General features: G+C 45.8%; 2 protein-coding genes, 1 long non-coding RNA gene and 1 pseudogene across 3 annotated transcripts; 2 read left to right on the top strand and 2 right to left on the bottom strand.

Annotated features, from left to right (window-relative positions):
- Positions 1-110,627: 110,627 nt before the first annotated feature.
- On the bottom strand, positions 110,628-178,318 carry LOC146799987 (uncharacterized). Its single transcript, XR_014967610.1, has 3 exons — positions 178,134-178,318; positions 155,630-155,690; positions 110,628-110,795 (listed from the first exon to the last, which is right to left on the bottom strand). It is a non-coding gene; the product is annotated as an uncharacterized LOC146799987 (long non-coding RNA).
- On the top strand, positions 149,991-151,496 carry LOC146799988 (uncharacterized; annotated as a pseudogene).
- Positions 178,319-199,263: 20,945 nt separating the features above from the next.
- LOC146799985 (uncharacterized) lies at positions 199,264-518,154 on the bottom strand. The gene is given in 15 exon segments (XM_085623698.1): positions 199,264-208,460; positions 231,482-231,592; positions 234,622-234,732; positions 241,940-242,044; positions 245,542-245,616; positions 245,619-245,704; positions 433,525-434,239; positions 459,504-459,614; positions 464,468-464,575; positions 493,903-493,995; positions 500,007-500,096; positions 501,886-502,068; positions 503,238-503,348; positions 505,113-505,239; positions 517,951-518,154. Coding segments are annotated over 15 exon segments (3,162 nt in total). The 5' UTR covers positions 517,975-518,154; the 3' UTR covers positions 199,264-207,348.
- Positions 296,411-389,304, top strand: LOC146799986 (uncharacterized). The gene is made up of 2 exons (XM_085620921.1): positions 296,411-296,529; positions 386,004-389,304. The coding sequence occupies exon 2, from the start codon at positions 386,456-386,458 to the stop codon at positions 388,055-388,057; it is 1,602 nt and encodes a 533-aa protein (XP_085477047.1). The 5' UTR covers positions 296,411-296,529; positions 386,004-386,455; the 3' UTR covers positions 388,058-389,304.
- Positions 518,155-576,716: the final 58,562 nt, after the last annotated feature.

Below are 576,716 nucleotides of genomic sequence, written 5' to 3'. Positions count from 1 at the left end.
GGCGGAAGATGGCCCCCCTGCTCGATCGCAGAATGATCTCCTCCTCTCTCCTCCCCCCCTTCCCCTTGCCCCTACCTGAGTTTACGACCCTAACCTTGACACCCCTTTATTGCTGCACATACATGGGGAGTAGTTTACATATGGGTCAAGTTCCCAGATCGAATCCTCATTTCACCACGGATACCTAACGATGGCTGCGGCGCGCGGCGCCCCCGGGGGGCTGCCCTCCCTAGCGAGCCCCCGCTTACAAAAGACAAGGTGTTGTAGACACGAGCTCCCCGCCTGGGGCGGATGCGCCCGGAGAACACGGCAAACGCTTGACCTAGGCACACTCTGTGCCATGCCGGATTTGCGCCGACACTTGGCGGCTGGGGAGGCGCGGTGCTGGTGGGACGGGTGCGCACCGCGTAGCACACTCATAACCATGAGCTACGAAACTGCACACTAGACTCGCCGGGCCTACACACTGTCAGATATGCCGACGTGAGCTATACCGCAGCATCTTTGTCGCGCTTCAGCCTGCACTATGAGCATGACGCTGACGCTAAGCTGCCCGGAGGCCTTTCCACTTGGGATACTAGGGATGTCCTGTGAGAATCCAGATCAAGGCCTAGGTAGCCACCGGCGCAGCCGCGGAGTGGGCTGAACCACAGCGCCATCCTCTACTGTTGACAACACACATCAGGGACACCACAAAACTACACCCGAAAAAGGAAAGAACCCCATGTACCAGATGTTTTGACAATGTACGCGTCTCGTTCCTGTATACACGTTAACCTGCACAACGCCGCCGGACCCCCGGGTTGCCGGCTGAATGGCTGTGTTTCACCATCAGGAAACGTGCGCTTTGTTTTACTGAATCGCCACCTGGACGGTGACCGTACTTTGTAAGATGAAGCAACTGCACATAATAAAGGTTTAAAAAAAAAAAAAAAAAAAAATGGGGCCTAATAAGGGTAGGTTAGGCTCCTCAGCTAGTTTAGTGACAATTTCCTTTATGGAACACTCTGTACTGATATATGCTGTAATTAATTAACCTTTATATTGATATTTCTTTAAAACGACTAATCGGAATAAAGATGACAAAATCAATACTAATCCTTTAAGATAAATAAAGGTGTTGAATACTTAAAAAAAAAAAAAAGATAAGGAAACCAAACTCGATATCGTAGAGCTCGTTTTGTGGCAACAATTCCGCAATGTCCTTCATGGGCCACTTCAATTATTTGTTGTTGTAGACTCTCCAGTATGACAATTCTTGAATCTCGTAAGATAATACCTTATTGAGTAACAAACAGTTCATCTTCCACATTTTTGAACTTTTGATATTTGTTGTCACGTGTGATAAGTCAAAGGTGCTGTTTACAAGATTGATGTGCAAAATGTCACTATCTTTGCTCACTGCAGCAATGATTTCTTTTAATAAAATAGCGGCAGGTGCATTGGACCTTACAATTAAGTTAATGTAGGCTTCGGCCGCTTTGGAAGGGTTACCAGAGCATTGTACTGGCACTTGTGAAAAAGTAAGCTTTCTTTCACTGGTTGCGAAGAGCCCTTTCAGTTTGTGACAAACTTCTGCTTGCATATGCCACAATATGCCTTTGAGCATTTGGGTATCCACTGTGTTGGGTTTGCGCCCAACCCGACTGGACTGGTGTCAACAACAACCTCTGTATGAAGTTTCAGATCAAGTAGGCCATTTCAGTGGTGTTCTCAACTGCATGCTTGATTTTCTTAAAACTTTGTTCACATTCGTGTGACCAGTAAAATGAAGCATTTCTTTTTCTTAAGTCTCTTAAGGGAGCACTTACTGTGTCAAAGTCACGTATGTATCGATAACAGTAACTGGCCTTTCCAAGGAATGTGGGGGATTGGTGATTGACAAAGCTTGTACTTTAGCTGGATCCAGCGTCATACCCCCATAAGGAAAGATATGGCCAAAGAACTTGGGTTTTGTTTTATGGAACTCACATTTCTCAGCATTCAAAGTTAAACATGCATCAGCAAGTAAACAACACACTTGTGTAAGAGGTTTATCATGTTCTTTTTGTGTAGCTCTGAAAACTAATATGTCTTCACTGTAATTGAAAGCATTCATGACAGGTTGTACGATACATCAAATGACATCTTGGAAACATTTGCCAGCAGATGACACACCAAAACGTATTCCTTTATATCTGAACAAACCAATATGGGTAGTTAAGGTGGCAATGCACTTTTAATTTTCTTCAATTTGTAATTTATGATACCCTTTGTTCAGATCAAGGTGAGATAAGATTTTTGCACCATTGTGACCATGTCGGAAATGTGCGTACCAGGATGTCGTTCTCTTTCACTAACCTTGCTGGCTTAACGCATATCAACACAAATTCATACAGATCCTTCACTGTCCTTTTTGGGCACTACCACTATGAGCGAAAACCACTGAGTTGGACCGGTAGATTGTTCAATGATATCATGCTCTATTAATGTCTCAAAAAAAAAATCTCAACTGGTATCATTCAGAGACAGTTATACATGCATGTATGTAACATTGCAAGTAAGAAAAGGAAGACTCTCAAACTATAAAGTTGTTTAGCAAAAAAGATGTATTAAATACAATTCATACAAAAAAGGGGGGGGGAAGGAGGGGGGAAGGGTTGAGGAATTTTAACCAATCAATGGGAGAATGTTACAGTTGTATCAGCACTGCAAGCGAGGTCAATTGGCATAAAACGCCGTCGACTTGTCAGCTTAATTATTGGCACTACCTTATCTTGTGGTTCAACGAATAATGAGAAATATTTATTTCTACTGTTAAAATTGAGACCAGAACCTCTGATTGTTTTGTATATATTCACTTTCACTTCACTTTGCGCCGTCCCTTGCTGACTTCACTTTGTCACTTGCGTCGCTGTCTCCTTGTGTCACGTACACCTCTGAGCACCAAGTACAATTTTGAGTTGTTTTATGCCAATTGACCTCGCTTGCAGTGCTGATACAACTGTAACATTCTCCCATTGATTGTTTAAAATTCCTCAACCCTTCCCCCTCCTCCCCCCCCCCTTTTTTGTATGAATTGTATTTAATACATCTTTTTTGCTAAACAACTTTATAGTTTGAGAGTCTTCCTTTTCTTGCTTGCAATGTTACATACATGCATGTATAACTGTCTCTGAATGATACCAGTTGAGATTGTTTGTTGCTCTTTACATACTTACCCTAATCTCAACAAGGTCTAAGGGTTTTCACTCCTGTTGTTCTTTACTAGTAATGTCTCAAGCTTTTTCTCATCAGCTTCTTGCAGATGAAATGCAATATGTCAATGTCTTTGAGCAACAAGACAAACGTTCTCATTGATATGCAATTGCAGTTTCATGGTCTTAAGTTTTCCCAATCCATGAAACAACGTCAGGAACCAATTGACTATTTTAGTGATGAGCATTCATGTTGTAGTTCATAGATACCAGTCCCATATCAGCAGCAGTATTGAAACTGAGTAAACAAGCACTTGACGCAGTAGCTTGAAGTACATGAATGGGTGCGTGTACTTTTGTATTTTATGGTTGCTACGAATGAATGTGGACTCTTTCAATGGAGTCGATGTGACTCAGGTATACACTTTGGGCTTTGACAGTGTGAGATGGGGCAATGGGTGCAGCTCATTGTTCTTCTCCTCAGGCATAATGTTTATCGATTCACCACTCACTGTCAATAATAAAACTTATGGAGCAACCATTTATTTTTTTGTGTAATTTTCAGACAATGTTTGAATGTCTTTTATTATTTTACTTGTCGACTTTTTTTTGACTCGTATTTTTCCCACCATGCAGCCATTCCGACATGCGAACATTTTTCTGAGGTAAACATCGACACGCACATCCGTCTTCCTCACTATCGCTTGACAGTGAAACTGAAGAACTCTTGGACAAGGATATAGACGCTGATCGACTTTGTTTAGTGTTGATTCGCATCAGCAGATGTTGCTGCTTGGCCTTGTGAGAGTGCATAGAACGTCGCTTCTGGAACGTTCTGGTGTCCATTTTGTTTTCTCGTTTTGACGCACTTAGCTTTTCCGTCACCTTGCAAACTGTTACAAAATGGTTCTCCTTCCCACAGCCTTTGCAAATTTGTCCAATGATAGGATATTTACCTTTGTGTGGAAATTAAAATCCACATTTAAAGCACAGTTTCTTTTTCTTTGGAGACATCTGTGTGTCCTTCAGCTTTGTGATTCTGCTTACTTTTCACATTCATGACTGACTCAATCAGCTCTAGCAGCCATGAGAACTCGCTACAGACTAAGGGTTTCTCTCAGCCTTCATTGTCTAAATGAATCTGACAGACATCCATCGATAACTGAGAGATGTATAGTTTCTTCATTACTAAATTCATTGAACTTACAGTGTTTGATGAGCATATCAAGTCTCTCAACAAATTTGTAGATTGTTTCACTAGCTTTCTGTCATTCTTGACTGAAAATATATCTTTCGTAATCGACATTGGATTGAATTTGAGATTTAATGCTTCTTTGATTTAAAGGTATATGACTTGGTCAGTTCATTGCAGTTTCTTTATTACCTCTTCTACTCCTTCACCTGAAAGATTTTTAAGGTATTGACAATCTCTTTGTTGTCTGTTTCTTCCAGTGCATTGATGAAATCATCAAATGTTTCTATCCAGGCAGTCTGTCTGTTACCAATATTCTGCTTTTTAGCAGTGTTGAATGGAGGTGGTGGTTTCAGGAAGGCTAGCTGTATAACTAGTACTGACATTGAGAGTATATGCTGCTCACCCGGACTTGCACCATTCATACCATTGGCAAGTCTTTACAAATTGTCTGTTTTAGAGGCATTATGGCCAATCGAAATGGGTAGTTTCTTTTTGCGTGGTCATCTGAGCTTTTCAACTCTTGCAGGACTTTCAAGTTGTTTAGAACGCACTCGGCACCTTTGGTGGTGTCCACTTCAGGTATCAACAACTCCATATTCAACTTGTATCATAAAAGCATTATTTGACAGTTGTACAGTGAAACAAACTCGATGATAAAACGCCTTAAAATACTAAAGGTTCACTAAAAGTATGCTAGTACGACATTTTTCGCATGGTTTGAGATACAGCACCACTAAAAACATTAATCTAAAAGGTGTGCGTACAGTTGATGCGAACTCTTACCCTGGGGTGTACACAAAGTCAATGAGTTTAAGCAAAAAAGATAGCGATAATGATTATCACAGTTCATCACAACGATATTTACATAAAGTACTTGTGCTGTGTCCGTCGAGAAGGATGTCCTTAATTGGGGGTGACATTACAATCTAGTCTGCAATTTTATTAAATGCGACATCACATAATATTTATTCTAACTGCCACCAAGGTGGCATAAAGTCTAGGGTAGGGTCACTCCGCGCTGAGCTTTGTTCCTGGCTAACCAAGCTTAGATTAATAACTTGGCCACACCACAAGAGAATAGGACGTTTGGGTCGGATTTTAAGATGCGCAAGGCAACCCGATGGTCGTGGGTGCCCATGTCACTGCAAATAGGTTTTATCCATTTGGACCTTGCTATGTTGTTAGCTGGGCAAGCGAACATGACATGGGCAACACACTCTGTCGGAGCTCTACAACAAGGGCAGCTTTCTGTTGTATTCTCAGCTGAGTGCCACTTTGATGTTAGAGCATTGACAGGGAGCGCGCTAAACCTGAACTGAATGTACAGAGCCCTATCCCGTGGGACCTAGATCACATCTAAGTAAGGCTCTAGGCCTCTGGTTTGCTTGAACATAAGAAATTCATCTGATAATCTCCCCCTATTTGGCTTGCTAAGCTCCTGACGGTCAATCCAATCCCAATGATGGCGCTTAAATTCCTCCTTGCTCGGGGGGATTTGGGTGTCCCATGAGTCTTTGAGGCCAAGTGATAGCATAGTTTTCTTTACATATGATAACCACTTGACCCTGTGGCCCACATCTAAGTTCACCACCTCCGTTAGAGCTGTGGCGTAGTTGGCGAGCTCAGCGGTGCGCCTCAGACGAGCCCAGAAGAGTAATGGGCGGAGTTTAGCAATGTCTCTAAACGGCCGCCTGCCCATGTCATACATTAGAGTTGTTAATGGGGTGTTACGGGGAAGCATCACCAAATCCCTCAAAAACTTGTTCACTGACCTGCTGATTTCTTCTACGTTTTCAAACCCCCAAAGCTCGGCTCCATAGAGGGCTGAGCTGACTGCCTTTGCGTCGTAAACCACAAGGGCCGGGGTAACTGGCCTACTGTACGAGAGGCGATGTTCTTTGATTAGTGCCCCGGTGCCCCGGTCACGCGTTTGTGATTCAAAAGCATTTTAGCTAAATGGGGCCTCCATTGCATTTTGTCAGAGAGTCGAATACCAAGGTATTCGAAGGTCCCGACTCTCTCCAGGGGGATACCATTCAGTGTAAACTTGTTCTTAAAAGATTTATGGGGGTTGAAAGCCATGAGTTTTGTCTTTGTGGTGTTAACGACTAGGCCCTGTGAGTCACAGAAAGATTGGTATCTGTTCATTAGTTTTGTAGCCCAGCTGGGGTCTTCGACACCAGCAAGGTCTTGTCAGCGAACAGGAGCGTCGACACATTGTCACCCGCCAGGATTGGAGCATCGGCTGGATCTTCTTGGAGAAACCTCACCACCCCATTCACGTATAAAGAGAACAAGCCCTGGCGAACTCTTTTGCCTACGGGAATCTGCTCTGTCAGCTGGCCTTGGGCTCCCCATCTCACCTGGGCATGGAGACGAATCAATAGGTTAAGAATTGGGGATGGGATGCCCATGTCTTTGAGGATCTGCCACAATCTGGTCCTAGGTACCAGATCGAATGCGGTCTTGAGATTGATAAAGGCTAGATAAAGGCTGCCCTTTCCAATGAGCACGACTTTCCAGAAAATAAGCAGTAGTCTAAATATTTGGTCGATCATCCTGGTACTGGCCCTAAAGCCCACCTGGTATTGGGAAAGGACATCCTCCTCTTCGGACCATGATTGAATTCTCTGCAAGAGGACCCCGCCAAAAACCTTTTACATGACGTCAATCAGACTTATAGGCCTGTAATTTGAGGGTTCCTCCTTATCGCCTTTCTTGTAAATGGGGACCACCTCAGCGCCTTTCCAGGATTTTGGGACTGGGCAACCAACAGCTATGGCATTGAACAATAGCTGGAATTAACGTGACCATCCTCTAGGGTCAGACAGATATGTCTCCTGGAAGTCCATCAGGTCCTGTGGCTTTAGCAGGGACCAGTTTCTTAATTGCTGCCTCCATTTCGGCCTGTGAGAAGAGATCACTAACATTTCCTACTGGAGGGTCGTCTGTGGGGCCGCTTAACTCATCCAGATGTGCGTCCTCTGTATTGGAATGTAGTTTGCAAAGTGGTCGTGCCATTCATGGCAGGTGATATGGTTCGGCAGAGTGCCTAAATCCCTGTTATTACCCCGACTCACTAATGACCAAAATTGGTTCCGATTCTTCCCCAGGCTCGCGTCCTTCAATTCCTGCCAATACCGTTCGTCCCACTCAATATTAGCTTTATACAAAGCAGTCTTATATTCCTTTCTGTATGTAAATATCAATGGGGAGGGAATGAGAAGCAGTGATCCATCCGGCTTCCAATGGTAATACAAAAAATCAAGTTTGGGAGAATGGATCACTTGTCCTGTGCTATCAGGGTCTGAGATCTTTGGAGTCTGTGTAAGAAAACCCTCATATGAGTACACAGGTCGGTGGCGGTGTATCTTGATTCTCCGCCTTCGTGTACTGTCACAGCATCATTCATTGGGTTTCTTTTTGTTAGGATGCTGTCCTCCACCTGGAGGTAGACCAGCTGATATTACAGTAGCGTCCAGATATCAAAATGGAGAGGGATGTGCAAAGTGCTCATGAGTGGTGAGGTTAAAATTCACTACTTCACTCTAAAAAATGCAGAAAAATTTTAATGAAAATACGAGTGAAGTGAGAAATTAAAATAAGAGTGATGTTATGATAGACAGAGTTAATAGTCTATTACATCAGTGAATAAGAACTGTGAATGAGGTCAACATGTTTCAGCCTTCTCGTGTATTCTTGAGGCTTTCGTCAGGACCAGAAAGTGAAAAGGGGGCCGTTGCGCCGCCTTTTTTTGTGATTAGGTGATCACAATTATATTAATTCCTTTAATGAGTTATTGGCTCTTGCCCAATGTCTTGTATGAGCTTCCTCGGGACCTCAGAGATCAAGAAACCTGTTCCGGTTCTTCTTCACGCACTGCTTGTGCTGACTCTGATCGCCGTGTCCCGAGCCAATAACTCATTAAAGGAATTAATATAATTGTGATCACCTAATCACAAAAAAAGGCGGCGCAACGGCCCCCTTTTCACTTTCTGGTCCTGACGAAAGCCTCAAGAATACACGAGAAGGCTGAAACATGTTGACCTCATTCACAGTTCTTATTCACTGATGTAATAGACTATTAACTCTGTCTATCATAACATCACTCTTATTTTAATTTCTCACTTCACTCGTATTTTCATTAAAATTTTTCTGCATTTTTTAGAGTGAAGTAGTGAATTTTAACCTCACCACTCATGAGCACTTTGCACATTCCTCTCCATTTTGATATCTGGACGCTACTGTAATATCAGCTGGTCTACCTCCAGGTGGAGGACAGCATCCTAACAAAAAGAAACCCAATGAATGATGCTGTGACAGTACACGAAGGCGGAGAATCAAGATACACCGCCACCGACCTGTGTACTCATATGAGGGTTTTCTTACACAGACTCCAAAGATCTCAGACCCTGATAGCACAGGACAAGTGATCCATTCTCCCAAACTTGATTTTTTATATTCCTTTCTGCCAAATTTGACCCCGGGGCAGTTTTTTGTTCTGATGGCTAAAGTCAGAGCCTGTCTTTTAAGCTTGCAGTTCTCAGTGTACCACTGGTGCTGTCATTTTTGGTGACCACTGGAAGTGTTTTACCTGCAAGGAGCTTGAAAGCAAGAGCTTAGAGAGTTTACAGTGCTAGAATGGATAACAGAGACTGCTTCCCACTCAGCTGTGCCCTCAGCTGCGGTCCGGAGTTCTGCCGTTTTCTAGGACAGGATCTCGCGGATGGCCACTAAGTTAGAGTTGCGAAAGGAAACCTTGCGCCACTTTAGGTACCTTTTGCAATTAGAGGGGACAATATCTGTGATAAAGTCAGCTGCCTGACTAATCTGATGATGAAATAATGGAGCCCACGGGTTCTTTATTGTCATGCATAGAGAGTTATGGTCGCTATCAGTCGTGGTGCCCACAAACATATCGGTTGCCTCGTCCCACAATTTCGCATTGACTAGAATATAGTCCATGAGCGAGGGACAGCCGACTCTGTTAAAAGTGTTGGCCCCCTGAGTGTCTGACGGGGTTCTACAGTTCACTGCCCTTAGATCAAACTCTGTTGTTAATGCTTGATTTGAGTCCCTAAGTTAGTCCATCTTTTGATTGGAGGGATATTAAGTGGAGGGACTGCCCATTTGCTATCAACGCCTTTCTGCTCCAGCATGTCATCTGTGCTCAGAGGCTCGAAGGTGCAGTTAAAATCGCCTGCTATCACAATTCCTGAGCAAGGCAAGCAGCTGGATTAAGCCTATTCCAGGAGCATCACGGTAGGGGATTGGTTGCCCTTCTTGGTTCCTCTAATATAGACATTGAACAAATCTAAGCTATCTCCCTCACTGGGGCCCTTGATGGTGAGTCTTAGAATATCATGGCTTATGCTTGGGTGCGTTTGAATAGAAGGCCTAAAGCAATGTTCACCCAAACAGTCATGCCCCCTGAGGGACGCCCTCTCCCCGCGCTGGTAGCTGGTGTGCAAAAACAAGCATAGCCTGGTTTGTGTAATGGCACCAGACTCTATGTCTCCTGGAAGATACATAAATCAAATCCCTCTATAAGTTCATTCCAGTGCGGGAGTTGGACTTTGTTTTGTAGACCCGCTAGATTCCATGATATGAGTTTGAGCTTACAAGGTTTAGGGTCCGCTGCCAGGGTAGCGTTTATAGATGATGGCGGACTTAGCTGCGTGGGAGGGTCTACGATCTCTGGGTCATCTAATGGAGTGTATGACCCTTTATCGTCGTCCCTCTGGACAAATACAGGGTGGTGGTTTGGACCCTTGCTCCTGGCGATATCCGTTGCTAGCTCTTGTTCATCGGGGAGAGGTGGGCAGGTTTGAAGGTTGCGCATAGGGCACAGAATGGTAGTGCTTGGATCAGTGTTTGGGTAGTAAGCTGTCTTTAGTCAGTCGACTGCTTCTAAAGATGTCCCTTGATCCAGAGTGTCATCTGTCCCACCCTTATATGGGTTAATGAGCATCTAAACTGTATAGATGAGGTGGTGGGGGGCAAGTGCGATATTCTAAGGTGAGAAGATTCTCTGCCAAATCGGTGGTAGCGAGTGTGTGTTCAATGTAATCACATGTCTGCAGGGGAAGTGAACATCTTCGGATGCAGATAATGGCCTCGCATATCACCGAGCGACAGCCTCTGCTGTGGCAAATCCAGTGTATCACTTTGTTTTTTAGGGAGTCATAGCTTTCCCAAGCATACTTAGGACTGAGCTTAGGGACATTAGTCATGTACATTTTTGGGCCATGTGACAAGGGAGCTGCATGGGGGTAGTGTGACTGCTGGGATGATTTGGCCAAAGTGTTCTTTCCCATTGGTGTACAGCTGGAGCTTGTTTGCTCTGACGAAGCTCTGGGGGCAACATGATTAAGGCGATCTCCTGTTACATGGGCCTTTGGAAACCAGGAGACTTGAACTGACCATTGCCCTATTTTGTTGGTCAGCTTTCAAGATTTGATTCGCAGATTTTGTGGAAAGTGATAAGCCAGAACTAGCGGTGCCGCTTGATTTTGCCCTTTCATATTGTGTCAGGACTCACGGGAGGTTTCCTCCTTTTAGCGCAACGCTGGCTACCATCTCCCCCCTACTAAATTATCAAAGGTCAGTTCATCCCTCAAGCTGGAGTGCTTTTTGGCACCGATGGAATTCCAAGATGGCTGCCAACATGCACATACTGCAACAGCACACCGCTGTTAGCAGTCTAGTCTTTTAGGCTTCAGAACACCTGGTGAAGTGTGCTTCAACATTCCACTGCGCACTTCACTGAAGAAATAATTAGAAGAGCACCTGTTTTCCCCAGCGTCATGGAAGTCAGTTAGGGTAGTTGCAATAAAATCGGGGTTAGCTTCGTTGGAACTACATTCCCTCACTAATCAGATTAGTGTTAAACTATGTAGCTAAAATAAAACATTCTGTTAGAAAAGGTTATCGTGTCAGAGGTAAATAGAATATATTTTCCTTCCTTGGAAAAACTGGAACTACCTTTCAGTAATTGCTTTCCTTAGCCTAGAAGATTAAATAAAAAGCTTTTTGAATCAGCTGTCTTATTCAGCTGTTCCAGAATCTGTCAGACCCAGGCGTGACCTTTCAACACATGGTGTCTTCTTTGACTGAAACTTGTTCACTCTTCAGAGACTTAATGAAAAGGTGAAAGTCAGGGTCAAAAGCCCGGCTGTTCACTCTTCAGAGAATTAATTAAAAGGTGAAAGTCAGGGTCAAAAGCCTGGCATATTTCTTTCTCATGCCAGAGTTAGGTTTGAAGATAAATAAGTGCAGGCCCAGTTAAAGGACTCCAGTAATGTTCTATGGCCGGAATAAATTAACTCTTCAGCAAACATTAAAACCTGGGGCAGAATAAATTGTTCTTCCAGCAAACTTTAAAACTGGAGGTCTGAATAAAAGGAACGCTTCCTTTTAACATTTAACCTAAGTTCTGAAGCATTGTTTAAAAACTAATTAAAGACAGAAAACCAGTCATCATACTTCAGAAACCCCAGTTCAAGGCCCACTCCAGTCTCTTAACAGTGAGTTAATAGAAAGAAAGAGCAACCCAAATAATACGTAAATTAGGAATACAGAAATAAATACTTACCTTATCTTTCTTACATTAAGGAATAGCAGGATCAAGTGCAGATTGTATCTGAGAACGAAAAGAAAAGAGATTTGAGTGAAGACTTCTCAAACAACCAAGCAAACAATACATGAGAAGTAGAAGAGCATCATCTAGAATTATATTATTTGGCTGCACAGTTGCAGTGGGTCGCGAAGTGGCTCAGTGGTAAGAACCTAGTGGATACTGCTACGGAGGCACACTCATGGACACAGACACAAATCTGTGGCCTATTTCACCCACTGGCGAGCTCTCCCCGCCCGACACAGATACACCTTGAGGTGGCTTATAGATGCTACCGTAGGAGTCTCCAGCTCACAAAAGGCACTGTCCCTTACGATCCGATATTGCCGTTGGTGGGCACACCCCGAGGCAGAGAAGCCGTGATCGACATAGAGCTGGCGGCCTGGACGGAGGCGGGAGTGGAGACCTTGGGGGATATATATGCGGATGGTGTCTTATTGCCCTTTGCAACCCTTTCAGAAGACACCGGCTTGCCGGCAGGACAGTTTCTCCTGTACGCAGCCATCACACGGACATTAACACGAACATGGGGGGATCTGTCGACCGAACTGCAAACGCATCAGCTGCTACAGTATCTACATGTGATGGGGAGGGAACACATGTGATTCATTGGCTAGTGCAGGCCCTCCTAACACATGTATCGAACCCGCTGCAGAAACTCAGGGCGAACTGGGCAGAGGACAGAAGTCAACCCTGGACAGACAAAGATTGGGAATGTGTCTTAGCTAGCGCCACGCACATACCGCGTAATTCACGCTTTAAGCGTATACAAACATCTATCTTACACAGAGCATACCTTTCGCCAGACAAGATCAACAGATACTTTAACATCACAACCTCGGCCTGTCCGAGATGCCAATTATTAGGCGCTGATTTGCTACATATGTTGTGGTCCTGCTCCCTGCTTCATACCTACTGGCGTGCAATAACGGAAATTCTAACCCGCAGCACCAATGCTGAATTATCACGCACGTGGGAGGTTTGCATCCTGGGGTTCTATAAACGTACCAAAACTAACAAAGTGAGCTCCAGATTCTGAGATTTAGGTCTCGTCACCGCAAAACGATTAATAACTAAACGATGGAGGCACAGGGACCCACCAGAGGTATCCTACTGGCTAAAATCTCTAGCAAACAGGGCGCAAGCGGAGAGCACCAATCTTCACAGAAAGGAGGCAGTGGAGCTCCGTAAGTTCCCTATCGCACAAGCCTGGGATGACATGTTGAAAGCTCTCACGCGGGCGAATGGGGAAACAAGGGCTCCCCAGGCGCGGCCAGTGGGCGAAGAGGTTTGAAGAGAATGCCCGGGGGGCCGGGAGGACGGCATAGACAGGACACCCTTGGGCAGGGCTGCAGGGGCGGGAAACGGCTCCACTTTCCTTTATATTACAACATAGACGCGACCCCCTGACAAGGGACACACTGGACACCACACAACTATACATACACTAGGGATAACAACCTATACATGGCGAGTTAAGCATGGCCCCCAATGTGACTTCAACTGCATGGCACACAATACTTTACATGAAGGTAGCTTTGTGCATTTGACTTCTCACAGTTTGTTATATTTTTCTTTATAATTATTGGTTATGAGTTATTTCAGGACGGAAGATTTAGACATCCGGCAAACCAACGATGTTAATTACCCTGCTAAATTATATGCTTTCCTGAGTATTGTTCTACAGAAATTGTACCATACATGCAGCATATATAGAAATATTGATAGACAAATTTGCACAAATATTAATAACGACAAACAGCAGACATATACGATAAGAGTGTCCTACCCCTTAATTAGATGTGACGGTATGTGCGGGTACTGCATACTCATACCAAATCATTAATGCATGTCCACAGACGGGGAATAGCTGATACCATTATGCGATGCACTTTATTAAAAAAATGAGTCATAACTATGCTAGTATTGTCACAGTGACAATAACATTGTACATCAGTGCAGAATTGGACTATGATTGCTTGGTATGTATTTTGAAATTGTTGAAAATTTAAATAAAGATATTTTTTTAAAAATGAGAAGTAGAAGAGAAGTAAGCTTCAGTAAACATTCTGGTAAGATAAGTTATATATACACCATAGAAAGTTAAAAGGCACAGTAAATAAAGGATTTTACATGTTAATGTTGCATTCCTGTAAGAAGAAGAAGAAGACGTAGCTGAACAGGCAGAATATTGGAGCAGTCTCTTCTCTGACCCAACCCCTTTTCCCCCCTTAGAACTTACCTGCAATGGAATACTAAAAGACCGAGCAGGGTTGGTTCTGAGAAGGGTATTGGGATCTAGCGTCATTCTGCTCCTGTGTGGTTCAGACAGCAATAAGTATTTAGACCCTGACATATTGAGGCAGCTTATTTGTTGGTACCTTTTTTTGATTGTGGTTAAGTGGCTGGGTTACGTGCTGGTGACAGGGTGGTATCGTTGGTAATAGTGTTTTAACTATACGGTGAGTTCTTCAATTATGTGCCTCATATTTGCTATCTCGCACCTAAGGGCGTTGATAGACTGAGCGGTGTCATGCAGAACAAGTGTCTGTTTGGCTTCACTACCTTTTGGTTGTGTTGCGTTTGTCAGCCGGGGAGCTTCGCATATATCAATATTAGTATCGTGGGTAGCCAGTGGTGCAAAACTATTTGAACAGGGAACTATGGGGTGGGGTGCAGGCTCTTCAGCGCTAGTGGGGCAATCAGAGTAGTTGGTAACCTCGCCCTGTCCTTCCGCCTGCCCTTTGACTTGGGCTTCTGTTGTAGTTGTGCTATGGTCAAGGTTTCCTTGCTGAGGTACTTCTGAAACATTGCGGGGATAGTTGACGTACGTAGCGGGATGGCGTGTGTGGATGAGGCTTTGTCATTGGTGTGTGGTGATGATGGATCTGATGCTAAGATATCTTCGCACTCACTAATGAGGGTGTCAATTCTATCAATGATGCAGTTTCCAGCTGCATGTTTCTGCGCTTTCCTAGCCTTTTTTCCCTTGCCTGCCCCACTGCTGGTATTGGATCCCATCACAATGCCCTCCATGGTTTTACGTTTGCCCATATTTCGGTGAAGGTTAAAATAATATAAGCAGTTCTCTTTAATAATCCAGCCCCAGATGATTACCAAAGTCAACAACCAAAAACACCAGTAAGATATAGGTCCGGGGAGCAGAGTTCAGGTGCAAAAATGCTTAAAGGGAGGCTCACACTGAGTTCAAAGTCTCCACAAGTAAGAAAGCAAGTAACACAGTACCTTTTCTGGATGTCATAGGGCTGTTGCGACTGGGACAAGGACCCTCAGTTAGATGAAAGGGGGTGGCCCTGCCCTGCCTCTTCCTGGCAATGATGGGCAAGGACAGGCCCCCCCTTGGCCCGGGCTTTGTCCGGGCACATCCCGCGCTGCGGGACAGAGTCGGCGCTTTTGAAGAGCGATGTAAAGCAGGCTCCTCCCGCCTGCAGTGAGGCTCCCTGGGGCTTGTAGTCCCCGTGAAGACAGCAGCAGGCGGCGATGAAGCAGCGCGTCCCACGCTGCGGGCAGTCAGCGCTTTTGAAGCGCAATGTAAAGCAGGCTCCTCCCGCCTGCAGTGAGGCTCCCTGGGGCTTGTAGTCCCCATGAAGACAGCAGCAGGCGGCGATAAAGCAGCGAATCCCGTGCTGCGAGGCAGAGTCGGTGCTTTTGAAGCGTGATGTAAATCAGGCTCCTCCCACCTGCAGCGAGGCACCCTGGGGCTTGGAGTCCCCGTGAAGACAGCAGCAGGCAGCGATGAAAGCAGCGCATCCCGTGCTGCAAGGCAGAGTCGGCACTATTGAAGCGCGATGTAAAGCAGGCTCCTCCCGCCTGCAGTGAGGCACCCTGGGGCTAAGAGTCCCCGTGAAGACAGCAGCAGGCGGCGATGAAGCAGCGCGTTGCCTCCGTATTCACAACACCGGGTCTTCTACTTGGGTCACGGTGCCCACAGCAGTGGTATGATGACTGTCTTTACTCAGCTCTTGGTAAGTACCACAATAGTTTGGCAGCCTGGTTTTCACTGCCTTTAGCGATTTTCTGTATTTGGCTATTTTTACTGCGTGCGTTTTTTAGTCTAATCTGTCGCTGCTTCTCTGCACGGAGAGTCTGGTATCCCAAGGTTCTTCTAATGAGAATCACTCCTACAATCAGGCTGACACTTCAGGAGGATCTTCTATTCCAGCAGCAAGTGTGGGTCCACCACCCGAACCGGTCAACGCTCTGCCTACTTGCTTGGAGATTGAGCGGCAACAGCTGATGGCTTTCAACCTTCCTTCTGAAGTCTGTAAGGGTATCTTGGCGGCCGAGCGGCCCTCCACCAAGACGGTATACGCCTGCCTTTGGCAAAAATGTGTAAGCTATTGTACAGAAAAATCTGTCGTCCCTCTTTCTGCCTTTCTTTCTGATATTCTTTTCTTTATTCTCACCCTTGCCCAGCAACGCTCTGCTCTGGCACTCTCAAGGATTATCTTTCTGCTCTGTCCTCTTTTCTGCTGCTTCCTGACCAACCCTTGTTATTCAAGTCCGCTATTGTAAATCGGTTCCTGAAAGGGTCCCCAAAGTCTTCCGATAAAAATGGTACCTCACTTGTGTGGGTAGGCCTAGTACACGCGACAGGCAAGGGCCCAAAACATATTGTGGAGACTTCAAAATTACCTATCATAAAACTACCTGGTTTTACAAGTGGGTGGGCACCTGGGTTTTTGGCCCCGGACTCAGGGGCCATCTAGGGAAACGTACCAAGCCCAAACATTTCTGAAAACTAGACACCCTGGGGAGGCCAGTGAGGTATGGCTTGTGTGGATCCACCAACGTTTTCTTACCCAGAATCCCCTGCAAACCTGACATTTAGCTGAAAAAAAATCACTTTTTCCACACATTTTTGTGTGGGATCACTGTGTCGGCACAAATGTCCTCCCACCAAGCGTTCCCCTTGGTCACACAAGTAAAATTATAAAGTGATTTTTTTTCAACTAAATAGACTACTTTTTTAACTCTTGTAAATTCCTCAAAGTCCTACCACTGCATTAAAAGAAAGATAGAGAATTAGGCAACTATTTATTTTTATGCCGCCCATAATGTTGCCCTACCTCTTTGTCATTCATTTTTTTTAATATTGTCATTTGTCAAATATGTTTTACTAAAAAATGCCTCCAAGAAATCGTATTTAAAGTTGCACAATGGTTAAGCAAAACCTTTTTTCAAGTTTGAAAGCCAACAGGCACCCTTTTTGCTTACACCTCGATCTGTATAGAATCAGGGATCCTTCTGTGTGCATTAAAGCTGCCCTCAAATTATTACTGTTTACAATATTACAATGTTGTTTACAGATTTATATACTGGAGCAGTAATGCAGTCTGACCTCAGAGGTCAGCGCATCTACTAAAAGTAAAGGATCACCGCTCAGTGCATTTCCTATTAGTAAAGGCATTGCTTTAATGAATCATATATACACGTTGCAGAATCATCTTCAACAGATCCATACTGTAAACTATCAGCCAAAGGGCGTGTGCTGTACGAGGGTGGGCCTACTTGTCCAGTGAAAAAAATAAAGGTGAGAACTTGTTGTTCGAGACCAGAATTAATATGTACTGGGCTTCGAGCGAAAGGAACTTCCCATCCTTGCTACTGTGTTGACCTCAATTGCCAATACTTTATTTTCCATACTCTGTAAATAAGCAGAAAATCTGACTTTCTTATTGCAGTTTGTTTTTTTCATTCTTTTTCTGTGCTCTTTTCTGCCTCCCTGATCACTTTCTGGCTTCCTATAATACTCCCAGTTGCGTCATATTCATTTCTGATTGATCTGTCATCATTTTTGTGTGATTAGCACCGTTTCTACCTGTGGGCTGTCCAACTCTTGCCTATGGTAGAACTTTGTGCATGCAACACTACAAGGCTCTACACATTATTTTGAGATAAATAATTTGTTTTACTTTCATTCTACAGGAGACCGATCAAAGAAAGTGGGCTCAAGTGGGAAACAATCATATGGGTACGCTGGATGTGAGAGGGACTCTACTCGGACAGCCACGCTTGAGCTGTATGAAAGATGCAAAAGAGGAGAGAAGTTCTTCAAGTGCATTGAATGTGGGAAGGGCTTTCCTATAAAGTCTGGTCTTCAGCGTCACCTCAGAATCCACACTGGAGAGAAGCCCTTTCCCTGCACCGAGTGTGAGAGGAGATTTAATCAAAAGGAGCGTCTTGAGGGCCACTTGAGACTCCACAGTGGATATAGGCCATATCCTTGTTCCGAGTGTGAGAAGAGCTTTACACGTAACAATGCCCTGGTGCAGCACCTCAGAATCCACACAGGAGTGAAGCCTTTTTGCTGTTCTGTGTGTGAGAAAAGCTTTACTCGCAACAGTGACCTTAACAAGCACCTGCGAGTCCACACAAGGGTGAATCTGTTCAATTGAACTGTATGTGGGAAGATATTTACTCTCACTTTAATCCAGGCAGATTGAAGCCCTTTCGCTGCACCAAGACCAAGAAGACACATACTCCAAAGGCACAGTGTCCACAGCACCTTAGAATTCATACAGGGACAAAGGATTGAAGAGTGTAGATCACCGTACTACCATGGCTAACTAGTGCTATCTTGAGGGTAGTAAAGTGAAACATATTCAATGCCCACATCGCAAAGGGTAAAGGAGTGACCAATCTTAACCTAACTACAACACCTGGTGCAGGTGATGCAAATGGTGTTTGAGTTTCCTGGAAACAAATGTAACAACGCACTGCTAAGTCTTAAACAAAGCACTTACAAAGCCCAGAGTACTGTGTGCTGCGAATGGGACCATTAGATACAGTTATTTATTGGTGTTGCGCAACTTTTTTGTAATGACCCACAAAACGACGTCAAGGTCAAATACAAAGAAGGCAGCAAACATAGCCGCACAATGAGGGATAATGCCAGAGTTACACATTAGACTTTCATCAATGATGCTCCCTATATGCAACAACAATTCACCGCCGCGTGACAAGCTCTCGGGCCAAACCAACACGCATTTTGTTTTCATTTGCTGGTTCAGTGGTGGACCTAGAAATAAGTATGGGGTTACCTGTGCCATCTTGAAATTAGGTCATGTAAGTCTACCTACATATACTTACTGCTGCTTCAATCCCATATATTTTGGTACAGCTGAGGTAATTCCTGGTCAGAGCATCTAAACAGAGATTTATCATACGGTAGACAGGTTTACTAAGTGTTGGAAATTCTGACCTATTATTAGATCTAGGGTTTAGAAAGAATTTTACCTTTACAATACCAATGACTAGAGTTGCCTAAGGGATGATCATAGTTAAGCTTAATGTCAACGGGTTCAATTGTAATGGGAAATTATAAATATGACAAACTGACATTTCATTAAGGTTGAATATGCTTATTTTATAATGAATGTTTTATGATGTTAATGTTTTATTATTTTTTATAAACCAAATTAAATGTATTATTGATTCACTGATTAATATCTGTGTTACCTATCAGGAAAGATTTCCATATTTTGACACCATGTGTAAATATTCTGCTGGCTTCATGAGATGTACGGTGATAAGGGGCCTGTCAGCTGATGGTTTTCATAGCGTGGGGAAGTCTAATCTTTATCTTTATGTGGTATGGTAGAGCGTAAACGCATCAGTGGATTATACTAGGGCTTTTGAAGTGTACATGATCACCATCGCTCAGCCGTTGCAGCTTCAGCCTGGCTCTGGTTGTGTCACTTGAGGCCCACCACAACGTGCACCTCATTTGGTCATCTTGAAGTTTTTCCACCAGTGTCTTACTTTGACCTAGGTAGAGTGAATTGGTGTAGTTAAGCCTTAAATTAACCAAGTTTAACCATACTCGGCTTCCAACAAGATGCATGCAGCAGACGTGACCCACGCACGTAGCCGCTAAGCGCCGTCCGATTCACCCTATGCCCCGCCCACTTTCTGTTGGCGGCTCCGATTTTTCTATGGCGGTTAATGAAGGCAGAATGGCTGCCTCTCCACCCAGTTTGTGGGATTAAGACACGGAAGCACGGAGCTAGAAAACCGGCCTATGTTTTCTCGGCAAAAGGCCGGAACGACGTTCTTCCGTGCCGGTGGTCCTCGAGATTACGACGTGGGGTGCCTTGGTGATAAACAGCGCCCCTCACGCAGAGCCCCGCCAAAGCTGAGGCGCGCTGAGACACGCTGTGCCTGAAGGCTGCGGCTGAAGAGCACCCATTGCGGCCGTGGAGTAAGATGTAGCGCTTAAATCAATGCTTGAGGCTGCTACTGCTACCGGCACCGGCAAGACGCAGGTGGTCCTGCTATACTTCAGTTTACTTCATTTTACTTTTCTGCTCTGGACTGGGCTGGGCTGGGCTAGGCTGGGCTGAGTGAGGGAAAGGAAAGAAATTTGGAAGCGAATTGGATGCGAATTTGGAAGCGGATAAAGGTTGCAACAGCAGCAGGAGCGCGCCGGTGTGTGCCGAAAAACGCTTTCTATATTCAGTATATTCACACTGCTCCACCGTGGATGGGACCTGGGGTTGAGGCAGAGAGTTGAGTGCTGTCTGAAGGACTGTCTGAAGGTCACCAAGACTTTATGAAAGCCCATCCCAAGCTCAGCCCAAGTGTTAAATGACAAGCATCTGGCATTAACTAAGCTGGAGTATTAGATTTGGCCATTCAGTAGAGTGGAGTTCAGTCTTAACCAGCCTCGACCACCCTTACTTAGGGGGAGCTTCTCCTTAACCGTTGCTCAGTTAATCAGACTGTGTCAATTCCATTGTGCACATTACCCCTGATATACTTCTCTACGGCCATGTCCCTCTGCTCCATCCATCTCCATCTAAAAAAACAAATCGGAGATGCGCACAAAACAGAGTAAGATAGGTTAGAGGAAAGAAATTTCAGAAATGTCTGGGCAACCAACAACAAGACCTTCTTCGGCCCCAAGAGGGGTGTGTAGGGGCCAGAGGAATGCCCAGCAGAGGATGGCATTGAAGGCTAAGGCATTGGCCGAGAAGGAAAAGCAGACTGAGCTGGATACACTGAATTGTACTTCAGACGATGATGAGCATATGCCTAATCAGGTTTTAGAGCGGAGCTGCTCAGATCAAGCTGCAGGCGGGGAGATTGAGGGTTTTAACAGAGATATTTTGCTTAGCTCTAAGCAATACCCTCTTTCATAAGTATTCGTTACTTCAGAGCAAATCAAAAGATGCTACGCAGTCCAGCTATGAGGGTACGATAGCCCCAGCCCAACCAGCTCAGCCAGCCCAGCTAGCTCAACCTACTCAGCCACAGTCTCTCATGCCTAAAGAGACAAACTCTCTTCGATCAGATTATGTTGTTCCCCCTCCTATTCAAAGTGAGCAAGCAGATATACAGACCCTGCAAGGTGCAGTAAGTGGCAGTCAAGACATCACTTAAGAGATGGAGTCTGAGTCTGATCCAGAACCATTGTCCTCAGACGGTCATATAAATGGAGATGACTCAATAAAAAAAATACTAGCAACTATTTTAAAAGAGATCGAGAATGCACAGATGCATGAAAGACTGTCCAAATTGGAGGAGAGTATATTTAATACTGCAAAAAGACTAACGGAAGCCGAAAGTCATATTTCAGACCTAGAAGACAATATTTCAGTCATGCAGAAAGACATGCAAGTTCTTAACAAAAATAAGATTCAGATGGAGTTAAAACTCCAGGATTTAGAAAATTACAACAGACGATACAATCTGCGCCTGGTCGGAATACCTGAAGGCTCCGAATGTGTTGAAATGGTAGAGTGGACTGGGTCTCTCCTGAGGAAAGTAATTCTAGAGCTGCAAGGAGACTTTACAATTACTAGAGCCCACAGAGTCTCAGCACAGAAACATCCAAATGCCAAGTACCCGCGTACAATCTTAATAAACTTTGCGGACTATAGAATCAAGGAGAGAATATTAGGCACAGCAATAGCAAAAAGATCATTCTCCACTACAGATATTCAACATTAAAAAAAAAAAATCAGATATGTCCACATCTTCAGCACGTAGGCGGACAGATGTCATCAAGTTGATCGATTCCTTCACGGGCAAAGAAGCCCAAGCAACAATTGTTCAACAATCTAAATTAAAAGTTTTGGCCAAAGGATCTTTTTTTATTTTTACGGACATTCACGAAGCTCAATCTCTTCTGGAAGAACTGTGTGTTACCTGAGAAGAAGTTATGTCTGAGTTATAAAATAGGCTGAGGGGTAATAGATAAAACGTCAAATCAATGTATATTCTGTTAGATTAAGGGTGGGCATGGGGGAACCTGAAGGCGCGAAGGGATGCAGCAAGATGGCATCCAGTAATGAGGGGTGGAAGGTGGGAACTGTGGGTAATTCTGTCCTCCAAGGGTGGGGAGCTGGGGGGGAGGTGGAGGGGGTGAAGCATTTAGAAGATTAACCATACTCAGCTTTGTCTCAAGCGGGTACCTATTTTTTTCATTTTTACCACGGATTAAAACAAATTGTGAGGCGAGGTGGAATTTGTACGGCTATTCTTGACCCTTCAAGTGCCTGGAGATAGCCAGGAACCAAGGTGTTGTTTTTCTTGCTATTTAATTGCAGCCAATTTAGCATCATCTAATCACCAACTCCACGCTGTAGTCCTGAAGCTCCAAGAACTAATATGATGGCTCACCCAAGTCACACAAAACCTGTGGTCACTGCTCACATCCATGGAACCATTGTATTTTGATGAATCTTTGGGTGTTGTGTGGTCTTTATTAAATTCAACGTGCATGTGAGCGTTGAATGTTTTGCTTAACTTCTTATGGACGGCTGATATGTACACTGCTGTAAGGATATCGATATGTATAGATGCGTTGTTCAGGAGGCACATGCTTAGAAAATCCTGTGGATCTGAAGTCTTTTGTGTATAATGTAAACTTTTTCCATTAGTATAAGATTTTATCACAACTTGATATGGATGTGTTGTGGGGGTGGCAAGCACTTAGACAACTAAATATTTTAGAGCTTTTTGTGTGCATGATGGTTTAGAGTGTTGTGTCTAATGTTAACTGTTGGAGTCAAGTCAAATGTAGGGTAAAATAACTTTTGTTGACCGGAGTCGAGGTGGGTCGGGCTCGCCGGCTTGAGTTATCCTCGGGAGTAGAGCATAGGAAAGCACAGAGACAGTCAAAGTTTCAATTGTTGATGCATCAACCCCATAGCAGTCATTTGGTTAGGAGCAGGACATTAACAAGGATACATGTATGTGAAATAATGGAAAATGTTTTCCTCGTACTACTTTGTCATCGTAGCAAACAATGGAAACGTTTTTATCAAATTTTGGTTTTAGCATTGGTTTGTATGTTTTATCAAAATCTTTTGGAGGAATGTCTTTTTTTTGTCCAAAAAGACTATTTTTATTCTGTTTCAAACTATTTTCTGCTCGTGCTTGTGAGGCAGCAGTTTAGAATGTTGATATTTCGCAAGATCAACTGTCATTCAAAATGGAAGGCAGCCGAGGGAGCAGCCCACAAAAGGTAAAGTTGACCATTTTCTGACACAAATCTGCTGTAAATCTAGTGTTCCTTTTTGTTGCATGAAACAGAACAGACCGTATACATCTTTTGTGTTCTATTCCAGTTCCCAAAACGCTGAAAAGAAATGGAAGTCAAATATATTAACTCCCAGCGTGGTAGACTGTTGTTAACCACAGTCGGGTACATCTACAGCAGAGAGAAAGCTTCGAAAGAGATTGTTTTTTGGAAATGCACTCAATGTCTAAGGGCAACCTGTTGGGGACGCGCCTGCACTCACTGTCTCCTAAATGGGCAGGCGCTGCATGTGAACTTTAACCTTTGTGCCAGTTTAACAGTAAATTGTTCTGGAGTTCTATTTCTAGCGCCATTATTTTAAAATAAACATTTTTACAACTGTTGCTTCCTTGTTTAAAATGTAATAAATCACTAATGACACTAAATACTGTTTGTACTGTAGTTTTGATTAAACTGTGTTTTCTTTTAAATGCTCTTTTACATTTTCGATTTAAAAGCATTTCCATTTAAATGATTCCACTAATTTTCGATTTTTTGGGATGTTTCGTTATAAATGACTTTGCTTAAATTATGATTTCCATGACTTCGTTTCCTCCAATATGCTTTCCATGTTTTCGTTTTTCTGTGAATTCACATATATCAGAGGGGTATGTTGCGTGCCCACTGAAATGAGTGTGAGAAGTTGGCCTGGTATATGCTGTCCACTAGTTATAGTGGGCACCTTGCACCAGTCCAAACATCCCCTTGTTGATGATAGGTTAAAGACAACCTTTATTGAAAGCTATCCTAGTGGTAGCTATGGAGAGCAGCCTTCAGGCTAAGTCTTGAAGGAAAGTAAAGCAGTTTGTTTTACCAGTCTATAATTTCTTGAGTCACTAAATGAAAGGAGACCACACCAGGTATATATATAAAAAATATATGTATTTATTACTAAACACACCCTACTAGTCTATTTATGAGGCTAAGTTACACTTCAAATATTACAGTAAAGTAGCACAAATACACGTTAGGCCCTAGGGGCGAGCCAAACCATATACTAAAATAGTGGTATAAGAACCACGACTTAACTAGACACAAGGCCTAGAGCCTGTAGAATCATTGGGACCCCAAGGAACCACCCAAGGTAGTGACACAGGGCCGTGTGCAGTGTGAGAACACAGCCGCAAGCTCCCGTTAGCTTCTATGGGGAAAGTCGCGGTTAGATTTTTAAAGATTAGGGACACTTAGAGATGGACTAGGACCAAACCCTCATGGACTTAGACAGTTCTAGGGTCAACCCCCTCGGGAGCACCAAAGTACTCGAGATACCTCACCCAGGGAAGCCGGGTGCATAGGTGTCAAATGGAGTCGGGTAGCGTCGTCGTTTTCAGTGGAAGCTGGCGAAGAAGTGCTGCTGCCGGGAAGATGCAAAGTGTCCGAAGAGATCCAACCCTGGATCGAAGATGTGAAAAACCTGAAAGCAGAGGGGACAGAGTCTGGGTCACTTGCCAGTGACAGGGGCACGATAACCGAATGCCCACCAAGGTTGGGTGTTTCAGGTGAAGAAGGTGAAGCGTTGACTCTTCAGCCACAAGGACCGGGAGGCGTCGAGAACGACCAGGAGCTGGATTCAAGCTGTCCCACGAAGGATGTCAAGTGCTGCAGTGTTGATGTCCGGATTGGACACAACAAGCCTTGGCAACAGCAACCCACGCAGAAAGGAGAAAGATGCTTTGGTGCGGACCAGCAAGGTCTGAGGGACTCCCCAAGCGAGGAGGAGTGAGGGCACGTCTGGAGCACCCAGGAAAGCCCAAAGAAAGTCAGTTACCTTCACAGGGACCCACCAGTCGATGGACCAGGGATCGCGAAGGGACCTCGAGAGGAATCACAAAATGGCGGCCCACTGGTCACTCGGGGTGACTAGGCCGACAATCTTCAGTGGATTTTTTGCTCTGGGTCTGGGCTACAAGTAACCCAATGCATAGCCTCAGGGGGTGTCGAGAAGCTGATGCACTTGCAAATGTGCACGGTGTCCAGGGGTTCCGGTTCCACGGTACCCACGAGGGCTACGGGTCTTGGCTTTGCTGGGGACCTGGTTCGGCCTCTGGGAAGTCAGGAAATCCACCTCTGGTGTTGCAGAGTCTTTGGCGTCCGGCGGGAGCTTAGGAGATGCAGACCGGACAGATGCGTCTTTGGTGCCTGCCAAGCAGGGGAGTAACTCCTTTACTCCAAGGGAGATTCTTCAATCATCTGCCGTTGAACAGATCATTGAAGTTCCAGGATTCAGTTTCAGAGTTTCGTCCAGGGGTATCTAAAGTCCTGTTGCCAGGGGTTCCTACTTTATTCCCAAGAAAGGGGTTGGACTCTCAGAGTGCACCCACCCAGCCCCAATACACTAAAGCCTGCCTGGGAGGTGGTGACACCTCCATGTGACAGGAAACCTATTGTCCAGGCCTCCCCTGCCGGAGTTTCGGTCAGCAGCAGGAGGCCAGACTCGTGTCTGTGGCTGTAGCATCCATTTTGTGATGCCAGGGCTCTTTTAAGTTGGTACTGGGTATACCGGTGCTGTCATGTCTCTCCCTCTAGAAGGGCGGGATCATACTCCCACACCGGTTACTGGTGTGGGGGTATGATTCCAAGGTGTTTGACACCAAACACAACATGTTTCCGTGCAGCCAGTCCAAAGTTAGCATTTACCGTTGGGTTATAATGCACTTAAGAGTATATGGTCAGGCTGCATCACAGACAACCCCGGAGAAGAGATTCCGAAGGCTGCAGAGGGGCTCTGCTCATGCATGGGCACCCTCTCACACAAAACCAAGCCCCCTGCCTTTAGGATTGATAAGGCCTGCCATAGGGGTGCCATAGGGGTGACTGATAGGTTTCTATGTGCAGTGATAGGTGAGATAAAGTGAACCTATATCTCTGTAAGGGGTGCATGCACCACCTTACCCAGGCTGCAGTAGGAGACATGTGGTGTCATTTTGGAGGGCTTCCCAGGGGTGGCATAATACATGCTTCAGCCCCTGTTAGGCCTCTGGGGTACCTATGCCCTGGGTACATAGTATACCATATACTAGGGACTTATAAGGGCATCCCAGAATCCAATCTGCGGTGTAACTAAAGTACATGGAATCAATTTAGAGAGGAAGCAGCTAGGCTGGGGTCCTGAATAGCAGGACCCCAGCCAGACTTAAGTCGAAAAACAGTGTTACAGCAGCAAAAAGTGGGGGTAACCATAAGAAGCAGATCTTACTCTCCTACACAACCCCCTCCAAACGCAGGGACATTAAACTAACCTTATCCAGTTGAGTCTTCATGTTCTAATTGGAAATATCTGGAGAGTCCATCTGCATTGGCATGGTTACTCCCAGGTCTATGTTCCACTGTATAGTCCATCCCCTGTAGGGAAATGGACCACCGTAAAAGTTTGGGGTTTTCACCCTTCATCTGTTTTAGCCATAAGAGGGGCTTATGGTCTGTCTGAACAATGAAGTGAGTACCAAACAAGTATAGCCTCAACTTCTTCAGAGCCCAAACCACAGCAAAGGTCTCCCTCTCAATGGCTGACCAACGTTTCTCTCTGGGGTTCAGCCTTCTGCTTATGAAAGCCACTGGCTGATCCTGACCTTCATCATTCAACTGTGAAGGTACAGCCCCTACCCCCAACTCAGATGCATCTGTTTTGTACAATGAACTTCTTGGAGTGATCAGGACTTTGAAGAATGGGAGCAGTGCACATGGCCTGCTTCAGGTTACCAAATGCCTTTTGACAGCTAACTGTCCACTGAACCTTTTGGGGCATTTTCTTGGAAGTAAGGTCATTCAATGGAGTCACAATGGGTCCATAACCTTTTACAAATCTTCTGTAATAACCAGTCAAGAAGGCTCTCACCTGAGTCTGGGTGGTGGGAGCAACCCAGTCCATTATGGTCTGGATTTTGCTCTGCAATGGTTGAACCTGGCCTCCACCTACAAGGTGGCCCAGGTACACAACCTGACTCTGCCCTATCTGGCACTTAGTAGCCTTGATAGTTAGGCCTGCTTTTTGCAGGGCCTCCAAAACATTCCTCAGGTGACCCTCCCAGGTGGAGCTAAAGACAGCAATATCATCTAGATATGTTGCACTAAAGGCTTCCAGGCCTGTAAGGACTTGATTCACCAACCTTTGGAAAGTGGCAGGTGCATTCTTCAAACCAAAGGGCATCACCACAAATTGGTAATTCCCACTTGGGGTAGAAAATGCTGTCTTTGGCTTTGCATCATCAGCTAGGCTGATCTGCCAGTAGCCAGCTGTCAAGTCAAATGTGCTTAGAAACTTGGCTGAGGCCAAAGTATCTATTAGCTCATCTGCCCTTGGGATGGGATGGGTACAAGTCCTAGTGACTGCCTTGAGACCCCTGTAGTCAGGGCCGGCTTTAGGGCGGTGCGACCGGTGCCACCGCACCGGGTGCTGGCTTCCTGGGGGCGCCGTGTTTGCAAGTTTATTATGCTTTTGAAGGGCCTGCTGCAGTGTTTCTTTCCCCCCGGCAATTACCAGGCCTCACATAAATGTCAAGATAACTCGTGTGATTAATTATCTTCCTGGAGAGAGATCAGCATTTTGTATAGTTGAGGTTTTGACTTTTAGGTGAACTTAGTGCAGAGGGTTAATATGCCTGCTGCAAACAACGTGTACCAAGTAGATTACAGAGTGCGTATGATTTAAACAGATCAGCAGGTTACTGCTTTCAAAAGAGACATCCTTTTTTTACTTGCAATTTATAACTTAAAAGTCCTAATATAGGATAGTGAGCTATTAACTTTCATCCTAGTACTGCATACACACTGCAAAGTATACATTATTAGAGCATTGATTAATGTTGCAAAAAGGGTTAATTTGGCTAGAAATCAATTCTTATTTTTAAAGAAAACTCCCAACTATGCTGTTTCTTTTTCGACTCTGAGTTTGTGCTTCTCCACATCAAGCACTCTTAAACTATACTGCCTACCAGTATGGATGACATGTGAGTCCTACACTTTTAGTCCTATGACTTATGTAACATTTCCTATACACTGATTTACACACGTATGATTGATTGTCTCTGTGTAATGTGTGTGTGATGTAAAGTGCTCGGACACCCTACACTGGTATGAGTGGTGCTGTATAACTAATTCAATGCATTTGAGAGGGTGTGGTTATGGAGACTTGGTCACTGTTAAAGGGTGCTAGTGAGAGAATCCGTGGTGGAGGTAGTCATTGGGGGGGCGCCAACAAACATTGTCGCACAGGGCGCAACCAGCACTAAAGCCGGCCCTGCCTGTAGTCCACACAAAACCTCATCTCTCTCTTTCCATCTTTGGTGTGAGGTTTAGGCACCAGGACTACTGGACTAGCCCAAGGGCTATCTGAGGGTTTAATGACTCCCAAATCCAACATCTTTTGGACTTCTGTCCTTATACAGTCCCTGACATGATCGGGTTTCCTGTAGATCTTATTCTTCACAGGCAGACAGTCCCCAGTGTCTACTTCATGAGTGCACCAGGTGGTCTGACTTGGAGTCAGAGAAAACATGTGTCTAAACTGGCTGAGAAGTTTTCTGCAGTCAGTTTGCTGCTGGACAGTGAGGCTGCCTACCAAGGCTACACCATCTACTGATCCATCATCAGGGGTCTGAGAGAGCAGGTCAGGGAGGGGGTCACTTTCTTCCTCCTGTCCTTCATCAGTAGCCATGAGCAAGCCAATGTCTGCCCTGTCAACATATGGTTTTAGTCTGTTGACATGAAGTACCCTATGGGGACTCCTAGGGGTTCCAAGGTCTACCAAGTAGGTGACGTCCCCTTTCTGTTCAACAATTGTATGGGGGCCACTCAATTTGTCCTGGAGGGCTACAGGCTCCAACACCCACACTTTCTGCCCTGGCTGGTAAATAGTCAGCACAGCCTTTTGGTCATGCCAGGCCTTTTGCAATTCATGGCTAGCCTCAAGGTTTTTAGTTGCCTTTTTCATATACTCAGCCATCCTGGAGCGGAGACGAAGTACATAGTCCACTATGTCCTGTTTAGTGGGTTTGAGGTAATTTCTATCCCTCCTTCACCAGACACAAAGACCCCTAACAGGATGGCCAAACAAAAGTTCAAAAGGCCTGTAACCAACTCCCTTTTGTGGCACCTCCCTGTAGGCAAACAAAAGGCAGGGCAAAAGGATGTCCCATCTGCGCTTAAGCTTTTCTGGGAGACCTTTGATCATGCCCTTTAAGGTTTTGTTGAATCTTTCAACTAAACCATTGCATTGTGGGTGATAGGGTGTGGTGAATTTATAATTGACTCCACACTCCTTCCACATTGCAGTCAAGTAAGTTGACATGAAGTTTGCATCCCTGTCAGATACTACCTCCTTAGGAAAACCCATTTTTGAGAATACACCCAAGAGGGCCCTTGCCACCACAGGTGCTGTAGTGGTCCTAAATGGAATGGCTTCTGGGTACCTAGTGGCATGGTCCATCACCACCAGGATAAATCTGTGCCCAGATGCTGTTTGAGGATCCATGGGACCAACAATGTCAATCCCAACCCTCTCAAAAGGAACCCCCACCACAGGTAGTGGTATCAGGGGGGCCTTTGTGGTTCCACCTGCCTTCCCACTGGCTTGACAGGTTACACAGGAGCGACAAACATCCTTAGTGTCTTCAGACATGTGGGGCCAATGAAAGTGAGGAACAATTCTGTCCCAAGTCTTGTTTTGGCCCAAGTGTCCTGCTAGGGGAATATCATGGGCTAGTGTCAGTAGGAAGCCCCTAAACTTCAAAGGAATTACCAACCTCCTGGAAGCACCAGGCTTGGGGTCTCTACACTCTGAATAAATGAGTCCATCATCCCAATAGATTTTATGGGTGCCACTAGCATTCCCAGCAGCCTCATCAGCAGCTTGCTTTCTGAGGGGTTCAAGAGAGGGGCAGGTTTGCTGCTCCTGGCTCAGGTCTGCCCTGGAAGGGCCCCCTGTCCCCAAGAACTCAACCTGGTCAGATTCAAGCTCCTCTGGGACAGTTCCTTCTTCAGGTCCAAGATCATCTCCCTCAGGAGGCCGATCTGTATTCTGAGTCAGGGGGGAAGGCACTGCCTTTACCCTACTGCTCCTCCTCTTGGGAGGCACCTGGTCCATTCTTCCAGAATCCAGGGCCTGTCCAGTGTTCGACATTTTGGCCTGTGACCTAGTCACATATTAGGAAGAACAAAGGTCCCATACAAGTAGGATAGGTGCAATATCACAATTTTCACAATCAAGAATTGGAATTATGCGTATATACAGGAAAATGAAAACAATTTATTTCCCATAAAATTGAAGCCAAATAATACGAAAAGGGTGAGTGAGCAAACCGTGACGGGGTAACAGGAAATCAGCCGATTTCCATACCGCAGGCAAGCGACTTACAAAGTGACTTTTAGACTGTGTAGAAATGTAGATAAGCAAAGTCACAATCAATTAGCATCTCATACTCAATAATATGATACAAATATAAGTGTTAGAGTTTAGAGACGTGTGTCGACGACGTTTCGATCCCCAAGAGATAGTGGGATCTCATCAGGACAAGGCGATGGAATGGGTGCCTGGGAAGTTAGCCTGGGTAGTTGTAAGCAAGGAGAATGGGAGAGGAGGGGGAGGGGGGAGAAAAAGGAATAAGGGTTAATGGAAAGTAAAGAAAAGGAAAGTACGTATATATTTGTTACAACATACTGATATTTAAGAAAAGAATTACACTTAATTAAGAAGGGGATAAAAGAAAAGGGCGAAGATTACAACTGTCTGGTATATGCTGTATTTGGAGACAACAAGAACGGCGAACAACAATTGTGGGATCAAGAGGTATAAACTTGCAGTGAATAGTTAGTGTAAGGTTAAGGAAAAGGTAGTAATCAGAAAGAAGGAGAAAGTGAAACCAAGGTCCAATCGTGGTTGGTACGTAAGGAAAAAGTTCAAGGGTGGAGGAGTTTTAATAAGCTTCATGCGATGAGAAAAGAACTGTCATGTTTTTGGTTGTTCCCTTGCTGTTCTTCCCTGCAGTATCTTGGGGATTTCTGATTCAGGTCTGTGACATTTCAGGTCATGTCATGCAGCCATGAGTTTCACTGGGGAGGGTGATGGGGTCTGATGACTTTCTCTCCCAGTAGAGAGGCTCACTGGGTGTCCTAGAGAGCTCAGATGAAACCGTATTTATTTTAAGAGGGTTGAGGCCTGATGGAGGGAGCCGAATGCAAAAAGAAAAGGTAGGACAGAGGAGGAGAGGTTAACAAGGGGGCCACTAGGCTACTAAGGGGCAGGGCGACCATTGTGTTTCAAACCGGATAGGCACATCAAGAGGCACCACGATTTTGGGGCGACCCTCTGGGGTAAGACCTCCCGGAAGGAGGTGTTCAGTGTAATCAGGGACAGCAGGAGGGTGGGAGTAGAACACTGTAGCCATCAGGCTCAACAGGGCCTTGAGAATATTGAGGAAAGAGAAGCAAACCATTGGTGATAACACCAGAAGGGTGAGGGTGGAGTGCATTGAAGCAATAGGCGAAGAGAGAGCAATGGGATACCAGCTTGACAGCAAGACTGCCTATCATGGCTAAGCCTAAGTGGGGGGACAAGGACCAAAGTTGTTAAGCCCCAAGGCTGGAAGAGAACTCGGGGGTGAGGAAGCACAATGTGGGACAATGGACAGGTGGGATGAGGAGGCCATAGGTCTTGTGCACAGGAGGAATGAGGCATAATGACAGAAGGTGTAGGGAGTTGGCCCAAGAGGCTCAGGACACAACAAGAAAAACGAAGAGGCGCTGGGAGGCGATGATACGTGACCTTCCAAATGCAGCACCGTGAGCTGGGCCTCCCTATTAAATCTAATACTGAACCCTTGCAACATCGCCAGCCATGTCCTACTTGCATTGATCAAAGGGCCTCAGGACAAGTTGTAATGGGAAATTGCTGGTAGAGAGTATTAAGAGGAAGGGATAATTTGACGAGCACCCCATTGAAGCAAGAGTTTCCACACTCTTTCGATTACCCCGTACCTGAGCACATTGTACTAAGACGTTCTCGAACAACCATGGAAGGGGGAAACCAGAGGGGCTGACCTCTGACCCACCATCCTGCTAAGCCCCCATATTCCCCACTCTCTGGCACCCCCAACCCAAGCCCAGCTGATTGGATATGGCATTGTGTCCATTCCACAACCTGCTTCTCATGTTAACCTTAATTTGAACTTGCTATGTTTTCTTGGTGGGAGACTAGTGACGGGGTTCTCCTCTACAAGTGCTCTACATGAATTATCTTACTGACAGGGTGCTGACTGCGGTGGGTTTAAGTGTCTATCCCAAGTGGTGCTTCTTTACAGGTGGTCTGCTACTGTCCCATGAAACTCGGTTAGTGCTGCATGAGTACGTGCTTGGATGGAGGTATAGATGGAGCTCCCAAAGCCTAGGAGAGTGAGAGAGAGAGTTTCAGAGAGAGAATCTCATGAGCAGAAGACTAGCTACTTGCAGAAGAGAAGCAAGTTATGGTACAAGAAATAAAGAAGCCCAGATATCCCTAAAGACACCACGGAGTTGGTGTGATTGCTTTGAGTAATAGGTTTGAATTGGCTTCAGCTAGGCATTAAATGAGTGATGTGGAAAAAGCTGCGGCTCTTTTGCGTAGATTAATGTTGACAGATAAGGAAGCTGTGCTGGAACGGATTGGCAAGTATGAAAGTATGAAGGATTCTGTGATTTGGAAATGTGAGCTGGCCCAACTTAATACACAAAAAACTTTAGGTGTTTCTGGAAACATTTTTTGTAGCATTCACAAGAATTTGAGAGGTTGAGTTCAAATAAAGAAGGTTTTAACTTTTGAGAGGTGTCTTAATCTTCTGTTAGCTGAACTGCTTTTGAGCTTTTGCCTAGCAGAGATATACTTGAATTTGGCTTAATTACAGATGCCTCATTCAAATTAACTTGCCACAAATGTTGAAAAGTGGACAGAAAACCAAAAACAATCAGAAGGGGCAGGATACTCTGGTGGTAAAAGGCTACATTAATGGGAATATTTCACAGCAGGTCCCACCACAGTGGTTCTCGCATGACTCCGCAAGAGGGAAAAGTGAAAACGGAATGGATCCTTTTCAAACTGTCGCAAGGCTGTGAGTGGTAAAGGTAGTCAGGAGGCGACCCAGACCAAATGTAGGGATGGGTGTTGTAAATGAGTGGTTCAGGTCTACATAACACGTAACCCCCACAGGTAACTCAGACACCCCAGCTGCCTAATCTACTTCTTCACTCTGGCTGCCAGGAGTATCCTCTTAGAAGTGGTGTAAATCTCAAATCCCTCCTCATACCCAAGACCATCTGGAACCTTTCCGAGCTGGGGACTTCAAGTAGACTGGCATGGAAGAAATCGGTGCTGGTCAAGCTATGGTACACGATCTTGCAGAAAGTCCATCCAAGTTTTTTCCTAGAGTCTACCAAATTGAGTTTACTGCAACCAACAAGGGTATTAAGTGCCTGGTCAACACTACAGAGCTGCAGATAGGAGAGTCAAGAGTATCCAGGTTAGCTTAATTTAAACTGAACATGGATCACTTGTTGGGGACATCCATAGAAATTGGGGCAGCTCGACACTGTGATCAAAAGAGCCTCCTGGGAAGAAGGGCATTCACTGGCATAGAGGTGCCCGGGGCTGATCTAGATACATTACAAGTACTATCACAGTCTTAGATGCCTACTTCTATCGAGGAGGTGGCTAAGTTGCTTGAGACTGATGGTCCCAAAAAAGCTGAATTTGTGAAAGCGCATCTAGGGTATCCTGATCTGGAAGGGTGGCATCAGAATGCTTTGTCTGACTACCACAGATGGAAAGTCTGTCACTTATCATTGAGAGATAAAGATAGGTTGCTGTACAGCAAACTCTCTGAGCCAGAATTGGGATCCTTAAAAGGTGTGTGGTCCTTTTATGCACTACAACTTTCTAATACAAAATGCCTAAAAGGTTCCCTTCTCTAGGACTCAGAAGAAAATGTTCCCTTATTTCTACTGACGGAACAGAGCACCCTTCCCTGGAAAGCCTGGTTATTCAGGCTTCGTCATCATCTAAACTGTCTACTAGGACTAGCTCTACAAGGTTTGACTTTCTCGCCCACAGGTGCCTGGACTTAGACCAGCACTCAAGTGTGTTAGTCTAGGTTACTGTAGCCCAACACAACCTCACTTGACATACCTGCTGCTGCACTGTCTGTGCTTTCTGGGTTACTAACAGTCTCGGAATCGGGTCAGGGACGCAGTCGTAACTCAAAAACAATTTCTACTTTAGAATAGCACATGCAAGTACTGTACTAAGAAAACTCTTTAAGTTTAAAAGTGTTTATTTCAACAGTCTCGTCCTGTTACTTACTACATGAGTAATAACCACACAGAATATAATTAGAACAGCACTAAAACATGTTGGTAGCAGCAAGAACAATATGAACATTTTTAACATGAATGGAATGTTCCCTGCAATCTAGCACCTTGAAGACTACTTTCCTTTTTTCTTACACTGAGGACATGGAATAGCTAACTTGCCTGCGGAGTTTCTTGGGATTCAGTACACTGCATACCTCTTCACATCAGAGAAGCTGTGATTCTCAGACTTCTTCAGTGAAAGTGTTTCTCATTAGGAAAACACATCAGCTGAGCTCAGCTCCTCTCGGTATCAGCTTTCAACATAGAAACAGATGCTGCGGCAGTCTGGCAGGACCTCTTGCGATAACTGGGGCAAAGACCTCTCCAATTCAATGCTCAACTCATGAGGTATATATACAGTTAACCAGTGACCTTTACCCTATATTCCTATATTAGGAGACTGTCCATTAATCCAAGACATAACCTGTATTAACCAGTATGATGAAAATATGTCAACTTGGACTACATGTTTATTGTGCACATTCATGTCAGACCTTGAAATGAAGATACAATGTAGCTTGGAACCGACTTGTGTTGCCATATGTGTTAGCAAATTGTTTGGATGAATTGAGACTTTCACAAAACCTGCAAAAGATAATGACATGTTGCAAGTGGGCCAAAGGCAGGCTGTCTAATTTAACATCCTCAAAATGGAGTCTGGCTTTGGAAGTATACGAAACAGCTTAGCACTCAGGTCTTTAAGTGCCACTCTTCTGCTGCATAGCTGTGTGCATGCACTGAGGGATATGGCGGGCATTCTCAGTCCTAACATTACCCAGGAACCTCAGGTCACTCAAGATCTCACTATAGTTGGCCAGACAACATCTGGACAAGAGATTGCATCTGGTTTTGATACTACTGATTCAGTCTTTTGGTCTATGGGGAAATCCATCATGGTCCAAAGACACCCAAAACTGAGAACGTCTGGATTGTCTTCACTGAAGAACCTCTCCTTTGAATACCCGAAATTATTCAGAGGAAAGTGTGACTCAGCCATGGAATGTTTTAAGGCAAGTTCTGCCATGACCCAATGCCTTGGTTTTCAGACCCAAAGGAAAGACTTTCAGGGGTTCTGGAAGTTTTGTGGCTTCGGTAGAGGCCTCAACTTCTGCCATCAATACAGGGGTCATGTGAACGCTAGAGTTTGTCCAGCTACTCAAACAGTGACCCCCCTCCACATCTTCCTAACCAGCTACCATGTGGAAGCAGCTGTAGTTCTCCCTTGTCACTCCATTTGAGGCCAGCAGGAAGCCGCGTGTCTCTTTTTCCACAGGCTGGAAGGGCAACTTCAGATCAGTGGGTCTTACAAACTGGAAAAGAGGTATATCCTACCCTTCCAGCATTCTTCTCCGTCTATCCCTTCCACTCAGGTCAGACCTTTTGCAGGAACATTTCCTCCTTCTACAGCAATGAATGGCAGCCTTGCTCAGAAAGGAGCTGTGGAGTTGGTACCAGAGCAGGGTATTGTTCAAGGGTGCTATTCCCATACTTTCTTGCTCCAAAGAAGGATAGCAGTCTTCGTCCGATCCAGGATCTTAAGGTCTTGAAGCTCTTTCTTCGCAAGGAGAAGTTCAAGATGCTGTCCTATGCACAAGTTCTGTTGGCGCTCAGTCTCGGATGCTGTACGGTGTCACTTGACTTACAGGATGTATATTTCCATATACTGATCCTGAAGTCCCACAGGAGGTACTTGCAATTTATAGTGGGCTCGACACACTACCAATTTAGGATTTGTCCTTTCATTCATCGGCACCACAAGTCTTCACAAAGATGATGGTGGTTGTAGCTGCCAACCTTAGAAGATCTGGGGATTCCAGTTTTCCCTGCATGGACAATTGGCTTCTGAAGGCAAGGACCCTGGAGATGGTGCAGTCACATCTGCAACAGATGTTATACCTGCAGCATGACTTGGGTATTTCTATCAATGTGCCCAAATCTCACCTAGAGCCCTCTCAGCACCTCCTGTGCATAGGGGCAGAACTGGATACCACCTTTGGCCAAGGCTAGCTTTCATTGACAAGTCCTAGAAGTCATCTCAACCAATGCTGATCATCAAGCTACCCAGATCTTCTTTGGGAGCTTCAACCTTCACTGGAATGACCTGAATGAACGTGCTGTGAACACCTTTAAATCCTTTCTATCAGACCTCCAATTGACCCAAATTTGCGACAGCCCTACTGAAGAACCGGGCTCATTAAGCCTGGCGGCGCAGGGTACGCCTGAAATCTTCTGAGTTCGCCTTCCAAATTACAGAGACACGGAACACTCTGTTTGGCATAGGAACTTCAATTTATTAGCTGCAGCTAGGTACAGTTGTCCTAGAAGTACATCAGTGGTAGGTTCTCAGGAGACTGCCACTTCAATCCGTGGCTCACAGTCTTTTGTAGCGCTTAAATCCCCTAAAGCAACAACCCCCTCAATGTGCAATAAAAATACAAATCATCGACAAGAAAACATTCTTTGTACAAGATACAGGATAATGGGTAATAGAAATTCCTTCCCTAAGGTCGTGTTCTCTACCCGACCCTATAGGTCAGGTGGCATAGCCATTCCTTGGTTAAATTAATTTACGACAGGACGTGTTTGCGTGTTGAAGATGGTGATTCGTAAAACAACTGGAGAGGCCGAGAACGGTCACCAAGGGTCAATAGATGGTTATCTCGGGGATTAGTTGCTTCAAGCCGGGTCTCAGAATGGACTTAGCTCAGGGAAACAGGAAAGGTCGTGTAATATGTGCAACAGTATAGAATGTGAAAGAAACGCTATGAAGGTTGAAGGTGCCTGAGTGAGGGCAACAGCGTAATGGTGTTACTAGGAAAGATGGGGTCGTATTTGAATTTCCTCAGACCCTCCTTTTGCCATTACTCAGGCAAAGAAACCAGAGGTTGTTGTTAATCTGAATCGACTTCAATAGCCATGAAATATACAAGCTGTTGTTGCAGCATTATCTTAGTGTTCGCTGCTTTCTGTGATACCGGATTTGGAACACCCAGGGTGGCGCAGAGCCCGCATATAGCTGGACCACATTGTAGGCAAAGGCAACATGAGAAGAGAATAGCCAAAGTCGCTCCGACAAAGGTAAGAATCTTCCATCCCCATGTAGACAGTAGTCAGCCAAATCATCCCATCAGAGACCAATTCTCTTCATCCTGGTGAACGGACTCAGCGATCTTACGTAGCTTAGAGATGGCTTGGCGTTGTCTGGAATAAAAATGCAACAGCTAGATCCGTTCAATCTGCATACGCCCCCACGGTCAGCAAGGATGATATCTAATACCATCCTGTTCTGAAGCGTGACAAGGCGGTCAGCAGCGAGTTCTGCAGTGATGTTACTCAAAGCTCCAGCTGTTTCATTGACAGTGGCTTCTACAACTCGAATTAGTTGTCTTATGTCTCTACTGTTGGCTATTGGGCCCCAGAATGGAAGGAGTCCTTTCAAGACATCCCCGACTCCTTGTCCTGACGTATCCTGGTCAGACATCACCCCTCTTTTCTGTAAATGATGCTTGGCATCTGCTATATATGTAGGGGGCAACAACCAAGCGATATAACAAGTGCCTCTCCAATTACCTGGTAGAGAAGTGAGGAAATATGAATTTTTATGGTCAATTGTGTCCCCTATCTAGACCCCAACGGCTCCATGTACATGCTACAAGTACATGTATGTTCCCTCCACTTCAAGCTATGAAGACGCAAATACAATTGTGTCCAACGTTAATATGTCCTCTTTCAGATCTGCCATGAATGGGTCAGATATTCCGTTCCTAAGTATGCCTGGCCACCGTCTTTATATGGTATACTTTTCACGTTTTCCAGCTCTGGCAAGGTAGGCCCTGAATTCTGCCATCGAGCTTTTTCTGCTTCTGCCTCTGAATGCTCCAGCCTAGACCTGCATCTGTATCCATGAACTTTGTCTTACTTCCTGCGCGGCTAACGGTGCTTAGCCCGGCCTGTTGCCTGCCAAAACTGTATTCAGCCTTCAAGTTATCTGCTCCGCTCTTCAAGAAATGCATTCCTGTCTAGTAGCTTAGGTAAACATTCCCCCAGCTGCAGAGCAAAGGGCCCGGCCTTACTGTCCCCATGCAAGTAATTCATGACTTTCGTTACCATGGTAGGCCCATGCCCCCTCGCATCTCATGTAGACACTTAGACGCTTGTACACGCACTAGCAGTCAGTATAGAATAGGATCTGTCCGAGAAGACCTTTCCTTCCAGATAATATAGTTCCTTAAACACAAGATATTAGATATGATTTAGGACTAGGTTGTCCTGACACCCCAGACTTCTGTCTCCTCACGTAGGGCTAAATGTCAAGTTCCCTTCACCCTCTAGTTACACGTCAATCACACGTCATGCGGCTGCGCGCGCATCTCTGCCATGTATTTCTGCTGACTTTGCAGGATTCTCTTATGGATCCACCTACTTGTGTCATCATCATAATGACGTTTTTAGTATACGCCTCTATGCACGCCTATTGTAACGCCTTTTCATTACGTATGTATATTCTTATCAGCTGTTACGCCTTCTGCATATGTCTTTACTGTAATGCACTTTAATATAAATATGATGACATGTCAATAATGTATTGCTGATCCCTTCCTGAACCTTCGTGGTGACGGAACTCGATTGCCTGGTTCGAACCATCATTCCTTTGTAAGGAATAAATTCCCTATTATACCCTCGAATACCACGGATTCTGCCTCTTATTTTTACTGAGTTATTCGTATTGTATTTTACCGCATAAATTAAGTCTAGGTAATTAAAATTTACCACATAATTGGCGCCCGAACAGGGACACCTCTCACACCCCACGCGCCGGAGGTGCGTTGCAGACCCGGTCTCCTGCCACAGCCGGACGGACAATTACGCGTATCCGCAGGATTTCCTGTATCTCCCTCAGGCCAACGGGAGCGACTGAGGCTGCGATCAACACCCAGACGAGGCGGTGAGGAGTGCAGAGAATCCCAACCAGAGCCTAGCTGAGAGAGCAAGATCCGAGGTATACGGAGGCCCACCAGATTCCGAAGTTCCGAAGTATCTAAGTCACGAGTCGAGTCCAGTCCAGTTTGGTCTAGTCCAGTCCAGACTTCCGAGGCCTTCCGTTCTGTGCTTCCCGGTGAGTACCGTTGCTGGGGACGCATCTAGACGTGCACATTAGTTTGTGCCGGTCAAGACGGGTCTGGGTACACAGACCTGGTCTGCACTGTTTTAGCAGTGTATCTGTACTGTTTAGCAGTACATACAGTATATTTAGTATTATGCGGTTAACTAGTTTTATTCTAATTATTATTGTTCGTTCTGAAATGTTTTGATATGTTTTAAATGTCGTGGTATGAGTGATTGTTCGACCTTCATTATTGTGTTTATTGTAATTATTGTGTTCAAGACCGAGTAAGAATTAAGTAGCAAGGTTCAAGATGCCGTTATTTTCAAAATTAAGACAGATAAAAACTAGAAAAGGGATACTCGAGGAAGCTGTTCCCATCCCACCTAGGGACACTCCAGGGTACTTTATGTACCATAAACATGGCCTAGATGCCGTATTGTATCTTGATTTATGGGTGGACTACACCAAGGATTTAGCAGAGAGTCAGAGATGGCCCGCTGCCGGAACATGGGATGCAGATTGCATCATGAGAGTAGAAGAAGTATTATGGAAAAAGAAAGCCAGACAGTCACAGAAAGATGCCATTGAACTATGGCGTAAAGAATCGCATAGGCGCACAGAGAAAGCGCTCAGAAAGGAAGAGAAAAGCAGGGAAGATTCAGAAAGAGCCCGAGAAAACATATTAATTGACGAAGGTATCCGAGCAAAAACAGAACAAGTAGACAGACAACGAAACACTCTTATGAATGGTATGTATCCTCTTCTGGCCGAGGGTTTGCCTAAAGCCACCATGGAGGTACCAAAGGATCTGCCACCTCCATTACTCCCGATTAAAGTACATCCCAAGACCGCAAAGGACATTTTCCTTTCTTCCTATTTAGATGATGCAGCCCCCGAATATGCTAATGGTGCGCAGCCACGCACACCACCCGTTAACGACGCTCAACCCCAAGAACAGCTGCACCCACCTCCGCAGCAACAAACTCCTACTCAAGTCCTAACCATTCCATCTGTTTCTACAGTCCTTCCTGCACCCACACTCTCTACCATACACCCAACAAATCCTTTTGGACTTGGCACCTCGGGAGGTGCGACAGGAGGTTTTTCCACGCCACCGCCAACAACTAGATTGACTTATAGGGATTTAGCATACCAACGCACACCCCAAAAAGCTAATGACAATATATTAAATGAGCCTCTTTCCGATTGTAGATATGATCCAGTGCCAGGAAAACACGACAGAATGTTGCTATCTTCAGTACGTTTGCGACGAGCTGCAAACTATTTAATGACGTTACCAGGAATGGTTGAACATCTAGACAAAATATATCGCTTTATCCAAACAGGGCAAGGTCCTGAAAGTATTGCCGAAGCCATGGAATACCAGAAAGTAGACATGCAAAAATTATTGTTACGCTTTTTTATAAACTGCTTGATCAGAAACAGAGATAGGCCTGAAGTAGATCCGGAGGAAATGCAAGTACTTACCAGATGGGGTCAGAATATAACTGACGGGAAACATGATAAACAGAAGTATATAGAAGTCATGTGCCGAAAAATCAGAAAAGAAGTAGAACGAATACATGAAAGAAGAGTAGAGGCAGATAAAACTGAATCAGAGGAAGAGGAGGAGGAACAGTTGAAATGAGCACAGGACAATTAGAATTACCAGCTAGACAAACGATAGCTTATGTAGGAAAAGGAAGATCCTTTAATAAAACAATACGTCCGATACGTCCAGAATGTAACCGAATTTTTCAAACAGTTATCTCAAATCCAAGGACCCCTGAACACTTATTCCAGGCTACCGATAAATTACTTCGAGAACGAAGGGGGTACCATGTGCTCGATTCTATGGATGAACAAGAATTAGCTAGGTCAGCAGTACAATGGGCTGACAGCTCTGAAAAATACAGTGATGATGCGCTAGCACACACGTTTCTGAATCTCGCCCCAGACGAACAGCGTTTAGCTAGTATATACATGATACAATATCTCCTTACATTATATAAAGGCCAACACTCCGATCCTGGTCCCCTACCTGATATATTGATAGAACTACTCACGAATAAATGGAGAGGTCTAGGTACCGATCTAATTAAAGTAATTCTAGAATACCGACATAGATATAGTGCCTTTTTGTGTCCAGAACATGATCCAGCTCCTTCCATGGAGAGAAAAACGTATTACATAGACAGACAGAATCCTTTACGCGAAGTACACCCAGTTAGAAATGATGATAATACGTTTAGACGCGTATTCGTGTACACGCCCATAACTAAAATAGAACTATTGGAAATGAAAAAATTAGTGCCCAGCCATGACAAAGACCCAGCAGGTTTCCACCGTGAACTAAAGGACATGTTACTCATGGGTGATTATACCTATCCAGACATTATGAAAATATTGAAAGTATTATTGCCTGCCGGTATTTATGAGAAACTCAAAGAAAAAGAATGGGAAGTGGGAGACCAAAAGATTGATTGGACCGCATTAGAAACCGAAGAAAATAACAGAACTGCAGGCGTAGGGCTTGGGGACAAAACTAAAGCATTACCAGGATTATTAGTACAAGTATTGCCACGTTTATTAACTACGAAAAAGGAAGATTGGGGAGCAATATCAGCTTGTAAACAGAAACCCGAGGAAGACACTAGTGATTTTTATTCCCGATTTGAAAAATGTTTTGGTATTAATAGCGGCCTGAAAGCAAGTAGTGATTCATATCCACATCTTTTTGTAACAAAACTAGTCGAGAATTCCTTGCCACAGGTTAAAAACAGAATATTGAAAGTTGAGAGCACTTGGCAAGCTAACACTCCTCCACAAATGTTACAAATGTTACAGTATCACCAGAATAGAATTAGAGAAGAACAAGAACACGAACAAAGACGTATGAAAGACACGAAAATGAAAATGCTCGTCGCTCAGTCAGTTCCAGCTGACAGTCATAAGAAGGGTGCGACACAGTCCAGTAATTCAGCGGTTCCCGTTAAAGGGACATGCAACTATTGTAAACAGCCAGGTCATTATATAAACGATTGTGCAGTTCTGAAACATAATATCTCTACGGGTAAAACCAAGGAGAGACCACGTCCGCCTAGACAGGATCAGATCCAACAACAAGTACCTCAGAATGTACAGCCTATGCAAGCTGCACAACAGACCATAACGGTACCTCAGCCACAGCCTATTGCCGCAACACAAAACGCGACACAACAGATGTACCAGTACGCACAAAATGACTATCCAGAGTATCAGCGATACACATGAAATAGCCTAGAGAGGGAAGTTGGCTTACCCCTTATTGAGGTTCCTGTAGATCAAGAGGGTCCTTATGTACAGAGTCAAGTATTAGGGAAAGACAGAAAGTTTCTACTTGATACAGGGGCAAGCAGAACAACTATAAGTCACGACGAAGTCCCAGGGGCACCCCTCTCAGGCTCACAAAATATTTCCCTTGGTTTTTCAGGAAAACCTACTATTAACGAAGTATCGCAACCACTTGCATTTACAGTTGGTCCTTTGACACGGACTACAGATCTATTGCTTACAAAATCATGCCCAGAAAACTTGTTAGGTATAAAAACATTGAAAGCTCTAGGAGCTATAATATGTTGTTCTCCGGACGGAGTACGACTATTTTTACGTGACTTTAAAGGTCACTACGTGACAAGAGACATGGATCACCGTTTACGGAATCTACCTGCACATTTATGGGCACAAGGCCCCACTGACGTAGGTTGTATGCACATTACACCATATCGAGTTACACTCAAAACAGGAGTGGTATTACCACGAATGCGACAATACAAGTTACCGCCAGATGCTGTAGTGGCTTTACTGCAAATCATTGACGAGCTCATTGCACAAGGAGTGGTTGTAGAAACCGACTCCAATGTATGTAATTCTCCGATCATTCCGATTCTTAAACGAACTGATCCAAAAGCACCCCCAGTATATCGATTAGTTATTGATCTACGCGAATTAAATAAATGCATTGTACCACAATATCCCGTGGTCCCAGATATCTCTTCATTACTGACAGCTATTGATTCAGAGGCAACGTTCTTTACTGTAATTGACCTCAAGAACGCCTTCTTCAGCGTCCCAATCGATCCGGAAAGCCAATATTTGTTCGGATTCAGTTTAAATGGACGAAGTTTTAAATTCGCACGCGCACCTCAAGGATTTACAGAAAGTCCTAGCATCTACAGCCAAGCACTGAAAAGACAACTTGACAGTATCCACATGCCAGTCAACACTGCTCTGCTTCAGTATGTCGATGATCTGCTGATCACCGCCCGAAGCGAACCCGAATGTGAAAAAGCATCACTGACGGTTTTACATTTTTTGGCCGACAAGGGGCACAAGGTGTCCCCTTCGAAGCTGAAATTTTGTGCCCAGCAAGTTGTGTACCTGGGGCACTTGCTGTCCAAATGGGGGAGACAGCTCACACCTGACCGCATCCAGTTAATTGTAAACATGCCACCACCCAAGACCCAAAAGGAGGTACGGGCCTTCATAGGCCTCACTTCATACTGTAGGCAGTGGATCCCCCAATATGCATTTTTAGCAAAACCACTCATTCAGTTGACAACACAGGAGGCAGCGACATCGACAGACCTCCCTTGGACTCCAGAACATACACAAGCATTTGAAGACTTAAAGAAAGCTTTATGCCAAGCACCTGTTTTAGCGACACCATGTTACAGTAAGCCTTTTACACTCTTTGTTACAGAACGTGAAGGTACTGCCCTGTCAGTACTTACTCAGGAACAAGCAGGATCACACAAGCCATGTGCTTACTTTTCTAGCACATTAGATCCCGTAGCTCAAGCTCTTCCTGCGTGTCTGAAATCAGTTGCAGCAACAGCTCTAGCGATCAGACAAAGCGATTCCATAGTATTAGGACATCAATTGACAGTACAAGTACCACACGCAGTAGAGGTTCTCTTGAATCGGACACAAACACAACACTTGACTATAGCACGACTGACAGGTTACGAACTCACATTGTTTCAGCCACACATAGAAATCAGACGTTGTAGTACATTAAATCCTGCCACACTTTTGCCATTAAGTGGAACAGACCCACTGGCGCATGATTGTATTGAAGTCATCACTATTACGACGAAACCCAGACAAGACTTGACAGACGTTCCATTACCAGACCCAGACCTGACACTTTATGTAGATGGTTCATGTATGAGAACAAGTACAGGAAAGTTAGTGGCCGCTTATGCAGTCACGACAGACACCGAAGTCATTGAAACAAATTGTATTGACACATTATCAGCTCAAGCAGCAGAACTTATTGCTCTGACACAAGCCTGTATTCAAGCCAAGAATAGAAAAGTTAACATATACACAGATTCACGTTATGCATTCGGAGTTGTACACGACTTCGGAGTTCTTTGGCGAGAGAGAGGTTATTTGACTTCTCACGGTGCCAACATTCAACACGGTCCCCTCATTCAAGCTCTGTTAGATGCAATACATCTACCTATTTCAATATCTATCATGAAGTGTAAAGCTCATACAAAAGTCACCGATATTATTTCCCAGGGTAACGACCTAGCAGACCGAACAGCTAAGCAAACAGCACAGAATCGGACTCATGCAACTGACTTGACAAAGACAATAGTTCCGACGCCGACACACTGCATGACAGTTAAGGATCCCGCCCTTGATGTAATTGATATACAGACACATGCTACATCGGAGGAAATAAAGAAATGGATTGAATTAGGAGGGATCCAAACAGATCAGGGATGGATGACGAAGGGAAAATCTATATGGTTTCTCCCCGACTCAATGGTTCAAGTTATCATTAACACAATACATAGTCCAGCACATCTAGGAGAAAAAGCTATGATAGACAGTATTCAACACATTTGGTTCAACAAACACTTACGAGCTGCAGCCAAACAGAAAGTCCGAACTTGTATGATATGTTGTCAGTTCAATCCAGGTAAAGGCGTACCTGTAGAGCAGGGTGGATTTCAACCCCCCGATCACCCTTTTGAAGTCCTCCAGATGGATTATATCCAGATGGAACGATGTCGAGGATTCAAATACGTCCTCGTAGTTGTATGCACTCTTTCCCGTTGGACAGAGGCATATCCCGTCTCAGATTACACTGCCCCGACTACTGCCAAACAATTAGTTCGTGAATTCTTCCCACGGTATGGTTTGCCCCGTATCGTGTACTCAGATAATGGCCAGCAGTTCTCATCCGAGCTAATGAAACACATTTCACTCTTGTTAGGCTATCAATGGAAATTCCACTGTGTCCGACATCCCGAGGCAGCAGGTCTCGTGGAACGTCATAATCAGACCCTGAAAATACGACTTTCTAAAATATGTAGAGAGAAAGGCGTCGACTGGATAGTAGCCTTACCAGTTGCACTATTTTACATGAGAATGGTAGCACATTCTCGCACAGGGCTATCCCCGTACGAGGTGGTCTTCGGTAGGCCACCAAATATGTGGGGGACGCCTATACCTCGTAAAATCACTGATGTTGATTGTAATATGCTGACAGATTACCTTGCTTCCTTGATGTCTGCACTACAATCTTGCCGTTCACAGGTAGCTGCAGCCTTTCCCGACAACACCGAGGTAAAGCCCCATGAAGTGGTTCCTGGAGATCTAGTTTTCGTCAGAAACTTCGACAGGAGGAGCCCGCTGGAGCCTCGTTGGCAACAACCAAAGCTGGTTCTTCTAACGACGAGGACAGCAGTGAAGGTCGAGGGTCGCAAGGGTTGGTTACACTCGAGTCATATCAAGAAATTTCTTGGACTACCGTCTGATCTGAACTCTCAACCCTGCCCCCTTCCAGAGACTGATTCAAAACTCCCCCTGGTTGAAAAGACCGAAACACAGGAATACAAACTGAAACTAAGGTCTAGCAAGTCAGACAATTCGATTGTTTAAGTCCTCTCCAAGGTGAATCGGTTGAATTAAGTCTTTGACATGTATCCTCTAGACCGAATTAGAGAGAGAAATAGACAGAAACAGCTCAAGAAACATGCGTATTGTAAATCACTTCATAGTCACTGTATAGTGACATTGTTGATTATGTTTTTTCTATGTCTTTTTATTATTGCTGCAAGTATACTGTTACACATGTACTATCCTATTTTCAAGCGTGCTTACAATGTTACTGCCGAACATTCTTTTAGTGAACTACCTCCACATGAGTTGTCCTATAGATTTGCGCTGCGCAACAACACATTTATTAGTATGTTACATCATTCCCATCAGACCAGCAATGCTACCAATTGTTGGATATGTGGCCGACTCCCTCCCTATCAGAAATACAAAGGAGTTCTACCTCTCTTTCCGTACCCATTTACACACAATGGTTCCTGTGGAGCATGGTTTAGTTTGATTAACTCTTTAGATTCAAACACTGTAGTTTACCAGAGCAACTGGGTATGGGGAAACCTGAACTTAGTTTTGCTTAAAGCCTGTTATCCTAACAAGGAGGGACTTCCCAAAAGAACAGGAACTGATCTAGAAAATGAAGTATATGGATTAGGTAATTTTACACTTAACTTCATGATTCTGAATGTTGAATCTGAAGCTACACTAGTCTTGCCTGCTATGTCCGTATTACCAGTCAAAGGTGAATTCTGTGTAAGAAAGAATGGTTCAGTACACCTGGGTCATAGTAAATGTACTACTGTGATCGAATTCAGTGATAAAGGCAAGTCTACATTTAGAGCTTCCCGTCATTCCTACTTCATATGTGGTCATACCGCATATATACGCCTACCTCCAGACTGGGATGGTACCTGTTACATTGCATTCCTTTTGCGACCTGTTTTCCTAGCTCCTCCCGATTATCATAGAAATACCAATCTAGTACACCATAGACCCCAGAGAGATATCCCGATTGTTGACTACACCGAAACAGCATGGGAACAATATACAGACTTCAATAAAGGTCTCTTTCCTTACATAGGTGTTGTCTCAAATAGTAAACTGATACGTAGATTAACCAGAACCCTTGAAGCAGTAGTGAATGAAACTACCTCTGCCCTAGGCAACTTAACAGAGGAGCAGTCTGCGATGCGGATTGTTGTTCTCCAAAATCGTCTTGTCCTTGACCTCATCCTAGCCGATAGGGGCGGAGCCTGTAGGGTCATCGGATCAAGTTGCTGTGTTTTCATCCCAGAAAACGCGCCATCCGTATATAAAGCCATAACTCGTCTTCATAAGATTGCAAGCCAGATACATCAGAATCCAGGCACCTGGACATGGTCCGGTTGGTTCTGGAGCATATTGTCAGCCTGGGGATGGAAAGTCCTATCCTTCCTAGGTATTGGCCTTCTCATAGTATTCAGTTGTTGCTTGTGTCTACAATGTGGACCAGCGATTTGCGGTCTGTGTGCCACATCTTGTATTCCTCGTTCAAGTTTTCATTCAAGATCCCGGAAGAAGAAAGAAGAGCAAATGATGTTACATGAACAGATTGATGGATTCCTGAAGATCGATATTTCATGAGGGTCCGTAGGGGACAAGGAGGGAATGAGGAAATATGAATTTTTATGGTCAATTGTGTCCCCTATCTAGACCCCAACGGCTCCATGTACATGCTACAAGTACATGTATGTTCCCTCCACTTCAAGCTATGAAGACGCAAATACAATTGTGTCCAACGTTAATATGTCCTCTTTCAGATCTGCCATGAATGGGTCAGATATTCCGTTCCTAAGTATGCCTGGCCACCGTCTTTATATGGTATACTTTTCACGTTTTCCAGCTCTGGCAAGGTAGGCCCTGAATTCTGCCATCGAGCTTTTTCTGCTTCTGCCTCTGAATGCTCCAGCCTGGACCTGCATCTGTATCCATGAACTTTGTCTTACTTCCTGCGCGGCTAACGGTGCTTAGCCCGGCCTGTTGCCTGCCAAAACTGTATTCAGCCTTCAAGTTATCTGCTCCGCTCTTCAAGAAATGCATTCCTGTCTAGTAGCTTAGGTAAACATTCCCCCAGCTGCAGAGCAAAGGGCCCGGCCTTACTGTCCCCATGCAAGTAATTCATGACTTTCGTTACCATGGTAGGCCCATGCCCCCTCGCATCTCATGTAGACACTTAGACGCTTGTACACGCACTAGCAGTCAGTATAGAATAGGATCTGTCCGAGAAGACCTTTCCTTCCAGATAATATAGTTCCTTAAACACAAGATATTAGATATGATTTAGGACTAGGTTGTCCTGACACCCCAGACTTCTGTCTCCTCACGTAGGGCTAAATGTCAAGTTCCCTTCACCCTCTAGTTACAGGTCAATCACACGTCATGCGGCTGCGCGCGCATCTCTGCCATGTATTTCTGCTGACTTTGCAGGATTCTCTTATGGATCCACCTACTTGTGTCATCATCATAATGACGTTTTTAGTATACGCCTCTATGCACGCCTATTGTAACGCCTTTTCATTACGTATGTATATTCTTATCAGCTGTTACGCCTTCTGCATATGTCTTTACTGTAATGCACTTTAATATAAATATGATGACATGTCAATAATGTATTGCTGATCCCTTCCTGAACCTTCGTGGTGACGGAACTCGATTGCCTGGTTCGAACCATCATTCCTTTGTAAGGAATAAATTCCCTATTATACCCTCGAATACCACGGATTCTGCCTCTTATTTTTACTGAGTTATTCGTATTGTATTTTACCGCATAAATTAAGTCTAGGTAATTAAAATTTACCACAGAAGTGTAACCCTTATTTCCACACACAAAGTATGTATTACGTGAGGGAACCATGCGAGGCCAATCTGTCCCATTCAATGTCACAATATGTTGGCAATTGCTTGTACCTTTATATTCTAACCCTCCTTTCCTAATACAGAATGGTGCTTGTCCAGGTACCACTAGAAAAGTTTGTCCTTTTCGAGAGGTTCTATTAGAGGGCAGAAAATACAAATCCGTAGATTTGGTTTGGCGATCAGCATATTCTGACTTTTCACTATCCGTCCCATATATCCTTTTTCTGTCCCGCCAACATAAATGGTATAGATGTACTCCCAAGCTCCTTACTTCTCGAGTATCCCCATCTCCAGAAAATACCCAACTGGCGCTCAATTCCCACCATGCACTACAAGAGCCATTAAATGAAAAAGGAAGAGTAATGTATGGCATTCCAGTATTCACCGAACTTGGCAGAAGACCACAAACCCAACAGTTCATCGCATTAGTGGCCAATTGATTTTGGTGTAGCATGGAAACAAATGTGTTGTTGCGTAATTCACTCCTTCTTGACTCAACATGAGGTGGTAGAGTGACGTGTATGCATTTCAACTGTAACTTTGGGAGAAGACTGTGTAAAAATTACGTGTAGTCCCCATCCTATACAAGACAATATAATACACCTCAAAATCAATATTATTAAAGCCACTATAAAACGATTATGCAATAATTTACAATGCTTTGTGCTCATTGTTTGTATTTTGTCCATTCCATTGTTAACAGTCATTTCCAGCTCTAAATATTGCCCGTGACGGGAGGTTGCTTCACTCTGCTGTGATTGTCTGAAGTTCTTTATACTTTCCTACAAGTCCCACAGGCCTAGAGCCACATCTTGGGTCACAATTCTGAGACTTACAATCACGGCCCTGCAATCATGTGGAAATCGGGATAAAGACAAAGTCAATGAAGCACTATTGAGGTATTTTTGTTCAGTCTGTGCCTCAAATCGTACCTCCGGGAACCAGGTACAGTTTGCTCTTGGAAAAGGAGATGTGGTTTAGTAGTGTCCAATTTCACTGCCGGTGGTATAGCTGTCTGGAGGACCTCGTTGTCGTCTTGTACTGCTCCGGCAAAGTCTAGGTGCGCATCGCTGAATAGTCCAAATCTTGGTATTCTTCCGGATCTCAGAGTCGCTAATTCGTTTATGAACCCATTGATCATAAGGCAATGGTAGGGGCACTTTCTTGCAATGTACCCCATGTACCCAGTTCTTTATGTCGACCACCTTTACTGCAGTACGCGTCGTCAGTAGTACCTGACGAGGTTCTCTCCAGCGAGGTTCCAAGTTCTTTGACCTCTGGAAGTTTTTGACGCAGACCCAGTCTCCCGGCCGTATGGTGTGACCAGGATCCGTTGAAGCCTGGGGCAAAGTATCTTGTACCTGTTGGTGAAGGACACGTAACTTAGTGGTTAGATCATGTAAATAGTCAATCAACAATGGAGGCTCTATCTCTGAGTATTTCTTTGGCCTTGGGACTCCCCAAACATTTGCAGGGCGTCCAAAGACAACCTCATAAGGACTAAGCCCCATACGGGAATGGGTGGTTGTTCTGGTGGATAAGAGAGCCAAGGGCAAGGCATCAGGCCAGGCAAGACCCGTGCTGGCTTGTATTTTCGCCAGTTTAAGCTTAAGGGTGCCATTATAGCATTCCACCAAACCTGCTGACTGAGGATGGTTTGCTGCGTGGAACTTTTGCTTAATGCCAAGGCCTGTACATACTTTCTGCATGATCTGACCCACAAATTCACTTCCGTTGTCACTCCAAATAATTCTCGGTAACCCAAATCTTGGCAAAAACTCCTTCAAAAGGACTTTTGCCGTGGATAGAGCAGTATTATCTTTCAGGGGATAGGCCTCTACCCATCGGGAGAAGGCACATACCACAACAAGAACGTACTTCAGATTGTTACATCGTTCCATGTGGATGTAATCTATTTGTAAAACCTCAAAAGGGTAAGTTGGGGAAGCAAAGTGTCCTGCTGGTGTTGGTGTTCCATTCCCCAGGTTATGCATCAAGCATACAATACAATGCTTAACCAGATTGTCTGCACATTTAGGAATCCCCAGATTCTTCCATACCGGAGCCAGAAGCTTGCATATACCTTTAGCGCTAATATGGGCTGGACCATGTGCCATGGTAACTACTGGGAGTACATAAGCATCTGGTAACAACCAGCGTTGATGTTCTGACAAGTCTGTCAAGCACCCTGTCACATCCAATCTTCCTATACTTTATTTCCACGTACTCACTTCTTTCTCTGTGGCCTCTGCCTGGATCATTTTCACACTGTCCACAGTATTCTCACACATCCTTCCTTGTGCAACCCATCTAGCAGAGCCCGCAACATACATGCGGCTTGTAGTGTCTCTAGCTGTCTCTTTCGCTATGTGGTCTGCGAAAGCATTTCCTTGACCAACATCATCAGTGATCTTCTTATGTGCACTACACTTCACAATCGCTATCTGAGTGGGCAAGGTGAGTGATTCAAGGAGGTCATTTACCAATTGACCATGCTGTATCTTAGTGCCGTGGGATGTGAGAAACCCTCTTTCCTTCCACAGGCGGCCAAAACTATGGGCCACTCCAAACGCATACTGACTATCAGTATACACATTCTCCCTTTTTCCTTCAGCCAACACACAAGCTCTAGTCAGTGCTATCAATTCAGCTGCCTGGGATGAGTTATGTATAATACGCGCTGTTTCTAGAACAGTGCATAAGGTAGTGACTGCATAGGCTGAGGTCGTTTCACCATTGGGAAGCTTAAAACAAGAACCGTCCACCCATAAGGTCCCATCTGGGTCCGGGAGTGGAGTATCCTTTAAATCAACTCTGCCTTTTGTCTCTTCCTCCGTGCGGAGGAAGCAGTCGGTTTGCTCCTGAGTGTCATTTTCTACTGGAATTGGCAGCAATGTTGCAGGGTTCAAGGTATTACATCGCTTAATGTGTATGTGGCTAGCCAAGAGCGTCAATTCGTACCCCGAAAGGCGTGCACTCGTGAGGTGTTGGGTCTTTGTTCTATTTAGGAGGGTGTCTACTGCATGCGGTACCATACAATAAGGGTATTATCTAATACCAATCCAGCAGACTGGTGAATGGAAACTGCCGCTGCTGCTGTAGCCCTCAAACAGCTAGGTAATGCCTTGGCCACTGGATCTAACGTGGCGGAAAAATAGGCACAGGGGCGTTGCTTGTCCCCAAATCGTTGCGTTAAAACTGATAACGCGCAACCTTCTTTCTCATGAACATAGAGTGTGAAAGGCTTACTGTAATCAGGAGTACCTAACACAGGGGCAGAGCACAAGGCAGTGCGTAAATCAGTGAAACCTTTCCGACATTCCGCAGTCCATTGAAGCGGGTGCGGAGTATCTTTAAGAGTGAGTGCCAACAAGGGTTTTGCCAGAAGGGAAAAATTGGGGATCCATTGTCTACAATAAGAGGTAATACCTAAAAAGGCACGCACCTCTTTTTGCGTACATGGAATAGGCATTTGTGCAATTGCTTGGATACGTTCTGGGGTCAATCGCCGTCCCTCCTTTGACAAGAGATGACCTAGGTAGGTAACCTCTTGGCAGCAATATTGCAATTTTGATGGTGAAACCTTGTGGTTGTGGTCAGATAAGTGGCGTAACAGTGAAATGGTAGCCTTTTCACAAGTGTCTTCAGAATCTGCTGCAGCCAACAGGTCATCCACATATTGAATGAGAGTGGCCCCTGGTGGTAAACACAAAGTATCGAGCTGCGATTTCAATGCTTGACAATAAATGGAGGGGCTCTCGCACTAGCCTTGAGGAGCTCGCTTGAACCGGAAGCTTCGGCCTGCTAAGGAGAAGCCAAAAATATCCCTACTTTCCTCAGCAATGGGAATGCTGAAGAAAGCATTTTTTAGGTCAATGACGGAAAACCAGGAAGCTGAGGCTGGTATCATTGTCAGCAGGGCATTAATATCCGGGACAACAGGGAATTGAGGTACCACAATCTTGTTGACCTCTCTGAGATCAATCACAAAACGATAGACAGGTGGCTGAGAAGGGTTGGTTCGTTTAAAAACAGGCAGAACAGGGCTATTGCATACATTTTCCCTAGTCTCTTCGACCACATCGTTTTGTACCAAATCATGAACTATAGTCAAAAGAGCTTTTTCGCCGTCACTGGAAATTTTATATTGTGTAATACGAGGAAATTTAGTATTAGGCTTGAGTGTTACAATGTAGGGAGGAATCCGCAGGAGGCCCACATCATTGGGGCCGGTGGCCCAGAGGGTGGCTGGAAGAGATTGTAATTCAGGGGGAAGCTGATCTTTAGACAAGTGTTAGAAGGTGACCTCAGAGGAGCCCGGAGGGGGCCCTGACTATCCTGAGACCAGCCCTCGAGGTATCGTAGCCGGGCACTGGCGGGAGACTCCTCAGGGGAGGAATCTCGTATCTAGGATCGTACACTCGGCACCACACGACAAAGAGACGCCACACCGTGAGTTCTTAAGAACAAATCTTTATCAAATCGGAGTCGTAGGATCTTTATGATCAGCAAGGCAAATATATACAAGTAGAGCACGGGCTCACAGAGTCTCGGGGGGGGGTAGGAGGTAGCGGGACAGTCTTTGGGGATATAGATCAAATGCAGGGGCGTACCCGGCGCACAGCTCACAATCCTCGAGCTGGGGGATACGCTTGTCGTCGTCGGGAACAAAGGTACCCAAGCACACGCAGAAATAATGTTTACAAAAATTAGTTGACTTCACCTTATCCTATACTAGGCTTTTGCCTTTATACTACCTTTTCGGATTTTGGACTCTGCATACCGCATGGCTCACTTAGTTTGACAGCACACAAAAAAGGATGTATATCACATATGTGAAACTTCACAATATATCGCCCTCACGCTAGAGCTACATGTATCTGGTTGGTCACAAACTGATGTAAGAAGGATAGTACTCACCTGACCTCACGGTGCATGCTATATACCATAGCCTTGTGATAGCACCTCCCACGTAGAGAAATAATAAGTCTAACACCAACCCTGGGAGCACATTTGTTTAAAGTATCAACAAATGTATGCAAACTTCTTGAGTTAACAGCTGGACTAATGTAAATTTACCATATCAATTTGTACCTAGCCGTGAACAAGTCGCATGTACAATAATACTAGAGGCGACGAAACACGTGTTGGCTTGGAAACCACTGTGAAGACTGCAAACTTACTATGAGAACATGAATATTAAATTGAAGAAAGAAACGGAGATTCACTTATTGTGTTACATGTTCTAATTAACGCATTAATTTTTGTAAACTTTATTTCTGCGTGTGCTTGGGTACCTTTGTTGTTGACCTTTGTGGCTCTGACCACAATCCTTTTGGGAGGCTAGTGGTTCTCCCTACCCTTGAGCACCGCCACTGATTTAGGACGTCACTAATATCAGGTGTACTCGCTACAAGCGCCTAGTCTCTATTAAGAATACCACTGCCTAGTTTAAAACTGTATAACAGAATAGAAGGCTGCTGTAGTGCACCATGAATTCCTTTGAGAATATGTTAAGCAGTAGAGCTAAAGAAGCAGATGACCTTTTCAACAATAGGGACGACAATCCCTCAACCTCTTCAGCCAACCCAGGGGCTGCATCTCGACCAAATGAGGGCCTCAAAAGTAAATTCCAACGCCTGGAAAGGCTACGGAAGAATGAGGCTTCTAAATGGTGGGACGGAACCACCCTACGGCAATATATTAAAATAAAACAAATACCTAGGGGGCTCCGTTCTCAAATCCTACCCACATATGATGACCTAGATCCAGATCTATTAGCAGCGTGGGAACAAGAATTAACGGAAAATTCCAATAAATTAATGGGGATTTTAATCGAGAATTGTGATAGGAAAACTGCAAAACTGCAGAAAGAGATAGAGACCCTAGAGGCAGAGATCAAATCACTCAACCTCACAGAAGCAACCGAAAAAAACTATAACATTTTGAATGCCATCTTGAAATATCATATCTCTGAGATTAAAGCACGCAAAACTAAAAAACTCAAGAGAGATGAGGCAGATTACCGTAATGGTAGGATTTTCACCTTTGCCACCAAATATGATCACCTTGTATCCAAGGATGACCTTACTAAACCCAAACCGGCAACCTCTGTTAGCTCTAGTAACACCTCACTTGACACGCCAGTAACGAGTGAATCAGAACAGGGTGACACTCGGACCGAACCCTCAGATTCAGAGAATCGTTTTTTACGAGAGGTGTTACGTATCAAGAAAGGGAACAGGGAACAGACCAAACGCCCCTTAGCAAACCCAAAACCAGGAGAGGGAAGAGAGGAGGTAGAAAAAGAAGAGAAGGCAGGAATGAAAACAAGGTCCTGGAACAGGAAGAAATAGATACTGTAAGCATAATTAATCTATCAAACAAAACACTGACAAATGATGATGTAGCACTCCTCAAAAAAGGCCTTAACTTTTGTCCTAGGAGTCACGGGAATGTGGTGGATGTGAAAATAGATTTGTATAAATTTATTAGAAAAATGAAGATCAAAAAGCATTTCATGTTTGAAAATGAAGTCAATAAAAGAAACACTGTCGATCGACAATCATATCCGTTGAGTGAGATAACAATTCAGGAGATTATTGATACTAGACTACTTCTCTCACTAACAGACTGTGAGGATGAAATTACAACTGCAGATATTGTCATGCGAGATCTGAATGTGTTAAGTGATGCACGAGTGGAAAGTGGTCTAAAAGAGAAATCAAAATGGACACCTACTTTACAGAGTGGTAACAGTATAGATATTTTTTACAAACTTGTTACCAATGATCTGGACAAATTTGACCTTAAGAAACATACACCACGCCTAAAGAATGATAACTTGACACATGGAGAGAGACAAGCACTTAAAAAGTTAAGGACTGATGACAGCATTATCATAAAGGAGGCGGACAAAGGGGGCAACATCGTCATTATGTCTAATTTAGACTATGAGAACCAAATTCTCTCACAATTGGGAGATTTGGAATGTTATGAACACATTACTACTAATCCTATTTGGAAGCTTACAGACCACATTAACAGACACCTAAAACAGTGGTATGGCATGGGTATCCTGGATAATGACGAGTATAGCTATTTACAGGTGAACAAGCCTAGATTCCCCTGCATATACACACTCCCAAAAATCCACAAGAATCTACCCTTCCCCCCTGGTAGGCCTATCATTTCTGGGATAGAAGGTCCCACAGAAAGACTGTCTGAATATGTTGACATCTTCTTGAAACCATTGGTTTATAACCTTCCGTCATTCATACGAGATACCAAACACATCTTAGGTCTTTTGACGGACACCACATGGGGGCCTGACATGACACTTGTTACAGCACTATACACGAGCATCAAAAGAGAATGTGGATTGAAAGCCATTAGGAAAATCCTCAGCACTAGATCTGCTAGCACATGGGAACATACAGAGATGCTCATTACCATGATAGAACTCATCCTTGACAACAATGTTTTTCTCTTTAAAGATAAATGGTACCGTCAGAAACAGGGAGTTGCCATGGGCTCCAGATTCTCTCCTTCGTACGCCAATCTTTTCATGGGTTGGTTTGAGGAGGAGTGGATCTGGGGCCATCATGGATCGGAATGGACAGAGTTCATTCTTTTCTGGGGCAGATATATTGACGACTGCCTGATGATTTGGACAGGAGACGATATAAAACTTATGAGATTTGTGGAACACCTTAATGATAATACATGGAACATCAGGTTTACGCATGAGCATAGCAAGGTGCAGGTGACATTTCTGGATACAGAACTGTATATAGAAAATAATCAGATCAATAGCAGATTATATCGCAAAGAGACAGCGTGCAATGCGATACTGCATGCGTCCAGCGCGCACCCCAAGCACCAGATTAATGCTATTCCCTATGGGGAATTTGTCAGAGCTAGACGCAATTGCAGTGTAGATTCGGACTTCACAAAATGTACTGAAGAAATGACCAAACGCTTCAAGTCTAGAGGTTACAATACGAAAACCCTTAAGAAAGCTGAGTCTAGGATCAAGAGGATCAAAAGAGAAACGACCTTAAGGGATAACACTAGTAGGAAGAAAGAGGAGAACAAAGTCAGGTTCATTACGAATTTTGACAACCTCTCTGACACCCTAGTAAAGAGTCTGAACAGACACTGGCACATCCTTAAGAAAGATGAGACAATGACGGGGGTGATTGACGACAAACCTGAGATTACCTATAGAAAAGGGACCTGTCTTAGAAGTCTCCTGAGCCCGAGCTATCCCGCACCTCCCATCAGTAAAAACTGTCTGTCTACGTATATGGTGGGCTTCCACAGGTGCGGCCATTGCTCAGCCTGCAAATGGGCATACAGCAAGAAATTAGAACATGTGGGTCCTAATGACAGATGCTACAAGATTCTTACAAATATCAACTGTAACACAAGTTTTGTAGTATACATCATCGAGTGTAGATGTAACAGAAAATATGTGGGGAGCACGATACGTCCCTTACGTGTCAGGATAGGCGAACACATGAGGGCTGTTAAGCAGGGGGACCGCAGATATCCCATCACAACACACATCCTTGATTGCCAATCTCAAGGTGCACATAAGGACTTTCTATTCTACGGTATTGAACAGACAATGAGAAACCCCAGAGGGGGTAATAGAGAACTCACACTTCGCAGGAATGAAGCATCCTGGATTCTGAAATTGCGTACGACTGATATAGGGATGAATGTCGATGATGAAATGCATTATTTCCTTGGAAAATAAAAATAAAAATAAGAATAGGACCACATATGTAAACATAGCGATACATCATTTCCAGTCATGTATACATAGTTGTCCATCATCTATGATAATTATGTAAGTCATGTACATATGCAGTTCAATGTTTGTAAATATACTTTTATCATGTTTTAAGATGTCACTCACCTTTGCACTATAACCATTGACGACTATAATCTATAAGTCACCACCTTTTTACACAAGCGGTATGTACAGTCTCTAATATACATAATAACTCTCAGTCTTTCCTGGACACACAGATAACTTATATACAGGCTTTTGCCCTCTTTTCCCCGTTATTCTTGATACCAGTTCTGCAACCTCTTGGGCATTATACCTATATCTCTCAGGGCCCATTCATTTCCTATGTAGATAGAAATTTAGGATTTTGTCTTGAATAAATAGACCAAATCTGCACGATTATAACAGACATATTGCCTGTCAGCTTCTATTCAGGGATTCTGCTGACTACATATGCCGTAAATTTCCTCATTTAGATACTTAACAAAGTTGTCCTCGCCGCTTTTCGCCAATTGCTCTCCGTGTTAACTAGAATTTACCTGTTCCAAGATGGCCGCCATTTCTTGGTATTACAAGATCCTAACGCGTCGCTATAATTTTAAATGACTTACTGGTTTTTGGCATCATAATTTTGATTTTGCCTACACATTACAGTTAATATTTATTTTTATTCTAGGGCACTAGCCCCAACCTGATACATTCACACACATCTGACCAAACGCCGTGTTTATTTTACCGGCATCTATAAGCATACATACACGTTACTCCTATATATTGAGAACTAGCAACGGGATTGATGTTAATCATATTTTACCTAACAAAATACCGTGGATAATACGAAAAGTAACAGCCTTAAACATGGCGCCTGCGTTTACGATAATTTTTTTTTATCTATACACATGACAGATGGTCACGTGTCCTCCGATTACGAGTTATAAACATGCCGAGCGAGTTTTACCGGCAACTCGAATTGGAGCCAGACGCGGATGGGGGCAGTTGCTGACAACAGATACACTCTCCACTACTCGGAGGTAAGAGATTCACCATTAGTACCGAGGACACACATATTTGTATCCTACCCACCGTCCCCCTTATGGGGCTGCTGTACACTGCTGTTCGTAATAAGAGTTCCTCATACGGAATCTGTTACTTGTCTTGTTGATCCTTAGATGGGAACTTTACATAAATATTGAGCACAGCTACAGAAGAAATACGTCTACCTTACAAGGATTGGGCCCCCCCCGTCGATTGACTGTATGACCTGGAATTATCGTCATACATAAAGTATGTATTTCTTCCCGGTACATGCCCGCAATGAGCATAATCACTTCATACTTTTTGTTATGTTCCACTTACGTGGTTACTAACAGTTATGTGTACAAAAATATTTTTTTCTTTGTACCTTATTTATTACAGTGATTGATAACTAAACAGTGTTCAGGTCAGTTTATTCTCTTCTTCACATTGAACAAATAACACTTTTACTTAGTTGACTTCACCTTATCCTATACTAGGCTTTTGCCTTTATACTACCTTTTCGGATTTTGGACTCTGCATACCGCATGGCTCACTTAGTTTGACAGCACACAAAAAAGGATGTATATCACATATGTGAAACTTCACAATATATCGCCATCACGCTAGAGCTACATGTATCTGGTTGGTCACAAACTGATGTAAGAAGGATAGTACTCACCTGACCTCACGGTGCATGCTATATACCATAGCCTTGTGATAGCACCTCCCACGTAGAGAAATCATAAGTCTAACACCAACCCTGGGAGCACATTTGTTTAAAGTATCAACAAATGTATGCAAACTTCTTGAGTTAACAGCTGGACTAATGTAAATTTACCATATCAATTTGTACCTAGCCGTGAACAAGTCGCATGTACAATAATACTAGAGGCGACGAAACACGTGTTGGCTTGGAAACCACTGTGAAGACTGCAAACTTACTATGAGAACATGAATATTAAATTGAAGAAAGAAACGGAGATTCACTTATTGTGTTACATGTTCTAATTAACGCATTAATTTTTGTAAACTTTATTTCTGCGTGTGCTTGGGTACCTTTGTTGTTGACCTTTGTGGCTCTGACCACAATCCTTTTGGGAGGCTAGTGGTTCTCCCTACCCTTGAGCACCGCCACTGATTTAGGACGTCACTAATATCAGGTGTACTCGCTACAAGCGCCTAGTCTCTATTAAGAATACCATTGCCTAGTTTAAAACTTGTCGTCGTCGGGGTCCGGCGGGACCAGGAGAGTCTGTGGGAGCCGCGCGTCACTCAGCAGGGCTCAAGCACAAGTTCGGAGGTCTTACGATCTTTTGGGGAGCCGCGAGTCACTCAGCAGGGCTCAAGCACAAGTTCGGAGGTCTTACGATCTTCAGGGAGCCGCGAGTCACTCAGCAGGGCGCAAGCACAAGTTCGGAGGTCTTACGATCTTCAGGGAGCCTCGAGTCACTCAGCAGGGCTCAGGTGTTTCCAAAGGCGAATCTGCCGGATAGTCCCAGAGCACCCCTTGTTATAGGTCGACTCCTCTTTGATGTCCGGAGTCTGTGCAGGCAGGGGTCTTGTCACCTGGGGGTCGCTTGTCGGGGTTTCCTGCCATTGTCTTTTGATCCTTTCAGGGCCGGGTCGGGAGGAGTCCCAGACACCCAGCAGGCGTGGAGCCAGCCCTCGGGGAGGCCGGAGGGCCGATCGAAACCCACCTTCCCAGGGGAGCTCAGAGGTGCGATGGAAACTGCTCCTCCCTCTCTCATCCCAATGGGAGCGCGATGTCCTCCAGCCGGAGTGGCGCCTCTAGGCCAGGGTCGCGCTGGGGCCGGGCAGCCATCATGGTGCATGAAGTGGGCACGCGGGCCCGGTGTGGCCGAAAGGAGGAAGGCCACGGACGGGGAAGTCCGGGTCGGGTGTGTGTGTGTTCTGGTGGGAAGGATCGGCTAGGCCGTGTGCTCGGGAGCTGCATGAGGTGCAGGGGTCAGGTTATGTGGTGCGGGGACAGGGATGGCCATGCCACGAGGCCGGGTCTAACACGCGTCCCCCCCAGCTGAAAGCCGGAGAGAACTACCCATCTTCTTGGGGGTTCTCTTCGCTGAGGTGGAATAACCGGGAGAGGCCATCGGCGTTGGCGTGGTCAGTACCAGGGCGATGTTCCACGGTGAAATCCATCCCCTGGAGGGAGATTGACCACCGCAGTAGTTTGGGGTTTTCTCCTCGCATCTGCATGAGCCATCGCAAGGGGCGATGATCGGTTTGGACTTTGAAATGGGTGCCGAACAGATAGGGGCGTAACTTCTTGAGGGCCCAGACTACGGCAAACGCCTCGCGCTCGATGGTGCTCCATCTCTGTTCTCTGGGCAACAGCCTTCGGCTGAGGAAGGCTACGGGCTGGTCTAGGCCTTGGTCATTCACCTGGGACAGGACGGCCCCAATTCCATGCTCGGAGGCGTCCGTTTGTACCACAAACTCCTTGGAGTAGTCGGGGGCAGTGCACATGGCCGCTTTCAGGGCATCGAACGCCTCTTGGCAGGCAGAGGTCCACTGCACTTTCTTGGGTTGTTTCTTGGACGTGAGTTCCGTGAGGGGACCGACCAGGCTGCCGTACCCCCGGATGAATCTCCGGTAGTAGCCCCTGAGGCCCAGAAAGGCTCGGACCTCCGTTTGGGTAGTGGGTGGTTCCCAGGCTAGGATGGCGTTGATCTTGGGCTGTAGAGGGGCGACCTGGCTGCTTCCGACCTGGTGCCCCAGGTAGACTACCGAACCTTGCCCAATCTGGCACTTGCTGGCTTTCACGGTGAGGCCTGCCTGGCGCAGGGCGGTTAGCACCCTCCGGAGGTGCTGGAGGTGCTCACTCCATTCGGAACTGAAGACTGCGATATCGTCTAGATAGGCAGCACTGAACTTTTCCAGCCCGGCCAGGACTCTATTTACCAGTCGCTGGAAGGTGGCCGGGGCATTTTTCATCCCGAAGTGCATCAAGCGAAAGCGATAGTGCCCATCCGGGGTGGAGAAGGCGGACCGCTCCTTGGCTCTTTCTGTGAGCGCAATTTGTCAATAGCCGCAGGTGAGATCGAATGTGCTGAGGAACCGAGCAGCCCCGAGTCGGTCAATGAGCTCGTCGGCTCGGGGAATGGGGTTGGCATCGGCTCGGGTGACTTCATTGAGTCCCCGGTAGTCCACGCAGAAGCGGAGTTCTGGGGCGACACCGGGGGCAGCTGCTTTCGGGACCAGGACCACGGGGCTGGCCCAGGGACTGTCTGAGGGTTCGATCACTCCCAAGGTCAATATCTTCGAGACCTCGGCTTGAATGCAGGACCGGACCCGATCAGGGACTCGGTAGGCTCGGTGTTTCACCGGTGGGCTGTCTCCGGTGTCCACGTCATGGACACACCAGTCGGTGACTTGGGGGACCAGAGAGAATAGGTCGGAAAACTGCCCTAGGAGCTGGCGGCAATCCTCACGTTGCTGGGAAGTGAGAGATGGGGAGAGGTTCACTCCCTCTACGGAGCCATCCTTCTCTTTGGTACACAGGAGATCAGGGAGGGGATCCGACTCCTCTTCGGCCCAGTCATCGGTGGCCAGCAGGAGGCTCAGTTCCGTCTGCACAAAGTGAGGTTTGAGGCGGTTCACGTGAAGGACCCGGAGGGGGTCCCGTGGTGACTGGACGTCCACCAAGTACGTGACCTGGCTCTTCCGCTCAATCACTTTGAAGGGCCCGGTCCATTTATCCTGGAGGGCGCAAGGTTTCACGGGGGCCATGACCCATACCTGCTGGCCCGGCCGGAACTAGACCAGTGTGTGTGACGGTCATCGGCCGTAGCAGACATGGGCCTGGCCGCACACACCCCCGCAAGCCCTCAGGCAGCTGTGGGAAACGAGGTAGGCAGTCCGAGACCCGAAGGGACTACAACTCCCAGGAGGCAACGGGGCAGGACTTACGTAACCTCAGCTCACGAGGGGGAACGGCCTACCCTATATAAGCACCGCCTCAGTGAGGAGACGGTGCTTGACAATCATTCATGGAAGCCGACGGCGAGGGAACACTTCCAGTTCCCCTCGCGTATCCTGAATCCTGTAATCCCGTCAAGCTGGAAACTCGCGGACGCTTGCCTTCCCGCTTGGAGTTTCCGTCCCGTTAAACCTGCCGGGCGCCCTCGCGCGCCATCCCTGACCCAGAGGAACCCGAGACCACAGATTTGGAGCTCCGAGGGCGGACGCTTTCCTTCCCGCCTCGGAGTGAGTCTTCTGCCTTAAGCGCGGACGCTTTCCTACCCGCCGGACGCCGTGGTGCGCCGTTCCTGACTCCGCGGTTCCTGTGACTATACTGAGGAGCTCCGAGCGCGGACGCTTTCCTTCCCGCCTTGGAGTGAGTATGGTACCTTGAGGGCGGATGCTTTCCTACCCGCCTCAAGGTCGAAGATACGAGACCACGCCGTGACAGGTAACAAGTATCTCGTCACCCTGAAATATTATACATTATTCTCGCAGGGAATCATTTCCGAACCGCTGTCTGTGAGATTAACAGGCAGGCGGATTAACGTACAGATACTATTGTTTATGACTTGTATCCTAAGCAAGGGGGTGAACACAGTACCAAGGAAGGTACATCTACTCCTACCTAAACCTGTGAGTACCGGAAGGGTTAAGCGTGGGGGGAGCGGGGGTTGTATAGTGCAATACCGCTAACACTGATAGATGAACTAACCTCTGTCATTTGTCAATTGTGCAGGACGTTGTTAGGAGGTGCCTATACTGCTGCATTCCCCTGCTCGAGAGCAAGACCCTCAGCGCTACCACCTTAGTGCTTTCACTTCCCTGTTCTCGTGTGTGCTCTTTCCCAGAGTGTGTCCATTACGCTGTGGGGAAGTGTGCCCTGGAGAATAGGGGGGCCTTTCTGCTTGAAGTCGTCCCCGCTGGCTGCTGAGTAAGGTTAGTGGCTTGTTCTTCTCTATCTTGTGCCACTGACATCCCCGACAGATTGTCAAGCCCAAGTTAGACGACTAGCCTGGACGATGGACACCAATGTGATTTTATCTTCCCTGCTGGATAGCCTCACAGCTCTCCAGCAGGAGGTTCAGACCTCCCGATTTGAAAATCAGGACTTAAGAAGGGAAATGGGTACCCTACGCAGAGAGGTGGCGGGATTGTCCCGAAAGGGTACAGGTGCGGGATCATATATCAGAGAAGCTACTTTACCACCTCCGGGACACACGGCATCTGCCCCTGATACTGCCAACCCCCTAGTAGGTGGGTTCTTTCCCGTCCCTCCAGTCCCTGCCATGGCTACTGATTCCGCCCCTACGGTTCATGTCATTCAAAACACAGGTATCCCTCTGGCACCACCCGAGCGTTTCTACGGAGACCCGAAGAAATTCGAGACATTTCTAAATCAATGCAGACTCCATTTCTTATGCAAGCCCGTAGTCTTCCAGACCGATGCAGCAAAAACCGCGTTCATGATGTCTTATATGGGGGGGAACGCTGCCAGTTGGACCATACCTCTGATGGAGAGAAATGACCCCATGCTGCATGCCTTTCCTGACTTTTGTACCGCCATGAGGAAATTGTTTGACCGAAAGTCGCACATGCTTACTCTGGACCGAGAACTACTAACCATTCGGCAAGGATCTCAAGATCTGCTGACCTACATAACCACCTTTAACCGGTTAGTGGTAGAAACCGACTGGCCCCAGGAGAAAAGAACATCATTGTTTTACCAAGGGTTGAGAGGGGAGTTGAAAGACGTTCTCGCTCAAGTGGTGCAGTTGCCGCAAACCTGTGAGGAACTGATAGATCTTACAGTGCAACTAGACCATCGCCTGTTGGACAGAAAGGGAGACAAGGGCAGAGGAGAAGCTAGAGGATGGTTCCCCAAACCTAAACAAACCATAGACGAACACCCCAAGACAATGGAGGGAACAGAGCCCATGCAACTCGGGGGTATCCGAGGTCCCCTCACCAGTGAAGAAAAAGAAAAACGTCGTAAAATGAAGCTGTGCCTATATTGCGGGAAAGGAGGGCATTTCATTAGGGAATGCAGAGCCAGAGCCCAACTCCCAGAACGTGGGGTCACCACACGGACACAAGCTGTGGTGGGAACCCAAGAAGCGACGGAAAACTGAGTAGCCCGAACCAGAAAGAGATCGATGGGTCGGGCGGTCAACATACACAGGTCTCTAATGTCATTGCCAACACGCTACAACCGGCGGTGGCTCATTTATGTATAGGAGTGGAGTTGTGGGTGACTCAAAACAAACCCCTGGACACAGCAGCACTGTTGGATTTGGGTGCTATCGGGAATTATATGGACCTGGGTTATGCCTCCACCATCGGTGTTCAGAGGGAAAAGAAGACAAAACCTGAGTATGTGCACGCGGTGGATGGATCCGCCTTAACCTCAGGACCCGTCACCTCACATACACTTCCGTTATTAATGAGAGTCAACACCGAGCACTATGAGTATATACAATTCGATCTCATCGATGCACCACAATTTAGACTCATCCTTGGCATGCCGTGGCTTACGCTCCACGATCCGGTTATCAGCTGGGCAACACGTACAGTGACTTTGACCTCCCAGTATTGCCAACAGACGTGCTATCAACAGACAACACCTTCCATAAAGCCCATGGGCACGCAAGCCAGTCTCTTGGCGGTTGCATGTGCACAAGAAAACCGCAGCAGTAACAGCATCTTACCTGAAGAGTACGACGAGTACAGATCTCTATTCGATAAACAAAAAGCCACGCGGCTTCCTCCGCATCGTGAGTACGATTGCCGTATCGAATTAACACCTGGAGCTAACATCCCCTGCAGTAGGGTTTACGCCTTGACGGAAACCGAGACCTTGTACCTAAAGAATTATATTGAAGAAAACCTGGCTTCCGGATTTATCGCTCCCTCCTCGTCACCGGCGTCGTCCCCTCTTTTCTTCATACCGAAGAAAGATTGTGACGAGCTCCGACCCTGCATTGACTATCGAGCGATAAACAGTATCACCGTAAAAAATAGGTATCCCCTACCATTGATACCCGTTCTTCTGGACCAACTTAAAGGAGCCCGTTACTTCACGAAATTAGACCTCAGAGGAGCATATCATCTGGTACGGGTCAAAAGCGGGGATGAGTGGAAGACCGCATTCCGGACTAAATTCGGACTTTTTGAGTACCGAGTGATGCCCTTTGGGCTATGCAACGCCCCTGCGGCATTCCAATACTTCATGGATGAGGTACTAAGGGGGTTGCTTGACACTACCTGCGTAGTGTATATAGACGATATCCTCATCTATTCTTCCTGTCCCCAAGAACATGTCAAGCACGTCAAAGAGGTCCTAAGTAGACTCCAACAACATAATCTATATGCAAAACTGGAGAACTGTCTCTTCAATGTCCAGGAGGTAGCATTTTTGGGATACATAATCACCGCTCAGGGATTTCAGATGGAAACCGGAAAGATCGAGGCAATCACTCATTGGAAAACCCCGCAACATGTGAAATCCATCCAGAGTTTCTTAGGTTTCGCAAACTATTATAGGAGGTTTATCAAGGACTTTTCAAAGATAATACATCCCATCTCCTCTCTATTAAGAAAAGGCGTTCCGTTTGTGTGGGGAGAAGAAGCCGAAAGTGCCTTCCAGTTGTTAAAATCCAAATTTACACGAGCTCCCATCCTTCGACACCCGGACACCCACCTCCCTTTTATAGTGGAAACAGATGCCTCACAGTACGCCTTGGGAGGAGTACTGTCACAAAGACATCCAACAACAGGACAAATACACCCCGTGGCATACTTCTCCAAGAAACTTACACCCAGTGAAATAAATTACTCAGTAACTGATAAAGAACTGCTGGCCATAAAAAGGGCATGCGAAGAATGGAGACACTATCTTATGGGAGCCCAACATACTGTTGAGATTTATACGGATCATCGCAATCTCCTGTTTCTAAAAACGGCTAAGGCCCTTACACCGCGCCAATTACGATGGACCCTTTTCTTCGCAGAATACGACTTCGTAATCAAGTACCGCCCGGGACCCCAGAATGGGAAAGCTGATGCACTCTCCCGAAGTCTGACCGCAGAAGAGGAACCACCGACAGACAGTCCGTTTATTCTTGAAGAAACGGTGTTTCATGACAAATCCATAGCTCTCATAACCTCACGAGACTTCGTGGCAGAAGTCAAGACCGCCACAGAAGGGATGGATGTGCAAACCTGCCTAGATGAGGACCCTGACCATAGAACCTTGGAGAATGGGTTGGCATACCATTTCCAAGCATTGTACGTGCCCCTCCCTGACCTGCAAGCCCAAGTCCTGAGATGGGCCCACGATTCTTTCTTAGGAGGGCACTTGGGGATTCACAAAACGACGGCCTGCGTCGAACGTTCGTTCTGGTGGCCATCAGTGAAAGAAGACGTCCGTAACTACGTAACAAGTTGTAGTGTATGTGCACAAGGGAAAGCTAAACACTCCAAACCCACAGGACTACTCAGGCCAATACCTATCCCTCCTAGACCTTGGCATACAGTGTCCATGGATTTTATAGTAGAGATGCCCCCCTATCAGGAATACACAACAATCCTGGTAATAGTGGATCACTTAACGAAAATGGGTCACTTTATACCAGTGAAAGGGCTTCCCTCATCCACAGAACTAGCCCAGCTAGTCTTACAACACGTAGTGAGAGCTCATGGAATACCCAGTGTTTTTATTACGGACCGGGGAACACAGTTCACCTCCCACTTCTGGAAGGCCTTATGCAAGGCAATGGGGATCGACGCTCGCCTATCATCCAGCTACCACCCACAAACGGATGGAAAAACCGAAAGACTGAACCAGACGTTGGAGCAGTACCTACGATGCTTTGCTATCCAGAACACCATGGATTGGGTCACGTTGTTGTGGATGGCAGAGTTCGTCTATAATAACGCGGACCATGCTACCTTGGGATGCTCCCCCTTCTTTTGTCTAAACGGACACCATCCTAACATGCTTCCTTTTGAGTGGCCTGTAGAAACTAAACTTCCAAGCATACAGGAGCATCATGCTCATCTTAGGGCGTTCCTATTGGATGCAAAACAACACCTGATGACAGCCCAGGCAGCACAAAAAAGGTACGCTGATGAGAAAAGAACCAAAGAACCCGATTATCAGGTTGGAGACAAAGTATGGCTAGCCACAAAACATTTACACCTCAAGGGGGTGGGAAAATTGAAACCCAGGTACATCGGTCCCTACAGTATCGAGAGGATTATCAACCCCGTCACCATGAAGCTGACCTTACCCCCAGCATGGCGCATACACCCCGTATTCCACGTATCCCTGCTCCAACCATGCCCAGCGTACATGAGATTACCTGATCGGCCCCTTCCCATAGATGTAGAAGGTCAGGAGGAATATGAGGTCCAGCAACTGTTAGATTCTAGACTGGTCAGGGGAAGGGTTCAGTACTTAGTTGAATGGAAAGGGTATGGAGTGGAAGATAGAACCTGGGAACCATTGCAAAATCTCCACTGCCCCGAACTCTTGGACCTCTTTCATAGGAACAATCCGGGGAAGCCCGGCCAACCGCCGAGACGACGGTCCTTACGGGGGGGCTCTGTGACGGTCATCGGCCGTAGCAGACATGGGCCTGGCCGCACACACCCCCGCAAGCCCTCAGGCAGCTGTGGGAAACGAGGTAGGCAGTCCGAGACCCGAAGGGACTACAACTCCCAGGAGGCAACGGGGCAGGACTTACGTAACCTCAGCTCACGAGGGGGAACGGCCTACCCTATATAAGCACCGCCTCAGTGAGGAGACGGTGCTTGACAATCATTCATGGAAGCCGACGGCGAGGGAACACTTCCAGTTCCCCTCGCGTATCCTGAATCCTGTAATCCCGTCAAGCTGGAAACTCGCGGACGCTTGCCTTCCCGCTTGGAGTTTCCGTCCCGTTAAACCTGCCGGGCGCCCTCGCGCGCCATCCCTGACCCAGAGGAACCCGAGACCACAGATTTGGAGCTCCGAGGGCGGACGCTTTCCATCCCGCCTCGGAGTGAGTCTTCTGCCTTAAGCGCGGACGCTTTCCTACCCGCCGGACGCCGTGGTGCGCCGTTCCTGACTCCGCGGTTCCTGTGACTATACTGAGGAGCTCCGTGCGCGGACGCTTTCCTTCCCGCCTTGGAGTGAGTATGGTACCTTGAGGGCGGACGCTTTCCTACCCGCCTCAAGGTCGAAGATACGAGACCACGCCGTGACAGGTAACAAGTATCTCGTCACCCTGAAATATTATACATTATTCTCGCAGGGAATCATTTCCGAACCGCTGTCTGTGAGATTAACAGGCAGGCGGATTAACGTACAGATACTATTGTTTATGACTTGTATCCTAAGCAAGGGGGTGAACACAGTACCAAGGAAGGTACATCTACTCCTACCTAAACCTGTGAGTACCGGAAGGGTTAAGCGTGGGGGGAACGGGGGTTGTATAGTGCAATACCGCTAACACTGATAGATGAACTAACCTCTGTCATTTGTCAATTGTGCAGGACGTTGTTAGAAGGTGCCTATACTGCTGCATTCCCCTGCTCGAGAGCAAGACCCTCAGCGCTACCACCTTAGTGCTTTCACTTCCCTGTTCTCGTGTGTGCTCTTTCCCAGAGTGTGTCCATTACGCTGTGGGGAAGTGTGCCCTGGAGAATAGGGGGGCCTTTCTGCTTGAAGTCGTCCCCGCTGGCTGCTGAGTAAGGTTAGTGGCTTGTTCTTCTCTATCTTGTGCCACTGACATCCCCGACAGTGTGGCATTCTGGTCGTACCAGCGCTTCATCTCTTCCTGGCTCGCCTCCAGGTTGGCCTCGGCCAGCTCTCGGAACTTCCTAGTCTGGTTTCGGAGGGTCAGGACGTATCGGAACACATCTCGGGGGGGGGGCCTCGGGGCGCCGCCTCCCACCCTTCCTTGACCAGGCTGAGGGGCCCCCGGACGGGGTGCCCGTAGAGTAACTCAAAGGGGCTGAACCCCAAGGATTTCTGGGGGACTTCCCGGTAGGCGAACAGGAGGCAGGGGAGCAGGACGTCCCACTTACGCCGGAGGGGCTCTTCCAGGCCTGCGATCATCCCCTTCAGAGTCCGGTTAAACCGCTCTACCAGGCCATTTCCTTGGGGGTGGTACGGGGTGGTGAACTTATAGGACACTCCACATTGTTGCCACAGGGACGTCATGTATTTGGAGATGAAGTTCGTACCGCGATCGCTCACGACCTCGCGTGGAATACCCATACGGGAGAAGATTCCCATCAACGCCCGGCCCACCACGGGGGCTGTGACGGTGCGCAGGGGTATGGCCTCAGGGTATCGGGTGGCATGATCCACCAGGACGAGGATAAAGCGGTGACCTTGGGAGGTTGGGGGGTCCAGGGGCCCCACGATGTCTATCCCGACCCGTTCAGAAGGGGTACTGACGACAGGGAAGGGTTGGAGGGGAGCCTTGCGCTTTCCTCCGCTCTTCCCACTAGCCTGGCATGTGGGACAGGACTTGCAGTGGGCTTCTACATCCGCTTTCATTCTGGGCCAGTAGAAGTGAGTCACTAGGCGACTGTAGGTTTTGTCCTGGCCCAGGTGGCCTGCGAGGGGGACGTCGTGGGCCAAGCCCAGGAGGAGGTCTCGGAAGCGTAGGGGTACCACCAGCACCCGGGCGGATCCTAGCTCCACCGACTTCTGCTCGCTGTACAAAAGGTCATTCTCCCAATACACCCGGTGCGTTCCAGTTTGGTCGCCCGCGGCCTGGGCCTCTGCTTGTTGCCGGGGCCCGACCAGGGAAGGACAGGTAGCTTGCTCTCGGCAGAACTCCTCTCGGGAGGGGCCCCCCTCGTGGCGCCACTGGGCCAACTCGGGCAGATCGCCTAACTCGGTGACCTGTGCGGAGTCGGAAGGTGGGGGTTCGTCGCTGGCGACCGACCCTCCTTGTGGGGGGATGTGGGGACCCTCGGCGGGGACCATCCTGTCTTCTGTGGTCGGGGCGTCTTCGACTTCCCCAAGGGGGGTCAGTCGGGCTGCCATAGATCGGGTGGTGGCGCACACCCACTCAGGGAGACCCATCATCCCTAGGTGGGTCTTGCGCTCGACCTGTTTCCAGGGGGAACTTTCCAGGTCGTTCCCCAGGAGACAGTCGACTGGCTGGGAGGTTCTCACTGCGACTTTCAGTTTTCCGACCACCCCTCCCCATTCAAAAGGCACCAGGGCTACCTTACACAGACTTTCCGTATTGTCAGCGGAAATTACCGGGCAAAAGACGTTGGGGAGGACCTGGTCTTCGTTGACTAAATGACTGATGACACCGGTGATGCTGGCCCCGGTGTCACGAAGGGCCTCTACTTGGTGGCCATTGATCGTTATGAGCTGCCCATATTTCTTCGTGTTGGAGGGCAGGAGGCTTCCAGGGACCATTTCTCTATCTCCTAATGATACTAGGGCCATGGCGGCGGGTTCCCACTCTACGGTCTCCTCAACCTCCTCCCCCAGTGCTACATTGGCTATCTGTCTAGCGGGGGGTACTGTCGGGGTGATGTGTGGGGCCATGGGGCATTCAGGGTCGTTGGCGTAATGCCCGGGCTTCTGACAACGGAAACAAGTGATGGTCACCCGATGCCTCTGTCTCACGGGTGGGCCGGATACAGCTGGTGGGGGCGCCGGGAAAGGCGGAGGTTGGGTTTTTGGGGGACTGGACTGGGACTCTCTCTGCCCTCCCTGGTCCCCCCCCCCCTCTCTGGCGGGGTGGTCCCTGACTGGCTCGTGGGGTACTCTCCTACGGGGCCCCGGGAGACCCGGGTGTTGGTCCAGCGATCCGCCTCGACAGCCAGCTTTCTCGGATCCGTGAGCTTGCTGTCGAGCAGATGCTGGCGTAGTTCCACAAAGCAGTTCGCAGCCAGGTGTTCCCACAACATGAGGTCGGTTAGTTCTTCTAGGGTGGTAAACCTTGCTGCCCTTGATCCACCCATCGAATGCATGGCTGAAGAAGTTTACATACTCCACCCAGGTGGTGCCCAGGATCTTCCTGCAGTCCCGGAACCGCTGGCAGTACATCTCCGGGGTGAGGCCGTACCTTGTGAGGAGGGCCTCTTTCATGTGGTTGTAGGAGGTCTGCATGGAGGTTGGTAGGTCGAGTAGGGTGTCTCTCCCTTCGCTCAGAAATCGTCCCCACAACCCGGCGCCCCAATCCTTCTACGGGACCCGGTGGGAGGTCATGGCGACCTCGTATGCCCTGAACCACTGTTGGATGTCATCGTTTTTGTAATATTCTTTGACCACATCCTTGGGAATGTGGACCTTCTGCTCCGCCGGGGAGGCCGCCTCTCGGTTTCCCGGGGGCCGCGCTTCTTCGCTTTTAGCTCGATTTCCTTCAAGCTGCGTTCGTGCTCCATTTGAAGTCTCCTTCCTTCGTGTTCCCGTTGGAGTTTCTTCTCTTCTAGTTCTCCTTGTACTCGCATCTGTTCCACTGCTAGCTTTTTCTCGGCTAATTTCAACTGGAAATGGAAATGGAAATGGATTTGTAAAGCGCGGTTGCTGCCCACGGGCGTCCAAGCGCTGAGTAGAAGCAGAGATGAGACGGAACAGGGAGATTAGGATTGAGAAGATTTGGCGAACAGTAATGTTTTCAGCTTTTTCCGGAATGCGAGCAAGTCGGGGTTAGAGCGAAGAAAGAGGGGGAGAGCATTCCAGAGCTTGGCGGTGTTCAGCGAGAACAGCCTACCCCCGGTCCTGGCTCTTTTCACTCTAGGAACAACTGCCAGGAAAGCATCCGTGGATCGAAGGATCCTATTTGGATGGTAGGGGATGATAAGATTGTTATTTATTGCTGATCCCGTCTTCCAAAAAGCCCGGTGCGCGATACACAGCGCCTTAAATGTCACTCTTAGTCTCACTGGCAACCAGTGTAGGCTTTTCAGTCCAGGTCTAGCTGACTGGGTTCGCGGAATCTGGAGTAAGGTACGTGCGGCGCAGTTTTGTACCACTTGCAACTTCCTAAGGGTCATCTCAGGAGCCCCTACGTAAAGAGCATTGTTTGAGTCCAGGCGGCACTGGATAAGGCCTTGTACAGCCACCTTTTTGGCCTCCAGAGGCAGAAGTGGAAAAACCTTCCTCAGAACTCTAAGTAGGCCAAAACAGGTGGCAGATAGCTTGGTGGCCTGGGTGGAGAAAGAGAGCCTTTTGTCCAACCAAACTCCCAGGCTCTTGACACTTTCCTTGGGGGTGGGGGGAGCACCCAAACCACAGGGCCACAAGGAGGTGAAATGTACTGGCGATGCTGGGCCCAGGAGCATGAGCTCTGTTTTTTCTCCGTTCAACTTGAGGGAGGAGTTGGTCATCCACTCCTTCACGTCCTCTAAGCATTTCAACAGACCTACCGGGGATTGCCTGCTGCTCTCTTGCGCCAATGAAGCCACTAGCTGAGTGTCGTCGGCGTACGACACGATTTTAATGCCGTACGGTTCGACTACCCCAGCCAGTGGCCTCATGTATACATTAAATAGCACAGGGCTCAATGAAGAGCCCTGCGGTACTCCGCAGCTGAGAGGCTTACTGGATGACATTATGTCGCCGTCGAAGATCTGAAAAGATCTGTCAAACAGGAAGGAATCGAACCACCTTAGTGCATCACCCGAGACTCCGATGTTATAGAGGCGGTTCAGCAAGGTGGCATAGCTGACCGTATCGAAGGCGGCACTTAGATCAAGGAGGATCACTGCCACTGGTCCTCCCTGATCCAGTATCCTTTGAGATTCTTCGGTGACTGCTAATAAGGCGGTTTCAGTCCCATGCTTTGGTCTGAAACCTGTCTGGGACGTATGTAGTAGGGAGTGGTTCTCTAGAAACTGGACCAACTGGGCATTTATATATTTCTCCAGCACCTTGCTAGCCCAAGGAAGAAGTGAGATGGGGCGGTAGCTGGAGTAATCATCAGGGTCGAGGTTAGGTTTTTTCAACAGCGCCCGCACCATTGCTTGCTTCCAGGCTGTGGGAACTGAGCATGCGGATATGGATGAATTTAGTAGTTCCAAGATCACAGGCAAGGTAACTTCACCTGCCTGCATCAGGACTTCTGGGGGCGCTGGATCACGTGGAGAGCCCGACTTAATTTGACGTGCCACTTTATCTAGAGTGTCAAGGTCCAAAAGGGGGAAATGCTCAAAAACAGGCTGATCTGAGGGAAGGGGGGTTCTCGGGGGGAGTAGGTCAGTCACATCCGGAGTCGAGGCTATTGTTGGGAAGGTGGAGTAGATTTTCAGCACTTTATTATGGAAAAATTCCGCCAACTCATTGCATTGATCTTGAGTCTTGATCGGATGGGGGGCAGTGGAAGATTTCCTTGGGCTTTGATTTAGCTTCCAGGATTTTATCAGAATAATAAGTAGCCTGGGCCGTCCTTACCCCTTCTCTGTAGGCTTTAATCGCCTCTTTGTAGGATGCCTTTTTTTCCGGGAGAAAGTCTAATCGCCAGGCTCTCTCGCGTTGCCTACAGAGGCGTTTTTGCTCTCTTAACGAATCGGAGAACCAAGGGGCTGATTTCTGCGTTCTTTTTGAAGACGATCTGCGAAGAGGGAGGATCATATCTAATGAGTTCGTAATCCAACCTACATAGTTCCCGTAAGCCACGTTGGGGTCTGGGCAGGGTGGCGGACGGGTGGAGTCCAGATCATGCGTCCAGGATTCCACAGGAAGTTTTGACCAATTTCTCCTAGTTGTTGATTGAGGGGGTAATTGAGGGGCTTTATAGGTGACCCAGGTAAACGGGACCAAAAAGTGGTCCGACCAAGGGAGGGGAATGGGTTGGTCAACAGTTAGGTCAAGGCAATTACTGAAAATAGGGTCTAGTAGATTGCCCTTTTCATGAGTCGGGGCTATGACCAGTTGGGCCAATTGCAGAGCTCCAAGGTCATCTATTAGCTCCTTAGCAGTGTGGTCTGAAGGGGAGTTAAAATGGAGATTAAGATCCCCTAAAACCGTATAATTGGCAGAGGATAAAATTCTTCTCGCTATAATCTCTGGGAGAGATGTATGGAATAGTTTCCTCGATTTTAAGTTTGGCCAATTCGAGTTCGTGATGGCGACTCCTCTCTCTGTCTGCGAGTTCCTCCGAGGATAGGCCCCCGTCTTGTACGAAGCTTCGCACCTGGTTGCTGCTGCGTTCTCCTTGGGAGGGTCCAGCTTCGTTGTGGGGCTCCACCGCTCCTTCTGGGCGGGGGGCTCCAGAATCCACCCAAGCTTTCAGTGCCTTCTGCATATCTTCTTTGGTGTTGAGACCAGTGGTAGCGATTTTTAGTTCTTTGCAGAATTGCTTCAGTTCTCTGTGCGTGTACTCTTCCAGTTGTTCCGCCTGGAACACGGTACTGGTGTCGTTTTCTGTGAGAATCATGGCGTTTCCTCCTGCCATCTTTGTCGGTAGTGCGTCAGCCGTTCACGGTACGATCTCTAGATTATGGGCCCGAATCCCACCGCTGCCACCAATGTTAGAAGGCGACCTCAGAGGAGCCCGGAGGGGGCCCTGACTATCCTGAGACCAGCCCTCGAGGTATCGTAGCCGGGCACTGGCGGGAGACTCCTCAGGGGAGGAATCTCGTATCTAGGATCGTACACTCGGCACCACACGACAGAGACGCCACACCGTGAGTTCTTAAGAACAAATCTTTATCAAATCGGAGTCGTAGGATCTTTATGATCAGCAAGGCAAATATATACAAGTAGAGCACGGGCTCACAGAGTCTCGGGGGGGTAGGAGGTAGCGGGACAGTTTTTGAAGATATGGATCAAATGCAGGGGCGTACCCGGCGCACAGCTCACAATCCTCGAGCTGGGGGATACGCTTGTCGTCGTCGGGGTCCGGCGGGACCAGGAGAGTCTGTGGGAGCCGCGCGTCACTCAGCAGGGCTCAAGCACAAGTTCGGAGGTCTTACGATCTTTCGGGGAGCCGCGAATCACTCAGCAGGGCTCAAGCACAAGTTCGGAGGTCTTACGATCTTCAGGGAGCCTCGAGTCACTCAGCAGGGCTCAGGTGTTTCCAAAGGCGAATCTGCCGGATAGTCCCAGAGCACCCCTTGTTATAGGTCGACTCCTCTTTGATATCCGGAGTCTGTGCAGGCAGGGGTCTTGTCACCTGGGGGTCGCTTGTCGGGGTTTCCTGCCATTGTCTTTTGATCCTTTCAGGGCCGGGTCGGGAGGAGTCCCAGACACCCAACAGGCGTGGAGCCAGCCCTCGGGGAGGCCGGAGGGCCGATCGAAACCCACCTTCCCAGGGGAGCTCAGAGGTGCGATGGAAACTGCTCCTCCCTCTCTCATCCCAATGGGAGCGCGATGTCCTCCAGCCGGAGTGGCGCCTCTAGGCCAGGGTCGCGCTGGGGCAGGGCGGCCATCATGGTGCATGAAGTGGGCACGCGGGCCCGGTGTGGCCGAAAGGAGGAAGGCCACGGACGGGGAAGTCTGGGTCGGGTGTGTGTGTGTGTTCTGGTGGGAAGGATCGGCTAGGCCGTGTGCTCGGGAGCTGCATGAGGTGCAGGGGTCAGGTTATGTGGTGCGGGGACAGGGATGGCCATGCCACGAGGCCGGGTCTAACAACAAGTACATCGGTGAGGTCAATTTATTACCTAAGGTAAGACGTACACCAGAAGGGGAACAGTGTAATGTCGCATACAATCTCTTCAATAAATCCAAGCCCAACAAATTTTCACCACAACCAGTTGCTAAAAGGAGCGGGGCCTCAAATTTGTAAGGACCTATTGAAATGGGCAAAGGGCATGAAACTGGGTTTTGAACTGGGGCGCCAGAAAAACCTACAGAAACATTTGTACAGCCAGACAAAGGTGCCCCAGGGAGTTTAGAGTGAATCATAGAGCTCTTTGTTGCACCAGTGTCTAATAGGAATGGCTCTGTAACACCTAGTGCTTCCACATCAACATAAGGCCCGCTTTGGTCCACTGGAACTGATACTACTCCTGTACTTTGTCCATGGCTGTCCTAGCTAGATTGGGAATTCTGGCTCTCATCCTCGGTATAATAATCACTGTTGTAATAGTTGGTAGACTGAACATTTTACTGACCAAAATAATTCGTGGAGTTTCCAGGGGGCATGGAACGTTGGTTATTAGGCGGTGTACCTCGTCCTCTACCCCTGGGTGCTGACTTAAAACCACCCTAGCCTCGTGACGTGGGAATACCGCTCGTGCGCTGTAACAAAACCGGGCAATTATACTTTAAATGGCCTTCTTCTTTACAGGAAGCGCATTGATTTTGGCCCAGTGGGGGTCGGGGAACAAAAGGCCCAGACCTCTGCAACTGTCTCTGGAGTTGTGGAGACGGCTGATATTCACGTTGGGCAGGGCGAGGAGGATAAGCTTGTTGCAAAAGAACTTTTGTTTTCAACTCTTTGGTCTTTTTATCAAGTGTCTCTCTTTCCTCTTTATCCCTATTTTCATAATACTGGGCAGTAGCCAATATCTGGGCCGAAGAGGAGACCGCCCACGCAGTTTCGGAATTCTTCAACTTATTAGATATTTCCGGAACCAAATTTGACACAAATTTGTCTACAAACAACCGTTGGCCACCTTCCGTGCTCATATCCTGACCTCTATGATCGATGAACGTCTCCTCGAAACGAGTGAAGAAATCAGAGAAGTTTTCATCCGCTTTCTGCTTACAAGCTGCTAACTTATCCCAATTAACTCGCAGAGGGGGCATCATAGTTTTCATTAAGGCAATGATCCTAGCTGGGAGTTCTGTAATTAGAGCCTCAGGTTTGGCACCACCTACTTGGAGTCTGTCCGCGGCGAGTATGGCAGCCCAATCACCCCCAGTTCCCCCACATGGTCCTCCTTCTGAATCCTAGCCCATAACGGTTGTGGGACCACATTACCCATTAGCATGTCTATATCGGCCAAATTCATAATATATGCATCGACAGTTTGGGACAACTCTTTGTAGTACCCAGCAGGATTTTTACGGGGGTCCCGTAACGACTGCTTAAGGGCCAATACCTCATATCGTTTCCAAGGAACGTGTACCCACACACGTTGAAAGTGAGCAGGTAGAGGAGGAGCCTAGCGCGCTCCCCGGACCCTCGCCGCTCCTCGCAACTTATCCTGATGATAACCTGATTTCTTGGACAGACTGTTGAAGGCGAACCTAGACTGAGTCCATAACTCTTTCCAGAATTTGAATCGGACTTGGGCGACCGAAATTACGGCACTTTGAACTTTTGAGGCCCACCTCGAGGCCGTGCCGGGGACTTGGTGATCTGTGGAGCCGGGGCGTAGTTGAACAACAACAGCATTGGGACCTTCTCAGTGGCCGTGTCCCCACTTTCGGTTTCACTTTCGGTTTCTGGGGTGGTCTGATCGAGGGCCTGTTTCGCTCGGCCAGGGACCAATCCAGCCTCCTTCTGTAGTCATCGCTGCCTTCTCACCGCAGCGAACTGGGTCAAGTCGTGCCTCTCTCCGGACCCTACGACCCAGCTTCTTGGCCGGCAGTGCCCGACCCGCCGGCGGCCATTTTCACTCGGTCTTGTGGGCCCCTCCGGGGTGCATCTACCACCATGGCGGGCAGGGGTGATCCCGAAAGGCGGAAGACCAAGACGTCTCTTCGTGGGGGACAGTTCCAGACAAATGTTATGGACCGCTATACTCAAGCCAAAGGATCCCCCGGGCCTTCCAGCAGTACCCCGGAGGACGCCAGAGAAGACCTATCTGCCCCTGTTGACTTGTCCCTGCAGGACATTATGGGCGCCATCACCGGCATGAAGGAGACCGTCGGCCAGCAGTATGAGGCCCTGGCTCGTAAAATTGATACGGTCGCCATTGATGTCACTCTAATCAGGGCTGACCTGTCCAAAACCAATGAGAAGGTGAAGTCATTGGATTTGAAGACCTCCAGCCTCACGGCCGATGTGTCGGGACTCTTAACGGACCTTGGCGCTCTGAAATCGGCCAACGACTTGATGTCCCATCGGCTGGACGATTTTGAGAACAGGGCGAGACGCAACATAGGTGTTTTGGAGAATCCCGAGACTCGTTCTGTTGACCTCCTGGTTGAAGATTTAATCCTTACTCATCTTGCCCCTTCTGGACTCAGCAAGTTCTTCGCTGTGGAGCGTGCACATCGTGTTCCGGGCGGCAAGCCCAAGCCTGGCGCTCCCCCGAGGCCTATCATTGCTAAACTTTTTCATTTCAGGGACCGTGATGCGATTTTGCAGGCCTCGAGGGTGCACGGCCCGGTGAAATTTGAAAACTCCTCTATCAATTTTTTCCCGGACTTCACTCAACTTGTGCAGAGACAGAGGATGGGCTTTCAGGGGGTTAAGCGACTTCTTCGGGACCTGGGTTTGAAGTATGCCATGCTTTTCCCCACTAGGCTTCGAGTGGAACATGAGGAACGGACCTTCTTTGTTGAACGACCGGACAATGTGAGTGACTGGTTGGATTCCCTGCCTGGCCGGGGCGATTGAGCGGGGCATCCTGGCGGTGCCGAAGGTGGTGAGCCTCCACAGAAGTGATCTTTCGGTCCCTATTCTTGATAATCAGACATTGCTCAGTTGGGTTCTACCTTTTTTGTATATTTTGCCTTATAATAGTTCGTGTCTGGGTGGCGGGTGGAGACGGGCCTCTCTCCTCCTCCGGGGTCTTTTTGTAGAATGGGATTGTTAGGGCGACAGGCACACTGCATTTTGGGGTGGTTTTGTTGTTTGCAGGGGTGCAGGGAGGGGTGAGTTGTAATGGGTTTTGGTTGGGGGGTTTGTGTTTGTGTTTTCTTTTCTCAAGGCGGCATATTTGTTCTTTCTTTGCTTCTGGTGTCCTGCTCGCTGTGGGGAGACTCCTGCTACTTTTGTGGGGATGGGGGGTAGTGGGTTGAGGTTGATATCTTGGAATGTCAATGGATTGGGGGGGGGATCGTATCAAACGGGGTGTTGTATTGCAATATTTGCGTAGTTTGACTCCTGATGTCGTACTCCTGCAGGAGACGCATTTGGTTGGCAATGTGTGTCATGCTATGAACAGGTGGGGATACCGATTGGTTGCACACTCTGGGTTCACCACTGGTTCCAGAGGGGTTGGTATTCTTGTCCGGTCTTCCCTCCCACTAGAGATTGATAAGGTCATCCTTGACGACAGAGGGCGTCATGCTGCCCTAACTGGGAGGTGGGAGGGCAAGACCCTTTCCTTGGTCACGATATATGTCCCCCCAGGCCTCCAGACCTGTACTTTCTCGGATGTCGGCCGGCTGTTGTTGGAACTCCCCGATAGTCTTCTCCTCATGGGTGGGGACTTTAACTCGGTGCCATCCGGCGATCTGGATCGTCACCCCCCCAGGGCCCTTCCTGTTTCCCAATCATGGCTCGGTGGGTTTTTGGACACCTTTGGTCTGGTGGATTGCTGAAGGTTAATGCACCGACGCAATGTCATTACACCTTCCACTCCGGGGCGCATGGGAGTCTCTCTAGGCTTGATTACTTCCTCATGCCCGCGGCCCAGTCCACCCACGTTGGGGAGGTTCGACACTTGGCCCGGGGCATTTCAGACCACTCCCCTGTGTGGCTGCTTTTTGACACGGGGACGCAAGCCACGGGGCGGATCGCCCCTATTAACCCTTGGCATCTGCGCAACCCCAGGACTCGCGACAGCCTCATTAAGTCGCTCGACCACTACTTCCTGGAGAACGAGGGGGTCTGTCCTGTCCTCCGTGTCCCTGTGGGAAGCTTTCAAAACTGTTATTCGTGGACAGGCCCTCTCTTTAATAGCTGAGACCAAGAAAGCTAGGAACGGGGAGGTTGTGAGGCGGGAGGCTGAAATACTGGAGTTGGAGTCTGAGCTAGACTCGGGTGTCACCCAGGACAGGCTCCACGCCCTTGGCTTGAAACAGTTCGAATACAAATCCCTCGTTACTGACGCTGCCAAGACACTGTACAGGGAACAGCAAGGTAGACTGTATGATGTTGGGGATAAGGCGGGTAAACTGATTGCGTGGCTCGATAAGAAGGAGAGAGTGAACCGTGTGGTCCCTGTGCTTCAGGATTCCGGTGGTGTGCGTGTGACTGACCCTGGTGAGATTGTGGAGTGTTTTGCTGACTATTTTCGTGTGGTTTACTCCCCGGTGTCCGACAAAGATGAGGTTGACTCTCGTTCCTTGTTGAGGGACATTGCGCTGCCTTGCTTGTCTGAAGAGGATCAAGAGTGCATAGACGCATCGTTGTCAGCCGACGAGATTGCTATCGGGATTCGTTCCCTTCGTACTGGTAAGGCTATGGGCCCCAACGGATTACCCATTGAATTGTACAAATTGTGTCCGAATAAAGTCGCGCCTTTTCTCCGTGATATGTTTTTGGAGTCGCGTGAGCTTGGTTCCCTCCCTGGTGACCAGCGGCTAGCCACCATAGTTGTGATTCACAAAGAGGGCAAGCCTCGTGATCGTTGTGCCTCATACAGGCCCATTTCCCTACTGAATGCTGAACCAAAGATCCTCGCCAACGTCCTCGCTAATCGCCTACTCGCGGTTATCTGTGACCTGATTCATCCGGATCAATCTGGTTTCATCCCGCACCGGAACACCGCTCTCAACCTGCGGCGTTTGCATGGCGTTCTCACCAGGGCAGAGTTTCTTCCCGAGCCGGCCATCTTGGCTTCCTTGGACGCCACGATGGCCTTTGATACGATAGAATGGTCATACCTTTGGGCCACTCTGGCGAAGTTCGGTTTCGGGCCGGGATTTATTAGTTGGGTCAGACTTTTATATACGGATCCGCTGGCTCAGGTTGTGGTCAATGGGAGGGTGTCCCAGCCCTTCGCTCTCGGGAGGGGTACTAGGCAGGGGTGTCCGCTGTCCCCCCTGCTTTTTGCTCTTGCTTTAGAACCGCTCGCAGCCTGGCTCCGATGGGAACCGTCGATAAAGGGCATTCAGTGGGCCCCTGGCTTTGAGGACCGAGTCTCGTCGTACGCCGACGATATTCTTTTGTATCTCACCACCCCGCGTGAATCCCTTAATGTCCTTTTTGACGTCCTCACTTCTTTCGGGAAAAACTCCGGGCTGATCATCAACTGGTCCAAATCCTGTGTGTATGTTATTTCCGGTGACCTTCCCCCCTTGCCGAATAGGTTTCCCGTTCGACTTTCGCAATCCGGTTTCAAGTACTTGGGGATCTACGTATCGTTGGACTCGGCGGTCCGCCATGAGCATAATCTCCTTCCTCCTCTCCGACGATTGAAGTTGGACGTGGCTCGCTGGCGTAGGTTGCCGTTGTCGCCACTCGGTCGAGCGGCACTTTTTAAAATGATGTCCCTGCCCCGATTTCTCTACGCACTCCAGAACTCCTTTGATATTATTCCGGCGGCCTACTTCCGGGAGGTGGAGGGTCTACAGAGGAGACTTATTTGGGATGGTCGCGCTCGTATCGCTCTTGCAAAACTGACTCTCCCCTGGTATGACGGGGGCATTGCGCTCCCGGACATCAGGAGGTACTATTGGGCCTCCCAGCTGTCCGCTGTCAACCATGCTACGTATGCACCCGGCCCAAATCCGGCTTTCGAGATGAATAAATATCAGTTGCCTGGTGGCAACTTCAATAAAGCGCTCTACTCTCGGACGGCGGGGAGGAACCTAACGGGACCCACCAAGATTGCAGTGCGTGCGTGGAAGGATGCCAATGTGGCCATGCGTTGGAATGATCGCCTAACACGAGCGACCCCCCTGTTTGCGTCGGACGGATTGGGATGCCTCTGGACGACTAAAGGTTTTGAGAACTGGGATATGATTGGCATTAGCAGAGTGGGTGACCTCTGGGTGAAAGGTTCTGTCAAGTTCTTTGCGGCTCTTCAGAGTGAGTATGAGCTGAGTGAGAGGGAGTTCTTCAGGTACGCACAGGTTCGCCACGCTTTGCTGTCGGTTTTCAAGGTCGGTACCACGATCCCCGCAGCTTCACCACTTGAGGACCGTATACTTGATGGTCATCTGCCCGATAGTACGATTTCTTTGATTTATGAGAAGTTAATCAACAGTCGGGCGGACCTCCTTGTGCATCTTCGGGAGGCCTGGACCGGAGACGGGTTGGAGTTGGATGATGAAGACTGGCAGTCTGCATTGTCTTCCCCGAAAGAGGTCGCCATTCCGGCCCGTCTCCGTCTTGACAGCTTAAAATTCTTCACCGTGTGTATGTGACGGGTCCTCGTTTGGTTGCGATGGTTTTTTCTTCTGATGGGCTGTGTAAGCGCGGCTGTGGTATGAGTGCCACCTTCCTTCATATCCTTTGGGAGTGTCGCGAGGTCGCGGCTTATTGACGCCGTGTGCATGCGGTAATGGAGTGTGTCACTGGGGTTGCTCTGTTGCCTGATGCTCGTCGATGTTTGCTGAATGTATGGGAGCCGAATGATTATAACGTTGCCCAGGCCCGGTGGGCGGCACTTGGGAACATGATTGCAAAGAGGGATATCGCGCAGCTTTGGGGTTCCCGACGGCCTCCCACCGTGTCAGTGTGGAAGGAGAACATGGAAAGGTGTATGTTCAGGGAGAAGACGGTATATCTGGTGCGGGGCAAGCCTGGGGCGTGGGGCAGAATTTGGGGTCAGTGGAACGCCTACCGAGGTAACATCTGTACGCCCCCTTTTGAAGATACGTCTGATATTTCCCTGTCCCCCTGATCCTGGGGTTCCCTGAATACTGTACTCTTTACGATGATTGTTCTGGCCTCCCCGCTGCCTCCCCCCCCCCCCCGGTCATCTTTATTGACCTCCTGATTCTTTACCTGGTGGGGTGGGGTCCCCCCGTCGGCGCTTGACACTGTCTAGACTGTTTCTCGCCTTGAGTTCTGTTTTTCTTTTTTGTTCGTTTTTTTTTTCTTTAAAATTTAAAATATCAGTATTCTGCCTAACTTCTGCGTTGCCGAACATAACTTTGTGAATCCTGCTGCGCCTCTGGGGATCAGTCGCTGCTTTGTGACGTCACGTAATTGGCATGCATATGCTAGCGGCCGGCCCTGGTGGTTGTAGGCCCACATTTGTACTGTTGCTTTCTGCACAATAAAGTTTTTCACAAAAAAAAAAAAGAAAGTGAGCAGGTTTAAGAGGATTAGCACCCTGAGCTGCAACCTCCTCTCTCCACACTGGGGGAACCTCTCTCATGGGATAGTGTTTTAATTTTCGCCTGACGGAGGAATCGCGTTTTGGCAAGGACCGGCAGGCAAGCATCATTCTAAAAGTGACAAGCGTTCCTACCGCGTCCTCAACCTCTGCGCCCACAATCAGCCCTTTATCAAACTCGGCCTGTACATCGAGCAGGCCCTGAGGGGCTCGTCCCAATCACATATCCTCCCACTCTTGACTTAAAATGTTACACATAGTATCAAAAACATATCTCTGCGTTGGTGCCTCCCACTGCTGAAAGGTGACCATAATATCTTGCACACTATACTGGTGGCCATTCGTGATCCACCTTCGGGCTTGAAGATCTAGCACTTCCCGTTCCTCCGGACCTGGGAGCTGACTACGAGTTTGTCTACGAGGAGGAACTGGGGTAATTTGAAATGTCCCAAAGAGAGGGGACAAAAGGCCAGAAACGGTATCGATCATTTGCCTCCGAGCGGAGGGAGAATTCGTCATTAGGACAGGAGACAGAATATAAGGCGGGGCAGAAGAGGGAGTAACATTTACGAAGGGAGCCGAAGGTAAGAGAGAGCTCGGTAATACCGGAGAAAGCTGTGGTGGGGGTGCAGGAACCGATTGAGGAGCGACAGGTGGGACAACAGGCGGAACAGGCGGGGCAGGTGCTAATAATAAAGGTGCATTCGCTCCGGGGGCAGGCGGTAATCCAAAAGGTACATTAGCTCCTTGCGCGTAGGGCGGGGGTAATCTCAACAGATGGGACATTAAAGAATCCTTCTCAGGGTCCACATTTTTCTCCGTAGGGGAAGTTGGCAACACTGGATAACATTTATCTACCGCCATACGATGTTGCCTATCTGAGACCTCAATCGCATGATCGGTTTCATTATTTTTAAACTGTTGGGCAGCTTGTAAAATAGACATATCCCTCCTATCTCTTTTAGGTTGTTTTATTTATTTCTGTTTGGCCTCCTTACGCCATAAGCGAAAAGAGTCAAACATAGCCGGCCGGGCTTTTCGCTTAAACAAAGTGTTCTCCAAATCATCTAAAATATTGAGCTCAAAACTGCCGTTCTGTGGCCATCGTAAAACACCATCTTTCCTAGTATAGCAAACCCATGCCTCATTAAAAGCTATGGGGCCAATACCATGTTTAGAATATACTTCATAAGTGGGAGTTCCGGCCGGAGGAATTGGACAAGAGTCCTCCAGTTGGGAAGTCCTATCGCGATTACAACAAAACCATCTTCCAAACTTACTGAAACCAGGCATCGCTACCACAATAGTTTCTTTACAAACTTCAAGGGGTTAATTAGTCACTTTATAGTACAAAAACTGCACTCACCCCTCGGTTTCGGCTTTTGCAAAAGTCGAACAAAGACAAAACAAAGACAAAGGAGTGGCCACTATACTTAACTTAACCAGATGTTTTCGTACGCCAACAGAGGTCGTAAAAAACCTTCGGTCCACTTACGACATGCAGGGGTCGATCACGTGGTGCGCGTCCTCCGGAATTTCCTTGCGGGCTCCTCACGATCCTCGGGCTGGACCCACGACCTCTGAAGCGGCCTCACAGAGGGCACCAACTGAAGAACCAGGCTCATTAAGCCTGGCGGCGCAGGGTACGCCTGAAATCTTCTGAGTTCGCCTTCCAAATTACAGAGAAATGGAACACTCTGTTTGGCATAGGAACTTCAATGTATTAGCTGCAGCTAGGTACAGTTGTCCTAGAAGTACATCAGTGGTAGGTTCTCAGGAGACTGCCACTTCAATCCGTGGCTCACAGTCTTTTGTAGCACTTGAATCCCCTAAAGCAACAACCTCCTCAATGTGCAATAAAAATACAAATCATCCACAAGAAAACATTCTTTGTACAAGATACAGGATAATGGGTAATAGAAATTCCTTCCCTATGGTCGTGTTCTCTACCCGACCCTATAGGTCAGGTGGCATAGCCATTCCTTGGTTAAATTAATTTACGACAGGACGTGTTTGCGTGTTGAAGATGGTGATTCGTAAAACAACTGGAGAGGCCGAGAACGGTCACCAAGGGTCAATAGATGGTTATCTCGGGGATTAGTTGCTTCGAGCCGGGTCTCAGAATGGACTTAGCTCAGGGAAACAGGAAAGGTTGTGTATTATGTGCAACAGTATAGAATGTGAAAGAAACGCTACGAAGGTTGAAGGTGCCTGAGTGAGAGCAACAGCGTAATGGTGTTACTAGGAAAGATGGGGTCGTATTTGAATTTCCTCACTACAAGGGAGAGACTTTAGACTTAATCATTGCAAAAACAGACAACACTGGGGTCTATTGCGCCTTGTTACTAGACAGACCACTACCATAATCATATCATCTTCCTCATCAATGCAGTTGTAATCCCTAAAAAAGCTCAACTAAAGAAACCAAAACAATGCAAAAGAGGTTTGCAGAACATAAACCGTAATGACTTATCTGCCCTCAGTAACAATTCCCTGCCTCCTCAGGTGGATATGGTAGATGTTCACTCAATTGTACCTGAAAATCTCCTCCCTAGAAGATATCATGTTCCTCAACACTACTCAACAAAAAACACAGAAATGGCTAACTCGCAACCATCTCAAACTAAACGCTTTCAAAACAGAATATCCTGCTCATTTCCGCACCCAACCACATTCCCAAGATCGACCTAAGGATGAAGCATCTAACTGCCCTCAACTGCACACCTCACATTATAGACTCTGCAAGATCTCTGGGAGTTACACTACACAAACGATTGCGTATGCAGGATCACATCAGTCCAGCCACCGAAGGAGCGAATTATCAAATGAGCCTTCTAAAGAAATTGAATCGCTCCTCCCCCAGGACGAACTTAAATCTGCGTTTCAAGCCCTAGTCGTTCCTAGGCTGGATTACGGTAGTGCTACACTCTGGCCTGCCTAAATACAGGCTGGCCCGTCTAAGGGCCTCTTAACGCTGCTGCTAGACTCCTCACCAGAGCAAAAAGAAACAAGCAAATCTCCCTGGATCTAACATCCCTGAACTGGCTCCCTTATGAGGCAAGAATACAACAAAATATTGTGTGCATGACTCATAAAGCCTTACTTTTCAATACCCGTAGGTACTTGGCACAAGAGCTTGAATTATCAGGCGGATGCAGATCATGGCAGAGTACCAGCTCCCTGCTCCTGAACCCACAGGTTTTCCACAAAAAGAAAACATGCAAGAGCCTTCTCTGGTATCGCTCCGAAAATCTGGAATTCTTTGCCTACGGAAAGCTGTCTGATTCCGTCTCCTGCCTCTTTCAAAAAAGAAGTGAAAACACTTCTGATTAACAAATGGTTGCCCTAATACCACACCTTTAGTAGCTTGATCTTACCCTTGTGTATTTTTCATTTGCCTATCATGGCTACTATCTTGCTGATTTCCTTTGGAGGTCATGTTTCTATCTCATATTTGCAAACTGGCACATCGGAGAGAGGGTGGAGCGCACTGGCACAGGAGCACGACTTGGCATAGGCACGTATGGAACAGCCTGGCGCAGGAGGGAGCAGAACGGTTGCCACGGAGGTTATATCATTGGCAATGTTGTTGCTCATCCTTTGAAAAGCATCACTTGGAATATTGCCTTCCTGTGCACAAGCAACATTCATGAAGGTGATTATATAATTACATCTTGGATATGAACATAGTAAGAGATTAACCGGACGGACGTGACGTCATGCGGTGAGAGGCGGAAAGAGAAGGAGAGGCAACGAGACACTGCAGCATCCACCGAGGCAGCTGCATGGGGGGGGGGGGGCCGGCATTTGCCAGGAAAATTGGAGCTGCTGCGCACCGCTCAAAATGGCTGGGGACAGGAAAGTGAGGAAGCGGGGACGGGATTAGTCCCGATCAGACCAGTTGTGTTTCCTGGCGCTTGCTTAGAGGCGGCCGGTGTCAGCACCGGCTAGGGAACGCCCCCTCCTGAGCCCTCCACTGCACTTAATAACACCTCACTGCCATTCTCAGCACAAAACTACACACCACCAATTAAATAAAAGGGACTTTAATCGAAGTAAAGGGGAGCCAAAAAAAAGTGTGCTGGATCTTCTTCCCTTCAGCCCCACCCGGCCTTCGTTAGCCCAGCCCAAAACCCCAGGGAAGCCGCAGCTCAAATGTGTACTTCCTGATCTTGGGAGTGTGGCAGTCGCTACTCGGCGGCCACAGAGAGCGGCACCAGGTGGACCGCGGAGGCGGCCTTGAACTAGTTCCGGTGCAGCGTGCGGCACGCTTGGTGGCCCCACTTACAATTGCTTCCATCCAGCCCGGCTGCACATTATGTCTGGACTTATACAGCCATTAATAAAGTGGCACAGCAGGTCCTAAAAGTCTCCGTTCACAAGCCTTAGGGCTCCCCAAGCCGTTACAGCTTGGGACTTCAGCAGGTGCTGAGGGCTGGAGCCCGCAGCACAAACCTGCAGGATTTTTAGTATTCCATCGAACTAACCGTACTATGCGTTCTGGGAAACAGAGGGGTCCGGCAGCCTCACCCAAGAAAAAGAAGCAGAGGGCTGACCGCGTGAAATTCAAAGTAGTACCTGACCAGATAGTTGATCTGTTATCGAATTCACCATCGAGCAGCACAGCAACTATTCCCAACCCTCGTACCGTGGAAGTTAGACCCGCGGGTCCCAAGCCTACCCACTTGCAACCAAAATCACGTCTACATTTGCCTTCCTGAAAAATGCAGGCAGTCTACCTATCCCCCTGAGCCCAACAGTGATCGTAAGTAAGGATGGCTCCAACGCCAAACCTCCAGCCCACAATCTGGAAAACCACTCAGGCATAAGCGACCTCTCAGAGCCTGCAGTGCAACACAGGGGCCTACTTTACACTCCGCTGGGCAGCTTAGAGGCCCCACCCTTGGATGCTTATCCCAAAAATTGGAACACAGCAGAACTATCACATGAACCGAATACACTTTAAATGAACTTTCAGCCAGTCCAGATACCAAGACTACTCCCACCAACTCGCCAACAGGGAACTGCACACAGCCCTTACTCAATTCATCGTTGGACGGAGAGGATACCCGCCTCTGCTCCTCCAGTTTGGATAATGAGGCAGCAGCGGTGGCAGAGGGAATGAAGGGGCTCCCTGTCGCGACAAGGAAAGTTCTGAAACATCAATTAAGCCATCTTAGGATCTAACAGTGCATTCACCACTCTCCAGGGACGCTGCGAGCGAGTTTGACAAAAAAAACACAGGGGAAGGGACGACTCCTGCTATTTCCCTATGATGCAGACTCTTCCGATCCCGAAAAGGACCTCTCCTACATTCAATCTAAAGTGTGGGAAATCATGCTTTCATCAAATGGGAAAGAGGCTCCCCGCAACCCCGCTCCTCCTCCTGCTTCAAACGAGGGGAACGAGGAACATAAACAAGAGTCGGGCTGGGTCACAACCTTGGACATCTTACAGAGGTCGGTGGACGCTATGACATTTCAAGCCAACAAAATGAACATACAAATAAGCCTACTAAACACCTTGGCCGTATACGTTGCCAACATAGATGACAAAATCACAAATCTAAATAACCTGATCAAACGGGCCCAGGCGAATGCTGATCACCTGCGCCAAAGCTGCAATTGTTCGCCGATTATATGCAAACTAAGTGCACTTCCGGAGGTGATGTCAAAGCTTTTGGTGGACCTAAAGGAACTTATCAATGTAAAGTCCACCATATCAAGCGAAAGAGCCTGGGTCTTGGGTGAAAACCAAACATACAACTTGCGAGAGGCGCCACAACCAGGGGCAACGGAGAGCCTGAACACAGACCCACCGCAGCTTCCGGGCATACTAGACAGCTGTGGTGGCAACAACAATTCCACCCTTACTAGGAAGATGCCAAACTCTCCTCCTTAACTGAACATAACCCACAGTTTGTCAGGGTCTGTGCATCAAGCAATATACCTTTTTATTGCATTATGACTCTTTTTTCCTAATTCTTAACTGTTTAAACTAGACCTCAGTGTCTTTTTGGATTAGGCTTCCACAACGCTTTTAAATTTTATATCAAAGCTAAGTACCTAGCAATGAATCTCTGTTATTGTATATTGTTGCAAGGGTTTTTAACAAATCAAAAATAATGCAATTTTCAAATAGTATTTGTGATTGTTCTCATGTCTTTTACACGTTTCTTACTTCGCCCACCTGTAAAGTGCTCTGATACCCTCACGGGTCATGTTTGCACTAGATAAAACTTTATAAATAAAATAACAAATAGATAAGGCTTTCCACCAGGCCAGAGAGTGTGAGACATTCATGCACTGCTTCCCTTAGTTCCAGAAAGGGCCCGGATTTCAGTCCTGTGCGTTCTTCGGCTGCAAGGTCTACTGGCTTCTTTCATTCTCCTGGTCATGAATGGCTGCTGGCACATGAGGGCTTTCCAGTGGTGCCTGAGAAGGCAGTGGAATCTGCCAGAGAAAACATCTCTTGCAGACATTCCAATCCGATCAATATATCACAGGTAAATTGTTTACCCTGCAGGCTTGTGATATGTTAATCAACTGTATCAATATTTCACAGTTAAATTGTTGAGTCTGCAGGCTCAATAATTTACCTGTGAGATTTTGTGATATATTATTCAACAGTATAAATATATCACAGGTAAATTGTAACTCCTTAAGCCTGTAGGGTCAACAATTTACCTGTGATATATTAATTTAGATATTTTATTTCTAAAGTTTTATATAGTGCAAACATGACCTGTGAGGGTATCAGAGCGCTTTACAGGTGGGGGAAGTAAGAAACCCGGAAAATACACGAGAACAATTGTAAATCAACAGTATCAATATATCGACCAATATATCACAGGGAAATTGTAACTGTTTAAGCCTGCAGGGTCTACAATTTACCAGTTGTATATTTTTGATATATTGATTGACAATATATAGAGCATAAGAAAAATTAATTTGGAATATTGTATGGAGATAAAATGTAGCCAAGTTGTATTATGGAGTGACATAAATAACATATTTGAGGTTGCTTTAAACAACTGCAATTAATATTGAAGAATTGCATTTGAATGGAATAATAATTGTTATATTGTCCAACTGTGTAGATTTAGTTTTATATCTTTATATTTGTGCATTTTGATATCTTTGTAATCTTCCGAATTTAACTAATAGTGTGATAGGAGTGAGGAGATAAATTGATTACTGAAAGAATAATGTGGAATCAGAATTTGATTTGAGTAACTTAAAAAGTGTTTTTTCTATCTGATGCTTGAAAGAATTATATTTAATTGTAATTTGATTAGAACGCCAGGATTCTTTTCACCAAAAGAATGGAAGCGCACAATAGATCTACACCACGGATATTTTCACACTCAAGTAGCAAAGCCCCACAGGACATTCCTCTGTTTTGTAGTAGGAAGCAGTCACTATCAATAAACAGACTTACCCTTTGGCCCCAAATCTGCTCCACTCACTTTTTCGAAATATATGGCTGTGGTAGCAGCCCACTGAAGTAGGAAGGGAATTTCCTAGTTATCCCCACCTGGACTACTGGCTGCTAAAAGCCCAGTCAGGAGAAAGTAAAACGGGATTTCCTGACAATAGGAAACCTACTGAACAGTCAAGGTTTTCAGATCAACAATCAAAAATCTGTTCAACACTGATTCATAAACTATCTTATCTATGGGCAACATTAGCCACCAAAAATGCAAGAGAGCTTCCTTGGGAGGTAAGAGTTTCATCTATTCGGGACAAAAGACGCATCCTGAGAACAATCGCCAATCCGAAGGTAAGAGAAATAGTTTTGCTGCTTGACTCTGTGGCATCACGTACATACATTGTCCCAGATACAAGGTTATACATGAGACTGCTACAACAATGTCTAGAGGACCAATGATATCAGAGAAAGAATAACATGGCACAGTAGTAAAACAATTGTTGGCAGGGTGGTGCAGAAGGCACACTTTGCTCATTGGAGTGCCTTTTCAGAAAGGACATCTCAGAGAAGTAACGGATACCTCTCTAGCAGGATGAAGCGCTAATCTCCAATACCTAACAGTTCTGGCGCGATGGAGAAGCAAGGTAGCCTTCTACCACATCAACTATCTCAAACTCAGGGCTGTCTACTTAGATCTTAAAGTCTTTCTCCCATCTTTGAAAGCAATGTTGACTATACGGATACAAACAGACAACACCACCAACATGCATTCTCTAAACAGACAAGGAGGCACCAGGTGGAGACCTCTTTCAATGTAAGCTCAGGTGATCTGGCATTGGGCTTTAGCCAAAAGACTGAATCTAACCGCAGAACACATTCCAGGGAGGATGAATACCCTGGTGGATCTCCTCAGTCAATATTATGAAGAGCCTCGCAAATGGTTCCTTGATATTTTCGAAGAGAGGGGAACACCTTTGTTAGACCTCTTTGCAACAGCAGAAAACAATAAAAGCAGGAACTTTGCAGGCAGACTACCACAACAGGGATCTCTAAGTAAATGTCCTTTCGACCAATTTGTCGAGGCAATTTCTTTACGTTTTTTCACCAATTACACTAATTCCATCAGTGAGACTAATGCTTCAAAGGTATCCAGTAAACATTATACTAATACAAACCAGATTGGCTGAGGCAATAGTAGTGTCCGGACTTATTACTTAGCTCCATAGAACCAAACATGAGGCTTCTGTACAGGCCAGACCTGCTGACCAGGCATCAGGGACAAGTCCAACGCCTAACCCTTGCATCATTAAATTTGGCGACATGCCTCATGAAGTTAAACAATGTGGCCATCTAACTTTCCCAAATGCCTGTAAGGAGATATGGAAAGAAGTAAAGCATCCCTCCATAAGGTTATTTTAGTCCTTAGAGTGGAAAGGATTCTATATTAGGTGTCCAGATAAAGGACTGCTCTTCAAGTCCTCATACCCTCGCATTTGGATGGTGGTAATGTCCTGCTCCATGGTCTCGGGGACCACACTGGCACCCTGTAGGGGCATCCTACATGCTGCAGCACATCTCATCCAGGGCATGAAGAAATATGATCACATCACCCGCATCCTGATGGAACTCCATTGGTTCTGCTTTGCCGGCCTGCACCATCTTCAAAACAAGCTGCATCATTTACAAAGCTATTATGACCAGCACCTCTACTTATCTTAAGGACAAGCTTATGAACTCTGGTGGATCTCGGCACCCCCGTAGTCAGGGCACCATCAGGCTGCAGACTAAGAAGTGCAAAAAAGAACAAGCATTGGCATAGCCAATAGGTCTCACCTTTGGGAACTTATAAGTATTTAGTTATGCAGCAGGTCCCAGAGGCAAGACCTATTGGCTAATCCAATGCTTGTTTTAAATAGATTTGTTGTTTTTTTTATATTCAACCATACACAAGTAACATCCGCATTTGACAGAATTTTATACAGCATGCCCAAGTGGGTTTCCTCTCTCACAGTCTTGCACATCGAATGTAATCATGCACAGGTCTCCTTAATCAGGTATGTCTACAATAGCCCTGATGGCATGGGTTGTCACATATTACAGCATCTCTGGTTGAACTTGGTATAACTTATGTCGCTTTGTATCACACAGAACGCATCTTAAACAGTAATTAAACCGCTGAAAACAAGAAGAACATTGGGTCTAAATAATTTCTCTTTCCTTATGTTAAGGCTTTCCTTTTACCTCTCCATGCATTTTTCTGTAGTTTTTATATAACACAAACTCGACCCGAAGGAATTGCAGCGTTTTACATGAGCACCAGTTACATTTCACAAGGACACATTAATTGTTTACAGGCACAGAGAGATTAAGTGATTTGCCCAGAATCACAGGCTGTTGAGCAGACGCAGAGACCCCGTTTCCCGGTTACAAAATAGTCAACTCTGGCCGTATTGCCACATCCTGGGTAAATCTCACCTCGTTATGGGCTGGAGGTTCAAACAGGAACTCGAGCTGAGCCAGGCTAGGAACTCAAGCTGAGCCAGGCTAGAGCTTTCAGCGGCTTGCCCACCTCTAATGGGGAGGGGCCCGACACATAAGAGGTGAAGTCTCAAGTGTGACACAATACCTCTCCCAATAAACAGCATATTATACCGTGCGTATCTGCATATAGCGTATATGTCATTCCATTTTTTTTTATAGTATATATGCTTTAATATAATATATTTAACTACAACCAGAATGCACAGGACCACGAGAACGGATAAAAAAGGCAACGCTCACACTATTAGAAGGGATGTAACTGGGATCAATGACAGAGAGCATCAAAAAAGGGTGACATTCGGTTGGGGGGGTGAATAACTAAGAGTGCATGGGCATCAAAGATGTATACATACAATCAGAAGGACATGTAAAAACATTACAAATGCCATTCATGTTGTTGCCCATTAGAAGAAGAATGTCTCTTGTACTAGTTTTTTTTATTTATTTCTGTTTATTGTTTTTCAACCAACCAAAAACATCCTGAGCATTATTACAAGCAATAATCAGTCCATCAGCAGCACATATGTTTCTCCAGCATGGATGGCCTGAGACCAATTCTCAGAATATAGCAGAACATCACATTACATCAGCAGTACATTAGGAACTAGATGGCTTCCCCCCCGACACCATGTGCTCGACTCCCGTCACCTGTCAGCCTTACTTACCCACTTATCCATGTAGGCCGGCATGCGGGCAGTCCCGCATTCTGTGGGCAATTGATGCTATTGGTGTCACCTGTGGCCACGCTGTTGTTATTCTTGGTAGCAAACCCTTTGGAACTAGGGTGTGTCCCCGGGGCACTGGTATATAGGTATTTGTGCCTTAATTCTTAATTTCAATAAAGTTGCATAGACTTTCAATTGGTAACGTTCGTTTATTTATTCACGACGTTTGTTTTCATTTTTTGAAAAAAGATGCATGGATTTAAACAAGTACCACGATCTTACAAATCCCGATGCATTTCGGCATATTTTAGCCTTCGTCAGGGGTTTATCTGGAAAGAAACAATATATATACAGTCTTGATATCACCGAGTTGTATGAACTGCCAACTCTAATGGTTAATGCAACTATAGCGATTGGTGTTTATGCTATATATGTGATTGTTAAAAGAGAGATAGTGAGCGTGAATATGTGACAGAACGGTTCGCTTTTCAGTTAAAGGCGTGCTCATTAGCGTTTACGTGCTCGATGGATTCATGCATGTGAGTGTAATGGGGATTCTACCAAATCGCGTTATATCTGTGGTAAAGGAAAAAGCTGAACAGGAGAGACGAAAACAATGATCAACGTGAATGTATAACAAAATAGTTTGCTTTTCGGTTAAAAACGTGTGTTATAGCGTTTACGTGCTCGATGGATTCGTGCATATGGGAGTGATGGGGATTCTATCAAACCGCGTTGTGCCTGAGGTAAAGGTAGAAGCTGAACAGAAAAGGCGAAAAACGATCTCTTAGGATATAATTGCTTACTTGAAGATGTGGACGGTGTTTGGAAACTTCCTAGCGCGTTCGGTATGTTGACGTGCTCGGTGCTCCGTGGAGTGTAAAGACGTCGGGGTGGGTGTGTCTTATTAAGTATACGGGTGTGTGTGAAAATCGAAGTGGGACTGGTTACAGGCGATAGATAGTGAAAGAGGACTACGTTAAGGTGGAGCTGACTGTGTAAAACGATAATATGGCTACAATAAATGAGAATCATTTGGCAATGTTAAAAAAAATCAATAGACAATTTAACAGAGGGCAATCAATTAGAGATAACACGTAAATTCCATCCGATCATTCATCCCATGTGGTTTCATTGAGTTCAATGTGCGTATCCAGTAGTTTTCACGTTGTAGTAATGCTCTGTGGTTGTCTTTGCCTTCAACTTTGGTGACTATTTCTAAGATGTTGAATTTGAGTTGGCTGATGTTGTGTCCGGCTTCATGAAAGTGGTTTGCCACAGTGGATTTTGAGTTACGGGTTCTGATATTACTTTTATGTTCGTTTATGCGTGTTTTAATTTTTCTTTCTGTCTGTCCCACGTAAATCTTGCCACAGGGGCATTTTAAAGCATATATGGTGTTAGTGGTGTCAACGCCTTAAAAAACCACTTGCCCTTCACACAATTTCTAAGAGTAAAAAGAATCGTATCTGACCCTGACACCAGGACATTACGTACAAAAGAAATGCTAAATCGCTTCAAAACAAGGGGATACCCAGAACACATTTTACATCAAGCAGAAATGAGAAGCAACACCATCAGCAGAACCACAGCACTATCACCAAAAGCAAGAAACACACAAGATCGAATGACCGTGGTGTCTAAATACTCCACAATGAGCAAAAGCTTCAAAAATACCATCAGAAGACATTGGCCAATATTGCGTTTAGAACCAGATTTTCAACAACATTTTTGAAAATGAACCTATCTTCGCATATACCAGAGCCAAGAACTTGGGAGAGATCATAAAAAATCCCACCAACCAAGATCAATACACCCGATATAAAGGAACTATAGCATGCTGGAACTGCAACAATATCATACCCGGTTCATACATCACACATCCCATGAAAGGACACACCATCAAGTTAAAAGTAACAGCTACATGCGACACCACCGACACCATATATGCTTTAAAATGCCCCTGTGGCAAGATTTACGTGGGACAGACAGAAAGAAAAATTAAAACACGCATAAACGAACATAAAAGTAATATCAGAACCCGTAACTCAAAATCCACTGTGGCAAACCACTTTCATGAAGCCGAACACAACATCAGCCAACTCAAATTCAACATCTTAGAAATAGTCACCAAAGTTGAAGGCAAAGACAACCACAGAGCATTACTACAACGTGAAAACTACTGGATACGCACATTGAACTCAATGAAACCACATGGGATGAATGATCGGATGGAATTTACGTGTTATCTCTAATTGATTGCCCTCTGTTAAATTGTCTATTGATTTTTTTAACATTGCCAAATGATTCTCATTTATTGTAGCCATATTATCGTTTTACACAGTCAGCTCCACCTTAACGTAGTCCTCTTTCACTATCTATCGCCTGTAACCAGTCCCACTTCGATTTTCACACACACCCGAATACTTAATAAGACACACCCACCCGACGTCTTTACACTCCACGGAGCACCGAGCACGTCAACATACCGAACGCGCTAGGAAGTTTCCAAACACCGTCCACATCTTCAAGTAAGCAATTATATCCTAAGAGATCGTTTTTCGCCTTTTCTGTTCAGCTTCTACCTTTACCTCAGGCACAACGCGGTTTGATAGAATCCCCATCACTCCCATATGCACGAATCCATCGAGCACGTAAACGCTATAACACACGTTTTTAACCGAAACGCGAACTATTTTGTTATACATTCACGTTGATCATTGTTTTCGTCTCTCCTGTTCAGCTTTTTCCTTTACCACAGATATAACGCGATTTGATAGAATCCCCATTACACTCACATGCATGAATCCATCGAGCACGTAAACGCTAATGAGCACGCCTTTAACTGAAACGCGAACCGTTCTGTCACATATTCACGCTCACTATCTCTCTTTTAACAATCACATATATAGCATAAACACCAATCGCTATAGTTGCATTAACCATTAGAGTTGGCAGTTCATACAACTCGGTGATATCAAGACTGTATATATATTGTTTCTTTCCAGGTAAACCCCTGACGAAGGCTAAGATATGCCGAAATGCATCGGGATTTGTAAGATCGTGGTACTTGTTTAAATCCATGCATCTTTTTTCAAAAAATGAAAACAAACGTCGTGAATAAATAAATGAACGTTACCAATTGAAAGTCTATGCAACTTTATTGAAATTAAGAATTAAGGCACAAATACCTATATACCAGTGCCCCGGGGACACACCCTAGTTCCAAAGGGTTTGCTACCAAGAATAACTAATACATGCACTCCTTGTTCAGAGAAGTGACACCCAGGCGCACGGAACAACTTTTAAGCAAAAAATACTTAAAATTCAAAATAATCATAGCAGTGCATGCACTACAACCATTGGCCACGCTGTTGTTGACATCAGGAGACACATCATTCAAACTTTTATATTCTGGTCCTTCTCCCCTTCTCTTACTTACATCCGGTAACTCAGCATAAGGCTCGTAATAGCAATACGGATCACTAGCAAGGAGCCCGTACCACTGACCCCAACCACGCTCTGGAAGACTGTCTATCTGAGTGTGAAGTAAGTGTCGTGCAGGGGAACCACCGCATCGCTCCCATTCCAATGAAAAGGTTTACTCTGCGTCAGGGGAATCTGGCCCATGCGGGCGCGATAATAAGTAGCATGTCAAGGGGGCCCAGATATCCCTAGGTCTGGAGGCACTAGGTAACATTTCAGCATATGTGGAGAGTCTTTCTTGGCAAACCACCAAGTCACCCATCCAGTCCTTAAATTTGGGCGCCCGTCCCCTACCCCAGCGACAAGCCACCCACCTCTTAGCCATAAGTAGTGTGAGAGCGACGTATTTACGATGGATCGCCAGTACTGGTTTGACATATCCTAGCAGCGCCATCAGTGGCGTGGGTTCAATGCGCGCATTCGTCATTAAAGCAAAAGCGTCAAAGACTTGCCCCCAAAATTTGTGCACCCCGGGCAGTCCCAGGCCAGATGAAGAAAATCTGCCCTAGGAGCTTGACACCTCTCGCAGCTGTCCGTATCCCGCAAATTATATCTGTGCAACTTGACTGGAGTATAATATAATCTATGAAGAAACTTATAATGAAGTATACGAAGCCTGCTGCTAGCCGAAACCCTCTGTTTGCAGGCAACAATATTCCCACTGTTCATCCGTCAATGCGAATCCCAACTCCACACTCCATCGCGCACGAGAGAGCGTGGCCGGCAATTCACTCTGCGTGTGCACCGTCCTATATATTAGGGAGACAAGACGTTTATTCATCGTATTTTTTTTGTATTAATTGAAGCGGGGCTAGAGCCTGCGGCTCCGCCGGGAAGTCCGGGATTATAGACCGAACTCCGAGTCGAAGGCGAATATATAGAAAGACATCCAACGGGGTCTGTTGCAGGCCCTGGAAGACATGTTCAGCAGTGCGAAAGTGACCATTATGGAAGAGGTCCCCCCAAGTGTTAATGCGAGTGCGCTCTCTGAAATGATTAAATATTGTTTCTTGTAGCAGGAGTATACTCGGATGATAACGGAGAGGCATCAATGGGGAATAAAGTATGGCGGCGTTCAACATGCGGCCGATGCGTTGCCAAGCCATCACTGTGCACGTGAGTGTGGTCGGCGCCTGGTTTCTGGACGTGATCGGGTCATATATCACTCCCTGCAATGGGGTGGGGTGTGCAAGCCAATGCTCGGTCGCGACTTGGGGCATATACCTTGGCTGCTTCACCCAAAACCATGCGTAGTGAGCTTGCGCGCTAAGGTAATAGAGCTCAAAATTCTGTATTCCGAACCCACCCTGTGCATACGGCCTAATAAGCACCTTGCATTGCAGTCTTGGCTGCTTCCCTCCCCACACTAGACGCTTTAGCTCTGACCTGAGTGTCTTAAAAAAGAAGGCCCCTGGATAGTACGGGATATTTAAAAATAGATATAGCAGTTGAAGAAGTATTACCATTTTAATTAGGGAAGCCCGCCCCGCCATGGAGAGGGGAAGTGCTATCCAGCGATTAATATTTTCGGTAATGCGAGTCATAGTAGTTCCATCATTCAAGCGCATGAGTTACTCCCTATCTTTTGTGATCCTAATGCCCAGATACCTCAGCTCTTCATCACACCACTCTAAGGGGTAATCCAGCGGGAAGCGTACCGTCGCCATTGTCAACGGGAAAATACAAGACTTCCCCCAATTAATTTGAATTCCCGACAGGGCCCCAAATATTATAAATTCTCTTAATATCGGATTCATATTCTGTTGCGGGTATCGTATATATAGTGTGATATCGTCGGCATAAAGTGATATAAGAATCTGCCGCATATTACACCGCAGAGCCTTGTCGTTGTGGTGTTGACGCAGCTTCGCCGCCAACGGCTCTGTCGCAAGGGCGAAGAGCAATGGAGATAAAGGACACCCCTGTCTGGTGCCTCTAGTAATTTGTAAGGTCTGAGATGTGTGACCGTTAATGAGCACCTTGGCAACCGGCAAGTGATACAATAGTCGAATCCAGGACAGGAAAAGGGGTGGAAAACCCATCCGTAGCAGAACCCCAAAAATGTAATCCCATTCGATGGAATCAAACGCCTTCCTGGCATCCAAAAACACAGCAGCCAACAGCAAATCCGGGGAAACGTTATTTATAATGGCAAAAAGTGTTCGTAGATTATGCGAGGTGGCCCTGCCGGGCACAAAGCCCGATTGATCTGGGAGAATCAAGTTCTCCATAAGCAAACTCAGGCGCGTGGCAATGATTTTGGCCAGGATTATAGCGTGTCTCTTGTACTAGTTTGTACGTGGATTTACGCACGTCATGAGTGGGCCGAACACCAGCTCCGCCAAATTCTACACCTTAAACTTGTAGTTGGTGCATTTTACGCATTTGGCTACAATCTGTGTGTGTGACGTTAATGCAAACATTGTAAGAATGCTGCATTAAACCAAATCTTCTCACTTTCTTGCCTGGCCGACTTCTATGCAGAAGGCAGCTCCATGCTGCAGGGCTCTGCAGAGCCGCTGTCGGCTGCCATTCCATAGCCATGTCTGAACTGCAGCTTTAAGGGCCACCATTCCTCACCTGGCAGCACGTAAAAGACACCCGCAGCGGGTTCCTGGAAGAGGGAAGCCTAGTTTCCAGGAATCACACATCTGGGTAATGAATTTAATGATGCACAGAACCACCATGTCACATGTGTCAGATTTTGATTGTGTCTCGGCACAGAAAGAACGTGTGTGGATGTGAACAGTAAGTAAATCAACATAAGATGGCGGGGGGGGGGGTGTACGTACGTGCGTGCTCACGGGATGGCATCATCTGGTTGGTGGGCAGCTTGTCGCTTATACAGAGGGCCTTTTCGACCGGAAGAGGACAGAAACAGCGCAGCAGCGGACTCACTTTAGGCTGAAGACCTGAACACAAAACAGCGAAATCACCCTGCGAAACCTCCTCAAAACATTCATTCACGCAGCAACACAACCACCTTCCCAAATCCATTGCACACGACCACTCAGACAATGGGTCAGTCAATAGGACAGTGAAGCTGCACCTACTCAGTCCATGGGGACATTCACTAATGCCTCTAAGAAACAAGCTGATCGCAGCAAAAAGACAGAAGTGGATGCCTGCTTGTGCCCCGGGGGAACTTCAGGACAGCTGATCGCAGCAAAAAGACAGAAGTGGATGCCTGCTTGTGCCCCGAGGGAACTGCAGGACAGCTGATCGCAGCAAAAAGACAGAAGTGGATGCCTACTTGTGCCCCGGGGGAACTGCAGGACAGCAAGAATAAAAGCACACGCGAAATGGCATTTTCGTTGCTATGGCAACAAAATGGCGTGGGTCTGTCCACAGTCCCTACGGACACGCGTATGCTGTTTGCTATGGACAAATGGCGAGAGTAGCCATGTCTGTCCATGCAGACGCGTGCATGAAAGCCCTCGGCAGAATTGATTCCAAAAGGAGCTCGCAATAGCGAGAGCCGTGCATGCGCTCCTTTCGCCAGGTGAGACCTAAAAAAACAAGACTGCAGGCCTTTTTCATCTATGCATCCAGGATTTTGAACAACATACCCATATCCAGTAAGACTGCCCCAAACATACTCTAATTTAAGAAAAAACTGAACTCACCTCTTTAAAAAATGCAACTTCATAATACATTAACCATTCCCAGCCCAGTTTCCTCTCCTTTAACCTGTTGATGTTACACTTGTCTTTGCTTTGACCAGGTACTGTGCATAGCTGCCTTTTGGCTCGGTTTGCTCTATAGAAATACCATGTACATTTATACATACAAAGCACACAATCCATTCAATTGTCGGGAAGAAGTGATTTCACCTTATTTTCTTAATTTAGCCCTAGAAGAGCTTCAGTTTTCAGCAATAAAGGTTCATCTGGCTGAAATTACAACATAAAGAAATTCTCCAAACCAAATAATCACTTTTAAAACTGCCAATAATCAAAAACTTCTAAGAAGGACTGAAAAAAGTGTTTAGTCAAATTAGACACCCTTCTCTGTGATGGAAGTCGAACACTTTTCTATCAAAATTGATGTGCTTACCTTTTGAGCCAAAACACATGGCTATGTTGCAGTAACTATCATTGAAGACAGCTTTCTTAATAGCCATTACCTCCGCTCAGAGAGTAGCACATTTTACGCCTTATCTGCAGTAAAAAATTACACCATTTTCCTTTCTAAAAGAGTGGTAATGAGAACCCGTCCTTCATTCCTCCCGAAGGCAGTATCACAGTTTCATATCAACCTGCCTACTTTCTTTCCTAACCCTTCAACACCTGCAGAACGTGCCATACATTCCCTAGATATTAGAATGGTTCTTTGTTTCTATATAGGTTCAAATGGTTTATTCTGATTGGATGATTAATTAAAATCATAGCAAACATTACAATAAAAAGAGCACACAGATATTAGAAGACTTTATCATGCCGATTATAAAAGATACCTCGAACAAGGAAAAGTACACATTATCACATGATTAATAATGTAAAAAATAGCAGCAAAAATCTCATTCATAATAGCACCAACAGAAGATCACAGGGAGACTAAAACAAATGCAAATAAAAATGCAAGTGCAAAACAGAACCTACAGAAGAGAGACCCTCAATCTACGTGTACTAAAGTTAAAGTGCTAGAAAAGCCAGTTGCCCAACATTGTATTATGGGCTTTACTTTCAAGGTGTAACCTTTCTAAGCATGGCCGAGGTAATTGTCATAAATGTAATAAAGATTGCAGCCAGTTGGCACGTTTTACCTTTCAGACATTCAATTACAGCTGTTTTACTGTGCTCAACTGCCTGAAAATTGCGTGAAATAAAAAAAAATGCACAAACATAAAGCATGTAATAGCGACTCCTACTTAAAACCACAGCGCTTACATAAAAGACCTGGGGTGCCAGTCAGGGTGCTATACTGGTATGCTTTGAGTGGTATTACATTAAGCCAAATCACAGGTGCATTAGTTGTGAATTTACCGTAACAAGTACACACGAAGAGTAGTGGTTGATATAAAACAATTTTTAGGTCAGCATGCTTCTTGGTGTTAATTGAACGTAGGCCCTCCTGGCTGATAAGAGGCTGATAAGAGTCTCGCTTCCTTCATCAGTAATTTTGACAGACTTTCCTGGGGCAAAGTAGTCTTCAAGATTTCTCTACCAACCAACTGGTCTGTGGATACCTGGATACGCTTGTAGGTGTCAGATTTCAGATCCTGTGTAATATCCCACAAGAGGTTTTTAGTGATCCCTGTTCAGCTATTGCAAGCTTGGAGTACATAAATAAAAAGCTGGCATACACTGCATGGTTTTGTCAAACCAGGTTAAACTCCAAACGGATCTTTGTTTGTGCAGAACATGCTGGTAACTTAAATAAGTGCCTATTGCATTGCCAATGAGCCCGGTCAAGCCAGCCTGTAATACTAATTAAATAAATAAATGCTCCATATGCCAGTGTGGGCATTTATTTCCTTTGTGTATTGCTGTCAGGTCTGTGCCAGAGACATTTCGAAGTAGGCTCAGCAAAGCAAAAGTAAGGGCCTTTGCTGATGTTGTTAGAGCCTCGACATGCGGGGATAGAAGGCAGCATTCCTTATTCCAAACTCCTAGGTACTTGATGCTAGGTGCTCTTTCAATCTTCTGGGCATTTATATACCACGCTAATTTATTTTTTCTTGGTACCAACAATTAAGATCTTAGTTTTTGATGTGTTGGTACTAGTTTATTTATCTTGCTGTACTCCGCCAGAGATGTTAAAGCCCTTTGAAGACCAATTTCGGTTTGATCCATAAGTATCGTAAGATCGGCATATTGTAGCATATGCACCCTTTTCCCTTGGAATTTCGGTGAGAAGCAGTTCGCTCTCTCAAGGTGGTCATTCAGATCTGCAAGGTACAAATTAAAGAGAAAAGGCCCAAATACAGCCTTGCTTACGGCCCCGGTTAGTATACATCTTGGATGAGTAGGCCCATTTGCTGGTCATTCGTACTTTGGCCCATGTATTGGTATAGAGACTCCGGATTGCATCCAGTAGACGTAGTGGAATCCCCCCATGCATCCAGTTTGGCCCACAACTGGAGTCTACTTTGTCGAAGACTGTTGCAGAATCAATAAATGCACTTTAGAGCTGCCGAGCCCCCCTTTTTGTTGCATTATTGATTAGGATCAACATACACAGTAGATTAATTTCTGTACCCTGCCCTTTTGAAATCCAGTCTGTGTGGCAGGAATGACTTTATGCCCAAGCCTCCAATTCCTTGTGGAGGAATTTAGCGTAGCATTTCCCCTCCACATCCAAGAGGGTAAGGAGTCTAATGTTGTATCCCGTGCACCCTTTTTATGTACCTGGACTAGGAGGATTCCTCGCCAACTCTCAGGCACCAGCGTTTCTATTTAAGTAAAAAATAAAAAAGGACAAGAAGAATCAACTTTTCATTACCTACAGTCAGATTAGACAAGGCATGGCCACACCCAAGCACGCCATAGATGGATGCATAATATCCTGTATGACATTATGCTCTCAGTTAGCAAACAAGCCTTTACCTGGTAAGCCAAAGGCTCATTCTATCAGAGGGAAAGCAGCTACAGCAGCTTGGATCAGGCGTATCCTAATACTTGACATATGTAAAGCAGCTACAAGGACATCAGTACACACATTTACAAGACATGGTTGCTTGGATTTCGACACTCGGGCAGATGCTCGATTGGGTCAGGTAGCTCTAGAAATCTATTTAAAGTCAATATCTTTCGCTGGATCATTCCATGCACACTTACAATTGGTGGTTTTCTATATCCACCTACCACCCAATGGACCCTTTCTGATGGGAGATTCTAGGTTGCTATTTTAATCTAGTCTTACTTAGTTGTAATGCAAGATCTGCATCATTGGAATCTTCATTGAAGTCATACCCACCCCACCGCCTCCATGGCTGGGTAAAGTTGTGCATTGGAAAGTGAATTAGAAATATAAAACTGTTGTATAAAAAAACTTTTCTCTCTGAGTTACCTGTCAGTACAGCGTGTTCTGGTTAAAGGAACCTCCTGGAGTCCTTATTGCACCTTCCACACATCCACAATAAATGCCTTTAAACAGTGCTTTTCCAGTGGGATGGGAAAGGTGGCGGGCTTAAAAGGGGCATGGCCTATATAACAAGGGTGTGGTCTAGTAGAGGGGAATACAACCCTGCACTCGTTCATAAACAGTTTTTTCACAACACCATAACTGAAAACCCTAAGCAACAACACATTTAAGTTTATACAGAAACATGTTTCTGTGCCATTAGAAAGAGAAGTGAAATGGAAATTTTCTGGAAAAATATTTGGATTTTTATACAGCTGACTCGTGTTTTGAACTAGTTACTACAGACTTTGCAATTTCATACTACATACAAACACCTAACAGAGATTGTTTGAGTTACTTTTATTTATCAGCGAATGGAGCAGAAATTTTCACTTTCCATGAAAATATTATGCAGAAATATGGGATTCCATGGCAGGACCGGAGGTTCCGATTATGCTTTCTCTATCTTTACTACTCAAAACAACAGCCAGTTAAAAACATTAAAGCACAACTACATGTCCCATGAGGCTTTGAACCACGCCTCCTCAACAGCCAACCGATAGTGTACAGGCATATCCTACAAAACAGTGAGGCACCATCTTGACTGCCTCTTTCTTTGCTGCTCCACACTCAAGATAAGTGCTGCTCTATTTTTTACTTCCACATATATGTACCATTGTGCTTGGTTATTGATGTTTGGGCCATCGCACTTCTTGATCTGTATTATCGCTATCTGATACTTGTTTTGATTACAGATTACCAGAGCACCACGTGCTCTCTCAGCTTTACATGACCACGGCTCTGTCTGTTTTCTTTTCAGATTCTTTTGGGTGTGTGTTGCACCTCCCCTCCCTCCCAGATTTCTTGTTTCACTTTGCTCTTTTTTCCCCTTTCTTTTCCCCGCGCTCTACATGCAGCAGCAATTGGGCGGCATCCCCTTCTGGGAGTGAGGACGCATGTGTAGCCCAGTTGGGCTACATGCACATACCTCTGGGAAGTTTTCTGACACGTCCCCCTCTTGTGCTCGGCAACTTCACGAACAACATCACCCTGGTGCCATCTCTCTGGGACTGCAATAATTGGGTGAAGGCTGCAGACATAAGAGACTTTGGGGTGATTTAATACAATGTTACGCATTAAAAACTACATTTTGCTGAGTTGATGGTCTATTCCCTCATGTGAACTCAAGTTTTGGAACTCTCCTTGGCATATTGCTTTGTGGCCTACCAGCTTGCTCCCATTGACACCCTGCACAGCAGAGTCTCTCAGGGCTGTAAGAATATTAATTTATATCAGGGCCCATCCCTCCCTTTTTTTTAAAACTTTTGTGACACCAGCTTCCCTCTAGGGACGTCAGATTGTGAGGCTAACCCCTCGTTATGTCCACATCTAATTATGAGACATATGAACCAGGCCTTGAGGCTTATGGAACTGTTACTCGTGGAGGAGTAGCGAAAAGTGATCCAAAGGCGGCACGTGCTCAGTGAAAAAATCCTGACCTCACTCACACCATTGTGACATGCTTCATCATAGGGCTTGCTTCAATACACCCCATGCGCAGACCAACGCCTGGGGTGGGGCAGAGGGAGGGCAAGATAATAGAAACATGAACGAAATAATACATACAAATATATGTTGGGATCACCGAAAGAAAAGTGCAGTGAAGGTTAAAACTAGCTCCGTGCTGTCTCTGCTCAATAATTTATTTCTGGACCCACCGGCTAGGTCTAAAAACGATGGTGGTGATAGGAAAGAATTAAGAGTTCCTTCACCCCTCCTTACTGCCAAAGTGTCAACATGTTTATGCCATATTTGAAGTGCCCACAGTGTTGGGTCACACCGGCATTCCTCAGGACCTATCTGATCCCAAAAACGTTTATCCCTCAATACCTGGATTAGGTATCCCTGGAATCTGTTATTACCACAGGGAGGGAACCCCTAAGTAACTCACACTTGATCATCTGTGGGGGAAAACACAAAGAGAATGAAATAATTACTCATGCTGGGGTAACTATCGGGAGTACATACTCAGACACTCGAAGTACCCTCTCATAACTCTCATCTCTAAAGTCACGCATGTTCCACCTTTTTCTATACGTCAACCTAATTGGTCTGGAAACATATGTAAATGTCCACAATGGAACATACCATCTAATCATGCTCTAAATGCTCGCAGGGAAATGTATGCTGCTGGACCGAAGTCCAATGCACTCTTGTTGCGATCACTCATGCTGCGCAACGAAAAGCCCAACTCACCGAGTTTCATCAGAATCATGCTAAAACTGGCGAGTAAATGGGAGAGAACCCATGTAGTCAAACTCTGGAGGAAAAATAAAAACATAGAAGATTAGGATTAAACAGTAGCATATAACATCGTAATGGCCTGCAGGACCCATGTGGTGGGTATTGATAAAGTCATGCACCGCGACGCAAGAGAACCAAAGACTCTGTAGGGATCTCAATGTCGTGAGGCAGCTAATGAATTATGCCACAGAGCTGATAAATTCGTTGTTTGTTAAGGTTGCCCGTTTCCCACTCTTTATGATGTGGGAATACACCATGAAATATCTGTTACCCACGATATGTGAAAAAGGTTGCCCCACCTTATGGTGCGGTTTCTCGTGGCGTGGCCATCCATGCTCAATGAACAAGTGACCTCATGTTGTGGTTCCATGCCGTAGAAAAGAAACCTTACAACTCCTTACTTTGTCAAGGTAGGTTCTCTGCCCGGAAATTGTCCAGTACCCGCCATGGAGGTAGTGGGAGTCAGATCCGATGTGCCTCTCATAGCGGGAGGACTTCCCATTATGTTACCTGTTCGGCGTAACGTGGCCGCGGCACATGCATATGTCACCGCATTGCAAGGGGAACTGAAGCCCGGCACTTTTTTCATCCCATATTCTGGGAAACAACTTTATCTATTCTGTTTCTGTCTTAACACGCGGAATTACCCGTGAATAGAAAATGGATGCTAAACGTGAATCGTGCCCTGTATAGGTGCCATAGACTCTGATAAAATGTGTAGCTTTACTTATATAATGGATGTGGCTTGTGGAGATCACTAGTTGTACAACGTTCACAGCAGCATACGGGGCAATGGCCTATGATAAAGGCACATGAATGGATGAAGGAATGAGGAATACCAATTAAATATTAGTTATTATGCACAAGTTCACGCTCAGGTAGCCCAGGTAATGGGTGTGATTAAAGCCCAATGCGGGTGCATCGGTAAGATGCAGGTCTGCTAGTCGTGCAGACGGATCTAAGAAAGGACAATAGCAGTATTACCCACATGTCGTTGTACAATGCACAGGTAGAAGGGGTGTGGGGGGGAAGAAGGAGGGGGAAAAAACACAAGGGGACTTACTGGAGGAGCCACGTGTGTCATCAGGAAGGAGGAGGAACCCGTAGTTATTCGGGCAGCACTAGTTGTAACTTGGAAATGGCAGTGCGGTTGTCATGCACCGGCTGTCTAGAGAAGGGGGAAGTGCCATATTACTGGTGTGAGTGAAAAGGCGGGCATCAAAAGCTGCGTTAACGCACGCGTTGCATTTATTCTCGCCTTCCTCGAGGAAGAGAATTGTGGATTAATTCCCCTGCTGACACCGGGTCCCTCCAGTGCACCCCGCTGATTACTTCTCAGAGAACTCAAGTAAGTTCCCGCTAGGATCCTGCTTAACACACCGAGCCGTGGTGCTTGTTGGCAGCCACTCAATATTCGTTTCCCCCAGATTTCACGGCCGTGCACGCCAGTCAATAGCGTTCTTCTGCCGATCCACTACGGGCTACCCATACGTATTCATCGGCCCCTACCGCTCCCACAGTAAGCCTAGCATGACATATTCCCGCAGCTTTTGATGCCCGCCTTTTCACTCACACCAGTAATATGGCACTTTCCCCTTTTCTAGACAGCCGGTGCAAGACAACCGCACTGCCTTTTCCAAGTTACAACTAGTGCTGCCTGAATACATACGGGTTCCTCCTCCTTCCTGATGGCACACGTGACTCCTCCAGTAAGTCCCCTTGTGTTTTTTCCCCCTCCTTCTTCCCCCCCACCCCCCTTCTACCTGTGCATTGTACAACGACATGTGAGTAATACTGCTATCGTCCTTTCTTAGATCTGTCTGCACGACTAGCAGACCTGCATCTTACCGACGCACCCGCATTGGGCTTTAATCACACCCATTACCTGCGCTACCTGAGCGTGCTGTTGCTCTACCTATCAAGGAAGCGGGTATACCCTTGCTTCTCTGTCCCCCTTAATTAAATACCCAGCCTCCACCACCCGCATCTGGCGCGTTCCTTCCTTATGAAGCTGAGGCTATGCTGGAGTGGGGTTTTCTTTAAAATTTTGTATATCCCCTCCATTCTATGGGTTTTGAATTAAAATGAATAATGACTAATCTTAATAGTATTAATGATTTGCTGTGTTTGACATTAATCAACATTACTAATAGAAAATACACGTGGGAATTGCATTTGCATGGCCTAATTAATACGTAAACTGATTTGCGTACGCATACTAATAAGAGATATTTAGAATTTGCATGTTATATGTTGCTTTCGTGATGTTATTATGTATTGTGCTCTAAATTGTGAGTATAAACCGCAATGAGTGTTGCTTACTGCTAGATAAATACACACACATAAAGGGTTTAGCAAGGGGAAAACATTTTAATAGTCATTTCCATGTATTAATTACGTTTTTGTGTTTCTTTGCTTAAGTTGACCTTTCTGGAGTGGCCACAAAATGGCTGCCATCCCTATTTGAGTGACAAAGACGCTAATGACGTTTCTTGGTGAAGTGCGCATGCGTTGCCACTAGCAACATTGACCTCCATACGACCTGAACTTGACGAAGACACACAGAAATATTTCTGGGCTGCTCGCCAGATGCTCTGAAAGAAACAAGAAAGTTACATACAATTTGTGAAAGTCGAATTACTTCTAAAAAGAAACATTTTGCGTTCATGAACTATGTCTAGTCAACCTTCAAAACAATGGACAGTCGTGAACATGAATGGTGAGAATTGATGACTATGGACACCAACTCGTATGGGAACCAAAACGACCCGAAAGGACGTGCAACTGTTGCAACTGTTAATAAAGTTTAAAATTTACATCTAGGTGTAACATTTAGCGCCTGAGAATTGAGCGGAATGATCCTAGTTGTCCAATCAGAACTGTTTAAGACATATAATGTTTCATTTATTTCCGTTAAATTTCCTATAAAAGATGTAGACTACAGAGGGGAAAAAAACCTCTTCTTCTTTTCTTCTTGACTTCCTGACGGTATGCTGACGGAGAGGACGGTGACTCTGCTGGACAGTGGTCTGCCTGAGACTCTGATGGACTGATCAGATGCCCATTTCCTTTGCGAACTGAACTATTGATTTATGGGCATAGAGACCAAAGATCTGACTTGACTTAGAGGACGACATTTAGCCAGAATAGGTAAATATGCTAATTGAATTGCCGAATGCTTATTGATTTTCATGCCTTATTTTAGATAAATTCTTCATTCTAATGACAAGAACTGTGTTGGGTTATTATTTGAGTAATGCATTGATTTATATTGATTAGAGAATTGAATGTCATTACCACCCAGCAACTAAGCTGATCCATGGCCTATCCCTGAGATGAATTACTAGGTTGATGTTTAGATTCCGGTGAGGTAGGATGAATAGGTGAACTTATTGCTCATTAGGGATTACGTGTATTTCCTCTCATTACAGCGTACGGAGTGATCATCACCTCTTGTGACTATAGATCTATGGAGAATTAATGTTGGTGTTATGGGCCCCACCAGTGAATGAGTGAAAGAATGTGGTTGTAGAGATCTATAGTCTGTGACGTAAAGAGGGATTTAGCATTCCGCGCTGCAACAGTTTTTCTGGTAGCAGAGTTATGGTTAGCTATGGTTTGGGTTTAGTGACGATTGCTTGTAGATAGCTTATTGATTGATATTGGTTTATGTACTAACACTCTATGTTGAGTCGCGTCGAGTTTTATGTTGTCTGCACGACTTCTGGGATATAGGAAGTCGGGAATTGGTAACAGTTCCGTAGCAGAGCAGAGGTAAGCGCTGCTCTCGAGAAAGACGGAATTGTGGTCACCCGTATGCACACGGGAAAAACGTGTGACAATTGAAGTTGCACGGCGCATTGTCTGGGTTCGATTCGGTAGCATCGCCGTGTGTTGCCATTAGTGATATTCTCTGTGTGAGAGAAGTGTGAATGATAGCAAAGGGTTACTTGTGAAATTTTGGTCTTAAGTACCAGGAAACCAAATGGCATACCGATAACGCTTACTACTGAAAAGGTAGCAGGTATATTCTGAGCTTGCTAGAAGGACAAAGTAGAGGGAAGCGCTGCTTTGTTAACGTGTGTTATAATTCTGTAGCAGAACAGACTGTTCGCTGTTCTCGGGAAAGACAGAATTCTGTGTGATTGTACCACATTTTCCTGTATGAAAGTGCGTGAATGAAAAAGGCATTTTAATTAATGGTGAAACTCTAGTATTATTTAAAATCTAGAGAAGCGGTTAGTTGATGCTTGTTAGAAGGGTAAGGTAGAGGGATGTGCTACTTTATTAACAAATGTATTGATTCCGTAGTAGAATAGAGGTAAGCGCTGTTCTCGGGAAAGACGGAATTCTTGTGGGAAAGGTCTTTTACTGTTCTTTGGTTAGCGAAACAGACAATGGAGATGTTTTTGTGTTCTTACTAACAGAATTGTAGAAATTGATGCAAAAAGAAAATTTACTGCGCTCCCTATTGGTGCGTTAGTGTAGAGCCGTGCTAGGAGTGGAGAAATACAAGGTGACGTAAACGCTCCCTATTGGTGCGTTAGTGTGAGTCGCGCTGAGATTGGAGGATTGAGACAGTGACGTAGACGCTCCTGATTGGTGCGTTGGTGTAAGACGCACTGTGAGTGGACAGAATAGCGGTACCATTGTAAGAGAACTAAACGGTACACAGAAAGCAAGAAAAATGTATTACCAACCACCAGAAAAGAAAAAGATGTGGTTTGGAAAAGTTAAGAAATGGTTCAAAAAGGACAAACCAGTTAAGACTAGGGAAGGACAGTTACTTCCTCCACCGAAAACACCCGCATCTAAAATGATTGCGAAATAAGGGTATCATACTTGTATTTGGTTAGACAATTGGGTAAAATATACCAAGGACGATGGAGTCTTGGCATTTCCAGAACATGGTTCCTTTAATTTTGCAGTTTTAAGAAATTTACGAGAGCGAATGACTGACTTAGAACCAAGACCTAGACCGACGCAATTTGAGGCTTTGACGGAATGGGAAGACGAAATGCATGAACGAGAAAGGCAAAGAAATGGTAGGGGCTACCGATATATGTTTGGTAGACCATACGGACATGAGACGCATGATGAGCGAATGAAGAGGTGGCGAAATGCAAGCATGGCTGAGGGTGTGTTTCCTGTAAGAATGTCAGGAGAGAATGAAGGAAGAAAATGCACAGAGAAAAGGCGTAATGTGGAATCGAGTGGGTATGAAGCGAATGAATCCGAAGATGATGTTCTTGAGGATGTGTTTTATAAAAATCCACCTCCGTACCGACCAGAACCAGAAACATTAACACCAAGTGCCCCAATGAGAGAAACATTGAGAACAATTAAAACAGAGACTATGTCGCCAGAGTTAGGGAAAAATAATTCTGCAAGAGAGGTAGAAAAACAGGCAGAAAATAGAGTAAATAGTGAAAAATCAGCAGAATTGGCTAAAACTACTCTAGAATTAACAGAGAAAATAAGAGAATTGACTAAAAATCTAGAAGCGTTAACAGTCCCAGTAACGATAGGTCCAGTAATGCCCATATTTGAGAAACAAAAGGATAGCGAACATTGCTTGACAGTGCCGTACAGAAACCCAAATTTAATTGAGAACCCAGAACGGACTCAAATTGAGAATCCGTGGGGACCGGCAATAAATATGTTTGAACCGAATGTTTCAAATAATCCATTTGTGAATCAAATTTATACTGAAAAGAGTAGAATGACAATGGAAACTTTATTAGAACCCCAAAAAGCTCCAGAACAAAATAATGTAGAAAGTCCAGTCGGACCCTCTGTGGAAGAATTAAGCGAATGGCTCAGAGGGTTACAGAAAAAGGATCAGGAATCTCAGTCAATAGATGTGGCAAAATTACGAATGGTATTAGAAGAATTGATAGTAGGAACTATCCCTACTGAAAAACTGAAAAATTATCAGGATGAGGAATTGTTATTCTTGTGTAAGAGTGCGACATGGAGAGCGAAATACTTGCATGACAAATTAGGAGAAATTGCATATAAAATGGGAATAGAGTTTGACATGGTAAAGGCCCTACAAAAAACCTTATCGGGTTGATTTCACTGAGAAAGACATAGAAAACCTGAATACTACAGGATGGATAGGTCAGATTAAGGACATAATCGGATTTTTGAGAAAATGGGGAGACGTGGATAAATGGAGAAGTAAGTGGTATAAAAGACGTGATGATGCTTCAGAAAAGTCAGCTTCAGCATTTCCTGTAAGAGAAAAAGAAAAGGTAGCGACAGAATACCCCATGAGAGAGATTCCAGGAGGAGGATATGTACATGTCCCATGGACAAGACAGGACATTTTGTCTTTTACGAATGATTTCCCTCGACTACGCGAAAAGCCCGTCGAGTGGTATCAGCAGGTAGACAGATTTGTAAAATTATCAAAGGTATTGTGGGTAGATTTGAATAGTCTATTTGACATAATTGTGCCTGCTGATTTGTGGTCAGAGTGTAAGCTTATGATAGACTGGCCTACTAAAGAGTATTCTAGGGATCCAAAGACAGGAGCTCCCGACCCAGAAGTAATGAAGAAATATGAGCAGGTTATGGTATTTTTGAAAAATAAGGTACCCCCTAAAGAGACCGATTGGGTCAAAATTGACAGAACCCATCAGGAAAGCAAAGAGTCAGTACATGCATACTATGAGAGGTTAATTCAGGCTTTTAAGCAGTTTAGCGGAGATGAAAACCTGAGTGAAAAATATTTGAGTCATTTCGTGTACAGATTTGTATATGGTTTACGCCCAGAAATTGGTGATATGATAAAACAACATACGGTTGATTGGCAAAATAAGAAAAAAGATGAGGTTTTGAGACATGCTAAATATTTCAGTGATGAAATAGAGGCAAATCAGCGAAAACTAAAAGAAAAGGCTATGTGGGCACAGGTAAAAGTAGCTGAACGACAGGAAGCTCAGTTGGTAGAACAATCAAACAAATCGGGAACTAAGCCAAGATTTGGAAAGGGGAAAGGTAATATAGAAGAAGCTAAAAAGAAGTTCCCATACCATAATTGCGGCGAGTTAGGACATTGGAAATCCGAGTGTAAAAACCCTCCAATTGCTAATAATGAAAATCCATCATTGAATCCACAGGTGCAGAAAGAGGTGGGTGGTCAACTGCAGCAACAGCAGCAGGTAGTAACTTCACGGAATCAGGTGCCAAAACCACCTTTTCGGCAAAGCAGAAACACACAGAAGTATAGTAATGAATCAGGATTCTACAATGAAGAACAGGTAAATAAACCATCACGCGCTCGCGCTGTTTCATAGTGTTGGCTGCAGCAAGATGAAAGCGATTCAGAAACAGGATATTGACAGTGCCGAAGGGAGGAAGAAGAGTGCGTACTTGGCGCAACTCTAGAAGTAGACCAGACAGGACCTTTTGTAGATGGGAAGGTTAATGATGAAAACATTACTTTCTTAGTAGATACTGGTGCTACTCGATCAACTGTTAGATCAGATGATGTAAAGAATCTTCCTCTCTCGGATGAAACAATCCAAGTAGTTGGTGTATCCAACCAACAGTTATAGACATATCTTACAGAACCAGTAAAAGTTAGTATAGGGAAATTTTCAGAGATACACCGCTTTGTGGTGTGTGACACAAGTCCCGTTAATTTGCTAGGAAGGGATTTGTTGTGCAAAATGAATTGCACCATATTTTGTACACCTGATGGAATAGCATTTGAAACACCAGATGAAGATGTATTGTATAAAATGACCATAGCCAACAGAGAATGTGAAGTCATTGGAACATATGCAGTATTCAATCCAGATGAACTGCCTAAAGAATTGAAACAATCAGTAAAAGCAGAAGTTTGGGATTTCACTGGAGAAGATGTAGGACTAATGAGAAATGTAGATCCAATAAAAATAACAGTAAAAGAGGGAATACGTTATCCCAATGTCCCTCAATATAAATTGACACCAGAAATTACTGAAGGAGTAACTCCAATAATAGAAAAGATGATTAAGCAAGGAATTCTGAGAGAAATAATGAGCAGTCCATGTAACTCACCCATAATGGGCCTGAAAAAGCCGAATGGGAAGTTCAGAATAGTGCAAGACCTGAGAAAAGTGAACAAAATTGTTGTACCATGTTGTCCCATTGTACCAAATCCATCAGTGATTTTGTATCAGATTCCCCATGATGCAGAATGGTATACACTGATTGATCTGTGCCATGCGTTCTTTTCCATCCCATTGCATCACGACAGTCCGCAAATTTTTGCATTTCGGTTTGGAGATCGTGTTTTGGCATGGTGCCGAATCCCACAGGGGTATACAGAGAGCCCCTCAATATTTAACCAGTTGTTGAAAAGGTCATTAGAGAGTTTGCAAATGCCCGAGAGTTCAGTACTAGTGCAATACATCGATGCCCTCCTTGTGGCATTGAAAACACGTGAAGCTTGTGAGGTAGACACTATAGCCTTACTAAATCACTTGGCAGATGGAGGACTAAAAGTGTCCCCAGCAAAATTGCAGTTTTGTAAGAAAGAAGTACAGTATTTGGGACATAACATTGAAAAAGGACTGAGGAAAATAACAATGGACAGAATCAGAATTATAAAGGGAATGAGAGCCCCCATGACCCAAAGAGAAGTGAGAATGTTTCTGGGAATGGTAGGGTACTGCCGCCAGTGGATCAAAAATTGTTCGCTGATAGCAAAACCTCTGGTACGGCTAACAAGGAGTGATGAAAAAGATCCCCTTGAATTAAACAAAGATGAATTGGCAGCATTCAAACGATTGAAAGAAGGATTGTGTGAAGCCCCAGCACTAGGAATGCCTGATTATGAAAAAGAGTTTGAGCTATATTGCAGTGAGAGAAATGGATGTGCACTTTCTGTGCTAATCCAGAAACATGGAAGATTGAGAAGACCAATTGCATATTACTCATCAATGTTGGACTCAGTGGCTGCAGGTTTACCTGGTTGTCTGAAAGCAGTGGCTGCAACATGTCGAAGTTTGGAGCAGAGTGAAGGAATTGTGATAGGATATCCTGTGAAAGTGTATGTACCTCATGATGTGGCGATTCTCTTAACAAGGAGTCGTACTCAGTACATGACACATAGTCGGCTGACTAAGTATGAAAAAGTTATCCTAGGTGCAACAAATGTGAGTCTCGCAAGATGTGTGAATGTGAATCCTGCAACACTATTGCCTGATGGTGTGGAAGTGGAAGTCAAAAATGATCCAGATCATGATTGTTTGGATGTGCTCGAGTATTGCACGAAACCACGACCAGACATAAAGGATATACCTTTAACAGAAAGTGACTATGTGATGTTCGTTGATGGGTCATGTTTGAGAACAGAAGAAGGGGTGCTAAGTGCAGCATATGCAGTATGCACGGTTCAACAGTCTTGGAAGCATCCTACCTGAAAGGAGTAAGGTCTGCTCAAGTAGCAGAATTAATGGCCTTAACTCGAGCATGCAAAATTGGAAAGAGTGTGAGAGTGACTGTGATAACTGACAGCCAATACGGGTTCGGAGTTGTCCACGATTTTGGCCAACTTTGGCTACAAAGAGGTTTCCTGACCTCAAGTGGAACTCCTATTAAGAATGCAGAAGTGGTTGGAAAATTGATTGAGGCGATACAGCTGCCTAAATGAAATGAAATGAAAAATTATATTTATATAGCGCGTAACTACCCGGAGGCCTCGCAGTGCTTCAACTGATTACTCTGGCGAGCTGCAGGGTGAGTTAACACGCTTTTGCGAACAGATGAGTTTTCAAGGCTTTCCTGAATGCCAGCCGATTCTTATTCTCTCTGAGGGCTAAGGGAAGAGAATTCCACAGTCTGGCGGCGGTGTGGGAAAAGGAACGGCCGCCCCATCGGGCTTTGGTGATTTTTGTTGTGGTTACTAGATGCAGTGAACCGGAGCGAAGGGCTCTAGACGGGACGTAAGGCACGACTAAGGGGAACAGTATGGCAATTGGCTGTGGTGAAATGTGCAGCTCATGGTCAGGGAGAAGACTATGTTACTGTGGGCAATCGATATGCCAATGACATGGCACAGTATTGTGCTAGAAATCAGTATTCAGTCAATCGGGGAAAGGAACGTGAGATGACTTCTTATTCCTTAATGTTTACTAACATTGTAGGAACATGGGAAGAGATGAGGCAATTGCAGGAAGAAGCAGGAGAGGAGGAAACAAAGCAGTGGGTAAAAGCAGGATGTGCACCAAGAGAGAAGGATCAGGTGTGGCTTTATCGAGATGGAAGACCAGTCATGCCTGATAGCATGTTGTCTACCATGGCACGGATGTATCATGGCCAGGGACACATAGGGAGAGATGCCATGATCAGGTCATTTAAACAGACCTGGTACAACCCAAAATTTAGACTTATATCAGAGAGTCTATGTCAGAGATGTCTAATTTGTCAGCAATACTATCCTGGAAGAAAGACAGTGGTTAGTCTAGGAACCATAGGCCGAGAAGGAGGGCCCTTTACCAGAATGCAAGTAGATTTCATTGAGATGTCCAGATGTAATGGATTGAGATATGTATTGGTCATAGTCTGCCTATTCTCGAGGTGGGTAGAAGCATATCCAACAAGAAGAAATGATGGATTGACAGTAGCAAAACTGCTTTTGAGAGAATTCATCCCCAGGTTCGGGTTCCCAGTGACCCTTGAATCAGACAGAGGAGGGAATTTCTATAATGAGATTGTAAAATTGATCAGTGAAGCATTGAATGTACAACAGAAACTGCATTGTCCCTACCAACCAGAGGCTTCTGGTGTGGTTGAGCAAATGAATGGTACAATTAAAAACAGAATTGGAAAAATGTGCTTAGCCACAGGCATGAAATGGCCTGATGTCTTGCCTCTAGTCTTGATGACCATACGTGCAACCCCAGATAGAACTACAGGGTTAAGTCCTCATGAAATAATCATGGAACGAGCGATGAGGCATGCATTCATACCAGTCAACAAACTGATGCCAATTTCTGATGACATGGTGTTGGAGTACTGTAAAGGCCTGGCTGACGCAGTTCATTCTGTGTTTCATCAGGTTGGAGCGGATGCCACCACCCTTGAAAGGAAGCCAGCCCATGATCTGAGCCCAGGAGATTGGGTGCGGATAAAAGTCCAGCGAAGAAGAAACTGTTTGGTTCCCAGGTGGGGAAAACCAAGACAAGTCATTCTGACCACGACAACAGCTGTGAAGTGTGCTGGACTGAAAAACTGGATCCATGCCAGTCATACTTTGAGGATACCAAATCCAGTGGATTACAAGGAGAAAGAGTACTATGACGAATCAGAGTCAAGTACTGAATCAGACAACGAAGAACCAAAAACACGAGAAAATCCTGAAACAGGGGAAAAAGAACCAAGTCAGATATTGGTCCCCAGAAGTATCTCTCTGAGAAGAAGATTGCAAATTTCTGACAGCTCAGATTCTGAAGACGAGCAAAGAAAGAAAGTTCCTGGAAAGGAACCTAAAAAGAAAGAAGGAAAAGACAAAGAAGCAGTAAAAGAAATTCAAGAAAAGGAAGTCCCAGATGCAAAGTTGAGAGAAATTCCACCTGAACTGGTAGAAATAAGAGAAGAAGGGACAGGTACAGATAGAGAGGGACAGATTGAGGAAGACCCCCGAGGAGGTGTAGGGAACTGCAATATCCAGCTCGGTGAAGGGACAAGTAGCCAGCAGGAAGATTGCGTGTCGGAGACCCGAGGAGGGACAGAAGTAGGGAATTCAGAACAAGTGGTGGACAGAGTCAGAAGAGAGTGAAAACGAGATACCTGAAGGCCGAGTTCTGAGAAAGAGAGCTTGGAGAGAGGAAAAGAATGAAATGTAAATGTAAATGTCAAGGTACTTATAGAGCGCACTGTCACCAGACGGCCACCTTGCGGTGTCGCCTTTGCGGTTTCCTGGCGCTGATACTCATACCGCTGTGGAACCCCTCCTGGCTTTCCCTGTGAAGTGTCCACTCCTGGGCACCCCCAGGGTGAAGCCAGGCATCCTTAGCGCTGTTGGGGCCGGTGTGGAGGCTAAGCAAGCTATTGCCCAGAGTTGCAGCGTGGGGCCCATGATTAGAATAGGCACCAAGGCGAGAATAGACAGGTCCGAGGAAATTGAGCCCGAGCCCCGCCGAGGCGGGAATCGAACCCTGGTCCCTGGCCAGAACTCTGCTTCAGGGTCTGCCGCTCTAACCATTGAGCCACACTCCTCCATGAAAAGAATGTCAAAGAAAGTAAATTGAAAAGAACTGTTAAACCAGAAGTTTGGCCAAACAAAATAAAAAGACTGAGATATCGATTTACTCGAGTAAGATCACCAAGAGCTGAACAGGTGAATGAAGTCACGAGTCAGGACAAATCAAAGGAGGAAGAAACAGTTGTAACCAAAGAGTCCGGAAGAATAAGAAAGCCTAACCAGAAGTTAAAGTAACCAGAATGGACGTACGTGGCACTGCCTGAAGAAGAGCAAGAGGCAGATAGTCAAGGAAATCCAGAGGAGACTGTACTAAAAGTGGTTGAAGAAGAAGAAGAAGCAGGAATCCTGAGAGTTATCTTGTCCGACATTGGAGAAGAAGCGGAGATTCAGGAGTTTCTGTATCCGGATTGGGAGAAGGAGGAGAAAGATGATGAAATGCCAAACTGAATAAAACAAAGAAGCTGTTGATGTGGAAAACAATAATTGAGTAAAAGTAGAAAACTAATACACCCTTGTAGGTATTTAGAAGCCTATGGTTAGAAACTGGTCACAAAGTAGAAGAGGCTAAGTCAAAAGACACGGTCCATTTTAGTAAAGATGGCTAACGTAGATGGAAGTAAAAATAGATGTACCTTCATGAAAAGATGGTGTAAAACATGTTGCTGTTGTACAGGATTACTAATGCTTCTATTGAGCATCCTTGCTCTTGTTATTTCTTTTAAGGTTACTATAGATACAATAGGACATAGTGGAAACAAAACTAATATAGTTAAGACATCAAAGGTAGTACCGACAGTAGAAATAAAAATTCATTTGTATAAAGACAGGTCTATTAATGATTTTGCTAACAATGTATTTTCAAAATTGTTGTATGAATATGTAAAAACTATGGATGTAAGGGACTGCTACGTCTGCATGCAGTTACCTGCTTCAGTTGCGGAGGGAGTGACTTACCATCACCTTCCAGTTACTGGAACATGTAGTGTAATAGTTAGTTTGTTTTATAAATTAGGGAGATTAGAATATAAATATTCTGATGTAGATAACATTCTTGGACAATTGCCTATGAATAATGAACTAAACCCAGCTAAAACTGCTAAAGTATTAGGTGAAATTTTTATAGAAACTAATGAATTAACATTAGAATATATTTTTAGAAACAATTTAACATGCAGTTTGAAGAAAGAAGAGAAGACATTTTTAGACATGGTTGAAGAGAGATTAAAGATGCAGAAAAAGGCAGAAGGAAGTAAAGTGGATAAAACGGTTTGGGATATGGATAAAGAAAAGGGGTTGAAAAATGAAGCCAGTCCAACTATGGCTATAGATGCATCACAGAAAGGCAAATTATGTATTACGAGGGAAAGATCCCAATATGATGTTTATTTCATAGGGACTAATGAGTGCCATGATACATATTTTATTGCAAGTGGATGGGGATTTAGAGGTGGAAATGATCCAGTTGTTCCTGGATTATATTACATTTGTGGGAATAAGGCATATTATCGTTTGCCAGACCATTGGTATGGCACATGTTATATTGGCCAGGTCTTTCCAAAGATTTTTCACATGGACAGAGAAGAAGGTGTAAATAGCTTAAATAATCATTTAGTGCGTAGAAAGAGAGAATCTTGGACAGAAATTGTAGGTGACATTTTTAGTGCATTGATGCCAGCAGTGGGAATATCTCTGAATGCAGGAAACATTAAAAAATTATCTACAGTAGTGGATCGCTTGTCAACAAGCACCGCTAATGGATTCTTATTGGTTAATACTGAAATGGTTGCCATGCGTGCTATGGTATTGCAAAATCGACTTGCCCTTGATATTCTATAGGCAAAAGAGGGTGGAGTCTGTGGAATGCTGAAAGTTCAACATTGTTGCACTTACATTCCAGACGAAAGCAAAGATCTAAAAGTTTATATCAAAAATATTACTAAACTGCATGATGAACTTGTACCACTGGAGGTTGAAAATGTATGGACGAGAGTGGGAAAGAAAATAGCTGTTATTAAAAATGTCTTAGCTAAAATAGGTAGTACAATTGTAGGTAAAATTTTGTTTCCATTAACATGTGTGATAGTTGCTTTATTAGTTCTAAAATTAGGGTGTATGTGTTGTAAAAATAAGAAATCAAAGAATAAAACAAAAAGAGAAAATTTAAAAAGAAAAGAAAGGAGTCAAGATATAGAAATGGAAGAGATAACATTAGATGAGTGGAATGAGAATATGTACAAGAAAGTAAAAAGAGAAGAATATGGAGAAACTGAATTATGAGCCCTGAATAAGAAGTCATTTCAAAATTTTGTAAAAGGGTTCTAAATTTGGGTGTTTTGGTGGTGATAAAATCACCAAAGGGGGATTGCTGGAGTGGGGTTTTCTTTAAAATTTTGTATATCCCCTCCATTCGAAGGGTTTTGAATTAAAATGAATAATGACTAATCTTAATAGTATTAATGATTTGCTGTGTTTGACATTAATCAACATTACTAATAGAAAAAACACGTGGGAATTGCATTTGCATGGCCTAATTAATACGTAAACTGATTTGCGTACGCATACTAAGAGATATTTAGAATTTGCATGTTATATGTTGCTTTCGTGATGTTATTATGTATTGTGCTCTAAATTGTGAGTATAAACCGCAATGAGTGTTGCTTACTGCTATATAAATACACACACATAAAGGGTTTAGCAAGGGGAAAACATTTTAATAGTCATTTCCATGTATTAATTACGTTTTTGTGTTTCTTTGCTTAAGTTGACCTTTCTGGAGTGGCCACAAAATGGCTGCCATCCCTATTTAAATGACAAAGACGCTAATGACGTTTCTTGGTGAAGTGCGCATGCGTTGCCGCTAGCAACATTGACCTCCATACGACCTGAACTTGACGAAGACACACAGAAATATTTCTGGGCTGCTCGCCAGATGCTCCGAAAGAAACAAGAAAGTTACATACAATTTGTGAAAGTCGAATTACTTCTAAAAAGAAACATTTTGCGTTCATGAACTATGTCTAGCCACCCTTCAAAACAATGGACAGTTGTGAACATGAATGGTTAGAATTGATGACTATGGACACCAACTCGTATGGGAACCAAAATGACCCGAAAGGACGTGCAACTGTTGCAACTGTTAATAAAGTTTAAAATTTACATCTAGGTGTAATATTTAGCGCCTGAGAATTGAGCGGAATGATCCTAGTTGTCCAATCAGAACTGTTTAAGACATATAATGTTTCATTTATTTCCGTTAAATTTCCTATGAAAGATGTAGACTAGAGAGGGGGAAAAAAACTCTTCTTCTTTTCTTCTTGACTTCCTGACGGTATGCTGACGGAGAGGACGGTGACTCTGCTGGACAGTGGTCTGCCTGAGACTCTGATGGACTGATCAGATGCCCATTTCCTTTGCGAACTGAACTATTGATTTATGGGCATAGAGACCAAAGATCTGACTTGACTTAGAGGACGACATTTAGCCAGAATAGGTAAATATGCTAATTGAATTGCCAAATGCCTATTGATTTTCATGCCTTATTTTAGATAAATTCTTCATTCTAATGACAAGAACTGTGTTGGGTTATTATTTGAGTAATGCATTGATCTATATTGATTAGAGAATTGAATGTCATTACCACCCAGCAACTAAGCTGATCCATGGCCTATCCATGAGAGTAATTACTAGGTTGATGTTTAGATCCCGGTGAGGTAGGATGAATAGGTGAACTTATTGCTCATTAGGGATTACGTGTATTTCCTCTCATTACAGCGTACGGAGTGATCATCACCTCTTGTGACTATAGATCTATGGAGAATGAATGTTGGTGTTATTGGCCCCACCAGTGAATGAGTGAATGAATGTGGTTGTAGAGATCTATAGTCTGTGATGTAAAGAGGGATTTAGCATTCCGCGCTGCAACAGCTACACCCCTCCATAATTACTTAGCTCTACCATGACTCTTTGTATGGCTACGCTAGCCCTCACATAGTCCCAGCAGCGTTTTACCCACATGACAACCCTTGTCCTTGCATGTCTTCCCTTTCCCTTGCATGCCTCCCCTTTCCCTCAACGATGCCTGCACTTATTGCAGCCCCCGCGGTTCTTCCATGCACGTTCCTTCTTTTCAAATTAGTCTGTAATTGATTTACGCTTGGCCCCATTCTAGATACCGGCCTCATTTTCGCTTTGTGCACAAATTCTGTATGTTCATAGCTCCTAGGACCAAGGTTTTGAATCTTCCTTTTCCCTCCTATAGATTCTATCTGCTCACACTTTCGCGTCCTGATGAAGATCTCAATCTTATGAGATCGAAACGCCATCGACCTCTCCAACCGAAACTCCATTATTGCATTCAATTTATTTAGGAGTTTTGATGACTACTGTTGTTGTTGTTGTTTTTCAATGCAATGTAATTTTTAAATGTCAGCAGCACTTCCTAACTTCACGCACTTTCACTATTGTGTGAGCACTAGAACTATTAAGTCAATATATGATATTCCATATATGCAGATAATAAATGTGTTGTCATTTCAAAAAACCTTGTGTCCAAACATATATTGAGAATCTAAGTCCCACCTGGACTTCCTTGTATTTATTACTGCCCTTAAATCATTAGTAGCCTAGGCTACCTGAGGACCCTGTGGCCTCCACTAGACCTTTGTTCTACACATCGCCTTAATATTAGCCATGGTCTCACTACTGGGGTCCCCTTGTTCTTTAAACATATATCACTGTTTTGTAGGATATGCCTGTACACTATTGGTGGGCTGTTGAGGAGGCGTGGTTTAAAGCCTCATGGGAGGACATGTCGTTGTGTTTTACTGTTTTTAACTGGCTGCTGTTTTGAGTAGTAAAGATAGAGAATGGATAATCCTCGCCTCCGTGTCCTTAACTGAAGCTAAAAAGCTTGTTGCTTATGTTTGGAAATTTTCCATTCTGAGGAAATTCAAAATATGGCCGTCTTTGCTTGTAACACCACCACGCTGTTGCCCTCACTCAGGCCCCCTTCAACATTCATAGCGTTTCTTCCACGTTCTATACTGTTGCACATATTACACGACCTTTCCTGTTTCCCCGAGCTAAGTCCACTCTGAGACCCGGCTCGAAGCAACTAATCCCCCAGATAACCATCTATTGACCCTTGGTGACCGTTCTCGGCCTCTCCAGTTGTTTTACTAATCACCATCTTCAACACGCAAACACGTCCTGTCGTAAATTAATTTAACCAAGGAATGGCTATGCCACCTGACCTATAGGGTCGGGTAGAGAACACGACCTTAGGGAAGGAATTTCTATTACCCATTATCCTGTATCTTGTACAAAGAATGTTTTCTTGTGGATGATTTGTATTTTTATTGCACCTTGTGGGGGTTATTGCTTTAGGGGATTCAAGCGCTACAAAAGACTGTGAGCCACAGATTGAAGTGGCAGTCTCCTGAGAACCTACCACCGATGTACTTCTAGGACAACTGTACTTAGCTGCAGTCTCCTGAGAACCTACCACCGATGTACTTCTAGGGCAACTGTACTTAGCTGCAGCTAATAAATTTAAGTTCCTATACCAGACAGAGTGTTCCGTGTCTCTGTAATTTGGAAGGCGAACTCAGAAGATTTCAGGCGTACCCTGCGACGCTGGGCTTAAAAGCCTGGTTCTTCAATTTGGTGCCCTCTCTGAGGACGCTTCAGAGGACGTGGGTCCAGCCCGAGGATCGTGAGGAGCCCCGCAAGGAAATTCCGGAGGACGCGCACCACGTGATCGACCCCTGCATGTCGTAAGTGGACCGAAGGTTTTTTACCGTGTGGCTTCTCCCTCCCAACGGCTGAAAAGACCTGCTGCCCTGACTGCGGCCACGCTTTGGCTCCCTTTGGTTATTTGTATCGCGAGACATCAGACGGACCTCTGTTGGCGTACGGACACATCTGGATAAGTTAAGTATAGTGGCCACTCCTTTGTCTTTGTTTTATTCGACTTTTGCAAAAGCCGAAACCGAGGGGTGAGTGCAGGTTGTGTACGATAAAGTGACTATTTAAACCCCTTGAAGTTTGTACAGAAACTAGTGTTGCAGCGATGCCTGGTTTCAGTAAATTTGGAAATTGGTTTGGTTGTAATCGCGATAGGGCTTCCCGACTGGAGGATTCTTGTCCAATTCCTCCGGCCGGAACTCCCACTTATGAAGTATATTCTAAACATGGTATTGGCCCCATAGCTTTTAATGAGGCGTGGGTTCGCTATACTAGAAAAGATGGTGATTTAAGATGGCCGCAGAACGGCAGTTATGAGCTCAACATTTTAGATAATTTGGAGAACACTTTGTTTAAGCGAAAAGCCCGGCCGGCTATGTTTGACTCTTTTCGCCTATGGCGGAAGGAGGCCAAACAGAAAGAAATAAAACAAGCAAAGAGGGATAGGAGGGATATGTCTATTTTGCAAGCTGCGCAACAGTTTAAAAATAACGAAACCGATCATGCGATTGAGGTCTCAGACAGGCAACATCGTATGGCGGTAGATAAATGTTATCCAGTGTTGCCAACTTCCCCTACGGAGAAAAATGTGGACCCTGAGAAGGATCCTTTAATGTCCCATCTGCTGAGATTACCCCCGCCCTATGCGCAGGGAGCTAATGTACCTTTTGGATTACCGCCTGCCCCCGGAGCGAATGCACCTTTATTGTTAGCACCTGCCCCACCTGTTCCGCCTTTTGTCCCACCTGTCGCTCCCCAACCGGTTCCTGCACCCCCACCACAGTCTTCTCCGGCATTGCCGAGCTCTCCCTTACCTTCGGCTCCCTCTGTAAATATTACTTCCTCTTCTGCTCCGCCTAATATTCTGTCTCCTGTTCTAATGACGAATTCTCCCTCCGCTCGGAGGCGAATGATCGATGCCGTTTCTGGCCTTTTGTCCCCTCTCTTCGGGACATTTCAAATGACCCCGGTTCCTCCTCATAGACAAACTCGTAGTCAGTTACCAGGTCCATTAGGAACTTTAAATTAAACCCTCCGAAAATGTTTACTTTTTATTTATGTTGGGATTGAAAAATAACCAGAAGCTGTAATACTTGGCAGCGGAAGCACACACCTGCGATCTGCCCACTATGCCCACCCATCTTGCCATTTTGGATGTTGTGGCGTGCGCTTTCAGATCACTATCAGGCGATTATACCTTCCAATTAACTGTCGATCCTGGCAACAATTTCTTTGAATTTACATAAGACGCCGGGAATGTGAGGCCAAATTTTATTCATGCCGAGGGCAAAAATAGAGGGCCCGCCACAGACCTGTCTCAGCACCTGGTTTTAAAAACTGCCAGGGTTGATAACCGGCAGGATCCGGCTCACTTAAAGCCCTGCCTTTAAAGTATTTCATACAAACATCTGTCGAATTTGATCTTGAGCCACGCATTAGAGTACTGAGTTCCCATTTAGCAAGTTGCCATGGTCAAGGCAAAAAAAACAACTAGCAGTCTTACTTGCACACTAGTGGAAACAGACATTGGAACCTGATCCTCTGCAGAACTGAACAGGGCTCGAGAGCTTCAGGCCTGGAGAAGAGAACCTCCAATAATGATCTTTATTGCTAAAACATCCACCTTTGAGCAGCAGAGTGCTGCAGAGAACAGAAGCCAGTAGACGATGGATCAAAAACACTCCTCAAAGTGTCACCACTCTTTTAATTGCCACAGTCCTCTCATCGGTCTGATCCCAGTGGCAGACCGATAACATTCAGGGGAAGGCTCCCTAAATACACTTGGTAAAGAACTTAATCGCCCCGTGTCTAAAATCAAATGACTGTGCCTGGCCTTGTGCAATGAAACTGGTGCTCATGGTAAGCGCCCCGATACAGTCGGATCGAATTCGCGCTGTATAAAAACTGCAAATATATATATATCATACATGCCAACCCTCCCGATTCAGGCGGGAGACTACCGATTTCAAGGCTAGTCTCCCACCTCCCGATTCAAGCATCCAGAAACCCGATTCCTCGGGGTTTCAGCTGACAGGGCTTGGTATTGTGTAACGTGATAATTCTTCCAGCAGTAGTCAGAGTGGCGATGCGGGGGCTCTAGAAGGGGTGAAAAACCAACAAAGCCCCATTAACAACCGAATGGTCTTTTAAAGACCTGTGAAGTACTCAGGGGCGGCTGTGTGTGTGCCAGGGAAGCTGTTTGAGCCCGGGCTGCTACACACGATGGAGGGGGTGGGGGGTGGAGGTAGGTATGCACTACCAGCAACCTGCCAGGCCAGTGCACAACACTTACTTGCATCACCCTCTCTCTGCCTGCGCGCTCCATGCTTCTGAAAGGCAAGAAAAAAACGTGCATTTGCTTTTCAAATGTTCGATCCCGAAAGCAGCACACTTCCAAAGCCCATACATGACAGTAACTCGATTCAAGGCCCCATTCTCCCGATTTTTTTCTAAAAAATCTCCCACTTTGCTCTTCTGAAATGTTGGCATGTATGATATATATAAACCCAGAGCGCACACAAGGACTCACTTTTTCTGATTTCATTTATTTCCTGCCCCTCATGTAATTTCACAGGCGAAACGTAAGGACTCCGTTACAACGAAGGAGAAGAAACAACAACAGAGAGCCTCGACCAGGGTTACGAACAGGAAGGAGTCTCAACTGATGAGTACGGCTCAACGTGCCTTTGTACCTGCGCATGCGCAGATAAAATATACTTTATCGTGCCAGAGCGTTATAACTGAGCGTGCGCAGGTGATCCTGTAAATTTATCTGAGCGTGCGCACACAATAGATACTGTACTTCCACGCCCCCCGTGCCTATGTGTTGTAACTGAGCGTGCGCAGTGGAAATTCACTATAAGTCTGCTCCCTCCGCCCCGCGCATGCTCGGAATGTAATCTCGCTTTGCCACGCGCAATAGGAAGATGATAGTGTGGTTTGTCTTCGGGTTCCATGGGTCCTAGATCCAGGGCTCGAGTCGGGGTACCACGCGGGTGGACGGCGTCCCCCCACTTATTTTACCGGGAGCTCGATAATTGGAGCAAATGGAGCCACACATTCACTTTTTGGCCTCTCTGGGGCGAGATCGGAGCTCATTCAGAACGCTGCTCATGTGCTGGCTTCTCTGATGCAATCGCATCTAAGGGGCGAGTGAGGGGAGACAATGAGTCTGATGCAAGCCACCTTTCGTGACGTCACTTTCGTGACGTCAGCATCCCCCCACTTCTTTTTCTAGGACTTGTGCCCTGCCTAGATCCTCCTTTATAAGTCCGCATGCTTCCAAAAGGTTAGTGGCCAGTGCAGAGATACACTTCCATGGTGGACCTAGGGGCAGACAACTTCAGCGGGGGCATTTCCAGAGATATAAAGGAAGGATAACTGTGTGTTGGAAACAAATAAAGTCATGACAGCCTGCTAGCACCGAAACAGGGCTACATTACCTGCTTGACCGTCTTCTTCGCCACAGTAATCACACATGAGCATTAAGCCCCCACAGAAACACCTAGTAAAATGCAGTTAACTTACTAGTCTCCCAATCCCTCCAACATGGCCCCCATCGTCCTCCACTAATCACATAAAAGGACACAACCCCACATCTACAACCTGTTTTTTGTTTCTGCACTACTCCTAGTTCTGTTTACTATTTCAGGTGAGTGGGTTTGTGGTCCTGCTGTAGTGGACTCTGCTCCCCGGGAGGTCGAGGTATGCGATGCACGCTGGGGCGACGTCGTCATGTGCACGCCCCATGTCGTGCTCTAGCGGATTTCGGGGGTGGGCTCGTCTTTTTACCGTCTGTTGCTTGTCTGATACACAATGTGCCTGCTGAGTCCTGCTCTAGCGGACTACCTGCTCTAGGTCCCTCAGAAGCTCGAACACCCTACTACTCATCCCGCTGAAAACAGACAAACAAAAAACCACGGCCCGGTCCTTTGCGGGTAACGCGCCCAAAATCTGGAACTCTATTTCCCCCTACATCAGAACTATCCCCTCCTGTGCAAAATTCAAAAGACAGCTCAAATACCTTTTCCTAGATCGTTCCCTAGCGAATCGACAGGAGCCGCCGAAGCGCTGATGACACTACTCCCTGGAAGAGGAGCTCTGCCCAACACAATTGCTCTCTTCTAAGGCATTCCAAGACTTCAGTGCCCCAATGTTACACCACATGCTTGAATTCCCCATCCATGATCTATACTATTACTATATTATGTGATTTTATTGCAGTACGACTGTTGTAAAGCGCTCCGATACCCTCAGGTCTGGCCAGCGCTATATAAAACTTCATAATAAATAAATACTCGGCGGTGCGGTGAGTTGGCTCGAGCGTTTGGCACGGTTTGCTAACCTCCACCACTCCCCTACCCCCCGATGGTATGGTTTACATTCATGCAGGGACATGTGTAGGGGGGTACTCACTGGCATGTTTATGTCGGGATGTTGTACAGGTAATCTTTGGCTTGGACGGCGGCTTGGGGGCGTGGCTGTATGCTGTCATGGTTTTTTCCATTCGCGTTATTCTGTCAGCAGGTTTATGCGGCTGAGTGACATGCACGCGTTGGATGTGCTGGTGGTGCATTCTGGGGGTTGCCCCTGGAGAGTAGCTATCCTTGCTCAAAGCGGCTTCATGAAGGGTAACCCAAGCTTTGTCTTTTAGCTCTTTCTTTCGTGACCTTCTAGCTTGATGATATAACTTCCTACATTCTCTGACTTCCTCCTTATCTCTTTGTCTTATGAAGGGCCTCTTTTAGCTTTGTTTATGTTTTAGTGCAATTTGAGTCAAACCACCCCTTCCTACAAGTATGCAGACCCTTGCTTTCCACTCTCAGCAAGTGTTTAACAGTTGCTGTGATTTAGGAAAATGCTATCAATATATTTTCATTCCTCCAAACACATTAAAATGGAGTCATAGGCTTTAGTTATAACTTGGTTGTTAAACTCGGAAGGATCTTGGCTAGACCAACGCAGAGTGTAACCATTTAGTCTACCCATTTGTACATTCTGGGTCCAAACTACTTGATTGCTGTATTGTCGCTCTAAAACAGTTGGAAAGGTAATGTTGACGCTTAAGGGCAAGTGATCACTCATTACATTATTGTGGGTATTGTAACTCGTAATATAATTTGCATAACGGTTAGGGGCAATTATGAAATCTATTGTGTATTCTAATCCCCTGCCTATTAAGGTATGCCCAAAATCCACTCTAGGGGAGCACAGGCAATTGGAAAAACCAAGGTCATATGTGAATAGAATCTCATTAAACATCTCCCCCCAATCAAAGTGCACATAATGGATCGAGGGATCATCCTCCTCTATTGTTAGGCCGCATTTGCCAAGCCCGGCTAGCGGACATAAACCAATATTAAAATCACCCCTCAAATAGAAATCATTTCAGTGTCACTGGTTGCCTTTAATTTACTAAGATCGTTACTAAGCATCTTCAATATAACCCCCAGCTGTTCTTTTTCGGCATTATTGTAAAAATTGATCACAATCAAAAGGCATTTATGGGGTATACAAATCAATACTATTTGATAATAAGTTTCAGATTTTTTCATTTCAATCTTTAATGCCCCAACCAAATTCGAAACATAAACACAAATTCTCCCCTTGGCTCTCTCGTGTGTTGAGTGAATTGCTGGCGTATGAAATGTCTTAAAACCATTTATATGCACTTCATCTATCGCCCAGGTCTCTTGCACACACAAAATGTCAAATTTGTCAATAAAATCCATCCAGTCTGTATTATTCACTTTATTTCTGAGACCCGCTATGTTCCAAAAGAGAACTCTAACAGTTTTTTAGGGGATATTAAACCAGGAACAGAATCAATGTGACACATTGGTTCGAACCCGGAATGCACCACTCGGCTGGAAACCCTGATATAGCCCATTTCTAGTACATTTCTAATTATTGGGACTGACCCAAAAGCTTCTTCACTATTTAAATGGTTTTCTCTCCGATCAATTTTCGCGGCACTATTTTGTTTAGTCAAACGGGCTTCACAGGCAGTCTGGATGTCAGAACCCTTGGTAATCACACTCTGATCTTGTCTGGTGGATAGTCAATCATTCTCATCCAGTGACTGAAGCGGCCCAAATCTATTAGACACCTCAAGATTATGGAATGAATAATCAATGGGCTGTATGGATGGATGATTTTCATTTTGCCATGAAGGACACGGGCTGGTAAAAAAATTCCAGAGGGAGAACATTAATGCTAGTATGGGTAATTATTGTATCCTGGGTTCTTAGTAAGATTTCCCTTACTAGGGATGGTGTTCATAGTGAGAGGACGACACAGTCGCCTTGAAAATGTTTCCTACTGTTTCCCACCCAGCCGATCCTCCTCACCATTTTAAAATCTCTAAACATAGCACTTGTCAATCCTGTTCTAGTCTCTAGGCAATGTATAGCTTTATTCCTTAGTGAAATCCATGTTTCATTTTCCACTGGAGGGAGAGCTGGAACATTGGCTAGGATTACAGTAAATGGGGTGGCAACCGGGGGTAAATTTAAGATCAGTGGGCTACTTATACTTTCTAAACGACGACAATGTGTCGGGAGTGTCCTTCATGTTAAATCACACTCCTGTCTCTCACCCAGATAATTTCCTGAACCTTGCTGTCGCTTTTTTACTAGTCACTTCTCCCCTGGTCGATAGACTATTATATGTGTTTACTATTGATTTTAAGTGTGTCCCAGTCCCCTTGCCCTTATCCCTATCACCAGTCAACCTATTTGGTACTAGTGGAGTATCGTTCAAGTTCACACTCTGTCTGTTGGGGGGGTTCTGTATCACCCTGTATTATGCATACTCCCTTTTTGTGTATCCGCGCTCTGATTTTCAAGAACTTTCTCCATGCCTGCTTCAATTTTATCCAATCCAGCTGTAAGGGTACTAATAGACTGTTTAACAAACTCAGTTAATTCTTTTACTAAGCTAGACAGATTCTCAATCTCAATGGTGGGTACATTACATTTATTTTTTAAGCGAGAAGCATTATCTGTACCTGTTTTAGTCTGGGTTCTACCTTTTAACCCCTGCTGTTGTTTTATGTTAATCCTGGACGTTCTAGGTTTAGGTGGGATCGTGTGTACTCCATTCAGGGAAATATCGTGTCTCTCTAATCTCAGTGGGTTACAAGTTTTTTTTAGATGGTGGTAGTGTCGATATCCAGGTCACTAGTGGGGATGTCATCTGGAATAATCTGGAGGCAGCCATTTTTTGTTTGCTCAGCATTTGTATTACCCAAAATGCAGTTTTCATCCACCCCCCTATCAGCTTCTGAAGTGGCTTTATCATTGAATAATGACCCAAAGAGTCCATGTTTAATGTTTCTTTTACTGAAGAAATCTGTTTTTCGATAACACCTACAGCCCGGTAAGATAATTAAGCAAAGTCATATTCGCGTTGTTAGGCTTACTAGGTGGTTTCAATGTATGACTTGCTGTTGTCTTTATTTTCCCCATCTTGTTCACCCGGCCTCAGTTCATATAGAATGAATAGGCCTTACTTGTAACTTGGATTAAGTATCATTGTGATCCAGAAGTACCCTTATATTTCACGTTTGCCTTGAAAAATAAGTCCAAGAGAGGGGGCCCAGCCCGGCCTTCTTCGGTCTCTGACGGGCCTGCCCTTGGCCCGGGCGCGTCCCACACAGCGGGGGCCTAAGCTCACTTTATGCGCCGCCTGGCGCGAGTTTTGTGACGTGTGCGGCTCCTGCCGCAACGCGCTCTGGGGCTTGGAGTCCTCAGGAAGGTGCGGTGTGCTTTTCCCTTGCTTCCCAGCTCGGGAAGTAAAGTGCCGGGTGCTGATGTTTGCAGTAGCGGGAGCGGTAGCCAAATGCAAAAAAATAAAGTGCGGCGTGCAGAAGAACAGGTCAGTTGTTATTAAAAGTTTTCCTGTCATTGACAGCGTTGTTGGACTAGGGCGAGGACATTTCCCCCACTCTCGCTCTGATGAAACAACGGGTGCAGCACTTTCTGAGATTTCGTTTGATGCCTTTGGGGCGGCTGCCTCTACAGCTGGGTCTTCTATTGCGGGTCGCCGCCAGATGTAGTTGCGTTCCTGGAAGGCAGATGCGTCTCAGAAGGGCTTGCTCATGAAAATTCCTTTTTCTGGGATAAAGCTCATTGGTGCTCCTTTGGAGGATAGGGTCAAGAAGTCTGTCGATGATTGCAAACGTTTGGCCCCTGAAAGATCGACACGTTCCTGGTTCTTTGGGACACGGAGAGCCTTTGGTCTGGTTCGTCAGGGGAGGGTTACCCAGCCCTTTTTTGGAAGGAGGCATGGCTGGGGTGCTCCTTCCTCTGACAAGTCCTGGTTCCTTGCCACTTCTCCCGGATCTTCTGCCTCCTCGAAGTCCCGACTATCTGGCTCTGGGTGTGTGGCCAGTGGGAGGTCGCCTGTCTCTCTTTGTGGACAGTTGGATGGGGTCTGTTTCGGATCAATGGGTCCTTTAGGTGGTGTCAGAAGGTTTTCGCATTGGGTTTGTCATGACGCCCCCTGCCAATTTTCAATTCACACCCTGTCCCAGAGAGGAGCTGAGAAAAGAGGTGCTCCTGGGAGAGGTCTGTTGTCTCATGGACAAGGGCGCTGTGGTTCCGGTGCTCCCAGAGCAGAGGAGGGTCGTGGTTTACTCTGTTCTTTTTCTGGTGGAAAAACATACTGGCGACCTCAGTCCTATGTTGGATCTGAAGTGGTTAAATTGGTTAATTCCTCCGGTCAAGTTCAAGATGGTGTCCCTGCAGGTGATCTTCCTTTGACAAATCAAGGGGATTTTCTGGCTTCCCTCGACCTGCAGGATGCGTATCTCCATGTCCCTGTCCATCGGGAGTCAAAGAGGTTTCTGCACTTCTGTGTATTCGGCCTTCATTATCAGTTAAAGGTATTGCCTTTTGGGCTGTGTTCCTCTACTTGTGTCTTTACAAAAGTTCTGGCCCCCGTAATTAGGCTTTTGCATGGGCAGAGAATTAAGGTTTTTCTTCACCTGGATTATTTGATGATTTCTGCTTCTTTTTCCTCTAAGGCGCAGTGTCATGTCCAGGAGGTTTGCCTGGTACTGCAATGACATGAATTTCTTGTGAATCGGAAGAAGTCTTGCCTGGTTCCTACTCAGGATCTGACTTACTTTGGGGCTCGTTTCATGACTCTGTTGGGTATGGTGTTTCTGCCTCTAGCCCGTAAAATGACGTTGATGTTGGAGATTCAGTCCCTGTTGTCCAGGACTTGTTCTCCTGTGAGACTGTGGTGAGTGTGCAAGGTCTGATGTCCCCCTCCTTGTTGATGGTTCCCTGGGCTCAACTCCTTATGTTTCCTATGAGGAAATAAAAATTATGAGACCTATGTGTCCCCTTGGGCCCCCCCAACGCTCTATGTACACATGCATGTATCCTATGCATTTCCCCTCCATGGCCTGTCTAGCATGATGCTTATGCTATAACGTGGCCTGCCATCATCCAGTCTCCCATGAGAGAAACGACAAACCTGCACTGAGGCCTACACGTTTTGCATCATGTATTCCTGCATTTTCATGAAAACCCATGTTTGTGGCTCAGCCAGAGCCGAAAAGAGGTTTCAGGCCTCAGACGCTCTGAGAGCTGCAGCTGCGTATCCTTGGCCTTGCACACTTGGGCCTCAGCCAAAGGGGCCCTGTCCGAGGTGCCGAGACAGTATTGAGCACGGTTATCTGCTTACTCCTACTGAAACCACATTCCTGCCTGGAGAAGGAGGGATCAACATAACCCATCTGCAAAGGAGAGAGCCTAGCCTTTCTGTCTCTTTTTGTGTGATTGCAAAGCTCACGTCAGTGAAAAGCCCATAGCCCCCATGTAAGGCCCACGCAGTAAATGAAGAAATAGATGCCACATTGGCTCTTGGTGATGGGCAACCTATGTCACAAATCAGTCCTTGCTCCAGACTTTAGATATCAGATAATACAAGATGTGCTGGTCGTCCTGACACTGAAGGCCTCACTTCCAGACTCCCCGGTTGCACAGCAACCCTTCCCCACGTCAGTTACACGTCATGCTCGAGTTGAGCACAAGTAAGGCAAAGTTCCAGTATTCAAATTCAATTCAAAAGACCTTTATTCGGATTTCATAAAATCCATAAAAGTACAACAAAAAACAACACATTTGCACAATAATACAATCCATAAAAAACACCACAATCACAACAATTCATTTTCAAATATACAGCTGTCATAAATAATTTTCAGGGATTTTCCATCGTTTTGCGTGCGTGTACTATTAATCTCAGAAAAGTGCTGGTGCGGAAGATTAGTTCATCTGTATCCAGGGAAAATAATAATGAACAGGATTCCCCCAGAGAAAGGGGTCTTAATTTTCTAAAATAGGGAGTTAAAAACCAATTAATATATTTTAAGTAAAATTTACAGAAGAATAGGAAGTGAATATCATTCTGTTTACTAGTGCCATCACATGGGCAGGGATTGTATTCTACTGTATGATGATACCCCAAAGGGAAAGCCAACAGGAATTTTACAGATCCTGCCCTTAAACGAAAAAGCAACGATCGTTCCCAATTAGACATGGGGAGAGTTAGATAAGATGGTAGTGGATACCTACACAAATCATACCCCATATATGTGGCAACAGAAGATTTAAGTGACTCCCTCCCCATTCTTTCTGAATTAAAAAGTGCATAAAGTGCTTGTTTAACTACGACCTTATCGTTGTTCTCAATTCCAGTGGGTTCTGAGAAAAGATCGCCTTTATCCACGGCACATAATGTTTTGGAAACCTCGGCTAACCAAGGTATTGACATATAGTGATCACATTTTAGGCAATCCATTATAATGTTTTTTGTTAGGGTCGCTGAGTTATTTGTCCAAATCCTAATCCAAAATAGGGCTGGTCTGGCTCTAATAAAATCACAAACGTAGGGGAGATTTAGTTCTTTATGACAGATGAATTCAGAAGCGGAAAAAGGAGCACCCAATATTTTCCTGCAAAAACGGTTTTCCTCACGCTGAATCCCTGAGTTTCTCCCTGAGCCCCAGACCTCAGCCCCATACGTAGCCACAGGAATGCACTGTAGTTTGAAGATTTTTAAAATGGCCCTAGTGGCACCTATTTTCTTCGGGCGTGGGAGGCTCAATATAGAATTGGTGGCTTTCGAGAACTTGCCCATGGCGTGGGCAGAATGCCCAATCCATGAGCCGTTCGCAGCGAAAACCAACCCTAAGTACGGAAAAGAGGTTACAGATTCTAGTTTATCCGAACCTACATTTATAGTATTGAGCTTCCTTTTTCCGGGTCCACAAGACATGATAAAAGATTTTTTTAAATTTACGCGCAGATCTAGTGCCTCCATATGCTGGACGAATGCTCTAACGAGCAAACGAAGAGCATTAGGAGTGCGGCCCATAATGACCGCATCATCTGCGTATAATAAAACTGGTAGTGGATTCCCCTGGATGATTGGAACGTCTCTCGTCACTTGTTTCAAGGCTTTGGCAAGACCGTTAATATAAATAATAAATAGCAGAGGTGCTAAAACGCACCCCTGCCTCACCCCCCTACCTATTTTTATGGGTCCAGACACATCACCACCAGACCCGATCCTAACTTGCGCTTTAAGGTCAGTGTGAAGATAGGCCAGAAAGTTTACAAGAGTTGCATCCAGACCATAGTTAGAAAGCATAAGCCATAATTTGGATCTATTAACTAGGTCAAATGCAGACGAAAGATCCATAAATGCGAGATAGATTGGGCTGGATCGAGCAACGTTATACTTAACAATCAATTTCAAGTTTAAACATTGCTCCACCGTGCCCACACCGCTCCTGAATCCCATCTGGCACGGATCCAATAGATCTGTATCTTCAGTCCACTCTATCATCCTATTATAAATAACTCGTCCAAGGATTTTTAAAGTATTGTCCAAGAGCGAGATTGGACGGTAGTTGGCTGGGTCTGACCTATCGCCCTTCTTAAAAATGGGAACTATAGTACTAGTCGCCCAGGTGTCAGGCATAGGCACCATGGGTAAACTATTAAAAACATTAAAGAGAATTGGTGCCCATAAATCCGTATTATGCTTAATAATATCTATAGGAAGCCCATCGGGACCAGGGGCCTTGTTACCAAGGCTCTCTTTGATGGCTGTGACTATCTCAGAGAGGTCGATCTTGAGGTTGCATGACACCTTCAAAGAAGGAATGGTTACTTCCTTAGAAGGGGTAGCATATATTTTAGCAAAATGGGCCTCCCAGCTACTACTAGTAATGTTACAGCTAATTGGGGATAAATGTTTCCCCATATCTCGCGTCTTCCTGACAGCTGACCAGAAGGGGCCACTACTCTTCAAATTTGCGCTCGCAACCAGTGTTACCCACTGTTCTGTCAGCAGGGCAGCCTTCCTTTCAGTTGTTTTTAACTTATAGTTTTTCCTGGCCAGCTGTACCTCTAATGTACACCTTGGTTTAGAGGACAATGCTTCGCGTAGTTCCCTATTTGCCATAGAACAAGTTGAATCAAACCATCTTGGTTCTTTCGCTATCTTTGGCAGTGGGACTGACAACAATTTTTTTAATTACTAAACACAGTTTGCCAAAGTCAGTGATTATTCTATTATTATTTCCATTTAAAAGTAGACAAGAGTTAATTAAATCAGAATGATCATTCTGCACATTTTCTAAAATAGCTCCGCTATCAATCCCCTCTCCATTTTAGCCGCAGGCCATCACCTGATGGTGTAATGTCTCTTGCGCCACAGGGCGGGAGCCTAAATGCAAAGTAACTGTGAGGGGGTTATGATCGCCAAATGATATCTTTATCACCTTGGATTCCAATACACGGTCCAATAAATCAGAGGACATAAAAATAAAGTCAATGGTTGAAGAACAATCGCGCCCCCTAAACGGACAGGGATAGGGACATAGTCCATGTCAGGTGTTTGGGACGCTTCCATGGCATTACTAAGGGTATGTTCGCTCAGTATCTTTGCTAATTCAAACCCCCTTTTTTCAGCTTGGTCTGTGATGTTGTTAGTGTCCTTGGTCCAATACTTCTTTATTAATTTGGCATTAAAATCTCCGCCGATTAGAATCCCTGTCCCCTCCTCTGATTCCAAGTTTGTTTCCAATTTCCTAAGAATCTTAGAGAGGGCTATATAGTTTGTATTAGGTGTGGAATAAAAATCATTATTATAAAAATTAATTATATAAATCCTGGGTTTTAATTTCAACTCGAGAACCTGAATATTCGGGTTTCCTTCTGATAGATCTTTGATAGTACCTCCCACCAATGTGCTGACACCTATAAATAATCCTCCCACTGCACAGCCAAAAATAGGCTTGCTTGAAGTTACACTAAAGCAATGGTAACCCTCAATAAATAAATTGCTGACAGCCCATGTCTCCTGGAACATAACAATATCTTTGTTGTCCAGTAGCTTGATCCATTGAGGGTCAAGCAATCTTGGTTCCAACCCAGCAACGTTCCAACTAAGGATAGACAATTTGGAACGTTTTGGGACACAAGAGGCATTATGGCCACTAGGCTGCTTAGGTTGAATTGATAGGGTAATTGTGTTCTCATGTGTAACTAGGGACATAGCCGGAACAGCGTATGGTGCCATTATCTCAATTTCATTACATTGTACATAATGAGGGTTTTCCCTGGTGGTAATAGGTACATCCTCACTCCCTCTATTTCTTTTCCCCAGTCAATCCTGACATTCCAAGTTGGAGAGAGCATGTTCAAAACGATTATGCGTTGGTATGTTATATATATATACCTTGGCTCGTTCTGGGGCATGTTAAAATTTTGTTTGGGCCTTGCGTAAGGTCTCTCCCTTGGGTTGAGATAAGAGGGAGTGAGGAGAGGTAGATATGGCATTTGATGTAGTGGGGGTATAATCCGTTGGCCTAATAAACGACCATTCCTAAAATTAGTGTTGAGATCTTGATGAGGATATTCATAGCCGTTAATAATATTGTGGTTCATACCTGGTTGATCTGCTAAAAAATTATTCCCAGGGTTAGAATAAAAGTCAATTAAATGTCTATAAAAATACCCAAGAGGAAGCAGAGTAGTATTAAATTCCCAAGGTGAGGGCAATGGGGCTTTTGAGAGTGTAGATTGCACCCATTGTGGGGATCTAAAGTTTATAATAATGCAATCTCCTTCAAACTTTTTTCTCAGTGGGCCCACCCACCCTACTCTCTGGGTATGAATAATTTCCCCTGCTCCTTCCATTGGAAAATTGCAATTTACAGAAAGCCAATGGAGAGTTCTATTTCTTAGACTTGTATGTTTTTCCTCTTGGGTTTCCCTCAGTTTTGGGACGTTGGCTAAAACCAAGACATACGGTCCGCAATCTGGGGGTAAACTGATGCGGGCCGGAAACTGCCTCGCATTAGTCACTTCAATTATGTCGGGCTTATCTGTTAAGTGGTGTTGGTTAACATCGTGCACTTGTCTCGTTGGTGGCCTATTGCTTATGTCAGTAGATTTCTCCCTTCCTCCAGAACTAACTGTCTTAGTGGTTTTAGTGTCTAATACCTGTCTGGATAAAAGTTCTGAGTTTAGTTGATCTTTACTTCTACTCGGTTTAGATGTGGAGGGAGAGGCATTGGTCTCCACTATACTTTTCTTGTTGGCCATAGTGTGTTGTGGTTTATGTGTGTTAATGTTAGTTGTACCAGGGTGTGATGTAGTTATGGGATTACACCCTGTACCTAATTTTAACACATGATCATCTAATGCCCTCAACCTCATATCAATATTAAGGACTTGTTGATTAATGGGTCCTAAGAGGGTGGTTATTAAGGTCTCCATTCTCCCCCAAAATCCTTTCGTTCCCCAGCAGTGCATTAGTTAATGAAGTTTGTTCATCATTTTTACTAAAATACACTTCACTATGACCATTGTTTTGTTCTACAGGAGTGAGAGGCCTCCTCAGTTGAGGGCGCCCACCATTCTCTCTACGTTTGTCTACTGGTGGCTCTGTTTGTTTCCCTTTTCGCTTTGCTTTTTGTTTTCTTGCTTTCTGTCCCCTTGTTCGTGCTGGTGTACTATCACTTTTTTCCCTATCTATAATCGATACATCCGTATCTGAGCATAATTCTATCCCTTCCAAGTGAGCCTGCTCATTAACTGAGGATGGGATAGTGTCAGTGCTCTTATTAGCACTTGATCGTAGCATAGACGGGGTTAGTGATAGTCTATTATCCATTGTACGGTGGTTAGGGGATATGCTGTCCAGGATTATGCAATTCACATTAAAGTCAGTGCCTGGTAGCCCCGCGTAAGATGTTATATCCGATGTGGCAACCAGGGAATCCAGTGTATTGTCCTGCAGCAGAGGTGGTTGCGAGCTTAATGGGAGCGAGAGGCGCCTTTCTGTGTTTTGGATGGCAGAAGCCACAACGCCGATTGTCCTCTGGAGCATTTTATCGATAGCAGTCAAACTGGGCAATGGGGTGGGGGCGGTGGCAGTTGAGGAAGATGTTGGCTGCTTACGGGTAGATTTAAGCACAGATGGAACTTTTTTCCCCATTTTCCAATATGTGTTTGAGTATACTACGCAACAATAATTGGTTGATTCCCGGTCACAATATGTACTATACTCACACACTTGACGATCTCTTACGACTGAGCCCTGACTTTAAATAGGCCAAGGGGGGTTGCCCGGCCCGACCTCCAGCGACCCCGGACGGCCACAGACAGTCCCGCCCTTTTCCCGGGCTTCTCCCGGCGCCGCCCGCGAGGCGGAGGGAGCTGCCTTCCTTTATACGCCTCCAGGCGCGGGAACCGGGTGGTGGGCGGTGATGCAGGGCCTGCTGGGGGATGTAGTCCGGCCCTCTTCGCGGCTGCGCAGCGGCAGCGGCACAGCGGCGGGGGCAGCCCAGGCGCAGCACTCTGCACTCCCCGGTGAAGCAGCAAGACAGCAAGATGACGGCAGGCACAAGGGAATCCTCCCCAACAGAGGTTCGCAGCAGGCAAGTGTTTCCCGCTCCCCGAAGGGAGCTGCCTTCCTTTATACGCCTCCAGGCGCGGGAACCGGGTGGTGGGAGGTGATGCAGGGCCTGCTGGGGGATGTAGTCCGGCCCTCTTCGCGGCTGCGCAGCGGCAGCGGCGGGGGCAGCCCAGGCGCAGCACTCTGCACTCCCCGGTGAAGCAGCAAGACAGCAAGATGACGGCAGGCACAAGGGAATCCTCCCCAACAGAGGTTCGCAGCAGGCAAGTGTTTCCCGCTCCCCGAAGGGAGCTGCCTTCCTTTATACGCCTCCAGGCGCGGGAACCGGGTGGTGGGCGGTGATGCAGGGCCTGCTGGGGGATGTAGTCCGGCCCTCTTCGCGGCTGCGCAGCGGCAGCGCAGCGGCACAGCGGCGGGGGCAGCCCAGGCGCAGCACTCTGCACTCCCCGGTGAAGCAGCAAGACAGCAAGATGACGGCAGGCACAAGGGAATCCTCCCCAACAGAGGTTCGCAGCAGGCAAAGTTCCAGTAAAGTTCCAGCTGATCACGCAACCCCCTCCAGGCATCCACCCACCTATGACACTCACCTATTATCATCAAGTGGACGCCCACCTTCACGCCTACCTACACACCCACATGCTCTTATCTCATTCTCTCTTGCTCCGCCTGAAGCACTCCTGCTTACATATATTATTACAATGTATATATATTGTACTCTGAGAATATTCTGAGAATAGTTTGAGAATCCTGATCCCTTCCTGATCCCTTGTGGTGATGGAACTATTCTCCCTATAACTCGAGTTATTGGAATAAAGCCCTTTTGAACCTGATACCACAGACTCAGCCTCTTGCTTTATGCATGATCATATTGATATATAGAAATTCTGAGTGCGTAATATTTTATTTACGACACCTATTGTGAACCCTATTTTGTCTAACTGGCGCCTGTGTGGTCAGGATTTCAATCAAGGGGTCTTTGTGTCCGCCCAGATCCGGGAGGATCTCTCCTGAGGTTCTGGTGGTCGCTTCTCAGGTGGTTACTACGGATGCCAATCTGATGGGCTGGGGTGCTATCCGGAATGATTCATCGGTGCAGGGCAAGTGGTCCAGGCCGCTGATGTCTTCCAATTACAGGGAGCTGATAGAGGTTCATTTGGGTCTCGTGGCTTTTTCAATCTTTGCTGGAGGGTCACTATGTTCAGGTCAGGACGGACAACCAGGTTGTCACATTCTACATCAATCAGCAGGGTTCGTCGCCTCAGTCCTCTCATTTGTTCGTGGGCGAAGGAGAAGTTGGTGTCCCTGTCTGCCATTTACCTGCCTGGCAGGGAGAAGGTGGTAGCAGACTGTCTGAGCAGAGTTTTTCTCTCCATGGGCTCGTTGTCTCTGACCCAGGTGATGTTCCGGAGGTTGCGGAGGATATTTGGGTGTCCGATGGTGGACTTGTTTGCATCTCCGGAAAATGCCAAAGTCCATTCATTGTTTCTGCACGTTATGCCTTGCTGGGGGCTTGGAGAGTGGTTGCAATGTTCTTCCTGTCGCCTCTGGGTCTTTTGTATGCCTTTCCCCCCGATTCCTGCAGAAGATCAGGAGGGAACGGGCAGTGGTGCTCCTGGTGGTGCCAGGTTGGCGTTGTCGCCTGTGGTTCCTCTGTTGTTGGAGTTGGTGGTACCTCTGGATTGGACGTTGCCATTTCATCTTTATCCTTTGAAGGGTCCTCCAGTTCCCCTTCCTGTGTTCCGGCCCATGGGTCTTCAGGCTTGGCTCTTGGAGGTCTCTGATCCAAAGTGGTAGTTCGCAGGTGGTTGCAGGTCTCATTCAGCAGTCCCGGCGCCCTTCTACTTTAAAGTCTTATGCTAAACATTGGGACAATTTTTCTGGTTGGTGTCTGCGCCACAGTTGGTCTGTTGATGTGTTGGATCCTACTTGTGTTCTGGATTTTTTGAAAGAGGGTTTTGATTTGGGGTTGGCCCTTTCTACCCTTCAGGCCCAGTGGGTGGCTATTCGAGGTTTCCATGGTTCCCCTTTTGTGTCTATTGAACCCCTGGTGGCTCGACTTTTGAAATCTCTAGCTCTGCCACGCCCTCGTCCTGTGTTGTCTCCACCTCCATGGGATCTTCCGCTAGTGTTGCAGGCTTTGCAGGGTGTTCCCTTTGAGCCCCTGGAATCTGTTGACTTTAAGTTTTTGACCTTGAAAGTGTTTTTTTGGTGGCGATTGCCTCTGCCAGACGTGTTGGTGAGTTGGGGGCTTTCTTGAGGTCGGACCCGTGTTTGAGGGTTTTGGAGGATGGGGTGGTCTTATAGGCTCATCCTACTTTTGTGCCTAAGGTGGATTCTTTCTTTCATAGGACGGCGTAGGTGGTCCTCCCTGTTTTCATTCCGGATCCTACTTCTGAGGAGGAGTCTCTGTTGCATCTTTTGGACGTGAGGTGTGCCGTGTTGATTTACTTATCTCGTGTGGCTTCTTTTTGTAAGGTGAGCAATCTGTGTGTCACTTTCAGTGTTGCACGGCAGGGCCTGAAGTCCTCCCTTTCTACTTTAAGCAGGTGGATTAAAGAAGCTATCCTGTCTACTTATGGTGTCCAGTCTGTGATTCTCTCGCAACCGATTCTAGGGTGTGCTACTCGTTTGGTGGCTGTTTCTTGGGCCGCTTTTATAGGTGTTTCCATGTAGGATATTTGCAGGGCGGCCACTTGGTTTTCTCCTGATACCTTAATGATGCATTACCGGCTTGAGGTTGGGGGTGGTGCTTCCATTGCTTTTGCCTCTTCGGTTCTGGAATCTGTGAAATTGTTTGTTTTATTTTTTTTATTAATTGAGTTTTATCAGTACATCCATGAATCGTACATGCATATTCAATGTATTGCCTCAACTCAACAAAATGCAACATAGTTAACAACTTACAGTGCATACTTATATCATTCAGTACATTCAATACAATGTGCATCCCGCAACCATCCCCCTAGCGGACCAGCATCCCCCCCAGCAGTTCTGTCAGCACCCTTGGAATCTGTGAATTCTTGAATTGTGTTTTCAATAAACATTTTGTTGCTGCCTTCCGTGTGTGGGCTGTGTATTTACTTATCCATGAAGCTGATGTTGCTTTGGTATCTGCTCATGTGTGATTACTGTGGCGAGGAAGGCGGACGAGGAGGTAATGCCCCGGTTGCTTACCGGTAATCTTCATTACTCCGAGTCCTAGTTTTCCTTGCCACAGTATAGTTTCCCTTTCCTCCCGGCCCTTGTTGGTTGATTCATTTCTATGGCTTTGTTTACAGGTCGTGGATGTGGGGTTGTGTCCTTTTATGGGATTGGTGGAAGACGATGGGGGCCATGCTGGAGTAATCAGGAGATTAGTAGCTAGCTGAATTTTACTTGGAGTTTCTGTGGGAGCATAATGCTCATGTGTGATTACTGTGGCGAGGAAGAGTAGTACTCGGAGTAAAGAAGATTACCGGTAAGTAACTGGGGCATTATGTTGCAGCGACCATGTGGAAAATAATTACTAAAATGGGCCATCAGTGTGGAGAAAAGGTAATCTCTTTGCCCAGTCCTGCATTACTTAGAATTGCTACTAATCATAGACATTCTAGCATGCTTCCTTGTTTATTTTAAATGACTATGCACATGAGCATGGAAAACTGGTGGCAATGAGGGCTTGAGCGCTTTATTTCTGGTTAGGCAGACAGTACTCCATCCGTCAAGGTGGCGGAGGACATTACCTCCGCCACCCTGACGGACTACATTTGGCCAGGTTTAGAGGTGACTGCTGACTCTGCCGGTCATCTCTGTACATTGAAAGGAACCACTGCCATGGCGGTTCCTTTTCATGTACAAAAAGCATTGGTCGAGGATTGCCAACAACTTATACCGCCTTCCACCAGACTTTTAAGTTTTTTTTTCAGAAGCAAGCTTAAAGTAGGGGGTTGTTGCTGAAAAAACAAACAAAATGAATCAAGGCATGGGTGGTCATTATTTTTTTGTTTTTTGGTCCCTCATCACAATGTTTTGACTGGCGGTGACAGACTTAAAAAAACACAGATATAATATCATCCACCCTAAACAGTGCGAGCAGTGTAATGTCCTTCTTTCAACTGCCCTTATTCCATTTGGCCACAGGGCAAAGTTTTCATTCAACATAGCCAGTGGGAACTCCGTCAATGGAAAACGTTAGATCTAACCATCCCTAAATGAGAAAGGCAGACTGACAGTTTCGCAGAGAGGGAATTCCATCCACTTTATAAAAGAGTACCCTGTCATCCCGTCTCTAAATCATGCCCTAATTATTAGTGTTTCACATTTGGTATTTTATGGTAATAATATAATATCCTGCAATAGTCTTTTAAGATTCTTCCTGTAAGTGTTGCTGACTTATTCTGCTCAGGTAAACAGGCTGCCTTGCCCATCTGTACTAAGCTCCACCTCTTTAAATGCCGGGATGTGATGGATTTGCACACATTTTGATGAGATTGTTACTAAAAAATGGAGACTCTCCCAGTAAATTGGGGCCATCTGGTCACCCTAACCAAAGGACACATTAAAAGCTGCTCTGCCACTGACGTTCTTGCTGGTAGCCTGTGAACCTCTTGTTATAAACGAACTCAGCACAGTAGGTCTTGAGCTTGTTTCTGTCTATAGGAGTGCATCCTATAGCATATAGTTTATACTCAGTGCTCTGCACAAGGTGTGTTAGCCAATTGAACTCATCTAACTTTAGTTCATTCTCTCTAAAAAGCAGCCCCTGCTCACTCTTCCCTCGGAGAGAATAACATTTGTTTTCTGCATACTGGACAGCCTGTTCAGAGAATTAAAGAAGTTTTAGGTATTTCAAGCAAATCATATCTATAACTTAATCAGGACACACACAAAGCTTCCCCCTTCTCCGCTCACAAGCTCTGTTGCTACACCGGGTCATCTGGGCCCATGGGAGCCCCATACAAGAGTACTGTACGGTGCTGGTCAGAAAAAAAGTATGCATGCTCAGGTTTCCGAGGTACTAGCTCCACGCTGGTCCTCTCCATGCGGATCTCCCTTCTATTCACTTTTTCCCTTCCCTGCAACCTGACCCCTGAACCTGGGAATGAGTTCAAGCCAAATTATTATTCTTGAAACCAGTAATCTGGCCTGGGCCATTGTCTTCTTCATGTTCCCGCTCCATTTAATGAAATTGTTTACTCCAAGATGAATCAGTGATATGCCTGGCTTTACTCCTTGAGAGAGAAAATTCATTATCTTTAGAACAGCTTTCCCTATCTCACCATAGGCTTATCAACATCATTGCACTGTTGTATGCAAGAGCGAGGTAGGACCACCCTCTGACATTTCCTAGCCATGTTGGAGTGCTAATGATAGAAACCAAAGCCATCTGGCCTTTCCCAAGCATTGCTTAATTAAAGAGACAATTGTTTGTTGTCCAAATCCTCACTGAATTTACATGAAATCCCAAGAAGCCATTTGCCTTTTACCTGCTAATCCTTATTATATCCCCTTCATATATCCCTGCACTGGCAACAATTGGTGCTGCTGGAGCCTACATCAAACGTGTTAAAACATGGAGCCCAGGATTGACTAGTACCTTGCACAGGACTAACTGGAAGGTGATCTCGCTGCACCTGTCCAAGTCACTTAACCCCCCTGACTGACCTCATCTCAACATAAGCTCTTAATAAGTAACACGCTCAATGGCGTTCAGTGCCCGTTTACAGCTAGCTTTCCTGTATGCAAATACCCCATACATACACATATTTTGAGTTTGAGGAATGAACCAATGTCACCTAATTTGCATTTTTCCTTGCATTGCCATAATGATCAATATTTCAACACACAATAAATGTACTGCATTTAATGCAAATTATTGTACAATAATGAAAAATATGAATCAGCTAATGCAACTGAATAACAACTTTTATGGCCTAAAGCAAAACAAGAAAACCATGATATGATGCCTGTAACAGATAAGTAATGCAAAATATATGATAACCTGTAATGATAGTAAGCTTCTCTGCGGAATATATGAATTGTATTGCATTTCACTATGTGCATTGATAAATGATCAAGCTAGGCAGTAGCCTTAGCTCCAATCGGACAGTAAAGTGAATAAGGCTATGTCCCTTTCTAGCTCGCCGTAGATGGCACTGTGCTAATCCTATGCTTAAAAACTCTACAAGAAAAACAGATATTTGAGGTGAGCAGATTCAAAGTGTCACTGGAATTGTAAGGTGCTCTCTGCCTAAACTTGGGAACTATCCGGAGTTCCTTGCTTCCTGTTTTGCATACATGTGTGTGTGTGTGTTCTGTGCAGCCTTCTACTCTGTCTTTGTCTACACATCATAGTCCAGTTATCATTACTAATGACTTTGCTCATTAACTCCATCCCATCTGATTTATATTTATTGGCTGTGCCTTGGGCAGTTACTATATCCCAACATTTTATCTTATTATTCAGGATTCCCTTAGCTCAGTTTTATAATGGGAAAATAAATAGATTAAAAAAAGTTATATTGTTTTAGCCTTTAAAATGCTTCTGCTTATTTTTCAGCCTCATAGGTGAGAAGGAATCCAGAATGAAAACAACATTTCCAGGAACATTTTGTTGGAATCAGACAATTCAATACCAATTTAGAAGCATTGACCCCTGAAGGTATGGGGCAGTTTTTGGAGACTTTAGCTCATGAAAGAAGGTCTGTGATTGTTATTGACTTGAGCTTCAAATGTAAACAGCATTATTCTATTCAGAGTTAGTTCCACACACCAAAGGATTGATGTGTGTATTAAGAATATGACATCCCTTAACACTCCAAGGACCTCTACACAGTTAAGAGATTTACAGTAGACAGAGAACCCACAAATATATAGAATGCAACAAAACCTTTCTGCCTTAGGTAACAATAAAAAGTCACTGCTGAGGAAACTATCCATGGAAGAATTCTGAGGATATACATATGATTGTCTTCTACGTGAACTCTAAGACATACTATCCATTGGAGGGAGGCTAGCCTTGTGGATGTCATGCAAATGCATTGAGCCTGAGAATGTGCCTAGAATAAATGACCATCTAATGGCACATCACGGATACCACGCACACCAAAGACTTCATCAGTGGATTAAATGTGCTACAGAAAGAGATGGCAAATACTATTACATTGTCTTCATATTAGCAAGAGTGAAAAGAAGAGAATCAGAATGGAGATGGGAAGATGCTTCTAACTAGGAGGCTCATCTTAGTAGCTTGTGGTTAAGGGACACATTCATAAAGATCTTTTGACTAATTCAGCAAGGCAATGACAGAAGCGCACATCATCTAATATATTACCCCCTTACCAACTTTCACCTTATGTTGGTTGCTGTGGTTGCACTAGTGCTGAAATTATTAGAATCAAGAGCAGTTAATTTCCGTTGATATATCTATTCAAAATGGACCTAGCTTGTAAGTAGTAACTCAGACAGACAATGGACAAGTTATAAATATATATACTGTGTTACAAGGATTTAATTACAAGGAGATAAATACTTAACCATACTGTGCACATTATGGAGGGACTAGACAAAAGCTTTAAATGTGACAAAGATATTTATACCCGGACCCATCTTGAAAAACATCTTGGAGACATCAACATATTAACAGCAAGTAAATATACAGAGTATACCACAACTTTTATTAGAAAGACACATTTAATTGTAGATGAACAAAACCATAATGAAGAGAAACTATTTAAACATGTTAAGATTTCATCACAAACGTCACTGCCAAAGGACAAACCTCAGAGTGGACCAAGATCGCATACATGTACTCAGTGTGACAAAACCTTCATTACAAAGACAAAGCTGATGATACATCTGCGAACTCATACTGGCGAGAAACCATATGCATGTTCTGAATGTGATAAGGCTTTCAGTCAAAAGGGTGAACTAGTATCACATCAGAGAAATCACACTGGAGAGAAGCCATATACATGTCCTCAATGTCAAAAGGCTTTTAAGAGAACGTACACCCTATTTCTACATCAGAGAAATCACACTGGTGAGAAACCTTTCAAATGTTCTGATTGTACCAAGGCTTTCAGGCAAAAGAGTGAGCTTTCATTACATCAGAGAACTCACACAGGAGAGAAACCTTACATGTGTTCCGAATGTGAGAAGGCTTTTATTACAAAAACACAGTTGATAATACATCATCGAACTCATACTGGTGAGCGACCATACAAATGTTCTGAATGTGAAAAGGCTTTCATGCAAAAGAGTGAATTATCGTTACATGAGAGAATTCACACTGGGGAAAAACCATATAAATGTTCTGAATGCAATTATGCTTTCATTCAAAAGGGAAAGTTGAAGCGACACCAGAGAACTCACACTGGGGAAAAACCATACAAGTGTGGTGAGTGTGAGAAGTGTTTCATTACAAAGCAACTGCTAATTATACATCAAAGAAATCACACTGGCGAGAAGCCATATAAATGTTCTGAATGTAAAAAGGCTTTTAAGAGAAGTAGTGAGCTTTCGCTACATCAAAGAAATCACACTGGTGAAACCCCATATAAATGTTCTGAATGTTACAAGGCTTTTAAGAGTAAGGGCGAGCTATCCCTACATCAGAAAAATCACACTGGTGAGAAGCCATATAAATGTTCTGACTGTAACAAGGCTTTCAAGCAAAAGAGTGGGCTTTCAGTACATCAGAGACATCACACTGGGGAGACTCCTTATAAATGTTCTGAATGCGACAAGTCTTTCATTACAAAAAGACATTTGCTTATACATCACCTGTTTCACACTGGCGAGACACCATACAAATGTTCTGAGTGCGACAAGATGTTCAAGGAAAAGAGTAATCTCTTGCTACATCAGAGGAATCACAGCGGGGACAAACCATGTAAATGTGCAGGATGTGACAGGGCTTTCAATAGTAAGTCCGAACTGTTAGTTCATCACAGAAGCCACACTGGGGAGAAACCGTACAAGTGTACTGAATGTGTCAAAACCTTTAAGCGAAAGGGTGATCTATCAGTACACCAGAGAACCCACACTGGGGAGAAGCCGCATAAATGTTCAGAATGTGACAAGGCTTTCATTACAAAGACAGAGCTGACTGTCCATCAAAGAATTCATGCTGGTGAGAAGCCATACAAGTGTGCTGAATGTGACAAGCCTTTCAAGCAAAAGAGCCACCTGTTTTATTTGAGATGCAAAATAGGGGAAAAAACATATATATGTGGTACATGTATCAAGTCTTTACTCAGAGTGAGAGATCTGATGACATATAGGGTATATCACTGTAGAGAAAAAAAATGATATGGCTTTTAAGCAAAATAGTCATGTCTCAGAATTACCTCACATGGGACATCAAAGGATTATGTAAATCTTCTGAATTTGAGTAGAAGTCAGTTTAAAAATGACAGGTGATACAGAGCAGACTAGGGCTCAGACATTAAGAAAACTAGAATACCTATAGGAAACCATTGTATTTCTTCAAAATACTAAAAACGGCAATCACCTAAATGTTCAGATAAATCTACTGGTTGGAGGCGATAATGGTAAGTGATACGTCCACAATTACATTTAACCATTCAATGTGCTGTTCATGGTTTTGACAAAAGATACCCCAAGATACAAAGAAAAAGCAGTAGCATGCACAAAGTCGCAAAAACAACAATTTAAGAAACCGATCAGGCTGAAGTAAAATAGAACTTCTGCAGACTTCACAAGGAAATAGGGCAACATCAACATCATACTGATACAAGACACATAAACATAAGTGGTTTTAAAAAAACAAATTGAAATTTAAAAAATAGGGATCACTCATAAGATAGTTTGTCAGTGGACATGGTACCAGATAATTTACTAAATGTATAAAGAGAAAGTGGATAATCGGAATGATGCAGATTTTGCAACATAGGACCAATGCAACGGATGGTGATTAAACATTGCAAGATTGCATTTTTGTCCGTAAATAAAAGATTCCAGTATTATAGAAGTACTGTGCATACGGGCTACAGAAAATGATGAAATTAATTTTACTTCTATACACCTTCTTCACTGCAATCTCTGCATCCAATTGAAAATCTTATTTATACTCTAAAATGAGTCTCTGTACCTAAACAATGCTTAAATCTGAACTTTTTGTTTCAAGACACTGCAGTAATATTCATGAACATGAACAATTTTGAAGACATTATTGGATTTACAAAAACATTTCATTTGATCTGGACAAATCTACACACAGATAAGAGTGTCTTCTGCAGCTAATGTTTCAAATGTCCCTTTTTCTTTGTTGCAGTCCCTCATTTTCATAGTTATTTGGGGACCTAAGACACACCTTGTCGAGGCCATCTGTGATTTCTTAACATTGGCCCTAGAATCGGGTCTCAGCCACAGACCCTCCTGTTCTTGAAGAAGCTAGTTAACTGAATATAAATTTGGGGTTGGGAGCGCAACTGGATGCCTGCAGAAGATAGAACAAGGAGTCGATTTGGGAGGGAGAAAGTGTATTGAAACTCAGTAGTTAACGACAAGCAATTTGAAAAACAAAGATTAGATTAGAATACTTGTAGAGCGCATGGCTTCCTCGGCAATGAGGCGTCTCAGCGCTGAAGCAAGACGAAGTGGGGAGAAGGCGAGGAGTTAGCATTGAGAGAAGAGCCAAGTCTTCACAAGCCTTCTGAAGGCCTGGTGGTCAGAATTGCTACGGATGTGCAGAGGGAGAGAATTCCATAAGGCGGGGCCAAGTCGCCTAAAGGAGCCACCGACTGATCTGGACCTTCGTATACGTGGAATTCTTGCAAGAAGCAAGTTCGCCGAGCGCAGCGCTCGTAGGGGAAAGTAATGGGCGCACAGATCGCTCAGGATTTCTGGGCCGATACCTGTCAGAATCTTGTGCGTAGTACAGAGCGCCTTGAAACGAACTTGATGTTCAAGGGGCAGACAATGAAGGCGGTGGAGGAGGTTGGAGGCATAACTGTACTTGGGGAGGGCAAAGATGGCACTTGCTGCAGCATTCTGGACCCGCTGCAATCGGTTAATCACCGACTTATTGGAGCGCAGAAGAAGCACATTGCAATAGTCTAATCAGGCCAGTATGGAGGCTTGAATGATCAGCTGACACGTTTGGGCGTCAAACAGAACAAGAATCGGCTTAAGGCCACGAAGTAGTCGAAACATTTCCCGGCCACTGATTTGGCATGTGTCTCAAAGTTAAGATCTTTGTCGAACATAATTCCCAGATTTTTCACCGCGGATTTAGGAGCAGGAGGAGCTCCAAGGGCAGGAGGCCACCATTCATTGTCCCAGAGATGGGAGTCTTTACTAGAAAAATCTCCGATTTAGCGGAGTTCAGCTGCAGGAAGTTAGCTGTCATCCACTCTGCAATGGCCTGATATGTCTTCTTTAAATTTCGCTCTATCCTGGCTAGGATTGTTTGACAGGGTGATCACATCACCAATTGGGTGTTATCTGCATATGACACCAAGGAGATTCCCCGCGCTTTGGCCATTCGCGCCAGTGGGCTCATATAGACATTAAAAAGCGTGGGGCTCAATGCTGATCCCTGTGGAACCCCGCAACAGAGTGGATGAACATGGGAGGCAAAAGGGCGAGCTATTACTTGGAAAGTCTGATCGGCCAAAAAGGAGGAGAAACACGATGAGGCTTTGTTGCTGACCCTATCTCCTCCAAACGGAGAAGCAGGATTTCATGGGAGACCGTGTCAAAAGCTGCACTCAGATCCAACAGAACCAGAGCTGAGGTTCTGCCGGCATCCAAGGCGGACCGCAGTTGTTCCACAACCGTCAGCAGTGCAGACTCGGTACTATATCGTGGTTGGAAACCATTCTGGGAGCTATCCAGTATGGAATTAGCTTCCAGGAAGTGAGTTAAAGAATCATAAGCGTTTCTTTTACTTCATTAATGCACTGTATACTGCAAGTGGTGATAGTACAGCGAACTGCATTAACCTCATCAACATCTTTGTGGATGCCTCGTTAAAAATGGATATCCATAGCTTAACATTGCCTCTGGATGTAGTAAATACATTAGACTCACTGCTTTAGGGGCGAGAGAAAAAAATGTTCTCTTGTTGATCACTTGTCAGGTTGATGGGGAAAGGGAAAGAAAGATAATACATTCTTGTAAAGCATATTATACACTACTGCTACTGTCATTAAATTGGACCCTCAGTATTAGGCAGCCTGTCATGTCCCCCGGTACTCTACAGCTCTTCAAAGTACACTAATACCAGGTATGCTGAAGAAATCGATACAATTTCCGAAAGACAAATCCCAAGAATTAATCAGCTAATTGCTCTTTGTACTATAGATGCCAAGATGTGTCCATGATTTATTTTGGAAGATCTTGAAGCATGGGTGATTGAGAAGAATTTACTTCCATTTTATCTGACTGGGTTCAGTACAAATTATGGTACAATTGATAATATTATGATAAATTCACTCACTGCTGCTCTATCACTTTATCCATGTTGTCAGGTCAAAGCTTTTTATCTGATAAGTTATAGATGTTCCTTTGAAGGAGAGTGTACGGTCTGATCTACAGAGAAGGGTCTATAAAGGTACAAAATCATTGCATGTTTAAACAGTGAGTAAAATAGTAATAGAATAGAAATCCTAAGCAAATGTAAACTGTAATTATTTGATCTCAGCACGTCATGTCAGTGGCTCCTGTTGTTCACAAATGTTTAACTTCACTTCTACTGGCTCTGCTGTTTTGCAGGATGTAAAGGAATGCTCTGTTCTCCTGTTTTATAAACATATTCATAGTGTTTGCCATTGTAGTAAATTATATGACTCAGATATAACAAGTGGTCTAATGTAGGAGAAATGTTAATATACAAGACAATTAGGTGACAATTGAAATGAGAGTACATTGCAATGCTTCTCAAAGAATACATTTACAAATATTAAAACATACCTACATTTGGGCATTCTTCTTTTTTAACCTATATTAACCATATTTTCAGCTGGGCTAATTTGGACATGCCATTATTGAACAGAATTTGAGATACCCATCAATTTATAAATAATTGTAAATGAATTTATAGAGGAAGCTGCCATATTACAGATATGGAGCGTGCAGTAGGGACATTCTCCACCACTTCCTCAGCAGTGTGGTAAATTGAATCAAAGATAACTCTCTTCTCTTCTGGTTAGCACATTGATGTCTTAGCTACAGCTGCTCCAATAATGGCTTCGTCTGATGTGTATCCTTCTGCCTTTAGCCCGCACTGGAACCTGGTGTCCTCACTCTCAGCACACAGTGCTTCATATGATAACCTTCGTATGCCACCAGCTGTGGACAACAGCTCACCTCCACCATGTATTGTAGGGTCAGTGGTTCTCAAGAAGGGTCTCCGCAGAGCACGTCACACCTAGGAAGGAGAGTAACCAATATCATGAAATCTTGTGAACAGAATTACACGAGATTTGGCAGAAAGTTAGTACTTTACTCAGAAAGCATGCTTTTTGTGATTAGTGTAAATCTGCTCAGTTCTTGAAGAATTAGTGTTTAAATAGGTGCTTGGGTTAGGCTTGAAGAAGTTAGAAAGTTAGGTATATCTGGATGGTACATCCCGTTAGAATGCAGTATTTCCACGGGAGTACTGTAGTCCTGAATTTTGTTTCAAAATAGGGTCTTATGATTGGCAGATGGGGATTTGCCTCCTGTTAACCATTTCGATACCGCAAGACTGATCCCATCCCACGACACCAAGCACTCTGGTTGCCTGTGGAGAAAATGTCGTGGGCGCCATTACAGAACTCTAGGAGACAGGGTCCCTGTGTCCTGAAAAAGGACCCAGCATGGCACTCCCGTGAGTTACCGTGGCATTCCCGGGGGAGCCGCCACTCAAGCTTCATCCCTAAGCTACCGCAGTAATGTGCAAGCTTCATCTAGAAAGCTTCCATTGTTCCGCAGCAGCATGGAGTTAAAGGTTGTGGCGTGGGTACCATGATAGTGCTGTGATAATCCCAAAAACAAAATGTGGGTTGGGTGTCCATTTGGGTTTGGGAATCTCTGGGTGCAGGGCTCCGGCTAAGCTTCGTGCCCCCCCCCCCCCCCCGCATGGCTGCAGGCCATGCGCAGTGGTGGGTTGGGCACCCAGGGGGATAGGGGACAGGGTCTGTGTGGAAGGCAGGCCACGTGATCAACCCCTTTCTGTTGAATGGTCCTGTGCAGCAGTGGTTTGGGCACCTGCAGCAGTGTTGGGTGCAGGCTATGCCAAAAATATATTATTTAAAGGGATTTAGTAAATGCCCTGGAGTCTGCAAATCACCCTGACAAAGTTGTTCCTACTTTTTTATGTTGCTATTCTACTGTCATTGCTTATATATTTGTGACACTTAATATAGCCATCTATCCTTTGGTTGGTGAAGTACTGCCAGGAACTTTGGGGACAACAATAATTGACCGTGTTTTTTCATTACCCTTACCCTCAGTCTGTGTACCTCTAAATAACAATTTTGGTCTTTCTTTCAAAAACAGTAGTCTCAAATTGGCATGAAAAATGATTTGATATATCACTTTTTGTTGAACTTGGTAAGATGCCACTTGTCTCTTTTTTTGATTTGCCTCTCTTTTGAGGCTGCTATCATAGAGGTTATCAACTCCTCAGTTGGAATGAATAACACTTTAAGGGGATTGTGAGAAGGTGGGTTGGTATATGCTGCCCACTAATTAAAGTGGTCAACTTGTACCAGGCCACATGACCCTTATGATGTATGAGGTCAAAGATAACCTTTATTGAAAGCTATCCTAGTGGTAGCAATGGAGAGCAGCCTTCAGGCTTAATTTTGAAGGAATGTAAACAGCTTGTTTTACCAGAATATCACCTAAATGATTAAATGAAAGGAGAACCACACAGTGTTTATATAAAATATGTATTTATTAATAGAACACTCTCTACTAGTCCATCTGCGAGACTAGGGCACAGAGCACACTATACTGAATCAATAGAACAGTCGTAAATAGCACAATACACAGCAGGCTCCAGGGGGAGACCGAACCATATACTAAAAAAATGGTATAACAACAACAACTTCACTAGACGCTGGGACCCCAAGGAACCACCCAGAGGAGTGACACCGGGAGCCCACGGAGGACGGGTGCAGTGAGGAAACACAGACGCGGTTAGAAAATTACAAGTTAAGGACACTTCTAAGAGAACTTCGAGCAAACCCTTTGGAATTTAGGAGGTTCTAAGGCCAACGCACCAGTGAGTACCGAAGAACTAGTGCTACCTATGTCAGAGGAGCCGTGTGCATAGGGGTCAAGTGGTGTTGGAAACCTTCATTGTTTTCAATGGAGAGCTGCAAAGAAGTGCTGCTGCCAGGAGGGCGAAGAATGTCTGGTGGAACCCAAGACTGGATTCGAGGTGAGAGGAACCTGAAAGCAGAGGGGACAGAGTCTGGGTCACTTCAGGTGACCAGGGGCTCGGTAGTCGAATGCCCACCGATGTCGGGTGCTTCAGGAGCAAAGAAGGGTTGTTTGTCTCTGCAGCCACGGGGACCAGGAGGCGTCGAGGACTACACAGAGTCCAAAGCAGAGGCTCTGGAATCGTCACTAAGCATATGCAACTGCAAATGTACGCGGTGCACAGGCTTTCGGGTTGCACGGTCCCCACGAGGGATACTGGTCTCAGAATCGCTGAGAGGGCAGATCGACCTCAGGGACCTTCGGGAACCCATCTCCTGTGTTGCTGAAATCTTCGGAGTCCTCAGGAGCTCGGGAGAAGCAAACCGGCCAGATGTGTTTAGGTGCCTTCTTTTCCAGGGGAGTAACTCCTTTACTCCAAGGGAGATTCTTCAGTCGTCCAGCGTCGTGCAGGCAGTTGAAGTACTTGGTTTCTTCTTAGCAGAATCTTGTCCAGGTATAATCTAAAGTTCTGTAGTCAGGTAACCCACTATATACCCATGGGAAGGGGTGGAAAGATTCTGCGGACCCTCCTAGGGGAGGGGCAGAATGGAGGGGTGGCTACACCCATGTCCTTGGTCCAGTTTCGCGCCAGAGCAGAAGCAAATGGCTCCCAGAACTGGTTTGAGCTGGACTATGCACAGGGACACCAAATGTGCCCCCAGTGCAGACTTTCTGGCACTCTAAGAGTGCATCCACCCAGCCCCAATACACTAAATCCTGTCTCTGAGGTGTAACCACCTCCTTGTGACAGGATGCCTATTGTCATGCCTTCCCCTGCGCGAGCTTGGCTCAGCAGCAGGAGAGCAGAATCGTGTCTGTGGCTGGCAGCATCCATTTTGTGCTGCCCAGGTCAAGAAAGGTAGTACCGGGTATACCGGTGACCCACATATGTCCCTTTAGAAGGGTGGAGTCATACCTCCCCCACCAGTTGCTGGCGGGGAGGTATGATTCCAAGGTGTTTGACACTAAACACAACATGTTTCTAAGCAGCTGTTTTAAAGTTCGCATTTACCGCAAGGTTAAAATGCACTTAAACATATATATCTGGCTGCATCACAGACAACCCCGGAGAATGGTCTCCGAAGGCTTCAGAGGTGCTCTGCTCATGCAGGAGCACCCTCTCACGTAAAACCCAGCACCCTGCCTTCAGGATTGTTAAGGCCTGCCATAGGGGTGACTGATAGGTATTTTAGTGTAGTGATTTAGATAGATATAGTGAACCTATATCTTAAGTAAGTGATGCAAGCACCAGCTTACACAGTCTGCAGTAGCAGGCTGGTTGTGTTAATTTGAATGGCCTCTTAGGGTGGCATAATACATACTTCAGCCCATGGGAGGCCCATGGGGTACCTATTCCCTGGGCACATGGTGTACCATATACTAGGGGCTGATAAGGGTAACCCAGTATCCAATCTGGAGTGTACCTAAAGTACATGCATATCAATTTAAGGTAGAAAGCAGATAACCTGGGGTCCTGAATAGCAGGATCCCAATCAGACTAGGCCAAAAACAGTGTGACATCAGCAAAAAGTAGGGGTAACCATAAGAAGCAGATACTACTACTACTACCCCCCCCCCCAAACGTAAGGACATTAAACTAACCTTGACCAGTTGGGTCTTCATCTTCTAAGTGGAAATATCCAGAGAGTCCATCTGCATTGGCATGGTTACTCCCAGGTCTATCTTCCACTGTATAGTCCATCCCCTGTAGGGAAATGGACCACCTCAAAAGTTTGGGGTTTTCACCCTTCATCTGTTTTAGCCATAAGAGGGGCTTATGGTCTGTCTGAACAATGAAGTGAGTGCCAAACAAGTATGGCCTCAACTTCTTCAGAGCCCAAACCACAACAAAGGCTTCCCTCTCAATAGCTGACCAACGTTTCTCTCTGGGGGTCAGCCTTCTGCTAATAAAAGCTACTGACTGATCCTGACCCTCTTCATTCAATTGTAATAACACAGCCCCTACCCCCAACTCAGATGCATCAGTTTGAACAATGAATTGTTTGGAATAGTCCGGACTTTGCAGAATGGGAGCAGTGTATATGGCCTGCTTCAGGTCATCAAATGCCTTTTGACAGCTAACTGTCCACTGAACTTTCTTAGGCATTGTTTTGGAAGTTAGATCATTCAATGGGGTCACTAGGGAGCCATAACCTTTGACAAACCTCCTGTAGTACCCAGTCAGGCCCAAGAAAGCTCTGACCTGAGTCTGGGTGGTTGAAGCAACCCAATCCAGGATTTTGCTCTGCAATGGTTGAACCTGTCCTCCACCTACAAGGTGGCCTAGGTATGCAACCTTACTCTGCCCTACCTGGCACTTGGTGGCCTTGATAGTGAGGCCTGCGTTCTGCAGGGCCTCCAAAACATTTCTCAGGTAGACCAGGTGATCCTCTCAGGTGGAGCTAAAGACAGCAATATCATCTAGATAAGCTGCACTATAGGCTTCCAGACTTGTGAGAACTTTATTCACCAGCCTTTGAAACGTGTCAGGTGCATTCTTCAAGCCAAAAGGCATCACCACAAATTGGTAGTGCTCACTAGGTGTTGAAAATGCTGTTTTTGGTTTTGCATCCTCAGCTAATCTGATTTGCCAGTAACCAGTTGTCAGGTCAAATGTACTTAAGAACTTGGCTGTGGCCAAAGTATCAATTAGTTCATCTGCCCTTGGAATTGGATGAGCATCAGTCCTAGTGACTGCATTGAGTCCCCTGTAGTCAACACAGAACCTCATCTCTCTCTTACCACCCTGGGTGTGAGGTTTTGGTACTAAGACTACTGGACTAGCCCGAGGGCTAGCTGAGGGCTCAATCCCTCCCAGTTCCAACATCTTCTGGACTTCAGTCCTGATACAGTCCCTGACATGATCAGGTTGCCTGTAAATCTCATTTTTAACAGGCAGACTGTCACCTGTTTCCACTTAATGTGTACACCAGGTAGTCTGACTTGGAGTCAGTGAAAACATATGTCTGTACTGATTGAGGACTTTCCTACTATCAGTCTGTTGCTGTTCAGTGAGGCTGCCTGCCAAGGCTACTCCATCAACTGAACCATCATCAGGGTTCTGTGAGAGGTGATCAGGGAGTGGATCACTCTCTTCCTCATGTCCCTCATCAGTAGCCATGAGCAAGCCCATTTCTGCCCTGTCCACATATGGTTTGAGCCTGTTCACATGGAGCACCCTGTGGGGGCTCCTGGGAGTTCCAAAGTCCACCAGGTAGGTAACCTCTCCCTTTTGCTCAAGAAGGGTATGGGGCCCACTCCACTTGTCTTGGAGAACTGCTGGGGCCACATTCTCCAACACCCATACCTTCTGTCCTGGCTGATATACAGTCAAAACAGTCTTTTGGTCATGCCAGGCCTTTTGTAATTCCTGGCTAGCCTCAAGGTTTTTTGATGCCTTCTTCAAGTACTCAGCCATCCGCGAGCGGAGACCAAGTACATAGTCCACTATGTCCTGTTTAGGTGGTTTGAGAGGTAACTCCCTTCCCTCCTTAACAAAATATAAGGGACCCCTAACTGGATGTCCAAACAGAAGTTCAAAAGAGCTGTAACCAACCCCCTTCTGAGGAACCTCTCTGTAGGCAAAGAGAAGGCAGGGCAAAAGGATGTCCCATCTGCGCCTAAGCTTTTCAGGGAGGCCTTTTATCATGCCCTTGAGGGTTTTGTTGAATCTCTCAACTAACCCATTGCATTGTGGGTGATAGGGTGTGGTAAACTTGTAGTTCACTCCATACTCCTTCCACATAGCAGTCAGGTAACCAGACATGAAGTTTGCATCTCTGTCTGATACTACCTCCTTAGGGAAACCCACTCTGGAAAATACTCCCAGGGGAGCTCTAGCCACAGCAGGAGCCTTTGGTAGTCCTAAGGGGAATTGCCTCTGGATACCTAGTGACATGGTCCACCACCACTAGTATGAATCTGTGCCCAGATGCAGGGGACCAACAAGGTCAATCCCAACCCTTTTAAAGGGAACCCCCACCTTGAGTGGTATCAGGGGGGCCTTTGTAGTACCACCTGCCTTACCACTGGCTTGGCAAGTGATACAGGAACGACAAAACTCCTTTGTGTCTTCTGACATGTGAGGCCAGAGAAAGTGAGGGACAAGCCTGTCCCAGGTCTTACTTTGGCCTATGTGTCCTGCTAATGGGATGTCATGTGCCAGTGTTAATAGGGAGCTTCTAAACTTCAGAGGTATAACCAACCTCCTGGTAGCACCAGGCTTGGGGTCTCTACCCTCTAAATGCAGAAGTCCATCATCCCAGTAGATCCTGTGGGACCCACTGGCACTCCCAGCAGCCTCGGCAGCAGCTTGCTGTCTGAGAGGTTCAAGAGAGGGGCAGCTTAGCTGTTCCTGGATCAGACCTGCCCAGGAAGGGCCCCCTCTCCCCAAGAACTCAACCTGGTCAGGTTCAAGTTCCTCTGAGACAGTTCCTTCACAGGGACTGAGATCATCTCCCTCAAGAGACTGATCCTCACACTGAGGCAGGGAGAAGACATTGCCTTACCCCTTCTGTTCCTTCTCTTGGACGGCACCTGGTCCACTTTTCCAGGATCCAGGGCCTGTTCAGTGGAAGACATTTTTTGCCTGTGACCTAGTCATGGCAAACACATGTGCATGGATGCCCAGCATTTCTGCATGTGTCCTGAGTTCCACCTCAGCCCAAGCTGAAGTTTCCAAATCATTACCCAATAAGCTTTCTACAGGGAGGTCTGAGCTAACCACAACTTTTAGGGCCAGTTACCCCCCTCCCCAGGTGAAATTCACAACTACCAAGGAATGGTCTGTCCTGACATTGCTTGCATTGGTCTCTTGGTGCATCTCACCAAGTATGATCTGTTCAGGGACCACAAGATCTTTTGACACCACTGTGACACTTGCACCTGTGTCCCTGTATGCCATGGCCTCCTTACCATTGATCAAAGGCTGCTGTCTGTACTTGCCCAGGTTACTGGGACTGACAAATAAGGAGGCAATATCCATGTCCCCGTCACAGACTAACACAGCCTGAGTTGTGATTCTGACTTGGCCAGAACCCATCTCAGATCCCATGGTTAACCCTACTATACACTTGTTCTGTACACCACCACTTGGAACTGAGTTAGGGGGAACAGTTGCCTTAGGGGCAGTGGTGGCTGGAGTAGATTACTTGTCCCTTGGACAATTGGCATCTTTTGTCCAGTGTGTCTTTTCTCTACAGATATGACACCAAGGTTTCTTTTTGCCTTTTCCTTTTGTAGACTGTGACCCACCCCCTCCCCCCCAGATGCAGGTCCCTTGTGAAGACTTCTGGTCTTTACCCTTCTCCCCACCCTTATCTGAGGTTTTAGCATCTTGCATCTTTTGGTCACCATCTTCATTCTGAGTTTTCTGCTTCACCCTGGTTCTGATCCATTTGTCGAAAGTATACAAACAAAGGGGCAAAATAAATCAGATCGATATGTTAATCACAGAATACTATCTAATAGCAGCGAGAGATCAAATTACGAACCAAAAAAGGTTAGAATACTGGTAAACGATGGCCCCATCCAAGGAACACTAACAGCTAACGAGGGGAGGATAAAGATCACGTTTTGGAACATAGCAGGCCTATCATCTAAACTCTCCAATGATCCCTTTTTAGACTTTATTAGGAAAACAGAAATTCTTTGACGTCAGGAGACTTGGGCTTCTAGAGAAATGCACATAGATGGGTTTAAAACCTACTATACGACTGCAACCCCGTCAATTTTTGGAAGGCCAAAAGGTGGCCTAAGTATATACATCTCAAATATGTTGCCAATAAAAAGAACTTCCTTTATAGCATCCGAACCAAATTATCAAATTGTGACACTGAATATGGACAGTAACAAATTTATAATCATTGTAAATTTTTATAACAACATTGCAAAGGAAAAAGCGGAAGATACGCTGAAACAACTAAGACATGCTCTGCAAAAGATCCAGAATTCAAATTTGGGGACTGCCCAGCAATTTATTTCATTTTCCACATAACGTCCTTGGCAACCCTCTAAACGAGAGTATATATGTGCTAGATTTGGGTTTTGCTAATTCATTAACTTCACCCCCCATCCCATTCTCACAGACTTTTAATAGGAGAGGCTTGAGCTCCATTATAGATTTTATTCTGTTTTCGAATCATTTCTCACATAATGTAATAGGATTTAAAGTTCCCAAAATAGCCATCAGTGATCACTTCCCACTAACAGTGACGATATCGTGTAAAAAGTTAAAACAACATCCTCACAAAGAACTGGACCAAATATATATTCATTTGGAGATCGACAAAGTAAATGGCTACTCATTGAAGTGGGAAAAGGTTGATCCAGACAAAATAACAAGATTACTGGTAGGGAAGGCAATGGATTTAATAATGAATTGCTTAAACGAAAATACCCCGCAGGAGACGGTTCTTAAAAGCTTTTTGAATATAACAGAAATAATAAAAAACAGTGTGAACGTGGAGATAAAAAGGGGGACTGCCAACAAAAAGGGGTGGTTTAATACAGCTTTTACGAAGGCTCATTCTGCACTCAAAAAAGCAATACATAATAAAAACAAAGATAAGATAGAAATTAAACGGTGCAGGAAGGCGTATAATCAGGCGATAAAATTGCGGAAAAAGCAAATAAAAGAATCCATCTGGGAAGATATGCATAGGGCTAGCGCTGAAAAGGATAGCAGGGCTTTCTGGCGTGTGGTTAGATCTCCTTTTTTTAGTTCCGAAGGAAAGCCCTCAATTGAAATAGCAATCAATGAAAATCAGTGGGTGGACCATTTTTCACAAATTTTCGGGAAGGCAGAGGTGCCCCTAGATAGCCAAGATGTTATACCCTCATTAGTCAATAAAGTAGTAACCTATCCAATAGATATACTCTTTACCTTAAAAGAAGTTCAAGCAGCATTAAATACGAGTAAAGGAAGCAAGGCTCCCGGACCCGATGGGGTCCCCGTGGACATATATAAGCATAACCCAGATCTCTGGGCTCCACTGTTAACCTGCGTCCTAAATGCTGCCACCTCGAGGGGATTAATCGAAACTTGGTCTAATTCTATTATGGTCCCCATTTATAAAAAAGGAGATGGGCAGGATCCAGCCTGCTACAGACCCATCTCCTTACTGGATTCACTGGGGAAGGTAGCGGGCAGGATTCTGCTTAATTGTCTACAACAATGGGCTGAGGAAAAGAATATACTTTCGGATCTTCAGTTCGGATTCAGGGAAGGGTTGAGCAGAATCGATCAAGGGCTTAACCTGTCTATTCTTATGGGTAAATATACGAAGGCAAAGAGGGGAAAAATACATCTGGCGTTTGTCGATCTTTCCGCCGCCTTCGATTGTGTTTCCCATGAGAAACTGTGGAGTATTCTAGTGACAATGGGGGTAGAGGCCCACCTAATTGACTTTCTGAAAGCCCTATATATTAATGCAAAAGCCTGCATCCGTTATGGGTTTAACAATGCTAAATGTAAATCTGTAGCAACATACGGGGCAGGGCTATGGGGCCACCGAAACGTATCTGAAATACAGAAAGTGGAAAATGCGTTTTTTAGATATTTATTGGCAGTGCCTAGAACTACATCTACTTTTATATGTCACACCGAACTAGGCCTGCCATACATTACAGATATCATAAAGGTGCAACCGGTTGTCCTATGGCACCAGATTTGGAAATCAGAGTATAATAAATGTAATCAGCTGGCATTGCAAGATAGTCTAAAGCTAGAACATACCCTTTAGATAGGATGGATGAGATATACAAGGGATTTTTTTTGACCGATCTTGGAAAAACTGAATATTATTATAATCCCAAGACAATTTGTGCCATCCCTGGAAAAGAATTTAAAAAACAGTGCATGCAGCATATGGAGAGCATTAGATTTGTGAATGAGGCATCAAAACCAACAGTCCAACCAAATCTAATGATAACTGTCCTTTTTAACATCCAACCATACCTTCAATACACCTTAAAAGGGTATGACAGATTCGTTCTTACCCGCTTTAGACTAAATGTTTTCCATAGGTTGGTAAGCTTTCCAATGGTCAATGACTGGTCAAAAAATGTAAAGAACTGCCCGTGTGGCAATATGTCTACTCAATCGACGATACATCTTGTGTTGTTTTGCAAATTTTATCAGGATCTAAGAAAAAAGTGTATAAAACCCATTTTAAAAATATGGGGCCTGCGACAATGCCGCCCAGCTTTTATTGCCCTCCAACTCTTAGATAATGAGTGTCGAACAAGTAACGTCGCCTCATTTTTTAAGAAAACAATTCAGTCTAGGAAACAATTTGATTTAGACACCCCTGAATGTAATAACAGGATGGTATTGTAACGTCTTTTATTGAAGAACTGCTAAGAAATTAGAATGTAAATATGAGGGTTCAATCTTTCATTATCTTCCTTTATCTTTTGCACGAATAATTGTAAACTAATGGGAAATTTTTATGAAATGTGAAAGATATTTTATAAGTGCATGAATATTTTAACAGAATTTTTGAATATGTTTTAAAAATTGGATTTGAATAAGTTGGCAACTTTTATAAATGTACATGTATGCTTTTATGATTTTTTATGTGACAAAAAAATCGAATAAAGTACTTTGATTGATTGACCCATTTGTCTGCCTTCTTTCCCAATTCTTGGGTAGAGGTCTGATCAGAATCAACCAAGTACTGATGCAACATCTGATTTTGGCAATTATTAAGGGATCTGCTCCCTCATAATAAAATTGTACATTCCTTTAAAATCACACACCTTACTGTCAAGTAACCAGCCTTCCAGAGCCTTAGTAGCACAATCTACAAAGTCAAACCAGTCCTGAGTCTGTGTCTTCTGGGTGAACTTAATCCTGTACTGTTCAGTGGTTAAGCCAAACCCATCATTGAGAGCACTCTTCAGGACTGAATAAATGTCTGCATCCTCTACTCTAACAGTGAGGAGCTTGTCTCTACCTTTGTCAGCAAAAGAAAGCCACAAGATAGCTGCCCACTGCTCCCGAGAGACCCTCTGTACCTTACAGGCCCTCTCTAGTGCAATTATCCATTTGTGGATGTCATCCCCAGGTGATAGGGAGGGACTATCTTGTTCAGGTTCCTATGATCATGAGAATATTCTCTAACTCTAGGGACACTGTTGCTACCACCATGGGACTCTAGTCCCAATCTTCTTGTTGCTTTTTGGAGCTCTAGGGATTCCCTGTCTAGGGCCAATTGCTCTTTCTTGAGCCGGAGCTTGACTCTCTCAAGCTCCAGAAATTGGCCCTGCTTATCATAAGAGGATTCCCTCTTGTTTGATATGGAAGTCCCTACAGAGGTCCCTGAGTGATTAGCCTCCACAGAGGGAGTTCTGGATCTTCTAGGTAAACTCTGTACTCTTCCTGGTGGAGTAAAGAGAGGGCCACTGGGGCCTTCTCCCCCACCTGAAGGAAGATCTTGGTTGTCCAGGTTAGAATCATCTTGATTCTCCTGGTCAGGGTTTGATTCCAGGTCAAAGAAGGTTTCATCCGTTATGGGTTTAACGGGGAATGCACCACAACATTTCAGGTGAAGAGAGGTGTAAGACAGGGGTGCGTCCTGGCACCCTTCCTCTTCACATTATACACAAATGGCCTAGAAAAGGCAATGTTAGTGGAGTGCCAGGACCTACCCCAATTGGAAAGACGACCAATACCCGTTTTATTATATGCAGACGACGCCGTTATTATGGCTAGGACTCCATTGGCGTTGCAACGAGCACTAGAATCTTATAATGTTTTTAAACAAGCTTCCTAGGACCGGTTTCTAGCATTTCAGCCGTCTTCAGCCAGGCTTGCTTGAATCCAGTGGCAAAGTGAGCAAGGGACTCACGTCTGAGCATACCCTGCCAACTTATGGCGAACAAAGCAAAAACCAAAGGAAATGATGGACGGAGTGTTGACATGGCTTGGTAGTTCGGGCTGGACTGTTCCCATGAGGCACAGGGTCAGACTGATTTGCATATGGCCATGTCTGAACTGGGGTGGCAGAGTGGGCTAAAGAACGGTGATGGATTAAACCCAGATCAGTAGACTGGGGGTGAGTGCTTGCAATGTTCAACACTCCGTCCATCATTTCCTTTGGTTTTGCCTTGGAATCATACCTCCCCCGCCAGTTACTGGCGGGGAGGTATGATTCCAAGGCGTTTGACACCAAACACGACATGTTTCTAAGCCGCCGTTTTAAAGTTAGCATTTACCGCGAGGTTATAATACACTTAAACATATATGTCTGGCTGCATCACAGACAACCCCGGAGAATGGTCTCCGAAGGCTTCAGATGTGCTCTGCTGATGCAGGGGCACCCTCTCACATAAAACCCAGCACCGTGCCTTCACGATGGTTAAGGCCTGCCATAGGGGTGACTGATAGGTATTTAAGTGTAGTGATTTAGATAGATATAGTGAACCGATATCTTAAGTAAGTGGTGCAAGCACCAGCTAACACAGTCTGCAGTAGCAGGCTGGTGGTGTTAATTTGAATGGCCTCTTAGGGTGGCATAATACATGCTTCAGCTCATGGGAGGCCCCTGGTGTACCTATGCCCTGGTTACATGGTGTACCATATACTAGGGACTGATAAGGGTACCCCAGTATCCAATCTGGAGTGTACCTAAAGTACATGCATACCAATTTAAGGGAGAAAGTAGATAGCCTGGGGTCCTGGATAGCAGGATCCCAATCAGACTAGGCCACAAACAGTGTGACATCAGCAAAAAGTGAGGGTAACCATAGGAAGCAGATACTACTTTCCTACAATTATTATTAAAGCCTTCCTTATGCCATGATAATAAGGAGATAATGCGTGTTCCATTATTAATCAGGACCTTTGTAGAGCTTTGTCAAAGAAGCCAAGGAACAGGAGGAGGTTCCCACTCTTAGAATACACTGTAAAGCCACCTTGAAAAGTAGAAAATCTGAATTGTAACTGAATAAATGGGAGTCCCTAAGGATCGCATGCCAGACCAAAAACCTCAAATCCTTTTGGCAAATGGTTAACAACTGTTGCCTCCATTCGAAGTCTTCTTTGAATGCTGGTCCTCCTTTGTTGTGTACCAGTCCGAGAGCAGATCCTATTGCTTTGATTAATGTTTTGTGACCAGAATACGATCGCAAAACATTAATTCATCCCATTCTGATTCCGCATTTGGAAGGACGCCCAAAACGTGCCAACCGCAAGAATGCTTTGTACATATGGCCCTTGGCGAGCTTCATCTAGAGCAAATTTTCAATAGCTTCTGTTCTGTTAATAAGTGTAACCTTTTGCACAATGCCTGGCCTAATAAGGGTGCTTGCGTGTATAGAGGATGTGGGCCCTGTCTAAAGAGTTGCCTACAGTACAAAGGATGTTTGTAGTAAAGCCATTCTGCACCTAACGGAGTATGAGTGTCTGTAGTTGGTGGGTTCTCAGTTAAAATTGGCCCGCGGGGCGCATGTTCTTACTTGCCCTGGTTACTCCTTTTTTGAAGGTGTGAGGTGTCAGAACGTGTTCCACTGATGCACCAAACATAGACGTGAGTTTGGCAGATGTGAGCTGCGGTATTCCAAGCATTTTGCCCTGAACTGTGGCCCTGGGGCAGTACTTTCTGCAATTCAAAATTACTACTTTTCAATCTTTAGGGAATTTATAACTTTCCCCAACATATTCCAGGACTGGCTAAGAATAGCACATATGCCACCTGGACTATTTGGGGGAACGTTACTCTTTCCCCAAGTATTCCATCAAGTATTCTAGGACTGGAGTTATAATAGTAAATTTGACATCCCAGTGTCCGTCAAGCCCACTGCTGCCCTGAGGATGCAGTTAGGCAAGAAACAAACAAACCCTAAGCAGATAGTCGACAGGCTGATGCACAGTATCATTATCCACTGGAAGTCCCCTACCTTCTCCGTCTTCACTCTCATATCAATCTCTCTAGAACTGTCCTTCCTCCTGAATAGAGTCACAACAGTGGGTGGTGGCGCAGAGTTAATAAGCTCATGAGCTCATAATGCACAAATACGGTCTCCTCCTCACTGACTCGGTGCAGAGTGTTGTTCTCGATGTCTCCCGTGACCGCCTGAGCCATTAAGATTGCATTGACGCTGCGGCCCTTAGCCGGTGGGCGGGAGATGGAGTGGGACACTAATTCGGCTGGATTTGGTTCTTCAGGGGTTGGTGCTGTGCCGCAGCGTGCGCAGCTTTTATTCGCAGAATTGCCACGCCCTGGCACACCAGCGCACGTCACGAGTCCTAAGCAAGCATTAAGGCAGGCAGCCCTACGACGTTGAGAGCAGGCAGCACCAGGCCCAGTTAATACTAGGGCTAAGGCAGTGTGCCCCGGCCCAGCCCACCATGTAACGGTCAGTCTGTAAGTACTAAATAATTACTAGCAGTATGTATATTAGTAAATTATAGCAGTAGCCATAAACGCGGACTCGTTATTGTCCACCCCCAGCCTGTGGCGTAGCTTGGGCCGCAGCTGCCAAACGAGCCGATTGGTGTGGCACTGCACGCACCAGCGTCCGTCTGTGTTTAACTTTAAATTAGGATTTTCTTGCTCCACAAACATTTGCTGCCGCTATTGAGGCTCCGTTTGAAACTGCACATTTCAAACGAGTGTTGTAAGATAATGCCTCGTGCAGAAGAAGTTGCATGTAGAAGTTCACACCTGAGTGCCCTAGCCATAGCACCAAATTGTTGCTTGTTTGTCGTGTCATTCCTAGTGTTTATAGACGTGGGGATATTGGCACCAGCCAGCTTTAATGACGTCTTGTCAAAGGCGCTGAGGGACATCTCTTTGAAGTATTTATTGATGTGTTTAAGAATCCTTTTAGCCGTTGAGCAATTTTAGATTTAAACCCTTCCTTTAGAGTCTTGGATGTCTGTCTGTGTCAGTATTTTTACGCCTAACAAGTGCCACATCTGAACGCATGTGTGTGAGGAAGCGCGTGACAGGGAAGGAAAACAAAAGTGAGGTGCGAAAGAAATTACATTTCTAGAGCGGGACATGTAGAGTCATAACTAAACCAAGGCACCAAAAGTGTCCGCTCAGAGCAAAAATGTGGTTGGAACGAGAAAATAAATGTTAAAAACACAGAAAAAACTTAATTGCACCATATTGTTTTCACACATTTACTGAATGCGGGTCCTGTGTTGTTTTTGCGGAGTGCAGTCAACCCTTGACACTTAGAACTAATGTGCTTCTTTCCAAAACCTCCATAGGGCAAGATTTGCAGCAGCTTTGTGTTTGTGCTGAACCAGTTAGTGTAGCGCCAAGTAACTGTTTGTAGGTCGAGTGAAGCTTATTTTCCTTTGTACCAATAACATTTTGTGATTCACAAAGCCTGCTTAGAAACGGAGAGGCCAAGTGTGCTTTGTACACCACAGTAACTGGAGGGGAGATACTAAGGCCAACGTTAATGATCCCAGGCGGTATCTCCACTCCAGTATTCACAAGTTACCGGGCTCGGGATCAGGGAAAACATGTAGGTCTCGGGCTTACTAGGCCCAGTGCTGCATGAGGTTATCTGATCCCAGGCCATGGAGTGGACGTTTTCCATCTGCTTCCAGCTGGTGGAAAGTGTGCTCAGTAAAGCATTGGGGATTCTTATTTTTTTGTTTGGAGTTTTAAATTGTGCGAGCTTGACCCGAAGGTATCCAGGCGCTTAACATGAGCACCAGTTGCATTACAAACGTACACATTCATTTTATTTTATTTGGCACTGGGAGATTAAGTGATCTGCCCAGAATCACAGGATTTGAGCCGTGACTCAAACCTGGTTTCCCAGCTTCGAGATCAACCACTATAGCCCTTAAGCCACATCCTCTACATGCTCCTGTACCCAGAGTTTGACTGGATCAGAAAATACACAATTAGGGGTGTGGCCTAAATCATACAAACTAGAATCATGTGCTTCAGAAATTCATAAAGTTGCATTTAACAAAGGAAAATAATATAGCAAAATGTCACATGAGACCTGTGCACAGCATAGCTAGGCAAGACACACAAACTAGCATGCTTAAACAATAGTAATGTAGGGAGTGTGTCATGGGACCTAGTGCAAGAAAGGAAATGGGTCAGCACTGAGAGTGACCTATAAGGTAAATATTTTTTTGTTCTCGGAAACTGAAGCTGCAACCAAGTACTTATAGAGCATAAAAACTTTCCAAAGAAGCAATGGTGGTGATAATACTTAAGTGCCTGGGGTGTGTTGGTGACTGTACGTATGAAACATAATGTGCTTACAAGTACAGCTTTTTGGTATTCTAAACCCAGTCTGGTATTTGGCAAGCCATATGTTTTGGTCACTTTCCCTTGTTAAAGGTGCTCTCTCAGGTGCGAATAAAAACAAAGTCTACAAAATACTTATTAAAATCTTTAAATTTCTTTAAACTTAAATGGAGTTTTTTGGTAAGAGTTGTTTTCTTAAATTCTGTTGTGGAAAGAAGACTGCTTATTCTCTTTGCATCTGTTATATAACACAATTGCAATTAAAACTTATTCTAAGCTATTGTGTAATATCAAACACCTAGAAACAGTTTTTATAATTGGAAGACCTCATTTATGAGAGTTATTAACTGCCTTAACTTTAACTGGCTTGGCAGTTCGGGCTGGACTGTTCCCATGAGGCAGAGGGTCAGACTGATTTGCATATGGCCATGTCTGAACTGGGGTGGCAGAGTGGGCTAAAGAACGGTGATGGATCAAACCCAGATCTGTTGACTGGGTGTGAGTGTTTGATTGGTTCTGATGCTCCGTCCATCACCACCGCCTTTTGTACCGCATTGTTCGCCATAAGTTGGCAGGGTATGCTCAGACGTGAGTCCCTTGCTCACTTTGCCACTGGATTCAAGCAAGCCTGGCTGAAGACGGGTGAAATGCCAGAAACCGGTCCTAGGAAGCTTGTTTCCGGTCCAGGGAAGACATGGCACAGGGTCAGACTGATTTGCATATGGCCATGTATGAACTGGGCTGGCAGAGTGAGCTAAAGAATGATGATGAATTAAACCCAGATCAGTTGACTGGGGGTGAGTGCTTGCAATGTTCAACACTCCGTCCATCATCCCCTTTGGTTTTGCTTTGGGACATATTGAGGCGGGTGGATTGGTTAGTCCGCCTCGACCTCAAAGACGCATATCTGACGGTCCCCATTTTTCCCCCTCATCGCAGGTTCCTGCAATTTCAATGGCACGGCAGACGCCTGGAATACTTGGTCCTGCCTTTTGGTCTTTCCTTGGCTCTGTGGTGTTTCACCAAACTACTGAAGCCGGTGGTATCACATCTCCGGGAACAGGGGATATGTCTAATAGTGTATCTCGACGACATCCTAATCATGGCCCCTTCAGCGCATCTAGCAGCTCTTCACCTACAGATAACGATGACACTGTTAGAGAGTCTGGGGTTTGTCGTGATCAAAACAAAGTCGGTCCTTCTTCTAACGCAGTCGTTAGAATTCTTGGTGTTTGTGATCGATACCCAGTCAGCCCAGCTCAGGTTAGCCAAACAGAAGCTGAGGGATTTGAAGAGAGAATTGAGAAAGACTTTAGACACGCAGTTGATGTCCTTATGGGCAATCGCTCGCTTGGTGGGTCTGTTAGCCTCCTCCATTCAGGCGATTTTACCGGGGCCCCTACACTATCGGCCCCTTCAGCGCTTCAAGATCAAACATCCTCAGAAGGGCCTGTCCTATTCGGATCAAGTCCCTCTTACGGACGAAGCCCGGGCAGAAATTCAATAGTGGTTGACTCAAGTGGATGCTTGGAATGGTCGGGCGATCTTCGGATCTCGACCGGAGCTGATCAGAGAGTCTGATGCCAGCAGATCAGGTTGGGGAGCCCACTGCGGGGAGGTGACCACTGGGGGCAGATGGTCCCTTCAGGAGTTGAAATTGCACATCAGTTGTCTCGAACTCCTGGTGGGGTCATTTGCGATTCGCACCCTCTCTCCTAGGAAAGCGTCATGCTGTATTTTATTGAGAATGGACAATATATCAGCTGTGCGCTATATAAACAAGTTGGGGAGAACCAGATCCCCGATGTTGGCGGAGATCGCCAAGGATTTCTGGCATTACTGCCTAGCGCATCAGATAACAGTGATTGCGAAATACCTTCCGGGACGAGACAATGCAGTGGCAGACTGACAATCACGCCACCTCAAATATTACAGCGATTGGAAGCTTCACCCGTCCTTGTTTCATCAGATTCAATCATTGTGGGGTCCGTTCCAAGTAGACCTCTTTGCCTCCAGACTGAACCATCAACTGGAGTCCTTCTTCAGCTGGAGGCCAGACCCCCTAGCGAGAGCGACAGATGCATTCACACAAGATTGGTCGCTAAGTCTCCACTACGCCTTTCCTCCATTTATCTTGATCCCCAGAGTAGCGAATCAAGTATCTCATCAGGAAGCGGAAATTGTATTGGTCACACCGATCTGGAAGTTGCAACCATGGTTCCCAGTCCTGCTGGAGATGGCATGCGACTGTCCTCTTCGTCTCCCGTCCTTTCCCTCGAAGCTCCAGGCCCCCCAGGGAGAGCTCCACCCGCTAGTCCTGGTGGGGCAGCTGCCCCTGATGGCCTGGAGGCTTTCCGGCAACAATGTTCGTTGCCAGGAATTTCGGAGCAGGCTTCCGGTTTTATCCAACAAGCCTGGGCTCCTTCAACCAGGAAACAATACTGTTCTGCCTGGAAGGCTTGGTTGGGTTGGTGCTTGGAGAAGCACTTGGATCCCGTGGAAGCAGACCTCTCTCAAGTGGTGAACTTTCTCTCCCAGAAAGCCGCCGATGGGTTATCCTATAGATCAGTGAATAATTTTCGCTCCGCCTTATCAGCAGGACACACCCATCTGGATGGCAGACCTGTGGGCATGCATCCGGTGGTGTGCCAACTTCTAAAAGGAATACGCATTGCCAATCCTCCTAAGGCTAAATATACCTCTTTATGGGATGTTTCTAAAGTCTTGAATTTGTTTGATAATTGGCCTAATAATTAGTTACGTTCTTGAAAGCAATTGTCAGCTAAATTAGCCATGTTGTTGTGTTTAGCGGCTTGTCGCAGAGTCTCTGATATTCGAGCTCTAGATTTGGACGGTAGAATATTTTCGCCTGAAGGCGTGTCTTTTGTTATTACTGCTCGTACCAAACCTTTTTCCAAATCTATTGACTATAATGCTTTTCCTTTGAATAAAAAAACTTTGTGTGGTGAAATGTCTCAAAGTGTATGAAGAATGTACACGTTCTCTTCTACCAGCTGGGTGTTCCCGGTTACTAATTGCTTTACAGAAACCTTTCAAACCTGTTACTTCCGCTATTATTGCCAGGTGGCTTAGATATGTAATGTCTGAAGCAGGTATTAATACTGAATTGTTTGGAGTGCATTCAGTCAGAGGTGCTATGGCCTCCAAATCATTCATGCTTGGTACCAGTATACAGGATATCATGAAAGCGGCTGATTGGTCTTCCAGTTCCACTTTCAAACAATTTTATTACAAACTGTGGGCGATGTAGCTTCTATTGTATTAGATAAGCTTTAAACTAGCATAATCTGAAGCCTCCGGTCCTGTAATAGAATAAAATATTTGCTATTCACGCCAAGAATTTTCAATTCTATTAAAGACACGGAGGCAAAGATTATCCCGCCCAGTAACGTGTATTATGATTCATAATGCCATGTTTACCCTCCCTGGATTACAGGTCTATGTCAGTTATTACAAGTAAAAATTTGTCTGTTTTAGGCGCTGACTAGAAGGGAGAATAGACCATCGGGTGGTCCTCAGGGAAGTCGTGCTCTACGACCTTCATATTCAAGTTTCTCAGTTCCTGTTGTTTCAGCATTCTAGAGTGTTTTGGAGACATTATGGATTTTAGTTGGACTTGTTCAACTTGGACTCTGCTCGTTGGGTAAAGAAAGAGGAAGTGTGAAGGTGTAAAGACTGTTAGATAGGGCTAGTCTCTATGGTTGTTGCGTACCTATGCTAAGTATTCTGGGAATGGTTTTGTTTTATTATGTTATAAATGATCTTATTGGCTTTGTTGCAGTAAAAGAAAGAGAAGCATAATCTTCGCCTCCGTGTTCTTAATAGAATTGAAAATTCTAGGCGCGAATGCTAGCAAATTTTTTATTCTTAAGAGTACTTTGTCGTCACCTAATGGTATAATGATGGACCCCAAAAAAGTTGAAGCCATAACTAATTGGCCACCCCCAACTTCAGTCAAAGTGGTTCAAAAGGTTTTAGGATTTGCTAACTGATGATGAAGCCGACAAGGCATTCCTTGAGTTAAAGAGAGCCTTCACTACAGCCCCTGTGCTCTCTCATCCTGATCCAAACCAACCTTTTATTGTCGAAGCAGACGCTTCACAAACTGCTTTGGGGGAGTTTCAATGCAAAAGGATCCTAAGACAGGGCATCTTCATCCTTTAACTTACTATTCGCATAAATTATTACCAGCTGAGCAGAATTACACATTTTCAGAACGAGACATCATTCATTGGGGGCCAAACACACAATAACTATTTACGCAGATCACAAGAATTTGCAATTTTTCACCTCCATTAAGGCCCTATCACCAAGGTAGATGAGATGGCTGCATTTCTTTAGTGAATTTGACTTTATCAATCCGACACCTTCTTAACAAGTGTTAAAACAGAATCCCAAAAAATTAATAAAGACACGTGGTTACAGACTACACACAATTCAATGAGTGATGGATTCCTATTTCTTAAAAATAAATTATTTATCCCTCTAGAAGCTCAGAGACAGCAAATTATAGCTTGGCATCATGATTTCAGTTTAGCAGGGCATCCAGGTACACAAAAAACACGTAGAATTATGTTTGCGAAATGTTTGGTGGAATAGTATTAGGAAAGATATTCAAGATTATGTCAAAAAATGGCCCATTTGTGCTCGTAATAAATCTCAACATATAGCTCCTGCCAGTTTGCTACAACCATTACCAGTTCCTTCATCCCCCTGGCACACTTTCAGTGTAGACGTTATTACCAATATGCCCATCTCTAACAATTTTACAACCATTTTAGTAGTTGTTGATTTATGATCAAAAATGGGTCATTTTATTCCCTTAAAAAGAATTCTAACTGCAATTGAATTCAGTAATATTTTTATTGAGCACAAACGTTATGTGACCAATTGGGAATTGAAGTTGCCTTGTCGTCTGCCTTCCATCCACAGACGGACGGACAAACAGAGAAAGTCAATCAATATTTAGAACAATCCCTGCAATGTTTCACGGCTACCTTAACTTCTCAATGGGATAAGGCACTCACCTTAGCAGAATTTACTTACAACAATAGTACACATTCATCTTTAGGATGTTCCCCCATTTTATTTCATGACTGGTTTTCATCCTCTTAACATTCCTACACAAACACTGATTAACCAAAAGGTCTGCCGTATCAGAAAGACTAAAGGAACTACAACAGATTCAAGAAAAGGCTAGGACTTGTTTGGCCAAAAATAAGATTCTAATGAAAAGACAAGCAGACAAACATCGGACCCCTGAACCTTCATATAAAGAAGGAGACCTAGTCTGGTGATCCACCCGAAATATCCAATTGGATGGGCCTAGAAAATTGCAACCACGCTTTATTGGTCCTTTCCCCATCCAGAAAATCGTGAACCAAGTTTCTGTTCAATTACAATTACCAGACGACTATAACCTTTATTCAGTTTTCCATCTATCCTTACTAAAGCCCCATCATCCAGAAACCAGGAAAGATAATCCTCCCCCTCCAATTATTATAAATAACCACCTTGAGTATGAAGTAAAGTGCATCATAGACGCAAACGAATAAATCGAAAGCTGCACTACTTAATAGATTGGAAAGGCTATGACGCAGCTGAACGATCTTGGGAACCAGTATCTCATGTTAATGCCCCTAGGTTAGTTAGAATCTTTCATTCCCTTCACCCCAACAAACTATGAACTATTTTATGACTTGGGGGGGGGGGGGGGGGGGGTTGAGAACTGTCATGGGCACAAGAAACTTTACCCATTACTCTTGAAAACTGTTGCATTAAGGATAGTTGGTGTGTGGCAAACTTATTGTTAAAAATGTTTGTTGACTGCCTAGTTCGGGAATGCTTGTATAACAGGAATCATTTATATTTAAGCTTGTAATTGTTAAACAGAATACTTCCTGACATTGTGGGCACAAGTATTTTCTTGTTCTGAATGCATGGGTCATTGTAGACACGAGGAAAGAGCACATGGCCAACGGTACAATCGGAAAGAAGCACCGCAATTAAGAAGTTATTTGCATTTCACGTGCAAATGGTAGACACGTGAAACACGAGCTGAGAGCTTGCTGCACGAGCGGTGAAAAGGTATTTAAACCGCTCGCGCACAATAGACAAATGCTTGGTCTCGTCAGACTGCTCGCGCTTACCTGCTTCTTCGGAGTCATGTGGGGAACGCGTTTCCCTGTTCCCGGTCGCTGCGTTCCTGGCTCCCCTACTCTCTTCTTGCCACATCCTTCTTTCGGTGGCTGTCCAGGATCTTCTCCAGAATCTGCTTTTCCGCTTCCGGTGCACCAGCTGAACCTGCAAAAGAAAGACAAAAAACACGAGATAAGTGAAAATAGCTTTCCAGCCCTTGTTAAGCAATACCAAAAGCAATCGGTGAGTCAACTAAGATATTTTATAATTATTATACGAACTTTCGGATTTGTTAAAAGGAAACCTTTATTATTTTTAGTACAGAACCTGATAAGACCTGAAGCTACTCTGCAATGGAAAAGTGAACTTTAAAAGAAAAGGGCGCTTTATTACCAAATAAGCGCAAAGGTTTATGAATGTTTTATTTATTATTTATGGACCAATTATGGTTTTGGACATTCTGAATTAAGCGGCATAAGAGAAAACCACGAACTTCAGGTGAAGGCACTTGTGTCTAGTGTGAGAACTTGTAAGAACTGCTGATTGGCAATTGATATCGAGACGGTTGCTGTTTTCTTTGTTTTTATAGAATCAAGACAATTGTTTCAGGCATCCAAAAGATTGCTTTTGCGAGGCAGCAGATATAATTTTAGGTATTGCCAACACAAATAAGACATCTTGTCATTATTGATCCCAAAAAACAAATCCTTTTGATAATCCCATTGTTTATGTTATTGTAGATACCTCCTGGAAAACCCCTACATTCAGAGCCAAATCTCCTGATCCGAAAGAAAAGGTCTGAGGACATTGTCCGTGAGCTGTCGAGGTACCCACTCACGTGCATCTGAAGAAACTCTCGTATCTTGTTTCTCATTCCCATCCCCCTTTCCCCTTGGGGTCTTTTTGCAAATACCGGAGTGTTAATTATCTCTGTTATTTGTAAGCTCTCGAGGAGACTGGGGTTCAGTCGTCGCCAACAAGAGCAAGGAGAACAGGTGAGTGGCTTGCATAACACCCTGCTCCTAGTTTGATCTTGACCCAAGTGTTAGTATGTAGCAGTATTAGACGGTTTTAAAGGGGGTTCGGTATCCCCCATTTTTCCAATTTCTGCCATAGTTGCACGCGATCTATGTGATCGAACGCTGCGCTTTAATCAATGAAGCATAGGAATAGGGGGCACTTTACCACTTTAACCGCATCCTTCAACTGAGCTAGTGCCATGATTTTGGTAATGGTTCCCTGTACTTGACAAAACCCAGTTTGGTTTCTGGGGATGATGGAATTTGCAGAGGCCCACGATGTTAGTTCTTCCAGGATTATTCCAGTGTAATACTTAGCTTCTATGCCAATTAGGGCAACAAGTCGGTAGTTGTTTGGAACATTCCTATCGCCCTGTTTGAAAATTGGGCTAATCGTCAATCCTTTCCATAACTCCGGGATTATTTGTGTCCTCTGTATGTCCTTAAATACTGGGGCCAGTGCTTTGCTCCAGTATTCTATGTCGTTCTTGTACAGTATTGGAGGAATCCCGTTCGGGCATGGGGCTCCTTCTACCCTCCCCTTGGCTATTGGTGTCATGATCTGTGTTGTGGTTATTTCGTAGCAGTCCTCGTTATTATTCGATGAAGATTCGGGGCCTGCTACCACTTCTGCTCCAAGGTATTTTTGTCTACGCAAGGGGGAATCCTTGTGTGTGGCCTCTCTGGCCTTGTGTGTTTTTTTTCCTCTGGGAGAGACGCCTCTTGTCTTTTTGGATGGTCCAAGGTTCCTTATCCGCCACATTCTCCTCTTGCGTGTTGTTGTTAAAGTGATCAAATAGGTGTTTTGCCCATTGAGCCTCTGTTATATTGGAGTTTATTCCTGGGTGGGCTGGTCGTTAATGACTGTTGATCGTCCGCAAGAATCTGGCGCTGTTTCTACGTTTAGGGCCGTGGAGTATTCTTGTCCATAATTTTTCATTTGTTTGCTTTTCTTATCCCATTTCTTCTTTTTTAGTAATGCCTTCAGTTTCCGCAGGTCACCTTGCAGGTTTAGGTTTTGGGGAAATTTACAAAGCTGCCTTAGTGTTTGAATTATTGTGCGTTTGAGGTTCTTTGTCTCTGGTGTGGTTACCTGCCCAGGCAAAGCGACCGCTGTTTTTCCCGGTTTCGTTTCTGTCCTGGTGGCGAATTTCTACCCAAGAGCTATTGTAAAGTTCTCCCAAGTTGAATTGATGTGTAAATTTCTTGGTAGAAAAGTATCTTTGCAGTTTCAGATAGTTCTTCGATTGTGTTGGATTGACACCTTATTTGTTTGTAATACGAGGTGGATTCTGTGGCGATTGTTTTGCATGCCTCCATTGGGTGACCTGTATTCACTTTTAATATCACTTCCTGGGGCAAGTGGTTGCTTTGTTCGTTGTCCCATATTCTAGAGGAGTCGATGTTGTTGAACATTGGGAGTGTTACGAAGGTGAAGTCTAGGCAAAAAAAGGCAGTTGTGGAATAAAAAGTTGGAGCCAGCGGATTGTAATCCTTAAATCGGCCGTTCAGAGCTCTCATGTTCAGTTGTTCAAGTTCTTGGAGTAGATATGTTGAACATTTAGTTGGTTTGCTTAAGTATGCTGGGCTCTGATTCGGTATCCCCCACACAGTGGTTAGTTCCTGCACTAGTTCATCTTCTGACCCGGTTCCAATGAGGTGAAGATTAAAATCACCTACCAAGATGATTCGATCTACGTCATGCTCTTCTGTAACCCTTGTCGGCTCCTTCGGTAGCTCTTTTGCAGCTTTTAGCCTTTGCTCAGGCTGCACACAAGTGTTGAATATTATAATTGGCTGGTTTTCCTCATTAAATTTGAGTCTTGTCTTTGCCGCTTGTATGGCACTTGGGGCTGTAATTTGTGCCTCTACTGATACAATTACTCCTATTGTAGTTATTGAGGCGAATATCATTAGCCCCCCAGAACGGTGGCTGGAACAAATTGTGACGTGAATCCCTGAAACTCAATCACATGATCCTCCCAGGGTTCTTGAAGTAGTATCAAGTCAAATGATTTTAAGTAATTGAGTAGCTCGTGGTCCTCCATCTTGTTCGCCAGGCCGTTGATGTTCCAGATGCACATACGGATTTTCCTTGGCTCCATCCTGGCTGTTGTTGGGCAGGGCATCCCTTGTCATTGGGTGCATTCCGTTGGTATTGTTCGCCGTATGTGCATCCAGCTGTGGTCTATTGACAGTGGCGTTGGGCCTTTAGGCTCAAGGCCAGTGTTCAAGTTGAGTGGGTGGGGTGGGCTGGGCTCCTGGGGAACTGCTACGAGCACCGTTTAAGATTGATGTGACAGTTTGAAGTGATGTGTGATGTGGACATTTAGAAAAGGGGTTGGATAGGCTGGTTTTATTTCAGGTTTTAATCTTATCCCCCACTGTTAGCTGCCTCATTGTTATTCCATGTTGTCTTAGTTGCTTCTAGGCACTGCTGATTGTTAGTTGGTTGGAATTCAATTGAGAGCAGATCAGCTAAGTCTAAGTTTTCCTAGGCTCGTAATGGAAGTAGCCGTAATATGTTCTCCCTGTTTAGTATGTCCATTCTTCCCCTTGTTTTGTATTCGGGAAAGAATATGATCGTTTCCGTGTCTTTTGAGTCTTTGGCCGCGATTTCCTGATGAGGAGTTGCTTCAGGAGGAAGAAGCCTTGGTGGAGTGGAAATAGTATTTCTGGCTCCTTGATTCACATTGCTGGCTCGTTGGGGCTTGGCTGGTGCCTGGTCTTTTCCAGCATGTTTCTGCCTTGTGCTTTCTCCCTTGGTGACTTTTGTGCTAAGTCCCTAGGGTTGTTTGAGGGCTCAACACCTAGTTCAGTTTTGGGGCTTTGTTCCATGCTGGTAGCTGTGCTGTATTCTTGTATTATTGAGGCTGACTGTTTACTTGTCTGGTTGTTTCTCCGTTTGCTGTTGCCTTTACTGGTAGTTTGGATTAGTGACTTTGTTGTTTGCTGCATGCTTGAGTCCAGGGTGGCGTTAGGTCTCGTGATTAAACGGTCTGTCCTATCATCCAGAGTAGAGGTTAAAGCATGTCTAATGGCCTCAATTTCCACAGGGGTTGTCAAGGGCTGGTCCTCTCCACAGGGACTCAGAATGTCTACCTTCCTGTTCCTGCCTTCATTTTCTGTTTGAGACGTTCTTTTGTGATCATTAAATTTCCTTTGCCAGCACTCACTTTGGTTGATGTTAATAGTGCAAGACCTTCTGGTAGTTGATGTAGGCTAGTGGGAATGTTCCCCGTGTTTGGATGTCCGGTCATCGTTGTGTCCGTTCTGGATGCTCCGGATATCGGGCCTTTCCTTGGCTCAATAGTTTCAATGGAGTTATGCGATGTAGTGTTTGCTTTTAATTCTGATAAGAGGCTTCCTAACATTGATGGTAACGAGGATAGTTTGTCAATAATTGGGGCACAGATGCTGTCCGTGTGTATGATTTGAGTTGCTTGTGCGGCTTCTTGACCCCGCTTAATGAGCCCGTTGAGGTCTGCTAGTTTCCTATCTATCCAGGAGGTGAAGTCTTTTAGAGTTTGAAGAACCATAAGCTGCATGTCCAGCTTGTGTGATTGATATTGAAGTGACGTTGCTGAGTGTTGCATCGTGGTTAATAAGGTTGTCCAGATTGATTCTGTACAGACTGATCCTGAGGTATTGTTGCTCTCTACTCTGGGCGCGCTGGTTGGTTCCGCGCTGGTCTGATTTGTGGTGGGCTTGAGGTTATACGAGGCAACGTGTTGCTCCCATTCCTGTGATGCAAGGAAGGTCATGTCACTGTCCGTTAAATGCGAGTCTGTGTGGTAAGTGTAAGGAGCGCTCAGCTGGGGTATTGTTCGGTGGTGGACTGAGGACTGGCACGGTATCGGTTTGTGTTATCGTGCTCTTCAATGGCAAGCTATTTTTGGGCTGTGGTGATGTGATTCGAGCGCTTTGTCCTGTCTGAGGTATCTGCTCGGGGAGGTATGCTTGGAGGTCCCTGGAGTCTTTGATTCCCCCTTGTTTTGGCGTGTTCATAAGTTCTGTGCCCGGCTGGCTCTTGTTTCCACAGGTAAATGTTTTGTAATCCTGGGAGCGTCTTGTTCGACTACTTATTGGACTGCTGGTTATCTCCACAACAAGTCCAACTAGGTCTCTGTCCCCTGGTGGGTTGTTGGCCTTTGATTTTGTTCCAGGGACTATATCTGTCTTGCCCGTATCCCTGTCCATGTCCTTGACCTTGTCTTCATCCTTAGCTTTATCCACTGTTGCTGCCGATAGTCCAGTCGAGTTGGATGAATTCATTGAGGGGTATTCTAGTCCCCCTGGTTGTAGAGGGGATTGTAAGCCCTTGATATCCTCATTATTTGAGTAGATGGCTGTGCCAGGATCTTTTAGAAATGTAAATTTTGTAAAGATTTTTGGCTGAAATGTACATAGGTTGTTCCTGTGAGACACCCCCTCAATATTGATACGGTTTTTTGATTCGTCACTTTTTAATTCCATCTTCAAATGATTTGTAGATTTGATTTTTTTTGTGGACGCTGGACCGCAGGTACCACTAAGCATTGATGATGAAGCAAATACTGGGTTCATTGCAGTCCTTATGTAAGGTATCCTCTTTTATGTCACTTTTTATATCGCTTTTAGAGGTATCCTCCCCTTTGTTTTGTTTTTTACTTTGGCTTAGTTAGGGATATCCTTACTCTGCCCAACCTCATGTCTGCCGGGTTTGCTTTATTCTTGGCAGCTCCTTTAGTTATCCCTTTGATCCCTTTGGTTGTTGCTTATTGTTGTTGCTCATGGTGTGCTTATTGTGTTGTGCTTGTGCTTGTGATGCTTATTCCCTCCTAAGTGATAGTATTAATATGTGGTTGGCTCCGAATTGGCTTTTTCCCCCACGCTTCTCCCAACAACACTAAATACACGTGTTCAAAAACAGTGCCAAGCCCCTTTTACCGTAATACCGGAAGTGTTGTGAACTGACGCAGAAATAACGTCATTTACTTTCCTTAACATACACTCCTTTCTTCCATTCCACAATGGGGCATATTGAGCATGCAGGCTGGAACTGTGGAACAAGCTGGCAAGAGAGGGTTGTTTGATGGTAGGGTCTGATACGAGCTTCACTTACCAACCATGCCAGGGTCATATGACAAGACAACAGTGGCTCCTTCAGTTCCACCATAGACTGCTACTTTGTCTGTGCTGTGTGACAGTGACTCACCTTGCGGTCACTGCTTCTGTTTGAAGACAGAACTCCTTAGTGACTTATGGTATCCCCTTCACATGTATATAAGTATAGAGTATGCCGGATTTAATAACAACAATTGTTACCTGCAAGTTGTCGAATCCATTGCGCCACACAACTTGTGATAATATCCATGAAGCGTTAACAGAATCCTACAAAAGCAAAATATCATTCTAAGCAGAACATGTATTTACTGCCGCAAGTTTCTGGATGAATATTTTTTTTATGTATTGGTAACTTCAAAAAAGGAAAAACATCACTCACTAGCTTTGCGTTCTACGGGCCTCCGCATTCGCTGGCTTTGCACATTAAAATAAGATTGCAAGTTTTGCCGCCGCTTTCGTTAAACTTGATGGAAGAGGAAGTCATAACATTCTATGGCTAAAACGTGAGAATTTGTGCGTGTTTTGAAACCCTTAATGACTTCTACTGCAGCTAAATCTGTAGGTCAGTGGCCAGTAAAGACTAGCGAGCGTCTCCGAGCCTTAGCGAAGGCACCCCCCACCTGGTCGCCCCACCCGGATCCCACAAACTTAGACCACACCAATTTCACTTTATGGCAGAATTGAGGCCGCAGTTTATTAGGCAGTTTAGACTTACAAGCGATCCTTCCACCTGCGTTACTTCCATTTATTTGAAAGCCTGTGACCTCTGTGCCATAGCCAGAAGCACTGTGCCCTACATTCAGTGCCGGCCATCATTCACTTCCCCACCGGGTGACCTTTCACTTCCGGTGCAACCACACGTTTCGTTCCGGGTAAGCTTCTGCTTCCAACCCGACCGGGTGACCTTTCACTTCCGGTGCCCCACACATTCCATTCTGGGTAGGCTTCTGCTTCCAACCCGACCGGGTGACCTTTTCACTTCCGGTGCAACCACCTTTGCTTCCGGGTAAGCATCTGCTTCCAACCCGACCGGGTGACCTTTCACTTCCGGTAGGTACCACCATGCATTTCCTTCCGGGTAAGCGCCTGCTTCCAACCTGACCATGTGAGCTTACCCATCCGGTGCCATTACGCCTCCTAACTTCTTCTGGGCCACAGGCTTCGCCCTTTACTATTTACTTCCGGTTCAACCTCCAAGGCCATTGCGGTAGCTTGCCAGTGCCCCCTGGGTCCTGACTGTTACCTGTTTGTGGCCTGTTCTAGTTCGGCAGATGCTAAGTTTAAGTAGGATCGCTTTGTAAGTACCGCCATGCCTTTCTGGGAGCTTTCGTTGCCAGGAAGGCCCCCCCCCCTGCCATAACTGCGCCTCAATTCTTCTAATACCCTACAACTGTTTGTATTAAATATTGCCCATATGTTCCGCAGAACATTTGGCCTGACCTCCAGGGAATAATCTCAGAGTGACCCACTTTGTGTATTTCATGCTGCACTGTGCCTTACCTTCAGTGCAGCCCTCCTTGCCCTGGTGACCTATCGCCTGGGGACGCAACCCTTCGCTTTCACTCCGGGCAAGCTTCTGCTTCCAGCCCGACCGGGTAACCTTATACTTCCGGTTGCCAAACACTCCTTGGGTAAGCGTCTGCTTCCAACCCAACCGGATGACCCTTTGCCTTCCGGTGCCCACACACTCCTGGGTAACCAGCCGGTTCCCACCCAGCCGGGTGACCTTTCACTTCCGGTGTCCACACATTTCCTTCCAGGTATGCGTTTGTTCCCAGCCCTGTTATTCTTCCGTTCCGGCACCCACTCTCTTTATTACCTGTGCAAGCCAATGTGCTTCCCGCCTGCCAAACTTTGTTAACTGTTCCTCCACCCCTCCCTGCGAAGGTTAACCGGCAACCGTTATCCCACTTATTCCGTGCCACAGGGAAGTTGTCTCCTACCGAAGTCAATTATCACAACATTAGCATTTGTTGACCAGGTGCGGCACGTTTTTAATCTTTAACCCCTTCCCTGCTCATGACGGAACCGTTCCGTCATGAGCCACGGTTGTCGTGTGCTCATGACGGAACGGTTCCGTCATGACAATCCTGCCGGCGGCCGCTCCGCCTGCGCGGCGCTGTTTCCCCGCCTGTGCGGGGCGACAACGCAAATGGGCGGAGTCATGACGGAACCGTTCCGTCATGAGCACAGCTCAACTGTGGCTCATGACGGAGCGGCTCCGTCATGAGCACAGGCCCGCCGCGCTGCCCCCCTGCCCCCCCCAGCGCTGCAGCGGAATGTCCGCAGCAGCGAAGGGGTTAAAGCACTGCACCCTTGACCGTTAACAGCACAATGCTGAATTCCCCTTAATTGCCACCAGCTCTGTCTGTAGCCCTTGAAAGGTCACAGTATTTGATCGCCCAACACCGCTCTGCACTCTGTGAAGAAGAAGAAAAACACAGCAATGGTTACTAATTATCTCCAGGAATTACTTTAATATACCACTTAAGTATTACATTTTTTAATAACTTTTTGCACCAATGTCCACCAAACAGTATGCAAGCTTTACATTGCATACTCCTGCCCGTGGATCCTTTGAGATGCAGGACCTATATTTACTTGCAACCTTGGCCCACACCACGTCTTTCCTTTGCGTATTTATTTGTTTATACTCGTGTCTGTATTGCAGTTGGCCTGAAACTTTAACGTTGCATAGGCCACTCGACCAGACATCTCATGTTGGTGCCTTGAGTTTGGGAAGCACAAGTATTTAAACCATAAAATAGACAACTGCTGTTGCTTAGATTTCCAGTTATTCATTGATTATCATTTTTTTTTTTTATTATTATTAATTTATCTATTTATTTATTTATTTTTTATCCTAACATCTGTCACCAAAACTCACTGCAACCACCTCAGCTCCCTCCACCTGCAGTGTCCCGTCAATGTGCGCTGGGGCTAGCACGGCACCTATGCCTTTGCAACTGGGCACTCCCCATGCACCTGAAAAAGGGGGGCTCCATGGCAAAGCACGGTATACTGGTTGCCCCTCGCACCTAACCCACTGCAGTGAGCTACCAAGCGATGTCCAAGGAAATAAAATATCGAGCCTGTGCTACTGTGGTCTCTTCCATAAGTGGTAGGTCCCTAAGTCCACTTAATGATAACCCCATTTTTAAGGACATGCGCGCCTGTGTGCCACCAACGACTCATTCCAACTACCTCAGTTTCCTCCAACTGCGGTGTGTCCTTCTTGCACGTTCCCATCTGTTACGGTGCACTGGCGTTCGAACAAATACCTATATCTAGTCCTGCCTATCGCGGAGCACGTCTGTGAGACGTGAGAGCGCCATGCCCACCGACACCAAACCTGCCGTGGCTGCTGCAGCACCCGATACATCCGATCCCTCCTCAAATGCTGGACATCTTCCCACCTGGGCCCTTTGGCCCACCCTACGCCAGCCAGCAAGAGCCCCTGTGGTAGGCAGGAGGCTGGCAGTGTACTCTCCCTGCCATGATCCACTCCACCCCATTCACCCCGACCCTTGTGCGCGCCTTTCATGTCACCCCAACACTAGTCTATACCATCACCACTTATAGTATCCTCCTGTGTATACTCTTGCCGTGTTTGTGCTCACTCCACGTACTGTACTTCTGTATGTGTAACTCAGAAGCTGCTTCCTTACCAATGACGTGTATTATTCCCCACCCCTCCCCCTGGCCCATCCGGCATTGGTGTAGGCGCGCTGGGGAAGGGGGAAGGAGGCGCCAGGAGCTTCCCTTCGCCCACACCCCTCCCACCCCAAACCCCCGGCGATGTGCCTTGCTCGCCTACTCCGAGGCCAGAGGGGCTAGTAATCATTGGTATTCCTTCTAAGTTCAGTGTCTTACTATAATCTGTGAAATGGAACTTGAAGCCGTACTCTAGTAACTATAACTATCCATCTATATGGCTCTGCTGCCATCCCTAATAACCACCCTATTCATAGCCTTGGGGAAATGCTTCTAGGTCACTGCATTGCAACTTATATATTAGTCGATATCCTGTCCTCCAAAAGGGATGATGCGTAGGCGACCATGAAACATGGCATCCCCCATTCCTGCAGGTATCATTGGCTCCCATGGTGCAACTATCCTGCTTTTTTTTTTTTTTTAAACTTACTTTTCGTTCTAGCCTCTGACCCCTTATGCTTGTCCCTGCTCCGTAGCCCAGTCAGCTCCGTAGCTCAGCCACTACTGACCCCACTTTTGATCAGTTTACACAGCCCCTTCTCCGTCCGAATGCACTGCTCCTTTACTTATGATCTCACTTAGAACTAACATATTAGCCTTCTTGTTCGCACCACCTGTACCCAGACCTCGTCGCACAAGCCCATGTCAACCGTACAAGCAGAGTTCCGCCGTTGTCCCCTACCGGCACCCCCCTAGTGTTGTGCCCCAGGCGTGTCTATTGTTGGTAGCATTAATCTCACTGTAATACACCACCTATCCCAATCTGCTGCACAACCCTTGTGTGCTGTACATTCCTTAAGTTGTTACCCCACACACATGTGGCACTACTTCTCAACGGGCGACCTAAAAAATTGCTCCTTCCTCTTCACTGACCCCTAACCAAATCCCTGCCACACTTGTACTCCCTCCCCCAATCCGATGGAGGCGTGCTGGGGAAGGGGGCGGAGGGGGTTAGGAGCTCACCATTCGCCCAACCCCCCCACCCCAAACCCCCGGCATGAGCCTTGCCCCTCTCCCCAAGGCCGGGGGTGGGGTCATAATGGCCCCCTTCCCATCTTGCCACTGTTAGTAATTCCGCACCACCCTTGTCATGAAACTTTTCTTTTCTTCTTGACCTTAGGTTCAGCACACACATTCCTCATCACTACTGCCACCACCTAGCTCCTGGCTTGCTTTACCCTCAATATATCTTTGTAACTGCAATATAATATTTGTAACTGTAATTTATATTTTTTTGAGAACCAAGAATTGTAGGCTCGTGGTAGTGCTTTATAAACCCTTGTAATCACTGTAGCGGTAGTGTGTACTTATGCCCCACAGCACTAGCAACCGTGGCACGAGCTAAGTGATGTTTTTGTGCTTTCGGCATCATTTGGCCATAGACACCACAATCAATGCACCTAATTTGAAAATAACTTACCCTTTGATGCTATGAAAACAAACCACAAAACATAGTTTGGCAGTGGTGGTAAATCCCTACTGAATTCCTGTTTCTTAAATCAGGGGGTGTTGCGAACCGCGCTCCTGCTTAAATACCCCACCACCTCCAGCCAAATTCCTTTCTTAAATTTATGGCTGGGCTGAACCCAGTGTCTTAATCTGCTACCCAGCCAGCCAGTACCCTGCCTACGCTCCCCTTAACCCCGCCCTTTCCAGCCCGGGTTCTGCTCCCGGGGGGTGGCCTCCACTAAGGCCCCCGGTCCAGCCACAACCCCCCCCTTTGGGGTGGGGGGCCGAACCAAGGGGCATTTCTTCCTCACATAAAGTTCGCGTGGACACCAGGGTCGCCTGCTCTGCCCCTCCTCTTGTTAAGTTCACGTTTATAGCTGGCACTGTCTGAAAGCGTGCTGCAGAGCTGGCTCCACCGACGGCAGCTGCGTTTCTCCGGCGCTCTCCCTGTTACGTCACTAGGTGACGTCATCTCCAAGTCGACGCTTGGCACCAAGTAGGAACGGGAAACACACAGCGTAGGCTTTGCGGAGTTCAGCAGCGGAGGTGAACGCAACTACAGGTCTTGACATGCGGCCCTTGAGCCAAAGGTGTGATGTTTAAATACAGCTGTAAATATGAACATTAAGTCTGGACTCTGAGGCTAAGCCTTGGTTTATCCGCACCCCCCACACAGGCTTAGAGTGCACTTGCCTTGCCTTGCATTGTTTGTAGTGGGACCGCCCCTAGGCGTGGGCAACTACCCGTGGGGTCGCTTCTGCTCCCTAAGGGCCCCGCCCCTGCTCCCTAAGGGCCCCGCACCTACTCCCTAAGGGCCCCGCACCTGCTCACTTAGTGAACCCGCACCCGAGCACCACCCTTCAAAAGGCTCAAGTGTTGCAAGGCCTGGGGAGACGCGGTGGTGCAACGCTGCTAGGCCTAAGGGGCCTCGCAGCCATCGGCTCATGTGCTTTAGAAATCTAATCGTGGTATGTGGATGAAAGCAGCTGTTAGATGGGTACTTGAAGTGTGCCGTCATGTGTTAAGTGATTGATACCTGCGTTAATGAAAAGCAGGGTGTGCTGCAGGCATTGCAACAAAAGAAAAATCATGTCCCATTGCCATTGGACATTACTTTCAAGGATGGAAGACCGTGTCATCAAAGCGTTTTACCTTAATACATCAGAGGTGCGGCGCAATGGCCAGAGCGGCTGACTTTGGAGCACGGGGGCTTACGCTTCGATCACCGGTGGCAGCTCAGCCCAGCACCATGCGACTCTGGGCAATAGCTCACTTAATCTCCCCAACGTTCCCCAGCGCCTTTGTACTGAGGGTGCATCGCTGCATCACTGCTGAAACCACCCCCCTAAGTTACAAAAGGCCTATAGGTTTTGACCAGGAAGGGCTATAAGCCAGCGCTCATTCTGCATCAAATCAGTCTAAACAAATTCCTTTTGTGGCTTTTAATCAGACTTGAAAAATAGTGAAAACTTTACCATCGTCACAGAGCATCACAGTGCTCTGGCTGAGTGTGTATCACAGCACCATAAACAAGCATTGGCATAGCCAATAGGCCTCGCCTTTGGGACCTTATAAGTGTTTAGTTATCCAGCACAATATCCTTGGTGCAACAACATTAACTGTTGCATGGCTAAACACTTATAAAGTCCCAAAGGCGAGACCTATTGGCTATGCCAATGCTTGTATTATTACTTTCCCATGTAGTGTGGGCACACTGATCTTAGTGGGGCAGTTTCAGAGCAATGCCACTTTAAAGATGGACGCCTTGCGTCTTCTCGCTAGTTAAGTGGCAGGAATAAGTAGCTTTGCTAGACAACGAAGCTGGTTTAAGTATCAGGCAATTGAGCTTCCTACCGGCACTATGGATCGAGACTGCAGTGGGGTGAATGCAGGTGATAGTATGGAGGAACGGGCTGGGCCCTCTTCTGCCCTGCCTTCTATGGAGATACTTCAAAATATGATGACTGCAGCTGTGGAAGCGGCCATGAGAGCACGAGAGGCTTATCCGGTGCCTCATATAGTTCCTCGCTTTGTCCCTCATCCCTTGCCAGATAATGCTGTAAACATCTCTGGCGAGGTTGGAGTAATGCTCACTAGTCCCCATGATTTTAATGACTGAGGTTCAGTGGGCCCCTGGGTATTTTTCCAGCTCTGCAAGGTAAACAAATGGTTCTGATGGCCTAGGGAAATCTAACCAGGCATCTCTCTAGGTAAGTCACACGTGTGAGTGCTGAAGAACATTGTCATTTGTTTCGTTTTGCTCTAGTGTGCATTTATCCATTGCCCAGTTTTTGACAGATGTTATGTTTTGAGACCTCTTTGCCCAATATGGCTTAAATACAATTTTATGTGCATATGGGTTTGGTATGATTAAGTTAACCCCTTGTGGAGTGTTGCTGTTTAAATTAGTAAAAAGATCTAGATGGATAGCTGAGGATACAAATGTGTCAGCTAACCATATGGTAAGGAGTCATGTTGTATGTACCGTGGCTTTAGGGGTTGTGTCTAATAGTCTCTAGGTGCGAGGCAAAGTGTAAGGATGAATTGACAAAGAAGTGATGTTGAGGTGGTCAACAGTTAGCAGATGGATTGGTATTGTATTGTGCGCGACAGTGCCAGCAATTGTGTCTGATATGTTCGTTTGGAGTAAGGTCAAGCAAACTCTGGCAACACTCGTAGACCTTGGTCACAGTGGGCAAGTGTCCATGTAAAATATCTGTTGGGCGTTGAGATGTGTTATTGCGCAAAAGCATGCAGCAAAGCACAGAGAAGTGTTAGGGCAGTCAGGTTTTACAACTATTCATACACCTAGCCTACAATTTTAGGTAAGATCAGAACATTCACGCATATTGAAATAATGTGTAGGTATATTACATCCATTTCAGATGAAGAAAACATGTATGTTGGAGATCATCAGGTGTTGAAAGGGAGTCATGTCCTCCGCACCAATGTCGCAAAGAGTTTTCCTTCTGATTTGTCTCTGCAGTGATTGAGATCATGCCATGCAGTCATGGGGTGGAATGGAACAAGCGAGGAGCCCTGCTGCCCTTATGTTTCTGATGAGAGCGTTACCAGGAATCCTCGAGGACCAGGGTGAGGAGTGGGCAAAAGAGGATTATTGGGAGTTTTGAGGCCAAGTGAGGAAAGCCCGATTAGGAAACAACAGGTAGCTAGGAGGATAGACTCAGGAGAGGCCTCGGAAGCGGCAGTGGGAGTACAGTGGAAAACAAGAGAGTTTTCTTGGCGAGCAGAGGACCAAGTTTCATGTTAGTGTTCATGCTCAGGAAGGGATTAAGAAGATAGGGGTTACCATCGGAGTCTGGTTTAAAGGTGCTGGGCAGGAGCCTTCAAGGACAAGGACCACATGCAAAGAATTCCTCAGTTACTTCACAGAGAAAAATGTATTTGGCTGGGGAAACTATAACCTAGCAATAATGCCTGTGGTGCCTACTCCTGAATTGTCCCACACTTGGAACTCCAACCTCCTTACACCCCTAGAACTAGGTAAAACCATGAAAACCTTCAAAACTATTTACTATATCCAGATAAAATAATCAAGGATACTTTTCTCATCTTTATAGACACTTGATGTGCTCTTACAACTGCATCTCTTACTCAAGGCATAGTCCTGTCATCTTTGAAGACAGACCAGCTTAACTCATCATGAAAAAGAACCTTAATCTCACCTTAACATCTAACTTCCTTCCAGTGTCTACCCTGGCCACAGAAATACTTACCATATCCGAAAAAAAGGTCATCTACCAATCCAGTCCCAGATTAGGCTTCAGCATCGAAACAGAAACATTTATGGTAGTCGATGTGGTACACCATATCCTAGAAGAGGGTGACTCTTGCTTACGCATACTATTAAACCTCCGTAATATTTGATTCAATTGACTGAGGAGACTTTTGCTGATTCTAACGCAAAATTTGGGGGCCCCCTCTAAGAAGGATAATTTAAGGCCAGGGACAAGAGGGGAAAACAACAACACTGAATGCAAACAGTTTCATTGATGTCACCGTTTAGTGTTAAAATTAGCATCCACTGGGTGTTCGAGTGTTTCCTTGTATTCTGGCTATGGTCCTGATGAAGGTGGAGTCACCATTCTTTCAGCCACCGAAACGCGCGTCGGCCAATGCGGTATAGATCTTGCTGTTCGCAGCTAACTCTATTGGTCACAGAGACTGTGCTATCTATTGTCTCCCACTTTCCAGATACATGCAACTTTTTGGATGGTGTATGAGTTGGTATGAAATTGTATGTGTGTAGTGTATGAATGAAAGACCTCTTTCTCTTTTTTTGTTTATGAATTTGCATACAGGGGTTATACATTTATAAATGTTTTGTATTTACACTCTATGTAATCATTATGTTCAATTGTATGTAAATGTTAAAAATAATATTTCTATATCTAAAAAAAGAAAAGGAATTTTTGATACTGAAATAAAACAAAAAAACTCAAATACATTTTTTATAGAAATGTAATGTTTTCTCTTCATATTTTGATTGTTGATTTGACATATTTTGGTAGCCCATGCTGTAATTGACTTTCAGACTGTATATAGCAAGATAGGTCACGAGGGAGCCTTCTAGATTGTGTTGACTTTTGCTGATTCACCTTCATCGCATGAGCTCGGAGGCAAGGCAAGGTTCTAAGCTGGCTCCATCATTCCTAACTGAAATATTTTAATTGGTGAAAATTTGAGATAATACCTATATCACTGCCAACAACCCCTAGAAGACTAATGAACTAATTTGGAGTTTGACAGATGGACCTTCTTTCCTCTGTCTTGGAAGAACTTATCGACATGTCAAGCTGACCGATTTACACCCACTGTATTTAGGGCTTGGCCTGATGGGCCGCTGTCCATCATGATGCATTATGGTCTGTTGGCTGATCCTCTGTCCCCCCATCGTCGGTCTCCTCTTTCACCACGGATGGATACAACACCGTCACTGTTGCTGTGGTGGACATCTGTATGCCATATTTAAACTTGTCCACTATCAGAGTGGGATTGAGGGACCCTAATGATGGAGGACAGCAGTGGTGGATGTGACACATACCTGCTCAAAATCAACTCAACAACACCTGTAGCTCCCACTACCAAACACATTCCTCAAGTACACAAATCATTTCCCACTCACAACACAAAGCACCAGCAGCACAGCTCCTGACTACAAGTTTATAAAGATAAACAACCGCAATGGACCGCACTCCGCTAGCCCCTCCTCCGGGTCGCCCCAAGGGAAGCTGGTACATGAAGTTCTTGAGTGGTTCACCCCAGTGGGTGCAAGTAAGTACTTGTTGAACTGATGATCTCTAGACCCGGGACATGTATCGGGTCTAGAGATCAAACAAGTACTTACTTGCACCCACTGGGGTGAACCACTCGGGAACTTCATGTACCAGCTTCCCTTGGGGCGACCCGGAGGAGGGGCTAGCGGTGTGCGCTCCATTGCGATTGTTTATAAAAGTTTATAAAGATGGCTGGAAGAAGAGACTCCTGATTCTCTGAAATTACTTTTACAGTGGATGAGATAACTAGAGTTGACCTACAGTTGTTTAGAGCCATAGTTCCCTCAGATGATCCAGCCCAAAATGTTTGAGTTATTGTATTACTTAAACAAATATATACTAGCATTGTCTATTCATTTTTTTTTCTGGTTTCCATGGACAAACAACAAGATCTGAGTCATCAGCGTCAACTGCATTGTCCATTCTGCCTGAGAAGATCACAACTTTTCAGTGGTTGTAGCGCTCCTGCCAATGAGGGACATCTTGAAGAACAGCCTGTCCCATCAGGTTTGTGTGGCAAGCGCCTTAAGTGTCTCCTTCTCTCTCTCTTCCTCAGGACACTACACCAACTACATCAAGCAGAGTCATGTCTCCGTTACATACATCACTGCTGCCACAAGCCCACCACACCCCCAGCAACTGAGGCCACCCTGTCCTGGCTTCTGTCACAACCACAGCAATTACATCTGCTGTGCAGCCCGGACAGACTACACCTGTGGCCACCCAGTCAAGGTCACAGCGGTTTTGAAAGGGCTTAGGTAGAACCCACTGTGAGGGTGGAAGCTTAGGGTGCAGGCACCAGTGTAACCAGCATACCCAGAAACCTGGTGGGTGCAGCTACGCGGCAGGAGGAACAGCTGTGCCAGATTATTGAACTTCTACGTCCCCAGAATGATCTCATCTAGGCCAAGATTCAGATCCAGAGAACGCAAAATGATCTCCTGGAGCGTCACCTGAGTGCTCACAGTTTACATCCTGGATGATGCAGGAAGGCGTCAGAGCATAGCCTGCAGCGGTGTCTAATTTAGCTGCTTCTTTCGGTGGCCAAACATCATCTGCTGCCAGCTGTGTCCCAGACAAATCTCCAGTTGGCAGCTCCACGGGAAGCGGGACACTGTGGATCCGCTAGTCACCACTCCCCCTGTTGACACTCAGGCTGCTTCAGAGCTGCTTATCGGGGGTCGTTCATCTGGCCTGGTTGAGGACAACACCTCAAAGGGCACCACCAAGAGATGCAAAAAGTTCAGTCCTTATGTTAGCGTCTAGACTATTTAACTTGTCCATCTTCTGTCCACACAGGTTAAATACACACATGGACGATTGCCTGGAAAATGACAAAACAATTGTTGCCTCATCTTTAAATTCTCAAACAACATACAAGTTAATTTGTTTCAGAGAATCTGTAATTTGAGTAAGTGTTATTATTTAGAAATTAATGAAGAAAAATGAAAAGAATATTGAGCGTTGTGACCTTATTAACATAGAATGAAATGATGCATTTATATGCTTTAAAAACAAATATAAGAGCTGTAACAAAGACACGTGCATAGCATGCTCATCATTACATCAGGTTTAGACTATATACTATTCCTCAAATACATACACTTTAAATAGAATGCCTAAAAAGAACCCAGAAAGTAATTGGTGGATTAGTAGCATACATTGTAAAAGAGGTTATATTCCTAGTGGATTTATTCAAATTACATTTTTCCTTTAAGCCACCTTATATCAGGCAAAGATGTTTCAATGAGTTCACGACTGACGTGACAACAACATTGTTAAGCATTGAATTATCTGTAAGAAATTGGATGTAGTCGTTCATTCGTCTGAACATAACACCCAGGACCTAGCTGAGGACAACTGGCTGCAACATCCCATTGGAGTTACTGTGTATGGAAGGAGCCAGTAGCACAGCGATGTAACACTGGCAATCTTCACAGTAGGTGGGATGGCAGTCTGACTTTTTTGTGTCTAGCAACAGCTCAGATTGAAATTGTAGTAATTAGGACTCAATTTTGTGATGGTTCTGTCTGTACTTCTTAATGATGTGCCTCTCCTGCATGGTTCCCAGATCAGGGTGTGGTTTGTACACTTTATCGCTCCATTATGATGCCCTTCGCTGTCTTCCCTGGGCTGGTGGGTGGATGTGTGCAAAATATGAGTGCAATGTATCAATAACTGTACACTCACGCATGGGTTGTGCACATATTTACACATTTTCTGAACTTTAGCCAATATAACCAGATCTACAGATAAAACATTTTCACATTTTACATAAAAATACAGTTTTTTAAATAATTGTATTTAAATATGTCTTTATCCGTTTTTCCTAGTTTTATAACCTCAATCATGTTCACATGAGAGTCATAATACATGAATAATACTGTTCGAGCAATTAGGGACTTACAGAGTGTATGTCGCCTGCCTTTTAGTTAGTCTGTATAGGAAATTATCTTGATGCTCATGTAAACAAGAATAAGAAAACATAAAAGGATTGACCCAATGTAAAGTGCTTCTGAACAGCAGAACTCTACAGAGTAATCATAACACATTATTTAGTGGTGTACACGCTGTGTGCTTTGCTCGTACATCAAGTGCGGTAGACATGGGTCTGTGTCCCTGCGGTCAGCCCCATCCAGGGTGCTCCTGTTCATATCCCCAAGTGGCAGCTATGGGGGGCACCAGGAACAGAGAGGGTTCCACTGTCTTCCTTGGTATTGTGCATGTGTGAGGGCGATGGGTTTGCAGACAGCATCACAAATTCACAATCCAAAGATGTCAAGCTCAGTTAGTGCAGCTCGTCATCTAATAGAGCTTTGGTGGGACTTGTCCATCATATGCTCTTGCGACCCATCAGACGCTGAAATAGAGAAGGAGGGTCCGCCTCCGCCCTATCCCAGCTTCTGATTGGGCAGAGGTTCTTCCTCTTGCTGTGGCAGGCTGTTCCAGAGCTTGGAGTGTGTGCATGCTTGCCAGAACCAGGCATCCCTCCTCAAGGTAAGTTTCAAGGAGAGTGAGGGAGAAAGTCTGTGTGTATCTACTATCTGTGTCCTAAAACTAGCTGAAGTTTCAAAGCCACACATATTAAATCTAACCACATACTTTCTTTGCGAAACATGTCTCTTGGCTGGGCCCAGTGCGCCTGAGATCATAGTTGGTTTGAGGTCTCTGCCTGAGCTACCCATGTGATTTATGGTTTATTAGAAATGTTCAGCTGGTATTATGTGCAGAGTGTGCATACTGGTAAATGCCTGGTTGTTTAGCTGTCATTAAACAAGGAGCATGTGTGCTATATGCACTAGTGTGAGATGTGTCATTTAGAGTTGTCAGTTGAATATACACTTGCCTCTCAAGGCATGCAATGGATGTGTATCTGTCCACTCAACACTGAAGTGATTTTTTTTTTATTTATACGTTTAAATGAGTTTGTTCTTCATTAACTGTAAAGGTGTGCGTGCTAAAAACGGTGTGGTAAATGCGTGTGTTGTAAAGGCACGAGTGTTAAAGTCATACAACCGGATAAAGCAGCCGTTGTTCCGGTCCAATGTGCAGAGAGGTAACACAGCTGTTATTCAATAATTGTTTTGTGGCAGACGGTGTCAGGAAGCTATAGCCCGTCCCTGGATTTAAAATTAACAAACCATTTTGTACAAAAGATAACCTCCAAGATGTTCACATCGCTGACAATTTTATCCTTTTGGGTCCAGGGATTTGCTGACTTCTTTGGACCTTCTTGAAGCCTACCATTATCATCCTTATTCATAGAAGTTTTTCTGTTCTTGACTGCCATTTCCAGTTTCAGGTATTTCCCTTCAGGTTGGCCTCTCCTCCGAGGATCTGCACAAAGGTCTTTGTACCATTTGTGGCAATGTTAGATTTGTAACAAACATTTCTTCTAAGGATTGTTTAGCTATCCGAAGTCCCTGAGGAATTATCCTTCACAGTTTCCTGGTCAATTACTAGAAGTTGAATCTCCCCCCAGAATTCAGGCCAGGGATGTATGTGTTCTACAGAGAAGAAAGTAGCTCAGACCTCAGATATGGATATTGTCTCGAGGGTCACCCATACTGAGACCGAGGATAGAAGGCCTTTAAACTTTATAAATGCCCTTGTCCTGACGGATCTTTCGAGGTGGTCACACCTGTGGAAGCGGCAGTACTCTTATATCCTGAGGACATGCGCTCCTGCTCTCGACTGGACTATTTCCTAGTGCCACTGACACAGAAGGCTCGGTATATAGACAAGCACTTCCTGCAGAAAGGTATCTCTGATCACTCCCAATTAATTACAAGACTAACTGCTATGGCGTTTGAACATAGGGCCGATTGGAAGCTCGACTCCTAGGTGTTAGAAATGGGGCTTCTGGTTGGCTATGGCATGCACCTATGCCAAGCAGAACCCATCACTCTAGTCAGGGCATGTGAGAAACACACTAAAGATAACCTGTGCTCACCCTCTTATAGCTTGACGTACAGCAGACAGGCTTTTCATAGGAGGCAATGTGTAAAGTATTTGTGCAACACACCCACACAGCAACACAATGAAAACACAACAAAAAGACTCCACACAGGTTTATAAAAATATATGGACAATGTGACCAAAACGTGAAAAAATTCAATAAGTAGATCATAAGTTGTTCACTTTTAGATACATCCCAACAGTGCTTTTTAAGAATTTACAAACATATGCAGAATACGTTACGGTTCTAGAAGTCGATGAGTTCCTAACGCAGTCTTTACAGTCATATGATGCAGGCAAGTACTGGGAAAATCACCCGGTCAACTACGACCGCCAAACAGTCTCACTCCAAGCTGAAGAGGGTGCGGGTAATGCAGGATACACCAGTGCTGATGTGTGAAAATTGCACCAATAATGCTGGTTGAGGAATGCGCGGCTTAGAATAAAGTTATCGTGCGGGTCTTGTGCAAACCCAGCACATGTTTCCCAACTGCAGGGAGGGCAGCAAACACAGTAGATTGACTGGGAGACTTGGGGAGTGCTGGGTTGGTGGATGTTTGTGGCTCCACAAAGATTTCAGAACTTTCCATCACAGAAATGTGAGGAAAATGTGTTTTATTTGAACGTTTGAGGTTTGCAAGGGATTCTGGGTAACAGAAACTGGTGAGAGCCACACAAGTCACCCCATCCTGGATTCCCCTGAGTGTCTAGTTGATTCCCCTGAGGGTCTTGTTTAAAAAAAAATTATAGGTTAGCTAGATTTCCCTATATGCTGTCTAAACGAAGGTCCCAAATCCACAGATAGGCACATTGCAAAAAAAGGGTCAGTTTTCTGTGGAAAAATGTGATGTGTCCACGTTGCTTTTTCGGACGTTTCCTGTCATGGAGACTAGGCCTACCCACACAAGTGAGGTACCATTTTTATCGGGAGACGTTGGGCAATGCTGGATGGGTGGAACTTTGTGGATCCACGCAGATCCCAGAACTTTCCATCACAGAAATGTGAGGAAAATGTGTATTTTTTTGTTTTTACAAAGTGTGAGATTTGCAAGGGATTCTGAGTAACATAACTAGGTTTCCCTAAGTGGCGGCTGAGCTAGGGTCCAAAATCCACAGCTAGGCACATTGTAAAAAAAAGGGTCAGTTTTCACTGGTAAAATGTGATGTGTCCACGTTGCGAGTTGGGCCGTTTCCTGTTGCAGGCACTAGCCCTACCCAAACAAATGGGGTACCATTTTTATTGGGAGACCTAGGGGAACACAGAATAATAGAACAAGTGTTATTAGCAATTAACATTCTTTGCATTTCTGCCTTCCAAATGTAGGACAATGTTTTTAAAAAAAAGAAGTCATTTTTGAAAATTGTCCTCTAATTCACATGCTTGTATGGGTACCCACAATTCTGGAGATGTGGAAATAACCACTGCTTCTAAACTCTATATTTTGTTCCCATTTCAGAAATAAATAGGTTTCCTTGGTACCCTTTTTTCACTCTTTATATTTTACCAAATGAATTGCTATATACCCAGTCCACAATGAAAAACCATTGCAAGACGCAGCTCAGTTATTGTCTCTGGGTTCCTCAGGTTCTTGGTGAACCCACAAATCCTATATATCCCCGCAACTGGAAGGGTCCAGCAGACGTAACGGTATATTGCTTTAATAAATCTGCCATACTTAGAAGAAGTGACAGGTGACAACGTTGGCACAAATGGCTGTTTTTTCCAACTCAATATTTTTTTTATTTCAATTGTTAGCTTCTATAGAAAAATCTTCGAGGATCTACACAAATGACCCCCTAGCTGAATTCAGAATTTTGTTTACTTTTCAGAAACGTATAGTGATCCAGGCTCCATTATTGCTTTCACACCCATTCCTACCACTAACTGAAAGGAGGTTGAAAGCACAAAAAATAGGGTATGTCCCAGTTAAATGCCAAAACTGTGTAGAAAATGTAGGTTTTCTATCCATAGTCTGCCTGTTCCTGAAAGCTGAGAAGAAGGTGATTTTAGCACCACAAACCCTTTGTTGATACCTTTTGCAGGGAATAAAACAGACGCTTTCTTCTGCAGCACTTTTTTCCAATTTTTCCTAATTAAACAAAAATTTGCTGTATTTTGGCTAATTCCTTGGTCTCCTCTAGCTGAAACCACAAAACCTGGGTACCTTTAGAATCCTCAAGATGTTGGAAGAAAAGGACGCAAATTTGGCGTGGATACCTTATGTGGACAAAAGGTTGCATGGGCCTAAGCGCCAACTACCCCAAATAGACACAAAAGGCTTAGCACAGGGAATGGGGGAGGCCTAGCAGCGAAGGGGTTAAAAGCAGGTCAGCTAGAGCACATGCAGCCTTCTTGAAGACAATGTAACTAAAGTATTTGAAAGATGAACCTTAGTTTAAAGGACACTCAAGTATTAACTCAACATTACCTGCCAACTAGTCTAGCTAATGTAACATAGGCAGTTTTATAGAGTGCAAACTTATCACCCGTGAGAGTATCCAGTCTATGCATCAGTTAATAAAGCGCGAGTGGTGGAGATGTGAGGCTAGTATCTTTATAATAAAAAAAAAAAGTTAATCTCCAAACCAACCAAACAGGTTAAGGGTGGAAAAAGCAACCAAGTTAAACCTCAGAAGATTCCACACCTGGCTGGACGAGATGAAAGATACAAAAGATCCATGTGCCATTATATCTCTCAACTTCTAAAAGGCATTTGATTCAATAGACTGGTCTTTTCTATTCCAGACTTTTAACAGATTTGGTTGGCATTACTGTATGAAGCACCACCAGTTGCAGTATGGGGGAATGGTGTACTATACCATACGTTCAAACTAGAATGGGGCCACCAGACAAAGATGCCCACTTTCACCCGAAATAGCACAAAATAAGGCGCATTTCCTACATAGAGATAGCAGAATTTTTTTAATTATTCAATCAATCAATCATTAGGGTTTATATAGCGTGGCTTGTCACCCCGGGGGGTCTCAAGGCGCTGTGTGGTTTGAGTGATCCTCAGATGGAGAGAGGTGGCAGTTGAAAAGCCAGGTCTTCATCAGCTTCGTGGGCTCCCTCAGAGAGGGAGACGTGCGCAGGTGGTGGGGTAAGTCTTTCCAAAATTTGGTGGTGAGGTAGGAGAAGGCGCGGCAACCGCATCGGCTGTGACAGATGCGTAGGAAGCTCCCAAAACTGCTATCCGTTTTCCAAAATACACCTTTGAATAGCTGCATATTTAGCTTCCCACATGAAACTGTCAGTTAAGAAAGAACTATTGAGATGTGGTCTAATTATTTTAAAAGCCTATAAATTCAGAAGACAGGCCTCTGGCATTCTTTTTTTTTCTTCTCCTTTTCTTCTGAATAATTATAATGTATTACTATTTTATTGTTTCTTTTTATATTGTGATGGTTTTTACTAACTTGAAACAATAATATATATCTATCTATCTATCTTTGAATATCCCAGATTCACATTTCAGGAGGATTGATAGGACATTGCAGATAATTTTACGGGATGGGGTACAACCAGGATAGACCTGGCAAAGGGACACGGGGCCAATGGACGACATGGACTAGGAGGTGGCCTTGAATCCCCCTTAGAAGCAGTGATAAAATCTAGACTCAGATTTTTCCAGTTAAAAGTCCAACATAGAACATGTTAAAATAGATAAGACTCCACAAAATTGGCAGGGACCAGAATCCTTCATGTATTAAAGGCAGCTCGGCTGAAGGTACATTCCTATATACAAACTAGGAATGCCCACAGATTAGCCTATCTGGTATCACTTTGGGAACTGGAAATCACATGGGAAATGGATATGCTGGGAATACCATGTGAAGTAAACATACCACAAGTCAAATTGCTGTTTTGAGGAGTCGGCTTCATATTAGTCAAAAGAGATATCACCGGAATGAAGAGACAAGGGCAGCATGCCCCCTCCAAACACCTGTGGTTCACAAGCATGAATATGCACATGGAAGCTGAACGAGTAGTCTATGAAAGGAGTTGATACCCGACGAAATTCGAGAAAGTGTGGGAACACTGGGGAAGGCCTCACGGCTAGACTTGGGATCAGAGGCTATCAGGAACAGCAGCCCCGTTGTACAGGGGGTATATGGAGGGACCTAAAAATAATGAAATGTGTTTCATATAGAAGGGAGAGGCACCCCGGGCTTTTGGTGTTTTTTTTAAAATCCCAGCAGATGAATATGTGGTGCAGATGGTGTGCAGAAATTTGCTGACTAAATGTAATACTGAGGATGTATACTGTATTAAGTTTGAATATATTAATAAAGTATTTTTAAAAAACTGGTTGATTATTGCACCCAGAAGAGAGTGTTTACAATTGCATTATAAAGTTGATTCTCTTCAAGGCCTAAGGGATAATAATAAAATCCAGTAATTGTAAAGCGCAAACAATTACCAGAGGGTGTCAAGGCGCTAGGGGCCGTTAGGAAGATTAAGCAAGCTATTACACAGTCACATGGTGCTGGGCTAACCTGCCACTGGCACTGGGGATCGAACCGTGAGCCCCTGTGTTCCGGAGTCAGGCGCCCTGGCCGTTGTGCCACACCTCTTCCACAACAATGTCAATGTTCTAATCACAGAATATTTCAATATCTGTGGTCACTTGAGAGCTCGGAGCTCAAGGCAATGAATCAGTTGTTCTACAATAGACATGGAATTTACTGTGGACTGTGTGTTAGTATTGAGTAATCTATGTATTAAGGAAATTAGACTGATGTGGTTAGCAAATATAATGAGACTCACTGACCCTTAGGGCACCATGCCAAAATGCAAGCCTTAGTGCAGAAGAGTTCATAAATGTGACACCAGAAAATTCAAATGCCATGTGTTACGCCATTCTTAGATGTTTAGACCGCACTTAACCTCAGAACTTGTCACAGGGCTTGGCTAAGTTGTAGCTCCACTCCCTGGCTATGAACCTGCTCCATTCTTGAGCATGCTTCTAGTTAAGTAGAAAGCTAAACAATTGGAGGGATGGTATTAATATGAGCTCTGAAGCCTTAAAGTTAAGCTAAAGTGGGACCATAGAAAAGTGGCAAATCTTAAAGTGGTTACGAGGCACAGTAAGAATGTAGGCACGTTACTGAATTATTAAAAAACAAATGCTCCATTTGTATAGTGGACATGGGGAACTGCACTAAAGAGCTTTTTATAATTCTGACAGAGCTCAACTGGGGTCTTCTTAGCAAAGAATATCTCCTAGCTGTAGTGAAATTGATTTATGGATGTGGAGAGAGAGTTTCCATGTGGTCTCCCTCATGGTTCTCGTGATGTAACACGATGCAATACTTCATTGTTTCAGTTACTTAAAATTGGTAAAATTGATAAACACAGAACTAAAACATTTCAAAAGTTATCTACATGTAATTAAATAATCTAAGCAGAAGTATGGGCTCAAATTGTAAAACAGTTCGATGTCATTAGCAGCAGCCATTATTCGTTATTTGAGAACCAAGGTCCTATTATGCATCAAATGTCTCTGTGATTTAATGGAATTAGAAATTATATTTACATTTTTGACAAATAGAGCTAAGTCCATTGGAGTAGTAGTTCATAAACAATAGTTCAAGGCTTCTTTGCATATTGAGATTCCTTGTTTTAAAAACCTTAGTTTTAAAGTGCGATGTGCTAATAAGATTTCTGGACAGCAACACAACAGATGTAACATGGATTCTCTCCTATATTCACAGTACCTGCCCTTCGCTGTGCCAGACAGGATTTTCCAGTTGGCTCTAAACTTGTTGGTAGGAAAAACCATTAGTCTTGACCGGAGGATTAGATCTCTGCACTTCCTGCTTACGGCCGCCTTTAGATAAGGCTGCATCTTCATTACTTCATATGAGATAGCAATCAAGTTTTCATAAGGGGCAGTTTGTACATTATGTAAGTCCGCCTTCATCAAGAAGACCCGCACCAGTTTTTTCAAGATGGATTTCATAGCCAAACGCGCAACAGGAGTAGACGTTAAACTTCCAAAGTTGAAATCCTTGGCTGCGGTTGTTAAATATGAAGACCAAGAACTGACCGTCTTACTAAAGATCTCCAGTATGCCTTCTTTAAAGAGCCTGTATTAGGTTGATTGAGTGATAATCTGTAATAAATGAGGCATTACATTCTAGTTCTTGCCAAGTCAGACTAAACTCAAGGCACAAAGAGAGCTCGCCGAGTTTGTTGTGGTAGGTTGAAAATTCTCCTGCATGCCATGCACTGCTGCTTGTCCAAGACAGCAGAAAGCTTTTCTGGATAAGCTTGTTTGCTATAGGTAATAGTCAGTAAAAGGTTTGCTCGAGTAGTTTTTATAATTGCTTGCTGCTGATGCTCTATGTAGGAGATTGTTCAATTTGCACAATGCAAATATTACTGCTGTGGCTTGTCTTGTAATGTGTTTTAAATGCACATTGGGTTTACTGCTTCCGTGAACCATACACATAAATACTTATATTTGAGTGTGTGCAATTTTTGGATGGCATAGTCTCCGGGACTACTTGGATTTGTTCTTATGCTTCTCAACATTTGCCACAGACTTGTGACTTAAATAGTAGATGTTTAATTCTTCCAGTGCATGCAGCATACCAATTTTGTTGTGATCTAAAATGACCAAACCATCTCCATATTGTTTAATCGGCAACCTGTGTGGTACGATCCTTGGTGGAACTGTATTTGCCCTTATAAGGGCATAACCTAGGGCTAAACCACAGCCTTGTTTTATGCCTCGACTGGTTTGTATTTGGTTTGTAACCGTATTTCTTTATACTAGTCATGTGTCAAGATAGAGAGAGATGATTGCCTTAAGTAAGGTGCTTAAAATGCCCCAGTTTGCAACCTTAGCCCAGACTTTGTTTCAATCCACTCCATCAAAGGCTGCAGAATAGTCTATGAAGCATGCAAAAAGAGGTGGGCAGGAGTGCATGTAAGTGCAGTGTACCAAGTAAGACAGGGCAACTCATGGTTCTCTGTCACCTGTTTTCTAGGAGTACATGGAACGCTTCCACAAGTTTCTGCAAGAGGAGGAGTGTATTTTCATATAAACATCGAGGACATTCAAACACTGCTCCCAGTCAGTGGTGATATTGAACAGGACAAAGAGACCGAATGACCGTAATGAGAACATTCAGCACTGGATGTGACGTAACTGGCTGGCTCTAAATGTGGAAATATTAACAGAATGATGACGGGTTCAAGACACGCTGGCACCAAACTGGATCTAGCTTACAAGTGTATAGATATTGTTACAAGCGTATAGATATTGTTTTAGTGTTGAATGAACTAGTCAAAGCATTTAGATTTTGGTTTAACTCTCAACTTACCATGGATTGCCAAATAAATCAATGGATTAAAAACTATTGGGAAAACACACACGTCCCTGCCACAGTATAGCTTTTTAGGAGGACAAGGAGAGGGCCAATTAGACTATTAGTTTTTGAATGCAGGCTGACAATACAGAACCACATGGTTAGGATGGTGTCTGGAGTTGCCACAAGGGCACATCCCTGCTATGTAGACTAACTCGTGCCAGCTGCTGATTGCTGCTAGAATTTCAGAGTAGGGTATTTGTAATGCTGTCAATCAGGATTTTGACATCTATAAAAAATTGGTCTTCTACGATTTTGCAGGAGCAAGCTGCTTCAAGTCTGAGCCGTGGCTATGAAATCAACTTTCCTTACACATTAAGCCAGCAAAAGATCTGAGATGCTCTAAAATACAGCTAAAACCTTCTCTCTTCAAGACTGCCTTGGGTGCTACTTGCCCCTGATGCTTGTTTAGGAATAATATAGATATGTTGGACTTTTATTCTTTAATGGTTATTAACGTTCATAGCAAATGCTTCTCTTCCTTTCCGTGCACTGAAAATGACTTACTTCATGACAGTTCTTTGTTATGAACTTGAAGATTTTATTTTTTTATTAAATCTCTTTACACCAAGAGCATTTATATGGCCTCAATTTAATTTTTTCTTTAGTGTTCTAGTTTTATCTTTTGACAGATTTATCCCTCACTCTCGGTACAGTGAAAGGGCTCATCCCTCTGTGGATTAATTGATGCATTAGAAGACTTTAAGCAAAGCTTTTCCCTGTTCTCGCAGTACTAACAGGGCCTTTGTTCTGTACATAACAACATTTAGTGACTTTCAATTCTTAAGGAATGCACATCTCACATTTCATGAAATTATAGTTTCAATTTTATAGTGGATTTTCTGGTGCTTCATAAGACTTCTCTTTTGCGTAAAGATGTTATCACACTCACTGCATCGAAAGAGTGTCTCTCCCTTGTGTGATCTACTGTGATGTATAAAATCCCTCTTTTGAATAAAGCTCATATCACACTCTGTGCAGTAAATGGGCCTCACTCCTACGTGAGTTGTTTGGTGCTTCACAAGATGTTGCTTTCGAGTAAAGCTCTTATCACATTCAGGGCACGCAAAGGGCCTCACCCCTGTGTGGATTCGTTGGTGAGTCAGAAGATTTATCTTTCGAGTAAATCTTTTTTCACATACTGTACAATGAAAGGGCCTCACTCCTGTGTGTGTTCTTTGGTGATATAGAAGATCACTCTTTTGAATAAAGGTCTTCTCGCACTCAGTGCAGTGGAATGGTTTCATCCCTGTGTGAATTCTTTGATGCTTTAGAAGATTTTGCCTTCGATTAAAGCTCTTCTCACACTCAGTGCAGTGAAAAGGCTTTGCCCCTGAGTGGATTCTCAGATGAGTCAGTAGATTTTGCCGGTGACTGAAGCTCTTCTCACACTCAGTGCAGTGATAGGGTCTCTCCCCAGTGTGTGTTCTTTGGTGATTTACAAGATGTTGCTTCTGATTAAAGGTCTTCTCACACTCTGTACAGTGAAAGGGCCTCGCCCCTGTGTGTTTTCTTTCATGATTGACAAGATCTCCCTTTTGAATAAAACTCTTCTCACACTCAGTGCAGTGGAAGGGTCTCTCTCCTGTATGTGTTCTTTGGTGCTTTAGAAGATCACCTTTTCGAATAAAGCTCTTTTCACACTCCATACACTGAAAAGACCTTGTCACAGTGTGTGTTCTTTGGTGCAGTAAAAGATGCGTCTTTCCAGGGAAGCTCTTCTTACAGATAGTGCAGTGAAAGGGACTCCCTCCTGCATGCAACTGTTGGTGATTTAGAAGACACAACATCGTAGTAAATGTCTTCCCACACTCAGTGCAGGTGAGGTTGGTCTTATTTTTGTGGATTCTTTGCTTTTTCTTCGGTGAGCAGGTGCGGATATCATTCTCATTCACACTTGCGGTCTCTGATTGATGTGCTGCAGATTGAACAGACATTTGAAAGTCATATGGAGTATCAGGTAGAAAAAATAAATAATTGTAATACTATAATAATATTAAGGATGGACAGTGCTATTAAAGAAAGTTATTGGGGGTTATAATAAAAGTTATGTGACAAGCAGTCTCTTGGCAGGCAAATGTACAGTTCTTTAATACAAGGTGCCTCTGCACAGGCCTGCAATAGGAAAATCCATTAACATACAGTAACAGACCAGAAATATTCAGTGCATTGATTAATATCACAGAGACTGGTGATATGCAAGGGCAGTATATTCAATGCACTCAGCAATTCAAGAGAGGTACACCACACTATCCTTATTAGACATTCTCTGCACCGTTGATTTTCCACTGACTTGGTCACTTGCAAAAGCAACTGTAAAATCGTGGAACAACCTGACTGGGGGCATTTAACCCAGTTGATAAATAACTTACACAGCTCTGAAGCAATACAAACAAACAGGATAAACTTTGTGGGTTTTTTTTCCCGCTGAATGTATTCTTATCTGTTAAGACCTCCTCAACTGAAATTTTTTATATTGTCTGAAAATTAATACACACAACCACAATGTTCCATCTTAACAGCTGAAGTAATTCCTGGAAAATCACAACTCAGCTTGCCTATTGAAAGACCAACCTCTTCAATCTCTCATGCTGATGAACTACAACAATGTTCTTTTTACAAAATGTACTCCTTTAGATAGAACTCAACACTTCCTTTCTGAAAGGAAATCTGGCTCACCTTTAAATTATTGCCCACCTCAGGTTTTTCATCCAGTATGCAATCGAGTTGCAACTGAGCTGGTTGTCATCGGCAATCTAATCTCTTAGTTTTGTATCTGTTCCCTCCTATTGCAAACATGCCCGATAGCTCATCTCTTTGAAAAAGAAGTCAGTGAATTCAACTGTGCGTACTTACTTTCACTCTCTATTAAATTCAATAGACAATTTTCATATACATTTTTTTAAGATGCAATTTATTGCATTTTGTAAGGTAAACCTCAGCGTAACAAAAGAAATAGAAAATGAACATAAAATAGAATCACGAAAACAAGGAGCATAGTCGACAATCCTTCCTTCCTCCAGCCACTCTCCTCCCCATATCAGGGCAAAATATATGATGACTCTCCGGTCGAGGACCATCCGCCCCACCCCTTTCCTGCCCCACCATCTCTTACCCCGCGTACTTGTGAATTTCTGACTCCCGGAGAGCTGCCCTAGCAGTTCCCAGGAGTAACTCAATTCCTCGGAATCGTGGCCGGCCTACCCATATCTTTGTATACTTCTGGGGGACCCTCTGGCCGCATATACTGGTCTTTCCATGTTCATACAATAAACAAGCCCACTCTTCGATCATCGGGGGCCTCACTTCTCTACACTTACACATGATATCTCATAGGGCCACTGTTGGCCCCAGCCAAAGTAGTATCAGCTTGTGCTTGGTTGTGTCGAAATAACGGTTTACATGTGATAAAACCAACTTGTGGTCTTGTGGTATCGTCCATCCAGAACCTTGCCAAGACCAGAGATCACTTGTGTCCAGTACCTTGATACGTGTGGGCAACCCCAAGTTGTATGTAGGAAGTCACCATCGGGTTCTCCACACCTGAGGCAGGCTGGAGAGGCAATCGCCCCCATTTTCCTCAGTCTGTGTCTGGTAAACTATGGAGGAGTGTAATCAGTGATTGATCCCAGGTCATGCTTGCAGGCAGCGTGCAGTGAGCCAAACGAATCTCCAGTATCATTGATTATTTAGCAAATTGATCCGTGCCAATCAATCAGGGGGTTTATATAACGCGCTACTCATCCGTGAGGGTCTCAAGGCACTGGGGGGGGGGGGGGGGGGGGGGGGGGGAGGGGGGGGGGGGGGGGGACGGCTCCGGAATCAGTCAAAGAGCCAGGTCTTGAGGTCCCTCCTGAATGTGTGCAGGGTCAGGGAGCTCGTTCCAGGTGTTGGCTGCGATGTAGGAGAAAGCTCTCCAGCCGATTCTGTGTCTGCGGATTCGGGGGACCTCTGCCAGTGCGAGGTCGGCGGAGCGGAGGTTCCTCTTGGATACGTTTAAGGCCTTGTAGGTGTTGGGTCATGTGCTCATGGCGCGGTGTTCCGAGGAAGAGTCTGGCTGCGGCGTTTTGGATGGTCTGGAGTCTACGCAGGAGAGTTTTGTTGATGCCGGCATAGAGGGCGTTGCTGTAGTCTAGTCTGCTGGTGAAGAGTGCACGGGTGACGGTGCTTCTGCAGTCGGAGGGAATCCACTTTGCCTTAAGTCGTTTAAACTCTGGGAAAGACTCCTACCTGAAATGGAAGGGGACAAGGGGTGCCTGTGCTGCAGCTATTGAAAGAATTGGCTGTGATGCTGCCAAATTCCTCCTGCAATGTCTGGTAGGGCTTGAGGATACCCCTCGATCACATCCACTAGTGTTGAGATACCTAGGTTGTCCCATTTCCTAAACCATTGCAAGTTAGCCACCTGCCCAAGGACTGTGCCCTCCCACAAAGGTATCTGCTCAATCAGCCTGTGGTGCAACCCCAAACGTCTCAGGGTTGTTCTCCACAGATTAAGCACCACTTTGCTTGCCGGCGGGAGGGTAGAGAGCCCTACCCACCCACCCGTATAGCAAGTGGCAGATCTGCACTCCATCGAGAGCCCATTTCTCAGAAGCATATGATGAATACACATAGAAATCGTAGGACGATTCATTTATTAATATTAGGTGATAGGGCCTGTAACATGACTCTAGGTCTGCGGCAGCCACCCCGCGATCCAAAGTAGAATTTAAGCTCTTGGACAGAGCTCTATGCAGGCCTTCCTTCCAGAGGACGCTACGAAGGAGAGAATTAATTTTAAAGAAGGAAGAAGGTGGGATGTCGTATGGGTAATACCGCAGATGATACAGAAATTGTGGCAGCAACACCATCTTGGAGATGGCTGATCTTCTGAGAGCGATATGGGGAGTACCACCCATTGCAATAGATCAGACATGAGCCCCTCCATTAACAGTGCAAAGTTCCTCTCCCACGTGAGGTGAGGACGTCTCCCAAAAGACCAGCAGGATATGGAGCGCTCGTGGACCACAGTACTCTGGGTTTGTTAAGAAGAGGACATAGTCTGTATAGAGGGCGATCTGGTCAGAAATGCCCTCTGCCCACTCAAATCCTCAAATTTAGGAGTCAATACAGACCCATTTCACAAGGGGCTCTATAGCAACAGCAAAAAATAATAGGGAAAGTGGGCATCCCTGTCTGGTTCCCCTGTAAATCCTGAAGGGCTTTGACATCTCTCATCCCACTTCAACCCGGGTGCAGAGGCCTGAATATGAAAGTCAATTCACAAACATAAGGAAGGTGCACTCAATACAAGAGTCATTCAGATCCACAAATATTATCCGTTGATATTTCAAGTTTATTCCAAATTTAATCGGCAAACAGCCAACGCGTTTTGTCCCTTTTGCCAGGGGACTTCTTCAGGGCTAAAGATCAAACGAGATACGGCTAATTTCGCAACAGCAACTTAATAATAGCCAAAACGTCCATTAACCGCGCAAAGTTCATCACATCTGTATCCCAATGTATTCATCAAAAGTACATGGCGGCATAGTGAGTATCATCATAGGTGAGTTCTAGATTGTAAGAGGCTTCATAATAATTGCACTCTCAATTTGTAGTCGCATGAAGAGCAGCATGATAACTGACCATCAAACCTTTCCCGCCCAAAATGCATTAATTTCGGTCTGAAATGGAGGCATTTGAACAGGTGAAACACATATTCCCACCCCAAGGAGGCAAAGGCCTTTTCAATATTTGCCAGAAGCACCGCCGCTGGCCTGCAATGTATCTGCCAATGCTAGTGCGTTGTGGAGGCGACGTATATTCAGTCTAGTTGCTATGTGCAGCATAAACATGGCCTTGTACAGATGGACCAGGGAGGGCACCACTCCCACCATGGCCTTCGCAATGATTTTAACCTCCATTCAAGAGGGAGATAGGGTGATAAAAAGAACAGTGTTACGGTGTGAGCCCCGGCTTTAGTATCACCACAGTCTCTGCCTCACGCAGATCAGGAGGCAAGCTCTTCATCTCCAGCAGCATTCTCTCCAGGGATTCCCTTAGCAGGTTCATGTAGGATTTGTAGAATTCTGGGGAAAAACCATTGAGGCCCAGGGCCTACCCTGAGGTTAGTCTGCTAAGGGCAGCAGAAAGCTCTCCTGCTGTGAGTTCATTTTCAAGAGATAGCTTCTCCGAGCTTAAGAGGCATTGTAGGGGAAAGTCGTCATCAGTCTGTGCGAGACGCTGTCTTGCTTGGCATTCAGATTTGAGAAGTATCGTGCAAACTGGGAGGCTCTCTTTATTGCCAGTAACAGTTTTCCCCTCTAAGGCTACTAAGGACAAAATTGGCTGGTTGTGATGCATATTTTGGCAAAGTCTATGAGGCATACTTCCCGACTTATCACCCCACTGGTATATGCGAAACCGGGATCCCAGCCATATTGACCATGCCTCACATTGTCAATGTTTGCTGGAGGGGAGCTCGAGCCTAAGCTAGGGCGGTACTTAGCTCTGGCTCCCGACCTCTCTGACACAGTGTCTTCAAGTCCTGAGCTTGTTCTTCTAAATCAGTGATAAACTGCAGGCGTCTGTGCTTTTACCCCGTGGAGTAGCTTAAGATATGGCTTCAAATAGTGGCCTTGAGTGCTTCCCAAGGTAGACTTGGGGATGACACTGACTCCGATTATCGTAGATGTATTATTCATTTTCTTCCCCAATACTTTTATATACAATATATGTATTGCACTTCTGATCCTTGAGCCGGGGATTGGTCTTACAGCTCTCTAGCATGTATGTGTGCTAATCTAACGCGCTGTGCCTCTGCCATAGGTACAAGGAAATAGCCTAGTCTCGAAAACGTGCTGTGCACCCTTAAATAAAATGTATAGCATCTCCAAGGTGGCTGATCAACAGCGCTAACCCAACATGGAGATTATATCTCCAACTATTTGTAGTGGACCAACTGTCATACACCACAGTAAAAATGAGAACAGTATAAATAGTGGAACTGTAAAAACTATGTAAGGTAGGAGGAAGCTTTGACTCTGTTCTGTGACCACTGCTTCTGCAGCCTTCTTGATTCAGGCCGATCACTGTGTAAACCCATCTCCATCTGAGTAAGTTATCACAACCCACGACTGGCATTGAGAGACTCCAGCCCACAAGCTTTCCAGAGGTCCCCAACCGTGAGAGGTTAACCACTGTACCATAACTCCGCAGGGTTGTGCCTCCTTCCAAACTCATCTCCAGGTGTTCGATCCAGGTGCCCACAATCCGCAGCAGGTTTAGTCACTGTTCTTTATTGCAGCAGGGGAGCATGAGCAGTTTTTGCGGCAGCGCAGGTGTGATGCCTGAGCAGGAGGAAGGGCTGATGCCTATCCCTAACCAGGGGCCATAGCCGCTACCAGTGGGGGGATGTGAGGGCTAACAGCAACTCTTTTCTCACCCAGTCCAGTATTCCAGGGATTCAAAAATGGGGATTCAAAAATGATCGCACAATCCTTGTAAATCACCTTTACCTTTGCCAGGGTGGAGCAGCATGTAACGGATATTGAGGTTTTGCAGTTTTCATTTGGCCTCCACAAACAATTTCCACTGTAGCTAGAAAAGTTTAGAATAGTCCGGGAAAATCATTATTTTGCTCAATTGGTAGAGAAGGGTCTCCTGGGATTGAGCATATTGCAGAATAGCATCCTCGTTTTAGTAGTTCAGGATACGGCGATCATGGGCCTAGCGGGCGCCCCCGGCGGTGGACTCTGTACTCTCAAAGATGAAGCAGGAGGACAAGGATTCTGCTGGTACAGGGATCTCAGTGATCCAGGAAGCCCTTCAGAGAGGTCCCCTCGCATCCCTCCGGGAACCTCACGAATCTGATTATTTCTACACGCCCTGTCTTGTGTGTCCTCCACTTTCGTTGCGAGTTCTCTGGAGATCGTCGTGAGACACAGAATAATCTTTTACATATCTGCCAATGTGACCTCCACTCCCAACACCCTCACCTAAACCTCAGAGATCCTGTGTACCGCTTGGCGAATGTCCTGGCGGAGCAGCTTCTGGTCTGTTCCCACCACTCTAATTTTGGCCTCTGGGGCGTCTCTTAAATTACCTATTGCTGGCAGGATTCTGGGGGGGTTTGTCTCTGTGATCTTGGGGCTACTGCTCTGAGCAGACTAAGCCTGCCCCCACCTGTGGAGACTCAGTCGCCATACTCTCACACTGGGCGAACTTGTCGAGCATGGTCTGTTTAGCTGAGGGGAGAGGTGGGGGGAGGTGCTTGTCCCTGGCCACCTGGCCATCCTGGCTCGTGGATTCCCGTTGGGGCAGTCTAAAGAGCCCCCCTCACTCCAACCCACCTGCCCTCTGCCTGTGTGACGGGTCTTAGAGGCAGAACAAGCAGTCAAGTACTCCTGGGGTTCCAAGAGCCAGATCCTGTAAAGTGATCCAGCGGCCAATGGGTGCACAACACCTCCACTCATGTCACTGATGTACCATCTGGCTGCCAACATGGGACCCCCTTTTGCCACCAGATTCACCCAGGCGCCGCTTGTATAGGTCGATCGGGCGCCCACAAAACAGGCAGGCACACACCCAATGCGATCGCAACATCAGGCTGGTATCTCAGGGAGAGGCCGAGCAGTTTAGTTCACCTCTGGTGCCCCCCCATCCACTCATCAGCCCCTCCCATTGCATTCCGTTAAGCCCCCAGGGGCAAGTCCAGCTGCCTGTCTGTCTCCCTCCTCCAACCTCTGTCCGCTTCCTCACTTACCGGCCAGGCACAATAGCGGGCTCTTCCGGGGCCAACGCAACAAGGCTGCACAGCTTCCTTCAGTGGGGCACCATTGCAGCCACACCTCGTCTCCTGCTTCTTCCACTTCCATCGCAGCAAAAGCGATGCTGGGCTCTGCGCAGGAATTACGACCTACGACAAGTGAGGGATCTCCCGTTGCGGCCAACAATTCCTTCAGGCTGTGCTGTGCATCATCACCCGCAGGTCCCTCCTGCAGGCTCGCCAAGACACCTTCAACACACTTCCTGGTGTTCTGCGGGGACGCGAGCCACTATCCTGGCTCCCTGGGTCAGCCTCCAGCGACGTCCACCCTAAGGTCGATGAGCTCACTGAAGGAAGGATAAAATAGAATGAATGGCAAGCGGCACGGAAGGTGTTTCAACTAGTGTCCACCATCTTATCGGTCCAGCCACGCTCCCGACAAATTTAATATTTAAGTGATTCTGAACAATTATTAGACTCCACTAGGTTTGGTTTTAGATCTTCACACTGTACTGAAATTGTGATGTTATTTATTTTCGAATCTCTAAGCGAGACTCTTGAGTCAAGGTGGAAAAGCTGCGTTCATTCTTTTGAAACTAAGCATTGCTTTTGAGACTGTTTCCCATTTAACTGTAGTACAGCCTTGGAGTCATATTGAAATCTAAGGCTTATCATGATTATTGTCATATTTGTCTGATCAATCTTATCTGAATCCTGATTTGTCTGATTGATCTTAACTTCAGCCTTTTCATGCCGCACCATAAATACTGGAGAGTGGGGTTCCCCAGGCCTCTTTGTTGAGCCTTAACGTCTTTTGCTGCTCAAATTCGTCCCCATGACTTCCAACTGGTATCTTTGTGTGGGACGAATTGCAGATCACAGCTGACAATTTTAGGTCATGTATCTCAGATGTTATGAGCTGGATGGGAGACAACTCTTGAAAGCTGAAAGGCATCCTAGTAGTGTAAGAAGGCACAAACACTAAACATTCACGGTCAACTTTTGTAAGAGATGGAAAATGGAGATTTATATTGGATTACTGAGGCAACAAATGGTTATAAATGATGGAACACATACCGTATTAGGGCATCAAACAAGTATATCAGTTAGGGAAAAAGAAGTTACTGTGTATTATGTCATTACATATAATTGCACAGTGTGTTGAAAGGGGGTTCTGGTGCATTACGACATCTCACATTTAAACAATGTAAATGAAAGAGCAAAGGCAATGCCGTTCATTATTCTAAAACATGGACAGGGAGAAGCCAATCACTACCATGTCACACAGTCAGATATTAAAACAAACGGAGGAGAGACGCTGCAGTGCTTTATGACATTCCAAAGACTAACATTCCGCCAGGTCTCAACAGATGCAGGAGATTATATCACACGTTCAAACATTCGGACAGAAGAGAGCATGGGCGCTGCGGGCCATTATGATATGATACAATCCACCTTCCTTAATTTAACAGCTGATGATTTGGAAAGAAGACACACCAGAATTGTGGAATCCCACAATGAAAGGGATGGGATATGACAGCCGCATGGATGTCACAGAAGCGCTAAGCTAAAAAAACATTCTGACAGAAGAGCCATTGGTGCATTTTGATATAACACTGTAAATCAAGCCTTAACTGTACAGATATCCAGAGAATGGTGATCACCGACTGCTTGATGATAACAAAGACTGATTTATGTGGCTTGCACAATGCTAAAATGAAACCACCTTCTCTTCATTCAAATTTAATTTCTGAAACTTCATCAACCTGGCTGGTCGACCATAAAGAGAAGCTGATTGTCATAGTCCTGGGCAAGGGACGAGTTGGAAGATGGTGATGTTCCGCAACGGGGTGACATTTGCTTACTACAATCGACAATATATCCTCTATGGATTCCCACAGGCTTGGACGATCATACGTACACTGAAAGAACCCACTTGGACATTGTACACACCTAAAAGTAGATTGTTTTAGTTTTGTAAAATCAACAGGATCTTGCACGTGGAAGGGACTGAAACAGTCTGCTTTGGTGGAAACACAAGAATGTAACTATCACCAAAATGTTACTGTCGCATTAGCAATTAAATACCTGAAGGGTGCTCACCCAAACAAGTCAATGACTGAAGGGTGCCAAACTAAAACTCTCAAACATTTTCCCAGGGGCCCTAAAGTATGGTCTGTGGTGTGGCCGAGGACCGCATTGATGCCAGCAGGATGGTTGTGGGGCTTTTTTTGGGGGGGGGGGGGGGGAGGTATAAAGCGGGTGTAGGGGAAGTGAAGCATGTAAATGGTGTGTTCAGTGAATCAAAGTTATTTGAGGGTGAGGGTTTCTTTCCACACTGTCCTCTAAATTAAGTCACTAGAAGTCGTAGAATGGACAATACTGTGTTGTTCAGTATCTGATTCGCTATCTCTCGACCGCAACTTTTGGTAAGTCTTCTCTACTTGCTATTACTACATTGGGAGAGTCAAGTGTAAAAAAAGAAGTAACTTCATTATTGAATTGGAATGAAATAGAATTGCACAAGGTAAAACCGGAACACTTAGGCTCAATCCCGGCTTTCACAATTGACCAAATTGTATGATCCTAGGCAATTGTTTACTTCAATTTGCCTCCCTTTTCTTCATTATCACATTTAAAGCATCGTGAAATATTGTGTGTTGATGATATGCACTGTACAAAACCATCTCTTGTATGATTTAATAAACTAGAATGTTGCCAATTGGCATTGTTGTCCGGGTGGTAGGCGGCATGAATGTTTCTATGTAAATTTTTGAAAACTGTCACTTTTAAAAAATACTTTTCAATGCACGAATATAATCTGTTATACTAAAGTGAAATGTTTCTCCATGTTAATGAAACACACTGTTTTGAATTTGGAGAGACTTTGCCATTTTATACACTTTTTTTGCAGGATGTCTTAAAAAATGTTACGTGTTACTAAAGTTAAGTGATACAGGATGTCTTATTTGCTTCTTTTCTTTTACTTCAGTTAGCTTGTAAATAAACGCTTGGCCGTTTAATTAAAATCTTTTTGGAAGTTAGTGATCTCTTAAGTAAACAGCAGCCCAGTGCGGTTTACCAGAAAACCGCATGAGATGATCACGAGGGCCTCTCTCAGCCCCAGAGCCGTACTTTGAGTATCGCTACTCAATACCATTCTTCTAGTGCTGATGGTTGTACTGAAATCAGCTCAGGCACAAAACTAAAGCTGTCTATAGGCAGACCTAAACAAAAAAATAAAATCAGCATAGCATAATTGTAGCCTTCTGCAGTGTTGCAACTCCACTAATGAGTTCTTGAAGACAAAGCATTTTAGACCCAATATTTAACAAGCATTTACAATGCAATGGTCTCGGCAATATTATAGGTAGAGCTATTGGTATTGCTCATTATTTTTTTATTGTTTTTGTATCCCTAAATGAATGGCATTGTCATTTCTATTGGCATTAGCTTTTTTTTTGCATATGTGATACCTATTGCATTAGCAGAGAGAGAGTGAGGTAGTGAGATAGAGAGAGAGAGAGAGGTATTGAAATAGAGCGTGAGGTAGTGAGAGAGAGTGAGGTAGATAGAGAGTGAGGTAGTGAGATAGAGAGTGAGGTAGATAGAGAGTGAGGTAGTGAGATAGAGAGAGTGAGGTAGTGAAAGAGTGAGGTAGTGAGGGAGAGGGATGTTGTGAGGTAGTGATATATAAGCATAGAGGGATGTTGTGATGTAGTGAGATAGAGAGAGAGGTAGTGAAAGAGAGAGTGAAAGTGAGTTAGTGAGATAGAAAGAGTGAGGTAGTGAGATAGAGAGTGATTGAGGTAGTGAGTGAGAGAGTGAAGTTGTGAGGTTGTGAGCTAGAGAGTGAGGTAGTGATGTTTTGAGAGAGAGAAGTTGTGAGATAGTGAGGTAGTGAGATAGAGTGGAGTAGTGAGGTAGAGAGAGTTATGTAGTGAGAAAGAGTGAGGTAGTGAAACAGTGATGTAGTGAGGGAGAGGGATGTTGTGAGGTAGTGAGATGTAAGCAGAGTGGTGTTGTGATGTAGTGAGATAGAGAGAGGTAGTGAAAGAGACAGTGAAAGTGAGTTAGTGAGATAGAAAGAGTGAGGTAGAGAGATAGAGAGTGAGTGATGTAGTGAGTTAGAGAGAGAGTGAAGTTGTGATATAGAGAGTGAGGTAGTGAGAGAGTGAGGTAGTGATCTTTTTAGAGAGAGAAGTAGTGAGATAGTGAGGTAGTGATATAGATAGAGGGGAGAAGTGATGTATAGAGAGTTATGTAGTGAGAGAGAGTGAGGTAGATAGAGTGTGAGGTAGTGAAAGAGTGAGTTAGTGAGTGAGAGGTATTTTCTGACACAGTGAGATAGAAACAGTGAGTGATGTTGTGAGGTAGTGAGATAGAGAAAGATTGAGGTAGTGAAAGAGAGAGTGAGGTAGTGAGGGATGTTGTGAGGTATTAAGATAGAAACAGAGCGTGATGTAGTGAAGTAGTGAGATAGAGTGAGGTAGTGAAAGAGTGAGTGTAAGTGACTTAGGGCCATATGTAGGTAGCAACACATTTACCGATTCATAAATACCGAATTTTACCGATTCGGTATTTATGAATCGGTAAATGTGATGTAGGTAATGATTCGGTAAATTTTACCGAATCGGAAAAATTCGGTAAATATGAATGGGTATTTACTGATTCGGTAATGGGGCATACCTTCCCATTGATTCCTATGGGCCTGGAGGCCCATAGGAATCAATGGGAAGCCAGTCACCATTACCGATTCGGTAAATACCGATTCGGTAATGGGGGGAGCATATACAAGGGTGGCAGGGTGTCACATTGACACCCTGTTGCACCCCTGATTCTTGCATGTGTGCACATGTGGCGCACATACATGCCCTAAGGGCATGTATGTCTGCCACATGGCACTCTTATATCTGCAAAATATTGCGTTTTGCAAGGTATTCGTTATTTATCACCAACCTGTATTTGGTGGTAAATAACGAATTCTTAATTCTAATTTGCACTCTTTAGAGTGCACCCTACATTCAGGATTCGGTATTTACCGATTCGGTATTTTACCGATTCGGTAATTTACCGAATCCTGAATTATGCCTCCTACATCCCAAATAGCTAAATACCGGTCGGTAACGGGATATTTACCGATTTTCGGCCGTTACCGACCGGTATTTAGCTACCTACATGAGGCCCTTAGTGTATTTGAGAGAGAGAGTGAGGTAGTGAGATAGAGAGAGTGAATTAGTGATTTAGAAAGAGAGAGTGAAGTTGTGAGGTAGTGAGAGAGTGATGTAGTGAAGTTTTGAGAGAGTGTGTTGTGATATAGTGAGGTAGTGAGAGTGAGATAGAAATAGATAGTGATGTAGTGATAGAGAGTGAGGTAGTGAGATAGAGAGAGAGTGTGTGGCTCATCGATTCCAATATAATATACTTTAATGAACTCGAGTGCAACGCGCCCCACCCCCGACGCCATAACCACACTCTTAAACCATCTACCTTACCGAAGCACATGTATCACATTGAAATGCCTTTTACAAATGCCTCAGCCTTTCTGCTCCAAGCTCGGCAGACGATCCCCCGCCCCCGCGTGTGCACCAATCACTCATTTAGCCCCCAACTAGCCTGCAGCTTCCATCCGTCGGACCCGGTCCCGTGCTCATCCTCTCGGCATAGAAGCGCAGCTCGTCGGCGCGAGCCAAGGTTGTCTGTATGCGCTCGTGCCGCTCCAGCGCCGTCAGAAAGTTCCGCAGCAGGTCCAGGCGCGAGCGGGGCCCCTGCCCCATGCGGCGAGCTACGCGGCCATGAGAAATCCACAGAGTAGGAAACACCGCATGGCGCCCGGAATAGGTGCGTTGGGTGAGAGTAAAAGCAGCCGATCGCCAATATTTCCGGTGCTGCAGAATAGAGGTGAACGATGCCACCGGAAGTGAACAGTACAGATTGGAAGTCGTTGGGACTTATTGCTGGAAGTCAAGTGTGCCGAGCGGAAGAGGTGGTTGATGTTGTTGTTGCCGGAAGTTAAACTGTGCGGGGGCGGAAGCTCTTTATTAGTGCTGCTGCCTGAAGTGGTAGAGGTAGGCGGTAGTGGATACCTGCAATGAACTACAGATCGGCTATTGTTCGTTACAGACCCTAACAAGCACACCACTGTCTTTCTCCGAGGCGAAGCAGAAATGCCTCGGAGAAACGCAGCGGCGGTTTCGGATTCGGGGGCGTGTTTTCTTTTTCTCTCCTCTTGCCATTGGCTGGAGGAGAGAAAAACACGCCCAGCTTAAAGTATAAAAAAAACACCCCCCCCGAATCCGAAAAGGACAGATGGAAGCTTCAAAACTTTTTCGGCTTCGAGGGCGTGTTCCTGCTGTTCTAAAAAGGGCGTGGCTAAAAAGTGGAAAGAACAGCACGGAATACGCCCCCGAATCTGAAAAAGACAGAGCCTATTTGGAGGGACGGCTCTCTCCTCCAATGGCTGGCCTCCGTTTAGGAAGCCAGCCAATGGAAGAGAGCCAAAAAGAGAGGCGGGCTAAAGAGCCACTCTAAGAAACATAAGATCTCCGGAATTCCGGTTCTGCCTTCGGCAGACCGGACGGTCCCTCGACCTAAAAAGGAGCAATAAGTGGGAAAACATTAGCAGCTGTTAAATGAGTCGCTAACCCAGGTGCACAATATACGACACAAAAACTTAGAAATCGCCCCCACGAGAAAACCTCAATTAAAACATTGTTCGCTCGTATATACAATTAGCACACAAAACTTCTCCCACTGCCATAAATCCAATACTCACCATTTGCCACCACTCTAAGCATGGCTGAGTTGTCACTACCAACCCACAACTAACATAGAAAAGGTCCTGCGCAACATCCCTTTCACGCCGTTAAATGCTGCGGCCACGTTGGAATGATAAAAGTAATGTCACAGCAATAGAGGCCACGTAACATTCGTACTGTTTGTTTTAGATGGAGATTGCTTCTCGCTAAAGTCGTTTCTCATTTTTCGTACATCAGAGGGAACTGGTAATCATTTGTCAATTGATAAATAAACTATACCTCCGACCCAGATTCTATTAGCGAAAACTCCCTCAAATGAGTGCATGCAAGGTTGCCATCTTTAAATGCAGCTCCGTTAGTGAAACTGTCTGAAAGAATACATTAACGTACATAAACTGCACGTTTTAACTTGCGATTTAATTTTTTATGACCACTAGTGGTTTTGATGGGGAAGAAGATGTGGTGTAAAGGCCGGAGCTGCCGACTTTGAAAGTGAGGAACCAGGTTCGAATCTCGCCGTCGGCTCAACATCCTGCGATTCTGCGCAACTAACTTACTTTTACCCGTGCATACATAAAAACATGAATGCGTCCTTGTGTGTTGTAACTGGTGTTCAATAAAGTGCTCTAATACTTTCGGGTCTAGTTAGCACTATATAAACTGCAAAAAGAATGTTTAACAAAATGTTGAATGACAAAAAAACACCGGGAAACTCTGTGCTGCACTATCAGGTCCTCTTTTCAGAAAAGTAGCACATTTTGACGTTTGGAAACTTATTTTATTTTGAAATTAAGAGCATATAAAACGCGCTCCAATGACAAATTCATACATTTGTTTGGAATGCCTTCCCTTGCATTCTGCATCTATCATTCTGCCGCCGCAAGGTGACCTGTCAAACTCAAAGTCCATCACGAGTGTGACAGGCCGGCTTTAGTAGAGCGCAGAGCACACTACAATTCCCATGGTACAGCATGCACCCCAACTTCCTTGACACGCAGCGTACTAGCTTATTTCTGTTCCTCCCGCTCACTTCAGTTTACTTGCTGTCGGGTTTCAAGCAAAAATGGCGGCTGTGCTGCAGCAGGTTCTGGAGCGCGCTGAGCTCGCCAAGTTACCCAAAGGGGTGCAAGGCAAGCTCGAGAGGTTTCTATCAGACCAGCAGACCGAGATCGAGGCATTGCGCGCACGCCATGAGAAGAGTCGCGTGGACAGCGGTGTGCATGCGAGCGAAGGCGACCCTGTCGTGTCAATTTCACGTGATGTACTCTAGTTTCATCTATGATTCTTTATATGTATGACTGAGGAAAAGTTCATCCGGCAAGAGTTCTCTGCTAACTTTTGCCGAAGCGTTATGTTTTTCCTCCTGTCGGGGGCAAACAGTTTCTTGATTTTATGCACTGTCATTACTAGATGCTGCTTATGGCCCCCGAATCCGAAAAGGACGGATGGAAGCTTCAAAACTTTTTCGGCTTCGAGGGCGTGTTCCTGCTGTTCTAAAAAGGGCGTGGCTAAAAAGTGGAAAGAACAGCACGGAACACGCCCCCGAATCTGAAAAAGACGGAGCCTATTTGGAGGGACGGCTCTCTCCTCCAATGGCTGGCCTCCGTTTAGGAAGCCAGCCAATGAAGGAGAGCCAAAAAGAGAGGCGGGCTAAAGAGCCACTCTCAGAAACATTAAATCTCCGGACTTCTGGTTCTGCCTTCGGCAGACCGGATGGTCCCTCGACCTAAAAAGGGAATTGAAGCCGTCCAGTATCCAATTGTTCAATTGCTTCTATTGATCCACATCAAAGACGTTAGCTAAAAAACTACAGATTCATGTGTAGAATTAGGTCGATGAGAATGAACTATTGCCACTCCAATAAAGAGAGTTGAGGAAATCCTTTCAAGTTATCGACATTGATAAAAGATAAAAAGAATGGAGTCTTATATTAATATTGCTATTTAATTGATTTTAGTACAAAGTACATCTGATTAAATAAATGTTCATGGGAGATATATGCACAGTAAGATGTCCTTTAAAACACTTCTTAAGGAAGCCACACTTTCTCCAATTTAAGAAAACATGTTAAGAGAACAGTCTGTTTTAAATCTTAATTTTTTTCTTTTCGATCAATTATTTCTTTTCTTTTTTTAATTTATTGAGGTTTTTAGTCAATACAGAAGGAACAGATATAACAAAAAAGTCAGTGATATTATATCTTTGGACATTAAAGATGATGCAGCCAAACTGTACTAAAAATCCACTCCATAGGTAAACTAGAAACAAGCATTTTCAATGGAATAGGTCTCGCATTTTAGAAACTTTGACCTATTGGTATTGTAAAGGACAATGCCTTTTATTATTGCAGTTTTTTTTTATCACAAATAAAAAGCATTGTCAATTAAATTGACAAGTGCTCAAAATCTCGCAATTGCGAGACCTATTGCATTGCAAATGCTTGTCTGACAAGGTTTCATGACGCAGCACTCTACACATGGCCTTTCGTCGACGAAAGATCAGAAGCGTTACTGACATACATATAAAGCATTTTCTTGCATGTAACTGCATGTTTCTAGGTTAGTAGTTCTTTTCCTACATTCTTTCGAACTTCGGTTGCTAATTTATTTATTTACTTAAGTAAATGTATAGCGCTAAATGAGATGAAAAATGCCTCTAAACACAGTTGGAATCACAAAATTAACCTCTGAGGAACTGCCGCCGGCCTGGAGATGTTTGGGGGTAAGAGGGATGGAGTTAATGGAAACAAAGTACCAAAAAAATCGGTCGCAACGTTCCCTTCAAAAGTACTAGAATTCCTTAAACTGGTTACTGTTTATTGAGCTAAACGTTAATATTCATACCGCTTTGTTATCCTTGTAGCCTGGGTAACTAGGTCAGCTTGTTGGCACTATGCGGATTTGCGAGTGAGCTAGAACTTACCTACAGTTCTTTGTTGAAGAGAAACACAAAATAAATCACATTATTTTCACCAACAAAGCCCAAGAAACGAAGTCCAGACACATCTCGGGTAAAGGAGAATCCAGTCTGTTTTGGTAATAGTAATTTACTTAATCATGAAGATCTCAGACAGGCAGTCACCCATTGATCCGCCAGACACACACGAAAGTACACACAGATGCCAATCAAGGGAGACAGGGAGACTGGAAGCTGAACAAATAGCAATGGAATAATGAATTCTCTGCGAAGACTCCACTGTTGTAAGTCTACAGAATATGCAGGATAACTTACCTGGGCGGTGGGGTCTTTTAAGTGCTACAGATGCACATGTGGACATGACCAGTGTCGACCTGTGATTAGAGCGACGAGAGACAAACACTACCATCAACAAAAGATACAGGAGACAAACAAATATTACCATACAAGAGAGACTGCTGTAAAACACATACGCTCTCATGGAGTGCTTCATGAGAAAGAAAACAAGTGTGGGAACAATGACACCTAGTGGACGATGGAAGTAAAGCTGTAAGTAAGGAAAGCTTAACAAGGGATTACTTATCAGCTTTGTACTGCAGAATATAGCTAATAAAAAAAAAAAGCAGCTGCAAAAGTGAGCAAACGCGGGCACGATAATTGGAAACAGATGGCGCAGCTGCTCGCTCCCGCAAGGTAAACACCATACATGCACGAGGGCTCACTGGAAACAGTGCAGTACATGCACGAGTTTCCCAAAAAGTCCTGAGTGATTCCAAGAGGTCACTCCTAAGCAGCGCTTGCGCGCTGCCAAGGCAAGACTTAAAAAACAGATGGATGCCTAGTAAAAAACTTGTTAACTACCAATCTGCCCACACTGGTGGAAACTGGTAATGTCACCATGGTCTGAGAACCAGGACCACCTGGTGACAAGGGTGGATTTGCATCTGCGTCCCAAAAAACTATAAAGTTACCCATCCTTTTTTGTAAGCACACCACCGCTATTTAATCACTGTATAGCCAATCCGCTGGCAGTTTTGATGAAAGGCTGGATAAATTTGGCGAGAGGTGGCGGTTATACATTTCTGAACTCCAATATGCATACGCTACAAAATATGGCTTACAAAGAGCCCTGGATATGCAGTTCTCTTTGAGAACAGCTTTCAGTCATTTTCATGGACTCAAATTTTCTCTGTTAAGAAGCAGAAAGTGCATTACAACATGGTGGGTTGATAATAAAAAAAGTAGAATTAGTGGATCATTATAGTGACCTTGGTATTATATTCGATAAATGTAGTGTTATGTTATGTTAATATGGTATTTATAAAGCGCACTGCTACTCCCAGGAGTGTCCCCGCGCGGAGGAAAAAAACAAAACACATAACAAACGCAGAAAAGAGCACCTAAGGCGGAACCAGCAAAACAGATTAAAGTTGGAAAAGCCATGTCTTGAGCTTTTTCCTAAAGCTGGGCAGGTCCTGAACCTGTCTGAGGGCCAAGGGAAGGCTGTTCCATAGGCGGGAGTTGACCACTTGAAAGGATCGACCTCCGACCCGAGCAAGTGAAACTTTAGGAACAGGAATCCGGAGTTGAGTAGAGGACCTCAGAGTACGTTGGGGAATGTAATGGGGAAATCTTTTTCTATGATAAGGGGCTCCAATCTGATTAAAAGCCTTAAAAACCAATATCAAAGCTTTAAAAGGGATTCTTTTCTGAACAGGAAGTCAATGCAGGGATGACAGAAGAGGGGACATATGAGTCCTAGGGACTGCCAGGAAGATGGCCCTAGCAGCCGTATTTTGAATCACCTACAAACGAGCAATTAAGTAACTGGAAAGTCCCAAGTACAAAGAGTTGGCATAGTCCAGTCTCGAGGTTACCAACGCTTGGACAATGGTTTTTTCTGTGTGGGACAGAAAGCAGGGGCAGAAAGTTCCTCACCATTCTTAAGATCCCGAAACAAGTCCCGGCTACAGATTTTATCTGGGACTTCATAGAGAGGGTGGCATCCAGTCTGACTCCGAGGTTCTTAACCATGGTCACGGACGAACTGAGAAGGGGGGGTTGGGGGGGATAAATCCTGCGGCCACCAGTTGTGCCATGCCTCACATGGGCGAGGGCCGAAAAAGATAATCTCAGACTTATCAGGGTTGCATTTCATTTGATTATCTTTCAGCCACGAGAAAACTTCTGAGAGACATGCGTTTATTGCATGACCATCAAACTCAGCACCCTTCTCACAAGTGAACAACAGCTGAGTATCGTCTACATACGATACGATCTTAGCCCCATGTTGTTCAGCAAGAAGGGCGATAGAGGCCATATATAGATTGAACACGGTTGGGCTCAAAATAGAGCCCTGCTGGACCCCAACATTCGTGGGAGAAATAAGAGCAGAAAAAGAGGGGGACCATATAGTTTGGAGACGGTTACTGAGAACCGACCTGATCCAGCTCAATGCTGTGCCACCGACACCGCCCTCCATCAATCTTTGCACCAGTCTATTGTGGGGCACGGTGCCAAAATCCGCGGAGAGATCCAGCAGAACCAAGACAGCGTTGCCGCCCCTATCTAGCATGGCTTTTATAGTTTCAGTCTCTTCTAAAAGGGCCGATTCAGTACTAAAGTTTGCCCTGAAACCTGACTGAGTTGGGTGCAAAAGATGATTGGTCTCAATGTAGTCAGTAATAAATAATGGAATTAATCTATTTCTCCAAGACCTTGGAGAAGAAAGGAAGCAGGGATATAGGTCGATAGTTACCAGCTACCTCAGGGTCAGCCGTAGGTTTTTTTTAACAATGGAAGAATTCTGGCGTGTTTCCAGCAAGGCGTTGTTTAGGATCTGATTCACAGTAGGATTAATCACCTCTGTAATTACTGACAGCACCTTGGCGGGACAGGGGTCGGCAGAAGAGCCTGACTTCAAGGATTTCATGAGAATTAAAAATTGGTCCATAGAGATGACGGAGAACTGCATAAGGGGGAATTCTGGGTTTACAACAACACTAGAGGAATCTAGATCTGCTGTTGGAAATGGCTGCATTTCAAAAGAGTCCTGTATTTTCCTAATTTTATCGTGGAAAAAAGAGGCCATCATATTAGTCCATTCACTAGTTGGTCGATTTTCGTGGAGAAGAAGAGTATGAGCCTGGCAGTGATCTTCACTCCTGTACGTAAACCCCCTGGCAGTTTTCCATGGCTGGCAAGAAAGATCAGTATCCACACATACATGGACAATATTCCTGCTCCCACTCAAGAGCACATGCAGTCAAGATTTACACAACTGAGGCCCTGCACACAAAACTGGACAACAAGGTTCCATCGTAAACCAATCCGGACAGTGTTTTTTGCAATGAAGACAAACCCAAGGTCCAGGAAAGGCACAACAAAGTAAATTTAGACACCAAAACATGTCTACAGTAGCAGGTCCATAGGGTTCCACATCAACACCCCCTTTCACTTTAACACACATCGTACACAAGAGAAATACTACCTGGCATCAGTCGTCCTTGCTCCAAAGACTTTACTCACTGAGGACATTCGCAGACTTGCTATCCAGTCACTGGTCCTGCCTCAAATTGACAGACCACAGAACATTAGATATACAAAGCTGTATCCCGTTCAGCTGGAAGTTCAGCATCAGGACTGTACAAAAATATTCTTAAACCCAAAAGGGGCTCAGCGGTTTGCAAAGGCGGTTTCTACAAACACTGGTGGTACTGACCAACCACATGTGGGGTCGCCACGTGGTATAGAGGATGGGAATACTTCTCTCCCCCCTAGTGACTGAGAATCAGAGAGGTTCAATGGTGACACCTAACGGGGTCTACAATGCCTTCTCCATTATTTCTTCTGATTGCAGAGAGATGGCTCCGTGTCTATTAAGGGGTGACTGTCTTCATGAGCTCCTATGATACTGTTCATAATTAGGGTACAGAGATTTTGATAGCAACACATATACATTGATCTTAAGTACTATTGTCGGGGACATGTGGACGGTCGTTGATGGCCTCCCCTTTTGTTAAAAGCTCTAGGTTGTTTAGATGGGGAACGGAGGTGTTCAAAATTGATTTTTTACTGACAGTTGGGGTGCTTAGTGTGGGAGGTGGGTGGGTGATTTTGTCCTGCTTGGAATACACTAACACTACATGCTCTGGGCTTTGGGTTTAGCAACTTTACTACTGGAAATCCGGATTAGCTCAAATAGGCACAATCTATTGATCCAAGTTCCTGATACTACTGCCTGCTATGGTGAGGGCTATTAAGGTCTTATCATGGAACATCAGGGGGCTGGGTAATTACAAAAAGCAGAGATTGATGAGAATGTCGTTGAATAGACACGGCAAAGAGGTTGCAATTTTACAAGAGACACACCTCGATGCTGGACTGAATTGCACTTTTGCTGAGGACTGGGGCAATGCCCAATATTTTGCCATCTACAGTACTTATGAGAGAGGCATAGCGGGGCTTATAAAAAAAGACATTAAACTTTAAGCTTCTTCAAATGCATAGTGATCCACAGGGCAGATACTTTATTATAATTTGTACCACACAGGACTCCCTGATAACTCTTATAAATGTTTATGCCCCCAATACTGATTCCCCAGAGTTCTATGAGATTATAATAGCAGCTTGGGCTAGCAGGTCATGCAGACTCTGCGATATATAGTCCAGAAGAAGGTCCATAGCAACTCTGTAGCCTGAGTGCAGTTGTTCGGAAATGCAGATGACAATCAAGTTGCCATCGGTTTGTGTGCTGAATGATTTGAAGCATATTCCACTGCTATTTATGCAGTGAGTTTGATGCTGTTGCCAATACGCAGTAGTACATTTTAGTGCTATTCCTGCCAGTATGTCGATGAGGTCTGCGATGATATAAGAGCTTAAAGCAAATAATCTAGGAAAGGGAAGCTTGAGCTAAAGGTGTTCTTTGATACTGAAAATGCTTTAAATAGTCTTCCAAACCTGAGACCAGCTCTTGAGGACAGGAGTGCATTTTAATAGTACATGTATAAACAAATGTTTCACTGTTCCCCAGCTCCAATAAGGGAGAGTCTACAAGTTTTCTATACATCATTTATCAGATGTCTACAATGCTTTTAGCATAATGTCAAACCAGGTTTGTCAGCATGGTGGTAGGCTTTGTGATGTGAATATATTCTTCCAACTATTCTTCCCTCAATTTGTCCCTCATCCTTCCTGCCAACCTTTCCATCTCCTGCTGCGGGATAGCACAGGGCCTTCTTTTGGAGTCTAGACATCGCCGAGTCTTCATGACCATTTTTTGGCAGCCCTAATCTGCTAATATTTGTGGCTATCTAATCTCTACGCTCCCGGTGTGCCCCCTGACTATCGAATTAACAACATTAATGGGACAAATATTACGGGTATAATATCGAAAATAAAATATCGACAGGCACCTTAGTTTAGATTTTCCATAAGTAAGTCCGTGCATCTGTACCTATGCATCATACACATACGTTAAGGTACATAAGTGAGGAGTTAGGAATAGTAAATCTACATTCCCCATCTGCGCTTACCTTTCGATGCACTGTCCCTTGATACTCTATCCCCGATGTCAGGATGCCACAGTAGTGTAGGTGTCAATATCCAGTGGTGCAATCCACTCTTCCCTAAATGGAAGGTTCCTGCTAAACGAACTGCCATGAAAAGCCTTCAGTAGCTGCTGAGTGATTATATCTGTTATTAGATCTATATTCTTTCTCTGTCAGATCAGCAATATCACATACGTGTTATTAACCTAATGGCAGCGTCACTCCAATGTCATCAATCCCTTTTGAATCCTTTTATGGTTTCCATATTCACGAGTCGAGGTAGTAAAAATAATATGACTCACTTGCATATCTGTGAATATTTGTAATTTCTTCAGGATCCTGATCAGCCATAGAACAGGAACCACGTTCTTTGCGGGAGATGATGCCCTTGATCTCTGTACCCGCCCGTTCACTTTATTATACCGACACTGACAGCGGGGCCACAGGAGACTAGAAACACATTGCACCCTATGCTGATGTTCCTGTGGCCCACACCACTCTTCAGATATAACTGGGAGTACAGCCACGCTGTGAAGTTCTGGAAGAGGTGACTGAGTTGACACAGGGCATCACATGGAGGGCAGGCTTGCTTTAAGAGGTTTTCCTATTTAACAGCTTGAAGGACTTGGAAATTGAGAACTATATAATTCTGGTTCTTGCTAGGCGATGACTGACCCTGAAGTTGAAGTTTATGATCTGTCCTTGGGCTTACGTTTTAGTTAGGAATCTAAAGTCCAAGCACTGCTTAGGCAGATGCACCTCTTATATCTGAAGAGTGGTGTGGGCCACAGATAATATCAGACAAGGTATAACATTAATTAACATTAGATACCAGGCTAAAATATTAGGAAATATATGCCAAGAACATGATCACTCCAAACTGAAGCCCAGTGCCTTCGATCTCTTTGACTCCTTTTTAGGATTTCAAATTCTGAAAAATGTAAGTATAAAAATGTAAACTTACCAGCAGGGATGTGACATTTTTGAACTTCTTCTGGGTTCACATCAGCCACAGGATACACTTCCACCTCTTCTTTAATTCTATCCGAGATCACTGCCATCGTGAATACTTCTTCTGTATTAAAGGAAACACGAAAGTGATTTCACCGTCAGCATCTGGAACTGAAACTGTGACCTCAGACTCTTGTCACCTCCCTGCTTCTCTCAATACACACAATGATTTCTGTAGAAAGTGCCTCTTTTGACATGGTTAGCATCCATTTTTTGCCTGGTATTTTATGTGGTTTCGGCTGTAGTGCACTGGGTACCTGACAACTAGGCCCCCCCTGTGCCAGTGCTTCTACCCTAAAAATATTCTACAATTGGTGCTTCTGTGCCACCTGTAAGTCCCTAGTAAACAGTGCCTGGGTACCTACTGCATTGGGACTGAAGAGGGTCCCTTAGAGACCCCTCACATAGGCCCTGCAGACTGCAGCATGCATGGCCTGGTGCAGACAAAATACCAGGGTCAATATGGCACACTACCTGTGTGCCATGCCAACTTGCACTGCCTTAGATATAGGTAAGTAACCCCTCTAGCAGGCCTTACCAGCCCTAAGGCAGGGTGCACTACATCTCAAGTGTGGGCATATCTGCATGAGCAGATATGCCCCTACAATTCTTAGATATTGTGAGTGCCAGGGAAGCCATAGAGAGTACATGGGCTGGAAACTCGACAACTCAAAGTCCCCAGCACCATGGTGTCTTCTCTGAAACCGAGTGTTTGGTACCAAACTACTCTATTCAATAAACCCACACTGATGCCACTGTGGGATTTATTGAACCGTGTACTCAGGGGGCATCTCAGAGGTGCCACCTGAAAACCTACCAACCCTGGTGTGGTTACAGACTGGCTTTGGGCAGCCTGCCTCCACCAGATATGTTTCTGGACCCCTGGGTCAAGAGTCTCTGCTCTCTGGGAACAGAAACAATGCACATCCTGGGTTGGGCACAGTGCTCGAGAGGGAAGCTTCAAAGGCCTGTCGCCTTTGCAATGCGACTCCAGCCTCAGCAGATGGCAGTCCCTGGTTGACACCCCCACTTTGGGCGGGAAAACTTAGGAAGAATAAAAAGTGTGCCCACCTCTGGTAGCTTCACCCCTAGGTGGGGGAGGCGAAGTGAAGCACATCTTTTAGTCCCTGCCATTTTGAAGATGGAGAGACTCCTTCAATCAGGGCTAGGGCTATGCCCCCTTCCACAGGAGAATGGCATAGTTGAGGGTGTAGCCACCCCAGGTAAGGTGCCCATTGGCCCTACCTGCTACTACCCTAAAACGCCCCTAAATTTAGTATTTAGGCAGCTCCCCCAGACCTGGAAACTAGTTCCCACCGACCTAAGTAGAAGGACGAAGAAGACATTGTGCAGCGAAGCCTGAAGACACCTACTGACATGGCCCCAGCCCTACCGGCCTGTCTCTAGCTTCAAAGACCCTGCAAAAGAAGAGGACTCCTGTCCTGCAGCCAGCGACTTCCAGAACATGAGGAAGACTGTCTGTTCTTTGACAAACACCAGAGACTGCCGAGGACAGCGGATCTGACCCCAAGATAAATACACAAAGGACTCTGGATCATCAAGTCCTGCCCACTCTGCACCCAACGCCTCCAGCCCGTGTCCAGGTGGCCCACTGATCCAGAACAGATTCCCCAGCGATCCTGAAGTCTACCAATAGCTGACCCTTCCTCGACTCCATGATGACACCGGCAGACTGAATCCAGAGGCTCCCCCTGACTGCGACCAGAATCTGACATAAAAGAACACCACTGCACTCGAAGCCCTGAGTTGAACCGATGGTGCCCCTACAACCCTCAACACCTCAACTTGCCTCTGCTATTGCTGGTCTCCCTTCTGCAGCCTCCGGTACGATGCCTGCAGCCTGTTTGTTCAACCAAGTTTCTCCACTGAAGAACATTGGTTGCCCGATGCTGTATTTGCACCCTGCAAATGGCCGCCCCTGTGCCACTGGTGGTGTATGTTTGGTGCTGCTTTGTGCCCCCCACCTGTGCTGGCTATAACCCCAAAAGCTTGGCCCCCTGCAACTGATGTATTTACCTGCATGTAGTGTGGCTTCAAGCACCGCCAGTCTCCTTTGAAACGCATTGGGCCTATCACCGAAATTTACCTCTGCACCTGGCCGCCCCTGCGCTGAATAGGTGCAGGCTTTATACTTACCCGAACCTTGCCCTCTGCTGACCTTAACCCCTGAAGACTGGAACTGTAAGTTGGGTACTTACTTGTAAAACCACATTTTTGTTTTCCTCCATACATTGAACTGTTTGAAAATTGCACTGTGTCGACTTTTAAAAGACTAAAGTATTTTTCCTGAATAACGTACCTACCTTTTTTCAAAGATCTTGTCTTAATATAAAACTCGAAGCCTATTTTTTTTACATTTGTGTGGATCTCCTTTTTGAGTCGTTTGTCCCTTATTGGTCTAAGTATGTGCAATAAATGTCTTACGCTCCTCTGTGTTATGCCTAGGCTGCTCGCCAACACTACCACTAATGGAGCACTATGGGGTTGGATTGAGCCCTGTACACTTCTGGGGGATCTCTGGACTCTGTGCACGGTATAACGACCTAGTGGAACACCAAATACAGAGCCTGCTTCCTACAATTTAAAAGTTACATATCTGCCCCAACCATGCTCCAGTTTATGAAAGAGCTGAAGATACCTTGTCACAGACCATCATATCACCATACAGGAACAGTCAACTTTCACTCATAAACAAACAGATGCTCCTCCAATCTCATAGTGTGTACATATTTGTCTTTCACCAACATCAGTACTAATGTTCTACTAGTTTTACGGGCCACAACATCAGGCTATTCGAGCATTAAATGTCAGCTCTCTAATTATAGGCATTCGTCTTCAACTCAGGCCAATAACATTGGAGTGAGCCTTCAGTGGCTATTATAAAAAATGTATGGTAGGCTATAAGGCTGTAGTACATTTATATAGTTTCTCTGTCTGTCAGCTCAGCAATACCCATGACTTGTTATCAACCTGACAGCAACAGTCCAAACTGATACCAAATGTCATTTATCTTTTTAAATCCTTATATGGATTCCAAATTTTAGTGAATTTAGGAATAACATTATAACTTACCTGCAGGGTGGTGAAGGTTTTTGACTTCCTCTGGGTCCTGATCAGTCATGGGATAGGATTCTTCCTCTTCTTTAATGCTGTCTGACAGCATCACAATAACAAGCTCATCTCCTGTATTAATGGGGAAATGTAAAGGTCATTTCACAGTCAGCAACTAGAGTGACAGCCCTGGTCCTCTGACACCTCGCCGCCTCATTGCATTCACCAATTTCACCGTAGTTCACTGAGTAGACCCTCTTCATGTTACCTCAAATGGCGATAACTGAGTTTGTATCAGTTTGAGTGTTGAATGATATGATGTCTCCTATATTAACATTCTCCACCACTAACTGTGCCATTGGTTTGAGGATTGTTTGCAACATGCAGGGGCAGATTTTAATGCTATTACGGTTAGAAAGTTGAACAGGTCTGTGATGTCGGGGATGCTTAGAGGCATGTGATCTCAGAATGAGAGCCTGGGGCTGAAGACAGTTGTTGATACTGAAAATGTATTTAACCCTGTTCCAAACCTTTGACCAGTACTGGAGGACAGGAGTGTATTTTAATACTACACAGAATGACTCTTTCACTGATCCATAATTACAACAAAGAGGGAATCGACATGTCTTGCTTTGGACAATTTATCTGGTGCTCACCGTGCATTCTGCAGAATGAGGAGCCATATTTATCTTACTGGTGGCAGGCTTGTAGGTAGAATGGGTTCTTGCGTGCAATCCTAGTTCTCTGTCGGGGAATCTCCATTGAAATCATTAGCACTGAATAGTCCCGTCCATGCACGGGGACCCCAGAACACTTCTTTCATAGTCACATTTTGTGTAGTATCTTCACCTTACTTTGGAAAGGCCAGGAGGTATAAAAATAGTAATTTTTGCAACCCCAAGACAGGCCATATTATCAACTGCATTAATTTACTTTAAAAGATAGTGGAAAAACATACAGCCCTAAAAAGCACTAACTATAAGAAAAGTGACATCTTTAAAACATCCTACAGAAATCCTTTTTATTCTCTTTTAAAGTGAATGACAAGGAAGGCTAGGGCAATGTAACTGTATAGGCGGAAGCAATGCAAGTGAGACAATAGAACCGTATGCCTTATGGGGCACCTTGGTCTCCAGTGTCCCATCAGGCCCTGTAGGTGGCAGTACACTCAGTTCTTTTTAATGCAGTAAGTAACAGAATAGCATTATCCAAACTGTGGTTCTTTCATCGGCGAGATGGGGGGGGATTGCTTATGATTTTAATTGTGATTCCCCAGAGAGATAACCAGGATTTCTGGTAAGAAACCATCCCTGCTCTCTCAGTGGATCTCCATTGATAATCATAAGCAGTGAATAATAGCTAGCTCATCCGCCGGGAGGGAAGTGATAAACAAGATATAATACTTAAGCAAAGATATTTCTCAAAGAGGCTTGCCTTACTTCGGCATCTGCCCTAGAGTCTGAATCGAGGCACTCGTGTCTTTCAAAGGTGTGAACGGATCTCCAAGTTGCTGCCTTGCAGATCTCAAGAATTGTAGTATTTCTGAGTAATGCATGGAAGCTACTTTACCTCTGGTCAAACGTTCTGTTGGTTTTCCAGGTAAGGCTTTGTTTGGCTTTCTGGTAACAGAATGTTATGCAAGAGACACCAATCTAGATAAAGAATGTTTCAATGTGGCAGATACTGTTAGTAAAGGACCATAGTTTACCAATAATTGTATGGCTTTTCTCACGTCCTTACTCTTGTCCAGATAAACTTTTAACACCCTCCGTGCATCAAGACTGTAGAGAGACCTCTCGGGAAGAGGTGAGGCGTTTTGAAAGAATGCAGTTAAAGTAATAATCTGATTGACATGGAAGTTCGAAACCACTTTGGGAATTAATTTGGGGTCAGTCAACATCATTAGCCCATTACTGTGAAACTCTTTAAGATCTGTGAGATCATAGAGCTTGAATTTCACCACCTCTGCATGCAGATGTTAAAGCAAGTCAAACTGAAGCCTTCCAAGACAGATATTGTATGGAGAAACCTTATGTATAGACTAGAAAGAGGACCCATGAGACGAGAGAGAGAACAATAACCAAATCCTATGAAGACGATGGTCTCAGGATAGGAGGGTAGATTTTCTTAATGTTTTCAAGGAAATCACTGATTACAGAAGGTTTAAAAAGAAAAATTGTGAAGGACATGTTCGGTAGGCCATGCTTGCTGCAAGGTAGACCTAAATTAAGCAGGTAGGGAAGAACTGTTTCTTCCTGATATGTGATAGATCACAAGTTCACCATCTCACCGGATGCAGAATCTCTTCCATTTAAAGGAGTAGGATGTTCTTATAGATGGTTTTCTGACTTCTCTCAATACAGCCATCTAATCCTGAGGGAGGTTTAGATTACCATATTTTATGAGTTCAGTAGCCAGACTGCCAAGTTGCAGGTTGGGGTGCAGAATCTGGCCTCCAAACTTGTCAAGACGGTCCGGTCTGGATGGCAGCTTCTTGTGTGGTGGCTCTGAGAGGTAGAGGAGATCTTTGAACCACCACTGAGGGGGCCATTCTGGAGTGATGAGAATCATTCTGGCCTTTGAGTTAGTGAGCTCGATGATCACTGCTGGAAATAGGGGAACTGGAGGAAAGGCATAAAGAGGTCTCTTTGAAGAAAACCCCAGTCGCAGTTGGAGAACAGCGTTGTTTAACACCCCTTCATGGTTCTCTTGAATGGCTATCCGTAAACAATTTCCATACCTGGCAGATGGACTGCGGTAATCCCGAGATCCCTGAAGATGAACCATTTGCAGTTAGTATGTGGGATACCTTGATGGAAACTCATTCCCTGGAGAAGATTTCATGGCAGAAACCAACAGCTGAGTGATTGCTTTGCATAAGTTTTAGGATCAGTTTATCTTCCCATCTGCCTGACATTTAGTGCCACTGATCCTCCAGACACTGCTGCAGAGATCTCATGCTCATGCATGCCTTCGGAGCTAGGGAGATGCATGATGCCATTGATCCTAGAAGGACGGATGGATGGGCTATTCTTTTCAGAATGCAACATTTCTGAACGATAGATAATCGTCTCTCTTATGAAGGATACACTTATGTGTATTGTATCCAAAACCGCTGCCAGGTAATGAAAGGATAGTTCTTGGATGGCAATGGATTTTTCGTGACTTATGTACAGTCCTAATCGATTGAGGGTGACGAAGGCGATCTGCTAATGTTGTCACACTTAAAGATAAGTAGACGCCTAGATTAGCCAATCATCTAGATATGGGATCTTCAACTCTCTGAAGTGAGCTGCAATGACCGCCATGCATCTGGAAAAAGTTTGAGGTGCAGCCTTGAGGCTGAAAGACGGACTTTGTTTTGGTAGCGGTCACTTCCTAACCTTAAAACTCAGGAAATATCAATTTTTTTGTGTATAGGAATATGGAAATAGGCATCTTGCAGATCTATTTAGAATAGCCGACCCCCTTGATGAAGTTGAGTATCGATCTGACGCAGAACCAACATTCCGAATTTTTTCTTACAAATCCACTAGTTCGCTTTCCTCAGATCTAGAAAGGGTCTGAATTTGTTCTTTGGTCCTTTCTTCTTCTTCACAAGAAAATAGTAAGCATGGCTGGTGGATTTTCTGCTAGAATTACAGTTGGAATTCTTAGTTGTGGCAACCGAGGAGACTTTGCAGGTGCCTGGGGAGGATGTGGTGGTGTCACAGGTTGTGGTGAAGTTGAATCTGGTAGGATGACTAGACAAGCAGGTCTAGATGGAGAGTAGGCTCCGGAGTGCTCCGAATCTCATTTGGAGGTGTGTATGTGTGCATTCATTCGTCAAAGCTACTCTGCAGAAGAACAGTGTTTTGACTTCGAAGTATGTCTCGATGTCTAAGTGCCCCTCAACGTTAACTGATGTCTCCCGATGTTGACGGTTCCTCCTAGAGAGCATGTGTAGCCTCAAAATCAAACCAGTCCTCAAAGGCAAGCAAGTAGGCGTTGTATATCCTCTCAAAGTCCAAATCCCTCACGTTGAAAGTGGACATTGTGTCTCACCTTGTCTTTTCTTTTTTGAATCTCCCCTTCCTGGAGTGCTGAGAGGGTGAGAAATGGGTACTGATAGAGGAAGCAGCATCTCCTCACCCCTCAGATTTATCTCTAGGAAGGAAATCTTGCTTTTTGTTCAGACTCCTCTTAGCCATGCAGGCAAATCTTCTAACACTCTCTCACAATACACCTGGAAAGGGTGCTGTAGTGATGACATCTTCTAGCGTTATGACTACAACTATCGGGCAAACAAAGTGTACAGAGCCGGTGCAGGGTTTTTTGCCTTTTTTGTCACATTCTGGGAACTTTGCTAAAAGGAATGGAAATTGTGTAAAAAAATATATATATATTTCCTGTCAGGACATTGTTTGAAACTACTCTCCTCCTTAACAGCTGTCAAGTGTACAACTTTTATTGTGGTTTTGAACCGAATTTAATGAGAAGAGGAGTTGGCCTAATGGCTAGGGTGGTCGACCTCAAACCTGGGGAACTGGGTTCGAGTCTCGGCAATGACGCTGAACATCCTGTGATTCTGGGCAAATCATTTAATCTCCTCGTGCCTAACAAAAATGAATGTGTCCTCATGTAATGCAACTGGTGCTATGTAAAGCGCTCTGATACCCGATTCGGGTCAAGTTCGCGCTATATAAAACTCTGTAAAAAGATGAGAAAAAAGCCTTAGAAGACAAATCTCTGAGCTCCAGAATCCTGTCAGCAAGAGCTGGAAAAAGGTCAACTGCAACCTACAGGGCATGATGGAACACTGGGCATCAAGATGTCCTTAAAGGTTCTATTGTCTCCCTTACACTGCTGAAGCCTATATAGTTACACTGCCCTATCCTTCCCTGTCATCCACTTTAAAAGGGAATAAAAAGGGTCTGTCAAGGATGGTTTAAAGATGTTCTCTTCTTATATTTTGTGACGTTTAAAGGCTGTATGGTTTTTCTTCCATCTTTTAAAGTAAATTAACAATATAGCCTGTCTTAAGGGTGCAAAAATTTAAATTTTTTCACATTTACCTCCTTGCCTTTCTGAAGTAAAGCGAAGATACTACACAAAATGTGACTCTGAAATAAGTGCTCCTGGGTCCCAGCACAGGGGTGTGATTATTCAGTGCTTATGATTTTAATGGAGATTCCTCTGACAGAGAACTCAATGTATTCTTCCAAACCTTCCTCCCTCTATCATCCCTCGTTCTTCTTGCCAATCCCTCTCTTTATCTGCTGCTGCACAGGGCCTTCTTATGAGTTTATATATCTTGGAGAAATATAACCCTTTTTCCTTCAAGACTTAACCTGGTAATGTTTTCAGCTATCTGTATGTCTGTTCTCCTCAAACTCAAAGGTTTCTGTTATAGTGAACTTATTGAAAACACCTTTGTTCCTGCTGTTCCTGCTGGGACATATCTATTATTAGAAGATTGGAATGTAGACAGCTCCACTGAAGACAATGGACCATCAGTGGGCTATAGACACTGGATTAGGCCCGCTGCTATCTACAAAACAATGACCTAATTTACAGCCTTTAACTTCCCCTCCCTCCTGACCCTACAAGATATTTAGATTGGAGGGGAAATAGAGAAACTGAGGTTGTGGATAAGGCACCCAGTAAAGCCTTCCCCCTCCTCCCATAGCTCTCTGTGTTACTGGAGCTGTGTTAGGGAATATGGGGGAATTCTCCTCAAATCTGGTGTATCTCCCTGCCCTTCCTAAAAAACTGGAAAACTGTTTGTCGAGACAAGGGAGAGTCAGGTTTTGATTGTTGCCTACTTGGAGAGTTCTTGATGTCCATGTCTGACAGTTAACTACTAGGACCCTGAATGTGGCAACAATCTGTTTGACATACACAGCAGGAGCTGTGAAAGTGCTAAATGGTTTGGCACCATAGGGCGGTCTGAATCCCCCTCTGTGTCCTGGGAAGCAGGTTTTAAAAATTAAAGTGGGACATTGTGCCCTCTTATGGCGCATTATTCTACGAGCCTTATAGCCCGCCATATCAGGCTATTCCAGCCATTAAATGCCAGCTCCATAGATATAGACCAGGTGTCTCAAACCATTCGATCGTGAACTACTACTAGCTCACAGACACCTTCAGAGTAGTTCGCCTCCTAGAGTTAATTCCTAAATAAGTACAGTGTCATATTTTCCTATTGAAGTTAAGGGAAGGGTGTGTTTATTTTAGATTATTATTACCAGGCAGCAAATAGCAGGGCCAGATAATGAACGGTGGTCAGGCAGCAGATTAATGGCCCAGATTGGGGCTGGGGCACAGAAGTGAAAAACTGAAGCATTGAGGTATTTAACTCTTAAATAAAAGTCCTTGTCAACTCAGCATTGGAGCAGAAAACAAAATGATGTTTCTGAATGCTTTTAAATGGGAGAACATTAAAGTGTAAGGTGCCCTTTATGAATAAATGAATCCTTCATTTTAATTTTCACCCCTTTCAAAGTGTCACATTTACAAACAGTAGACCTCTTGCTTCTAATGGCCAGTAGACGACTGTGCCATAAGTAGAACTGAAACATACAGTCATTTTTTAAATGGGAGAAATGTAAAGGGCAGATAAATGTTCCATATTTGGAACATTTAAGCAGAACATAGTTCTGCACTTTTAATTTCTCCCATTTAAAAGAAATGGTTCTGTTTTTGTGTTATACTTGTAACGGTGACACATATGGCGAAAGGTATGTACACTGTAGTTCGACCTCATGGACACACGTTCAAATCCCAGCGGTTCCACTCAGCCTTCATCCTTCTGAGGTCACTAAAATGAGAGCCATTGGGTTGGGTAACAATAAACATCTTTTAATCAGTGCCAAGATACCCTTCTGGGTGAACGTGCTCTTTACAAATACACATGATGTTATGTTGTGCCACAAGTACATAGGACACAGACTCTCAGTCACTCATACAAATATATCCCATTCGTACGCACACATGTTTGAAGTTGGGTGTGGGGGTGTCTGGTAATAATGCGTGAGCTGTTAGCCTTCAGTAGCTCACAATGATTTTCAGTGATCAGAAGCAGCTCTCATTACAGAAAAGGTTGGAGACTCCTGATATAGAGCCTCGCCTTCGGCATGGGCCAATAACACTGGAGTGAGCCTTTAGTGGCAGGTGTAGCCTGCTACGGCAGGCTTTAAGATTCATACTTTTTCCCTGTCAGCTTAGCGATACTCATGACTTGTGGTTAACCTTATGACTGTGCAGCGTCACTCCAACCTGAAGCTTGATGTCATTACTTCCTTTGAATTTTTTATGTATTCCATAGTTCAGTAAATTCGAGTATAAAAATATAGCTTACCTGCTGGGCTAAGAATGTTTTTTATATCCTCCGGGCCCTCATCAGTCATGGGACAGGCCTCTTCTTTGATGCTGTCTGAGAGCATCGCAATGGTGGGCTCGTCTCCTGTATTAATGGAGAAATGTAAAGATTCCGTTCATAGTCAGTCACTGTAGCGACGGCTCTGGACCTATTGTCCTCTTCCCGTTCAACTCATTAAATCCACTAATTTCATCTGTAGGTCTCTGGAGGGGAGCACTTGACCCCTGCCCCCTCCCCGTTTACTTCATTATATCCATCTCAATAAACAGTTCATGACAATAACGAGGCACCAAGAGATAGGCCACCCTGGTCAAAAGCACCACTGGGCTGCTGTTTACTCGACCAGTATTAACTTAAAAAGGTGTTAATTAAACGGGCAATCAATTATTCAGAGGTTGATTGCAGTTCAGTTAAAGAAAGGAAGTAACTAGGGTGTCCTGCACCGCTTAACTTTAGGAACATCTTCATTTACTAAGACATCTGGCAGCAAACGTATACAAATATGATAAAGTCTCTTAAAAATTCAAAAGGTGTATTTCATTAACATGCAGAACTGTTTCACCGTAGTAAAGCAGATTATATCAGTGCATTGAGAAGTTTTAAAAGTGATCGTTTTCAAAAATAAATTTAGAAACATTCATTCGTCCCCCCCACCCTGACAACAATGCCAATAGTGAACTAAGAGGCAAGTCAGTTGTTATCTGCACTCTTTGGGTTGCCTGAGTACCTATTATACATGAACAACATTATAGTTTATTGAATCAAACACAGGAGAAGGTTTTGTACAGCACACATCCTGAAGTTATGTATTTTAAGGTGCTCATATATGTGATAAAGAAGAATAAGAAGGGAAAGTTCAATAAAACAATTAGCTAGAATCACACATGTTGGCCAAATGGGGAGTTAGGGATTGATCCCAGATTTTCTGGTTCCACATTGTGCAATTCAGTTCAGCCACTAGATGTACATGCTTCACCTCTCCTACACCCACCTTACACCCCCCAGCGACCAGCACCCTGCTGTGATCAGTGCAGCCTCTGGACATGTCACTGTGAAGAAATAAAGAGCGAGACGGCTAATGCGTCATACATTTTCTTTTTTTTTTTTTTTTTTTTTTAAAAACCTTTATTTGTGCATAGTAAAAGAACAAATACGGGCCTACAACCAGCAGGCCGGCCACAATACGGTTGAGCACAGAGACAAACAGTACATCCCCTGTGCGTCAATGTCAAGATTAGCAATGATTCAGGATTCATACACTGGAGGGATCCTTGACACCAGGGGAAGGAGAAGTGAAGGTTAATTTTAAGGTTTTCAAAAAAATTTTTTATCGAGAAAGAAATCAGTAAAGGATAGAAACAAGGAGATTCGAGTCCGCGAGTCGGCTTCATACACTGGAGAGCAGCAGCATCATTAAAACAGCCATAGGAAATCTCAGACAGTAAGGCGATGCAGGTAGATAACAGGATCATCACAGTAGTAAATACGCACCCCCTAAAAGCCGCCCCCACTCAATCCACCCCACACCCGGACCCCGAATCGAAACAAGTATAGCGCAGAGACATGAAAGAAAGAGGCCCATAGAACTAAAAAGAAAACAGTAAATTACCCCCCCACCCTACACCAATGCGGAGGCTATGGCCTGCCTTCCCCCCAGCATAGTGCCTGTCGCCCAATGAACCCGAAATATAGACGAGAGAGAAGATAGGAATAGTGTAAAGAAACTAAGAAGAGAAAGAAGAAAGGAGGCGGGGAGGAGCCCACGTATCCTCGGAGCGCCCGACACCACCGGCCAACCAAGCCGCCACACACTGAAACCCCACTACACCCAAAGGCGGTCGTGTGAAGATAGCATGTAACAACAAGGAAATGAAGGCAGACAGATCGCGACGAGTGCGCACAACATATGCAAACAGTTACAGTCCCAGTCCAGCCCGTCCGTGAAACTATGATGATAGAAAGTAATCTAGCCCTGGCCCGATCGCGGGCTTACGATTAGACCCGCCCCCTCGTGAATGCCCCGCATCTCGAACAGACAAAGACAATATGGCCGCTTGGAAGAAGATGGGGAAGTAGAGTCACAAAATGGCCGCCGATCATCTATTGAGGTCCCCTTGCACACCATATAAAATCCAGACCTGGCTTGTAAAGTACATGAGTTCCACATAAAAGGAGCCGTAGGCCACCGTGAACGGTTCCTCGAGGTCGTCAGGTGTAGTTCAGCTGGAAGGTCCTGCAGGCACGGTGAGGCAGGCAACAACAAAGCAGGCAGCAATGGCCGGGGAAACAAAGCATCCGCCATTGAGCAGGAGAGCGATTGATCCTGAGCGCCGGGAAAGCCAAACGCAGACACCAGTGGAGCACCGCTACACCCAGTCGTTACTTCCCCGCAGGAGGACCACAGCACTGGCAGACTCACGTCTTGTTGATCACAAACGGGGCGCTCACGACCCGCAGCAGACAGTGTAGAGTCGAACCGCTCACTCAGCGTTTGCAAGCCGACACACAATTGCAGACGAAAGTCCCGCAGGGCAGCCAGAACGGAGCCGTATGTCAGCGGAAGCTGCGCCCCCACAGCGGCAGCAATCCGGGACGGCACTGGGGAGCTGGAGTCTGGTAGAGGGAGGGCGAAGCGGGCAGCGGGCGAGACCGGAGCATCACCCCCCAGCAGCGAGCAGGCAATCAGCGCCATGTTGTACCGCTGAACGGTACCGTGGCCAGGGGGGGGATCGTGACAAGGAGGCAATTCCCAACAGGTCTGCGCCGCAACAGGTGAAAGCCACCAGTCGCTTCCCCTCCCTCGGGCTCTCTTGCAGCCGACCAGACCATAGAAGAAGGGGGTCCGCAGCTTCCACAGCGTGGTCCACAGAGCGGGGCAGGAGACCCGTCACGCCGGAGCTTACCCTCCAGCTCCAGCCCGTCAGGTGTAGGGTGCGGGAGGTGTCCGGGCGCCTCTCCCCCGGCTCCCCGGGCGACCGTCCGTGGCGCGAGGCGGGATCGGGACCTCGGGGCTCAGATTAGCACCAGCGGGTCCGGTGACTGCGACGCTTCCAGGGGGCCGGCCGAGGCCATAGTAGAGCAGGGGTCCAGGGCGGGGAACAAAGGCACCAAGAACTCCGGCACCCGGGCGGGCTAGGACTTCGGGAAAGCAGCGGCGCAGTCAGCGCGTCGTCGCACGCGTTGCACCTCGAAAATCGGCAAGGATAGGAATCAGGATGATAGTCCGAGGCCAAGGGCCGACGGAGCCGGGCGCTCAAGCGACTGCTCCGGTCGCCATCTTGGCTCCTCCTCCGCGTCATACATTTTCAACCATACTCTAAGCCCCACTACCCCCTCTTTCATGTATGGTCTCATTTCAGACATCAGCCTGCACACAACAAGCTAAGGTGCCAAGGAACTGTCAACACTGCGCCACGCACAAAAAATATGCTACATTATATTGGCCCTGCTTTTATGAGCAGACATCAGACCTTTCAGCTTAATTTAAAAAATATAAATACACCATGTTCTGCTCTTAAAAGCCAAGGTTTGTTTCTTACGCTGCATCTGTAATACCGACCCTTTACACCAGTTCTTCTGACCTGTGCTGGATGAATCAGGGCTCTTCCTTCTGCCTGTGCAAAGCTGATCGGTGCTCTCGCCTCTGTCTCTGAAGTGCACCAGAGCCCTCTCTTCTGTCTCTTTCCACAGGAGCCTTTAATCTCTGAATTATGGTCGACACATCCAATTCTGAAATGTTGATACCTGTACGATATAGAAACATCTCAATTAGGATGTGAAATGAGCCAAACTCTATAGCAATTAGTTTGGATGGAGAGCTTATAATTCCCATCCTTCTTTTAGAAATGACAGGCTTCTTTAGATTAAGAGGTAATATCTTCACCTGACGAGAGTACAAGGTTCAGAGAAAAATAAACATTTCTATACATTTTTGTTAAATACAGAAGCACAAATATTGATGTTATAATTCATTGTTATTTATTTTGTAAATATTTTTTAACATCACTTTTGGGACATAAATCCCATGCCACAATAGTGGTTTATCTGCCAAACCTGTCCATTGGGGGTCTGAACGCTATGGCCACGATGTCTGCAAATTTCAAGTAAGCTAGGTCTTTATGTGCTCTTAATAGTGTTAGAATGTTTCTCTATTTCAGGATATCCCTAAGGCATCTTGAATTCAGGATAGAGAACGGGTTTGTTGCTTATAGAGAGCATGTGCGTACGGCGAACAGTTTTGGCTATCTGAGTGTCCAATGTCTGGACACTCTGGGGGTTTGGAGTTTTTACCGTTTGTGTCTCTCTGGGCCCAATGCCGGTCTTTCCACTGGATTGTGTTGTTAATTGCTGAGATATGAGGAAGGAGGTTGCTTGTCAATGACCTCACGTGGTCAGAATGATCAGGTTTATCCCAGAGTTCTTCTGATTGGATGGGCCTGATTTAGCTATGACTGAACATCCAACCTTCTTTGGGGGTCGAAGGGGTCATACATATTTGTAATAGGGACGAAGACTGGTTTGGCGAGTTAAGACTCATGTCAACCGGCTTAGTGGTTGGCCGGGATTTTTCTGTGCTAGGTCTTTTCTCATGATTTTCCTGCAGAATGCTGTAGGTATATGGATCTAGGAGCTGTATTTGAGACAGAAAAAATATTGGAAAGTATTCGGCATTTGTCTGTCTTACATGAAGGGCTTTCGCTGCATTTTCTTTTCTATTAGTTTGTTTCCTCCTTCTCTTGTTTTTGCCCTTCACCAGATCTGAATTTGACCCCTCTGCAGATTTAGTGGACGGATTCCTTGCTGAGAGAGTCAGAGGATTCCTGCCCTGTGCCAAGGTAATTGTTTCATCAGACGAGAAAGGCTTGAATTGAACGTTCTTCAAAATTAAATGTGAATATTTTTCAATATTGGCTGTGTTTGGAGACCTTTTCTCTTGTTCCAAGCCCCCCGTTATAAGCTGGTCATTGGGAGCGCAGACATTATTTTCTTATTTTAGCAAATGTATAGAATGTGGTGTGATACAAAGCATATATCCAAAATAAAAGAGGAGATTTACTGTTGTTGAATATAGACATCTGGAGCTGGGATATGCTGTTCAATGCCAACAGAGCGCGCCTGCCTTGAGGTACAAGGAATAGACCGCATTTTTTCTTGATTGACCACCAAACTCTCCCCCTCTTCAGGGAAGGGACTTAGAAGAGATTCAGATCCCGTTTGTGGACCATACTATCCACGGTGGATATCATACCAGGTGTTGTGAGATGTGTGTGGGTCAGTGGATGCTCTAAATGTGTGTTTGTGTGTTTTTTGAAGCCTAGGCTCTAAAGTGCCTCGTAAATGATGATTGAAATAGGTTTAGGTTTGTGGTTACCTTTAATTACTTAGGGCTCACCGCCATTGGCTTAATGATAATCAAAAAGTACTATCCAGAATTCCTTGTTTATCGGGTTTTGTGGCCCAGGCGACCACTGCAGATAAAATAAGATGCAGATGAAATGCGGAATGGCTGTGAGGTGGCTGGGGAGAGGCAACTAGAGCAAATAAGGCTTTTACAGGAAGCAGGCGGCCTCCCGGCGAGATGGTAAGGCATAATATAGAGGCCAGCGGAAACAGGCGGAAAAAGGTCTGTGCGGATGCAGCAGTACTACTATTACTGGTATTGTAGTTTGCAGATGTTGCAAAGGGCATTGAAATCAAAAGGCGGTAGGGGGATATCAATCACTAGCCCACAAGCTGCACCCTAGCCTAGCGGAGCCGCTTACGTGGTACAGGTCTAAACCCTAGCGGCGTTTACTCATCGCCATCCTACCGCACTTAGTTGCTCCTTACTTTGACTCCCGCTCCTGTACTTGTTAGTGCTGCTGTCTCCCTCTGTGCAGAACCACAAAGCCCCCCCAAACCCCCCAAGGCAGTACACCACATTGCGGCGTCATCAGTCTGGCAGCTGTCCAGCAACTTCAGACCCAGGTTCTCACTGAGCCCGAGACAAGCTGGTACTCGGGGGGCTTGGGCTGGGGTCGAGCCGAGGTGACATGAATTGCAGAAGTGGCAGGCACAGAACAACGGGCAGCCAGGCCGCTGGAGCAGCAGGCAGGGGTCACAGGACAGGTAGGGAGTAGGCCGTAAAAGCTTGTTGGTTGGCGGGCTTCTTTTGGGGCGGTCAGAGGACTATTGGGGGAGATAGGACAAGCCGAGCGGGGCAGAGAGGGGGAGCAAAATGGACACCGTCCACAGGCGCGGGGGAGTGAGTTGGATGGAAGCTGAGGCCGCTACCAAGCAGACAGCGTCCTACCACGCTCTACTCTCAGCCCTGCCAGTGGGTGTCTGGAGGCCCCGAAATCACCTGGGCTCGCCCAAACTCGCCTGCACCTAGGCTGTCTGTGCATCCCTCTGGGTTGTGTCCGGATAATTATCCTGTCTCAAGCAGCTGTAGAAGCAAGTGACCATAGCTGCCTACAGGATAAGCACACCTTCTTTGGAAGCACATTGCATTTGACAACCCAAAAGCGGACTCAGGGAGGCAGAGCTACACGAGGCTCAGGATGGTAGGCTGAGCCTACAGCACCATCTTGAAAAAGCGAAATCAGAGGCTATTATGACACACTACAGTGCAGGACACAGAGGGCATGTGCCACCAGCAACCAAGATGTTTTGTGTCCTGGGCAATGACCAGGCACAACAAGTAATAGCAGCCGCCAGGAAACAGAATAAGCCACTCCAGTATGCTATGCATCACATCTATGTGTTGGCGGTTTTCTCTCAAGAAACGACAAACCTGGAAAGAGAAAAATTCTAAGTGCTCTGGGTCTCTCTTATAAAATTGATATACAGTTCAGAGTACTTGAGCCGGCTAGGATGCTCTTGGCAATCAATGGCAAACATATGAAATTAAACAAACAAGATGACCTAGAACAAATTGTAGATACACTGTCCCCACCTGACATAGAACCACAGCATGGAAGTTTCATGCAAGAAACGCCACAGCCTAATGTGACAGATCTGGGCCATGATAGTGAAGGTATGCACCATACACCCAACAAGACAAAGACCGATTGGGAGCAGTTACAGGTAAACAGTCCGCTAGACAAGGACGGGACAATGGAACTTCATCCAGGTATAGAGACAAATCTAGGTCCCCACTCTAAGACCGGATCTACACACTGATAGCCCCCCTACAGTAATAGACAACATAATCTGCTGTCTGACACCCATATTCCACTCCCTCCCCTTCTTCCCAACACTGACCTAGGTGCTTTCTTTTCTTACCTCCCCTTCCCAACCTCGCCCTCACCATAACAGCTCAGGAGTGGCATGACTGACCCTTGGGACGAACTATACATGCACCAGAAGGGATATGGCACATAGGACACCACTTGGTATACTTTCTTTTAGTAGGGTGAACCACTGCATAAAACGCAAGAAGGCGCTGTGTTTCCTGATGACCAAAAAAAAAGTATAACTCTGGTACAGGAAGTACACTTGACGTCCTCAGAATCCGAGAAAAAGAATAGGAACTGGGTTGGGAGAGTAGTGAACAGTCGCAAAATGAGACAGACTGCCATCATCCCCAAGGGATCAGATCCGGTGACATTAAGAATTGTGGGGTAGGAATATTTTTTAATAAATCCCTTGAACATACAGACCTTAAAACATGGATTGAACCACAGCCTCAACGGGTATTTGCTAAAATATCCACTCTTGACACAACACTTACAGTAGGATCGATCTGCACACCAAATACAGGCAAAACAGGCCTATCTTCACCGTCATATGCCCTTAAAACAAATAGGGAAAGCAAAAAAATTTGATAGTAGGTGATTGGAACTTGATTATAGATCCGATTACTGATAGAACTTCCCCGCCAATAAACACAATGCGAGAGATTGAGCAGTACAAGGAGATATTGTGGCAAATTATTAACTGATCCACGACCTGCGCTTAACACACCCACACCCAAAGGAATACACTTTCATGTTCTGGGTACATGCAATATGTTCTAGAATTGATTTCTTTCTTCTTTCTCATATTCAAAGCGACACTACATACATTATGAGACCTCTCGATCCTATTGTGGGGTATAACGGACCATTGCCTAATAAAATATGAACCAGATCACAGACGTTTAGCACCTCCCACAAAGAGAAGGAGAATGTGCAATCCAAACAGCCAACAGAAACCTACATAGACAATCACTAACAAGGACTCTGCCTCCCACCACAGCTATTATGGGCTGCAGGAAAAGCCACATTAATAGATAACATGAGGGGATACTGCCACCCACAAACGCAAAACACCAGATTGACAAGCACAGATAGAGACAAACATTAGACAAATTACACACGCCTACAACAAATAACCATCACTAGGGACGAGGCAAGACCTGGAAAAACAAGAAATTTGACCTAAACACTGTATTTACTACAAAAGAGGAATACATATTAACCCTCTTTCAAAGGCACCACTATGAACAAGGCAGGATTCCTCCTTGACGCTCACCTCAAACAACGCGAATCCCAGCCATTACTGCCATATATGACAGTACACAAACACTAGTTAACCACCTTGTGACCTTAGTTTTTTTTCAACTATTCTCAGCAGAACTGTAATGCAGAGTAACGAGATACACTAACAGCTTTGTTACAGGGATCTGAATGCCAGTGCTCACTGAAGAGGGTAGAGCATTGTGGGGAAGTTAAAATCAAAGCCTTGATGTTTTAATTGCTCTATAACAGAGTTTTCCCATGTCAGTCCTGGAGGGCCGAATCCATGGCAGATTTTTAAGATAGCTACATTCATCTAAATGTGGATATGCTAAAACTGTGCAATGGATCCGGCCCTGCAGGACCGACATTGTAGAACCCTGCTTTATAATAAGGCACAGAAAGGCGATGGTCTACCAGGAGAATTTTATAGAATTACAAATCCCAAAACCAAGAAGGTCCTATATGACGCCTTTAAAGAACCGAAGGACATGGGTAGGATAAACTAAGAATGGCCTATTGGTAGCTATCAGTTGACCAGCATTTAGACATCGAAGTTAGCAGATGTACTATGTGTAACAATGCCGACAAACATACCATATATGTAACTGTCCCATGATATCAGTAGAGTTGCTGGAGGGAAAATGGTTTAAGCTTGGAATAGACTTCATTGGGCTGATGAATGCCCTTACACCAGATATGGTTACGCTTATGCACTGGTGGATTATGTTAGCAAATTGATAAAAGTAAAGTTTGTATTCCACCCTGATATCCTATAAGTATTTACTTCCTTAAACAAACCTTCTGTCGTGGTGGGTTCCTGAGTCAACTAGTTTGTATTAAGGAGGTCCAGTGTATTTCTCAAGTATTGGGGAACTTTCTGAAGATGAAAGGTACTGAGCATGTTAAATACACACCTTACTATCCCCAAAGCAATAGACAAGCCGAGAGAGCCAATTGCCTTATCAAGAAACCCATCCTAATGACACTAAAATCTCACGTTCATGCTGAAGCAGCACTTAGGACCAGACTGTGCTATCTTCGCACTGCCTCACACACCACCACTGGCAACAACTCCATCCGAGATGCTCTGGGGCAGACCGGCCATCACCAAACTACAACTTGAAGGGTCATTAGTGTGGAGAAGATCTGAAAACAATGTGCTCAGGGCCGAATAACAAATAACAACTGTAGGCAAAAAATGGACAGTGCGGGTAGGTGATCAAGCCAGAGTGAAGCGTAATGAAAAGGAGTCCGCGGAGCACAAGTGCAGAGAATTTACATCTTGACTCTTTATTCACACACTGCACACAACGTTACTCACTTTTTCCGACTTCTGGTCGCACGTTTCTTCCCTGCCCTGTAATTTCACAGGTGCAAACATAAACCCCGAGCGCTGCCGACGTAGGAGGAACAACACAGCGAAGCCGGGAAAATCACAACTCGGTATTGACACTCCACCGCACAAAGAGGTGTGGTTTGAATGCCTGAAAGTGACTGAGCATGCGCAGACGAGAGATACAGCTGACCATGCGCAGATGAAAGATACTATTCGTCTGCGCATGCTCGAAGCGCAGACGCCGCTCACCTCACCCTGCGCACTGGAGAGACACTCATCCTGGAGTTGTCCTCGGTGCTGACAGCTTCTGCGGGGAGTGAGACACTTCCAGAGAGCCACGCCGGGCGGAGCGTGTTTTGAAAAATATATATACTGCTGGCAGTGACAGCCCGGCACCGAAATAGGTCTCATTGTGCAGCGACGATGGGGCAAATAATGACTTAACCACTTAGCTGCTAAGCCCATTTTAGGTCACGCTGGCGTTGCAGCGCGAAGCGCTGCCGCCAACGAGAACTATTGTTGCCGTGATGCCTCTCAAGGGAGACAGACCGGGGCACACGCAGCGATCAGGGTCTGTGGACGCGCTTCTGAGACGCGCTTGCGCAGACGCACACACAGACACACGCGTGCGCACACACCCCGCCGCTGCCGACCCCCCTCACCGCATCCGCGGCTGCCTAACGCGCGCGCACACACCTCGCCACCGAGATGCCTCTCAAGGGAGACAGACCGGGGCACGCGCAGCGATTGGGGTCGGGGTCTGTGGGCGCGCTTCTGAGACGCGCTTGTTTTACTCAATGCTCTCCAAAAGATGTTCATCTAATTTATTTGCATTTAATTACCGGACAAAAAAAAAAACCAGCAGGTGTCCCAAATCGAATTACTAAAATTGCTATAGCTCTTATCTATCATCTTGTGTGGAAATGGAGGCTATTGTAATGAAGTTACGAATGGCATGCTGAAATTGACCAAATGAGAACGTAGGACACCTCTGCAAGATAGATTTGCGACTTTTTGCAATTTCCTATATTGCACAAACATCGTTTTACTACCACCATCATAATATGTATGTACTACATAAAAGTTTGGTGCAGGTTGCTTGCTGCATAGTCAACTCGTGAGCATGCACTATTAAATTATTGGACCATTAACTTGGGTCTATCAATATAGCCTTTTTTCGGAAAAAGCCATAAACGCAAGCACATATGAGACATGCAAAAAGACTACAAATCATCAGAATAAAAAACTGCGAAAAAAAATATTCTTAATCAGTGCACAAAACATCAACATCACAGACAGAAACATTATTTAAAAGTTTTAAGTTTCACAAAACTGCGAACTTTTCTTCGCGTTAGGTAGTTTATACAACAATATATTTTTGCTGTACATAACATACGTTAAACCAAAAATCACAATACAGGCACATGGTCAGCGCAAAGCAAGTCAAAAGTGTTGATTTCACAATATACACGGAATCTTGGCGGCGGCCCCTTCCCTGTGTACCCCTTCTAGTCTTATCCGTCTTCTCAACCGTGCAAAGGATGAAAAGAAAATTAAACATTCTGAAGTACCTCACGAATGTTAGTTTTCTAAAAATAGATGAGACCGCAAGTTATCATTACGCACTAGCCAGCATTTGGAAACACCATTGAGGGGACAATAAGAGGAAAATATATAATGTAATCGCCCCAGCAAGTTGCATTGCAGAAGAGGAACCTTAAGACGGGGGGAAAGCTGAAATAACATCATTTTTAGCTTAAAAAGGAGAGCTGGCACACGAGCAGTTTATAATCATAGTGTGACTCTGGCCTTTCCTAAAAACCCAAATTAAAAGATACAAAACGCTAGACAGTTATTAGAGTGGCTATACATTCCTGGAAAACGACATCATCCACCAGTTGCGGTACACCCACAAGGTTGCAGCACACCAAGACTGTAAAATTCCAGTCTTTCAAAGAGGGCCAAAATGGCGATTCCGAGAACCCTCGACTTCCAACAGCAGGCCCAAACCTAAAGAGCAACAACCCGCGCTTGGCCTAAAACACTCTGAATTCGCGCAGCTTCTATCACCATCCAACATTAGAGACAAGTCAGGAAACTTACCGCCCCTATAACTTTGGACGTGGAACTGTGAATAGGAAGAATCTGGGCAAAGACTCCAGACACATAGTCTTATTGTCGGCTGCAGTGTCGGATAACCCGGGCGTCGCTCTGGGCCTTCCCTCACTGGCCACGCCCACGCGCACAGGCACGCTGCGTTGAGTGGCCATTTTGGACACGTAAATCATGTGTGCAGCTCTGCAGGGCTGCCTACAGTCAGAGTAGTCTCATTACAGGTAAGGAAGTCCCGCCTCTGCGCTTTTCCACTTGATGCTGGGGAGGTAACGCCTAAAGGAAGCCGATCAATCATCCCCGTCTTTGGATACAAGGATACTGAACTGTGGAGCTATTCCTTACACGCAGGGCCGGGTTTAGCACTTGTGGCGCCCTGTGCGACAATGTCTGTTGGCGCCCCCCCCCCCGACCACCTCTGCCACGGATTCCCTCACTAGCACCCTTTAACAGTACCTCTCAGATTAATTTAGCTTTATAGCACCACTCATACCATTGTAACGTGTCAGAGCACTTTACATCACACAAACATTGCACAGTGACAATCATATGGATGTAAATCAGTGTATAGGAAATGTTACATCAGACAGGACTACAAGGTGTAGTGTAGGAGTGACATGTCATCTATCATGGTAGGCAATATATTTTGAGTCCTTTTTCTGGAAAAGCACAAATTCTGAATTTAAAACGCAACATCATTGTTAGGGGTTCTCTTTAATAATAAGAATTGTTTTCAACCCAAATGAACCCTTTTCACAAGATTAGGATGATAGAAGACGGGGCAAAAAAACATGTAGCTCTAATATATTCCTTGCAGTTTGCATGCGGCTCTTTGATGACAGTTAATAACCTAATGGTCTATATTAGGATTTTGACTTATAAACGACAAGTTACAAAAGAAGCTCTCTTACAGAAGCAGTAGCACACTGATCTATTTACATTATATGTGCTTTGTTATCTGCATAATACAGGTTCTTAGCAGCAGGCATTTTAACCCTCTACGCTACCTTAGTATGAGTCAGACTTCCCCAAGACAAACCTAAGGTCTCTTTCCAGAGAGATAATTAATTACCAGCTAGCTTGACATTTTAATTGATGTCTGAAAATTGGTGGAGGCCAGGAACAGGGCAGCAGGTGCTTGTAAAATGAAGATATACATTTTCAAAAATGACGCCCCCACCCCAAGTCAACGCCCGGTGCGGTGGCACCGATCGCACCGTCCTAGAGCCGGCCCTGCTTACACGCGTAATAATGCGGTTTGTTCCAACTTTACAAATGAACTTTTTAGCCTCAATGTGCAGAAATAGCACGCATACGTATTGCAATAAAATATTATCATTACATTAAATAACCTACCTGAGGAAGTTGCGGAGTTGAGGTAAGAAGTATTTAATCCTGAGGTCTTTTCTTTATAATTGGCTACTGGGTGCCTCACGAGTCGTCGATTATAAAGAAATTACAGACAAGTTTTTACCGGACAATTAGAATCCAATGTATCATATATAGCGGTACATAGTTTTCAAGATGCTTAGATCTAAATTTGATCATCTTCGGAGTGGTTTTCTCCACAAAACCTCAATTTTAGGTTTAATTTCTCTCAGACGTTTCCACAAAATTGTAATGAGACGCTACCCTTACGTTTTCACTAACTTCCATCTATTATTGCCTTTAATGCATTCCTCACGAAATTTGGAGAACTGCTTAGTACCAGAAGGTGCCTTTCTTACAACCATGCCTTAAACTTTTATCTTTCTTGATGTTACTGTTCTGCCTGACTCAAAGCTAGCCACATCTCATGGAGATTAGCATATGTTAGCACACCTATTCCCCAAATTTTTCCAAAGGTCTCCTACCTGTTGTGTTGTGTGGAGTTACTCCAAATGCCCAGAGATTATTGTATCATAGGGAAATAAAGCCCAACATGGTGCCATAGGTTAAATTCTACTAGCGGACAATGACATCTGTAATTCGTCTGGATTCCAAGCAATCTTTAACACTTTAGATACCGAGGCTTTTCCCCCACAGTGCTGAGACCCTTTTTTTTGGACGTTTGGGGCACTTAGGCAATCTTAACTTTTTGTTCCCACAAAAGGTATCCAGGCCAAATTTACGTCATTTTTACCCTCATCTTATGGAAACGATTCCGTTGGAGAAAACTGAAAAAATAGCTACAATATAGCAACATTTTTTGTTGTTGGAAAAACGATGAAAAAGTGCTGTGCAAGCGTATGTGTTTTTTTCTTCCAAAATTGGATCAATAAATGGGGTGCTGTGCCAGGATCACCATCTTCTGAGCTTTCAGGATCAAGGAGAGTTGTAAAAGCCAATGTTTTGCCACAGTGTTTGCACTTTTTAGATCTCGGCTGGCGTGGCTTGCCCATATGCGCAGTCTCGCTGGCTAGATTTAATGAATTAGAGGGAATTCTGTAAAGGGCTTCAAGCCCTGCCCCTCTTTCCCATTGGCCGGCGTCACCGTTTATGCTAAACGGTGGCCAACCATTGGGAAAGAGCACTTTTTGATGTAGACTTTTCCATTTTTCGGCCAGCCCACTTGGACGGGCTTGTTCCCTTTCCGGCTGAAGTAAAAGGTTTCTTATCTTTATGGGGCCATGTGTTTCAAACACATGGCCCCATAAAGACAAGAGATCCTCTTTTACTTTCAGGACCGCACCGCGCTTGTTTCCTTATGTGTCTGGAGTGGCTGTGGGTGTGGCGGGTAAGTGCCAGAGCAGCGATGAGTCCAGATTCATACGGGACCCTTGCTGGGGGGAAGGGGAGGAGTGTGTGTTAATTACAGAGCACTGTGCCCTAGGTTATCCGAAATAGACTCCATCGGGGCGCTTGCCCTGCTATTTTAGGGCCCAGCTAGGTAACACCTGCAGGGGCGTGGTGATACCTCGATCTGACCCCCTCCCTATGATCAAGCTACAGGACTGTAAATAAAGACTTGGTGTGAGAACAGTGGGTGCTAGTGCTGCCTGCGCCGTCACCTCTGCGCCTTGAGGGAAGAAAGGTGCATAGAACGCTACCGCCTCCAGGCCGGTAGAGTCGAGGGGAAGCACTCCACCCCTGAGGAGACTCCACTGCAGTCCTGGCAAAATACTTATTTAATTGATTTTAAGTTTTGTGACGCGCCATTCTCGACTTCGGAGCGCTTTCCAGTTACAAGTACGATAAAAGTGTATAAGGTACGATTGACAATAAAGAGAACCACATCTCAATCGCAGTCACGTTAAATTGGAAATGACCTCCGTCTCACAATTATCTTCACTATTGGGGATGAAGGAAAAGGCTTGTTCTGATGGAAGTTGGGGTGCGCCTGGCTGCATTGGTTTGTCGCTGCATAGAATGTTTGTTTGTCTTTTTGTACATGCTTGTCTCTGTTCGCATGTGTCTGTGTTTTTACCTGAATGCCTGTGGCTCTGGCTTGTGTGCCTTTTTATGCACCTGCATGCTGGTCTATCTGTTCGCATGTGCCTGTGTGTGTGTTCACCTGGAGGCCTGTGTTTATGTGTATTTCTATGCATCTGCTTGCTTGTTTGTCTATCTGTTCGCATGTATCTATTCACCTGGATGTCTGTTTGTGTTAGCTTGTCTGTCTTTATCTGTTTGCCTGAGTGTGTGTGTGTGTGTATACTTGCCAATCTGTTCGCATGTGACTGTTTACTTGGATTCCTGTGTTTGTAGCCATTAGGCCTGTTTGTGTATGTGGCTTGTGCCTTGGTAAGTTTGGTTCTGGTTGCCTCTGCGTGGACTTGTGTGTGTTTTTTTCTGCGTGATTCTTGGCATGGGTCTGTGTCTGTTCTGTCGGCCTGTGTGTCTCTCTATATGTAGGCCTGTTTGTTCGGTGTCTTTTGCATGTTTGCCTGTTTCTGTATGTTGTTCGTCTCTGTTGTTGTTGTGGCAGTATTTGTTTCTGTCGGCCTGTGTGTCTCTCTATATGTAGGTATACGTGAAGTGTGTTTTTTTCCTGCATGTATGCTTGTCAGCATGTGCCTCGGTTTCTGTAGGTGTGCTTCTCTGTCGTTCTGACTGTCGGTTTCTGTCTGCCTGTGTAGGTCTATTTTTGCCTGTTTCAATCAATCAGTTTTTGTAAAGCGCTGATTAACCCGTGAAGGTATCTGGCGCTGGCTTTAGTCGAAGAGCCAGCCAGGTCTCGAGCCTCGGTATGTGTGTGTCTCTGAGAGCAGCCTGTGTGTGAGCTCTGGGTGTTTGCACATGCTAATGAGCGTCCCCGGGGTGTTCCACAGGCCGCCACTTGCTGGGCCCGCTCAGAGAGCGGCTGTGTTCCAGGGCTGAACTCTGAACAGTGCAGCACACACAGTGTGTGTGTGCACTCTCCGCCGGTTCTCTTTGAGGTCAGTGAGGCCTGCCTCTGAGCGCTAGGGTGTTTACTGGCTGGGTTTTATTGCGTAAATGAGGCCTCCATGTACCACACCTGCTGTGACGTCTGCGTTATGTAAGACGTCACACACTCCAAGACGTGCTTACTCAGGAGTTTCCTTTCCACGCACACAACATACAGTGACTGTGTATGTAGTCTTACAGCGGTTGATCAGCCGCACGTCTGTTGTTGAGCGTCTTCGCTCTGTTTCCCTCACCATCCACGACTCTGCGGCTGGCAGGTAAGGCCTCTAACGCCTAAAAGTGTTCTTTTATGTTGCTTCTGTGAACGTATCGCGAAGTTCACATCCTGCTCTCCTATGAGGTCACTTCCTCTTTGTGGGGTTGGTTGGCAGTTCACAAAATGGTAACCCGTCTCAAGTAGAGAGATTCTAGCAAAGCCTGTTTAAAAAAATAAATGCTGTTCATGGTTAAACCCGCAGAAGTTAACGGTTGGTGAGAAGTAACTTTGTGCTGCTTAGAATTAATTATAAGCCCGTCTGGCTGGGCGTGTCCAGAGTGCAGAAGTAGTATGAAATATTGCACGTGAAAGTGATAGTAATTTAAGGCTTGGGATTAAGTTAATTAAGTGCCTATAGAATGCACAAAGTGCACTCTCCGATGTTTCTGCTGCGCATTCCTCGGTAATCGCAGCGTAAGTCCCAGGCCCCGACTGACCCGTCCGCTGACAGCTGGAGGAGTGGAGGCGGCTGCAATCCCACTGCTGCACGGATTTAATGTGCCATCATCCTGGGCAGGAAATGAAGCCCTCTTTATGCCTGCCTTAAGCGCCTTCTCTCCTTGCTCGCGGCCTCACGGCACCCGTACTTATATGTGGACGTCCCCCGCCTCCCCACTATCGTGTGGCATAGGTCTAAGAGCCGCAAGCCTGTCATGGGCCTACCCATATACTTCACAAGTAGCCTGGACATTTTAGTTCGGAATGACATGTGTATAACGCTTTCCCGCCTCTTGCGAAGTCTGAAGAGATTTGCTGGCACCGAGTCCATTTGTATAGAGTAGTTAAACAAGCATTAAAAATGCAATAGGTCTCGCCTTTAATTAAGTTAAAGCCGTTAGCTTTGCTATACAATACCATTAGCAAAGCAAATGGCTTTAACTTAATCAAAGGCGAGACCTGTTGCATTTTCAATGCTTGTTTTATGTTTGGCATAGTTTATGCTTTTTTCCCCCGCAAAAGTATTCACTCTGAAATGTGCGTCCTTTTACTACAACTTGGAGGTTCTAACGGTACCCAAGGTTAGTAGATTCTTCTGGATGGAAACGAAATAATAGTCAGAAAATAGCTACATTTTTAGAACAACTGAAAAAAAGGTCTCTGCAAGAAAGCACATTTATTTTCAAAAAATGGCCCCAATGAAGGTTTTTCAATGCTAGGATCACCCTCTTCACAGCTTTCACCGCTAACAACCACAGAGCAACAAACAATTGTTTTACCTCCATTTTGTTCTGTAAGAAGTAACTTTTTTGCTTCCAACCCACTTGCAGTTTGCGGTAGAAACTAGGGTGACCACCGTCCGCCTTTTGTCCGTAATTTTGGCCTTGCAGGGAGCAGAGCTGTTCCCCTGCGAGAGGCCTCAGCTCCCTGAAGTGGGCGCCTCGCACTTATGCTCCAGCACAAGAGCGGCCCCACCCCGCCCAGTGTCATTCTGTATGGGGCTGATTGACACATATAGAATGACAATGGGCCAGTTTGGGCTGCTAACATCGCCTTCCATTCCTGGTGAGTTCAAAGCTGTCCGCAGGATTTCAAAGTCCACCAAAGCCTTCTTATTATCATGAAAGTTAAACAGAGTGGGGCTGCTGGCCCATTTGAAGCATTTAGAAACAAACAAACAGAGGCATTTGAACTTCTGAAAGGACCATGAGTGGGCTTGAGGGCTCTCCTGCCCCTCCCACTCTCGGAACTCGGCCTGCTTATGAACATGAGAAATCAGAGGCTTTCAAAAGCGCCTTTAAACCGTTAAGTAAATGAAACCCATGAGTGCTCAATTGTAAAAAAAAAATGAGTGCCAGTGCTCTCTTCAGGAGGCGTCTGCAGCTTACACCCCCACATTGCTCCTGCCATGCTGCCGGTGATAATAACAACGCATCTACTACCCATTAAAGGCATACAACTGTGAGAATTTGGATATGTTAGGACCCCAAAGTTATAAGAATGGCTTGAGCTGCAGGTAATAGCCGTTTTTAATGTATATTGAATTAATAATTAACTGTTGAGGTAATCTCAAAGGTAAACAAGACAGCACCACCTTGTGGCAGACTGACACAAAGCTCTGGTGTTGACAAGTGCAGAGCCCAGCACTGACTGGAAACAACCGGATCAAATTAAGCACTGCGTCAAGTATATTGACGGTTTCTTTAATAATTAATAATTGTTTTCCTGTTGCAGATACTTGGTCAAAGTAGCACTGGATTACAGGGTTAAGGTAGTTCATCAATCTCTCAAGATTCGCTGTGAGACCCCAATCCAAACAAGAAGACCTCCACCCCTTTACAGTTCTTCGTTTTTAAGGGGGGGAAGTGCATTGAGCACATTGGGCCTGATTACAAATCACTCAGAGAGTTATCATGGGGGATTGGAGGGAGGGATTGTCATTGCCCAATCAGAAGTTATGTCTTAGATTAAAGCTTCAGCAGTTCACCGGAGACCCTGAAGGTGCTAGAAGAAGTTTGAGGATGAGTGAAAGGGTGGATGGAGGGACGGATGAGTGAAATGATGGATGGAAGGATAGATGATGGATAGGTTTGCAATGGTTGAAAAGGTTTGATATGGATGGGCACACAGACGGAAGGACAGAATAAAGACTGAATGATGGATGAAAGAATTAATAGATGACAGAATGTACATTTGAAATGGTGGATATCAAGGGTTTGATGGAAGGATGAATGGCTAGATCCTTGGATAAGAGAGCTCTTCGGGGAGGGTTGTGATGACTTACTTTGCTTTCTTGGTGCCACAAGAGCTTTATTTCAAAGTGGGAGGTATTTACATTTTCTGGCTACTCCCTTTCCTATGTGTTCCTATTCTGTATGTGCTATGTGCTTACGTGTGGGATCTATACATCATGCATATGACACCCAACTGCTACCTGAATGTTACACTCGTAATTGTAAATGTTTGCATGTTTTGTTTTAGGTGTAAGGTTTTAGGGAGAGCCTCATAGTGCCATGAGCTGTGCTTCAGATGTATATTGTTTTTGTAGCAATGGGCAAGGCGTCAAAAATAAACTATGTGATAGTGTATCGACAGCACCTTCTTTAAGAAAGCTGCAGGGAATAGCACTTTTGTGACTTCCGTCAGCTAGTGCAACTCCCTGCGAAGCCCCCATAAGCAAAGTCAGATTCCATATTTTAAGGTCCTCTTGCTGAAACACCCATAATGCGTTTCCTATAGTGGGTTCATCACAGCAATCCTCCCTTTAGTTCACCTATGAGTGCCGCTTTACATCTCACAATGGCAGGCAGATATGAGATGCTTGTAACAAAGTCCATCCAAGCAGATCTTCCTGACCGCTTCTCTCACCAAACATGCCTGCGTAGGACCAGGAGTTGTAAACAAAATATCAGACTGGACAACCCAGTGCAGTAACCATCTAAATAGATTATTATCATATGAAATACCACAAAAATACCTGCACAGTTGTTCAACGCTGCAAACATACCAAAAAACCAGGAAGTACACGATTGTCTCAACTTAATATAATCTTTTTTTGACTTGTACTTAAGTGGTTGTCTATTTACACACTTTTATACTATCGTGCAACTTCCTCTGTCTGTAAAGCTTGCCTTTTGTCCCGAAGTTTTGTCCTGAATTTTGACCTTCTGTCCTGAATTTTTGTCCTGAATTTTGACCCTTTGTCCTGAATTTTTACACTTACCATCCTGAATTTGCACCCATGCTAGTAGGTCACCCTAGTAGAAACAGGAGCGAAACCTGTTCCTGGTCCTAGAACGATATAGGTATTTTTTTTTTTTGCAGAGTTTTATATAGCGCGAACTTGACCTGAATCTAATCGGGTATCAGAGCGCTTTACATAGCACCAGTTACGTTACATGAGGACATGTTTATTAAAAATAGACACAATTCTGAATTCAGTAAGGGCTCATATATGTAAATATCTCAAGGTTTTCCCAACAAAACTAACTGCTCCAATAAAAAAATATGAAAATAAGTAGGAAAAATAGCCATCGATGACGCCACCAGTCATTTTTTCTCACTATGACTGATTAATAAAAGCGATCGTTTTTTGCATCCGATAGACCATTCTTGTCGTGTGAATATATGGGGTTTATAGGTTCTCCAAAAACGCGGAACCGAGTCAACAACTGATTTGCAGCATGTAATAATTTTTCATTGTGTGCCGACCATACAGCAATTCATATAGTAAAATCGAATGAATTAAAATGGGAATGAAGGAAACCTATGTATTTCTAAGATGTTAACAAGATACCGAGTATAGGGGCAGTGGTTATTTGTATTGCTCTAAATTGGGGTTGCACATACTATTGTGATTCACAGGGTATTTTGCAAAACATTTTCTTTCTGCACACTGGCTTACATTTCAAAGCCAAAAATGCAGAGAAATCCAATAAGTAATAAACATTGTACAACTATTTTATGTACCCACACGTCTATCTATTAAAAAGGCATGCCACTTGTGTGGCTGGGCTTAGCGTCCACAAAATTCCTACCATCCAGCATTCTCACGTGTCCCAATAAAAACAATATACAATTTGTCTGGCTGGGGCTAGCGCCCATAATGCAAAACACCCCAAAACGAGACATGGAGACATCCTATTTTATCCATTGAAACCAACCCTTTTTATTGCGATGTGGGGAGCTGTGGATATTAGATCCTGGCTCGGCCACTGTAGGAAGGTAGGATCCTTTTGCATGTGTACTTCCACTTTTTGCCTGGTGCTAAGCTGGTTTTTGACTAGTATGACAGGGATCCTGTTAATTAGGACCCAAGTCGATCTGCTTTCTCCCTAAACTGTTATGGTATGTACTTAGGTACACTCCAGATTGGATACTGGGGTACCCTTGTCAGACCCTAGTATATGGTACAAATGTACCCAGGGCATAGGTACCCCAAAGGTCTCCCATTGGCTGCAGCATGTATTATGTCACCCATGAGAGACCATGCAAAATATAACTACAGGCCTGCCATTGCAGCCTGTGTAAGTTGGTGCATGCACCACTTACTAAAGATATAGGTTTACTATATCTAAGGGTTACTACACTTAAAACCTATAAGTTGCCCCTATAGCAGGCGTTTACAATCCTGAGGGCAGAGTGCTTGGTTCTAAGTGAGAGGGTGCCTCTATTTGAGCAGGACACCCCTGCAGCCTTTTGAGTCCCTTTTCCCAGGTTGTCAGTAATGCAGCCATAGACTAACATAGAGGGGCATTACGCGACCGCGTGATGACCAACTCTAAAGCGGCTGAAACAGACCCTATCGTGTTTGCTGTCAAACATGTTGGAATCATACCCCCCCATCGGTAACCGGTGTCGGAGGTATGATATCACCCCTCAGAAGCGAGCTTCGTGGGGTCCCTGGTGTTTCCGGTACCAGCCTTCTAGTCCCGTACAGCACAAAATAGTTGCTGCTGACCAGAAACACATTTCTGCCCTCCTGCTACTGAGCCAAGCTCGAGCAGCGGAAGGCAGAACAATAGGCATCCTGTCACAGGGAGGTGCGACCACCTCCCAGACAGGATTTAGTGTATTAGGGCTGGGTGGTTGCGCTTGCAAGCGACTGAAAGTCTGCATGAGGGGCACATTTGGTGTCCCTGTGCATAGTCCAGTTCAAATCAGTCCTGGGAGCCGTTGGCTCCCGCTCTGGCGCGAAACTGGGCAAAGGACAGGGGAGTAACCTCCCCATTGTCCAGACCCTCCCCTGGGAGTGTTCCCTGAATCTGTCCAACCCTCACCTGTGGGCACTTAAGGGCTTACCTGGCTGTAGGGCCCTAGATTTGACGTGGACAATATTCTGATCAAGAAACCACTGCACTTCAACCGTCTGGACACTCTGGACTTTGCTGGACTTCGTTTGGGCCTGACTTTGTCTCCCTCTTATTCTGCTGCGTTGTCTGTGCCCGTACACCATACAGGATCCGTGCAGGACCTGTGGCGCATCAAGGACAACTGAAGATAATCTCCCTTGGAGTGAAGGAGTCACTCCCCTGCATTCGCAGGCATCTCACCACTGCTGACCGGTCTGCTGTTCCTGAGCTCCTATGGACTCCGAAGGGTCCAGCAACACAGGATGTGGGTTTCTACGTTCCTGGAGGCCAGAGCTGCCCTCTTACCAAGTTTGAGGTCAGTGTCCCTCGTGGGGACTACCATACCTGAACCCCTGCAAGTGCTTGTTGGCCGTTACCGAACAAGTGCATTGGGCTATGAATAGCCCCAACCTCTGGCACCATTTCATTCCAAGAACTTTGACCTCCTCGACCTCCTCCTGCTTTGTGGGCAGTTGTTTGGTGAAATCGCTCGAGGTCCTCTTGCGACTCCTGTGCTTCCAACCTGTGGGTTCAATTGAGGGTCAACTCTGCTTTTCTTGGGCTCCACTGATTGCTCCAGGCTTGCCTTGACTCCCCTGTGCATGGTGAGTCTCCTGGACCTTGCTAGTCCGAATCGTACACTCCCTTGACCTTCTGCGTGAGTTGCTGTTGCCAAGGCTCGTTGGTGCTTCCGCCAGACACTGACCCCTCAGGACTCAACATCCTCCGTGGGACAGCTCACATCCAGCTCCTGGTCATCCTCAACATCTCCTGGTCCCTGCAGCTGCAGAGTCAAGGACTCCATCCACCAACCTGAAGCACCCGACATCCGTGGGCATTCGTCTACCGAGCCCCTGGTCACTGCCAAGTGATCCAGACTCTGTCCCCTCTGCTTTCAGGTACTCTTCAATGAGAATCCACGTTTGGATTACAAAGGACACTTTTCTCTCTTCCAGCAGCGGCTCTTCTTCGAAGTCCTCCATCGGGTTTGACGGCGGTTTCCAACACCACTTCAGACCTATGCACCCGGCTTCCCTGGGATAAGTAACTTGGGTACCTCGGTATCCACGGGTGAGGTGGCTCTGCAACCTTTTGTCATCCACGGGGTTTCTTCAAAGTCCACTGGAAAGGGTCCTTAAACTCTAAAACTCCAACTGCGACTTTCACATAGATTTGTACGGAGCACACGGTCGTGTTCCCACACTGCATCCGTACTTCATGGGGTCCCTATCTACTCACCTTGGGTGGTTCATGGTGTCCCAGCGATTCTACGTCCTCTAGACACTGTCTTGACTCGAGTCGTGGTTCTTATACCACTTTCTTAATAAATGCTTTAGTCCCCCCCTGGGGCCCACTGTGTATTAGTGCTGTTCACTATAATTTCTGTGCTTAAGTATTGTGTGCTTTGTGAGTATCTCCATGTAGGAGATACTGTGTCGTACTAGATCATTATATTAATAAATACGTATTTTTATAACTACTGTGTAGTTCTCCTTTCATTTAACCAATACTATAAGGTTGCATTCTGGTAAAACAATCTGCTTAACATTCCTTCAAGACTAAGCCTGAAGGCTGCTTTCCACAGCTACCACTTGGATAGCTTTCTAAGGTTATCTTTGACCTCTTAAATCACCATAAGGGTTGTTTAGACTGGTACGAGGTGCCCACTTTAATTAGTGGACAGCATATACCAGGCCAACTTCTCACATTGGTGTGCAGCGGTTGGGATTCAAGCCTGCATTGTTTTACCAGATAAATCTTTGTATTCATTGTGTAAAAAAGAAGTCATTTTGAAAAATGACCGATAAATCTCATGCTAGTATGAGTATTCCCAATTTCGAAAATGTGCAAGTATGTACTGTTTCTAAACTCTATAATTTGTTCCCATTTCAGAAAGCCATAGGTGTCTTTCATACCGTTTTTTCCATGTATACATTTTCCCACAATAATTGCTATATACCCGGAACATAATAAAAAAACATTGCAAATGGCTGCTCAGTTTTTGACTCTGGGTTCGTCGGGTTCTTGGTGAACCTACAAGTCCTATATATCCCCACAACCAGGGAGGTCCAGCGGATGTAACGGTATATTGCTTTCAAAGAGCTGTCATAATTAGAAGAAGTTACAGGTGAAAACGTTGACACAAAAGGCTGTTTTTTTCAACTAATTTTCAATTTTTCCTATATTTAACTGTTAGTTTCTATGAAGAAACCTTGATGGATCTACACAAATGACCCCTTGCTGAATTTAGAATTTTGTCTACGTTTCTAAAATGTATAGGTTTCCAGGATCCATTATTACTTTCACACCCATTTCTACCATTAACTGGAAGGAGGTTGAAAGCAAACCAAAAAGCAAAAATAGGCTATGTCCCAGAAAAATGTCAAAACTGTGTAAAAAATGTTGGTTTTCTGACAAAAGTCTGTCATTCCCTAAAGGCTGGGAAAATGGTGATTTCAGCCCCACAAACCCTTTTTTGATAACTTTTGCAGGGAAAAACTCAGATGCTTTAATTTGCAGCCCGTTTTTCCAATTTTTCCACAAAAATAAAAGATTTTGCAGTATTGTGGCTAATTTCTGGGACCCCTCTAGGGGAATCCACAAACCCTGGGTATCTTTTGAATCCCCATGATGTTTTTTTTTTTAGCAGAATTTTATATAGCGCGAACTTGACCCGAATCCAATCAGGTATCAGAGCGCTTTACATAGCACCAGTTACGTTACATGAGGACACACATTCATTTTTTTTTGTTTGTTAGGCACGGAGAGATTAAGTGATTTGCCCAGAATCACAGGAGGATTAGCGTCATTACCGAGACTCGAACCCAGTTCCCCCAGGTCCGAGGTAGAGCGCCCTAACCGTTAGGCCAACTCCTGTTGGAAGAAAAGGACGCAAATATGGCGTGGATACCTTATGTGGTCAAAAAGTTATAGGGGCCTAAGCGCGCACTACCCCAAATAGCCAAAAAAAAAGCTTAGCACGGGGGGGGGGGGAAAAGGCCTAGCAGCGAAGGGGTTAATAGATGTTTGCCATGGTTGCAGAAGTGCTTTGGTGCCCATTGTGTCTCCTCCAACTATATGTATATTGAATAGAATTTAGAATTATCCTTGATATGATTTCTGTCAGCTATTGTTTATTGCTTCAAGCTCATTTTATCTACATGCCACCAGGGCCTTGTAGCCTGATTGTGGGAAAAGGATTCATTACCACCCTTGGCGATTTTAACATACATATAGATGAATCCAATAACCCATCTACCAAGAGACTTCTACAGGATCTAGAGGCTACGCAACTAGTTGGCACCGCTACCCATGAGAAAGGGCATATTCTCGAACTCATCTTTTCCAAAGACCCAAAGATCCACGTGAATACTCCTGTCCCAGTTCTGTGGTCAGACCATTATTTTATCCCTTTCTCATTTACGGAAACACCTATATGAGTGTCATCTAACTCTACCTCGAAACGGGTCCAGAGCTGGTGCAAACTTACACCTGAAAGATGGGCCAAAACCCTAGAGGCCTCTACTCCTACCTTAACAGACAATGCAGACGAGTCCTACACTCTTTGGAAACATTGGATCAACCAATCGTTGGACCAATGTAATCAGAAATCTAGAACAAGGTCTCAATTTAACAACAAAAGAGCCCCCTGGTTTAACAGTCATCTATCCTCCCTGAAAAATGACTGTAAGAAACTAGAAAGGAACTGGAGGAAGTCCTATGCCCCCACCCTAAAAACCCATTGCAAGAGTGACATCAGACACTATCATAATGAAATCAACATGCTCAGGGCAAGCACTATGAGGAAAAGATCAACATGGTGGCCAACTCCTCTAGGAAACTATTTAAGATTGTTAAATCCCTGACAACTGTGGAGCAGGGTAACTCCCCATATCAATCTACTAAGGAGAGATGTAACGAGTTGGCTGCATTTAAAAAAAAAAATTAGATAACAAATATAGCTCACCTCAGGGGAATATTCCTGCCAGCTATGAAACACAGCACGGTAATTACCCCGGTCCAGACCAGAATCAAGTTGTTGAATGCACAGTGTTGGCAGCTCGACCTGTATTAGATCACCTCCCAGCCCTGAATAAGGAAAATAGTAGGCTTTTCTTGGGCAAAATCAAATCTGGATCTCACCAAGATCGTGCACCCCCCCACATTTTACTTAAGGATAAGTACTCTGTTTTCTGCACTACAGCAGAGCTCCTCACACTATCCTTTGAAACCGGTATAGTCCCAAAGAAGTGGAAGCATGCAATTGTGAGGCCCTTGTTGAAGACGCCCCACCTAGATCCAGCAGTTTTTGGGAAATTTCGCCCTATCTCGCTGCTACCCATCCTGGGAAAATTACTAGAGAAACATGTTAATCACATCCTATCACAGTTCCTGGGAGAGAATAACTATCTGCATAAGATTCAGATGGGCTTCCGACCACAACACAGTACAGAATCAGTTCTTCTGGTGGTTACTGAGGAGCTCACAAGAGAAGGGAAGAGCAGTTCTGTTCAGTCGAAGAGCGAGGTCTTGAGTATCTTCTTGAAGATTTTCAGGGAGGGGGCGCGTCTGAGTCTGGCTGTGGTGTTCTGTATGGTCTGGAGCTTGTGGAGCAGAGACTTGTTGATCCCGGCGTAGACGGCGTTTCCGTAGTTGAGTCTGCTGGGTGGCATGCATACGTGCAGCTGGATGTTTCTCTTGCACCAACCCAAGCAGATAGGTGGATCTTGTATACACTGACTGTCGCCCCTTTTCAACTGACCCACGCATGCCTGTGGGTAGTGGCTGTTGTTGATAATGAGTCTTACCACCATGTGTCATTCCGGTTGTTTCTTTTGTCACATGGCATTGTTTTTATTGTGCAAAAGCCTTATGTCGATCAGTGAATTTATTGAAACCGGTATCTCATGCCTTTTGCAGGCAGTGTTCTACAAGAAAAAAGAAGTGTTGTTGATATGAATGAATTGGCACATTTGAATGTTGTTAATCAGTATTCATCTGCTCTGATCTCTGCGGCTCGATGTTCGATTAATGGACAATCTCTCAGTGACAGGCCGCCCTATAGTAGTCTATTTATATATGTGTTGATGCACTTCCATCGAACAAGTGGAGCCTTATATTATGCTGCAAAACAAATCATGTAAAAAAATAAAGCTCTGTAACAAACCAATCTACCAGGTTGGGCCCTGCAGCATTGCTCAATCAAAACAGCAAAAAGTCTACTGCGCACCTAATTGGTATCATACAATATTACTTTAATCAGAAATGATCATGCCTTGTATTTGTATCACAGACAGAAAGGCCACTTGGCTCCTCAGACTAAACTATCTGTTGGGATATAAAACAATGCGCTTGAGTTAGCCATCTGGGCGCTATACAGAAGGTTGATTTATATGCACTTGGTTTTCCTGGTGCATTTCATGGTATTTTCAGCATTAAACTTTAATAAACCAATACGTTTGGCTACAATTGTCAAGTAGCAACTGTCGTCAGTGAGGTGAACATTTCTGTATGTATAAAACCTGAACATTTGATGCACGTTTTCATACTTCTGGTTATTATCATCCATGAAAGGCTGGTTCTAAGGAGTGTAGTGGGTGTTGCCCCACCAACAATGACTATAAAGATCAACCTACCGAGCTGCTTTAACCCCTTCAGTGCCCGCCCCTTTCCCCGCCCTGTGCCGGCCGTTTCATTAGCGGGCGGGGTTTGTGAAGAGCTGGTCTCGTCATGGGCACAGCGCAACCGCGGCCCATGACGAGACCAGCTCGTCACGGGCATTGAAGAGGTTAACAAAAGGCTTGGTGGGTAATCAGTCTCAAGAGGAAAGCTGACTTTTTTGGGGGGTTGGGGGGAGGTTAGAAATCGGGATACAGCTGCGCATGTGACAGGTCAGGTGAGCGTTTACTCGCCCTGGAGGCACAAGGCAGAGTTGTCAAGTCAAGGTGGTGTGCACAGCATTTTTTAATGCCAGTGTATTCGCTTGTTTTGGGAAATTAAGTCCTGGAGTGGGGTCCACACAGCGCCATGGACATAAGAGGCAGTGCTGGCTAGGTGTCAACAAAAGTATGAGCCCCGTCCCTCACTGGATGCTGGTATGCTTTTGGCTGTAAGAGGATGGGCTTGGGCCAGAGTCCACAGTGTATCTGCAACATCTCATAAGTGAGGTGAGTGTCGGATGCGATTGGAGCACTTGAAGTTGTTCTGGCATAGTACAATTTTAATTGAACGTTGGATGTTTTCCAGTTTTGTTTCCTCCTTGCCCCATTCTTGCTTCAGAGCAAGGGGATTCCAAAGGTGCTGGTCCACTGCCAACCCTTTTGCAGCTGCCTTTCAGGAGTGGAGCCCGGTTGGACCCCATGACCGGCCCTTAAATTATCACAGGTTGTGTAGCTGCAGAGGTAGGTAGAATAAAATGAATCCATTTCTATGGCAATTGCAGTAAAATAATTCAGCTAAGGAGACTGAATCCTTGTCATTTGCTGTTTCAGTGTTCAAGTATTATTTTAAGTAAAACATTGTTTTGTGGTTTGCAAACTTTTTCTTTTTTATCATACGTGCATTTTAAGGTGCAGAGAGAAACGCATGGACACGCCACTCTTTTCTAGTTATTCGACCCAACTTTTAAAATGAGAAACAAAATCAGGTAAAACATTTATTGAAACAAGCTCTAATTGCATAACTGGGCAGAAGTGAAAACCAGCAGGGGTGAACTGAAGCAATTGTAAATCCTGGACCCACAAAACTAGGTTAACACGATCCTCCACTTATCGAATGTTGTACTCCAACTGGGCACAGACGTATAACCAGAAATAAAGTGATTATAGTGAAGAGTGTTGGGAGGACGCTGACGTTGCAATGCATCCCTCCCAAACCACCTCTCTTGCCTCTGTATTTGTACTCTTTTGGTTCCCCATAGTTTTGAAAAAAATGAAACTTCCTCAGGAAAGTCGCTAACCGAGATCTGGAGTGTTATTTTATATGTCTGAGGGTGTTAACACTTTGGTGGTTAAAAGCCTTGCATTTACAGCCTCCTGTTATCTCCAAAGACTAGAGCTCCTGTAGTTTTGGAAGGGGAGGGAGGCTGCCTGAGGACAAAATATATGCCTTCTCTGCCCCCTAACTGGCACTTCCCAGGGGGTCACCACCAGCGTTGTCTCTTGAACTCCTGCAGCCAGACTGGGGCCTGCCCAACAACACCCCCTCCCCAACACACTGCAGGAAAAGCACTTGACTATACTCTGCTTGAGTAGGTAGGAGACAAGGGGGTTTACTGCAGCCTGTGGTCTCTTTTGCATCTGCAGGTTTGATAGTGTGTTGGACTTGGCCCTTCTGGCAGGTTCACCCCAAAACTTTTTGCAATTATCCTAGCTTTTTCCCTATGTTGTGTAAGTATTTTTAGTCCTCTAGGCGCTTCAACACTGTGTCCCAGTGTAAAGTGCGTGCGCTCTGTGTTACATTTAGTGAGCCTGACCTGCCCTGAATGCATGGGGAATGTGTGTGTCCATGGTAGTTCCTGATATGTGGGGAGTGCAGGGTCGAGTTTGGTATGTGCGAACTCTTGAGATTGAATGCTGCTCGATGATGCGTGCGGCGTTACTGTGTCTAGTGTAGAAGTGCCACTTCTAGAAGCTGGCATGTCTGTGTAATAAATGTGAAGTGACTGTCTGGCTTGTGATTGGCTGGTGTGCCTGGCTCCAGGAGTCAGGATGGGTCTGCCCCAGTGGTGAATAGGGAGATTTACATCCAGATGGGTGGGAGGAGTGCACCTGGGACCTGAATAGGGCTGGGCCTTCCCTACACAATGCTGGCTCCGCCCCCTGTGGTGCGACTGATGTCCCTAGCCTGCCCTGTGAATAGGGAGAGGGGCTGAGCAAAACGAAGTGCTCAGGAACCAGTTGCATCTGGTTCGCCCCTTCCCTGCACCTTGGTAACAAAGGAAATGTGTATTTAAAAAGGGGCTGTGACCCCATGTAAAGGGGTTCTCTGGTGTGCTGTTCTAACTTGAGGGGGGCCTGCTGCTGCGCTGCTTGGCTCCAGGAGAAGCCGCCACTAGGGACTGCCTCCCTGCTGGAGGGCCCTATGAGCTGGCCTGCCTGGGCCCAGCCTTTGCCCCCTTCCTCCTGAAGGACCTTTTTCTGGACTGAGCGCCTACCTGGAATCTGGCTGAAAAGCGCTACATCCTGACTGAGAGGTACAAAAGGGGGTGGTGATGGACGAAGCATCAGAACCAATCAAACACTCACACCCAGTCAACAGATCTGGGTTTGATCCATCACCGTTCTTTAGCCCACTCTGCCACCCCAGTTCAGACATGGCCATATGCAAATCAGTCTGACCCTGTGCCTTATGGGAACAGTCCAGCCCGAACTGCCAAGCCATACCTTCCCTGGACCGGAAACAAGCTTCCTAGGACTGGTTTCTGGCATTTCAGCCGTCTTGAATGAGAAACACCGTGCTTCGTGGGAGCAGCGCGTTTATTTTGTCCAGCTTGCCCCTCCGACCTTTGTGCTGAATTGTGGGCCCCGGCGCTTCTGTTTGTAATTTGCAGCATGGAGAGGCTGCCTGGGGATTCCCCCGTATTCTATCGCCTGGCGGGAGCCCACCCCGCATCTTGCCAGTTTGATTTGCATATCTAAAAGAATGGGTGCCCACCCCGCTGTTTCCTGCCTCCAAGCGGGAGCCCACCCCGCTTGTAACTTATTTAATTAACGGGAGCCTACCCCGTATTGCCCGCAAGGAAGAATCACCGCCGCGACCCAGGTGCCGTGGAGCGCGAAACAGGAAGTCAGGCGCCCGGTGTTGAGACGTGGGCGGGGCCGCAAGAAGACAGGAAGCCGACGGGAGCCTACCCCGTGCTCCTGTGAAGCCAGCCGTAAGGTAGCGTGTGAACCAGCGGGGCCCCCGTGCTGGTGGAGCGCCCCGCCGGCTGCCGAGCCTGACCCGCTGATGAGGGAAGCCCCGCACATATCAGGTGAAGCGGGGAAGCCGAGAAGTGCATTTGACCTCAGCAGGACTCCCGGCGTAGAAAGGGAGCCCTGCAGCCTGCCTCCAGCCTGCAAGAAGAGCAGAGCTGCCTCAAGGACCGAGCGGAGACAACGCGGGAGTCCCAGGTGAGTGGGACTCCACGTGGTTGGTGTTTGTGCCTGTTCTGCCTGTTGCCTCACAGCGGCGCCGCAGTTGCGGGCCGCTGTAACGTTGTGGGGGCATTTCTTCAGTTAGAGTCCCCAAAGGGGGGGACTTCCCCCAGCCCAGTGGTGCCTGCGCTCTTATTTCCTTGGGGGCATTTTCATTTAGAGCCCCAGAGCGGGGCCCAGAGGCACTGTAGTGCCAGAGCTTGTTCACTGGCCATCTTCCCCAGCTGCCTTGCGGGAACGCAGGCAGTTGCAACGTTTGGGGCCACATTTATTTTGTTAGATTCCCAGTGGGGAAAAGTGACTGCCCGTGTCCATCCTGTTGATGTTACAGCTGCCCAGCAAGTAGTGGGCAGCTGCCACGTTTAGGCCTGATCTTTTGCCTTGCTGTTTCTGCTGCGTGCGCAGCCTGCCCTGACATTTTGAACAAAGGGCGTTTGAGCCCCTGAGAGGCCAAGTTGGCCTGGGGACAGTTTTCCTGTGTTTTAGGTCTAATATGTTTTATGTCTAATGTGATTGTGATCGCATAGTGTGCTCCTAAACTTTTACCAGTAGTTACTGGTTGTGCGCTACATTTCTGATTTGTTCTACATTTAATGTGCATTGTCGTTATGCTTATTTGTATTTCTGAGTGTGTCTATGCGTAGGAGAGGGTTTTTCCTAGTATAGGTTGTGCTAGTGAAGTTCATGGTTCCCTGCGTGATATATGTCTAAGGTGTTTAGGATTGCGTATGGTGTACTTACCTTTTACCAGTAGTTACTGGTTGTGCTCTACAGTTATAATTTGTGTACCGTTGATATATGTTTTACATCTACAATTAGTGATTTGCGCTAATTCTGACAGTGGTCCATGTGGCCCTGTCTTGTGTAAATAGTCCCCTGTAAATTCTGCCAGTGTCAGTTGGCACCGTGTAAATTGAGTGAATATTATCTAATGTGTTTTGGTATAATACAAAGGCTATTTTTATATATAACCTTGTGTGGAGTTTCTTTTGTGGTGGGCCTGGGGTGTTGTTGCTGGGTGCGCGCGCAAACGCTGTACACATTGCCTCCGGGATAAGCCTGACTGCTCGGGCAAAGCTACCAAGGGGGTGAGCAGGGGTTATCTTTGGCGTATAACTCCCCAGCCCTGACTTAGAGTGGTGGTTTCTGCCTGGCTTTGGCGCAAGCCCTAGCCAAAGAGAAATCCCATTTCTAACATAGTGACATGACTATATGAGTGCAGGGTAAGTTGTGTGCCTGTGTGGCTGCAGAGTGAGCTGCATGACTATGAGTGCAGGGTGGAGTCCACTGGATGAGCGAGGCGATTGGAGTGCAGAATGAAGTGTGTGCCTGTGTGAATGCTGTGTGCACATCACGAATGGTGTGCCTGTGTAAGTTAAGTGCTGCAAGAGTACCGTCAGTGCAGAGTGAATCGTGTGGCTGCATGTGTATGCAGGGTGATCAGCATGCCTTCTTGAGTGTGGGTGAATGGTGTGGATGCACTCGATGAATGGTGTACCCTTGTGAGAGCATGGTGGGGGCTATGCTTGTGTGAGTGAAGGGTGCGCTAAGCAGTGAGCACAGGGTAAGCGCGATATTGTGCCTGTGTAACTGCAGAGTGAGCTGCGTGACTAGGAGTGCAGGGTTAGCAGTGTGACTGGATGAGTGTAGTGTGAGCTAGGCAGTGAGCACAGGGTGAGAGGAGCAATGTGCCTGTGTGAGTGCAGAGTGAGTTGCATGAGTGTATGAGTGCAGGGTTAGCAGTGTGACTGCATGAGTGTAGGGTGAGTAATGAGAGTCCAGTGGATGAGTGAGGAGACTGTATGAGTTCAGGATGAAGGGTGTGATTGAAGTGTGCTCATCACAAATGGTGTGCCTGTGTTAGTAAGTGCTGTGGGAGTACTGTCAGTGCAGAGTAAATTTTGTAACCCCATGAGTATGCCGGATGAGCAGCATGCCTCCTGGAGGGTGGGGTGAGTGGTGTGGATGCACTTGATGTGTGGTGCCCCCTTGTGAGAGTGGTTCAGATCAGGGCATATAAATTCTCCCTACTTCCACGGATAGAGTAATTTCACAGATACACACACATACACTCACCATACTCTTGGGCCCATTTCACTGACATACACTCATATTACTCTATCAGTACCAACCATGAGAGAGGAAACCTTCTAAACACCCTGCATCTACAACAAGGTCGATAAACCTAATTGATACTGTCCTGAGTCATGATTTACACAACAATAATCACAATAGAGTACTCAATAATTGACAAGAAATAATCACCAACACTGTATTTAAAATTATGATTCTTTATCTAAAATTAGTTCAAATGGAAAGGCAATCAAAATAAAATCATAATTCTCATAGTTACCTATTCTAGCTAAATGTCATAAATGGGTCAGGACAGGTCTCTTAGTAAAAATCTCCCAAGTCGCCGTCCTCACAGCATCGATCCTCACCAACGCAAGTTCGGAAAGCAGTGGCCTCAGAAATCCAAATGCAATGACCACAGACCCTCTCTAGTCTAGTATATTTATAATAAAAATTACAAAATAAAGCAACATAAAATGTTCTGAGTTTCCGTTGAGCCGCTGAGCAGAGCGAGCAGGAAAGGATGTAGCATCGCTACATTTGGAAAATCTCCGCTCAGAAAAATCACAAAAATAAAAAGACGGAAGAAGGAACTCAAGTTTACAAATGTTTCTTTCGAAGCCGCTCTTCCTTGATATCTCTAGCAGAGCCACCGCAGCATTGTCATTGTTCATTGTGACCTTATCCTCGTCCAAGGTACTTGGACTTACGCCCAGAACTGCTGTCCTCACGGAAAACTTTTAAACCAGGCGAAGACTGTGGTCAGGTGACTCTCGACCATGTTCAGCAAGGCCCTCTCATCAAAATTCGATCACTCAAATACAGGCTGCAAACGGTAGCTATCTTGTTTTAGGCCAAAATGAACCATCTTAATCGAAAGAAATACAAACAACGTTACTACATCATCGCAATGATTAAACAGTGTTAATTCCCACTAATACCCTTATGTGTATGTAATTAACTAGCCATCTGCAACATATTTAAGCATTAGTACACGTTATTTAAAAAGCGTTTTGTGCTTTAAAACAAACAGCACTTAGCTTAGCAACATTCATTTAATAAAACCTGCACATTATTATTAAGCAACATATATGCTATCCCACGTGTAATTTCTCTTGTTAATCGGGTTGGTTAATTAGAATTTTCACACAAAACAAATAATTAATAATTATGAATTAGTATTTTTTTTTTTTAATCACGACTTATAGACAAAACTGGAGCTTTTTTTTAAAAAACCGATAAATTTTCAACAGAAAACTCTGCTCCAGCAATCCCCCCCTTTGGTGATATTATCACCAAATAAACAACCTAAAAAAAAAGAATTTTTGTCAAATTTAGTCCCATTTTAGGAGAAATTGGAAATGTCTTTTTCTTTTTCACAACACTACACACCAGACTCCCTTTCATCATCCCTCTTCGTCTCCAAGTAAACACTCTCCCTCAATTGTTCTAATTCTATTTCTTGTGGATCTCTTTTTGACCTCTTATTTCTCTTTTCAATATTTCTTTTGATTAATTTCTTTTTCCCTCCCCTGTTTTTACAACACAAACACCCCAATCTTAGTATCAATAGAGCAACAATTACACAAGTCAAAGGAAACAATATCTTACCTATAATAGTACTACCTATTTTTGCAATAAAACTCTTAACAGCAACTATTTTATTAGCTATTTTGGTCCAGATACTTTCAGCTTCCAGTGGTACTAATTCTTCATGCAAATCAGTAATATTTTTGATATAGACCTTCAGGTCCTTACTTTTGTCAGGAATGTAAGTGCAACAATGTTGAACTTTCAGCATTCCACAAACTCCACCCTCCTTGGCCAATAGAATATCAAGGGCAAGTCGATTTTGCATAGACATGGCACGTACGGCAATCATCTCCGTATTTACCAAAAGAAACCCTCCAGCGGTACTTGTCGATAAGCGATCCACCACTGTTGACAATTTCCGAATTCCATATGCATTTAAAGAAATTCCCACTGCTGGAATTAAAGCTCCAAAAATATCACGTACAATTTCGGACCAAGTTTCTCTCTTAAAACGTGTTAGTAAATTAATATGTTCTACATCTTCTATTCTATCTATATGAAAAATCTTTGGAAAGACCAGGCCCACATAACACGTGCCATACCAATGGTCAGGCAACCTGTAATAAGCCTTGTTCCCACAAACATAATACACTCCTGGGAAAACTGGATCCTCTCCTCCCTTGAAACCCCATCCTGTCGCAATGAAGTATGTATCATGACACTCACTAGTCCCAACAAAATATGTATCATATTGGGATTTCTTCCTTGTAATGCATAGTTTACCCTTCTGTGGTGCATCTAGAGCCAACGTTGGACTAGCCCCATTCCTCAATTCTTTCCCCATCTCAATGTCCCAAATTGTCTCACTCACTTTGTATTTCCCTGCCTTTTCATACATGCTCATTCTCCTTTCCTCTACCATGCTTAGGAAAGCCTTCTCCTCTTCTTTCAAACTGCAAGTCAAATTATTCTTAAAAATGTAATCTAATGTTAATTCTTCTTTCTCAATAAAAATCTCACCAAAAATGTTAGCTTCTTTAGCTGGATTCAGCCTTTTGTTCATAGGCAATTGCCCAAAAATATTATCCTTGTTAGACATCACATAATCTATTTTCCCCAACAAATAGAAAACACTACTCAACACACTACATGAAATTCCATACGTACCTGGTAAATGGTGATAAGTAACACCCTCTGAAACGGATGCAGGTAACTGCATACATACGTAGCAATCCCTTACTTCCATTGTCTTCACATATTCATACAACAATTTTGAAAAAACATTACTAGAAAAATCATTAATTGACCTATCTTTATGCATGAAAGTATTACTAATTCTAGTTGGGACTACTTTTTGTGAATTCTTCTCTACATTAGTCTCATTCTCAGTATGTATCTCAAATGTACCTATTGTAACTCTAAATGTAACTAATAAAGCTAAAACACCCCATAATAGCATTAATAATCCAGTACAGCAACAGCACATTCTACACCATCTTTTCAAGAAGGCACATCTACTTTGATTATTCTCTATGTTAGCCATTTTACTACTTTGACCGTGTCTTTTGACTTAGCCTCTACTACTCCACTACTGCAATTCTTTATTTCTGGATTACTTCAGACAGCTAAATTTCAGACTTTCTCCTTTTCACTTTTCACCAAGTGATTTCTTCAGTTCACTCAATTTGGATATTCATCACTCTTCACTCCTTCTTCAGCAATATCAAATTGTATCAGATCATCAACAACATCCTGTGCATCCGACTCTTCTCCAATGTCAGTCAGGATAACTTTTAAGATTCCAACAGAATTTTCCTTTTCCTCAACCACTTTTCTCAAGATCCCCTCCGGATTGTCTCGATTCACTGTTTCTTCTTCTTCTCCTCCTTCAGACAGTGCCACATAAGACCATTCCGGTGATCTGTACTTTTGGTTGGGTCTTCTAATTCTCTTTATCTCCTCCGGTTCTCTTGACTCCTTTTGCTCCTTTCTCTTCACTTCGTTTTGACTCGATACCTCATTCACTTGTTCAGCTTTCGATGTATTTGCTCTTATCAGTCTGTATCTCAGCTTCTTTACTCTGTTGTTAGGCCAAAGGTCTCCTCTTACAACCTTTTTGGGCCTTGTTTCTTTATTATTTCTTTCTCCAATCCAAGTTCTCTTTCTCAGAACTCGACCTTCTGATTTCTCATTTTCACTCTCATCCGATTCTGTTTCAAATGCCTCTTGTTCTTCAGCAGTTTTCTTTTGCTCCACACTCTTTATCACCACTGTTTGAGACTTCCCTATTTCTTTCCCTCCTCGGGTCTCCAACACGCAATCTTCTTGCTGTCTACTTGTCCCTTCACCTAGCTCATCAGGAATATTCCCTACACCTCCTCGGGGGTCTTCCGCAATCTGTCCCTCTCTATCTGCTGGTGTGCCCCCGAAACTGGTTTGAGCCGGGCTATGCACAGTGAGCACCGGGGTGCCACTTGCAATCACCTTCCTTTCAGCCCTGCCTACCTGGGATACACAAACCCTGTCTGGGACGGTGCTAACACCGCCCTCGACAGGAAACCCTTTGTCCAAGCTCCCCTTGCTGGAAGGTCCCCCAGCAGCAGGAGGTCAGACTTGTGTCTGGTGGCAGCATCCATTTTGTGATGCTGAGGCTTGAGTCAACTTTAACCGGGGTTCAAGGTTACTCCCATGTCGTGTCCCTCTAAAAGGGGGGAATGCTAACCCCGTCACCAGGACTGGCGAGGGGTTTGTATTCCCATTCGTATGACACCTTACTCGACATGTGTAGGTGATGTGAGGCCAAAGTTAGCAAATAACCGCCAGGATTATAATGCATTAAAAGTAGTTGGCCCGCGTCACCATGGAACGGCTATTAGGACTTGGTTCCGCAAGCCGTCGACGGGCTCAGCTCTCGCCAGAGCACCGTCCCACATGATTCCCTGCACTCTGCCTTCAGGATTGATAAGGCCTGCTATAGGAGTGACTGATAGGAATCCATGTGTCCATTTTAGGGTTTAGGTGTAGGAATACTACACCTACAGCAACGGGTGATTACACCACGTGGCCCCAGCTGTCGTGCAGCCAGTTGTGTCAGATTTGGGCGGCCATTCCAGGGGTGGCATAATACATGCTTCAGCCCCGGGTAGGCCCTGGGTACACCGATGCCCTGGATACCTGTGGTATGCTGAGACAGGGACTGACAAGGCGGCCCAGTTCCAATTAGTGGATGCACCTAATGTACATGTGTGTTAATTTCGAGAGAGAACAGCTAGGCTGTGGGTCTGATTGGCAGGCCCACAGCCGGGGAAAGTCGTAAACCAATGAAGCAAAAGCAAAAAATCTGGGTGATCATAGGATTGCAGACCCTACTCTCCTACAAGAATCACCTGACTCTCTTTCTCCTTCAGCTCTTCCAGAATTTTGATTTCTCCTTACTGGTTCTGTTTCTTCATCATCACTGGAATCTGACTCTTCAAAATACTCTTTACCAGTCCCATCCTTTGGGTTTGGAACTCTCAGAGTATGACTTGCATGCACCCAGTTCTTCACACCAGCACACTTCACTGCAGTTGTCGTAGTCAGAATGACTTGTCTTGGTCTTCCCCACCTTGGAACCAAGCAATTTCTTCTTCTGTGCACTTTAATCCTCACCCAGTCCCCTGGACTCAGATCATGAGCTTGCTTCTTCTCAAGGGTAGTAGCGTCTTCTCCAACCTGGTGAAACACAGAATGAACTGCGTCAGCCAGGCCTTTACAGTAATCCAGAATCATGTCATCAGTTATTGTCATCAACTTATTGACAGGTACAAATGCATGACGCATTGCACGTCCCATCAAAATCTCATGTGGACTCAAACCAGTAGTTCTATCTGGAGTAGATCTAATAGTCATTAGCACTAGAGGCAAGACATCAGGCCATTTCATTCCAGTGGCTAAACACATCTTACCAATCCTATTCTTGATTGTGCCATTTATCTGCTCAACAACACCAGAAGCCTCTGGTCTGTAAGCACAATGTAGCTTCTGCTGTATGCCCAATGCTTCACAAATCAAACTCATGAGCTCATTATAGAAGTGTCCACCTCTATCAGACTCAATCGTTACTGGAAATCCGTACCTAGGAATCAACTCTCTCAACAGTAATTTTGCAACTGTTATTCCATCATTTCTCCTAGTTGGATAGGCCTCCACCCATCTTGAGAACAAACAGACTACCACTAGAACATACCTCAATCTGTTCACTTGTGGCATTTCAATGAAATCAATCTGCATTCTGGTAAAAGGACCACCTTCTCTGCCTATTGTTCCTAGACTCACCACTGTCTTTTTCCCAGTGTTAAATTGCTGACTAATCAAACATCTTTGACAAATGCTTTCTGCAATCGTCCTGAACTTTGCATTGTACCAAGTCTGTTTAAAAGACCTGATCATCGCATCCCTTCCCAAATGTCCCTGGCCATGATACATCCTTGCCATTGCTGACAACATAGAGTTAGGCATGACTGGTCTACCATCTCTATAGATCCAGACATGATCTGTTTCTCTTGGGGCACAACCTGCCTTGATCCAGTCTTTCTTTTCTTCCTTTCCTGCCTCATCCTGCAATTGTTTCACCTCATCCCACGTTTCTAGGACATTAGTAAACATCACAGAACAAAAAGACATTTCCCCTTCTCGTTCCCTATTAATCGAGTGATTATTTTTAGCACAATACTGTGCAATGTCGTTTGCAAATCGGTTTCCAATTGTCACAAAATCATCTCCTTGTCCATGAGCAGCACATTTTACAACCGCTAATTCCTTAGGCAGCTGTATCGCCTCAAGCAATTTTCCAATCACCTCAGCATTCTTTATTGGAGTCCCACTCGACGTCAAGAAACCTCTCTGTAGCCACTGTGTATCATTCCAAACGACCCTTATTGATGATTGGTTGTAAGTCAACCTTTTAGACCAGCTATCCTAGTAGCGTGGATACGAGCAGTCTTAGGCTAAACTCTAGAGGGCGTGTTAAGCCAGCTGTTTACCATCACATATACCCCTTGAACACCAAGTGAAAGGACACCACACAAGTTGCTATGAAAATAAAAGGATATTTATTTATAACAAGACTACCCTGGCTCTTTATGAGTCAGGGAGCTAAGCACACTACAAAACTCTTAGGAAAATACTTCAGTTGCACACTTTACACAAATGCCCGAGGGGCACGAGAAACCATCTACACTAACAGTGAAATGCGAATGGTTAGAGTCTGGAGGTACTGATTCCGGAGTGATCCGATCAGTGGGACTAAACGGAAAAGGAACTGGACACTTGTAGAGCGAACCTGCGATGGAGCACCGAGATGCTCGAGTTACCTAGCCCGGAGGCTGCGGCTGCGTGAAGTTCGGCAAGATGTCGGGAGTCCTCGTGTAGTCTCAGGAGCCTGAAAGAAGAAGTTGCTGGCAGGCGACCAGTGACGATGTTCAGAGCGATCCAAGCCTGGATCGGTGATGAAGGAAACCTGTAAGCAGAGGGGACTCAGTTCTCAACCGCTAGCCAGCGATCGTGTGGGTACCAGGAGGGTACCGGCTGAAGTCACCTCGACCAGGTGAGTGGGTGACGTCGGACTCGGCTGTTCCTCGGACCAGGAGGCGCGGCGGCGACCAGGATGGAGGGCGAGCTGTCCCACGAAGGTGTCTGCTGTCGATGGTGCTGGGCCCAGGAGGGGGCAGCGGATCTTGGCAGTGGCAACCCAAGCGGGGGAGTCAAGATGGCATCGGGAGTGGACCAGGAGGGTCCGTGGTACTCCTCTGTTGAAGGGGAGCAAGAGCCAGTCTGGAGCAACCAGACTAGTGATGAAACAAAACGTGGTGCGTCGTGAAGAGGGCCACAAGCCAATCGGCAAGTGGTCGGACAACGCGGTGAACAGCAAGGAGCGGAAGGGCCCCCACGCAGATCTCGTGGATGCTGGGGAGACAGACTTCGATGCTGGAGCTGCTCAGGGTTTAGGGCTTCTCAAACCCTAGGTGCACTCACTCGAGGGTCCCTCGGTGGGCGTGCTAGATAAGCGTCGTGCAGGTTCTGAAGATAGCCGGTCCCGCAGGTCTCGTCACACCTACGACTCTCAGCTGGGCTGATGAGGTAGGTAAAAGGTCAGAAATGGCAGGGAACTCGGGTCTCGTCGAGCTGGGCAGTCTTGATCCGTAGGAGAGACTTACAGCAAACCGCAAGCGCTTAGGTGGTGCCTGCTGGTGCAGGGTGGCTACTCCTTAGCCACAAGGGAGAGTCTTCAGAAATAGTCAAGAGTTCCTTTCGTGGAAAGTGGTTCGTGATTCGGAGTTATCCGATTATCTGATTATCCAATTTGGGAAGGGGACTCGCTCCTACCTTTATTCTAAGAAAAGGGGCTGGCCCGTGACTAGGTTCTACCTATGGGTGGAGCCAGGAGGGGGGTGGTTACACCCCTAACCTTTGTCCGGCTTCGCGCCAGCTCAGGGGCTGGTGTGCCCCCGAAACTGGTTTGAGCCGGGCTATGCACAGTGAGCACCGGGGTGCCACTTGCAATCACCTTCCTTTCAGCCCTGCCTACCTGGGATACACAAACCCTGTCTGGGACGGTGCTAACACCGCCCTCGACAGGAAACCCTTTGTCCAAGCTCCCCTTGCTGGAAGGTCCCCCAGCAGCAGGAGGTCAGACTTGTGTCTGGTGGCAGCATCCATTTTGTGATGCTGAGGCTTGAGTCAACTTTAACCGGGGTTCAAGGTTACTCCCATGTCGTGTCCCTCTAAAAGGGGGGAATGCTAACCCCGTCACCAGGACTGGCGAGGGGTTTGTATTCCCATTCGTATGACACCTTACTCGACATGTGTAGGTGATGTGAGGCCAAAGTTAGCAAATAACCGCCAGGATTATAATGCATTAAAAGTAGTTGGCCCGCGTCACCATGGAACGGCTATTAGGACTTGGTTCCGCAAGCCGTCGACGGGCTCAGCTCTCGCCAGAGCACCGTCCCACATGATTCCCTGCACTCTGCCTTCAGGATTGATAAGGCCTGCTATAGGAGTGACTGATAGGAATCCATGTGTCCATTTTAGGGTTTAGGTGTAGGAATACTACACCTACAGCAACGGGTGATTACACCACGTGGCCCCAGCTGTCGTGCAGCCAGTTGTGTCAGATTTGGGCGGCCATTCCAGGGGTGGCATAATACATGCTTCAGCCCCGGGTAGGCCCTGGGTACACCGATGCCCTGGATACCTGTGGTATGCTGAGACAGGGACTGACAAGGCGGCCCAGTTCCAATTAGTGGATGCACCTAATGTACATGTGTGTTAATTTCGAGAGAGAACAGCTAGGCTGTGGGTCTGATTGGCAGGCCCACAGCCGGGGAAAGTCGTAAACCAATGAAGCAAAAGCAAAAAATCTGGGTGATCATAGGATTGCAGACCCTACTCTCCTACAAGAATCACCTGACTCTCTTTCTCCTTCAGCTCTTCCAGAATTTTGATTTCTCCTTACTGGTTCTGTTTCTTCATCATCACTGGAATCTGACTCTTCAAAATACTCTTTACCAGTCCCATCCTTTGGGTTTGGAACTCTCAGAGTATGACTTGCATGCACCCAGTTCTTCACACCAGCACACTTCACTGCAGTTGTCGTAGTCAGAATGACTTGTCTTGGTCTTCCCCACCTTGGAACCAAGCAATTTCTTCTTCTGTGCACTTTAATCCTCACCCAGTCCCCTGGACTCAGATCATGAGCTTGCTTCTTCTCAAGGGTAGTAGCGTCTTCTCCAACCTGGTGAAACACAGAATGAACTGCGTCAGCCAGGCCTTTACAGTAATCCAGAATCATGTCATCAGTTATTGTCATCAACTTATTGACAGGTACAAATGCATGACGCATTGCACGTCCCATCAAAATCTCATGTGGACTCAAACCAGTAGTTCTATCTGGAGTAGATCTAATAGTCATTAGCACTAGAGGCAAGACATCAGGCCATTTCATTCCAGTGGCTAAACACATCTTACCAATCCTATTCTTGATTGTGCCATTTATCTGCTCAACAACACCAGAAGCCTCTGGTCTGTAAGCACAATGTAGCTTCTGCTGTATGCCCAATGCTTCACAAATCAAACTCATGAGCTCATTATAGAAGTGTCCACCTCTATCAGACTCAATCGTTACTGGAAATCCGTACCTAGGAATCAACTCTCTCAACAGTAATTTTGCAACTGTTATTCCATCATTTCTCCTAGTTGGATAGGCCTCCACCCATCTTGAGAACAAACAGACTACCACTAGAACATACCTCAATCTGTTCACTTGTGGCATTTCAATGAAATCAATCTGCATTCTGGTAAAAGGACCACCTTCTCTGCCTATTGTTCCTAGACTCACCACTGTCTTTTTCCCAGTGTTAAATTGCTGACTAATCAAACATCTTTGACAAATGCTTTCTGCAATCGTCCTGAACTTTGCATTGTACCAAGTCTGTTTAAAAGACCTGATCATCGCATCCCTTCCCAAATGTCCCTGGCCATGATACATCCTTGCCATTGCTGACAACATAGAGTTAGGCATGACTGGTCTACCATCTCTATAGATCCAGACATGATCTGTTTCTCTTGGGGCACAACCTGCCTTGATCCAGTCTTTCTTTTCTTCCTTTCCTGCCTCATCCTGCAACTGTTTCACCTCATCCCACGTTTCTAGGACATTAGTAAACATCACAGAACAAAAAGACATTTCCCCTTCTCGTTCCCTATTAATCGAGTGATTATTTTTAGCACAATACTGTGCAATGTCGTTTGCAAATCGGTTTCCAATTGTCACAAAATCATCTCCTTGTCCATGAGCAGCACATTTTACAACCGCTAATTCCTTAGGCAGCTGTATCGCCTCAAGCAATTTTCCAATCACCTCAGCATTCTTTATTGGAGTCCCACTCGACGTCAAGAAACCTCTCTGTAGCCAAAGCTGGCCAAAATCATGCACAACTCCAAATCCATACTGACTATCAGTCATTACAGTCACTCTCAGATCTTTCCCAATTTCGCAAGCTTTCGTCAATGCCACCAATTCAGCAACTTGTGCAGATTTCACTCCTTTCAATGGCGATGCTTCCATAACTTCTGAAACTTTGCACACTGCCAATGCTGCACTCAGCACACCATCATCATTCCTCAGACATGATCCATCCACAAACAGCACATGATCACTCTCAGGCAATGGAAGATCTCTTATGTCTGGTCTCGGTTTTGTACAGTAATCCAGCACATCCAAACAATTGTGATCATCTTCTGTCTTTATCCCCACACCTTCATTATCTGGCAATAATGTTGCTGGATTCACATTCACACATCTCTCAAGAGTCACATTTGATGCTCCCAGAATGACTTTCTCATATTTAGTCAGCCGACTATGTGACATATACTGAGTTCTGCTTCTTATCAAAAGAATTGCCACATTATGAGGTACGAATACCCTTACAGGATATCCCATTATGATTCCTTCACTCTGTTCCAGACTTTTACATGTTGCAGCTACAGATTTCAGACAACCTGGTAAACCCACAGCTACAGGGTCAAGTGTCGATGAGAAGTACGCAATAGGCCTTCTCAGTAATCCATGTTTCTGAATTAACACTGAAAGTGCACATCCATTTCTCTCACTGCAGTACAACTCAAACTCTTTTTCATAGTCTGGCATACCTAAAGCAGGGGCTTCACACATTCTGCTCTTCAACTCCTCAAATGCTGCAATTTGTTCTCCATCTAGTTCCAATGGGTCTTTCATCTCACTTTTTGTCAGCTTAATCAGTGGCTTTGCTATCAGCGAAAAATTAATTATCCACTGACGACAATAACCCACCATCCCCAGAAACATCCTCACTTCTCTCTGGGTCTTTGGGGCTTTCATTTCTCTGATAATTCTGATCCTGTCATCAGTCACCTTTCTCAGACCCTTTTCAATATTGTGTCCAAGATAATGCACCTCTTTCTTGCAAAATTGCAATTTGGCTGGAGATACCTTTAACCCTCCATCTGCCAGATGATTCAGTAAAGCTATGGTATCTACTTCACAAGCTTCACGTGTCTTTGATGCCACGAGTAGGTCATCAATATACTGCACTAGTACTGAGTTTTCAGGCATGATCAAACTCTCCAATGACTTTTTCAATAACTGATTAAATATCGATGGACTCTCTGTGTACCCCTGTGGGATTCGACACCATGCTAAAATACGCTGGCCAAACCTAAATGCAAAAATCGGCTGGCTGTCATGATGCAATGGAATTGAAAAGAAAGCATGACACAAATCAATCACTGTATACCACTCAGCATCATGTGGAATCTGATACAAAATCACTGACGGATTTGGCACAATAGGACAACATGCCACCACAATTTGGTTAACTTTTCTCAAATCCTGTACAATCCTGAACTTCCCATTAGGTTTCTTTAGCCCCATTATCGGTGAATTACACGGACTACTCAGTAGTTCTCTCAAAACTCCTTGCTGAATCATTTTCTCAATTATAGGAGTTATTCCCTCAATTATTTCTGGTGTCATTTTGTACTGAGGAATGTTAGGATAAGTAATTCCCTCTTTCACTGAAATTTTCACAGGATCTACATTATTCATCAATCCCACATCCTCTCCAGTAAAATCCCAAACTGTCTTTTTCACTGTGTCTCTCAGCTCTTGAGGCAAATCCTCTGGATTAAACAGAGTCATTCGGTACAAAACATCTTCATCTTGTGTTTCAAAAGCTATTCCATCCGGAGTACAAAAAATTGTACAGTTCATTTTACATAACAGATCCCTACCCAACAAGTTCACTGGACTAGTGTCACAGACCACAAATCTGTGCATTTCCGACAATTTCCCTATTTGTACCCTTACTGGTTCAGTAAGTCGTGTCCTGATTTGTGTATTTGCTACACCAACTACTTGGATTGCTTCATCCGAGAGAGGAAGATTTCTAATATCTGCTGACCTGACAGTTGATCTTGTCGCACCTGTGTCTACTAAAAAAGTAACACTTTCTTCATTTATTTTCCCATCTACAAATGGTCCTGCCTGGTCTATTTCTAGAGTTGCACCAAGTATGCACTCTTCCTCCTCTCCTCGGCACCGTCAATAATCACCTTCAGACTCACTCCCTTCATTCTTTAACAAATACTGTTGTACCTGGTTAGAACGCCTTGGTTTGTTTACCTGCTCCTCATTGTAGAATCCCGAATCCTGATTGTACTTTTGTGACCCTCTACTCTGCGGCAAGGGCGGTTTTGGCTCTTGGCTCTGCTGTCTCACAACCTTCTGTTGTTGCTGCTGTTGATTATTCCCCTCGTTCTGCACCTGTTGATTTAAGGGTTTACTCTCGTTATTAGCTAATGGTGGATTGGTACATTCAGATCTCCAATGTCCCAGTTGGCCACAGTTGTGACAAGGGAACTTTTTCTTCGCTTCCTCAAGATTCCCCTTTCCTTTCCCTGCATATCTGGGCCTATTCCCTGAATTATTTGCCTGTTCCACCAACTGTGCTTCTTGTCTCTCCGCAACCTTCACTTGTGCCCACATTGCCTTCTCTTTCAGCTTTCTCTGTTTTGCTTCAATTTCATCACTGAAGTATTTTGCATGTCTCAGAATCTCATCTATTTTCTTACTCTGCCAATCCACTGTATGCTCACGAATTCTCTCACTAATCTCAGGTCTCAGGCCATATACAAATCTGTATACAAAATGACTCAAATCTTTGTCACCCAGGTGCTCATCTCCACTGAATTGTTTAAAAGCCAGTATCAGCCTCTCATAAAAAGCATGAACTGATTCTTTTTCTTCCTGATGTGTTCGATCTATCTTAACCCAGTCTGTCTCTTTTGGAGGTACTTTACTTTTCAGGTATACAATCACCTGATCATACTTCCTCATTACCTCTGGATCTGGTGCTCCTGTTCTCTGATCTCTTGGATATTCCTCAGTAGGCCAACTTACAACTATTTTACACTCAGCCCACAAATCTGCTGGAACAATTATATCAAACAGACTATTCAGGTCAATCCACAGCACTTTTGACAATTTCACAAACCTGTCTACCTGCCTATACCACTCGACGGGCTTTTCTCTCAGTCGAGGGAAATCATTCGTAAATGATAGAATATCCTGTCTGGTCCATGGAACATGTACATATCCTCCTCCAGGTATTTCTCTCATAGGATAAGCATCCACTGTTTTCTCTTTTTCTCTCACAGGAAATGCTGAATAAGTCCTGTCCACTGATTCTTCCCTTATCTTATACCACCTATCCTTCCATTTTTCTACGTCACCCCATTTTCGCAATAAGGCGATCATCTCTTTAATCTGTCCTGTTCTACCATTACCATTCAAATTTTCAATATCCTTGTCTGTAAAATCCATCCTGTAAGACCTCTGCAATGCTTTCACCTTATCAATGTCAACTCCTTGCTCATTCGCTATTGCTCTTAACCTGTCATGCGTATTTTTAGCTCTCCAGGTAATGTTTTTACACATGAATAACAATTCTCCATCATGATGATTTTTTAGAATGTCTGTAGGAACTGTCCCTACAACAAGCTCCTCTAATTCTATGCGTAACTTGGTCACATCAATTGCCTGGGAATCTTTATCCCTCTTTTGAAGGACTTTCATCCAATCATTCAAATCTTCAGCTGTTATTTCAGTAGTTCTTTTCACTGGAACCACCTTTTCTGGCATCCTCTGTGGTTCTAACATTGGCATCCCTGAACAACTAGCATCACTAGTATCCAATCTTGAATTAGACTGTACCTCTAATCCTCTACTGCATGTGTCACGTCTGGATTGTCTCAAATCATCATTACCTACTGTCCTTTTTCCTGAATCTCCTGAGGGACCAGCCAAACTTGTTATCTTATTCCCAACATATGGAACCACCAAATCATTTTCACCCATCCTCTGTTTATCAAAAACAGGCATAACCGGACCTATGGTTACAGGCACCGTAACAGCTTCCAGATTCTTCGTCAGCTCCCTAATCCTTTCAGTCAGTTCTGATGTAGTTCTGGCTAATTCTCTCGTATTCTCATCACCACATCTTTTCTCTCCCTCTTTTTCTCTGAAAGGGTTACCACTTCTTAATTCAGGTGTCACAACTTCTGTCTCAATGATACGCAATGTATCTCTTATCGGAGAAACAACTGGTGTGCTCTCTTCTGGTTCTGGTCTATATGGAGGTGGTCTCTTGTAAATCATGTCATTCAAGACCTCATCCTCATAATCGCTAACTCCATATCTTCTCACTTCTGTCTCAGGAACTCTCTCCATTCCCGTCCTTTCTTCCTTCTCGTCAACTGTTCTCATAGGATATAATCCTTCTGACATACTAGCATCTCGCCATCTCCTCATCCGATCATGATGAGTTTCACGATCATGTTTCCTCCCAAACATGTATCTATAATTGCCTCCAGACCTCTGTTTTTCTCGCTCATGTACTTCCTCTTCCCATTCCACTAAAGCCTCAAACTGTGTCGGCCTTGGTCTAGGCTCTAGACCCATCATTTTCTCTCGCAAATTTTTCAACACACCCAAATTAAATGAACCATGTTCTGGGAATGCTAAGACACCATCTTCCTTGGTATATCTAGCCCAATTCTCCAACCATATACAAGTATGATACCCATATCTCGCAACCATAAAGGATGCAGGCGTTTTCGTTGGAGGTAACAATTCACCTTCTCTTGTTTTAACATCTTTATCCTTGTCAAACCATCTCTTTATTTTTCCGAACAAGGATTTCTTCTTTTTCTCTTCTTGGTAATACATTTCTGCGTTTACCAAAACTTTCTAATCCCTTCTGTAATACAACTGTACAGTACGATATTTAATCCAATAACAGATCGACTCACACCAACGCACCAATCCTGGAGCGTCTACGTCACCTTGTACCCCTTCCAATCCTTGCGCGGCTCACACCAACGCACCAATCCCAGCGCGAGCACTGTTCTGATTCAATATCCAATCAGAGCGCGGTCTGTTTTACGTCAGCAGTCGCTGCAGTCGCTCCTGCTCCTGTCTCCTGTCACTCGTCTACCCCTCCTTTACAAAATCATCTCAGTAGACTTCGTGTCAAAATTTTACAATATCTATTAGTTACAACATATAAACACCTCCATTGTCTGCTTCGCTAACCATAGAATAGTAAAGAAAATCTTTTTCACAAGAATCCCGTCTCTTCCCTGAAACAGCACTCACTTCTGTTCCACTACGGAATTATTACTCTCGTTGACACAGTAGCACATTCTTCTACTCTGCCCTTCTAACATGCATCCAGTAACTGCTTCCTCTAGGACTGCTCCAAAGAGTTTTACAATCAACTAAATGCTCATACATTCACGCACTTTCATACAAGAAAATGTAGTACATGCACACAGAATCCTGCTTTTCCCGAGAACAGCGAACAGTCTGTCCCACTACAAAATTATATCACACATTGACCAAGCAGCATTTACCTCTGTCCAGTCCTTCTGACAAGCTCAGAGAATACCTATTACTCTTCCCGTGATAAGCTTTAATGGCAAACCTTACGGATCCCTGGGACTTAAGACCAGAGTTTCACAGATAACCTTCGCTATCATACACACTCCTTTTATACTAGAAATATATCCCTAATAGTAACACACGACGATGTCACTAATTCCGAACTCAGACAATGTGACGCGCAACTTCAATTGTCACACGTTTTTCCTGCATACGTACAGGTAATTCCAACAATCCCGTCTTTCCTAAGAGCAGCATATACTTCCCTCTGCCCTACTACAGAACTGTCACCAGCTCCCAAATTCCAGAAGCACTACATAAAACTCAACATGACGACTCCAACATATAGTATTAGTACATATACCAACATCAATCAATAATCAATAAATCAAAAGCCAATGTACAAGCAATCTAATCAGATCAAGACAATAATCAAAACCATCCTCTGCTACCAGGAAATTGGTGCAGATCAGGGCATATAAATTCTCCCTACTTCCACGGATAGAGTAATTTCACAGATACACACACATACACTCACCATACTCTTGGGCCCATTTCACTGACATACACTCATATTACTCTATCAGTACCAACCATGAGAGAGGAAACCTTCTAAACACCCTGCATCTACAACAAGGTCGATAAACCTAATTGATACTGTCCTGAGTCATGATTTACACAACAATAATCACAATAGAGTACTCAATAATTGACAAGAAATAATCACCAACACTGTATTTAAAATTATGATTCTTTATCTAAAATTAGTTCAAATGGAAAGGCAATCAAAATAAAATCATTATTCTCATAGTTACCTATTCTAGCTAAATGTCATAAATGGGTCAGGACAGGTCTCTTAGTAGAAATCTCCCAAGTCGCCGTCCTCACAGCATCGATCCTCACCAACGCAAGTTCGGAAAGAAGTGGCCTCAGAAATCCAAATGCAATGACCACAGACCCTCTCTAGTCTAGTATATTTATAATAAAAATTACAAAATAAAGCAACATAAAATGTTCTGAGTTTCCGTTGAGCCGCTGAGCAGAGCGAGCAGGAAAGGATGTAGCATCGCTACATTTGGAAAATCTCCACTCAGAAAAATCACAAAAATAAAAAGACGGAAGAAGGAACTCAAGTTTACAAATGTTTCTTTCGAAGCCGCTCTTCCTTGATATCTCTAGCAGCGCCACCGCAGCATTGTCATTGTTCATTGTGACCTTATCCTCGTCCAAGGTACTTGGACTTACGCCCAGAACTGCTGTCCTCACGGAAAACTTTTAAACCAGGCGAAGACTGTGGTCAGGTGACTCTCGACCATGTTCAGCAAGGCCCTCTCATCAAAATTCGATCACTCAAATACAGGCTGCAAACGGTAGCCATCTTGTTTTAGGCCAAAATGAACCATCTTAATCGAAAGAAATACAAACAACGTTACTACATCATCGCAATGATTAAACAGTGTTAATTCCCTCTAATACCCTTATGTGTATGTAATTAACTAGCCATCTGCAACATATTTAAGCATTAGTACACGTTATTTAAAAAGCGTTTTGTGCTTTAAAACAAACAGCACTTAGCTTAGCAACATTCATTTAATAAAACCTGCACATTATTATTAAGCAACATATATGCTTTCCCACGTGTAATTTCTCTTGTTAATCGGGTTGGTTAATTAGAATTTTCACACAAAACAAATAATTAATAATTATGAATTAGTATATATTTTTTTTTAATCACGACTTATAGACAAAACTGGAGCTTTTTTAAAAAAACCCGATAAATTTTCAACAGAAAACTCTGCTCCAGCAAGAGCTGGGTGAGGGCTATGCTTGTGTGAGTGTAGGGTGAGCTGAGCAGTGAGCATAGGGCGAGCAGAGCAATGTGCCTAAGACCACGATACAAGTTGGCCCATCAGGTGGTAGGCCGCGAGGGGCGGCTTGCCTTTGGATGGCCTGTAAGATAACCCACCATGTTGGCATATTTGGTATGCTAATAAACCTGCAGCAATTTTCTCCACCAAAAAGTTGTCTTGTCTGCTTATTTATGCTACCTGTATGTTGCTGCGGGAGGGCTGGTGAGTGTGTCCGATATTGGCACTATGTACGAGTGCAGGATGAAGGGTGTGAGTGCTGTGTGCGCATCACGAATGGTGTGCCTGTATAAGTAAGTGCTGTGGGAGTACTGTCAGTGCAGAGAGAATCGTGGGGCTGCATGAGTATGCCGGATGAGCAGCATGCCTTCTTGAGTGTGGCTGAGTGGTGTGGATGCACTTGAGGAGTGGTGCACCCTTGTGAGAGCAGGTTGAGGTCTATGCTTGTGTGAGTGTAGGGTGAGCTAAGCAGTGAGCACAGGGTGAGCGGGACAATGTGCCTGTGTGAGTGCAGAGTGAGTTGCATGAGTGCAGGGTGAGCGGTCTGCCTGTATGAGTGTAGGGTGAGTAATTAGAGTCCACTGGATGAGTGAGGAGACTGTATGAGTTCAGGATGAAGGGTGTGAGTGTGTGAGCTGTGAGAGCATCACAAATGGTGTGCCTTTGTAAGTAAGTGCTGAGGGAGGACAGTCAGTGCAGAGTGAGTCGTGTGGCTGCATGAGTATGCCGGATGAGCAGCATGCCTTCTTGAGTGCGGGTAAGTGATGTGGATGCACTTGAGGAGTGGCCCTTGTGAGAGTAGGGGAGGGCTATGCTTGAGAGTGCATCTGTGAGCACAGGGTGAGCGGAGTGATGTGCCTGTGTGAGTGCAGAGTGAGTTGCATGAGTGCAGGGTGAGCGGTCTGCCTGTATGAGTGTAGGGTGAGTAATTAAGAGTCCACTGGATGAGTGAGGAGACTGTATGAGTTCAGGATGAAGGGAGTGAGTGTGTGAGCTGTGAGCGCATCACAAATGGTGTGCCTGTGTAAGTAAGTGCTGAGGGAGGACAGTCAGTGCAGAGAGAATCATGGGGCTGCATGAGTATGCCGGATGAGCAGCATGCCTTCTTGAGTGTGGGGGAGTGGTGTGGATGCACTTGAGGAGTGGTGCACCCTTGTGAGAGCAGGGTGAGGACTATGCTTGTGTGAGTGTAGGGTGAGCTAAGCAGTGAGCACAGGGTGAGTGGGACAATTTGCCTGTGTGAGTGCAGAGTGAGTTGCATGAGTGCAGGGTGAGCGGTCTGCCTGTATGAGTGTAGGGTGAGTAATTAGAGTCCACTGGATGAGTGAGGAGACTGTATGAGTTCAGGATGAAGGGTGTGAGTGTGTGAGCTGTGAGCGCATCACAAATGGTGTGCCTGTGTAAGTAAGTGCTGAGGGAGGACAGTCAGTGCAGAGTGAATCGTGGGGCTGCATGAGTATGCCGGATGAGCAGCATGCCTTCTTGAGTGCGGGTAAGTGGTGTGGATGCACTTGAGGAGTGGCCCTTGCGAGAGTAGGGGAGAGCTATGCTTGAGAGTGCATCTGTGAGCACAGGGTGAGCGGAGTGATGTGCCTGTGTGAGTGCAGAGTGAGTTGCATGAGTGCAGGGTGAGCGGTCTGCCTGTATGAGTGTAGGGTGAGTAATTAGAGTCCACTGGATGAGTGAGGAGACTGTATGAGTTCAGGATGAAGGGAGTGAGTGTGTGAGCTGTGAGCGCATCACAAATGGTGTGCCTGTGTAAGTAAGTGCTGAGGGAGGACAGTCAGTGCAGAGAGAATCATGGGGCTGCATGAGTATGCCGGATGAGCAGCATGCCTTCTTGAGTGTGGGTGAGTGGTGTGGATGCACTTGAGGAGTGGTGCACCCTTGTGAGAGCAGGGTGAGGACTATGCTTGTGTGAGTGTAGGGTGAGCTAAGCAGTGAGCACAGGGTGAGTGGGACAATTTGCCTGTGTGAGTGCAGAGTGAGTTGCATGAGTGCAGGGTGAGCGGTCTGCCTGTATGAGTGTAGGGTGAGTAATTAGAGTCCACTGGATGAGTGAGGAGACTGTATGAGTTCAGGATGAAGGGTGTGAGTGTGTGAGCTGTGAGCGCATCACAAATGGTGTGCCTGTGTAAGTAAGTGCTGTGGGAGTACTGTCAGTGCAGAGTGAATCGTGGGGCTGCATGAGTATGCCGGATGAGCAGCATGCCTTCTTGAGTGCGGGTAAGTGGTGTGGATGCACTTGAGGAGTGGCCCTTGCGAGAGTAGGGGAGAGCTATGCTTGAGAGTGCATCTGTGAGCACAGGGTGAGCGGAGTGATGTGCCTGTGTGAGTGCAGAGAGACTGGTGAGCCTTTGTGAGTCCATGTGCACTTTTTTCAATAAACCGTAGCATGCTTTCTTGCAATATACACTGAAAATGCACGATTTCCTCCCAATTTTTGATCATTTTCCCTGTCCAAGTAGGGAGCTAATAACGAGATGCACAGGTCCCGGTCTTCTAGTTTGATTCAATCTCGCTCACTCCGCTCGCCCTGTAAATCCAACTGGGAGTTTTCTGCCCCGCCCGCCCCTTTAAATATGCACCAGCCGCCACAATAGCATCACTCGACAGTATGACCTGTTCCACCTCCTACGCTCAGTCTGGTCTTTTCGGGCATCCTCCCGGTTCACCGATCTGTTTCTCCAAATATTCTACAACTATCAGACACTACACTTTGCACGTGGCCCTGCACATAAACCCGCGGACAGTGCGCCGTTACTCACTCTTGCTGATCTCGCCACCCCGTCCTCTCTTTGAATTTCAGAAGTGAAACTAAGAGCTGTAGAGAAGGAGGAGGAGCAATGTAGCGTCAAAGCTGAGCATGCGCAGACAACAGCGCAACTGTAATCCGTAGGCCGCAGATATTGCTCCACACCACATGCTCAAGGCAAAGACATGCTTATCTGCGCATGTTCAAAGCAGGGACACTGCCCGACGCATGCTCGGAAGCAAGCCGCGGCTCTCCGACGTACGCAGTAGAGACGCCGTTGCTGATCTAGGCGATGGTCTCTGTTGACAACTTCGGAGGACACTTCCTGGACTCCAAAGGTATTGGCTAGTTTTAAAGCTTAACATCGTGATATCATCCTACGGGTACACCACATGTTGAATAGAAAACGTGAGATGGAGTAAACAATACGTATTTGTGTTAAGAATCCTGTACGCTTCAGAGCAGCGACGTGTCCCCAGGTTTCTACATATTTGAATTAACCAACGTTTACTAGCCTTTATATACCCCTTGCAAAAAAACAACACGTGTAATTCAGATTCATCGGGGTGATTACATTTCGGACCGCCCCTATTTGGAGTCCCCTCCCATTTTCGGGAGAAGGTACGTAACAGGAGGATTCCATGCCTAAACTGAACGTAGAGTTTTTTGGCAAGAAGAGGCTGTATCTCATCCAAGACCAACTCTCCATCAGGGTCTTTCTTACTGTTTGTTGTGCCAGTAATAACCGGGAGGACGCTGGCAGGTAGTGATAACAGCGTGTAGTTTATTTAATCAAATTACACATGTAATTCCGATATAATGGCCCACGAGGAGCGGCGATGTCCGCTCGCCGCCAGCTCTCTCCGTCTAGTGTTCCGCCCCCCTCCGCGTCACGGAGCCGCCCGTCCCGATTGGACGGGGCGTCACGTGACACAGAGGGAACGAGACACTAGACCGTACAACATCTCCCCTTCAATAATATAACAGCAAAACGTTAATCATGTCATAACAAAGTCTTCAAAGCGCTTGGGCGCCCTAACAGATCTGGTAGGCCTCCTAGGAGTCACAAACCGAGGTTGCCCCTCGGCGCATAGCGGGCTGCTACATCTGGTACCCTCCTGGACACCTTGGTTGCCTTCGCACTCCCGCACGGACTTCATTCCACCACGCCCACCGGCACCACTTGTCTCAACTCGCATCTCCTCATGACATGCTGATTCACCACTGCTAGCTCTGTCAACAGGCGGGGTGTGCAGCCAACCATTATCCGCCCGTTCACTCCTGCTCACAACCTCGTACTCTCGCCACTCAGGTACACTATCGTCATTCCTGGGCCCACTCGCACGGCCTCCATTCATAATGATGTTTTCCTGGCCTGCTTTGAGCTTGACGACGTCATCTTTGCTTCTCCATCCTCCGCTTTCCAAACACACTGCCCCTTTCCTGACCTCCCGCACACGTACAGGAGTTTGAAAGACTGACTCCCCCTTCATCACCTTATGCGGCTTCCTTACTAGGACCCAATCTCCCTGTTCCACCTCCTTAGCTCTGGCTCTATTCACAGTATCGGCGTACTTTTTTGCACACTCTTGCTTAGCCATGAGTCGCTCCCTGACTCTCAGCGTCTTCTCATGTACACCCTCCGTGTCTTCTCGCACATCATAGCACTCGTTGTATTTGGGGGTAAGTTCGCTGGTGCACCGTCTCCCCCTCATCAAATAGAAAGGCGTGTGACCAGTAACGGCATTTGGAGTGTTGTGGTAAGTGTGCACCTTGTCCGCGAGAAACATCTTCACATCCAAGTTGGACGCAAGGGCAAGCTGGATTCCCTCTTTGAGGAACCTGTTCATTCTCTCTACCTGCCCATTGCTCTTCGGGCTGTACAATGGGGTCTTCTCCTGCTTGATCCCCGAGTGGGCGAGAAAATCCATCATCTTCTTACCCTTTCATCACTATATCCTGCTCCCCAAACGCTTTCGGGTTTACGTCCGTCACACGCAACTGCACATCGTGCCACATCGCATCAAAGGTAGTGTCGGAAATCAGGGTAATAGGGGAACCTGAATCAGCAGTGAACGGAAGCTCAACAGAGCCAATCATCACGGAGCCTATGGGCCCCTTCACTCGCCCATCCTCAGCATCAATAGATAGCACTATATCCCCTAGCGCCTCAAGATCACCTTCGCTCACAGAACTCACTTTCACACTGCTAGCTGGCTTCCTGGTCTTGCATACAGCAGCAAAGTGGCCCACCCTCCTGCACTTAGTACATTTCCTGCCCAGCGCAGGGCAAGCCTTACTGTCCGCCAAGTGATCTATCGCTCCGCACCTGAAGCAAGCAAGCGGCTTCCTAACCGCCCCCTTATCATTCGCCCTCTATCAGGAGGCTTCTGGGCGGATTTGCTCCTGTCCTGCACATAAAACACATTGGCAGCGTGGCTAGTCTTGGCAAGTTCCTCTGCGGACACCAGGGATCTCTCGATGGCCTTCGCAATGGCCACCACCTCCTGAAGCGTAGGATCGCGGCATGTCAGCAATCGTTCCTGCACTTTCTTGGAGTGGCAGTAGAACACCACCTGGTCTCTGATGTAAGTGTCCGTCATGCCCGCAAATTCACAGTCTTGGGCCAGAACGCGCAAGCAGGCAATGTATTCCTCAATAGACTCCCCCTCTTCCTGCTTCCTAAGCGCGAACTTGTGGCGCCCCACCATGATGTTAGTCTCTTCAGCATACTGCAGCTCCAACCTCCTTACCGCCTCCTGGTACGCGTTGAGCTGAGTGGTAACACCAGGCGGATTCACGAACACAGGCAAACTGTCGAAGACCTCTTGCCCAGCCTTCCCCAGCAGTCCGAACAGCAGCGCCTTTTTCCGCTCCGCCGAGTACCCCGTGCCATCAATGGAAACGATATAGTTCTCGAAAGCCCTCAACCAGCTTTTCCACTTCATGCATGGCTTGCCGGGAACCTCCAAAAATAGAGGCGGGACACAGATGTTGCCTCCGTGCGCCATTTTGAGCGCGCCCGGCACACGTGGCGCAGACGGCAGGCTCTCCCACGCAGCAGCAGGACCCAAAGCCTTGACGGCACGTATGCACGAGGAGTGAGGACCAAGCAAGGCGCGGACACCGCTAGGCGAGACCCCACAGCAACAGAAGGTACCTGGCACTCAGGGCCGGAGACAGCGTCGACAGGCAGAAGCACGAGGCAGTGAGGCAGGCGAGACAGGCAGCAAGGCCGGCACTAGATGCAGCAGGGACGGACTTCAGCAGCAGACGCCCACGTGGGAGGGCTCCGCCTCAATCAGCAAGAACAGGAGGGCATGGAGAGACACTCGTGGGCCCCACTTCCGGAACCCTCGTCGCCATTTGTTGTGCCAGTAATAACAGGGAGGACGCTGGCAGGTAGTGATAACAGCGTGTAGTTTATTTAATCAAATTACACATGTAATTCCGATATAATGGCCCACGAGGAGCGGCGATGTCCGCTCGCCGCCAGCTCTCTCCGTCTAGTGTTCCGCCCCCCTCCGCGTCACGGAGCCGCCCGTCCCGATTGGACGGGGCGTCACGTGACACAGAGGGAACGAGACACTAGACCGTACAACACTGTTGTTAAAGACATAGCCTCCGCATTGTTCCAAAGGTCGCCCCTCCCCAGGCCCTCACAGATGTTCTTAATGTTGGTCAACCAGAGTATCCTCCCTGAGCCATGCATGTCCATGACGTCAATTAATTAATTCCTATGGGCAGCTAGCTCCGGGGTGCTCCAAAGACGGCGCCAGTAAAGGAGGGGCCTGAGGGCCACCTCTTCCACTATTGGCCTAACCCCAAGGTCTAAACGGAGGGGTGTTAGTGGGGTACTATTGGGGAGGCTTAATAGTTGTCTAGTGAAGGTGTTCTCTATTCAGGTTAGAAGGCTCGCTTCATAGTGACCCCAAAGTTCTACTCCATAGAGGGCAGCAGACCTGGCCTGCACCTTACAGATTTCTAATACTGGGCTAAGTGTTTTTTTGGAGCAGTTCCTGTATAATTTTAGAATACCCCCCGTTGTTTGTGTACATTTCAGCCCTGCTTTGTTTATTTGGGCAACCCAGTCCATTTTCTCAGTCAAAGTGAGACCCAAATAATCAAAAATGGTTACTCGTTCAAGGGGTCTGCCATCCAAGCAAGGGTTAGGGCGAGTAGATCTGCCTACATTAAAGGCCATATACTTTTGTTTTTTGCAGGTTAATTTCCAGGCCCCGAAGTTTGCAGAAGTCGCTAAAGTTGTTAAGGGTCCTGTGGATTCCCATCGGGGATTTTGCAAGGAGGAGCGTATCATCGCAAACATCAGGGCCGGGATCTTTCGCTGGGCTAACCTGGGGGTGTCAATGTTTTCCCCACCACTCAGAAAATCTATTAACCCTTTGATGTAGAGGGAAAAGAGAGTGGGTGCCAGGACACAACCCTGTCGGACCCCTCTTTCCACAGGCAAGGGGGCTGAGAGTTCTCCATTCTTTCCGCATCTGACGCGAGCATAATTGCCCTCATGGAGACGTTCTATCTGTTGGCACAGGTACTCCGGTACTCCCATGTCTCTTAAGATTGTCCATAGTTTTTCCCTCGAGACCAGATCGAAGGCAGATTTTAAATCTACAAAAATGAGGTAAAGACTTTCTCCCTCAATGGTAACAGTTTTCCAGTTACAATGGATCAACTGTAACCTAAATAGTTGATCTTTCGTAGATGTCCTAGCCCGAAATCCGGCTTGGAGGGGGGTCAGGATGTTGTGTTCATCCATCCAACTTTGTAAACGCCCCAATAGGACTCGAGCAAAGATTTTCTGCCCTACGTCGATAAGACTGACAGGGCGGTAGTTAGCGGACAAGAGGGGGGAGCCCTTTTTAGGTCTCGCCTGACCCAGCGCATGTGCTGGTCTGGCGAGACTTATTGAGAGGGCTCCAAAAAGGGCTACCAGGCCAGCCTAGAGCTACAGTGCATGTGCACGGGCGCACGCACCCTGCTTTGCCGTGATTACTTTCACTTTCGCGGCCGCTTTGATGTTTGATCGCGATCGCGATCACTTTCGCGGCTGCACGGCCGCTTGGCATAGCCAATAGGTCTCGCTCTTGGGACCTTATAAGTATTTAGTTATGCAACTGTTGCATGGCTAAACACTTATAAGGTCCCAAAGGCAAGACCTATTGGCTATGCCAATGCTTGTTAAAGATGGGTATTATTTCGGCTCCCGCCCAGGTATTGGGAATTGCCATGCCTTGTAAAAGGGCATTAAACAGCGTAGTCAAGTAAGGTGCCCATATGGTGGGTTCTGATCGGTAGAGATCACCAGGGATTCTGTCCAAACCTGCCTCTTTTGCAGGTAGGATTTTCCCTAATCCATCGGTGGTTTCTCTTACCGATGATTGAAGGGGCGGCTTCCTGGATTAGGCCTAGATAGGCCAGTGACCTGTCATTACTAACTTCTGCTCGCTCGTCCCTTCTATAAAGGGTTTCAAAGTGTGCCCCCCAGACAGATTCATCGATGTTTGGTTCAGTAGCCGATTTGCCAGCCTTAGAATCGTTATTTACTATGTTCCAGAAAAACCTCAGGTCGTGGGTGTTTAGTGCGATTCTGACGTCTTCCCATTTTTGGGCTTCCCAGTGTTGTTTAGCTTTTGTTGTAACACTTTTATATGCAGATCTAACTTTCTTGATTCTATCATTATCACTACTTTTAATGGCAATTACTAGTTGGGTTTTGACAGCTCGGCAATTGGCGTTGTACCATTTATGTTTGGGCATTATGGGCACTCTATGCTTTTTATCTTGATAAAAAAAACTGGGCAGGATACCAACCAACTCGTAATGGTTTTGGAATATCTTGGAGAGAGAATTTGGTGTTCCGAGGTCATCTAATAAATGGGGAGTAGTTAAAAGGTAAGGGACTACTTGCTGATAGAGTTTGGCCAAATTATCTTGTGATTGGGAGATTTCGGCCCAGCAAACTCTTCTCCCACCGTTGGTCTGTAACAGGCTTTGCACTGGTATCTGAGGATCATCATGGGTCGTGATAGTGCATGGAGAGACTATTTCTAAAATAAGAGCATTATGATCGCTATCATGGCGCGGGGTGATTTTAAATTCTAACATTTTGTGCCAGGACTGCAGATCTAGCATTATATAATCAATAATTGAGGTATGGCCAGATCTGTTATAGGTGTGATTTCCCGGGCTATCTGATCTAGTTCGTCCGTTACATACTCTCAAGGAATAGTTCAGTGTTAGAGCTTGGATCTGAAGTGCTAATGGAGTCCAGGCCCTTACTGGCGGGATATTGGGATCGGGGATTAGCCAGTATTGATCCTCCTCCTCTGTTTGTCCCCCTGACAGTCCATCCAGCGGCTCAAATTGACTGTTAAAATCACCACCAATAATTATACCTCAGTGTGATGGAAAGGTGGGGAGAAGTGAGTTAAGTTGTTCCAGGGTGGAGGACTCCTGGCCCCGGGGGGTCGGGCTTGAATAAAGATTTATGAACAAAATGCTTTGATTAGACTGAGTTGTTAAAAGTACACAAAGGATGTCCCGAGAAGAACTCTCTATGCGTTTAGCCTCACAGCCTAAATGGACACCGACCCATGTCGATAATCCACCTGAGGGTCAACCTTTCCCGGCATGTATCGCTGGGATATTAAAAACGGCGAACCCCAACCTACTCAGATCATCTCTAGACCAAGTTTCCTGGAACATGCAGATTTCATACTGTTTCAGGAAAAGTCCCCAGTCGGGGTTATCCAGTTTAGATAATAATCCTGCTATGTTCCAGGAAAGTATTTTCATACTTGGCGGATGCCCTATATCAATCTTTGAGGGGGGGTCAAGGGTTATGCTGTCAAGACAGATTCTTCTTGGCAGAGGGGATTTGGGTTATAGTTTGGGTTGGGTGAATTCCTTCTTACAAGGGATAGTTTACCATCACTCGTTGGTGTTTTATGTAGGTGCATGGCTGCGAAGGGTTTATCTTTGTTCAGTATGCTTTCGACATCCTGATTCAATCTCACTTTGGATGGATTACTATTCCCTACCTCAGGGGGTTGCTCTATGGCCTTGTGAAGTGTTGGAGGGTCACTCTTCTGGGCAATCCCTTCTATCTTAATTGTGCACTTGCTGGATTGGACTTTTTCTAAGGGGGGCCACCACTTCCGTTAGTCAGTCGACTGCCTCAAGAGGACTGAACCTGTTGTCCACTGGGATGTTAAAAAATGGTGGAGTTGTTTTGGACTGCATGGAAATAAGGGGTTAGATGTTCTGATTAATTGCCCACTTCAAATGGTAGGGTCCTCTAGTCTGTTGTGGGTACAGGTGCGGGGAATAGAAATAGCCTAGGGGCAGTAGATTGACAGAACTCCCAAGTCTAGCTAGATAGTGGTCTAAAATATAATTAACAATCCCCCTTCTGAAATTGATGATGACACAGTCACCAGAAATATCTTTGGGTCTCCAACCTACCCATCCCACTCTGTGAATCATAATGATTTCATTTATGTCTCTTGCGGAGAACTGTTTGTTATTAATTAGCCAGTGGGTGCAGTTGTTCTTCCGCTCCAGGTAGGTTTCCCTAGTACCTTTCTTTAGTTCTGGGACTCCCGTTAAGATGACAACGTAGAGAATTGAAGCTGGGGGTAGATTAATGCATGGCAGGACAATCCCTGCCTGTTGGAGTCCCTCCTCTTGCCTACTTGTAGGTCTGCCCGTTGTGCCAGTGGTGGGGATTTCTGAGCACCCTATAACCCCTCCAGCATTGGTCTTGTCCTTCTGTACTCCCTGCCTAGGCTCCTTAGCCTGTATAGCATTGCATTTCTTCACCCTATTAGGGCTGCAGTGTTGCCTGCCCTCCTTCTCCAGATTAGATTGAGTTGTTTTACTGGGAGGGGCGATGTTGGCTTCTGAGTTTTGGGGGCTGGGTCCTGAGTATAACAATGTGTTAACTGGTGTCTTTTCTTTCAAAATCACCTCGTCCGATCAACCCAACGTTCTACTAATTTTGCCAATTTGTCAACCCGTTTCCATAGATTTTTCAATTCATTTCTCACTATGGTCCTAACTTGGACCTGCAAATCTACAACCATATCCGTAACCCATACTGGCTGTTCTAGACCTTCATTAATTATGGAGCTATGGCCATTCGCCCTTGTCGTAATCAGGGTCTCAGGGGCCTGTTTTTTTTTTTTGGGCCCCTTTTGGAATTACAACTGTTTTTTTTTTTTTTTTTAACGGGCCCCCCCAAGGTGTGTGTCGTCCATCCTGCTTTCTGTGAGAGGTCCTGCATCAATTAAAGCCCCCCCAGGGTATGTAGCATCCATCCTACTTTCCGTAGAAGGTCCTGCGTCACTTGAGGCAAGTTCCTTGTCCGTGGAAAGGGGCGATTCTGTTAATTCGAGAGGACTTAAAGGTGCAGCAAGGTTAGGTGTGGGTGAAATCCGCCTTTCCGTTAGTTCAATCTTGTTTGCGACTACACCAATGGCTCCCTGAAGCATACGATCTATTGATGTCTGTTGTATGGAAGAGGCCGGCTGTACTGGGACAACATTGGACTTTCCCACCCCGGCTCGCCTTCCCATATTTACTAAAGACTCAATTTAAACACCAGGTAAAAGTAAGCAGAGGGCCTTGAGTCACTAACCTAGGTAGAGTCTTGCAGTCTTCCTCACCCGGGGTCAGATCAGTTCTCCTTCAAAGATTTAGAGGGGTGGCCCAGCCCAGCCTCCTTGGGCCTCTGACGGGCGCGGACGGGCCCGCCCTTGGCCTGGGCTTTGCCCGTGCAGCGCCCAGGCATGCCCGCGTGCATCGCACGCTGAGGGAGGGCCGCGCTGAATTTGAAGTCCTCTGGCGCCCTCTGATGACGCCCTCCGCTTGCTCCATACAATGCCTGCTGGGGGATGTAGTTGTCAGCCTGCCGTTCCCCTCACAGCTGGAGCTGGTGGCAGAGCAGCGTGTGTGAAGATCAGCCTGCCGTTCCCCTCACGGCGATGGAGAGAGCAAGGTATGATGAGGTGTAGGCGGTGTGAACAGCTGTTCCCCTCACGGCGTGAGTAAATGCTTTTTCGCGCGTCCCGCGCTGCAGGAGGGCCACGCTGAATTTAAAGTCGTCTGGCGCCCTCTGATGACGCCCTCCGCTTGCGCCACACAATGCCTGCTGGGGGATGTAGTTGTCAGCCTGCCGTTCCCCTCATGGCTGGAGCTGGTGGCAGAGCCGCGTGTGTGAAGATCAGCCTGCCGTTCCCCTCACAGCGATGGAGAGATGGAGGTGATATGAGGCTGACACCAAAACTGTGCAACGACTGTGGAGCAAAAAATGTCTTGAAGTTGCCTTCCGCTGTGGGTAAAACAATTAGTTCCCCAGGGATGTGGCGTAACGGCCAGAGCTGCCAACTGTGGCACTGGGGATCCAGGTTCGAGTCTCGGTGTCTGATCAACATTCTGTGCTTTTAGGCACATCACTTAATCTTCCTGTGCCTTGTAACTCCCCCCAAAAATGATGTGCCCTGGTGTATTGTAAGTGGTGCTCATGTAAAGTGGTCCAATAACATTTTTGTCGAGTTCACGCTATAAAACTGCGAAAAAAGACAAACCCTGCATCACCGGATGGCCCCTTTAATTGACAAAGCTCATTGGAGCAAACACGGAGGCGGGTCGGATACAAACGGAAGTTTATCCTGACATAAATCAGGCTCCCAGCAGTGCAGCCACGTCTTGCTCTGTGCAGCTCTTTCTCCAACTGTACCCCCCCCATACTTTAGAATCTTCCCACACACAATTCATGAACGCACACGAGCAAGACAGGTATTAAAGAGGCGAACAGCTAGCACGTGATATTAACAAAACTACACAGCAACATAAACAAGCATTTGCAATGCAGTATGTCTCGCAATAGTGAAACTTTGAGCTAACGACATTGCAAATGCTAATGTTTGTTAAATTATTATTTTTTGGATTAAAAAATATCCCATCAGTAGCATAAGCAATACAAGATATTCCATGAAGCAAGGAAAGGGTGCAGTACCTTATGTGGCTAATGGAGGTAACTTTACAACTACACAGGGACACATAGTAACAGCCTGTGGTACTGCACCTTTTCTCTGTTTGGTGGATATTTTTTTTTATTACTTATACTACTGCAATTAATTACAGCACAGTACATGGCATGTTAAGAGTTTATGGTGAACCAGAATTTCCAATTAAGAAGGCCCTGGTTGCAACTTTAACAGCCATGCTTCCTCCCAGACCCGATACTTAAGTAGCTATTTGCTTACTCTGATTAAAAGCCCGTGTCACTGTAGCATGTATTTATCTGCTGTGTAGTAAAAGTTTCATGTAAGGGGCATGGCTTAAAATGTGCATATTTACATTAATGTTTTGGGGAGAGGCATGCATATGTGATGAATGGTTTCTAATGCTACCTGTATGGCTATCGCCATATGTCACGCAGTTATTGTACCTATTATTAGTGTTCATTATTCTGCACTCGCTTGCCGTCGTCACCATCACGTCCTAACTTAAAAGGAAGGCTCCTGAAAACTGGGTTGCCTAAACGGAAGGAAGTATGGAAAGCAGACACAGGTGTTATGAAAACAGCAGAGCTAGCCAGGGAGTGCTGGAAGCGGCTCTTCATCAGGGTGGATGGAAAGGGAGCGCGCACTTCACATGCCAGGAACATGCGTAAACAGCAGCATGGTTGTCGAATGGCGAGATACCCTGCTGTAAACAAAAGAAGGTTAATCTCGTCCCTAATAAAAAATTAATTAAACAGTGACGCTTCTTTGTGGCAGCTGAGCACTGCTTGGAACAAATTATATCTGGAAAGAATACTTTGTAAACTTTAAAAAGTTGACAATAGCAACTGGAAGGAAGAGATGGGGCTGCGCGAAGGGTCACAGCATTGAATGACAAGTGCCAATGGTGTGCACATGGTTTTGGTGGGGCTAATTAATAAAAAAACATCGTTAAACATCGAGGATTATAGGTTTCATACATAGGACTTTCAAAAGTCATGAAGTAGGGCTGACACTTGATTTGCTCAAAACACAAACATGCCGAGGCTAAACTGCTTGGAGGCAGTTTTGTAAGCAGGCTTGGCGGTCTTTCCTATTTGTGAAAGAGACATTCCTTTTAGCCAAAAATGGTGTAGATTTCTCTGTTGATTCGTCCCCTTCTTAACTATTCCTTACTCTGCATTCCGATCCATGCAAATGAAAAATCCCTTGTTTTACGCCCCATCAGGTGTTTCTAAATGGTAATGTGTGTGTATATGTTTTATAATCAATCAATCAATCATTTGTAAAGCGTACTACATACCCGTGAGGGTCTCAAGGCACTGGGGGGGGGGGCGCTACTGATCGAACAGCCAGGCCTTGAGTATCCTCCTGAAGGTCAGCAGCTCTTGGGTCAGTCGTAGGCTCAGTGGGAGGGTGTTCCATGTCTTGGCGGCGAGGTGGGAGAAGAATCTCCCGCCGGTGGTTGTTCTTCGGATGCGTGGGACGGTGGCGAGTGAGAGGTCGGTGGAGCGTAGCTGGCGGTTGGGGATGTAGAAGGAGAGCAGTCTGTTGAGGTAGGCTGGGCCGGTCTTGTGGAGTGCTTTGTGTGTGTAGATGGGGAGCTTGAAGGATATCCTCTTATTGACGGGGAGCCAGTGCCGGTTTCTCAAGTGGGGGGTGATGTGGCCATGTCGTGGTACGTCGAGGATCAGTCGCGCTGAGGCGTTTTGGATGTGTTGTAGTCGTTTGATGAGCTTGGTCGGGGCTCCCGCGTAGAGGGCGTTTCCATAGTCGAGTCTGCTGCTGACGAGGGCCTGGGTGACTGTCTTTCTTGTATCTGTCGGGATCCATCTGTAGCTCTTGCGGAGCATGCGGAGGGTGTTGAAGCAGGAGGAGGAGGCGGCGTTGACTTGCTTGGTCATTGAGAGCGTTGAGTCGAGGATAATTCCCAGGTTGCATGCGTGGTCGGTGGGTGTCGGGGCTGCCCCCAGTGCCGTCGGCCACCAGGAGTCGTCCCAGGCTGAGGGGTTGGAGCCGAGGATGAGGACCTCCATCTTGTCCAAGTTCAGCTTCAGGCGGCTGATCTTCATCCAGTCAGCGACGGCCTTCATTCCTTCGTGGAGGTTGGCTTTGGCGGTAATGGGGTCCTTGGTGAGGGAGAGGATCAGTTGAGTGTCATCTGCATAGGAGATTATGTTGAGGTCATGCTGTCGGGTGACGTGTGCGGGCGGGGCCATGTAAATGTTGAACAGTGTCGGGCTGAGGGAGGATCCCTGAGGTACGCCGCAGATGATCTCGGAGGCTTTGGAACGGAATGGGGGGAGGCGGACGCTCTGGGTTCTGCCAGAGAGGAAGGAGGTGGTCCATTCCACAGCCTTGTCCAGGATTCTGTTTTCTTCGAGGTAACGGGTTAGCCGTCTGTTGACGATTTTCTCGATGACCTTGGCCGGGAAGGGGAGCAGAGAGATGGGCTGGAAGTTCTTGAGGTCTCTTGGGTCTGCCTTAGGTTTTTTTGAGTAGGGCGTTTATCTCGGCGTGTTTCCAGCGCTCTGGGAAGGTCGCGGTCTCGAGGGAGAGGTTGATGACGTTGTGCAGGTGGGGTGCGATAGAGCTGCTTGCTTTGTTGAAGACGTGGTGCGGGAATGGGTCTGACAGAGAGCCAAAGTGGATTGTGCTCATGTTCTTGATGGTGTCATCGACGCTCACGCTGGCCCAGGCTAGCAGGGGGTCATAGTCGATGGTGTGCGGAGGGTCTGTTGTGTTGCTGTCTGTTGGGGCTGTCTGGGTGTTGAAGCTGTCATGGATGTCTGCTATCTTGCGGTGGAAGAAGGTGGCGAGGGAGTCGCACAGGGCTTGCGACGGCGGGATGGCGTTGGTGTTGGAGCTGGGGTTGGAGAGTTCCTTCACGATGTTGAAGAGCTCCTTGCTATTGTGTGCGTTGTTGTCGAGGCGGTCTTTGAAGGAGGTCCTCTTGGCCACCCTGGTGAGGTGGCGGTGGTTGCTGATGGCTTCCTTGTGTGCTGCGTGGCTGTCCGGATTATGTTCACTGTGCCATTCCTTCTCTAGTTTCCGGCAGGCTTGCTTGGAGGCAAGGAGTTCTGGGGTGAACCAGCTAGCCCTCTTGCTGGTGTCTCTGTGGGGGAGTTTCTTCAGCGGGGCGAGGGTGTTGGCGCAGTCCTCGATCCAGCGTCTGAGGCTGTGGGCATCGTTGTCGGCGTTGGAGGGTTCGGTGGGTGGGCTGAGAGCGAGGTTTGCATGTAGTTGGTCTTCGGTGATTTTGCTCCAGCAGCAGCGGGGGATCTGTTGAGTGCGTTGGTGTGTGGTGGGTTTCTGGAAGGCGAAGTGGATGCAGTGGTGGTCGGTCCAGAGGAGTTCGGTGGTGTGGCTGACGGAGACGTGCGGGCTTGAGGAGAAGACGGGGTCGAGCGTGTGGCCGGCGGAGTGGGTGGGCGTTGTGACGAGTTGCTTCAGACAAAGCCACTGAGATAACGGGAGGTTATCGCCTGCCCCCACAAACGCATGCTGGGCGGATTCAAAAGGCATATGCTTACTCTGTACAAATGTGCAGGTAGGAGCAGAAAAATAAACACTTGGATGCATTAGCGAACTTCGCAGAGTTCTGTAAGAAGTGCTGTGACTGCGAGAGGTGGAAGGTGAGTACTCCACAAACTGACCCGCACTTCCACCACAGTTCTAGGCGGGGTAGTGGAGGGTGGTACGAAGCTGAGGTGAGAGAAGCTTGTGCTGAGTGTTTTGTCACAGTTCTGGGCGGGGAAGCGTATGGCGGTCTGAAGCTGAGGTAGTAGTGGGAGAAGGTTGTGCTAAGTGTTTGGTCATAGTTTTGGGCGGGGTCGTGCTGAGTGTGCTGGAGTTTCGAAGATGGGTGGTGCTGGCAGACTACCATTTAGGAGGAAGGCAATTTAGTATTTGCACTTCGGGGAGGGTGGAGATTTTACCTTTTTGTAGTAACAAAAATAGCGCAAGCAATTTAAAAGACAGGAAATGTTGCAGCAAAAGCAGTTCTGCTTCTTGTCAAGCCGCCAGGCGTTTTCTTTTTATTTATTTAGTTATTACGTTTGGTACAATGTTGCCAATGGCGGAATGTTTAAAGCTAAACCATGGTGCCGCCATTGTGTAAAAAAAATAAATCAAATACCCATAAAAAGAAAGGCATGGGGCGGCGTTCCGCGCCGTAATAATAAAAGAAAGACGCAGCCACCATTATTTTTGCCCGGGCGTGCTTGCTACCTACATCAAAAAAAGTAGTCCCCAAACGAAGACATAAACACCTAAGGTGTAACAATATAGTACTTATTGCATCTGGCCAAAACGGAAACAAACAGGAGGGACAGAAAGGGAGGATTACCCATTGGCAAACAAGTTTTTGTGAAGGGCAGTAACAGAGCCATATAAAAAGACATCTGGTAGCAATGGGAGGAGTTCAACTGCTAAAGCATACACAACAGGTCAGTCGCTAAGCGACAGTGCAAGCGCTGGCTACGGTCAACCTAAAAATGGTTGACGAGAAGGGGTGACTTTTTCAAGTTTGGTATTTTGTGGTGGGAACATGGTAGCATGCCGTATAGATGACTTAAATTGCCTTCTGATGAGTGTTGCTAACAAGAAAATGTATATCCCTCTGTGCTGAGTACCACCTCTTTTAACTCCAGGATATGTGGAGAGAAAAAAACTCCAGGATATGTGATGGATTTACAGAAATTTGCAGAAGCAGGCACTAAAAAAACTAGGACTGTCCCAGGAAATCAGCGTTGTCATGTCACTCTAACCAAAGGCCACACTATGGTAACAAACATTCTGAACTCATCTGGCTATAGTTCATTATCTCTCTCCAGGGCAGTCCCTGCTCTCCCTTTTCCCGAGAGAACAGAGCGTTTGTTCTCCCTACACCGGACTCCCTATTCTGAGTGTAAACAAAGTAGTAGGTGTGTCAAGCAATTCACATCATGAAAACTAATCAGAATATATTAATGGCTTCCCCATCTTCCCTCACAAGGCCTGTCATGTTGCGACCAATAGAATCTTGAAAGCCCCACACAAGAGTATTGCACAGCACCACTCGTTTCCTCTCCATGGAGAGCTCATTATGTTCATTTACCCCATATAGCAATCTCTTCCTCACCACCCGAATCATGAAATTAACTCACGCCAAATTATTATTCTTGGAGCCAATAATCTGGCCACTGCACTGTCATATGCAAGGGCCTGGTGGCCCAGCCTCTGCCATGTCCTGGTCCTGATGTTCCACTTATACAGCCCATGTAGGGCAACGATTAGTGCTGCTTGATCGTAAGTTCATTTGTACCAAAGCCTGGCACCCAGCCTTGAGTAATCTCTTTTACAAAACTACCTCAAACTGGAACCTGCTCCAAGGAGATCTGTCCCCAGGCATCAACGGCACATCACTCCCAACTGGCCAGATGTCAATTTAAGCTTTCAGTAAGCAAACTGGCAGTATTGTGCACAACTGTCTTTCAGTTACATGTGCACTATACAAAAACATATACATATATATGTAGGGCTCCCGGTTTTATGGTATTTATTTTTTTGCCATTTCCGTCTGTATTTATCCATATTTATTTTTTGGGCTATTGTTCTGTATTTATCCATATTTATTTTTGCCACAAGCAAAAGGCAACGCTACAGCTAGTATTTTTCCACATTTATTTACATTGACAAGGCACACCTGCGCCCGGTTGTTATTGGTCAACACAATACATTCAGCTGAAAACTTTGCCATTGTAGTACAAGCACATGTGCATTTCAAGAGACTGAGGACATTGAGGCTCTTTCTGGTTTGTTAATGAAGTGAAGACCACTGAAAACCCGTTCAATATTTGCTGACGATACCGGAATGGCCAAAAGATTCAAAGAAAGATTACACAGTGTTGGCCATTCTTGCTTCTATCACCAGAGCTCACCACCTGATATTACCACAAGAACTCACCCCTCAAGTTTATCACCAGAGATTAACACCAACACTTACCATCAGAGCTTCCCACTAGCCAGGGCTCACCACTAGTGCTCATTCATGCTGTTCACAATTAGAGGCTTTCACCAGAGCTCACCACTAGATATTATCACAAGAACTCACCCCTAGAGTTTATCACCAGAGATTCAGAGGAAGCAGCACAGTGCCCATCCACAGCAGAGCATTCACCAGAATAAAGAGATTCTTGCCGCCTTTTAAAATAGACTCAAAGCATACAGCAGCACCTCCTTTTTTTTTTTTCAAAGAGCCTTCTTTAATACAGAGAAACCAATGCGTGCACGCCAATGAATGCCAACTATTATTTAACCTACCGAACACCTCTTTTTAAAATAGTCATCACTTTTAAACAATACCCTGGCCCTGCTTTAATTATATGAGCTCTCTAATAAAAACAACATCTCTTTTCAACACAAATAACCTGTCGATGCAGGCCACACCAATACTTAATACGAACTTCCCAGGCTGCACATGGGAGGGCGGACACGTAGGCGAAGCAAGGCTGTCTGGAGGCGACCGGGCCAGCCAGTGCTTTGAAACTCCCCGCTCCGTGGTGAGAGCCGCAATACACATCCCCTCATCCCTCACGAGGCAGCAGGGGGAGCCAGCCCAGCACAACCTTACAGCTGGCTAGAGGACGTTTAAAGCAGCAGGGAGGCTTCTCATGGGTAAAGAGGGATCACTGAAGAGCGAGCAGCTGAGGGAGATACAGTGCATCCCAGAGGGTCAGAATCATGGCTCTCGAGTCGGTCCGACACCCATCCTGCCCCCCCCCCCCCCAGGTCGTTACCCTCATTCTCACTCGGCAATCAATCATGGAGGAACGACGCGAGGGCGGGCCCTTTCCCTCCACCCCCCCCCCCCAGCTCAGCACCTTCCGCACTGGCAAAGGAACACTTTGCCATTGATGTGGCATGTCCACAGAAGATCTGCGGCACCTTCTATGCACTTGAAAGGAACTCTCAAAGGAAAGCAGGAGGCTCCTAAAAGTTTATTTTAATCATAGAAGGATTCAGACTCGTAGACAGGCCATGCTGGTCTACTTTGAACCAGCTGAACTGAAGACTAGTACAATTCTTCACACTGGTAGCTTAAAATATGCCAGATTGCTGAGGTAGGGTTTTCGGACCAAAACAACTCAAAGCTGACTCAATGCACTCTGCAGACACTTCTTAAATGTAAGCAACATTTTACTTTTTATGCATTGCTTCACTGTATTTTAACATCCAATTAATTTTTGCCACGAGGGGGGCTCCCACCAGGGGCTATCCCTTGAATGGCACACAATTTTATACCAAGACACATTCTAAGAACTTAAATTATATATTTTAAAGGACGTCTGCCTGCTCACACAATATTTTATCACTTTGTAAGGATTTTAATGCTTTGCTTCTCTTATGCAATGGTTTTAAGTAACTATGCTAATACATTTTGACTTGATTACTGACACAAGAATCACTGACACCACTGTGAATAAAGTGGATCGCAAAAGGCTGGGGCTTCTAGGAGTGCCAGCTGCTAGTATGGCACTAATAAAATATCAGTCATGGATTGTAACAGTGCCCAATAAGCACCTAGATTAGGACAGGACACTGGGATGTGCATTAAACCCACTTTCTTCCGACCACATTTCTTACAAGCTACATTTGTGTTGGGGGAGAATTTTGCTATATGCTCCGGTGTGTAGAAGTAGCCGGGCAAGAACTTAAACTGCAATAACTTATTTCTGTAGTTAAACAGTATTTACATAACTTGTGCACAGCATTATGACCATACTTTATCCAGTAGCAATAGGCCAAGTTCCTTTTCCCACTCCTGTCGGACGGGTTGCGGGTCCCATGGCCTGCCCGTCATGATCTCTGAGTGTTGAAAGGAGATGGATTTCCCAGTACCAGCCCGTTGTTTTATTTGACCCAAGGCGGATCCGAAGGAACTCAAGAACTTCCGGCCCATCTCCCTGCTCCCGTACCCGGCGAAGGTCGTCAACGGACAACTTACCCGCTACCTCGAGGAGAACAACATCCTGGACCCGTCCCAGTCCAGGTTCCACAGCAACCACAGTACCGAAACTGCCCTCATCGCCGCCACAGATGACATCAGAGCCCTGCTGGACAGCGGCGAAACCGTGGCCCTCATTCTCCTGGACCTATCAGCCGCCTTTGACACGGCCTGTCACCGCACCCTACGCACACGCCTCCTACGCACATGCCTCCACAATGCAGGGATCTGAGACAAGGCTCTAGAATGGACCACCTCCTTCCTCTCCGGCAGAACCCAGAGCGTCCGCCTCCCGACTTTCCGTTCCGTAGCCTCCGAGATCATCTGTGGCGTACCCTAAGGATCATCCCTCAGCCCGACATTGTTCAACGTCTACATGGCGCCGCTCGCCCACGTCGACCGACTGCACGACCTCAACATCATCTCTTACGCCGACGAAACCCAGTTGATCCTCTCCCTTACCAAGGACCACCTCACCGCCAAAACTAACCTCCACGAAGGAATGAAGGCCATCGCTAAGTGGATGAAGAACAGCTGTCTAAAGCTGAACTCGGACAAGACAGAGGTCCTCATCCTCGGCTCTACACCCTCAGCCTGGGACGACTCCTGGTGGCCGACCACACTAAGAGCAGCTCCGACACCCACCGACCATGCACGCATCCTGGGGTTCATCCTCGACTCAACACTCTCCATGACCAAGCAAGTCAACGCCGTCTCATCCTCCTGCTTCAACACCCTCCGCAAGATCTATAGGTGGATCCCCACCAAAACAAGAAAAACAGTCACCCAGGCCCTCGTCAGCAACAGACAGGACTATGGAAACGCCCTCTACGCATGAGCCCCGGCCAAACGCCTGAAACTACTACAGTGATACAGAACGCCTCTGCACGCCTGATCCTCGACATCCCTCGCCACAGCCACATCACACCCCACCTGAGAGGCCTGCACTGGCTTCCCGTCAATAAGAGGATCACCTTCAAGTTCCTCACCCACGCACACAAAGCACTCCACAACACCGTACCGGCATACCTCAGCAGACGACTCACCTTCAACACCCCGAACCACCAGCTCCGCTCCGCCGACCTCGACCTCGCCACCGTCCCCCGCATCCGAAAAGTGACCACCGGCGGCAGATCGTTCTCCCACCTCACCGCCAAGATCTGGAACACCCTCCCCATCCTCCTATGGCAGACCCAGGACCTACTAACCTTCAGGAGGCTACTCAAGACCTGGCTATTCGAGCAGTAGCAGCACTCCTCCGCCCCAGCACCTTGACACCCTCACGGGTGAGTAGTGCGCTCTACAAATGTTCTGATTGATTGATTGATTTGGTAATGAATGTGGGCTCCTTTGGGGTAAAGCAGCTTTTGCAGCCAACAGTGGTTGGTAATAATATAGAACAGCCAAAGGGGGTCTTCCACCTCTCGTCCTGTATTCCTGAAGGGACAAAATATCACCATTGGGAAACAGGTCTCTTAAAATTCTTACTTGTACAGCAGTTAGAAAGGTCTCTGCCCTAGTTCCATTGTCGAGGGGGGAAGGGGATTGTGTATCGGAGGTAGCAGCGAGAAGTAAGGGATGTCACACAAAATAGTGCACTATGTACCACTAAGATCTACATGTTGTGCTTGTCTTGCTATCGTCTCTGAGGGCCGGGGCCCTACCACAAACGGTGGAAAGCTGGTTCTATGCTCATGTGCATGAGTATGGGTCGTGGTTTCAGCTAGTATTTCACATAGTGGGATTGTGCTACTAAATAGTAAATGAAGGGATTGGGAACTAATGGGCCCGTCCCTCATAGGACGAGTGAGCACTGTCCATTGTTCATGTGGCTGCCCTCCCCTCACTCAGATCAGACGTATAAACAATTTTCGCGATCAGCTGAAAATGTCATGGGAGCCAGATGGGTATATTTGCAAAGAGATATAAAAACTCTGGTATCATTGCCATTCAGAATAGGGAGTTCTGAAATGTTCTGACGTGACTCCAAAGTTTCTGCGTATCAATTCAGGAGTATCTCTTGTTACATGGATACCCAGGTATCTAACCACACGTTTATTCAGTTCCAGGGAATATTCTGTCATAGGTGCCGTGGTGTCTGTTAAGGGGAACATTTTAGACTTATTGCAGTTGAGCTGCACTCCAGAGTAGCTGCTGAATTTGTTAATTTCCCTAATGATAGGTGAGAGGTTTACATCATACTTCTAGATACATAGAATTATATAATCTGTGTATAGAGACAATATCAGGGAGGGATCACCAGCCCATTATCTGGGTGCGAGTGAAATTCATGGAAGAAGCAAGCCAAGGGCTCCACCACTAGCGCAAAAATCAGTGGCAACATGGGACATCCTTGTTGAGTGGTCCTTCCAATGGTGATCAAATGGACCTTGCCTCTGGTCCCGGGTACAGTTTACTATAGGGGAATCGTCTATATGCTGGAGATTTGGGAGTTAGCGAGCTCCCAGGCCATTGTTCCCTGGGTCTGTCACCCTCACTAAATTGCCAGGTGTATTTATTAACATATAGTATTTCATGATCTGCCACCTCTCGGAACTCCACAAGCAGTTCCTGGGATTTGGCAAGTGTGGTTTTTGATCTGGTGCAGGAGTATTCGGTTTCTAGTGTTTTGAGTTACTGCTCGAGGCAGTCCCGCAACCCCTGCAGGGCTTTAAGAATACCTGCTTCCTTATAGATGCAGATTCCAAAAATATACACTTTGAAGGCCACCAACAGGGCCTTCACAGCAGGTTCAGAGTGTTTGCTCAGATGGAAGCATTCCAAGATGGCAGTTTTGACCTCAGAGCGGAGCACCGGGCCCTGCAGTTCGGTCCCTTGCAGCCGCCAACTGATGAAGCGCGAGGGAGGTGGGGGATCTTCCACAACAAGGAGGACTGACGAGGGGTCAGACAGTGTTCTGAAAAGAATATTAATGGCTCGGGTTTTAGCCAAGAGAGCCAGGAAAGCCAGCAACAAATCTATACAGGAGGACAGGTCATGTACAGAGGAGTAATAAGTTTATTCGGTCTCGGAGGCCAGACAAGCCCTTCATGCATCGACCAGGCCATTTAGCTGCATTACATGTTGCAGAGCCACACCTGCCTTCCCTGGATGTCTTTAGGTTTCAGACAGTTTATCGAAACAAGGGGATAATGTCACATTGAAGTTGCCCCCCCCCCAGAGGATGGACCAGTCTTTATACTTCGCACACTTAATCATGACCTCATCAAAAACTTTCAGTGTGTCTAGTTTTGGACCATAGATGTTGATCAAGAGTATTGGATGGGCGTCGAGTGGGCCACCCACCACCACTATCTGGCCGCTGGTTTCGGCTATGTATTCTGTGAGTGTGACGCCCAGGCACCTCTGAACAAATGTCACCACCCCTTGGGAGTAGGTCAAGGATGAGGAGAAATGCCAATAGATTCCTAAGAGGATGCAAATGCAAGACTATCTGATGGTGACAATTGAGTCTCGTGGAGTAGAGCAGTGTCAGTCCTGTACTTGTCCAGGTAAGCTAGTACCTGTTGGGCCTTAATGGGTTGTTCAACCCTCGGATATTCTAGCAAAGATATTGGACCATGCAGGTATGGAATGATGAAATGGCAGGTCTTAAAGGAGCTCCGTCTAGTAAACAAATGGTCAATGTCAAGCTAAAGAACATGTCTATGTTGTCACTGCAATGTTGAGATAAAAACAAATCAAAACACAAAAGGAGAGAGGGAGTGTATGCCACCACACACTAATAAACCCTCACTAAGTGGATACCCTTCATCCAGTCTGGGAAGGGACAATGTCCTCTGTAGTCACACAGGGATCAAGAGGTACTCCGTGCAGGAGCACCTATCATTCATCCTCACCAAGCCACAGGTGTGCAGCGATAAAACCAGGTAGGATTCACTCTGGTCTTTCTAGTGCATGGTTTTAACTTTTTACTATTGACTATTTGTTAGTCTAGGGCTTTAGGGATCCTTAGCCCTGACAAATGCTCCCGACTAATATAGGCAGCTTAGAATAGAAATTAGAAACATGTCAGGTTGGAGCTCCTCAGGGTCCGGTTGATGTTAAATATGTCCACCTCCCGATATCCCCGGACTCCAACCAAAAGGTCACGGAGCCCAGAGGCGATCAGGCGAGGGAAGGAAAGGGGAAGGGTCAGCAGGGAAAGGGTTCTGAAATGACAAAGCAAATGAATACAAACCAAACACAATACAGTCTACTCTCAGTAGGTCTCACTAACGAGAGATGTTTACTATGTCCCCACACCTTCAAACATAAACAACCAAGAAATCAGCCTAACCAGGCCATAACAACCACAGTGCTTTTTAACGCCCTATCCATGTCTCAAACTAAAGCACACATCTGCTAGCGGATTATAGGCAATACCGGCTTCCACGGTGAAAGCACCGACGCCAAGGAGTCCTGCGTTGTAGCGCTCCTTCACACAGTGAATATCAACACGCTAGGGTTCTACTCGTCACACCTAGCCTTCATACCCACGTAAGTCCCAAAGTCTCGCTATTACTTATGGTATAGCTCCTCCGAGCTTATGATATAGTTGCGCCTCCTTGGGCGCTGACAAAACTCAAGTGAGCTCCTCCGAGCTCGTAGGTTTGGATGCTATCCAAACTCTGACAGCACGACTATGCCAAGCCGCTGTCTGGCTAGAAAGGTCAGAAACGCGGGAGTGCCGCGGTAACGATATGGGGGCGGAGGGTAAGTGAGCTCAGCCGAGCTCGGCCCACCGCGCTCACCTGCTACCCCTGGCTTCGCTCTGACTCCTCCTCCAACTCCCGCCGGGACGCCTGGCTCCAAACGACGGGGGCTGGACAAGGTCGTCGCGTCTCTCGCCTCTTTCCTCGGAAGGCACCTCCCGCCTGGACGCCAAGCTCCGATGGACGGGGGATGCAGATTCGGATTCAAAATAACGCACGCCTTCTGCCGTGCGCGACGTCCTCTATATAGACGCCTACTTCCTGGTGCTAGGGCTGCTGGGATTCGTAGTTTTTAGACGCTAGGCAGGCGCCAGGGTCCGCGATTCCTCACAAAACATGCTGACGATAGACGATGGTCTGAGCCATTGTGCTCTCATTCATTCTCGTAGTTGGTTTAAATGCACCAGAGGGCATCACTAATAAAGGTGAAACCCCGGTTCCCTCTATGTACTTTTAACTTGACCTGGACCCCCCTGTTTTGTCCAGGAAGTTATCTTATTTAAGAACTCCCTCTATCAGGTTTACTAGGAGGTAGAGTCCACCCTGGTGATATTGCCCTACCAGGGTGGGAAGAGGTTGCTTATGATGAAGCATGTCACATTATGGGTGAGGCATCCTCTTCCAATATGATTGTTTTATTTTGCTCTTGGGCTTACTCCTATCCACCCCAGAATCTTGGTAATTTAGGTTTCAGTGATTCGTATCATAACACTGATAAAAATAGCATTGCAGACGCCACCATATCTTTATGTGTCTTGTGAGATAAAAAACAGAAACAGTCTGCTAACCGATAACCCCACCATCCACACCAACCCTAAATATTAGGTAATAGCCAAATGCTACCAAACAAGAAAACACAACCCTTTACAGAATCAGTCATCAATGCCATTTATGTGATTTACGCATAGGGGGCGCAGTGAAGCACACATCGGCCATGGATCACTCCATAACAGTATTAAGACATACTTTCTTTAGCCAGACAGTAGGCCAATGTAAGGATTCAACTGTAGGAACAATAGAAGACGTGATAAACAGATAACGAATATGCATGCAACTCTAGTGCAACAGTGAACAGCAGAATAAGAGAATAATCTAACATTGGTATACAGAAGCATATCAAAATTGCTCTGATATAATATATATACATGCACCAAAACAATCATTATTGCTGAGATTGGAGTCACCTTATCCCTGGCCAACCCTGAAAGCGGTCTGGCTGACAGATTTTGACCTCCGAGTGTCTTTGTGTTGAAGATGCAAATGAATAAAGTCTAGGGCCACATCAGGTTGCATGAAGAAAGTATCTTGCCATTGTATTCCATTTGAAGGTGAGCTTGGTACAACATGGAGTATTTAATGGCTTGTGCTTGTAGTAACTTATTGACTTTTTGGAACAACCTTCTCGCTGCTTGAACCATGAGTGTGAAGTCCGGATGGAAGGCAGTCGGAGAACCAGTGTATTGGAGATCCAGAGATGCTCTATTAAGGAGAAGAACTTGATCCCTATCACGGTAGTTGGGAAGTTAAGCAATTAAAGGTGTGGGGTTCTGTCCGGCCTGAGGCCTGGGAGCCAGAGAACAGTGAGCATGCTCTACAATAAAGATTGACGAAAAGGAGTTGCAGCTGAACAGCGACTGCAGGAGTTGCACAACAAAAACAGTTCCATGTTGGTGATGTCAGTTGATTCCGCTATTCAGAGGATGCATATATTGTTATGCCAGGAGTATTTGATGATGTGAGTCTTTCACATCAAATATTTTGGACTCCGTCTGAGTAAGCTGCTGGTCTTGTGCAGCAATCTCACCGGTAACAGGAGCTGGGGGGGGGGGGTGTTACTGAGAATCCACCACTGTGAAGGGCCGCCGCTTTTTGTCACAGACAGATATAGATCACAGCTAGGCATGCCCCTTACTCTGTCCAGCTAGTCAGCCAGGCACCAATCCCAGAGGGACGGAAGCTGCTCAAGAACCAGTTTTGAGTAACCGCAGAGAAAAGGTTGCTCCTTTCACTGGCAACACCTCTGGAATGGGTACAGGAGATCTGTGTAGGGGAAGAAATGTACTGCTATCATAGTTTTAGGTAGAGTGGGCACTGCAGGATTATTTGCTAAAGAACACACAGGAAATTCTGCAAAAGTGGGCAAGAGGGACCCTGGGAACTTTGAAGATGCAGAGCTGTCTTCGGCACAGGCTGCTCCCTTGTCCCACTGAGGATTTTTTACTTCCATTTCAGAGACTACGTCCAAAAGTAAAACTTCCAACCGGGACAAGCCTGGTCCCCGCACTCCATTGCGGTCAGCTTTTACTTGCACTTAGGTACTTGACTGCGGTTGACACTTAATGTTTTTGGGGAATATTTTCATTTCTAAACTTTAAAAACTCATTACCCCAATTTCTCTTATTGGATTTTTGTGGTTTTGGTGTAATTTTATTTATTAAAATATTCTCTATTTTCTAAATTGGGTTAGGATTTTTCTTGTGTTGGGTTTTGACTTCATTAAGGTTTTGATACTGCATACGTACTTTACTCATTATGTCTTAAGTTAAGCCTGTCTGCTATAAGATATAGTTACCAGGGGGTTAAGCTCCAAGGACATCAATTAGGGGTCGTCAGAGTTTGCAACTGCGACCCCCTAAGTCATCCTTTATGACCCCTGCCACCTTGCTTGCGACCCTTGGCTGTTAGTCAGCCTTGACAGGTGCTTTGGTGGCATAAAATGAGCCACAGTGTGATTAGTCTGCAGTGCTGGAGCTGTGCCTGCATAGACATCATGATGGCTTGCAAGCTGGGCCTGGGTGGGGGAAATAACTCATCTCAATATTTGCTATGGTGACCCAGGGCCCAGCCGGATGGCTCAATCCTTGATTTGACACATTGTATGTATCTGCTGTGGGCCTGGGCCAGGTGTAGTAGCCCTCTGTCAGTATCCGGTGATAAAAACTGAGAGAATGAGCATGAAGCGTGTGCAGCATGGTTGGGCATGATTGAACAGTGACTAACTACACATGCTGCAGCTAGCAGCACATGTATGTAAGTGCAAGCACACACTGGCTGCACTCTACCCTAGCTGAGGATGTGGTGCCTGGTGTGGGACCAGGTCCGAGGGCCGTCAATCTGGTAGCGCACAAAAGCGCTACCAATGATGATGGCCCAGGCAAAAATGAGTGGCCAATTCCGCGTGGCTGTAAAATAGTATTAAAGTCAACCCTAACCACAGTGTTATATTCTGAATCCTGAGTTTGTGCTTCTCCAGGCTAAGCACTCTTAAAAAGTGCCTAACAGTATGCATGACGTGAATCCTACACCTTGTAGTCTCCTTTGCCTTATGTAACATTATCTGTGCACTGCATTACACACATAAGATTTATTGTCTCCGTATATGTGTGATGGATTCTGAAAATGTGTAAAGTTTTGCTTTAGGAGCAGTGGTTAATAGAGTAATTTTTTAATGTGGACTGTAACATCTGCATTTGTAAAACAAGCATTCATGCCTTTAGGCATTCTGACTGTTAGATAAGATGCTTGTTCCTGGTACGGTATGTTCCACACAAGATTTCCTATTAGGCACACTATGTTATACCGCCTTTAATTCTGATCTGCTTTTGAGGCACCATGCTTTATTTTGGTTTATTTTCCATGCTTAGGCTAGGATTCATTTTGTGGTCTGTATTGGATCAAAAAGGTGCATTGAGAGGGCAGGAAGAAGGAGAAAAGTACAAGGATGTGTTTTTCTGCGGGGTCCTGTTGACCCACAAAGTCCAGGGCAGAGGTAGCCCACAGGTGCGTGGGTAGTGAGTGCCTTAGTACGGCTAGAGGAAGCAAGGCAATGAGACTGACAGGCTGGTCTGCTGCCCTTTTACTGCAATGTCTGGAAAGTAGAACAGCAGTAGAACAGACTATAAGTATACACTGGGAATGCTAGATGGCCACTTGTGTTTCACCTTTATCTAGCATGCACAGTGAGTGTACATCTGAAGGGCAGTAATAGGAGCAGGTTGTGCTTTGAATCCATTAGGTAGAGCTGCTGAGTATTGTAGGGTAATGATAGAGCTAATGTAGCAAATGTTAGCTTTGCATGTTGGCATTCTCGTTATTTTGGGATAAACAGGACTTGGTCTGCTTCCCACAAACATGAGCCTGGCATGAAAAGTTAAGTAAGTATGAAGGGTAGTCCATTAACATATATCAATTTTGTGCTGATTTCAGTAACCTGGTATTGCTTTATTATAGAAAAAAGTATGAAAGATAGAGCAGAACTTTTAATTAACCCTGAATACAAGGGAGTCTCCATTACAAAACATGACAAATTCCACTGAAAAGATTGATTACATCTGCACTTAAAAAAAGTTCTTGACCCAGCTCAGAGTCAACACCACCCTTTATCTCCATTGATTTCACTGGTGTTGTGCCCCAAAATAAGGAACGACACTGAGGATTCTCAAAAAGTAGAGGTATGCTACAGTGACCATTGGCAGTAGGCATGGTTGTGTATACAATAATATACAATGATAACAGACAGAAAATAACATATGCAATAAAACGTCTCTTGTATACTGTTTATTAATAAAATGGGCATTTAAAAAAAGTTTGTCTGTGTGAAAGGCTGTCTGTGTTTCCTCACTGTTATATGCAGTGTACCATGCCATGTCCTAACCCTTTTTTCTGTATTTTTGACATTTTAGCAGTAGAATTGCTGAGTTCAGCTGCAAAGAAAGGAACAAAGAAAAACGTGTTTCCCTACTAGCAAAGATCCAAAACAAAAATCAGTATTGGATTTGCTCACCCAAAAAAGTAGCACAAGTACCGAGGAACCTCCTACAGGTTCTAAAGGTTCTAATGGAGGCAACAGAACAAAAGAGTTGTCTGATGCTGCTCTATCTAGCAATGAAGGCATATTTTCACATTCTTATGCACTCCCAGAAACATCACCTGCTTCCATTGCAGCTGCTTCTCCCTGCGCTGATGAACGTTCTGTGGGAAATTGAGCTGATTAGACAGCATGTGGAGCAGCTGCTTAAGGTAGTATGTTTCTTAGGTCCTCAAGGGCTTCCATTCTGTGCCACAGATGAAACTGAGGTTTCTCACAATAGGGAAAATGTCATTGAATTGTTACAGATGATATCAAATAAAGATGAGAGGTTAAAAGCAAAAATGTCCAGGAGTTATGGGCACTATACCTCTCCTTATTACCAAAATGACATGATATCTGAGGTGGCAGCGCTTGTCTGTGAACACATTGTCAAAAAAGTGAAAAGATATTTTGCAGTGCTGGTTGATGAAACCAAGGATGTTTCACATAAGAGGCAGCTGAGTTTTATTATCCGCTTGTTGATGGTGATGGAAATGTCGAGGAGAATGCACTGGTGTGTTACCATATGGAGGAGTTAGATGCCTCCGGCCCTGCTGCCCCCATTGTTGAAGCTGTACAGAAAGTTGGACTTGACTGGAAGAAATGTGTTGCACAGTGCTACGATGGAGCATCCGTTCTGAGTGGCTGTTTTAATGGCGTCCAAGCAAAAATAAGAGAGATCGCATTACAAGCAATTTATATACATTGCCATGCCCATCACCTAAACCTTGCGTTAGAGCAAACATTAACAAACATACAACCAGTTGAAAATTTCTTTTCAACATTGCAAGCAATTCATGTTTTTCTTTCACAAAGTTCACCAAGGCATGAGCTCTTTGTTTCAAATACAAAAACATCTGTACATGTAGGCAAGCCATAATAGCCTGCTTCAACTCCAGTGGTCCACAGTTAAATTGCAAATGTATCAAGTGTCTGGAAATAACTTGCAGTGAGTAGCAGGAGGCAAAATAATTTTATCTCAGCAGTTTTGCTTCCCACTCACAGCAACGTGAGGGTGGAGCTAAGTCACAATAATCAGGCCTCTCAAACTTACCCCATCAATGCACCAATTACGCATCTTACCACTCATAAATCTTGGCGCTGAATAAGAGATTTTATTGTTACCCAACTCAATGGTACTCATTTCATCGACCTCAGATGGATGAAAGGCTGAGTGGACCTGCCGGGATTTGAACCTGTGACCATGAGGTCAAACAAAGGCCCTGCAGTGGACTCTTTAGTCCACTGAGCCACCAGTCCCGTCCACAAACAATGATCCCAGAGGCACACCTCAGAGCAAATTGATAGAGCAAGTATGTTCCCATCCAATTTCCACAGCAGCCGCTGAGGGAATAAAGCCAGCCAATCGATGTTCTGTTGAGACAAAGCCTAGCTCGAAACCACTAGGTGCAGAGGCAACCCAGGGAAGCTCCTAGAACATGGCCAGGAGCAATGGAATCCGCAAGGGACAACTTCTCAGAATACCTGATGGTGATTTCCACAGGATCAGAAGTTCTCAGTCCCAACTACCACTACTAGAGATAGATGAATATATATTTCTACCTCCAGCACCAGCAGAGGGAATGGGGAAGGGGACACAAGAGAGACTCCTCAATCAGGTGTGTCTACTCTGTAAATGGATAACCCACTATTTCAGCAGCTCTCAGAAGTAGTACCTACAAAACATATGACAATGGTTAATAGGGACTCACTATGTAGTGCCTACTGTATTGGATTTTTGGACATTAACTAGTACTCGTATACATCTGTGCATTTCACCTTTATGATTACCTGAACGTTATTGAGGATCTGCCTCTCTCCATAGTTATTAAGACTACTTCAAATCTGTATTAAGGGTGAGGATGACGCAGTCTTCAAGTAGTAGGTACTTAGTTAATAAATGTTTCTCAGTTCCTCTTTCATAGGATTTATTGTCTTGTTGTATTTCCTGTAGGTTGATGATATATATATATATATTCACTGAAAAAACCATAGGTTTCAGGGGTGTTATAGTTAGCTGGACTTTTCACTTGTACAAAACCATTGAAATTCCCCCGTTATAGTTAGTTCAGCTAACTATAACTCGCGCGCCCGCAATGCACTGCTGATGACGTCACATATTACATCACTCATGACATGGTCAGTGACATCACTCATGACATCACTGATGACATCTCAAATGACATCACTGATGACATCACTGATGACATCATCCAGTGAATGTGTGTTTTTCTGAAAATTAAATATGTTTTATATATGTATATCTCAAGGTCGATGGAAGAATAAATGGGTATATAAGTGTCTAAATGGATGATTTGTTTTTGAAAAATTGATTGTGTAACTGACTGATTAAGTGTATCATAGTGAATACATGGCTTAGTGAGTAATGTTTAAATATGTAAATATCTGTATCAGTCTCTCACTTTGTGTATAAGTGGCTGCATGGGTTGGTGAGTAGCTACATGGGTGTCTATATAGGTTATTAGTTGGTTTTTTGAGTATCAGTCTGAGTGTCTGCATGGTTCGGTGGGGGGTATTACGTAGTGCATAGGTGCATGAATGAGTGACTCACTGTTTGTATGTGTTGAACACAGCATGTGTGCAGGACTGTATGGGTGGATGAGTGTGTGTATGGGTGTGTTAGTGAGTGAATGACTGTCTCAATAGTGTCTTTATGAGTAACTACATATGTTTTAAACTAGTATATGTGACTATTGGTGTATATATGTGAGTATATGTGAGAGTGAGAGATTGAAAGAGTTCCTGTATGAATAAGTATGTGTTTCTATAAGTGATTGTTTAAAAGACTAAGTATGTGTAAGTTTCCGTAGAAGTAAGTATGGTGGTGTGTGTATAACTGTATATGCAAGTAAATGTATGTTTGATTCTTTATTAGCATGAGTGACTATGTGTGTGAGTAACTCTATGGATGAGTGGCATTGTGTAACAGGATGTATAGGTGTATGAGTACATATGATGAGTGAGTACATGTATGAGTGACTGTATAGGACTGTTGGTGAATGAGTGGATGTGTATGTGGATCTTAGAATTACTGAAGAGGTTGTTGTAACTGGTATTGGTATGTCCATTGTTTTGAAAATTTTAGTCTCTATTTTTGAATGTGTGTATCAAAGGTTATATTAGGGTGAGAGGAGGTCTGCCACTCTATCACAAGGATGATGTCATCAGTGATGTCATTTGAGATGTCATCAGTGATGTCATGAGTGATGTCACTGACCATGTCATGAGTGATGTAATATGTGACGTCATCAGCAGTGCATTGCGGGCGCGCGAGTTATAGTTAGCTGAACTAACTATAACGGGGGAATTTCAATGGTTTTGTACAAGTGAAAAGTCCAGCTAACTATAACACCCCTGAAACCTATGTTTTTTTCAGTGAATTTCTGAGGTTTTTTAAATGCTAATTCCTAACTATAACGTGCCTGAAACCTATGGTTTTTTCTGTGAATTTCAAAGGTTTTTTAAATGCTAATTTCTAACTATGCCTACAGAAATAGGACATGTGAAGAAAGAAGAAAAAATGCACAGAAAGAAACAAAAGAAGTGCAGAAAGAAGCAACAGAAGTCCTCAAATACGAAGATAAGTGCAGGAAGAAGGATAACGTGCAGAAAGAACAAAAAGAAGAGCAGAAAGAAGCCTTGTTGCAAAATCATCCTGTACCCTCAACTTTTTCAGACGGATACTGGTGGTAACTGAGTCTGACTAACCAGTCCTAGAGCCAGTGCTATGTTAAAAGACACTTGGAATACAGTGAAAACACCTACATACACTAGGGAACATTATGCGTTGGGTTCCCCCTGTGATTAGCATGACCTCCTCTGTAAGCCCCTAGTATATAATAGGGCATGGAGATTAAAACTACCTCTTAAAACAGGCCACAGGGCGTTTTTGCACACGTTAACTCAGGCCCCGTCCCCTCCATTCACCACTGTGTAAACACGCCCTGTGTCCATTTTTAGTTGGGAGATTAAGTTCATTTGAATCCTGAGGGTCCCTAGGGTCCAACTAGCCCACTAGGTACCTCCAGTAAGTGCCACAGAGCTGCGTTGCAGAGAGGTGTAAAAAGTGGCACGGCCTGGACCACCTCTCTGCAATGCAGCTCAGTGGCGCTTACTGGAAGCACTTGGTGGGCTAGTTAGCCCCCAGGGGCCCTCAGTATTGAAGGGAAATTATATCCCCAATTTAAAATGTGCCATAGTGCGTCTTTGCACACGTCACCTCAGGCCCCGTCCCCTCCCTTCACCACTGTGTAAACGCGCCCTGTGGCTGTTCTAAGTTGAGAGATTAAGTCCCCTTGAATCCTAAGGGTCCCTAGGGTCAAACTAGACCACTAGGTACCTCCAGTAAGCGCCACAGAGCTGCGTTGCAGAGAGGTGTAAAAAGGGGCTTGGCCTCAGAACACCTGGCTGCAGCGCAGCTCCCTGGCGCATACTGGAGATGCCTGTTGGGGGCGCGTTTGCAGAGTGCTGCACGGAGGGGGCATGGCCTCCGGCACGATGCCAGTCTTTTATTTATTTTAGTTTTTTAAGAAGGGGGGCTGTTTGGTTCCCCTTCTTATTCGAATTTATTGGCCCTGATGACCCCATCCCCCAGGGCCAGTCTCCTAATTATATTTTTTTGACCCCAATCCCCAGGGCCGGCCACTGTTTTTTATTATTTTTAAAAAATATATATTTATAGACACACCTAGGACATGCTGGACAAACCGTACGTACCTATCACCATGACGATTTGCGTGATATTCATTAAAAGGCGACTATGCATGCAATGAATCCACGTGGAATGTATTTACACCACTAGTGAAGCTCTGACATGTCTGATGCCCTACCGTGCCTAATCCTGGTAGACACCCTTGTCGTTTATTTATACAAACATGGGTAGCTATTGACGGGCACATTTAATACACATGCACACCAAGCCATTCAAAGGGGATTCGACAAAAATTCGACCAAAACTATGCAAGAAACCCCCCTCACGGTTAATAAAACACACATCCACTGCCGGATGTGTAATACTTTTTATTTTACTCTCTGGAAAGGGGACGAACATCACTTGAGAGTCACAGCGTGCCTTTACAGACCCCAATGCTGTGTTACACCCACCATTGCCTGCCGAGTGCCACACACCTCTGTGTTGTATTCCACTAGCTAGTGCATATGCTATGACACTCTCTAGCCCATGTGCACTGTAACACCACCCCGTGAATATGTCATGCCACACTTGTCTTCGCACGGGTTATATTGCCCCATCTAACGTGCCTTTCTCGATGCCTATGTTATAACGCACAGTGCTATGCCATACATATTACAATCTGGGATCCATATCTTTGTCACAGTGCATATGCAACGTTACACTCCCCAGCACATATTTTATATTACAACTTTAGAGACTAGTTAGGTTACACAACACTGCCCTGTGCATATTACACTCCAAGGCGCATATCGCATAGCACGCGCTAGTGCCTGTGCTATCTCGCGCTCTCCAATGAATCTGTCATTGCGCACAATGTATTGCATATTATATTTCACGCCCGGTTCATCTTATATCACACTTTTTGGTGCATAGTTTATACCATACACTATATCTAGTTTTCATTTTCAATCGTGCTCTCAGGACTATGTTCTATATAACACTGTGTTCACCTACCCTTTTCACGGGCATTACATTTTGCGATAGGGGGTGGAGGGTCAGGGGGTGTTTCTGCCAAGTGAGCCCGGAGTCACAGTCACAAACGTCCTCTTCTTCCTGAATAAAAGTGAGATTATGCTGCATACTTGTTCATATTTTAAGTAGTTCGCACAGACACAATGTTTTAAAAACACTAAAGTTCCTAATACCCGCCTTCTCTGAACAGTTAGCTTGCTGCCCCATCCCCTTCCTCCCTATCCTCTGTTGTGTGAATCCATGGCCTAGCCTCCTCCCTCCTGCCATGCATGGTCTGATGTGCTGCCACTGCCCTCAATTTAGTATGATGTACCAGTCCACTCCTCCTGCCCTCCATTGCCCAATTCTATGCCCCATCATTGACCTCCTGCTTAAACTTTGTGCTTAGCTTGCTGCCCCTATTCTCCTTCCCCCTGCCCTCCGATGTCTTTGTGCATGCCCCTGCTCCATCCTTTTTGCCCACCATGTCCCATGGACCTGCCACTCCTATCTACTCTGAGTGTTCTGTTGAGCTGCCACTCCCCTCCCACCTGCCTAGCATTGTCAGATGACTGTAACCTGTCCCTGCCACCTCCACCCTGCCTGTCCACATGCCATGCCCCTATCCTCTTCCTCCTGTCCTACATGGTCCATTGTACTGCCACACCCTTCTGCCCTCCCTGGTCTGTTGTGCTGCAACTGCTCCTCCTGCCTGCCCCGTGTGGTCTGTTGTGAGGTCCCTTCCCCTGAACTTTCTTGTCTGTGCACAGGTCCTGACCCTCCCTTCTATCCTCCACCCTCCTTCTTGCCCATCATAGCCATTGTGCTGCCACTAACCCTCCCACTTGCCATGCATGGTCTTCTGTGCTGCCATGGCCCCTCCCACCTTCCCTGTGTGGTCAGTTAGCTGCCCCTGACCCCCTCCCACCTTCCCTCCATGGTCTGTGTGTATGCCATCACAGTCTCACTGTTGCTCTTCATGGTGTGTCTTGCTTCTAGTGCCCATCCTGCCTGACCTCCATGGCTATCTTGCTGCTCCTGCCCTGCCCCCTTGCCCCCAGCCCTACTCCCTCCCTCCTGGCTTGTCTGTTCCATTGTAATGCCCCTGATCCGTCCCTCCTGCCCTTTATGGTCTGTTATGCTGCAGCTTTCTCTCCTGTCTGTCCATTATGGTCAGCTAGCTACCATTGCCTCTTGCCCCTCTGTTCTCTGTTGTCCATGTGCATGGTCCTGTCCCCTCCCTCTTGCTTTCTATGGATTGTTGTGCTGCACTCCCGTCCTGCATGCCCTGTGTGGTGTATTGTGCTGCTGCAAACCCTGATGCCTGCCCTGCAGGGTCAGTTTGGTGCACCTCTCCATGTCCCTCCTGTCCTCTGTTATCCAAGTCCATGTCCCTATCCCATTTCCTTCCATGATCCAATGTACCATACTTGCGAACATTTTGAACTTGGTAAGAGGGAGATTTTGAAAAAAAACTGGGGTATTGATTTTCCCCTTTGAGTTACATTGAAAAAGAGGATATTGTAGACAGGAGACAGATCAAATAAAGCCCATTTGAGCTTAAAAACATTGGACGTTTCCTGGCTGAATCGGGTCTGTTGGCATGTATGGTTGTACTACCATTGCCTCTTCCTTCTGCCCACAATGGTCTATTACATTGCCACAGCCTTGAAGGAGGGTAGATTTTGTATCACAGGGGGCCCCTGGCCCGTTCTGTCCACACCTGAAGTATGAGACCCTTGTCCTTGCCCTGCCAGCTGCATTTGTAGGCCGTATTAAATTGACCAGCGGGTCCTGTGTTGCTATATAATTATCCTGAGACATCCTTACCACTCAGCCAGCATAAAACCCCTGTGTAGGCCCTTCTGTTCAATATTTAGGCCTCTTTGTTAAATTGACCATAGCTCTGCAATTTTAGTGTATAGCAGTCTGAAGGCAGGTCTGCGAGGCCTTCTGATCCAAACTAGTAGCCCCCACCCTACCCGAGTGCTCCGTGCTCGGTATCAAAGTTCAACATCCCCCTGAAGCTGTCGACATACAGTAGGCTGCATCCTGGACTGGTACTTGCTTCCTGGGCAGGTTTCCCGCTTTTAAGGAAGTGGCAACCGCAGAGCGTCAAGTTAGGAGAACTGAGGAGATTTTATACATGAATATATTGAATTCCCGTACAATACCCATTATTTTCTGCTTGCTCTATGGAACTTACGATAAGCGATTGGCCTGAGAGACTGACCTTTTCACCCAGTCCATTGTCAGCATTAAGTGGGTAAATGACGAAATGTCTGGTAAAATCTGCAGACGAAGCTTTTGGGTAGCATACGTAGGTAGATGTAGCGTGCAAAGCAGCCCACAAAATGATATAAAAAGGGAGCACCCACAGATATCGACGGACTACCTCGCCGTCTGTATGTAGGTTAACAGGCAGTGCAGGTTTTCCCCAAGAGCTGGGAGCTCTTGTCTTCCTTTGCTTAAAATGTCTTGCTCTGCTTTGCTTGAAGTATCTTATTCTATTTTACCTATATGAAATGTCATGTTATGTTTAACCATTGTTCTCTTTACTTTTGCATTTAAAAGATTTTGTATTGTAATTGCAGGAATGCTTGCTCTAAGAGTAAACGTGAGTGTTCCTAGGTAACATTTTCCTTGGTGTAACTTGTTTCCCATGATGCATTTATAGATGTGTTTTCTCTCTCTCTCTGTCAGTACATTAATTGAGATACAGAGAATATTATGACAGTTGTATGATTATCTGGATTCTGTATTTTGTACTTTATGTCTCTATTCTGCGGTTTCTTTGAAGTTGCATCTTCTCATTAAACTGCCATTGCATTCTGCCTCCAATTCCATGTCTCATATGTCTGTTTTCTTCATTTTTGGAGCAAGCGTTCCTAGGCACCCCGGCTCAAATTAAGGTGCCCCTTTTGTCCCTGACTCACTCTCCTGCTCAGTTCTGTGGTGGCTCCCGGGGATCTGGGGACCGCCCCTAGCTTCCTTGACCCGTAATAGATCTTCCCTCCAACAGCCTCTCTTGCAAGTCCTGTATTGTTGGTTTGTTGCCCCTGCCCCCCTTTCCACTGCCCTCCATAGTCTGTTGTGCTTCCACGGCCCTTCCTGCCTGCTCAGTGTGGTTAAATTGTTGCCTTTGCACCCTCCTACCTGCCTTCAATTTTCAGAGTCCGTGCCCCTGGCCTCTGCCTCTCAACAGTATCCTAATGAACAACTAGATTGCTAACATTCTATATTTATTACAAAAGTGTGGAACGCCTGACATCATCTTGATGTAATCAAAACTGTAATACCTAGAGCATTTCCTTTAGAAATTACATATATGAGAGGGTCTTATTGGCATCAAAATTATGGTTAGTGCTCTAAAAGACTAAAATAAGGACATATTTTCTGAGTTTTCAAATAGCGACAAAGCACTTTTAAATTATTTGTTATCTTTATGTTTTTTTATCCAGTTGACCACTTGATTAAATGTTGCACTTAGGGGAGAGGATGTGGTGTTACTTCCAGAACTGCAGACTTTGCAACTGGGGAACCAGGTTGAAGTTTCTGCTTCAGCTCGACATTCTGTGATTCTGGTCAAATCACTTAGTCTCCCCATGTCTACAACCAAAATGAATTTGTTCTTGTGTGATGTAACCAATGCTCATGTAAAGCACTCCAATACCTGACAAGTCTGCACTATATAACACTGCAAAAACACAAAATAATAAGTGTTTTGCACACTTCTGTCATTGGGCTATATTTGGGCTACATCTGGGTGATTTTGGGCTACATTTGGGCTCTTTTGTCTCCGGTGGCCATCTTGGGAGATTTATTTGTTATGAAGTTTCCTAATTTCCTCATGTACTGCAGTCTCCTCAGTAGGAAATGCTTTCAGTTTTTTACTTTGATTCCATCATGAAGGTATTCAGATATGTCACACATTTGCCATAAATTCTGAATGTTAGCACTCTATTTGCTCATTAGATCACTGTAGTAAAACTACTGCACCATGGAAGTCTGCTCCTGGTATTAAAAGTGCATGTTTCAGTCTGCATGTCAGAATTTTTTAATGAAATAGAAGAGGATTTGAGAAGTCACTCAAAATGTGCCCTCATTTTCTTTCTTCAGCATTAATCATAATTTCTATGGCAAAATGAACCTCCTCATTGTGTTCCTTTTTAAATTAAATGTTTTAAGTGTTACCAGTTTATTCCAATCAAGATGGCTTCAGGTGTGCCATACTTTTGTCATAATAAAGACAGCAAGCGCTCTAGTTGTTTTTAAGAACATTCTGGGACATTCTGTCATTGGGCTATACTTGGGCTACATCTGGGTGATATTTGGGCTACATTTGGGCTCTTTTGTCTCTGGTGGCCATCTTGGGAGACTTATTTGTTATGAAGTTTCCTAATTTCCTCATTTACTGCAGTCTCCTCAGTAGGAAATACTTTCAGTTTTTTACTTTGATTCCATCAAGAAGGCATTCAGATGTGTCACACATTTGCCATAAATTCAGAATGTTAGCACTCTTTTTGCTCATTAGATCACTGTAGTAAAGCTACTGCTCACCAGGGAAAACTGCTGCTGGTATTGAAAGTGCATGTTTCAGTCTGCATGTCAGAATTTTTTAATGAAATAGAAGAGGATTTGAGAAGTCACTCAAAATGTGCCCTAATTTTTCTTTCTGCAGCACTAATCATACTTTTTATGGAAAAATGAACCCCCTCATTTTGTTCCTTTTTAAATTAAATGTTTTAAGAGTTACCACTTTAATCCAAGCAAGATGGCTTCAGGTGTGCCATACGTTTATCATAAGTAGGACTGTTAGCGCTCTAGTAGTTCTTTGGAACACTCTGGGAAGCTGCAGTAGAACACAAAGGAATCAACTGACAGTCTCTGCCCTTGTTGGATGTACATGTTTTACTGAGAATGTCAGACTTCATTCTCACATGACTGAGAAAGATAATGTGAATTTACAGAAAATAAGCTCTCAGTTTAGCCTATAGATCACCTTCCAAACCTCTGTGGTAAAAGCATGAGAAAATATTTTTCTCTCAATCATGATATCCCAGCAGAAGGCTTTTTCACATGGTGAAATCACCTTAGAACATACCACAATTCCTAAAATGAGTATGGTACCATCAACAAATGATTTATAATGTAAATAAAGTCTTAAAACCTTCTATTAACTGCAATGCTTTTTAATGAGGTGCTATCATGTATATTGGTCCCAAGATGGCTGCCAACACTTCTTGGATGAAGTGCTGACAGCCAATCAGATCTCAGGATGAGATGTGTGGTTAGGCTCCGCCCACATATATATATGCTTTTAAATGCTATTTTCTCAGGAAATACTGAACAGATTTACACCAGACCTGCAAAAGGCACTTCCTTGACCTTATGGCTACCTCTCTGCCAAATTTCAAGTAATTCTGTTCAGCCGTTCGGGCTGTAGCTGTGTCTAAAGGTCCTATGGAAAAATGCATGGGGAAAACGCGTTTTGGGACCCCCCTTTTTTCTCGGCCCCTGCTTGACGAATCCCCCCGAGACTTTCAGGGTAGGAGCGGAGCGTAGCGCCCCACCTATTTTGAAAATTTCGCGAGGATTCGTCGACCGGCGCCAAAGTTATTCCAAATAGAATGTTGCGGATTTCCTATGGAAACAGGGTCCTAACTATAACTACCTACTGACGACCGCCAGTAGGTAATATAGATAGATAGATATATATATATATCTATCTATCTATATATATATATATATATATATAGATCAGCTCCCTATGAAAAAGACCAGCACTCACGGGGGAGGGATAAATCCACGTTAGGATTTATTTATACTCCTTACTCCAAACGTGTTTCGGCAGATCACCTTCGCCAGTGTCAGCGACATAGAACTGAGCCGAAAAGGGTGGAACAGACAGGACTAGATATCCTGATTGGAGATGATCTGAACACCATGGCTATCTTGGAGGAACTTGGGAATGAGGAATCTCAGCAAATGAGCACTCGATTGGACCATGTGGATTGAATTGATAACTTGGGGATTACACAAATAGGTCCACCTAGTCCGTTCAGACCGACCTCAAAGTTCAACCCACAAACACCTATAAATGCGATTGACATTTTCAAGATCTTCTAGCGCTATGTGAAAAAAGTGATAAAACAAAAAGTGCGTTGAATATCACGTTTGCACAAAGACAGGCACTAACAAATCTTGAAGCAGATGAATCAATTGTGGTGAAACCCTCAGATAAGGGCGGAACGTGGTGCTGCAAACTAAAGAGAACTATTGCAAGGAAGCATACAAACAACTCAACAATCGAGAAAATGATGCCCCTATCGTTATCACAGAATATATGAACAGCACCATGACGCATGAGAATCTGATTTTAAAATGGCACAGAAGGGGGATGCTCTCAATAGAGGAATACAAGTTTCTATCCATTCCGCATCCACAAATACCTACCTTTTACCATTTACCGAAGGTGCATAAAGACAGATTGAATCCATCAGGACGACAATCATTTAATCAATTGGAAGTTTGATAGAGAACATGTCCGGATATGTGGACCATTTCTTATTTCCTTTTGTGTCTGAGCTGACGTATACTAGAGACACAAAGGACTTTTTGAAACACATTGAGGGGTTTGTGTGGGAGCCAGACCTCCTCATGATAGCACTTGATGTGGCTAATCTGTATACCAGCATAGCACACTAGAATGGGTTGGAATCCATAAGATACTTTTTGAAAAATCATGCATTGATATATACAGAGCACAGTGAAATGGTACTAGAATTTTTGAACTTCTGTCTTCATAATAACATTTTTGTTTTTTAGGACCAAGTGTACAAATTAGGGGAGCCCCATGGGAACCTGCTTCGCCCCCATCTATGCAAACTTGTTCGTGGACTGGTGGGAGAAGTGGGTGGCATGGTCGGATACCTATGACAAGTGAGTTGAGCAAACCTTGAGCTGGAGACGTTCTATTGACGATCGTTTTATAATCTTGCGGGGCTTGGAGGAGTCAGCAAGAGAGTACATCACACTGCTCAATTGTAATAACTTAAATGTAAGATTCACTAGTGAGATCAGTTCCTCCGAGGTCAATTTTCTGGACCTGAAGGTATTCGTGAGAGTTAACAAGGTCCATACGGCACTATATAGGAAACCTACAGCAGGTAATCTGTATTGCATGCCAAAAACAGTCACCCCTGTAATCTAATAAACAGTATCCCATACAGAGAACTCTTAAGGATAAAAAGGAATAGTTCAAGATAGGAAGACTTTTGAAATGATGCACAGGAGAATATACTGAGATTTGAAGTGAGGAGGTATCAACAGGGAGTTTAAAAAAAGCTCTGAAAAGAGTACAGGACAAGAACAGAACAGACCTCTTGAAAGATGTGAAAGATAACTTCTGATTGATCACAAATTTTTCGAATGCAGCCAGTCAAGTGAGAAAAATAATACAGACGAACCGGCGTATACTCATGTAGTGATAGGACAGGTTCTACCATCCTATCCCTCTTTGACCTTCAGAAAGAAACACTCCATAAAAGACCAGATACTGGGGAGTTATTTACTTCCAGCTAAATTGCAGAAAGGTTTAAAGCAGATACCGGGTTTTTACCTCTGTTGCAAATGTAAGGCCTATGCCAATAGCAAGAAAGTCACTTCATATGCGATTCGAGGCCTACGGGACCCGGTTCACATAACAAAGTTTATGAATTGTAACACACCTTTTGCAGTGTATTGTTTAATTTGCCCATGTAACCTCAGGTACGTGGGAAGCACACTTCTTCCTGCAAAGATACGTATCCTTGAGCATCAAAGAGCGATTAATAAAAGAGTTCCCAGTTACACAGTCGCAAGACATTTTCAGACTCTCCTTCAGAGCAACAGGAATTTGTTCAGATATTTCTGTATTGATCTGTATTGGTCACGTACCGCGGGACGTAAGAGGTGGTGACAGGGAGAATAAATTACATAGACTAGAATTGCGCTATATAGTGGTTCTTAACACACGTTCCCTACAGAAGCACCACCTTGAGGTCTTCTCATTACTGTAAGATGGTGAAATAGACATTCTGGCCCTCACAGAAACCTGGTTAGGGGATTCATAAGCCCCAGACATCATTGCAGCACTTCCAGTGGACTTTGATGCCCTCTGGCAAAATAGACCTGGGGGCACTAGGTGGGGTTGGCCGTCTTTTAAAAAAAGAAGTTTAATGGTTACTAAGATAACGGCAGAAAGCTGTGATAATGCAGACATTCTAGGGGTTAAAATCTCCTTTAAATTATCCTGCATCTTACTCTTGGTAGTTTATCAGCCCCGCGGACCACCCCCAGCTTTATTGACCTCTTCCTGGAGCTTATTACTGATCTATGCTCTAGATATAAACGTCTCCTAGTAGTCGGCGATTTCAACTATCACTGGGATAAAGCGCAGAGAGCCATCGGCTGGCCAATTTGAGACCGCTATGCTCTCAATGGACCTTTACCAACTGGTAAATAGCCCCACCCATGAAAAGGGCCATACCCTTGACCTCATTTGGACATCACAGCCTTGGGCGGACATTACAGATATTAGCTCCTGTGCCTGGTCCGATCATTCACTACTTAGATCTTCGGTCCCGAGTGACAGTCAGCTGCTGCAATCTCCACCTGAGTGGAGAAAGATAAGAAACTGGAGAAATATCGAGGCAGATCGTCTAATAGCTACCCTGCACTCACTCCCGCCCCCAAGGACTAAGACAGTGAATATTGACCAGGAGAGTGAAGCCTTGCTGGCTAATTTACGCAAAACCATAGATTTAGTAGCGCCAGAACGGAAGGAGAAAGTCAGAGACAAGGAAAGGGGGCCCCATGGTTTAATGAACCATTTAGGGAAAAAAAAAAACCTACGCCAAGCTGAGAGGCGGTGACGCAAAAGCTATGACCCAGTGGAATTGAATGCCTACAAAGCCCTTCTCACCTCCTATAAATCAGCCATTATAACTAGGAATGCGGAGTATTATGAGGGAAGGATTGCTAAGGCAGCTAACATACAGAACAAGACTTTCGCAATTCGGAAAGAACTAAGCCAAAAGGCGGAGAAGAAATCCACAGTCGCATCCCTCGACTGTAATGTCTTCCAGGCATTCTTTCTTCAGCAAGTCAAAGATATCATTTCAGAAATTGCTAATACCCCGACTAACCTCGGTTCCTCCCTCTAGACCCAGCCCCCGCCCTCCTCTGGTAGCCAGCTCACAAATTTACCTAAAATTGATTCAGCCACCTTATCTCTACCAATGAATCGCACCAAATCAGGTTCCCGGGCAGACCCCTGCCCTCCGAGGATTTTTCAAATGGCCCTTTCAGGGCTGGAAAAACAGATCCTTGCATTACCAAACAACTCCCTGGAAACTGGCTACTTACCGACCAACTTAAAAGAAGCCAGGGTCACCCCCCTGCTGAAGAAACCGGATGCAGATGCCCCCACTCTAAAGAATTATAGACCCTTTTCACAGCTCCCCTTCCTGGCTAAAGTGTTAGAACAACATGTACTAAAGACACTCGCGAACTACTTGGAGGACCACCAGCTACTCCAAGCTAGACAGGCGGGCTTTAGAGCCCACCATAGTACTGCGCTAGTTATGCTGTCCATTCTTGACGAGCTCGGAGTTATGGCTGACAATAAACAGCCGAGTGCCCTGATTTTATTAGATCTATCAGCGGCATTCGATACGGTCAGCCATAAAAAGCTGCTGACTCGTCTCTCCGACCTGGGCATCAGCGGGCTAGCACATCAATGGCTAAAATCACTTCTATCTGACCGGACTCAGTGGGTTCAGTTGGTTGAGCAAACATCGGATTTGGGTACTCTTGCCTGCAGTGTACCCCCGGGTTCAGCGCTATCCCCACTCTTTTTTTAATATTTACTTGCAACCCCTAGTGGAGACCCTGGCTCACATGGATTGCTGTGTCTTCAATTACGCTGATGATACCCAACTCCTCATCCGGATTAGCAACTTCTGTCAGGCACAGGAGTCGGCCAAAAAGTTGCTTAGATTTACAGTAAACTGGATGACGGCCATTTCACTGAAAATAAACCCTGATAAGACCGCAGTGCTCGTAATTCCAACAAATAATAGCCCTTGGTGTGACGTTTTTTGGCCACCGGAACTGGGTGCTGCCCCGGTACCAGTCCCGGCTGTAAAAAGCCTGGGTTTGAAAATAGACTCCGAGCTGTCCATGGCCAGCCCGGTCACCGCGGTGGTAGGAACCTGTATAGGACTGCTGAGGCAGCTACGGAAACTCGCTCCTCTTCTATCAATGTCCTCATTACAGACAATTGTCTCCGCCACTGTCATCTTTAGGTTAGACTATAGGCATGCCCTTTACATCGCCTCACCCAGAAACCTATCAAGAGACTGCAGGTGGTGCAGAATGATGTGGCCAGGCTCATTCTCAGACTTTCCAGAAAGACCTGCGCTACCCCCCTGCTACACAAATTGCACTGGCTCCCCATCAAACAGAGAGCTCAATTCAAAGGCTTATGCATTGCCCACAAGGCAATCTATGGCCAAGCACCAGTGTATATAAAAGCCTAGAGAAATATGTTCCCAGCCGGACACTGCGATCATCTGAGGCCTGCCGTTTACCTCTCCCCCGATATATTACTAAATCCAAAGGGGGTAGAGCATTCTCTGTCCTGCTTCCACAAATTTGGAATAACCTACCTGAGTACCTCTGCAGGGAACTGGTTCTCCTCGCTTTTAGGAAACAACTAAAAACGCTCCTATTTAGAGAGGGGCTAGCCACAGTGTAATTTCTGGTTCGCTACTTATGTTTCCATCTGCCGTTAGTGACTTGGTCACTTTTCTCTACAAGCGCTTAGAGACCTGAAGGTGATTTTGCGCTATATAAAATGCATATAACATAACATGTTAATGAAGTCACCTTTAGGACTGAATAGTGGGGAAGAGTTAGGGGTGCACTTATAATTGAGAACCAGGAAGGGCAGTAAATGAACGAAGAACCAGACAAATGAATTAGCAAGGGGACATCTACAAATCTATATGAATGAAATAACGTAAAATAATCAACCGAAGATGACAGCCCATGAAGAGCAGAATTATGATACTCAGTAATTTTTGTGTCACTTACAAATGCAATGTAAATAAACAGCTGCATGCCTTAGCTCATCTTGGATGGAATTAAGTAACTGATATAGGAAGAATGAATAGTTGAATGTCCCTGATAATTAATGTAAACAGAAAAAACATAGAATTGCGGAGGATTACGTACTCAGGTAAATTCTGGGTATTCAATCCGCCATTTGGTGGTGCTTTTATAATGTAAAATGTTTTGTTTATGATTTAGCAATGAAATGCACGAAAGTAGACGAACATATACCGTTACAAAATGGCGGGACTGTGTATAATGCTTAGATGAGTTGTTATAATCATGTGAAATTGAAATTTGATTTATAACTTAGAAGCATCATGCACATGTGCCATGTCCAAGAGAAAAAGAAAGGCAGTCAGAATGACAGGATGAAAGTGAAAATGGGACAGACAGAGAGTGGGTGGAAGGGAGAAGGGGAGGGAGAGTCAAAAGAACAGAGGGAGGAGGAGACAGAGCGTCGGCCTACTGCACCCAGCCCTCACTGTTCACCTCCCGTCTCTCTTGTGTCTGGGATGCTGGGGTCTGTGAGAAACAGTGCAGTCCCGCAAGTCTTTAAAATGAAACAGAGATATGAATGAGGCCAGAGATTATATTATTATCTACGGCAACATCGCTTGCCTGCACCTGTGCACCCAGGCTGCTGCACCCCAGCCCCTTCCCCCGCACTCTGCTCAAATGCAGCTCCTGCACACCGAGGCTTCACTGCTCACCTGCCACAACCGGTGTGTCCAACGACGTTCCGGTGCGAGCTCCGACTCCGGGGTGCCTCTCGGGGTGGCACAGCAGGTCTCCGGTGTGGGACGGTGTCTTAATACCACGATGGAAGGCGTCAGAAAGGCCAGAGCATTATCACCGGTTGAGCACCTGCTGCGTGCTTTTTCGTGCAACTAACTCAGTGTCTGAAAAGGGAGAAATAATATAATGGTGGAAACGTCTTAAGGTAAATGAAGGTTTATTTCAAGCTTAAGAGAGAACACCAGTTGAGTGCATCCTTCCTTCTTGAAGTACGATCTACCAACTGTTAGTGGTAATCGTGGTTCAAAGAGGAGTTGGAGTGCACGAGAATACACAAGGGTAAATAATAATATGTTATGCCAACGTTCACATACAAAGGAAGAGAGCGCATGCTAGAAGCATAATGTGTGCGTGCAATGCAGTGGCGCAAGCCTGTGTGCATGTACACTTAGTAGTCAGCTCACTACAGTGCCCCAAAAGCCAACGCCACGTGTCTGCAGGGCAGCGCTGCCCACTGGCTCAGGCCTACAGTACGGTCCAGCAGGTCGTTAAAATGAGACGGATAGGTGACTGAATGAGGTCAGAGATCACATCATTATGCACGGCAACCGCTTGTTTGCACCTGTGCACCCAGGCTGATGCACCCCATCCCTCCCGCAGCAACGTGCTCAATTGCAGCCCCTGTTCACCCAGGCACCACTGCTCACCTGCTGTCATTGGTGTGTGTCCAAACACGACGGCCAGTAGGGTTCACAATTCAGATGTAGTTTTGATTGCCAGGATGATGTACACCTCATGGATCCCTTTTTTTTTTTTTTGTTTTTTTTTTTTTTGTTGAAGCCGTTTATTACAGAATCCAAAAAATATACAAAGATGGGCCTACAACCTTCAGGCCGGCCGCTAGCACACAGAAGGAGTATATAATACAGACAGTAGGACGCACGCTGCGGCAGAAGGGAAATCACAGGAGTTGAAAGAGGCGTTGGTAGCCACACCATCCGGACCCCACACAACGGCTTCATTTTTATATAAATAATCAACAAAAAACAAGTCCACAAGGCAACCCACAATCGGAAATAACAGCATGTGCTCCCCTAGGGGGGGGGGGACCCCGCCGATCCATAGGAATATCGAGGGGGGGATTAGGTCAGGACGGGGACTAAGCAGACTCATTGCCCAGAACCGGGAAGACAAACAGGCTAAGGAGACGGGGCCGGTGACGAATCAGGCAGTAGCGGCGGGGTACAGATTCCCCCCCGGTAGGCGTTCCAGGGGCCCCATACCTTCACCCATGTCCCAGGCTTACCTCTCGCAACATACACCACCTTTTCCCGAAACATACACCAATCCATGTTGTCCTTCCACGCCGAGACAGTCGGCGACCTCTGGGAACCCCACAATTGCGCAATGTCACGTTTGGCCACCATATATCCCAGAGTCGCCCACCACGTCTGCGGCACTGAGTAGTCGGTTGGTTCCCACACATTCAAAAGACATCTCCTCGCCTCAGGCAGCAGCTGCACCTGCGTAACTACCTGCAAAACCTCATGCACACCACGCCAGAATCGCACCACCTCCGGGCATTCCCACAAAATATGGAGAAAGGTCCCCAAAGAACCACACCCACGCTTACACAACCCGTCCACAGCATAGCCCATACGCATCAGCCTCGGCCCCGTAACATAGACCCTATGGAGTATCTTGAGCTGGACGAAGCGAAGGCGGGCCGGTATGGCCACCTCTTTCGGGGAGGCCACCGCAGACACCCAGTCCTCGTCATCCAGCTCCAATCCATCAGCCCCCCACGCCTCGCGAAGGCCAGTCAGCAGTCCCGAACGGTCATTAATGAGCTTTTTGTAAATTAATGAAATCGTGCCGTCCGGGACATGCCCATCTAGCACTCTATCCTCCAGAGGGGAGTACTCCGGGATGGAGGCAACGTCCGGAAATACGGAGCACAACGCATGACGGATCTGCAGATATCGAAAGTACTCCCTGTCCTGCAGTTGGAATTCTGTCTGCAGCACATCGAATGTTTTGAATCCCCCCCCTCATCCAGAGATCGCCCACCCTGCTGATGCCTATCATGTCCCACTTCTCAAAGCCCTTCGAGGTCCACAAGGAGCCCAGCCGCTCGGATGCGTATAGTGGCGTCGCCCGGGTCAAGCGATCCTTCCACCCCATCGCCACGTTAGCCGCGTGCCACACTTGTACCATGACCCGCGTGGGGCCCGTCAGACGTGTGTCGAGCGAGTTAGAATAAAGCGCCCGATTATAGTCACCACCCGGCAGTAACATTTTATCCATCTCAAAGGCCGGGTTGAGAGCGGGCCCGTAAAGGCCGTGATTGATCGCAGCCAGCTGGGAGGCCCAATAATATCGCTTGATATCTGGGAGGGCAACCCCCCCGTCGTACCACGGGAGCGTCGGCTTCGCCAGGGCGATACGCGGCCTACCCTCCCAGAACAGTCGGTGCTGCAAACTCTCCACCTCGCGAAAGTAGCGCGCCGGGACAACGTCCATTGTGTTCTGTAAAGCATACAGGAAGCGTGGCAGCGACATCATCTTAAACAATGCCGCCCGGCCGAGCGGCGAGAGCGGCAAGCGCCCCCAACGCGCGACGTCCTCCTTCAGGCGCTGGAGGGGGGGATGCAAGTTCTGTTTATATCGGGCCTCCGCGTCCAGGGTAATGAAGACACCCAGGTACCTAAATCCCCGCGGGCGATCTGGATAGGACAACCCCGCGGAAGGATAGGATCCTCCCCCGAGAGAACATACACACACGATTTAGCCCAGTTGATGACAAGGCCGGAGTTGAGGCCAAATGAGTGCAATACATCAACCAGTACTATCAGTGATTTACGTGGGGAAGCCAAGTACAGAAGAATATCATCAGCGTATAGAGATACGCGGTCCTCATACTCGGGGGTCCATCGGAGACCACGGATAGAAGGATGCCACCGCAGCCACTCCGCCAGGGGCTCCAAGGCAAGCGCGAAAAGGAGCGGTGATAACGGGCAGCCCTGCCGCGTGCCCCTGCCCAGCTCAAACGGAGCCGACACTCTACCGTTCACAACCACCTGCGCCAGCGGTCCAGAGTACAACAATTTCACCCAACCGATGAAACCCAAACTTCGCGAGTGTCGCCCAAATATATGGCCACTCAAGTGTATCAAACGCCATAGTGGCGTCCAGGGACGCCAAAATGGCCGGCTCCCGTATGAACGGGACACGTGCTAGCACCCCATGCAAGCGCCGCAGGTTAAGCGCAGTGTTGCGATGAGGGATAAAGCCGGACTGATCCTGGTGAATCAAATCGCACACCACGCCAATCAGCCGATTAGCCAACACCTTGGCGAGAATTTTGGGCTCCGCATTCAACAGCGAAATAGGCCGGTAGGATGTGACCCGGTCCCGCGGCCTCCCCTCCTTATGAATAACCACGATAGTAGCCAGACGCTGGTCCAGCGGGAGGGAACCTGCCGAGCGGGCCGCAAGGAACATAGCACGGAGATGCGGCGCCAGCGTATCCGGTCGCAGCTTGTACAATTCGATGGGAAGACCATTAGGACCCATAGCCTTGCCGGAAGCGACCGAACGTATGGCGAGGGCAATTTCCTCAGAGGTTGGGGCGGCGTCCAACGACACTCTGTCCTCCTCCGAAAGGGAAGGCAGCGCGATATCTCGAAGCAGGGCATGAGAATCCTCTTCCGAGCCGGAGGACACCGGGGAATACACCCCACGGAAATATTCTGCGAAGCAATCAACAATGTCTTCAGGTTCAGTGACACACACACCATCCGGCCTCTCAATCGACGGGACAACTCGACTCGCTCTCTCCTTTTTATCCAGCCACGCAATCAATTTCCCAGCCTTATCACCCACATCGTACAGTCTCCCCTGTTGCTCTCTACTGAGGCCCCTGGCCGCCTCCGTGACGAGGGCCTTATAGGCCGCCTGCTTGAGTCGGAGAACATGTAATTTGTCATCCGTCACCCCACATTCGAGGTCACCCTCCAACTCAGTGATTTCAGTTTCAACACGGGTCACCTCCTCCCGCTCGCGCCTCCGGGAATAGGAAATAAGGGACAGGGCATCCCCCCGAATCACCGTCTTAAATGCCTTCCACAGCGATATCGCCGATGACACAGACCCCACATTATCGTCAAAATATCGCTTAAGGGACTTAACCAACTCTGCGCGAATGGTGGGGTCACGCAGGTACCAGGGATTAATCGGGACCACCCTACCCTCTCCCCTCAGGAGAATATCGAAGTGCAACAAGAGCGGGGAGTGGTCTGAAATACCCCACGCCAAATGGCGCACCTCCCCGATCCTCCCCGCATGCGCCGCCGGCACCAGGACATAATCTAGCCTTGAGAGACTGCCATGGGCCCCGGAATGAAAGGTGTACTATATCTGCGTAGGATGTTTCAAACGCCAACAATCCACCAGCCCCAAGGTGTCCAAGAGGCCAGACAACCACGCCTGGGCACGGGGGAGATCCCTAGGGGGGTGACGGTCCTCAGTTCCGGAAACCACAGCGTTAAAATCCCCCCCAACCACTAGAATCCCCTCCGGAAGGCCAAGGAGGAGGCGCCCCAGATCCGCAAAGGTGGTCGTCTGCAACCCTGGCGGGACATAAACAGAAACAAAGACAATCACTCTGCCCTCCAGTCTACCCACCAGAACCGTGTAACGTCCCCTGTCATCATGGAGCACCTCATCGACTTCCAACGGGAGCGAGGTCTTGGCCATGATGCCCACACCCCTTGAACCAGACGTGAAGCCCGAATGGGCCAGAAGGCGGTAGCCCCGTCGGTTCATAGCACGAAAGGAGTTGCCAATGAGGTGCGTCTCCTGCAGAAAAACTATGTCAGGTGAAATTCGTTTCAGGAACTGCAGGACCACACCTCGTTTTATCCTGTCCCCCAGTCCATTAACGTTCCAGGACAAAAGACTCAGTCCCCTACCCCCCATCATAAACGAAAGCAATCACTCGTCCCCCCGAGAGCACTTTAGGAATAGCACGACAATACTTTTGCCTTGTGGTACAAATGAGCAACACCCCACCCCAACCCAACAGCCCCAACAAAACTCCCCCCTCCCTGCACCCCTGCATGAGCCCAGACAGCCCCCCCAACTTGCAGTGTGCCTGTCGCCCCTATATAATAGAAACTAGGTAAACCCCCTAGAGGAGGAAAGAGTACCTCTTCGAGACCCCGCACCACCTACAAAGGAGGGAGAGCGAGTACAAAAAACGAGAGACCCTAAACTTGGCCGAAAGTGGCCGCATCTTCGTCCAGAGTGAGTCCCAGTATCAGCACCTCAGTCCCGGTCCAGTGGGCCCTCTCCTCCCGCAGCCCCCCCCCGCCATCCCGATCCCGACCCCCAGACAAAGTGTCCAGCCAGTCCCCGGCCATTTCAGGACGGTCAAAAAAGTGAGTGCGCCCATCCACCTCCACTCGCAGCCTGGCCGGGAAGAGCATGGCGTATTTTAAGTTCATGTCCCGAAGCCGCCGCTTGACGCCCAGGAAGCTCAATCTCTGCTTCTGGACCGCTTGGGGGAAGTCAGGATAAAAGTTCACCTCCATGTTCTCAAGCTTAATCGGCCCTTGCAGTCTGGAGGCTTGCAGAATCGCATCCCTGTCCCGAAAATTAAAAATACGGGCAATAAGAGGCCGCGGAGGGGCTCCGATCTTCGGCCTTCCCCCGGGAACTCTATGAGCCCTCTCCACGGCGAAGAATTTACTCAGTCCCCGAGGCTGGAGATGGGTAGTGATCAGGTCCTCCACAAAGAGATCCGCCGCCGACTCCTCCCGTCCCTCAGGTACTCCGATGATGCGGATATTATTCCTCCGGGCCCGGCTCTCGGAATCCTCCAGGCGCCGATCCATGAGCGCACTCGCCTGACGAAGCCGGTGCACCTCCGTTTGAAGGGCCGCCACCTCAGTCGTGAGGCCCGACGCGGTGTGGGCCAAAGAATCGACCCGGTCATTAGTCTTCGAGAGATCAGCTCTCACCAGGTTGACATCAACGAGGACGCGTCGATTTTATGGGCTAAGGTGTCAAACCGCTGGCCCACCGAGGCCTTCATCTCAGCAATGGCGCCCATGACGTCTTGCAGAGTCAGATCTGTGGGCAAATCCGGGGCATCCGGGGGGCACTCAGAGGACTTGTGCGGTCCACCGGGAGATCCCTTCGGGAGGGTGTAGCGGTCCATGATGTTGGCCTGATGTGCGGCTCCACGCCGGGTCGACTTGGCCTTCAACCGATCGCCATCTTGTTTCGTGGCCATCGTCGCGGGTCTCACACCCTCACCAGCCACGCAGTAAAGGGCAGGCAATCAAGACCACGAGCTCCGGGGGGTCACCCCAGGACGGCGGAGCGGGCCACAGCAGGCAGGCAGGCAGGCAGGGTCTCCCAGCGAGGCCACCCCAACACAAAGAGCGCCGCGATCCCACTTGCAAAGACGGCAAGGGGGCGCGAAAGTGAAAGTGAAAGTGCGGGGTACGCGACTCGCCAGGCCCAGCCCGCCGTTGTTGACCACTTTGCCACCGGGTCGCCCCCAAACGCGAGTCCGGGGTCAGGAGAGAAGCAGGCTGCAAACTTCAATCGGTGCTCACTCCGGCACCCGAGGTCCGATTCGAAAACGGGAAACGGGTACCACCTCGGCTCAGGCTCACCGACACAGTCCCCTCAACCGATGCAGGATGAAGACAGGATAAACGTAGGAGGTTGCGGAGGTCCTCGGGAGCCTCGCACCTACGCGGCCATCTTGGTTGCGCGCTAGGCTCCTCCCCCGGATCCCTTTTTTTTAATTGCGCATTGTGATATGCAAGGTGGATGCGGCCATATCACCTGAAGCAGTGTGGAAGAACTGGGACATGTGGCGTCGTCGTTATCTTATTTATACGTATGCAAAGTGGGCTGGGCTTGTGTACTCCAGGCCAGCGTAGGGGTGTGAATAATTATTCTGGGGACCTGGGCGTTGTTCAGTTCCTGCCTGGTACTTATGTGTGTGTCCCTGTTGCAGTTTTGACGTCGTACAATCCGCAATTTACATTAATGTAGCATGTACCGGGACGGCTGCAAGTATCGCTAATGAGATGCTGTCTGAAAACATTGAATGGACAAGCGCATGGATATGCGCAGACACGCATGTCAATGGTGTGCGGTATTATTGAAAGTGTTGCTATCGCGAAACGCACACATGTGAATGTGCTCGGCTGGAGGGAGGATCAGCAGTGAGGTTACGTCATACACAGTGGTAACATTCATTACAGTCAAGCAATGCATGTCAAACGTGAAGCTGAAAGTCTCACATATGACACACTACTATACTGGTAAAGCCTGACAACAGAGCCTACTGCAACACAAATCTACACATTACTCTTTACTGTTTGTCACGTGATCTAGGATGTGCACTCTGCCCATGGCTGATGATACCCCTTCGAGCCACCAATACCCAGGCCGAAAGGCAGCACAATAATGTGCGCACACACACACACACACACCAGGGGCATCGGTAACACACATTTGTTTTTTGATGTAACGTTTCAGATGCATGGCTATCACACGTGGAAGGCTACTGTACAGAGCATGATTATTGATCAAGATGATCGTTGCATGTTGTGTGTACTATAAGATATGTGTACACAGCAAAAAACTTTTCAAAAAAGCTCTGTAAGCAGAAGAGGTGTCTCTCATCAACCTGTTGAGAGAAAGACTAAAATGGGTGGGGTCCTCCAACTGTTACAATGGGAAATGTTATGAACTAATCAAAAGCTTTTTTTTAAGGTCACATGACAATCACGCACCGAGCGCGCAAGGAGGCCGCACCTGACGTGATTTTGAGAAAATATATTTACCATAATATAAGTTTATTACAGTTAGAAAAATATAAATGTGGAAAATATTTTACATTATCGCTTGCTCTCATATACACTTTAAACTTATGTAGATATAGTTTTGAGACAAAAAAATAAATGAGGGAATGGCGTACCCGGCGTAATACCATACATCTATGACGTAACACAGAGCCTGGCAGCGTGCACTCGTCGCATACGGAACGCGCAGCCGGCGCAACCCTATACGTATATGACATAACATGCGTATTGGTACCGCGCTCCCGTCGCATACCAAACTAGGAGCTGGCGCGACCGTATACGTATATGATGTTAGGCAGGACACGGTAATACAAAGCCGTTGGATACGAAATGCGCATCCTTAATGAGTTTCGCAATATGGCGGATAGGATTCGCGTGGTGATGGAGCTTGGTACACTACCGGTACGGGAGTCTAGTTTTCTCAACCCCCAAAAATATATATACATACTTTTTTTTGAAGATATAAAAAATTACATAATTTTTCAAATTAAAAGAAAAAGGATAATAGAGTTCCAAAATATTACAAAAAAAATAGATAAAATATAGGTTTTATAAATAAAATATGAAATTAACATTTAAAAAACCTTTGAAATTCACTGAAAAAACCATAGGTTTTACAGACGTTATAGTTAGGAATTAGCATTTAAAAAACCTTTGAAATTCTCTAAAAAAAACATAGGCTTTACAGACGTTATAGTTAGGAATTAGCATTTAAAAAACCTTTGAAATTTACTGAAAAAAACATAGGTTTTACAGACGTTATAGTTAGGGATTAGCATTTAAAAAACCTTAGGAATTCACTGAAAAACCATAGGTTTCAGGGACGTTATAGTTAGTTGGACATTTGACTCGTATAAAACCAGAGAAATTCGCCCGTTATAGTTAGTTGAGCTAACTATAACTCGCGCACCCGCAATGCACTGGTGATGATGTCACATATTACATCACTCATGACATGGTCAGTGACATCACTGATGACATCTCAAATGACATCACTGATGACATCACTGATGACATCATCCAGTGAATGTGTGTTTCTGTAAAGTTTAAATATTTTTCATATATATCTATGCCAAGGTGTATTGAAGAAAGAGTGAATTCATGAGTGATGTCACTGATCATGTCATGAGTGATGTAATATGTGACGTCATCACCAGTGCATTGCGGGCGCGCGAGTTATAGTTAGCTCAACTAACTATAACGGGCGAATTTCTCTGGTTTTATATGAGTCAAATGTCCAACTAACTTTAACGTCCCTGAAACCTATGGTGTTTTCAGTAAATATATATATATATATGGCTACAGCTCAGCAGTGGTTTTTACAAATGCAAAACCTGCAAAGCCTGTTCTCATGGAGTAAATACTAAAACCTACATTGATCCTTTTAGCATGAGGCAGCTCAGGATCAATAAATTGTTGACCTGCAAGACAGAATTCGCTGTATATGTCCTCACTTGTCCATGCAACCTGAAATACATAGGCAGCACGAAGCTAGCGGTACACAAACGTATTTTACAACACTTGCGTGCAATTACCAATCAAGACAATACCTACCCCGTGGCACGCCATTTCAGGGAAACACATAATAGTGACAATAGGGGCTTAAGCTATTATGTTATTGATTGTATTGAACCCAGTAGAAGGGGTGGGGATCGAGAGTCTAACCTCCGTAAATTGGAAACAAGATACATTCTACAACTGAACACCAAGGTCCCCACAGGTCTAAACATGACAGAGGACATGCATACATGCTTGGGTTGATTTTACACTTCTTTTACTGCTTTTCAATGGGAAACCTGTTTTATCTGATGTGTTCTTAGCCATTTTTTACGGATTTTTAGTCATTTGTCATAATCCTATTTAATATGTTTTTTAGGTTATTTATTTAGTATTTTACTATTTATTGTTGACATAATGCACTTTATCCCATGTAAAATTTATGAGATTTGCACATCCGGTTGCCATTATAGAATGTAATGTTCCCCAGCCTGAGATCCATAACTGCACCCACTGTTGCTCATATGCTGTCCGTTTGACCATGATAGTTCAATCACACTGGTACAATTTTGAAACCCTCTCCGGCCCCATCGAGCAGTATGAACTCTATATGAACTAGTCTGGCTCTCTCAACTGGGAGTCCACGGTATCCATGAATTTACCTTTTATGCCACCGATTCCACCTAAGTGGTATTCACCTATTTAATTACCCCAATCCCTGTGTAACATCTGGATGGGAGCTGCATATATAATTTTTCCAATTACCTTGGGTATGCAGTATCCCTTAACATAAGAATTCAGGCACTTTGGATAACATACTTATCCACATGTTTTTATATTTATTTCATTAGTTTATTCATTTATATATATTTCTTTCCCACACTATTCACTTTTTTAATAAGAGGGGTTCATGGGACAACTTGAATTAACCACATTCAGTAATGTTTTTATGCCTAAAATGTTTTTAATATATATTTATATATTTATTTACATGTAGTATGCAGTTTTATGGCATTACGGTCTGACTAGCATGTTTGTGACTCATCTGATTGGTATTTTGGTAATCATGAGCAACTGGTTATTCTTATTTCCAGGTCTCACAATAGACAATTGCTCCTATCCTTTCCGAATTTTTAAAGCATTCAAGCCGATATTTTAAATCATTACTTGCTTGTTTAGCTATTTATTATTTTACTTGTTGAGTTATTATCACTTGTAAATTAGCGATTGGATACTTCTTCTCTTTTTACCAACGGTGTTTTATTCTTGTCTATGTCTATGACTGCAAACGTTAAGTGATTCCCCCCATGTGACCTACCTTTTCACTTTAAATTTGTTACCTCACGAACTATTTGCTGTCATGTGATCAAGGCTCCACGGAGCCGAAACGTTATGGCCGTCGCTCTGGGCAAATAAAGAAACCAGCACCAATTCCAGGCTCGTGTACTCTTTCCTTTAGCAGTTGAAGGATCCTCAAGGCTGTTGGAAGTAGTCTTTCTGATATATATATATATATATATCTATCCAAGAAAGAAGTGACTCGAACATAAATTCACCAAAGTACAGTAATGTTCAGTCCATCTGGATGGAGTGATTTTAAACGGTACATCCTGAAGTTTTTTCTGGAGTCCAATAGTTCATCCTTTAAGACATGTTCCACAGGGAAAATCTCCAAATCTGATAGTAAATGATCCACAAGGTTAAAATAATTGGCTAGAGGCTGATCACGTTTCTTATTAATTATTGCCGATTTGTGGTTTCTGAATCGTGTACGGAGGTCACTTCATTTTTGGCCTACATATTATTTTTTCCAGCTTTGGCGTTCGCACTGAATCACATAAATAATGCATGTTGAGCGACAGGTAAGATGCTGATTTATTCCATAGGTCCTTCTCATAACAGAACTAGTTGAATATGTTTGTAAAATGTATTCACACGTGATGCACCTTTTAGAGTCACAGCAGTGAACCCCTGCATTTGTTACAACTTGCTTGAGCTTAGATCTCACAATTAGCGATCGTAAATTGGGAGCTCTGCGGTAAGCAATGACTGGCGGTTTTGGAAAAACCTTTTGCAATTTTTCACAAGTGGACAGTAAGGGAAATGCTGATAGTCAACCACAAATGGAGTTCTGTCACTTTTGTTTCTGCTGTGTTTTCCTGGGTAACTGTAAAGACATGTCAATTTGTTGCTTTATGATATGCAGAGGATGGCCTTGCCTATTAAATAATGTAACAAGCTCCTGTAGATGGTCTTTACGGGTGTCCTCGTTGCAGCAGATGCTTCTCATTCTAAGTGCTTGGCTGTAGATGATGCTCAGTTTAGTGTGGTGTGGGTGACATGAAGTCCAGTTTAGATACAAATGAGCATCTGTAGGCTTGTGGTACAGATTAGTTATAATTGTTTGTTTTTCATGAATGGTGAGTAGCACATCCAGAAAAGGGAGCTGATGCTTCTGTTTAGTATTGCTGCTGATGAATTTAATGGTAGGATGGATATTGTTGATATAAGCTGTAAAGTGTTCCAATGTTCTACTTCCTTCATTCCATATTATAAATGTCATCATTGTATCGTAGCCATACCAGTGGTTTGATGATAGAAGTAGCAAGTATACAATTCTCTAGCTTGCCCATGAAGATATTTGCATAGGATGGAGCCATCCAAATGCCCATGGAAGTTCATTGTATCTGCAGATAGTGTTTACCATTGAAGGTAAAATTGTTGGATTTAAGGATAACTCTTGCAAAGTTGGTAAGCACATTTATTGATTGCTTTTTCACAGTTCTATTATTAAGAGCTTCAGATAATGCCATAAGCCCATCCTCATGTGGTATATTGGTGTATAATGATGTAACATCAAATGCAGCCAGAAGAGTATCATCATCAAAATATGTGCGTTTGGTTTAATTTTTCAATAATCTGAAGGAAGTGAAGTGGCACACATCCTACAGAGGATTGCAATAGTAAAAACGATGACTGCCAGGAATGCTATTGAAATGAAATCTGAAAAACTAAAAAGAGATATGTTAAGCTTTCATATACCTCCTCTTCCAACTCACCACTTCATATATCATTCTGTTTTTGGAGATTTTCTTCTCAGTGTAAGCCCTGTGAGTAAACAGCATAAAAAAACAGGTTTATAATTTAAAAAAAACTGCAAAGCAGCAGCCAGCTAACCTCCAAGATATCAGACCCAGTTATTGACTTGACTAGAGGGATCCTATCACCAGGAGAATTGACCTAAGCTGAAGCTGCCCATGTTCTAATGCAGACATGTATTGCTGAAGCGCATCAATTGTGGATGAGGCAATGTTACCTAGAGTATAAATTTGAGATGACAAGGTAGTCATCCCAGTGTCTACTTCTGCAAGACCTTGTTATAAGATGACCCTATTAACCTCACGTAGCATTTCAGCAACTTCTTGTTGAGCCATATTTCATTATAGACAGCATATAGGAAGCGTTTTTGATGTGGATTCCAAGGATCCAACAATAAGTCTCTTAATTCCAGGTCATCAGATAAAAGGGACAATTGCTGTTTCACCTGGGACAGTGTTGAGGTATTTAGCCAATAAAGGCACAACTTCCTAACACTGTTGGTTGTGACCATCCCCAAATGTTCACTCTGTACATATCGCATGTCAGGCCTATTGGCTGTAAATCCCTCTCTGTTACCTAGGAATCTATTCTGACATTTGTTAGTGTCTAGTATCCAGACTAACCATCCCTTCCAGTTGGGATCTGATGATTTATGTCTACTCTTACACAGCATGTTTTCAATAGTCTTTTCATCATATGGTGTTAACTGCTGCCAGTTTTTAAAGCATAAGAGTGGGAACCTTTGGTGTGTTAAAATCCTTTATATTGGTTAAGCCAAGACACGTATGTTACACAGTTTTGTTCAGGAAAATCATCTGTTGTGGTGTTAAACAGGCCCTAAACAAAGCCTCAGTTCCCTGAACCTGCCAATCTCTAGTCTCCCATATAGATTTCACATCTACAGAGAGCTGGGAAAGGAAAGAAGCAGAGTAAATCAGCTTAGTGCCAATTGACATACTTTTCTTTGCATGTGACGGTGCAAGCCTATAATAAAATGAGGCTAGGTCAGATGTTTCGTACCCGGAAAAATAGTCACACTTCTGTGCAAATGCTTTTGAAACAACCCTTGGTGGTGTAGGACAAGGTTCCCATTGGGTAAAGTTAAAAACTTTACGAGGTGTACTAGCTTGTGTAGAAAATTAACACCATAATGTTGAAAACAGAACATCTCATAAAAATTAACTGTACCATCATATAACTCATCAGAAGAAAACATAGTTGAATGTTCCTAATCTTCTAACATTTCATAGCCTGTATCGATGTCCCTATCATCAGAAATAATACTGGAGGTGATAATGTAATTTAAGAACATTTTAAACAAATGCGGAATTTGTAACATTTCAGTAGGACCATACACATCAGATGATACCTTGTCCCATATAATCCCATATGGAACTGGAACAGCTGAAATGTCCATGAGCGACAAGTCTCTCTGTTCATGTCCACAATCTTTTCCACAATCTTTTCTCAGACCAGATCCCTGACTTTTGGGATCCAGATGGATCTTGCCAGAACTACCTTTACTTCTCCCGTGGCGGTTCGTTTTTCTTGGGCATTGCTTTCTTCGTCCTGGAAGTAATTCAATTCCTGTAAATCAGCCAAATGTTCATTGATGTCAAATGGTGTTTCTGCTGCCACTGGGCTGACTTTATCGAGGTCTGGGACCCACATCTTAACCCCAAACAGAATCTCGTGAGTAGTGGGACCAGCCAGGGATTTTCTTGGCATGTTGTTCAAAGCTCTCTGGGCCACACATAGGTGATGGACCCAACTGCAACCAGAGCCTAGTACTCTTGCTGTTAAAGACTGATTTAAGTCCTGTTTTTTCCTTTCAACACCCGCGTTGCCCTTCGGATGGTATGGAGAAGAGAAACGCAGGGTCATACCCAAACTTTCCATGGCTTCTTGTAAACCCGAGAGCTAAACGCCAAACCCTGATCAGAATGTAGTATGCCAACCTCATATGTACCGATAAACACTTGTAGATCCTTTATGATCAAATCTCTTTTTATTGGCAGGTAAAGTGGGTTAACAATTACACAGCAAGCCGTCTACAACCCAGTCCAGGCCAGCTTGGTAGTTTCTGAATGTGGTCGAGATAGAGCAGCTCTTACGTCACAATGTCATCGCAGTTTAACAATAGTGTGAAACAGCATGTTGCCTACAACCCATTTGTAGATCCTTTATAACAGTTCGGACGTCAGTCGATCGCTGTGGCCATACCTACGGGGAATCGAGAGCAGGATTCTACTGCCACCAAGAAATACTTGTAAGCCCCGGCAGATGATAGGGGCCCGCAATGGTCTAAATAAACACAAGCCAAGGGCCTGTTTGAGATCAAAAGAGGTATCTGGGGTGGGTGTACCACAGTGGAATCCTTTATCTGCTGACAGATGTCGCATCTCAGGACAAAGTCTTTGGTCTGCTTGGAAAGACCCATCAACCATCCACCAATAGCGTTGCTGCAATAGTGGAATTTTAGCAACCACCCCTGCATGTGCAGAAGCCAGACCCTTGTGCAGCCAGAACTAATCCTAGTCTGCGATCACTATTTGGTATCACTCTGTCTCCCACTCCTGTAATCTGAGCATACAGTGTGTGTTGTGGTTTGTGCATCTAACTTGTAGGAGTGCTTGTGTGGAAAACCTTTTGGCAGGTGTGTGTCATAGCGTACAGCATTGACGGCCACCATGATGTCTCTGTCTATTCTCATACTATAACAAGTCATTGCAGCTACTGCAGCAGTACAAAGTGTCACCTTCGTAGCTTCGTCAGCCAGTGAATTCCCTGCAACCTGAACGCCAACATGGTGATGAGGCAATGTCTGAATGCCATGAGGCCATGGCAAGCATTCTTTCAGCTTCACCACCTGTTCCCAATGTGACTTGTGCTTCCCTATGCAGCCTTTCGAATCTCTAGATCCATTTTGGCTCCAATAATGAAGATACTCATATGAATGTACACAATAATACGAATCATACAAATAAATGTGCGGAATCCAGCATCTGTTTTTTGTATTGCCAGTACCAGAGACTTTAATTCTGCCAGTTGTGCCATACAATCACCTGGTGACTGCGTGTAGGTTTTTCCAGGATGGAAAGTCCCATCATGCATACAGGCTTATACAACTGTTCATGCGGCTGAATATTGGTGTTTGGTCCCTACAGCGGGCTGATCCGAATCATCAGTGTAAATGATCTAGCGATCTATAGACATAATTTCATTAGGCAGAGGATATTCTTGCTCGTACTGGAGAAATGCTTGTGTCTGTAATGTAGAGTCAAATCTGTAGTCTACATCTGTTGCAGTCAGGGAGTTTGCCCACTGCTATCTTGGATGTAAAGCTTTAGCATTTGGGACACTCGCTCTGGTAACCGCCTCCGAGGTCGGTACCAGGGTCACCACAATAACTAGTTTCCCTTGAGTCAGGGCCCGCTTTATCACTACAGCAGTCCGAACTGCTGTCAGTATTTGTTTAGTAGGTGCTAAACGCATTTCTTCATTGCTATAGATATGCGATTTATATGCAGTCGGTACTGTGTCACCTTCACTGAATTTGACATAGGTGTACCCTTATGTACCCATGATTACACGGATCACCAAGTTTGTAGTGTTTACACATGTGTGTAGGTGTTTGGAAGCTATCATGTCAGCTAGAACGGAACAGAACATTTTCATGTGTTCCTGTGTCCAATGTGTGCTTCAAAAGTCTGGACGTAACAAGTCGTAGAATGGTTTTACCCCTTCTGCGTAATGAGGAATGTATGTTCTGCCAAAATGTAGGAATCCAAATGTGGATTGTAACCTCTTTAGAGTAGATGGTGGTTGGAGCAATGCACATTTTTCCCCCAAAAAAAATTGGTCACCAGGCTCATTGCCTTCACTTGACAATTCGTTTTGCAGAAACAACACTGAGGTGGGCAATTTTAGATTTTTTGAAATTTAATCTATAGCCCATATGAGCAGATCCCAGGAATATGCAGTCCACTCTGGTCAAGTGTTCCACCAGGTCATCGTCTTGTGGTAAATAATTTAATTACCGGAACTTAATTTGATGCGGAAAATTAATAATAATAGCTCAGTAAAATAAGAGGCAGAATCCGTGGTATTAGAGGTTCGGAACGGGCTTTATTCCAAAATCAATTCGAATTGATGGACTCACTTTATTGACAGGTAATCATTTTTATACAATAGGCATTACAGTGAAACAGATGCAGGAGGCGTAACAATTGATAACAAAGATAAAACATACATGCGTAACTAAAGTGGGTATAACTAGGCGTAACTAAAGAACGTCATTAGGTATGATGTCACAAGTAGGTGGCACCATGAAAGAATTTCGCAATGTCAGCAGAAATACTTGGCAGAGATGCGCGCGCAGCAGCATGACGTGTGATTGACGTGCAACTAGGGGGTGAAGGGGACTTGACATTTAGTTCTACATGTGGAGACAGAAGTCTGGGGGGTCAAGTCAACCTAATCCCAAATCATATCTAACATCCTATGTTTAAAGAACTATGTTATCCAAAAAGAGAGGTCTCTTAGAGTAGAATCTTATTCTATACTGACTATACTGACTGTTAGTGCGTGTACAAGCGTCTAAGTGTCTACACTAGATGCGAGGGCAGAAATCTTCCATAGTAACAGGGCTATGAATTACTTGCATAAAGACAGAGAAGCCGGGCCTTTTGCTCGGTAGCTGGAAGAATGTTTACTTAAACTACTAGACAGGAATGCATTGGATGGGGAGCGGAGCAGATAATCTCGAAGGTGAAATACAGTTTTTTGGCAAGCAGACAGGTTGAGTCAGGCACCGTTAGCCGCGCAGGGAGTAGGACAAAGTTCATGGATACAGATGCGAGCTCAGACTGGAGCTTTCAGAGGCAGAAGGCAGGGAAAGGCTTAATGGCAGAATCAGGGCCTACTCGCCTGGACTGTAAAATGGGATAAATGAACCATATAAAGCCGGTGGCCTTTCATACTTAGGAATAGAATGTCCAGCCCATTCATGGCGGGTCGGAAAGAGGACATGTTGACGGTGGACGCACATGTGTTTGCGTCTTCATAACTGGAACTGGAGGGAACATACATGTACTTGTGATTTATACATGAAACCGTTGGGGTCCAAGATAGGGGACATAACTGATCATAAAAATCCATATTTCCACATTCCCTCCTTGTCCCCTACTTGCCCTTAAGAGATATCAATCTTCATTAATCCGTTGATCTGTTCATATAGCATCATTTGTTCTTCTTTCTTCTTCCGTGATGAATGAAATCTTGGTGGTGGAATACACGATGTGGCACACAGACCACAAATCGCTGGTCCACATTGTAGGCATAAACAGCAACTGAATAATATGAGAAAGCCAATACCTAGGAAGGATAGGACCCTCCATCCAAATGTTGACAATACACTCCAAAACCAACCGGACCAAGTCCAGGTGCCTGGATTCTGGTGTATCTGGCTTACAATCTTATGAAGGCGAGTTATGGCTTTATATACAGATGGCGAATTTTCTGGTATGAAAATGCAACAACTTGATCCGATGACCCTACAAGCTCCGCCCCTATCGGCCAGGATGACGTCAAGGACAAGACGATTTTGAAGCACAACAATCCGCATAGCAGACTGCTCTTCTGTTAAATTGCCTAAGGCGGAAATAGTTTCGTTCACTACTGCTTCAAGGGTTCTGGTTAATCTACGTATCAGCTTACTATTGGTAACTGTACCTATATAGGGAAAGAGACCTTTATTGAAATCTGTGTATTTTTCCCATGCTGTTTCAGTGTAATCGACGATTGGGAGATCTCTCCGTTCTCTATTGTGTACTAAATGAGTATTTCTGTGATAATCAGGAGGAGCTAGGAAAACAGGTGGCAAAAGGAATCCGATGTAGCAGGTACCATCCCAATCTAGAGGCAAACGTATATATGCAGTCTGACCACATATGAAGTAGGAATGGCGAGAAGCTCTAAATGTAGACTTGCCTTGATCACTGAATTCTATTACAGTGGTGCATCTACTATGGCCCATATGTATGGAACCATTCTTTCTTACACATAATTCACCTTTAACTGGAAATACTGACATAGCGGGCAAAATTGGTGCAGCTTCGGATTCAACATTCAGGATCATGAGATTAAGCGTGAAATTCCCTAATCCATATACTTCATTTTCTAGATCAGTTCCTGTTCTTTTGGGAAGTCCCTCCTTGTTAGGGTAGCAGACTTTAAGCAAAACTAAGTTCAGGTTTCCCCATACCCAGTTGTCTTGATAAACTGCGGAATTCGAATCTAGGGAATTAATTAAACTAAACCATGCTCCACAGGAGCCATTGTGTGTGAACGGATATGGAAAGAGAGGCAGAATTCCCTTATAGTTCTGATAGGGAGGGAGTCGGCCACATATCCAACAATTTGTAGCATTGCTAACCTGATGGGAATGATGTAACATACTAATAAAAGTGTTATTGCGCAGCGCAAATCTATAGGACAACTCATGCGGGGGTAATTCACTAAAAGAGTGTTCAGCAGTAACATTGTAAACATGTTTAGAAATAGGATAATATATGTGCAACAATATACTTGCAGCTATTATTAAAAGACTTAAGAAAAACAAAATTAATAACGTCACTGTGCAATGACTACGCAGTGATTTACAGTACGCATATTGTTTCAACTGCATCCTTCGGTTTCTTTCTCTATTCAGGTCTAAGGGATACATGTCAGAGACAAATTCGACCGATTCACCTTGGAGAGGACTTAAACAATCAAATTGTCTGACTTGTTAGACCGTAGTTTTAGTTTATATTGTTCCTTGTCATTCAGTTCAACCAAAGGAAGCTTTGAGTCAATCGGTGAAGACACGCGAGGTGTGTCGTTTACATCGGACGGTAGTCCATGAAATTTCTTGATATGACTTGAATGTATCCAGCCTTTGCGACCTTCGATCTTCACGGCTGTCCTCGTGGTTAACAGTACGAGTTGAGGCGATTTCCACCTAGGATCCAGCTGAGACTTCCGGTCAAAGTTCCTCACTAACACCAGGTCCCCGGGAATTACGTCATGGGGTTTCACCTCGGTGTTGTCGGGAAAGGCTGCAGCTACCTGTGAACGACAAGATTGTAGTGCAGACATCAAGGAAGCCAAGTAATCTGTCAGCATATTACAGTCAACATCAGTTATTTTGCGTGGTATAGGCGTCCCCCACATATTTGGTGGTCTACCGAAGATCACCTCATAAGGGGATAGCCCTGTTCGAGAGTGCGCTACCATTCTCATGTAAAAGAGTGCAACTGGTAAGGCTACTACCCAGTCGACACCTTTCTCTCTACATATTTTGGACAATCTAATTTTCAGAGTTTGATTATGTCGTTCCACGAGACCTGCTGCCTCGGGGTGTCGGACACAGTGAAATCTCCACTGATAGCCTAACAAAAGTGAAACGTGTTTCATTAGTTCGGATGAGAACGGCTGGCCGTTATCTGAGTAGACAACACGTGGTAAACCGTACCGTGGGAAGAATTCTCGAACCAACTGTTTGGCAGTAGTCGGGGCAGTGTAATCTGAAACCGGGTATGCCTCTGTCCAACGGGAAAGAGCACAGACAACTACGAGAACATATTTGAATCCTCGACATCGTTCCATCTGGATATAATCCATCTGGAGGACTTCAAAAGGGTGCTCAGGAGGCTGAAATCCACCTTGTTCTACGGGAATGCTTTTACCTGGGTTAAACTGACAACAGATCATACAGGTACGAACTTTTTGTTTAGCTGCTGCTCGTAAATGTTTGTTGAACCAAATGTGTTGAATGCTGTCTAGCATAGCTTTTTCTCCTAGGTGCGCTGGACTATGTACAGTATTAATGATAACTTGGACCATTGAATCAGGAAGGAACCATACAGATTTTTCCTTCGTCATATACATTCAAGTCATATCAAAGAGTGTAAACTGTTTATTGTAACATGGTGTTGCTAAAACAGGTGCTTGACATAAAGCTTTCTTTAGGCTTTCAAAAGCTTGTGTATGTTCCTGAGTCCAAGGGAGGACAGTCGATGTGGCTGCCTCCTGTGTTGTCAACTGAATGAGTGGTTTTGCTAGAAATGCATACTGAGGGATCCACTGCCTACAATATGAAGTGAGGCCTATAAAAGCCCGCACCTCCTTTTGTGTCTTGGGTATTGGCATGTTAGCAATTAACTGGATGCGATCGGGTGTAAGCTGCCTTCCCTCCTTGGACAGCGAGTGCCCAAGGTAAACAACTCGCTGGACACAGAATTGCAGCTTAGAAGGGGACACCTTGTGCCCCTTTTCGGCCAAAAATTGTAAAACCGTCAGTGAGGCTTTTTCACATTCAGGTTCGCTTCTAGCGGTGATCAGCAGATCATCGACATATTGAAGCAGGGCAGTGTTGACTGGCATGTGGATACTGTCAAGTTCTCGTTTCAGTGCTTGGCTATAGATGCTGGGGCTTTCTGTGAATCCTTGAGGTGCGCGTGTGAATTTAAAGCTTCGTCCATTTAAACTAAATCCGAACAAGTATTGGCTTTCCGGATCTATTGGGACGCTGAAAAAGGCATTCTTGAGATCAATTACAGTAAAGAATGTTGCTTCGGAATCAATGGCTGTCAATAATGAAGAAATGTCTGGGACTACGGGGTATTGTGGTACAATACATTTATTTAATTCGCGCAGGTCAATAACCAATCGATATACTGGCGGGGCTTTCGGATCAGTTCGTTTAAGAATCGGAATTATCGGGGAATTACATACATTGGAGTCGGTTTCCACAACCACTCCTTGGGTAATAAGCTCGTCAATGATTTGCAGTAAAGCCACTACAGCATCTGGGGGTAACTTGTATTGTCGCATTCGTGGTAGTACCACTCCTGTCTTTAGTGTGACTCGATATGGTGTAATGTTCATGCAACCAACATCTGTAGGGCCTTGTGCCCATAAACGTGTGGGTAGAGTCTGCAGTCGGTGATCCATGTCTCGGGACACATAGTGCCCTTTGAAATCACGTAGAAACAATCTTACTCCTTCCGGAGAACAACATATTATAGCTCCTAGAGCTTTCAATGTTTTTATGCCTAACAGGTTTTCTGGACATGATTTAGTAAGCAATAAATCTGTAGTTCGTGTCAAGGGACCAATCGTAAGTGGAAGAGGCTGTGATACTTCGTTAATGATAGGTTTTCCTGAAAAACCAAGGGAAATATTCTGTGAGCCTGAGAGGGGTGCCCCTGGAACTTCACTACGTTTTATGGTTGTTCGGCTTGCCCCTGTATCAAGTAAAAATTTTCTATCTTGGCCTAATAGTTCACTGTGTACATAAGGTCCTTCTTGATCTACAGGGACCTCGATAAGGGGTAAGCCAACTTCCCTCTCTAGGCTGTTTCATGAGTATCGTTGATAATCAGGATAGTCATACTGTGCGGTCTGGTACATCTGTTGTGTCGTTGTTTGTGTGGCAGCAATAGGCTGCGGTGGTGGAGCTGGCATAGACTGTTGCGGAGCCGGCATGGACTGTGCATGCTGCGGAGCTCCTTGTTGGTTCTGATCCTGTCTAAGTGGCCGTGGTCTTTCTTTTGTATTACCTATGGCGATATTATGTTTTAAAACTGGACAATCGTGTACATAATGGCCTGGCTGTTTACAATAGTTGCATGTCCCTTTTACAGGACCTGCTGAAACACTGGACTGTGTCATACCCTTTTTATGACCGTCAGCTGGAACTGTCTGGGAAACTAGCATTTTCATTTTCGTGTCTTTCATGCGTCTTTGTTCATGTTCTTGTTCCTCTCTAATTCTATTGTGATGGTACTGTAGCATTTGTAACATTTGTGACGGAGTGTTACCTTGCCATGTACTCTCGAATTTCAATACTCTATTCTTAACTTGGGGCAAGGAATTTTCAACTAATTTTGTCACAAACAGATGTGGATACGATTCGCTACTTGCTTTTATTCCACTATTTATACCAAAACATTTTTCGAATCGGGCATAGAAATCACTAGAGTCCTCATCGTGCTTTTGTTTACAGGCTGAGATTGCACCCCAGTCTTCCTTTTTCGTAGTTAATAAACGTGGCAGTACCTGTACTAGTAAACCTGGTAGTGTTTTGGTCTTGTCCCCAAGCCCTGAACCTGGACCTCGAGCTTTTTCTTCGTTTTCTAATGCTGTCCAATCTATCTTTTGGTCTCCCACCTCCCAATCCTTTTCCTTGAGTTTTTCGTAAATGCCCGCAGGCATTAATACCTTCAATATTGTCATAATGTCGGGATAGGTATACTCTCCCATGAGCAACATGTCTTTAATTTCACGGTGGAAACCCGCTGGGTCTTTGTCATGACTGGGTACCACTTTCTTCATTTCTAATAGTTCTATTTTAGATATGGGTGTGTATACAAACACCCGTTTAAACTGATTTTCCTCACCTTTTATCGGGTGGACTTCGCGTAAGGGATTCTGTCTATCCATATAATACGTCGTTCTTTCCTTGATGGGCAGTGAGACATGTTCGGGGCATACAAAGAGAATGTACTGCTTTCTTGATTCTAGTATTTCTTTAATTAACTCAGTACCTGAACCTCTCCATTTATTCGTGAGTAATTCAGTCAATATATCAGGTAATGGACCAGGATCGGAGTGTTGGCTTTTATATAATATAAGGAGTTGTTGAACCATATAGATACCAGCTAAACGCTGTTCATCTGGGGTGAGGTTCAAAAACGTGTGCGCTAATGTATCATCACTATATTTTCCGGGACTATCAACCCAATGAACGGCTGACCTGGCTAATTCTTGTTCGTCCATAGAATCGAGTATATGATAACCCCTTCGTTCTCGGAGTAATTTGTCAGCGGCTTGGAACGAATGTTCGGGGACCTTATAGTTATTATAGGGGTTTGGAAATTTCTGCTATTATCTGGACGTATCGGACGTATCGGATCAGTAAAGCATCTAGTATTATTGCAAGATCTTCCTCTACCTACATAGGCCATGGTTTCTAACTGTCCTGTGGGCAGTTCTAATTCTTCCTCCTCCTCGGTTTGTTCAGGCTGGTCTACTGCTAATCTTTCTTCGTGTATTCGTTCTATTTCTTTGCGGATCTTTCGGCACATAGCTACTATACTTAATGGTTTATCATGTCTCCCCTCTGATACATTCCGACTCCATGTGGTAAGAATTTGCATTTCTTCCGGATTTACCCCTGGTCGGTCTTGATTTCTGATCACACAATTTATGAGGAAACGTAACAGTTCCCCCTGTATTTCCACTTTCTGGTACTTCATGGCTCTATTAATACTCTCAGAATCTCGTCCTGACTGGACAAAGTGATATATATTTTCTAAATGTGTAGTCATTCCTGGTAGCCTCCCTAAATATATTGCAGCTCGTCGGATACGTAATGATGCCAGCAGCATTTCGTCCTCTTTGCCGGGCACAGGGTCATATCTACAATCTATTAGAAGTTCCTTAAGCATGTCGGGAGTTACTAGTTTGGGCGTACGTTGGTGGGCTAATTCTTGAAAGGAAAGTTTATTTACTCTGGGTGGCGTGGAAAAAATGTTTGATGCACCTCCTGTAGCACCACCTGGGGTGCTGGATGTGAAAGGATTTGTTGAACGTGATATAGCAACCATAGGTGTGGATACAGCTGTAGAAACAGATGTGCTTGCCGGAACTTGCGTCGGAGTTTGTTGTTGTGGAGGTACAGACGGAGGAGGGTCTTGGCGTTGAACCCCCTCGGCAGGCGGTCTATGTGGCGCAGCATTAGCATACTCGGAGCTGCGTCGTCTAAATAAGAGGAAAGAAAAACATCTTCTGCGGTTCTGGGATGCCCTTTGGGATGTGCTTTTATCGGAAACAATGGGGGTGGCAAGTCTTTTGGTATCTCCGGAGTAGCCTTAGGTAACCCTTCGGCCAGAAGAGGATACATACCATTCATTAGGGCATTTCTTTGTCTGTCTGTTTGTTCTGATTTTACTCGAGTACCTTCTTCAATTAATAGACTTTCTCGGACTTTATTTGAATTCTCCTTACTTTTCTCTTCCTGTCTGAGTGCTTTTTCTGTACGTCTATATGATTCTTTACGCCATAATTCAATGGCATCTTTCTGTGACTGTCTAGCTTTCTTTTTCCATAATTCTTCCTCTACTTTCATGATGCAATCTGCATCCCAGGTCCCAGCTGCGGGCCACCTCTGACCTTCTGGTAATTCCTTGGTGTAGTCTACCCATAAATCAAGAAATAATATGGCGTCTAGGCCATGTTTATGATACATGAAGTACCCTGGAGTGTCCCTAGGAGGAATGGGAACAGCTTCTTCGAGTACCCCTTTTCTAGTTTTGATCTGTCTTAATTTCGAAAAGAGCGGCATATTGAGAACTGATCTGATACCTAATTTTGAACACGTTTAATACAACAAAACACAATAATGAACAGTCATTCACACCACAATATGCAGAACGTATTTAAAAACATTTTAACATTTAACATTTAATGAACAACAATGATGGCCATTTAGGGAACTAGTCACTAAGCATAATACTCGGCACTAACTAGGTAATTCTGAACTATATATACTAGACATACTTGATATACTGCTGAACAGTACAGATACACTGCTGAAACAGTGCAGACCGGATTTGTGTACCCAAACCCGTTTTGACCGGCACAACCTATGTGCACGTCAGAACGCCTCCCCGACAATGGTACTCACCGGGTAGCTCGAAACGGAAGGCCTCGGAACGGAACTGAACTGGACTTGAACCGGACTGGACTCGACTCGAAACTTCGGAAACTTCGGAAACTGGTGGGCCTCTGTATACCTCGGATCTTGCTCTCTCAGCTAGGCTCTGGTCGGGATACTTCGCACTTCTCACCGCCTCGTCTGGGTGTTGATCGCAGCCTCAGTTACCCCCGCTCGGCAGGAGGGAGATACAGGAAATCCTGTGGGTACGCGTTGTTGTCCGTCCAGCTGTGGCAGGAGACCGGGCCTGCAACGCACCTCCGGCGCGTGAGATGAGAAAGTGTCCCTGTTCGGGCGCCATATATGTGGTAAATAATTTAATTACGGGAACTTAATTTGATGCGGAAAATTAATAATAATAGCTCAGTAAAATAAGAGGCAGAATCCGTGGTATTAGAGGTTCGGAACGGGCTTTATTCCAAAATCAATTCGAATTGATGGACTCCATATTCCATCACCACGAAGGTTCAGGAAGTGAAGGACCCACTTTATTGACAGGTAATCATTTTTATACAATAGGCATTACAGTGAAACAGATGCAGGAGGCGTAACAATTGATAACAAAGATAAAACATACATGCGTAACTAAAGTGGGTGTAACTAGGCGTAACTAAAGAACGTCATTAGGTATGATGTCACAAGTAGGTGGCACCATGAAAGAATTTCGCAATGTCAGCAGAAATACTTGGCAGAGATGCGCGCGCAGCAGCATGACGTGTGATTGACGTGCAACTAGGGGGTGAAGGGGACTTGACATTTAGTTCTACATGTGGAGACAGAAGTCTGGGGGGTCAAGTCAACCTAATCCCAAATCATATCTAACATCCTATGTTTAAAGAACTATGTTATCCAAAAAGAGAGGTCTCTTAGAGTAGAATCTTATTCTATACTGACTATACTGACTGTTAGTGCGTGTACAAGCGTCTAAGTGTCTACACTAGATGCGAGGGCAGAAATCTTCCATAGTAACAGGGCTATGAATTACTTGCATAAAGACAGAGAAGCCGGGCCTTTTGCTCGGTAGCTGGAAGAATGTTTACTTAAACTACTAGACAGGAATGCATTGGATGGGGAGCGGAGCAGATAATCTCGAAGGTGAAATACAGTTTTTTGGCAAGCAGACAGGTTGAGTCAGGCACCGTTAGCCGCGCAGGGAGTAGGACAAAGTTCATGGATACAGATGCGAGCTCAGACTGGAGCTTTCAGAGGCAGAAGGCAGGGAAAGGCTTAATGGCAGAATCAGGGCCTACTCGCCTGGACTGTAAAATGGGATAAATGAACCATATAAAGCCGGTGGCCTTTCATACTTAGGAATAGAATGTCCAGCCCATTCATGGGGGGTCGGAAAGAGGACATGTTGACGGTGGACGCACATGTGTTTGCGTCTTCATAACTGGAACTGGAGGGAACATACATGTACTTGTGATTTATACATGAAACCGTTGGGGTCCAAGATAGGGGACATAACTGATCATAAAAATCCATATTTCCACAGTCTGTCAAGTACATGTGACATATGGCAATGCCTGGTCATCAACATTTTCACGTAAATCTGTAAGTCTGGCTGAAAATAGACCAGGGCTATTTGTATAGCCATGTGGTAATCGACAAGCTTGTTTTTGAGAACCTAGCGCAGTGAAGGCTGTCAAATATCTGCTTCCAGGTGCTATATTTTGGCAGGAAAATCCATTCAAGATATCTAGTGTTGTTTTGTATTTTGTTCCCGCACAATGTTATTAATTCTCCCAGCACTGTGTGCATTTTGGACTGCAAATGTGTGAGTAGCTGAGTTCAATTGTCTATAATCTAATACTAGACAATATGATTGATCTGGTTTCATTACAAGAAGCAAAGGATTGTTCATTGAAGAGGTGCAACTTTCAATCACACCTTGGTTTTCAAGTTGTTCTGGGATTTCCCTAACTTGGTGTTTAGCTTAATTTTTTATTGGATATTGTCTTTGAGGGTGTCGGGCTGTCCTCAATGGTATGTCATGATATGGTGAACTGCAAATACTACCCTCACCCGTGGAGTGCTTCGGGGTTGCAAGCTTTCTGATAGGGGCCATGAGACTCAGGAAGAAGATGCTCTTGCAGTAGCGATGTAACATTGTTCAAACATAGAATCAGTATTATATGCCTTTTTAACATATTTTTTTGTATAATCAAGAGTGTAGTATTTTTATTAATGTACTGATATTTGTTGTTTGTCTTTTTTTTAAAATATGTCCTCTGAAATAATTGCAGTATTTGTAACTATGTGCTTGATAGACCCTCTGTTGGACACGTTTATTCCCTCTCAACATATCGACTGTATTTTAAAGTTTTAAGGTGTTTTAACTGTTTACTTTTATGGCTTTACTTGCCGAATTAAGTATTTGTGAACTGAACTGAACTGGTGAACTGTCATCCTACCCCACATGGTTGCGGTATAACGCAGGCGCTAGCGCTAAAGACCACTCCTTGACTTATAAGTGTTTAATTGATTCTGGAATAAGGACAGAAAAGGCTGGTAAAATCATCGTTTCACCTTTGGGCAATAAAATTACGAAGTCAGGTGGCCAACAGAATATCGTAGCCCTGAGGGAGTTCCTCCCAAAAGAGGACATTAATAAGCCTGGGCACGTCCCTCTCCAACCGTTGTTAAACTTCGGAAAAAACGATGTGGAATGCTCACCCTGGTATCCAGCGTTTCCACCATAATATACTCACTCAGGCCTACCCCATCAAGTTTTGGCAAACTATGGTGGCTTCTGCGACATTGGCAAGCATTGCCAATGCCCATTCCCCGTTCAGAAGCAGAGTCCTCAAAATCCGGGGCATGTTTGACCTCAAGTCCGGCTACCTTCTTTTTATATTGATGTTTTATTGTTTAATTATGTAGTCAGACAAGTGTTGTGAGTCCTTCCTTGGTTTCACGTGCTCTTTTGATCTCCACTCTGTCTGTTCTCCTCTCTCTAAACGTTTATCGGATGAATCTTGGAAGGAACAAAAGGTGTATCGTGTATCTTGTATCAGTATCCTGATACCTATCAGGCGGTTTTACATTATCACAGTTACGTGAAACATTTTTAGGTAGATTCCTGTGTAGAAGACTTTGTTATATCCTTGTTCTTATTGTCCCACTTCTTCTTCATTGAAGAATCGGATCCTTGCTTAGAGTTATCCTTTTCAGAATTAATTTTCAACTGTGTTTTCCCTGAACTAGCTCCCAATTTATCTCTACCCAGTGTAGCATATGTTTCTTCAATAATTTTAGGTGATTTGCGCTCCTGCGTAGCAGGAGGCAAATCCATTAGACATTCTCCTATAGCTAACACTCCTACTTACCCTTTAGTGTTACCGATGCTTTAAATGGGCCGGTACTGTCCGGTACTGAGTACCGGCACTTTTTTATTTTGCGAGGGAGAGTACCGGCACTTCTCGAGAGAAATGTAATACTTTTATTTGGAGAGTACCGGCACTTCTCAGAAACAAGCAGGTACTCTGGTACAGAGTACCTGCACTTCTGTTGTTTTCAATTCAAACACTGAGTGTTACTCAACATTATGTCTGATACTGTGGCAAAATTGCCCATCAGTTTCATACCTAAGTCCAGGGCCAGTGCTGCCCATTGCTCATTCTGTACCTCTTTTAATATTTTCGGTAGAACCGCCAAAGAAGGGATGCCATGTGTTCTGGTCTTCTACAGCGAAGACCATACCCCAAGTAGCACAGTCCTCTACCGGGGAGCTATCCCCATTGGCAAGCAAATGGTTGGTATTCGTTGTTTTTCCTGAAGTCCCTGATGGTTAAATATAGCTTCAGTGCAATCCAAAACGGAATTTCTTCCCTTTTGGTGGGAACATTTCCCATTACTGCATTTAAAGTGTGTGGGCTAATGCCGGGTGTGGCTAATTGTGGCGCTACGGCTTCAACTTTCAGCACAGGAGCAAGTATTAATGTTCGCTTCACGAATTGTGTAAGGTTTCTGTATATTGTAACTAGATTATTATATAATCCCTGCAGCTGGGCTGTGGTCAAGCAATCAATAAAGGGTTGCAGTGTATAACCGGCTAGGACTGGCCATGTTGCCCCCTCCTTGCTGAGTGGGCCCAGTCTCACGTTTTACATACTATGAGGGAGGGCACCTTTAAACCAATTAGCATGCTCTTGATTATAGGCACTTCAATGTCCTCTAATGGAGTGTATTGCTCTAGTATTTCACCTCCTTCATATTTGTGAAATATCTGTGTAGCATCATCCGCAGCAGGGAATTTCACCCAGGAGTAAAATATCTCTGTCCTACATGCTTCGTGTTCCTCTACCACAAAGGTAACATCCCCACCATCTAGTGTGACTCCATATTGTAGTAGTTTGTCAGTGACTGCATATTTGCAGTTCTCAGAAATGTTTTGTGCCATGGTATGTAACAAATTAATTACAGAGTTCGGCTAACACAGTGGGAATTGGATCTTTGCAAGCTTGAATTTACCAACAACCTATACATATGGTATATCTACTCAGATAAGGAGGATATTCCCTACCACCATTTACAAGGTGCGTAGGGATCTCTGGGGATGCACGATTGAACTACTCAGTTGTTCCATACAAAACAAGAGACCAGCCAACGTTGGCGGTGCCATGTCGTGTAGTTTCCTCATTTGTGGACGACATAAACTTTAAAGTTAGGATGGTGTCTGACTGATTCCATGCACCCCTGCAGGGTATGTTGTCCCTAGGACCAGCTAGCTCACAGTGCAACCATTAGCCCCCTAAACCTAGACAGGAATCAAACAGTTCTGGCAGCTACTGAACAATACAACCCTGTTCCCTTAGGAACTGTGGTGACAGACCTAGAACCTTTCGCTCACACTCATGCTCTCTTTCGGTTAGAGAAATATACAAAGAATACACAAAGGGATGTTTTAAATGTTTATTGAACCAAAGTGATTCTTGTATAGAAAACGTGCTGCAATGTTCAATAGAAGCAGATGAAAGTTATAAGTGTCAAAACAGCGAATAAAATGAAGAGTTCCAACATCTTGCTGAGACAACTTATACATGCAGGCATATACAATATTATAACAATATAATGTACTTCTACTATGCAAACCCTACCCTACATGTCTAGGGTGTGAATGTATTTTCTGCCAAGAAACCTACTACTGGATCATCCAACTCTGTTACCTGGTGGGTAAGAATGTAGGAACCCCTCTTGATCTCAAACTGGACACCCCTCGTGGAGATGTCAGTCAGCTGCTGGGCAGAAGCTTCAGCATTCAGTGACCCCTCGAATTCAGCTGAAGTGTCTCCTCTTATTATACTTTAAAACAATAGAAAAAAGCATCCTTCCCTGGGGCCGAGATTGTGATCAGGATGCCATCATTTGTATTCCACAGATAGCTGTGTTGCCATATTGACGGAATAATAAACACATTTGTATAACGCACATGAGAACCTTGTACATAATGCCAAGGCAGTGTGATAGTGTTTTCACAAAGTTCTGAGTGTTAGCAAGGTCAGTGTTTCCAAGAAACTAAGCTAAGTATCACAAATTCAAATGTGTATCAAAAGTCATGTGACTAAGAGAAGGCATCTTTAGGAAAGAACTGTGTACATGCAAAATGGTACAATTTCCTACCAGGCCCAACTCAGTCACATGATAGCACTTTCTCCTATGTTGTCCCATGTTCGTCGATAGGTTGTACAAAAGCTATTACTTCACTGCTCATTAGCGGCCAGACAACAAAGGTATGCATAACATACTTTAACCTCCATATATATCGTGTGAATTGATAGGATATATAAACAACTAAAAAGTTGGTGGTTGGTAGCTGTCCCAAGGTATAATGCTTGCTTTTTTTGTAGAAACAAGTGATAAACTGGTTTTAGTATTTTGTGTTAAGCACACATCAAAGCAGACAATAAGTTTTAACCTATTACTTTAGAAAAGTTTAGCCTTATAGGAAATGAGTTGTATGACTTGACGAAGGTTCCTTCTTTTACAATTACTTTTAAATGACAATAATACATTGTAATGTACCAGTATAATTTCTTTCAAATTGTTTAACTAACTAAAGCAATAAACTTAACTGCATTGCATCAATAGGAATTATGTAAGTGAGGTGGGTTCTCTTTTCTTTACTGAAAAGAGTGTAGAAAGATAAAGTACTTCTAGTTATTTCATGTGAGGCTGCAGCTTGACTTTCCACTTATAAGCAGTACTTATAAGCAGAGTGTGGATCTGATTATTATTATTAGTATGTGTTATGTACAAAACTAATCATCCCCAAGGGGATCTCTCGGCGCCACAGTATCAGAAGAACAGAGAGGAGACAACTGATTAGTGACTAAGCAACCAGGTTTTAAGAAGTTTTTAAACTGTCCTAGGTTGGGGCAGGCGCGAATGTCGTCTGGCAGTTTGTTCCCGTGGGAGGGAGCAAGATGCAAAAATGAGCGGCCACCCATTCTGATTTTATTAATCCTCATAGGGCACAGCAGCCGTCGATCGCTCGACCACAGTTGCCGGGAAGGAATATAAGGTTTTAGGTTTTTACCGAGGTAAGCCGGACCATTCTCCTGTAGCGTTTTAAATACCAGACACAAAAGCTTAAATACTGCTCGTTTCCTAATGGGCATCCAGTGGGGTAGTCGCAGGAGAGGGTGGAAGGTGATCGAGAAGACCGATTGAGGGCCAGACGTGCAGCTGTTTTCTGCACAACCTGCAGCCTCAAGAGCAGATCTTCCCTAATCCCTACCAGTAGGGAGTTACCGTAGTCTAGCCTACTTACTAGTAGTGCCTTTATGAGAGACTTTCTTGCTGAAAGAGGAAGCCAAGGAAAAATCTTTCTGAGCATTCGCATCAGGCCGATACAGGTGCCCGAGATGCTTTTCACGTGTTCTTTCATGGAGAGTTTGTCATCCACAATAACACCTAGGTTTTTCACCCATTTTTGGGGGTTCACCCAGCTCAGAAGGCCACCAATCAGTTGACCAGAGCTCCTCCGCTTTTCCGAACAGCCGAATCTCGGTTTTGCTAGTGTTCAGCTGTAAACAATTCACCATCATCCAAGCCGCTGTCTTTAACATACACTTTTAAAATTTTTCTCTGGTTGTCGCGGGATCTGTGTGTAAATAGTAACTATCAGTTGTGTATCGTCCGCGTACGAGACGGTGTCAAATCCACAAGATCTAATAATGGAGGCCAGAGAGGACACATAGATGTTGAATAAAGTGGGGCTTAAAATGGAACCCTATGGGACCCCTTTGTCTACAGCCGAAGTCTGAGATGTAAACGACTCGAGTTGGACTCGCTGTGTTCTGTCAGCAAGGAAGCTTTCAAAACATTTAAGTGCCATTCCGCTGCCACCATCTCTTGTAACCTGTGCACTAGGATTCGATGAGAGATGGTGTTGAACGCTGCCGACAGGTCGAGAAGGATCAGCATAGTTGGTGTCCCCTTATCTAAGGCCAACTTGATCGTATCTGTTACTTCAGTTAGATTGGATTCAGCACTGTGCGATGCACCGAAGCCTGACTGGGAAGGGTCAAGTAAGTTAATCAGTTCAAGATATTCAGTTAACTGTTTATTAACTAAAGCTTCCATAACTTTCAAAAACAAAGGAAGAAGAGATATGGGTCTATAATTTTGAAAATCCAGGAGATCGGCCAAGGCTTTTTTTAATATAGGTCTTATTTGAGCCATCTTCCATTTCTGAGGGAAGGTGGCTGTGGTTAGAGATAAGTTTGAGACTTCAGTGATGGGAGCTGCAAGGGCCGCGGCCAAAGCGGAGATGATGAAAGGAGGAGCCAGGTCAAGAGGGGAACCAGATTTTATGTGTGCCAGTAAGGACTGGACTTGTTCCAAAGTGATGGCCTTAAAAGCTTCCAATGGGGTAGAGATGGGATCATCGTGGTTTTGTGATACCACGCTTAGTTCCGCCTGTGTGCTAAAAGAGCTATAGATTTTATCAATCTTTAGCTTAAAATGGTTTGCCAGATCATCACAGAACTTTTGAGTCAGCGGGATGGAAGGATTATTAACCCTTGGGTTGGTGAAATCTTTCAGAATTTTAAACAGTTCTTTGGAAGAATTTTTAGCATCAATAATTCTGGCCCCTAAGTGAGATCTTCTAGCGATGTTACTTTTTTAAAGTATGTCCTAAGAGCCGTTCTATACGCTTGTTTGTCTGCCTCAAATAGAAGATCTATTTTGGAGGGAAACCTTGTGTTTTTGAAAAAAACAACTTGAAGATAGTAGCCATTTTGGGTGGCTGTTTTGACTCCAGTGTTATGGTGGCATTTTCAGTTTATTCATTGCCCCAGTTGTACATTCTGAGGAAGGAGCATTGGAGGCTTAATATTGTGAATGTTGATCATGGAGTGTCATGGTGTTTGAAGCAGTTAACTAAGCTGGTTTTAGCATTACTATGTTAAAGTATAAATCAAGGGTGTGTTTAGGAAACCCAACTAGAAATATTACTGATTTGCTTGCTATCGGGAATTAATGGGCATATCAACAAAGAAGATATTTCAACCATATGCATTAAGTATGTATATTGTTAATCATAATTGTTTTAGATTCACTACAAGGGTTTCTTGCATTCAAATGTATTTTCTGACATACACATTCATCATATCAGCAGTGAAGGGGTTAAACCTGAGGAGAGCAGACCATTTGTGTGCTTTTGACTGTATGCAATTCTACTTTTGGATATACAATGGGCATGGGTTGGGCTATTAAATGGAACCAATGTTGAGAGACCTTGCTAAATTGAAGGAAACTTCAGAATTTGTTCACTACCAAATGCCTCAAAATTTTAGTAAATGCCCATACGCAAAATACATTTGTATTGAGCAGGAGCAGTGTGTTTCTAAATGTAAACTGAGAAATGTATTTTTGAGAATATAAGATCTGGCACTGATTGTCGGAGTGTCCTACAGTTGAATTGTTCTCTAGGTGTATAAGAAGTTCCAGAATTTCAGAGGTGTTGTGCTCCAATAAGGTGAACACTCTCAAAAATTCATAAAGCAGAAAAAAAGAGCCATAGGCATAGTTCTAAGTAACTGGTAAATATAAAGTTACTCAATATACTTGTGACATTCTTTATGATCAACAGTTACAATAAAGTTTATGGAAACTCAACATCATTCGTTGTTAGAAAAGGAAAATCTAAACATCCTGGCATGAGTCCAATATTGTCTATGGCAGGGGTCTCCAACCTTTTCTGTAATAAGAGCTACTTCTAATTAGTGAAAATCATTGTGATCTAGTGAAGGCCAAGCCACTGGCGTAGTGTTACCAGACACCCCATACCCTTCTTCATTGACTTTAAACCTAATGTTCATAGAGCCATATTCTATGTTTTTTTTTAATTTCTGTTTATTTACATTTTACAACATATGCAACAACAAAAAAGTGTGCAGTACACAGCTCTCCAACATGTGCCTTATTGTCCACACTCAATGACAACACCTCCCCCCCACATGAAGCCCCCCCGAATGTCCATCTGTACTGCCTATAATTTGAAAAACAAAGGGAGAAAAGCCATATATCGCTTCCTTAATGAGCATTACAGCATAGCCTTAGACACCTTGGTTGATGTTGTACGCATCCTCCACCCACACCTGATGCACAACCCCAGTCCTACCGCAGATCCATTGCGTCGTCCGACTGTAACCAACTGACAAAGGGCTCCCATATGTTTCTGGGGCGCGATCGTGACGGTAACAATTCCCAATATAGTTCCAGCTGCGTTTTACAGTATGTCACACTTGCTGCCCATGCCTTTGTCGTGGGAGATGCAACTTCCCCCCCAGTGCACGGACTCCTGTCTTTTTGCCAACAAGAAAAGTATTGCGGGCAGTTTGCGAAATTTCGGCTGCACCATATCCATAATGCGCAATAGTGCTATATCTAGTGGGAAACTCAGTCCCGTTATTTTATTTATGTGAGTGAATATTTTTGTCCAATAGTTTGCTATTGGTCTACACTGCCACGACATGTGAAGGAAGGTAGTTGTGGTGGCCCCACATCTCCAGCAGTTGTTATCCCCACGGAGGCCCATCCTGTGTAGCTGTGTGGGTGTACGGTAGAAGCGATGAATGTATTTAAAATGGATCAACCGAAGACGGTAATTTGGCATCAGCTGCACCATTTGTTTACAACTAAGTTCCCAATGCTTATCTGTGAAGCCCTTTCCTAAGTCTGCCTCCCACGCCTTACGAGAAGCAGGGACTATGATGGGATATGCATTCTGAATGCCTCTGTATATGCGGGAGACTAGTTTCTTGCCTGAAGCCACTGTTATTATGTTTTCCAACACCTGCAGCGGGGGTGGGGCGGGGAATGTAGTGAAGTGCTTCTTGCACGAGGCCCTTATCTTGTAATAGGTTAACATGTCCAGCGCTGAGGGTGGGCCAGGATCACACATTTGTTGCAGTATAAGGAAGGTGTTGCCAGGAAAGAGATCACCTCCCTTGCATATGTTATGCGTGGACAGGCATTGATGAGTGACAGTTTCTAGCAGCGGGGGGAGGAGTGGGTTGTTGGGGAGTGGCATAGATGGGGCGTATAGCATGGTCAGCTGAGCCCTCTTTCGAAGGCCCTCCCATGCCCATCTCAGAGCTTGTACTGTGTCAATTTCATCGCAGGGACTTTTATATGTAGGGAATAATTCTGTGGACAATGGGAGGGGTGCAACTCTGTCAATTTCTATAGAGACATGTGGCTGGAAAGGGGTGGGGTGCGTCCAGAAGTGCAAAAACTGCACCTGGGCGCACAGTGCATATAGTGCAAAGTCTGGTGCCGCCATACCTCCCTGTGATTGCAGGAGCATGAGTACCACCCAGGAAACCCTGGGTTGTTTCCCCGCCCACACCAGCTCAATCATAAGTGATCGAAGTCTATTAAAAAACTGTATTGTGAGTGGTAAGGGGATATTGACGAAGAGGTAGAGGAGTTTAGGTAATATGATCATCTTGGTCACTGCAATCCTGCCAGCTAGGGACAGGGGGAGCGTCTTCCTTCGTTTAACCCTTTCCTAAATCCAGTCCACCACCCTGCTGTAATTTTCGGTCCACAATTCCTGCAAGTTGTTACTGAACCAAATGCCCAGATAACGGACCGGGCCAGTTGCCCAGACCAGTGGATACTCGGAGACAAAGGCTCGGGTGCCTGATGTAAGAGGTAGGATCACCGATTTCCCCCAGTTTATGTGTACCCCCGATGGACCACCGTATCTCACAACTTCTCGTGTCATGGAGATAAGTTTTCTTCAGGATTTACCATATAGAAGCTTATATCGTCGGCATACATCGACTCGGTTAGTGCCCTTGTTGTGAAGCCAATCCCCCTGTTTGTGTGGTGTTGCCGCAGACGGGCTGCCAATGCCTCCGTGGCGACTGCAAATAATAGTGGCGACAGCGGGCATCCCTGCCTAGTTCCGTGCGTAATTTATATGGGCTCCGAGATCAGCCCGTTTGCCTGGATCCGTGCAGTCGGCTTAGTGTATAAAAGTTGAATCTGCCGGATAAAGAGAGGGCTCATGCCCAGGCGACCGAGCAGTGGGAACAAGAACCCCCATTCTAGGGAGTCAAATGCCTTTGTGGCATCGAGGAGGGCCGCTATCGCAGGAACATGAGGGGCAAGATAGTGTAATATTCCAAATAGGGTTCTCAGATTATGGGAAGTAGACCTACCCGGTACGAATCCTGCTTGATCCGGTCACACTATTGACAGCAGTAGTGGTTGAAGTCGATTTGCCAGTAGCTTGGCAAAGATTTAGGCGTCTATATTTATCAATGAAAGGGGTCTATATGAATCACAATATTGAGGGTCCTTATCCGGTTTTACTAGAGTAATAAGAATGGCCTCACGCATCATTGCCGGAAGGATGCCATCCTGTAGCGCCTCCTGGTACACTGCCAGGAGGTAGGGGGCTAGCAACTCTGAGTATTCTTTATAGAATTTGGCCGTGAGGACATCCGCACCCGGCGCTTTGTCTGCCGGTAATGTGCCAATCACCTGCCGTATGTCTTCCACCGTGAAGGGGAAGTCACGGTATTCCCGGTGCAGTCTACCAAACCATAGCAGCTCTATAGTGTCAAAGTATTCTGTAAGGACTGAATCCGAAGGGGTCGTCTGTGAGGTGTACAGTTGGGCGTAAAAATCACGCATGGTACCTAGAATGTCTGTTTGGGAGTGTACTGGTTCGCCCGCTGGGGTGTGCAATGCCGTGATGGAGCCATATTCAATGGTTTGAACAAAATACTTTGACTAGAGGCACAATGACAGGGCTGCCATGTGTCAGTCATAGCGTGGTCTTTGAAGATTTATGAACATGTGTGCGTATGAATGGGGGAGTGAGAGCCTGTATCATATGTACTTGTGGCACAGGATATACCTTTCACCATATGTGTCAGTGTTACTTGTATACCTCAAACACACAGCCATTCTTTCTAAAAATGGCAGAAATGTAAAGGCCAGAAAAATGTTCTGCAAATATGTTCGTACTATGGAACATTTATCTGCACTCTGAATTTCTCCCACTAACAGCCATTTTTGTATTTTTCATTTACAAATATGGCACCGTGTCTACAAGCCACCGGTAGCATGATGCTTACTGTGTGTAAATGTGACACTTTGAAATTGGAGAAAATTAAATTGAAGAGTTATCTTTATGTTTATATGTATTCCAAAAATCTCATCTCAGTTTTACATTTACAAACAGCAGGCATCTTGCACCCAGTGGCCTGTAGACACGGTGGCCTATTATAAAACAAAAATGCACCCATTTGTTGGGAGGAATTTAAAGTGAAGAAACTTGTTTAATAAAATATTAAGATGTAATTGGATTAACTGAGAGTGGAGAAAAACGTGAAGAGACAGGGCCTGATTCACAAAGGTAAGCTTACACGTTTAAAAATAAAAAATAAATAAGACAATCCTTTCTTTCTGTATTTAAAAAGATACTATTCATAAATACCTTTGTGAGCATCAAACATTCAAAAACTTACACAACAGTGGAAGGTCCTTAATGTTTCATAGAAATATTTTTCTTCAATTTGTATTTGCCCCATTAAAAATAATGACTCTATGTTTCAGTTATCAAATATGGCACTAGGAACAAGAAGGTGTCTGTTTGTAAATTCACTTTGAAATGGGAGAAAATTAAAATTAAAACCTAACTTAATCATTAAGTTAACTCTTCATTTTAATTTTCTCCCATTTAAACGCATTCACAAGCATCAGTTTGTTCTCACGCTCCAATATTTAGTTGACAAGGACTTTTATTGAAGAGTTAAATACCTCAGTGCTTCAGTTCATCCCCTCTGTGCCTGACCCCGGGTCGTAATTCTGACTTCAGCACTGCTCATTATCAAGCCTTGCTATCTGCACCCTGAAGATAATAATGTAAAATAAACACAGCCTTCCCTTTACTTCAGCAGGGAAATGTAATCTGTGCTTATTTAACAATTAACTCGCTGCTGCGAGCTACTCTGAAGGTGTCTGTGAGCTACTTTTAGCCCTTGATCGACTGGTTGGGGACACCTGGTCTATGGTTAGGTCTCGCCTGAGCCAGCACGCATGCGCCGGTCTTCGAGACATTTAGTTAGGGCTTTTCAATTCCAAACACATGCTTGTGTGTGTGCTTTTTTTTATCACTTGCTATTGCGTGCGTTCTAAGAAAGACAGCACGCAATTAGCCCAAGGTGGGTGCATGTCCCGCCTTCTCTGTTCTGTGGCCTAGGGTCCTTGGGAGCGAGCATGAGTGCCATCTGTTTCCAATTATCGCAATTGGAAACAGATGGCGGTCATCTCTGGTCGCGCAGGTTTTCCCGCGCGCGCTTGCACACCACTCGCTGGTAGTTTTCTAGTGCTTGTTAACGATTGAGGTGGGTCCAAAATTTTTCTGGAAGCATGAAATGCACATATATATAGATTCATGAGAAAGCAGCCTGCATAAAAGGCATACCTGTAGAACACGAACAGCACGGTGAATTTTGCATTTTCTCTCAAGGGATGTAGCGCCTTCGCAAGCGCCTAGTGGCGGCACGCAAAGCCGGTAGGTAAAATGCAGTGAAGGGTGGCCTTTACCTGCAGCCCCCGTCTCCTCTGGATGCTGGACTCGTCCATGGCAGCGGGTCCCACGGCTTCCCTCCTCAGTCCTCCCGCGGCAGACCCTCTGTGCCGTGCTACATGAGCCAGACCCCACAGCAAGGCGACTCGCATCCAGCTGCTGCCGAAAAGTTACATCACTGCTTATCCCATTGGAGAGGGGGAGTCAGCTGCCCTCACTGAGTTATTCACTCCAACAACTTCGGAGATCCCGTCTGCCCGCAGCACACTGTGTGGAGGAGCAGCAAGTGGGCTGCAGGCGCCTGGAAGCATAGGGAATCCTGCCAAGGCTCAGGGCAGTGAGAGCGCTACGCGCTGCTGGCAGCAAGCTGCCACCGGCACTGTCCCTAGGTTACCGCCTAGAGTGTCAACTCCAGGGTCAAAGTGTTAGGAGGCTGCAGCAGCAACCACTCATTAAAGGGAGCTGCTGAACTTGGAGGTGGGCGCCGCTGGCCGGGGTAGCAGCACACATCTACCCCTGCTGGGTCTTACCAACGGAACCAAAGACACCAAGTGTAGCCCAGCAGGCATGCAACCTCCCAGCAATGCGCAGAGACAGACCTGTTTCCGTTCGTGCGCTGACAGCCCTTCACTGCCATGCGTGGGGAAACAAACAAGTCAATTGTTTTCAGTCGTAGACACAGCCATTAAAGAGAGATGGGGAAAATGTGAGGACGGCAGAAACAAAAAATAATTGACTGCAAAACAAATCTATATTGCAAGCAGGAGAGGCGCAGCGCTGCCGTGCCCATCATGAGCAATTTCACAGTCTGCCTCAGCTTGTTTTCGTCGCTCGCGCTCATCGTATTCCAATTCAATGCGGGATGAATATTAAGTGTCCTGCCAGCCACCCAGTGCTCCATTCATAAACGAGGACTGCAGTACAATGTGCGCTGCAGGCGCACGACCCCCCTGTGTAGTCAGCTCACAGAGAACCAGGCTCCTGGACAGTTTTACGAGCTGGATGTGACCAGCAGGCTATCTATATGCAATACGCTGTAAAATATCAATATCTCCCTAGGTCTGAAAAGGTCAAGGCAGGCTGACATTAAACACCCAGGTGCAGTAAAAGGCCAGTGACTGTAAGCACTTTCCATTAAAAGGATCTTCAGAGCAGTGTGCAAATCCGCAGACCATGGGTTATAATGTTAGAAAAGAGTCAGATATTCGCATTAGTGCTGCCTGTTAAATGCAGCAGCCTCTTCCGTTTGCAGCGGCATTTCTCTGTCACTCAATCAATCAATCAATTATAACATTTGTATAGCGCGCTACTCACCCGTAAGGGTCTCAAGGCGCTGGGGAAGAGGGGTCCGTTACTGCTCGAAAAGCCAGGTCTTGAGTTGCTTCCTGAAGGAGAGATGGTCCTGGGTTAGCCGAAGGTGGATGGGGAGGGAGTTCCATGTCTTGGCAGCCAGGTAGGAGAAGGATCTTCCTCCGGCGGTGGCTCTGTGGATGCGTGGAACGGCGGCGAGGGCGTCTCTGGTCGATCGTAGCTGGCGGGTGGGCGTGTAGAAGGTCAGGCGGTTGTTGAGGTACTTAGGGCCCAGGTCGTGGAGAGCCTTGTGTGCGTGGGTGAGGAGTCTGAACGTGATCCTCTTGCTGACGGGGAGCCAGTGCAGGTTTCTCAGGTGGCTGGAGATGTGGCTGTGTCGGGGGATGTCCAGTACGAGTCGTGCGGAAGAGTTCTGGATGTGTTGGAGTCTTTTTTGAAGTTTGGCTGTGGTTCCGGCATAGAGGGTGTTTCCATAGTCCAGTCGGCTGGTGACGAGGGCCTGGGTGACTGTCTTCCTGGTTTCGGTGGGGATCCATCGGAAGATCTTTCGGAGCATGCGCAGGGTGTTGAAGCACGATGATGAGACGGTGTTGACTTGTCTGGTCATCGAGAGGGAGGAGTCCAGGATGAAGCCCAGGTTGCGTGCGTGGTCCGTTGGCTTGGGAGTGGTGCCCAGGGCAGGGGGCCACCAGGAGTCGTCCCAGGCTGAGGGCGACGATCCCAGGATGAGGACTTCCGTCTTGTCTGAGTTCAGTTTCAGGCGGCTGTTCTTCATCCACTCGGCGACGTCTTTCATCCCTTCGTGTAGGCTGGTTCTGGCGGTGGCGGGGTCGTTGGTGAGGGAGAGGATCAGCTGGGTGTCGTCGGCATAGGAGATGATGTTGAGGTTGTGTTGGCGTGCGATGGCTGCAAGGGGGCTCATGTAGATGTTGAGGGTGGGGCTGAGTGATGATCCTTGTGGTACGCCGCAGATGACTTCGGTGGCCTCGGATCTGAACGGGGGGAGGCGGAATCTCTGGGTTCTTCTGTCGAGGAACGAGATGATCCACTCCAGTGCTTTCTCTTGGATTCCGATGTTGCTGAGGCGCTGCACTAGGGTGCGGTGGCAGACAGTGTCGAACGCTGCGGAGAGGTCCAGGAGGATGAGGGCCGCTGTTTCCCCGTTGTCGAGCAGGGATCTGATGTCGATGGGGTGGAAGTTCTTGAGGTCGGTGGGGTCCGCTGTTGGTTTCTTCAGGAGGGCGCTGAGCTCGGCGTGCTTCCAGCTCTCCGGGAAGGTGGCGGTGTTGAAGGAGGTGTTGATGATGTCCCGGAGATGGGGTGCGATGATGGAGTCGGCCTTGTTGAAGACGTGGTGGGGGCAGGGGTCGGTTGGGGATCCGGAGTGGATGGTGATCATCGTGTGGGTGGTGTCTTCGGTGCTGACTGGGGTCCAGGCGCAGAGGGTGGTGGTGGGGAGTGTTGGTTCAGTGGTTGGGTGCGTGGTCTGTGCGTCGAAGCTGTTGTGTATGTCGGCGATCTTGCGATGGAAGAACGAGGCGAGTGAGTTGCAGAGGTCTTGCGAGGGAGTGATGTCGTTGTTTCCGGCGCTGGGGTTAGTGAGCTCTTTGACGATGCTGAAGAGTTCCTTGCTGTTGTGGGCGTTGTTGTCCAGTCGTTCTTTGAATGCTGTCTTCTTGGTGGTGTGGATCAGCTGGTGGTGTTTGCGGGTGGCGTGCTTGAGGGCAGTCATGTTGTCTGTGGTCTGGTCGATGCGCCAGGCTTTCTCGAGGGTGCGGCAGATCTTCTTGGAGTTCTTAAGTTTGTCGGTGAACCAGGAGGCTTTCTTGCTGCCGGGTCCGCTGGGAGGGGTCTTCAGTGGTGCGAGGTCGTCTGCGCAGTTGGTGATCCACTGTGTGAGGTTGCAGGCTGCTTCGTTGGGGTCCGTTGTGCTGGCGGGAGGGTTCTGGCTGAGGGAGGTGGTGAGCTGGTCGGCGGTGATCTTGCTCCAACTCCTGCGAGGAACCTGTTGCGGGTGGTGGTGGGTCGTGGTTCTTCTGAAGCTAAAGTGGACGCAGCTGTGGTCAGTCCAATGAAGTCCGGTGGAGTGGCTGAAGGAGATGTACTTGCTGGAGGAGAAGACTGGGTCAAGCGTGTGGCCGGCGTAGTGGGTGGGGGTGTTCACCAGTTGCTTGAGTGCGAGGTTGGTGAGGTTATCCAGCAGGGTGGTGGTGTTGCTGTCCTTTTTGTTCTCCAGGTGGAAGTTGAGGTCCCCTAGGAGGATGTAGTCAGCGGAGGGGAGGGCGTGCCGGCTGATGAAGTCTGCGATGTCTTCGCTGAATTGTGTGCGTGGTCCCGGGGGTCTGTAGATGAGGGTGCCTCTGAGTGTGGTCTTGGGGTCGGTGTGAATCTGGAAGTGGAGGTGTTCGGCGGCGGTGAGGGTGTCATTGGAGTTGGTCGTGATGCGGATGGTGTTCTTGTGTACGATGGCGATGCCTCCTCCAGTCTGGTTGATGCGGTCCTCACACTTACACATAGCTGTTTGCCCATGTGTAGTGCGTGTCTCCAAGTGCCTCTTTGTTTCCTTTTCACGTCTAGAGAATTGTCTGTTTATTGTGTGCCTGTTTCCGTGAGTCGCACCTTCACACTGATTACCATTCTTCATCTGTGTGTGTGCTCATCTCTTTGAGGATCTAGCTTGTGCCGGTGGTGTGTCTGTCATCCCTCGAGCTCATCTGCTCATTCCTGTGTGTGTCTTGGCGCGATCAACGAATCCAGACTGCTCTGCAGCAGCCTCTGCCTCACAGAATGAGCCGTGTTTACAGAATGTTGATCATTGTAACCACCCGCTGAATTAAACACAGCAGGAATTAACACATCTTGGCAAGTATGCACAACATCCTGTGATTCTTGGCAAATCACTTAATCTCCCCATGCCTAATAAAAATGAATGTGCCTCATGTAATGTTACTAGCCCTGATACCCGATACCTTTGGTCAAGTTTGCGCTATATAAAACTCTCTCAAGAAAAAACACCAACATTTCCATGAGACCTGTCCCGGTGTGTGCATTATCACGCAGTTAAAGTATAGAAGATGCATTGGACCTCCAAAAGTGACAAGGGAGGGAGTAAAATAAAGCATGGGGAGAGGGCTGAGATTGACTAACAGAGTTACTGACACTTTTATGAAATCATATGATGGATCTAAGAAAGTTTCATTCTTGTAAATGTGTTGCAAGAGGCAATAAACAGTAACTTCTCCATGCCCTACACTCTTGCTAAAGGCTTTAAAAGGAATGCCCTCCTTACAGTAAGAATCACTGAACGAGAAAATAAATGGGGGTGAGAGTGACCCTCACTCTTCCTCCACCCATGTCTGTCTGTGTCCCCGTCCCTCTGACTCTGTATCTCTCTGCCCCATCTCTGTTTTTCATTATATCTATGGCCCTTTGACCTCTTTTTGCCTGTTCCTCTCTATGGGTCTGTCTCCTTCTGTGTTATTCCAATCCTGTCCTTCTGACTATCTATGCCCCTGTTTTTCTTCTGGCCCCTTCCTATTTGTGCCTTTATCTCCATGGTACCATCTACTTCTGCCTGTCTGTCCTGCTTTGGCTCAGAGTACCATTTGTACAAGAATAACATTTTAAGCACTTCTCAATGCAGTGCTATAATGTACCTATTAGTGCCAAAGCGTCCACGTTAAAGAACAGTAGAGGATGTGGCACCCAGGATAATCTGTTGCATGGTAAATACTTATAAGATCCCATAGGCAGGACCTATTGGCTATGCCAATGCTTGTTTAGGTTTCACTTACAGACCACTACTGTACCAATGCCTAAATATCCCAGTCCAATCATCATTGCTAATGTCTCTGTCCATTAACACATCCAGTCAGCTTTATCTCTATTAGCTGGGGCCTGGGTTATTTGTACATCTCAAAATATTTTGTTAATTTTAGCTAATTTAATGATTTAATTCGCTCAGTTTCATAATGGAAAAACAATTGGATTTATAATATCAATTTTTTGTTAATTGTAGCTTATAACATGCTAATGTCAATTTTTTCAATCAGCAGGTGAAAGAAATCTAGAATGAAATCAACAGTCAGAACATTATGTTGGACACCAGAGAAAGCAATCCTAATTTGGAGACATTAACCGTCCGAAAAGTATGAAACATATTTTGGAAACTTTAGCTCATGAAAGAAGGTCTGTGATTGCTATTGATGTGAGCTTCTGATGTAAACAGCCTTTGTCTGTTCAGAGTTGGAATCCCAAACACAAAAGGAGTGATGTGTGTCTCAAGAATATGACAGCAATGAACACTTGAAAGACCTTAAGCAATCAAGAGATCTACACATGAGAAAGAACAGAAAGATTTTATAGAAATACCCATCTGGAAAACATCAGGTACACTTCAGCATTTTAAGACCAAATAAATATACAAGACTTCAATTATAGATGAACAAAACCATACTGAATAAAACAAACAAAACTAGCTAATTAAGTTGAGATTTCAATACACATGGATCTGCAGAAAGACACAGGTCAGACTGGACCATATGAATGTACTCAGTGCGACAAAACCTTTATTACAAAGACACATCTGATACATCAGCAAACTCTTACTGGTGAGAAACCATATGAATGTTCAGAATGCTACAAAGCTTTTAATCACAAGGGTGAGCTATCACTACATCAGAGAAGTCACACTGGTGAGAAACCATATAAATGTTCTGACTGTAACAAGGCTTTCAAGCAAAAGAGTAAGCTTTCAGTACATCAGAGAAATCACACCGGTGAGAAACCTTATAAATGTTCAGAGTGTGACAAGGCTTTCATTACAAAAAGGCATTTGATGATACATCACCTATCTCACACCGGCGAGACACCATATAAATGTTCTGAATGTGACAAGGCTTTCAAGCAAAAGGCTCATCTATTGCTTCACCACAAGAATCACACTGGGGAGAAACCGTATAAATGTACAGAATGTGACAAGGCTTTCAAGCAACACTTCAAGTTGATACAACATCACAGAATTCACACTGGTGAGAAGCCATATATATGTTCTGAATGTAACAAGGCTTTCAAGCAAAAGAGTGACCTTTCATTACATCAGAGACATCACACAGGGGAGAAACCTTATAAATGTTCTGAGTGTGGCAAGGGTTTTATTACAAAAAGAGAGCTGATAATACATCAGCGAACTCATACTGGCGAGAAACCATATACATGTTCTGAATGTGACAAGGGTTTCAGTACAAAGACACGGCTGATGTTACATCAGCGAACTCATACTGGCGAGAAACCATACATATGTTTTGAATGTAGCAAGGCTTTCATTACAAAGAAACAGTTGAAGATACATCTACGAACTCATACTGGTGAAAAACCATATAAATGTTCTGCATGTGACAAGACTTTCAAGCAAAAGAGTGAATTAACATTACATGAGCGAATTCACACTGGAGAAAAACCACATAGGTGTTCTGAATGCAGTTATGCTTTCATTAAGAAAAACCAGCTGACGAGGCACCAGAGAACCCACACTGGTGAGAAACCATATCAGTGTCCTGTGTGTGACAAGGGTTTCTCTGCAAAGCAGCTGCTAACAATACATATAAGAATTCACACTGGTGAGAAACCCTATACATGTTCTGAATGTCAAAAGGCTTTTAAGAGTAATGGTGAACTTTCGCTACATCAGAGAAATCACACTGGTGAGAAACCATATAAATGTCCGGAGTGTGACAAGTGTTTCACTACAAAGCAAGTGCTAATAATACATCAAAGAGATCACACTGGAGAGAAACCATATACATGTTCTGAATGCCAAAAGACTTTCAAGCAAAGGGGTGGACTTTCAGTACATCAGAGACATCACACAGGGGAGAAACCATATACATGTTCTGAATGTGACAAGGGTTTCATTGCAAAGTCACAGCTGATGTTACATCAGCGAACTCATACTGGCGAGAAACCATACAAATGTTTTGAATGTAGCAAGGCTTTCATTACAGAGAAACAGTTAAAGATACATCTACGAACTCATACTGGTGAAAAACCATATAAATGTTCTGCATGTGACAAGACTCAAGCAAAAGAGCGAATTAACATCACATGAGCGAATTCACACTGAGGAAAAAACACATAGGTGTTCTGAATGCAGTTATGCTTCCATTAGGAAAAACCAGCTGATGAGACACCAGAGAACCCACACTGGTGAGAAACCATATTAGTGTAGTGTGTGTGACAAGGGTTTCTCTGCAAAGCAGCTGCTAACAATACATGAGAGAATCCACACAGGGGAGAAACCCTATACTTGTTCTGAATGTCAAAAGGCTTTTAAGAGTAATGGTAAACTTTCGCTACATCAGAGAAATCACACTGGTGAGAAACCCTATAAATGTCCGGAGTGTGACAAGTGTTTCACTACAAAGCAAGTGCTAATAATACATCACACTGGAGAGAAACCATGTAAATGTTCTGAATGCCAAAATACTTTCAAACAAAGGAGTGGACTTTCAGTACATCAGAGAAATCACACTTGTGAGAAACCTTATACATTTTCTGAAATTGACAAGGCTTACATTACAAAAAGACCTTTGATACATCCTCCATCTCACACCAGTGAAACACCAAATAAATGTTTTGAGTGTGATAGGAATTTCAAGCAGAATGGTCATCTATTGCATCATCACAAAAATCACACTGAGGAGAAACCCTATAAATGTACAAAATGTGACAATGCTTTCAAGCAAATTCAAGTTGATACAGCATCAGAGAAATCAAACAGAGGAGAAATCATATGAATGTGAAAAGGCTTTCAATCAACAGCATGAACTATTAGTTCATCACAGAGCCCGCACTGGGGAGGAACCATGTAAATGTACTGTATGTCAAAAGGCTTTCAAGTGAACAGGTGATCTATCACTTCATCAGAGAATACACACTGGGGCAAAACTGTATAAATAGTTCTTACTGTGAAAAGGCTTTAATCACAAAGACAAAACTGATAATACAGCTTTGAAATAAAATGGTAATCTGTAATTTTATATAAGAAGCCGCTCAAAGAAAAATCATGAAAATGCTCTAAGTGCAAAAAGCATTTTATTTCAGAGAGATCCAGTGACTTATCATATAATTCACAGTAGAGAGAAAGCATGTAAATGTTCTGAATGTGACAAGGAATTCACTCCCAAGATATAGCTAAAAAGAAATAAGATAACACATGCTGTTGAGAAATTTATATATGTTTTGAATGTGATACAGCTTTCATGCAAAATAATAATATTTCAACTATCAGGAAATTATGTAAGTTGTCCTAATTTGTCAGGAATTCAATTAAAGAAGGACAGGTGATACAACCAATCAATCAATCATGTGTTTGTTGCCTGCCACTACTCACCCGTAAGGGTCTCAAGGCGCTGGGGAGGAGGGGAGGTGCAGGTTCCAGTCCATCAAGGAGGAGGTCTGTCGAAGGGCCAAGTTTTGAGGTTTCTCGTGAAGATGGGAAGTGATGTCTGTCTGAGGTGGAGCCGTAGGGCGTTCCAGGCTCTGGCTGCGAGGAAGGAGAAGGAGCGGCCTCTCGATCTGGTCTTTCTGGCTCGGGGGACCACAGCGTAGGAGAGCTCGGCTGATCGTAGGGTTCTTTGGGGTGCTTGGAATTTGAATCGGCTGTTCAGGTATGCTGGTCCGGTGTTGTGGAAGGCTTTGTGTGCGTGGGTGAGAATCTTGAAGGTGAGTCTAACCTTGATGGAGAGCCAGTGTAGTGTGCGCAGGTGCTGGGCGATATCGCAGTGTCTTGGCAGGTTGAAGATCAATCTTGCGGCAGCGTTCTGGATGTTTTGTAGCTTGCGGGTGAGGTTTTTGTTTATTCCGACATAGAGGGCATTGCAGTAGTCTGCTGGTGATGAGGAAGTGAATGACGGTCTTTCTGTGCTCGAGGGGGATCCATTTGAAGGTCTTACGCAGGAGGTGGAGGGTGTGAAAGCAGAGGATGTGACGGAGTTGATCTGGCGGTCCATTTTGAGCTCGGAGTCCAGGATGATTCCAAGGATGCATGTGTGGTTGGTGGGGGTGGGTGGGCTTCTGAGGGTGGTGGGCCATCAGGTGTCATTCCAGGCGTCGGGGTGTGGGCCCATGATGAGTACTTCTGTTTTGTCAGTGTTGAGTTGTAGGCAGCTGCTTTTCATCCATTTGGCGACAGCTTCCATGCCTTCTTGAAAGTTGTGTTTGGCTGCGTTGGGTTCGTTGGATAGGGAGAGGATGAGTTCGGTGTCCTCTGCGTATGAAACAATGTTGAGTCCGTGGGTTCTGACGATGGGGGCGAGCGGAGACATGTAGACGTTGAAGAGCGTGGGGCTGAGGGAGGACCCCTGGGGGACTACACAGGTGGTTGTTGTAGGATCCGAGAGGAAAGGAGGGAGTCTGACCTGCTGCTTTCTGCCAGAGAGGAAAGAGAGGATCCAGTCAAGGGCCTTATCCCGGATCACTGCATCGTGGAGTCTGCATGTTAGGGTGCAGTGGGAGACTGTGTCGAAGGCCGCTGAGAGGTCGAGGAGGATGAGGGCTACTGTTTCTCCTCTGTCCAGGAGGGAACGGATGTCGTCTGTTGCGGCGAGGAGGGTGGTTTCTGTGCTGTGTTTTTTCTGAAGCCGGATTGGGAGGAGTCGAGGATGTTGTTCTCTTCGATGAAGGTGGCGAGTTGGCTGTTAATGGCTTTCTCGATGACTTTCGCTGGGAGCGGTAGCAGGGAAATGGGTCTGTAGTTTTTGAGGTTGGTTGGGTCCGTCTAGTGTGTCTTCAGGAGGGGGTTGATCTCTCGTGTTTCCAGTCGTCGGGGAAGGAGGTGTTCGCCAGGGAGCGGTTGATGGTGTTGCGAAGTATGGGTGCAATGGTGTCTGCGGCTCTGTTGAAAATGTGGTGGGGGCAGGGGTCTGTGGGGGCCCGGAGTGGATTGTCTTCATCGTCTTCAGTGTGTCTGTGGTGGTGTGGGCTGTCCAGCTGTCAATCGTTGGCTTCAGGGTGTCGGGGGAGGCTGGTGAGGGTTCAGTGTGTAAGTTGTCATTGAAGTTGTCGTAAATGTTCTTGATTTTGTGGTGAAAGAAGGTGCTGAGTTTGTTGCAGAGGTCTTGTGAGGAAGGAATGTCAGAAGCCTCGCTGGTGGAATGAACAAACTCCTTGATGATGCTGAAGAGTTCTTTGCTGTTGTGCGCGTGTGTGGTGATTCTGTCTTTGATCACTATTTTTCACATATTTATGATGAGTTGGTGGTGGGTGTTAGCTCTGAAGTTGTTGTGGGCTTCTGTGTATTTGGAGTTCCTCCAGGCCTTTTCGAGGCGGCGGCATGTGTGTCTGGACTCTCGAAGTGTGGTGGTAAACCATCTAGCTTTCTTCACGTGTGTGTTGTTCTTCTTGAGGGGGCTATGGTGTTGGCACTGTCGGAGATCCATCTGTGCAGAGTTCGGGCTGCGGTGTTGGGGTGGTCGTCTTCCGCGGCAGTTGGGGTGGAGTTGCCAAGTGAGGAGGTGAGCTGATCGTCAGTGATTTTGGTACAGTTTCTTCGTGGGAGCAGGTGCTGGTGTCTGTGGATGGTGGGTGTTCTGAAGGTGAAGTGGATGCATGGATGGTCTGTCCACGGGAGTTGGGTGGTGTGGCTGTAAGTGAAGGAGTTTCCTGTTCTGAAGAGGGGGACAAGGGTGTGTCCTGCTGAGTGTGTCGGAGTCCAATGTTGTGGAGGTTGTCCAGAAGGGATGTGGTGTTGGGGTCTAGTTGGTTGTCGAGGTGGAAGTTGAGGTCTCCCAGCAGGGTGTATTTGCGGATGCGATGGCTTGCTGGGAGATGATGTTCGTGACAGAGTTGGTGAAAGGTCCGCAGGGTCCGGGGAGACGGTAGATGAGAGTTCCTCGGAGGGTGGTGGTAGGGCTGGCCTGTATCTTGAAGTGTAGGTGTTCTATCAGGTCTGTGGGCTCGTCAGGGGAGTGTGCTAGGTCGGAGGGTGGATTTGTGGACGATGGCGATTCTTTCTCCCGGGCGGGTGGGGCGGTCCTTCCTGGAGATCTTGTATCCTTGGGGCATGGCAATGGTGATGGCGATGTCTGGTCCCAAAGTGGTGTTGGTGCAGGTTCTGGTGAAGAATGCTAGGTCGGGTTGGTGCTTTTGAGGAGGTCCCAGATTTTGGTGGCGTGTTTGTGGACTGATCGGACGTTAGGGAGGATGCATTGCAGGGTCTTCGGTTCAGTTGTGTTCTTGCGGGTCGGTTGTGCTGGGTCCGTGTTCCTGGCGGAGCTGCCGGTGTGCCGGCAGCGGTGACAGCTGAAGTGTCCGTGGGTGTCGGCTGGTGATGCTAGCTTGCAGTTGCTGTTGCGGCCTGGTTTGAGTGCGTGGAGTGCCCTCGGTTGTAGCGTTGGCAGTGCGAGATCCAGGGTTCCTGGCGCTGGTCGCGTTCAGGTCACGGACGGGCGCAGACGGGCTTGACTTTGGCACGTCTTTGCCACGCCTGCTGCGCGTGGCCGCCATTAAGTAGGAGTCGGGAAGGGCTGAACACCTGGGAGGTGAGAGCGGGGAGGAGAACTGGCTTGGGCTGGTCGCGCTGGGGGGGAGGGACTGCAGGGGAGCAGCGGCAGGTAGAAGAACAGGCGCAAAAGTGGGAAAAAGGAAAGGAAAAGTGAAGGAAAGTGGAGAAAAGAGTGAAAATAAAAGAGAGTGAAAGGGTGAAAATACAAATGAAGAGTGAAAAACGAGGAAAAACGGAGCAGAAAGGAGAGGATAGAGCGGAGCGAGAGAAGGAGTCACAGGTCCACTGGACCACCAGGGATGAGTCACAGGTATAACCTGCCGTTGGAGGAGGGCCTCGAACACCAACACAGAGTGCAGGGGCTCAGGAGGGCCTCACTTAATGGTGGAGCTGCGAGGGAGGGAGAGTCAGTGGTCTTAGTACAGAGTAAATTAAGGCACCAGCATTAATGATACTGTCATGCCTACAGACTATCAACCGGTTCTGCAGTGTGGAGGAGGTAATAAGTAGTGTTTCAACAATTACATTTGGCTGTGCAATATTTCGTTTATTTGTAATGTTTGGCACTACTCCCATCAGGTGGTACACCATCCGCTCATGGGGGGGGGAAGGAAGCAATTCCTTTTTATTATATAACCCTCACACACACTAGAAGTGTCATGCTTCATCATCGGGATCACCCTGACTCCTAAATGTCAGAGTGGGCTCGACCATATTCCAGGGAGCACTTAGGAGAAATAGGCCAGGGGGTTTAAAGATTAAAAATCCTCAGTTAACTCCAGGTACCCCTTTATTGGGGGAGTTACAGGGGATATTAAAAATAAGGAAGCAGGGTTGTAAGGGTGCAATAGTCCTATGACCCTAGTGCCAACATGTTTCAGCCCTTAGTGTTTGGCCTGAGCGGGTCCTGGGATTTCTTCAGGGCAACTTAGATTCCCTACATGGATTGCCGTAAGGTACTACCTTGTTTCTGAAAAAATGTGCAGAAAGCTGCGCCTAAAGACCATTCTGGTATATACTTATCCTTGATCCTATACTTTGGTTTATTGTGTCCAACCTGTGAAAAAAACAGTGTTTAACTGTTAGCTTGTGTATCCAACTCATGCTGCGCTCATATTATCAATATGACCAGTCTATGTGGAAGACTCAGTGCTCGTTCATGCATCGTGCATAGTGTACTCAAACTTTTAGAACACTTAGTGGGTGTCTGGACCCCCAGATACCCCCATGTGAGTCGTAGTGTCATTTGCACATCACCACACAATCGGTGAAAATAGACGTAAAGATGTAGTACCTGTACACCCCCTCCATACCATCATGCACCATTAAAATAATGCACCCAGGTGTTTTGTCACTCATAGCCATTTCGCCTATCATAGGTGATATATTATTATCAGTATATCGTCCCATGCGTCCTTACCCTTGTGTGTGTGTTTGTGACATATTCGGCGGTACTTTGGTACACATCCTTCGGAGACTGGTGAAAACACTACTCTCTCCTTTTTTCTCCTGGTCACTCGCAATCAGTGTATGACTATAGGGCTACCCCTCACTCTGCATTTCCTTGAGAAACGTTAAGTCCACCACAGAAGGGTAAGGACTTACTGTTTCTATCTTTTTTTCACAGGTTGGAAGCACAGAGATGCGACATATTGTTGTAAATATGTTGCATCCCTGTGCTTCCAAACTAACGCAGCGCAGCAAAATGAATTGCTGCACCGTCCTGCTCTGGTTTATTGTAAATCTGCCCCTAGGAGTTTACAATAGAACCTATGGATGGCGCGAGAGAGTGGAAAGACCCATCTTTATATGAGTTAGGCGGTCCACAATAGTCAGGAAATAGTCAAAATATCATCAATGTATACTATAACAAAGTACTCTAAAAAGTCTTGTAAGACGTCATTAATAAAACAGTTGAAATGCAGCAGGGATATTGCACTGTTCAAAGGGGATAACACAATTCAAAGAGTCCGTACAGTGTCCTGGAGGCTATGTATCACTCACCCCCTCTCTGATACAGACAAGATGGTAAGTTCCACTTAAATCCAGTTTGGTTCCGGCTTTTGCTTTCCTCGCCTGATGCTGTAAGATGGGACTGAGAGGAAGAAAGTACTGATTCATTACAGTTATGTTCTTCAATGCAGGGTAGTCTACTCAAGGCCTTTATTGCCTGTGAAACAAAAAAGATTTAGTGGCAATTTTTTTTAATTATTTGTCCAAATATTCATGTAAATGTATAACTTCACTTTCCTCAAAAGCACAGTATATTAGCACCCAGAATGAGGTCAGTCTGGCAGTCATAGGTTCTATGTGGAGATAGTATTGCAACCCCTCTCCTCACTAAACTCCTCTGAGGAGGACAGATATATTTCTAAACACATCTGAGGAGGACAGATATATTTCTGGCACATCCACATCTGCTGCGGCCACAGAATGTGAAATATGCAGGGAGTACTAACAATCATGGAATATACCTATACACACGTTTTCCAAAATACTTACTTGAACTGACTGGTCCATGATTACGAGGGTTATGTAATGTTAACCATGGCATCCCTAAAGGTATTTGAAACTGTGGTGCATCTATAATGTCAAATTGAATCTGCTCTTAATGGTTTGTTCCCTTCCTCATTGTTTAAGAACAATCTCACTAGGTGGTGTGGCCAAGCTGTCAGCCAGTATGGCCGCTTGAATGCGGAGCTCCGTCACGGAGATCAGAGTTCATCCCATTACCCAGGGGGTATCCTGATGGTAGTAGAGATGAAGGAAGATTGAAGAAAAGCTGCACTGACAAGGGGTGGGAAAATCTGAGCGATTTACATTCAGAATTGGTAAATTCACCCACTTTAGGCTGATGCATGGATTGTAGCCTCAGTCTGGCAGCTAGAAGGGCCGCTGGTGACCCTGATTAACTTCCACAAATTACCCTTTATAACTGGTGGCACTAGTGCTCTTCACGGGGTCCCATAATCCCCTTGGATCCTTCAGCCGCCATTTTGATTGATACCTTCTACAGCACTGTGTCTGGCTTGCGAATAGGGTCGGATTGGGATTAGAAATCGACCCTGGCACGCAAAAAACAGTGGCCACATTTGCATAATGCCTTTCCGCAAAACACTGCTTCAGTGAAGTTTTATAAAATAGAAGGGGAGAGGGGTCTCTGACAAAGGCATGCTTTCTTAACTTTACTTAAATTTAAAAAAAACAAGTGACGCCACTCCTGCTCAGGCCCCCTGCCCCTGCTCAATATCCATACATTAATGGGCCGGCCCAGGGAGAGAAAGGGAGTGATACCTCTGCCCGTTTATAAAGGGGAGGTAATGGATGCCCATCTGCCTCCAGAAAGGCCACTCAGGCACCCACTGGACCACTGGTGGCATCTGAACACCACAGACATCGCCCCCCAGGCTGCCCATAAAGGCAGCCCACAGCTGGAACTCGTATACCGGCCCCCCAGCCATTGCCCGAGTGCCTGCCTTACCAATCCGACCCTGCCTGCGACCAATGAAATGGAGCTGCTCCACCTGAGCCCCTCATGCTGATGGCAGGCATGAGAAAACAGAAGAGAGTGCTGGAAACATCCAAGGTTGCTCAGCTGCCCAGATATGCATGACATGCACAGCTAGAGGGGTGAAAGAATAATAAACCCTTGCCGACTGCAGTGAATCAGCATACCCAGTCACAAATACATCTAGCCCCACAAGAAGGCCAAATACTACATTATCAGCCCCTTCACTTATGCATATGTACACCAGGGTCAAAAACATTAGTGCACCAGTGCTGAACAACAGTGGGCCCAGAAACCCTGTCCATGCATTGACCACCATAACTGTAGTCCTCCAATACAATATAACATGCAGAGACAAGAGGCTGGAATATGAGCAGCAGGATGACGCAGGACCGGTCACAAACACAGAAACTAATAATATTCTGCTGGTTCTTAACCACATCCATGCTCAGGACGGCTCCCGGCCGTCATGAGTCACTGTAGTCGAGTGCTTATGACGGCCGGGAGCCGTCCGACCGTTGCCGCTCCGCCCACGCGCAGCTAATTCCCCGCCTGTGCTGGCAAATTAATTAGTGGGCGGAGTTTGGACGGCTCCCGGCCGTCATGAGCACAAGCCCACCATGATTTATGATGGCCGGGAGCCGTCCTGGGTACCTGGGCGCCACGCCCAGCCCCCCCCCCCTCGCATCGCGGTGGAATTTGCCGCACGTGGAAGGGGTTAAAGATATCAAACATATCAAAACAATAGATAGTAAATCTGATGCGGATTCTGCCTGTGTGGATCTGTGATTAGAGAGACTGAACTGCAGTGGTGGGAGGAGTATCGCCCACTGCTGAAATGGGGAAAAAAATGATAACTCATCGTTATTATCATTTTATTTTTCCTATTGCAGTCAGTGGCTCTAGGGTGGACGGGACTGGCCAGAGCAGAGGGAGGAGTGGCATGCATGCGCTGTCGCAGGGAGACCTAAAAAGCATATGCGGGAAGCCAGAGTGCTGCCCATTAGCATTTCTCACAACAAAGATACCACCCCTTGTTCACTGTAATAGTTACCCATGTGTGTGAGGGCCTATGTGTGTGAGGTCCCATGTGTTTGAGAGCTCGTGTGAGGGACCATGTGTGTGAGGGCCCATGTGTGTAGGAGCTCATGTATGTGAGGGCTCATGTGTATGAGGGCTCATTGTTGTGAGGGCCCATGAGTGTGAGGGCCTATGTGTGTGAGAGCTCATGTGTGTGAGAGCTCATGTGTGTGAGGGCTCATGTGTGTGAGGGCCCATGTGTGTGAGGGCCCATGTGTGTGAGGGTCCGTGGAGAGCCCATGTGTGTGAGGGCCCATGTGTGTGAAAGCTTGTGTGTGAGGGCTCATGTGTGTGAGGGCCCATGTGTGTGAGGGCCCATGTGTGTGAGGGCCCATGGGTGTGTGGGCTCATGAATGTGAGGGCTCATGTGTGTGAGAGCTCGTGTGTGAGAGCTCATGTGTGTGGGGGCCCACGTGTGTGAGAACTCATGCATTCACATCCCCGCATTTAAAAACTGTGATTACTGTTCCTTTCCACAGCCCACAATCCTTGACCTGTACAACCGCTGTGTGACCTGAAGCGCGTCATATCATATGAGCTTCCACACCAGAGAGCTGAATCCAGAATCAAACTGTGCTGGGGAGGACCCTGAAGGCCAGATGCTACTCATGGCTGTAGTCACACAAGTAACTGTACACCTGATCAGGAGTGTACATACACTGGGAAAGAATAAAGAAGTTACTTAATAACGAGATACACATTCAGAGTAAGGATAGTGCCATTAAACATACAAGATGTGCATAGAATATCTAGCTGCAATCTGATTGGGCACTAAGGTTATACTAGACAAGTTTGTTTAGGCAGCAACCAATCCGATAAAGTGTAGCTGTGGAGCGTGACCCACAAAGAGGTGAGTAGAAATGGGCAAATTTGATGAAGAATAACAAGAAATCAGGCATTGACAGCTGCTTCACACAGCCAGGCATCAGCTGAACCACTTCGAATGGTCATTGATAATAAACCTTTTGCCATGAATAAAAACACACTAATGGGTTCACATCACCTCACAGTGAGAGGACGTGGAACTGAAACACTTTCCTTTCTTTAAAAAAAATAAAATGCAATAATAAAACAGCAGGCACATTATTATTTTAGAAGTGAAGGTACCTTTCACGCTCCTATGCTTCATCTCCAACTTGTTCCCTTCCTTTTCTGTCCTTCCCACCTCTCTTCCACAATGACCTGCCACTTCTCTCCACCTTAAACAGCTGTCCCTCCTTCCACCACTGACGATTCAAAAGGCTCACACCTTTGTACCTCACTTCCACAGGATTGTGGCACTTGGATAATGTTCTCTGTACAAACATGGGCATTTTAAGGATGTTGGGGGCCCTGGGCCGAAAGTATTTTGGGGGCCCCTGTTCGGAACAGCTTTGAATTTATGATCCAATTTCAGCTCTTTCATGCCCTCTTTGGCCAGGCCACTGACGGGGCAGACGCACACTCGTCCAAATTCTAAATGTTTTCACATCTAATATTCATGGATAGTGACATGTATTTTCAATATTGTAACACAGCAGCAGCTCACTAATATTACTGCAAATAATCTGTGTGACACCCTAACATTTCCCATATGTCAGGTCCCTTTTTTAATGTAAAAGAATGTTTTTATGGATGTTACATGAAACATAAACACATTTCTCTGCAAAATATCTATAATAGACTCACATATCGGCATCATTAAGAAATAAACTAAAGGAAATGGGGGCAGATTTACAAGCCCCCTGCGCCACCAGTACGTTGCTTTTTGTGACGTACTGGTGGCGTATTTTACTGCTCCATATTTACAAGGACAGTAAAAGCCACCCTGCGTGGCTTTTCCTGTTCTTGTAAATATGACCCTTTTACGAGCAGCACTTTGTGTGAAAGGGGCGTCCCATGGGTGTTGCTGTGGGTGTTCCCACGCAACACCCATGGATCAAGACACATTACCAGATTTACGAAGAATCGTAAATCTGGAAATGCGTGTGAATGCTGCACCTCCCCAGGGGAGGCGCAACGAGGAGAAATGTTTTCATTTCTCCTCGTTTTTTCCTCTTTCAATGCATGCTGCATTCTACAGCATGCGTTGAAAGAGGAAAATGCCTGTAGTGATTATTTTTGTACAGGAAGGTGTCCCTTCCTGCAAAAAACAATCTCCCCATGACGCAGGCATCCTTTCACCATGGTGCAAGGGTGCCTGCGCTGGCACATGGCAGCTGTTTGTGCCCCAGCGCAGGGGAGAGCACAGGAATGCGACATAGTATTGTAAATATGTCGCATTCCTGTGCTTTGGAAGTGCCGCAGCGTGGCGCAGCCAAAGGGCTTGTTTTGCCGCACTGCGGAATTATTCTGGGGCATCAGGACAAGACTCTGCAGAACAGAGCTGGCTTTATCAGGGGGGCCGTGAAAGGCTTGAGCCCGGGGCCAGAGCCAACTTTGCCCATGCCAGAAAACATCTCTGCTTACAAACGCCAGATTTTTAATTCCGCAGTTTGCTGCTTTTTAGTTCTGGAGGTTGCGCCCTTCTCATCTTCATATCCTTTTCTAACTTTTCCACTTTCTCCCTTGCATCTGACCACAGTTTTTTCATGCTTTTTAGGTCTCGCCTACGCAGCGCGCATGTGCTATCAAGGAGGGGACCTCTTGGAATCGATTCGCTTTTTCGCCCAAAAACGTGCACGCTTTGCATTGCTTTCAATGGCAACACATGCACGTTTGGCGGTTCCCTTGCGGGAGTGAGCTTTGGCGACATCTGTTTGTCATTAACTTGCAAACAGATGGTGCCACTGCTCGCTCACGCAAGGGAAACGCTTTGTGGATCTGTTTTTTTTTTTTGCTTGTCAGTTATTGCAGGCACACTTCCCCCACTTTAAATAAACTTTTGTTTACCTACCGCCACACTCACGGCCTCGGGCCCTCTATTATATCTTTCTACGATGTATTTTTTTGCTCGTCAGTTTCTGTAGGCACACTTCCCCCACTTCAAATAAACTTCTGTTTACCTAACGCCACACTCACGGCCTTAGCATTTTTTTTAAGCTTTTCTCCTGAAAACATTGTAGGCACGAAAGGGCTTTTATTTCTAAGGTGCTTCTGCATAAAGATGTATACCGGGCCGTAATGTTAGTGCCTGCAAGGAAGGACGGGGTTGTCAGAATTTCTTTGGGAATAGGTGCGAAGTCGCTTTGTATTTCGTGTCCGGGATATGGGTTTTTTTTCAGACCTAAACAGATGCGCTGTTAACATCCAATGCCAGTGCACATATTTACTTCACTAAAGCACACGCTGTGTGCACCCATATGCATAGTGCTGCTGCCCGCCCCCTCTTTGTCTGCTCCCCCCCTTGCCTCACATTATTACGTAGTTCACAAAGAAATGTTGTATCAGGGCCGTTGTTACCGCGTTCAGGGGCCTTATATGTTATCACGTGCTGTGGCATTATATTAAGCTTGTGGTAAACACTGCCTACTCCTCCGTAATCCTATTTTGTATACCAGTTTTATGCCGATTTTGCAGTGTATTAGGCAAATTTGTTGGGTCGTAGTCAAATTAGGGCAGTAATATTAGTACGTGCAAGGAGCTTAATTTAGGGTGGTGTGTGCCGGGAAACTTAGCATTTTTTTAAAGTTTTTCTCCTGTAAACATTTTAGGCACGAAAGTCCGGGACATGTTTTTTTAGGTCTCGCCTACGTAGCGCGCATGCGCTGCGTAGGAGGGGACCTCTTGTAATCGATCAGCTTTTCCCCCAAAAACGTGCACGCTTTGCATTACTTTCAATTGCAACGCGTGCACGTTTAGCGTTTCCCGTGCGGGAGCGAGCTTTGGCAACATCTGGTGGAATTATCTTGCAAACAGATGGTGCCCCTGCTCGTTCCTGCAAGGGAAACATACCGTGTCAGTTTCCTGAGCAGTGAGCAGTGATTCCAGGTGCTAGCGAAGCGAGTGCTCATTTGAAAGAATAGTTCGTGTCACAGTGATACATTTACATGTTTCTGCCATAAAAGCTTGGTTATCTCTGCCCCAGCAGCTAACAGCGTGTATGTGGCCACCGCACGCAACCTTTCCCAGAATCCTTCTCAAGTGCTCAGGCTCATTAAAGTGTCCTTGTGTAACGTAAATAGAGCTTATGTAAAGCGCTCCAAAACCTCTGGGTCGAGTTTGCACTATATAAATCTGTCTAAAAAAAAGTGAAATGACCTGCCTCAGTTCCAATGCAAGGAGAGGCATACTGTAAACAGTGCTGCAGGTGGGGCTTGCAGCTTCGTGGGGCTTTGAAGCACAGCCCTGTGAACGCAGTGACGTAGTTGAGTAGTTTGCTCTTTAAAACGTGGTTTGCTGTAGGTTGGTGTTTTACTGTCCCCAAGCTCCATTGGCGCCTTTTTGTTGGGCGAAACCCACTGTATATTGTGAGTGTACTAACAAACAAAATGTAAGAGCCGAGTGAGCAGTGATTCCGGGTGCTAGCGAAGCGAGTGCTCATTTGAAAGAATAGTTTGTGTCACGGAAAAATTTACATGTTTCTGCCATAACAGCTTGGTTATCTTTGCCCCAGCAGCTAACAGCGTGTATGTGGCCACCGCACACAACCTTTCCCAGAATCCTTCTCTCGTGCATAGGCTCATTAATGTGTCCTTGTGTAACGTAACTAGAGCTCATGTAAAGTGCTTCAAAACCTTCGGCTCGAGTTTGCGCTGTATAAATCTGTCTAAAAAAAAAAGTTAAACGACTTGTCTCTGTTCCAATACAAGGGAGAGGCCTACTGTAAACAGCACTGCAGGTGGGGCCTGCAGCCTCGTGGCGCTTTGAAGCACAGCCCTGTGAATGCAGCGCATCTGATGCTCCAAGCACAGCCCTGTGAATGCAGTGCACCTAATGCTCCAAACACAGCCCTGTGACCGCAGCGCACGTAATGCTCCGAGTTCCGTGCAGTGCGTGCACCAGGTAAAGTTTGTAAAGGTGGGGGTGGGGGTGCAGTGTTGTTGCAAGGGCAGTTCATAATCGGGGCAGAAGAGCCTAACTATAGTAGAGAGGGGAAAAGCGCAGGTGTACAGCGGATCAACGGCTGTGCGACGTAAAACACATTGACAAAGCCAATACATTTGGCATAGGTGAAACCTTCTGGCTTCGCCACTTTAACTATTTTGGAGATTTTTTGCAGAAACTTTTCAGATTCTAATTGCTTTCAAATAAAGCCTTTGCATAGCCATACAGAAAAACAACATACAACTAACAAAACAATGTATTGGATTTTAAAAAACTTAAAAAACACATTAACCGCATCACACTACGCACATAATTAATATCATTACAATTGTTTTTTGGGGGCTTGGGTAAAATTACAAATACCACCAACGTACACACCAGCAAAAAACACTACACACATATACTAACAACACACATCATATCACAACTCACCACTACATTCCACAGCATGCCACTGCCCTAACGTCACTAAGCACAACTTGCACACAAACTTTACAGTATTAAACACAGCAGCTACATTAATCTACAACATACCTTAAAAACATTGCCAGTATCTCTGGCTAAACACTTCTAAGGTCCCAAAGGCGAGACCTATTGGCTATGCCAATGCTTGTTTTCTTTGCCCCTCTAATGTTTTTCTCTCACTCTCCCATTTTCTCATCTAAACCTGAACACAAAGGGGCAGATTTACAAGCCCCCTGCGCCACCACTACCACACTTTGTGACGTACTGGTGGCGCAGGGGGCTCCTCCATATTTACAAGGAGAGGAAAAGCCGCCCTGCGTGACTTTTCCTCTCCTCATAAATATGGCCACTTCACACGCAGCACTGTGCGTTGAAGGGGCGTTCCATGGGTGTTGCTGTGGGTGTTCCCACGCAACACCCATGGAACAAAACACATCTCCAGATTTACGAGAAATCGTAAATCTGGAGATGCGTGTGAATGCTACGCCACCCTAGAGGTGGCGTAGCGAGGCGCAACGAGGAGAAATGTTTTCATTTCTCTTCGTTTTTTCCTCTTTCAATGCGTGCTGCATTCTACAGCACGCATTGAAAGAGGAAAAAGCCTCTTGTGATTGTTTTTGTGCAGGAAGGGGCACCTTCCTGCACAAAAACAATCTCCCCATGACGCAGGCATCCTTGCACCATGGTGCAAGTATGCCTGCGCTGGCGCATGGCTGCAGTTTGTGTGCCAGCGCAGGGGAAGCACAGAGATGCGACATATTCTTGTAAATGTCGCATCTCTGTGCTTTCCAAACTAACGCAGCACGGTGCAGCAAGTCTGCATTACTTGTAAATCTGCCCCTAAGTGTTAAGAAGGGAGAGCTCTGAGGGCTGGAAGAGGAGGCAAAGCAGACCTGGTGTGTCTGACCAGACAGGGCATAAGATCCCGTTTCGTGGAGCTGATGTGGACACCCATCCACATATTTCCAAATACAGGCGTTATCGCATTAACATGACAACCTCTGATCAGCAATTAACAAACGAACGACAAAGTAGTCCATTGTGGCTCACTGGCAGCACAACTTGGGGAATCTTAAAGTGCCTTCAGACACCACAGACCCGTCTTACCCCTAAGTATCCCAGAACTGGCCCCAGATCATCAAGAAGGCTGCATCAGAGCTCTAAAGGGCACGAGCAATCATCTCCGTCCCAGTATGTGCCAGGGCTCATTGTACTAGTCATGGATGTGTGGTATAGAAGGTGGTCCCAGTTTACACAACAGTTTAGTTGACAGAAGCAACAAGTTATCAAATGATCGTGTTCCCCATAAGACACCCGAAATCCACCCCAGGAGTACCCGGTGGGGGCATTTGTGCTCCAAGAATGGCCCCTATAGCTGGAAGGACCCCCGCCCAAAGCATCTGTATGAGGGCAGCCCATCAGAATGCGAGGATTAGAACCCTTTGTCCACACTCCTCCAGCACTGGACTGGCCCCTTCCGGTCTAGTTTCTGGAGTCCAAGGACAACTAAGGACGTTCTTCCCTACAGATTCCTGCCCTGGGAGGTGTTAAATGCGGCTCCATGTGTTTTTTTTAATTTTTAAACAAAATATTATTGCTTTTTAATAAAGGTAGACTTTACATTTCGGGTCGAAAACCACATAATCAGCACAACAATTGGAATACTGCTGCGTGTGTATTGTCTTTCACTGCCCATCCCAGAAGGATCTCCTGACACCCCTTCCCTCTGCCTTGGAATCTGCTCTGTGCATGCCTCGCCCTGTCCCCTAGCGACACATATCCTGGAAACTCGCAGGGGGTTCTCCCTCTACGAAGATTTGTTTTCACACTGCATTAGGGATTGAAAGGCAGTGCCTTTCATTGTGTGTCAATGCCCAACTTGTGTATATCTGAACCTTTCTTCCTGCTGCTGTCCACAGTAGATCTGCAGGTCCCCCTTATGGAACGGGCTCTTTGCCACGGACCGAAGGCGGGATCTACCCTGGGCCTAGACAACGAGTTCCCTAAAAATGGAGTGATGGGTAATGGGAAGCTGGTGAGACGACTTTTCACAATCACCTGGTCCCATACCTCCCGTGCAGCCTGCGTCACCGGGGAACTCCGCATATCACTGGACCTCGTCGCAGGCATCAGCCAAGGGACCTTCCATGGAGGTTGGCTGGCTGGGCTCTGGTCCAGGAAGCACCTGTCATTCTTGGTCTCTGCCTTAGACTTCGCTAGAAGGCATGACCGGGAGGGCGGGGCTGTACATTTGTGGTCTACCTGGAGGAGAGTGACCTGGAAGGCAGACACAATCTTGGTGCCGCCCACCTGAGCCAGGGCTGGAAGGCATCTTTGATGTTCTGCATCGGGGATGGATAAGGATCAATACCATTAACTGAATCCCTAAATATCTTATCGAAGAGTTGCTGCAGGTAGAGCGCTGTGTGTGTGCCAGGCTCCAGTGTCTGATCTTTTAAGTGGCTATAGCGTGCTCTCCTGGGCTTAAGTGAATTTGGACTACATCTCCCAGAATTACATTTTTAAAGGAACGCACAGGCCTTGAAACTTGACATGTGATTGGCATATATGTGTGGGTTTATGGGCAGTGCGTAAGTTTTTTTTAAAAAATGAAGCGCTGAGGCTTTAAGTTTTAATTAGGACCCTCCTGCCCCACCCCTCACGATGCTAGAGTTGCCGAATACCAAGGTAAAAAAATGTCGCATATCCTCTACGCTGACGATCTGGTACTGTTTAGCAACACTCGAATCGGCCTTCAAAGGCTACTTAATTCTCTTGGAGCTTATACTGAAAAGAATGGCCTGGAAATAAATCTTTCGGAAACAAGTGTAGAGGAGAGGATGTAGCCTAACGGTTAGGGCGGTGGACGTCAAATCTGGGGAACCGGGTTTGAGTCTCGGCAACGACGCTCAACATCCTGTGATTCTGGACAAATCACTTAATCTCCCTGTTCCTAACAAAAATGAATGTGTCCTCATGTAACGCAACTGGTGCTAATGTAAAGTGCTCTGATACCTGATTTCGGGTCAAGTTCGCGCGATATAAAACATTGAGAAAAAAAAGTGTGATGGTATGTAATCGTTCTTATAAGAAAAATCAAATATGACTAATTAATGGAAGCAGAATTGACGAGGTTAAACTCTATGTTTACCTAGTAGTGAAAATAGACGCAAACAGCTCCTTCGGTTCCCAGAAGAAGGCGATAAGGGCGACAGCACAGGCTTTTATTTATGGCTTCTCGTCATTGGCCAGATCCATTCGAGGCCATGATCTGAAACCCATGGGATTAGTTATGAAAGTCAAATTGCTGCCAACCCTAGCATACGGATCGGAGATAATGTTAGGTGATGAGGCTCTTCTGCTGGACAAATTGATAAGAGCCTACAAACAAACCTTCAGGCTCCCTAGATCGGCCTCTCCCGCACAGCTCCAGTTAGAATTCCTACTGACAAAACAGACACCTGCGAGGCTGGCGGCATTCGTAAAGCTCTGTCAAAATCAGCGATCCGCAGCTGAAAACCCCCTGGCTAATCTAGTCAGGACTAAAATCAATTTACAGCCGGGAAATGGCCCTTATAGGAAATATCTTAAAAATAGCATTAGGATGCTTGAATTGGGTGACTTGTGGACCTCTAATCCCTCTGGGCAAACCTTTAAGAAATGAGTAAATAAATCAATCAAACTGCAAAGCTGGATGGCAGATACGGAAAGCCTGTCTGGACGTTATCATGGGTGGCTGGTGTTGAAATCATACTCCATTCTAAGAGAATCATCTTTTATGGCAGCACCTTTCCCCCGGAAGATCAAACAGTCATTTCTGGCCTTAAGATTCAGAGAACTACCCATACCAGACCTTATGCCAAAATGGCGGGTGGCTGGTTTAAGTGAAGACCGGTCAGCGCTCTAGCGCTCTAGCGCTCTAGCTGACTGCATCAGGCAGGGCTTTTAAGGCGGCGAGGAGCAGCGGGAGCTTGCGGAAGGGAGGACGGTGGCAGAGTCTCCCCGACCCGCTTTACTATCTGCTGTGTTTGACAGCGCTCTGCGCTCCCCACTAGCCGGTACCTGTGTGTGTGTGTTTGCACAGTCGAGCTTTTAATCTGTTCTATGATATTTTAAAAACCTTTTTCATACTTACTGTCACTACGGTGAGATTGTGCTGAGTTCTGACTCCTTGAGGGCTTGTGCTCGATTCTTCCCCTGCCCCGCCCCGGTCCGACACGGCAACCAGTGCCGATTGAGCGGAGGGCGGGACAGGAAGAGCCAGTGACCCCACCCACACTATCGCGCTGCTAGCGCTCTAGCTGACTGCATCAGGCAGGGCTTTTAAGGCGGCGAGGAGCAGCGGGAGCTTGCGGAAGGGAGGACGGTGGCAGAGTCTCCCCGACCCGCTTTACTATCTGCTGTGTTTGACAGCGCTCTGCGCTCCCCACTAGCCGGTACCTGTGTGTGTGTGTTTGCACAGTCGAGCTTTTAATCTGTTCTATGATATTTTAAAAACCTTTTTCATACTTACTGTCACTACGGTGAGATTGTGCTGAGTTCTGACTCCTTGAGGGCTTGTGCTCGATTCTTCCCCTGCCCCGCCCCGGTCCGACACGGCAACCAGTGCCGATTGAGCGGAGGGCGGGACAGGAAGAGCCAGTGACCCCACCCACACTATCGCGCTGCTAGCGCTCTAGCTGACTGCATCAGGCAGGGCATTTAAGCCCTCTCGTCGCCCAAGCGCGCAGCGATTGCGCGCAGGGGGCGCCTTAGTCGCGCCTGAGACGAGCCAGAGAGGAGCCCGTCTGTGCCCGTCCGTGACCGCACGGGGCCAGGGGCCATGACCCCTGTCATCGAGGCCCCTGCTGCTGGCGGTACCGACAGTCTTAGGTACTCTTCCAATGACCTACGTAATTTGTGGCGCCCGCCGCTGAAAGGTTGCGCTCAGGACCTTGACTTATGTCCAGTGGGCCCTTTCTCATGTGGGCATTGTCGTTACCAGTCATACCCATGCTCTCCCCGTTCAGGCACATTGACCCCTGAGGACTTGTGTCCCAGGTCTCCTGTGGGCAATAGCTTATTATGCAATATAAGATCTCTCCCTAAGCATCACTCGGAGGTTTGGGATTTAATCCACTCGGCCCGCCCAGATTTCTGCTTTTGTACAGAGACCTGGCTCAAACCCCATTTGGTCCCGGCCATCACCCTGGGGATCCCTATGGGGTACAAGATTCTCAGACTCGACCGCCCTGTCAAAACCGGCGGCGGGGTCGCAGTAATCTATAAAGACACTCTTACTGTCACCTTTCTCGACCAATGCTGTACTAGGGACATTGAAATCCTTGTTTTTAGAATTGGTTCCTTGTCACAAGCTTGCTGGAAGGGAGCACTGGTGTACCGTCCCCCTGGCCCTTGTGGGGAGGCTTCGACTCTCCTTCTGGAGACATTAGCTCCTCATATCAGCATAGGAACTAATTTTGTACTCCTCGGAGACTTTAATGTCCACAGTGAATTGGCTGATAATGTAGATGCGCGCAACTTGCTGGCTGATCTATCTACCCTTGGTCTTAAACAGTGCAACCAAGGTCCGACCCACCGGGCCGGTCACACCCTCGACTTAATCCTGTCCAACTCGCACCTCCTGTCGTGTTATCCTCCTATGCAGGTGGAATGGACCGATCACTTTGTAATTAATTTTTCCCTCCCCGCCCTCTTCACAGAACGCTCCCAACCTGCTCCCCTTCCGTTATGGCGCAGGCAGTGGTATAAGGTGTCCGCTGACACTTTTAAATCTACTTTCGTACCCCCCGATTTTCTCCCCTCTGACTCCACCAGCTCAGCTTTGTCAAAATACAATGATGCCTTGATCACGGCAGTCAATCTAATTGCCCCTTTAAGACGCTGTAATCGGCGCTCTGACCGCAGGCAGGAACCATGGTACTCGGACCTACTGCGTGCGGAGAAAAAGGCCTGTAGGAAGTTGGAGAAAGCCTGGAGAATCTCACGCAGTATGACCGATAAAGATCGCTATGGCTCAGCCATGAGGCTCTATCATAAAAACATCAGAGCTGCCCGTAAATCTCACATTGTCTCCCAACTGTCCGAGGCTGGCAACGATCCTAAACTACTCTACCAGGTTCTTTGCACATTTACCAAGCCCGTTGCCTGTGATAGTCCTGAAATACTGACCCAAAAACTGTGTGAGGATACCGCTGAGTTTTTTGCCAATAAAATAGATTCCATCTATCGTAACATCTCCCAAATAAGCCCACCCATTGAGGAGACGGTCCCCTCCTTTAGCCCCCAGCCCGGCACAGTCGGTGCTGTTTCCGCTGCGCTGTCCTCTATTCCCGAGATCAGTTTGGACCAAGTCAACTCCCTGATCGGGACTATTAAATCAGGCAGCCCAGTGGACCCTGTTCCTGCCCGTGTCATGCACCTCATTGGGAGTGTCCTCAGTCCTTCCATTCAGACGGTGATCAACCGCTCCCTTTCGGAGGGACTGGTCCCCCGGGAGTGGAAGGAGGCCATGGTCAGGCCTATTAGGAAAAACACCTCCATCCCCTGGTCTGATATGACTAATCTGAGGCCTATCTCCCTCTTGCCGTTCATCAGCAAATTGATGGAGAAGCATGTTAATCACCATCTTTCCAGCTTTATTGAGCAGGCAGGCTGTCTGGACCACTCTCAGTCGGGGTTCAGGCCCAGGTATAGCACCGAGACGGCTCTCCTTTCCCTCACGGATGCTATACGCGTGTCCCTGGACAGAGGGTTGTCAGTGGTGTTGGTGCTGCTGGACCTGTCCGCAGCTTTCGACACCATATCCCACGCAATTCTCCTTACCAGATTGAAGGAGATTGGTATTGACGGAGCCGCCTTGGCGTGGTTCACCAGCTTACTCTCTGAACGTACCCAGAAGGTGAACATGGGTTCCTTCAGCTCCCCCTCGGCCAGCATCACCAGAGGAGTTCCGCAGGGCTCCTGTCTCAGCCCTACGTTGTTTAACGTATACGTCTCCTCTTTGGCCAACATTGTGAGGTCTTTCGGGTTCATGCCTATCTCCTACGCTGACGATACGCAGCTGCTGTTCACTTTTAAAAACTTTACCCCGGAGACAAAACAAGCTTTCTCCAACGGCATGACTGCGATCGCCAGCTGGATGGCCCAGAACTTTCTCCAGTGTAATGTGGGAAAGTCGGAGGTCATGCTATTCGGAGGGGCAAGAACCCTGTGGACCCCCGACTGGTGGCCCTCCAGTTTGGGTCAGGCCCCATCCCCTAAACAGGTGGTGAAAAATCTGGGGGTCCGTCTAGACCATGATCTCACCCTTGCTCATCATGCCGGCACCACGGCAGGTTCCTGTTTTCACATTATTAGCCTCCTTCGGAAGGTGTTCCCCCTTCTACCAGACCATACAAGAAAGACCTTGGTCCAGGCCCTCGTTTTGAGCCGCCTGGACTACTGCAATGGCCTATTCTTAGCAGCCAACGAAGGAGTGCTTAATAAACTTCAGGTGGTTCAAAACACTGCGGCCCGCCTAGTGACCAAAGCCCCCCCTAGAACCCCATCCTTGCCCCTCCTCAAGGCCCTCCATTGGCTCCCCATCCGGAAACGGGTGGAATTCAAGATTTGCTGTGTGGTGCACAAGAGTCTTCACAACCTCGGTCCACCTTATCTGGCCGAGAAATTTGTATACCATCGCCCTTCCCGCACTCTTAGGTCTAGCAATCAGCTATTACTTCAGGTGCCTAGACATAACAAGATCAGACAGGGAGGTCGCTCCCTCTCCATCATGGGCCCACGTCTGTGGAACAGTCTTCCTCTTTCCCTCAGAGACTGCCCTTGCCATCTTGCCTTCAGGAAACACCTTAAGACTACCCTGTTCTAGTTGGAGCGCTGCCCTACCTGTTTTTCACAGCACCGCGCGGAGATACACCTTCGGGTGTGATGCCGGCGCGTTACAAGCCCATAAATAAATAAATAAATAAATTTGCCACCAAAGGAACGAAACATTGCTTCACATCGTCCTGCATTAATAGTTCAGCGAATATCTTTATTAAGACGGGAGTTCCTTGAACGGGGAATTAGGTCATGCAGGCCTGCACTGGAGGAGTCTATGGACCCATGTAATACAATGCTGAACATCAGACTAACCCAACTGTTGAATCTTTTTAAAAAGATGATCACCTTACAGGTTGGACAATGAGTTATCTGGAGGGGTTTCCCAATTCGACCTTCTAAAATGTGATAAATCAGTAGCCCTTAAGGCAAACCTAATATGAGCAGATAATCTTCAAGGACGGGTTGCTAGGGATTGCTATAATTAGCTGTTCCCCATCCCGTTACGCTCAGGCAACTACCTTGGTTATCCTGGCATTTTAATGATGCGCAGCAGTGCACACTTGCACCTTTATAGGGGGAACCATAGCCCATTCTGGCATCGTACATATTCTTGCCCCCGCCCTCACATAAGCACTATATTTACCTATATTAACTTACTTAAGGGAACTTTAGTCGCCCGTATGGAAATTTGAAACTTTATACACTCGGGAAAAGACCCGTCCCTGATCTGCTACTTTCACCCAATCTATATTTGTAGTTGGCACCTTTATTAGAAAACCTAGGAAAGGAACCTGAAAAAAGTGAAGGACTTGTGAGACGATGCCCAGCGGTCATAATAGATGTAAGACAAATCCTTTTATTGATCCTTTTTGCATGTATTTTTAAACTTTTGTATTGTATGATCTTGTTAATGGTTTTCATGGACTAATAAACTATTATTATTATTTAAAAAAAGGATACCAAGGCTGATTGAATAATCTTGCCTATTCCTTCTGCATCCTACACACTTTCTTTCACTCTCTATTTTTGTCTCTTTCAGTTTTTTTCCAATCCTGCTTTCTAACTTTTACACTGTTTTCTTACCTTTCGGTTCACCCTTCCTTCCCCCTTTTCTCGTTCTTGCTGTATTTCATAGTCTATAGTAAAAGAAATACCAAAAACATGACGCGGCTTACAGATTAGTTTTGTGCTCACCACATGCAACCAGTGGCACCAATGAGCTCTTACAGTATTTTATTTGAAAAGAATTAAAGATCTGGGCAGGACTTTTCGGACAGTTCAGTCTATCTTGCTCTGCCTACCAAAGGGGTCCTTCTTTACTGTTGTAGACAACACATCCCTAGAAGACACCAGAGAACTCCCATTTTCAACTCGCGAATGAATAGCGACAGGGTAAGAAGGGTATTCTTGACTCGGCTCTTTCTCTCCTTTTGTTCTGGTAGAAATGGCTCTGGGCACCTAGTATCTGCTGTCATAATCTGTCTTAGGAAAACAACATGTTCTTGTGAAAGATTCAGAAACAGGGTCTACAGAGTGAACTGCGCATTTCAACTTGAAGTCTAACAGGAAAGGTCCATGCAGTGTCCTTAATCAGAGCTGCCACTTGGAAACATATCTCCAAGCACTGACATTTTAGAGGAGAGAGAGCAGTAGGCCAAGAGTTCAGGCCAATCTATACAATGCTGGACCATGGAATGTACAGTTTCCTTATGCTCGATGCTCAGGGCGGCATGCAATCAACCATAGTCCAGCAGTGGTTCAATAATAAGCTGTTTTTAATATCCCAGAGTGTGTAACTATAAAGCCACAAAATGAGCTTGCGCTCATGAGTGGGCATGAAGGTCCGGTACTGCCATGCCGCCTCTCTGCATTGGCCTTATAAGGATTGCCTTCTTATAACTAGCCGGTTGCCTCGCCCAGATTAAACGCAAAAGCACAGTTTGTGGTTTAGACTGAATGGTATTGTTGTTACACACACGCATACCCTTGTCATACGACAATACCAGACAAATTCAGCGCACTTCACTGATGATGGCTCCAATCTCAGAGCCAGCACAATAATTGCTGCCTGATCCCCCCTCATTTTCTGCACAGATTAAAAGACAAATGTACATAAGGAGAGAATGGAAACTGGTGCTGAAGAGATAAGAGGTGATGTGAGGTATTCAAGTGGAAGATTTCAGAAAGATGTGGGGATAAAAGGGACCCCACATACCTGCCCACGCCTCACCCAGATGGGCACGCAAGACTGGTCCTGACACAGCATCCTGTTGCACACATGTAGTGCTGCTTTCATTTGCAATTGGAATATACATGACCGTTGATCAGTGCACTCCGCAGAGAGGCCAAAGATTGCATGTGCATTTAGTCTCAACTCTTTAATGACCCGCTGGAAGGCACTGTGAGAAACCAGTACTGCCTTCAACCGCAGGGCTCTCAGTTGTGTCCATCATGAACACCCACCCAAAATCTAAACTTCCCAGACACCTACTCTTGGGACTCATGTACTAAATAACAGTCATGTGTTGAAAGAAAATAAAACTACAAAAACACACCTGGAAAAAGCAAATTTGCTTATAGATAATGTTAAGCATGTGAAATGTAAACAGGGACGGCTTAGAGGTATCGGGAGGGAGGGTGTTAGTGCCATGTAACTGTTCTGTTTTCTTGACTTTTTTATACTCGCGCCAGATGTCACAATGCACCTAGTACACCTCCCCTGTTTGACCAACAACTTTGCAGTGGCCTGGTCTATGTGGGCTCAAGCTGACCCGGCTGCACTTGGCACCATATGCCTACTAACATAGAATGCCAGACCTTGTCAGTGAAATGCTTCCCTACCCACACAGGTTTGCATAGTAGCTGCTGTCCCTAACCCTTGCAGGTGTTTGTGTTCGAGGTCCTCCTCCACCCGCAGTCACCCGCCTGTACCTCATCCCTGGTGGTCCAGTGGGGAGCATCTCTGCTCTGCTGTGGCTCCGCCATGTGTCTCTCTGCTTTATACCTTTTTCTCCTCTGATCTCTTTTTTACCTTCCTTTCATCTTTTCTGCTTTTTGTCACTTTCACTTTTTCTCTTTTTGCACTTTTTTTCTCTCTGTGTCCTTGCCGCTGCTCGTACCAGCCCCCTCCAGCACCGTTTTCCTGCCTCCCAGTTGTCCAGCCCTCCCACTCCCACTATTTAATGGCAGCCACTGCGCAGCCACGCACAGCCGGCGTGCTGCTGGTCCACCGAAGGCTAGTCCGTCTGTGCCTGGACCACACCCAGCATCTCAGACTATCCACTGCTATGACACCAGCACCCTCCATGCCCAGAACTCGCGTCACCGAACGACACCCAAGGACCTTTCACCTGCTGCAACTGCAACAGAACCTTCGCCTGCCACGGCACGTCCCACAAAAACCGGGCCTGATCGCTTCAGCTGTATCCTAATCAACACACGCTCCCTCTGCAAACACACCATGGAGTTCTGGGATCTGCTCGAATCCTTCTCCCCCAACATCGTCTTCCTCACAGAAACTTGGATGAATGCCACCTCAGCCCCAGACATCACCATCCCAGATGGCTACAAAATCATCCACAAGGACCGTTCCACCCGACCAAGAGGAGGCATCGCCATCGTACACAAAAACACCCTCCACATCACAGCCTGCTTGGATGACAACTTGCCTACCATGGAGCACCTTCACTTCCAGATTGAAACCAACCCGAACACCCCCCTCCACTGCACCCTCATCTACAGACCTCCCGAACCCCACCCCCTTTCAGCCAATCCCTAGTCGACTTCATCGCACACCACACTCTAGCCTCCACTGACTACATCCTCCTCTGAGACCTCAACTTCTACCTAAACAACCTCAATGGCCACAACATCCCTACTGGAGAATCTCACCACCATCGGACTCCAGCAATTGATCACCTCTCCAACCCACTTAGCAGGACACACACTCAACCCCATCTTCTCTGCAAGCAGGACATCTCCTTTAGGTACACCTACGAAGTACAGTGGATCGTCAACTGCTGCGTCTATTTCTCTTTCACTAAACCCACCGTACACCAACTTGCCCTCCGCCACTCACTCAGAAGCTGGAACATGGTCACCGAAGACCAACTCACCACCACCCTCACCGCAACCCCACCACTGACATCCGCGGATGCCAACGCCTCTGCAAGCAACCTCCACTCATGGATCTCCAACTACGCCAACACACTGGCCCCCTCAGGAAACCAGGCGCACCTGCAGACGGCTCAAAAAAAGATGGAGAAGCAGGAAGGCCAATCGGCAGACCACGTAGCCTTCAAAACCGCAGTCACCGAACACCACCACCTCATCAAGTCAGCTAAGAAAACGGCCATACAAGAACGCTCCAACGCACACAACAGCCAACTACTCTTCACCGTGGTCAAAGAGTTCACCAAACCCGGCACAGAGACAAGAGACAACCCCCCTCCCAACACCTCTGGGACAACCTCGCCACCTTCTTCCACCACAAGATCAAAGGGATCTACGACAGGTTCAGTAACCAAAACCCACCAACCCCAAGCGAAACCACCGCACCCAACGGACCCAGCCCCGAGCAGGCCCTACTCAACTGGACGTCTCTCACCACCGACGATACCCTAAAGTTCATGAAGAGCATTCACTCTGGTGCCCCCTCGGATCCATGCCCCCACCACACCCGAACTCTGCCGCGCAATCAACTGCTCCATCGAGTCCGCCACCTTCCCTGAACACTGGAAACATGCCAAGATCAACCACCTATTGAAGAAGCCATCTGCTGACCCGACGGACCTCAAGAACTACCGACCCATCTCCCTGCTCCCCTTCCCAGCCAAAGTAATCGAGAAGGCCATCAACACCCAACTCTCCGAGTTCATTGAATCTAACAAAATCCTGGACCTCTCCCAATCTGGTTTCAGAAGCAACCACAGCACCAGGACCTCACTACTCGCTGCCACAGACATCTGCATCGTCCTCGAAAGAGGCAAAACCGCTGCCCTTATCCTCCTGGACCTCTCGGCCGCTTTCGACACTGTCTCCCAAGACACCCTCTGTGCTAGACTTCACAACACAGACATGCGTGACAAAGCCCTCCATTGGATCTGCTCCTTCCTCACCGGCCAAACACGGAGTCAGACTAACACCTTTTCTCTCAGAACCCATAGAAATCAGTTGTGGAGTGCCACAGGGCTCCTCCCTGAGCCCCACCCTTTTTAACATCTGCATGGCCCCATTTGAAACCATAGTCAGGAACCACAGACCACGTCTCCTACGCCAACGAAACTGAGCGGATCCTCTCCAACGAACCCACAGCTGCCAAAAACAACTTCCACAGTGGAATGAAGGCAGTAGCCACCTGGATGAAGGACAGCTGCCTCAAGCTTAACTCAGAAAAGACCAAAGTCCTCATCCTGGGCCCCAACCCCTGCCTGGGACAACTTCTGGCAGCCCGCAGTGCTCAGAAACCCCCCACACAGCCACGGACCATGCACGAAACCATGGCATCATCCTGGGCTCCTCACGCTCAATGAACTGCCAGATCAATTAATCAATCAATCAGGGTACTTGTAAAGCGTGCTACTTACCCGTGAGGGTCCCAAGGCGCTGAGGGGTGGGGGGGGTGGGTGGGTGCCGCTACTGCTCGAAGAGCCAGGTCTTGAGGAGTCTTCTGAACGCGAGTAGGTCTTGGGTCTGTCGTAGGTGGGTTGGGAGGGTGTTCCAGGTTTTGGCGGCGAGGTAAGAGAAGGATCTGCCGCCGGCAGTCGTACGTTGGATGCGGGGGACATCTGCGAGGGTGAGGTTGGCGGAGCGGAGCTGGCGGGTGGGAGTGTAGAAGCTGAGTCTGCTGTTCAGGTAGGCTGGTCCGGCGTTGTGGAGTGCTTTGTGTGCGTGGGTGAGGAGCTTGAAGGTGATCCTCTTGTCGATGGGGAGCCAGTGCAGGTCTCTCAGGACGGGGGTGATGTGGCTGCGGTGGGGGGCGTTGACGATCAGTCAGGCGGAGGCGTTTTGGATGCGTTGTAGCCGCCGTTGGTGTTTGGCTGGGATTCCTGCATAGAGTGCGTTGCCGTAGTCCAGTCTGCTGCTGACGAGGGCCTGTGTCACTGTTCTTCTTGTTTCGGTCGGGATCCATTTGTACATCCGGCGGAGCATGCGTAGAGTGTTGTAGCAGGAGGAGGAGACGGCGTTGACTTGCTTGGACATGGAGAGGGAGGAGTCGAGGATGAATCCTAGGTTGCGTGCGTGGTCGGTTGGTATCGGTGCTGTCCCCAGGGCGGTCGGCCACCAGGAGTCGTCCCAGGCTGAGGGGGTGGGTCCGAGGATGAGGACCTCCGTCTTGTCCGAGTTCAGTTTCAGACAGCTGCTCCTCATCCAGTCGGCGATGGCCTTCATGCCCTCGTGAATGTTTGTTTTGGCGGTGTGAGGGTCCTTGGTGAGGGAGAGGATGAGCTGGGTGTCGTCGGCGTAGGAGATGATGTTGAGGTTGTGGTGGCGGGCCACTTGTGCGAGGGGGGCCATGTAGATGTTGAACAGCGTCGGGCTGAGGGATGAGCCCTGGGGGATGCCGCAGATGATGTCGGTGGCTTCTGACCGGAAAGGTGGGAGGCGGACGCTCTGTGTTCTGCCGGAGAGGACGTGGTCCAGTCAAGGGCCTTCTCTTGGATTCCGGCTCCTTGGAGGCGTGTCTGTAGGGTGCGGTGGCAGACCGCGTCGAATGCGGCTGACAGGTCCAGGAGGATGAGGGCTGATGTTTCGCCGTTGTCCAGTTGGCGTCTGATGTCGTCTGTGGCGGCGATGAGGGCTGTCTCGGTGCTGTGGTTACGTCTGAATCCGGATTGGGACGGGTCCAGGATGTTGTTGTCTTCGAGGTGGCGGGTCAGTTGAATGTTGATGATTTTCTCGATGACCTTTGCCGGGAACGGGAGCAGGGAGATGGGTTGGAAGTTCTTGAGGTCCGTGGGGTCCGCCTTGGGCTTTTTGAGGAGGGCGTTGATTTCAGCGTGCTTCCAGCTTTCCTGAAATGTCGCTTTTTCGAAGGAGATGTTGATGACCTTCCGTAGTTGGGGTGCGATGGCCGCGTCTGCTTTGTTGAATACGTGGTGTGGGTATGGGTCTGACGGAGATCCTGAGTGGATGGAGTTCATAATCTTGCGTGTCTCGTCGTCGTTGGTGTTGGCCCAGGAGGTCAGGCGGTTGGCGCTGTTGGTGATCGCGGGGCGGGAGGAGTCGTGCATCGTTGGTGCGGTCGTGGAGTTGAAGCTGTCGTGGATGTCAGCGATCTTGCGGTGGAAGAAGATGGCCAGTGAGTCGCACAGTTCTTGTGAGGGCGGGATGTCGTTGGCGCTGGTGTCGGGATTGGAGAGTTCTTTCACAATGCGGAAGAGCTCTTTGCTGTCGTGTGCGTTGTTATCCAGGCGGTCTTTGAAGGAGGATCTCTTGGCAAGTCTGATGAGGTGGTGATGTCTGCGGGTGGCGTCCTTGTGGGCTGTGTGGTTTTCTGGCGTTCATTTGTGGAGCCATTTCTTCTCCAGCTTACGGCAGGCACGTTTGGAGGTCAGGAGCTCGTCGGTGAACCAGGTGGCTTTCCTGCTGGCGTGGCTGTTGGATGGTCTCTTGAGTGGGGCGAGGGTGTTGGCGCAGTCGTCAATCCACTGTCTGAGGTTGCGGGCTGCGGCGTCAGGGCAGGTGGGGTAGATAGGTGGGTTCTGGGCGAGGGTGGTGGTCAGTTGGTCTTCGGTGACTTTGTTCTAGCAGCGGCGCGGCAGCTGTTGGGTGCGATGGTGCGTAGTTGGTTTTTTGAAGGTGAAGTGGATGCAGCGGTGGTCGGTCCAGTGAGGTTCGGAGGTGTGGTCGAAGGTGACGTGTGTGCTTGTGGAGAAGACGGCGTCCAGCGTGTGGCCTGCGGCGTGGGTGGGTGTGGTGACGAGTTGTCTGAGACCGAGGTTGGCGAGGTTTTCATTCAGAGTGGCGGAGTTGGCATCGTTGTTGTTCTCGAGGTGGAAATTCAGGTCCCCGAGGAGGATGTAGTCCGTGGAGGCGAGTGCATGGGTGCTGGCGAGGTCGGCGATGGAGTCGCTGAACTGTGCTCGTGGTCCGGGGGGTCTGTAGATGAGGGTTCCTCTGAGGGTGGTGTTGGGGTTGGTGTGGATCCGGAAGTGCAGGTGTTCGGCGGTGTTGAGGGTGTCGTCTGCGTGGGTGGTGACCTTGAGGGTGGACTTGTAGACGATGGCTATTCCTCCTCCGATTCCATTGGCGCGGTCCCTGCGGGTGATCTTGTAGCCGTCCGGGATGGCTATGGCGATGTCGGGTGCCGAGGAGTCGTTCCACCAGGTCTCGGTGAGGAAGGCCATGTCTGGGGCGAAGGTGTCAAGCAGGACCCAGAGCTCGACGGCGTGTTTGCGTGCGGAGCGGGTGTTGAGTAGGATGCAGCGGAGGTGGTTGGGTCCAGTTCTTGGAGGTTTGGTGGGCCTGTCGCAGGTGAAGCTGCAGGTGCGGCAGGAGAAGGGTCCGTGGGTCCGGTTCGGGGCGGCCTGGAAGCAGGTGTTGTGTTGGCCGGCGTTGAGTGCGTGGAGGGAGTCGGCGTCGTATCTGAGTCTGGCGTCGTGGCGAGCGTGGGGTCCAGGGGTTCAGGCGCTGGGCGTGGTCCAGGCGTGGACGGGCGCAGACGGGCTTGCCTTTGGCGCGCCGGCGACGCGCCCGCTGCGCGCATCCGCTGCGCGGCCTCTAAAAGAGGGGCTGAGGGAGGGAGGGGCAGCTGGGAGGCGGGAGCGGGGTGGCGAATGGGATGCTCGGGGGCGGGGCCGCAGGGGAGCAGCGGCGGGAACCAGGCAGGGAGGGGAGGGGGGCGGGGAAAAAAACAGCGGGAATCGGCGATCGGGCGAGCAGGGAGTGGGAGTCAGGATCAGGTAGCGGGCGACCCAGAGCGGCACTCAGGGGGGCAGCGCAGTGGCTGGGGAGCGACCTAGCAGGGCAAGGTATGCTCTCCTGCGCGGCCTCCATAAGAGGGGCTGAGGGAGGGAGGGGCAGCTGGGAGGCGGGAGCGGGGTGGCGAATGGGATGCTCGGGGGCGGGGCCGCAGGGGAGCAGCGGCGGGAACCAGGCAGCAAGGGGAGGGGGGGCGGGGGAAAAAACGGCAGGAATCGGCGGGAATCGGCGATCGGGCGAGCAGGGAGTGGGAGTCATGATAAGGTAGCGGGCGAACCAGAGCGGCACTCAGGGGGGCAGCGCAGTGGCTGGGGAGCGACCTAGCAGGGCAGGTCAATGCAGTCTCCTCCTCCTGCTTCCAAACGCTCTGCCTGCTCCGAAAGATCTTCGGGTGGATCCCCACCAAGACAAGGAAAACAGTCGTCGATGCACTTGTCAGCGGCAGACTCGACTATGGCAACACACTCTACGTCGGCACCATGAGAAAACTCCCCCAAAGCTGCAAAACATCCAAAACGCCTCTGCCAGACTCATCCTGAACATCCCTCGCCGCAGCCACATCACAGACCACCTGAGAGACCTCCACTGGCTCCTGGTCAACAAAAAGATCACCTACAAGCTCCTAACGCATGCCTATAAAGCCCTCCACAATACCAGACTAGCATATCTCAACCACCGCTTCTCCTTCCACACCCCCACCAAACATCTCTGCTCTGCTCATCAGGCACTGGCCACCATCGAACGGATCCGCAGTACCACCGCTGGAGGAATATCCTTCTCCTACCTCGCTGCAAGGACCTGGAACTCTCTTCCTCTACATCTCAGGCAATCACCATCTCCGCCTCAATGTAGGAAGGTCCTCAAGACCTGGCTCTTAGACTGAGCAGCAGACCCCCCATACCCAAGCGCCTTTAGACCCTTACAGGTGAGTAGTCATGCACTACACAACCCCGATTGATCGACTGAGAGCCAAGACTCACAGCCATACAGCCACTGAACAGTACTTAGACACGAATGAGGGCACAGTCGAGTCCCTGGTGGTTCTCTGGGAAGCATTAAAGGCCAAAGATAGAGGGGAAATCCTAAGTCATGTCTCGAGATGGCACGTTAAGTGCAGGCAAGAAATAGCTAACCTAGAAACTTGATTCCTAGAGTAAGGGGCGACCAATGCCACATTGTGCTCTCCCATCATGCTAAGGGACCTATTGCACCAACAAACGATACTCAGTCAACTCCTCATGAATGAGGCATGGTCTACGTGGCTAGCCACCCAAAGCTGCATATACCAATGGGGTGACAAAACGAGCAGGACCCTACACTGGCTCTTTACCAACATGGCACAACACAAACCTATTGCATATATAACTGATGAAGAGGTGGGTCAGACACATGGGCAATGCAGCCATCATCCAAAGCTCTGTCACATACTACACAATGCTATGTGCACCACTGCTGGAGGTGGACTTAATGGACCTCTGAGAATCTGTGAGGGGTTTACCCACATGTCCCCTGATGGCTCTAGAGCAAGGCACTCTGGATAAAGACATCAAGGGTGAGGAACTAGGAGAGGTCCTTTCACACTTTCAGCCCGGCAAAACTCTTGCCCCAATGGCTTACCGGTGGAGTTCTTTAAGCTGCACATAAGACTGTTCATGGGCCCTCTCTAGAAGGCATTTATGGGGGTACAGGAGATAGGCACACTCCCTTTTGACCTCCAACTGGCCAATATTGTAGTCATACATAAACCTGGTCACCCACCAGTCAATTGCTCATCATATCATCTGATCTCCCTGCTGAATACAGAAGTTAAAATATGGGCCAAGGTCTGAATTAATAGACTGTGTACAGTGATAACTACTCTGGTCCATGCTAACCTGTCCAGCGTTATGCCTAAGCAGGCCCCACGCCATAACAGACGGCACTGGCATTGGCAGACAGACTACCTGGAGCACACACACTTCTGCTAGTTGATTTCCACAAGGCATTCAATTCAGTCTGGTGGGACTATTTGTTTTGCCTCCGTAAATGGAAAAGACTCTTATACACTGAGCTACACACCAGAGTGCAGTTGGGGGGGGGCTGAGTTGTTCGCTCCTTTCCCACGACACAAGGGGACGAGGCAGGAATGTCCACTACCACCCTTATTATTCACACTCACGTTTAACCCCTGGCCAGAAGGCTGAGAATAGATGCCCTTGTCAGAAGCCTAGAATGGGCACCCAGGATTTCAGACAGGATTGCACTATATGTGGCCAACTTCCACATTTTTCTGGATGATCCCCCTGGAATCAGGGCCCTGAGTTGTTCAGATACTAGGGATTTTTTAGGCTTCCTCTGGGCTAATAATGAACAAGCCGAAATTCCTCAATCTGCCCCCTGATATGCCCTCCGTCAGCGCTTCACTGGGTGAATGATATTTAAGTCCTCCACCTTAAGTGAGTGACTTGTGACTTAGGGTTCTGGATGACTCTGCCTTTGTCCATTTCTGGGCACTCTGATATATACAAAATGCATATTCTGCCCCATTTGCTAAACCAGCTGCAGAACAACCCTTTCCCTTTTCAAGAAGCTGGAGGCCTTGCTGCGAGACTACAGATCTGCATATGATGACGGTATCGCAACCCCAGATATACTTTCTTACTACAGGGCATCTAACGTCACTGTCATAAATGAATAGAGGTTTGACACATAGGCTGACCCCACCTTTGCTACAAGAAAAATGGGCAACGTGAAGGACTGTGGCACTGAACCCAGCTGCAGCAGGTCACAGCTTTGGATGTCTTTAAACCCTGGGAAGTAATAGCATCTCTAAGTTTGGGGATGTCCTGTTGGGTCCAACAGTGAAATCTTTCCAGGGACTGCAGGTGGAATATGATTTAAACCACTCACAATTCTTTTGGTATCTACAACTATGCCAAGCCTTCATCCCCTACATTAAAGGGCTTCAGGCATACTGGAATTCAGGCTACTGGTGGCTAAGATTCTCCTGGGTGAGCTGACTAGCCACAAAAATCTCAGCTATATCGACCATTAATGGTGAACACACTGGACTTCTTCAATTGCCTCCGAGAAGTATGGACTGGTGACCTGGTACAACTTACTAATGATGATTGGAGAGACGCCTGTGCCTCCCCCGGCAAAGTGGTGATCGCCTCACAGTTTTGCTTAATACAATGGAAATATCGCCATAGGATATATTATACGCAGAACCAGTTGTGGGAAATGGGATCTATGACCTCACCAACCTGTCTGCGTTGCACAGTTGAATAGGGCGGCTTTCCACACACGACTTGGCCATGAGTGAGGCTGACCCCATTTTGGGAGGAGGTGTTGTCGTACCTGGAACTCGTGCTGGGATGAAAGTTACCTCCAGGAACCCCAAATTTGTCTTCCTTCATGTTACGGAAAAGATTGATGCTGACAGATACTGTGCAGCTCTGCTGTGGCTTGAACTGGTGGTGGCTAGGAGGGACATTGGTGTAAAAAGAGAGACTGCCCCACAAGTGATGGGGACAGGGTGAAAAGCCTAAAACATGGTTTCCACTATGTCAGGCCAATACAATTACATGCATGCTCAACAATCAACCGTTTAACCGTCTCAAAGACTTGAATTCAGAACCACAACACTATAGCAAAAATACAAAAGATTTTAATATGATCTGTCATCAAAATACATTACAAATTATATACTTCCATTTTCGTAGAAATCATCATAGTATATATATATATGAAGTTAAAATACAGATAACAAAAATAGATGTATACAATAATTTAAAAATCCTCGAGTCTTCACAGTACGATGCAACACAAATAGATAGGACATAAATCAAAAATAACAATAACAAACAGCGAGAAAACAAAATGTAGACATCATGTAGACCAAAACACAGAAAGGGGCCAGGGGAGATAGAGACCAGCAAGAGTTATCTCCCCAAATAATTAGATAAACCACAAAATAAAAATCTGAGTCTGTTGAAGAGAGAAAGAGAGGGAGCAAGAAAGGTGGGGTGTACCTAGAGAATGTGGATATTCTCTTTTAAGTTACCTTCACGCTTGTGAATGTACTGGTCTGACAGAGGAAACCAAGGTTTAGGCTTTGGCTAAGAGGGCCATTGCCTGGGCCTGGAAAGATAATGATCCCTCGTCTTTAGAGAGGTGGAAATCCATGCTGGACCATTGTATGAGTCTGGAAATCCCTATTTAGGTGAGAGGCTGCCCACTCAAACACTATAAGATATGGGTTGTATGAGGGCAATACCAGGGTATTTCCCTACAGGGGGCTGAAAATCCATGCCATACTCGAGATGATGAAATTTGGTCTTATACGGGCAGGACGAGGGGAGATGGACCCGGCTGTGGCTTACTGTAATAATATTCAGGGGTTAGAAGTGGGGGGAGGTTTGTTGTGGTATTTGCTCATTTTATTTATGAGAGCTCCTTAAATACAGGCATTAGTTAACATATAGCTGTATATAATGCTATATTTACATATGGGTGTAGTGTTTGGTTACATTTGGCTGTTTAATTTGCTAAAACTCGACAGGCATCAAAGTATGAGCGCATGTTTATCAGTTAATTAAATGTGGATATATACCATTTTACAACTCTGTTTATTCTAAAAATGCAAAATAAATATGGATAAATACCAATAAGATGGCCCAAAAAAATATGGATAAATACAGACGGAATTTTTGAAAAAATAAATACCATAAAACCGGGAGCCCTACTTATGATTTCTTTTGTATTTGTCGAGATGTTGGCAAAAATCACTAAAATTATGTTATAAAAAAGAACATAAAGTAGTTTTCCGGAAAAGACTTCCGAGTAAAACAGTTTATTCAATAAATGATACTGAATTAACATAGGACAGAAAAGTGAGAATAAATATAGGCCTTAAGTTACATAGAAATGCAAAGGGGTAAGATAAAGGATTAGACCGTGAACATATGGTACAGTCCGATGACACAAGCCGCAATACAAGACTTAAAATAGGTTTAACATCATGAAACAATCCATGTATTGCCATTTCTCTCATATCTGTGTAATAATCTGTACATACATATCCATTTTATTCTTTAAATCAGTCTGATCTAATTTTACTTAAAAGAAATTTAAGAGTTAGGTCATCACACCTCCTTAAATCAATCACCCATGCCACCATGTATGTATCGATAGGCTATCTCCGTTCTTCCAGCAGCACATGATAGATTTAGAAGCCATCACAAGATGTAGATCAATGAGTCTTAAGTCTACAGGATGCAACCTCAAATCAGTATAAATGCCAAGACCTGACCACATGAGCTTGAAGAAATCAATTTTGAAAATATTAACCCACTTGGATATCACATCTTTCCAAAAGGATTGTTTCACTTTCCACTGAACCATCATATGCACGTGAGCCTTCTGATGCACTGTAATGCCAGCATAGTGCCAACTCTCTTAACTAAGTTTTCTATTACTCCTAAGGCGTCCAAAGAAGGTGATAACCTAGAAAGAATATAATCTGCACAACCATGGACAATACCTTGTTCCTACAAGTTGAACATGGACTCTCTACTAGCGTTCCTCACTCTTTCTCAAGAACTGTCTACTGGGCAAAAATGTGACCCATTTCTTTTCAATATTTCATAGCGCCAAAAGACTTATGCTTTAATCTATAGATTCTTAATGTCACCTATGTTGTAATAGTCTGAAAAAGTTGTGAACAGCAACTGCTACCAGCTCTCACAATTACAATTTCATCAAATGTCTTTCAATTTTAAAAATGGAATCTAAACTCAGCCTAAGTAGCGACGCCTTACAATTGTAAAATTGCATAAAGATGAACATATGGAAGAAAAGAATGGCAATGCAACTGTGAAATAGTCATTGTACCAGGCACATTTATTAAGACCCTGCCCAAAAGTATTAGCATTAACATAAGACAAATTATGAGGTCTTGAATTTTAACGTTCAGTGATGTATGAGGAAAATGATATAAACTTCAGATACCTGTATCATTTGAGGCACTAGACCACTGATTTATTTTGATTCTAAATGTTTCAATTCTGTTACAGACAAATTTGAGAATAGGTCAACATGTATTTCACAACTTTACACAGTCAGTTGTCGATAATTCAGGCCCTCAAATTTTATAATGCCAATCGGAAATTTGTCCATAGACTCAGGAGTTATTTCCAGTATGTGCTGATCAAGATAAAAGCAGTATTTCTGTCATCTAATTTTTATAATTAGCTGTCTTGGAATAGTACAAGAAGCAAGGTGAGTTATCTGACCCTGTAAAGGCAAAGATAACCATTGTCAAAGTCACTGCATTTCATTATAGGAAAAATCAAGAGTGACGGTTCTGCAGCAGAGGCCTTTTCTTCACCTATTTTCTGTATACAACATAATACCATTTTCCACCCACAAAAGACAAATAGAAACCACCCCCTCAATAGACCAGATGTCCAAAGAGGAAAAAATTAATTTTGGCACTCCTTTCAAAAGAATCAAGCTGCGGTGCTGTTTCCACCATTACGCCGGATATAACATCTAATAAGGTTTTCCCAGGAAGCAGTCGGGACAAAAATCAATACCAAAAAGTTCTCTCTCAATTACGAGCCAGAATATATGATGCTTACCTTGAACCGTGACCATTGTTGAAAAAGCTGCACGGTTGGAAAAAACATAAAAATACGAGATAGAATGAATTCAATTCTGGATTGTAATCCGTTTAAAAACATAAAGCTACTTAGACAAAAGATAGGCAGACTGATATATTTTAAAGTCTGCCAACTGGATCATATTATTCCTTGAACCCAAGAATGTTTTTAGAGACATTCTGGCTTCTTTCCTGAGCAAATAAATTTAGCCATAGTCTTGTCTATTACCCTAGAAAATGCTGGCAAGAACCTCCGAGGAAACATGCTTAGCGCATAATTGATAAAAATGGTCATCATAATTTTAAATGATTCTTTTCGACCCCATACAGGAATAAATATATGGGGAAACCGCTTATTGGTCATAATTCCTCACCTTCTAAATTAGAGTCTCTGCATTTTATTTCATGGTGTATTCCCTTTTGATTTGAATAATTGGCCTAGGAATCTTATTGGGTCTTTATTCCGCTTTAAACCAAACTGGATACCCACCCTTCCTGACATGACACATTTGGCGGCATGCTTTTGGATTTGATCATTTGTAGCTGACAACATGAAATACTGGAAAAAAATAACACTACGCTGTGACAAAAGGGGTCAGAGCGAGAGCAGGGCGGACTCACTTGATGACTGGGGTTATGTGATCAACTCCGTTTCACCTCTCTTTTCTCGGCAGCAGGACGACTGGACCGACCCGGATATACAGCCACTCCACGAAGGGGAAGGAAAAGGACACTCTTTCTTTAACTGGGGAGACTTGTCCCTAAACCACACCCCAAGTGATGACGAAGAGGGGGCTTGGCCTTCAAATCCAGGAAGAAGGCAGAACACCGGAGGAGTCGGAGCAGCCGGGAGCATAGAGAACAGACCGGAGGAGAAGGAAACCGGAGGAGAGGCAGTGACGGAGAGCTTTCAGAATCCCCAGGGGCCAGGAGGCCAACGACCCCGTGTGTCGCCCAACCAAACTCCAGGAGGAGTGTGGCTCTCGCAGGTACGCGAGCGTATCACGGGCTGGGTGGGTAGAAGGGGAAGACCACATACTTAGTTGTCGGGTCCCCGGTTTCCCAGTATCCCTACCCTGAGCACCAGTCCTCACGTAATTAGAAGTGACCTGCACCGTGTGACTCCTCACTTCCCCTACCTTATCACGTAGCAGTTATTGTGCACCGCACTCATACCGAGCCCCTTTATTCTTTTTCTTTACACGCTGTACCACCGCGCATCCCAAAACACCTGACGGCATCGCGCTGGAGTGGAAACGGAGGGGGCGGACCTCGCCGAGGGACTGTGTCTCACCAGAGAAAGCCACAGAACCGCCTCTACCATACTACAGACCGTTATCCTTCCGGAAGCGTGTATTAAGACCAGTGTCCGTTACATGTTCTAAATTCCTTCTAGTATCACTTGCTAAATTTTACCCAATTAATTCTATTTAGCATGGATAAATAATGGTTTTGAATACTTTTATTAATCTATTCACTGGTTGTTTTTTAGCTTATAGTTTAGAACCTGTAATAATCAAAGAGATCAGCCAAAAACTCACTGGCTCAATTACATGATTATTTGTTATCAAGACAATATTTGATTCTATCCGCTATTCTGATACTGACTCCCTCATCCGTAAACAAATTAAACCTTTTACTTAAGATGACCACTAGGATGAAATCAAACATTTTGTAAAATAGATGCGGCAGGCCATCTGGTCTGGGAGCCTTTCCCACAGACAAATCTTATGAACATTTTCCGTTTCTTTATGTTCAAACAGATATTGAATCCAGCGTTCACTAGCTCAGATATATCGGGAGCTTAAAAGAGTTGAGACGGTTGTTTATCTTATTCTGTTCAATTGTTTTATCAGCTATTACATATTTATTTTGGTGTTTTTTTCTTTAACTAATACACATACAGTCCCCTTTCATGGCCAATTGTGAGAAAGCTTGCAAATTCCACCAGATCAAATATCCATGTGAGATTTATCCACTGCCTGTATGTAATTCCTTTTTTAACTTCAACAATTATTAAAGGATTTCCATTTACTCTTAGCATTAAAGGAGCAATTCTTAACAGGTTTTTAACATGCCTTGAAGTTTCCTTTTTTACTGCAGTACACTTTTTGTCAACCAAATGACCAATTCTACAACACACCTTATTTCTGGTTTAAATCTTTTTATTATTGTACATACAAAATCTGCACCAGTAGTACACGACAGTGTGGCATTTCAAAACAATCCAAATACTGTAGTAACCTGGTAGCATACATTTGAAGTTTGGCAGAGTGCAGGGAATAGGGCGGATGAGGACACTAACAAAGTCCCGATTTTAAGGATTTTTCAAAATAAATATATCAGTACTCTATAAATATGCTCTAGATTTGCTTAAGTCTTCCAGTGAAAAGGAGTCTCGGATTGGTTCACAGTTGTAAAAAAACAAATTCACAATTTTAACAGCCAAAGCAGGTTGTTTCTCCACTGCCCACATCACTGTGGCTTTCTTCTTCAAGTCCAAATACTTCATGGCTGCAACAGGACTTGACATTTTTTTTTTCCCAACCGCTCTTGACACATAAACTCATCACCTCATGAAACAAGGAAATCCATTGTTTTTTTCAGATGTTTTAGTTTGTGGCTTTGGATCGAAGTAATGTATCTCCGTTTCAGGAAAACAGCTGGCATTTTCGTTTTGTGATCTCTTTTCCATGAGTCACTCAGTTCTGCCAATACAGTGCCTACATTAATGTTGTTACTGGGAGACCTCGGTTAGGCAGAGACACTGCTTTTACCACAGTCCACTACATGGAGAAAGTGATGCACTTCTGAATTTAATTCTTCATTTTAATCTGAGGCTATCTGACCCAATCTTTTTTGCACTTGCCCTATCATCTACTTGTTTTTGCCTTGTTTCCATAAGGGCAACAGTTTTCCAATTGTTGTCTCCTTTGGGGTCTCATGTCCCTATCCTTCACCATCTTGGGTACGCTAACCACTTTTTGGTCCAGTTTTCTGACGTCATTGCACTGTATTGGAGATGCAGCTGGATTTGGGGGCGGAGAGGGGTTGTGAAATAGCCTAATCCAGCCTGTTGTATGCTCCTGCACCCCCAATCTTCTACACTTCTTGCATCATTGCAGGTTGCAGAAAAGTGGCCTTTTGCGTAGGTATCATCCAATTCCCTTGTACACCACTCGGTGCTGAAAGTAATCAGAATAGCAGACTAACGTCTTGATCCCCAAAGGACATAATATGTTATTGGGAACAGTGAGAAATCACCCTTGGATAGTGCTGGCCTTAGCTGAACCTCCATTTGTTTTTAGGCACCTGTTCTTAATGACGGAATTTGTTGCATTGGTTGGAACGGGCGGGTCTAAGCAAACATCTGGTAGATGGAGCTTCTGATCAAGAGATGTGACCTTACAATATTGTGATGTTCTAGCTCTAGAGTGACCAGATTGTGTTGCTTTTAAGTAAAAGTGAAAAAGAGTTTGCAAGGCAGACTGAGAAAGCACAATTAATACAATTATGTTGGTTAAACAAGTAGACCACCATCTTCTGCTTGTTAACATTAGTCTCTCACATTGGAGTTAAAACTGGCAAAAGTTTATTCACACCCACATTAGCTTGGTTGGTTAACCTTTTATTACGATCAATTAAAACTGTTAACTAAATGGTTGTACTTTCAAGACAATGCCATGCAAATGTATATGTAAACATAGCATCTTACTCAGTGATAGGTGACCATTCTAAAGCTTTGGGCAAGATTGTCCCAGGAACCTCTAAGGTCCCAATCAGGGGGCAGGTACAAGTCCACCCGTCAACTCTGAATTAGTTGGAGGTGGGCTCGCCCGCTAAGCTTAATCATTTAACAAGGGTCTAGTGAAGCTAGGGAAAGGCCTTGTGCTAAAAAAGGGAGATAAAATCCTTGCAGCTGTTGAACCCACTATGAGCTGGTTTCGCCAAGAGAGTTGCAAACGTTCATTACAATCATAGGTTTTTCCACACGTTATGGTGACTCTTAGCTTTTGTTCATGATAGAAAGTTTGGACCATACACTATCAATGATTTTTGCAAAATGTAAAAATCGGTGTGCATCACCTCCCTGTCAAACGTGCCATCATTGTACTCTGGGGCCGTGCACGCCTTTACCTTACAGTGCAAGCCACTACATAGCCAGAATCAAAGTGAAGGTAGTTAATCTCCTGATCTCGTAATCAACTTGAGCTGATGGCTTGGTAGGAGATATGTAGTCAGGATGTAGGTGAGTGCAAGGCAAGGAAACCTCACTTCTAGTTCTGAGAGAACAAGTTCCTGGTGGGTGGAAATGTGTTTGGTCATAATACTGGTACTGCTGAACAGGTCTTTCCTTTTGATACAGGAAGCCACGTCACTCTCCTACACTGATGGCAGGAAACTGCTCCTGTATAATCCTGCTGATCAGACTAAATTAGGTCTTCCTTAGGCTGGAGAATCTCCCAGCTGCAGTGAAAGTTTTGGCTCCACACTGAGAGAGTCTGTTGACCTTCTCCAAGTGTTATTCTGACTTGATTCTTCAATGTGTAGATGAATCCCCTCCAGGATTTTGTGCTAGCAGAGGAGTGGGTTTTCATATCTGCGGTGAGTATACCCAACTATTGCTCCCACTCAGTGGTGAACTGAATAGGATGTGGAGAATGCAACTTAAGTGGCTGGCTTTTAATGCTGGAAAAACAAATCTTCTGATGCTGGTCCACAGCATGCTGCAACCAAGCTGGGAGTAACGGTTTACAAGTATATGGGTGTTATTTTGATGTTTAAAAAAATATAGTCTGAAATCAAAACATTTAGATTTTGGTTTGACAAAATAAGTTACTTACCTAGCAGGTAGCAATATTTCTGGTGATTAGTATATCTTCCTACAGATGTTTCACATTAATAATATTTATATTTCTGGAGAAGCCACCATGGCCCTCAATTAATGCACATAGATGATAATGGAAGGGTCTTTCTTAGATAAGGTATAACAGATCTTTATGCAATGGGTAACCCAATGGGACTCAGCAAAGCCCACAAAGAGATGAACATGCATAAAGTCCTATCTTGTACAGTCAATGTAGAAGGAGAAAGCACGCCTGGGGTCCACTCTGTTTAAAATCTTTTCTTGGAAGGGTGAAGAGGAGGAAAGAAAAGAAGAAAGGGCTATAGACCATGTTCGAGGTAGACTTACCTTTGGGCATAAAGAATAGGCATGTGTGTAAAACCAGCTTATCGGGCTAGAAAACACAGAATGGTAGCCAGACTGATATGCCTGTAGTTCATAGACAATATGGCTCAAAGTGATCAGCACTTAAAATACAGTATTGAGGGTAAGCAGGTGAACTGAACACCAGGTTACAGTCTCAACCTAACCAAAAAGTGCTGGAGGAAACAAGCACAATACACCTTTTAAGACACGCACCCCACAGCAACCTGAACACGGAAGCCATATGAAGACTAACAGAGCAACCAGATACCCCATCACTTTGTTCAACAAGGCTTGGCAGTTGCTACTGTAAAACGTGTAAAAAAGGCAAGATTCAAAGAGACCCAAACCCTGCAAACTCACACCAACTACAAATTTGGACCAATGGCAGACATGGGATTATGTGTCTAGACAGCCAAGATGTCAGTTACCTGAGGAGGCAAACAAAAGGCCTCTAGATGGTACTGCTCAGTCTCCATACACCAAGATGAAGTGCCTGAGGATTTAAGTGGAGGACCCAACCATTCTGTTGCAAAAGCAGATCTGTTCTGTTTGGTAGGGGAAAAGAAGGCCAAATGTAGAGTTCGAACAGAGTAGCATCGCAAATCCTCCTCGTCCAGTACAGAATGTCGAGAATCAGCTATGGTTAATACTTTGAACATTCTGAAGAACCTTTCAGTGCATAGGGTTAGAAGAGAATGTACATACCAGGCCCTATGCCCTGATGATCCTGAAAGTTTCTCCCAGGGAGAGATTCTGAGCACAGAACAGAGAGCACTTCTTGTTCAGATCTGCAGCAAAAAGATTTACAGAGGGACATCCCTTTCTAATAAAGATTATGTCTTTCATATCAGGACGCTGCTCTCATTCCTGACGCTCCAATGAGAGCTGATCCAAGGGATCCACTCTTTAGAGTGCCCAGTAGATGGGCCACCAATAGGGAAAATGCAGTCACGAAACCCACTACCAAACAACACCTAATACTGGGTCCAAGAACCTACACGGCTCCGTCAATTCTTATAATGGACATTTATGGTGGTGTCAAAAATGATCTGAACACCATTCTCAAAAACTGGATAGTAGAAAGGACTTCAGAGAAGGACATACTACCCACAACTCGGAACGCTGATGTGCAGCTGCTGCACTGGTGTGGACGGAAGGCCTCACACAATCATCTCCCCCAGATGAGCATCTCCGCAAGGAGGCAGCCATAAAAATAGTGACCTGAACTGTGATGGACTTAAAGGTTAACTACAAAAAACTGGAGGGATACATCCACCAATGTAATCTAGGATGACAAAATATAAGTTCTGTATTCAAGGTGAAACACACCCTTGAAGCTGTAGACCCCTTGTCTACCGTCTGGCATGCGGCACCACCAGGATGAACCAGGTGCTAAAGCCCAACAGGCGAAGAACCTAAAGACGATTGCTTGGAATCTGATACAGAAATATATGAATGATATTGACAGTGTCTGAAAACCTATGAGATGAAGCAAAGTCTCCCAAGGAGGATGTAAAAATATTCCAGAAATGGTTAATGCAACTCAGCCTCCTAGTAGGAGTGAGATGGAACTTCTAAAGACCAATGAAAAAGGACGTGTGGTGAAGGAGAGTCATGGCCCACTTTAGATAGGTCGAGATCAAGTTGCAGGGATCCCCGCTGCGCCATTCAGCCTTGGCTCACCAGATTAGAAAAATGCTTCTTCATATGGATGTTAAATCTTCTTACAGCCATTCTTGCCAACTGTCACAAAAAACTGATCTACTGTGCAAGTAGATACATGACATGGGCAGTGTGACAAATTAATTCAATTATTCTGTAGGAAAAAGCTGCTTCAGGTTTGTGGGGCACAGCTTTGGAAAAAACATATTTTGGACATTAAGCTTGCAAATTATTTAAGGTTTTCTAAGAACAGGCTAAAACAATCTTTTGTTTTCTAGATAGCGTTAGCTATTGCATGTTCCTGAACATGGACTCATTTAGTCACAGAATAACTGTTTAGGACTTGGGTGTGCTCTTCAGTGACGTTAAGTATTTATTTCTGTCTAAAGTTCTCCTCGCCCGCTGTGCAGTGGAAATGCCTTACTGCAGTGTGAAAACTTTCAAGAATGTTAAGATTTTGTTTGTTGAATAAATCTCTTTCCAGACCCTGGTCATTGACATGGTCTCATTTATCTTTTGAGTGAACAGTTTCCCACACTCCTTGCAATGAAGGGGCCTCACATATCTGGATTTTTGACATATTCGAACATTTTGTTTTCAAGCAAAGTCTTTTCCACACTCTCTGCACTGAAAGGGCCTTCGGCCTATATGTAAACATTGCTGATGTTTAAGCCCTGAGTTGTAAAGAAAGTGCCTTTCACATTGCGTGCAAAGAGCTTCACCTTTACAGTAGATTATCTGGTACTTTACCAAATTACTCTTTAGAGTAAAGCTTGTCTCACTCTCAATGCAGGGAAAGCTCCTTTGTCTTCAGAGTGTTCATGGAATGGCTTTCACTTGTGTGGCTTTTTTGGTGATTGAGAAGATATCTTTTACGTGTAAAGCTCTTCTTGCACTCTGTGCACTGGAAGGGTCTCACTCCTGTATGTATTCTTTGGTGTGCTATAAGATTTTGCTTATAAGTAAAACTCTTCTCACACACATTGCAGTGAAAGGCCCTCTCCCCTCTGTGGATTATTTGATGCTCTTTAAGATTATTCTTGCGAATAAATCTCTTATCACACTCAGTGCACTGAAAAGGTCTCACACCGGTGTGTGTGCTTTGGTGCATTAGAAGTACATGCTTTTGTGTAAAGCTCTTCTCACATACTGTGCAGTGAAAAGGCTTCCCCCCTGTGTGGATTCTTAGATGGGTTAGAAGATTTCCCTTCTGATTAAAGCTCTTCTCACACATTGTACAGTGAAAAGGTTTCACCCCTGTGTGGATTCTAAGATGGGTTACAAGATTTCCCTTCTGATTAAAGCTCTTCTCACATTCAGTGCATTGATATGGCCGTACCCCTGTGTGTATTTGTTGGTGCGTTAGAAGATTTGTCTTTCCACTGAATCTCTTCCCACAATCAGTGCAGCTGAGGCTTGTCTCACTCTTGTAGATTCCTTGCTGTATCTTCAGTGAGCATGTATTGGACTCGTTCTCACCGATGCTTCCAATCTCTGATGGATATGCTACAGAATAAAAAGAAGTGTGAAAAATGCATATGGGACATTAAAAATAAAAATAGTAATTAGCAAGCTGCGATGATACTCAAGGTAGACAGTGCTATTATGCAAAGTTGTTGGGTGTTATAATACATTGAATTTGACAAGCTGACAGGCAAATAGTTTGCAGTTCTGTACAATGAACTGCCACTGCATAGACATGCAAAGGCTTTACTTATCAATTACTTATCTGCAGTACTAGCTCTGCTCCAGGGGAATCTTTGTTAAATGCATTACCCCTGAACGGTCCCGCCCATGTGTAGTATTGAGGAACACTTTTTACAAAATGTTTATACATAATACTTTTATTTACAAAAACAGTTTTAAAAGAAACACCTTTTCAAAACCGTATTGCAGGCTGTTTTGTACAATCACACTTTTTTTTATTGAAAAAGAAGCCATTTTATAAATTAAAAACACTACAATGTTAGAAAAACACAATTATCTTTAAAGTAAAAGAGAGAAAAAACAAAGCAACATAGCTAGACAGGCTGCAGCCTAGAGACTGTAAAACCAAATTTGCTCCTTCAAGAGGTAGCAACCTCGCGAGTATGCCATCATGCCACGCCAATGGCAGTTAGCGCTGTTCTTTTTTTCAGATCCTCGTAACAGGATACCGGAGCACAGATCTCAACCTTTTCGACTTTTTTCTTTCTTTATTTTTTACTTGGAAACCTTTCCAAACCTTCAGAATCCAACTCCACTTAACATCTTTTCAGGTAGCGAGTTCATTGCTCATTTGCTCCTGTTTCTCCACCTTGCTCCTTTGTCTTCACAAAATGTCATTTCTTTTGTGAAATGTCCTTCCTGTGGTAGAAAGAAGGTACAAACAGTCTCACACCATGGCTGTATCGTGCCCCACGGATTCTCATCTACATAAGACTGCCCTTTATGTCAAGAAATGTCCAGTAGGACTTTTCAGAGACATGGAGTAAATCCTACTTCATGGCCTTCAGGAAATCCAGTGGAGAGGACAAGAGTCGGCAACAGAATGTCTGAGGGGTCAGGACAAGGTCCTCCCTCTACCAGAGCTCACACTAATATTTCCAGAGACTACCCAAGGAGGAGAACCAAGGGAAAGTCTTGATGTGAAAAATGTGGATGCACACTGTCGACATCTATTTCTGCAATCTCAAGGACCAGTACGGCTGCAACATAGATATAGTTCATGGTCGGTTTGTAATCAATACAGTGATGTTGACGATAGCATCAAAGAAGACGTTGAAATGTCCTGCATTGAAGGACAGCACATCAAGCAGATATCTACTCCGTTCAATGGCATGGGTGCACAAACTGAAGAGAAGGTTACTGAATTCCTCAGACTCTACATTTCATGGCCTCGTATGCAACTTGCAAATCTACGTCTTTAGTGCCTTTCTCATCAGACGTCACAACCTCCAAAACACGATCATGAAGACAAAGTCACAAATCCAGCTTCTACTACACTTGTTTCTCCTGTTGCTCCAGCCCCTCGCCCCCCCCCCCCCCCACTGCCATAACCTGTGGCTCCACTTCTGCCTACTCCACCCCTCTGGGTGCACTCACCAGGCCATGACCTACAGAGCCTACTCCACCTAGATAGAGAGCCGATACCCTAGTGAGGAACTCCAAAATATCTAGTCACTATTCTGGCCATTGCAGACATTTAAGATGACTAAAAAACCCATGTTGTTCAAAACTATCACACTGTTCCCATACAAGTTCTCCCTCACTGCTATCCATCTCATGAGTCCAGAAATATTGTCCAACCGTGATGAGAGTTGCTTCCATCTAGACTCAAGCAAAAGCAACAAATGATGGGCGGAATGCTGGACAATGCAAACATTCACCCCCAGTCACAAAGATCTGAGTTTAATCGATCGTTCTTTTGCTCACCACGCCACCCTAGTTTAGACCCAGCCATATACAAATCAGTCTTGACCCTGTCCCTTATGGGAACAGTCCAGCCCGAACTGCCAAGCCAGGTCCTCCCTGGACCGGAAACAAGCATCCTGGGACCAGTTTCAGGGCATCACCCCTCATCAGCCAGACAAGCTTGAATCCAGTGGCGCAGTGAGCACGGACCCACGTCTGGGCATACCCTTCCCACTTAGGCAACAAAAGCAAAAGGAACAAATGATGGACGGAATTCTGAACAATGCAAACATTCCCCCCCAGTCACAAAGATCTGAGTTTAATCCTTCGTTCTTTTGCTCACCACGCCACCCCAGTTTGGACCCAGCCATATGAAAAGCAGTCTGGGAACAGTCCAGCCTGAACTGCCAAGCCAGGTATAAGTATTTTGTTTGGTGCAAAAAAGGGTTGCCTCAACTACATTTCTAAAGTATTCAAACATGTACTGGATTTTCTGATACAGCTTAACAGCATACCATGGTTTGATAATTATTATTATATCTGGGAAAATGTACACTTTATTGTACATTATGAGGATATTGAGGTCAACGAGGAGTTCCATGGCAGATAGTGGTGTGGGACAGAATTTGTTTTTTAGGCCAGGGTAAATTTCTGTTATTTTGGTGTAATCTCCCAGAATTTTGTATTACACTTTTTACATAAAATTCCTGAAATTACACTATGTCACGCAATTACACATCGTTCCAAGCAAAAAAGTGTCGCTGCTGTGTGCTACAATTGTGTTATTTGCACAATTTTTTTGTGCTAAATGCGCCTTCATGTCCAAGCTGGACACATTTCACATAATTGTCCCAAAATTTCCCAGAACTACACAAATGAAAATTATGCGATTTTCATGAGCCCTTACTATATATTTTTTTAAAGTACAGAGAGTTTGTTGAAGCAATATTGTAGTTATTTTTTATAATCTTTATACTTGCAAGTAAACAATTTGCACATTTTAAAATATTTAGTCAGAGTCTGAACCATAAATACATATATTGTGCTTTAAAAAAAAAAAAACAGTAAACTCTATTTTATTAACAAAGCTTGAGAAACCATGCCATACAGTTGCAATTTCCACAAGTACATTAGGTAACAAACACAAAGAATCGGAGACGATCCCGTCCAAGATAGAGCTATCAGATGTGGTGGCCCCCATCACAGTGTTAATCCTCCACTCCCAGCCCTCCTCCACGCCGACCACACTTTCTTCAATTTTTTGGCACCCCCCCTACTTCTATACACTGTTTCCTCAACTATCTGGCACCAATCGAGGTCCCGCTTCCATTCCTCCACCTGCGGGGGTGAGGGCGCCCCCCCAATTTCTTGCTATATTGCGCTTCGCCACGCCCGCCGAAAGAGCCAACCATAAACCCACATATCTGGGCCAATCTGCCTCACCCCTGATCATTAATAGAAGCCATTTCGGGTCTAGTGGCACAGGCTTCCCCACCAACTCCGACATAGTCTATGTGACTCCCCTCCAGAACCGGGATACCTCAGGGCAGCTCCACAGTATGTGTATAAAGTCCCTTCCTCCCCGCAACCCCTTGCGCACAGCGCCGTGAGTGCCCTGCCCCATGTGAACAGGTGAGTACGTGGGTAGTATGTGCGATGGAGGATTTTGAGCTGCACAAGACAGAATCTGGCACGCATGGCGACCTCTCTAGGACTCTCTAGACCACCTCCTGCCAGTCCTTTTCATCTATGTCCCCCAGGTATTTAACCCATGCTTCCCTGAGGGCAGTCAGTGGATCAGGCGCATTGTTGATCAGTTTACGATAGATCGTGGATGTTGGCTTGCCCGGAATAGGATCTAGCAGCACACTGTCTTCTAACGGGGAACAGTCTGGTATGGAAGCCCCACTAGGAATGTGTGCGCGCAGAGCATGCAAGAGTCGCAGTTACTAGAATCGTTGTGAGTCATGTAAGTCGTACTCTTTTTGGAGATATTCAAACGTGCGAGGAGAGTCCCCCTTCCACACATCCCCTAGGTATTCCACCCCAATCAATTGCCATCCCTTAAAACCCGACAGCGCGGCTACTTCCCTCAAAGGATCACCCACCCACAGTGGAGTCTTCTCTGTCAGTTTCCCTGCCCAGCCCAGCAGATTGTTGGCTTCCTTCCAGCACTGAATCACCACTTTCGTGTGCTCTGGCCACTCTGGTCGCAATCGACAGGAGTACAAGAGGGTTTCACAATTCCCCTTGGGCATGACAGCTCTGTCCACTCTATAGGTCGGTTCCTCCCGCCCGCATACACCCAGTCGTTAATGACTTGCAGTTGAGAGGCCCAGTAGTATAGCTGAACGTTCGGCACCGCTATACCTCCATCATATACGCGCCTGTGCAGCTTATGCAGCACAATTCTCTGCGTCCCCCTCTCCCATAGCACCGTCCGCATTTCCTGTGATATGCGTTTGAAAGTAGTCGGCGGGAGCGGAAAAGGGGTGTTCTGTAGTATAATATTGTGCTTTTTTGATGTTTTAGATGTACGTTGTGAGTAGAAGCTAATACTTTAAGTGGGAGCAAGTTCTCTGTGATGCAGTCTAAAGTACAGTCTTAGAGCGTTATGATCTGCACTGAGGGAGTAAGCAGTGTTTTTCTAAAGATGCATAACAGCATCTGCTCACAAAGCAGGTCTGAGTGAGGCCTTGTCTGTTGTAATTGGCATGGCACTAAGTGACACTTCATCAGGTATCTCCACCCTACACCCCATCCCCCCGGCCCCAGGTACAGCGTGGTACAATCATATGCACCCAAGTTCTAAGGCTTACGGCATATGGCATGTAACTCATTTTTGTGCCATCCACACCTTTACTTATCTCCTATGCTGACGATTAGGTGGGCGAGCCCATTATTAGGTTAGGCACAGGGGTCACCTCGCTCCACGCCAGGAGATGAGTGGGTTCATATACACAAAATCCTCCAACACTTTTGTAGGAAACAAACACTCACCTCAAAGGGGCAAACATGGACCATTTGATTGTCGAACAGGGATCATTGGTTCAGCGTTCCAACAGTAACACAACTTGAAGTTAAATAATCAAGCCACAAAGTCTTGGCAATATGTCAAGATGTGGTTTAGGTGCAGATAGAGGACTGCCATGACAGGAGTGGATCACCGAGGGGCGGCTCACTCTCTGTGACAGCTTGGAAAAGTCAAGCTGAGTATTGTTCGACATTGTGCTTTGCTCATCAGGGACATCCTGACTGTTACTATCAAATGTCCACTTTTCTCGTTCATCAGGCCGATCTGATGAGGTATTCTCAATCCACAATGGCACTTGACGGAGTTTCTTGTACCAGGAAACTTTGCTGGTGACTTGAGTGTTTCCTCTGGATGTTGACACCATAGTTTCTTTTACTTGAGTCACTGTCCTTAGAGCAGGGTCCAAAGGATGGTTTCAATTCACTGCTTTCCATCTTGATTCTCAACAAGAGATCCCCAATTCTTTGGTCTTGTCCTTGGCTATTCTCCTGTGACTCACTCGTCAGTTTGCTTCTTCTATTCGTTCCTTGACGCCTGCTGCATCTACTTCTTCAAAGGTCCACATTGAGTGGCATGGAATGGCATCAAAAGGTTGTCTCCCAAATACCAGGTGAATAGGCACATATTTTGTGATGTTTAAGTGTAATAGTCCCTCAGGAACTTCTATGCAGCCAATTCAAGACTAGCTTTGTCATTCAGATGGTTTTGTTAAGTGTGTGCATAAATCTGTCGACTTCGCTGTTAGCTTGAGGCCATCATGGGATTATTCTCCTATGCTTAATGTTCAGGCATCTAAGGAACCGGCTAAAATCATTACTATGAAAAGGTGATCCATTATCAGTATGGATTTTGTAGGGAAAAGCGCATTGCAAACATCTTCTCCATTTTAAGTATAGCAGCCTTCCCTGCTGTAGATGGCACAAACTTGTGTTCCGGGTACCTACTAAAATCATCTACAGCAACTAGAAAATGTTGCTCGTCAGGCAAACTTGTGACATCCGTGCAAACTCAGAGCCACGGGCTATTTTGTGACTACTGAGATGATGGAAGTGGGAGGATCAGGGGATCCAGTCCCTGGTCATAACAGGCAGGAGGCAACATCCTATTCAACTTCAGATTTAATTTAGGGGTAAGCACACCTGGAAGTGATTCTCATCTTCTTTTTTTTTTAATTCTTAGGTGTCAACTGTGTGCCAAATCCGGAATATGTGAAATCAGAGTTCTCGTCTGGTAGAGCACCTCCAATTGAGGAGTGCCATTCACCCACTAAAGACAGAGCATCTTGCTCTCAGTAGAATGCTTGTAACCACATTTGGGCTTCAGGTGTCTGGTATGGACCTGTGGCTATGAGTGATCTCCATCCATTCGAGAGTACTGCCTGCTTAACTCGTTCTAATCATTCATCCTCTTGGGGAGCCATCATCGCTAGATGCGTTATCAGATGGGGCTTTGCCTCCTCAATGACTAAAATTCTCCTCTGCCTCTTCTGCCTGGTTCACTTCATTGCTGAAGTCTCTTGGGTGTCTGGATAAGTAGTCCACCTGCTTCTCTTGACCTGGGTGATATAAAACTTCAAACTTGTACTGTTGAAGCTGCAATATCCACTTCTTGTTGCGAGGTGGAGGTTATGGCACAGTTACTCTAAACAGGGGAATGATTGGTTTGTGGTCCGTTCTCACTTGAAACTGCTTTCTGTAGAGATAGACTATGAAATGTCAACAACCCCACATAATGACAATTACCTCTTTTTTGATAAGGGACTATCTCTGCTCTGTCTCAGTCAGAGCTCTGCTGTCTTAGGCTACTGGCTCCCATTGTCCTGTTTTCTGCAACTGTAGCAGTGCAGCACACACCCCAGTGAAGCTGGCATCAACAAGAAGTTTGGTGGGGAGGTTTAGATTGCAGTACCTCATTGTTGCAGATAGAACTTTTTGGGTGTTTTTGAAAGCTTGTTCAAGCTCCCAGGTCCACAGGGTTTCTGCTTTAAGGAGATTTGTAGTGGGTTAGTAAGATTAGTCATATTAGGAATGAACTGCACAGAGTACGTGAGCATTCCCAGGAACTTCGTACCTCTGTGACGTTTTTGGGGACAGTTGCCTCCTTGAAATCATACGCCTTCTTCAAATAAGGGGATACCATTTCAGCTTTGAAGGGATACTTAAAGAAAACAATGCTTTGTTTCAGAAGCCCACATTTGCTCTTGTGAACGAGTAACCCTTGTCTTTGATTCTAGTTAGGAGAGCTTTTAGGCAATCGTTGTGCTCTTCTTAGGTGCCAGCATAAAGGAGGATGTTGTTGCTTACGTAGAGCATTCTTGGGGGCCCAGCTAGCACATCTCGGATGCATTGCTGCAGTGAAGATCCCAGAATTGAGAACTGAGCCCAACATGCATGGAGAAAGTGATAATGTATTGTGAGATCCTGTGAAGATTCAGCTGAAAGTAATCAAATTGGATACAACTATGGGAGAACCACTTACTTTAACCATAATGCCACCTGCCGCCAGAATAGCTTTGCACACCGACAGAGGCCCTACTCACCCCTCTCCCGTCTGCACACATACCATTCCTCCCCGCTGATCCCACACCCATACCCCAGTTCAGTATCCAGTCTTTTTTCCAGCTCAGGATACACACCAGTTGCTCAGATAACACCGGTAAGGGACCGGGACTGTAGCCCACCCACCAGAGAAGAAGGCTCAAAAGCCCCCATAAGATGTCGTCGGGTCTTGGGGAGGGGGGGGGGGGATCTCTAGTAAGTTCAAGTACACGTAGGTACAAAGGGCATGGAAGCTCGTTAAATTCAGTAGATAAAAACTCCAGTTTGGGCTTCTAGATTTTATCGAAGCGGGAAAGACTGAGATATGCTGGCTGTAATCTTCTCAGTTCCTACCACCTCCCCTAATTTATGTAACCAATCCAACCAGGTGGGAAAACCCTCCTTACCCCACCTAATCAGTATCACCTGTTTGGCCGCCCCAAACGCTAGTGTAATGGCTCTTCCCCTACATGAGTTCAAGGGGTATGTTAAGGCGTTTGGGAGACCTAGTAAAATGTAACTTGGAAATCGTGGTAGGTTGGTGTCCAAGGTGTTATTAATGTCAGGAAGTATAGATTCCCAGAAGAGCTGTATCTTGGGGCACTCCCACAATAGATGGGTCAAGGTACCTATCTGGCCGCAGTGGCGCCAGCAGTAGCGTCTGCCCCCCGTTTCCAGCGCGCCACCCTTTCTGGGGTATAGTACCTGTAATGCGCTGTTTTGAGGAACATCTCCTTGCCTGCCGTACTACAAGAAGATGCTGTGGCCCTGTGTACAATGTCTTGCCAATCTTTAGGGGAAAATTCTTGTGTGGACTCTGTCTCCCATCTGCGCTGCGCTAGTATTTTCCTGTGTGGGCGTAATAAAAAAGGCATATATGTCTGACATAAGCTTTTTGTCGGAGGATCTGGTTATGAACCATTTCTCAAATCCGAGGGAGGCAGGGGTTGGGCAGTGCCGGACTTTGAACGATATTATCTAGCAGCTCAGCTCCAATGGCTCACACAGGCGGTGGCGGCGACGTTCAGAGGGCCCAACCTGGGCCGGGACTGTTGGGTACCGAGACACGTGATATCTTATATATTGATGGGACAACGCCTGCGTAGAGATACCATCACGAATGAGGAGAACAATGCAACGTTGTTGGATCCGAAGTAACAGAACATAACACGTGTATTTGTGGAGTGGAGTGCCCTTACGCGCCTGAGATCCCGATAGGGGCGTGTACAGCGATACCCCATGGCGGCGATTGGTCGGCATTGGGGATGTGGGAAGAGCAGGGATTATTTATGATGGGCGACCTCTATGACGATGGTGTCTTGCTGCCGTTCTCGAGTCTGCGGGACCGGTTTGACTTACCACGGGGGCACTACCTGATGCATGCCGCGCTAGTAGCGGCGATACAGCGCAGGTGGAAGACGGGGCTGTCAGAGCCAGCGTCATCGCTAATCTGCCAATATGTGGCTATGGCGGCCGGAACTTTTAGGGCTGTCACATGCCTTAATGGGAGAATGGAACAGGAGGGCAGGCAGCCGCTGGGTCGTCTTAAGGAGAAGTGGGAAAGGGACTTAGGTAGGGACATCCCGGACACTACTTGGCCCAAGCTAGTAGAAAGGGCATGGAAGTGCACGAGAAATGCCAGGTTCCAGCTCATACAGTTTTATGTGCTGCATGACCCCGAGCCATATCAAACGGATCTTCGGGGCGGACGAGGCTCGCTGCCCTAGATGTGGACTAGAGGAGGCGGATTTCCAGCATATGCTGTGGTCCTGCCCGAAGCTGACGGCGTATTGGGAAGACGTGATCGGGGCGTTGGAGCTGGCAACAGAGCGAACACTTAATAAAGATATGGCGGTGGGTTTATTGCACTGGTTCCCGCGGACGAAACGCAATAAAGTAACCAGCAAATTCGTAGATTTGGGACTGATACTAGCCAAAAGGGAAATAACCAGCCACTGGAAGCATAGTCAGGGACCTAGAGTGCAGAGGTGGAAACACGAATTCCTTAAGTGGGCGGCGAGTGAGAGTGTGATCAAGCTACGACTGGCGCATAGGTCCCAGAAGGAGACAATGTTGGAAGTGGCACGAGCCTGGGAGGCGCTAATTGAAGCGTTACGCGGTTCTGGAGGAGACCAAGACGATGAGCCGGCCCACAGTTAGACCACGGGTGGTTAACAGCGCAAGGGAGAATGAGGGGATCGAAAGCACAACCGAAGGAGAGGAAGATGGGTGGCAGGGGGAGAGAAGCCGAGCAACTGCAAGAGTGCACAGAGAACACACACCTATAGATCAAGGCACATTGAGATTAACGACTGGGGGGGGAGCACACTGGTGGGAAGGGTAGGGGTGGGTAGAAATAGTAGTTCTGGATTTCGGGAGGGTTGTGGGGAAAAGGGCTTAAGGGGGATGGTAGGGCGGAAGTTGGCGAATAATAGGCAACGAGACTGTGGGTAATAATGTAAATCACTGTGGTTGCATAATATGACAACTTTGTAGGGATGAAGGGTGGAGCACAATCTTCCTGAATAATGCTTACAACACCTGTGTAAGAGATGATGTGGAGATGGAAATGGAAAATAATAAAAAAATTATTTAAAAAAAATGAAAAAAAAAATGAACCATTTCTCAAATTTTGTTAGAGGCCGTCCTTCGTGTATACGAACTGTTGGTTGTGTCACCCAGTGTCTTAGGGCAAGGTACTGCCAGTACATGGATTTAGGTAGCCCATATTCCTCCACTAGTTGGTAGAAGTCCATCATCCCATTCTTGTCAAAGAGTTCTCCCACCCTCTTGCAATTAGCTTCCTGCCACGTAAGAAAGCCCTGTCCCTGACGTGCCGGCGGGAGATCCGGGTGGCCTATAAAAGGAGTCAATGGAGACATAGGGGTTGATAGACCCTGTGCGACTTGGACCCTGTCCCAGGCCGCCAGCGTGGATCTCAACACCGGAGAGATGTATACTCCTACTGGGCAGTAACGTTTAGGAAGCCATGGGACCTTCCACATATGTATACCTGCTATTGCCCAATCTAAGAAACACCGATGCTTTTCGGACATTAGCAAATACCATATAGCGTAATTGAGCTGCTTGATAGTAGCGTACCAAGTTGGGAAGTCCCAGGCCTCCTTCAGCTTGCTTCAAATAGGTTTGTTGGCACGCAATGCGGGCTTTCTTCCCACACCAGACGAAATCCGCTAAGAGGTGTTGCAGTTTGGTGAGTATCTGAGGAGGGGGCTGTAGTGGGAGAGTTTGCATGACATACAGTATACGGGGAAGTATAGTCATCTTGACTGCAGCTAATCTGCCCAGCCAAGTCAGTGTAAGATGTAGAGAATATTTGGAGGTCCAGATAGGGGACACATGAGTGCGCCCACCCAAAGGGGTAGTCTGCCTTTAATTGCTCCAGGTCAGCACTAGGAATAGTGAGCCTAAGGGCTTGGGTCTTGTGTATATTCATCTTAAAGCCTGAGACCTGACCAAAGACTTCGATTTCTCGCATGAGTGGGGGTATGGAGGTATCTGGTTTAGTGAGGAAGAGCACCACATTGTCCGCGTAAAGGGAAATCTTGTGTTCCATTTCTCCTATGTAAATCCCAGTGATTGCGGTATGCTGGCGAATACGTTCCGCGAAGGGCTCCATATACAGAGCAAATAGAAGAGGTGATAAAGGACACCCCTGTTGAGTGCCTCTCCCGATTTTAAAGGGTTGAGACCTAATCCCATTGATGTGAATTAGTGCCTCAGGGGCCTTGTATGTACTATTGACCCATTGCAATAAACGCAGTCCCAGGCTATACCTCATCAGTACCAGGCGCAGATAGGGCCACTGGGACCGGTCGAAAGCTTCTCGGCGTCGACCGATAAGAGCAAGGCTGGTTTCTGTGAACGTTGGGTTTTGTCGATAAGGTGGCATATTCTGCGGGAACCATCGCTACAATTCCTTTCAGGGATAAAGCCGGACTGGTCTGGTGAAGATTTTGAGATCAACATTCAGCAGCAAAATAGGACGGTATGATGTGCACCTCTTCGGGTCCTTTCCCGGCTTTGGCAAGACCATCACCGTGGCCATACGCATGGAGGTGGGGATCGTTCCTTCAGTACTGAAGGAATAAAAAGGGCGCGTGAGTATTGGGAGCAAGCTCGGGCCAGGGTTTTATAAAAATCAGAGGAAAATCCATCTTCCCCTGGGGCCTTGCCCGACGCCAGACCTTGAATCGCCTCCAGTACCTCGTCCTGTGTGATGTCCGCTTCTAATTTATTTGCATCATTGGCCGGAAGATAGGCAACCTGTGCTTGAGCGACATGCGCCGCTGCTGCTGTTTCGTCCGAGGGATCTGCCGTCTACAAATCCGTGTAGAATTTTTCAAATTCGAGGGCTATTAGGTCGTCGCTTTGTATTGGGTTGCCCTGTCCAGTTTCTATCTCTGCTATGTGGCGCTGCAGTATTTGTGAGCGTACCTGGCACGCCAACAACTTCCCCGTCTTATTCCCCCTGCATAGAAACGCTGTTTGGTGCGGAGCAGGGAGTACTCCGCTCTGTTGAGATCCAACGCTTTCAGATGCTTGCGAGCATTGGTACGCTGGCGACGCACCCGCATTGCCCCGGTTTCCCTGTGTACCATTTCCGGTTCTCTAACCTGTATCTCTAGTCGGTACCTCTTTTCTCTCCTGTCACTGTTCAATCTGGCTGCTATTGCCAGAAATTGTCCCCCGGATGACCGCCTTCAGTGGGTCCCATAGTAGGTGTAGGTGTGTTTGACAATCATCGTTATGGTCCATAAAAGTTAGTATGGCTTCCTGGATCTCTTTAATATTTGCGTTGTACGTAAGCAATTTATGGTTAAGACGCCACACTGTGTGCCTCTGGTTATCCCCTTCAAGGCGCCAGGAGAAGCTAATGGGAGCGTGATCTGAGTGACGCGATGTCTATGGATATGTCCAGGATCCCTACGGTGATCCGTGGTGTAGAAAAAGAAGTTGAGTCGGGCATAGGACTGATGTACCGCAGAAAAGAAGGTTTAATCCCGGGCCTCAGAGTTATGTTGCCTCCAGGCGTCCACGAGTCCCACTTCCCTCAGCCACTGCTACATGGATTTGGATGTGGCCCCCGCATGACCTGTCCGGTGTGTGGTTCTGTCAAGGGCAGGGTCTTGTACTATGTTAAAGTCTCCCCCTCTTATAAGGTTTTCACCCGAGGATTCTAGTATCGAGCTTATGGCGTCCTTAAGAAACACCTCTTATCCCTCGTTGGGCCCATATATCGATGCCAGTGTATAGGAATGACTTCCCATTATCACCCGCAATGACAACAGCCTGCCCGGTATTTCCATTTGCACCCCTAGTATCCTCCCAGGGAAGTGTGTTGCAAAGAGCACTGCCACTCCTGCGTTGTTCCCGGACAGGGACGAAAAAAATTGGTAGTCAAACCAACGGGACCAAAGACGCATCCAATCTACGTGTTCCAAATGCCTTTCCTGCACAAGGCAAATATCGCATTTGATTTCTTTGAGGTAGGACAAGAGTGCCCTGCGCTTCGCCTGAGAATTAAGGCCCGCACATTGAGGCTTACTATCGAAGTGCTAAGGGGCACCATGGAAGCAGAGTGAATGTTTGTGCATCGAACTCGGGATCCCTTTCCTCTCAATTGTCCGTGGCCCCCCACTCTGGTCCCCCGCTGGATGTTGCGTGTAGCCTAGCACCCCCAACCCGGCAAAAACCCATTTGTGTAGCAAGGGGGCACTTGGCCCTCCCGTCTCTGTGTAAGTGGTACAAGAAGGCCAGATCCACAATTGTGTTAGCTCAGGCCTAGCGAGGTAGCCCTCCCTTCTGGCCCTCCACCCAAGTCTGCACCCTGTCAGATGTATAGGGCAGCCCCGTGTGAGATGTAACCCAATGTCCCTACTTAACTTTGGATCCATTCTCCCCAAGCCCTTGCAGCAGATCTCACTTGTGAAGTACCCACTCGATGTAAGTCCTGACCGGGGGAAGGGTGCGCCATAGAGACGCGAAAGGAAAAAAAAGGAGATAAGAAATATATAGAAGAGAATAATGTGTAACATGACATCAACGAAAGAACTGCCTGTGTGGTTCTATCTGGCCAGCGACAATGCGCACCGTCCGGTTCTCCAGTGGGTGGAAAATGGCTTCGCCCGCCATGGCCGCTTTCAAAACTTCTCCAGCTGTCCCGCATCTGCTCGGAGAGTAACTCCTTTAATATGTATATTCGAACGTCGCGACCTGTTTTCCAAGTCCTCGAGTCGTATGCACAGTTCTTCATTGCGGCCTCGCAGATCTATTAACTCCCTACTATCGCCTGCCTTTTCTAAGGTGTCTGCCCGGTCCCCCAGCTCGCCAATGTCTTTCTTGATCAGTTTCAGATCCGTGGAGACATTGTGTCTCAACGCAGCAAAGTCGTCCCGCAGCTCAGTGAATAGCTGCTCCATGAAGCTCCTTGTGAGCGGTTCCTCTGTTTCGAGGTCAGCGTGGCCCGGGTCCCCTTCCCGGGACTGTGATGGTGGCGCCTCTGTATCCTGACCATCCGTTCGTTTGCCCCCGGGTTTCTGCAGGAGGTTTTCGATGTTAGTCTCCTTTTTGGCACGGTTGGACGACATGTTGCTAGCACCAACCGGTGTATGTTATGCAGAGCTGAGACCGACAATCACCAAGGGGCCTCGTGACCTGCAGGCCCTACCACGGCCCGAATCCGCCAACCCGCTTCCGGTCAGAACTAGTTTTTCTAACTCTGGGCCACATTTATCCGAGACAACCAATTGTTTATCTCCATTTATCCATATGCCCATATAGCACACTCATTCCTCGCACCAGAGAGGCCGGTACTCAACAGAACGTTTGTCCTGTCTGTGGGAGGAAACATCTCAGGTTTGTTGGAGTTAATTTGTATGCCCGATAGACAGTGCCTAATGTGTAAAAAAACATAGGTGCTGGGGCCCAAACCTTTGCTCAGAAGCTTGTGGCCAGTGCTGTTAAATGTTGGCATGCCGAGTGCTAAGGGTGCGCAGTCCAGATTCCACCTCATGCCTCTTTAATCCACCACCAGACACTCCCTGGACCTTTACCTCACTCCTCTAGGGTCTTGCTGTTTCCTTTTGTCACAGTTGTTCCATCTTTCTCTTCCTCCTTCTTTACCCCTTATGTGTTTTTCACACTCTTCTTCTCGGTCAAAGAATGATGACGAGAGATAAGTACCAGTGGCCCCCACCTGCAACCTCCGGCTCAAATTAAGCACTGCAGATAGGAAACTATAGTATGTTATTTCCCTAACATTCGCTTCCAAATTGGCCTCTGGGTTCTTCATAAAAAGATTGATATGTTTTGCATATCATGATAGCAATCCTCATATACAGAGATATGCAACAGGGCTGTGCGCTTCACCACTTCTCTTTGTCCTGGTTAAGGAGCTGTTAGCAACCAGGCTGAGGGAGCATCATTTCCATAGGGGCATTACATAACCAACTAAACTGGGAATGGTCGAAGCATGTACCCATTTATGTGCACTCGAGCCATTGGCTTCAAGTAGAGTGGATCAATTAGTCCTATGAAGTTGATGCGCATACCCATCATGACCAGAACTGAAAAATTAAAAAGGCCACTCCATTGAGTCAAAGGCCTTCTCAGCATTAAGAAAAACTAAGAGGGCATTAATATCAGGTTGAATTTGGTACATAAGGGCAAATAACGTTCTTAGATTATTAGAGGTCGATCTTTAAGTGATGAACCACCATGACAAGACCAGACTCTTCATCAGTGGGTTTAACCAGTTAGCAATGACTCAGGAAAAGATCTGATTGACCAGGTTCATTAAAGATAACGGTCTTTAGGACTTTCATACTTTTTCATCATTTTAGGCCTTAATATTACAGTGATTACAGCCTCTCTGGCTATGGGATGGGAGGGGCTGATATAGGTCTACCAAGTGTTGGGCTACTATCGCTGTGAACTATGCAGTGAGCCTGACGCAGCCAGGGGCCTCTTCTCTCTGCATCCCCTCAATAGCATTTATAATTTCCTGCACGGCAATGGGCTCTGTAGGTAGATGTGAGTAGCACATTCTATCCAAGCCAGAGCGTCTTCTATGTGGGAGGGATCTGCAGTTGTCCTCTGGGATTGTAGGTTTTCATAGTAAGCCTTGATCTCTTGCAATGTAGTATAATTTCCCCCTACTATCTCTACAAGGCCAATCTCAAACAGTGCATGATGTTCTGGTGGTGGGCCTTCCTCAGCAGCCATGAGAGCGTTTTACTTGGTCTCTTATCATCACTATATTTACACGCTTGTGCCTTTTTACCCAAATTTGTACTTTCTCGGTCAACCATTTACCTATATTAGAGAAGGATCTCATTTATATCTTTGAGAGTGTTGGGATTGTTCCCACTTTCTTACCTAGCTTCAAGTTCAGCTAGGGTTTTCTCAAACCTTTCCAGCCATGTTTGTAAAGATTGGAGGACTCCAGTATGGTTGTCTATCGTTAAACCCCTAATAAATACCTTGAACGCCTCTCAAAGCGTTGTAAACTGTGCGACAGACTCCACATTTATTTCAAAGAACTCCATAATAATCAACTGCATCTAGTCTATAAATCCAGCATGCCTAAGAGCCCCTGAGGGTAAATGCCATATACACTGTTGTTGCAGGGATTCAAAGATCTTCAACTTGAGTGTGAAAGGGGAGTGATATGTTAGTGTTTATGCCAGATATTCAATATCGACAAACCACACCAGCGCCAATATTGAGATGAGCCAGAAATCTATGCAGCAATACGTGCCTTGCACAGTGGATTGGTAAGAGTAAGCTTTGTCCTCACCCCTCGTATCCATCCAGGTGTCCCATGATCTGTCCATGTTTCACATGTGCCTCATTGTTCTCGTGGGACATGAAGGATCCACTGTACGGGGATTAGTGAAGTCCAGCAAAGGTTGCATAGTCAAATTAAAATTCCCTCTATATATAAAATTTTGTGAGTTGTGCTGTCTACATGGTCCTACAATTCTATCACAAAACTCAGAGTAGTCAGTATTAGGTGCATACGCATTAATCAAAGTGACAGGGATGTCCTGGAGCACCACAGTCAATTATAAAAGTCCACCCTGAGGGTCAGCCTGCATGTAGGACAGTTGAAAGTACAGAGACCTCCTCACCAGTAAAGCCACACGTCCAGAGTGTGTGCTGTAAAAGGCAAAGTATCTGTTCTGCCCCAACTGAAAGCTAAGGCACTGGAGCTGCTCGTGCTTCGATGGGTCTCCTGCATCAAGCCACATCAGCCCCGTGTATTTCCAGGTATGCCAAGATCAGCCGTGTTTTCTGTGGCTTGCCTACTGGTTCCTAATATTCCATGTCACTACTCAGTAAAGGATATATGGACCGTGAATCGCCTCCTTTTGTGACATATTCACAATCCATCTGGTCCAGGAAAAGTGATTAGCCGTCATCTACCTGCATCCCCTAACTTGTATTCACTCCCCACCTTCCACCCACATCGAACACCACAACTTTCCGTGCAATACCTGCAACTTGGTCTTCATCCCACAAATCTTTTCTATGCGATACATGCCTATGGGGAGACCACCACTGTCTATCTTCACGCTGGGCTGTATGATAAGTTCTGCATGAGCAGGATTCTGTTGCAATTGAGTATTTAGGGCAGTAGGACAGATCACATCAGGAGGCCAATAAGTCACCAGATATAGGCACTCAGCATTGCTAAGGCAGTAAAAGTAGACATTATTCAAATTATGTTACATCCAAACCAAAACTCATACAACCTATCAAGGTTAGCAAAAGAGATGATCTCCGGCATAGCAAAATCGAATACCAGAGTCAAATAGAGTATTCAACACAGCTCTGCGACAGAGTCTAATTGGTCAGAAGGAGCTGGCAGACCTTTTGCTTTCATTTTCTTGACAACGGATTTCGCCAACTTTATGGCCTCTTTAGGGGTAGCATGCATGATCACTGTACTGCACTCCAAGCCATGCCAGGAAAAGCATAGTGAACTTGATGTCCTGCATTCTTAGCACTTTTTTATTACCTCTGCATAGGCTTATCTGGCCTCCTGCTATGCTGCTGTGAAATCTGGAAGCATCGAAACTGCAGAGTCCTGATATTGCAAGTGGTCTTTCTCTCTGGCTTAAGGCAGTGCAGTGTTGCAGTATTTGAGTAGTCAAGCAACTAATGGTTGGGAGGAGCACCCAGGGGACGCCTAGGGCCCATCGACCTATGCGATCTTTCAACGACCAACAGTTCAGAGAAGTTGGCTTTGCCCAGCAGGTCAGCCAGTAGCGTTTCAATAAAAGTCTCAGGCTTGTGAGATGGTCAATTTTCGAGTCTCTGGCTTGCTGACTGGACTTCATGTCCAAATGGATTGCATTGAAGTCCGTATCGGTATGTTCATCCTGGTCCTTTGCGAACCCAAAGACTTGTTCTGCGCAAAGAAGGACTCGCCCTGTCTTGCATCGGTTTTCCCCATTGTTCATGTGTTAGAAACATTGTTGTTCACTGGTGCTCTGTAAGTTTGTGTGCCGATAGAGGGTAGAGCCTCACTTTAGGCCCAGACTAGGCTCGTGCCACAATTAAGAATTATCCTGTTTCTCAAACACATCTCACAGCTTCCCGCCCATCCCTGCCACATCAACCAGATTTAACACCCCCACAATCACACACGCACCCGCAGACCCATATGCCAGGGCCAGGGGGGGTCACAGACCATCAGCAGTTATGTGGTGAGTGCATATCGTATTTGCCTACATCACCTGGGGGCTCGTGATCATGCAGGCAGTACTTCCTTAGGCCCCAGCTTTCCCTCATTGTGTGTCACCTGCATACAGCCAATTTAACATAAATAACAGAGACTGATCAGCTGAACCAATTAAGATAGATTAGAATGCATATATTACTCACAATCTTACCTGTGGGCCTGCCATCTGCAACCCTTATCTTGAAGTAATTAATTTATGACAAAATATAAACTCTAATTTGGAGGACCACTGTAGGACTTGGTCACTATAAACCATCAAAGGCCAGGCTTTCAGAGAAGAGCATTGATGTTATAACTCAGCTGAATGCCTTGCACATAAATCAATATCAATGACTATTCATTTTGCTGCATATTATTATTATTTAAAAATATATATATTTATTTGTATTTTGCGAAAACAAGAACCAAAAGAAAGCATAGCAAAATCGAGACATACATATACAGTCCATGTCACAAATAGCCCCACATCATTATTCCTTAGGGCAACTTGAACCTCCAAGTCCCACCCAATCACACTTCTTCGTTGTAGTACCTCATGTTTCTTCCCCCTCTGGGATGCTTGGAAACAAGAGAACCGGCATTCATGTTTAGGGTTAAAGGAGGGACCCCTAAAAGGCCCTCTAACCATCACCCAGCCCCCCCCCCCCCATCAAACCCATAATATGAACTCCATTTGACCCATACCTTGCGGAACTGTCTCGGGCAACCTCTTGCCTTGTAGGTGACTCTTTCTGCCGCCATATATATGTCCATTCCCGCCTTCCACTCTCGGAGCTGGGGTGCCAATGCCGCTCCCCATGTTTGTGCCACATCCCGTTTCGCCACCACCAGGGCTAACATAGCGAAAATGAGCTGCGGGCGTCCCAAATCTACATCCCCGGGTATGCCCAACAATATGAATTTAGTGTCCAGTGGTAGTGTTGTTTCTAGAACTTTGCTCAATTCCCCCACCACCTTCCCCCAGTAGGTCTGTAATTCTGTGCTGTCCCAGATGGTATGATAGAAATCTCCCTGCACATATCCACATCTCTGGCAACTAGGGTCACTGGTGGGGTCCATTCGGTGAAGTCGGGCCCTATCATAATAGACTCTGTGGAGCATCTTATATCGGATGAGGCGGAGACGAGATTTAATGGCCACCTCTCGATGGTGCATCAAAGCTGCTTCCCAGTCTATATTTTCAAGTGCACCCAAGTTCAGTTCCCAAGTCTCCCTCAGCCTACCCAGCCTTTCTGGTGCATTATTATTCAAGGTCCAGTATGTGAGTGTGTACTGCTCGATTTTCCCGGCCCTATTGTGTTGATGGGTGATTAGGGTGACTTCAGTCTCTCTAACATTCAAGCCTAAGGGTTAGAGTAGTGAATGAAGTCTATTTTCTAGGCACTTCCACATGATCCTGTGTTCTTCCCCATAGATCAGGGCTTGCACACATATCCTAGGGGATAGATTCGTTAGTCTTAGGGATAGCCTGCCCTGTAGTGAGGGTATTTCATGGAGCCGTGCTGAATTCAGGCCTGGTAGGCCTCAAACGGGGGAGACTCCATCTTTCTTTCTGTTCCAGCAGCTTGAGATGCTTCTAGGTTAAAGGGGATGTTTTAGTTATGAGGTGTTATTCGCTTGGAGAGAACCGGTTCAGACCAGCCCTTATCGAAGGATTGTATTTTTCTTCATGCCGAAGACGCTACATCAGGCCGGCCGGCTGGGAAAGTGTCCTTGGCACGGGGAGGTACAAGAATTTGGTGGGCGGCAGGTTACGGGCTGGAATTTTCCATGAGAAAATGCACCTCTATATTAGTGAAAGTCTGAGGCAGATACTGGCACTTGCTTTTTAGTCCGTAGGCGGCACCTGGCCGTTAAGCAGTAAAGCTACTACTTATTCCAGGGAAGACAGATGACAAACTCGAAGGTGGAGAAAAACCGAGAGATAGATATTCTTCTAACAGAATAGCCAAAGAAAAGAGAGTAGCCGATGAGGAAGAGGTCCCAGTGACTCGGAGAAGGAGAAGGGAGTAGATCCGTGACTGCGGAGGTGTGACTTCCAGGCGAAGCCGAGGCACAGACCAGAAGGGAACCTAGATGACCATTGGGTGCAGGCTACATACGACCAAGGTGATGTCAACCCCTTTATTATTAGAGTGTACAACTTAATCTATCGCTTTTCTTTGCAGGTCATATGTAATATGTATTATGTTCTGTGAGCGTGTATGTAGTGACTAAATAAAGTATCCAGTTTGTAGTGAATCAACATGTACTGCGTGTTCTTGTATAAGAGGGTAGCCTATTCTTCTAGTCAGTTGTGACTTGATATGAACAGATGTTAATCCTGATCAGGTAAGTGGTAACTGAATAAGGGAGAAAGGAGCCCCTCGAACTGGGGAACAGGTTGTGCTCAACTAGCAGTCTTTGTGTGATCTGATACATAGTAACACTGGTTCCCTTGTTGTATGTCATGGTAATTATAGGATGAACTTGTGCTAAGGCTGCCGTCTGGGCAGGAAGTCCTGGGTCCATTTGGGACCGCGAGGCTAAGGCTGCCGTCTGGGCAGGAAGTCCTGGGTCCGTTTGGGACCGCGAGGCTGAGGCTGCCGTCTGGGTAGGAAGTCCTGGGTCCGTTTGGGACCGCGAGGCTGAGGCTGCCGTCTGGGCAGGAAGTCCTGGGTCCGTTTGGGACCGCAAGGCTAAGGCTGCTGTCTGGGCAGGAAGTCCTGGGTCCGTTTGGGACCGCGAGGCTGAGGCTGCCGTCTGGGTAGGAAGTCCTGGGTCCGTTTGGGACCGCGAGGCTAAGGCTGCCGTCTGGGCAGGAAGTCCTGGGTCCGTTTGGGACCGCGAGGCTGCCGTCTGGGTAGGAAGTCCTGGGTCCGTTTGGGACCGCGAGGCTAAGGCTGCCGTCTGGGCAGGAAGTCCTGGGTCCATTTGGGACCGCGAGGCCGCCACTTGTATTATAAGAGGTCTTGGTATATATATATATATATATATATATATATATATATATATATATATATATATATATATATATATAGTAGGAATTCCCTGTCCTTAGGTGGTATATATATATGTGTGGTTTCTTAGGTGTGAATAGGCCCTAGGGAGGGGGTAACGTTCTGGCTGGGTTAGAGAGGCTCTGTTGAGCGGGTTCTATCTGATCCGAAAACCCAAGCAGAACAGAGTGATACTACCTTAGTAAGCATCTGCTCCTGTAGCAGACGCCCCTCCAGTGGTGCATATTCCAGCAGCGAGGAGGATAAGGAGCTCTCCGCCTGCCAGGCATGTCGAAGTTGTGCATACTTAAAAAAACTGGCATGTGTGCCACCCAAAATCTGTCTCCAACATGCGGAAACTTTTAAGTTTACCTTTGGCTACAATGTCCCCTATGGCAGATATGCCTATGGCGTCCCACCTCGTAAAGACTTTCAGTTTATGGATTTCTTTTAACCAGGGACAGTTCCAATGAGGCGTCTGTTTAGTAGGTGTGCGAGCCCATCCCAATGCCTTCGACGCTCTGTCCCACACTTCGAATGTGACTTGGGTGGCTGGGAGAAGTTGCACCCTACCTTGTCCCCATAGTGATAATACATGCAAGTACGATTCGCCATAGTGTCCCTTTCCAGCCTATAGGTGGGGTGGTCTGCCGTGGCGTGTATCCAGTCATTCACCGGAGCTAGATGTTCTGCCCAGTAGTAGGCCTCTATATCTAGCAGCGAGGTCCCCCCATTGTACTGATTACGGTGTAGTGTTGTCAAAGCAATCCTTGGTTGTTTCCCAAGCTATAGAAGTGAGACAGTTCTGCGCATCCACAGCTCGATAGGTCTGTCTTGAGAGGGGGAAGTACTCGTTCTGAAGGGCGTTAAGGAAGCGGGGCCAGGTGGTCATCTTAAACATGGTAGCCCTGCCTAGAATTGTGTGGGGAAGGAATTGACTTCTCTGTGCGTCTTCTACAAAATTGGTTACTACCCGTTGGATGTTTCTATGGCATGAGAGCCTCTTATCTGCGGTGAGGTAAATCCCTAGGTAGGTGAACCCGGTTTGTGCTATCTGTAGGGCACCAGGGAGAGGCCAGACGTCCAAGGCACGTGGCCTATAGAGGACCGACTTGTGCCAGTTTATGGTGTAACCTGAGTAGGTCCCATATACATCTATGACATCGAAAAAGGCAGGAATCGTGACAGTCGGGCGAGTGATATAGAGCAAAATGTCATCTGCGTAAAGCGAGATCTTTTCTTCCCCAGTATCTGTTGATTTGATTCAAAACCCCATAATCTCCGGGCACTGCCTGATCCCACAAGCCACTGTCTCGATCGTGAGGGCAAAGAGCAGTGGGGAAAAAGGACAGCCCTGTCAGGTGCCTCGTCTGATGGGGAAGCCACCGGAGAGCAGACCATTGACCTTAACTCTTGCCCGTGGGTCTCTATACAGGAGACCCACCCTGTGCGGAAACCTGGGGCGGATACCAAACTTGACCATGGTAGCCTCAAGAAAGGGCCAATGTACCGCGTCGAACGCCTTTTCCGCGTCCAAAGACAGGAGCAAATGTGGGTCTCCTAGGTCCTGGACCTCCATGAGCCAATTATGGGTCCTTCGCAGATTTAGCTGGGTCGCCCGTCTGGGCAGAAAACCCGTCTGGTCCTGATGCACCAGAGTAGTGATTACCTGACGGAGCCTCAAGGCAAGGACAGTCGCCAGTATTTTCCCCTCTACATTGAGGAGGGATATGTGGCAGTATGAAGTGCAATCAGTGGGGGGGGTTTCCCCTGTTTATGAATAGGAATAATCGTGGCCATGCGCAGGTCTAGGGGCAGGATTCCCTCCTGGGATGCATCTTGGAAAAGCTTCAACAGGTGTGGGCCTAAAAGATCTGCACATTTCTTCTAGAATTCTGCAGGGAGGCCGTTGGGGCCCGGGGTCTTCCCAGGACGTAATCTGGTTATAGCCAGTTTGATTTCGTCTATCGTTAAATCAAAGTCTAGCCCCTCGCTACCATCCTTGTCTAATAACGGGGTATGAATGTCCGTCAGGTAGTCTGCTATGTCCGGAAGCACCCTCAGGATCCGGGCTTCGTAAAAGTGTTGATAGTAGGACACGAACGTCTGTACTATCTGCGCATCGTGCGTCTGAGATATTCACTGGGGGTCCACAACACTCGCCACCCACCGAGCCTCCACCTCTCTACGGCTAAGCCATGCCAGGAGCTTGCCCGATTTGTCTCCAACGTCATACAGCCTATGCAAAGTCGCCTTGGCCTGTGTCTCTGCCACTTGCGTGGCCAGAGCCTTGTAGTGATGCTGTACATCCATTAACTGTCTCAGAGCCTGAGGGTCTCTGTGTGAGGTGCTGTTTTCCCAGGGTAAGAATTTGGGCCTCTAGTGTGGCAAGTTCTTTCTGAGCCTTCCTCTTTTCCAAGGCCATCGTTCTGGGCCCTGTCCCGTAATACTGTTTTATATGCTTCCCAGATCATCACTCCAGACTGCACTGAACCCACATTTACTGCAAAAAAGACTTTCGTGTCAGCGCGGAGGCCTAGAGCACTTCCTTGTTCTGTAGGTCCCATGCCGACAATCTCTAGCCCCCCAGTCCAGTAAGGCCCTCTCACCCACTCGAACATATAGGGGCGAGTGGTCAGACAAACCCCGGGCCTTGTACTCCTCCTCATAGATGTCCTGGATGGCACCTTGCGGGAGAAACACGTAATCCAGCCGTGAGTGGACCTTGTGGGCCCCGGAGTAGCAAGAGAACCGTCGATCCCCCGGGTGCAAGTGTCTCCATACATCCACCAAACCCAGAGTGTCGGCAAGGCAGGCCAATTGTGTAACCGGGGGCGGATGGACATGTTCGCCCGAGAGGTCTGTAGGAACGTGAATTACGTCGTTAAAGTCACCCCCGATGATGTGCGTCGATCCCGGTGTCCCCAGTAGTATATCTGTCACCCCTTGTAGAGTCCTGGTCTGCAATTTTGGTGGGGCATAAACCGATAAGATGGTAACATTTCTCCAACCCAATGCACCTGTCACTCCCACATAGATTCCCTGAGGGTCGATCCATGTACGCTTTACCATGAAGGGAGGTGACTTTTTAATCAGGATGGCAACTCCTCTAGAGCCGGTGGTGTATCCCACATGTACCAGGACAGTATACACCCCGTGCAAGGAACCCACATTTCGTGCCTTTAAGATGGGTCTCCTGCAAGAGCACCACATCCGGGTAGGTGCGTTTTATGAAGGTCGACACCAACCCTCTTTTAATTTTGTCACCCAGGCTGCTAACATTCCAAGTAAGCCAATTCCGAACCCATCATGACAGGCTAGGGTGTAGTGGTGGGGCGTTTATGTATGTACGGTGAGATGATGCCCTGTAGGGGGATTTTGGTGGAGAGCATACGCTCTACCGAATCTGTGACTGTACCTCAACAAAAACATAGTGAGCCATAAAAATAATACAACTGGTTGAAACCCCTTACCCTTTTCCCCCATCCCACCTCCCCCTGCCCCATTGTCACACCCTCTGTCAGACGCTCGGGTTGCGCTTAAGTGTGGTAGAGGTCTGTCGCCCGCCCCTGCCCCAAACCTATGCTACAAGTTCAAACTCCTGCAGCGTCCCAAAGAACTCCAAGAAAAGAAGAAACTGAAGAAAGAGAAAGACAAAGCAAAGACTAAGGACAGAAGATACCAGAAGGGGGAGGGGATGACAGAACGCGGAGAAGAAAAGCAGGAAGGAGAAAGAGAAGGGACTGTCTAATGCCCAAGTCTGTGGCCACACCTGGCCTTTCGCCTGGCATTTTGCTGCATATTATTGTGACGGTAATGGGAAACATGGGAATGAGCGACACAGGCAGCTAAAGTACTGAAATAAATACCCTTGATTCATTCAGGGGGGGGAAACTGAAGGGGTGATAAAGCAAAAGAACCACAAGCCAACAACCAGGCAAACCAAAGTCACGATGGATGAAACACAGCAGTAACTCCTGCACATAGAAGAAATTGTGTCCTAATTCTGGGTCAGAGGGGGTCACTAGCTTGTCTATTTCAGACGCGCTTTAGTCACCTGTAAGACTATCGATGATTTGTTGCGTTTCAGAGTTCAGTAGGTCCAAGGAACAAACTTCCACCTCCTCTTTCATGTTTGGTGAAATATGTGATGCGACAGCCGCTACTCCTGTAAAAACAGAAATAAATAATACAAGTGATCACCCTAGTGCATGGAAGGAGCTCCTTAGAAAATCACACAGAGAGACCGAGAGAGTGCAAGAGTGCAAGTGCAAGAGAAATTAACTTAGTGTGCAATTAGGAGGACTGAACGAGGATAAATGGCTGTCTAAAATGGTCAACCATTAAGGGGAAGAGGACCTCAAGGAAAGGGTGCAGGAGAACACTGTCAGTATCTGTCAAACATGGAGGGTGGAGATTATTTGTACTCTTTCAGCAACTAACGGACAGTATAGAACAATTGGACCACTGATACAGACAGCCTTTTGCATCCGAGTGAGAGCCGGAAGGAACGCCAGATCGCGTAAATCGAGCGACAGGCTTTAAATACCTTATCCCTACTACGGAATCATCGGCTCTAAATGAAATTTCTAAGGCCACAACCTTAATATTAAGGATTCCCTCCTGAGACGCCCCATAAACCCGCAGATATTCCTGCAAATCTGCATTTGGGCTGTATACCCCCACTGTCCTGAAGAAGACCCGCTGTGACGCTTATTAGAATTTGAGCAACATAAGGGGTGAAACGTCGACGCATCCTACATGTCTACACAACGCTTCAGATCAAAGCTCACTATGATACGGATCGCGAAGCTTATGTGAAAAATCATAAAGACTCCAATATAAATTGAAACCTTCTCTATTAATGCACATTTACTTTTGTCTTATGTAGTGCACTGTATATATTATCTATCACCATATGTCACTTCTTCACCACAAGTCACCCATACTTTGTCCTATGTATCTCGTCAGCCTAAAATACATAAAATATGTTATTCCTTGAAATTGCCATTTGAATTTTTCTTATTGGTGTGTGTCATTCCCCTTGCTCTACTCATTTTATGTTACATGAAATGTATATACGTGGTGAACACTCCAAAGAAATTGAGTAATCCCGACAGAACCATTGTTTCTATATATTTTGTCTTGCACTCCCCAGCAGCAGCCCATAACCTGATGAATCATCCACTCCCTTAGGCACCATACCTCATGAAGATCTGCCAACTGGACAAGCGTGCCGGGGGAATACACCCACAGACCCCCATAGACTCGTTATTCTAACATACCGAAAGACCTAGCTCGAAACAGCACCAACCTGGGCCTATGCAATTGCTAAAGTCTCTATATTTCTGAGTTTACACGCCAGAATAAACTTATAAAACCAAGGTGACAGGCCACCCTGCAGCTGTCACGGTGGAGAAGAGGGCATTTTCCAAGGCAGTTATTGAAGATGAAAAAGAAGAGGGCATGCGTATAGTATGCTTCAGGTGTGCCTTCAATGGGACAATAATTAAGTTAGCATCAGTTTGAATGATGAATGATGTAATGTCTCATCTTTTAGAATATTCCACTACAATTATTGCGATAAATTTCAAGCCTTCATACAGATTGCATGCTATTCTGATTAGTAGGTCAAAGGAATCTGTAAGGATTTGGATGCTTTAAGGCAAATCAGCTCAGAATGGGAGCCTTTAAGTTAAAGTAGTCCTCAATACTGAAAATGCCAATAATGGTCTTTCAAACCTTGGTATAAAACACAAAAAAGAGGGGGGATCTGGAAGCTAAAAAAAGGTCCAGTGTCCATGCTCCCTAGACTAAATATATATCACCAGGAGGACAAAGTTCCTACGGGCAGGTGCAAAAAGTCACCCAAGCCCTTAAAAAAGAGAAATAGAGAGTGAAAGGATTCCTAGTTTGAAGACCCACTCAGGTAAGTGGAAGACCTCTGTTGCCCTCACACACCCCGAAAGGTGTCATGCTTCATCATCCGGCGGTTGCTCCTCGTAGGGCCAGCGCTGCAATTCCCTACGGGCCACCGAAGGGTCACTTTGATGGAGATCTTTTAAGAACCGCCGGATGGTGCATGTGGGTGTGTGGGGAGTGGGTTCAATGTAGAGGGTAAAAAGGATGCGTGCAAGTTAGTGAAAACATGGAGGGTCATCATGCAGCGAATTATATATATGTACCCTGAGCAGAATTAGACTGCTAAAAAAGTTGTAACCCTGAAGGCACACTATAGTGTTTTCACTAACTTGCACGCACCCTTTTTACCCTCTACATTGAACCCACTCCCCACACACCCACATGCTCCATCCGGCGGTTCTTAAAAGATCTCCGTCAAAGTGACCCTTCGGGGGCCGGTAGGGAATTGCAGCGCCGGCCCTACGAGGAGCAACCGCCCGATGATGAAGCATGACACCTTTCGGGATGTGTGAGGACAACAGAGGACATAGAGTGGTCTTCCACTTACCTGAGTGGGTCTTCAAACTAGGAATCCTTTCACTCTCTACATCTCTTCTTTAAGGGCTTGGATGACTTTTTGCACCTGCCCGTAGGAACTTTGTCCTCCTGGTGATATACTTTCAAACCTTGGACCAGCAGTGGAGGGCAGGAAGGCATTTTATTAGTACACATAAAAATTAGTCTTTCACTCTTCCTTAGTTACAAGAAGGAGGGTCTACAAGTCTTGCTTTGGACAATTTATATGGAGTACATAATGAACTGTGAAGAATGATGTACCGGGCTAATCTGAGAAAAAGTACGATTTGTGTTCTTGACATACTCTTCCAAATCTACCTCCTTTCAACTACCCCTTTCTGCCAGCAACTCTCTCTAGCTACTGTTGGGTGCATGGACATACTAATGGCCTTTATATATCTCAGAGTCTACATGACCATTTTTCTGGCTAGACCTTAACTGCTTACATGCAGCCACAGAGACGATACCGACAGCCACACTACCAAAATAGTGAGGCTGGCAGAAACGTATCAACAGCTGCACTAAATTAAATGCTACTAGTGAAAAAATAAGAAGCATTTTCTTTAAAAAAACAAAGTCAAGACATGGAAATAATACCCCGGATCCTGAAGTTGATTTTGTTCTGTTTGCTGTGATGCTTAGCATGCACAGCACGCTGATGTCACACCAAAACAAAGTCCAAGCAGACACCACTAATATCATGGTCTGATTCACGCATGACCGATGCCGGGGGGAACAATTGACCCCAGAGCATCAATCAACATGGGAGTGGTAATGCTGGAAAAAAAAAAATGTCTCCTTCCCAGCATGGTCTCCCTCTATAGGACCGCTGCTCGGAAGCAGAGAGTCATCCCCAGGCACCAGGGATTACTGATAGTTGGGTGGGTGGTTGTTGCAGGGGGTAGGTGCACCTGCCATGCATGGGCCAGTGCTTCCATCTCGTCCCAAGGCATAACAATAATTTTGGGCCATTTGTTAGCAGGAAATACGCCAAGTCACTCAAGTGAAATTCCGTTTTTATTGGGAGAAGCATACGAATGGAGGGCGGTAGCAATTCTGTGGATCCCCGGAACTTTCCCTCATAGAAACGTGAGGAAAATGTCAAATGTTAACCAATGTTTGAGGATTGTAGGGCATTCTTGGTAAGAAAGTACATGAGGATCCACGCAAGTCATACCACTGCCCTGGGTGTCTGTTTTTCATAAATGTCTGGATTCTGTACATTTCCCAGCATTTCAATTGAGCCTGGGCACAAATTCTGCAGCCACATCACTAAAAAGGGCCCTTTTTAATTCAAACGATTGATGACTCCATGTTGAGTTTTGGGGCCTCTCCTGTTATGGGCGATAGGCCCACTGATACAAGTGACAATCTGTTTTTATCGAGAGAAGTGTGGGAACACATAATAGCAGAACATTTGTTTTTACCAATTGCAAATTTTGCATTTTGCAAAATGCCCTCTGAATGACATGATAGTAGGGTGTAAATCCAAATTCAGAGGAGTACAAATATCCACTGTTCTTAAACTCAATTTCATGTGTAAATTAAAAAAATAAATTAGTTTACTCTAAGTGCATTCTTTATTCATCAGATTTTACGAAATGATGTGCTGTATGATCGGTACACAGTGGTAAACCTTCATAAACTGCATCTCTGGGTCGTGCCAGTTTTAGAACAACTAACAAACACCATACATCTCTATAACCAGAAGGGTCTGTCTGACATAACAGTATTTTACACTTTTGTAAATCAGCAATTACAATTAAAAAACGAATTGCCATTTTCTCCCACATATTTTCATCTTGTTTTAATTTCTACGATTAATTTCTTATAGAAACAAGAAACAAGACAGTTTATACTACAAAAAAATTGGAAATAGGACTACCAGTTAGAAAAATGCAAAACCTGTGGTAAAAACTTTTTGTTTTGTACTCCAACTTTGCCTGTTCCTCACAGCTGGGAAAATGGTGATCTTAGCACAGCAAACCTTTTGTTGATGCCATTTAAAGAAAACAATATGCTTTCTTGTACAGCACTTTTCCTTCCATTTTTCCAACAGAAAAACATAATTTTGATATATTTTGGCTAATTTCTCGATTTCCTCTAGGGGAACCATAAATCTTGGGACACTTTTATAATCCCCAATGTTGGGAAAAAGGACATGAACTTAGTTCTAAATACTTTTTGGCGGAAATTAATGTGAAGGGCTAGTGGCAAAGTGCCCCAAATATCAAAAAAGGCCCAAACACTTGGGGTGGAAAAGCCTCAGCAGCTAAGGGGTTAAAAAGGCAACACTTGAAGCCACACGTCTCTGCTGTCCCTCAAGTGAAATGATACTGTCAGAGGAAACTTAATGAATAGACATTAGTCTGTGCCATGTCATTATATCTGTGATTAGATTTATATTCCTTCTCAGGTAGCCCAGCGATACCCCATATCCTCCCACACGTTATAACCCTGATGACACCATCACTCCATGGATCCATTTGGATTCCTTTAAAGATTCCATACTCGAGTTAATCTACAAACAACAACATAACTTACCTGCGGGCCTGTTATTGTGATTGAGTTCCTTGTGGTCCTGATCAACCGTGGAATAGGCACCATCGTCCTGGATGTAGTCTGAGATCATCACTATGGTGAACTCTTTGCCTGTATTAATGGAAACATCAAAGAGTGAGTCCACACTCGGTCGCTGGAGCCACCACCCTGTCGCCCTCTCACTCGTCTCATTCTAGCCATCGGTTTCTCTGTCACAGGCGGGGAGATGGAGCGCAGGATCTCCGACGCCTCTCCATCTCTGCATGTATTTTATATGATGCTAGTCAGGCACCAAAAGACGCGTGGATTTCACATCCCTGCTACCCTCTTTTCGTCCAATGATTTTACGGTTACAGCTGTTTCTTATCCAGGACAGTCAACAAGTATTATTATCATGAATGCTATCCTAGACTGTGCTTCACTGGCGTGAGTGAAGAAGGGGCTTACCTCTGGGAATGCGCTTTCTGCTGGATACTCTAACTAACCTCAGAATCTTCACCTACGAATATCTCTCAGGGACCAGAATAGATCCGGACAAATTTGTAGCAGTGCCCCTATGTGCTGCAGCACCACTCAGGAAGGGATAGAGCAGAGAGAGCCACATATAAGTGACACCCCTTAGTGCTGAAATCAGTTTCTTGCCATTTCCATTTCCACGCCGTCAGTACTGTGGACAATTATTGGTTAACAGTGTGCTGAGTACTGACTTGGGACCTTTTCATGTGTTAAAAAGAGGCCACTCCACAGGACGGGGAGATGGGAGGGCAGTGAGGATCTGCAGATTAGATATATAAATCCAAAGCGATGAGTGCATCCCTTTAAGGTGCAGAGCTGTGGGGTTTCGAAAGGTTGGACGATCTCGTTCTTGTTGAGAACAAATTCCTGAGGAGTATAGTCCAGCTTCCCCAGACTACACCGCTCCATCCCCTAACAATTCATTTGGGTAAGAAAAAGATTAGGCTATGCTATGCCCACTGCTGTTTTGGCGGAGGATTTGGTCCACCCTAAAGCTATCCCCAAATGCTAAGGCCCTAGACGAAGTTATCTCCCCAGATAAACAGAACAAGCTAGGGTGGTTAAGGAACATCAAACTTAAATTGGCCAATATAGGGCTAGACGATCTGTGGGCAAATAAGGATCCAGCCTCATTCCCAAGCAAAGACCAAATAAAATTAAAGTATTGGGGCTGAGTCGCCCAGACAGCAACGACTAAGCCAAACGAAGGGCGGCACAGTTTAGAATTTTCAGATTTTAAACCCATCGCCCCCTAGAACTTTTTCTAGATACTGTCCAGATCCCTTTGGATAGGAAACTATATATGCAGTTCAGGTTCGGCACGCTTCCCCTCAATGCACGCACTAGATCATGGTGTAATTCCACAGTGACATCACGGTTTTGCCCTCTCTGCACTACTACACTAGAATCCCCATAGCATATATTTGCCTGCCCTGCTTATATTTGACCCAGAGCACAGTGGCTAACACCTTATGTAAACAACTGGGACGCGCGAACATGCTGTTGCTTTACGCTTAGATCCGACACTAGAGAAGTGATAGTTTGTGCAGTTGCCAAGTTTTTGGGCTATGTGTGGGGCATAAGGAGGAGACTGTTGAACAGAAGCGGAGAATGATTACTACCCATCGTATCGGTCTTCAAACCAATCGAATGCTCCTACCTTCAGTTTCCTTATGATGAATATATCCAAGGTCGAGATGATATGTAGGCCATGTGTGGACACAGCCTAAAGCCCTCGCCTGTTTGAGGCAGAGCGGTATAGACCGAAGCAGTCTTGGGGTCGTCCAGTATGTGAATAATAATGCAAGTTTATACCCCCTGGCCTAGTGATGAGAATATGATGTATTAGTTACTTTCTTAACTCTTTACATATGAAATGAATTGCATCCTTTTAGCATGTTCTGTACCCTAGGCCTCATCTTAAACTTTGTAATCAGTAGTGTAGGAGTAAATCACACAGGGCACCACTATGGTTTTATGACAGGTTAATGTTTGATGCGGTGGATGGTTAGATTATGTTTTTATTGTACTAAAACGATTACAGGGTTTTAAAATGCGTTGTTCTTTTAAAAATGCTTTCATGGTTTTTAACTGAAATAAAGCGAATGAATGATAGATTATCCACCAGAAACCGCTACTGAAAGTAAGTGAACTATTCTTCGGATGCATACTTCTAAATGCAGATTCCTCGTCTTAGCATTAATACCATAGCATCACCTCCCCAAGGTGGGGTTATGGGGAGTGGGCCAAGGCCGAAAAGTCTTGCAGAACAGAGCAGGCCAAGCTTCCTTTTCGCAGGACCTAGCTGGCAAGGCAATAGAGCTTCACCCAGGTTGCAGCCTGGCAAGTATCTAGGACAAGAGCCCCTCGCCCCAACACAGTAATAGTGGCCTTAGCCCTGGTGGAATGTGCGCTCATTCCGTTCGGGGGCATGCTTCTCAGTGAGTGCAGAACAGGTGTTAATGCAGAGCACTAGCCACCTCTTCTCCACAGCCTTCCCTTTCTTTTCTCCAGAACACCACACAGCCTTTTACAGTGTCCACAAACAACCTTTTACAGTATCCACTGCAAAGCTTTGCTGAGCTAAAGACAAAACAAATGAACACCAAGAGCTTTGGGTAAGGGGTCTCTGTCACACCAGGTTACAAACTTGTCTCAGTGCCAAGCATACATGGATTTCTTGGCCTGGGCACCAGTCAGCAAGGATGATACCAACCACTTAAATAACCTTATCAGGCTACAAGAGCAACCCTTAAACCCACGGGAACCTGGGTACAAGACAATCTTTATACAACAATGGTTCTCACTTGAATCATTTGATGAAAAGTATCCAATTGGGAGGCTAAATAACCCCATGCAATAAATGACATATTATTGGTAAATCGCCACAGACCGCCGCAATCAGGAGTGAAGAAAAAGCAAGGAATTGATATCTTCAAATTTACATTCCAACAAAATGTTCATAAAGACACAAACAAAAACTGAAACACGGTGCAATGGATCACTAGTCCCACAGCCGCAACAAAAACAGATATAATAATAAAAAACAGGAAAAGGCTGATGGATTGGTAACAAACGACCGATCGAGTTCTCAAAGTATTCCATGTCGCAATTTCAACAATTCTTTTGTTTGTTTGCTACTCACCCATGTCGACGATGTTTCAACCCTTAATTAGGCCAACCTTCACTGTCAGCAATCAAGGACTTCTGCACAGCCTTCCCTCTCTTTCCTCCAGAACACCCAAGCTGTGCCCTCATGTTATAACACAATTGATGTTAAAGTGTCATGATTTAATGCCATGTTTACATGTGATGCTAGTGTGTCATGACATTCTTGGTGTCATGACATTCCCTTCCCTTTTAATTAGGGATATTCACATGTTCCCTTATTCCCCTAGTCCTGATGAGACCCGTATATCCGAAATAAACGTTGAAACGTCGCTTGCACGGATTTAGTCTCCTAACTTTCATCAAACGATACCAATAAGAACCCTTGTTTTATAAAGATCAACCACTCGAAGGCAGCAAATTGAAAGAAGTCAATTGCGGTCACTCAGTCTTCATTCATGGAGCTGCAAGTTGGGTAGAGTCGGAAGGAGGACCCTGCCCTAATTCAGAGACAAGAGCTCCTTCAGATTTGGTCGCCTGATCCGAGGATAGACTTCTCATGCTCAGGAGTTGCAGATGCCTCAATCTAATGACCCATGCAGGGCCACTAAGATGACTTGGGCCCAATCATTCTTCAGCACTCGGGGCAGGAGCAGTGGTGGCAAGAAAAAACCCAGGACTCCTTTGTTCCATTCCAGCCAGAATGTCTCTCTTAACTATTGTTTTTGCAGAAACTTCAACATGCAAATAAACACTACACAATCAATCGGTAAAGAAAAGATGCAGAAAGCGCTCTCCCCACTGTTGAAACGCTATGTACCACCTCAGGAAATAGGTGGCATTTGTCATCTGCCAAATGTCTGCTCAGTTAATCCGCTCAGGCATTCAGGGACCCCACCAGGCAGTTGGCAGCCAGAAAGAGACTTTGTCACTTCAACCATCTTCAGAGACACAAAGCCTCCTGGCAGAAGACCCAGGACCCAACACATCCTGCCTGTTGCAGTTTCACATAACAGTGGTATTGTCTGTCAGAAACTGCACCAGACTACTCCTGATAGCAAGAAATCCTTCAGGGCCAGATGACCCATAGATCCAACTGGTTGATGTGGAGCCTGTCCTTCGGCGGAGACCAAATGAGGCCTCTGATCTCCACCTCTCCCAAGAGACCCCCCCAAACCCACTAGCAATGCATCCATCACCACTGTGAGCTCTGGATGGGTGAAAGGAGAGTGCCCTGCACCAGACAGATTGCCTTTGGCCAGCTACCAATCCAAATCATTGGCCATTTCCTCCTAAGCCTTGATAGTGTGAGCAAAAGTGGCTTTATTCTGGGTCAGATGGGACTTAAATTTCCTCCATAGAGCATGCGTTTGCTACCTGGTGTGACTGACAATGAGGATACAATAAGGATAAGAGGTCAAGAAGCATCAGTGCCACCCTCACCGCGATCCAGGTTTCAGCCAAAAACAATGGTATAATACCCCGAATGTCCCATACTCATTGGAAAAGAGGAATTGGACAACACCATGTCCAGCATCGCCCCCCCTGAATGTAAGTCTCTGTGATGGAACTAGATGGTACTTCAGCTTCTTTATCGTAAACCCCAATAATGTTAGGAGTCCCTCCATCACCTTGAGGTGGTTTCCAAATGACTGCATCAAGAGTCATGGAGTTATGTAAACTCCTGACCTCCAAAGAATGGCAGAGACCACCACCATCCCATTCCTGAACATCCAAGGGGTGCTGGTGAGGACAAAGAGGAACCCTGGTCCTCCTCAAACCAGATGTAATGCTGAGAATGAAGAATGGCTATAAATATGTGTCTGCAAGTCCACGGGGGACACCTTCTATTCTCCCAGGTCCATGGCACAAAGATCTGAGCAAATGTGAGCATTTTGAAATGGTCCTCCGGCAGAAAAGCATTCATGAGTCAGAGGTCCAGAATAGGCCTTAGGCAGGAATTACTCCTGCCATTCTCCAAGGCTAGTACACTTCTCCAAGGAACCCTAGGAGAGCAATGGTGGACCTTATGTAGCAGGGTGGACATGATGGACTGTTTACTTAATAATGATAATCATAATACGTTTATTATGCATGATTGATAAAAAACTTTGCATATGGAGGACATTGTACAAATCCATAAAAAAAGAATTAGAAGAAAGGTTAAAATATAGGTCAAGGTAGGTTACAGACCCTAAGGGCATTGGCATGAGGAGTGTAAAGTGCAAACAACAAACGGAGGTAAGTGCACAAAGCCACTCTGTCCTCAGACTGTGTCATTGTGCTGAAATGCACAGCAAAAAAAGTGGGCTGAGATGTTGACTCGGTGACCAATGCTTGGGGCCAGGGGGCATTAAGGTGGTTGAAGTGCGCAAGAAGTACTGATTAAAGTGCATAGTGCAGTTCGTAGCACCCAGTTAGAATAAAATACTTTTGACAAGGTTCATGATCAGTCGAGCCCAAAAAGTCATGCTCTGCGCAATTCATACCGGCCCGCTAGGTTAGAAATCTTTAATCAGTGTGGCAGGCGACTTTCATTAGTTTGTTTTCCACTCAATGAAAGCATTTTGCAGTCTGGCAAATCAGCTGTGGGCCTGCCGAGCTGAGACAGGTGATTGCTACTCATCTGCAGGAGGGAAAACCTTTTTGGTTCCAGATTGGGAGAAGCAAGGCTTGACAGAGGCTAAACGTCCCTTTACAGAGGCACAGGCCGTTAATCATGTGCTCCTTTACATGGCACACTAACCTGCAGCTGCAAGTGTCGTCCCTTCTTGGCCATGGAGGCGCATGCAGAATGTCTCAGGTATTTTGCTTTAAAAACGCTATGGAAGGTGCCTCCCAAATATTTTTGCAGCATCAAGGTCTTGTAGTTATACAGGAGTGTCCAAGCATGCTGTCATTTGCTAACGTGGATTTGTGCTCAAATAGAGATAGTTTTTTTGCTGTTTTGTTTGCCATTGTTGTAAAGAAGTTGTAGCTGGCAGAGGCGTCCCAGCCTTCTTCTAGGCCAAACATGGAGATTGTTGTGTTGGTATAATTTCTGGCAGGTGAATGTAATTTGTCTTTTATCTCCACCCATATGTTATAATTTATAGTGTTTTTATCAGAAATTTCGAATTTGTAGCAGCAGACGGTGAATATTGCTCGCCTGGCTAGCGTCTGCTGACTAGACCGAGTTCCAGTCTGATCTGTCCTGGAGATGTGTAACTGGGTAACTGTAGAGTGTGCCTATAAATTCTCACTATGGCTTTGTCTAGGGTCTCCCCATCTCGCCCGCGCAGCGCCTCGCTCCCGTAGGCTAGGGTAGATGTTATCTTTGCCTGGCCAACTTCCAATATGGGAGTGTGCGAGGGCCCTTGGACAGTTTACTTGCTTTTTACTGGGAAATCTATCAGCAGCTTTCTAAATGAGAATGACATGCAGGAGATGGCCCAGCATTAGGTGGGAAGCTCTCAAAGCAGTAGTGCGAGGACAGTTCATCTTGCATAGCGTTAGATATAATAAAGACAGAAGAGATCAAAGGCTCACTTAGAGGCTCAAATGAAAGAACTCAAAGATGTGCATAACAGAGCACATTCCCATACAACATGGCAAAAAGTGATGGCCACCAGGACCCAACTGAAAGCACTGGGCGGGGATAAAGCACAACACATACTCCTGAAGACAAAACAATGCTATTTTGATGCTGACAATGGAGCAAGCAAACTGGTAGCCTGAAAATTAGGAGCTGAACGTCTTCATGTGAGGATGATAATTGTCCAAATTAAGGAAGGGCTACCTAAGTATAGAGCCCAGGAGATAGCTTTTTTTTCAAACAAATGTTTCAATCTAAACATGTCACTACGAAACAGTGATTGGCATCTAAAACTCAGAGTCCCAGGGTGTTTACTGGCCTACAAACACATCAGCATCCAGAAAAAGCCCAATTCTATAGCAAGGGCACATCTAGCCACAATCTTATTTTACACCTGCTTCACCCTATGCAAGCCTGGGTGTCCTCAAACTAATCAGCCCAAACACAGTCAGTGACTGTCTCAACAAAATCTATCTGAATGCCTTAACGTCACAACTAGTCAATAACACCAACAGCCCAATGCACAAAGCCGAGTTGCAAACCAGTTGCTGTTTATTGCACACTGAAAGATTTGCTACATGCCCTTCAATCGGTGATGCAAATAATGTAATAAACAGATGCTTTGCAAAACACACATTTGCAGGTCAAGAAACCTCTTGACTTCCCTCTCAAAAACAAAAAAGAAATGTTGGCAGTCAGAGAATAGCATCAGGTGGTCATGCAGGAGTCCAATTGACCACCGTCAGCTTTTCTTACTCCCCCCCACTCCGGTTCCTGAGATTGTCTGCAATGATAGAGGAAAATAATGAGATCAATGCAAAGTGACTTGAAATGCGGGAGGCTGACCAGTTCACGGCCGTTGACCAACATGGTCACTGACGCAAGACACTATCTGCAGACCAGAGTCCATGCACAGAATAGCTTTAATTCATGACATCTGTCCAGGAAGCATTGGTAGAAACTCTAGTACTGGTGGACTTTTTCAGTAGAACCCAGCTCTCCAATATATTTAAAGGAGAAAGTGCTCAGAGATTTCTGACTCAAAGTCCTTCTGTAGGGATATTCCTAAAAAGGAAAATTGGAACACCAATGCAATGTCCTGGCCCTGTTGCCAGGTATTACGGCTTAAGTGCAATATTTTATGCTAAAGTGCAAGAGGCGAGACATGCATTTCTGAGTTCAAGAAGATACTGCAAGCCACAGAAGTAAAGGATACCATGCTACACACATCTCGGTTGGAAATTAGCTATAAAGGAAGATCTTACTTCTTCAGTGCCCATGAGTAAGCAGCTAAGTTCACTAAGGGATACTTAGGAAAGAAGAGATTACATGTAGACTCCTCAGACACCAGATTACAGGACGATCACAGATCTCTCAGTGAAATGAACTGAAACATCATTTATACTATATGCAGCGATTGATGGAGAAGGACTCTTGATGCTATACTGAGATGTGGAAGAAAGATCTTGTTCTACTGGCTGGTGATGCTATGTTGTACATAACTTCTTTCAGGATATATACTTTATGCAAGCAATATAATATGTAAATTATTACCTCACTTGCCCATACAACTACTCTTGCTGTTAAATATGAAACCCAAGAGAGTGTGGCCAAGATAGCAGGTGAGTAGGAGGCCACTTCTCACTCTCCGCTCTGGCCTGAGCTAATCAACCTGCAACCAGCACCATCTAAGGGACCTGGTGGCTGCATTCTGGGTTGGTGGGACCATCTTCCGGTCCTTCATGTGTGCCGGTGGAATTGCCCTAAGGGGGGCAACAGAGGTGAGGTAGCCCTCTGGCCTCGAGCAGTGGATGGAACATGTAGCACCAGGAGCAGCATCATAGGAGTCCAGGTTCTGCACAGTGGAACCCGAACCAGACAATCGAACCCTCAGCAGACATACGGAAACTGATGCTCCCTTGTCTCAGATGCTGGGACCCTGAACTGCAGAGCTGAGCGTTAGCAGACAGTGTGTCAGGGGCCTCTAGTGCAAGGAAGAAGCCCTGCCTGAAGTTGGGGAGCAGATCTGCCATATGGAGGCCTTGCTGGTCAACATGAGTCAGGGGCCTTCTTGAACGAAACTCAGTCCACTGCCATAGAAAAGTGAGAAGACAATGAAGTGGGCAGGCAGCCTCACGATCTATCTGGAGCAGTGTTCTGCATGCTGAGGTGACTCACGCACCCCCTCCACAGTTAAAAAATGCTGCGCTGAGGCACTGAATGTAGGAAGCTGGCTATTTGTGCGATATACCAATAATTGGTTATATCATGTAAAGAGTCCAGAGATTCTCTCAGAAGTGTACAGGGCTCAATGTAAAACCAAAGTGTTCTATATGTGGTAGTGTGGTCGAGCATTCTTAGGCTAGCACAAAGGAATGCAAGACATCTGTTATGCATACAGTGATTAATAAATATCACTAGACTCAAAAAGGAGACCCACGTCAATTTTAGAAAAATAAGCTTCTTTCTAGGTTTATTTTAAGACCAAGATCTACTTTCAAAGGCGAGTAAGTTTTTCATAAGAAATACTTTTCACTCCAGCGGTACACACTTTTTACTCTTACCTCCCGGACCCTCTAATAAAACTTGACTTCCAGGTACCGCAGAGGTAATTTTAACTCACCCTCACACCTTTTTAGGCCCATACACCCACATGCACAACTGCGGCGTCTCCTAAAAGATCTCGGATAAAGAGCCCTCTCGTGGTGCCCGTGGAGAACTGCAGTGCCACCCCCATGAGGAGCAACGCTGATGATGAAGCATGACACTCGCAAGAGTGTGTGAGGGCACTAATTCCAAAAGGAGAAATTCCCCCAGCCTCATCAGGTTCCAACCTGTGCACATAGACTACTGTATTTTTTTCTTCTTTATTTTCTCCTATATTGACTTTCGTTATACGTCACCACAAAAGGTTGCGAGTTACCTCTTGGGAACAGTTACCCCTAGTGATTGTACGTGAATTCTTGGGAGCACTGGTACTGGACTCACCTCTCTTCCTTATCGCTCTCCGTCCCCCCCGATAGTGTTTTGAGAAAATAGGCATACAATTCTTTTCTTCCAAGACATGCCTGCCATAACACTACAAAAAAGAAGAAAATTCCTTCTGGTTCACTGCACTCGTCAACTCGAGTACAAATGGGGGCACAGGCACACCTCATCTTTGAATGTCAGGACAGAAAAATGCAGATGACATCCCTAAAACGAGCAAAAGCACTGCTCCAAATTGAAGATGTGCCCACAGAGGAGCAGGTGCCTCAAAAGGAAATAGACAACCTTGCCTGCCTGGCCAGAGGCTGGTAGAGAGCCACAAAAAAAGATTTGAGATCTGGTTACAAACCAACTGCTGCAGTTAAAGCAAAAGAAGAAAATTGTACTTAAAAATCTAAAGAACTTAACACTGCAGATCAAACACTCTCAGTCGACACAGAGAGCTGTGGCTGAAACCAGTGACTGAACCCGATCTACCAACCTCACACTAGCCGAAACCCACCGCATCCACAGAGCCAGAGCTGGCGGAAGATCCTTCTCTCACACTGCAGCCAAGACCTGGAACGAGCTACCGGCAGACATCAGACGCGCTCCCTCCCAGAACACCTTCAGGAAGACCCTCAAGACCTGGCTCTTCGGCTAAGCAGATCTGCGGACCCACTCCCTCCCTCCCCTCAGCGCCTTGAGACCCTCACGGGTGAGTGGCGCGCTTACAATACCCCTGATTGATTGATTGATTGAGTGAGAAGAAATTCCCAGCCGACCTCTGCAGCTGACCCTGTAGAGGTAATCTAAACTAGTCTCGGCTGTCAAGCAGGGCCAGGTGAACCTGTAGGTGCACTCTGCCTAAATTAGTGTTGGAGCAACACATCTCTAGGCTCCTGGGGTTGATCCATTTCATGATCTTTAAAGAAATAAGTTTGAGAAATGTGGGCTGGGGAAGACTAGATGGTCTAATTTCAGCTCCATTGCATGTCTCTTCGTTGGTAAAATTCATTTATTTTAATCAGTGTCAGAACACTCAAATTTCTTATTTGTTGCTGTTAGTAGGGGGAAGGGGTTGAGTTCTAAGGGGGCTGCCTAATGAGGGACACACAGACATTCCTAGGTGGCCATGATATCCACACTTCACACAACACTGGGTGGTTCAAGTAAAAATCCTGCGTATTCGCTTTAACATTAGAGGTCTAAATTCACCAGCTAAGCGACTATTTATTTATTTATTTTGCGGAATTTTATATAGCGCAAACTTGACCCGAATGTATCGGGTATCAGAGAGTTTCACATAGCACCAGTTGTGTTACAGACGGACACATTCATTTTTTGGGGGTTTTATTGTTAGGCACGGGGAGATTAAGTAATTTGCCCAGAATCACAGGATGTTCAGCATCATTGCTGAGACTCGAACCTGGTTCCCCAGATTCGAGGTCAACCGCCCTAGCCGTTAGGCCAACTCCCCTCCCCAAAATCATTTGCCCTCTTTGAAGGGTGAGGTCTCCTTGTTGTCGAAAGCACATCTAGTCATAACAGGCTGGCACAGACAGCAATCTAAATGGTTCCCTAAACAGTTTTATGCATCAGGTCCCAATAAAAACGGAGGGGAAGCAATTCTCCTTAGTAGGGACTTGCAAGGTGAAGTGATCAGTCAGTGGAGTAGAGATGATGGTAGGATGCTCACTATTACATAGTGTTCTCAATATATGCACCTAAAATACACACAGAAAGCTATCTCCAGAGAGCTCTGGAGGAAGTCTTTCGTGACACTCAGCCATATGTAATATAATATTCGGGGAAGGGCCTGGGGGTGGATTTAAATATAGTGACAGAGTAGGCCACACTGGTACACATTTACTGTATGGCCTCTCCTCGATGAAACACTTGTGCATCTTGAATATTTGGCAATAGCAACACCCCAGAACGGACTACACCCCATTTCTCAGTAGCAAGTAGAACCTATGCCCGTATAGATCACTTCCTGGTCACAAGAAACATGGCATCCAGAACAAATAACACTCTTTAATCCAACCCGAATTACGACGACACTGCAGTCCTGTCCCAAATGGACCATAAACCACATAATGTTTGGAGGCTGACGGATAATGTATTATATTGTGAAGAGGTGGTAGACAATACTGGGAAATGTTATTAGCAACTTCCACATTGAGAATGACATGCAGGAGATGGCCCAGCATTAGGTGGGATGCCCCTAAAGCAGTAGTGAGAGGACAGTTCATCTTGAATGAGGTATGATATAATAAAGACCGTGTAGGAAAGTAGTATCTGATCCTATGGTTACCTCCACTTTTTAGCTTGATGTGATGCTGTTTTTGAATAGTCTGACTGGCATCCTGCTAATCATGCCCCCATTCTATCTGCTTTCACCCTAAACTGTTGAGTTCAGTACTTAGGTACATCCTAGATTGGATTCTGGGGTACTCTTATGAGTCTCTAGTATATGATACTAAGGTACCGAGAGCATAGGTACCCCAAAGGTCTCCCATGGGCCGAAGCATGTATTATGCCACCCATGAGAGACCATTCAAAATGGAACTACAGGCCTGCCATTGCAGCCTGTGTAAGTTGGTGCTACCATCACTTACTAAAAGGTATAGGTTTATATCTTGGGTCACTGCACTTAAAATCTATAAGTCACCCCATAGCAGGCCTTTGCAATCCTGAAGGCAGGGTGCGTGGTTCTAAGTGAGAGGGTTTCCATGCACGAGCAGGACACCCCTGTAGCCTAAGGAGTCCATTCTCCCGTGTTGTCAGTGAAGCAGCCATATACTATATAGAAGGGCACCGTGCAATTATGCGATGACCATTTTGAAAGTGGCTGCAACTAATCCTGTCATGTTTTGTATAAAACATGTTGGAATCATACCCCCACACCATAAATGGTGTGGTAGGTGTGATTCCAAGCACTGGCAGAGACCTCCGTTAGGCTCTCAGTGTCCCTGGTGCCAACCTTCTAGACCAGGACAGCACAAAATGGTTGCTGCCGACCAGAAATACATTTCTGCCCTCCTGCTGCTGAGCCAAGCTCAAGCAGAGGAAGGTGGAACAATAGGTATCCTGTCACAGGGAGGTGTGACTACCTCCCAGACAGGATCTAGTGTGTTGGGACCGGGTGGGTGCGCTTGCCAGTGCCAGAAAGTCTGCATGAGGGGCACATTTGGTGTACCTGTGCATAGTCCAGTTCAAACTAGTCCTGGGAGCCTTTGGCTCCCGCTCTGGTGCGAAACTGGACAAAGGACATGGGAGCAACCTCCCCCCTGTCCAGACCCTCCCCTGGGAGGGTCCCTTAAATCATCCCAACCCTTTACCTAGTGTACTTAAGGGTTTACCTGGGTGTAGGTCCCTAGATTCGTCGTGGGACATGATTCAATTCTAATACCACTTCATCTCCCACTGTCAGGACACTCTGGGCTTCGCTGGACTTTGTCACCCACCATCTGGACACTCTGGGCTTCGCTGGACTTCGTCAGGGCTCGACTTAGTCACCCTACTTGTCTGCTGCATCGTCCGAGCAGGTGCTTCATACAGAAACCTTCCAAGGCCTGTGGAGCATCAAAGACACTTGAAGGAATCTCCCTTGAAGTAAAGAAGTCACTTCAGTGCCATCGGAGGCACCTTAACACTGCTGACCGGTCTGCTGATCCTGAGCTCCTGCGGACTCCGAAGGATTCAACAACACAGGTAGTGGTTCTCCATGTTTCTCGAGGCCTGTGCTGTCCTCTCACTGAGTTTGAGGCCAGTATCCCTCATGGGGGCTGCTATAATCCAGTCCCTGTGCACACCGTTCTTTTGCAAGTGCAAAAGGCTTTTTGGCAACTTTGCAACAAGTGCATTGGGCTCAAAGTGCCCCAACCTCTTGCAACTCCTTCCACCAAGATCCTCAGTCACACCGCCTTGTGGGCACCGTGGCCTGCTTCCTTGAAGAGCTGCTCGAGGTCCTCTCGCGATCCCTGTTCCTCCGGCCTGTGGGTCAATTTGAGGGTCATCTTTGTTTACCTTGGGCTCCCCTGTTTGCTTGGGGCCTACCCTGACTCCGCTGCTTGTGGTGAGTCCCCTGGACCTTGCTGGTCCCAACTTTGCACCTTCTTGACTTCCTGCATAGGTTGCATTTGCCAAGGCTTGTTGGTGCTCCCGCCGGACACCAACACCTCAGCACTCGACATCCTTCGTGGGACAGCTCATACCTCGGTCCTGGTCTTCCTCAGTGTCATCTGGTCCTCACAGCTGCAGCGTCAAGGGCATCGTCATCTTCCCTGAACCACTCGACATCGGAGGGCATTCGTCTTTCAAGTCTCCTGGTCACTCCTGAGTGACATAGACTCTGTCCTCTCTGCTTTCAGGTACTCCTCTTCAAGAATCCATGTTTGGATTCCCATGAACACTTTCTCCTCTTCCAGCAGTGGCACTTTCCTGAAGTCCTCTATTGGGTTTGGTGGCGGTTTCCGACACCACTTCACACGTATGCACCCAGCTTCCCTGGTGTAGGTAATGTGGGTACTAGGGTATCCACAGGTGGGGTGGCTCTCCAACCTTCTGTCCTTCACGGGGTTTCTTTAGGGTCCACTGGGGAGGGTCCTTAATCTCTAAAAATCCAACCACGACTTGCACATAGACTTGTACGGACCACGCAGCCGTGTTCCCGCAATGCACACGCTCTCCGTGGGGTCCCTTCCTACTTACCTTGGGTAGTTCTGCGAGTCATCAGCAATTCTACGCCCTCTCGACATCTTCATGACTCAAGTCGTGGTTCTTATACCACTTTCCTAATATATGGTTTGTTCTCACCCTGGGATCTACTGTGTATATTGTGCTATTTACTGTGTTTCTAACTGAAGTATTGTGTGCATTGTGTTTATCTCCATGTTGGAGATATTTGAATGGAACAGAGAGTATTCTATAATAAATACATATTTTTATAAATACTTGGTTTGGTTCTTTTTCACTTAATCTACATCAATAAGATTGTGTTCTGGTAAAAACAAGCTGCTTTACACTCCTCTGGACTAAGCCTGAAGGCTGCTCTCCACAGCTACGACTTAGAGAGCTTTCTAAGGTTGTCTAAGACCACTAGAATCACCATAAGGGATGTCTGGACTGGTGCAAAGTGTCCACTTACATAAGTGTGCATCATATACCAGGCCAGCCTCTCACAGACAGAAGAGATCAAAGGGCTCATTTAGAGACTCAACTGACAGAACTCAAAGATGTGCGTAGTAGAGCACATTCCCATATAATACGATGCAAAGTGATGGCCACCAGGACCCAACTGACATCAGTGGGCAGGGATGAAGCACAATACATACTCCCGACGACAAAACAATGCTACTTTGATGGTGACAATGGAGCAGGCAAACTGATAGTCTGAAAATTAGGAGCTGAAAGCGTGCATGAGAGGATCATATGCGTCCAAAATAAGGAGGGGCTACCTAACTATAGAGATCAGGAGATAACTAAACCTTTCCAGGGGTATTACAAAGGTTTCTACGCTGAGGAGATTTCAGTGGCTTATATAGAGATCTAATGACAAAACTCGCCAATCTCTCAACTTACATCCAAGCAAGATCTCCCCTCGAAGAATCAATACAGGTTAGTGAAGACATCTGAGCAATAAGCAGGTTAAAATCTAACAAAGCCACTGCGCCGGAGAGCTTTATGCCTTTGTTCTGAAAAACGTTTAACCAACTGGCTCGATTCTTTACATAACTCTACAACTCCTTGGCTGGAAGATCCAGCAAGAAACTCACTATGGCACATGCACTGAATCCGGTCATTCCAAAATGCAGAAAAGATGCAGGATTGTGTGGCTCAGATAAGCCAATTGCCCCATGAAATATTTTTACAGGCATTCTCACTAATAGATTATGGAAGGGCTGGTCCAGTTTGACTGCACCTGAGCAAGCCGGATTCGTGCCAGGCAGAAACTGCACTGATAACACTAAAGACTTGACAAATAATATAAATGATGTGCAACGAACAGGGAAAAAGCCTTACTTGTATTTCTTAATGCCGAAAAAGCATGTGATCTGGTCATTACAAAATTCATGGACCCAACACTAAAATCCACTAGATTAGGTATGATTTTCTGAAATTGGATGTATGATTTTTTGAAGTTGGATGTCCAACTGCTGTACGAACACAATAGCACTAGTACGGGATAATTACTTGGTCTACAAACAGTTTGGAATCAAGAGGGGGTCCAATAACGCTGTCCTCTCACCCCATCATGGTTCCACCTAACCTGGCAGAAAGGATTAGAGGGAGGGGAATATCCATGGAATCAGAATGGGCAGTGAGAATTACAAGTTAGTTTTATTTGCTGAAAACGTTGTGGTGATGACACAGCTAGAAACATCCATACCAGCCTTACTAGATTTGAGTTGGAGAGTAACGCGAAGGAGTCAGGGCACAGAGTGAATATGTCCAAGGCACAGGCCCTGAATCTCATTTTCTTGACTGGCAAGTAGGAGAACCTTCAGGGTAAACTCCCCTTTCAACGGTCCAGAACCTTGATCCAGTACCTAGGTATTTAAATAGCACCTACGCTGTCACTCACGACTCAAGTGAACTACAGCTTGTTACGTATTTTCAGTCCTGGCACTCTAGGGGCTCTCCTGGTGGGGTCACATTGCGGCAGTGAAAATGACGGTGCGCCCCTGTAATATAGATTTATCAACCAATCAATACATTTTTGTAAAGCGTGGCTTATCGCCCGTGAGGGTATCCAGGAGCTTTGCTGCAGGCTGTCAGTCGAACTGCCGGGTCTTGAGTCTCTTCCTGCAGTCTGTCAGAGATGGTGCGGTTTGGAGGGAGAAGGGAGAAGAGCGTTCCAGACTTTGGCAGTGAGGTGGGAGAAGGAACGTCCTCCGCTGCAGCAGCGATGGATGCGTGGTGTCTGGACAAGAGCAAGTTGGTTTCTGGCTGGTAGATGGAAATTCGGGTGGCAGGTCCTTGGTTGTGGAGGGCTTTGTAGGCGTGTCAGGAGTTGAAATGACATCTCTTCTGGACATGGAGCCAGATGAGTTCTCTCAGGTCCTGAGTGATGTGGGTCCTTTTGGACAGGTTGAGGATCAGGCTGGCTGGTTCATCTGGAGTCTCTTCACGAGTCAGTTGGTGGTTCCTGCATACAGTGCGATGCCGTAGTCGAGCCGGCTGGTGATGAGGGCCTGCGTCACTTTTTTCCTGGTGTTGATGGGTAGCCACTTGAAGATTTTGAGGAGCATGCGGAGTGTGAGGAAGCAGGCTGAGGAGATGCGCTTGAACTGTCACTTCATGGAGAGTCCACTGTCTGGATGATGTGGGAGTGGGTGCCGGGCCGAGTTCCGATGGCCACCAGGATTAGTTTCAGAGAGTGGTGTGTCTGCTGAAGATCAGCACTTCAGTCTTTTCTGTGGTGTGCTTCAGGCAGCTTTCCTTCATCCAGGCTGCGACGCTACCCATGCAGTTGTAGAAGTTAGCTTTCGTTGTGGTGTGATCTGCTGAGAGCGAGAGGACGAGCTTGGTGTCGTTAGCATAGGAGATGTGTTGAGGATGTGAGCTCTAATTATGTCTGCTGACGGCATCATGTAGATGTTTAAAAGGGTAGTATGAGGTGAAGGGAGGGAGGCGGACACTCTGAGTGCGCCCCGTGAGGAACTATGCCATCCATCTGAGCTCATTGTCTTTGATTCGGATCTGTGTAGTCGGCCAATGTGTGTGTAGTGGAAGACTGTGTTGAAGGCTGGCGAGAGGTCTAGAAGGATCAGGGCGGTACATTCTCCTCTGTCGAGTGGGGTGCGGATGTTGTCAGTTGCAGTGATTAGGGCTGTCTCCGTGCTTTGGTTGCCTCTGAAACCGGATTGGGAGGGGCGCAGTAGGTTTTTCTCTTTAAGTGTTTGGTGAGTTGGAGGTTGATGACCTTCTCCAGGACTTTGGCCGGACACAGGACAAGTGTGATGGGGCGGTAGTTCTGTAGATCGTTGGCGTTTGCAGAGAGTTTCTTGAGGAAGAGTGTGACCTCTGCATGTTTCCATGCATCTGGAAATATGGCTGTGATGATGGAAGAGTGAGGATGGTGTTCAGCCAGTGACTGATCTCGTCGCTTCCGAGGCTGAAGAGTCAGTGGGGGAATGGGTCAGTGGGTGCTCACAAGTGGATGGATTTCATTAAGGCGGTAGTGTCTGGTGTGCTGAGTTGTACCCATGAGGTGAGCGGATGGTCTTCGGCGATATTCGTGGGAGTGGGGAAGCTGAGGAGGTTGGTGGATTGGGGATCAAAGTTCCTGTATATGTTGGCAATCTTGTTGTGGAAGTGGTGAGCTAGGGCGTCACTGAGTTCCCGTGTGGCAGAGATCGAGCTTTTGGTGGCTAGAGGGCAGGTGAACTCATTGACGATGATTAGGAGTTCCTTGGTCTGGTTTGTGCTGGCCTCAATGCCAGGTTTAAGGGCCTCCTTTTTGCGACTTTGAGATGGTGGTGGCAGAAGGTGAGGACTGAAGGTGGCTCAGTTGATGTTATTTCTGTTGGAGAGCTATTTACTTTCCAGTTGTTTGTATCTTCGTTTCACTCCGGTGAGTTCTGGGGTGTACCAGGAGGCTCGTTTGGTGGGTCTGTGTGTTTTGGCAGGTTTGGTGGGGGCGACTTGATCAGCCGCTCTGTTGACCCAGGCACTGAAGCTCTGTACTGCTTGCTCCAGGCTGGTGGAGAAGTCCGGCTGGGAGCTGCTGTGGGAGCTGGACCATTGCTGCTGCGTGACCTTTGTCCATCTGCAGAAGGGGGTGCTGTGGTGACTGGGAGTGGTGTGTGGGGCTCCGGCGATGCAATGGTGAAGTGTACAATGGAGTGATCGGACTAGGTGAGATTCGAGGTGTGTCTGTACTTGGCTCTGTTGCTGGAAGTGAAGATGGGGTCCAGTGTGTGTCCTGTTCTGCGTGTGGGGTCTAAGACCAGCTGTGTGAGGCTGATGTTGTTCCTTCATCCCAGGAGGTCGGTGGAATTTATGTTGGTAGGGTCATTCAGGTGGAAGTTAAGGTCTCCCAGGAAGAAGTAGTGTTAGGATTCTATGGCGGGCAGAGTCATGCATTTTGTGATAGCGTCGCTGAGGCCAGCACGTGGTCCTGGGGGTCTGTAAGTGAGGGTGCCTTTGAAGGTGGTTTTGATCTCGGTGTGGAGTTGGAAGTTCAGGTCTACCTTGGTCAGTGTGGTCTTGTTTTCCGCGGTCGTGCAAGCAATGGATTCCTTGTGTACAATAGCGATGCCACCTCCGTGTTTGTTGGTGCGGCCGTAGTGCTTCATCGCGTTCGGTGTTGCGATGGCGAGGTCAGGGGCAAGCCATCTCAATGATGAGGGTCACTTCGGGGCGAAGGTAGAGATGGTGTCTCATACTTCGTTGGCATGCTTGAAGAGTGATCTGGTGTTGATCAGGAGGCATCAGAGTTGCTTGTAAGAGGTTCTGGTGTGTGGGGACGGCATGTCGAGGGTTTTTGCGAGAGTGGTTGGTCCCGAGGTGGAAGTGAGCCGGCAGCTGAGGCAGGACAAAAGGTCCCACTGTGGAGCGAGGAGATGCAAGGCAGCAGTTGTTGTTGCGGCCGGGGTCCAGGGTGTGGAGAGCTGCGGTGGAGTACCTGCGGGGCGGGTTCCCGGCACTGGGGCGGTCCAGGCGCAGAAGGGCTTGCCTTTGGCGCGCCAGTGGTGTGTCTACTGTGCGGTAGTGCAGACGCCTCCATAAGAAGTCCTAGGAGGTGGGAGGAGCTAGCCGGGAGGCAGGATGGCCAGCAGCGGAAGAAAGCCTGCGGGGACAGGAGCGTATGGAAAGTGGCGGGAGGGGGTGGGGTTACGAGGGGTGCACGCGGCGGTAAACAAGGAAGTGCACTGAACCCCAGTTGAAGACTAGCCCAGTATCAAAGTGCCCAAAAACTATAGTCAGCCCAAACTAACAGAGAAATCAGCAACAATTACAGCCCAAAGGTAAATGTAGAATTCAATGCGGAGACGCTGGGGTGCAAAGGGGAGGGGGAGGTTACCTGGGCGGTAAATAAGGCAAATCCCTGGCAGCGGGGGTGAACTGGCAGCTGCAGGGAGGGGACAACAGCAAAGGCAGATGCTTTATCAGATAACCAAGGCAACAGCAGCAGCGGTGGAGGGGGGGAGCAGCTGGCTAGACTAGAGGTCAAGTGCTGCTCCATGACCCTTCCGGTACCAGTGAAGCCTTATTCCCTTTTGCAGACTGTAGGAAAGTGGATTTCTGTTGCAGTACCCCACACTTTTTACCTGGCCTTTAATGCAACTTTGACTGTAGAGTACCTGCTAATCAGGCTCCCAGCCACTGAAGCCTTGGAGAAAAGAAAAACAACAAAGTCGACACGGCACACTGCCCGTGTGCCATGCCAAGCAGCACTGTTTAAGGCAGAGGTCTTAAATATGTGGGGCGAGTCCCCCAGAGGGGTGTTGGAAGGGAGTTGCGCATTCCCCAGCTTCACTTGTGCCTGCAATCCTGTTTGCTTTCCTTTTTTGAAAAAGACAGTCGTCCTGGGGCGGCTAATTTAGATCGTTATCAGCTAAAGTTTCATCAATTGAGCCTCCAGTGCTGTGAAAAGCTTTGGTGAGAGGGTGCCTGTTTGCCTGAATGAAATGAAAATGTGCCAATCAGTTAATCTGCAAGTGTAAAGGGTGCTTGGAAAAAGGTTCTGGCTTTAATTGATCAAATCACTCCAAGCTTTGTGATGACAAAGATTAGTTTTTTTGAGTAGTAGTACAAAGAGTTAGCAACTGGGCTGTGAAGTGCTTGCTTTTAATTGTAACTGCATTTACACACCCCTAAGTACTCCAAAGGAGGTGTTGAAGGGACAGTTATGTAAAAAAAACCAATGCATTACATACGCACTGGTTTTACTAAAATCTACATTTTGGAAGCACCATTTTATCGCAAAACTATTAGTACATTTTGCAGCATTCTGTCTTACACTGTGTGTAATGCAAGTATGAAATAATGACTTACATATTCACAGTGCTTTCTGTCACAGACTGTGACCTCATAGCACAAAAAAAACACGTCACTATTCTCCACTGAACCAACCAAGATTTAATTCTGTGGTTCTCTGGTAAAACACAGACCTCATCAGTGCATTAACTAATAGACGCTGCCCTTTATTTTATATGTAGATGCCTGATGGTCAAAGACCTACAAAATGTACAGAATATTTTGGGGTTTATTTATGAGAGGCTTTCATCGCCAGAGCATCACGTTTTTTGATCCTTCGGAGGCGCAAGCATCTCGACCATACTTATAAGGCGGTGCAAAGCCACCTGCATGGCTTTCCATGGCCTCATAGATATAAAACATAGCAGTGCAAGTCACTGCGTTGCCTTACTCTGCGTCAGGGATGGGATCCATCGGCTTTGCGCGGCGTTCCCACGCAACACCCATGGATTTTGATGCTGCCCCATATTTACAAAATCACGTAAACCTGAGGCAGCTCCAAAAACAGACGCCTCCCCAGCCGAGGCATAAAGAGGAGAAATGTTTTAATTTCTCCTTGTTTTTTCCTCTTTCCATGTGTGCTGCATTCTGCAGCTCACATAGAAAGAGAAACACGCCTCTCAGGATTGTTTTTGTGAAGGAAGGTGCCCTGTACAAAAACAATCCTCCCTATGTTGGTGCTAGGCAGCAATTTGTGCGCCAACACAAGGGAAAAGGACAGGAATGCACCGTATTTCATAAATACGGTGCATTCCTGCTCTTTCACTTTGGTGTAGGGCAGCGCAGCAAGAAGGGTTGCAGCGCTGCCCTATGCCAATTCCTCATAAATGAGGCCCTTTGTTTTAAGCTACACCTTGACCACGCCCCCACGATCACTGACCTTCGGTTTGCTAAATATTATTTACCCCACCCTAAAAATTATTTGCTGTGGGAACTGGGGGTGTTTATGGTTGTCGATGATGAGGAGTACCAGGATCTAGAAATTTTTGTCAGAAGGGGGTCCTTACGCCTAAAAATGTTTGACAAGGGTGTCTCTGCATCAACAGGTTTTAAGACCTCTTGTATAAGGAACAGGTAAGTCACCCCTCTCCCAGGCCTTACAAGCGCTAAGACAGGGTGCACTATATCTCAGGTGTGGACATAGCTGCCTGAGCAGATATGCCCCTACAATATTTAAGTCTATTCTTAATATTGTAAGTGCCAGGGAAGCATTAGAGAGTAAATATGATGGAAACTCGACAACTCGAGTTTCCCAGCATCATAATGGCTTTACTGAATCCAGGAGTGTTTGGAACCAAACGACTCCCCTTAATAAACCCATACAGATACCAGTGTTGGCTTTATTAAAACATGTACTCAGAGGGCACCTCAGAGGCGCCCCCTGAAAACCTACCAACCCTGGAGTGGTCTCTGACTGGCTTTAGGCAGCCTGCCACCACCAGACATGTTTCTGGACCCGAGCAGAGTGCTCAAGAGGGAAACTTCAAAGGTCTTGCCGCTTATATAATGCGACCCCAGCCTCTGCTAGTAGCAGCAGATCACCAGTTCAAATCCCCACTTCTGGCAGGAGAACCAGCGGGAAAACTTAGTGAGAATAAGAGGAGTGCCCCCCCCCCTTCGCCAACTCCACCCCTCAGGTGCTAGAAGGCAAAGTGAAATACATTTTTCAGTGCTCCCCATATGGAGGATGGTAGGACTATTCCAATCAGGGTTAGGGCTATTACCCCCTCCCACATGAGGGCAGCATCACAGAGGGTGCAGACACCCCAGGTAAGAAACCCATTAGTCCCTACCTGTCATTCCCCTGCAACGCCCCTAAATCTAGTACAGTATTTAGGTTACAACCCCAAACCCTGAAATCAGATTCCTGACAACCTAAGAAGAGCTGGACACTACAGAGTAACACCAGCAGCGAAGAGTGCAGAAACCTACGGACTTGGCCCCAGCCCTACTGGCCTGTCTGCAGCCCTCAACGGTCCTGTGCCAAAAGACGACCCGTCCTGCAGCCCAGCGACCTCGAAAGCCTTGGGAGGACTGCTTGCCTTCAACAAAGAACAAGAGCTCCCAAGAACAGCGGACCTGTTCAAGAAGAAACCAACTTTAAAAGCAAAATAACTCTGATTCCCAGACCTGCTCCTGCGGAAGCCACGTCTGCTGTGAGGAACCCCGAAACCACCTCTGTACCAACCTCTGCACCAGATGCCCACAGCCTGAGTCCAAGTGGTCCACCGGTCCTGCGAAGGTTACCCAGCGATTCTGAACCAGAGTCCACTGTGGGATGACCCCTGCCGGACTCTACCTTGAAGCCTGCAGCCTCAACCCGAAGACTCCCCCTCATCGCGACCTGCCCGACAAGCTGTTTACCGATACCAAAGGACACCCCTGCACCGAAACCCCTGTACATTGGGGAGCTAGACCAACGGGGTCCCTATGTCCCATAGCATCACTACTAACCTGGGCAGCTGTGGGTTTTCTTTGTCCGGCCTCCTGGCCTGAGCCTGCCTTACTTCAAAGCCGATCTTCCCCATTGATTTGCATTGGGCACCCAATGCTGTGTTGGCACCCAACCGCCCTTGTGCCGGTGAGGGTGTAAGTTTGGTGCTGCCTTGATGCCCCCCCTGTACTTACCTTAACTCCAAGAGATCCACCCCTGACACCGCTTTACTCACCTGTGAGCAGTACATCTTCAGTCACCCCCAGTCTCCATTGGTTAACATTGGGTGCCGAGCGAGAACCGCCTTGGAAATTCCAACGCGCAGAACTGAGGACATTGTGCGTTCTCTTCGGTGGCGGATAGATCTAACCAAGGCTCTACCCACCGCAGAAAGATCTTGCACCACCTCCGAGTGAAGACGCCATTCGTGATCCATTATGCACCGGCGGCTGAGTTCGTCAGCCCTGGCGTTCAGAGAACCTGCCAGGTGTTGAACCACCAAGGTAATGCCTTGATGTTCCAGCTATGTCAAGAGGCGCAGAGCCTCCTGACATAGGGTCCCCGACCCCACCCTGCCCTGTTTGTTGCAATACCACATGGCGGTGGTGTTGTCCGTGAACACCTGCACTACACTTCCCCGGACAAAGGGAAGGCATGCCTTCAGTGCAAGTCGGATCGCCCGAAGCTCCAAAAGACTGATATGGAGCCAGGACTCCGCCGGAGACCAGAGTCCTCTGATCTCTGCCTCTCCCAAGTGGCCTCCCCTTCCTAGGAGGGACGCATCCATCACCACTGTGTGCTCCGGTTGGGGAAGGGAGAGGGATCTGCCATCGACCCGTGAGCCACCACTGCAATTGTCGTGCAGTGCCCTCCGAGATCTGGACATGATCGGACATGTTGCCCTGATGCTGCGCCCACTGGAACTTCAGGTCCCACTGCAGAGCCCACATATGCCATCTGGCATGTTGTACTAGCAGGATGCAGGAGGCCATCAGGCCCAGGAGCTGGAGGGTCATCCTGACTGAAACCCGGGATAGAGGCTGAAAGATCAGAATCATAGCCTGAATATCCGGACTCACAGCTTGGGAGGATAAACCCGAAACCGCGTCAAATCCAGCACCGCTCCGATGAAGGGGAGCTGCTGAGAGGGACTCAGGTGCGACTTCGGCACGTTGATGGAGAACCCCAGCAAATGCAGGAGGTCGGCCGTAGTCTAAAGGTGGGAGACGACTGCTTGGGGCGAGCCCGCCTTCAACAACCAGTCGTCGAGGTAGGGGAAGACTGACACCCCTGACCTGCGCAGATGAGCTGTGACCACCGCCATCACTTTTGTGAACACTCGAGGGGCGCTGGTAAGGCCGAAGGGGAGCACGGCAAACTGAAAATGCCCCGGGCCTACCGTGAACCGCAGGTAACGCCGGTGAGCCGGCAGGACAGGGATGTGAAAATATGCGTCCTGCAAGTCCAATGCTACCATCCAGTCTCCAGGGTCGAGGGCAGCCAAGACGTGAGCCAGAGTCAGCATTTTGAACTTCTCCTTCCAGAGGAAGCGGTTGACGTTCCGGACGTCCAAAACGAGATGCAGACCCTCTTTGTCCTTCTTGGGGGACCAGAAAGTAGTGGGAATAACAACCACTCCCTACTTCCGGTCCAGGAACGCACTCGATGGCCCCCTTGACCAAGAGGGTCGTAACTTCCTGCTGGAGAGTTGCCAAGTGTTCCCCCGACATGCAGTGATACTGAGGTGGCATGGCTGGAGGGGTGGACTGAAAGGGAAGGGAGTAACCCTTGTGGATGATCTGCAACACCTACTTGTCCAATGTGATAGCGTGCCAGTGGTGGAGGTGATGGCAGATCCTGCCACCCACTGGCGTGGGGTGCTCCACAAAGCTCGGATTAGGAAGGTTTGGAGGTAGAAGCAGCGGGGCGGAGGTGGACTGAGCCACACGCTGATTCCCAGACCTGCTCCTGCGGAAGCCACGTCTGCAGCCGCGCTGAGGCTGGTTCTGCACAGGCTTGCTGAAGAAATGTACCTGGGTGCCCCTGTCGTGGCCACGAAAGGAACGAAAACCAGGAGTGGCTGGGCTTTTCGTGGAAAGACCTAAGGACTTGGCCGCAGCCCGCGAGTCCTTCAAACGCTCCAGCGCACTGTCAGCCTTATCGCCATGAGAGAGCTTTGTACATCTGTCGAGAACCTAGTAGATCTCAACCAGGCGTGGCGATGAAGCGCCACAGTCGTAGAAATTGCTCTACCCAGTGAGTCCGCGGTGTCCAAACCACACCAAATGGCGAACTTAGCCGCATCTTTACCCTCGGCAACAGCTTGAGACAGCACAGCTTGGGCCTCTTCAGGACACTGAGGCAAAACCTGTGCAGCGGCATTCCCACACCGCGTGGGAATAGCGGCCCAAGAGGCATGCGGTGTTCCCTGACCGCAGCCCTAAGCTAGCCGAAGAGAACAACTGCTTGCTGAACTGCTCCAGCTTCTTAGAGTCCTTATCCGGCGGAGCCGTGGGAATTGCACTCTGAGACGTCGAAGCTTGGATCACCAGGCTCTCGGGTGTAGGATGAGTGGTCAGAAAGGCAGGGTCACATGGCGCCGGGCGATGACGCCTAGTGACATTCTTATCCACCGGGGCCCCTGTGGCTGGCCGCGACCAAGTGCCCAGTAAGACAGTAGTGAGGGCGTCATTAAATGGCAACAGGGGCTCCGACGAAGTGGACGCCGTCTGGAGCACCTCAGTGAGGAGATTAGTCTTAAGGGCCACCGTAGGGAGATCAAGGTGGAGGACCATCGTGTATGAAGCGCCCTCCTCCATGGTAGGCAGAGGAGAGGCAAACCCCGGGTCAGAGGAGAGATCAAGGCCGCCGGCCTCCTCTGACTCATCCGCCCAGTCCTGCTCGGAGTCACACTGACGAGCAAGAGGGTCCTCGAACCCTTCCCAGTCGTCCTCCGCCGTATGTGGGACAGACTGCAGAGGCAGGGCAAGGACCGGGGAAGGAACAAACGGCGCCGGACGGTGCCGAACCGGCGCCGTGTCCCAATGCGGAGCCCAGGTAGGGACAAAAGTGTCCGAGAACCTGGGCAGGGGTGGAACAAATGGCATCCACTGTGGCGCAGGAGGCAGAGCCGAGGGCGGCGCTGGGGCCGGAACCAGCAGCGCGGGACCTTGTGGCTTCGTGGCCGGAGCCTGACAGGATCCTGACACAGAACCGCGGGGCCCAAGGGCACGCCGGCGGGAGCCCGAGGCCTAAACAGGCAGTCCATGGTAGCAAGAAATTCTTGCACCTGTGCGGGAGTCGCCGACGGACCTGGGTAAGGTGGGTAGGTCGCGGGATTCCCGGGCTCCGCAGGAGTTGCAGGGGCAGAACCCCTGTCCCCCTCGTTCGCATCCGGGGACCGACGGGGGGACGTCGGAGAGCGACAACATTTCTTCGACTTCTTTTTGTGTCGTCTCTTACCCGAATCCGAGTGCGAAGACTTGGAGCTCGAGGAGCGATGATGGTGGCCCTGCGAGCGTTCTCTGGAGCGGCCCCTGGACCGTGAACGGCGTGGGGACGAGTGCCGGACCTCAACAGGTTCTGGCGCTGCTCCCTCAAGGCCTTCGGGGCCATAGCCAAACAGTCCATACAGGCCCGGGAGTCGTGGTCGCTCTCCAGGCAGTAGAAACAGACGTTGTGGGGGTCTGCCACCAACATATTGCGACGGTAGGTCCCACAAGACTTAAACCCAGGCATTCCAACGTGCACCAGAGTAGACACAAACTTACAGGAGACAAAAGTCTCAAAAGGATAGTCAAAAAGTGACTAAGGTACGTGCTCTAACCGGATCTGGCACAGAAAAGGAAAGAACTGACGTCAGCGCACATGGGTGGCGCCTAAGTAGTCTCCGTGATGTCATCTCGGTGCTTACGACGCCAGCGACGGGCGTGGAGCCGCACAACACCACCTACCAACGGGCAGGGGTACTACTGACGAAAAAACTTTTCCGGATCCAGTCTGACGCCTGGGGATATTCTAAGGTACACCAGAACAAATGGAACACTTTGGGTTTATATTGAGCCCTGTACACTTCTGGTGGAATCTCTGGACTCTTTGCACGATATAACCACTTAGTGGTATAGCTTATATAGAGCCAGCTTCTTACGCAGACACTTAATGATTTTGAAAGGGCAGAGAAGAAGAAAGGTTAGCAAAAAAAACATTTCAGAAACCCAGCTATGATGTAGGAGTAGGCCTACCCAACATCAAGTGCTAAAATCATGGCCACTGGAATTATGCAACTGTGCGGCTGCTGTGTTTTTTTCATTATTATGGATTTTACACATTTGTCACATAATCTATTATATGCTTCAAAATCTGCAGATTTTAACAAAAACATGTGTTTATAGTTCAAATGGGTCAAATGTAACTAAAAACACAGCAACTCGTGTTGCCCCGAAGCGGAAGGCCCTTTGTAAAGGTTGACTGGTCACCTTTCTGTTGCTTATTTCTATATTTGGGTTTTAAAGTGGTACTTATGAGGTGCAACCTATGCCCAGACAGTGTTGACAAGTCTAAAAATGAGAAAATAATGAAGTAATACTATCACAAAATATGCCCCATTACGCTGCATTATTTGCCTTTTCTTGTTGCATAATTTTGTCAACCCTGCCACGTAATTTGGCCCTCCCCTGCCGCATAATTCCAGTGCCCATGACTATAATCAAACATGTCAACTGGGATCTTTGGTAGAATGAGCACAAGCAGAAACAGAAAAGGACTCAGTTTTATGGATCAAGCTACAAGAGGGGTACACGCTGGACAAATTCTACACTCAGAGAGATAAACTGATATCCACAGCTTTCTGTGCATGGAAGCAAGCTATACTATTATGTTATTTTAATCGTATAAGGCGCACAGCTACCCAAGGGTTTCCCGGTGCCGCCTGATAGGAACAAAAGGAAAAAGAAAGTTCTCTACATATTGAACAACCAGGTTTTTTAAAACTTACGTAAATTCTCGTAAATAGTTTCAATCAGAAGTGACGTAGGGAGGGAGTTCCATGAAGAGGGACCTAAACAAGAGACGGGCCGGCCGCCCATACGCGACAATCTGGTCCTAGGCACCGTAAAGTTTGCCTGAGTGGCGGAACGTAAGAGACGTGGTGGGAGGTAAGGGCGAACTAAAGTATTTAAATATTGGGGTGCCTTACCAACTTCGATTTTGAACATATAGCTACGGGCTTTGAATTTAATATGATGCTCAACCCTGAGCCAATGTAGAACCCGTAAGAGAACCTGAGATGGAAACTGTATTAGGAACCTTACAAAGTAGCCTAGCCACCGCATTCTGCGCCATCCGTAGTTTACGCAACACATCCTTGTTGGCTCCTAGATACAGAATGTTTCTATAGTCCAGTCTAGAAGTGACAAGAGCCTGGACCACGGTACGTTGTGTAGATAAAGGCAGCATCCAAAGGATTTTCTTGAGCCAATTAATGATAGTGAAGCAGATTGAAGACACTTTCACCGCTTGTTGCTTCATTGATAACTGGTCATCGATTATAACACCTAAATTCCAGACCTGATGATTAGGCTGGGGCAGAGCACAATTTCAGGCGGCCAGTGTCGAGGTCCCCAAAGGTCTTTATTCTTACCCAAAATCAGCACCTCCGTCTTTTCACCATTAGGTTTGAGCAGGTTTGCTTGCATCCATCCTGCTATGCTCCCCAGCCCAGACTGAAGGGAAGATGATTTTGACGCCCTTTCAGCAGAAAGGGAGAAAACAATCTGGGTGGCATCGGAGAAAAGGGACAACCCTGCATCTTCAGCTATCATCGCCAGAGGCCTGACATAAATGTTGAACACTGCCCCTATGGGGTAAGGTTAGGGCATCAGACTACAGGGTTTGGGTATATAAATTATGGCATGTGTTGGCTATGGGGATAATAGCTTTCCCTAGGTCATCTACTCTTTTGCCAGTTCTCCTGTGTCTTTCTCCAGCTCAAAGGAAGAGGGGACTTCAGATCACTTCTGATCATGCCTCTTTCTTCCTTTATTGCAGATATGACCTGTAGAAATCTCTTTCTTAAAAATGTTACATACGTCTTATACTTGGACAAAAAAAAGAAAACATACATCAATTCTCATCTATTAGCTCAAATGCACCAATCAAAATTACCATAGAATTGTGGATGCATTTATTCAGACTTTTTGGTGTCCAGAATGTCCAGGTTGTTTTCCAGCACCAACCAGAACACAGCTTTTCTGGTGTGTGCTCAAACAGGTGGGAGACTTTCTGATGCAGGAATTACAAGTAAATGTCCCATGCATTGTGCACCTCAATCAATGACACAAATAGACGACTCACCTGGATTTCCTCTTCTATCTCTCAGTTCCTCCTGGGAAAAAGTATTTTTATCTGGAAAACTGTGTGCACTCCTAGAAGCAGCAACTGTATCTCCTGAAAGACATAATAATAGGAACAATACTGTGAAATCTCAGAAGTGCACCACCCAGAAGTGGGTGAAACAAACAAGTTACTTACCTTGGGTGACGCATTTTCTGGTAGAGACTCTAACCGTAGACTCCTTGCCTTGTGAATTTCCCCAGGCATCAGACTAGACCAGGAAACATTTTGTAACAATTCCCTCCCACGGCGACAAGTGATGTTGTGTGGCTCCACGTTAGGCCCTTTTTAATTCAGTACCTCCGCACACATACGTCTGTTTCTTTCTGATCTCTGACCGCCTCAACTAACACAGATCTACTGAAATCCGAAAATGGCAGTGAGCAGACTTCTACATTCGGATCTTATTAATTGGCTGCCTGAGTCCATTCCACTGAAAGAGGAGTAGGGTGGGTCAATGAAGAATCTGAAGTTAGAGTCTCTACAAGAAAAGGTATTACCGAAGGTAAGTAACTTATTCTTCTGATAGAGACTTCTAACCACCGATTCCTCACCTTCTAAATAGATACCAAAGCAGTACCTCCTTGAGTGTTGGGGCTGTGGAATGGCTCAGACCAGGACATCCTGAGGGACTGATTGGGGGAAGTTTGTGTCCTGCGAATCTGACTGTCCATGGCAGGGCTGAGTTTTGTTCAGGTGCAAAACTGGGCCCTGCTGCTGTGACAAGCGGTCCTACCAAAGAGGCAGTCAAATCGGGAGACGTGCTTATGGCCAGAAGTCTCGGGTATCACATACCCCTCACCCAGTCTGAAGCCACTAGGATGACTTGGGTCGGTCTTTCTTGATCTTTTTCAGCATTTTGGGCAGAAGAGGGAGGGGGCGGTAAGGCATACAGGATTTCCGACCCCAATGCTAGCTGACGGTGTCTCTAAGGGAGGACAGCCTTGGGAACTCCAGTGTGCAAATGTTTGCACACTGCTCGCCTCTGTAACGGTGAATAGATTGAACCAGGCTTCACCTCTTTGTGTGGCAGGTTCCTCGTGCCACCTCTGAGTATAACCACCACACATGATCTGCTAGGCAACGATGAGTGAATTCATCCACCCTGGCATTTAAAGATCCTGCCAGGTGTTGGATGATAAGGGAATTGCCATGGGTGTTCATCCACTTCCACATATGTAGAGCCACCTAACACAGAACCAACGACCCCTACACTGCCCTGTTTGTTGCAGTATCACATGGCAGTCATTTAGTTCATGAGAACCTGTACCTGTTGCCTTTTGATGGTTGGAGGGAACGCCTTGAGTACCAAGGTAATTGCTCACAACTCCAGCTGGTTTATGTGGATGAGAGACTCCATCAGAGGCCAGTGTCTGCTGATCTCCACCTCCTAGATGACTTCCCCATCCCAGCAATGATGCATCAGTCATGATGGCGAGTTTTGCATGGGTTATGGAGAGAGGCCTGCGGCAGGTCCAGCTGTGTTTGAGTAGCCACCACTGCGGATCTTTTGCAGTCCCTTGAAACTGAGACTGCAGAACCCACTGCAGCACCCACATGTCACTTGGTGTGGTCCACAAGCAAGAAGCCAAGAGGCCCAGCAGCCTCAGAGCTGCTCTCACAGGAAAAGCAGGTCAATGGTTGAAACATCAGGATCATAGCATGAATGTCCCGGAAACATTGAAATTTTAAAAAGCATTTATATCTATGAAGGCTCCAATGAAGAGGAACTGTTGTGAAGGGGTCAGGTGTGTCTTTGATAGAGAAGCCCAACGATGTCAACAGGTCAGCCATCGTCAGGAGGAGTTTGACATATGTTTAAGGTAAACCTGCCTTCATTACCAGTTGTCAAGGCATGGGAAGATTGGCAACCCTCGAAGATGGGCTGTGACCACCACCATCACTTTGGTGAACACCCGAGAGGGACTAGCAAGGCCAAATGGCAGCACGGAGACCTGAAAGTGATCCTGGTCTACTTGAAACATCAGATAACACCTGTGGGGCTGCAGGATGTGAATGTAAAAATATGCATCCTACAAGCCCCTTGCTACCATCCAGTCTCCTGGATGCTCGGCAGACAGAACTTGGGCTAGGGTGAGCATCTTGAACTTGTCCTTCCTGAAGAAGAAGTGTGGAGGCCGCAGATCAAGGATAGGACAAAGGCCTCTGTCCTTTTTCGGCACCCAGAAATAATGGTAGTAGCAACTAGTCCTCAAGAATAGTAACCTTCACAGGGGAAGCATTCCTTCACCAGTTCCAGGTAATGTATCCGCACTGCAATGGATTCCCATGTAGTGCTCCTGATGCAAGGGGATGTAACAGATGTGGTGCGGTCAATGGGGGACTCCCTGAATTGATTCTGTTGTCCACGAAGGTGATCAAGAGATCCTCATTGCAGGGACGACGTCCCACAAAGCCCTCTCCAGTCATGCCAAAATCCTGTCACCAACGGACTACCATCAGCCCATTGGCACATGCCTGAGTCAATAACCCGCCTTCTGAGGGTCCCAGTGACAGGGTGTGGCTACCTCAGGGCTACACACCCAAAGGGAAACCGGTTTGGCTACTGGTTTCTCCTCTCTGCCTCCCGTGCCAACATGTCTACGTTAACAAGGGGGCAGCCCTCCCCCGGTGCTACACATCTGCCCTTCAAAGGTGGTTTCCCAAGAGGCTTCCTGCAGGAGAGAGTGTCACTTCTCTGGCCTGTAACAACCTTCCCCTTTATTCCCCTTCCGGAGAGTCGTAAGCACGTCTCTCCAGGAGGGCAAAAAGCAGTCTTGTGGAACAGGCTCCATGTATGCCCAGAAAGGCACAAGAGTTTTAAGGGCAACAAGTTGGCAGCTTAGCTAAGCTGCACACTGCAAAAAGGTACAATAATTTCGACCCAAAATATACGTCGGGCTTAAAGTTAAAACTTGTTTGATACCATGGAGTGCCCACTTTGGTCGCATCGTTCCAGAGTTAGCACAGCTGAGGGGGTCAGTGTGTGACCCTGTACTCGCCAACTGGGCGACTAAGTCTTTCCACAGTAAAAAAGGTTGTTTCGCGTGTTTTACTGTCAGAACATGTAAAGTACATGTCCTGCCTAAGTCATATTTTACACCATGTCTTTGGGGTTCAGTAGGCTGCTAGAGGGGTGACTTACTCACATGTCCACAGGAAGTGGTGCCTTTGTCATTGCTTTCAATGGAAAAGTCAAGCTAGCAGTGCACGAGTGCTCTACCAGTCCGCAGTGGCAGACTTGTTTTACTTGGGGGGGCGTTGAGGGTGGCACAACCAGTACTTCAAGCCCTGGGGTACCCCTCTAACTTACATGCCTGGGTACAATATACTAGTGACCTAAGGGTAAGTTAGCCATTTCCAATTGCGTATTGCCAATCCGAAATACACTTTAGGGTCAGGTTACATCTTGTTAGCAGGCCTTAGTGCACTGTCAGAGTCGAAAAACCAGCAGCATCAGTAAAAAACTTGGGGGTGACCATACAAAAAAAAGAGGCATTTCCTCACACCCAGTTACCCACCAGTACATCAGTCAGGGCCTTGTTATAAACGAGCTGAGGTTCCGGGTAGGATTGGGCTGGTTTCAGAATCCCCGTGAGCACATTAGTTTTGACCTCTCAAGTCAGTAGTAGGTTAAGTACCTTAGCTACTATCCGCATTAGTGTTGAAATGCAGGTGAGCTCCTCAGTAGCCATAGTAGCACTAGGGGAAGAAAAGTCAATGTCTGGCGAAGGTATTCAGACCACAGGCATCCTCAACCACAAGCTGTCAAAAATATTACCATCATCATACTGGTCGCCATCATCATTGTTTCCAATATCATACATTGAGGCATAGTCTGGTTCAGAGTGGGCATAATTCTGGCTGGTGGGATGTGGGTCTTTAAGTCCGATAAAACCATTGGGTCTGTTTCCAGCGACAACACTTGAGCCGGTGGCGTTGATCGTGGCACTGATGTTTTCATGTTGTAAAAACAACTCAGAGGCCTAAAGGTGTCTGCAGCATTGCGCAACTCCAAATGGTGGGAGTGGCAGGACACAGAAAACCCATGCTTGGATTTCTTATGTTTTTTGTGGGACTAATTCAACTTAACGTAGTCCTGTGACCTTAATGATGAACAGTTACAGGAGCGGCCTCGCAAGCGTGTCTGTGGTTTTGACTTCATGTGGCACCGCCGTACCTTCAACTGTGAGCCCTTTTTCGACCTATGGAGCTTGTCAATAGAGAGTTTTGCCTCGCGGTCATGCACAGACTTCTTGCTCATCACAGACATGACCCAAGTCGTGTATGTAGCCAAGGCACCATAGACAGACATTGTGATGTCAGTAACAGATGTCTGCCTGTTACAGTCACAACACGGTTTAAACCCTGTAATCGTAGTGGGTGACATTGTCTGCACATTAGTTGTGGGTTTTGATGGGAAAAATCTCTGTCAAAAGTGACAGGATTCAAGAAGTACCGAATCTGCAAAAGTAGATGAGAAAAGAAAGGAAGTGACGTCAGTGCACGGAGGTGGTGCATTAACAAGGGCTGATGTCACATTCGGGGCAGGATGCATCCCAATCAGAGCCACACAATGCCACCTGTGGAGAATCGTGGGAATTGCTACAAAAAGTTTCCAGATTCAGTCAAATAATCTCAGCCGCTGGTAATTACACCGGCCGCATCCCAGTGATCTTGTTCTTACCCATGATGCCACCTCTGATTAGACCTATAGTCATCAGTTTTGAACTTGCTCCATTAGGAACAGTCCAGCCCGAACTGCCAGGACAGGTCCTGTCTGAACCAGAACGCAAGCAACCCAAGACCAGTTTCACCCTAATTGGACCTCGCCAGGCAGGTGCCGGTCAGATCCAGTGGCAAAGTGAGCATGGGACCTACATCTGAGCATACCAGTGGCACTTGGTGCATCGCACTGAAGTATACAAAAAAATCGTGATGGGTGGGATGCCTGAATGATTTTGAGCCACTCGCGGCCACATTGTTTTTTTCCCCCACGGTGCCATCTCAGATTTAACCCAGCTTTATCCAAATCATCATTGATCCTGGGCTATCCTTTACTGATGAGCCCCAAGTAGGTCGAAACTGGTCTGCAGTTGCTTGGGGTACCTCCTGGATAGGGTGTTGACTAGCAGCTTGAGACAGACTGTTCCCATTGGAAGCAGGGTGGGTACTGATTTGCATAAGGCGGACCTTTGTGTAGAGAGGCCTGGTGGGCAAAAAAACACGTACTGGAGATTATTCAAGCATTCATCATGTTGTTGTTGCAGTTTATCAATCAATCAATCATGGCATTTGCAAAGCGCACTACATACCCGCGAGGGTCTCAAGGCAAGTGCAAGCTTTAGAGCAAGTTCTAAAAGGAGAACAAAGGTCACATAATAATCCACTGAGGTTTACTACAGTATCTACAGCATTACTCCTTTGCAGTCGGAAATACAGTTCTGTAACCATCGACAAATTGTTTGCCCAGTGTAAACTTGGATGGGTAAGAAAACAATGTCAGTGCTAATAATGGATATCAGTTGTGTTCTGGATTTGACAGAACATGGAAGGTGCACTGAAACATTAATATGTTTCCTTCTAGAAATTCTGTGGTTCCCTAAACAAACAAACAAAGCATGTTATAAGAACTGTGTAAGACAAGCACAATTTTATACGCATTGCCACCGCCTACAGGGTGGCGGGCCCGTCACAAGTCGGACAATAAACATCAGGAACATACTGTTGCATTTGTGATTGGACAATGCATGGGACGTGCATCTAAAATACAGTAACAGGAACAGAAATGGGTACAAATGCATGAAAGAAAGGGACATCAGCAACAAAACAGATACCTTTCACATACTGGATCCATGAATGATCCACTGAAGGAGAAAGAAAAGAGGGATGAGGGGATTATAACGACTGATATGGTTTGTAAACCACAAAGCGGTAACCACGCAAAGTAAAGACATGATGAATAAGCCGACTACTATAGCTTCAGAACACAGACTAAATACTATCCTTGCGTAGGATTACAGAGTCATTCCCATGCATATCCCAAGTGTCCACAGTTCACTCACCTACAGGACTGTTGACGATTTGCAGTGATCGAGGGTTCTGCTGGTCCACAGAACAAATCTCCACCTCCTCTTTTATTTTTGAAGAAATATCTGCAGGTTCCGGAAAAACACATAAATAGTTATTTGAAAATAAAAGGAAAGTGAACACTGTAGTGCATGCAAGGACCTCAATAAGCAAATCACAGGAAGAGGTTTTAATGCTAGCACCATTAGAAGGTAAAAGAAGTTGTAATGCTAGGAATACTTTAAGGAAAGTGATCTCAGAACAGGAACCTTGAGCTGAAGGCAGCAGATACTGAAAACATCTTCAATAGTCTTCCAAACCTTCACATGGTTTGGAGCAGTCATAACATACAAACCTACTGGGCAACTCTCATGGGGACTCTCTACGCAGTAGTAAGGACTTTATTCGACTTGCAACCCAGAATTGCTCTCTTGGGCATTTTGGAAGACATGGGTGGATCCCACAGACATAGCATGCTGGCGGGGATGGGTATCCTAAATGCCAAACGGGACATAGCCTGCTATTGGACAGCTACCAGAGTGCGCTCCCCTCCTTATCAGTGGCTTGGAAGAGGGGCATGGTACAGTGTGGAAAACTTGAGAACTTATTTACAAAGCGAGGGGATGTCCCAAGAAATTCCACAATGTTTGGGGAAAATAGTGGGACTTCTTTAACAGGATAGTCTTCCAACCTTACACAAGCACTGGGGGTTAAGAGTGCATTTTAATAACACACAAAAACACACCTGTCTCTGTTCCATCACTCCATAAAAGAGCTGGGGACAATTTATCATGTGCCCGCAATTCATTGTGCGGAATGACGAACTAGGATTTTCTGGGTGGAGACAGAGAGTATTCTTGCAGACATTACTCTTTCCTGATTTACCTTTTACTACCTGAGAGTCCCTCTATCTATATATCATATGGTGTCTATGCATCTGAGAGTCTCTATAACCATTTCCTTGCTAGCTGAACCTGCTAATGTTTGAAGCTATCTGTATCTCTGCTCTTCCCTACTGTGTCATATCTGTTATTAGATTTATATCTTTCTGTCAGCTCAGCTCACAATACTAAAGACTTTTAATTAACATAATAACAGTGTCACTCTGAATTGAGGCCCAGTGTCCTTGATACATTTGGACTGTGAGTGTTTTTAACTTTCTCTGGGTCATAATCGAGCATGGAACAATCTTGTAAATGCTTTTGGAGATCATTGCTATTGCAAACTCTTCTTCTCTACTGAAGGAAACCCCAAAGAGTGAGTTCTCTATCAGTCTCTGGAGGTGAAGCTGTGGTCCTGGACCTCTGTCACCTTCCCACTAGCCTCATTATATCCATTGACTCCACACCTGCACGAGCAGGAGAATGTTGACCTATGCCCCCGTTAATGATTTAACTCACTTGTATTTTACATCTCGGCTTTCCTCACTACTACTTCATAGTCAGAGCAGCTTCTTTGGTACAGGTCACACAGATCTTACTACTATCCTGGCTGCTGTCTTAGACTGTGCTTCTCTTGGAGTGGATCTACGGCATGCTTTTACAAGCTGTGCTGCACGCTAGGGAGGTCTGGTGTGCTTGACTTTTTCTCCAGCCACGAGCGTGCTAGCTGGGTCCACCCGGCAGTGGAACAGCTCCAGCACGCTCAGATGACATCTGATGGGGCTCACAGCCACTAACCAGTGTAAGGAGCAGTTTACTTTATTGGTTTCTTGAGGATGGTGGGTTGTGTTGTCCGTTTGTCCACTAGAGCTCTACAACATCCTGGCTTCCCTATCCTGAATGACTGTGCTTCTTTGGACAGTGATTCTTCTTGAAGTGCTAAATGGCAAGACTGCGCTAAGAAACATTGGCTATGTTCTTCCACGGGGCCTACCTGCTACTTTTAAATAGCGGACTTGAGGCGGACCTGTGCTGGGCAGATCTGGGGTCTCCTTTGTTCCTGTGCAGAGATGATCGGTGATTTCTGGATCAGCGCCCTCCCTTCCATCTGTGTCCCAAGGATCCTCTGGACTTTGGGTTTCCTCTCTGCTTATGGCTGACAAGTGCAATTCTGGATCTGTTCCACAAGAAAATAGAACATTTCATTGAGAAACTACAATGAAACAAATTCAATAGGAAATAGTTTGCATTACTGTCTACATTACTTTATGTGTGACTTTTAGAGGAAGAAAAGTGATAGGTCAGGCACGCTATAGCATAACTCTGCTAGGATCTTCTTAACAACTGTCCTCATTTCTTATTCTGACAAGGCCTGAACGAAAGGGCATAGCGAAGTCTTTAACTCTAAATTTCATAATATTTTGCTTTAAGAACTCTCCAGTAAAATTGTAACACCATGTGACTTACCTCCTCTGTCTATGGGTATACTTGCAATGGCGGCGGTTCGTTGATAGTACAGAAGGGGTGCCAGGCTTCCTTTATAATTATTGACATGTGGATATGTCCAAGCTTCTCAGAACTCTTAATTAATCATTACATTATTTGCGTGGAGGTGTGACCCCCCTAGAAATTAGGGGGTTTCCTTTGGTCATCTGTCAGTGCATGAGTGTAGTGGCATCTAAGCCTGCTACTGTGGGTAGAGGAGTGAGAAGCTGAAACACAACTCTATGCTCTGTCCAAGTACTGTCACATGCCAGCAGATCACTCTACATCCTGCAGAGCAGACAGAACCAAGTTGCAGCAGCACTAGCTGCTTGGACAGTCGCTGCGCACCATGTGCGGGGGTTTGTGGAGCAGGACAATTCACTGACCTTCCAGGCCTGAGGCTCTCTCTCTCATTGAGACGCAGACCTGCAGCTGGCTCAGTCGACACAACATGCAAGCCAATCTTCCAAAGGGCTCACTGTCTTGTAGGCCCCACCTCATTTAGGGCAGAGCTTCTATTGCTAACCTTTCCAGCCAGGGTGCGCCATGCCTCAGATGGAAAATAACAAAAACGTCCCTGACAAAAAGAGAAAACTTCATGTGTCAGGGATTTCTATTTAGTTCTATAGAAAGAACAACCCTCTTTTTTTGTTTAGAATAAACACTTACCAAGAGAGCCGCAGTGACATGTTGACAGTATTTCATTTTTGCATGGGTTCTATGAGATGTAATAATATGTGAGTAGTCTGACCTTTAGAGTGTCAATGTGTGCTTTTGTCTTGTGCCTGGGAGTGTTATTAATGCACATGTTCTGGGGCTGTGCCTGACTGCGGCTATGATCCTCGCACACTTCTAACTCACTTGGGGAATGGTCATCATCCTGTCTTCTATCAGAGTCCTCTTGGTCCAGAGGGCAGAGACCTTCCTTTTCTTCAGCTCTCAATGAAAAGACGGCCTTTGCAATCATAGGACCTGGGCAAAAATGAAAAGGAATGTGTAAGTGATCACAATAAATGAGGAGTGAAGTATGGAGGATTAAAGGGTGAAATAGTGAGGTTTCTCGCTGCACTCTCACCTAATGCTTCTTGCATGATCACACAAGGCCTCCCTAGTCATCTGTGTCTACACAAAGGTTTCTGTGCTACCATCTGAGGTTTGCTGGGCACTGCCCTCTCCCACTCAAAACTCAAGAACAAAATAGAGGTAAAGGCTCCCCAGGCCAGAAGCCAATGCAGTCTCTCCAGCCCTCTTCTAAATACATAGAAATAGGAGAAGACTCCCCACAGGAGGCCTACACTAACAGATCCATGGCAGGAAAACACTCAAGATCGCATTCTTTTCAGACCAATGGAAAACATTGATCTACAGAGGCTATAAATACCCAAATGCTACTTTTAATTTCTTGAAGTTTTCCTCTCCCAATTTGTTGTTTTTGTAAACATATCTTGCTTATGGGCCGCTCCAACGAGTACTCGTAGTTCTCTTGCTACCTGGAAGTAGCTCTCCTGTGTGCAGCCCAGCCTACTAAATTAGAAGGTTTTGTTTGGATGAATTAGTTTATGTATTACAAATTAAAAGGCATGTATTTGAAATGCAAATGTGTGAATTTTCAGAATTTAGGAGCTGATGTTTGGAGAAAATTTGATTTTCAAAATATACTTGGAGCTGATATTTGAGTGATTAATTATATAATATTACTAATATTATTACCTTGGTGCCAGAGACATTATCGCTATGGTTGCCATCTTTTACCCATGTAGAGACCTTCTAAATTGAAAAAGTCTTTCTACGTTACTGCTGGCAAACCCTGTCTGAAGCATTGAGGTGATCACAACTGGTATGGTTACAAATGGTGTCCCCTGATGTGATCTTGTCTGATGTGGTCCCTTTCACAACGCTCATCATGCTCGTCGCTCAGGGTGGTTTCATCGAACATGAGTAGCTCTTACAGAAGAGGTCGGAGACCCCTGCTCTAGATCTATGCGAGCGCTCCAATGCCGACTGGGGCAGTGGTGCTATAGAAAATAACATAACAATTAAATGAATTAAAAAACACAGCCATGCTGTCGGTCTCCATCTACTGAGTAGAAAAGTACCTGCTAGAGCTCTGAAACTGGATAGCCTAACAGAATAAACACAAGTCTACAACCATCAACAGCTGCAGCTCGCATATTATTCTTCTGGAAGGCAAATGACCAACAAATAAGACTTCAGAACCTTACCTTAAGGCAATTTTGTTTAAAGTATTCTTGATAAGAGCAACTTAAATACGCGTGCAATGAACCAAAGCAGGAAGCCACTCCTCTGGCGGTGGAGGGAGACCTCACCCACTGAAGACAATATGGCATATTCCTAGCAAGCTAGAAGACAATTCTCTACTGTCCACTGTCGCTCATGGGTTGCAGCTTCAACACACAAAGCCTCCGAAGAACATCCTTCTCCACTCTGAGAAGATAAACAGATCAGCAACAGGGCTTTCAATAATATCCGGAAGCGGATTCCTTTCACTATACTCTGTGGTTGACTGACTTCTTCCTATCAGCCTTGGATCTTGTTGCCCTGTCCTACACGACTGTTGAAAAGCAGTTACATGACTTCTCGTCTACTTAAGAAAAACTATTAAATCACAGGAAAATGAACATGCAACAATAAATAAGTAGTTAAGTTGAAAGAACTATTTTAGAATGTGCTATCGGGTCTTTGCAAACTTTTAACATAAATCAAGAGAAATGTTACCCAGCAACATCAAGACTTGGTTAATTTCCTTCATTAGATTTGTATAAAGATCCTTCTGCCATTTGTGTAAAAGTTCACGCTCCTTTTTCGAGAAACAGGCGACGACATCCTGGAATGCAAGCAGTACCTGGAAGAAGGATTGCAACTATGAACATTTACGTCAAACTAAGAAATTGAACACAATCAGATATGATACTAAATAAAACGTGATCACGTAACATAGGGTATTCTTTACCTTCTCAAGATCTGCCCACATGACAATGATTGCTAAGCGTAACATTCCCCGGCAGTGGGGGCGTGGGGGGGGCACCAACTCTAGTGGAATGGAGAGGGACATGGACTGGTGCATGGTGGGCGAAGAGGTCGTCTATGGGGGCAGTGGGTGCCCCAAGAGTTGGGAACCGATCTGGGCGAATTGGAGCACATATAAGGGGAATATATGCGTCCTCTGTCTACCCTACTAGGCGGTGCCGTCCCAAGGCCCTGGAGAGGGAGGTGAGGCTGGAGATGGTAAAAGTAAACTGCTCTGTTGTTTCGCACTTGTTTTTACGCATGGCAGCTCTAAAATACTTACTACTGTACATTTTGATGTATGTTTAATAAAAAGAAATTGCAACAAAAAAAAGATACTGCACTTCCAAAGGCTCCCCTTGACCAGACAAAGGAGGGGAAAGGCTGCTGGGCTTCTGCTAAATCTGGATTGGTCAATAAGCATAATTTACGGTTTGTAAACATCTTGAAAAATAACACTTTTACGTGATAGGCAATATTGCTGTAAATGGCCTCAAAAGAATCGCACCGCTCTCAAATAGCAGTTAGCGCACGGATAGTGTCCTGGGACTGCAGAAAAGGGACTCTCTGGTCAGACAGGCAAAGTAAAATATCGTGACAATTTCTTCTATTGGGCCAAATGTGAATAGTGGGAGCACCATCATCCCAAACCTCCCTCCGGGAGTGGAATATTATATATGGAAGGCAGGTCCCACTGCCCACCACAGGCAGGGGGGGGGGGGGGGGGGAATGGGTTGGAAGGCAGGTCACACTGCCCACCAGAGGCAGGGGGGGCGGAATGGGTTGGAAGGCAGGTCCCACTGCCCACCAGAGGCAGGGGGGGCGGAATGGGTTGGAAGGCAGGTCCCACTGCCCACCAGAGGCAGGGGGGGTCGGAATGGGTTGGAAGGCAGGTCCCACTGCCCACCAGAGGCAGGGGTGGTCGGAATGAAGGGTGGGTGGAGTACGGAGGATAAGGACGGTAGGGACTCGAGGAAATAAAACTTAAACAGTGGTTGCATTATTATGCCCCGGAAAATAGAATGGCTCCATGTAGCAATTACGTTGTAGCAAGGAATGATACAAGAGCATGACAGCAATTAAAATGGGGATAACTTTTTTTTATAAATTCTGTTGTTGAACGTTCAGAGCCTAGCTTGCAATAAAGAGTGTGAAGCTATTCATGCCAACTTCGAAAATACCAAATCGCAAATTATGCTGCAGGCAACTCATGTCGTGATCAGGACAAACTGTGGTGGACACAGGAAGGGTATTTTTCATGCCCAATGCTGCACACAGAAGCATAACCCTACTGATTCAACGCGCCGAAGAGCTGCAGGTCATAGGAGCAGAACACGACTCGAGGGGCTTCTCTGCCCAATACAGCACAAAACTGGGGCATGACAACAGCCTCATAAAATGGCCCAATAACCAATGAGCATTCAGCGGCAAAAGAGCTCAAGCTGATCGGGAAAAGGATCATACCGTGGGAAAGGCCAGAGCCGACATTAATCCCACAAGGGCATCCTTGAGTAGTTGGACAGGTTAAAGGTTTTAATCAAGACAAAGGATTCAATACCAACCTATCATCTTAAGACGCTCAGTGAGTAATGAGTCCGCAGTATTACACGTATCAGAAATGGAAATAGACCACATCTGTCAGACGAGACTACTACCTTGTGTCAAAAAATCTGAAAATATGAGAGTGAATAACTTTGGCCATGTTCACTGATCACGCGCCTGTGATTTAAGGCCCAGCATCAGTTTACGTCTGATGATTCAATAATACCCTTTCAAAGTGAAACAGGTGATCTAGACAGCAACTACTGAATTCCAAAAAAGAGAATTTTCAATTAATAAAGGCTCTGCAGATATAGGCCCAATGTGGGATTACATGAGGGCAACCATTCAAGGCGTATGAATCTCTCAGGGGGACCCTGTGAGTAACAAGCACTGGAAATGCAATAGGTCTTGCATTTGCTTGAGGTAGAGCTATTGGCGTTGCAAATGACAATTCTTTTCCCTTCTGTTAGAGTGTATGTATGTGTTGTGTAGTGGAATTATGTGGATTTTATTGGAAGTCAGTTGTGTGGAGTGTATTTGAGTATAGAAATCATGTGGCATGGTGAGCAGTGGATTTATGTTGATAGTATTTATGTGGTATAGAGTGTCCTGGAATTATGAGGACTAGGATTATGGGCCATGGAGTGTAATTATGTGGAATGGTATTTTGTATTATGGAGTGGTATGTAGTGGAGTTTAATTATGTGGTGTGCTGTTGGATGTTGTGGCATGATGTGGCAATATGTGGTGTGGATTGGATGCATGTGATGTGTTATATAGTTGTGGTGAGTTAAATTGTGTGTTTTGTTGTCGAATTATGTGGTGTGGAATGAAATGTGTGGAGTGGTCTGTAACTGTGTGATGTGGAACTGTGTGGCATTGAGTGAAATGATGCTGATTGGAGTTATGTGGCATGGTAGGGAGTGTATTTTTCCTATGAGGCATAGAGTAGTTTTACACAAGGTGTATTTATGTGGCATTGATTAGAGTATAATTATGTGGAGTTTCAACTGCATTGAGTGGTATTATGTGGAGTGTAATTGTATTGGATGGTGTTTAATTGCATGGCGGTGAATTGTGTGGTGTGTAGAAACAGGTTTCAATTTGCAGATTTCTCAACTCCCTAATTGAGTTTGCTGCTTAATAAAGGAGTATTAGTATGAGTAAAAAAAAGCAGTACATGTACATTTAAGAACATACAGTTTAGCACTGACTGCCTCTGCAGCAATGCTTCAGTGATCACCTCACCTATACCTCCACCTACCCCCAAACAAAAGGGCTTGTTAAAGAGGTGCACGCATGTGCAGTTTCACGACGAGAGACTTTAAGCCTGAACAGCTAAAAGCAGTGCAGAAGAAAAACAATCAGCAAGTTATAAAAATGAAGACCTGTCTTTAAAATTGGCATATCTTTTGTTGAAGAAGTCTCTTGGGAATCTCAGCTGAAACCCGGGGGAGAGGATGTGGCGTAAGGGCATGAGCTGACCACTTTGGAAATGTGGAACCAGGTCAGAGTATTGCGTGGGCTGAACATCCTGTGACTCTGGGCAAATCACTGATTCGCCCTGTGCCTAAAAAAATCCAGCTCTTCAAAACTACAACTGGAAGAAAGCATCCAGCACAGCTCACTGATATTAGCGCCTGCTGCCAAATACTGGTGCTTCTAAAAGCTTTAAATCCTGGTATTAGAAAGCAGAACAGCTCTACCTTTCATCCTTCCAAAAGCGAGAGAATGAGTAAGGGTAGAAACGATACTGGTTTCATATTATTTGTAGCACCACAAAGGCGACATCAGGTTTAAGACAGAAATGTATCTGGTAAATATAATTAGAATTCGTATTTAAACATGTTTGTTAATTGGGAGGGGTCATCTTACGTTCCCATTCATGCGGGATCTCCTTGATGATAACCATTTTATGCCAACTAAGTATGAAGGTTTTTGGTCAGGGAGTGGGAAAATATGACAGGTTAGCACCTTAGCTTTATTTCCCTTCCAAGGTATTGTTGGCCCTCAAAATATTAGCAAACACATTTAAGCAAAAACACAGGAGTGCAGAATGTTTGTTTAAAATTATACGAAGATCACACAAGGTCGCAGGCACCGATTGAGCAGTTTCTTCAAACATACCAGAATTGCGGAAATGCTTCCTTTGTAATAAGTATATTAACGTATCTGATATAGCGTTTGCTGCACCACCCTTGCAACTTTGCGACACTCAATGGAGGAGGCGGCTATTGCTGCTGGGGTATAAGAAGCGAATACCGCTGTGCAAGAGGCCAACCTTCATCATGAGCGCCTTGGGGGCCACGGCAGAATCATGTGCACTCTCTGAAGGGTGGGGGCGGAGACCAGTAGAAATCAAACTGGTATCCAAAAGAAAGGACAGGTCTTTGTATCCCATGGGAATCACCTTACATTGTGTAGTACGGGGAGGCCCATCTAAGCAACAAATGAATCGATCAAACTTTATGAAAATGTTCAAAAACGTAAAATGAGATCCTACAAAAACACATACAGAAGTCTTAGCAAAAACAAATGTGATTTCATTGTGTTTTGCAACAGAGTGTACTCATCCTTCATACAGGCAATGGTTGTACGGGGAAAGAGTGTACCGGAAAAGCAACGAATGGAAAGCGACCCTAGACAACCGACTCGCAACCCCTTCCTCATCTTGTCATGCCACCTCTACAGCCTTTGCAGCACAGTACAGCAAAGGGCCCCGTCTCATTTGCAACACAGCAATGGGTCCCATTTTGAGGCGTGCAGCAACCATGAAAACTGAAGACAGGAGAAGCAAAGACAATAATGCAGTGCCATGAATTTGCTCATGCCTGCTTGAAATTGGCTATGGTCATTTACCAGCTCCCGCCTCCATAACTACGGCAAATGAGATGGTAGAAATGAGACGCCTTCAATATCCCCAGGCCTCATCCTCTCCTCAGATTGGATGGCTTGGATTTTAGACGCTAGTAGAACACACCCAATAGGGTGGAAATAGAAGCCTCTTACCAGGGAGGTATGAGAATACCGGACCACAGTTTATTAAAAAAAACATAACAAGAGCCCAATACTGTCTCTGCTCGCCATGCCATGACCTCGCTGCACAGCCTAGCCCTTTGTGCGTGCCTTTCCCTGTAGTGTAGATGTCTCGCTTAATAAACACTGATGTGCGCCTCGCTGCGCGCTTCCCTCCGTAAGATGAGTCGAAGAGCGGACTTTAATTGCTGTTTTATACTAGGGTCTGTTCCACCCAGAGGCCTGCAAATGTGGGAGAGCAGTGAAACTTGACGCGATGTGGAGACGTGTGCTCGGGCTACGTGCACAGCAAATGTAACAAAAAAAAAAGTAGTCCCCAGAGGAACACATAAACACTGAAAGAGTAAGGAGACAGCACTTGCCCTTTGCTCCATGGCAGCAAAGCAGAAACACAAAGTGCGGATAACAGGAAATATTGCCCAGTAGCAAGCAAGGGTTTCTAAAGGACACTGGCATAGACAAAAAGCAATGGCGAGAAATGGGTGGTGTTTAACTCCACAATCCATATACAGCAGGTCGCTAAAAAACAGCAAAAGCGCTGTCTAGGCTCGACCTACAACAGAGACATATGATTGGCAATTAATTGAAGAGCTTTGATGCTGCACCCTCATTAGTGGATGCGATTAGCATAAGAAACAAAATGTAACTTGTCTTTGAGCAAGGACTGATACTTAAGTTGAATAGCAAAATAAACAGGGTTCTGGCCAGGCCGGCTAGAAGCAATGTTTGACACAAAAAAAGATGCAATATTGAAGATGCCAAAATATGGCTACTTAGTAACTAAATCAGAAGAGGTCTCCATAGAATTTTAAAAGTTCTACATGACATAAAAGCAAAATAGTCTTTGGTTGTCGATAATGTAAGAACTCTAGGCCTCAATCCTTTTGAAATCCTATCCTAACTGAAGCCAACAGTACTAATATATCTACTTGCTATACTATTGTGGATCAACCGATTAAGACTAAGGAACTGACATCTGGTGAGGCCACTATTCTTGATGGTTGCAGTATTGAGTTATATAAATTCTTCAGGAAGGAATTATTCCAGCACATGCAACAATGGTTCCAACATATGCTTGACAATGGAGAATTCCTGCTAAAGATCCTTCGAAGTGCAGCTATGACAGACCCACTATGATTATAACGTTTATGCTGAGAAGGACTTTGTGCTGGTGAACTGGGATCTTTTATGGAAAATCGTTGCACTTTTTTAAGGTCCACAACCAGTTCATCATGTCAATCGTCTGTTAATATTAGAGACCCTGGGCCAGATAATCAATGGGAGACTAGAAGGAAAAAATACCAATACCCTATGGGACGAAGCAAGCTCCCCTGCTCATGCCTCTTTATTAAGCCATTAGCAGTTAAGATCAGAATTTATTCTGCACTGTCCAGCTGTCTGCACAGTAGTGATAACAAAACATATTTAAAAAAATATATAGTTCCCCATTTAGATGTTAGCAAAATGGAAATAACGAAAGACCAAGGAACCTCACCTCAGTGGTGGTGGGCTACAGATTTAATCAAAACAAGATTGCAGCCTTTTATTTAACTCTGACCTGACCAATAGAACTCCGAGCCATTAAAGATTATTCTACCAAAAGGTATTCGAGCATATGAGTTAATAAAAACACTGATAAGCTCTTTCGCTGGAATTTTATACCATTACTGACAAAGAATCAATCAAAATGCTGGAATGCATCACCATTTTCCTTAGTAGGCCAAGTCAACTTGATTAAAATGTCAATACTCCCTCAATGTTTTTCTCTGTTCCAGGCCATTCCTTGCCACTTTGCTTACAGGTTTTTCCGTGCTTTGAAGAAAAGGATTATACAATTGACCTTGTGTAGCAAAAGCAGTTGGTCAGCCAGAAGATGAGAGGAGGTCCCTCCGGCAAACAGAACGGAACTGGAAAAATCCCCCATCAGCAGTCCATCTTAAACTTCTCCGCCAGGCCAGAACGCCTATAAGAAAATCCTCAACGCTAAAAAAGATTTCTTCATAACAGAACTGAATAACGCCAAGAATAGACCTCGCAAATTATTTGAGTTGGTCAAACACCAATCCAACAAACTGGCTAAATCAGCCAAAGAAACCCCTATGTCTCCAATCCTATGCGAGCAATTCTCCTCCTTCTTTGCCCTAGGAAAGGAACTCATATCTGCTACCTATTTCCAAACCCCGCCGGCTCTACCTCCTCACTCCGCGCCGCCCTCCCAGACTTCCCTCAAAAACCAAGCGTTCTGGACCAACTTTAAAGCCTATGATGACCAATCTGTCTCAATAATACTATCCTCTTTAAAACTCAACAATCACTACAATGACTCTCTACCTTCAAACTGCTTAGCCGCTGCCTCTCAGGCTATCATCCCTTCTTGGACTGCAATAATCAACACCTCCCTCTTACAGGAATCGATACCTGACTCTCTCAAAGCCGGCCAGGTTGTCCCCATTTTTAAAAAAAACATACGCTAGGTCCTGCTTCTCCTGACAACTACAGACCTATCTCTAACATCCCACTCCTAGCTAAAGGGCTGGAAAAATGTGTACAACAGCAGTTAAGCCATCACATCACCAACTTCCACCTACTAGACAACTTGCAATCCGGATTCAGACCCGGGCACAGTACGGAAACCACACTCCTCCACATCGTGGATGATGCCCTTCAAGCCCTTGACCAAGGCAAAACCGGTCTCCTGATCCTCCTGGACCTATCCTCCGCCTTTGACACTGTTAACCACGAAATTCTCCTTAATCGCCTCAATCTTAGGATGGGCCTAGATGGCACTGTTCTTGCTTGGTTTAGGTCCTTCCTCCAGAATCGCTCACAGAGAGTCTTGATCAACGCTAACCTGTCCGCTTCCTCTCCAATCATGGTGGGAGTCCCTCAAGGATCCACCTTGTCCCCTACCCTCTTCAATCTTTACCTTGAACCGCTCTCAGAGGTGCTGCGCACCGCCAATATCTCCTACTACATGTATGCCGACGACACACAGCTCTACATCAAAATCTCTTGTCCAGAGTACATTCGCTCCCTGAATGAGACCCTGAAGTTGACTGTTCACTGGCTCACTTCTAAACAGCTTAAACTCAACGCAAAAAAATGGAGTTCCTCTTAATTGCACCACCTAACGCCAATACAGACATTCAAGAATGGATCAAGGCTTTCTCAGTGCTAAACTGCTCTCCTACCATTGTGGACTCTGCTACATCCCTTGGAATTACCTTAGACAGCAACCTGAACATGCGTGGCCATATCAACGTGATGGCCAAAACTGCCAGATTTCACTTGAACTACCTAAGAAACCTGAAACCATTCCTCGACACCCCAGATCTAAAGTCGGCAATACAGGCCCTAGTCATCTCTAGGCTAGAATATGGTTGCTCCACCCTCACAGGCCTACCCAAGAGCTCTCTGGCACCCTTGAAAGCCTGCCTCAACGCTGCCGCCAGACTTCAAACTGGCTATGAGAAGTACGACCATATCTCACCCCACCTTAAAGCTCTGAAGTGGCTTCCTCTTGAGGCCAGAATCCAATTCAAGCTGGCTTGCTTCACCCATAAGGCTCTTTATTCCAAGTCCCCTGCTTTTCTCACCCAGAAACTCGTGATATCTGGAGGAGTCAGAAACTCCTGGTCCACCAGAGACCTTTAGCTCCAACCGGCACGCTTCAGGAAAAAAAGAACGTACAATCGGGCCTTCTCTGGGGCTGTCCCAAGAATATGGAACTCACTCCCACCCGCCATCAGAAGAATACCGTCTCTAGCTCACTTCAAAAAGGAGGCCAAAACTTTCCTAATGGGCAAATTCCTCTCCTAACGTTCACATTACAATCACCTCCGTAACCTGGCTCCGCCTATCATTACAGCATTATCCCGGGGCCTTTTCTCCTTATGATACCCACCCTGCACTTCCGATCAAACCCCCCGGGTGTTGAGACTGCTTCTCTAGCTTAATGTATCGATTTGTTCCTACCCCAAAATGTATCCAGATATTATGATTGTTTGTTCTGCCATATGCTGCATCCACCTGTCCCTATCCCTTTGACTTCCCCCCCCCCTATGTCCTTGTATCCCACTTGTTACTTCTGTAAAGCGCTCTGATACCCTCACGGGTCTGGTTTGCGCTCTATAAAACACTAAATAAATAAATATAAATAAATAAGAAGAACATTTGTAAGCCACTATTGCCCGGGAGAGGGTAGTGGTAGGAGGGAGGAGAAATAGCCAATTTATAAAGGAATAACATATATTTAGCCAAAGGGGACCTGGGGAGACTTGTTGGCTCCGATTCAACATCTGATTTGGATCAAAGTGTAATTTCTGAGAAATCCATATGATTAAGCCAACTGAGATCAAAGATAATCAGTTAACATTAAAAAAATAACAATAATCTGATTCAAGGCCATCAGGAATTTACTACACAAAATTTTGTTTCAAGAATTATTCTCATACCTGAATTGCATGAAGTGGCCCTCCCACTATGGGGTAACATGTCAATACAGACTACCAAACCTCAAACTATGACTAATCGCACTCCCTTGGAAAAAAACTGATCTGCGCAAAGTATTTTCATGGGCCAGCTGTACTCATTAGAAGAGCTACAAGTATCTTTCGATATTCCCATTGAGGGGTGTTTTTAACAAGTACTTGTAAATTCTATTGCAAACATGGAAAAATCCATAGGCAGGAATATGGGCTAGGTCAAGTATTCTAGATAATCTCAATCCACAAAGTAGGTTACCAATCCGGTAAAAAGCTCTTACACACCAGAGGAAGTTATGGTTGAAACTATGCAAAAGATAGGGCACCCATGACCTGGCTTTAGAAGAAGAGCTGCAACCACTGTGAATTAAGATGCACCTGCGGCTAAACAATGGGGGGTGGCTAATGAGCACCAATCCCAACACTTTTCAATGATATTACACTAGTTAAACTGAATAAGTGGCATTCTGAATCTAGCTCCTCTTGTAACAGGCGCCTGACAGTTGAGCGGATATAAGCCTCTGAAGACAGAGTGCTCTAAACTGGTGGAATTTTGTACTCAGATTGCAGCATTCTTAGGTCAAGAAGTTGAGAAAGAATTTGAATTCACAAATAATACTGCAATGTGAGGCTCGCAGCACACCCTGATGGTGATGGCAATATGATTTATTTATTCTGGAGCCCTCACATCAGCTACCTCATCGCTGAGCGATTGAAGAAAGTTACCTTTTTCTCCTTCCAAGAATGGGGTAAGCAGATGCAAAGGATAGCTGAGTTTGTGTAAAGTCTTTACACGAGAATGGGTTTAAGGAAAACAAAATTAAAAAGAAATACGAGGATGGTGTACACACTTGGGAATTAGAAATACCAAGCTTAAAACAGATAACCATACATGCCAACTAATATGAGAAGATACCCAGGACTGACTAACACTTACAGAGCTCCTTTTTTAGGCCATACGTTTTAATACTCCCAACGAAGGGTGAATAGTCATGTTGAATGACGGATAATTAAGAACTCTTTAGTTACAAAGGAATGGTTTACAAAAACTTGCCATTGGCTATGTATGTTCTATGACTGTCTGATAGCTGAAAACAAATCTGTCCAAAAAAATTGTTTGCACTGATGAACCATCCTTTATAGCCATCACATTTAACATACAGTGTGTAGTCTTTCTCCATCAGATTAAAGACTAGCAAGCAAGAGCCAGAACAGACACATACTGGTAGTTCAAGGTATCAACTGAATGTGCCCTGCATACATATTTTTTTATAGTGATTTTAGGTGTTCCATGCCCTTGCCATGTTAATTAAGTGTTAACAGATGCATACATGCAGAAAATATGGTTAATCACAGCAATGGTGACCTGTGCTTTAGGCTATGGCTAGGCAGGGAAGAAGGGGAACCGGCTGCTTGAGACAGAATAAATCAAAGATTTTGTGATACTAGAAGATTTAGATTACTATCACAGATCAGGTAAACCTGTGTCCACCATATATACAACTGGGGAAAGGCGCATTGTAGAATGTGATGAACTGACAAAATATCCCAGTTGTTAGTTAAAGTTTCTCTTTATTCTTCATTGCATAAGACATAACAGCCAACGGTTCGTTCCTTTTCAATAATACAGAACTTCTTCAGGGAAAACAATTGTGTTTTTTTCTTCATCTTAACCTCAGTTATTCATCCCATGATTCCATACACTTTCTACTTTGTGCAACAGGCTCACATGATAATGAAGCCACGTGCCCCTTGTGATGCCAGTCCCACTTCTGACAGTGTAATGCTTTTAAAATGAAAAATACACTGTTCAAAATGAGGTTTTATTTCTTAAAGATGAAGTCATAAGCTAGACTGTAGCTTATCACTTTATCTTTTTTGGTCTTAATGAAGGTGCTCTTTTTGTTAGCACATACCAGTGCTTCAATTTAGGCCACCAAATATTGAATACTAGACTCCCTATGATGCACATGTACTGCTCCCACGTATCAATCAATGGACAACAATTTAATTTTTAACCCTCAAATTCCTTGACATTTTTTGAGTTTTTTTTTTTAAAGTTTCAATCTTATGGGTGTCTTTTTTATACACTTTATTTTATCTGCTAATACTATTTAATTTGCCCTGTGCCCGAGGGTCAACTTCCGCAGGTGGATGATGGACATCAACAACTGGATGAAAAACAACTGCATAAATCTCAATACAAACAAAATGGAAGTGCTGATCTTCGGGAACAAAAACTCCATGTGGAACAACTCCTAGTGGCACACAGAACATGGACCAGCACCCACCCCAACAGACCATGCACACAACCTCAGCATCAGCACGGACAGCAAGCTCACAACAAAAAAATTAGATCAATGCAGTTCCTTCCGTCTATTTCCTAACTCTTCTGATGCTCTGTAAGATCTTCAAATTGCTCTCCGTCAACACCAGACAAATCGTCACTCATGCCCTTGTCACCAGCTGGCTGGACTACAGCAACTCTCTCTACATAGGAATCACTGCATACCTTCTGAAAAGAGTGAAGACAATACAAAACTCAGTGCCAGGCTCATCCTGGACCTCACCAAACAGAACCACATCACCTCCCCACCTCAAAAATCTCCACTGGCTCCCCATTCAGAAGAGATGCCAATTCAAAATGCTGATCCACAGCTACAAAGCTTTTCACAATCAAGGACCAACATACATCAACCATTGCCTTAACTTCCACAAACCCTCAAGACTCCTGCACTCTGCCGCCCACTCCTTTGCGCACCTCCCCCTCCCCCCCATCTGCTGGAGCAACAGCGGAGGATATTCCTTCTCCTACCTCGCGGCGAAAACTTTTAACTTTACACCCCCACCGCCCCTATCTACGGACCTCATCCTCTCTTCTGGAGTTCAGGTAAGGACTCAAGCCCTGGCTGTCCAAATGAACTGAGCAGCTTTCTCTCAGGGCCAGGATACCCTTGCCATGCAGCACTCACGTCTCCCCACCTGTGTCCCTCTACGTCTCCTGTTCATTTACTCTTAATTCTCATTTTGGGAAATAACAGATGTGTTTATTCAGCAACCTGGGCATCAGGATACAGCTCTTACCCGAGCAGCTATTCATTCCCCACGAATTTGATGGTGTTGCAAAGGCATCAATTAACACAATAGTGCATTCTGGAAGCTGTAGTCCTGGTTCAGCTAACTTGCGCCAACACACCAGGAAGCAATTAATTCAATAAGTAAACCAAAGGACACATACAACATTGTACTCAGTTGCATTTCCTCCTGAAAATATTATCTAAATGGTGAAGTATATTTTCTGGAATTGGAGATTTGGAAGACCACCCTTGTTTACCGGCTCAGTATTAGTTTATCTTTATTACAACACAGCCAGCAAGCGGTGATGGGTCAATTTTCCTGATCATGGTTTTATGATGCCACACTTCACAGCGTGACGTACTTCGCTGAACCCACTGACACTACGCATGCACAAAGTTACTACTCACTCTTTCAGATTTCTCGTCGCACATGACGTTTTCCCTGTCCTTCCTTATAATTCCACAGTCGAATGTATAAAGTCCGACCGGTACTGAAATGAAGAAAGAACGCAGACGACCAGAGCACTTTAACTGTCCACAAAACAATCCAACAATAAAGAGATGGGAGAGGACATAAAAGTGTAACCCAAACAACTTCTCCCTAAACAAGTTGCACAGGAGGAACTACAGAGAGAAAAAGCGTCTGACCTAGGGCGCAGGCGCGTTAAAGGTACATTATGACGCGCATGCGCATAAAAGACAGCGTCCAACTCTGAGAAAAATAGATTAGTTTATCTGCGCCTGCTCAGGGAGGTAGTACGTGACGCAACCAAGCATGCTCAGATGATGTCGTATGGCGCATGCTCAGAGGGAGGTCACCGCTCTCTGCCGCACGCTCTGCGGAGAGACACTGATCCGCGCCCCCTCCTCTTTTTTGGAGGAGATTCATTCGATTTACCGAAACCTGGGACACGTTACTGACAGAAATACAAGAGGACAACAATTTTTCAGCGACTTTCGGAGTCAAGCTCTTCGAAATAGCTCGTCCAAATAACAGCGCTCACTAGCATAAAAACGCTAGACACTACACGCGAATTATTATTATGCATGTTCTGTAAAGCGCATTGCTACCTACTACGGCTTCCTAGCGCTAGCTCGGCTTGGAAAGAGGGTCAGACCAGAATAAAAAATTTGCTAGCATTGGCGCCAAGAATTTTTTATTTTATTAAGGACACGGAGGCGAGGATTATGCTTTCTCTTTCTTTATTGCAATTTTAACAGCAGCCAATTAAAATGTTTTTTAACATACAATGAAAACGACATTTCTCAGAATGCTTAGTATAACCTACACAACCTTAGAAACTAGCCCTATAAATGTCTCTCGTCCCATGACTACTTGCTCTTTCTTTGCCCAACGAGCAATGTCTATGACTAATTGTCCAGTGTCCAAAACGACTTAAAACTTTGTCAAACAGCAACCAACTGAACTGTAGGCACTGTTGATGAAGACCGTAGAAATACGCCTTCCAAGAATACCAAAGCGAGAGTTCATTCGCCTTTCTGTTCTGCTCCTGTAATAGAAATCGTACTCACCCAAAGTGCCTCTCAGAAAGGTGGCAGAAAGGGACAACTTGGACAACCTCCTCAACATCGGACTCAAACAGATCATACCAGAACCCACGCACTCAGCAGGACACATCCTCAACCCCACCTTGACAGCGGCAAACTCCATCCCCTAGAGCCACACCTCCGAACTCCCATGGACAGACCATTGTTGCATCCACTTCACCTTCAAAACAACCTTCACCCGCAAACCTTCACACCAGCTCCCATGCAGAAACTGGAACAAGATCTCCGACGACCAGCTCACTGTTTCCCTTAGCAGCTCCACTCCAACCACCATGTACGACCACCCAAACACCGCAGTCCGTACCCTGCACAAATGGATCTCCGACTGCATCAACACCATCGCACCCTCAAGAAAACTACCAACACACACGCCAAGAGAGCTAGCTGGTTCTCCACCGAACTCCGAGAATCCATACAAACCTGCAGACTCCTCGAAAAGAGCTGGAGAAACTTCAAAACGGTAGCCGATGACAACTTCAAAGTAGCCACGACCGCCCACCACCAGCTCATCAGAAACACAAGGAAGAAAGCACTCCAGCACAGAATAGTCACCCACGCACACAACAGCAAGGAAATTTTCAACATCATCAAAGAGTTCGTCCAACCCAACAGTGAGACCACAGACATCCCCCCTCCCCAGGACCTCTGCAACAAACTCAGCTCCTACTTCCACCACAAAATCAAGAACATCTACGACAACTTCGACGAAAACCAACACGCGGAACCCACACCGTCCACTCCTGACACCACGCAGCCAACACTTGACAGCTAGACCGCCCTCACCACCTCTCCAGGAATTAGTTCCTGGGAATTGATCCCTGGGCAAGATTGGCTTCAATAAGTCGAATGGTCGTACCTTTTGGGCAGCTAGAAATAGTGTGACGTGAAGTTCCAAAATCAATGGTGTTTGTATCAGTTTTAATGAGCCTGTAGGAGATTACCCTATATACATGGGTGGGTTTTGGAAATTAGGTTCTATGGACGAAGGCCCCAGGCAGCCGAAAAAGTGTACCCTAAGTTGAAGGTGTTAAATCAGGAAATAAATTACTTGATAAGGAGACACCATTTGATGTTCTCCTTAACAAGGCAGGCTGAAATTGATTTGTCTCAAATATATAGGATGTAGATTCAAAGCGCAAGAGCATAGGAGGGAAAGTGATGCTAAGTGAATCAAGTTAGGGGAGGCTACGGACACTAGGTACTCAAGGAAATACTGGTGCTTGGTTGCCAACTTCCTATCCTTGAAAATGTCTGGGTGGGATATATTACTAAGTTGTATGCTAGCAATACTGACGAAGTTGATACAGATGTAGTTTGTATAGATGAATGATGTCTGTAGCATATGGGGCTCTCTCCTTAGGTGAGATTGTTAGTTTCATATAAAATGGCAGAACATCTGAAGCTATGGGGCCTGATGAGGTTCCTATTGCAGTTATTAAAAAGTAAGCTTTCGCATGGAGATCCTTTCTTGGTCCACCTTTTGAATATTGCTATAGTTTTGGAAAAATGTCTTCATCCTGGAAGGGCAGTGTTATTGTACCATTATATAAAAAGGGTTCTAAATCTTCTCCAGCAAGTTTTAGACAGATTGCATTGCTGAATGCGACTGGCAAACTCTTTGCCAGGAGTGTACGCTCCCATTTACAACATTGGGCTCAAGAAAACAGCATCATTCCTTCAGACCAAGCTGGTTGTAGGAGGAATCATAGTACTATCAATAATATTGCTGTCCTCCAAGTGATAATCGTGAAATATTCATTCTCTTGGGGTATGCCGCTGTATACAGCTTTCACTGACTTCTAAACAGTGTTTGACAGAGTAGAGCGAAAGCTTCTTTGTCTGGGTGTCCCGCATCAACTCCTGATGCTCATTATCGAATTCCATTCTGATACCTGGTATCAAATTCTTTTGGGAGGGACGCAGGGTTTATCTCGAAAGGTCTAAAGGCAAAACGGTTTGTTGTCTTCCCTGTTGTTTTCCCTCTACATATATGTTCTTCTGGATATCCTAAGTGAGGCACAGGTAGACCCTTCAAAAGTTGGTATAATGTCCATTAGTTCCCTGCTGTATTCTGACAATGTGGCTATAATTAATTTAACGCCTATTGGCTTACAACATCGCCTCACAACTTGACTTAAAAGTAAAATCTTGATTTTCCGTAAGAGAGGTACAAGAATGAAGGGGGAAGTACAATTGGTATCTAGGAGAAGATATACTAGGAAAGGTGGACCTGTATGTCTATCTGGGTAAGATTTTTTCTAGCAGAGGAAGGGATCAATCATTGTTGGAGCAAACGCCCATAACAGATTATATCAAACGTGCGGTAGAAGCCACTTTTGTCAAGTCTTGTCGGTTTACAGGTTTAAAATTCCCCCTTCATATTATCGCACGTGTGAAGTATTGGATACCAGTCTTTGGTGGTTTTGGAGGCAATTTAAGGATGAATTGTCCACCAGATTTGTAACATGAATACACTTGCAGCCCCTCATGTCCTTTGCTTGCAGTTCGGTTTAAACACTTTTGCTTTGTCTGCTGTTTTGAGGTGGGGAAACTCGCTTTTAGGCAGAGAGGAGGGATCTCTTTGTGTAGCTCTGAACGTTGAATTTGTTTTTCTGTAAAAAGAAAAGAGTGCCTTCTACAGGTCTTTTGAGTTGGCTAAATAGACTTTTGGGCTTGATCTGAATTGAGGCTCTTTTATGTCTAGGCCTCTTTTAAACAGTTATATAAAAAATACTCTGTTTAAAATATGTCTGGATAGAGACACTGCTTGGTGAGTTTAACCAGCTAACCCAGGTGGTACAGGAGAGCAATCTATGGAACAAACCTCAGCCTTATTTAACCTGGATTCTACCACATGGGGTTAGAAGATTGATCCTTTTAATGAGAATAGATTGCTCCCCCTACGTGTTATCACTGACATTTGGGATCAAGTCCCTAAAAAGGAGAAAATCTGTGAGCTCTGCCCAGCTTCATATTCAAGATCTGAATTGTGTAATATTGGCATGTCCTGTGTTGCGCAATGCACGGCGTCACTTTCTAAGACCACATGTTTTTAAATATAACTTTGCTTTGGAGGCTCGCAAGGGCTCAATGTTTCCACCTGAAGAAATGGCTTGTTATAAGATCTTTACATTCGTTTGATATTTTTTTAAATATGTATTAATGAATCTGGTTGTAATATTAGCTTGGTCTGTGTTGTACAAGAGGGGCAATTAGGTGAGCTCATCGCCTGTGATCTCCTATACCAGCCCGGTTGTTTAATTCTTCACTAATTACATCCACTATTTTGGATCCGTGTAGAACAGCTCATTTAGTCCTGTCTCCTTCAATAACTTTTGAAGTCCTCTGAACTACTTTGTCATCTTTGGCCCCGTGAATTGTCATAATTCAATGAGGCTTTTTAATACGGAACGGTTCAATTTTTTATCCGACGGAATTTTGGCTCTTCATGTGATTTCTCATCTGTATTAGTTCCTGGATAATTTTTTTTTTTTTTTAAACAGTTTTTATTAGGAACAAACTGCAGCAATAAAACATTATTTAGACATCTTTGGCAAAGTTATACAAGATTTCAGCATTACATTACGACCTTCAGCCCATGGGATTACGCTATGCAACAGTTGTACAGGTACTATCAGGGTAACAACTATGCCCCCAGATCAGGAAAGCAAGATAAGTCACTACTGTTTCACTACCGAATCCCATCATTTTAGTTGCCCTGATTATGTGCCATCACCTCCTCCGCCTCCCTCTCCAACAACAAAAGTCTCTCCCTTCTCAGTTCCACAGTAGGAGAAATGCAGATCCCCCCCCCCTGTATTTATTCCAGCATCACCATTTTCAGGGGCATCCTCTCCCTTTATACACCGTTTTTTCGGCAATCATGTCATGATCCATGTCTTTTGCCCAGTCTCGTAGATGCGGTACAGTGTCCACCCCCCACTTCTGAGCAATATTCCGTTTCGCTATAACCCATCCCATCATGGCCCACGACTTTTCCGCTTGTGTGAGGTCTGTTGCGTCCCAGATATTAAGGAGCTATAGTGTGGGAGATGGCTGAATAGATTTGTCACCGGTCCTAGCTATTTGTTGGGTGACGTCCTTCCAATAATGTTGTATGTGGGGGCAGTCCCACAGGATGTGTATGTATGTGCCAGTTTGGTTACAATGTCGGAGGCCGAGTGCATCAGGCCTCCTACCTAACCTGAATAGCAGTGTGGCTTCAAAATATACCTGGTGGAGAATCTTGAGCTGGACCAGCCAAAGACGTATCGGAATCGCAACCTCACGGGGGGAAGCCAGTGCCTCTCTCTAGTCCTCTTCGGCCAGTTCCCCCATTTCCGCCTCCCAACTCGCCCGTAGTTTCAACATTGGGTCGGCCCTGTTATTAACCAATTTTCTATATGTGAAGGAAATAGCCTTACGGTCCATGGGGTCCAGCAATAGTCTGTCCTTGAGAGGAGAGGAATCCGGAAGGAGGGTACCCTTCGGGAGAGCGGAATCAATGGCATGGCAGATCTGAAGAGCGGAAGTTCTCAGTCGGTGCTAGTTTATACTTTGTTTGAAGGTCCGCAAACGATGCCTTATTGCCTTATTGCCTTTAACCCACAAATCTCTCACCGTGGAAATCCCTATCATGTCCCATTTATCGAATCCCACATAGGCACTGAGTCGCCCCAAAATGTCCGGTTCCCACAGGGGAGGTAGCTTTCGTTAGGCGCCCCTGCCAACCCATGCCACACTTCCACTGTACGTGCCGTGGGGCCAGTCAGGCGTAGCTGTCTATGGTTAGTGTATAGTGCTCTATTGTAGCCCCCTTTACCCATTAGCCAATGGTCAGTGCGGAAGCTGGGATCGTCATGTGTCCCAAACACCAATTTATTGATGGCTATGAGCTGCGAAGCCTGATAGAAGAGGCGCATATCCGGCAGCCCAATTCCCCCGTCATACCAACCCATGGTGAGTTTGTTTATGGCTATTCGTGGTGGCTTATTCTCCCAAAGTGGATCCCTCACCGCTGCTTCGATCTGTAAAAAATAAGAGTTAGGAACTGGGTTAGGCGTATTTTGCAGGGCATAAAGAAAGCGCGGTAGGGCAAGCATTTTGAATAATGACACACGTCCCAGTAGAGTTAGGGGGAGAGTCTTCCAATGAATGACATCCAACCTAAACCTCTGTAGTGGTCCCAATAGATTTTGTTCATAGAACAAGGTTGCATCAGTCATTATAAAAATGACTAAATATCGAAAACCCTGAGATGCCACTGGGATATCATATCCACGAGGGCTTTGCGGGGGGTCTCCCCAGAGAGGATACATCTGGGATTTGGACCAGTTTATCTGGTAACCAGAAGGTGTCCTAAATATATGAAAAATATGTAGCACAAGGCGGTGCGAACACGCTGGTGAGGTAAGATAAAGCAGGCTATCATTCGCGTAAAGTGATATGCGGTCTTCATGCTCGCTCGTCCATTTAAGGCCTCTGATTTCTGGGTCCCCCCTTATCTAGACCACCAGAGGTTCAAGAACCAGGGCAAAAAGGAGTGGAGAAAGTGGGCACCCTTGCCTCGTGCAACGACAGAGGGGGAAAGAAAAAGAACGATGATTGTTCACCGAAAGGTGCGCCGTGGGTTGTGTGTACAATAATCGGATCCACCCAATCAACTTGGGTCCGAACCCGATGCGGGTAAGAATCGCAAACAAATACTCCCATGCTATAGTGTCGAATGCCATTTTTGCATCAAGCGCTAGCAAGATTGCTTCTTCCTCGATCGTGCCAACACGTCCCAGTGCGCCATGCACTTGACGCAGATTACGCGCCGTATTCTGACCTGGCATGAAACCCGACTGGTCCGGTTGAACCAGTTCGGGAAGATATGGAAGCAGCCGATTAGCCATATAGTTTGGCCAGAATTTTGGCCTCCACTGTGAGCAAAGATATGGGCCGGTACGATGTGCACTCATCCACCGGTTTACCGGGTTTGTGGATAACCACGATAGTGGCCTCGCGGACATCAGCCAGGAAGATGGTACGTTCATTGCTTTCGTTATGCAGATGGGGCACTAACTTCAGTGCCATGGGTTTGAGCAGTTCGATAGGTAGCCCATTAGGACCCATCGCCCTACCCGTACGGAGGTCCTGAATTGCTTTCTGAACCTCGTCAACAGATATGTCCACATCCAAAGCCTCCCTATCCTGTTGGGATTTACATGTCACTTTGATTGTGGCGAGGAGATCTGCCTCCATCGAAGCTTGTGAGTATTGTGGTGCTTCATACACTCTTTTGTAGTGGTCCGCAAAGGCCTCAGCAATGCCTTGCGGGTCGGTAACCAGATCGTCATCAGACCCTTTAACTGCACGCACCCATCTCGCTGCTCGTTCCTTGCGTTCCAGCCATGCCTGTAGCTTACCAGTTCGTTCTCCTTGCTCGTAGACCCCGTGACGGGTGGTGAGGGAACGCCTGTTGGCGTCTTCGAGGCGCAACTGCCAATAATCCTGCCGTTTGATATTGTGATGGTGTTGAGTATCAGGATCTGGGCCTTGGGAAATGGCGCCCTCAAGGAGTAAAATGTCTGTTTCTAATTCGACCACCCTCCGATTACACTCGGCTCTATGGCCCACCATCAGAGACAGTGCTCTCCCCTTTATCACTGCACCGTATGCCCCCCACAGTGTAATTGCAAACTTAACTGACCCTGTATTTTCATCAAAATAGTAATCAGTGTCTTGCCACAGAGTTTCTCTAATGTGTGGAATCTTTAGTGCCCATGGCGGAATCATGATCGGACCAGGTTGTATAGGGCGATGAGCACCTAGGGTCGCCACAACAGGGGAATGATCTGAAACCCCTCCCGCCAAGCACGACGAGTCAGTGAATTCCTGTATGTGTTGTGCATGGGTAAACAAATAGTCAATTCTTGACTGACTGCCATGTACACCGGATTGAAACGTAAAGTGTGTGTCATGGGGGTGCAACCATCGCCAAATATCTACCATCCCCAAGGCGTTGGCAAAGTCCCGGAGGTGTGAAGAGTGCGTCGAGTCATGTCTGGGCAGGGACCGGTCTAGTAGACCATCCATAGTCAGGTTAAAGTCGCCACCCATAACCAGGGTTCCCACGGGGAGGTTCAATAATAGCACCCCCACATCTGTCAATGTCAAACGTTGCAGACCCGGTGGGGCATACACAGAGAGAACATTAAGAACTCTGCCCTCCCACAGGCCAGTACAAGCTGCATATCTACCCTGTGGATCCGTCCAAGTGTTTTGTATGACGTAGGGGCAGCCTTTGCTAAGGAGAACCCCCACCCCTCTGGACCCAGTAGTGAAGCCCAAGTGTGCCACCATGTGATATCCCTTCCTATTGAAGGCCATACAAGAATTACTGATCAGATGGGTTTCTTGAAACAACACTATATCGAGTCCCTGACGATGAATATACTGCAATACAATGCCTCTTTTAATTTAGTCTCCCAACCCATTAACGTTCCACGTGGTGAGTTTAAGTCCCTGACCATTCGCCATTAGCATTAAATAGTAGTACAATGGTAGAGATAGGACATATGTAGTGTTCTAAACCCTCCACGGCATCTTTCAGGGCGACCCCTATGCCGTTGCTCGGTACTGCCACGCCTTGAATGATTACATCAGTGACCTGGGTGCTGATGCCAACTAAGATGTACAGATATAAGATGCCACTTTGTCTTGCTGCAAAAAACCAATACCTACAACCCTCCGACAAATCGAACCCCAACCAACCCCTCTTTGTGAGAACTCATGCCCCTCCCTGCCTCCCTGCTCAACGGGTCTAAAACCGCTCGCCACCCCCAACATGCAGTGCCTGTCGTCCACCCATAAACAACTCAAGGGAGTGTGGGCTACCCCACTCCTGATCTTCCCGCATCCAATCAGTAGATACTTTGGCCCCCAGCCCGACCCCTCCCCCCCGGTATTAAGCACAGCAGAGAGGCCCAATAAGGCACTCTATTGTCATCCAGCGGTGCCCCTGAACAAGAACAAGTGCGTCAGCGGCCCCATGGAAAGAAACAACAAATGTAAAACAAGTGAGAATGATTAAGAGCATGCAAATTAAATTCTAAAACAGGTCCTTCGAACACTGAGTCAATCCCTTAGACCACTGCAGGACTCAGTACAGATCTAGCATAGACCCCCCCCGTATCATCGGCAGAGCCAGTAATCAATGTTCCCACATTTAGGAGGCCGTGACTCCGATGTCTCGCCCTGAAGCACTCTAGAGGGCCTCCAGGGTCTAGAAGAATTACACCATAATCACATCAAATTCCAGGTTCAGCGCCCCCCTGTGTGTCCCTGGGAGTCAGTGTCAGAGTGTGAAGGAGAGCGTCTCTGCCTTACCAGACTCCAGATCAGTGAACCCCAGTATGTCCCTGGGAGTCAGAGTCAGAATGTGAAGGAGAACGTCTGTGGTGGCGCCAGTCTTCAGCATCATCGGCAGCCGAGAACCCTTTCTTTGCCTTCTTCCCGACTGTGCGCCAACCTTCCAGCCAGTCCCAGGCCTCTTCAGACCGAGTAAAAAAACACGATTTCCCATTGGCTTCCACTCTCAGCTTGGCAGGGAACATCATCGCATATTTAACCTCCTGGTCTCGGACGGCCCGTTTCACCTCCAGGAAGCTACAACGCTGTTTCTGTACTCGCAAAGTAAAGTCCGGAAAGAACATGATCTTGCTGTTCTCGAGAGTCAATGGTGGGGGCCGCTCTCGCCGTTTGAAGAATGATGAGTCTCGTAAGTTAAACACTCACGCAAGAAGCGGCCTAGGGGGCGCACCTGGCTTTGGTCGGCCTCCCGGCACTCGGTGAGCTCCTTCAATTGTAAAACATTTGGAGAGTCCTCGGGGTTGTAGATGTTTAAGGACCAGTTCCTCAACAAAGAGGTCCACTGCCTGCCCCTCTGCGCGTTCCGGAACACCAAGAATGCAGATGTTGTTTCGCAGCATTCTACCTTCATAATAGTCATAATCGTCCAACTGTAGGGCCATCGCCTCATGGGAAGAGCGCAATTCGGTGATTTGGCACATGAGAAGTGTGGTGTCTGCGACCAGTTCTTTTGCAGTGCTCTCCACTGTACTCACTTGTGCCGCCATTTTCTTCATGTCTTCCCGGATCAGTGGCACATCCATGGCTACCGTGTTGATCCGCACCTCGAGGGAGGTCCTTATCACCGTAATTGCTTCGAGGAGATCTGCGTTCGTGGGTTCTGTCTTTTCGCCTGGGGTCGCCGGCCCCACCCGGTCTTCGTTCTGCTGCTTTTGCCAAGCGAATTTCTCCATTTTGGTCTGGACCGCCGTCCGGTTACTGCGTCTGGTCGCCATGATCCTAATCTCGAGGGCACCACTCACATCGGGGCACGCCCGCTACTCCCTGCCGCCTGCAGTGAAGACGTCCACTCGGCCTGTCGGATTTCGCTGGGAGCGCCCCAGACAGAGGGGTATATGACTGGATCCGCTGCACTGAGAGTGTTGCAGTGGAGCTCACGTGCACCAGGCTTACAGCGGTAGAGGACCAGGGCAGGTGAGGTCCCTTCCACCAGGGTAATCCAGACGTCGTCTGCGCCACTTCTCTTACCGTCCCCTTCGTAGGTCAAGCCAGCATGTGATGAGGGTTAGGCGTCCCGGGAAGCTACCAGGTTATATCGCCTCTGCAAGGTGCTGAGAGTACTGCGATGATTCTGTCCAGCCACTGTCTTCGTAGCACTCCGGCATCAAAAGTCCCTACTCTGCGGGGATTCAATCGTACTGCACGCTGCCAGGGTCTCACAGCTGCTCGCCCTAGTCCACAATATGCCAGCGAGGCCCAGCAGCCCAAGGGCCCCCACTCCGGAACCACACGGTCAGTGCTGGGACCGTATGCAGTTAACACAGGCTCTGCTCAGGTCCTGGGCCACCAAATGCACCTTTCAGTCTTTCAGCTGCCTGCCACAACCCCATCGATTCAGCGCTCGAGGCCGCTGGGCCTCACCTGGTCCCGCGCACGGGAACCTCTATTGGCCTGTGCATGTAGTTCCTGCGGGGGCTGCCGCAGCAATCACTCGGCCCCCGTCACTCTTGGGGCCACGAGGAGGGTCTCTGCCCCGGTCGCCGGCATCGGGGTGGAACGCTGCGCGCCGACGGGCGCCTCCTTTCAAGCTGCTTGGGCTCCCTCGGGGTAGGCCGCAGCCACGGCCTCACGTAGCTCACGCCCAGGGTGCCGTCTCACCTCCCTCGGCCGAGCAGCAGATGAGGACCCGGCCTGCGGAGCACTCACCAGATTGTGCCTCCGATCGGCTCCAAACTCGGCAGATAGGTCACCGGACACCACCGCTCTGCAAGGATGGCACCGAGGCGGTAGTCGGGCCAGTGTGAGTCAGGAATTATCGGATGATTTGGGAGTTGCGCTCTGGAGCGTAGCTACTGAGCGGCCATTCCCGTCGGCGGTAGGCGATTGAATTCAAGGTCTATATACTTCTTAAGTGGAATCTGACTTTCTGAATATATTTTTTTCTTGGGCTTTCTATATATTTGGTTCACGGTACCTATTTTCTATGCACTTTTCAAGTAGCATTTAATTTTCTGAACACTTCAAGGATCTCTTTGGGCTTTCTGTTCTTTTCTTTTTTTCCACATATATCTCTTACGTTTACTAAACCATTTTACAAAAGCTACTTAGCATTTACGTTTTGGGAAGGGATAAACTAAGAACATAATGCATTTTCCTCTTGTCCCTATAGGAAGAGAATTTATTTATTTGACTTTCTATCTCCTCTAAACTTTGTCTACAGCCTTGATAAAGTTACTAGACGTAACGAAACACGTGTCGGCTGTCTTTGGGAAAAAGAAACCAACTTCACCACCTGGACTCTTTCATCAGAATATGATCGTTTTGTAATAAGAATAGAGAATATAGAACATTCATATAACACAGAAATGTTGTGTATGGATTTGACTCTATACCCTGTAATGTTAAGTATACTGTATGAAAATCTCATATCACACTGAAAATTAAACCTTGTAAAAAAGAATCTTCGTATGATGTTTTTCCCTCTGAAATAAGGAAAGCATATACTGCATTCTCAATTTCTGATAACAGAATAACACCTATTTTCACTGCAGTGTTTTCATCAAAGAACGGTTGAATTGTTTTTGATAAAATCTGTGATATACATCTTATATCTTCACAAAAACCTTAGAGTGCCGGGGTATAGCAATTTGCTAAAATATGTTAGAACAGATTCTCTCTTAGGAGAATTTCTGCCTATTTTTACATCTCTGGTAGTGGGATGTCTATCTACCCTGAGAGGCACCATACATTGATCTAATAGTGCATACTACTTACTACAAGACTTGGATGTGCGGCTGTCTAAACCACCACTACCAATCAAGAGTTTTTTTTGTAAAGTTCAAGTGGTAGTCGGCACTCCATTCTTTGCATTGCAAGCTTTAATTATAAATTGGAGTAACCAATCCAAACGCCCACCCACTATAGTGCTTATAATGGCTACATACGATGATGAAAGAGACAAAATCTTTCAAGACCTTTTCACAGGAGAAACGAGAAACACTACGAAAGCAAAAGTAACTAATGAACAAGAAGGCCTAAGATTGAAATTAATTAAACTTGAGAGACTGAAAAAACTGGAGTTATCTAGGTGGTGGGATGCCACCACCTTGAAAAGGTACCTAGACATCAGACAAATACCCCGAGGATTACGGGTGATCATATATCCCTCTTTTGAGGACTTGGACCCAGACTTATTGAAAGAATGGGAGGATTTAATCACCACCTCCTCATATAAGATGATGGATGTCCTGATCCGCCACGCGGAGCGTAAACGTACCAAATTACTCAGTGACATCACACAGGTAGAACTGGAAATAAAAAACTTAAACTTGCCAGAAGCTACAGAAAAAAACTACCAAATACTAAAGGGAATTCTTAGTAGTTACCAATTGTACATAAAACACAAAAAAATGAGAAAATTCAAACGAGACGAGACCGACTACAAAAATGGAAGAGTTTTCACGTTTGCAAAAAGATTCGATGAAGACAGACCCAAAAATGTAGACAAGAATACCTCGGCAAGTCGACCAGCGACTATAGCCTCCACAAGCAATTCGGATCTTTCGAGTATCCATAGTGATAATGATATAACAGCAGAACCAATACCTTCGGTTTCTGATCTCAATGTGGATCTTACTACCTCATCATCTTTTTTAGAGGAGATGAACCGGTTCCGCAAGGGGTCGCGAAACACCTACAACCGAGATGCCCCAAGAAAACTAGAAAGGGGCAGGGGCCGGAACAGGCGGGAGGGAAGGAGTTACAAATACGAGATCGTCAGCCCGCAATGCAAAGAATTGATTCCGACCAATTCCATTGAACTGGATAGGGAGAGTGGTGAATCGGTATCTTCGAGAAATGTGAATATTGTCAATCTATCTCATTATCAACTAACAACATATGATGAAAAAGTACTGACTAAAGGACTCAGTTTTTGTCCTACAGCTAGACCTGATTTTGTAAATATCCATGTGGATTTATTCAAGTTTACTAGAAAAATCAAATTAAAAAAACATTTTGAAGAGAACCCGAGTTGTGTTGTTTCAACTACTTCCCAGATAGGACCATGTAATCAAACGATTAGTGAGATTGAAAATACCTTTACCCTCTCCTCCCTAGATGACAGCTCTATGTCAATGTTGGATGTTTTAGAAGATCTGGGCATAGAACCCAAAGTTAATATCGATAGTGGTTTGAAAATGAAATCAAAATTTGTTCCAAGCCTACCCTCAGATAATATGATAGATGCTTTTTATCAAGCAGTCACTAAAGACCTACATATTCTAGAGGATAATTTGAGAGACACACCTAGGCACTATGAATACAATCTCACCAAACAAGAACATATGTCACTGACAACACTGGCCACCAATAGAGAGGTTATAGTAAAAGAAGCGGACAAGGGTGGCAACATTGTGCTTATGCGGGAGGAAGATTACATAGGGGAAATCAATAGACAACTACAGGATAAACGGGCATATATTAAACTACCAACTAACCCTTTGAAACGGATCACCACTCTTATCGAATCCAAATTGGAAACGTGGCATAAACTAGAACTACTCACAGATGGTGAGGTGAAATATCTATTTGTACCAACAACTAAACCACCCTGTTTCTATACACTTCCGAAAATACACAAGTCAGCTCCATTCCCTCCAGGTAGACCAATAGTGTCAGGCCTAGGATCACCAACAGAACATTTATCGGAGTATATAGACATGTTTCTCCAACCCTTTGTGGTAAACCTACCCTCCTATCTCAGGGACACCAGAGATCTTCTAAACAAATTAGAAGATATAGAATGGCGACCAGACATGTCATTTGCAACATTAGATGTTTCAGCACTGTACACTAGTATCCCCTGGGAGCAGGGACTACTGGTGCTGAAAGACATTCTTTACAAAAGAGACGCAACCTTATATGGCCACACAGAGATGATCTTGGAGATGACACGAGTGGTACTGGAAAACAACGTTTTCTTACACCAGGGAGATTGGTACCGGCAAGCCATGGGAGTAGCTATGGGGTCGAAATTTTCCCCCTCAATAGCAAATCTATATATGGGCAAATTCGAGAACAAACATGTGTGGACGGATGGCCCTTCGAACTTGACAGCAAACATAGTATATTGGGGAAGATACATTGACGACATTTTCGTCATTTGGGCGGGAAATAAAACAGAGTTTACAACATTTACTGACTATCTAAATGATAATCAATTCAATCTGAAGTTTACTTCCAATTTTAACTCATCAGAGATTGAGTTCTTAGATATTAAAATCTATACTAAGGGCACCAAAATTATGTCAAAACTCTTTAGGAAAACAACAGCATGTAATGCTGTCTTACATGCCACCAGTGCACACCCCAAAGCGCAGATCAAAGCCATCCCATTTGGCGAAATGATTCGCCTCCGCAGAAATTGCAGCGATGACGAAGTCTTCACACATGAGCTTAAGAAACTGGAAAAACGTTTCCTGGATAGAGGCTATGGTCTTAATCTCATAGAATCAGCCAAAAGACGAATATTGATTACCTCCAGACAAACTCTGCTGAAAGAGAAAAAACATAAGGGCAATTCCAATACTAAGAGTTGTAAATTGAGCCTAATTACGGACCATCATGTGGAAAGTAATAACATCTTCAAAATTCTTTCTAAACACTGGCATCTTCTCCTATTAGACAAATCTTTAGATAAATATCTAACAAGAAAACCAAGTGTCATTCACCGGAGAAATAAAACTCTAAGGGACATTTTATGTTCCAGCTACTTACCTGTCAGACAAAAAACTGTGTCTTGGTTACCTACAAAACTTAAAGTTTTTTTTAAATGTGCCCATTGTAATATCTGCCTCCTGGCGAGTAATGGGATTAAGGAGTTCTGTTACAATATATCAACCACTCATGTCATCAGGGACTTTATGAATTGTGAGTCCAAATTTATAGTCTACTGTATCATATGCCCATGTGGGTTGATATACATTGGCAGTACCATACGAGCCCTAAAAGAAAGAATACAAGAACACATAAGGGCCATTCGGAACAACAACTCCAACTACCCTATGGCCATTCATTTTAATACAGCACATCCAAACATGTCTCTCATGAACATTACATTCCATGGCATTGCACAAGCCTACAATGACCCTAGAGGTGGAGACCGTACATCGTCGCTTAGGATAATGGAATCAAAATGGATAATACGCCTTCGGGCAGTAGAACTGGGGATTAATTATGATAGAGAATTACATGTCTTCCTGGGGAAGTAAGATCATTCTCAGCAGGGGCTCCTCTTGATGAATGCCTGAGTGAGGACCTTTGTAAAAACAAGATTAACACATTGAAAGTATATGACTAAGTTAATTTACATGTATTTCCTCTTGATGAATGCCTGAATGTTGACCACTGTAACAACAAGACTGATACATTGAAAATATATGACTAAGTTAGTTAACATGTATTTCTGAAATGTACCTTACTGGATATGTCTACCCTATCTTGTGAGCAATCTTTGTGAATGTACTTGTAAGGATGTTACAATTTTCTATACAAGAATGTACTGCCTATAATAATCCCTTCAGTTATATCTGATAAATATAATGTCTCTCCTGATCTGTAAATGCATTAAACATGAATGGTTTGGTTCAATGCATGCGAGACACACTAATTGCTCTCTATGGACATTTCCTTATGGGATACCACCTTTGGGAACGTGGGACATTCCTTTCTCTAACGGACATTGCCAACCCAGGGACTTAGGTCTCTTTAACCACTAGGTCAGATCCAGAAAGAACATTATGACATCCTCAAGAACTTTGTCTCTTGAAGACATATACAAGGCACTGATGCCTTGGACTGACAATGACTAGGAATTTTGGAATTGGCATTTATGTTCCTTTTTAAGAACGGTCGGGGCATAATCAGTGTAGAATATTTATCATGGCTTTTCTCATTTCGTTTTTTAACCTTTCAAAGAAATCGGCAAAATCACCTAATTTGACTTTCCGGATACACAATATATGAACGGGAGTAATATTCTAAAACCCAATGCTCTCTTACCATTAATCTCGGCCCGCTATGCCAACGTCTCAATAATAGACGGAGGTGTTTCCTGCGGGATTTACTGTTCCATTTTTAATGTTGGAGGATTGGATATCGGCCCCTTCTTCATTACTGTTCTAAAATGGCGAGGGTTTTTCCTTGGAATTCCTCGGTCCTCTTTCACTGTTGCCTTTTAGCATCATGAAAAAACCGACATAGTCCTTCCTCTGTGCCCATGATTTTTGTGCTTAAAAAACGGCGAACACAGACATCGACTGCACTCGCCCATCGTAGCCAGACTTACGGCGCGCTGTTTGCAGAAAACAAGTAAGTACGACCGTTTGGGGTTCGCCTGGACATTATCCAACACTGCAATCTCTAGACAGTCATAGCTCGGAATATTGAGATAAGTGTAATTCAATTGTGTTTTGTTTACAGGGACCTATCATAGTCGCTGTATTTGGGAGCGGAGAAAGATAATTCACTAGTATTTTTGCAAATTGTAAGTATGAAGTATAAGAGGTGGACATCTTATAACTGTCCTAATCACCGTTTCAGAAAGAATCAGGACGGCTAAGGATAAGTACATGCTATGATTAACATAGAGAGATGTTGCTACTTCATAAAGTGTGGATAATTCAAATTTTACGTATGAACCTTGTACTCCACTCACAGAACACGCGGTTTTTAGAGGGAACGGATCAAAAAGCATATTGATGGTTCCCCACACAATAAGCAAATGTTTTTAGAGTGAATATTGGCTAAATTGTTGGCCTTGCAAACTTTACGTATGAATCATGTGCCCCACTTACGCGACATACGGCATTCAAAGGGAAGCAATTGAGAAATATATTGATAGTTACCCACACAGTAAGAAAAACCCCCCTTTTATCTTTTTTCTTTTTCTTTCTGTTCTTTAAACATAAGGAAGAAGTAATGAGGGGGATTAGATTACAGTGCCGCCAGGCGAATAACTGGGTCTTGGTTTCCAGTTCCTGGAACATTATCAGGAACTCCGGGTACTTATCAAAACGATAACTCCTGTCTAACTGATAATGCCTTGAGAGTGAACATCGGCTTAATTGCTTGACTTGCACCCGGACGCAGAGGTGTGTTGACATATATCTCCTATTGATACGGTCTGGCATAATTCATTAACAGATTACCAACCACCTAATGGTGGGATGAATTCTTTGTACGGGGAACAGATTGTGCGACAATATTAAATAAACGGAATGTTTCTCCGAAGCTATTTATGTTTATTTTAAATATATTATTGTCTGAGTGAAAAACAAACATTAGATCACGCCAGACGTTTTTATCTTTCATAGATGTTTTTATTGAGCAACTCCTATTGAAATACAGCTTATGCACCGACAAAAACAGGGGACCTCGAATAAGGTCAGTGGCTATCAATAACTAGGATAACCATGTATGATGGAATTCATAGTGCTCTGTCTCAATGACTATCGTGGACAGACATTTTAAATGTACCCTTCTTTTTGTGATACAATTTCAGGACCAATTCAGTGCTTAAGAGATTACACTAAGTCGCTAAAAGACCAACCGGTGCCCATGGTGTTTACTGACATCAGCGCATAGGATAAATCCAACTAAGGTCAGAATTGGTTTTGTTTCGGAGGCACTATGTACCAATAAATAAGGTTCACGTACGCAAAGTGAACATAAACTTGTACATGTCCTGAACAACTAAATGTTATTTTCATCCTCAACTTGCAGGATTGGTTCAATATCTATGGACCATTAATTGAATCTTCGGGCAACATCGTGCCCTCGCTGTACCTTAACATGCAATGCAAAACGACTGCTAAGGTATAACTTTCTCCTCTTCCTGTGCACATACTTGGTGCATGTGGCAAAATTCTTTTGCACACTGTGAATTGTCTTCACTGAATTGTCTTCACTAAATAAAGGTGTTTCTTTAGGCGATTGAATTCAAGGTCTATATACTTCTTAAGTGGAATCTGACTTTCTGAATATATTTTTTTCTTGGGCTTTCTATATATTTGGTTCACGGTACCTATTTTCTATGCACTTTTCAAGTAGCATTTAATTTTCTGAACACTTCAAGGATCTCTTTGGGCTTTCTGTTCTTTTCTTTTTTTCCACATATATCTCTTACGTTTACTAAACCATTTTACAAAAGCTACTTAGCATTTACGTTTTGGGAAGGGATAAACTAAGAACATCATGCATTTTCCTCTTGTCCCTATAGGAAGAGAATTTATTTATTTGACTTTCTATCTTCTCTAAACTTTGTCTACAGCCTTGATAAAGTTACTAGACGTAACGAAACACGTGTCGGCTGTCTTTGGGAAAAAGAAACCAACTTCACCACCTGGACTCTTTCATCAGAATATGATCGTTTTGTAATAAGAATAGAGAATATAGAACATTCATATAACACAGAAATGTTGTGTATGGATTTGACTGTATACCCTGTAATGTTAAGTATACTGTATGAAAATCTTATATCACACTGAAAATTAAACCTTGTAAAAAAGAATCTTCGTATGATGTTTTTCCCTCTGAAATAAGGAAAGCATATACTGCATTCTCAATTTCTGATAACAGAATAACACCTATTTTCACCGCAGTGTTTTCATCAAAGAACTGTTGAATTGTTTTTGATAAAATCTGTGATATACATCTTATATCTTCACAAAAACCTTAGAGTGCCGGGGTATAGCAATTTGCTAAAATATGTTAGAACAGATTCTCTCTTAGGAGAATTTCTGTCTATTTTTACATCTCTGGTAGTGGGATGTCTATCTACCCTGAGAGGCACCATAAATTGATCTAATAGTTCATACTACTTACTACAAGACTTGGATGTGCGGCTGTCTAAACCACCACTACCAATCAAGAGTTTTTTTTGTAACGCTTTAATGTGGCCCTAAATGAAGAGGACGGATTCTTTTGCTGTGTGCTGTTTCAGTTTTTTCTGAACCCTGCCCTTGTATATTGTCCCTCAGCCACTTTGTTTGATTATACATTGTATTTTGTGTACTGTTTGTGTAAACCTATGAGCGCCATTGTTGTACAAAAAAAAAAATTCTACTTCATTGAAATATTGTATATATGGGTATCCTGTGCCCAAATAATATTGGGCTGTCTTTTCTTCTCTCTCTTCCCCTTTTGTTCTTTTAATGTCTCCTTTTTGGGTGGTTTAATTATTTGAGTGTTATACTTGAACCCTTGTTTGGATTCCAGTGGTACAATGCACGTTGTCACTTTCTAAGGCTATTGTCCTTGAGACACACATAGTGATCCATTTTGCTAGTTGCATATTTGTGATCTTAAGTATGCAATATTTGCATATTCTATTTTGCATAACGCATAATGTCACTTTATAAGGCCATTGCTTTTCTTTAAATATAACATACGATCTGTATTGGAGGCTTCCACGTACTTCCACCTAATGAATTGGCCTGTAATAAGATCTTCCCATTGTTTGTTCAAATGAAAGTGGCTGTTATACTTACTCGATGTGTGTTGTAATTACACGTCGTCATCATCTAAAGCCATTGTTTTTAAGATATTTATTGATCTGTATTGGAGGCTTTGAAATGTATAATGTTTCCTCCTACTGAAATGGTTAGCAGCAAGTCTTTTTCATTTTTTTAGATATTTTTTAAATATATATTAATGAATTTGGTGGTTTGAACATACAAACTGTCAATCAAGTAATAGTAGTGAGGAGCCATATTTAATTAAGTTGTATTTTAAAATGTGTTATGATTTGCTTTGGGTATCTTAGATATTGTGTAATGTGGACCTCAGCTGGAGTTTCATACCATAATAAAATTAAATTGACAAGCAGCTCAAGCAGCTCTACACATCTCTGGAGGATAAGGCAAGGGTCAAAATCAGAATTCCTGTCTGTCTTCCTTTGAGGGTAGTGACTCTAACCCCAGAACTGTGGAAAGTGTCTTTCTGCTGCTGCTGCAATTTGAGACAAGTAGATGGAGCCCCTTGCATTTAGAAGATCTGCCTTACTCAGCTGATGGGCCAAGCACCATGACTAAGGAAGTGGTCATGAGAAGGAAGGAACGGCGTGATCTGCCAGGATTGGAAGTCTGCAGCCCGCATCACAGCCTCATCTGTGATCTCCTTTGCGAAAGGTACCAACACTGTCTGATAACACAAGCGCTTGACCTCTGACACTGCTAAATTGAAGATTCCCCCCAATGTCTGTGAGGGTCTGAGTTCTTATCACTGCCTCACCGTGTGCACCTCTTTCTTCAGCAACCAAATGTTTGGGAGGCCAAATAGCAATGAGGTACTGACACAAGTCACAAAAGGTTGTAAATAACTGAACCAGGTACAGATTGTGTTGGTCAGAACACGTCCAGATGTTGTACCTATGTACAATCAATGAACTATCCCAGTACCCATAACTTTAATTTGGAGTGTGCATACCCTGGGGAGAATAGAGAAGTTACTTGTTAATGAGATACACCTAGTAAGGAAGAAGTACACAAATGTCATTCAAGCTGATGGAGCACCCAGGTCACAGCAGAAAAGCTTGTTGATACAGTGAGAAATTAGATAAAGTCTTGAACTATGACCCATAAATCAGGGAGTAGGCACAGGTGAATTCGATGAAGCGGAACAAGAACTACATCAGCAATAGCTAATCTCAACAGCCTGGCTTCAAATGAACCACATAGAATGAGCATTGATACTGAATGTTTGAAATTAATAATAGTTTAAATCATCTCACAAAGAGATCAGAGAAATCAAATATCTTCCTTTCTTTGAACGCACATCTTTTCGACCTAAAGGCTCGTATCTTGCATTCTTGTGCTTCTTCTCAAACTTTTCTCAATCTTTTTTCCTTTCCATCTCGCTTTCCTAATGACACGTCGCTTCTCTTTCAAGTTAGCCAGCCTTCCCTCACTCCACCACTGATCATTTAAAATTCTCATTGCTTTGCTCCACTTTCAGGAAATCACAACATTTGATAATCCTTTCCATACAATTTTCAGATCCTTAATTCTCACCAAACCCTACACTTGCATCATTTTGATCCTGGAAATCTCTTTTTTCTATGCTTATGTTTCCTATGCACCTGGCTGTAGTTTGCTCATTTTTTTGTCTCTTTCTCCTCATGGCCTTTTCTCTCGCTCTCCCATTTCATCATCCAGACTGGAATACAAAGCCTTGAAGGGCCAGAGTGAGTCTTAAGTGCCTAAAAGACAGGGCGAATCAGGTCTTACGCTTCTGACAAGGCAGGGCTCAAGACCATCTTTGCACCAACCAACGTACATACAGCATGAGTCGGGCGGATATGCTTCCCATGCAACCTGAATGTGCCTGAAACTTTACAAACTGGAGCATATCGGAGCAGCACTGACGGTGCATCAGTGGCTCCAGGTGGAAGCAGGTCTGCAGGGCTCACAACGCACACTGGGCGAAGGCCCACATGTATACATGCATTAGCCGACCCCCCTACTATGTACTGACTAGAAATAAGGAACCTTCACTCCCTGACTGGACACCTCATCACCTAATGGTTTTTTAAGCTGCTGTAAATGCCTTAAACATTTGAGGCTATGCAAAGCTCTGAAAACACACCAGAGTCAAACGGAACCACGCGCATTGCTGAAAACAGCCTAAGACGGGACTTCTTCAAACTTGCCTATATCTTTCTGCAGGGGTTTGTTTCAGTCTGCCTGTCAAGCCTCCAGATGAGGCCCAGTGGCATCAGGTTTACAGCCCAGGAGACTCCTGCATGCATATATTTAATTAAGGGTGTGCATGGTAGGTCTGTGCTGCAGTTGGCCTATTTGGCCCTGGTGATAGTGTCAACATGTATCCAACCCAATGCTTGTTTAAATCTCTCCCAAAGAGGAGGAGCCTAGCCTGCAGCCGAGATGGCCGCCTAGCTCTTCGGCTCCGCCGACCCTTGCGCCCTTCGTCGATATCCTGGCAAGAATCCTGCGCCTCCGAGCCCTACGCTTACCTGCGCCACGTTCCTGACCACGTTACTGTGACTCCGGTCGAGAACGGAGCTGCCCCGGCGGAGTTGAGCCCCGGTTTCCATTCCGGCCTTCCAAGCGGTCGCAGCCGGGCCATTGTTTAGTGGGGACGGCCGGCGGCGACAACGATAGCAGCGGCCGCTGTGGAGAGGGAGGAGCCGGTGCACCGGACCTGGAGCGCGGCGCTGGGATTCTCACAGCAGCCTTTTCCATGCTCGGCTGCCCAGCGCGCCCCGCTCGCAACATTGTATCCGGCTCTCGTCTACTGTATCCCGGCCCAGCTGGGAGAGGGCCGGGATCGCTTCTTTGTTGCAGCCTACAGCAGCGGCCGCCATCTTCCGCATCGGAAACCCTGTCTTGCCGGTGGGTTTCCCTGCACCACAGATTCCCCTGTCCTTGAGGCCTCTCCACGACCGGCTGCCTCCACGTTTCCGGCACCACCAGGGCCCCGCAGAGAGCTCATCACTTTCCAGATACCGATGGCTGGTGGGGGGGGCTTGCTTCCCGGGGCGCTCGATGGTTGCTTGCCTAAGATGGCGGACGCAACAGCACCCTCCATCCTTGGTCCACCGCTGGGGCTTCGCGACATCCTGGCAGCACTGGAGGACCTGCGGTTGGCCTTCCACGACTCTGCCACTGATTTGGAGGACCGGTTTGATTGGACTTTTTCAGCTGGCCATGATGATTCTCCAGTGCTGCATGTTAAGCCACATCTTCAGTCGACTGTCGGTGGATCACCCGAGTTGAGGTATGTGGCGGTGACGGGGGGACGTGTCCCAGTGCCCGCTGCGGTACTCTTCGGCTCTGCCCTGGAGGAGTCTGACAATACTGCTCCCTTGGTATGGCCGGAGCTTGTGTCTCAGACGCCGTTTTGCCCATCTCTTTTGTCCTTTGGTGCCACGTTTCTGGGCGTCCTCCTGGACTTGCTTCCTGTACATCGGCCGGCCGCTACTCTGGAACTTATGCATCGTCCTGCTCCCTGTTGTACTAGCCACGGCATAGCAGTGGCGCATTCTGTGGTCCTTTACTATCGAGCTTCACTCCAGTTTGACTTGTCCCTTACACCTCGACTTCTGCAACGGACTCCATGGTGGCCCATCCCGTCCCGGTTGGCTGTACTGCAATTGGATTCTGTTGGACTGCAGATTCGAAGGGGCCAAGGCTGAGGAAGGGGGTTTTTCCTGTTGCACATTGATACGTATATGGCTGGGACTGGGACTTGTGACTGTTGGAGGTACATGTAGCATGGGTGTTAGGTCGGGGCCTGGGGTTGGGTGACCGCGGATAACGATTTTGCTTGCATTGAATAGATCCTTGGCCCTCCTCCGATCAACCGTGACATTCTTTTTCTTTTTCTTCTCTTTCTCTTCTCCTACATTTCGGGTACTCTTTTGGGGCGACAGACACACTGCTAGGGGGGGTAGGCCGTAGCCTCTGCATGCGTGTAGGGTGGGGGGTATATTTCCTTGTTGGTTTTTTTCTATGGGCCTCCTTTTTCTTTCTTTCTTTTCTCTTTTTCTCTTCTCCCTTCCTACTCTTTACCTTTCTCGTTTGCTCTCTCCTTTCTTCTTTCTTGGGTCGATGGGAGGATTGGGAACTCATGGGTAGTGCTTGGGGATCGTCATGTGATATGTTTCTTCTCTATCCTGATTTCATTGAGTGCGATTGATTACCTTACGGATAATGCTTGCTGACTCTTCTGATGATCGTTGCCCACTATAGTCCTAACTGCATTGCTTTGATTCGGATCCTTCCAGACCTGTGGCTATGGACTTATTTCAAAACTTTATAAAAATTAAACCTCATCGTCCTGGCGCTCGGCGGCACAATTGTTTATAACGTGACCTGGTCTATTCGTGCTTGTACTGCTATGCTGCTGAGTTGTATAATTGCTTGCGGATGTGCCCTTTATTGTCGAGGCCGGCCTGAGGGTTGTAGGCCCGTATTTGTCTGCACATACTGTTAAATAAAGGTTTTCCAAACAAAAAAAAAAAAAAAAATCTCTCCCAAAACTCTCTATCCCCGCACAACCTTCACCCCTGTTCCTAGCACACCCATAGTGAAATGATGAGATTCTGCTTTATCTGCTCCTTTCTTAATGCAACGAAGTGTCTATACATATTGGAAGGATGTCTGAATACTCATACAAGAAGTGATCTTTCTCATTTTTAAACATCTTGTCACTCCAACCAGAATATATTTCTGCACATGGTCCTGGAGCACTGGAGCTACACAGCTCATTAGCGTATATTTTCAAAAAGGAACCTTAGAAAATACACATGGCCTGAGTTAGCATTTGATGGACGGTACTCTGTCGGTAATGATGGCGGAAGAACTTACCTCTGTCATCCTGACGGACTGCAGTCTGCCTGATTTAGAGATGATTGTCAGTCAAGCAGTCACGTCTGTTCACTGAAAGGAACTGCTGTCAATGTACAGAAGTTGGGTGGACACCCACTGCCAGTTTTGATGACGTTCACCCAACTTTTAACATTTTGTATGTCTTTCAGAAACTTTCAAAGTGCGAGTTAGTTTTAGGAAAAAAAAGCTCATGACCCCCACAACATGGAAGATTTCTCCCACGGTGTGGGGGTCATTATTTTTATTTTCTGACTCTCACCGCCAGATTTTTACTGACCGCGAAGGACAGGAAAAAAATACATGACCCTGTCCTCCCTAAATAGGTTGGATGGTGTAGTGTCTTTTCTGTGATGACGTCCACTTTCTTGGCCAGCTGGAGGTAGAATTCCATCCACAGTGCCAACAGGGGCTCCATCGATGGAAAACGTAACTTCCCCTCATCTCTAAATGAGTTTGGCGAGCGCGCACTCCGGTGCATTTGTGACAGAGTATCCTGTGCCTATAACTCTAAATCAGGCCTGTAGACATTAAACATTCCCTGTCATGTAGAGGTCCATAACTACAGACTACAAAAAACTGTTAGGCATTACAGGTTAAAAGTTTGTATTCTCTTTGTTGCATAGTTTAGTAGAAACTTCATTGTACATACAACTGACATCACACCAACTCTCAAATAACTGATAAAGAAGAAAGTTAAAATCCCTCCATTGCACATACAAAATAGCTTGCTTAATGAGTTTCTACAAAATTGCAGGACACTTACCTCTAATGGTACATCTTCAGTTATTACATTTTCAGTGCTTCAAAACATGCAACATTTCTGTAGCAACGCTTTTGATTCTCTTGATAAAAAAGCAATTTTTCCACATCTCTCCATTAGAATCAAATAATTTTCCATACAAGTATTTCTCCAAATTGACAACAAAGAGATCTTTGCCTCACAAACACATACCCTTTTTGGCATGAAAGCGGTTTTATATCTAAATATCCTCATTGTAAGGAATAGTTTCGGTGGCTTCATATCTCATGATTCAAACAAATATGGTTGCAGCCATCCATTTTCCATCAAACTAATGTGGGTCACTACCTACCCTCTCAGCAGAACCTGCTTTTACAGGAGAAAACAAGAGGTCTAAAACATTTTTGTACAAAGCGAACATAAATACCAGAGTAAAACATTTTATTAAGTTTGCAATACTTCATAAAGGTTTTCCTCACTTATTTGTGTACGCCATACTGGATGACCAGGTCATTTGCTTTTTGCTGTTTAGTAAATGTCCAGCATATGTAACTTACAGAGACCAACCAGCTCCTCTTTTCCCTTTGTAGTATTTAAACCAGCATGTCGAATTTATCCCCAACTTCCTGCCCCAAATGTAACTTGTAGGACCAACTTACCATCAGAAACAAGCAGCAGTGGAGCCGGAGGGAAATCTCCATATGTAAGATTTCATTTAGTAAGGCGTTTCATTATTGTTATCCTAAAAATAATGTTTTAAAATCCTTATCTAATTTTATCAGACACCAAATGGCACCCTCAGCACTAAAAATAGTCTACCCTCTGTACCAATCTGTGTGGTATATTGTGACGTCAACTGGCTAGCTTCAAAGGCCATAATTTTTGATTTTTTTTAAAGTAAACCAATAATAGATTTAACAGCTCATGGGGACACGTTAACTTCAAATTAATACATTCTGCATCTTACTCATATAATAGCAGGAAAATCTCATAGGGATGAAGGCAGAAATATTTTAATACATACAGGAAATCATTAGTACAAATACACAGTTTACAGTAAGGTGCATCCTTGATACAGGTCATTCTCAATCTTTATTGTGTTTGATAGTACATCAGGACCTAAGCAAACTAATAACCTTATATAAAGAAGTAAAACGTTTTGTATTCAGTACACACAGAGTTTAATTTACATTTTTTCTGTTTCTCCCATTAACGTATTTGCAAGTTTTGTGTGACAAAGAGACAACCGCAGCAATTACAACACTATTTTAAATACCCATTTGCACAGCGTATAGCACACTTTATTAGAGGGTCTTTTGTTGCTGAAATACATCTGTACATGATGTAAAAGAGGAATAATTTTTGATGAATGCAGTGTTGCTAACTGAAATCTGTCTGACCCAACCGGGTGATGCTACCTCCCTCAAGCTAGACTTGAGGTTTATGGGGGGTTAGTTTAACACAGCTTTAATAACTTACAACAAGAATATCAATCAGAGGGATTTGAACTTCCTTTGTTGTGAAGCGGACCCACGCTAGCACCCAGACAATATACCTGGGAGAGGCTTTTCAATATGCAGATATTTATTTAATTCAATTATTAACATTTTCATGCACAAACAAGGCTCAATAGCACCAGAGCACTTTACTGAAGACGAGACGAGTGGTGACATACAGAAACTGGTTACTTTTATAATGGAGACATATTTATAGGTAGCAAAATAAATAGGCAACCATAAAAAAAAATAGAATCAAATTATATACAGTCAGGCGGTCAGGAAATCATGCCAAGTGAGACCTGAAGGGCCCCAGCCACTAGTCTCTGGCTACCAATCAAAATCAAATTTCCAAATCCTACTGGCGATACAATCCAGCCCAGATGGACTGTTTTCACTAAGAGACAATAAGGTTTTATTTATTTTGCTAACATTTTTGGGTTGGCTCCAACCCTTGGGACATGTAATGATGGTGGGTGCCATAGAAGTAAATGAAGTCCTAAGGTATGCAAAGCAAATATGTTCTGAAACCCGGAGGTGCTGATACAGTGACATGATCATCTTCACAGATGCATCACCAAGATTTGCTTTAATTAGAGTTAATATTCGACATTTCCACAAAACCTTCTTGAATGCTTCCTCCACATCCAAATGTCATCGGTGATGAGGGTCGAGACCTGATACGATGAAGCATTCACTAAATGATGTAATATTCTCGTCCTATCCCATGCTACTCTAGCCCTATTAAATCCAGTTTAAAATGGATGGATCGCGGGTTTTATTATTTTTATTAATCTGGGCCCTGTACATTAGCTGTAGTTTACACTCAGTTATAGTCAAGGAGATAAGCCAATAGTTTGATTAATCCATTTAGTATTTATTCTCTTTCGGTAGCAACACAATATTTGCTTCTGCCGCCAATCTTGATACTGAGCCCAATCCAGAAAGGCATTAAATATTTTACTTATGATGCCTGCTAGTTTGGAATGAAACATTTTGTAAGAAAGGTTCGATAGACTGGCCGGACCAGGAGTCTCTCCCATAGGCAAGTCCTTTGGGGCCAGATGTATCAACATCGTATTTGGCGAGTCCTTAATAGCGAATGTCACCGATTCGCTATTATGGACTCGCAAAATGCAATGTATGTAGGTGTTGAAAATAACATTGCGATTCCTACGCATTCCTTAATTGTGACTCGCAAATTGCGAGTCGCACATAAAGAATGGCTTCCCATTCATTCCTATGGGCCTTGAGGCCCGTAGGAATGAATGGGAATTGCATGCGCAATTAGCGAATACACAATAGGTACTCGCAAATTGCGCATTCAATTTTAAGGGTACAAGTGTGCCAAAGGGACACCCTGTTCCACCCCTGAAATATGCATGTGTGCACATGTGGCGCACATACATGCCCAAAGGCATGTATGTACGCCACATGGCACCTAGAAAATTGCTAAAAAGTGCATTTTTCTAGGAATTTGCAAATTACCACCAACTTGAATTTGGTGGCAATTTGCGATTCCTTTTTTTTTTTTTTTTTTTTTTTTTTTTATTGGCATTTGTAATTGTTTACAATCGAACAATAACCAAAACATTTCGGTCACAGCACAACAGCATCCTTCATCCGAATCATTGGTTTGTGTCTTAACCAGAGGTCCTCCACCCCCACCACCCTTCCACTCACATGTTAATCGCTTGGTGATTCTACGGAAACACTTTGCAGATATTGAGTTAAATATACCCAGTAGTCTCTGGGTGTTGATCCAGCAGGGAGCTCCTCTTCGTAGGTCCTCAGGGTATCCCTACAGTACGTTAGGTCCGTGAGCCAGTCTTTCAGTTTTGGGACCTTCTTTCCATACCAACAGAGCGATACCCTTCTTTTGGCCATTAGTAATGCAATCATGCAAAATCTGCGCTTTAGGGCCCGTATCTCGGGCAGCAACCCTAGCAAACAGGTCTTAGCCTCGCAGCGCACCTCACTTCCCACCATGGCCCCCAGCAATCTCGTCACCTGCTCCCAGTATCTCCCCACCGCCTCACACGACCACGCCAGATGTATAAAATCTGCACCATCAGCCCCACATCGTTCGCATCTAGCATCCCCACGCAGTCCATAACGGTGTAGCCGAGCCGGTGTGTAGTATGTTTGGTGCAGGTATTTGAAATGTAATATGCGGAGATTACCATTGGGCGTCAGCATTCCCGTCAGGGTGCAGGCAACCGTCCACTCTTCCTCTGTTAGCTGTGCATCTAGACAGCTCTTCCATTTCTCCATTGAGGTGTGCGTGTTCCCCGCTATGTCCCCCTGTAGTTTTGTATAGAGTGTAGACACCAGGTGTCGTTTAGCAGGTGTGGTGATCAGCCATTGCAACGCAGTCAGCTCTTTCGGTTCCAGCGGGTAATCTGGATACAGTTCCTTCACGGCTCTTTGCAGCCGGTAATAATTGAAGCGAAATAGCGTAGACATGTTACTAATGAATGTGAGATGTTCAAGTGTTTTAAAAGTCCCGTTATCGTACAAATCTCCTACTGTGTCGATGCCTACCTGCCGCAGCAAGTCCAATCCCACTCTTTCTTGCGTTACCGATATGGCCGGATGCCATTGGAGCCTGAGCGCCGGGGCATACAGCGGCAGTTTATTGGCCAGTCTGCCCATGGTATGCCATGCTTTGTTCGTTGTGTCAATGGTGTTTATGTCTTGCGTATGCAGTGGCGGCCTACGATGGGTGATAATCGCCTCGAGTGGGACAGGCAGCGCATCCCCCTCTTCTATCGCAGTGTGGGTGAGAAATGGGATCCTGTGGTACCAGTAGTGTGCGTACTGTGCCTGCGCACAGAGGTAATAATGATAGAAGTCTGGGACCCCGAACCCTCCTTGACTGTACGGTAACGTGAGTGTCCGCATCTCCACCCTGGCCGTCTTTCCCGCCCAGACAAGCCGGAGGACCAACGAGGTAATCCTGCGGAACATCTCCATTGGGGGGTGTATAGGGATGTTAGTGAACAGGTAAAGTAACTTCGGCAGGAGTACCATCTTGGCGATAGCAATACGGTCAGCCAGCGATAAAGGCAGCTGAATCCATCTTCCCACCCTCTCCTCCAGTGTGTCAATCGCTGTCCCGTAGTTAGACCTGATAACCGTTTCCGGGTCCCTGTGAAACCATACCCCCAAATATTTTATTGGGTCCGTTTTCCACTCCAAGGGATAATCTATGGGGTGCGGGTGCGTGGTATCAGTCAAGGGAATAATCAGGGATTTGGCCCAATTTATGGTGACCCCAGATTTACGTGCAAATTTTATGTATTCCCTCAAAAGTGGATTCAGATTGGTCTGTGGGTCCCTCACGTAGAGTAGCATATCATCTGCGTACAGGGAGATGTGCAGCGGCCGTTGCGGAAACTGCAGAGCCGAATAATGATGTCCCTGTCTTATCTTGCAGGCGAGCGGCTCCAGTGCTATAGCAAACAAAAGAGGGGACAGCGGGCATCCCTGTCTCGTCCCTCTCCGTATAGCAATGGTGTCTGAAACATAGTTATTCACCCTAATCCTCGCCACAGGTGCATCATATAGCAAGTGGATCCATTGAAGGAACGCAAGTGGGAATCCCATCCTCCGCAACACCTTAGTCATATATTTCCATTCTAGAGAATCAAAGGCCTTGGCTGCGTCTAGGAAGACCGCCGCCGCCTTCGTCTCAGGTGTTAAGTAATGCGCAAGCGCAAATAGTGTCCGCGTATTGTGAGCAGTGGAGCGTTCTGGTATGAATCCAGACTGGTCAGGCAAGATCAGTCTGGGCATCAGCGGGTTCAGACGTGCAGCAAGCAATTTAGCTAAGATCTTGTTATCCACGTTTATGAGGGACAGTGGTCTATAGGAGTCACAAAGCTCCGGATCTTTCTGTGGCTTGAGGAGGGCCAGTAGTATTGCTTCCCGCAGTGTGGGCGGCAGTCGTTGTTGCTCATGTGCGTTTCCATACATTTCCACTAGACGGGGGGCCAGCTGGTCAACAAACGCCTTATAAAATTCGCATGTAAAGCCATCGGGGCCCGGAGCCTTACCATTCGGCAGTGACTTAATTATTTCTGTGACCTCCTCCACTGTGATAGGTTGGGATAGATATTCGCGATGTGTGTCCGATAGCCACGCTATCGCCACGTCTTCGAGGTACTCCCCGATTTCAGCCTCAGCGGCCGTAGGCCTGGAGGCATATAGCTCTCCGTATGCATCCATAAATTCCCCCAGTATTTCTTGCTCGCCATAATGTCGTTCCCCCCACCGTCCACGGATCACCTGTATGTTCTGCGGCGCACGTCCCTCACATATTTTAGCCGCCAGTCGCCCTCCTGGTCTGCCGCCCTCCCCATAGGCCCTTGCAATCTGTCGTTTCATGGTATATTTAATTTCGTCATCCGCGAGGCTCTGAAATTCGGACAGTGTAGTCCGAATGTCCCCCAGTAGCCGAGCATTTTGTGTGCGTTCGTAGTCACGTTCTAGGACTCGGAGTTTATCCTCTTTGGCTCCGATTTGCCGTCGGATGTCTTTAAGTATGCCTGCATTGGTGCTTATGCAGACGCCGCGTATAGTAGCCTTGCAGGCCTCCCAGAGCACTCCCGGGTCAGTCGCTGTAGGCGCGTTATTGTCAAAGTATTCCTGTATCGCCTGCCCGATGGTATCAGTGTACAGGGGGTCTATGAGTGCTTTAGCATTGAATCTCCAACTGAACGGAGGTGGCGTGTAGTCCGGGAGCTCCAAGGCGAGGAGCACCGGGCTATGATCGGATAGCGTTCTAGGCAGGTGACGAACCTCCCTTGTCCATCGTGCAACGTCGCCCGAGACCAGCCAGTAGTCTATACGGGACCAACTACCGCGCGACGTAGTCACATGAGTGGCTTCTAGGTCATCCGGATGTCTATGCCTCCAAATATCAGTAAGCGCCTTATCAACCATTATGTCCTTTAGGACATGGAGGGCGTGCCTATGTGGCTCCGTTGTCGCCCCAGAGCGGTCAAAGTCATCGCAGAGCGCAATATTAAAGTCTCCACCCCAAACCACATGGGGAGCCTGGAGGTCGCGCAGTTTGCTCCACAGCGATTGGTAGAACTGTGGATCGTCCACGTTAGGCCCGTAGACATTCACCACAGCCAGTCTCTGTCTCCGCAGGAGACCAGTCAGAATAACAAACCGTCCCATGTCATCCTTCTCGACCGACTCAATGGTATATTTCAGCCCTTTTTTTATCAATACCATCACCCCCCGTGCATAGGAGGAGTAAGAGGAATAGTGTACGGACTCAGCCCACCTACGGCCCACATTAACTCGGCGTGACGGCGCGCAGTGTGTCTCCTGTATGAGTGCAATATCTACGCGCTGTCTGTCCAGGTATGCCAGTGTTTGCCTGATTTTCTTGGGGTTACCAAGCCCTCGGACATTCCATGTGATTAATCGAAGCAATCTCGCACCTACTCCGCTATCAGCCATCTCCTAGCAGTAGCAGGCATACAGCAATCACCCTTACACCTAGCGGGCGCGTCCCTATAGCTGTCGCAGTGGGTATGGACCCTCAGTTGCCTGAGCAAATTTACTCGGAATTCAGCGATGCGTCTCATGCACAGTGACCAACATTGCAACTTCCCAACCGTTTCCCTCTTCCCCCCACCCACTTCAGCACCCCAACTATGCCAAAGACATACCCCATAACTAATGTCAAACATTAAGGTAACTGGATTCGGGGATCTCCCTCGTTGGGGGACCGCCTAGAACACACCTCTCCATCCAACTTAATGGATGTGGACGGGGACAAATCCCTGTTCAGGACCCCAAGGATCCCACATCTATGTAAGCATCGTATCGACCCTCTCCAGGGTCCGTCGCAGTCTCAGCAACGTTCACAGCGTCCCATTTGTAGCATTACTGTCCTGCTAGCAGAGAGTCTTTTTCCCAGCCATCCGCTCCTCCCTCCACCCGCACTTGACCTACATACCTATGGTATAGTCCTGGCAGTCAAGGGCTCGTTTCTCACGCTGTTCATCTGGGTGGTTCGTCTGCCATCCCAGACTTAACGAACGCCTTCCCCTCAGGGAGCGGCTGTTTCCAACTGTGTGCGGTCTCTGTCCGATAGGGGAATCCTACCCCGAACTTCCGTGATCAGGAGCTCCTGCAGCACCACCCCGACTTGTATAGTAGCAGTTTTACCGGCATCCAGCCCTTCAGAGGCCCCGGCGTGGTCATTCACAGCAAATGCACTCGCAGTCTGTGCCATGGTGGAAGTCTCCTCGCCTGCCCTGTCGCCCTCCGTTATTCACCCCGCCGAGGCCGCGTGTTCAGCACGTGGTGTAGAGCAGCTGCGCCGGTCCTCAGTGGTCCTTGCGCACAATAATTTAGTCAGCGTCCGTGGCTTCCTCAACTCTCCGTTTCTCTTTGCGCTTAGCTCCGATTTTTTTGATAAGTTCAGACGCCTCTCGGGGCGAGTGGCACAGTACCGCACGTCCGTCGTGCGTTATTCGCAACCGGGCAGGGTAGAGCATGGCGTAGTCAACCCCCATATCACGAAGCTTTTTCTTTACCGGATTGAACTCTTTCCGCGCTTGTTGGACTGTGAGGGTGAAGTCCGGGTAGAATGCCAGTGTGTTTCCTTGGTGCGTGATCTGCTGTTTCTCACGCGCTATTCGAAGGACAACATCACGGTCTCTGTAGTTGAGGACTCTGGCGACTATGGGCCGCGGGGGTGCCCCAGGCTTTGGTCTTGGAGCCAACGACCTGTGCGCTCGCTCAATGAGGAACATTGGGGACAGGTGCTCCGCGCCCACAACGTCCTTAATCAGCTCCTCAACATACGTTTCCATCCGGCCCGTGTTGGTAGATTCCGGAACCCCCGTGATTCTCACATTATTGCGTCTTGAGCGCGCTTCTAAATCCTCCGTCTTTTGCCTCATCGCCTCCAGCAGTTTCTCAGCCTCGGTGTATTTTTGAGTGGTGGTTTGGGAGGCGTCCTCCAGTGCCCCGATTCGGGTCTCTGCCTCCGTTAGCCGCTCTCCGTGCGCATCCAGCTTCGCCGCCATGTTGTCGACACGCAGTGTGATGGTATCAAGTTTACCATGTATGTCCTGTAAGCTCTGCTGGATGGCCCTCAGCGCCTCCGCCATGCCCTGTGGCGTTGTGTCGTCAGCCCCCGTTGCGTCGTCTGGTGGCAGAGTGGCGCCTTTGGTCTGGCGCTTGGTTTCAAAGGGGAGCTTCGTTTGTGTCTTCTCCGGCTTTCCCATAGTGTCCAAGTGCGCCGCTGGGCCCCCTGGTCCTCCGCCGACTAAGATCACCTATCGGGCCCTCCGCAGACGGAGTTCGGGGGTGTCACAGCCAAACGGCAGGCCCACAGCTCTCTGCAATGGTTCCGCCGTTCAGCTCTTCATTCCAGCCATTCGTCCCGCATGGGCCCCAGCGGCGCCATTCAGCGCAGTTGCGTTCAGTACATGGCCCAGCTATCTCCGTTCAGCCAGGAGTCGCACACGCTCACCGCCATCCGCTGGGCTCCATATGTGCCGGTCTTGGGCGCAGCGCACGTGGATCTCTCCACCGCCCGGGTCCACCATGGTCACGAAGCCAGCCTGCAGCAGATGTCCTCCCTATCGGCCGGCGAGGCGCTCCTCGGTCCCGCAACGGGGCCCCAGCAGTCTCCTCACCTCTACGCTCTCGCAGCCCCCTCCGCAGCACAGCGTTATGTAGCTCCGCCGATGCGGTCACACCGTAGCCGAGCCCTCGCCTCCTCAGCAGTCAATCGGGCAGGCGGCCAGCATGGAGGCTCTCACGGGGCCCCCTCCGCGCACCGCAGTCCGTGCCTGTGCCCCCGGGGCTCCCGCAATGTGTCAGGAGTGAGCTTGTAGTGTCCAGGCGGCGACCGCGTCCCTCACCAGCGTCCGTCCTTATCGGCAATGCCTATGCCACCCAGAGCGCGTCTTCGTGTCGGTGGGCGCCGCCATCTTGGGAGCCGTTAGCCTCGCACGCCCGGGAGCTTCAGAGTTCGTTTTTTCAGGGAAAGCGGGGCTCTCGATCGACCCTCTCAACCCCCTTCTGTGAAGGGCAGCTTCCGATCATTGCTGCGATGTGTTTCTGGCCGCGGCGCTGCCTCTGTCATGCTTTTTGCGCCATTTGCGTTCCCCGTCCGGCGGAGCTGTCTCAGGAGGCAGCCATTCCGCTGTGCGCCCTCTAGCGCCCCCTGCGATTCCTTAAAGCCAGATCGCGATTTATTTTTGCTTCCTGCATTGCATTTAAGGAATATGCAGTCTACATCATCGCCTTGGGATTGAAACTGCTCAAGTAAGTCATCCCACACCATTGCTATGGGTTGTTATCGGAAACCTCCTTATTTCGCACTGCATAGTGCATAACTTTTAGCCGTCCCAGAGCGCTGAACTTCCTCATGCTAACACGAGATAAGGGGCGCTCTAGGGGATTTCCAACATCGTCTAACTTGTCGTTTGACCAGCAGTAGCGCCAGGTCAACAAATTGAGCCATGGTTCCAAAATGTTTGGGCCTGGGATATAGTCCCAAAAGGCAGTGTTCAGTCATGTTTCAATGTGTAATACCTGTAAGGCTTGAAAGTGATTTGTTTAGGTCACCCCCAATAAGTTAACAGAGAAGGCCCACAACATATGCAGCAGATCTGCAGTGTCTGCTTTGAGATTAATCCAGCACTTGAGCAATGATCACATTAACAAGTACAATAAGCCTTTGAAGAAACGAGCCACCTCAAAAACGATGACTGGTCAGCACATTAAGGAGACAGAGCAGCTAGATCACCAGCCAGATGCGTTCTTCCTCTCCGAAACTTGGCTACATGCAGACTCGGCTCATGATATCCGTTCCACAATTCCAGAATGCTAAGCTATAGCGAGGCTGGATAGACAATCAGGGGAGGCGCTAATTTTAAAATAGACTCCTCCTTGTATCTTCACGGAAATAAAGACTGTGGGCCCTAGGCTTCCTTTTTCACCTTAACTCTTATCTAGCAATTGAACCATATGGGGTTTCTTAATCTATCACCCGCATGGTTTGGCCGCGCAATTTCTAATTACCCTAGCAGACATTGTACCAGTTTTTGCCTTACGATAATATCATTTTTTAATCCTGGGCAACCTCAACCTGCACTTTGAGGATACAACGTGTCACTCGGCTGCCTTGCTTACTGAAGATCTGGAAGATCTGGAAGCTCTCCAACTTGTACATGCTTCGACGCGTAGGCTTGGACACTCCTTGAACCCGATATTTGCCAACTCTCCTTGTGTGAGTGTGGATCCTCCCCTGCTTGTGATATGATTGGACCATTTAGACCTCCCTTTTGTGATTACTATGTCTTCTCCCACACCTATGCCTCCTGGAGGTCAGCAGAATAAAACGTGGAAGTGGGCTAAGGTTACACCGGCTACCTTTACAGCAGCTTTGTCTGCTACTCGCCCTATTCTTTGTGATTGCGTCAACACAGCTAATGGACAACTTGAAAACTGGATCAGTGAGGCATTGGACGGTATCACACCGATGACTATTCATACTGATGTCCGCTCTAAGCCTTCTGTGGGATGGTTTAACGGAGAACTTTTGACAATTAAAAAAATGTGTAAACGGTTAGTGCGTCAGTGGTGCAGAATCTATAGTACCACAGATAAAGCCAATTACCACAAGACACTAAAAGACTACCGCAAGCAGTTCAGAAGTTCAAAAAGTCCACTTTATGCCTAGAAAATCAAGCATGCCCAGAACTCCTCGCATGAGATGTTCTCTATAGTGAGATCCTTATCCTCCCTGGAGCAAATATCCACGCACATTTCACTGTCAGTTGACAACTACAATCTGATCGCCCAATATTTGTCTGATAAAGTTGTCTAAGATCTATGCTTCTTTCCCTCAGGAAGGAGAGGCTGCTTGTCTTGAATCCTAGTTTATACCATCGGATTACAGGGATAGCTTTCTTGGGATTAACACTTTGTCTCTGACAGAGCTGCGGACTCTGTTACTTAAAGTAAAATCTAGTACACCAACTGATCCGGCCTCACCGATGATCCTGGAGCAGGGCACGGAGGCTATTCTTCTGGGGTTTTACAACCTGCTTAACATGTCTTTCTCGACAGGCCAGATTCCCTGGAAATGGAAACATGCCACAGTCGTCCCTCTTTTAAACAAGCGAGTTTGAGCTATTGGCATTGTAAATGACAATGCCTTTTATTTATGTTTTGGTTTTTACAACAAATAAAAGGCACTGCCATTTACAATGCTAACAGCTTAAACTCTCGCAAAAGCAAGACCTATTGCATTGGCATTACTAAAAAAAACAAAAAAAACTTTAAGGAGAATGTCATTTGCAAAGAGACTTAAGTTAAAGATTCATTCTGTCAGATCAATATCACAGTAGCACTCGAACTGCGGTCAGAAATAGAGAAATAGAAGAGGGATGGGCGTGTACAGCTGTTAAACTAAAGTGTAATAACAACGGAAAAAACTAAACAAAAAATAAGTTGTAGTCCTGAGGGACAGATAACTAAACCATGAAGTAAAGCCCGTTCTCGGCATAACACTGTAGACAACAGTGAAAGGCCGTTTGCCATTGTCCGGTGCCAACCACCACCGTCCTTCACAGTTACTACACCATATGGAGAAAGAAGCTCCTTTCGTCCTACAGTAAGTGGGGGCAACGCATACTACCCACAAACTGCCAGCAGTGCGGGAAACTGGAATGACAATGAGTAAAGTATTAAAGGTCGGTAACCCGGCACTATGGAGGGTGGGTAAAGTGGTTCGTAGGGGCATATCAGCAAGGCGAGGCGATAGAATTATCGCCGCTTTTTCGGCCGTGTTCAGCTGAAAAGCGGCGATAATTTCATCGCCTAATTAGCAAGCTCACGGTAACGCGTGAAAACTTGCGTTGGCGTAGGAATTCCTAACGCCCAGCTTTGCATCTCTAATGAGATGCAAATTGGGCGTTCCTGACCTGACATGACTGGAGAAATGTCGCTAAGCGACATTTCTCCTATAATCAAGCCCCACGCTATAAAGCATAGGGTCAGGAAAAGTAGCGATAACCCCTGTTATCGCTACTTTCCTTACGCCTGCTTCAGGACTGACTTAGCCATGATATCCTATGGAAGGTGGATATCATGGCTAAGTTTGTGAGTCCCTATCAGCAAGCTAACGCCACATTGCGTGAGATTATCGCTGGGTTTCCAGCGATAATCTCACATTAGGCAGTTAGCGCTAGTATTTTTATCGCTGAGGAGATAAGCGTTGCTAATAGCACGCTATCTCAGCGATAAATATCCACGCTAGCCGGCGATAATTATCCTAGCGCTAAGAGCGCTGAGCGATAATTATCGCCGGTTGTTGCTGATACGCCCCCAAGTTCGCACAGTGGTCTTAAAGTACCCACCAAAGTATAATTGTTTGATTTCGTTAAAGGGACAACTAAAGGCCAGGGAAAACTACACATAATGCGACTTTGTTAAAGGATCTAATTTAGCGGAAAGGTCGCTTTACAGACCCTAACATGAATATCAACCCATTTCCACCTGCAGTATATTTAGTTCAAGCGGCCATATGGGATAAGATGGTAAAACCCAGCTACCAGGTGAGCAACATTTTACAATGAAATCAATTCACTCAACCAGTCACGACTCTTTTATCACCAACTCACACGCATCGGGGTACGGTTGAATGTTCACCTTTGGAAAACACCAGTGTATTGGCACCAAGTCCACTCCCACTGCTCGGTATGTCAACAGCAAGGACTAGACTGCCCCTTCGTTGACTCCCGATCAGTCTGGGGATGAGAGCGGTCCTCACGAGATTGTTGCCTTACAAATATGCTACAAAGAACATCGAGGCCTAACTTAGAGGCATATTATCAAGGGATATTTCGCCACTTTTTCGGCACATAGCGCCGAACAAGAGGCAAATTTTTTATCGCGGAATTTACGAGGACACGCTAACAAGCGTTAGCGCGTGTTTCCTTGCTACTTTGCATGTCAGCGATCAATATCGCTAATGACATGCAAAGTAGGCGTTCCTCAGATAACATCATGGGGAAACCTCGCTACAACTGCTTCGTGGGATTTACAAGCGATATTAGAAGTCGCGCTAAGGCCCCATTATCGCAGGATTTTAACTCCTGCTAAAAATACGACTTAGCCATCTGCAAAACGGGAGGTGGATTGCATGGCTGAGTCTAAACCTGCCTATTGCCAAGGTTTTCTGTATCGCTGGTAAATTATGCTGCTTTTATGCCGCTAAGGCATGTTCTCACCCTCTATCGCTGGACTTCACATCGCCTAGGTGAAAAGCATTGATAATACGCTGCAAACCCGGTGCAGAAATCCAGCGATAGACGGCGATAATGGTAATCGCGCTAAGCGCGATTTGCGATAATTATCGCATTTACTTGATAATATGCCCCTTAGTTTTAAATGTGATTGATTAAGTTAGGAAGGAGAGAGAGAATTCAATGTATCACCAAAATCAGCATTCCAAAACAAACACTAGCGTAAAGTCCACTAATGGTTGGTTTATTCATTCAATGATTTAATACAACAGTAATGCAGAGGGGAACGCAAGAAAAGAGAGTGCTGCAATTACTAGTTTGAGCCCATCTTCATAATACATCGAGATGTCACACAGTTAAGCACTTTAATGTCAAAATGTTCATCTGCCCAAGCCCTCCAGTCTCCAGGTGTAGACTATCGCCCTACACTACAACATATTTTATATGTAAAAAAACAGAAGAAGAAGAAAAAAACACGTTTGGTATCCTACTGGGGTGCCAGATTACTGCATTAAATTCTGATGATATGCTCACGCTAGATTTATGATGAGGCTTTCATTGCTGTACTATAGAAAACTCCTTTACCAATCAAGATTGCATATCTCATACATTGCCGTAGGTTAATACGAGAGCTGAGGTCAAGGGGTTAATAATTCAAGTTATGCAATGCCTGCTTATAATCACTTACACAATTTAGCCTTTAAAAAATCAAATGACATCATGCATGCTCACTTGAATTATCGAATCCTCTGTGTGTATAGTAAACGCAACACGATAATCTACCACTTCGGTGATCTTTGCATAATTATATGGATTTGCCGCATAATCTATGATTGCTGCATAATCTGCAGGTTTTAACAAAAAAAAGTTTTGTTTCTAGGTCAAACGGTTGAAAAATTATAAAAAATGAAGCAACATGTGTTGCTGCAGGCTGGAAGGCCCTTTGCAAAACTGGTCACCTTTATGTTACTTATTGTTAAACGTGGGTGTTAAACTGGTTCTGATGAGGTGAAACCAATGCCCAGACAATATCACCAAATTTAAAAGTGACTAAATAATGAGGTAATACTATTACAAAATGTGCCGCAATATTTGCCTTTTCTTGCCGCATAATTTACTCAAACCCTGCTGGGGAATAATTCCAATGGTCAAATCACAAACAATGGTTTACCCGGACCCACTATGACAGAACCACCCCACCACTCCCCCCTTCAAAAGCATGTTGCCGCTCACAAGAGGTGGGGCCTCCGTATTCGGACCGAGTTACACGGGAGTAAACAGTTGAATAGTAAACTATTGTATTGCAGGGTGCCTCGCTGATGCAAGAATATTAATAAAAACTCGCCCAAATAACTGCAGTTTTAGGAGTACCCAACACCACTTTTTGCTAACTGCAACTCACTACCTCCAAATAAGCAAATTCATGAACCAACTTTTGTCAGAGAACAAAATAATACACAAGTGAAGCCGTACAAAAAAAACCGCAATATCAATGACCTGCATTAACAAGCAGACGAAAACAACCGCGTGTGTGTGGCGGCAAAAGTGAAAGCAGCTGCAGCGTCCTGCGAGTGGTGCGCGCGCGCTCGTGTGAAATCGGACACAAAACAGATTGCACACTGCGCGCTGCTGCTCGTAACCGCAAGCCATAGGCTCAACCTAAAAAACCTATATTGGATCCAGCTAAGCAAAAAAACTTTAGACCTATTTCGCTGCTTCCGCTCTTTTCTGAAGTAGCGGAAAAATATATAAATCATCAGCTGATTTAATATATTGAGTCTAAAGATCATTTGCATGAGACTCAATCTGGTTTCTGTCCTGCACAGAATCCATACTGTTTTTAGCTTCTGAGTCTCTTAGACTCATTGCTGATGAGGGTAACGCTGTGGATATGATTATGCTGGACCTAAGTGTAGCGTTTTATACTGTATCCGATAGCCTTCATCTTGAACGGCTGTGGTCGTACATATCAGTGATAATGCTTTGAGATGACTGGCCTCCTTCCTTCACAACCGTACCTTTCCAGGTAGTGCAACTTCTTTCTCATCCGAGGTTTTTCCGCTACAGCAGGGGGTACCACAGAATTGAGTTCTATGTGGTTTAATCTTTATATGCGCGCCCTAGCTGATGTGATCGAGCGTTATAGCTTTAAAATATTGTTATACGTCAAAGACACACAGCCTACTATTGCTTTGACTCAGGATGAGGTTTTGTCGGCTGCTCGTTTTAGATCCTGTCTGGTCAGATTGGCTGAATGGATGGATCACAGTTGTCTCAAACTGAATGCTGAGAAAACTGAGGTTCTGGTTTTGGGGAAACAACCTCTATCTGGTCCACAGCCTGGTGGCCATGCTGTCCCCATTCCAAAACAGAAAGTTAAGAATGTCGGCATCTGGTATGACAGCTTTCTTACCTTCGACAATCAGATAACCAGCCTTGCTGTTACCTGTTTTGGCATCCAGAAAATGTTGCAGAAGATTCTAGGTCTTCTACAGAAGCCGCCAGGAAAATATTGGTCCAGGCCTGGATCATATCATGACTGGACTACTGTAATGTACTATATTTAGGAAGCTTCAAAGGGTGAAGAATGCTGCTGCACGCCAGCTATTAAATATCCCCAGACACTCTTTTGTGGGCCAAAGACTTGCCAAGCTTCACTGACCTCCAATGAGGAAGAGAGTGGCATTTTAAGCTTTATGCTTTTGACACAAACATTTTGAACGACAAAGCCTCCTATTTTCGGCACTCTCTGGTTAAGGCATATTGCCCTTCCAGAAGTCTTAGATCTGCTGAAGCGGCGTTCACAAGAGGAACAAGCATTTGCAATGCAATAGGTCTCGCATTGACATTGGTTTGAGTTATTGACATTGTAAATGACAATTTTTTTATTTTATTTCTTTTTTAAAACATAAATAAAAGGCATTGTTATTTACAATGGCAATAGAAACTTCAAACACATACCCTTGCTGTTTTTTAAGTTGCAAAGAGGAAACTGCTGGAATTTTTTTGTCGGTGGAGCAAACGTTGTGAGGGGCAATAAACCAGGTTGGACTAACCTCCCGTTCACATGCAGAGCCACCCGTGCACCGTGGAGAAGGAAACAACAGCGGTCGGCAGCCATGGTAAATTGAAGTGCGCCCTTGCATAATCAACGTATGTATTGCGTCTGCCCTTCCGTTCTAAGAATGCACAGCACCACATTGATGTACTTCCTGGACTGTTCCCTCTGGCGTGCGAGTAGCAACCACGCCCTTAGTGAAAAACCAGCCTCAAACACTACGAAGTACAACTACCTGACATACAGAGACCCATTGGCTATAAATAATAGATTACACTCAAATCATGGCACACAAACCAGGGTATGTGCCCGATATTTTATACCATGGGAGAGAGAGTAGCTAAGAAATTGTACTCCTGGTGTACGGGCGAAATTTCTTGCAAACAGGCTCTGCACCAAAGGAAACAAGCATTGGCATAGCCAATAGGTCTCGCCTTTGGGACCTTATAAGTGTTTAGCCATGCAACAGTTGCATAACTAAACACTTATAAGGTCCCAAAAGCGAGACCTATTGGCTATGGCAATGCTTGTTTTAACTGCTGCAATCTATTGAAGCCTCACGGAGAACATCAAAGCGAAAGTAACCCGCGTACATGCACTGTAGGTCTAGGCTGGCCTGGTAGCACTTTTTGGAGCCCTAACAAAATGTATCGCCAGACCAGCACATGCGCTGGGTCAGGCGAGACCTAAAAAAGTGATTATAGTTTAAAGTTTAGAGTTGTTCCAAAAAGGTACTTTGAAAAGTTTCGTAGTTTCAGGTCTTAACAAAACTTATAAGTAATAACCTTGCTAGCACTTAACCTCGTATACTACAATGCACTTGCAGCATTGACACAAATAAACATACAGTGACGGATCGAAACCGTATCTGTTTTAAACAACACGGAATACACATTGCCGGAAAAATGCTCCAAAGGATGGGGGCCGAGAAAGGAGCTTACCGTTACTCGTAACAGGCTGATATCCTCACAATTGAATGAAAAAGGCGCTATGGCTGCATGGACCCCTCACTAATGTTAAGACGCTGTGCGCCACATGATATCCCGCGCGGCGCAGCCGCTGGATGCTAGCAGTGGTAGTGCATTAGAACAAAGACACCGAAGTGGTGTTTTCATTAAGAATAGTTTAAATCTGAAAATAAACAAATTCTTACATACGTGCTGCGCATTAGAGGTCGCATTATTCAGTGAATGAAAACGAGGCCAATCATTTTAAATTAGAGGTCGAAGAGCCTCAATTAGTTGGACATTATAGGTTTCAATTGTTGATAAAATAGGGCGCCACAGCATTGACAATCTGATCCACGATAACTATGAATTATAAATGTATTTTTTATAAAAACCGCCATTGGTGAATGTAGTGGCATTGCAGAATACACAGCAAGTCGAAGTGTACATTATGAATCTACCAAAATCATATAGTCACATGAAAAACAGGATGTTGACAAAAACGCATGATATCAGGCCATACAGTGATTAGAGACTATAACGATTATCATCTGGTTGCAGATGTCACCAATAGCTACGGATGATAACCCATTTATAAATAACGTCATCATTGAATGTAGTGGCACAGTAGAGTGAATAACATGTATACGTGTACATAACGTATCTACCTACATCATACAGTCGCATGCACCAGAATGTTCACATAACGCATGCTAACAGGTCATAAAATGTCTCAGGACTGTGACACTTATCATCTTGTTGAATATGAAAATGTTCTAAGGAACATGACTGCGGGGACACTCCTGCCCCTTCCTCTCCAACCCCTTCACCCTCTGTCCCTGTTCCCATTACAGACACTGACCCAGATACTGATTCCTCTCAAGAGTCACATCCTCGCAAATGTGCCATGAAGCGCAAACACTCCTCCTCGCCCGTCCAACCTTCTCCCTTCTCCTTTGACCCTTCAGATATAGTTCACCCCCGTTCCTCAGACTGGGCTCCCGACCCGGCAGTGGCAAAATATATACAAACCCATCTGCGTAACAGCTTCGATAAAGAAGTCAGAGCCTGCCTCATATCCGAATGTCCCCGTCCTAACCTGGCTAACAAAGTGGCCCTCACATCAAATATTGCTTCCTCTATGACCACCTTTCTGAGGAAATATAACAAGGATCCCAAAAAGGGCATAGATCGCGCCCTTAGGGCATGCCAGGATAAGTTGCTAGATGTTTCAGGACCCCTGGCAAAGATTCTGAAATTGGCCCTTCAGGCACAGGAGACTGGGGCTGCTACTCACCCAGAGGTCCTGGCGGGGTGGATCCGGATGGCGATTTGCCTCCTTGGCAACACAAATTGCGCTCTCTTGTCGGAAAGGCGCAAATCAGTCCTTTTGCGAATCGACCCACAACTTGTTGAATTGGCTGCGGCCGAACCAGGCCCTCTTGCTGAGGGTCAGCTTTTTGGAGAACGTTTCGTCAAGGACATAGTGAAATTCGACAAAACTTTTGCATCTTTTGACAAATCGTAATCCTTGCTCAAGAGGGTCCACCCAGTCTCTGAGAGGGCCGGTCGTGGCAGGGGATGCTTGGCCGGCCGCTACAACAATCCAAGTCCCCAGCAAGGCTTCGCCCCAAGACATAGGGGGTATACACAGGAACCGGAACAAGCTGGCTTCTACCCCTCCAGATCCCGAGGCTTCGTGGCCGGTATAAAAGGGGCTTCAACAGGGGTTACAAGAACTTCGATGCCCAGTCATCACGTATGCCCGCCACTCTTTCCAATGATCGCCCTTGGGGGCCGATTGTTACATTTTGTTATGATTTGGACACAGTTAATCACAGATGCGTGGATTCTCCACACGGTTCTGGGTTTTCAGATAGAATTAACAGACTCCCCTTGTCAAGTGGCTCCTCTTTTTCCCTACAAGAGCAAGCTGTTATCGATTCAGAGCTTCAAGAACCTTTGGCCAAGCAGGCTATTGCAGTAGGACCCTTCATTCCCGGTGGGTTTTGCAGCAACGTTTTCTTGGTGCAAAAGAAGGGAGGAGATCAGAGATTAGTTTTAAATCTCAGGGAGTTCAATCCCTTTGTGGTATACAGACATTTCAAGATGGAAGGTATCCATCTATTGAGAGATCTTATTATAGAGAAGGACTGGATGGTCTGTTTGGATCTAAAGGACGCTTATCTCACAGTTTCCATTTGCCCCTCCCATCAGAAATTTCTCCAATTCTCCTGGAAAGGGCAATGGTACCAGTATATTTCCCTTCCTTTCGGCCTGTCCTTAGCCCCTTGGGTGTTTACCAAGCTATTAAAGCCGATGGTTATCGCCTGCAGGAGATGGGAGTTGGCATGATCATCTATCTCGACAACATGTTACTTCTGGCGCAGGACCGGAACCTTCTGCTCACACATTTAGGGTGGACAACTTCCCTGTTGCAGGAGTTGAGGTTTGTGATAAACTTCAAAAAATCAATGACCACCTCCAGCCAACAGATGAACCTCCTGGGGTTTGAAATAGATGCAGTCAATGCCCAGTTACTCTTTCCTATGTCCACGATCAAATCGATAAAGAGAGAGATTCGCTCCACCCTGTCGAAACAGATGGTCTCGTTGAGATCCTTAGCAAGCATTGTAGGCCTACTGGCCTCATCGATTCAGGCCATCTTCCCAGGATCCCTTCATTACAGGGCTTTACAGCGACTCAAGATTTATTATCTGCAAAAAAGATATTCATACGACCACCTGATTCCCCTGTCTCCAGAGGCTCAGGAGGAGTTTCGTTGGTGGTTAGAGCACATGGAAGCGTGGAATGGCAAGGCTATTTTCGGCGCCTCTCCAGACGTCATCATAAGATGTAAGAGTAAGATGCCAGCCGATGGGGCTGGGGTACAAGATGTGGGGACTTTGCCACCGGCGGATGATGGTCCACCGACGACTCAAAGTTGCACATCAATTGTCTGGAGCCGTTAGCGGGTTCCTTTGCCATAAAATCGATCTCCCCTCTGAAGAGCAATTGTTGCATCCTTCTCAGGATGGACAATGTGTCAGCAATGCGATACATAAATCGTCTAGGAGGGACGAAATCCCGGCTGTTGGCCAAAATTGCGAGGGAATTTTTGCATTTCTGCCTGGATCAGAAGATCAGTGTGATAGCGGAATATCTGCCCGACAAGCTCAATCAGCTAGCAGATTGGAACTCCAGGTTCCTGAGGGTCTTCAGCGATTAGAAAATCCATCTTTCGCTTTTTGTAGAGATCATGAATATGCGAGGTCCTTGCATGATAAACCTCTTTGCCTCTTGCCTCAACGCTCACCTCCCACGCTTCTTCAGCTGGAGACTGGATCCGATGGCGATAGGAAGAGGATGCATTCCTTCAGCATTGGGGGCCTCAGAGGAACTATGCTTTTCCTTCCTTTGCTCTGATTCAGAGAGTGGCGGCCCAGGTCCATCGACAAAAGAAGTCAGTAGTGTTGGTCACACCTTTGTGGAGGACTCAATTGTGGTTTCCGACACTGTTGGAGTTATCAGTGGACTTACCATTTCAGCAACCATTGTTTCCAATGCTTCTCCAGGACCTAGTGGGATCCCCTCATCCGCTGGTCCTTCAGAACCAGTTATCCCTCATGGTTTGGACGCTCTCAGGAGACACGAACGAATTGAGAGTCTTTCATCGGTAGCTGTCGAGTTTATACATCAAGCTTGGGCTCTATCCACCCGCAAACAATATTCTGCATCATGGAAGCAATGGGTGGGTTGGTGCCTTCAACAACAGGTGGATCCCGTGGGATCTGATGTGAAGGAAGTATTAACTTTTTTATCTGAATGTGCTGAATCAGGTCTTTCTTATAGGTCTGTTAATAATTTCAGGTCAGCTCTCTCGTCTGGACACAATCCCATCGATGGTAGGCCGGTGGGGATACATCCCCTAGTATGTAAGTTGCTGAAGGGCATCAGAGTTGCTTGTCTGCCTCGTCCCAGATACACTACGTTATGGGATGTTTCTAAGGTTTTGTCTTTATTAGAATCTTGGCCAGATAACAAATATTTATTGTTAAAACAATTATCTGCTAAACATACTATGTTATTGTGTTAGATCTCCTGTAAGAGAGTTTCTGATGTGCGCGCTTTAGATTTGGCAGGCAGGATGTTCTCTCCACAGGGTGTGTCTTTCATCATCTCTATGAGGACTAAGACTATGTCACGGTCGGTTGAGTATCCAGCTTTTCCTCACAATGACAAATGATGTGTTTTAAAATGTTTAAAGGTATATAAAGAACGCACGCTAACTCATAGAACTGATCCCTTGGGTCCATCCAGTTTCAGCAGCCACCTTGGCGCATTGGGTCAGGTGGGTTATGTCTGAAGCATGGATTGACATTTCTGTTTATGGTGCGCATTCCACCAGAGGTGCTATGGCCTCAAAGGCATATATTTTGGGGTCTCGTTTGGAAGACATTTTGAAAGCTGCAGATTGGTCTTCGGACTCAATGTTTAAAAGTGTTTTATTATAAACCTATTACGCATGTTTCTTCTGTTGTTGGTGAGTTTAGAACCAGCATAATCTGAGCCTCTGGTCCTGCCATAGAATACAACATTTTTCAGCTATTGCGACAAGAATTTAAGATTCTATTAAGGACACGGAGGTGAGGATTATCCCACCCGTTGGGACAGGTAAGATGTCAACTGTCATGCAATAAGAGGATTAACTATGTAATGTTATTTTTCCTACTCTGAAATATCAAACCTTTATGGGTTCCCTATTTTCAAACTTGTTTCTGTTTCAGGAATGGATTCCAAACAGAATTAATTCTACAATGATCCGTGGTATGGATCTCCTCGTTTTTGGAGGATGGCTGTCACCTCAAGGACTGTTGAGAATAGCTCTCCGTTGAGAGTTGGATCTGCTGTTGTTGCTCTCCATTGAGGGCCATGACTATTGTTTGTTTTCAGACACTTAAAAAACTGTTTTTTGCAAAGAAAGAGGTAGTCAAGATGGTGCCTCGTTATTTTGTATGCTAACCTCTGTTGTTATTGGTTAATGGAGGAGGCGTGGTTCAAAGTCTCATGGGAAACGTAGTTTATTGTAATGTTTACTTTTTTCTCATTGGTTGCTGTTGAGTAGTAAAGAAATTGAGAAAGCATAATCCTCGCCTCCTTGTCCTTAATAGAATCTAAAATTCTTGTTGCGATAGCTGGAAAATTTTGTATTCATAAATCCCATCTACGCTGCCTTCTTTAGGTCTCAATACAAGGAACATCTGTACCGTCAGTCACTCGCACTGTATGGTGCTGAGGTGACACAGCTATGTGCCACCTCCGGAAGTCGTAAAAGGATTAACGTCTGGTCCCACTCCAGGAAGTCCTTGGAGGTAACACCCCTTTGTGTCATATTATTCTGTCTATAAATTCGAGTCATTCAATACAAATTGTGCAGTGTTTACAACCTGTGAGTCTGCAGGTGCTTGCCAAAGTGCACAAAGGGTGTGGTTTCTAGTCAGCAAATGGCACAAAGACGCAGTCTGTCCAGACAGTCTACGCTAAACACATGGTACAAATACTCACTAGAGCAACAGGGTGGACTATATAGAGTGACGTGTGCACTGTCTGTCTACACTAATCTAAGAAGTGGTTTGTAATATGTCAGTGTGTCCACACTGTGCATACGAAGCAAACAGTGCAGTGTTTACAATCTGCTTCACTGCACTACACACGGTGTGTGCACTGTGCAGTTTTTACAGTGTGCCTACACACATTGTCAGTGTAAGTCTGTACAATACATGTGTCCCCTATGACTAAACACATGATACAAAAAGTGCAGTGTTTACAATATGTCTCACTGCACCACACACACGGTGTGTATACAGTGCAGTTTTTAGTGTGCCAGCACACATTGTCGGTGTAAGTCTGTACAATACATATGAATAGGTGTATCCCCTACAACTAAACACATGATACAAACAGTGCAGTAGCAGAGCAGTGTTTACAGAGTCTATGAGCTAAGCAGATCGTTGATAATGCCGTATTTACTGTGTGTGATCGCAGTATGCACATGATTGAAACGGTGCACTGTATACAGATTATTTTGGCTAAGCAGGAGTTTTGAATAGTGCAGTGTTTACTGTCTGGGACTACAGTATGCACGTAATCGAAACAGTGGAGTGTTTACCGAGTGCATAGACTAAGCAGGTGTTTGGAATAGTGCAGTATTTACTTTCTGGGACTCCAGTGTACACATGATTCAAACAGCACAGTGTTTACAGAGTGTATAATCTAAGCAGTTATTCGATAGTGCAGTATTTACTGCCTGTGACAGCCGTATGCACACGATTCAAACAGTGCAGTGTTTACAGAGTGTATGGACTAAGCAGGTGTTTGAAATAGTGCAGTATTTAGTGTCAATGATTAAAGTATGCACGTGATTCAAACAGTGCAGTGTTTACAGAGTGTATGGGCTAAGCAGGTGTTTGAAATAGTGCAGTATTTAGTTTCTACGATTAAAGTATGCACGTGATTCAAACAGTGCAGTGTTTACAGAGTGTATAGACTAAGCAGGTGTTTGGAATAGTGCAGTATTTAGTGTCTAAGATTAAAGTATGCACCTTATTCTAACTGTGCAGTGTTTACAGAGTGTATGGGCTAAGTCGATATTTGATAGTGCACGGTGCACAGTGTGCATGCTTCTAGAGTAAGCACAGGGCACAATTAGTGCAAAGTTTACACTGTGTATACTTCCTTATAATTATAAATAGTGCACAGTCTGGCAGACTCTAGACTAAGCGGGCAGTACAAACAGTGTAATGTTCCTCGAAGCCTGCGTGCTTGGTTACAATAAGCCAACGATACAAAAGTATACAATATTTACATTAGGAACCTTTCTCTCCTAAGCGCACAATACAAATATCTTTTAACACAACAAGGGCACCCAAGAAAGGTCGACCAGGGACCTTGGGAATTAATTACAATAACAGTGGTCCCTAGAATTTTTTAAGATATATAGGAAAAACAAATAAAGACTCGACCAGTGCTATATTTGAGAGACTTGTCCAGCCAGAAAGACGTCAATTATTTACTTGTACGTTAATAAGCAAACATTGATACATTAATGCACAAAGTGGGACACAAGCCTGTGTCCTGTATGAACAAGGGAAAATGTGCAAAACAGAAGGAAAAACAACGTAGGCTCAGGCAAAGAACATGGTTTGTTGTAAGGAGCAAATAAAAAGTGAACAAGCAAACAAATCACAGGAACACCTTTATACTTTTACAGTAAGTTATTTTTAGCATATAAGGTGTTTTTTAGAGTGTCGACGGCGTTTCGATCCATTGGGGAAATACAAGGATCATCATCAGGACAACAAGTAAAATGCCTGTTGGATGGAGTCTGAATAACCTGGGGCGAGGGGGAGAAGGGAAACGGGGAGTACAGTTTAAGACAATTCAAATAAAAAGATGTGACTGACAACTTACGCATTGCTGAGGAGGACGTGTTGTGATTAAAGGTAAAAAAAGAGAAGGGAAAAGGCGGTGGAGTCTACAGTGCCAGAGGGTAGTGTGTGCTAGGAAAACGAAGTGGTCGAATTTAATGCCAAGTACTCGTAGGTATATGGATGGTGAACAAGTGTAGGTCAGGCAGTTAACATCAGACATTATCTGTGCAGCGAGAATACGACTGGGGGAATCATGGATGCAAGTGACAGGATTGTTAAGTACATGCAACATGCGCGCGTGAAAACATTTATTAATACGTCGCAATTTAAAATTATCGAAAGCTATTTTAGGCGGACCTCGAGTAGGACATGAGTGGCATAGAAACAATACGAGCCAAAACATTTAGAGGTTCACGAACGGAAAAAGGAATTTGAAGCCAGGAAGAAAAGTGTCAGATTATTAACGGAAAGGATGTGCAGGAGAGTACGTGCTTATGGGTTAGAACGAGATATGACCTCTTGGCTTGAGTCGGCTAGCGATCGGTTTGCCCCCCTAGCTAAATTTCCCTGTACCAAACACCGGAACTCTCACAGGTGGTTCTCCAACGACCTTAAAGCCCGGAAACTAAAAACACGTCAGCTAGAACGCACATGGAGACATGACTACTCTGACTCAGCCAAACAATCCTATTTGGCCGCTCGCAAGGACTTCAAAATAGCCATCCGTTCAGCCAAAATTGAACACTTTTCCAATAGGATCTCCTCTGCAGTTGATAAATCTAAGGAGGTGTTCAGAGTTCTGAACGAACTATCGACGAGAGAACCCTCCCAGCCCAGACCCCCACCCAGGAAGCCTGCGATACCCTGAACACTTTCTTCTTAGAAAAAATGTCTACAATCAAAAAATCTATCCCTCCACTCCCCCAATCGCCACCCCCGGACATTTCCCTTAACAATCTCTCGACCTTCACCTCTTTTCCTATTCTAGATCCCATCTCCTTGGCGGAACTAGCCACTCGTGTAAAATCTGGCTCCCCGAACGACTGCTGCCCGCCGTTCATCCTGCGGAGCTTATGTCTTAAATTACCCGATAGCATCTTGTACCTACTCAATAGCTCTCTCAGCAGCGGCATCTGCCCCACCTCCTTTAAGGAGGCCATCCTGGTACCCCTTTTAAAAAAACCTGGTGCTGATGTGGCGGAGCCATCGAACTATCGCCCCATTTCCCTCCTTCCCTATTTCTCTAAACTCATGGAGGCCCATGTCACCCGCTGCCTGTCAAGTTTCATTGAATCTTCCTGCTATCTTGAGCCGACCCAGGCTGGCTTCAGACCTGCCCACTCCACTGAAGCCGTCATCTTGGCAGTCCTTGACACACTCAGGAGTAACGCAGACGCGGGTATTCCCCAAGCCCTCGTCTTACTGGATTTGTCTGCCGCGTTCGACACGGTGGATCATAACATCCTTCTCCACCGTGTCGAGCAGGCGGGCATCCAGGGCGTTGCTCTTGAGTGGGTCAAATCCTTCCTCACGGGAAGAACACAGGCAGTCCGCCTAGGTCCTTACACTGCAAATAAGATCTACACTTCTTGTGGTGTCCCCCAAGGCTCTTCTCTTTCCCCGCTCCTCTTTAATCTTTATCTCCGGCCCCTTATCAACTCTCTTCTGAAATGGGATATCGTCACCTATAACTATGCGGACGACTTACAAATTATCTTCTCTCTCAACTCACCACACGCTATTAAAACCTTTCACGGAGCCATGACTCACATCCAACTCTGGATGAACCAGAACCAATTGAAGTTGAATCCCGGCAAAACCGAGCTCCTTCTCCCCGGACTCAGTCACATCTACTGGGGTCCTCAGTTCTGGCCTCCAGAGTTCGGCTCCCCCCCTACCCCAGCAAAAACAGTAAAGAGTCTGGGTGTCATCATTGACACCGAGCTCTCACTCAGGGCTCAAGTTGGAGCGGTGGTCTCCTCCTGCATGTATCAACTCCGAAGGATCCGCAAAGTCCATCACTTTTTGCCCCCAGCAGCACTCACTCAAACTATCCCCTCGCTGGTACTCTCCCGTCTGGATTTTTCCAACGCCATTTACCACGGTTTGCCACAATTTTTGATTCAACGCCTTCAGGTTGTCCAGAATCAGGCTGCCCGCCTGATTCATGGAACTCCCAGATGGCAATCTGCTAAGCCTCTGCTCACGAGCCTCCATTGGCTCCCAATCGATCGAAGGGCCGCCTTTAAGGTGGCATGCCTCACTTTCAAAGCACTTCATTGTCTTAGCCCTATCTTTTTAAAATCCCTCATTCGCCCTCACTGTCCCACACGCAATCTCCGTTCTGCTCACCGCGATTTACTGACTACCCCAAGGAGTAAAACCAAGAGATTCGGCGCTCGTCGTTTCTCTCATCTAGCTCCTGTGCTCTGGAACCTCCCCCCTCTCCCAATCAAATCCTGTTCTTCCCTTCTGAATTTCAGGAAAATGCTAAAAACCCATCTCTTCCCCATTCCTACTTAGAATCTGTCATTTACGTTCTCCCCTCATCTGTTCTGTTTATCAGCACCAGGAAGCTTCGGTGTCAGTGCGCTTTATAAATCACATTTAACATAACATAACATAACGGTCAGTGGGGACCGGGACTAAGAGTACAGCAATTACGGCAGTTGTGTGTGGGAAGGGGGAGAAGGAGTGTAAAATGGTCACGGATAGATAGGATCTGTGCAGGCGGGTGGCAATCCAGATAAGCAACTCACCAAGATGGAGGGTAGGAGGGTTGGAGCGGAGTCACGGCTACGTGCTCAGCGGCACTCGGGCCTAAAAGGAGGGAGGCAAGGGTAAAGAATATTGTGAGGCCATGGTCAGAGCGGTGCTCGGGGATTTTAGGGAGGGCGTGGTTAAAACTCACCATAATGTTAGGAGTTACTTCCTAAGGAGTGGGTTTCTGGTGTCCGTCAATACGGTGGGCGGGTGAATGACAATGCGGGACCCGCCGGGGACCGTGTAGTGGAGAAGCAATAGAGATGAGCAATTCACCGGAATCGAGAATGCGGAGCCGTTGCAGCGTGCTCAGCGGCACTTGGTCCTGGAAGGAGGGAGGCAAGAATCGGGATTAATGTGAGGCTACGGCAGAAGCGGCGCTGGGAGGTAATCAGGGGGGTGTCGTTGGGACTCACCGTAGTGTTGGGAGTAACTTCTTTGGAAGTGGATTTCAATAGTCCGTCAATGCGGTGAGCAGGTTTCCATCAATGCGGGAGCTGACAGGAAATGTGGGCGGGGGTTTATGAAGCCGAGAGGGTACCGTGATAGGTTGAACGAAATCAGGTTAGAAAAAAGTGGAACATAAAGAAAGGACAAGCGGTGCTTAAGGATTGAAGCGTCCATCTTGGAGAGTGGGAGAGCTTGAAGTGAATAATGGGAGAGAAAGTAAGAAAAGTAGAGAAATAGGACTACAAATGCATTTCAAAAAGAAATATTGGTGCAGTTTGAATTTGACAATTATAATAAGAACAAAGGCAACAAAGCATTGAAGTGAGGATGATGGTTAGATGATGGTGGTCCAATCCTCGAGACGATTCAATCCAGTATTGAGACTGTCAGTTTTCAGAATCCATTTCAACTCTTCCTTATTAAGCAGTTTTGCAATATCACCTCCCCTTGGTGGGAGTTTGACGACAGAGATCACAGTCCAGCGTATTTCGTCTTCAGAATGTTTTTTCCCAATGAAATGTTCAACCAATGGGGCATTGAGAATTTTACATCTGATTCTACTCCGGTGCTGGGAGATTCGTAGTCAAATTTTTTGGGTGGTTTGTCCAATGTAAATCTTATCACATGGACAGAAGATCGCATATACAACATTAGAATTACAGTTTGTGAACATTGTTAGTTCATTCTTGATGTTTCCAAAAACAAAAACTTTGCATTCAAATGTTAGTGCACATACTATACAATTACCACATTTTGAGTGACCTTTGGGGAAGGAAGTGCCTAGATGTCGTTCAGGGTAATATTGCTTTTTTTGGTGGTGGTAGTATTGGGTATTGCTGCACGTACCAAATGGTCCTTTATATTTTTGTCTTTCTTGAATGCAAACATGGGTCGCTCTAAGGAAAGATCTCCAGCATTCAGAACTGGCCAATTTTTCATAATGCGCTTACGTATAGCGTTAGACACTGTTGAGAATGTAGTAACGCAGACCAAACGGGTAGTGTCAGATTTAGGTTTAGGTTCTAGAAGGGCCTCATGGGGGCAGTACCAGGCTCGTTTCATTGAATTTCGTACAAGTCTGCGTGGATAGCCCCTCTTTGACAATTTTAAGCAGAGCATTTTAGCCTCACGGAAGTAGTCTTCCTTTAGGGAACAGTTCCTCTGACTGCGCAGGAATTGTGAAAAGGGGAGGGAGTCTCTCAAGGCACGTGGGTGATTACTGTTGTAGCTAAGCAAAGTGTTGCGCTCAGTTGGTTTGCGGAATAAGCTTGTTATGAGACAACCATCCTTGTGTCTAATCATGAGATCAAGAAAAGGGATTGATTCCTTGTCATGTGTCAAGGTGAATTTAAGTCCATCACAATTATTGTTCAACCAATGGAGGAAGGGGTCTAGTAGATTCTCATTGGCCTGCCAAATCATAAAAACTTTCGATAATTTTAAATTGCGACGTATTAATAAATGTTTTTACACGCGCATGTTGCATGTACTGAACAATCCTGTCACTTGCATCCATGATTCCCCCAGTCGTATCCTCGCTGCACAGATCATTTCTGATGTTAACCGCGTGACCTACACTTGTTCACCATCCATATACCTACGAGTACTTGGCTTAAATTCGACCACTTCGTTTTCCTAGCACACACTACCCTCTGGCACTGTAGACTCCACCGCCTTTTCCCTTCTCTTTTTTCACCTTTAATCACAACACGTCCTCCTCAGCAATGCGTAAGTTGTCAGTCACATCTTTTTATTTGAATTGTCTTAAACTGTACTCCCCGTTTCCCTTCTCCCCCTCGCCCCAGGTTATTCAGGCTCCATCCAACAGGCATTTTACTTGTCCTGATGATGATCCTTGTATTTCCCCAATGGATCGAAACGCCGTCGACACTCTAAGAAACACCTTATATGCTAAAAATAACTTACTGTAAAAGTATAAAGGTGTTCCTGTGATTTGTTTGTTTGTTCACTTTTTATTTGCTCCTTACAACAAACCATGTTCTTTGCCTGAGCCTACGTTGTTTTTCCTTCTGTTTTGCACATTTTCCCTTGTTCATACAGGACACAGGCTTGTGTCCCACTTTGTGCATTAATGTATCAATGTTTGCTTATTAACGTACAAGTAAATAATTGACCTCTGTCCGGCTGGACAAGTCCCTCAAATATAGCATTGACCGAGTCTTTATTTATTTTTCCTATATATCTTAAAAATTTCTAGGGACCACTGTTGTTTAAAACAATACAAATATCGCCATATTTGGAGCCCACGAGGCGCTACACTGAGCACCTGATAACACAGTACAGTGCCGCTCTTCAGTGGCCGCAATACGGTACCTGATATGTATTGGTGCTAAGAGTACAAGGAGGGCTTCGGCGCCTGCACGCACTGGCACAGCATTAGTGCTGTTGTTTGCACATGAATATTTTGCACTTTGAATGTGTTTGAAAAGTTTCGTGTTTGGCGAAGAGCATGTGTTGCGTGAGTGACCAGAAAGATTCGCAGTTCGGCGCGTGAAGCAGTATTTTAGTTGCAAAGGTACTCCCGTCTGAGGACGCAACTTCAGTTTTGCCTGAATTAAGTTTTAGGCAATTGTCTGCCATCCATCTCCAAACTAATTCCATACCATCTTGGAAGCATTTATCCAGTCCCACCTCCTGGTCAGGTAGCAGAGACTTCAACAAATTAATGAGAGGAGGGACTAGGAGCAATTCGAAAGAGGTCCTGAACCAATGCTCCTAAAAGTCATACATTTTTCCAATGGATGATTACAGTTCCTACAGAGTGGAGGAAGAGATTACAGCCAACAGATAAGCTGTAAATAGTGGGGAATGTCTCCAAGGGTCAAGTGAGTGTGCAAAGTAAGGAAAGAGTACTCCTTAATGTGGTATCTAGTGCCCTCACACACCCTTGCGGATGTATAGCATCATCATTGGGCAAGGTTGCTCCTCGTGGGGGTGGCGCTGCAGTCCCTCACGGGCCCTTGGTTAGGGGCTCTCTGGCGGAGTTCTTTTAAGGAGTTGCCACATTTGTGAGTGAGGGTGTGTGGGTAGGGAAGTGCTAGTGAGTGCTGGTTTAAAATGAGACAGGGACCTAAAAATATTTAATCAAAAAGGTCCCTGGTACAGGCTAAAAAGTTCACGGGGATGGAGATGCACAGTAGTGCTGCTATGAGAGGGGAAACAAGACCAAATAGAGTCCCCCTACTCTCAACCCGTGTTGTGTATTAACAAAAGTGAATGTGAAGAAGGTCTACATGTTTCGCGCTGTTAGATGGTCCCTATTGGATCCAGGAGCGCTTCGTCAGGACCAAAGAATGGATGAAAAATAGGGTTCGGTAAAAGACAGCCCGTAATCCTATATGTTACCTGGGTCAGGTTTGCTTGACAATAAATGTCCAGAATCCGTTTTTATACGTAAATCCTGTTCACAGCCTAGAGGGAGACATAAAAGCAAGGGAGAGGGGGGGGGGAAGGGGAAAAAAAGGGGAAGGGGGAAAAAACCAATAACATATCAAGGTTTATATGATATTCTGATGGCTAAAAGGGGGCACAGGTGCACGGGGTGTGCTTAGGTGCCTTTTGCATGAAAAGGACAACAACCGAGGTAATATCATTGTGATCATGCAGAATTGTAATGCTAGAGGTGTACCCAGCATACAGGTGAAACCCACGGTGGTAGTGGTGGGTTCCATCCTTAATCATCATCAGACATACACATTTATGGTCGTGCCATATTGGAGACCCGTGGTTCGTAGATGCAGGCAAGGGTGTGGAGGTGGACTAGAGGTTCGAAGGTTACCACATCTGAATTACCTCCCCACTTCGGTAGTGGGTCCGCATATCATTCCATCATGGCTGCGGTAGTTGGGTGTATCATAGTCCTTTCTCTTACGATCCGGCCCTCGGGCGCGATGAGACCATGTCATCGCCCGGGGCCCAGACACATCCCGGCAACACTACTTAACAAGACCGGAGCTTCCCGACCAATGTTACTGGCTGTGCAGCGGCACGGGTAGGTCTCCCCACAACGTAAGGCGACTTCTGCAGTGAGTATTGCCACCACCAACTCGGACCATTCGAGCTCCCTTGAACAGGTATTTTTATTGTTTCCCTGTTTTTACCGATGCCTTGTGTTGACTTATCCTCCCACAGCCTTACTCCGCGGCATACGCTGACGGAGCTCATCATCGACAAGGAGAGGGTAGGCACCCGGTTACGTTTTATATTAATTTTATATTCTTTTTGTGAGAGTTTCAAGGCCATCGAATTTACCTACCACCTGATAAGAGCACTAGATTTTCACGTTGGCTGCCTTAACACCCGCGGTTGTACCGCAGTCCGCACTGTCTGCCAGGCGGCATATCACCGATACGTCACAGAGTACCTCTCCGCCACAGTCTAAACGAGGCCATTGAATCCATCCACGGCCAGTTTCCATTCCC

This window comes from Triturus cristatus, chromosome 8, assembly GCF_964204655.1.
Source record: "Triturus cristatus chromosome 8, aTriCri1.1, whole genome shotgun sequence".
Lineage (NCBI taxonomy): Eukaryota > Metazoa > Chordata > Amphibia > Caudata > Salamandridae > Triturus > Triturus cristatus.
This window is presented reverse-complemented; position numbering and strand designations above follow the sequence as displayed.

Coding starts and splice junctions, on each gene's coding strand:
- LOC146799986 (XM_085620921.1), top strand. CDS start 386,456: ATGGATCTGCAGAAAGACACAGGTCAGACTGGACCATATGAATGTACT.